The sequence below is a fragment of the Giraffa tippelskirchi genome, chromosome 14 (assembly GCF_054371585.1).
Source record: "Giraffa tippelskirchi isolate mGirTip1 chromosome 14, T2T-mGirTip1v1.2.pri, whole genome shotgun sequence".
Classification (NCBI taxonomy): Eukaryota; Metazoa; Chordata; class Mammalia; order Artiodactyla; family Giraffidae; genus Giraffa; species Giraffa tippelskirchi.
The window spans coordinates 55,166,898-55,615,260 of NC_137288.1; the positions used below are offsets into that span (position 1 = coordinate 55,166,898).

Genomic DNA, 448,363 nt, shown 5'->3' on the forward strand with positions numbered 1-448,363 from the left:
CCCACTCCAGTCCTGAACTGGAGAATTCCATGGACTGTATAGTCCATGGGGTCGAAAGGAGTCGGACACAACTGAGCAACTTTCACTATAACAGTGGTTGCCAGAGGCTGAGGGGAGAGGAGATGGAGAATTAATGTTTAATAGATATAGAGTTTCAGATTTATAAGGCAAAAGTCTTATGGGACTGGGTGGCACTGATAGCTGCACAGCCTGTGAATATCACTGAACTGCGTGCTTAAACATGGTTAAGATGGTAAACTTTGTTGTGTGTATTTTAACACAGTACAAAAATTAGAATTAAATTTTTTAAAAAAGAATTAGAGTCTACCAGTCATGTAAGTTATTTGACTTTATACAGACACACAGGAAAGGTTGATCTTACTGAGTTCAGGCAGGTTGTTCTGTGTGGATAGAAAGCCTGAGTGTAGAGACTTTCCTTGAGACTCAGTAGTAAAGAATCTGCCTGCCAGTGCAGGGGACAGGGGTTCGATCCCTGATCCAGGAAGATCCCACATGCCGAGGAGCAACTAAACCTGTGTGCCACAAACTACTGAGCCTGTGCCCTAGAATCCAGGAACCACAACTGCTGAAGCCTGAGCAACCTAGAACCTGCGCTCTGCAACAAGAGAAGCCACTGTAATGAGAAGCCTGAGCACCCCAACTAGAGAGTAGTCCCTGCTATCCACAACTAGAGAAAAGCCCATACAGCAACAAAAACACAGCATATTCATAAATAAATAAGTAAAATTATATATATAAGAAAGCCTGAGTGCAGCCAATGGTATTTCCAATCCACCTCTGTTGAGAATATCTTGGTAGCCTTCAGCTTAGTATATGCTGCTAAAGTTTGTAAATTTAGATAAAGCAATTTAACTCTTTGGGTTAGGAAATTCACACCACACACACCACTACTGTAGAGAAAGGGGCAGTGATCTATGATAATATAAAATGTTACAGTAAAGAATCATTATTTTATAAATTTAATGGGTTTTAGTAAAAGCGTCTGAAATCACTTAGACTCCTCCATAATGAAAGAGGTGATGTGTCCCTTGGGCCCGTTTGTGATCTTTGTGCCAAACTAAATGTTAACAAGAATCATAAAGAAAAGTTCTGCTGCCAAATCACCAGCTGTGCTCTGAAAACATAAAACAGCAAAGAAGTGAAAAAGTTAAACAGAAACAAACAAGCTTAGGACTTTGTGAAGCCAGAATAAACAAGGGAAGTGTGTTTACTAATATCCAGAAACATTTCAAAATATAACAATCTGTATCTACATACATTAAACCAAAGTGGAGCTTTCCAACTCCACTTGGTCGCCATGAAAATTATCTTAGTCCTCCCCATTTTCTTATCTATGACCTCTAACTTCAACATTGAGAACCCTGGTTCCCACCAAATATCTTCCATTTACTAAACTGTTCAATTACATGGTAGTAGTTTCACAACTGTTGACCCACATCCCTTAAGACCAGCTTTGAGGTGGGGTAGAACAACTAGACAACAAAGAGAAGGTTGGGGAGGAGCCAGAGGGGCCGACATCCCAATGGGACTGGGGCATAAGGGGCCCAGGGGAAGGGTTCTGGTGACAGAGTTCCAGCCTTACAAGAACAAAGAGTCTCCAGCACCTGTGGACAGATGCATGTCTTCACTTGTTAAGAGAGAAATGCAGAGTCAAACAGTAAGGCCACTGTTTCTACTACATGCGAAAAATGGAAACACTCGACGATCCCCCAGTACTTCCGCAGGGTATAGTAATGCTACTGGTGAGACTGACTCAAGCACGTTACAAAAGGTCCCCAGATTCCACCAGAGCTCACGGTGCACTGCTCTGACACAGCACATCTGCTGCTTCACAAGGATGTTCATTAGTGCACTGTGTTCAAAGCAGCACAATGGACCAAACTGCCCATCAGTAGGAGACTGGTCCCAATGCCTGGCATGTACAAATGCTCACTAATGCCTATTGAATGAATGAATGTGTATGCACTTGTATAAAATGAAGCATCTATAGCAGTTTACCTAAACATACATATGCACATACATATACACATACCTATAGAGAGGGTCAATATATAATGTAGAGTGAAAAAAACAAATTACAGAATTATTTTAATTATAATAGAATCTGATTTTTGAAAAAATGTATATGTGCAATAAATTTCTGGAAGAGTACATTTTTTAAAAAAACCCATAATTCTGGCTATTTCTGGGGAGCAGAAATGGATGACAGAGGAGAAAGTGCTAAAGCAATATTTAGCTTTTCATTTGCTTTTTGAATTTTAAAATCATAAGTGTTTATTACTTTTGTATAATAAAAAGAGTAAACAATCTCATTTTCACATCACTTCTTTTGTGTTCATATAGTTTTTTGTCTGTGGTGTTATTTAGAGTTAACTGTTTATATAAAGGTTAAACAAAACCAAAGGACAAACATGTCTGGTATTCAATTTTAAGCAGTATTTGTGTGATACAAATGTCCTCAGGAACCCCAACCCTTCACTGAACTCTGCCCCTCACTTAAATGCTTTGCATGCATGTATTTTAGGGAACTTGATCGACACACCAAATGAAGCTAGATGAGAGGGAGGCTGAGGATTCATGGTAGCTAAGCTTGGAAGCCAAGTGACTGGGAGGGATGTCAGGCCCCAATGAACACGGAGACTTTGGGGGGGTCCCCCAGGGTAGCCTTGTCAGCAGCCCTAGAGGGATCTTGGTTTGAGCCTTACTTTATCTACGTTTTTTTTTTTTAAGGTTGTTAATTCATTTATTTTCCCACCCCACACAGCATGTGGGATCTTAGTTCACTAACCAGGGATCGAACCCATACCCCCTGCATTGCAAGAGCAGAGTCCCAATCACTGGACCCCAGGGAAGTTCCTATTTTATTTACCTTTGAAAGAAAAGGTGACCCAGTGAGACTTAGGTTGCAAATTAAAGACCACAGGCTGTGAACCAGGTTTCTGGGAACATGGAGAAGTGAGTGGCCTTCATTCTGTCCTTGTAGCTGGGAGCTTCACAAAGGACAGGATGCTCAGGCTGGACAGTGAAGTGAGCAGGAAAGTTTTCTGGGAGGAGGAAGGGTGGCAGAGGAGCACCTTGGGAACAGGACAAACAGCGTGGGGGGACACTGACAGCGCTCACTGACTTCCACTGACTGTCCTCCTGGCAGCCTTGCAGTTAGCCGGTGACCGGTTCTGCCTGTTGATGAAACATTCATCAGTAAGCAACCTAAGAAAGAAATGGAAATTTTTATGCTTCTTGCTGTGTAACACGACAGGGGTGCCTTGTGTGCACCAAAGCGTTCCTATGGCCTCAGCTTTGCTTCAGTTTCTGTTGCCCCCGGGGCTCCACTTGTCCATCCTCTTCTCCAGATCGGATCCTCTAGATCCTGTAGGTTCCATGGGCACCACTATCTCTCCAGTAAGTGTTGCCTGTGTTTGAGATGGCACCCAAGAAACCTGATGGATAGACACTAAATTTTGTAAAAAAAAAAAAAAAAAAAAAAAAAATTTTTTTTCCTTATATAAGCAAACAGTACGGTATTTCAATTCCAGTACAACTATGAAAGGTAGAACTTTTGAATTAGTTTGGTTGTTTGCTGATATACCAAATCCCACTTCAATCCATAAGTGCTTTGGAAATACAATGAGATCCTGTCACTTGACGTCGATGTCACACTCAGCACGGGAATTTGGAACAAAGCCTTCTGGGAGATCATGAGTTTCCCATGTGAACAAAGGTGCATGGTGGTAACAGGTGAGGTGTGCAAGGCTGGGTACAGCGCGCGGGTGAGCTGAGTTGGACCACAGAGAAACTGCACAAACACAGGGGTGGAGGCAAGCAGCTGGAGGTCTTTACTTTGGGGCTCAGGGTGTCTCAGGGAGGAGGGAGACCCCAAAATGTTCTTAGTGGAGAACAGGTATAGCAGGAACACAACTTGCTACAAAACGCTGTCATCTAAGTAATCCCATATCGAATCTTTGAAGAACCCGCTGAGGGGGGAATATTACCCCATTTTCAAGATGGGGAAACCAAGCCTCAATCAAAGAAATGTATCCGTTTTTACCTGGAAGACTCAGAAGGCAAAGCCTGGGACAAGGTCAAGGGCTCTGTCTTTCAGAAGTGCAGCTGCAGAGAGCAGGGGTCAAGGCCAGGAACCAAACTGGAAGGAAGTAGAGTACAATGTAAAATTTTAGCATGAAAGAATACAGGAAGATGAATTTCATTCACTTTATGATTTAAACAAATACATTGCATCTGCCAATGTATTGTTATAGCCACGCGTTCCGGGAAACAAGCTCACTCAGAAGGATGATGCAGATAGTGAAGTGCAGTTTATTACACCAGCGGGCCCAAGTCAGAGTCTCCTCTTAGCCAAGGACCCCGACCAGCATTTGTGAAAATCTTTTATACCCCATGTGTATGTGTCTGAACCCACCACCCAATTTCCTTGTGACTTACATAAACAAAGGAAAAAATACAATCACAATAACCCTATCATTCATGTGTTATGTGTTCAAGCAATCAATAATCAATAAGCCCGAGGTTACATTCCAAACAGTCAATAATCAATAAGCCCGAGGTTACAGAAAAAAATTTATGACCTGTCCGGAGGTAGGGGGATCAGTGTATGTTTTCTCTTAGGTGATGAGTAACCTGGATACAATCTTCAAGATTCCCCTGTCCAGAGGGGGTCTTATCCTTCTATTGTCGTTTCCACAGGCACTAAGCACAGAGTTCAGAGTCCATTAGAGAGGTGGCCGAACATGATCAGCACGAACAGGCTCAAGATGGAGTCCAGGCCCTATGAATTCCTTCTTCCTTCTTCAGTATTAATCATTCCTTCCAAGTGGACAAAGCTATGATCTAGCTACAGGGAGGAATGGAATACCCTGGCAGTCAGTGCTCTGTGTCTCCCAGAGGCAGAAACATTGTTTCTAGGTGAGAGTTCCTGATTTCACATCTCACCTAGAAGTAAACTTCAGTGGGTGTAAAATCTCCCTTCTCACTGCTGTCTGCCACCCGCAGTATAAATAGGGCTCCCACAATAAAAAACACTGTGGCTGTAATAGAAGAAACAGAATCAATATGGTGATGGATCAATCGCAAACATTTATATAGAGTGAGGTTTGTTTTTGAATTGAATTTTATTGCCATTGCAGATTATTCAATTTTTACTGAGTTATTATTAGTAAGTTTCATCAGCTATTACCAGGCAGTGCAGCCACTGACCAGCGGGAATAGATGCAGAAGAACCAGGACGCCATCCTCAGCGTCTCCAGAGAAAAATGACCATCTGCTAATGCACGGCAAAGGCCTGTGCTATACAAGGACTTTATAAATAACAATGTCAGCATATCCATTCATCATATATAGTGTCTAATACGCATTTTTCATGTTACTTTCTAAGAATCAAAATTTACTCAGATAGAAAGCTGTCGTTTATCCTTGTTGAAGTTCTCATTTAATATCATAAAAATCAATAACTGAATTTGAATTTACTTGCTCTTCTTACCATCATCTAAATAATTATTAAATGAAACCAAATGATAAGCTTTTTCTCTGTAAGTGGAAGTTCACATCCAATTTAAGACATTTTGCAAAGCAGCATCACTTTCTGAAAACAATAATTGCCTGGCAAATTATTCTCTGATGGCCCAGTGCTATTCTTGTCACATCAGGAGTGTTTGACGCATGAGAGCCTCAGGGGATGGAAGAAACAATGTCCTTATTGCTCTAAGTTTGGGCGGAGGGGAAAGAGCCCCAAACACCTTACTCTCTCCCAAGCTGAGAGGTTCAGTGAGCTCGGTTCCTGGCACTCTGTCTGCCCCTCTGCTCTGAACACACCTGTGGCACAGACACGACACAAGAGGCAGGTAGCAGCAGGAGGGCCCAGGTACAGGTGAAAGAGGAAACAGAACAGGCTCTATCTTGAAAGCAGGACTCCATTTTGGGCCAGACTGTGGACTTTGAGCTTTATGCCCAGTATCTATGGAAACGACATAGCAAGTGGAAAACCAGGCCCCTGGAAGGAAGAGCCCCAGCCCAGTAGCCTAAAAGAATACCCTAATTATCTGTGTAACCGAACAGATTCATACATTCTATTATGCTTATTGGGGTATGACCACAGGCCTATTGATAATTGTCCACTGTTAACTACCTAGGCATATGAATCACAGGTTAACTTTGACTGTATCTTTCTTTCTCCTTTGTTCAGACTAGTTTCAGGAAACCTTATACACTTAGGGTATATAAGGTTTTCACAAAAACTGGTCGGGGTCCTTGGCTAGGAGGGGACTCTGCCTTGGGCCTGCCGGTGTAATAAACTGCAGTCCACTATCTGCATTGTTCTTCTGAGTGAGTTTGTTTCCTGGAATGTGTGGCTACAACACAGGTACAGCTCTCTCCGCAAAGCCTGTGCTCAGCTTCACCCTCCCTGGTCCCTCTTGGGAGCTGCTCATGCTTTGGCATCGCCAGGCCCAGAGGAGGAGGCATCAGAAATGTGGAAGGGCCTGGAGAGACACCCATCAGCCAGCGGAATGGTGGTGGGGGTGGGGGAGGAGGGGGAGCTTGTCAGCTAAGGTCTGCCCTGCTTGAGCCCCGCCCTCCTCTCAGCTGTCCAGCCACCTGGCCCCAGGATGTCTCCAGGGAGGAGTAGCCAGGACACTGGAGATCTCAGGAAAGAGATGTGGGGCTGTGTTCTGCTCTGAACCAAACCAGGGCAGGAGAGTGGTCGAGCCCAAGTCTGAGCTCCTGACCCACAGTGAGGCCTAATGAACCCAACGTCGGGGTTTGGAGCAGAAAAGGTTCATTACAGGGCCAACAGGAAGAATGGGCAGCTCATGCCCAACAGGCCTGAACTCCCTGATACTTTTCATGGAAGATTTTTTGTTTTTTAATTATTTATCTATTTTCAGTTGTGCTGGGTTTTCATTGCCACACGCAGGCTTCTCATTTGGTGGCTTCCCTTGTTGGGGAGCACATTGTTTTCAAGGATCTTCTTCTGTATCTAAAGTGTTACAACGATCTGCTCCCCTCACACCAGGCTTTCCTGCAGGGCAAACATCGGTGACCTGGAAATTTTGCCTAAGACAGAAGATTCTGTGTAAATATGAGAAAACCTGATTTGAAGTCCTGACACTATCCGGAGAGATCATAATCCATGCATAGAGTGCCAGTCAGCGCCGAGGGCTCTGCATTTGGTTCCTTTAATTATTGCACATTCTTACTAGTACTATTACTAACTCCATCAGAGGGGTGAGAAGAGGAGGCACAGAGCTATCAATTGACTACTAAAGTGATTATTAATCAATGAGGAGGCCAGCAGACCTGGTGACTGTAATGCCCAGGCAGCCTGCAAGAGCAAACCCACACCAAAGCCAGAGCCAGGGCACCTACATGCCAGAGAAAGGAGTGACAGGACAACCACAGCTCAACCCCAAATGGAGCCCCTGTGAAGCTGCAGCCAAGCAAATACTGCCCTCGGGTTGCTTCTGCGTCTTCTCTACAAGAACCTCCCCTTGTCCCGCTGTGGCACACTTCTAACCACGTTCCAAGTGACATGCACTCAGGTCAGCTCCTGAGATGTGTACTGTGCCTCATTGTATCATTTAACAGGATTTGCTGAAGTTCACGAGGCAGGGCAGGGTCGGGTCGAAGCTACATCAGCATCAAGCTGTCTGACTACAAACTTGCCTGGTAGACCCAGATCTCATCTTCGAGGAAATGAAGGGAACAAGCATCAGGTGAGTGGTCTCAACCTTGGCACTACCAGGCCACCGCCTAGGGAGCTTGGAGAGAAAGAATGTCTCATATCACTGGGAAAAAATATCCACAGTTCATTTATCTGACAAAACCCTTGCATCCGGAATATTTAAGGGTGTCTCACAAATGAACAACAAAATGACACGGACACTTTGTTGTCATGTGGACTATTTCTCTATTTACAAAAAAAAAGAGCCGTTGCCACAGCCTGTGTGCTGATACTGCCAGAAAGTGTGGCTCAGTTAACCTGGGGTGTGATCTGGGCAAGAGGAGCTTCAAAAGTTCCCCATGTGATTCCAGTGTAAAAGTGAAGGTGGGGGTGTCTGTGCCAGGCCAGGGCCAGTCCTAGGAGGGGCAGGGAGGGCTGTATAATTTCCTTTGTAGAACCCAGTGCTCGCTGTGTGTGTTTCCGACAGCTGCTGAGCAAATGACCACCAATGTCGTAACTTAAAACAACCCATACTTACTCCTTTACAGCTCTGGAGGCCCGTAGTTCAAAACAAGTCTTAAGGGGCTAAAATCAAGGTGTCGAGATGTCTTGTTCATTCTGGAGGGTCCAGAAGAGCCTCTGCTCCTCACCTTCTCCGGCTTCTGGAGGTGCCCATGTTCCTGGGCTCACGGCCACTTTGTGGCAACTTCTGCCTCTCATCAGGTCAACTTTGCCCTTGATGCTGACCCTCCTGCATCCCCCATAGGACTGTCTGACCTCCTGAATAGTCCAGGGTGCTCGCCCATCCCAGGACTCTTAACTTAATCACACCTGAGCAGTTTCTTCACCGTGGAAGATAGCCTCTTCACAGGTCCTGGGGATTAGGACGTGAACAGACCTGAGGGGCCTTGAATCCACTGCTCAAGTGCAGTTTTTCAGATGACAGAGGGAGAACTGACTCCTCTTCTGGAACCTTGGAACACAAAGGGCTCGGGAAATTTCCAAGGCTGTCTCCAGCTACTCGGCAATGTGACCTGCAAAAGATTCCCCTCTCCCTAGACGCCACAGCATCGCACGTCAGCGCCCCAGATAACTGCTCCGGGCAGTGATCACAGTAACAGAAAACTCCAATTTTTCCCTCAGATCCCAGGACACAAGCCCCATGACAACATGAGACCTAGAGGACAGTCAGGCCCCTCCTTTCCCTCAGCCCCAGAACTGAGTGGAGATCCCCGCCACCCCACCACTCTCTCCCTCCCTCTCTGTCTAGTTGCCTGAATTCCTGACAAGGAGCATCAGGAATGTCCTGCCCTCATGTTCCTGTTGAGGACTCCAAAGCCACTGGGTTCCAACCATACCGACTCCATCCTCTGGCTCCACGCCTCAACCTCCTGCCCCGCCAGGCCTCACCAACCTCCTCCCACCCAGACCTCCAGACCCAGGTGTTCGGTTTGATCCTCAACAAATGACAAACATGCTGAGGGTCAAGTGGGTCTGCTGGGAGGGAGCTGAGCTTCTGGAGCCCAGCTAAGCACACCGGTTAGGAAATTCCCAGACTGGGCCTCTCTGCAGTCCTTAATACCAGTAAAAGTCCGTTATCTTGTAATTTTACTCCTACCATGTGCTTTTTTTTAGAAAAAAAAATTATTTATTGATGACTGCGCTGGGTCTTCATTGCTATACAGGGTTTACTCTAGTTGCAGCAAGCAAGGGCTACTCTCTAGTTGCAGTGTGCAGGCTTCTCTCTTTACAGAGCACGGGCTCTGGGGCATGTGGGCTTCAGTAGTTGTGGCACGTGGGCTCTAGAATACAGACTCAATAGTTGTGACGTACAGGCATTTGAGATCTTCCTGGATCAGGGATCGAACCTCTGTCTCCTGCATCGGCAGGCAGAGTCTTTATCACTGAGCCACCAGGGAAGCCTTACCATGTGCTTTTAACATGTAATTCAAGTGAGGGTGGGAAGAACAGATCTGAGGCTGTGCTTTCCTTAGGCCTGGTAGCCACAGCCACCCTAGTCCTGAAACAGAGCCTTCCTGGCAGTTCAGTTCACAGCTGTCCTCTGAACCTGTGCAGGAGAGAAGCCAAGTCCTTCATCCTAGTGCCAGCTGTTGCTTCTACACCAGGAGGGAGGCTCGAATTGGCAAGGTGAGTCCTGGCTGGTGTTCCAGAAGCAGCCTCCCCTCTCACCAGACCTCAGCTGGGCCCATGTGGATGGTGCTCTCTTTGCCAGCTTTCTCTGCCCTTCCCAGCATGGCTTCTTCTTCTGCCCAAACCCAAAGGAAGACTTGCCCTGGGCTCTCTGCACCTGGATTAGCTGGGAAGTGGAGTAGAGGGCACCTGTCTGCAGGACTGCTTTCTTCCTAAGGTGCTGTGGGGAGAGGGAGGGAGAAGGCTGCCTCTCGGATGCCCAGGAAGGGGTCACAGACACCTTGCCCAGCCAGCCCCTCTCTTCCCAGAGGGTCACCTGTCAGTCTGGAGGTACCCCTCTTTCTCCCTCGGGAGGGGCCCTCTCTTGCCACCACATTCTTCCTCTTGGAGTGGATCTTCCATGAATCTCACTCTTCTGTGTGTCTTGCACACAAGGCACTGGCTTTCCTTTATTCTGCTTAATCGTTTCAAGAACATCTGTCCAACTAGCAGCCTTTCTTCAGAAAAGAAGCGTGCCCACACCTTTAGAAGGTAGAGAAAAAGTGAACTCCTGCTCGTCATCAGATATTTGGGGTCCCCCAACTCAGAGATCCTTCTGAACTAGGACTCTCTGTGCATTATTGTCCCCAGCTGTGTCTGGGCTCTGGGAGTGATGCAGGAAGTTGCAGGTGCTCTGACTGCTGCGATTGTTGTGGCTAATAACAGGTTCCTGCCAGCCCAAGCCCTGCTGAACCCAAGAGCCTGCATGACCCTTCCCAGTCGGGTCCCCTCCCAGGGTCTGGACTCAGGGCAGCTGCAGGCTCAGTCTTGGAGTTCTGAGCTCAAGTGTACTGAGCCAACAAGCACTGAATTTATTTATTTTTTTTCTTTTTTTTTCTTTTTGGTCTTTAGCACTGAATTTAGAAACTTGAAGATTTCATTTCCAATTTGATGATATATTGTCTGCTCTGTTATAAACCATGGTAATTTTCAGACGTTGCCTTGCCCACAGCTAGGAATCTTCACAGTTGCTGTGCGTTTCGAAGTTCTACATGAGATGTTTTAGTGCCACCTACAGGTTGCTGTCTCTGGAGGCGCTGTGGACAGGTGGTGTACCCCACAGCCCACCCAGTGGGGTGGGGGACCATGCACAGGTGAAGCTCAGCAAATGGAATGCAGAGCTAAACAAGCTAAAAGGAAAAAGAACATATTGTACAATTTACGAAAGTACAAAAGCAGGTGAAACTAATTGTATCAGGGTGTTGCAGAGAAACAAACCCGTAGTGTATTCTTTAAATCTCTTAAAATAAATCCCTTCCATATAAAATAATAATATAGAATAATTTATATAGAATAAGTCCCTATGTAAATGCAAAGAGAATGCCAACATATATTTATATATAGTTTATATTTAAAGAGATTTATTTTGAGGAATCAGCTCATGTGACTGTGGGTGCTGGCAAGCTGAGGTCTGTAGGACCAGCTGTCTGGCTGAAGCCTTGGGCAGGATTTCTGTGCTACAGTCTTGAGGCAGACTTCCTTCTTCTGTGGGAAACCTCCGTCTTTGCTCTTGAGGCTTTAAATGGAATGGATGAGACCAATCCAATGCTCTGCATCTGCCTAGCATGATACAACTGTCTTGTGCACAGTTCTCCCTTAGATCCAATCAGTACAGTGTCAAGAACGGGTGAGTGTGGTAGCTCATAGAAGAGAACAGCAATTGAGACCCCTGTGGACTAAATTATGGCACAGGACTGAAGAGTGACACACTCCTGAGATAGGTCAGTGACGGTGTGGTGCTGGCCTTGCCAGATGAAAGCCAACTGCTACTGGGGGTCTTCACTGACAGGGGAGGGAGGGAATGGCATCTATCAGATCAACATCTGCAAACCAGGTGCCAGGGGATGTGTAAGTTCTCCAGCATTGAAGTCACATGAGACATCAGTGAAACATCGAAAGTTCTCCCTGCACACAGAGAAAGGCCATGTGAGGACACAGCAAGAAGGTGGATGTCTGTCAGTTAGGAAGAGCACTCTCACCTTGGAATGAAGTCTGCTGGCACCATGATCCGGGACTTCCAGACTCCAGGCCTGTGAGAGAACACATTTCTGTTGTTTAAGCCACCCAGTCTGCGGTATCTTACTGTAGTACCCAAGCAGACCAGGACAACTGTGAAAGTGCATTGGTGGCCAAGCCTGCTAAAACTAAACTGTTTCTGGTGGAAATCTTAATTAGCAAGTATTGAGGGAAATGCATCTGTCAGACCCAATAGCTGTGAACCAGCTCCCATGGCATGAGTTAATCAGCTTGAACAATGAAACGACATCTGTAATAGCAAGGGCAGTTGCAGTGAATGCCTGCATAAGTATACAATAACCCACCATTATTCTCCAAGACCCACCTGCCTTCTGCACAGGCCATAGGTAAGCAGCACTGGGATATGGTGGGTGCCACCAGCCCTGCATCCTTCAAGCACTAAGCTTGGTGGCACTAAGCTCTGCAGTATTGTTTCTGGCTCCCTACTCTCCTCAGCAGGGGCAGCTCTAATGGCGTCCACTTGACCTTTCCCAGCATATAGCCCTCCTTCCACAGGTCAGGTAACCAACTCAAGGATTCTACCTGTTGCCGAGTATGCCTACCTCAACCACATTCCAGAGCCAGGGAAATAACCACAGGATGGCTTTGAGGACCCACTGTGAGACTCACCTGAGCCAGAAATCCTCTGATCAGCTGACCACCTCAGAGCCTGCTCTGACTGGTGGATCACAGTGATGTTTCGGGTCTCCTGAAATCAGGGTCAGTTTGGAGCTAGTGTTCAGAATTCTTGAAAAGTCTAATTATTTCCTTTTCCCCAAAGCATAATCACTGTGGTAGAAGTCCCCAGGTCCCCCGAGGGAAGGCTGGAAGATTCAGTGTGTATTTTTGGCAGCACAGTAGGGTCTTTCCTCAAGGTGATCTCGCCTCTTTATTCAAGGGTTTTTGGGTCTGTAAACTGGGTCAAGTGTGACGTTGATTGTAAGGCTGTCACTCTGCTTTAATGACTTTTGTGGGTACTTTCTCTGGCAATGAGTGTCTTTGACCTTAGAGCAGTTACAGTAGTTCTTGGTTATCATACCGGCAACTCACGGATTTGGGGGTTTGCCCAAGAAATTTAACCTTTTCTTTTTCTGTGTAAGAATTGTAAGGCAAAGTGAAATAACATAACATAAAGCAAAATATATCAAAGCAACAATTAAACACCCTATGATAAAGAAAGGATAGCTACATTATATTTATATCAGTTAATAAGCTTCCAGGTTTATCAAGTTTCATTTTGTATTAATTTTACAATAACATAAGAATGACATAAATTAAAGTTAATATTACTCCTGAAAAGGTATATTTAAAAAAGGAATCAAGGTGTATATAAAGTGTTAAAATTGTCTTGTCAGTCTTCTGACTTCTAAAGCTACTTGTATCCAACAACTGATTATTATCAATCATTTAGATGTCCAACAATCTGGGTTGTTAATGACATCATTGATTCAATAGGATTATTATTTTTTTTAACTATGAGACATGAGAGGCACACATTAGGCCAGAATGGAGTAACATGTGTTGTGTTTGAAGGTAAGATGCTATAAAAAGCCACAAAGATAAGTATACAAGCAGGCAGTAGGTGAATGTCAAGAAACCCTAAATAAGAGAAAAGAAAATACGGACAGGAGGAGAGGGAGTAGTGTTGAATTCAATTATGAATTCAACATTCATAATTGTTGAATGCCAGCTCGTAAGCTAAGCATTTTAACTTTTTCTTTTCCCCTCTCAGTGAATCACCTCAGTAACACCATGAAACAGTCAATGCTGAATTGGTTCAAAGATAAGAAACTAAGCCTCAGATTACCAACAAGATCCCGAAAGCATTTATGCATTTGAACTCAATTTCTTCATGAATTCAAAAAATTGTGCTTTATCTCCTCTACCACAGAGCCTCATGGGAATATCATTTTGAAGTTCAATCTCCAAGAAAGACAGACTGTACCGGGCTACAGTCCACACTGTCACGTGTGTGTCCTCTTAAAGTACCAATAAAATCTTACCATTTTTAGTGGGAGGGGAAAGGCAAGTGAAGGCGTTTCCAGTAAGACCAAGCCATTTCTGCATCTTCTGCGGGGACCGGGACTGCCGGGGCCACGCCCCCGCCACACCGCACAGCCCTGGACACATGCTCCGTACGCACCCCCACTCTCTGCGTCCACTCCCGGGGCCCGCCCCGTCTCCCGGGGACACGCGCCCCAACGCGATGAGACTGACTCAGGGCCGAGGCTGGCAGACGATAGTCTTAACCTTCACATTCCCCTTATCTCCACACTTCGACAGAGAGCTCTTTAACTCCCCTTAGGGCACAGACGGGCTTCCCATGTGGCTTAGCTGGTAAAGAATCCGCCCGCAACGTGGAGACACCTGGGTTCGATCCCTGGATTGGGAAGATCCCCTGAAAAAGAGAAAGGCTACCGACTCCAGTATTCTGGCCTGGAGAATTCCATGGACTGTATAGTGCATGGGGTCGCAAAGAGTCAGACACGACTGAGCGACTTTGACTTCACTTCACGGCACAGAGTGCGCCGCAGCCAAACCAGTAGCCGGCCACCGAGGAACTACTGCGGCCCCTGCCGCACGGTGTTCGACCGGCGGCAGGGCCTTTCGGGGTATGACGGGCAAGGGGCGGGGCCTCGTGGGGTATGACGGGCCGGGGGCGGGGTCCCGCGGGGTATGACGGGCCGGGGGAGGGGCCCTGCGGGGTATGACGGGCCAGGGGGCGGGGCGGGCGCAGCCTGGGGCGCGCGAGCAGCACGCGGGAAGCACCGCCGTGCGCGCCCCGGCGCCGGGTCCGGGTGGGCTGCGGTCCGCGCGCCGCCGCGCCGCAGTGTCAGAGGCGGGAGAGGCCCGGCGCAGCCATGTTCGTGGCGCGCAGTATCGCGGCGGACCACAAGGATCTCATCCATGATGTGTCTTTCGACTTCCACGGGCGGCGAATGGCCACCTGCTCCAGCGACCAGAGCGTCAAGGTGCGGGCCCAGCCCGGAAGCGGGCGGGAGCTTGTGCGAGCCGCTGTCCGAGCGAGGGGCGCGTGGAGAGGGGACTGCTCCCGACTTGAGGCGCCTTGCCGGGCACGGCGCCCGGGGGCCTGGCAAGCGGGCGCCCTCCTCCCGGGTATTGTGGGGTCACTGCCGCCCGGGCCGCCTCTCCGCGGCCGCGGGTTGTCTGCGTGCGTGCGTCACGGCGGCGGGCGCGCTCCCGCTGCGGAGGAAGCAGGGCGCGCCGGTCGGACCGGCTTGCCCTAGGCTCCGGGCTGGGTCCGGAGCGCCTGGGGGGCTCCCGCTCGGCGGTGGTCGGCGGGACCCAGGGCCGGGGGTGCCGGCCCCCCCGCGCTCCGCGGCCGCCCGTCGGATTGGGCTCCCTCCCTGCATGTTCTCACAGCCGGGCCGCGGCGGCGCGGCCCTCGCTGATGGGTCTGTGGCGAGGCCCGGGTTTTCTCCCCGCCCCTCCGTCCTCCGCAACCGCGTGACCGTCGCGATAATTGGCGTCGGTTAACAGAGTAGGTTTCCTTATCCGCTTAGAGTTGTGTTCTAGAGGGTCGTCCCGTGTGCGGAGTTTTTGTCTGTCGGTGTGTTGCAGTGAAAAATCTTCGTTAATCCCGCTTATGTTTTTTGGAAATTTTCCTTAGGTTCATTCCAGTAGAGAAATTAATGAGTATTGTAAAAACTCTTGAGAATACTTGGTAGATTGTCTTTTTGAAGGTTGTACTGTTTTACAGCTGCCGGTGAAGAGTATCGGTGTGATAGTTGTCTGTTTCGGGCATTATCATTGCAGTTTTTTCCTTAGTGTTTTCATTATTGCAGTGAACTACAGTTAACAAAATTTACCACCTTAATCGTTTTTATTAAGTATGTTTGTATCTTTGCATCGGTCACCGCCATCCTCACTTTGCATTGTCCGCGTTAAGCATGACTCACTGATCCCTGAAGCGTCCTTCCCTGGTCCCCGCCCTTGTACTTTCTTGTCTCTGAATTTGGCTACTCCAGCGGCCTCATACAAGTGGGATCATACAGGATTTGTCTTTTTTTGTGACTGGCTGATTTCACTTAGCATAATGTTTTGAAGTTCATACGTGTTGTAGCATTTGTCATAATTTCCTTCCTGAGAAAGGAAGCGTTTAAATAATCTAAAAACTTTTAAAGAGGCTAAGTATATGTATCTGTATATACTACATTTTACATATCACTCATCTGTTGGTGTAGTTTGGTTCCTTCTACATTTTAGTTGTGAACAATGCTGCTGTGAATGTGAGTGAACAAGTATAGTTTTGAGACCCTGCTTTCAACTCTTTTGGGTGCAGACCCAGAAGTGGAATTGCTGAATCACATGGCAATTCTATTTTTATTTGAAAAAACTTTAATAATTTATATATATGTGTTGCTGTTCTTGGGCTTTCTCTAGTTGAGGAGAGCGGGGGCTACTCTTCGTTGCGGTGCTCGAGGCTTCTCATTAGCGGCGCTTCTCCTTGAGGAGGATGGGCTCTAGGTCATGCAGGCTTCAGTAGTTGCGCGTCATCAGCTCTAGAAAGTAGGCTTGGTGTTGGCAGGCAAATTCTGTCCTATTTGAAGTTTTTTGAGGAGCCACGATACTGTTTTATCATTACATAAAAAATTGATTTATTTGGGGGACATATCATTTTTAAAAAACAGATTAAAATGTCATGTTATTGTAATGTCTATTTTTTTGTTGGTATGAAGGTTCAGTGTTTTGTCTTTGATTGTTATATGTACAGTTGAGTCTTGTTATTTGCAAGTTTTGTATTTGTGAATTTGCTTGTTCTATAAAGTTTATTTGTAACCCCCAAAGCAACACTCATGGTTATTTGTTGACATGACCAGTTGGCAGAAAAATTGGAGTTGTCCAGGTTGTGTTCCCAGCTGAAACTGGACAGGTGACACTCTGCCTTTCATTCAGGCTTTCATAGTGTAAACAAGCGTCCTTCTGAGTGTGTGTTTGGTGCCACGTTTTTCACACTTTCATTCTTTTTGTTGGTGAATTTCACTGGCTGAGGTGATCCTCAAGTGTAGTGCTGCATAATGTCCCACAGCAAGAAGGCTGTGAGTGCCTTCCCGAGAAAGTGTGTGTTAGGGGAGCTTCATTCAGATGTGAGTTACAGTGTTGGTGTGATTTCAGTTCAGTCGCTCAGTTGCATCCGACTCTTTGTGACCCCATGGATTGCAGCCCATCATGCTTCCCTGTCCTTCACCAACTCCTGGGGCTTACTCAAACTCATGTCCATTGAGTCGGTGATGCTCTCCAACTACCTTGCTGCCTGTCGTCCCCTTGTGCTGCCTTCAGTCTTTTCCCAGCATTAGGGTCTTTTCCAGTGTTCAGTGTTAGTGCGTCAATAATGTATACAAAATAAGGTGTTTGCAAACATACACAGGTAAACAAGGTTATTTATAGGTTGGTTGATAAATACATTGTGACCAGAGGCTCCTGTGAATTGCATCTGTTTCCTCTGGTGGGTGGGTGGTCAGTATTGGCCCAGTGACTTTCTAGGGCAGCAGCACTGTCAGTGTCCGACTTGAGTGGCACTGTTATCATCTCCATTAACTATTGGAGCGAAGGTTCCTTCACTGACAAGTCCTCAGTCCTCAGTAAATATTTGGTTGAATGAGTGAATATTTACTTACTGATTTTATCTTTTGTGAATTTATGTTTCCCTCCTTTGTCTTCACTGACTCAATTAATTTGTAGGAATTCTTAGTATAAAATATCTTTTTTCTTACAGGTCTGGGATAAAAGTGAAAGTGGGGAATGGCATTGCACTGCTAGCTGGAAGGTTAGTATTTATTTTTACGGTGATTTTAAAAAATTGAAACATTTACTATTGGGTAGCATTAGTGACTTTCTGTTCAGTTTTGAGAATTATAAAATTTATACCTTTTACTGTTTTTCACTATTAAAGTAGCAAATGCACTTCAGAAAATTTGAAAGTAAGAGTTTGAAATTCTGTAGCATTTTAACCTAATTGTTTTTAGCATCTCAGTATGTCTTTCTTACCTTTTTCCTTTACATATTTTTTAATAGTTGTGATGTTTTGTACATAGCTTTATTTTTTGCTTTAAAAAAATAGCTTTACTCAGGTAGAGTTTTACGTGTCTTGAGAATCATCAATTTTAAATGTACAGTTCAGTGAGTGTTAGTAAGTTTACACAGTTGTGCAGCTCTGCCACAATCTAGTTTTAGAACACTTACCCTCAACCCTGAAATTTCCCTTGTGCCAGCTTGGAAGTTAATCATCTTTCCCTTCTTATGGCCCAGGTAACCACTGAACTGTTTTCTGTTTATAAAGTTTTACTTTCTCTAGACATGTCACATAAATGGAATTCTACAATATGTAGTTATTTGTTTCTACTTGCTTTCCTTAGCGTGTTTTTGAGGTTCATCCATGTTGTGGTATGGATCAGTGGTTTGATCCTTTGTAAAGCTGAGTAGTAGTCCATTGTGTAGATAAAGCCATATTTTACTTACTCATTCACTATTTGATGGAGATTTGTTTGTTTTTAGTTTTTGACGATTATGATTGCTGTTATGAACATGCCATACAAGTCTTTGTGTGGACATTTTTGATTCTTTTAGATATCTAGGAGTAGAATTGTTGGACTGTGTATAGTTTTAACTTTTGAAAACTGCCAGACCATTTTCCAAAGTGCCTAAACCATTGTATGTTCCCACCAGCAATGTATGAGGGTTCCAGTCTGTTTGATTATATCAGTAGCCATCTTAGTGGGTGTAAAGTGTGTCTCATTGGATCTCGGTTTGTATGCCTTTAATAACGAATGGCGGAGAAGGCAATGGCACCCCACTCCAGTACTCTTGCCTGGAAAATCCCATAGACTGAGGAGCCTGGTAGGCTACAGTCCAGGGGGTTGCTGAGAGTCGGACACGACTGAGCGACTTCACTTTCACTTTTCCCTTTCATGCACTGGAGAAGGAAATGGCAACCCACTCCAGTATTCTTGCCTGGAGAATCCCAGGGATGGCGGAGCCTGGTGGGCTGCCGTCTATGGGGTCGCACAGAGTCGGACACGACTGAAGCGACTTAGCAGCAGCAGCAGCAGCAATAACGAATGGTGTTGATAGCATTTTCATGTGCATGTTTGTCATTTATTTACCTTCTATGGTGAAGTGTCTATTGAAATCTTTTGTCCTCCCCTCCCATTTTTTAAATTGTGGTGAGAGTCAACATAAAGTTAACCATTTCAAGTAAACAAATAAATGTAAATGCATTTATTGCATTTACAATATTGTACAATTGCTACCTCTGTCTAGTTCTAAAACTTATTTTTATCACTTCAAAAGGAGGCTTGTATTTTTGCTTTATTATTAACAGATTTCATTAGTACTTTGGTTTGTTTTTAAACATAAATGCAGCAACAAAACAAATATGACAGCAGATATACCCTGTTTTGCTTACTAATTGATATTTGTTTGCTTTTTATTGTGATGAATCCTTTGTGCAGTCCTTATTCCTTAGTTAGATCATGCTTTACCAGGAAGCTAACCAGGACTCACTGCGCTAGTGCATCTTTGACTTAATAGCCTATATAAGTAAGAAAAGTGAAATAAAAAGATTGGACAGAACAGAGGATAAAAATAAGGGTGCAGGGACTTCCCTGGCGGTCCAGTGGTTAAGACTCTGGTTCCACTGCAGGGGGCACAGTTTCAATCTCTGGTCAGGGAATGAAAATCTCACATGCCAGCAGTCAAAAAAAAAAAGATGCAGAGTTTACCATTGGATGATGACATTGTTACCATGTAGAAATTATTGAATTATGAAAGTGTTCTGAGATTGAGTGTACAAAAAGTGTTAGATACACGAAAGCCTGAAACAGAATTTGGGAGCATCATGGGTGGACTGGTGCTTGTGGTCATACAGTATTTTTATTGGAAAGCACAGACAGTTCTATTGATGTGAAATGCTTTAAGACTTTTCTGCCTTTTTTTCCTTGGTCAACATAAAGAATTAAATAATAGTAATTTGATGTTTCTCATATATAAAGATAGTGCTATTGAGCTTTAAATTATTCCCTCAAAATATGGAGATTTGGGCTTCTCTGTATTTGTCCTCTCATTGCCTCTTTTCCTAGCCAGACATCAGAATCATTTTAAGCATTTTGTTGCTACTGTTTCTTATACTATCAGGCTTTTGAAGCATATAATTTTGATTAATCTTACTTATTTTATTAGGTGGATGTTCCCTATAGAAGCAATTTGCAAGTGAAAAAAAATAATGGACTGATAGAATCTCTGTTTAAAAGCTTTGTTATTAAACTCTGAACCAGGTCTCTGTTAGTAGCACTGGAAAAGGTCAACTTATCCAACAGGGTATTTTTTTTATTCGAAAAATGTTAGAAGTTGACTCCAGAAGAGCTGCAATCCTAAATATGATCTAAAAGTTAAAAGTTCTAGAATTTAGCTTGTTTTATTTTGGCCATGCTGCATGGCCAAAGATTGAATCTCTGGCCCAACCAGAGATTGAACCCGTGCCGTCTGTGGTGGAAGTATGGTGTTCTAACCACTGGACCACCAGGAAATTCCCTAGAAGTTAAATTTTTAAATGTTAAATTGAGTAGCTTTTTCCACTTGTTGAGGCAAAAATATCTGTATTTCTTCAAGTGACACCTTATATGTGTGAAAAATGAGTAAACTCCTCTTTTTCCTTTTCTTTTTTTGATTCTTCAGACACATAGTGGATCTGTGTGGCGTGTGACATGGGCCCATCCTGAGTTTGGACAGGTTTTGGCTTCCTGTTCTTTTGACCGAACAGCTGCTGTCTGGGAGGAAATAGTAGGAGAATCAAATGATAAACTGCGCGGACAGAGCCACTGGGTGAGACGTTTGTTAGCGGTGGGTGGATGGGTGGGTGGAGGCAGGAGCACCTGAAGAGTAGTGATCTTTCTAAGGACCCTTTGGGGAGGGGAGACTTTCGGTCCCACCCCTCTGACCTATAGGGAGGGGAGAGGGCTGTGGATTGACTGATCACCAGTAGCCAGCGAGTTAGTCATTCATGCCTATATAATGAGGCCTCCATAAAAACCCTAAAGGATGGGGTTTGGAGGTTCCTGGGCTGGTGGAGATATGGGGACTTGGTGCTGGCAGGAGCATGGGGGCTCTGCACCTGTCCCTGACTGTACCCCGTGGGTCTCTTCCATGTGACTGTTTCTGAGTTACAGCAGGCAGTGAGAAGCACAGTTAACACCCAGGTTTTGGACTGGCACCTGAAGAACGACAGTCCTGTGGGGCTGAGCTCTGAACTCCAGAATCTGATGCTGTCTCCAGGTAGTTAGTGTCAAAACTGAGTTGAATTCTCCTTGGACACCCTTCTGGTGTCAGAATTGTCTGTGGGTGTGAGGATTAGCCCCCAACCCCACTCTCCAGAATTGAAATTGTTAACCAGAACCTTTTTACTTCTTTAGGGAAATGTCTAATTAAGTCCTTTGCGCACTTTTTGTTGTTGCTGAGTTGTAGGTAGGAATTCTTTATGTACTTTATTTCCTTAACAGATATGTGATTTCCAAATCTTCTTTCTCATTCTGTTAAGTTGCCTCTCCAGTCTCTTGATAGAGTGTGCAAGAATTGTGTGCAAAGATGTCATGAAGTATAGTTTATTTTTTCTTCTGTTTCCTTGTGTTTCTGGTATCATAAGTCATTGCCAAATCCATTGTCATGGAGACTCTGGCCAGAATTTTCTTTTAAGAGTTTTGTAGTTCAGTGCTTATGGTTAGGCCTTTGACTCATAGAGTTATTGTTTGTATGTGACATAAGGCAAGTATCTATCATCATTCTTTTGCACTTCAGTGTCCAGTTCTCTGAGCACCTTTCATTGAGAAGATTGTCTTTTCCCTGTAGAATGGTCTTTGGCATCCTTGTTGAAAATCAAGTGACCGTATTTGGAGAGTGGTGGCAGTATAAAGGATTTTTTCTTCAAACAATGATTTGTATTTAGTGTTTCAGCATTTGTGTTATATTAATTATTTATATTATAATCCTGTAATTGCTACCACTTCTAAACCCAACTTATAGTAGGCTGAAAACTACAGACAGTAAGCTGTTGATTTCTAAATTTTGTTGACAGTTTCAGTCAAAAGTCAGCTCATGTAGGAGTCAGGCAGTAGCTGGTATCTGCCATGCTGGGGTTCCCTAATTTCCAGAACACCAGCTTCTTACCATTCTCTTGGTCTCTGCTGCATGCCTTCTTTTAAAAGTGGATACTAGAGGTCCGAGCAGGGTTAACCAGCATTTACACTTGACAGGAGAAGTTGTACTCCCTCCCTTTTGCTGTTAAAGGATCTTAAGGCTGTTTGCAGCCTGCTTTGCATGACAGAACTTCCTGTATGAAAATTCTAACATTTTCTGCTTTTCTCCTATCTGTCTAAGGGCTTCCCAGGTGTTGCTAGTAGTAAAGAACCCACCTGCCAATGCAGGAGACATAAGAGACTTATGTTCAATCCAGAGTTGGGAAGATCCCTTGGAAGAGGACATGGCAAACCCATTCCAGTATTCTTGCCTAGAGAATCCCATGGACAGAGGAGCCTGGCAGGCTACAATTACAGGATCGCAAAGAGTCAGACACAACTGATTTAGCATGCACACGCTGCTTAAGAAGAAAGAATTTATCTAATTTAGTAAAGTTAGGCTTCACAAGATCTTCTTTCGTCTACATTAAAGGAGCAGCTGATTATAGGTCACTGTGAGCTTGTGTACATGGTGTTTTGCCAAGTTCTTTGGAGGAAATTGAGGCCTCCCTAGTTTTTGAGTGTCTTTTCAAGGTTGTGCAGTTTTCTGAGGAAGTGGCAGCAGATCGCTGTGATTCAAAACCTGTGCTCTTTCACCCTGACATCCTTTCTTTTTGTGTGTAATTTACATTGGTTTTTTTTTTCAGGTCAAGAGGACAACGCTGGTGGACAGCAGAACGTCCGTTACCGATGTGAAATTTGCTCCTAAGCATATGGGTCTCATGTTAGCAACATGTTCAGCAGATGGCATAGTTAGAATCTACGAGGCTCCAGACGTCATGAATCTCAGCCAGTGGTCTCTGCAGCATGAGATCTCCTGTAAGCTCAGCTGTAGTTGTATTTCTTGGAACCCTTCAAGGTAGGTGATATAAGCCTAGTAATCATTGCACTTAGCATCAGATGCTTTATTTTTTTGAAAATGCTTTTCTTAAGTGGTCTTGTTTATCTATTTTTAAAAATGTATATTATGTAGAATAATAATTCTCTTTTCTCCACCCTGTCATGTCTCTCTTATCCCTCTGTTTCTACTCCACAGAAGCTAACCACTGTAAACATTCTGGTGCACTTTCTGAATTTTTCCCATGCATATACAAGTAAATATTTACTGCCTTAATAAACACACACACATATATATATACAAACACACCTAGGTATATGCTGTCATGTACAAATGGACCCAAAACACAGACATGTATAGACCTAACATTTTCCTTTTTTGCAGTTTGCTTCTGACACTTACAAATACATTGTGGCCTTTTTTGTTTTTAATTTCTAGTTTAAAATTTTTTTGATTGTGTCAGATCTTAGTTGGAGCACGAGAGATCTTTCGTTGCAGTGAGGAGGCTTCTCTCTAGTTGTGATGTGTGGGCTCCAGAGAAAAGGGGCTGTCTGTAGTTGAGGTACTTGTAGTTGAGGTACAAGGGCTCAATACTTGTGGTGCCCAGGCTTAGTTGCCACATGGGATGTGAGATCTTAGTTTCCCGACTGGGGATCAAACCCACGTCACCTGCTTTTGACGGTAGATTCTTAACCACTTGACCAGCAGGGAGATCCCCCCATCATGGGTGTTTTCCTGTGTCTTAGTGCATCTAGTCCTATCTTACTCCTTTCCTTGCTGCGCAGAATGTGATTCTTAGACTGTCACTATTTTATTTTAAGTGGTTTCCTTATGCCTCTGCTTCTTGCCATGTTATCTTTAAACAGAATTTATACTCACTCTGTGAAAGATGACTTTAGCACATTAAGAAAGCTTTCTACTTGTGAAGGTGTGACAAGATATTTTATTTGTGGAAATGTTGATAGTTCTTCAGTTATATATAATTTTCATAATTCAAATACTTCTCCACTTAGTGATTTATTAATTTTCAGACTATATGTGGACTCACCTCTCTTTTAAAAAAAGAGGAAATTAGCTCTTTTTTGCTTCTGTCACACATTCACCCTCTCATTTCCTAATGTTTTGCTACATTGCTTGTATAGTGATGAGATTTATAGTATTTGTCTTTATGTTTTGTAAACATTTAATACACATAAAAGTACTTTATATTTTGATTGTAAGTTGATTCAAAATACTAAGTAGCAACCGAATTTGTAAGACTAGGTAGTATTCATTATTAATCTATTTTCATAGCTGTAGTTCACAGAATAATGGGGCATTGACTTTGACAGGTGCTCTTTTCTCATTATTGATTCCTTTACTTCAGATTATATTTAGGTATCACAGTTTTCATATTATGAGTTGTCTTTGGATTTTTTGTTTTCCTTTGGTCATGCAACTTTTAAAGTAACTTTTTTTATTTCCTCCATAGGGGGTTGATGGCAAACTATAAATTCTAGAACACCTGAACATGTCTTAGTTTTACTCCATGCTTAATTGTAGTTTGGCTAGCTCTAGAACTTTGGCTAAGTTCAAAATGTAAGAATTTCAGAGATTTTAAAAGATTCTTAAATCTTTTAAATTTTAGTTGGTGAGAAGTGTGCAGTCAGTCTGATACTGGATCTTTTGTAGGGAGCCTATTCTTTCTGGAAAGTTTTAGGATTTTATCTTACTACTACTTTGAGATGCAAGTATATTCTGTGAGTTTGTGTTTTGTCCATTTTGACAGTATGATGACTTTTGATTGCAGAAAGTTCTGAACTTTAATATGGCCACATTTAAGTCTTTCTTTTATGTTGTTGTGCTTTTTTTTTTATTTGAGAAATTTTTCCTCACCTTGATGTTATCAAATGTATTCTGAAAGGTTTTTGGTTTTGCCTTCCCTTCTGGCTCAGCTGGTAAAGAATCCGCCTGCAATGCAGGAGACCTGGGTTCAAGCCCTGGATTGGGAAGATCCCCTGGAGAAGGGAAAGGCTACCCACTCCAGTATTCTGGCCTGGAGAATTCCATGAACTGTATAGTCCATGGGGGTCGTAAAGAGTTGGACGCAACTGAAACTTTCACTTTCACTCTTAGGTCATTAAACCTCCTGGAATTGCTTTGTATGGTTTAAGATAGTGGAATTCTAAAATTTAACCAGGATGTTTCCAGGTATTTTTTTCCTCTAAGACATTTTTTTTATTAGGAAAGATTTCAAATATAGTAATAATACAATAGACCCTCATATATCCATCACCCTGCTACAATAATACAAAGCCACTCTTGTTTTTGTTCATGAGTGCCCCATGACTCATTACAATTGGTTGGTTGATTGATTTGCTATTTATTTGTTTATATAGAATTTCCTCGTTAGTGGTAGTGGTTGAGCTCCTTTTCCCTTAGCTTTTTTGCTGTCTTATGTCCTTCTGCTTCCTGGAATTCCTCCAGATTTCTTGATTTCTGATGGCATATTCTGATTTCTGCACTCTTACAGTGTATTCTTTCATCATTTCATGGAGGTATAGAAAGGAGTTGCAGGTGATCAATCTCCCGTATTCAGAGAGTTGGATGGTTTTGCTCACTGTTTAGTTATGAGCCATATTTGGAGGTGGTTTAAGTGTGATCTTTTTTTTTTCTGAATGTACAAATGAGGTAATCCTCAATTCAGGTTGTTATCTGGATGTTTTATAATTTATTTTTTAGAATATTTAACAAATGATTTGTATTTTCAGTGATTTTAGAATATATTATCATAAATGTACTTGTCCTTGTTCAGATATTTAACATTGTGAAAGAATAATCTGTGGAACACTGAAAGAAGAAATCTTGTGAGATATAGAAACTACTGTAATTTACATCCCTTCGAATAGCCAAGAATTATAGTATATAACTTGTAACTTTATCACTATAGCACTTTTCGGTTTACTTGGTGTTTTTCTTATATTAGGTGATTTGATCTTGTTATCAGAAGCTTTAGTGATAAAGACCTAAATGTTTTTTTTTTAATTACATTTTGTTTTCAACTTTATGAGATTGGCAGATCACACCAAAGGTTAAACAGTACCTCTGTGTCACTTTCATAGAGGTATTACTTAATCTGAATTTGGGAGGCAAGGGAAATCAATATCTAGGTAATTAGACATAGAAATGGGAAAAAAAAAATTAACCTAGAGTTCACCTCAGTAGAGTTCATTCTCTTATTGCTTATCTTTTGCCTTTCTAAAAATGTAGTTGGCTATGAATGAATGTGGAGACTTAAAGAATGACAAGCATGCCTTCTGAAGGATGATCTTTTCTACTTTCCTCCTCCATTGGGATGGGATTCTTTTTGTGCAAAGCATGTAAAATTTTTTTTGCCATGGATTTGGTCACCATAAAGTTCATGCAATAGTTAATGACCAGATTTTTTTAGGAAGAAAAATTCTAAGATCGCTTAGTGGGGTGTGTGTGTGTGTGTGTGTGTATTTAAATCAATTGAATGCTTGAAGCCTTTTCTTTTGGAAAAGTACTGCTTTCTATCTCAGCCATAAGAAAATGTGGTAGAAATACGGTGAAAGGCTGGTGTCCTTGGTCCCCAGGTGAGACCTCCAGGGTACCCTTCCTGGGCATGCGGCACTGGGCGTGGTGGAGGTCTAGTCCACAGCTGACTGGTGGGTTGCACAGCTGCTGGTTGAGTTTTTAATTCTCTGAACTAAATGTCTGTTGATGTTATAATTGGGAAAATATATTTTTCTCTTCCTTTCCAGCTCTCGTGCTCATGCTCCCATGATTGCTGTAGGAAGTGATGATAGTAGTCCAAATGCAATGGCCAAGGTTCAGATTTTTGAATATAATGAAAACACCAGGTCAGTACTGCTTTGGTTTAGTTACTGTTCTGAATTGCATTTAATTTTTTAAAATGTTATTTCTTTATTCGTTAATTCAATTATGCATTATTTGTCATATTTACTGATTTCCTGTTATATGCTAAGTTCTCTGTTCTGGTAATAACAAAATTGAGTGATGTAGAGGAAAAGGTAATTGGTCTCCCAGTATGTACCATCATGCAGGGAAAACAAAAAAATTCAAAATGGTGATGAATTTTATAAACTGGAAGATTCATTCAAGAGAAGACTGTAGAATGAGTAGAAGTTAGCCAGATAGAGTACAACTTTACAGGTGGAGAGAGTGAGCCACTGTAATCTCACTGTGGTTGGAACTTAACGGGTCAAAGGGAGACCATGTGGTGGGAACCCGCAGGGCTTATGTCTTCAAGACCTCCTGCTTAGTGTCCAGTCTTTATCTTAAGGGTATTCTGAAGCCGTTAAAAGACTTCTGAATTGGAGAGGAACAGGATCAGATGGTCGTTTAACTCTTCCCGAGATGTGGAAATAGACTTTGGTATAGCTTCCTTTTTTTAAGAGATTTTTTTTTCCCTTCATTTTATTTATTTATTATTGTTTTTGGTTGTGCTGGGTCTTTGTTGCTGCTCAAGCTTTTCTCTAGTTGCAACAAGTAGGGGCTACTGTCTAGTTGCAGTGCGTGGACTTCTCATTGCAGTGGCTTTTCTCTTTTTGTGGAGTCCCGAGCTGTAAGGTAAGCAGGCTTCAGTAGTTGTGGCTCTCAGGCTCTAGAGCACAGGCTCAGTAGTTGTGATGCATGGGCTCAGTTGCTCCGTGGCATGTGAGACTTTTCCTGGATCAGAGGTTGAACCCCTGTATACTGCATTGGCAGGTGGATTCTTTAAGACTTAGCCACCAGGGTAGCCCTGGTATAGCTTCCTTTATCATCACTTAAAAAAATTCAATTCTTGCTGTTATTAGCTCAACTTATTTGTTTACACTCAAATCTTAGGAATTTCAGGTACCCTTTTTCTTAAAAAAAGACATTAATAGCTAACAAAGCAAGATCTCATTCTAATTTTTCGTTAACTCTGTTTTGAGCTAAACTTAAGAAAATTGAAGGAAGAAACCTGGGAGGTTATACTACTTTCCTAGGGCTGCGGAAACAAATTACAAACTGGTGGCTTAAGTCAGAAGTTTATTCTCATACTTCTGGAGGCTGGAAATCTGAGATCAAGGTATTGTCAGGGCTTGCTGCCTTCATACTCTTTCCTTGTCTCTTCCAGCTTCTGGAAGCTCCAGGAGTTCCTTGGCTGAGCAGCATAACTCCAGTCTCTGCCTGGTCTTCACATGGCTTTTCCTCTGATGTCTGTTCTCTGCCACCCTGAGATCTTTAATTATATCTGCAAAAGCCCCTTTCCTTAGGTCAGTCTCAGTTCCTGGAGGTTGGTGCTGGGACGTACTGCACACAGCAGAAGTGAACACTACTGTATATGAGCAAGATGGAATAATGGAGATACCTAGACATGTGGCTTTTTAAAATTTTCATTTATGATAATTTTAAGGTAAATTGTTTTTTCATTAGGAAATATGTGAAAGCTGAAACTCTCCTGACCGTCACAGACCCTGTCCATGATATTGCCTTTGCTCCAAACTTGGGACGATCTTTCCACATTCTCGCCATAGCAACCAAAGACGTGAGAATTTTTACATTAAAGCCTGTGAGGTGAGTTTTTGAAACAACTAATTTGAAAATTCTCTTACCTTTTGCTTATTTTCATTTGTGGAGGAGAGTGTAGAGGTAAGAATGATCTGAAGAATAGATTCTTAATGAACATTTTATCTATAAATATATGACTTTAGGGAATAGGGAATTGAGTAAAGAGAGATATGTTTTCTTAGTTGTGTTTTATTTTAGACAGATACTAAAAATGAATTAGATCCTCTGAATATAATTGAACGTTATACATGTTTGAAGGAATGAAAGGTGATAGTGTACTTAGGGAAAATTAGTGCTGAGACATTCTTGTGAAGAATCTATTTAGCTTTAATTTTGGAATTCTGAACCTCAGTTCTTTTTCTTTTTTTCCCTTCTTCCTTCCCTTTTCTTATTCTTCCTACTGCTTTTCTTTTTAAAAAGTAATCATTTTCATTTCTCTTATTCTTCAGTGTTTTGTGGGGAATAAAATCCTCTTTAGTCGCTGAGTATCTTTTATGTGGTAGGATCATGCCAGGTACTGGGGAGTCAAATGAAGAGTGACTTGGCCCGACTCTCAGTAAGCTGAGAGGTCAGGGGTGGTTATGGATATGACCTTCTGGTGGCATGTATGTGAGACCATTGTTATTATTTAGAACAATGAGAGTGTATGAGTGTATGTGTGTGTCCATACTTAGAATTCCTTAGGAATTTTTTTTGTTGTTGTTATTAACAGGAAAGAACTTACTTCCTCTGGTGGGCCAACAAAATTTGAAATCCATATCGTGGCTCAGTTTGATAATCATAATTCTCAAGTCTGGCGAGTGAGTTGGAATATAACAGGAACAGTGCTGGCATCTTCAGGAGATGATGGCTGTGTAAGGTTGTGGAAAGGTAATATTTCAGTGGAAGAATTGTTGCTCTATGTTGCTACTTCAGAATTTTCCCTTAGAAATGTAAACTCGGAAAGATTTTGAAAAAATGTCTATAGTTACTTTTAAATTAATGTCTCATATTGTTTTGAATCTCTATTGTTTTACCTAGTTCATAGCAGTGATTGACTAATTGAATTACATTTCTGTGTGGAATAAAGTAGAACTAATTGTGACAGAATATACACTACCTCCAGAGATACCATTTACTATGGGTGTAACTTGTATAAGTTCTCTACTGACTCAGGATACAGTCACCTCTTGATTCAACAATTGCTTTAGCTAACTAGCCCTTAGAAGAAAATCTAGGATCTTACTCACTTCTCTACATCTTCCAAAAGTTAGAGAATCTTGAGGCCATTGATTCTAAAAGTTTTACAAATGCCAAGCAGAGAGAAGGTGGTGTGGACGTTTGACACTGACTGTGGGTGCTGTGGTCTGCTCTTTTCCATGGATGTTTATCCACTGGGCAGGGATGCCATGGTCTGTGCACCACTCTAGTTGGCAGCATCCCTTTCTGAGGATGTGATTACAGCTCAGTTCACTTCCTCTGAGAAGTGGCCTTTCACAAAATGCAGTTTGACTGAGTCTCCTGGGGTCAGCTTTCAGCTGTGGTAGAACCAGCCAGACCTCAGGGTCTCTGCTGCCCTGTCTACCTCTGGGCTTTAGTCAGGATAGCCCCACTCCACCCAGCAGGCTCCCTACTTGGATTTCCTGGGCTTGGTGTCTTTAGTGACCAGTTTTGCATCCAAACCATTAGGCCAAGCTGGATAAGCCACTCAGACCCCAGAGGTTCTGTTACGTACATCCACGGGGACATTAGATACCCACGTGACTTAACACCTGCTTAACTGAGAATGTGACTCTGTTACCCACACATCATTCCTGAAATTCATTGTAATGAAGACAATTTATTTTGATATTAATGTGATAATGTGGTAGCTTACATCTGTCGATTTGTATCTTGTAAGGAAAGGAGTGGTGAACGTTTTGTTTTTTAAATTAGTAATTCTTTAAAAAACTTCAAATCATTGTTAAAATTGAGATATATGTGTTTCATTTAAAAAATGTGTCTGCCGTTAATCCTAAGAGATGCATAGCCCGTAGGTCTCTTATTTAATTGTAGATTTGTGCATTGGAACACAGTTGCTAGTCATGTTGATGTGTTGACCACTTTCCTTCCAGCTAACTATATGGACAACTGGAAGTGTACTGGCATTCTGAAAGGAAATGGGAGCCCTGTCAATGGGAGTTCTCAGCAGGGAAACTCAAATCCGTCCGTAGGTTCAAATATCCCAAGTCTTCAGAATTCACTAAATGGATCTTCTGCTGGCAGGTAGGCTGTTTTGTGAGAAAACTAGCAATTATCTTCTTTTTAAATCATTCAGGTAGCCATACTGAAGGTGTGTTATTTTGTGGGTTTTTAGATTGAATCAAGAAATTTGCACATAATTGTGACACTAGAAGAGAAAGCACTTTAGTACCTCTGTATTTGGTTTATTACTTGGTCATAATATTTACAGGTAGGTTACGATATTGTGACACTTAGTGGTCTACCAGAGACGTGTGTAACTGGGAAGTAGCGAGATGAAGAGGAAGTGTGAGACAGCACTGGGGCTTGTAATCCAGAGGAGTCAGTGTCACTAGTGCTAGGAGGGTAGCCTTTGAGTCAGGTTAAACTAAAATTGTAAATAAAACACATGAACTAAGGCTTTGTAGAAGAGAGTGAGTTAAGTGTTTTTTTGTGTGTGTGTGTTTAAAACTTTCCTGGAGATTATAAGAGGAAATGGTAGATTGAATTGATTTTTAGAATTTTTAGTATATTTTAGATTCTCAAAGCATGTTTGATGTCATTAGAGTCATCCTTTGTTTTCATATTCAAATTTCAAATATGAATTGGTAAGGTAAAATTATTTTAATATGCCTTTGTGAATAATTTGAAATACTATTAAGGAAAATTTAAAGCACAGCCTTAAACTATCCTGTAATGGTTCTTTTGTTAACTTAAGAGAATTGTATTTCAAATTTCCTATTTTTATCGTGTTATATTTTTATAAAGAAGTCCTGCTTGTTGATTTTTTAAGTATGTGTGTAAAAACAACTTCAGGTACCATAGGAGATATAAGATTATAAAGATTATTTCATGAAGCAAAGGATACTAGTGTTAATTCTTTTTTTTAAAAAATCTAGTTTTTGGTTGCTGCCTGTACTGCATATTTTCTTTTGTAAAGAGCTTTGAAGTTTTGATCTGTGTTCTTATTGTGCCAATAACCATGTGTGTTAGATCTGTGATGCATTTTCCCTTCTCCATTTGTATTATGTCCTTTAACAGAAAGCACAGCTGAGTACCAGCTAACTGGAGTAACTTTGCTGTTTTGCTGCTTGTTGCATGCACACAGGAATGGAAAGCGAGCTCCTTTTCCCCTTCCCCAGCGCCGTTTGACCTCTCCCAAGATACACCAGCAGCCTGCTTACTACTAAACGCAATCCAAAAGGCCTTTAAAAATACAGTGTATATCATTTTTGTACTAGCCAGTTTATTGACACTTATTTAAAATTTTTGAAATATAAGTGGAGAGGCTTTTTGTTGAGACACTGTCACCAAAACAATTTTTTGAAATGTTTCTGAAACTCACGAGTTTTAAAATTAAAAGATTGTTACCATCCTCAGTAGTTGGGAGGAGGGAAAATATCACTATTCCATCTGGAGAATGTATATAGACTTTTGTCTTTTATTTTCTAAAATAGTAGGCTAAAATGAATTTTTATAATTTCAATTTGAGGATTGAATAAGTATTTTTCATAAAGATTGTTTTGAGTGCTAATTTGTTTACTTTTTGTAGAATTGGTTTATACATGATACTACTCAGTATAACTCTTGTTATTTCTTTGAAATGTTTAAACTATTATTAGTGAAAGAGTGAGAGAAATAGTAGTGACAGTAACTTGACTGTACAGTTTGTAGCCAGACAACATTTGGTATTGCTTCATTTATTATTTGGTAGTAAAATGAAAACATCATTGTAAGTTTTCAGTTTATAGTCACTAAAGAGGTAAATATTTCTAATATGTGCTTGTATGTTTTTATGGTGTGATTTCATGGCTTAAGGTTTCCTTCAAGTTAAAATTTGGAAACATACTATAAGAAGCAGATAAAGCTTTGCTAAAATTGTGCATGCATGTTAAACCTCCAGGTTCCATGTCCCAGGATTTTCTTAATTTTGTTGGCTGCTTCATTTAGTTCATATCCTCTGATGACAGAACTATAAATCTTTTTTTGAGAAAATGCTAAAGTATTACGGGTAAGTTATATAATAGTAGGCTAACAGTAGGACATATTTTTGAGCCCTTTTATTTATCAACATTTTGTACTGATCTAAGGTTTTTGCAGAAAAACATCTAAGTGTATTCAAAGACTGTGTTTCTTGGAAAGTATGTTGCAGTAGCTGGCCATACTATGTGAACTCTCTGAATTGGTCCCGAGTGTCATGTGTGCACTAAAACTGCTGTTGCTACAGGGGAAGCGTTGCTTAAAGAAAAAGCTTACGTGATATGTAAATTTCAGGATAGCATCAGTATGTTTCTGAGAGATTAGAAAATGTTTTAAATTATAAAATTAACGTCTTCTTTTGTAAACATTCATACTGAAGATTTTTTTTTTTAACATTTTAAGTTAAAGAGATTCTATTTCTTTTTTCAAGTTTCTATACTTGCTTAAGCAAGCCTGATTTGAGTAAGGGTCTTGATTTTGCTGTTATGTTCTGTTAGTTTTGGCATGAATATACTAAAGCTTTTTTTTCTAGCATGTGTTTTCCCCCTCTTTGGTTCTCTTTGTATTTACTACTTTTCTCTTTTTCTTCTGTTTTTTTTTTCCTCTGTTGTTTTTGTTTTGTTTTGGTGTTTTGTTCCTGTCTTCATTGTTTCAGGTATTTCTTTCCCCCTCTGGATTCCCCACGGGCTGGATCGAGATGGTCCAGTTATGCCCAGCTCCTTCCTCCTCCTCCTCCTCTGGTAGAGCACTCTTGCGATGCTGACACTGCCAGTCTCCAGTATCCACACCCTCGCAGACGATCTCTCTCTCGGCCTCTTAATCCCTTACCTGAGAATGAAGGGGTTTAAAAAACACTGATTTAACACTTAAAGGCCTTACTCAAGTGCTTGTAAATGCTTTCATTCCTGGCTTTTTGCTTTTCTTTCAGAAGATTTTTCTAATTTAGGGTGTGTCTTGCATGTATTACAACCAGAACATGGTGTTTGGAACCTAAATGTGTTTGTGCTTTTGCATCAAAGGAATATTTGCTTCATTGGTTGATAACCTTTGATGAAATAATGAGACGTGTACACACAACATTAACTGTGAGTTACACACAAATGGTTGACTTCAAAGTGCCTGTTCTGTACATTTTATTTTGAACTGTTATGGTGTTAAGTTTCTTATGGTTTGTCATACTGGTTAATGTGAAAGCATATCATTATAAAGTTCACCTTGCCTTTGAGACATATTAAGAACTGTTTGTGATTTTTCAGGCTAATGTTGCAACTGACTAGTTTGTAAAATAAATCATTCCTGTGTATAAAGCAGCAAAACATAATAAAGACTGTTTGGTCTTTTTTTTCTTTTAAAGAAAACTGCCTTTCACTACTTGGAATGACTGTTTAAAGCTTTTGTAATTATTCTCCAGGTAGATTATTTAATAAAATATATTTTTAAAGATATGAATCTGTTGCCTTCTAAAAATAGAATGTATTCTATTTAATGGTTTCTAAAGCTTATATCTCCTAAAATATCACATTGCTAAAAAAATCCAAACAGAAACTTAGGGATGATCATGGCATTAATTTAGAAGGTAGAAAGTTAGTATGTAGACTAACATCTAGATCCAACAGGTGTCTACTTAAGACTATATGAACAGCATTTCATGTGCCTATCAGCTAATCACACATTGATGGTAGAGCTGTTATAAATGTATAACTTAAAATCTAATTTTCAAAGACACTTTCCTGTCAATAGACACTCTCCACTCAAACCCCTAGAGCTTTTTGACATGCAAGGATAAATAAGGTCCATTATGCTTTAATTTAAGGTGAGGTCTTCCTTCTGTTAAAGGACTTATTTTAGACTAATTGACTGAACTAGTTGCAAAGCAAGACGTCTCACTTTAAGTCTGGATCTAACTCAGAATTAAGAATTCAAGTTAGATTTCAATCATTATAGAGGTACCTGGGGTGAAAAGTTAAAGTGTTAGTCATTTAGTTGTGTCCAACTCTTTGCAACCCATGGACTGGGCCTCCCAGGCTCCTCTATCCAAGTGATTGTCCAGGCAAGAATACTGGAGTGGGTTGCCATTCCCTTCTCCAACGGAGCTTCCCGACCCTGGGATTGAACCCAGGTTTCCTGCATTGCAGGTGGATTCTTTACCATCTGAGCCACCAGGGAAGCAGTCTGGGGTAATTTAGTGAATACTGGGCATTGTCTGTGCAAGACACTGTGCTAACACTTTGGGATATGTGAAAAAAGAGGTAGTCTGTACACATTCATTTTAGTGGGAGAAGGCATTTACAGAATTTGCAAAGAGTAATAAAGATTTAGCTTCACAGTAAAGGTTGAATGGTACAGGAGGCATTAAAGAAAGGGATTTATGTGAGTCAGCAGGATTTGGAAGGGATGTGGAATTTCGACAGGTTGGAATACTTAAAGTGGAGGAGGGTGGAGTCCAGGGTGATGGCCCAAATAGAAGAGGCAAGAGGATTAAGTGTTAATCCACTGAAAGAATAAGGTTCGTTTGGGGAGTTAGTAGGAGATGAGTCTGCACACATACCTTGTGTTTACACTGTAGAAGGTGCTGGATCTTGGTGTTGAGGTGTTAGCACTCAGAGCAGTTGGTAAAGGGTGTGTGAGACATCCACCTTTCCTAACTGAATCCCTGCCATGGGGCCGCTTCAAACTCTACCTGGAGTTATAGCTTTGAAATTCACTGGAGGGTTTACTCTTCCTTTTCAGTTGGTCAGCTAAGAGCTAATGTTGCTTGAGTGCTTTCCATGTGCCAGTGCTCTTCTGGATGCAGGTTAAGTGACTTCATCCTCAGCATTCCTCTGAGGCAAGTGCTCTGATGATCCTCATCTTACAGATGAGGCCACCTGCAGGCTGCACAGCTAGGAAGTGAGAGCACTGAGATTTAGGCAGTTTGGCATCAGAGTCTAGGCTCTTTTCAGAGTCGAGGCTCTTTTCCTGTACATACTTTGAGTATAGCCCTTTGTTACGGTCAGGTTGCTCGGTGGCATGGGGGAGAGCTCTGGTCTCTTGATCTTTATGATGGAAGGACAGCGAGTTGGGTCTGAGGGCTTCAGGGTGGGTGACAGTCTGTCACATGGACACAGTTCAGCAGTTCACTGCTAGTGTGTGGCGTAGAAAAAGGGTTGCTTTTTACTCTCAGGTAGCATCCTTTCAGCTCTTAGAGCTAAGTCTTTGGTTTATTTTTCCAAGATTGAGAAACACTTGAGATTTTTCTCCATTTAAACTTTGTTCATTGAGTGTGGTCACAGGTAGAATTAGGGGTAGTTGAATGCCAAGGATAGAAGGTTTCAAGGAGAGATGGCAAGAGAACTGCGGAGACATCACTGAATTTGACAGGCCAGTCCTGATAAACAAATGTGCAAGTAGTGTTCAGGGCCAAGCCAGAAAACATGGAATGAGTGACAATAAGGTGTGCAAGGAGGTACTTAAGTGTAGGAGAGACAGTGGTCTTTGTGTGATAAACAGAATCAAGGAAGGGTGGGTGTTTTATTCTCTGCACAGAGAGATACAGCGTTTCCAAAGGTAGAGACAAAAAAGTGAAGAGGGCATCCATGGAGGATCACTGAGCAGTACTTCAGAGGAGGTAGAAGGTAAAGTTGTAAGATGTCTTTTTCCCACCAGGCTAAAATTAGGAGTAGAGGCTGTTAAAGTCCCAAGTGTGCCGTGCCTGTCACCATTCAACAATCGTTGAATCGATGAAGTTAAGGAGTAAAATTTGTTAGAGGAACCGTATGCAAGAAATTCTGGGATAAAGGAAAGTGAAAGGAGTGGTTTTTGTAAAATAGTAAGGCCTTATGCTGAGCAGGCTTTGGTGATGGGATTCGTGACCTAACGAGAACGGAGACGGAGGAAGGCAATTAGGGACCGACCGTCTCATCTCGCCCCTCTCCACCCGGGACCAACCTTAGTGCGCCACGCCGGCGACTCAGTGTAACGCGCGCCCATGGTAAGACTTCTAACAGGAGCGCTCTAGGTGTAAACGTGCGGCAGGTGACCACACATGTCAATGTCTGCTCCCGTAGGGACAATGCCAACACTTCCGACCCGAACTCGGGGTGTGTCAGTTGTTCTGTCCACCCGAAGTAGGTCTCTGCGCACAGTGCCGGTGCTCTGGCTACAGGTAAGGCAGGCGCCTCGCCTCTGGGTCGGGCGCGGCTTCCCGCTTCAAATCCGGACGCTCGCCCTCACCGAATGAGCGGGCTCGCCCCTTCGCGCTACCCAATCCAAAGCCGGCTCGGAGTCCCCGCCCCTCGGCCCGTGCCGCGAACCGACGTAAATTCGAGTGGCGCGCGGTACGGCCGGCAGCCGCGAGAGAACGCGCGCACGCGCGCTGTCGGAACCACTCCCCCACCTCACCACGCACGCCTGACCCCTTCCTCAGCGGACCTTCTGCCGCCTGGGCTGCAGCGGCTGGCGTCGCGCGCTCGGTGAGGGGTAGTTGGGTCGGGGAGGGCTATTCGGGCTGCCGTAAGAGCGGGGCCTCCGGAACGAGGTTATCTTGTTCGGGGCCTGGTCCCGCCCCCGTCTCCCCACACGACGGCCCCCGCTCACTGGCGGGGCCAGGCGCGGCTGACGGTCTGGGGTCCGGCCGGTGAGGCCGTGTCCCCGTGGCTCCTGGCTTGGTGCGAGTCGTTTCATGGAAAACGGAAAAGGAGACAGTGTTTGAGGTCGCTCTGCTTTTGTTTTCTCCCGACAGCAGACTTTGTTCCCCGAAGCATGAGATCCCTTTCGAGGCAGTCGCCTGGAGGACAGCTGTTTTCATGACTGTGTTTTCACTCGCTGTTACCATTTTGAAGTCACTCGACTGGAGCTTTTCCTGCTGCAAGATCAACTTTTTCTCCGGACTTCAGTTTTTAGGGCAAACTTTACGGTAAGCTTTGAAAATTGCTCTGCTAAAGTGCCTGCCTGATGATAAAGAGTACCTTAGAATTTTGGGGAAGTTTGACTTTGCTTTTTCCCCACAGCTGATACTTTTTTGCTCATAGATTTCTGGTCCACAGCTGCAGCCCATGACATTTTATGTTTCTAGGCCTGAAAGCAATTAAGTATTAGTAAACTCGAGCAAGAAGTTTTGAAGTTATTGCTTTAGGGAAATACCCAGAGAAATCTCAAAGGTGGCTGGTTAGTTCAAATGTAGTGAAAGAAAAGACAACATACTACTGTTTTGGTTTAAGGTGAGGTAGGGGGCTTGGTAATGCAGTACAGATGGAAACTAGGAGATCTTCTAGAAAAGCTTTAGGATGGCTTATAATAAGTGTAATCCCATTCTGGAAAAGAGAGACTGGGCATTAGATTATATCTGGAGGAATTTTTCCCCTGGATGGTGTTACTCTTGCACCCGCAGCAAAGCTCTTCTGCACTTAACACTGTATCATATTGGAGTGGATTGTCAGCTTCCTGAGGGCAACCGCCTTATTTACTGTTGCTTTGCTTCATGCAGCCAAACAGAGTTGTCTTTCACGGTTTCTGTTTGATAATGATTATTGCATGAATGACTTTTGCATGCGATCTCAATTTTCTTGGATTTGTTTCCTTCTAAGCTGAGATGACTGTTAAAGAGTTAATGTATATTTTGATGTGTTATATATGTTTGTAAATGCGTAACTTAGTAGCCCCAAGACTAGATGTGAGGAGCCTACCTGGATGACTTGGTCAGGATTTTAAAGTGTGATGGATGGATAGGCAAGGCTTCTGTTCTTAGGAGAAATCTTTTTAGTGGAAGAAGACAGACAAATACAAAAAGGCAGTCATCAGTCTAGCAGAAAGTAAAATGACTGTGATGGACCATGGGGCTAGGTTTCACTTAATGATAAGGGATCGTCTCTTTTAGAAAGTGACATTTGAATTGAGGTGAATGTTGGGAAGGAGCTAGCTGTGCAGACATCTTGAGGAATATTCTAGGCTCCAGGGCAGGGATGGGCTTGGGTGTTACGGGAACAGGTGCAGGAGGCTGGGACATGTGGAAGATGAGGTGGCTCACTGAAGTTTTCAGGAAGGGTATGGTACCTGGTTTATGTTTAATGGTCCCTTTGATTGCCGTACAGAGGATTAATTGTAGGGTGGTGAGAACTGGGAAATAGATGGGGAAACAGTGGAAACAGTGTCAGACTTTATTTTTTGGGGCTCCAGAATCACTGCTGATGGTGATTGCAGCCATGAAATTAAAAGACTCTTACTCCTTGGAAGGAAGGTTATGGCCAACCTAGATAGCATATTTAAAAGCAGAGACATTACTTTGCCAACAAAAGTCCGTCTAGTCAAGGCTATGGTTTTTCCAGTGGTCATGTATGGATGTGAGAGTTGGACGGTGAAGAAAGCTGAGTGCCGAAGAATTGATGCTTTTGAACTGTGGTGTTGGAGAAGACTCTTGAGAGTCCCTTGGACTGCAAGGAGATCTAATCAATCCATCCTAAAGGAGATCAATCCTGGGTGTTCATTGGAAGGACTGATGTTGAAGCTGAAACTCCAATACTTTGGGCACCTCATGCGAAGGGTTGACTCATTGGAAAAGACCCTAATGCTGGGTAGGATTGGGGGCGGGAGGAGAAGGGGACGACAGAGGATGAGATGGTTGGATGGCATCACCGACTCGATGGACATGGGTTTGGGTAAACTCCGGGAGTTGGTGATGGGCAGAGAGGCCTGGCGTGCTGCAATTCATGGGGTCGCAAAGAGTCGGACACGACTGAGCGACTGAACTGAACTGAGAACTGAAGCGTTGAGACTGGTCAGGAGGCCTTTCTGTTGGGTAGAGTGGTCGTGGCAGAGTCAGAAAGATGGAGAGTGATTCTGGGTTTGTTTTAGACAAACCCTGTTTTTCCCTCAGAAATGAGGTTCACTAGGTGTGTTTTGATTGGCTGTGGTGTTTTCACTGCATTTAAATTGGTTCAAGTGGAGTCTAGTTTCTAGTTGATCTCAGTTCTTGGAGGCCTCTTGTCTAACAGTGTGTGTTGTTGAAGGCATTTGAGTTTGAGATTCGTCTGTATAAGGTGTGCACTGCGCTGTGTAGCTGAGGTCAGGGTCCTGGGTGTCCCTGACACGGAAAGGGAGGCTGTTAGATGAGACGGTTGGCTGTGGGGGGGGAGTAGGGGTGGGTAAAGTGCAGAGGAAGGATGGGACAGGTTTTCCACCTTCTGCATCCTAATGTGGGAGAGTTTGAACATCTTTATAGGAACCAAGAAGAGGAATTAGACCTGTCAAAGAGAGGAAAACACTGGGGTGTGATCTGAGAGGTGGTGGGTGCTTACGAGATAGGTGGTGATGAATTTTCTTGTATTAACTCAGTTTGAAAACCTTCCTTTCTTCAGCAGATTTATTGAGGGTCTACTTTGTAGGGCACTGCTTTAGATAGGAGTTCACTGTGACACAGGCCCAGTCTCTGCCCTCATGGCGCTCACATTCTGTTGTGGGAGAGGGTAGTTAAGCAGGTGAACTGTAAAAAGAAAAGTAAGCAGTGCCAGGAAACAGGCATGCCATGCCTGACTGTACTGGCCGGTGGGGACATGGACCTTTACATAAAGACCTGAAAGAAGAGAAGGAGCAGGAGCCTTCGTGGCGGCAGTGAAATGAGGATGGCTGGGATGGAGGTCACAGATTACTTAGTCCCCTGTTGCCAGCACGACTGACTTTCTCAGATGGGAAGCTGAGGAGGGTCTGACTAAGCTGTGACAGCATGTGGCTTTTTTGGAAAAGTCCGTCTAGTCAAGGCTATGGTTTTTCCAGTGGTCATGTATGGATGTGAGAGTTGGATGGTGAAGAAAGCTGAGCGCCGCAGAATTGATGCTTTTGAACTGTGATGTTGGAGAAGACTCTTGAGAGTCCCTTGGACTGCAAGGAGATCCAATCAATCCATCCTAAAGGAGATCAATCCTGGGTGTTCATTGGAAGGACTGATGTTGAAGCTGAAACTCCAATACTTTGGGCACCTCATGCGAAGGGTTGACTCATTGGAAAAGACCCTAATGCTGGGTAGGGTTGGGGGCGGGAGGAGAAGGGGACGACAGAGGATGAGATGGTTGGATGGCGTCACAGACTCGATGGACATGGGTTTGGGTAGACTCCGGGAGTTGGTGATGGACAGAGAGGCCTGGCGTGCTGCAATTCACGGGGTTGCAAAGAGTCGGATACGACTAAGCGACTGAACTGAACTGAACTGAACTGTGTGTGCGGAGCGTTAGTCTGGAAAGGAAGATAGAGGCGTGGAGACAGAAGGCTCTTGCAGAAAGGATCTTGGAGAGTGTGTGAGTTGACCATGGCAGTGGCAGTGGGAGTCTTGGGCAGTGGCGGGTTCTGGTTAGCTACTGGGGTTTGCTGAGGGATTGCACGTAGGGTGTGTGTGTGGTAGTGGGAACCCTGAAGGTTTGGTCTGAGCAGTGGGAGAACAGAGTTGTCGTTTTCTCTGTGGGGAAGATTGAAGAGCAGTTTTTCTTGAGGGAGTTGCCATGAAGCGGAGTCAAGGTTGAGGTTTCAGGTGCCTGCTGGATATCCACGTGAAAGTGTCAGGTAGGTAGCTGAACATCTCAGGCTCAGGGGAGGGGCCCAGGCTGGGGTATAAAACTTCCAAAGTAAGGGCAGTCATCCAGTGAGGCTGGATAGATGGGGGAACCTGGAGCCAACCCTGGAGCCTTGCTGTGTGCAGGTCCAGGAGAGGAGGAGGGCCCAAGCAAGGAGGAAAAGCAGCCCCTGGTGAACCTGGGGGTCAGACAGAGGTGCTTTGGAAGCCAGGTGAAAAAAGTATTTCTGTGAAGAACGAGTGTGAATTTCATTCTGTCAGGTCCAAGATGAGGACTGAAACTTGACTGGGATTATGGGGTAGGCAACAGAGAGGTCAGTGGTGATGTTGACAAGTGTTTGGTGAGGCCCTGGGACGAAAGCCAACTGGGAGTGTGCTCCAGTGAGGACTGGAGCTGGGTGGACAGTAGTGACTCCCGCTGGAGGTCTGAGAGGCAGAGGGAGCATGGACAGAGGTGACGGTAGCTCCGAGGGATAGTTGGGCTGAAGTTGAGGAAGGCTTCTTTGGGTGGGGGCACTGCACCAAGAGATGGTACAGTGTTGGGGAGGAGGGAGTAGTGTTGGAGTGGGAGTGGTGGGCTTCTGCCAGGAGTGTGGATAACTTCATCTGTGCTCAGGTAAGTTTAGTAGGTTTCTACTGATCTTAAGACTTTTCCTACTTTGTTGTGTAATTGAATTAGTCTGTAATACCTAAACTCACACATCAGTGATTTGTCACTGAACCTAGCACAGACCTGCATTGTTATCCATCTTACCAGTAGTGGCAGTGCTTAGAATATCCTTCCAGGCTCTAAGCCTCTTTCTTCCTCTCCTTTCAGCTGATGGGATTAGGCCAGACTTCCTAATACACCATTTAAGGCTTGTGGGACCTGCTCCATGGTTTTGCTTACCTGTTGCCGGAATACAGTGGAGCACCTCCTATGGTCACCATACACTTAGTGTTTAGAACAGTTTGGAATTAGTCCTGGGCATGAATCTTACTAATTGTACAACCTTGGATAAATTTAGCTAGTTTAGTCTCTGAGTTTCTTTTTTTAGTAAATTGAGGATAAGTGAGTTAAGGTAGTGGGTATGCAATAAATCTTAGTTCTCTCCCACCACTGCTTCTGTCTGTCTTCTTTAAAAGCTCCCTTATTTCATACTTTGCCTATAAAAGTTGATGTCATTCCTCAAAGTATAAGGCCAGTATCCTCTCACTTCGTCTTTCCTGATTAAATTATTTTCTTCACTGAATTCCACACAACCCTTACATGAGAAGCACTCTGAAATATTTTTGAAATTAAGTGACATCTCCCGAGCACTGAGCTCGAGGTCCATGGAGCCCGTGGCCAGCGTGCAGTACAGAGTGTGCAGTACAGTACAGAGTGTGCCAGGGTTCCCCAGACCTAGCCTTTGTGTGCCGCTTTTACTATTTCTGTCTTGTCCACGTGCCAGATATACTTTATTTAATTTGAACATTTTTCTTTGAATAGACTCACTTTTTAAACCGTTTACTCATCCTTAATCTCTGAAATCACAGGCTAGATTTTGCTAGTTCTGTTTTTTCTATTCCGTGTTAGGATGTGTATTCAACTGGTATACTTTCAAGTAATGTCCTGAAATCATCTGTATGTGCCATTGATGTCATGTCTTCCTTGATTCTTTATTAGTAAATTCAAAATTCAAGAGTAATTAAGCTGTTGTATCTCATTGTTTTGTTAATTGTAAGAAGATAGTTTGAGGTTTATATTCTCAGCTATAGTATACCCTTAGTGCTGTTCCAAAAAAAAGAATTTTATCAGTTTTCTAAGATTTATGAGACTTCTATTCTTAATAATTTAAAAAATTTTATGGTAATATTTGATATATAAGAATACTTTTATTGTTGCAGTGAGATGGAAGATTTTCGAGGTATAGCCGAGGAGTCATTTCCAAGCTTTTTAACCAATTCATTACTTGGTAATAGTGGGATTTTGGAAAATGTCACTCTTTCTTCAAATCTTGGCCTGCCTGTTGCTGTTTCCACACTTGCTAGAAATAGATCCAGCTCTGAAAACAGGTACGAATTGTTTCAACAGATGATTTTTTTTTTTTACAGATCTGTAAAGCCTGTGATGTATTTATACTTCTGTGAAATATCTCAGCCAAGCTTGAGCTTTTGCTTTATCTGAGGGAGACGACCATTTATGTAAAGTCAACACAGAAGATAAAACTCTCTTTCCTATTCCATCACCTTATCAGTGGTGGGTGGGTAAGTTTGGGATTGAGCACCAGTGACCATTTGACCTACCAGTGGTTTTTCTGTTCATGGTGTTTTGGCTTTTTCTTAGTTCAGCCCCCTGGCAGCTGGTGATTTGAGCTGCATCCCCAAATGTGATGTGTATAGTTCACCCATTTTGTGTAATGTGTGAAGTATGCCTGTGCTTAAAAATCTTAACTTCTGGGTTTTCCTGGTGGCTCAGTGATAAAGAATCTGCCTGCCAATGCAGGAGACATAGGTTCAATCCCTGATCTAGGAAGATCTGACATGTCACGGAGCAGCTAAGCCTGTGTACCACAACTATTGAGCCTGTGTTCTAGAGCCTGAGAGCTGCAACTACTGAGCCCACATGCTGCAGTTGCTGAAGCCTGCAGCCCTAGAGCCTCTGCTCCACTACAAAAGAAGCCACCTCAGTGAGAAGCCAGTGCATCACAACTAGAGAGTGGTCCCTGCTTGCTGCAACTAGAGAAAAGCCCGTTTAGCAGCAAAGACCCAGTACAACTAAAATAAATAATTTTTTTTTTTTTTAAAAAGGGTTTGCATGCTACAGAGAAATCTTTAATTAAAAAAATAAAAACTCGAATCTCTTTCCCATCCTCTGCCCAACCTAAACATTCTGTATAGAGCACCATCTTTACCTTTGGAATGGAGGAGTTGGATTAACTGTGTAAAAACTTTTAGCTTTACGATTTCCATGACTTTCTTGTTGAAAATATACGTGCTGCTGCTGCTGCTACAGTTTTTCAGTGCTTTGCAGGTAGGGTGATGGTTTTCAACACTATGGGCCCTATCTGTTTTTACCCCTGGCGGTTGATTTTATAGTCATACAGTCCTATGTTATATGTGAATTTTAAATATGTATAATTATTAACAATTACAACAAAATTTTTGTGTGCAGGTATTCTGATGTCCAGACCTCTTACTTAGTGGAAGGGAAGTTTTCAGTTCCATCGGAGACGTCGCCTAGTAGCCAGAGTGAAGCTGAGCCAAGAGAGAGGTTAAGGCTTGTCTTCTCAGATGATGAGTGAGTTCTTACTTCATCTTGCTTTCACTGTGTTAAGAGCGAGTCTCATTCAGTCTTACGGAAGATGAACATTGATTGTGTCTCTAATCTATTCTAAGAATCTTTAGCTGTTTTCTTTATATGGTATTAATAACATTTTTAGTCTTTCAAAATGTTTTTCTAAGAGTAATACGTGCTCATTGGGAAAAAATCATAAAATACAGGCAGTTGTGAGGACAGTAAATACCTGTCAACCTAATTGGAAAATAGATGTTGGTTATCTTTTTATTTAATCTGGACGATTTTCTGTGCATATATACATGTACATGGGGCTTCCTCAGTGGCTCAGCGGCAAAGAATCCGCCTGCAGTGCAGGAGCCGAAGAAGACATGGGTTCGATACCTGGGTAGGGAAGATCCATTGGAGGAGGGCATGGCAACCCACTCCAGTATTCTTGCCTGGAGAATCCCCATGGACAGAGGAAGGAGCCTCGTGGGTTACAGTCCATAGTGTCACAGAGAGTTGGACATGACTGAAATGACTTAGCACGCATGCATAAATACTTTATAAAAATTGTTAACTCTGTATATTCATTCTAGATTTACTTTGAATCAAAAGATTTCATTTTTATGGCGGAGTACTATACACAACTACATTTTCTTTATCCATTTATCTGTTGATGGGCACTTAGGTGAATAAGAGACACAGATGCATAGAACAATTTTATGGACTCTGAGGGAGAAGGTGAGGGTGGGACGTTCTGGGAGAATAGCATTGAAACATGTATATTATCATATGTGAAACAGAACACCATTCCATGTTCGATGCACGAGACAAGGGCTCAGGGCCGGGGCAATGGGATGACCCAGAGGGATGGGATGGGGAGGGAGGTGGGTGGGGGGTCCAGGAAGGGGAACACATGTAAACCCATGGCTGATTCATGTCAATGTATGGCAAAAACTATTACAATATTGTAAAGTAATTAGCCCCCAACTAAAATAAATAAATTTATAAAAATAAAAAAAATAAAAATAAAAAATAATCATCATAAAAAAAATTGTTAACTCTGTATATTCATTCTAGATTTACTTTGAATCAAAAGATTTCATTTTTATGGCGGAGTACTATACACAACTACATTTTCTTTATCCATTTATCTGTTGATGGGCACTTAGGTGGCTTCCATATCTTGGCTATTGTAAATAATGCTGTAGTGAACATAGAAGTGCATGTATCTTTTCCAGTTAGTGTTTTTATTTTCTTTGCATAAATACCCAAGAGTAGAATTTCTGGATCATATAGTAATTCTATTTTCAATTTTTTAAATCGGTTAATTTAAATTGGAGGATAATTACTTTACAGTATCGTGATGGTTTTTACCGTATATCAACATGAATCGGCCACAGGTATACATGTGTTCCCCACCCATCCTAAACACCCTCCCACCTACCTCACTCCCTGGGTTGTTCAGGAGCACCGGCTTTGGGTGCCCGGCTTCATGCATCGAGCTTGGACTGGTCATCTATTTGAGGAACCTTCATGCTGTTGTCCACAGTGGCTGTACCAGTTTACAGTCCCACAGTAGTGTAGGAGGGTTCCCTTTTCTCCACATTCTGTTCACTTGCTGTTTGTTGTGTTTTTTAAGGCTAGCCATTCAGGTGTAAGGGCCATACCACTTTGTGGTTTTGAGTCGCATTTCCCTGGTGATGATCAGTGTTTGAGCATCTTTCATGTACCTGTTGGCCATCTGTATGTCTTTGGGAAAATGTCTATTCAGGTCTTCTAACCATTTTTTAATCAGGTTGTTTTTTGATTCAACTATCTACTGCAGCTGTAATAAAAAGGTAGAGAAACTAGGACAGAGGATTAGAACTTGGAATTGATGAAAAAACTATTTATCTTCATTCACTGTGGCCTGATATAAGCCTGGCCCTGGGTATCCATTTGTCACATGATGAATTTGTTACATTTAGCAGCTTTTTCCTGAAGTTCCATTCCTCCCCCTCCTTTTGCTGGTGAAATAGCTGTGGGGAGTGGTGAGAGAACCAGGAGCTTTTGTAGTAGGTTGGGTGGAGAATTGCCTTTAAGGAAGAACTTTTTCATCCGTATATGAAACAACAGAGGCAGAAGGAAGACAGGGATAACAACAGTGGCAGGGACTGGAGTGTGACTTGAAAGCATTTGTAATTCAGAGAAGTAGCTATTTGGCAAATATCCCAATATCCTTTAAGTCTGTCTTGTTTTTTTAAAAAGCTGAGCTTTCCTCTAGATGTGATAGATTCACAGATCTGGGAAAGAAGAAAAAGAAAACAAAACCTCACTTTATCACTTGAGAGGCAGAGTAACAATGTATTTGGTTTTGGTAGATGTTCATCGCTGGACCAAAATGATGGTGTAGTCCCCTGGAGATGGCTGGGCCCAGAAATGTTTCTTTTCACTGTGTCTACTTTTTCTTTTTGTGAAATAACTGATTAATGGGTATTTTATAGATATATGCAAGGTAACTAATATTTCATTATTATTCTGTTCCATAATTTGAAAGTTCTGTCGCTAAGAAAAAGAACCAGACAGAAAGTCAGTGTTTGTCGGATACTGTCCTCAGAGAGTCCACTTTTCCCAGCAATGGAGCAGGAGTAGAAGGGGAGCATGCCAGAGCTGCAGAGCCCTTCCAGAGCCAGGATCCTTCCGACAGAGTCTCACCCCTGGGGCAAGAGCAAGGTACGCCACTGGGAGAAGTTATTTCTTAATTGTGTGTATTTTAATTTCCTTTTTAAAAATATCTTTTTAAATTGAAATGTAGTTGATGTACAGTTACATAAGTTACAGGTGTACAATATAGTGATTCATGAATTTTAAAGCTTATACTTCATTTATAATTATTATAAAATGTTGGCTATATTCCCCATGTTGTACAGTATGTTTTTGTAGCTTATTTTAGACCTACTAATTTGTTCCGCTTAATCACTTGCTCCTATAATGCCCCTCCCCCTTCTCTCTCCCTACTGGTAACCACTAGTTTGTTCTCTATTTCTGTGAATCTGCTTCTTTTTTGTTATATTCACTGGTTTGTTGTATTTTTTTAGATTCCATATATAAGTGATATCACACAGTTTTAATTTCCTTTCTTGTTTCTCTGGCTTTGGACCAGTATTTATCTTAAACTATGATACTATAAAAATGCTTTGATTTGGCATTTACTTATTAATGTCATAATACTTCTGTAAGAGAAGATCTCTTAATCAGTCTCTTCATTGTCCTTTTTGATTAAGCTGAAATCTCCTTTCTTGTGGAAACCACATTGCTCGTTGGGAAGTAAAGTGGTGTGGCTGTGGAAGATAGTTTGATGTTTCCTCAAAACATGAAACGTAGCATCACCACACAACCCAGCAAGTCTAGTCCTAGACATACATCCAAGAGAAGTGACAGTGTGTATCCACACAAAAACTCATATACATGAGTGTCCATAACTTGACTAGTCACAGTAGCTAAAAAGTGGAGACAATGCAAATAACCATCAGCTAATGTATGGATAAATAAGATGTAGTGTGTCCATTCAGTAAAGTATTATTCAGCCTTAAAACTGAGTGAAGTACTGGTATGTGCTATAATAGGAAGACCCTTGAAAGCATCTGAGTGAAAGAGAACAGACTCAGAAGGCCACATGCTGCGAATCAATTTATCCGTTGGTACAGATAGGCAGATCCAATAGACGAAGATTAGTGGTTGCTAGAGCCTGGGGGGCAGGGAGAAGGAGGAGTGACTGTTAGTGGGCACAGCATTTCTTTCAGATGTGATGAAAACATTGTGGAGTTAGAGAGTGATAATGGTTGCACAACTTTGTAAATGTATTAAAAACCATTGAGTTGTATACTTTAAAAGGGTGATTTAAAGTTTTATATCAGTTAAAAAAAAAAACAAAACCTCCCCATATACCTCTCTCACAGTTTGATAGTATAAAGTTTTGTCATATTTGCTTCATCTTTTCTGTTTTTTATTACATTTTCCTCTGATACTTAAGAATTCCAGACATCATTTTATTCCTATGTATACTGGCTTGCATCTCTAAAAATACGAACATTTGCCTGTGTAACCACAGTGCTATTATTGATGCATATGGTGCCCTGTTCCATATTTGACTGATGATCTCGGTTGACTTGCTCGAACTGGGGTCTGAGGAAGGGTCCATTGTGTTTTGCTTCATCTGCTGTGGTGTCTTTAGGCTTGTCATCCTGGAGCTGTCCTACCGTTTGCTTACTCATGGTGTCATTCTCCTTGATTCTGTCTTTCCCACATCCTCTGTAAAGCAGAAGTTAGCTTTAAAGACTTGATCAGATTCCTATTCAGGTGTTTTTGGTATGTGTATAATTTTTTAAGCTCTTCCACCCTAACAGGTTTTTAATTTAACTGCCAGTGATGGGCTTCTATACTATCCTGTAAAAGTGCTCTATTCTATTTAAAGGGAAAAATTGTTTAGTTCGTTAATTTGCTACTAATATTTTTGAGAGTTGTTAGGTATTTAATTGATAAAATACCTTGGTCTGTCAGTTTTTGTTTTTGTTTTCTTAACAGACTCACCTGTTGATTTTTGTTCACAATCCTGGATGAATAAAGAGAACAAGGTAATCTTTTATATGTTACCAATTTCAATTGTTGTTAGAAGAGTGAAAGTTCCTGTTTCACAAGTATGAATGCTGAGCACCGTTAATATTGGTAGAAGTCTTCTGCTTGTGAACTGCTATAAGTAACCAGGAAGTGGGGAATAGGGCTGGCTTGGAACTCCGAGTCTCCAGGGCTGTCTGCACCGCTGCTCTGCCTAGCTCCACGGCGGATCCTCTGGAGTACTGGCTCTATGGGGTGAGGGTTACTCTTTGTTTGGTTTATTGCATTCTGAGTCCCCAGCACAGAGCTGGCACTCGATCATCTGTTGAATGGTAGGGAGGATGAATTTGTTTGTAGGCAACCTGAGTGTACACTTTTAACCTTCATGACCAAAAAGAAGCGTGTCATCTTTCTTTCAGTGTAAAGTTAAAAAACTAACAAAAAATCACAGTTTTAATGAGCTCACTTGGGTCTGTCCTCCCCTCTGTAAATCACTGTATCAAGTGGTGGGTTGGGGTAAAACTTCATTCTGTGAGCCTCTGGACCTTATGTCTACTTCTTTGTGTGCGTGCCTCTGGGCATCAGTGCAGGTATGTATACAGATATAGAGGTGTAACTGAACCATACTGCACGCCCCGCTGAACTGAAAAGAGACCGACTCCTTGGAGGACAGATGCTGAACAGATAAACAGTTTGTGTCCAGCAGTCTCATGTTTATAAATATAAACACAGTACTTTAAAATCTTACAAAAAGGAAATGCAATTTTTATTTTACTTTCATAAGAATTTTTTAAACATTATTTTTGTAAAATGATTGAATTTTATTTCTCACTTTGTTTTATTTCTTACAGATTGGTGTTCCTGATGCAGGAAAACATTTTGGAGAGAGGAATCCAAACAGTGACTTAAGCCTTACTAGTTTCCTAGAAAACGAGAAACTGATATCACTTGCCAGCTTGGAAGATTCTTCTGGTAGCGTCACGAAACTTGGCTCATCTTTTCCTCATCCTGAGCTTGTTGCTCCATGTGTTTCTGCTGCCTCGTTGCCGTAGTGATTGTGCAGCTTTCTGTTTCTCTGCCTTCTTTACCGCTTATCCACCAGCACTCAAATGGCCACTTCCGTTAAGCGATGGGAGTTTAAATTTTTTTTCTTTATAGCACTCCTGATAGGCTTAGTCTCATCTCTCTGTTAGTATCATTACCGTATAAATGGATAAAGCACCATGCTAAGACACTGGGGTTCAATGAAATACTTTGCCCCTGCGCTCTGAAAGTCCTGCCCCGTGGGCAAAGAGATGCATGGCTCCCCTTTGTGTGAAGTGGGTCTCAATGGTACAAATTGGGGGGGGGGGTCACAGGAGGGGACAAGTTCATTCTGACTGAGAAGTGTGTCTGTGAGGCTTCAGTGAAAGAAGAGGTCATTTTTCCTCTTTGAAAAAGGAGGCCTCTGATAGGCCTTAACATAGACACTGGAATAAATGTACATTTAAGAAGAAGGAACGGCTTTAGCAGAGACCCTAAGGTGGGGGCATAGAGACAACATTTGGAGAGTAGCCAGTGCTTTTGTGTGGCAGGTATATAGCACCTGTGGGAAGATGAATTTGGGAATAAACCCAGCAAGTAGGCAGAGACCAAATTATCCATGGCTTTGGAGGCCAGGCTGGTGAGCTAAGTGGGATAAATTGAAACTGTAAAATCAAAACAGGTTTTGCTGCTAAAATTTTAAAAATATTTTTAGATTATGAAATTGTAGATGAGGAATTGTTGACCTGAATTTATATAGGTTCTTATTTTAGTATGCTAGATTCTCAGAGGCAGTAGGAAAATTACCCTCCTGAAAAGGCTTACAATACTGTTACAGATGGTTGACAGTTCTAGTTTTATCCTGCCCTTGCCAGGCTGTGTGTAGAACATTGAGAAGCACTGCCACTGTTGTTTTATTTGTCTGTTGGTAACTTTCTGGGTTTAGTGGAAGTTGAATTTTTTTATCATATCTATCAGTATTCAACTTTGTTGCATCTTTTTTGTGTTTCTTCATTTGTAAGATCAGATACTGTTTGAGGTTTCCTATTAGCATTAACCATTAATTCACTGGAATTTAGTTCTGTTTCTCCTGTGGCAGGCTCATCTGTCCTTTGTTGATAGTTGCTCATTTGCCACACTGCTTTCTGAATAAACAGCACTTTTCCCATGGCCACATTTGCCCTATCCTAACTACCAGTGTTTGGTGGTGGCTGCTTCTGTGTTGTCTTCTCAGTGAAGGTTAAGTATTTAGTTTGGTTAAACATTAGAATGCTTTTAGTGATTTATAGATGAAAACTATGGGTTTTTTTCATGTCAAATGTTTAGACAGAATCACATGGACTGTTGATGCAGATGATTTATCAACCTTATTGATTACTTTTCCTCCATTTTGCTGATAGATGATGATATTGATGATGAAGAGTTTTATGATGATCATTTGGAGGCTTATTTTGAGCAACTGGCGATTCCAGGAATGATGTATGAGGATCTAGAAGGACAGGAACCTCCAGAAAATTATTTTAAGTTACCTACAAGTGATCCTAGTCAGGTATGTTCCAGTCTTTATGATTTTTCAGAATTTGACATTAGAAAATTATTACTGGACTCATTAGAAAATTATTAACATAAAACTTCTTTTGGTTTTCCTTGGGTTCTATTTTCCCAGATACAAACTGATGAGAAATACCCTTCCTGTTCTTTCCTGCTACTTCTTACCTTTCCCCCACCTGCAGAAAAATTTAGAGTGATGCACTGAACATCTGTATACTCCTGTCCAGGTCAACCAGTTGTGAACATTTTTGCCATCTTTGTGTTTTCTTTGTCCTTCCAAAAAGTAGTTTTTTTTACTGAGTTATTGCAAGTAAGTTGCAGATATTTTACCCTAACACTTCAGTGTTTACGTCCTGTGAATGAGGACATTTTCCTACATAATCACAATTTTTATTTGCTAATGTAACTTTGATATTGTGATTTAAATGAATATACAGTCCATGTTCACATTTATCCACTGTCTACAGATGTCTTTTATTTCTTTGGTTTTGGATCCAGACTTTGATGGGGATCACACTTGTATTTGGTTGCCGTGACATGGAGGTCTTTCATGTCATTAAACTTTTTGTAAAGTTTAAGCCTGTTTTGTAAAATGATCCATGTGCTAGATATATGTGACTGCTTTCCCCTCCTGATTAAACATTCCCCCTGTGTGAACAGTTGAAACATAGGGCAGTGCTGTGCACTCTGATTACATCCTCCAGGGAGGCCTGTCATTCCATTTGTCTCCTGTTGGTGGTGCTCTTTGACTATCTTGATGAATGTGGTGTTAAGATTCCTCCTCCTTCTCCTTTGTTATCAGGAGGTGGTCTTTGGGATTTCATGTGCCTTCTTTGCCTCCTCTTTAAACCCCACCTCCTGAGAGACTTTTGGATTGCTTTTATTTTTTCCCTTCTCACGTTTCCTTACTTTCAAGTTTTGCTGGGTTACAGTGTCCAAGTATAGACAGAGACCTCTGTTTTTGTGTTTAGGTGTACATGCTGTCAGAGCAGCTGTAATGACCCCCTGCCTTTGTTTTTTTTTTTAAAAAAACAAAGCCTTGTGACTTTCAGTTGCAACAGGCTGCTCTGCTCCGTTGGAAGCCCTAACCTGGAATGGGTTCCCAACCAGTGGCTTTGCTCCAGGTTTCCTCCCTGTGCCGTCCTGTCCTTCTCCTCCGCGTTCCACCGTCAGTCACAGTCCCACAGGTGGTAGCTTTGCCTTGTTAGCCTGAAGAGCATTCTTTCTTCAGCATTGTGTTCAGGTGCTTTGTGGAGGAGAGAGCTGGTTTCCTGTGTTCTGGGTCTTCTTCGTCTTTGCTAGTATCCTATATGAAAAATAGTTGTCTGGTTTTAAATGTCAGTTCTTGGTCTCCTTTGTCTTTTTTTTTTTTTTTCTTTCATTGGGATATTCATATTTTAACTTGTTTTTATAAACTTTCTATGTTGAGGAGATACTTTGATCATTGTGCACTCTCTTTTTTTGACTTTAACAACAGATACATATCTCCTCACAGTTCTGGAGGTGGGGAGTCTGGATCCAGGTATGAGCAGGGTGGGCTCCTGTGGCTTCTCTCCTTGGAGACGGCAACTTCTCCTGTGACCTCACTGGGTCTCCCTTTGCTGGTCCTCATGTATTTCAGGCTTTATGGTAGTTTTTCAGGTGTTTATGATAGTTTTCTAGGGCTGCCAGAACAGATTACCAAAGTTTTGTAGCTTAAAACAATAGAAATTTACTTTCTCACAGTTCTAAAATGTTGACAGGTCCAAGTGCCCCCCAGAGTCTCCTTCCTGCCTCTTGCAGCCTCTGGGGGCCTAGTGTCCTTAGTTCATGGCTGCATCGCTCCACTGTCTGCTCCATCTTCACATGGCCTGTCCCTGTCTTTCTGATCCCTCTGAGGTCTCCTCCTCCTTTCTCTTGTAAGGACACTGCTTGTGGGGTTTAAGGCCCACCCCAAATCCAGGATGTTCTTGTCTCAAGATCTTCAACTTAGTTGCATCTGCAAAAACCCTGTTTCTGAATAAGGCCACAGTTTGCAGGTACCACCTGGGAATAAGACTTGGATACATCTTTTCCAAGAGATAGTGTAACACTTTTGTGGGTTAAACTCTAAGAAGTTATTATTCACTGAAGTATATAAAACTGTCCATCTGTATTTTCTCCTAGTGCTTTTACATCTAAATCTTTAAGTCATTTGGAGTTTGAGATAAAGTAGAGACTGTTTATTTTTTGTATAAAAAATTGTTGGAAAATCACCAAGTTAATAAGTGATGTCACTAGAATTTAAATGTATGACTTTATTTCAAAGTCAGTATTTTGTCTTTTGTATAGAACTATCTCCGTGTAGTAGCCTGACTTTGAAAAGCCTTATCTGTGAAGCTGTTTTTATTGTTATACATCTCATAGCAGAGAAGCCTGTTAAAGATTTCGCTGGCACTTGATAGTTAACAGTGGCTGAATATCTGAGAAGAGTGTTGTGGGCACACAAGTCCCTTTCAGCAGTTGTTATTCTAGGAAAGAGTGAGGAGTGCCATTTGGGAAGGAATGTTGGAGAGTATGTTTTTGAGGCCATGGCTTAATCTGCCGTGTTTGATGAAGTTGTTCTTGGACTCCTGACGGTCATTTGTAGTATTTGCTGTTTTACTCCTATTAAATGTTATTTGTGTTTTCAAACTCTGTTAATCATATTAATTCTTTGAGTCTAGCCACACTAATGGGCTTCCTATCCTTGTAGATAGGGTAGGAAAGTAGTTACAAGAGTTACACTTCTAAAATCCTGAACTGTAGTGAGCACCTTGGCCATACTTTTGGTATCCAAGTCTGTTGGTGTATATTTGCCTTGGTTTTGGTAAATTCTTTATGATTGGGTCATGTACAGTCTAGAAGAATACTGTGTAGTCCATTCCTTTCTAGAATAAATATTTTGTCATCTGCGTAACTTTTTTTTTTGAAAGAAGTTATGAAAAACAAAACTTATTTCTGGTCTGTTATTTAATTTTTAAAGGAAAGCAGAAGAGCAGAAGTTCTGGTGAAGACTCTTAGGACTCCTAATGTGAGACTTAACCCTGTTAACTTTCATGACACAAATGCCGGTAAAGATGATTTTGATTTGATGGATTCTCTAAAGCTGGAGGAAGAGTCTCCTCATCAAAATAAGCATTTGGCATCAGACTCAGAAACTGTTTTGCCTGTGGATAGATTTTTAGACACTGAGATGCCTCAAGTGTCCATTCAAACAAATGTGGATGCAGCATCTTTGAAGCCTGTTAGTGACAATGCATTTAATTCCACTGATGCTCTGTGGTCACCCACCAGTGAAAGGCAAACCTGTGAAGGTTACGAGTCGGTTGGAAAGACCAAGGACCGTGAGTGGGCCTTTGTTTCTTTCTTTTTTCTTTTTAAATAAAAGTAAGAAATATATAAAATACTTATACACATTTTGAATATACTGTATTTCCAAGTGGAACTTGTGTAATCTTTGGTATTAAAATATATACATGTTCTGTGGATTTGAAAACGGTGTACTCATTCACAGATCTGGTGGAAAAGTGCCTTTGTTGGTGTTTGTCGTCTTCTCCTTCCTCCCTCATCCTCTGTGATGGACTTTATTGGGACTAAGGCTGGCTATTTCACCATCAGAGAGAGGCTTTTCTTTTGGGGAAATGGGTTTCCTAATTTTGGGCAGGTTTCAGTACCATTGATAACTAAGATAAGTCAGCTAAATGAAATCATTTAAGAATATCATATCATTTTGTTTGTTGTGTGTCATTGAATGTGCCTGAAATTCTCTTTTCTAGAAGCAGACCCACCACAGAGTGTGGTCTATCAGGATGAGGAGGGCAGATGGGTCACTGATCTCGCCTATTACACACCTTTTGATAAAGAACAAGATTTCAATGTTTCTCTCAGTAATGAACTGAGTGAAGACTTCCGATCTGGCTGTAAGTGTTCTGATAGCCTCTGCTTTTAACCATTTTCATTGTTTCTGATGGTCTTCTGAGGTTACTCTGTCATCCTGGTCAGCCACATCAAATCCCTTTTGGAGGATGTGCTTAGCTCCTCACTTGTTTCTCTAGGAACAGAGGCTCACGTCCATCATTGCTCATCACTGGGACTGAGCCGAGCCTTCCCTAATCTAGGACAGCGAGTCACTTTAGCACCTGTGCGTTGCAGCTAGTAGCACCTTAGGCTTTACTTTCTGTCTTTATAAATTGTCTTGAACAAAAGAACTACTCTAATAAATGAGAAGTTACAAAAGCAAATCCATTTTAGAATAAAAGCTCAATAACGTAGAAATGAGAGAAAAGTGACAAGAAAGATAAATGAGATCTCAGAGGATGAGAGCATTAGGAACCTCAGTCAGGTTTGTTAATTCTAATGCCTTAAGCAGGGTCATTTACTGTCCAGTCTGTGTCTGTCCCCTTCCCCATCGTGTTACACTTGGCCCTCTGCTCACTCACGTGGCCTTGTGGCCTTGGCCTAGAGATGGAGGGCCGTGTGCCCTTTGGTTTCCTAAGGTGAACTGGGTTGCTCAGTTGAAACGTTGAGGGACAGACACTGGGTGATCACTTGTCCCTGTTGGCCCAGGCTGTGGGGTTTGCTGGGATGTGGGATTTTTCCTTTCAAAAACGGGGGCAGTCCTGGGTGTTGGGACAAATAGGTAGTTTGCACCATGATGAATTTACAGAGGGGCTTGTCAGTCTGATGGTTCCAGATGAAATTCCATGCATACCATGAGCAGCTGCTGTAACTCTCATGTGCCAGATTTGCAAGGCTGAAATTAATGTGAATCTTATAAAAAGCTTACATTGTAAAGCCCTGTTAGTAAGTTAGGGCAAGTTAGTACCTGATGAAATCAGTTGCAGTAGGGGGTTCATTACAAAAAGTTCCAGAACCACATACTCTTACATGCTTAATGCAGATGTGTCATCAGTTCTGTGATGGAAGCTTTCACGTATTTCTTTCAGTTTTATTTCTTTACTATTTCATTTTCCTAATTAGCTAAGTTGTATTTATATGCTAGTATTTAATTGGGCATTAGTACAATATAATTATGTAAACTTCTTTTTTAAGCTGATGCATTGGATTTGATTGCACAAGATGAAGAAGAATTTAATAAAGAGCATCAGTTTATGCAGGTTTGTATTTTATTGACAACCACAGTTTAGAATTTTTCTTGTATTTAAATGTAGGTAAAATGTTCATTTCTTTCTGAGAATACATAGTGAGAATACATAGATACATAGTATGGAATTGCATCTTGATATTCCTTATGTTTAGATAGTTTCTGCCTTTTCCTTCATACACTTAATTATTAATTGAAAAATAAATGGCCTACTGAAATAATGGTTATTAATTCATTTAAAGCTGCCTTAATAGGCTTCAAAGATGTTTCCATAGTTTTTAACCATGTTTTAAACTGAGGTAGTGCTATTTGTTTTTATTTGAAGATACATTCCTTTCTAAAGATTTGTATCAATGACAATTAGTATTTGATTAAACAATGTGTATTATAACTCAGGTATTAAAAATTTCTTCTGGACTTCATTACATTTGTTAGCTGCTTAAGCTTGAATTTGTCCAAACCTTTTAAAAATTTAAGTACTTAACATTTCTTTCGTTATATTAGTATTTTATGTGTTAAAAAAACAGAAGGCTTACTGTAGAAATGAAATGATAACTTTCTTCCTAGGAAGAAAATATAGATGCCCAGAACATGTCAGTTGCCCTTGGAGATACATCATGGGGAACTTCGGTCAACTATGGTCTGCTGAGGAAGTCACTGAGTGCGTCAGATGTGGACAGAGATGACGCCAGTTACTTACGTCTGTCTTTAGGGGAGTTCTTTGCTCAAAGGTCTGAAGCTCTCGGTTGCCTTGGTGGTGGTTACAATGTGAAAAGAGTGAGTACCGTGTTTATTGGGAGTGGTTAAATGCACCAGCCCTATGTCCTGAATGCAGTGACAGTGCAGCCAGATCATAGTGTCTTTAAAGCAGAGACAGAATGGGGGTGTGGTGGGATGGTGGGAAAAGGTTTCGATTTTTAGTGGTCGTACCCTTCCTCCAGTCCTAGCTCTGTCTTTTAACTAATTCTGTGTCATGGAACAATGTATGTAACTCCTCTGTGCTTTAATTTTCCGATTTCTAGGATGGAACACTGTCTTAGAGGGTTTGTGGGTTACTGTGCTGGTGTACTACGGTGTTTAGCACAGCTTCACATGCATCAAGTACTTGAAGTTTGTTGCTGTTGTTATGTCCTTGGTTGTGGGAAGAATTCAGAGGTTCATTAATTTTTAAATCTCTGGTCTAAAAACATGTTTTGAAATATAATAGTGTCTTGGTTTAATAAGAGGTATGTGTAAAAAGTTTTAAATACCAGTGGTAGTTGTAAGTTGTATGAGGCAGGAGGGGAAGCTATGTCATCTCTAGGGTCAGGGCGGTGTCTGAGGAGGGGCACTGTGCTGGTGCCTGACAGGTGGGGAGGAGGCGGCGTGTTCGCAGCGAAGGCCTGGAGGTGCCAAGTGGAGCTTGAGTGGCACATTCGAGGAGCAGAGAGCAGGCAGACAGCTCCTATGACTGGGGCAGCAGGCGGATGGCTGGTGGAAGTAGACAAGGGCCAGGTCGCAAGGGGCCCTCGCAGGGCTTGGGGGCATCTCACGGGGACAGGGAGGCAGGGAGCAGTTTTCAGGCCCAGATGTGAGAGTAGCTAGAGGCAGGAGTCTCCTAAACCCCAGAGGAGGATCAGTGGGCAGAGACTGAGCCACATAGGAGGTGCCACGAAGGCCGGGGAATAAGATGGCGGTAGGAAACAGGAGTTTCGGGCTTGGGAGTGCCTCCGAAGAATTCCGTGTTGGGACTTGGTGCTGTCATAGTGAGTGTATGCTAAACCTGAACTTCACTGAGAGTGTAATTTGAAGCAGCTAGCGAGTTAGAACACTGCCGATTTACAGAATAATTTGAACTGTGGGTCCTATCTGTGTAGTGAATTAAAAAATGAGAGAAAATACTTAGGCAGGTATTTCTTCCTGGATCGATTGGTTTTGACATTATGAAAGAAGTTGAAGAGTAACTGAATTCCTTTCTGAACAGCTGGACAAAACACAGGTACTGGAAAGATGCATCTATCACTTTGTGTTAGTTGTGAAATGTTGCTTGGTTCGGGTTGCTGGGTCAAAGGAAGAAATCTCCAAGTGAAGATCAGTTGAAAATTGAGTGCCTTTAGTGAATTTGCATTTCGGGTCTGTTCTGTGAGAGCTCTGGAAAGAAGTTGGATGGGGAATTCCCTGCCCCTGAGCAAGGTCCTTGAACGCAGACCTTCTGAATGCTCATCCAAGGCAGTAGGAACATGCCTAATCTTAATACAGATTTTCAGGGACCTATTTATTGTGTAAAATAAAATACCCTTCTAAGTACTGTAAGTTCCAGGAAGGCAGAAAATTTTATCTTTTTTCTTACTGATATGTCACTGATGATTACTAACAGTGCCTAACAGATAGTAGGTGCTCAATAATAATTGCTGAAGGAACAAAGTGTCGTTTCTGGGTTGTTTTCATTTGGATTTCTTAGTAAGGGCAAATTATTTGACAGTATTCATTCTGATGATTAGAGATAGCTAGCAGTAAGGAAATAAAAGGTCCTGTCTGGACTTGTAATGTTCATTTCTAGCAACTTACATTTAAATGGAAAATCAGAATTACTTTGTTGAAATCCGTTTAACTAGGTTACCAGTATTAGGATAAAATAGTCTAGAATTTCTCAGAGCAGTTGAACATAAAGAAAATAATTCACATGTTTATTTTGTAGCCATCATTTGGTTATTTTATTAGATCACCAGAGAAAAGAGAACCTATTGCCCTAATAAGAAAATCAGACTTATCAAGAAGTAATTTGGAAAAAGAAGTGGCTGATCTTAACCATGGTGTTTTTTCAGGTAATGGATTAAATGAAATTTTTAGTAAACTTTTTATTTAACCTGTAAATTAGTGGTTGTGAGATCATGTTCTTATGAGGAAGAAAGTATTTGAATTTTTTGAGTATTAGTTACTGATTTGATTTTTATACAACTTCACATTGCCTTTTCAGTTTAAAGCTGAAACAAGTCAGCCAAAATTCACCTAAATCCTTCTGTTAAAACCCAAAGTGAATGGAATATAATTTGTTCAGGTGATCGATCGGCCTAACTTGAGCATGTTAAACGACTGAGTTAATGAATTATAACTTACTGTATGTATCATTTAGGCAGACTTTTATAGGAGGGTTTCCAGATTTGGGCCGTGGTAGTATAAATATGATAAATATCTCTGAATATTAAAAGCCAGACTTCCATGATTAATATATCGTTATCAAACAGCTGCTTTTTGCTAGTATAATGCCTAGTGTATTATATTATGAAATGGTATAAAATGTGCTTTAGTCCTTAAAGAGTTTATATTCCAGTGTCTGGAGAGTGGGTTGGGATGGTGGGATAAAGAGGCTGTACATAGTATTAATTGACTTTCTGTTATTATAAAGAGCTATTCATTTTTAAATTCACTTATGTATTCATGAAATGTTTCAAAGTGAAAAGTATTAAATGAATTTGTCAGTATTTTGCAAGGAAGAGATTAAAATCCACAATCTTCTTTAAAATTTAGACTTGGAAGAATCCAGCGAAATGAACAATGATATGGTTCTTTGTCCTAGTGAATGTACATTTAAACAGTTTTTATGAGGCTGACTGATATTTGGTATATAAAGATTTCTTCCTTGTAAATTATATTTAGTAGTCGTTATTGCATGGATTGGGCTTCCCTTGTGACTCAGCTGGTAAAGAATCCGCTTGCAATGTGGGAGACCTGGGTTCGATCTCTTGGTTGGGAAGATCCCCTGGAGAAGGGAAAGGCTGCCCACTCCAGTATTCTGGTCTGGAGAATTCCATGGACTGTATAGTCCACAAGGTCGCAGAGAGTTGGGCACGACTGAGCAACTTTCACCTCACACTTCATAGCATGGATTGTCTCTGTGACATAGTTTATGGATGTAAATTGAGTATTATATATTTTCTACAGGAGATTTAAAGGCACAGCTAAGTGAAGGATCAGTTACACTTCAGGCTGAAGAACTGGAGAGTATTTCACAAGTGGATGAAAATGACGTGACATTAACTGCCAGTAAAGGAAAAGCAGAGGTATTTTAAGCCTTTCATGAGGGAAAGCTAAAACCCATGTTGTCATAATTCTTTACAAGATCAAGATAAGGTCACATGTAAAAATGCATGACTTTTTTTTTTTACTCAATTTTATTACAGATATCATTTAAATATTATCAGTGTATAATAAATGTACAAAAAAGAGTTTATAAAACATAAACTTGGTGAGTTATCAAAACTTATGCACCCATGTACACCCAAGGTGAAGAAAGAGAGTGTTGTCAGCAGCCCAGGAGCCATGTTTTTGTCCCTCCTGAAGACTGCTTCCTCCTGTCTGACCTCTAACACTGTCATCTGTTCATCTCTTTTTGAACTTTATATGTAAGAAATCATACATATAGTAGCATATATTTTTTCTTTTTTTTTTTCACTTATGTTTGTAAGATTCAACTATGGTAAGTATAGTAGATAATTTTCATTGCTGTATAGTATTCTACAATGAATATTCTGCCATTGATAAATGCACTCTACTGTTGATGGATATTTGAAATCTTTCTTGTAACAGTATGACCCTGTTAAATAGTGTAGTTTTATAGTAAGTCATGATATTTAGTAGAATAAGCCTTCCCCTCTTAGTTTTATTTAAAAGTATGTTGGCTATTTTGTTGTTGTTTTGTTCAAGTCACTGAGTCTAATGTCCAGCTCTTTGTGACCCCATGGACTGCAGTACATGAGGCTTCCCTGTCCACTATCTCCCAGAGTTTGCTCAAATTCATGTCCATTGAGTTGGGGTTTTTTGGTTTTCTCTATCTCTTCCTTAACATTAAAAGCATCATAAAACATTCAGTTTACTTCATTCCAGTCTTATAAGTGCCTATTGTTTATATTTATTTCTCTTTGTAAATCCCATAAGACATTATGATGATGTTGATGGTGATTACTATTATTACATACAACAAATGTATACCTCTGACCTTCCATTTAAGATTAATTTTCTTTTGCCTGAAGAATGCCCTTATAATTTTGTTTTGTGAGGGACTACTGCTAATCAATCCTGTTTTTACCAGTCTGAAAATATCTTTATTTTACCTTTATTTTTGAAACATATTTTTGTTTGGTGTATGTTCGTTAACAAGTATGTTAGACTTTACAGTATCTTTTTCTTTTATATTGTTTCTGTTCTGTTGTGTTTTCTGTTACTTTCTCTTGCATTCTGTATTATTTTTTTCAGACTTCTCTTCCAAGTCTGATTCTTTTTTCAGTTGTGTCCAAGTTGTGAAAACTGTCCATTGGGTTCTTAATTTGTTATTGTGTTTTTTAATTATAGAATTTACATTTAGTTCTTTCTTGATAATTTCTCGTCTTCTGTTGAGTTCTCAGTGTCGTTGTTTTTCTTAAATATGTATATATGTATGTATATAATTGAGAAATATAAATATGTGTGTAAATATGTATATATTTTCTTAAATATGTATGTATTTAATTATGGCACATGGGATCTTTTTAGTTGCAGCACGCAGGATCTAGTTCCCCAACCAGGGATCAAGCATGGGCCCCCTGCACTGGGAGTGTAGCCACTGGACCACAGGGAAGTCCCTTAATGTTACTTTTTATTTCCTTAAGTATGTTTTAGGTTTTGTTAGATTTGATGTTTTAGATGTGTTTTAGACTCTGAGAGTCCATTGTCTGCATGCTCTGCAGTTCTCTCTTTCTGGAATGTGGGATGCATTATCTTGGAGCATTGTGAAGAGTACATTTTTACAGGGAAAGTGGCTGAAATATTTGAGTCCATGGGAGATACCTTTCAGACAGGATTTTTACTTGCTTCTGAGTAAGGAACCCCGGCAGTCTTAGGTTGCTTTAATTCAGTTCCTGGGATCGAGCTGTTTGGAGCTAAGCCACCTTTACTCCTTGGGCGTAGCCCTCTGTGGTCTTGTCCTAAAGTGTGGATGTTCACTGTGATCACCACCTCTCCCTTATCATTGGCAGACTCTCAACCTGATTTTTGTACTCTTACTCCCTTAATAGCAGCTTTTCTTAGCTTCTTTTTTAAAAATTATAATTTTCTTAGCTTCTTAAGCTTCCTGACATCTTAGCAGTAGCCCTGTCTTGAAGCAGCAGAGACCCTGAGGAATAGCATCCCCAGGACTGGGCTCACCTCTCTGGGATTCTCTCTTTTGGATTTTGGCCCCATAGTTTTTGATTCAGTTTTTTTAGCTGTCTAGTACCTTCTCAGAGTTGTTTTTGGACATGCTGTCTTGTTCTGATTGCTCTCAGCCAGAGTTGGTTTGCATTACTTAGTCCACTATTCCTGGAGGCTGAAGTCTTAATTTGTATTTAAAAAATATTAAATAGGTTTATGTTGCTTTGTTGTTGGTTCCATTTCATTGTTTTACCCTGGCTTCTGTTTCTGTCTTGCTTGTAAATAATTCTAACAGTTGACTGAAATTACCAAGAATATACTTGGAATCACTGTGACTCAATGGCTTCTCAGTTTCAGTAGTTTAATTTTTTGGTTTACAGTTACTCTCTGATTCAGTTTTAGCGTTTTAACTCCTGAAGATGTTTTTTGAACAGCTGATGATCGGACCTTGTAAGTGAACTAGTACTCTGCAGTTAAAGTTGATAGCAGCTGTTTTTTTCATTAGGAGATTCAACTGGTACACCATTAATTTCTTGCTGCGGTTAGATCTTATGTAGCACTTACAAATAAAGATTAAACTAATAGCTGCATGTGCATAGAAGTGATGTGAACTTTCTGATCTCTAGGACACTTTCCTTGTCAGCAGCAAACCTCAGAGACATACAGATGAGCTGCCCAGCGAGAGTGACTCTGTGTTGAGGATAAGCACCATTGCTTCTGCCATCGCGGAAGCGTCAGTGAGTGCTGACCCCCTCCAGCTTGCCACCATGATCAAGGCACTTTCAAATAAAACCCGGGAGAAGACTTGTCAGGAGGATGGTAAACAAAGGCACTATTCTGCTGTGTCTCATTTCTTACCTAATGATCTGGAAAAAAGTAATGGATCCAGCACATTTGATATGGAGAGATACCTTAAAAAAACAGAAATTAGTCAATATGAAGGTGGGCTGGAGAACTCTTCAAGAGCTGGTGTGTCTGGTATTTGGGATTTATCTTTGTCCAAAGAACGGACTACACATGACATCCATGTGGTGGACCTGGGTGCTACTAGCATAAGCATGAGGGAGCCAGAGGTAGACACTGCAGCCGGTTTTTATGGTGAAAGTGGAGACAGCGTGGATCAGGCATCTTTGAGAACAATTAGCTCTTCAAATTCAGTTCTTACAAATGTGGGCGAGAGAGAGGGTACAGCGATTGATGTGACGACACATTCCATTGAGCACAAATCCCCAGATTCCAGTGGTGGTGAAAAAGCTGCCTCTGTATCCATTCCAGCCTCTGATAGTTGCTCCGTCGTTGGGAACCCCAGAGTAGCATCTCTCTGGCGGTCAGAAGAGTGTAAAGGCCTACAGGAGAGTAGAGACTACCAGAGGCAAAATGAGTGCATTAGTGAGACAAGTAACAGTGAAAAGCACGTGGCTTTTGAAAACCATTCCATAATCTCACCTAAAAGTGTTGGTAAGTGTCAGAGTAATTGGTCACACTTAAGAAATTGCATGGAGTGTTTTGTTTTTTTCCTGTCCTCATTGGAAAATACATCTTTCTGATAGATTTGAAAAGTCCCTCTCCTGAGCGCAGTGGACACGTCTCGGAGGATGGCGAGGACAGCTTCCGACCTTCCACTTCTCCGCTGAGTCATTCTTCTCCTAGTGAAATTTCAGGAACTAGTTTATCAGGGTAGGTGCTTACTTTTTTTTTTTTAGTAATAAAAATACATGCTCAGTATAGGAAAATTGGAATAAAATGTAAAGAAAACTAGTCACTATAGGTTCATCTCTCAAAGCTAACAATTATATTTTGTGAGTTTCTTTCAAGCCATTTTTCTTTGCAAATTTTCATACTCTGTTTTCACTTACAATAATTCCCTGTATTTAAAAGAAAATTAATGTTATAAACTGCATAATGAATCTGTTATGGTTTATTTGGTGCTTTTGGTAGATATTGGGGATACTGGTTTTTTTTTTTTTTTTTTGCTGTTTTAATGATAGTGAGATGAACAACTTTGCTCATAAAATTTTTCTCTGTTGTAACTGATTTCCTCAGAAGTAGAATTACCAAGTCAGGAATAAGAGTATTTTCAGGCTTTCCAGATTGCCAACCTGTTTTCTAAAAGGGTCTTACTGACTTGCTGTTACATCTGTGTGTGATGAAGTTGTGCATTTCACTGTTTTCTTATCAGCATTTTAAATAACTTAATTTTAGATTTTTTTTTTATCTTAACAGTGTTAGTTTGTGCTCTTAATACTAATGAGATTGGTAGGTGCTTTTTCAAAGGTTTGGATAAGAATTCTAATATTTTACATGTTTGAACACAGTCTATAGATTAACTTAATCTTCAAGTTATAGCAACTTTTTAATTTTTCAAAAATGATGTAAGTCAACATTGCTCCAAAAGTTTACACATATATAGGTATGTGTGTGTGTCCATGGAACTTTGAACAGTCTAAATGTAGTGCTTTATTAGATGTGTCTGTGTGTTTATGTATAGATGTGTAGGTGGATGTGTTACAGGATAAATTCTTAAAAATGAGACTGTTGGGACAAAGAGTATATGTGTTCATGTTCCTATTTAAATTAGTGCAACCCCTCCCTAGAGGTTGTGTTGGTTTAGTTTTCCACCAGCAATTTAGGGAAGAGCCTGCTTTTCCACAACCTAACCAACAGAGTGCTTATTAAACTTTTTATTGTCAACAGTCTGATAGATGAAAACAATACTATTTCAGTGTAACTTTCAATCATGAGCGATGATGAGCATCTTTTGTGTTTTCTTTTATATCAAATACCTATTTGTGTTTGTTGCCCTCATGGACTATTAGTCTTTCTTGTCTCCATTTCTTGGATCCCTGGATGTATTAGAGTGAATGGCCCTTTGTGACATGAATTGTACAGTTTCTAGTCTTTAGAAAATTTTTCCTCTTATATTTTTTGCTCTTGTGAATTCTTAGCCTCAGCTTACCCACGCTGTTTCCCAAGATATGCAAAATACAGGAACATCTTGGGCAGCACTTAGTAGGTAACTTGGATATCAAATGTAATTTCAGTTTGTTTGAAAATATCAAATATTCATGATAATTTCACTGCTTAGGTAAAATTTCCAGCTTACTAAAATCTTTCCTTAAAGAAACATATAAAAGATCTTTTATAAAGCTATCAAAGAAAGAATCCGTACATTTAATAAAGTAAACTTTCTGTATGGCAGCAGTTTTTGCCTCACAATTGACGTGATTTTTTTGTAAGGTTTATGCTAAAGATGCTTTCGATTCTAATAAGATCTTTTGAGTCTAGTAACTTCGTTAGGCTGTGTCTCTGTTGACTTCACAGCCACCTTGCAGTGCCTTGTCATGCAGTTCCCTTTTAGTATTTGGAGTCAAGCTTCCTTTTATCAGGAAGTTTATTATTTTTTTTTAGTTACTTGTTAAAATATTGGTCCTGACCAAATTTTGCTTGACTTCTGCATTTATTTTCTCTTTACTCCTTTTTTTTCCCCCTCTTTCTTGAGGAACTTGTTAAAGCCACAGGAAGTTGCAAAGCTAGTATAGAGAGACCCTGTGTCCCTCCCCAGCTTCCCTAGTTCTTACACGGAATCACCACCAGGAACTTGTCCTGGGCATGGTGTGTGGCTAGAATTGTGCCATTATATCACAGGTGTGAATGTGTGTAACCACCTCCACAGTTTGAGACATAGAGCTTTTCCATCACAATAGTAATGCTTCTTTCTTAATTTCTTTTTCATTTTGTTTGCATTTCACATTTCTGCTTTCTAGATTCCTTTCAGTATTCTCTTTATTGTTTCTTAACTCATGTGTACCTTCCAATATTATCTTGTTTTCTACGGTTTTTATATTTTTAAATTGTACATGCAGGCATTTAATAAAAACTGCTGCTGCTGCTAAGTCGCTTCAGTCGTGTCCGACTCTGTGCGACCCCATAGATGGCAGCCCACCAGGCTCCGCCATCCCTGGGATTCTCCAGGCAAGAATACTGGAGTGGGTTGCCATTTCCTTCTCCAGTGCATGAAAGGGAAAAGTGAAAGTGAAGTCGCTCAGTCTTGTCCGACTCTCAGCGACCCCCTGGACTGTAGCCTACCAGGCTCCTCCGTCCATGGGATTTTCCAGGCAAGAGTACTGGAGTGGGGTGCCATTGCCTTCTCCTAATAAAAACTAAGTGCCATATAAAGACATATAATTATGATTTTTCCCCTTCACCCTGCCCTTTACTGCATGATCAGAGACAAAACGCCAGGCTGGCTGCTCTTAGACTTGGACCCACCTGTTTTTATCTTGTGTGCCTAAGAAAATACACTCATTCTTTAAGTGTAGGAAACATACCTTAGGGAGATGCTAAACTTTCTCATGAACTTGGCACATGGTCAGATACTTTGACAACAGCATTGTTGACCTTTCTAAAGTGACCGTGGGATTGGTGAGCTTCCTCCTCTCCAAGGGTCAGCCACTTGCATCCCCACTGCTCAGCCAGGGCAATGTGGCAGGCTTGGTGGGAAAGAAGGTGGTCACAGCAGGTTCTGAGGTTCATTCTGCTGTCACTTGTCCTCCTTGCTGCCGCCTCGTGCTCTGTGGGTGGGCATGCCACGTCCTCCTGTCCTTTCTGCTGCAGGACAGCCCTTCCTGCCAAGGCCGAACTTCTGGCTCCAGTTTATCTTCCTGCTGTTGCCCTGTGCTTTTTCTGTCATCAGTGTAAGTGTACATGTCTGTGTCTTGTAGTTGCTTTTCCTGGGTTGCGCTCTCTGTGCACGGTGGTCTCTCCCGTTGTTCAGTTCATTCGCTCAGTTGTGTGTGACTCTTTGCAGCTCCATGGACTGCCACATGCCAGGCTTCCCTGTCCATCACCAACTCGTGCAGCTTGCTCAAACTCATGTCCATTGAGTCGGTGATACCATCCAACCATCTCATCCTCTGTCGCCCCCTTCTCCTCCTGCGTTCAATGTTTCCCAGCATCAGGGTCTTTTCCAATGAGTCAGTTCTTCGCATCTGGTGGCCAAAGTATTTGGAGCTTCAGCTTCAGCATCAGTCCTTCCAAAGAATATTCAGGATTGATTTCCTTTAGGATGAATTGGTTTGATCTCCTTGCAGTCCAAGGGACTCTCAAGAGTCTTCTTCAACACCACAGTTCAAAAGCATCAATTCTTTGGCGCTCAACTTTCTTTATGGTCCAACTCGCACATCCATGCATGACTGTTGGAAAAACCATAGAGACTAGGCCGAACTTTGTTGGCAAAGTAATGTCTCTGCTTTTTAATATACTGTCTAGATTGGTCATAGCTTTTATTCCAAGGAGCAGATGTCTTTTAATTTCATGGCTGCATTTACTCTTCTCCCTTGAGGAGAGTTCATTTCCTGTTTCCTGGGACCTCTTCCTTCTGAGATGCCCAGAGCTGGGACTGCCTCTCGGGGCATCTGCGCCTGTGTCCTTCTCCTCATCTTCATATCTCTGCATTCTCCCTGTATCATGGAGTAGCCTAGCTGTTCAAGTGTTTACTCAGCATTACTGATTTTCTGCTGTACCAACTTATGCTTTTCATGGCTACCAGTATGAACATTCATTTTGTATTAATTTCTTTTTATTGAAATCCTACTTGTACTTTTTAATTGTAGAATGGCTTTCATGTTTTTAGTCTTTTTTTTTTCCTTGTTTCTCCAACTCATATTCATTAAATTTCTTAACATTCACGGTGAAATGTCAGTTAGAACATTGATCTGTTGAGTGGCCACATCTTTCTAGTAAGAGCGCATTGTCTGCTGACCGTGCTGCTTGCTGGCAGTCCTGCTGCTGGTCTTTAGTGTCCAGTCACCTTCTGGCAGGACCAGTGCTGCCTTGAGTCTCTGTGTGGCTGGCACCAGTCTGGCATCCTGAATTTCTCTCCTTTTGTTTATGTGTGTTCTTACGGTTCAGTTCTCATTGCTTGAGGTACTAACAGCCTCAGTGCTTCTGTTCCTTTTGACCAGAGGAACTAGACTCAGCATGCGCCACAGTACCCAGAACTCTTCTTCATGCCTCCCCATGTTGTCTGTGTGAGTATGAGTGTGTGCATGTGTGTGCGTGTGCATACAGAACCCACGCAGGTGCATGTCATTCAGGGCTAAAGTGGGCCTGAAGCAAGTTGGTTAGTATTTTGTTTCCATTGGTTAGAGATTCACTAGTGTTGGGTCCGGAGAATGCGATGGCACCCCACTCCATTACTCTTGCCTGGAAAATCCCATGGATGGAGGAGCCTGGTAGGCTGCAGTCCATGGGGTCGCTAAGAGTCGGACAGGACTGAGCGACTTCACTTTCACTTTTCACTTTCATGCATTGGAGAAGGAAATGGCAACCCACTCCAGTGTTCTTGCCTGGAGAATCCCAGGGACAGAGGAGCCTGGTGGGCTGCCGTCTATGTGGTCGCACAGAGTCGGACACGACTGAAGCGACTTAGCAGTAGCAGCAGCAGCATTGTTGGATCAGTGCTGTCTTGATTTGGTCCTTGTAAAAATCCAGAAGTCAAAATAGGATTTTCTCTCTGTATCCATTGCCCACCTGAGTATTCCAAACTTTGTGGGGGAAGAAAAAGAGGGGGGAAGTAAAATTCAGTCCAGTTAATTAAGGACCTGAAACCAAGTGGTGGAGTTTGCAGGGGCACAGCAGCTGTTCCAAAGGTGGCTGTGATGGTGTTTCCCACCCAGTGTGTCTCCTACCCCTCCTTGAGAGGAAGCCTGGTCCCTCCTCTGTCAGGCTGGACTAGCTGTGTGCTGGGGATTGATCGAATGTGGAACGTGTATGTGGGATCTTACTATTTATTGCTTACTAACTTTTTTAAACTTAATATATCCTGAACATCTTTCTGAGCCCGTTGGTAGTATTGAACTGCATGATTTAAAATAGTTGCCCAGTGTTTTATTGTATGTCTGTACCCTAATTGCCATAGCCTCCTTCTCCTATATGACATCTAAGATGCCCTGCTTTAGTACTAATAGTGATGTATGACATATCCTTTTAGTGAATCTCTATAGTTAGCCCTAATTTTTTCCTCAGGACTCATCTCCCGATGTATAGCCCCTGAGTACAGGGGTTTGGCTGTGCCTGCTTGATGATCAGCCAGGAGCTGAGCCCTTTATCTCCCCACCATGGTGCGGCTCTGCCCATTTCTGTGTACTCATCCACGAGTTTCTTGTTTTTGCTTTGCTCTTTGGGGCAGGAGTTGCCGAGTACTCTGTTTGTTGGTCTATATCAGGTCTTCATTAACTGTTGAATGAAAAGCTAACACTGTTAAGGGATTGTATATGGAATTTATTAATGAAACTGCCACGACATTTTTTTTTTCAGTAGCTTACCAGATACTTCATTCAATAGGACTATAATTCACAGATTTAGATAAGGGTAAGAAGGTGTAATCAAGGGTAAGAAGAATGAATACAGGGTTGAGTTGCATATGGTGACTGGGACAGACCGTAGTGAAGGTTGACGGGGTTGTAGACAAGCAGGAAGGGCTTTCTGCCATGTAGGTGATGTTAAGTGAAGGGATGGACAAGTCCAGACACAGGTGTTCTCTCTCCCAGGGGTGCCCTGGAGTCTTTTGGTTCAGCAGCTCATCCACAGAAGCGCCCCTGTGAGGGGGAGTCTTCCCAGCTGACATGTCCAGAGGCCAGTGTCAGCAGGCTGACGTATGTTTCTGAGCAGCAGAGCATCACTCCCTCCATGGGCTCATGTCGTGGCCTTGACGACCGTGAGGTAAGCACTTCCGTCACTTGTTTACTCACACTTACCTCTGAAGTCTTACTGATGTAGGACTCAGACTTGAATTCAGGCCTGACTAATTTTGGTTCCTCTTTTTCCTTTAAAGTAAGTGAGCGTGCGTGCACGCACACGTTTTGCTCTAACAGCTACTTGAGCTGGGTTGGCACTGCAGGTACACATATTTAATGTCTTCCCTCAAAAAGCTCTCAGTCTGGTGGAGCACATGAAGACACGCTGTGCAGTGAAGTGCACTGTGGGAGCTTCAGGAGGCAATGGACAGCCTCAGCTGATGGCGTGTCCAGCAGAGGTCGATGGGGCCTACTTGGAGTCAGGTGTGAGGGAAGAGGGAATCACAGAACACACCCTGCATTTGATTCATGGCCACACTGAATTGTGAATGTGGAGAGAGGAAGGGAGGCCAGACCACGACGTCGTAGATGTAAAATTCAGGAGTTTGAAGGCACTTAGTTACTAAACAAAACTACTTGTTTCTGGTTCTATAATTGGTAAAAACAGTGAATGGTGGTGGTGGTGGTTTAGTCACTAAGTCGTGTTTGACTCTTGTGACCCCATGGATTGTAGACTTGCCAGGCTCCTCTGTCCATGGGATTCTCCAGGCAAGAAAACTGGAGTGGGTTGCCAAAAAACAATGAATGCAGATTTTCTAACTCTTAATCCTGCTTTTCATGGCTACAGAAACTATTACTCTTATAGCCGTGTTTTTTTAGAGTTGTGATGTCATGTAGATCTCTGCTCTTTGAGAGTGTATCAGCATGGCTTGCATTTGAAATATTCATTTTATCTGTGGATAATTTCTGAACATTTTCTGTCACACAGAGTGATATCACCAGTGAGTTGAGCACCACAATTATCCAGGCCAGTCCAGTTCCAGCTCAGGAGCCAGCTGCAGATAAGTTGAGAGAAAAAAGTCCATTTCAAAGTAGAGGAAAAGGAGCATTATCGTATATTATCCAGAAGAACTTGGACACAGAAAAAGTGACTGAAACAACTTCTCTGAGCAGCAGACCTGAAAATGTAAAACTAGACTTTAGCTCCAGTAGACTGCCTTCCTCCAAGAGTGAAGATCGGTCACAGACCAGTGTGACGGGTTTGACCTCAGACCGTGGTGACCTGGAGCAGGTCAGCCTGGCTGTGCCGAGCGAATCCGGCCTCCGCCTGGCCACACTGGCCATACCGTGCCTCCCCATGTCCCGCCAGGCACCTGTGCTCGACGGTGGGCACGTGACCCCTGGAGACACATCAGCTACTGACAGCGAATTCGGTGGCCAGGGTCCTTACCAGACGTCTGTCCCCAGCACCGAGGGCTGCGGCCCTGCACCCATGAGGCAGCATATGCCCCCCACAGGCCCTGCAGTCTCAGTGCGCTATCCCCTCCCCGCGGCTCCGTGCGCCCAGCCGCACTCTGGGGCACTGCCTGCAGCCAGCAGTGCCACCCTGCCTCGCTGCCAGGCCTGTGGTGCCACCGCCTGTGGGCTATCCTGTGGGCTCCCAGGAAGCTGTCACCCTGCTGTTGTGGGAGAGCGTGTCCAGCGCTCGGTGACTGCAGGCCTCTGCCTGGGACAGGATATCGGCTCGGGGCTGATGGCCTCCTCTTCCCTTTGTAACCTGTACTCTGATGCCTTCAGTCAGACCCTTCTGAATGCGGCCAAAGTGCTTCCTGTGCAGTCTCTCCATCCAGACTGTGGAATTGAGTCATGGGATTCATCAGTGGTGTCAGGACTTGGTAAGACCCTTTTACTCTGATGCTGCTTGTTGTTGGTTGCTGTTATTTAAAGGTTGAATTATTTTCTCAGTTGGGACCTTAAAACTGGTTTGTTTCAAGGAAGTAATGATTAGAGTGAATTTCATGTGAGCTTTTTTCTTTATCCTGAATTTGGAACACAGACCATATTTCTGTGCAAGGGTCCCTGAGTGGCCTTAGAAAAATGTAAAAACGCAGGTAAAACTCCTGTCTGTCTCATGCTCTGAACTTGGAGTTCTTTTGTTATTTTAATTAGGTTGGATGTGGTTTTGACTCGGCTTCCTCTCTTTCCAGGGAGAGTAAGCGTGCCCGAGGAATTGAAGTTTCCTCATGCTTGCTGTGTTGGCATCGCTTCACAAACCTACCTCAGTGTCCTGAACCCCACTGACCGCTGGCTGCAGGTCAGCATCGGGGTTCTCAGTGTCAGTGTCGATGGTGAAAAGGTGAGCTCCCTGTGTCTGTCTCTTGATTGAGTGGTCACCTTATGGTTGATGCTGGACTTCTCCTTTCCCTACCTCTCCCTTGATGCAGGGAGCTTGTCCCTGCCCTGCACTTGACACAGAGGTGTTGGAAGTCAGTGTCGATGGTGAAAAGGTGAGCTCCCTGTGTCTGTCTCTTGATTGAGTGGTCACCTTATGGTTGATGCTGGACTTCTCCTTTCCCTACCTCTCCCTTGATGCAGGGAGCTTGTCCCTGCCCTGCACCTGACACAGAGGTGTTGGAAGGTGTCTTTATCTTGGTTCTTCTTTTGTTGTAGTACTTCTGGTGAAAGTGAAACCTGAGTTTGTTTCTGATATTACCGGGTGTTACTGTTCATTTATTAACCATGATACTTCATTGTCACTTGTTTATAAAATCATGCAAATATGCTTTTTGTGCTATCGTTTAAACCCCTGACTGGAGCTCTGAGTTTCTGGTCTCTGCTGGTTTTGTTCAATGTGATTGAATATAAATTGCTGCATTTATCCAAAAAACCAAAACAAAACCCCCAAAAGAAACAAGTTACTGTTGGGACCTATACCTGCTTTTGGTAAGTGAATTTATCTGATTGTGTTCTTACATGATCTTCTTCTTTTTTTAATATCTATCTATTTATTTACTTGGCTGTGTCAGGTCTCCTAACTTGGAATCTTCATTGCATCATGTGGACTCAGTTTCAACACATGGATTTAGTTACTTTGAGGCGTATGGGAGCCTAGTTCCCTGACCAGGGAATCAAACCCACATCCACCATATTGCAAGGCAGGCACTCAACCTGTGGACCACCAGGGAAGTCCTTTACATGACCGTTTGAAATACCTGGAAACACAGTTTCAACTTGAGAGTAGGAGTCTCTCACATGATCCCTCACAGCCACTGACTAGAAAGACTCAAGATCCTGTGGGCTTCAGCAAATGGGGAGGATGGGAAGCACTGTCAGCAGCTCCTCACAGACAGATGTTGGTGGGTGGGTTTACTCTTTCCTCTTAGCTCCTAGTGATGACCTTGATTTATCTAATTAATAAGACTGTACCCTCTCTCTCCTTTTTCCTGACTCTTCCCCTCTGATCCTGAGGGCAGAGGAAAACAAATGCCTGGAGAAAGGGTTGAGGGTGAGAGGTGGTGAGATTGGAGGGGCACGTAGGAGGTAATGTTATCTTTGGAAGTGGGAGTAAAGAAGAAGATTCTCATTTAGGGTGAGGAGGGAGGGATTTGAATGAGTCAGAATTGTAACCTCGGAGGCCTGACGAACCTTGGAGATGAGTCTGCACACAGCTGCCGAGACCAGGTCCCAGGTGACGTCCAGGGTGGGAGGCAGGTCCTATAGGGTGATGTCCAGGGCTGAAAGTGCTGCCATTTCCAGCACCCTTTCAAAGAAAGTGGAGGTAAAAATAACTTCTCTTCAGAAGTCCTTATGGGAGTTGCCTGGTGGTCCTTTCATTAGTATTTGGCATTTTCCTTGCCTCAGCCCAGGTTTAGTCCTTGGAAAAGGTCCCACAAGCCATGCGATGTGGCCAAAAAGAGAAAACAAAAGTCCTGATAAATTTGACTGATTTTATTTTTCCAGATATTGAATTATGAGACATGGGTGCTTTTGTTTTTTTTTGTTTGTTTGTTTTCCTCTTTTTTTTTTTTTTTATTAAATATCCTCATTTTCTAAAAATAAGCAACTGGAGCTTGTCAACATTTTAAGGTCCATTACTACAAAACCATAGCAAAGTTCAATGTACAAACCATAGTACATCAGAGACACAGTAACAAATGTATAATCAAATGTACTATTATTTGGTCACAATTTATTTTAAAGTCATGAAAAGCCAGCAACAGTCAGGCTGGACAAATACTTGATTGTACCCATGTTTCCATGGGGGTGGGGACGCAGCACTGAGTTACACAATGAGATCAAACTGAGTTCCTTTCCACCTTCCTGGCAACATTTGTGTTAGATAAGGCAAAGGATGGGCAGCTACTGAATCACTGGTGGTTTGAACCATGCAAGAACAACAAATAATAGAGTAATAGGTGTGCAATAAACATCTGATTGCTGAATCTTGGGCTGAAAAAGGGAGAACAATTATCACAGAAGGTAATAATGGTTGAAAGGCATTTCAACTCATAATTTTTAAAAATTAATCCAAGCAATAAGCTTTTTAAAAACTTCCTGCCACCTTTACACAGGGCAGCACAGTCCAAAGGCAATTTTCTCTTTTCTGTAATTTCTTAGGTCGATAACACAGAGTGGTCTGCTTCTGCCCTCTCTTGTTCCACATGAGGGGAAACACATATAACCACCTAAACATCTTCCTCCAAAGCTCTGGGTTATAGAAATGATCAACAAGTAACATTTATTTCACACCTAAGCATAAATAGCTAAAATGAAGATTACTGTTCACTTTCCTCTTCCATTATTTCCACTCTGCGAGGCCCGTAGAGTAGAACATAAGCTATGTGCCAGTCTCCACCACCAGAAAGTCGTAAGATATCCTCTGGTGTCACAATGCTGACCTTATCGTCATCAAACTTGATCCATTCATCTTGTTTCCTTTTCACCCATGATACATAATGGCCTGAAGAGCTAGACCTTCCCTGATGCGTTAGCACTGCTTGTAAATCATAGTATCCACAATTATTGGAGCCAATGTCATCAGCAAAAGAAAAGGGTTCATACTTAACTTCTTTTGGGGTACTACTGTTTTTATCACCTGCTTTGGGCTGCTGATTTACTTTTTTATCCTCTAGATCCTTGAATTTTGATCGAAAAGAAACCATTTTCTCTTGAAGTTCTGGTGTACATAGTTCATACACATCCAACATAAGAGGAAATTTCACATCCTTAAGAACTTTAGCATTCACAGATTCCTTCTCTTTGTAAAAAAAATCAAACCATCTGAATAGTTAAGTAAGCCGGTAACCGGCTAATCTTGGAAGATTTGATGTACAAAGCATTTCTTTGCAATGTTGGAGACTGCTTGGTGATTTCTTCCTGAAGTCGCAACTTAAGTCCTGTAAAAAGATACTTGACTTCTTGATTGATGAAACAGCTAAGCTGAAGCTGACTTTCCTTTCCTTTAGTGACTTCTTCTTCTTCAGATTCTGTACATTTCATGGTTGTCTCAAATTCAACTCCAAAGAACTGATCAATTAAACTTTTCTTTTTAGAAGGTGTCACTGCTGATGCAGATGAAGAATCTGTCTCTTTAACAGTATCATCCTCTATAGCTAACATGTCTAGGTTTGGTAGTTTGACTATGAAAACAGATCTTAAACTCATTGTTTTTTCCTCCTGATTTTCAGTGTGAAGTTATTTCTTAACAGACCACATGTCTCTTCTTTTTAAGGTGGATTTTTCAGCTTATCCTTGTTTAGTTTTCAAGAATAGAGTCATCATAAGACCTCATGCCACAGAAGAGATTAAAGTGCTCTTCATACCGTCTGATCCCGGGATCTTCCGATGTATATTCAGTGTTGCTTCCTGGCCATTCTCAGCCGACGCAGAGACTGTGGCACAGGCAGAAGCCCTGGCGAGCAGGGTCGTCCTCACTGCAATTGCTGAGACCCCCATGATTGAGGTGACTGTGAGTGGGTCTTTGTCACACCTGGTATTTTAATGAGGTTATGTAAACTTTAGAAGTGATATTTGGGTAAAATGAATTTGTGGATGACTATGCCAGAAAGTTATAATCAAGCTAAACATTGGCTCTTAATATCGTCTTATTCCAAAATTTAAAATTATTTCTGGGAATTCCCTGGTGGTCCAGTGGTTAGGACTCTGCACTACCACTGTCAAGGGGGTTCAGTCCCTGGTCAGGGAACTCAGGTCCCACAAAATGCAGAGCACTGCCAAAAACAAGACACAGTTATTTGTTTTACAGAAGCACAGGTATACTTGCCAAGAAGTGTGTAAACAAAGTATAACATTAAACCCAGTTTTCCAGCTGGTTTCCATTCTGTAGTTTGATGTGTGAGGGTAAAGCACCATGTTCAGATTCTCTCCTCCATTTTTTTCCATACCTAAAAACGTTCCTATTCTACAATCTCCCCTTTTCTGGAAGTGAAAGAAATTTAGGTCTAGCTCACTGGGGACAGTGAAGTGCCTTCTGGATAGGAGGCTCCTTAGGACAGTGGCTCTTTACCCTGGACACTGAAATAACTGGGGGTTTTAGGTGCACCCCAATGCCTGGTCCCACCCACACCAGCTAAATCAGAATCATGGGAGGGGGAGGATGTGGCCAAGTATCAGTGATTTCTAAACCTCACCAGATGATTACAGATTGTAGCATTAGCTAACAAGTGTGACTGCACATGTAGTGTCATCTTCTTGTTGGTTATGAGTAGACTCAGAACTAGCACACTGAACACAATTTGGGAACCAGCGAGGGGGTGGGCTGAGTGCAGAGCAGGATGAGCAGAACACTCTTCCCAGTGATTAGAGACTGAAGGGCCTGCGGTGGAACCTGACGTGAGTTTAGCCACCTTCTTTGGGGCTCTGAACTGCTCCTACTGCACCCATTTTGTTCTTTGCTTCAGAGGAGCTGTAACTGTGCTTCTGCTTCGAGGTGTGGTATGGGTGGGGTTCCCCAAGCAGGCTGATGAGGACCTTGCAGGCCTCCTTTGCTGCGTGCACGTGCTTTTCTTTGCCCTCCCTGGGGCTGTACTTACTGCCTGGGCTTAGCGGTTTACTTGTCATGGTGTGGAGGAGGAAGTAGAGTTTGTGGAAGTTCTGTTATTACAACTCTTAGTGATCTTTACATTGTGCTTAAGTGGCATTTTATGAATTTTTTAATCAGCTGTGCCATGCTTGTTCCAGGGCAGGGACTCGTAGCTTTGGCACCATTGCCATGTCTGACTGGGCGGTTATTATGTGGTGGAGGCTGTCATGTACAGTGTGGGGAGCTTAGCAGAGCCCTGGTCTCTGCTTACTGGGTGTCAGTAGCATCTGCTTTCCCCCAGTTGTGATGACTTTACCAAATTACCCCTATTTGAGACAGTGTCATTGACTTTCTGTGTTTCAATACATTCCACTGAACCAGGCTTTTGAACCTGTCCTTAAACCGACTACATTTTTAAAAATTAATTTATTTTTTATTGAAGGATACTTGCTTCACAGAATTTTGTTGTTTTCTGTCAAACCTCAACATGAATCAGCCATAGGTATACATATATTCCCTCCCTTTTGAACCTCCCTCCCATCTCCCTCCCCACTCCACCCGTCTAGGTTGATACAGAGCCCCTGTTTGAATTTCCTAAGCCATACAGCAAATTCCTGTTGGCTATCTATTTTACATATGGTAATGTAAGTTTCCATGTTACTCTTTCCATATATCTCACCCTCTTGTCACCCCTCCCCATGTCCATAAGTCGATTCTCTATTTCTGTTTCCCCATTACTGCCCTGTAAATAAATTCTTCAGTACCATTTTTCTAGATTCATATATATGCATTAGAATATGATATTTATCTTTCTCTTTCTGACTTACTTCACTCTGTATAATAGGTTCTAGTTTCATCCACCTCATCAGAACTAACTCACATGCGTTCCTTTTACAGCTGAGTAATATTCCATTGTGTATATGTACCACAACTTCTTTATCCATTCATCTGTCGATGGACATCTAGGTTGCTTCCATGTTCTAGCTATTATAAATAGTGCTGCAGTGAACCATGGGATACATGTGTCTTTTCAGTTTTGGTTTCCTCAGGGTGTATGCCTGGGAGTGGGATTGCTGAGTCATATGGTGGTTTTATTCCTAGTTTTTTAAGGAATCTTCATGCCGTCTTCCATTAGTGGCTGTATCAATTTACATTCCCACCAACAGTGCAAGAGCTTTTCTCCACACCCTCTCCAGCATTTATTGTTGGTAGACGTTTTGATGATGGCCATTCTGATCGGTGTGAGGTGATATCTCATTGTAGTTTTGATTTGCATTTCTCAATGAGCGATGTTGAGCATCTTTTCATGTGTTTGTTAGCCATCTGTATGTCTTCTTTGGAGAAATGCCTGTTTAGGTCTTTTTTCCACTTTTTGATTGGGTTATTTGTTTTTCTGGTATTGAGTTGCATGAGTTGCTTGTATATTTTGGAAGTTAATCCTTTGTCAGTTGTTTCATTTACTATTATTTTCTCCCATTCTGAGGGTTGGTTGTCTTTTCACCTTGCTTAAAGTTTCCTTTGCTGTGCAAAAGCTTTTAAGTTTCATTAGCTCCCACTTGTTTACTTTTGTTTTTATTTCCACTACTCTAGGATGTGGGTCATAGAGGATCTTGCTTTGATTTATGTCACTGAGTGTTCTGCCTATGTTTTTCTCTTAAGAGTTTTAAATTCTGTTTTTACATTCAGACTACATTTTTGTAGCAGAAACAAAAACTAAGTAGTATTTGAGGCTGTCGTGTTTTGACAGGTTCATGTAAGTTACGGTTAGTGGATTGGTCTGCTCCTTGGAGTCACGTAACTCACTTGAAGAAACAGTGATGGCTGTGTCTCAGCCCTAGAGACTGCGATTTCACTGGTCTGGGGTGTCATTTGAGCTCTGAGTCCAGCGCAGAGATGAGCCTCGGGACCTCAGTATAAGGGATGGTTCAGCCTTAGCCCAGTGGGGCAGAGCCTTCCAGGAGGAGTAGTTGGACCTGAAGGTGCAGCAGGATATGATGGGGGAGCAGTGTCCCCATGAGAGGTGGTTCAGAGACTTCATAGAGGCTGCATCTGTGAGACCGCTCAGTAACCTTCCTGACTTGTTAGAGGCTGTCCAGGCGGCTGAAGCGAGCATGGCATTTTATGTATGTGTGCTTTTTTCTGGCTCTCTGTGGCCACCTGCTGACGTGTGTTCCCTGAGGAAACAGATGTGAGTGCCTATTGTTGCTGACATGTTGTTAGATTGTGAACTGTTGGCTTCCTTCGTGGATGTGAAGTTCCAGTTGTGACTTTCATGTTTGTGTGACTGTGGCATTGAGCATCATTTCATGTGTCTGTTAGCTGTCCTGGCTTCCTCTTCTCTGAACTGCCTGTTCATATTTCTTGCCCATTTTTCTTTTGTTTTGAGCGTCTTTATAAATTTTTATAGATGTTCTTTGTATTCTGGAATATAAATCCCTGCCAGTAGTTACGCTTTGTGATTATTTTCTCCCATTTCTTGGTTCTTCAACACTATGGATTTTTTTTTCCCCTTTGGTTGTGCTGAAATTTTCAGTATAACCTAGTTAGCCAAGAACCTATCTCCACACATAAAACAAGGCTTGATTTTCCTCACCCCAGAAAAGTAACTCTTGGAAAATTGCTTCAGATTCACTTCTTGAGGGTCAGGGTTAGCTTTCCAGTGACCATGTGAATGGGTGTCCGTGGGGAATGCTCAATAAAGTCACTTGATAGAACTAGTTTTAAAAAAAAGTGAGGGAGACTGAGAAATTTAAGCAGATCCAGGGATTATTCCTGGTGCTTTGTAAATGTTGGATGTTATACATTCGCCTTTTAGATTCCACTCTAAGAAGCAGTGTGGTAAGTGGTTAGGTGAGAGGTCTGGAGTATCACATGCAGAATCAACCAGGGCAGCCTCCTGTGTTCTGTGAAGGAGGGCTTCTCTTGGAACCGTGTCCAGTGACAGCATCACTCGGAGATTTGAGGAGTGCTGTGGGTTCAGTGTGGATGCACATGGAGACTCGGCTTTGTGGGCATGTGAAGGCAGTACTACATCCATGGTAGTGAAGAGCCTGAGGGCTTGACTAGCAGTCTTCTCAAAGCAGCCGCAGCTCAGCTGTAACTTTGTTCTGTAGTATATTTGGGTACATGGACTACATTAAAAAAAAGAATTTTTTTGGTAGAAAGTAGCGATTGTAAAGTAGCTCTTGGAATTTCAGGTAAGCTTACCTTTAATACTGACTATTTGTGGTTAGAAGGGCAGTGATATAAACTGTCATGTTTAGTAATATATTGTTTCTATAAATCTCTTTTTCCCCCATAATTAGGTAGAAACAGAAAAGAAAGGTGTTCTTGATTTTGGCGACTTGACTTACGGAAGCTGGAAAGCTCTGCCTCTAAAACTGGTGAACAAGACACATGCCAACATACCCATCAGACTGATTATCAGTGCTGTAAGTACATTGCTCGTGAGGGACCTTTCACAGAGCTTCGTGGACAGGTGTAGGTACAGCTGGTAGCATCCTTGGCTGACTTCTGTCAAGAATGTCAGTGTTTTTGTTAAGGCTCTGTGAACAGATGTAGCCTCCCACCAGCATGACACCATTTCTGCTGAAGTAGCCCCTCCCGTTTCTGACAGAATGCTGTGGCCTGGCGCTGCTTCACCTTTTCCAAGGAGCCCATCCACGCAGCTTTGAGAGCATTGCCTTACGCCCACGCGATCGCACAGCTGGCCGCCCCGTCGGTGATCAACCACATGATGCCTGCCAGTGACGACGGACAGGTAACTGGGAGGTGGAGGGACTGGTTTAGAGTTAAGGAGGAAGTCAAGTTCCAAACTACTTTCCTTTTCACTGTATATGCAAACGTTTTTTTTATTTTACAGGATCCAGAATTTCTGGTAGTTTGGGTTCTTTTCCATAGTCCAAAGAAACAGATCACTTCTTCAGGTATCATGTTTACATTTTATGGTATTTGCTTTACTCTGTAGCTAAATAAACTAGCAAGTTGAGGCTTATTTCTTCCATCAATGAATGTGTCAGATGTTCCCTGTAATTTGTCAGGTATTTTATGATGTTTTAAAATTGGGCAGACAGTGTGCTATTTTGGGTCAAACCCATCCAAATGTGGGTAACCCAAGCAAGTACTACTGAAGACCTTTTGGGATCTTTTCTCTTAACTGATGTTATCTCATCTATCAGATATTTTCTTCCTTTTTCTCCTCCACTCATTTCTGTTTCTTTCTGAGTTCTTTAAAAAGTCATTTTGCTTAAGATTTTTTTGTACCCCCAAGGGCGTACTGTTGGACCACATGTGGCATTTAGGATTAAATAACTGTTGTCTGAACTAAAAGAATGACCTTTTATAGAGATTCTAGACTCAGCAGAAGAATTTTTGGCAAGAGTCGATATAGAAGTTGATAGTCCAAACCCCACACCAGTCATTAAAAGCATCAGTCTTCGAGCAAGAACAGGAATTGCCCGCATCCATGCCCCGAAAGACCTCCAGGTACCCTGGGCTCCTGCCTTTGCTTTTACCATATGTCCACGTTGATTCCAGGCTAAGTGTGATATTTAAAAAATGCCTGCTTTATTCCGTCCCCTAGACTCTGCACTTGTTTGCTAGTGTGGCTTCCTCGGCAAGGCAGTACTTACCTCTGAAAAATGCTGGGAATATTGATGTCCACCTGGATATCAAGGTAAGAATTTGCATCAGAGATGGTAGCTTATTCTCTTGGACTGAGATGGTCAGTGACCCCTCGGGTTCTGAAGGTTGCTGTCCGCCGACCTTGTCTGGGGCTGGGGAGGGTGGTGTGGGGGTCAGGAGGAAGAACCAGAGCTAGTGTTGCCTGAGCATAAGGCAGGTGACAAAGAACTTCAGCTGGGATGCCTCACATTGTACATATAAGAACTAAGCCCCAGATTAGTTCTTGAAGACGTGTTACCCTGTAGCTGGTGGGGTGGAGGACAGGATCCACTTGTGTAGATGTCACTTATGATATGTGTGGGTGTGTTAGGAGGTGTTTGCAGTCAGGAAGTAAGGATGGGCAGGGCTCTGGTGGACAAGGAGGAGGGAAGATGTATGGTCATCAGTGGGAGACAAGGGCATGGATGCGTGAAAGCTGTGACTTACTACGTCAACATTTAGATCCCAGATCAAGGAAGTCACTTTTCGGTGGATCCAGAGAAACTATTCCTTAAACCTGGAGAAGAGCATGAAGTTATAGTTTCATTTTCTCCAGAGGATCCCACGGGCTGTGAGGAAAGGTAATGTAAAGGTGTTCACCATGGCGAGTTTGTGCTCTAGTCTATGGGCAGGAGGACAGAGAACATGCTTCACTTCACGTGGCAGACAGCACAGCTCTTTCCTTTTGCCTCAGACCTTCTTTCTGTTCACTGAAAATGTCCTTGTAAACCAACTGACTAGAAAGTAAGAAATCGCTATTTTCAAATATATTTGAAAGTATTACTATGTTTCTCACTAACCTCTCCTCTCCAAGGACACCATCCGTTGACCTTGTCAGTTGTTAAAGATATTTCCCCACTCCTTCTCCAAATCCTGAGTGAATATCACCATACAGTGGTCAGAGCATCCTTGTCACCGGCTTGTGAACTTGCCTGGTACACGTAGCTTAGCCCAGCCGCCTCCCGCCGGGGTCGAGTCTCCACCCGGAGGCTTTCCTCAGTCCTATCCGGATTCCTCGCCTGTGAACTCCTCTCCCCTGCACTCAGGCACGTGCCTGGTTTCCTCCTCTGGGACATCAGCTCTGAGGAAGGGCGCGCGTTGTGTCCTCAGCACCCAGCTCAGGCTCTTGGATGAAGGAAGCGGGTAGGAGAGTAGCTGCTGAAAGAATTGAGTTCTGAACACTGAACTTAGATGGTTTTCTTTACTTAGGATCTTGAAAATATTTGTGCAGCCATTTGGCCCTCAGTATGAAGTGATGTTAAAAGGTGAAATAGTTTCTTCAGGAAATAGGCTTCTGGTGCCTGAATCTCTCAGCTCAGATATTCCTTCGATTTTATCCAACAAACAGTTTCTGGCCTGGGGAGGCGTCCCCCTCGGTAGAACACAGTGAGTATGCACAGCGGCTGTCATCACCGACTGCTATTCTTCCCTATCTCCATGACAACCATGTTCAGGTTCTTAGAACTGAAATAAAACTATCTTATATTCAATATTCGTCATACCATGAATTCATATCTTTCAGTTAAATTTTTCATGTTTTTAAAATACAAGCCAAAAAAATTAGGTTTCAGTTTTCTTAAGCTCTTTGGTGAATTCTCTGCTGATGACCAAACTTAGGCTACTACAAGTATCTTGGTTCCTTCTCTGGAAAGCTCTGGGGCTGGTGGAAAGAAGGAACACAGATGTTGCCTCTCAGAGGCCTTTATGGTCCAGCTGGTGAAGGGTGGTTTTCCATGGGCAGCTCTAGTGAGAGCACTCTCAGCTAGACTCCTGCGCTGTCCTGCATGGCCTTGGGTTTTAGGACCGCCCTCCACAGTGGCTCCTGTGCCCATGCAGCCAGTCCGTCTCTGAACACTGCCCTTGGTTTTAATTGGCTTTGTTTTTATGAAAAAAAATTTTTTCTGCAAGTCTTTCCCAGGCAGAGTACCTGTGGAAGGCTTTTCTTGGGTGTGGTAATAACCAAAGGTCTTTGATTTTACTCTGAGGTTAATTAAACTCAGCAGCATTTCCTTTTTAATACAAAGTACACAAGGCATAGACCACAGCTTAGATAATTTAACTGTTAACTTTCAAAATTTGTGTAAAATAGAGATGTATTTATGTATTTTCTGTTCTCCAGTGAAGAGAGAATGCATGTATTTGCAGAGGCTGGAGGATTTTCATATTGCCAGCCAGCTGCAGTGCTACTTGCATTCTGAGTTTTGTAAAAGTTAGGTTAATTGCAGTATGCTGTTTAAAAGACTACTTTGTACAGATGAGCCTCTTAAAGTAAAAAATCTGTACAACGTGTTTAGGACCCTTGTTTCCATGAAAGGTAGGTTTTGGAGCTAAGCATGATCTTGACTAAATGAAATAGTTCATCCATATTTTCTGATGACTATTTTGTAAAACAGATAATTCCTACACATAGAGTGTGGATAATAAGGGCAGCTAAGGAGCTGTAACAGGAGAGAGATTAAACTGAAAGTCCTCTCCAATGTGGTGAGTCTTGAGTGCACGTTCTCAGAAATTCGGAGTTCCAGGACTGGGGAGCGCCACCCACGTGGCTCAGGCAGTCCGTCTGCCTCAATGCATTGTAGTCGGTTTTAACTGGCTTTGTTTTTGTGATTATAGCAGCATCCGTGGAAGAAAACCACATTTTAAAACGTGCTATTGTTTCTAGGCTTCAGAAACTAGCTTTAAGAAACAATTCTGCATCTGCAGCCCAACATTTACGCCTGCTTGTCAGAGGACAAGACCAGGACTGCTTTCAGGTTTGTGGAGTACACAGCTCTGTTCTGTGTCATGTTCTTTTACGTTCAGGCCGTCTTGTGTTGTTTGTCCTTGAAGAGTGTGTTACTGGCGTGTTTTGTTTGTGCTGCTGCTCTGATGCTGCTGCTCTGTCTTACGCAGAGGTTGTTTTTGAATTGTAGCTGCAGCACACTTTTGGCTCAGAAGAGCGATTGACCAGTAACTGTGAGATCAGGATTCGTCCAAAAGAAGACATTTATATCTCCGTGTTATTTGCACCTACTCGACTGTCTTGTATGTTGGCCAAACTTGAAATTAAACAACTTGGAGTTCGATCACAACCAGGTGTTAAGTTCACGGTAAAATAATTCTAACTGCTTTTTTTTCCTCCTATGGAGTTTATGACGTATTGTAACTATTGGTTAAATATTGGTAAATAACATGTACTCTTTTTTAAGTCAAAATATGTGATTGGTTACCTAGACTTACAGACAGATTAGAGAGTAATTATATACCTTGTAGAATTTTCCATTTTAAAAGCAGCCACTGTAGTAATCCTGTAAAATAGGTCTCGTCTAATTCATTTCGATTTGAACTTCTCAGGAACCCATTGTTTGGTTAAGTCCAGATTGAACTGGTTAAGTTGTTGATTTTCCAAGTAAATTTTCTTCTTTCAGTTCGTCAGGGTGTCTCCTGACATTACTTGTTAGACTCTGTTCTGTACACCAGGGATACACAGACAGGACTTTTCTGTGTTGTTTCTTCCCAGAATAATTTCAGAAGATTTCAAGTCATTTCTTTAGCTAGATTCAGGGTGTTAAAAGAGAAAAGTGATAAACCCTGGAGGGGAGGAAGGAGGGACAAGGTAGTGGGATGAAACCCAAGCTCTGTGAAAGCAGCTCAGAACCGAGCAGCTACTTGGCAGTGGAGCTGGGACTGCAAAGCTGGTCTTTGCCCTGGTGTCACAGAGGAAATGTGGAAAAGTCACAAGATTAACACCACCTAAAGGTTTTTTAAAAAGAGTAGATACTTTTGGCAAATCTGATGCTGGAGGTGGACACGTGCTTTGTGGAGCTCTTCGCATGGCCCTACGAGCTGTGATGTGCAGAACAGCCTGCAGAGTGGTGGTTCTCAGCCACCAGGGCACACTTGGTTTCTGGAGATGTTTGTGGTTTTCACAGTTAGACTTTTGGAACCTGATGGGTAGAGTCCAGGGTGTGGCCAGACACCCCCCAGTGCACAGGGTGCCCACATCAGATGGCCCAGCCCAGGGTCCACTGTGCCAAGGCTGAGGAGCCTGCTCTAGTTGGGTTTTTATTTTATTTTAGTTTTGGCTGTGTAGGTTTGAGGGATCTTAGTTCCCCGACCAGTGGTCGAACCCGGTCCGCTAGCAGTGACAGCACAGAGTCCTAACTACGGGACCACCAGGGAAGTCCCTGAGAAGCCTGCTCTAGAGCAGCAGATTTTTGGTTAAATCTTTGGGTCTGTGAGCATTACTCAGGTTTTATTTTATTTAATCTTTCTTCATTTTAACCTTTTAGTCAGTAGTCATTTGTGACTTCTTAGACTTTGAAAATACAGAGAGAATACTGGTATTGAGTGTTTTCAAAAGCTGGTTCTCCTTGTTGTTTTCTAGCTTCTTATATAAGATTTACTGGCAAATTTCTGTGGGAAAATAAAAATTAGAAATATTTTTGGCTCTTGGAACCAACAGAGCTCACTGTGGATGAGGTGGACTTTGCAGGAGTTCAGATCTGAAGCCCTTTAAATGCTGTTAATTTTTACTACAAGGCAGGCAATACTGAGTTTTCATCAGCCTGAGTTTAATTTTTCAAAATATTATTGTATTTAATACATAACAACTTGAAATAAGCTACTGATGTTTTCATGTTTGCAAAGGATTCTTTGAAATTTATTTTAATAATTAGGAATGAAAGAGCATATTTAAAGGAGTGCATTTAAAGAGTTTGAAAAGTTTGTATCCTTGCAGGGTACCTGTTTTCTGCACTCCTATTTATAGAGTCTGTTCTGTGACTCCTGTTTCTTGGTGGTGCTGCGTCCCTGGGGGCCCCATGGCTCAGGGTGCCTGGTCTACCCTGGAGCCTCCACTCTGCACCCCCATGGCCAGGCTGGCTGTCCCCTGAGGCCCATTTGAGTTCTGGCTTCTCTTTGGCACACTCCTGACTCTGCTGGACCAAAAGTTAGCAAGATTATATGCTCATAGATTTTTCTCCCCTCAAAACTTTTTATGCTGGAAATTTAAAATTACTGGAAATTTGAAAGAATTACATGGCAAACATTCACATACCATGCCACTTAGATTCTACACTTAACATTGTGCTGTATTTCTTCTATCACGTATTTAACCATCTATCAATTTATCTTTTTTATGCATTTCAAGATAAATTTAAATATCAGTATCTTTCATGCTGAACACTTCTGAAGCAAGCGTATCAATACTAATCTTCTTATTGTTCCTTTGTCATCTAAACTTGGTTTCTGTAACAGTGAAAAATAATTATTCTTGGCATATGGGAAGGTAAATAATTTTGCAGCTCTTTGGTTTGTTTTTCTCTTAAAGCAGAGTCTTTACTATAGATAGGGCTTGATTGGCAGTGGGGTAACGATTAGCCAAAGTACACAAAGATGAATAGTTTTAATTTCAGTAAATCTGTTTTTACTGTCTTCTCTGTAATTTGATCTTCTGTTTTTTGCTTACATAAAAATAATCCCAGATGTTTGTATTCTGTTTTTAGATACCTTTGTCTGGATATGGAGGCACAAGTAATCTCATTTTGGAAGATGTTAAAAAATTATCTGACAGTTACATGGTAACAGTGAATGACTTAGTGCCTGGCCAGGAAAGTAGAATTGTTATTTCTGTCCGTAACACTGGCTCTCGAGCAGCTTTTGTTAAAGCTGTAGGTTTTAAGGATTCTCAGAAAAAAGTTTTGCTGGATCCTAAAGTATTAAGGATTTTTCCAGACAAATTTGTGCTCAAGGAAAGAACACAGGAAGTAAGTATGAAAATATCTGCACTAAAAATACGAGCTCATTTTTAGGTTAAAGTAATAATTCTGTATTTTATGGCTAAAGCTAACATCTTATTTGAAAGGAGTGTAGGATCTTATCTGATCTTGGAGGTGCTGTTTATGTGCATCAGTGTCTGCAGCCACTGTGACATTTATTCAGAGTGAAATATTTAATATTCACTCCTGATTTTTTTCTTGGCATCAGGATGTTACTATAATATATAATCCATCAATCAGAGAAAGCAGTTGTAAAACCACCACAGAACTGTCAACTATATACTTTTTTGGTGGAGATGAAATTTCACGTCAGCAGTATCGAAGGTGGGTTACTTACCTTAGACTATGATGGGGAGCATTAGTAGAAGTAATGAAGGCTTAACACTGGTTGGGATTTGTAATTAATGGAAAATGTTTTACTACTTATTAGTCAACTGGCAGATGAACAGTTTTGGTAAAATTTGTGTGACCGATAAGCTACCTGTAGGAGAAATACAGGTAGAAATAGCTTGTCTCCAGGTTTCCTTGCAGTGTCCTTTTCTAGACATATATAGTGGCCTCTGCTCCATTGTTCAGATAGGACCTTGGACTTCGTCCTTGGACCATCTTGGTAATGATGGCAGATCAGTTTCAGAAAAGATTTAAAAACTACTGGAAAAAAGTATATTGTATAAACACATCTGACGTGGTGCATTTCTGGGAGTGTTGAGAATTATTTGAATGGATCAAGCTGTATTTTAGACATGTGTAGGGTGTTTAATTACTTAAAGCTTGTGCTTCTAAAAAAATTTAGTACACCAATTTAAATGTAGTTTTATATGCTGGCATGTTTTCAAATTTTTATTTAGGTCTAAGTATGATTTAGACTTACTTATGAGTTGAAATCAGAGTTCTTATGTCACAAAATCTTTTTCCTCGCCTAAAGCTGAGTACGAGGTGAGTGGAGGTCATGCCAATGCACGATTTATGGGAAGTCATTGCCCCTCAGGAGGGTGGTATGTGTGCAGTCCAGTCTTGCCTTCTTCCAGTGCTTCGTGCTGTGCTGTGTTTTCTTCTGATACACAGTTCTGGAAACTGTACTGTCAGTCTGTGGAGGACTGTTAGAATGTATAAAAAGAGTTTAGTGATGAGTTAGTACATAATAATAGCACAGATGTGAAGGGTTCAACTTGGAATGTGGTTTTGTCTCAGTTGAGGATTTTAGAAATAGAAACTGACATTTGGAGAAATTAGATCACAGTTTTTTGGTTTTTTCCCTTTCTCTCTATTGGAGTGTAGAAGTCAGTGTCAGTTCAGTAGCTCAGCTGTGTCCGACTCTTTGCGACCCCGTGAATTGCAGCACGCCAGGCCTCTCTGTCCATCACCAACTCCCGGAGTCTACCCAAACCCATGTCCATCGAGTCGGTGATGCCATCCAACCATCTCATCCTCTGTCGTCCCCTTCTCCCGCCCCCAATCCTACCCAGCATTAGGGTCTTTTCCAATGAGTCAACCCTTCGCATGAGGTGCCCAAAGTATTGGAGTTTCAGCTTCAACATCAGACCTTCCAATGAACACCCAGGATTGATCTCTTTTAGGATGGATTGATTGGATCTCCTTGCAGTCCAAGGGACTCTCAAGAGTCTTCTCCAACACCACAGTTCAAAAGCATCAATTCTTCGGCGCTCAGCTTTCTTCACCGTCCAACTCTCACATCCATACATGACCACTGGAAAAACCATAGCCTTGACTAGACGGACTTTTGTTGGCAAAGTAATGTCTCTGCTTTTAAATATGCTGTCTAGGTTGGCCATAACCTTCCTTCCAAGGAGTAAGCGTCTTTTAATTTCATGGCTGCGATCACCATCAGCAGTGATTTTGGAGCCCAAAAAAATAAAGTCTGACACTGTTTCCACATCTATTTCCCATGAAGTGATGGGACCAAATGCCATGATCTTAGTTTTCTGAACGTTGAGCTTTAAGCCAACTTTTTCACTCTCCTCTTTCACCTTTATCAAGAGTCTCTTTAGTTCTTCTTCACTTTCTGCCATAAGGGTGGTGTCATCCGCATATCTGAGGTTATTGATATTCCTGCCGGCAATCTTGATTCCAGCTTGTGCTTCTTCCAGCCCAGCGTTTCTCATGATGTACTCTGCATATAAGTTAAATAAGCAGGGTGACAATATACAGCCTTGACGTACTCCTTTTCCTATTTGGAACCGGTCTGTTGTTCCATGTCCAGTTCTAACTGTTGCTTCCTGACCTGCATACAGGTTTCTCAAGAGACAGGTCAGATGGTCTGGTATTCCCATCTCTTTCAGAATTTTCCACAGTTTATTGTGATCCACACAGTCAAAGGCTTTGGCATAGTCAATAAAGCAGAAATAGATGTTTTCCTGGAACTCTCTTGCTTTTTCGATGATCCAGCGGATATTGGCAATTTGATTTCTGGTTCCTCTGCCTTTTCTAAAACCAGCTTGAACATCTGGAAGTTCATGGTTCACGTATTGCTGAAGCCTGGCTTGGAGAATTTTGAGCATTACTTTACTAGCATGTGAGATGAGTTCAATTGTGTGGTCGTTTGAGCATTCTTTGGCATTGCCTTTCTTTGGGATTGGAACGAAGACTGACCTCTTCCAGTCCTGTGGCCACTGCTGAGTTTTCCAAATTTGCTGGCATATCGAGTGCAGCACTTGCACAGCATCACCTTTGAGGATTTGAAATAGCTCAACTGGAATCCCATCACCTCCACTAGCTTTGTTCGTAGTGATGCTTTCTAAGGCCCACTTGACTTCACATTCCAGGATGTCTGGCTCCAGGTGAGTGATCACTCCATCGTGATTATCTGGGTCGTGAAGATCTTTTTTGTACAGTTCTTCTGTGTATTCTTGCCACCTCTTAATATCTTCTGCTTCTGTTAGGTCCATACCATTTCTGTCCTTTATCGAGCCCATCTTTGCATGAAATGTTCCTTTGGTATCTCTAATTTTCTTGAAGAGATCTCTAGTCTTTCCCAATCTGTTGTTTTCCTCTATTTCTTTGCACTGATCGCTGAGGAAGGCTTTCTTATCTCTCCTTGCTAGTCTTTGGAACTCTGCATTCAGATGGGAATATCTTTCCTTTTCTCCTTTGCTTTTCACTTCTCTTCTCTTCTGAGCTATCTGTAAGGCCTCCTCAGACAGCCATTTTGCTTTTTTGCATTTCTTTTCCATGGGGATTTTCTTGATCCCTGTCTCCTGTACAATGTCATGAACCTCTGTCCATAGTTCATCAGGCACTCTGTCTATCAGGTCTAGACCCTTAAATCTATTTGTCACTTCCACGGTATAATCATAAGGGATTTGATCTAGGTCATACCTGAATGGTCTAGTGGTTTTCCCTACTTTCTTCAATGTAAGTCTGAATTTGGCAATAAGCAGTTCATGATCCGAGCCACAGTCTGCTCCCGGTCTTGTTTTTGCTGACTGTATAGAGCTTCTCCATCTTTGGCTGCAAAGAATATAATCAATCTGATTTCGGTGTTGACCATCTGGCGATGTCCACGTGTAGAGTCTTCTCTTGTGTTGTCGGAATAGGGTGTTTGCTATTACCAGTGTGTTCTCGTGGCAAAGCTCTATTAGCCTTTGCCCTGCTTCATTCTGTACTCCAAGGCCAAACTTGCCTGTTACGCCAGGTGCTTCTTGACTTCCTACTTTTGCATTCCAGTCCCCTATAATGAAAAGGACATCTTTTTTGGGTGTTAGTCCTAAAAAGTCTTGTAGGTCCTCATAGAATCGTTCAACTTCAGCTTCTTTGGCATTACTGGTTGGGGCATAGACTTGGATTACCATGATATTGAATGGTTTGCCTTGGAAACGAACAGAGATTATTCTATCGTTTTTGAAATTGCATCCAAGTACTGCATTTCGGACTCTTTTGTTGACCATGATGGCTACTCCATTTCTTCTAAGGGATTCTTGCCCACAGTAGTAGATATAATGGTCATCTGAGTTAAATTCACCCATTCCAGTCCATCTTAGTTCGCTGATTCCTAGAATGTCGACGTTCACTCTTGCAATCTCCTGTTTGACCACTTCCAATTTGCCTTGATTCATGGACCTAACATTCCAGGTTCCTATGCAATATTGCTCTTTACAGCATCGGACTTTGCGTCTATCACCAGTCACATCCACAGTTGGGTATCATTTTTGCTTTGGCTCCATCCCATCATTCTTTCTGGAGTTATTTCTCCACTGATCTCCATTAGTATATTGGGCACCAACTGACCTGGGGAATTCATCTTTCATTGTCCTATCTTTTTGCCTTTTCATACTGTTCATGGGGTTCTCAAGGCAAGAATACTGAAGTGGTTTGCCATGCCCTTCTCCAGTGGACCACGATCTGTCAGACCTCTCCACCATGACCCATCCGTCTTGGGTGGCCCCACATGGCATGGCTGAGTTTCATTGAGATAGACAAGGCTGTGGTCCGTGTGATCAGATTAGCTAGTTTTCCCTGTCGGCCGCCGCCCCCGGCCCCCGGCCCGCCCTGGCCCCTCTCGGCCGCCGCCCCCGGCCCCCGGCCCGGCCTGGCCCCTCTCGTCCGCTGCCCCCGGCCCCCGGCCCGGTCTAGCCCCTCTCGTCCGCCGCCCCCGGCTCCCGGCTTCCTACTGAAATCAGTGTACTGCTCTCTAAATTCTTTTTGCCATTAATTTATAGGAATGAGAGTTCTTTTGTTTGTGAACAAACAAAAGTTTTGTAGAGAAATTCACTTTTCAGTTCTGTCACCTCAGAAGTCTGTAGAACAGATCAGACAGACTGACAGAATTGCATGGCAATTTAAATGTTTTCTTTTGATGCATTATTTGTATCATATTCTTGGCGTGTTTTTTCCTGAGACAAATTTCTAACTGACCAAATTATCACAAATATTGTAAATGCATGACTTGAATCTTAATTTCATCTTCTTTCTGCTCTTCTGTTAGAGAGTTGTTGTATTAATGTGTGTAACTGAAAATGATGATGGATATATACCACCATGTATAGCTTTTAAGGGAATTTGCAAAACAAGTTTTCTTGCTAAAATTCCGTATATTGGGAATTAAAGCATAATATCTATGTACTAATGCACCATGATGTCAGTGGGATTTGCCAGTCATTGCCAGATGCGTGAATAAAATCTAATGAAGGATTTTTGTCTGTAAAACGCCTTTGAATAAAATCTCTACTGACAGAGCCGTACTGCACATGCCGGAGGTGAGAGAGCGAGTCCTTCCCAGTCAGAGCGTGCTGCACAGCATCGACTTCGCAGAAGCATTTCAGGACGAGCTGCTTGTAACTGAAGGTGGGAATTTCAGTGTATTTTATTTTATTTTAAATTTATTTTGTTATTTGGCTATGTTGGGTTTTAGTTGTAGTGTGTAGGATCTTTTGTTGCAGCGTATGGGTTCTCTAATTATGGCTCCAGATCATGCAGGCTTAGTTGCTCTACAGCACGTGAAATCTTCGTTCCCTAACCAGGGATCGAACCTGCATCCCCTGTGTTGCAAGGTGGATTCTTAACCATCAGGGGAGTCCCTCAATATATTTTAGATTTTCTGGGTCCAGTGATGTGCTATAAGGAAGAAGAATGTTGGTTTAGATGTGGTGTCAGGCTGAATTAGTCACAGCTCTGGTGTATGACTTTGGACATATTACATCACTGAAATTCAGTTTCCTTAGCTGTAAAATGAGAGGAATAATATTTGTATTGTCTGCACAGAGTTCTTGTGAACTCTTGTGAGTTCAGATGAGAGAGCTTTGCCTTGTAAATGTTAGATGTTAATATGTTATTGCACTTAGTGTTTGGGTGGACTTGTGGGCAGAGAATGGTCATGATTAAACTCAAGTTATTACTGCTTAAGGTTTCATGATCTCACACTTATGCTCATTTTGAGATTTCTCTGCTCTTGTGCTGGGTGTGCAGTTTTTGGAGGATATGATTGTGGCTGAGTGACTCTAATCTAGATATTTAGACCTGTTTGAGCTGAACAGTTCAAGTGTTTAGTGGTATTTATTACTCATACAAAACATAAGAATGGAGACATGCAAATTGTGTAAAAATACATGTACAGATTTTTGTCACAGTGTTCATTATAGGAAGAAGTTAGAACTAACCTAAATGTCCAAGAATAGAGGATTAATTTTGCAAAAGAAACTTTGAAGTCATTTAGACCGTATAATTCTGTATTAAATGACATGAAAAGCTCCTCATTCATTAAAAAAAAAGTTATTTTTAAATTTCGCATGTAAGATCTCCATATGGTAAAAATAATATCTTATTTATAGTTAAGTGGGTAAAATTACAGGAGTATACACACCAAAATACTGAGAATGGTTATATTCTGGTGGTAGAATTTCAGGCAGTATTGTCTTTCCCCCTAACTTTTATTTTCTAGTTTTTTAATGATGAAGTGCATACTCCTTCTGAAGTGGGAAATGATAAAGGAAAGGGTATTTATTTCTGTTTAGAGGTGACAGAGAGTAGTTTATGACCTTTTGGGCAGATTGAGAGTCTAGATCATCTGCTTCAAGGGTGGGTTAGTTACAAAGAGTGGAAAGATTGGAAATGGCTGAAAAGCATCTTGGATTTAGAGCTGAACCTCACTTCATAGCCCACCTCTGCCAACTCGGCTCCTCCAAGCTTCACCTTGCGTGTTCCTCCTCCGAGGAAGGAAGAAGCCATGTGGCAGGGTTAACCTGACTGCCCTGGACGACATGGTGCAGCAGCAGTGGGACCCGATAAAAACGGGGCCACGTGTGTTTGCAGCTCTCGGCTCAGACAGGACTGATTGGATGGACTTGGTGGGTGGGGAGTACAGGGCACGGTCACAGGGTTGGAACTTGCAGCTTGGCCTCTGGGGGCCAACAGACCAAGGAGGACAGGTGGGGAAGTGCGGCAGGAAAATTCTGACAGACCCTTCATAGGGCTCAGGGGCCTCAAGAAGGGTGCCCTGTTGAGAGAGCGGGGAGGGGTTGTGAGGAAGAGAAGATGTACACCACGGTGCCTGGGGAGGTGTGCTTTGGCAGAGGGAGCTAGTGTACAAGCATTTGGAAGGGGATGTGTTAAGAGTCATGCTGACAAACCCAGCCAAGCACTCAGGTAACTTGCTGAGCCCCCCTGCAGTGGGGCTGAGTGGGGGCTTCAGGTGGGTCCTTGGGCACCAGGCTGCACCCCAGGGTGTACTGGCCTCCTGGAGGTGCTGTGCGCGCTGCCCAGGTGGAGGGGGGATGCAGCCCATTTGGTTTTGTGTTAATTGGTATAGTGGATCCCCATGAGAATGTTGCAGTTGAACTTTTTACATGATTATTTTAAAAAACATTTGTTTGAGCATATTACTGTGACAAGCATTCATAGTGATCTTTTGCAAAATGTGTAATGATTGTGGCAAATAATTTCACAATTAAGCTTTTATAGTCAAGATATCTTCATACAAATTTCAGTTTCTACTTCCTGTGTTGTTTCTTTTTAAAAATATATAATTCTTAATATTTAATTTATATGTAGAATACAGGCATGTTCTCTGAAATTTCTTGTATGTATGCATTCAGGTGGGTTTATCTCTAGATAAACTGTCTGATCAGTCTAAATACATGCAGTTATGCTGACACTGCCTGGTTTCTGGATTTGCTGAGGTTAGGTGTCTGTGAGACAGTCTCTCAGATCCATGCTCCAAATGCTGCATTCTGGAGTGAGATGATGCTGCCTCTAAGCACTGCAGAAATCGAGCAGGGTAATTTATGTCAGGGGTTGGGATACTTGTTCATGTTACAGGAGGGGAAGACTGCAGTTCAGGGCAGGGAAGGAAGTGGCCACAGTTCACCGCTGAGCACTGGTGCTGCTGTCACCCAAGTCCAGGGCAGAACCTGGGCTGCAAGTCATTGATGCTGATCTGTAGGGTCAAAATCTGAATGTCACCTGACCCCAACTGAGAAAGTACAAGAATATATGTAAATGGTGTGATTGTGTGAAGATTCATGTGTTTCACACGTTATTTTCTCTTTCAGTGTATGACCTTCCCCAGCGGCCCAGTGACGTCCTGCTCTTTTATGGAAACATGCGTAAAATCATACTTTCAGTAATTGGAGAATTTAGAGATTCCATTTCCAGCAGAGAATTTCTTCCACCTTCTGCCAAACCTAGCTTGGAATTCAAAAGGTAAAACTGACAAAACATCTTTCACCAGATTTCAAGATTATTTAATTCATAGTAGAGCTGATCCTTTCCCTTGTACTTTGTGGTTTTTGTCTCAATGTTTATTTCAGCTTTATTTTTAAATTGAAATAATTCCAAACTTACAGAAAAGTTTAAAAATAGTATAGAGAACTTCCATACACTGTGCAGAAAATCCCCAGTTGATGACATGTTATTATTTTTCTTTATGTATATGTGGCTTTCTCTGAACAATGTATTTAGGAGTGAGTCTCAGGCATGATGACCAGTCAGCCCTGAATTTGCTGCAAATTAACCCCCTCAAAGCCATGGCAGACCCGTCAAGGTTAGGACACTGACATGATCCAGGACCACTGTCTGGTCCTTGGATTCCCCATGTACCTGTCAGTTCCCCAGTGGTGCCCTGTGTAGCTAAGACAAACAACAGAAAAGACACTGCCTCTTTCCACTTCCTCTTTGGTCCGGAATCTGAGATTACATGTGTGTTTGGTTATCTTGTCCCTTTACTCCCTTTCAATAAAGGGAGTTCCTTGGTCTTCTTTTCACGACTGAGAAAACACAAGGTTGTTTAGCAAGTAAGATCTACAGAGTCAAAGGCGTTAGAGTGAAGCTTTGGTGCTGACTTGCGGTAAAACAAGGAGAACCTGGGACTGCCCGTGGTCCCCTTTGCAGCATCAGCTCTCCCCTCTAGTTCAGGTTTAACACCACATCCATAAGTTCTGGATTGATACGTGACACAAGAGGGAACTATTTTGATCATGAAAAGTATCTCATACTTTGATAATTATGTAACCTGTGTGAAGCTTTTCAAACAACTGTGCCACATAAATTAGTAAGTTTCAGATTTCTTACCCACGGACGATGGGTGACAGACCAGGTGCTGCCTGTGTCAGGCCTTTTGTAGGTAAGAACCTGAGTGCATTTGCTGTGGGATCTGGCATTCGCAAGATGACAGGTGATTTGACCAAGCCATCTTTCTTTATTTCTCCTGAGCTTTCCTGGTAAAAGGGGAAAAGTAGGCTATAGGCCAGGAGCCCTGCTGTTCTTACAGAGTGCAGGCCAATTACTTAATGAAATAGTCTTAATTTCGGTGTCAACTTGAGGACATGCAGAGTGATGCTATTTGTTTCTCAGCACAGCGTCTCTGGTGCTGAGCAGTGCTGGTTGTTCCATTATTGGGAAGATTCTTATCACTTTGTTGAAATGGTGTTTGCCAAGTTTCTCTACTGTAAGGTTAGTTAATAAATATCTTGAAGTAGTGTTAAAGTAAGTGACTTAGAGATGGTAGATGATCTTGTACCTTGCCAGATTTCGTGTGCCCAGTGAGGATGGATGGCTTCCTGACCCATGTTATTCCTGTTTTGGCTGCTGACTGGTGATTTTCTGATCTCACCTTTCTTTCTCCGTTCTGTAGTTATCTTTCCACTCTGAGGAAGGAGTGTCCTTTTCCCTCTTACTCACGTGTTTCAGGGTGGGCTCGGATTCAGGACCAGTCCCCTTGTCACTATTTGGTTCCCTGAGTTGCTCCCCGGTCCTATGCCTGTGCCCATAGCACCTGTGGGCACCTCCTTATCCACAGACTCATCGTTCACTTCCTCTACAACCTGGAAACCCGGACGCGGGCAGCAATGTGCTCATAGTCGTTAGTATTATTAGCGTTGTGAAGCCGGTTATCATTATTCACTTAAAGATACATGAAGAGTTTTGTTGTTTTTCTTAAATTCTTAATATTGGGCATTTTTGTAGTAAATCTTTTAAGATACTTCAGATTGCATGCAGAAGTTAAAGCAGGGAAAAAATTGTGTATTCTGATTAAAGATTAGTAATATTTAACCTGGCTTCCCTGGTGACTCAGTGGTAAAGAATCTGCCTGCCAGTTCAGGAGACACCCGAGATGGGGGTTTGATCCCTAGGTTTGGAAGATTCTCTGGAGAAGGAAAGAGCAGCCCACTCCAGTATTCTTGCCTGGGAAGTCCAATTGACAGAGGAGCCTGGTAGGCTACAGTTACAATCCATGGGGTTGCAAAAAGTTGGACATGACTAAGTGACTAAGCACTTAAACACACACACACACACACACACACACAATATTTAACCTATACTGTACTTTATTTTTTATACATTACTTTAAGAGTACCCAATGTTAAGGATTTTTATTTGCTGAAAAATATACAGTATATAATGCACTTGTGTTTTATCTGTTTTCATATTTATGGGTAATCAGTACAAAAATGTGACACAATCTGCTTTTTATCATTTTTAATCTCTTCTCTCTCTCTCTAGTGAATCTGGCAGTTGTGGGACACATGGTGGTAACATTTCTTTGGATGTTTTGCCAGTGAAGGGTCCTCAGGGTTCTCCCCTTATTTCACAAGCTGTTCACCCACCTCAGGATAACTCGACCTCGGAGGAAGTGTGGGCTGTCCACCCTGAGCACCTGGTCTTGGTTGCCCCTTCATGTGAGTGTGTCCCTAATGCCAGGACGAAAATCTGTCTGGGGCCCTGGCTGTCCCTGCTCTGTGCACACAGCTCTTGGAGGGAAGACCAGAGTGTTGTCCTGACATGAGGCCATGGACCCCAAGCCAAGCTCCCATGAACAGACCCTTCCTCCTGCCACCCTCTCCCCTACCCTGAGAACTCAGTTGACACTTGGCCTCTTACCCTTAGCATTGGTACCGTTGGTCCAGAGTAGGAACATGTCCTAGTACTTATGTCTGTGCCCAAGATAACACAAGGGTAACAATTTCCAGGTTTCCTTTTTCGTCTTTGCTCAGTATTGAACTTATTCAGTATCTTTGTAGTTCCCAAGATTGAATGAAGATCTTGCTTTACCAGGAATTTGAAATTTCTGTCCGGGGCAGTTGAGAAAGCAAAATAAGTTGGTATTATAGTATATTTATGTAGGATTTGTTTTTGCTATTTATTAATCTTGGTCTTTATTATTAATGCTAAATGTGAGTAACGTTTTATCTGCTATCATAGGTGATACAGCAAAAACTGGACGTTTCCAGATTTTAAATAATTCTATTAGGTTGCTGAAATTTGAGCTGTACTGGCCAGCACACTGCCTTACAGTGACTCCACAACATGGGTTTATCGCACCAGAGTGAGTATGACCTCCCTGTCCACTGGGTGTTACTCACATGCTTCATAGGCCATTTAAACTTTCTCAGTAGGATTTTGCAGTGTGCTGACTCTGCAGAGCACCGTGCGTGGTTCTCTGGGAACACACTGAGTTCCAGACTCATATTGCTTAGCAGTGGGGCCCGTCCACAGCCAGTTACAGTATCAGCCTAAGAGGATCAAGAGCTGAGTGAGGTGGGAAAGAGTTCCTCAGGTGGAATCTCCTGACACAGCTATGCCTACAGAGTTACAGCGTGGGATACATCTGTGCACGGGGTGAGGGTGGTGGTCCCCGAAGCTCAGTGGTGCTGGCTTGTCACCTTGGGCCTGGCAGCTTACTCTGCTGGTTTTGTCTAAGGACATTTTACAGACATGGCTTCCTGACTTCTGCTGTGTCTGAGCTATAGTCTAGCTTACCGTTTTCCACAAAGGATTACAAAGAAGTTTTTGGGGGCCGAGTGGTGATGAGCAGCTGCCCTTTCTGTGCAGCATGGTTATTGGTGGGGTAAGCCTCAGCTCTCCACTTCCTGGGAACAGTCCCGGCTGGCACAGAACACACACACCTGAAAGTTGCTTCACATTCGGCAATAGCAGCTTTGCATGAGAGCAACTTGGAATCTATTTTCTTTGCTTTTGCAAAATGATGGCGTATGCGCTTCAAGAGAGTTTATTTGACCAAGACTGGGTTGAGATAAGGTTAGGGACACTCCAGAGAAGGGCTCCTGGGACCAAAGCAGTCAGTTAAGTATTTGCTTGTTAATAGGTGAAAAACTGGAGGTGACAGGGCAGGTTGTCCACAGCAACTTGTGCATGGCCCTTCATGTCGAGCTATTAGCTCCACTATATTGGATGTGGGTATAGATCTCTCTTGTAACTGGTAGTGTCTCTTAAGTGACAGATCTGGTCACACTCCACATTTCAGTCTTTGTCATCCCATAGCTCTTGAGCACAGCGAGCACAGAAACGTGACCCACTGCGGGAGCAAAGAAGCACTCTTCCCCCCACCCCCATTCCAGTTACTCTCTGTGACAGTGACAGCTCAGAGTATTCATGGTAGTGGTCTTTCTCCAGAAATGTTTAGTTCGAATTACTGTATAGATGCATTTCTGTGGTGTGGTCCGTTTTCACATGAGCTTTGCCCTCAGGTTCTTGGCTTTACACCACTCAGCTTTTTGTCAATCACCAAGTTGGGATTGAGGTAAAATCAGGTGCACATGGGAGCTCACCTCTGTTCTCTGCTCTTTCTGAACAGTGGGGAAACTCTTGGTGGTCATTGATGGTGCAGTGTTTCAACTCTTGTGGTTACTGCTGTTACGGTCTACACTATTCTTAGTTCTCAGTATTCAATTCTTCTTTTAAGGAGTAAGATGCAAATTCTTGTGAGTCCCAACTCCTCCTTATCCACAAAACATTCAATGTTCCCATGGAGCGGCTTGATCTATATACACTGTGACAATGGACAGAAGGTACTTAAAAAGAAAATTTTTTTTTTATCAAATATGTTTTTTTGCAGTTAAAGTGTTGTAATCCTTATTGATGGCACTTACATTTCAGAAATCAAATTGAGGTCCTTTCAGCCCAAACAGCTTATGTAACTAGAGCACTTAGTACAGATTTTTCCACCAGTGAGCTGAGTAAGTTTCCTGGTGCAGCAGTGGGGAGTAGGGCCTGGAAGCCACCATTAACTTGAAAATTCTGCTTTGAAAAAGAGGGGAGTTGGGAAAAAAAATCAAGTCAAATAGCTACTTTGGGATCTGAATAGACTTTACTTTCTAAATTCGTCAGTGTTTCAGTTGTTTGGCACTGCTTTTGTCTACCATGATTAAAAAATAGGAATTTAAAAAAAACAACAATAACTTCACTTTGTCTCATTTCAGAAAATTGTGAAGGTTCAAATTCGAGAAGACTTGACCCAAGAAGAACTTTTCACTCATTTGACCTCCAGCCCACTTGGAATCCTTTCCCAAGAAACCGAGCCTGCAGTTAATCATATGGTAAAACCAGCAACAAAACCACCTTCCACAAAAGTTGAGCTAAGAAACAAGACAGTTACTTTTCCTCCAACAGAACCTGGTGAGACCTCAGGTATTGTATCACAGGGTTACGTCTTCAAATGTTGATAGGTGGGATCTAATGGCTCCTAGTTAACCGTAGTTCGAGACAGTGTTAACTTCAGGAGAAAATCAGCAGTTCTCGGAAATTGTTTCAGTGATCAGCTCGATTCAGGGAAGCTAAAACTAGGCCTTTAGTAACTCTCTCTATTCCAGGAGGCTTAGACTGTCTGTCAGAGCCATCCCTTCCCAACTCTCACTAGATCTTTGATCAGAGCTGCTGCTAAGTTAGTGGCCAGAGAGGAGAGGAAGGTGGTGGAGCCAGGCCTCGTCCCTTAGGCTGTGACTGCAGGTTCTGGGCCTGCCCTGCCCGCTCCGCCTCCCCCCGAACACACCCCCCACCCCCAGCTCTCTATCCAGGGCCTGAGAATGGTGAAGTGCTGTGTGAAGCTCCTCTGAGCTTTCTCAGGGGCCTGGAGTGGTGCTCTGTGTTTCCTCAGTACGTGATGAAGAACATGCTTTAGTCCCTCAGTAACTTTTCCCTTTGGTTAAATACAAGATAGGGCATCTGTCAGACAGGACTTAAAAAATAATGTCAAAATACAAGACAGAGCATCTGTCAAACAGAACCTTAGAAAATAGTGTCCTTCTTGTTGGACTCAAAGGGATCTGATTGTATTTCTTCTCTATGGTAAGGTAGTCACAGTATTTATCACATATTATCATAGGGATCTGCTTGTTTACTTAACGCCTCAAAGTGTTTGAGTTGTGAAATGTGTTCCTTATAGGAAATTACCTGGAACTTGAGAATCATGGTGACACGGAAGTGAGGTGGCACCTGTCATCTTTAGCCCCACCTTACGTCAAGGTCAGTGATAATTGCCTCGAATATACTCATTTTAATGTTTATGCAGGATGTTTAAAAATCTGGATTAGGACCATAGGTTGAGATTACTGGGTTTTTGTTAATCTGCTTCATTTACTTGATTGTTTCTGTGGGTGGAACTAACCTGCCCAGTCTTGTTCACACGGTGGTTTTAAGAGTCAGGCTAGAGAATGTATGTGAAAATATGTGCTTGCTCTGTTTACTGCTGTCTCCTGCAGCCCAGTTTTTTATCTGAAATAATTTTATTCTGAAAAATATATACAGATTTTATCCCAGACGTGTGTGCGCGTTTCCTTCTCCTGCTTCAGAGTGCTGCTGTGTGCTTTCAGCCTGTGCGGGAGGCAGGGCTGAACTTTACTTGCCAGGGAGCCTTGGCCTGTGTGCCCACGTGTAGTGTCTGCCAGTGGGCACTGCACAAGCTGCGTGCATGGTCACATGTCGTCACATGTCATCACATGTCGTCACATGTGGTATGGCCTCTCTGCTCTCTTCTTGGTGTGACCATCATGGTTCTGAGCCGTAATGTTAACAAGATGTGTGCAAAAGATAGTGCTGGGCCCTCTGACAGGAAATGAAGTGCTGATATCGCATGGGGGTGTTGGAACACATACTCAGCAGGGTTCTTGAGGAAGCAGCAGTCCTCCGGCGAGGGACCAGCCTCCTATAGAGCACTGCGGCTGGGGATGGGAGGAGGGTCGGTGTCCAGTGAAGCCTGGTGTGAGTGGAGCCTGGGTGCTCCTGGCCCCCAGGAAACGGGTTTGTCCTCAGTGACCATGAAGGCAGTGGTGTTACTGTGGAACTGATCTGTTGACTTTTTGTTTTTTTAAGTTTGATTGTTTAAATGGTGTCTTTGTAGGGAGTTGATGAAAGTGGAGATGTTTTTAGAGCTACCTATGCAGCATTCAGATGTTCTCCTATTTCTGGTGTACTGGAAGGCCATGGTGTCCAAAAGGTGAGTTCTGACATCTTTTCACACCCGTCTGGTGGGAACACAGTGTCAGCTGGCCAGGAGTCCCTCATTTCCACCCAGAAGAGTTCACTCCACCTGGATGGTGCTGCTCTTAGCCAGGCTCCTGCGAGAGTGGCGGCAGCACAAATCTGCACTGTGCTCCTGCGGCAGGACATCTTGCTAGTAACAACACCATGCTTGGTGTATAATTGGTGCTCACTCATTCTGGCGCGAGCTTGTCACCTGGCTACCAGTTGCCTGTGCTGGGAACATGCTTCCAGGGCACTGATCCAGATAGTGGTTTTGTCAACCAGCCAGTCAAAAAGCTCTACCAGTTCTGATCTTGCACTCTAAAATAACTTTTTTAAAGGATTTGCACTATTTTAACATTGTATTTCTATTTCTTTTATTTGGTGTATGATACAATATTATGTCAGTTATAGTTGTGTAATATAATGATTCACAATTTTTAAAGGTAATAATCCATTTGTAGTTTTTATACGATATTGGCTATGTTCCTCATGTTGTATAATACATCCTTCTATCAATACCTTATTTTATGCCTAAATAGTACTTTTTAATCCTCTACTCCTATATTGCCCCTCCCCACTCCCCACCAATGACTACTAGTTTGTTCCATACATCTGTGAGTCTGCTTAATTTTTACTTGTATTTCTTAAGAGTCCATATATAAGTGATATCATACAATATTTGTCTTTCACTCTGACTTTTTTCACTTAGCACAATGCCCCCCAAATCCACCCATGCTGCTGCAAATGGCATGATTTTATTCTTTTTCCTGACTAATATTGCATCGTGTGTGTATGTGTGTGTACACACACACCATACCTTCTTTATCCATTCATCTGTTGACAGACACTTAGGTTGCTTCCGTATCTAGGCAATTGTAAATAGTGCTTCTGTGAACATTGGGGTGCATCTGTCTTTTCAAAGTAGTGTTTTATTTATTTATTTATTTTTGAATAAATACTCAGGACTGGAATTGCTGGGTTATTGTTGTTTAGTCACTAAGTTGTCTGACTCTTTTGCAACTCCATGGACTGTAGCCTTCCAGACTCCTCTGTCCATGGGATTTCCCAGACAAGAAGACTAGAGTGAGTTGCCATTTCCTTCTCCAGGGGATCTTCCCAGCCCAGACATTGAACCCATGTCTCTTGCATTGGTAGGCAGATTCTTTGCCACTGAACCACCTGGGAAGCCCTGCTGGGTCATCTGGTAGTTCTGTTTTGTTTTTTGAGAAACTTCTGTACTGTTTTCCACAGTGGCTGCCCCAACTTACATTCCCACCAACAGTGTACAAGGGTTCCCTTTTCTCCACATTCTCACCAACCTTTGTTATTTGTTTTCTTCTTGGTGATGGCCATCCTGACAGTTGTGAGGTGATAGCTCTTTGTGGTTTTGATTTTCATTTCCCTGGTGGTTTGCAATGTTGTGCATGTTTTCACATACCTGTTGGCCATCTGCATTTCCTCTTTGGACAAATGCGTATTTAGTTCTTCTCCTCATTTTTTAATTGGCCTGATTTTTTGAGTTGTGTGAGCTATTTATATGTGTTGGATATTAACCCCTTACTGGTCATATCATTTGCAAATATTTTCTTCCATTCAGTAGGTTGTCTTTTCATTTTGTTGATTGTTTCCCTTGCTGTGCAAAAGCTTATGAGTTTAGTTAGGTCCCATTTGTTTATTTTTGCTTTTATTTCCTTTAGGAGACAGATTTAAAAAAAAATACTGCTGTAATCAATGTCAAAGAGTCTTCTGCCTGTGTCTAGGAGTTTTATGGTTTCTGGTCTTTAATCCATTTTGAGTTTATTTTTTATATGGTGTTAGAGAATGTTCCAATTTTATTCTTTTGTATGTATTAATAGCTGTCCAGTTTTCCCAGAACCACTTATTGAAGAGACTTTTTTCCTCCATTTTATATTCTCATCTCTCTTGTTGCAGATTAATTGGCCATAAATGGGGGTTTATTTCTGGTCTCTTTGTCCTGTTCCATTGATCTATGTGTCTGTTTTGGAACCAGTACCATGCTGTTTTGACTATTGTAGCTTTGTAGTATAGTGAATTCTACCAAACATTTAGAGAAGAGTTAGCACCTATCCTTATAAAACTGTTCCAAAATGAAAGAAACACTTCTAACTCATGCTGTGAGGCCACCATCACTCTGTTGCCAAAACCAGGCAAAGATAATCACACACAAAAAGCGAAAATTACAGACCAGCATCTCTGAATGTAGGTGTAAAAAATGTCAAAAAAAACACTAGCAAACTGAATCCAACAGTACATTGGAGGCATCAAACACCATCATCAAGTAGGATTTATCCCAGGGATGCAAGGATTTTTCAATGACTGCAAATCATAATTTGTTGATGTGATATACCACATCAACAAATTGAAGAATAAAAACCATATGATTATCTCAATAGATGCAGAAAAAACTTTTAACAAAATTCAACATCCATTTATAATTAAAAATTCTTCAGAATGTGGGCATAGAGGGAACATACTTCAACATAATAAAGGTCACATATGACAGACTCACAAGTAACATCACACTCAACACTGAAAATCTGAAAGCATTCCTTCTTAGGTCGGGAACAAGACAAGGATGACTACCCTCTACTTTTATTCAGCATAGTTTTGGAAGTCCTAGTGATGGGAATCAGAGAAGAAAAAGAAATAAAAGAGTTCCAAATTGGAAAAGAAGTAAAACTCACTGTTTCTGTTTGACAGAATATTGGGTTGGCCAAAAAGTTCGTTTGGGTTTTACTGGAACATCTTGCTATACATAAGAAATTCTAAAGACTCCACCAGAAAACCAGAGCTTATTAATGAATTTGGTAAAGTTGTAGGATACCAAATTAACATACAAAAATCTGTTGCATTTCTATACACTGAGAACAAGCTATCAGAAAGGAAAACTGAGGAAATAATCCCATTCACCAATGAATCAAAAACAATAAAATACTTAGGAATAAACCTACTTAAGAGGCAAAAGACCTGTCCTCTGAAAAGAATGAGATGCTGATGAAAGAAATTGAAGCTGATGCAAACAGAAAGATATACTGTGTTTTTAGATGGAAAGAACCAGTATTGTTAAAATGACTGTACTACCCGAGGCAATCTATAGGTGCAATCCCTATCAAAATCTCAACGGCATTTTTCACAAAACTAGAAAAAAAATTTTTAAATTGGTATGGAGACACTAAAGGCTCCCAATAGCCAAAGCAGTCTTGAGAAAGATAGACAGAGCTGGTGGAATCGGGCTCCCTGACTTGAAAAATATACTTGGATCTGATACAGTAACAAGCCCACTAAAAATGTTCAAATTCTTCTTCCATTAGTGCGAAATTAATCAATACAAAGACAGTTTTTCCTTTAAATTTTTTCATACCACACTTTGAATTGGTAACCTCAGTGCATGTGTGTAAGGTTCAGAGTCTAAATCTCTCTCCTGAATGTGTTGTTTGTAGGTCTCCGTAATGTTTTTGCCCAGAGATAGAGGGGACTATGCCCAGTTTTGGGATGTTGAGTGTCACCCTCTTAAAGAGCCTCACCGGAAGCACACCTTAAGATTCCAGCTCTCTGGACACGTGAGTGTTACACTGAATTTAAGTAAATTACTGGGTGTGTTTTGAAGACGCCAGGTGAAACTGGCCTGAAAAACTGGCCTGAGAAAGCTAAGTATGTTCCTGGTTTTATTATAATCCCATTAATTCTACTGTAGCTGCTTATCTTAGTTTTATTATGTGTCTTTATTTATTGGCTCTGTGAAATCTATGTTTGCCTTAATTAGGTAAGGTTTTGTGTGTGTGTGTGTGTGTGTGTGTGTGAGAAACACACAGAGAGAGAAACAGTACAAGATAAAGCATTTGTAATTAAAGGTTAAAAATCTGAAGTGTCCTTTTTAAGAATTAGGAAGTAGTAAAATTCAGTTGGGTAAATGTCCATGTATTTATTTCTCCTCCTCCACCCTGTGATTTTTTTATAGAGTATCAGAGCAGAAAGTGAGCCTGGAATTTCACGCATTTCCACAAATAGCCTCATTAAAATAGATAATTTACTTAAGCTCCGAAGACAGGCTGTATCCGAGGCTTCTGGCCTCATACCTGGGTATGTTATTTCTCTCATTCTTATGAGTTTTTCCCAGTACTTTATTGAGGTATAATCACATTCGACAAAATGCCCAGTGGCTTACCTGTGATTGACATGCGTCACTCCACTGCAGTCAAGGTAGAGACTTGACTCCCAGTTCCTCTCATCTGGGAGTTCTCATGTGGCTTCTACAGCCACCCCCACCCTCACGTTGGGTTTGTTCTGTTCCTGTGGATTTCATGCACACCTGCACTCAAGTTTTGCCTGGCTTCTTTCACTTAGGTGGTGATGTCGGGATCACTGGTGTTGGTGAGTCCACCTGTGGTGGGTACCATTGTGTGTGGAGTTCACACGCCCCATCACAGGGGCACGTCACCATTGTTTCTTTATCCTTTGGCATTTGGTGTCTTCCAACTTGGAGCTCTTGTGAATGAAGATGCAATGAACGAAGATGCAGTGAACATTGTTATATGTGTGTTTTTGTGGACATATTCTTTCATTTCTTTGGGTAAAAATGTCTTAGAGTAGAATTACTGAGTCATGTGGTAGGAATTTTTTTAACCTTAATCTTAAATCGAAGAATGTTCCCAAAGAAACCTTTCCATTTTACATTCCCAAAAAGAGTGTATGAAAGTAGATTCTTAAAAACTTTATAAAATGTATGGTACATCAGCAGCTTGCAGAGCTTTAATGATAATATGTAAATGTTTTACCTAATGAAAATATTTTTTTTTCAGGGATGTGTTTTTTTAATAACTTTTTATTGAAGTATAGTTGATGTATAGTGTTGTGTTTATTTCTGCTGTACAGCAAAGCAATGTTATATACATTCTTTTCCATATGGTTTACTCAGGATATTGAAAATAATTCTCTGTGCTATACAGTTGGACCTTATTGTCTATCCATTCTATATATAAAAGCTTACATGTGCTAATCCTAACCTCGCAGTCCGTCCCTCCCCCAAACCCCTCCCCCTTGACAACCACAAGTCTGTTCTCTATGTCTGTGAGTCTGTTTCTGTTTCCGTAGGGATGTTCATTTGTGTCATATTTTAGATTTCACATATAAGTGATAGCGTATGGTATTCATCTTTCTCTTTCTAACTTAGATGAAAACATTTCTTATAATCCTTAGTTAACTCATACTTAGGTTTGACTTAGTTCTGGAGGAAGATGCTTTTAAGAAAAGCATGTTAAGTACCTCTCCGAGAGAGGAGGTTCTGCTGTCCGTATCAGCTGCTGCCAGGCACGCCTGGATGCTTCCTGGCACCAGCAGTGTTAATACTGGTCAGCCAGTCACCTTCACAAAACTACTTTAACTGAAATGGGGGAGAAAACACAAGTTAAAGCCACATTTTGTATAATTTATTATATACAAATAGTTTAAGTTTCTGTAGATTGTAAATAGTTAACTTTCAAACCTGTCTCCATAGCAGGCAGCTTGACCTGACCCACCGTGGAGTTTATGCCCCAGAAGATGTGTATCGATTCCTGCCAACAAGAGTTGGGGAGTCAAGGACGTTGAAAGTCAATTTGAGAAATAATTCTTTTATTACACACTCGGTAAGTTGGAAATACTGCTGTAGGTTGTGGAAAAATAAATGTATTATACTATTGGATAAACATTTTCCTAAGAATTAGAAGATTGTTTTATAGATGATATTTAAGGTATAATAGTTAATTTTTAAAACACTTTAATACTGTGTTTGAAGAGAAACTCATGGGAAGTTTATGATCCTTTGTCTGAAAATTATCTAGTATTTGTTTTCATATTTTCATTTTTTAGTTTCTGCTCTTGTTTTCTTCTGTATGATCCTATGAGCATATTTCTGGATAACATTTACTCCAGTCAGAACTATAGTAAACTCATTAAAATTCCCTTAAGTGTTTTCATGAGCATTTATTGTCTTAACTTCATCTTGTGGTGGGTATACATAAGCAAATGCATAGTGTGTTGATTTAAATATGCACAGATAGCTAACTTGTGTAACTTCATAAAGTGTTTCATATTAAATTCCAGCTCAAGTTTTTAAGTCCCAGAGAGCCTTTCTACGTCAAACATTCAAAATATTCTTTGAGGTGAGTTTATCATAAATCAAAGTGTTCTCTTCCCAGTACAGGTCTTTGTGTTCAGGAACCTGAGATTTCTCTTGGGGGCTAGGACTGTGAGGTCTCCCTCAGTTACAGCCCCTCATCTTCACCACCAATGCCCAGAGCACTAAGCACATGGTGAAGGGGATGAGGAGCCTGCAAGGGAAACAGCCTGACTGTGGGTGTACATGGCGAGCAACAACTCAGACTTGCGCAGTGTTTGGACTTACAGTGTGACTCCTGTTACCCAGTATTTTGACAGACGTATGCTTAAATAGAACCTTCGTTGTCTTATGATTAACTTTAGAGTAATTTCTGCGTCAGGTGTTACTTTCATCACACTGAGAATCAAGGATTTAAATTTTTACTAATTTGGACAAAAATCTTCCCAGATTAATTGGAAAAACTTTTATTATCCTGTTTTCCAGTGTAATTCTTGAAATAATCCTATATTGTTCTTAAATCAGGGCCTCATTTTCTTGCCATCCTTGCTTATTTTATTTTTTTAGTGTTTGTTTTTATTCATTTTTAAGGTATTTATATATATTCTTCCAGTTTTATTGATGTAATTGACAGACAGCACTGTGTAAATTTGAGGTGTGTAGCATAATGATTTGACTTACATACATCATGAAATGATTATCACAGTAAGTTTTGTGAACACTCTCATCTCATATAGATACAAAATTAAACAGAAGAAAATGCTTTTTTTCCTGCATCATGAACTATTAGGATTTATTCTGGTAACAACTTTCATATATAACACAACATGTTCAGTATATTTTTCATGTTGTATATCACATCCCTGGTGCATATTTATGCTACAAGTGGAAGTTTGTACTTTCTGACTTTTGATGTACTTTTTATTAGTCCCACCCACCACCTCCCCCAACCACAAATCTGATTTTTTCTATGCATTTGTTTTTTTTTCTAATGTCTGAAAATATTTTTATTTTACCATCATTTTTTAAAAATAATTTGTTACAATATTGCTTCTGTTTTATGTTTTGGCTGTTCTGGCTTTTTGGCCACAAGGCATGTGGGATCTTAACTTCCCAACCAGGGATCTAACCTGCACCCTGTGTGTTCAAAGGCAAAGTCTTAATCACTGGGCCGCCGGTGAAGTCCCTTGCCTTCATTTTTGAGAGGCGGTCTTGCTTAGTACATAATTCTGACAGTATTATCCCCCACTCCCATCTGATAAACCTGTTGCACTACTGTCTGGCTTACATTGTTTCTAACAAGAAGTCTACTGCCATCCTTGTGTTCATTCCTCTGCCTGATGTGTCTTTTTCTCTGGCTGCTTTTGATATTTTTTTTTACCATTGGTTTGTTTTTTTTTTTTGAGGGGGAAGTATAATTGACTTACAACACTCTTAGTTACTATGTTTCTGTACATTTCAAACTGATTTCACCACACTAAGTCTAGGATGGTACATTACCACACAAAGACATTACATAGTTACTGACTGTGTTCCCTAACTGTACATCTCATACCTGCGGTTCATTTACTTTGGCACTGGATGTTTGTGCCTTGTCATCTCTTCTTCCTGTACCCCCATCCCCTCTGGCAGCCACCTGTTTGTTCTTTATTTCTGTTTTGTTCTGTTTATTCATTTGTTTTGTTTTCTAGATTCCACATGTAAGTGAGGTTGTTCAGTGTTTTGTCTCTGACTTATTTCAGTTTAGCATAATAGTACTCTCTCAGTCCGTTCATGTTGTTGCAGATGGTAAGATTTCATTCTCTTATAAGGTTGGGTGTATCCCACTGTGTCTGCACCTTATCTTCATCTGTTCACCTGTTAATGCACTTGGGTTACTTCCCCGTGTAACATTGTTTGCAGTCCGTTCACTTTCAGTCTGTGTATGTCTTTAGATCTGAAGTGAGTCTCCTGTAGCCAGCATGTGTGCTGGTCTTGTGTTTCTATCCATTCAGGCACTCTTTTGATTGGAGCATTTAATCCATTTACATGTAAAGTAATTATTGATAGGTATGTACTAACAATTTTGCTAACTGTTTTGGGGTCTTGCTAATTTTATTTTTCCATATGATGCCTGTAAAGGCTGAAATTTCAAACTGGGTTGTCACTGAGATTTACAATTTTAACATTAGGGTTGCATTGCACTTAATACTAAAAAATAATTTTATCTTCATGTTTGAATCTTTAATTAAACTTTATTTATTATAAGCTCTTTCACTTTAGCATCAGGAAGTGGTCCTAGAAGCATGTTCTATTCTGTGAAAACTAGGCCCCTTGCAGGCAATCGAGGGCTGACTGAGTTACTAGCCCAGCAGCGCTGACTCAGAAGCTTAAGCTTCCTCTTGTTGTTGGAAGATGAATCATTCCCTCTACCCCTCATCCTTTCTTCCCCTTCTTGACCCCATTCCCCCATCCTCTGTGCTAGGAAACCTGCCTCTTAGGAGCCCAGCCCAAAGGCACAAGTTGTGCGGAGTCAGCAGTGAATACACCTAGACCTCTGTCAGCTTCAGTGTCCTAATTTGTAAAGGTACCGACAGCCTGGACTTGTTACAGGATACATGAGAGGCAGTCCTGGGGGTCCCCAGAAGCCCCAGCAGGACTCACAGGTGTTGACAGAGCATCGCAATTCTGTCAGCACTTTCCCAGCCAGTCTCTTCAACGAGAACGTGGACGAGGGTGGCCTTAAACACTCCCAGTCCAAACTTTCCCGCTTCTCTGCCCTGAGCTCTCCTCTGCCAATGGTGTGTGGATCCCTCCCCTGGGGCCTGAGACTGGTGATGTTCCAGGGTGCTTAGAGCAGGTTGGCTCTGCCGAGCTGAGGCTGAGCTGCAGGAGCAGTTCGCTGTTCACAGATAGTCATTTGAATTCCCAGTTGGGGCCCTTTTTAGTAACTGAGGACAAATTGATCCTGAGTGAGTGATTAGTCCTGAACACTGCTGTTATCTGAGTTTGAACCTGATCATAATGGCCTTAGTGAATAACTCTGCTTCCTGTTTGCTGTCTGCCTGGTTCACGTCCCTGAGCTTGATCAGTGTTTTGCAGGCATTGTGTCTTTAAATGTGAAGCATAGGGGTCGTGGAACACTTTTGTATAAACCAGCATACACCTGTCACAGCTTAGTGGAGGGGCTTCAGATCTTTGTTTCAAGGAGCACTTATCTTTAAAAAAATACTTGTTTTTTAAAAAGTTAAGACACCTTCAGGTTTTTAAAAAATTTGTTTGAAGAGCTAACAGCTTTTTAAGAAACAATATTTGCATTCACTTCATCTACAGTTTTGATAAAGACTCATGACTTACAGTAACTTGTTAAATTGTTTGGCCTTATGTCAGTGTATTAGTTGCTCAGTCGTGTCTGACTCTTTGAGATCTTGTGAACTGTAGCTTACCAGGCTCCTCTGTCCATGGGATTCTCCAGGCAAGAATACTGCCATTTCCTTCTCCAGGGGATCTTCCCGACCCAGGGATTGAACCTGGGTCTCCTGCATTGGAGGCAGATTCTTTACCAGCTGAGCTACCAGGGAAAGGCCTTATGTCACTGTTGCCCGTTTTATGACTTAAGGATGGTTCAGTCAGCTTACCTGGAGATGAACATTCCTTTTCCAACTTGCATTCCTGAATACACTGTAGTTTCACATTCTTCACTTAATTTGCTTTCACAGACTTTTTAAAAATTTAAACTATTTTAGCTGAAATTTGTAAATCAGCTCCTTTTTGATCCTTTGCAGAGAAAAGACCTGTTTCTGTTCGATACTAGTAGCATCACACGCAGCAGTCTCTGTTCCCAGCCAGGCTATGAGAAGGCTAGCCGAGGGAGGTCCGAGGGCAGTTTGTGGTTGCCTGGGAGCTGGGAGACCTTACAGGAGGCCCTGTGGCCCAAATGCAGATGTAGTTTTGGCAGTGAACAGGTCAAAAGTGTTTTCACATTGCCACTGTCAGCTTCCTCATGTGACCCTGTGGCCAGCTGGTAGCATCCTTCTTCCTGGTTGCCTGGCTGCCGAGCTCTTCCTCCTCCTCACGCACAGCTGCCTGCAGTGCTGTAGATGTGACGGGGGTGATGCTTAAAGCCTTCTTAACACGGAACTTTTTATCAGTGAGATGGCGTTTTGCTTAGTTTCAGTTTGTCCAAAAAACAGTTTTAAAATCTAAGATGTGTTCATTCTTGCCATCTCAAAGTAGACATTTTTATATAGTTGAACATAATGACTTGCCATTACAGTGCTAGAACATTTTTAGCTGTCCTAAATTAAATACTCACTGCTTTTCTGTGCAGCCTAGGTCATGTCACAGCATCTAAGAGAACTTAGAAACATGAGAAAATATTTTTTAATGAAGCAAAATTTGGACAGTGTACAGGTAGCATTTGGAATTGCCTCTTAAGATACGTTATGTTTGCTTTATACTCTTAAACATGTTATTACTTTAAAATGTCTTTAACTTTTTATACTTTGAAAAGAGATTTAAATAAGGTAATTTTATACTTTATTGGTGGCAGGTACTGAAGTTATTCTTATACATTTCATTATGGAACTTAGGATAAATATATAATGTTACAGATTCCAGCATCAACTTTAATAATTAGCAACTCAGTATAAACTTGGTGAAATATGAATAAGAAAACCATGCGTGCAAAGCAGTAACTCTGATCTGTTCAACCAGGTGAAGTAAACTCTACGTCGTAGAAAACTCTTCCCTCGTGACACGTGCATAGGCTTAGATCTTACATAGAGGAAGGCGGGAAGCTGGCCTCTTCATACGTAAGAATGGCTTCTTTCCACTTTGGAGAAGTAGAGTCTTGCTCCCGTAGCTCCCTGAGATTCCTCTCACACACACGGGTGGGGCTACTCCCTGTGTAAGCTTGGGGGCTTGTACTCCTCCCAGGGTTGAGGCCACTGGACGGGCTCGTGAGCTGTAGGGGCTGGTGCAGTGACAGTGCTGGACTCGGCAGGTGGACAGTCTGTGCAAGGCTCCAGGGGAGCCCCTCCCAGTCCCTGGTGGTCACCTTGTTTTTGCCAGGTGGCTGCCTGCCCTGGGGCTAGGAAGCCCCACTCCTCGAGTGGGAGCTCTGCTCCCTACCAGGAGGTCCCCTGTCCTGGCTGTCCTGCAGCCGGGCTGTTAGCTGACAGTAGGTTCTGGGGCTTTGCCTGAGGCAGAGGCATGGGGCCAGGGCGTGTACTGGGCAACATCCTGTTGCCCACAGAAGGTGGGTGATGGTGGAGGTGATGGAAGAGGGGCACTGACGGGTGGGGTTTTGGTCAGTGTTCTTCAGTGGGCTTTAGGTGGTCCCCTCTTTCTCATGACTTTTTAAGAAGAATCTGTTCTGTTCCCACTTAGCCCTTAGAGCGTCCTCTGCTGACTGTTTATTCAAGTCTAGTCTGCTGAGACTTTGCAGCTAATGCCCCGTCTGCCGGTCTCACACCCACACGCATTCTGCGAGCTGGACTTGTGGCTGAGCAGCCAGAGGGACGCTCCTAAGTTACAGAGAAAGAAGGATTCGGGTTGCTGAAGTTTATAGGTTCATGGTTGTGAGGGGCTGAGGTGTTTCCGGCACCTTGCCAGCCCTGCTTCTGCACCATCGGGTACTGGCTCTCATGCCTCTGCTGCAAAAGTTGTCCTCAGCTGAGGATCCCACGTTCTGTTCAGCATGCTTTTCTGTTACATGTTCTCGTGTATGTTTGTGTGTATGTATGTATGGGTGTAAAGCCCTCTTGGTCACCACGCTGCTGGGAGCTGGGTGGACCCTGGTTCTTCCTAGGTTGCGTCCCAGTTTATTCAGTGTCTGTGAATCTAAACCAGGTGATACATATTTGTCATAATATGTTTTTCAAAATTCTTTCTCAGTTAAATATAGAGTTATGCATTCCATGTTGAACTTTGTTAATAATGGAATCATCTAAAGATTTATTTTTGGATATTTTAATGCTTTTTAGTAATTCATAAGTTACAAAGCCTCTTAGGCTGGCAGATTGTACTACATTATTCTGAGGATTAATTAAGATGCTAACATGAAAGAGAATGTTGTCATTTGTCAGTGCCATCAGTAGGTACCAGTTTTTTTTAAAGCAGCTTTGTTTGATGTGGAAAAAGGTAAATGCATTGGTGAGAAATGACCTAGACTTTCAATATGTATATTTTGTTACATCCAGGAAAAGGGCTTTGAAATACTTGGCCTATTTGCTGAATTTCTAGCCCACTCTGCTGGGTCAGGAAACATGCTGGAAAGAGAAGCGCAGTCAGGTCCCTCTACTGAGCCCGCACATGCATGGCTGAGATCAGAGGGACCTGCCCTCCGAGGAGTCTGAAAGCTGTGAGGTTTCACTTAAAAACCATTAAGATGGAAGGTCGGTGGCATCAAACGGGCTGTGGGAAGGGCCTGCATCTCGTTCCCCTCAGGAATAAAGATGTATTTTTGAATTTTTTGGAACCTCGTTTTGTGAGCAGAAACAAACCTGCCAACATACTACTAGTACGTGCCTCAAGTAGAATCCGAACGTAAATTTTCAAGGAAACTCTTAGTAGGTTTCCTAAGGATTTTGGAGCAAATCTGCCAGCCCCAGTAAACGTTGGTTGCAGCCATGGGGCGGCCGCTGACATGTGCACCCTGAGCCTTCCTGGGCTTGGCTGCCTCCTGCTCCTGCAGACGTGGCACCAGACTCCAAGCCTTGCAGCTCCCATTTCTTTGACCAGGCTCGCTCTCCACCAGGCATCGTGTGACTGGGGGCTCTGTGTGCCCTGATGCCCTGTTGACACCCCTTTTTCTCTGCAGAGCCCAGCACTACATCAACATGCCCGTGCAGTTCAAGCCCAAGTCCGTGGGCAAGTTTGAAGCTTTGCTTGTTGTTCAAACAGACGAAGGCAAGAGTGTCGCCGTCCGACTCATTGGGGAAGCTCTTGAAAACATCAGCTAGAATCCAGTGTGTGTAAAGTAAATGACCTAAGTTACATTTTGGTAATTTCATTATTTCTACACTACAGTTACGCATTTGTATATATTTTGTATGATAAGTTGGATGTCTATAACTGTAGATTTGTTGCTTTGAGAAGCTAATACTGAAGACCTGACTAAAATAATCATGTATCTAGCCTACAGTCTTGTATTTAACTTTTACAGAGGAGAAGAGAGTTCTATTTTTGCATTGATGATGATATTCTGAATAAATTTGGCATATGTTTTAGTTGGTATATCCAGAAATAAACTTAATTTCCACTGAACTTGTCTTTTTTATATGATGTCATATGGAAATTAGAATGTCACTTTATTCTGCTAATTATTTCCAAGCCTCCTGGGTTTCTGTTCTGTGAATTTTCTCCTCCATCACAAAGTTTTGCTTGCCTTAAGCAATTCCTTCTTGGTTCCTTTGTCTTTTAGCTAATTGCCCAGAATAGAAAGGAAAGCTTCCTTCCAAAGAAACTCTTTCTCCAAAGTGGGGCAGTGTCCTTATTTGTACAGACACATGGGAGAGGTTGATGGTGTATTTTAGGAGAGCATTTATTGAAGTTAAAGGTGAACAGGATGACTTCAGAACCTGGTGTAGAAGGGCACAGCCATCAGGTACCATTGGGACCCAGGGGAAGGGACAGAGCCCCTGTGCTGTGACTTCCCTGGTTCCACTAGTTGTGGCCATTGCTGGTAGGCGTTTTGCAGCAGCGTGGGGGTTGTGGCTGATGTTGCTGACAGAGCAGGAGGACCATGGAGCATGTGCAGAGCTGCCACCAGGAGGGCTCTGACCCCAGCGTTTACACCTGAGACAAGGAAGTGCACTCCTTCCTGTGTGCAAGCTCAGGACATCTTACCTGCCAGCCACATGGGTTGTTGTCCACAGGTGAGAGCAGAGGCGGTCCAGCAACTGGCCATCCTCTTGGTTAAACCTCCCCTTCAGTCTTAGCACAGATACTAACTGGTTTTGTTTCTTCTTTAGGCTTTTAATTTCATCCCCAGGAAGCGGTCTGGGACGAAGGGAGCCTGTGAGTTTTCACCTGCACTCTGAGCCCTGAGAGCAGTGGTGGACTCAGAGCAGCAGGTGGAGGAGGAGCCAGTCATGTCTTATAGACGTCCTGTCTTGTGTGTCCGGTGCTGCCCCCAGAAGATGTCCATGGGCACATGGAGGCGCTCGTGTGCCCACTCTGAGCAGGGCTGGCCCAGGCCTCCCTCCGGGTCTCCCCACACGTCAGCAGGCAGCCCCACGCCCCTCACTCAGGAAGTTCTCCCTGCACTTGGGTTGACCAACGAAGTCACTTTGAGGAGTTGACCTGGGGACGTGCCATGTTGTGGACTCAGCCGCATGTGAGACTTGCTCCCTGAGGCCTTGAATCCAGGCAGGGACTCCCCTCATCTGAACTGACTCACAGCGAGCACCACAGACCCGCCATGCCAGACCCTGGGGCTTCCACTGCTATCAGCATCACCCTGGTCCTTTGGGTCCTGAAGGCTGATTCTGCAGCTACTTCCTAAACTCTCAGAGGCCTGCATGCATTGGGGCCAGGCCTGATCCCCTCACTTGTTCTTCCATAGGCCTGTCCTTGGGGGTCAGGGGCGGCGCTCCCAGCCCCTCCCCTCCCACAGGGAACCTTCTCTTCCTGCCTTCCAGGTGCTCAGGTGAGGTGGCCCATCTGACTGACAGGTACCTGTACTGAAGGCTGGTTCTTTGAAGCCTCGGTGTGTGAAGTGTAGGCGGGGAGAGGGGGAGAGGAGGGTTCATGGTCTGAACAAATGGATGAGTGTCTATATCTTATCTTTCCATAGAAATATCAAGAGTCTATGGTAAATGTATACAATAATTACTTGCATCTCAAGTCAGAAGCAGGTCGTGCAAATGGAGAAGTGTTGGAAGGGCTGAGACAGGAGCAGGCAGGGACCCTCAGCTTCCGACTGTGCAAGGCACAACCTTGGCAGGTGGAGGGGGAGGAGGTGAGACAGGACAGTGATGTAGTTGTCCAACTGGGGTTCCAAGAGAATTTCCTTTAAAAATCATAAAGTGAATTTGGTAATGTAACTGGATACACAACTGATACACAAAATCAGTAGTCTTTTCTATATAAGAAAATAGTAATGGAAGAAAAGATGCATGAGGAATCCCCCAGGAATAAATGTATGAAGAAATGTGTGTAATATTTACATGTAGCCTGCTAGGCTCCTCTGTCCATGGGATTTCCCAGGCAAGAATACTGGAGTGGGTTGCCATTCCAGGGGATCTTCCTGACCTAGGGATCAAACCTACATCTCCCACATTGGAGAAAGCATAACCAAAGTCAAAACACAAAGGACAAACTGGAAGTTTCTTGTTGACAGACACATTGGCCATTGCAGTCTTTCCTACTACAGACAGTGACCCTAAGACTCCCCTGTGTAGCTGTTACGTTGGGTGGAGCATGGCAGCACGTTCAGTGGGGGGACGGCAGGGCAGTCAGTGTGACCCGGTGGACGTTCCCACTGCTGTCCTGCCAGACTTCTGTGAACAGCACCTGTTTCTTTACATTTTTGTCAAAACAATATCTGTGCACACACTTTTCCCACTCGACTAGGTGGATCTGACAGGTACCCTGGTTCTGACTCGGAGCAGAGCACACCCAGGCAGGCACCTCCTGGAGGCACTCCTTCCCCTCCCCTCTTCCTCCAGGTGCCTCCAGCGAGGAGGATGGACCTGCCTCAGGCACTTCCCACAGGGCTGGCAGGGGAGGGGGGTAGGGGGTGGGGATGCCTGGGCCACCTGGGCACTACTGTTGGGCAGTGGCACCTGTGAGGCCCCTCCTCTCTTTACAACCCTGTCCTGAGGTAGGGAGGGGGAGCTGCCTTTCATGGGATTGTCTGAACTTTCTACCATGTTCAACTATTAACTATTTTTGTAATTAAAATGTTTTAAAGAGGTTAACGTAACTTTCCTGGTGGTCCGGGGGTTGAGAATCTGCCTGCTAATTCAGGTGACATGGGTTCGATCACTGGTCAGGGAGGATCCCACGTACTGTGGGAGCAATTAAGCCCATGTGCCACATCCACTGAGCCCCCACGTCTAGAGCCCATGCTCTGCAACAGAAGTCACCACAATGAGAAGCCCATGCTTACTGCAACTGGAGAAAGCCCACTCAAGTGCAGCAACAAAGACTGAGCACAGCCAAAAATAAGTAAATAAAAATTTTTTAAAAAGAAATTGTTTTAATAAGATACTTAGAAATCTAAACATCACTTTTTCTGCCAGCGTCAGTTAACTTAAGGGAATGTATCACTTATTAATGTAGGTATTGGGTAGCCAAATGCTGTCTGTCGACTCATTCTCAGAAGATTCTGAAATGATATCTCTCAGTCAAGTTCTAGATGGACTTCCCTTCTGGAGAAGCTCGTGGGTGGGAACGCTTGAAGTCCTCCCAGCAGACGCTCCTCCTTGACTTTGCTGTGAGATGTGTTACAGTCTAGTGTCCAGGAGGAGAAAGCAGGGCAGCCCCTGGAGAGTCTTTTTGGGGAGGATCCCTTGTGGGTGGGATCCCAGCAGGGCTGAGGTTAGAAGGTTTCCCATCAGCCTTGCCTGTAGGACCGTGTCGCACCTGCCTGCCTTGGAGGAGAAGGGTCATTGAGCCCGCCGCCTTCTGGGCAGTCGGTCACTTGTTTCCACTATGAGTTTGCTTTTCCCTTTGTTATTTAATGTTGATGTTAAAGCCACTAAGAAGGTTGCCTGTTTCTACACTGAAGTCTCTGGACATGAAGACAACCTATTTTTATATTTTACACAAAATATAGAACGTAAATGTATGTTTCTGTATTGCATAGGTTTATTAAATATAATTTTAAAATTTTATATATACACATACGTATCAGGATAAAGCAAATAGATTGAGGCTGTTATCAACCAAGGGTTTTAGTAGAAGACAAAAGTGATGGTATCATTCAAAGATAAGATATTAAGTCTATAACACTTGATGTTTCTAGCACCCAAAATGCTGGAAATCCTATAAATGGGAAGGGGAAGATAATCCAGTAGGAATGTGGATAAGAAAACATAAACTTCGACATTTCACAGAATGATAATTTTAGATGGCTAGTAGACAGACAAAACAGCTGTCTGAGGAGGCCTTAAAATAGCTGAGAAAAGAAGTGATGCAAAAGGCAAAGGAGGAAAAGAAAGATACCTGTCGAATGCAGAGTTCCAAAGAATAGCAAGGAGAAATAAGAAACCTTAAGTGAACAATGCAAAGAAATAGAGGAAAACAATAGAAATGGGCAAGACTAGAGATCTCTTTAAGAAAATTAGAGATACCAAGGGAACATTGCATGCCAAGATGGGCACAATAAAGGACAGAAACAGTATGGACTTAACAGAAACAGAAGATATTAAGAAAAGGTGGCAAGAATACAAAGAACTATACAAAAAAGATCTTCATGACCCAGATAACCACGATGATGTGACCACTCACCTAGAGCCAGACATCCTGGAGTCCAAAGTCAAGTGGGCCTTAGGAAGCATCACTACGAATAAAGCTAGTGGAGGTGATGGAATTCCAGCTGAGCTATTTCAAATCCTAAAAGATGCTGTGAAAGTGTTGAATTCAATATGCCAGCAAATATGGGAAACTCAGCAGTGGCAGGACTGGAAAAGGTCCGTTTTCATTCCAATCCCAAGATTGGGCAATGCCAAAGAATGTACAAACTACCACACAATTGCATTCATTTCACACGCTAGCAAAGTAATGCTCAAAATTCTCCAAGCTAGGCCTCAACAGTACAGGAACTAAGAACTTCCAGATGTTCAAACTGGATTTAGAAAAGGCAGAGGAACCAGAGATCAAATTGCTAACATCCGTTGGATCATAGAAAAGGAAAGAGAATTCTAGAAAACCATCTACTTCTTCACTGACTATGCTAAAGCCTTTGACTGTGTGGATCACAACAAGCTGTGGAAAATTCTTAAAGAGACGGAAATACCCTACCACCTTACCTGTCTCCTCAGAAACCCGTATGCAGGTCAAGAAGCAACAATTAGAACTGGACATGGAACAATGGACTGGTTCCAAATTGGGAAAGGAGTACATTGTCATTCTGCTTATTTAACTTATATGCAGAGTACATCATGCAAAATACTGGGCTGGATGACTCACAAACTGGAATCAAGGTTGCCAGGAGAAATATCAATAACCTCAGATACACAGATGATACCACCCTTATGGCAGAAAACAAAAAGGAACTAAAGAGCCTCTGATGAAGGTGAAAGAAGAGAGTGAAAAAGCTGGCTTAAAACTCAACATTCAAAAAACAAAGATCATGGCATCTGGCCCCATCACTTCATGGTAAATAAAATGAGGAAACAATGGAAACAGTGACAGACTTTATTTTCTTAGGCTCCAAAATCACTGCAGATGGTGACTGCAGCCATGAAATTAAAAGACGCTTGCACCTTGGAAGAAAAACTATGACAAACTTAGCATACGAAAAAGCAGAGACATTACTTTGCTGACAAAGGTCCATCTAGTCAAAGCTATGGTTTTTCCAGTAGTCATGTACAGATGTGAGAGTTGGACCACAAAGATGGCTGAATGCTGAAGAATTGATGCTTTGAACTGTGGTGTTGGAGAAGACTTTTGAGAGTCCCTGGGACTGCAAGGAGATCAAACCAGTCAATCCTAAATGAAATCAATCCTGAATATTCATTGGAAGGACTGATGCTGAAGCTGAAGCTCCAATACTATGGCCATCTGATGGGAAGGAAGAGCCGACTCATTGGAAAAGACCCTGATGCTGGGAAAGATTGAAGGCAGGAAGAGAAGGCGATGACAGAGAACTAGATAGTTGGATGTCATCACCGACTCAGTGGACATGAGTTTGAGAAAGCTCCTGGAGATGGTGAAGGAAAGGGAAGCTTGATGTGCTGTAGTCCATGGGGTTTCAAAGAGCTGGACACAAGTGAGTGACTGAACAACAACAAAGTAGACATCTGAAAATTGGTTGAGAAAATTCAAATGAAAGCAAGAATGAAATACTTTTTTTTAACCCATGAGATTGAAAATTAAAATGCAAACCTACATCACTGATGGGTGTGAATTGCTGGAAATTGGTGTGAGAAATGCAAATTGTAGCAATAGAAAGATACCTTTTTTTAAAATTAAAACTCATCAAATTGACAAAAAGGAAATGAGAAACATCCTTACTTTGCTTGTAGGAGTGCAATTGCTTAAACGTTGTGGGGATGTAAAATAATGGCTAAAAATTAAAGTCTTCTGACCCATAAATCAACCTTTGTGAGTCTATTTTTAGTCTTATTTGGGAGTCTAAAAAAGAAAACGCCATTTTGTATAGCTATACGTATGTACACATATACATGTATGTTAATACCATGTAAGAGATGCAAATACAGTATCCTGAAAACATCATACTGTGAGATGCTCTGGAGGTTAAGAGCCGTGTTGGGAGAGGCTGCAGAGCGTGTGGGCAGGAAACCTCCGTACACCTGGGTCATCCAGGCTGAGCACTCCCCAGAGTCCTGGCCCATGCTAATGTGCACAAAACAGTGTTTTAGGTCCTTTGTTATACAGTAATGTAGGTTTCTATAGGGAAAAAAGCCTCATTCCACTATTCCTTCACATCATTGAGTTCCTTTTTATAGAACACATTAAGGTACTTTACTTTTAGGGTGTTTTTTAACCAAAAATCTATCTACTAATGGAGTCAAAGAAGCAATTTATATTAGGATACAAAGGAAAAAGTTACGTTTTATGTAAAAAGTTTTATAGTATTGATATTTGTTTGGGGAAAAAACTCATAACCAGAAGCAACAATCTTCTTTTTGCAAAATAAGCTACATTGTGTAGAATTTGATAGGCAGCACATTGTAATTGCTTGGTTTTTATTATCCTTTTACATGTTTTAAAACTTTGACAGCAAAGCTTTACTAATAGTGCTGAAGAGATGTTTTTCCTGCTTGGCGACGTTTGTCTCTGAATAAAAAAAAAAATGGCAAAAGTTGCAGTTGCATTTGTTCTCCTCTCTCCTCTGATCCTTACCCTGTTTCCTTTTTCCTCCTTTCCTCTCTTTATGCCCAAGAACGAGGATGTCTTGGGCACCTTTGTCACCCTGCAGGTGTTCAGGTATCGCGCATCTTCAAGTTCTCCAGGCACTCACAGGGCTTACAGATTCTGGACTACACACTCAAGAACTGTGCCTCTGAGTTGGGCTTTCTCTTCTTTTCCCTTACTATGGCCACCATCATCTTTGCCACTGTTATATTTTATGCCAAGAAGGGCACAAACAAGACCAACTTTGCTAGCATCCCTGCAGCCTGCTGGTATACCATCGTCACCATGATCACACTTGAGTGCAGACCCTGTGTGGGGAGATGCCCAGTCAGTCAATTACCCTCATCTTTTCTGTAAAATTAAAAAAGGTTAGATCAATGATCTTTCTCTATTTGAGCTCCAGTCTGTCATCTGTGGGTTTCCCTGGTGGCTCAGATGGTAAAGAATTTGCCTGCAATGCAGCAGACCTGGGTTCAACTCCTGGGTCAGGAAGATTCCCTGGAGAAGGGAATGGCAACCTATTCCAGTATTCTTGCCTAGAGAATCCCATGGACAGAGGAGCCTGGTGGACTACAGTCCATGGGGTCACAAAGAGTCGGACATGACTGAGTGATTAACACTTTCACACTTTCTCTGTCATCTGTAAAAAGTGAGGGAGGTGGATTAATCTTCAAATCCCTTCCACCTCTGACAGTGCCTTGATTTTCGCTGTCAGGACACTTGGGTTCCAAGATGGTCTTAGCTGTATTGTTTCTGTTGACATTTTTCCCCTCTGGGCCAGTTTTCCCCTCTGTAAAATGAGAAATGATGACCCTTTCAGCATCCAGATGGCTTCCCTGGTGGCTCAGTTGGTAAAGCATCTGCCTGCAACATGGGAGACCTGGGTTCGATCCATGGGTCAGGAAGATCCCCTGGAGAAGGAAATGGAAACCCACTCCAGTATTCTTGCCTGGAAAATCCCATTGTCAGAGGAGCCTAGTGGGCTACAGTCCATGGGGTCGCAAAGAGTCAGACATGACTGAGCAACTTCACTTTCTTTTCTCTACTTCCCTATAATCCATCAACCAGCATTCTCATCTGCCAGTAGCAGGACTTGAAGCCCCACTCTCAGCGTGAGGGGATTTTGCTGCATGTTCTCAGTGGCAGAGAAAGAAATAGGCTTGGACACAGATGGGGAGCCTGGGCACAGGAACATAGCTAGGGCCCAGCAGATGTGCCCCTTCTGTGGACTGGATGTCCAGTTGTGTCCACATCCTTCAACTCACACGTAAGCCCTGTGGGAGTGTCACCCCTGTGGTGAGTGGGGTGGGAGGGGAAGGTCTCCAGCAAGCAGGTGTGATGAAAGATTGTCTAAAGAGCAGGTGAGGTTGCCAGTCATACAGGGCACACAGCCAGCCACTAAAAAGCCAATTCCATCAAGTTTCTGCTTAGAAAAGAAGCAACCAAAAATTGAAGATGAACAAACCCTAAGACCCAGCAGTCTCATTCTAAGTGTGTGTACTGAGCATCTAAACACTGAGAAAAAGTCTTACACCTCTGTACAGAGACATAAGCAAGGATGGTCATGTCGCAGTGGAGTAAGAGTGGGGAAGATGGGAACTCTAAATGTCCTCAAGAAGAGAAGGAGATCTAGTCACATAGTGCAACAATATTACCAATTAAATGAACTAAAACTACATGTCCACTTGAATAAATTTTGACTGTGTAATGACTGAAAAGGTCAAATGTACCATATAATAGCATTTACATAAAGTTTAGAAACACACAAAGCGATATAAGTATGTATATTGTCTCAGAATATGTTCATATGCAGCATAGATATAAAAACCTGGGTGGAGAGGAACGTTCTTGTGTTCGGAGACAATTCTCTGTTTACGCATCGGTCGTCTTGCAGGAGAGCCCTGCCTGCCTTATGTTCTGCTCTGTCTTTAGAAGAATGTTCCTGTGGGCCAGGCTTGGGAGATGACCAAGACTAAAGCGTACATAGGTGGTTTCAGCAGCAATTCAGTTATTTTATTGGTTTTAACTGCTTTGTCATCTAGTAACATGATGCTACATGTGTGTGTGAAGAGAAAGTGATGCCCCCACGTTTGAGAAGCCAGCATGGGCGGCCACTGTGAGCAGCTGACTTTTAGCCATGGCATGGCAGGAGGACCTGGTTCGGATCCCCGAACACGGTGGTTGTGTGGTTTGACACACTACATATATGTGAGACCGAGGTTTGCTTTTAAGGATGAAATTAGTATTAATATGTAACTTCTGGTAGGGGTGTCTCTGTGCTCAGTAGCTGGCAGCCCACACAGAATTATTTTAACATAATTGACCTATTTCTTCCTCTTGTACATCAGAGACTTTCACCAGAATTCCCAACTTCTAATTTGGTTTCCCACTGATACTTTGATATCCTATAAATAACATGCCATCAGCCACTGAAATGTCAGCCTCAGCCTACCAGTCACTCTGTCCTGGGTGCTCACAGGACTGAGGCCTCACAAGGGCAGCTGCTCACACCCAGTGATGACTGAAACATGGGGAAGTTAGCTCAAGAATCTTTCCAAGCAGTTTACTGATGCCTGAGAGGTCAGAAGGAGGGCTTAACTTAGTTAACCTTGTTTCTCATTAATTTCTCTCCTTGGGTTAAACTTTGCAATCATTTAAAACCTTTCATTATGGCTTTAATATACATTTCCCTAAGGATCAGAGACATCACTTTGCCACCAAAGGTCTGTATGGTCAAAGCTATGTTTTTTCCAATAGTCACATACAGATGTGAGAGATAAAAAAGGCTGAGCACCAAAGAATTGATGCTTTTGAATTGTGGTGCTGGAGAAGATGCTTGAGAGTCCCTTGGACAGCAAGGAGATCAAACCAGTTGAACCTAAAGGAAATCAATCGTGAATATTCGTTGGAAGGACTGATGCTAAAGCTGAAGCTCCAGTACTCTGGCCACCTGATGGGAAGAACTGACTCACTGGAAAAGACCCTGATGGAAAGATTGAAGGCAGGAGAATGTGGTGACAGAGGATGAGATGGTTGGATGGCATCACTGACTCAATGGACATGAATCTGAGCAAACTCCGGAAGATAGTGAAGAACAGGGAATCCTGGTGTGCTACAGTCCATGGGGTCGCAGAGAGTCAGACACTACTGAGCAACTGAACAACAATAATGAGCGAGTACCTTTTCATGTGTTTGCTGGCTATTTCGTATCTTTTTTTTTTTTTTTTTTTTTTACATAGTGAAAACTTTTATATTTGGAATTAGCCAGCTGGACTCAGTTTAGATGATCCCAATTTTGTTGGCAACATCCAAAGCGTCATAGTCAGGAGCCAGTCGAACATATGCCTTCTTCTCTCCATCAGGCCTGATCAGAGTATTGACCTTAGCCATGTCAATGTCATAGAGCTTCTTCACAGCCTGTTTAATTTGGTGCCTGTTAGCCTTGACATCCACAATGAATACCAGTGTGTTGTTGTCTTCTATTTTCTTCATGGCTGACTCGGTGGTGAGGGGGAATTTGATGATGGCATAGTGGTCAAGTTTGTTTCTCCTAGGGGCGCTCTTCCGAGGATATTTGGGCTGCCTCCTGAGCCGCAGTGTTTTGGGCCACCTGAAGGTGGGTGATGTCTGGATCTTCTTTTTCTTGTGGCTGTGGACACCTTTCAACACTGCTTTCTTGGCCTTCAAAGCCTTTGCTTTGGCTTCAGCTTTAGGAGGGGCAGGGGCTTCCTTCTTCGCCTTCGGCGCCATCTTCATGAAAAGGGTTTTCCGTATCTTCTTTTGTAAAGGACCTTTTCAAACAGTTTGATTGTTTTGGGGGAACACCTTTCCTAAAGCAGCTAGATTAGGAGGGTATTGTTCTCCACAAACAGTTGATCTCTGGCTGGGGGGCAGAGATACCCCGGCCCATGGCTCTGTATCATCAGGGTTGGATCACAAAAGCAGAATCTTAGAAAGGGATATGGAGTCGAGATTTACTACAGGCAGTAGTGAACAGCGTACTGAATGGCACTGATTTGGGTCTGGGCAGTATGACTGGATGTGAAGTGGTAGGTGGGGGACAGACTGGTACTCACAGGCCCCCTAGGCCCACGGAGCAAACAAACCCCGTCTATCTTTTGTCCCTTCAGCATAAATGACTCAGGTGACCAGCAGAAGATGCTGGCATCCTTCTCCACGGGGCTGTGCATGCACCCCCGACCCAAGACAAGGGGACAGGATGAGGGGAGAGCAGGTCAGGGGTATGAAGCTGCTCTGTACCTGAACCCCACATCCTCGGGAGGTCCCGCCACTGCTTAACTCCTCCTTCCATGTCACCCACAACTATCTAGCATTTCTAACATTCATCTGAGAAAGACTAAAGAAAACAATTCAGGTGATAAGCATGTTAACGTTTCATGAAGCGGACCTTTCAAACTGCAAAGTGGGGCAGAAGGCAAGAAGCTTTCTCAGGATAAAGAGTAGAGAACCAAGATGAGACAGAGAGGAAGCATGCGAGGGCCTGGGCCCATGTAGCCTGCTTGTAGGGTGAGGAGGCCCAGAGCTGGCTGTGGTCTGAGGACTGCTGGCTGGATGCCCTGCGTTTCTGGTCAAATGAGTGCTGACAGGACATGAAAGTCATCTGCGTTTCAGTGTGCTGATGGGAACCCCATAAGCAGCTCCATCTTGGGGCCAGAAAGTTATTTCAACACCTGGAATCTGAGGAAGGGAATTCCAGGGAGCACAGACCCCACCCCCTGTGGCTAAGCTGACCCAGTACAAAGTCACCAGAGAGCCTGTCCCTGCTGGCAAGGATGAAAAAGGGTGAAGGAAGCTGATATTTACTGAGGATATTTTGGCCCAGGTTCTGTGTTGAAGGCAACTCACTAACCGTTTGTACACAGCTGACTGACCATGTGTTGGAAAGCAGTGGGCAAGGGTGGGGCTGCAGTGGCCACTTTTCACCCAGCTGCTGGTCACTGCAGCAGAGAGCAGGCCCCAAACCGAGGGGAGTCAGCCCACCCTGAGGGGCTCTGCTGGGTGTGGGGAAGTGGGTGGGGGCCACTTGGGCACCAAAGGAGGCAGAGATGTGAAGAGCTGTGGTCTCAATAGACAGAGGAGACTGAACTTTACCATTGGCAGGAGTTGCATCCTTTTGATAACTGATGTACAGAAACCATACACCTAAGTGTGTCTGGATAGAAAGTCTTTGAGGTGACCATTTACATCTTTTTCTTGCCATATTTTTCCTTTTCTTCTCCCTGCTTCCCTTCAAGGAGAGAGAGCAGATGTTTTTCATTTGGCTCAAGGAAAGTATTGCACAAGGCTAGAAGCAGAGGTTGCCTGCAGAATATTTTACTTCCTGTCTTTGGTGATTTTGAATCGGTACCCCTAGAGCAAGGAGTAAAGTTTGCAGGTCCCGGAACAGTAGGGGCAGCCAGATCCCAGAGGATGGTTAGCATGGAGGTGGTGTTGTGTGGCCAACCCCCCACAGATCACATGAGGTGGGAATTGTCTCTGTTTTACAGACCAGACACTGAGACGGTTTGATGGTGCGGATGGCACAATGAAGCGTGCCTATGACACCGCCAAGACACACAGGGCAGAGGCCTCCCTCCTGGCACTGAGTTCATCCTTGTTCTGTCCCTGTATACCTGTCCGAATGGGGGTGCTTACTTCCCAGCAGAGTTGCCCTCCATCAAGCTTCTCTTGCTCCTTTTCCATTTGGGGTGGATCTTTTTGGATGGCTTAAGTTTCATTCAAATGTTATACATGACAGCTAAATAACTGAATTGTTTCATATTCATCTTGTGGTTCATTCGGGCCCTCAGAATCTTTTTTTTTTTGTTTAATCATTTGTTCATGTTTACGCTTCTTTGTCTCCTCAGCTGACTGACCTTCTTCTGTGGACTAAGTATGGTTGAGATTTAACGGACACCAGGTAAACTTAGTGGATTTATACTGAGAAAGATTGTTTCCTACATCCCATTCCTCGAAATCATTTTCAGTTGATTTCCACCCAGTTTAGTGACGTTTTACCTCTGTATTATTTACTCATCCATCACAATACGAGACTCTATTCATTCCTTCGATCTCTCCGGAGCCCTTTGTGAGTGTCAGGTAGACTCACATGCTCTGCTGTTTGGAACAGAATGAAGTCCTGCTCTCTTGGTCTCTGCCTGGGCCTTCAAAATGAAGGTGAGAGGTCACTGACCGCCAGGTGAGCTGACGGATGGTCCGGTCACGCTAGATTTACGGAGAACAAACATATATCTGATACCCCTGGTTCTGCCCTTGCTGTGACGAGAGTGTGTGTGTGTGCCGGGCTGTGGGAGGAAGCAGCTAAAATGCAGAATAAGTACAAGGACAGAGTTCCTCCCCTAGCTATTCTTTAGAAATAGAAATAGAGATCTGCAGTTTCTAGTGATAACTGAGGGAAGATAGCAAGAAAAGGAAAGCAAGATGAACTAAGATTCTCATAAAAGGTAAAGCTTAGGGTGAGATTTAAAATTCAGGTCTCAAGAGGGTGAAATCATATACATGGAAATGATCCACAAGTGAAATATTGCACAATAGGAGAACAAACTGTTTCCTGTTCTTGGAAAAAACATTTTCCTCACTGCCCATGGGCAGTGTCAGGTTTAGAAGGAAAACGCCATTCCTCTGTTGACCTCAGAAGGGCAAGACCAGGTTCTCCAAACTCACAGCTGTTGTTAACATGGAACATTAAATAACAAGCTAGCAAGTAGATGCTTGTCAGATTCAGATTACCTCTATTAAGCACTTCTCAGCTCAATGGCATTTAAAGAGGTTTCCCTGGGCAACCTGAGTCTAAACTGTCCCACAGGTGTAGACCGAGGTCCTCCATCAGGACTTGCTGGGAGCTGGGCTGAGCTGAGCCAAGGGATGTCAGCCCACCAGTAGGTGGCAGTGTGGTTCAGCTCCTGAACTGTGCCTACCAGTTCAGGATTTTCACTCAACTCTTTGCGGTCTCATCCTCTGCATGGTTGGATGGCATCACTGATTCAATGGACATGAACTTGGGTGAACTCCAGGGGATGGTGAGGGACAGGGAGGCTGGTATGCTGCAGTCCACGGGGTCGCAAAGTGTTGGACACGACTCAGCAACTGAACAACTTTGTGGTCTGGAGACAAGTTAATCTTTCATAGCCTCAACTTTCTTATCTGTAAAATGAGGATGTTCTAGCTGCCACAGTTACCCTGAAGATTAAATTAGATAATCTATGTGAATTTCCTGTACAGGGCTTGGCACATGGCTTCCACTAACTGGCAGTTAATATTAAACGGTATCATCTATGAGCACTGATCAGCTTCTACCTGGAAGTTACCATCTTGGTTGAGGACTGCTGAGGACTTTTTAAAGGAAGTTGAATTAAGCTAACATTTCATTAACTATAAAGTTACTGGTCAATTATTGTAGATTTCAAAAGATTCTTTTCTCTGATATTATGGAAGCATGAGCTGGTCAACTTTTGGCAAGGGGTGGAGACACTGAAAATGAGCTGTTCTAATTAGCTACCCCTCTGAATTAGACCCTGCCTGAAATCCCAGGTTGGTATATTTTGATATGTCCACAGGGGGTTAACTTTGGCAGTTGTTGTTCAGTCACTAAGTCATGTCTAACTCTTTGTGACACCATGGACTACAGCATGCCAGGATTCCTTATCCTTCACTGTCTTCACTTCACGGAGTTTGCTCAAACTCATGTCCCTTGAGTCGGCGATGCCATCCAACCATCTCATTCTCTGTCATAGACTTCTCCTTCTGCCCTCAGTCTTTCTGAGCATCAGATCTTTTCCAGTGAGTCAGTTCTCTGCATCAGGTGGCCAAAGTACTGGAGCTTCAGCTTCAGCATCAGTCCTTCCAGTGAATATTCAGGGTTGATTTCTTTAAGGATCGACTAGTTTGATCTCCTTGCTGTCCAAGGGATTCTCAAGAGTTTTCTGAACACTACAGTTCAAAAGCCTCAATTCTTCAGGGCTCATCCCTGAAGCCCTTTATGGTCCAACTCTCACATCTGTACATGACTACTGGAAAAACCATAGCTTTGACTAGATGGACCTTTGTTGGTAAAGTGATGTCTCTGCTTTTTAATATGCTGTCTAGGTTTGTCATAGCTTTTCTTCCAAGGAGCAAGCATCTTTTAATTTTATGGCTGCAGTCACCATCCACAGTGATTTTGGAACCTAAGAAAATAAATTCTGCCACAGTTTCCATTGTTTCCCCATCTATTTGCCATAAAGTGATGGAACTGGATGCCATGATCTTAGTTTTCTGAATGTTGAGTTTTAAGCCAGCTTTTTTACTCTGCTCTTTCACCTTCATCAAGAGGCTCTTTAGTTCCTCTTTGCTTTCTGCCATAAGGGTGGTATCATCTGCATATCTGAGGTTATTGATAATTCTCCTGGCAATCTTGATTCCAGCTTGTGCTTCATCCAGCCCCGCATTTCGCATGATGTATTCTGCATAGAAGTTAAATAAGCAGAGTGACAATATACAGCCTTGACGTACTCCTTTCCCAATTTGGAACCAGTCTGTTGTTCCATGTCCAGTTCTAACTGTTGCTTCTTGACCTACACACAGGTTTCTGAGGAGGCAGCTAAGGTGGTCTGGTATTCCCATCTGTTTAAGAACTCTCCACAGTTTGTTGTGATCCACACAGTCAAAGGCTTTCATGTAGGTCAATGAAGAAGATGTTTTTCTGGAATTCCCTTGCTTTTTCTATGATCCAGCAGATGTTGGCAATTTGATCTCTGGTTCCTCTGCCTTTTCTAAATCCAGCTTGAACATCTGGAAGTTCTCAGTTCATGTACTGTTGAAGCTTAGCTTGGAGAATTTTGAGCATTACTTTACTTGCATGTGAAATGAATGCAATTGTGCGGTAGTTTGTACATTCTTTGGCATTGCCCATCTTTGGGATTGGAATGAAAACTGACCTTTTCCAGTCCTGTGGCCACTGCTGAGTTTTCTAAATTTGCCAGTGTATTGATCGCAGCTCTTTCACAGCATCATCTTTTAGGATTCGAAACAGCTCAGCTGGAATTCCATCAACTCCACTAGCTTAGTTCCTAATAATGTTTCCTAAGGCCCACTTGACTTCACAGTCCAGGATGTCTGACTCGAGGTAAGTGGCTAATTTTCGTGGCTGTAATAAAGCTGGGTTAAAATGCCCGGGTAGTGTGGCAATAACCAAATCTCGGTCAAACACGGGTCAGGTTAGTGGGTGTGAAAGCTGGTACACCTATGCTGTCCGCACTCAGGTGGAATTCAAGTCCCAAAGGCCTTCAGAGGAGGAGAAATGCAGGCCCTCCAAGGAGAAAGGGTTGCAGTGGGAAGAATCCATCTGACCTTCCTGTCTGCGAAGGTGTTGACCGGGGGAACAGGAGGATTTATCAGCTCTACTAAGGGTCGTGCAGCCCTACTGTGCGTCTGGGCCTGTGCGGGAAGACAGGTTACCAGGGGCGTGCGCAGCCCCCACCGCCATCTCCGGCTCCGGGATGGAGTTCCCCATCCGGCCGGCGGTGGGCGCGCGCCCCGTCAGGCCGAGCCGAGCCTCGTGCGCAGCCGGGGGTCCCGCGGCCTGGCCGCTCGCTCGCCCTGCTCTGTGGCCGCGGTCCGCGGAGGTCGGCGCTGCCCGCTCGGGGTCCGGACGGCCCACCCCGCCCCCGCCCCGCCCCGCCCGGCCGCCGACGGTCCCGCTCGGAGGGGGATGGGGAGGGTGGAGAGGCCGGCGGACCGCGAGGCAGACGCGGCTGCGGCGAGCGGGCCGGCGGGAGACAGACGGCGTGGAGGCGGAGACGGCACTGTCTCCCGCTTCCCCGCCTGGCGCTGCGGGCCGGCCAGCGAGGCCGGGGATCCCCTGCGGGCCGGGGAGGAGCCGCAGCCGCCAGGCCGACTGCTCGTCCCTGGAGCGTGGAAGGGGGCGGGGAGCGCGGGGAGCGCGTGGATCCCGGGCCGATCCGGGCCCTTAAAGCATCCCGCCCTCCCCCGCCGACCGCCGCCTCGCTCCAGAGCCGCGGCCGCAGGTAAAGGCTGACCCGGTGCTGCGGCGTCCGGTGAAGTTCGGGGCGGGGGCGCGGGCGGGAGGACGAGACGCTGGAACGGGACGTCCTCGATCCCCGCCGTCGGCGCCCTCTCCAGGGTCGCGCTGGGCACGGCGGCACTCGGCGCTCCCGGGGGCGGGCGCGGGACGGCGGCCCCCACCGCGCCGTCGGCTTCCCGGTGCCCAGCGAGGTTGTGCGCCGCCGCGGCGGGGTGGGGGAGGCGGGGTCCGCGGGCAGCTTGTGCGGGACCTGCCCGAGTTTGCGGGGCGGGAGGACCCTGAACCCCGCGCTTCCGGGTGTTGTGCGCGCTGCGCCGGGCGAGGGCTGCAGGGGTTCCCGCTGGTCTGGGCGCCGCTGGCCCTTAGGCTGCGCCCCGAGCCCGCAGGAAGCGGGCGTGGGCAGGATTTCTGTGACCCTCGCGGCGGAATAAACAGGAAGCGACGAGTACCCAGCCCGGCCGCCCCGCTTTGTCGTGCGGTCTACGGGGCGCCGCGCGCGGGACGCCTCCCGGGACCTCGCCGGCTGCCCGGGGGCTGGGCGCACCGGGTAAGCTGGGTACTGGGCCGCTCGCCGTGCTGGCCCCCAGGGCATCAGCTTGGTTTTAAACTTTTTTCCTAATTGGAAAAGGAGGAGGCTTCCGATGAGGCGGGGGGCTAGGGGGTTTAGGAAGACAACGAGGACCGCGACTGGTCGGGGGCACCTGGAGAAGGTAGGGGTTCGGGGCCGCTTGCCGAGTGAACCCGGGCGGGTTGGCACAGCCGGAAACTCACCAGGCGCAGGAGTGTCCCTGAGTGCGGTGGACTCAATAGCTTAAGTTTTGTCTTCCCCGTAGACTCTTTTAATTAGCTGAAATTGGATATTCTTGATTTGCTTAATTCTCTTCCTCTGTGTCCCATCTATTTTCTTCTTTTTCTCTCTTATTATTTTGGCAGCTTCACATCTCTGGACCCCTGGCTTGTAGTTCGGTGCTGCGTTCTAAATGTGGCTTATGACTGTCATGAGTATTTTTGGATGCCCTACTGTGTGTGGGCATTGTGGGATGAGGGAAGTGAGCTGCACAGAGTTGGGTCTGGAGCTGCTGTTAGTAGGCTTCTTGCAGTGGAGGTGGCTGGCCTGGAGATTGGTGCATCTCTTCCTTGAAAAGGAAGATTCCTTTGAAAATGGCCCTTCTGCCTGTTGGGCTGACCCTAAGGGTGATCGCCAGTCCGTGTCCCCTGGAGTGGCACAATGGTCCTGGTAACCCTGCACGGAGAAACTGCCCGGGCGTCCAGTCAGGTCTGCGTTTTCATAGGAGGGTTTAGTCTTTCCAGGGCTTGTACTGTGTGTGCTGTCTCCTCTGCACATCTGCCCTTGGACTCTGCATAGTAATCTTGGAACATGTTCTTTATGTTCAGTGAAGGGTTGTAATGTCAAATTTGAGTCATTCCATGGAGAAGGAGTGGATCTTATCCATGTACATGTATTGAATTATAATATTTGGTTTCCTGTCAACTCTTGGATGGGTGCCCTTTAATGGCCCTTGCAAAGAAGTGCTTTTTGAAACATGGGGTATATTCCTCATGATCTTTTAGAGCTTAATTCTTTTAAGAGCTTCCCTTTGCTATTGATATTGAACACACTGTTAGGAAATAGGGGACTGTAAATGCCAGTGAGGGATTTGCTGCTGCAGACTTGGAGCTACCTTCCTCCCTTGTTTTAAAAGCCGCCCTCCTGCCCCCAATTTCTTCATATTTTGCTGTTACCCTGGAACAGTCTTGGCTGTTGGTGGAGTCTTCTAGTTGGTGGAGGCTTGTATTTACGATGGAGAAAACTGTCCCCAGCAGGCTTTTAGGGCTGTCTCTCGAATCCTCTCTGGGGCTGTTTTCATGACCACAGTCTTGAAGAGGAACCCAGCCTGTGGCACCTGCTTACTAAAGGATTTCTTGCCAATTTGGTGGCCTATCCTTTGAGAGTCAGAGTCTCCCACCCCCACTTGCCAGAGTATATACATACACAGACAAATTTCATTACCCGTCCCCCACTCCCCCCGGGACTGCTGACAGTGCTCTAAGAATAGTTTTCTTGCCTGGCACTGAGAGCAGTATCCACCTGCCTGCAGAGGTGTTTATAGTCCTGGGCTGCAGTCATGGTTGACTTAGTGGCTTGTAGAGCGGCCAGTGGCTGGTGGGATGCGATCGGTTGTTCCTTGGGGCTGCTGGAGGGGCACCTCCCAGCCAGACAGGGGAGCCTAGGGAAGTGACAGAGACTTAGCATCCTGGGTGCTGTGGTTCCTGGCCTGTGGGCCAGCAGAGACCCCTGAGCTTGTCTGGATCCCTGTGCAGTCACCCCCATGGTCTGAGCAGGAGGTACTCAGGGCGTGGGGCATAATCAGTGGCACCCATGACTGGTTGGGTCTTCCTGGTGGCCCTTGCAAGTTTCTTTTCATCTTTCTTCTGCATCTGGGCTTATGACGTTTCTGTGAGGTGTCTGTTCTTTGAGGTGAGAGTTAATACAGAAGAAAGAAATGAAATGATTTTAACTTGGAAAATTTTTAGAAACATTTGATGTACTTCATATGGATTATGGCTGTTAAATGTGAGCAGTGCAGAATGGTGTGGAGTGCCCCCCAGTGGCCCTCTGACCCTGCTTCTATCCCCTACTTTTAGGGGGTCTCAGGATACTCTCCAGAAAGCCAGTCTTCTGATGTCAGAGTGACTTTTGCCTTCATGGTATGTGTTAGTCTGGAGTTATACCGTGACCTTGTACCCTGGGTGTGAAGGAAGGTGAAACTTCAGTTTTTAATAGCAATGTTATAGCTTCTGCCTCCATCTGAAACTTTAGGCCACGAGACTTGCCACATCTTAGGGAAATTTTGGTGACATTATTAGTTTCATTTTTAGGCAAGTAGGGGACACAAGTGAGCACCTGTATTAATTGCTGTAGAAATAATTGGGTTTGTAATTCAAAGTAATACTGTTTTTCTCGCTACCAGAGGAGGAAGTGAAAATAATGCTTGTGTTGTGTCCTATCCATGTGATTTGAGTATGGATTGCTTTTCTTTGAATTTCCACTAAAAATGGTACTTTGGCCTTTTAAGCTGTTTTTGTAAGGACTTTTCTTTCCCCCAAGCTTGTTTTCCAGATAAGTCTTGGAAATTACGAAGAACATAGCTATAATTTCTCCCTTGATTGGCAGCGGAGAGCTTTCCCGGACAAAAATGAGGTTGCTCTGTGCCAAATGGTTGACTTTTCTAGAATAAAAACTCTAAAGGGTTTGCAAAGAGTCCTCTGGTTAATATATTGGCATTCCCAGAACCCACTAAAACCCGGCAGCCTGCCAGACACCACTTAATGAGGACACGGAGTGTCTGGCTCAAATCCCCAAGAGCAGAAGGGGGTGGGGGCTGCTGTCCACACCCTTTATTCATTTTTAATGACCGTACTTTTGTTTTGCAGATTTTGTTCTGCACCCCTCAAGACCCACAGCCGTGGTGCCGCCCCTCCCCCATTCATTTATCTGCTCGTTCACTTGGCATTGGAAAAGTGTGGAGACTTTCAAGGTTAAGGATCCTGGTGAGGGATCCTTTCTGTTTGCGGGAGTTCTTTTGTGGTTGGCTTTCTGTTTTCTCATTCTTCTCCCCACCCCTAAAACCCGGCCTTTATTTTGGAAGAGGAAGAGAGAAAAGGAACAGAAAAGGAGATGACAACTTTTTTTTTTTAATGATGCTTTATTGTCTCCTGGAAAAGCGAAGCATTTATGAAACTTTAAGTTTGTCAGACAGTTTATATGACAGTGCAAGTTGGTGCTTGCCAAGCTCCAGACAGATTGCTAATGTTACATGACAGGGGGAAAGAAATTACCGCTGTCTGCGAGCGGTGGGCGGGGCCGGGCACCCGGGAGCCTGCCGGCTGTGCGGTGCGTGGGGTGCGTGGGGGTGCGTGAACAGCCTCCGCCGGCTGCCTGGAATTCTTCGACTCGCTTTGGAAGCAAGAAGGGTGTGTCTCTTGCTTTTATTTTCGGCAGGGCGGCAGGATCCAGGGAGCAGCTCCGTATTTTTTCTGGCCCGGTGACGCTTTGCCTCGCGGGCGCCTCCGGCCCTCACGACTCTCCTTCTTCGCATCAGGGGACATGGTTCCTCGTCTTCCTCCCGGGGTCCAGCTTCTGATGACACTGAACTGCGTTCTTAGCCGCTCAGGTCCTCAGGTGTCTCGAAGCCAAGTTTACGGCTGCCTTGTTTCTGCAGCTGCAGACGTTGAGAATCAGTTGCCCAAGATAAGGGTGCGAGCTGCCCAGGGGAGGGGGCTGGTGGCACTCCTTGGGCACGGTGTACTTTCATCCCTGGCATGTGGAGAGTCAGCTGGCAGCGTGACAGGTGTAATGAACTTAATGGACTTGCTCTAGTTGTTGGTGGGGACACTGCTCGTATTACAAAGCCAGCTCCTAAGTCGGGGCTCTGCCAAAGGACTTGCAGGACCTTCTCTGTGCAGACAGGATCCAAGGCCTGGCCTGGCTGAGAACTGGGTGCGTGTGAGCCACACGGTCCCTAAATGGACCCAGACTTTCTCTTCAAAGGAAGGCTGCTCTGTCTAATCTCCCCACCCCCTATCCTTCCATCCATATGGTGGGGTGCGGCCCTGCCCCTGGGATTGCAGAGTGCAGGCTCCCAGTGCTCCCTCCTTGGTTCCCCAGGAGTGGCTGGACCCCTGGTGGCCGGACAGTGACTCTGGGGCCAGCAGCCTCCACACAGAGTTGAGAGGGAATTTCCAGAGTGAAATCCCCTGTTCTGAAGGCGGGAGGCCAGACTGTGCTTGGAAGGGCTCCCATGGCCAGGGGTCAAAGTGGTGGGAGAGGCAGCAGCGCCTCGGTGCCAGGCCATCCTTAGTGTCCTGAGAGCTCCTGTTAGCTGATTTCATCCCCTAGCAGCCCTAGGATGTGGGCACTGCCACCCCTCAACCCCCTACAGGCACACAGGCAGTAAGAAGCCTGAGATGCTGGCATGAAGAAATGCTGTGTTTTCTTTGGGGACCACTCGGCAGTCGGAGTGGGGCAGGACCAAGTCTCTCCGTGACCTGAGCAGGGCCCCGCTCCTCCTGCCTGCCTGCCTTCCTCCATGGATCCAACTCACGCCTCTCCTCCCGGCCTCACTCTTCTTTTTTAAAAAAATATTTCTTATTTATTTATTTGGCTGCACCAGGTCTTAGTTGCAGCAGGTGGGATCTGGTTCCCTGATCGATTGCATTGGAGCATGGAGTCCTAGCCACTTGACCAACGGGGAACTCCCTCTCCACCCCTCATTTGTAACCCCAGCTCCTGTGCCTGTCCTGCTTGTGGTCACAGCCTCAGCTTTGAGAGTTGGGGTTGGGCGGGGTTCCATGGGACTGCCTTGCCGATGTTCTCTGGCTGGATTTGCTGGCTGGGTTTGTTGGGGGCCGGTCCTATTTTCCTGGCCCCCAAAGCCTTCTGGCTGGGCTGAGGAGGCCCAGGCCCTCCCTGTGCAGCAGAACTCAGCTAGTCCCCAGACATGGGGTGAAGTAAAAAGATAATTACAGCTCTCAGATTCTCTGTCGTGCCTTGTGGGGGGTTGGGTTAATCAACCACACGTGTCTGCGTGCGGTTCTTGTGTGCATCCTGGATAGACCCAAGTGTCTGAGCTTATGGGGCCTGAAGTGAGGCCCCAGGAGGTGCGGGTGTCCGGAGCCTGCAGGATGACCTCCAGCCCTTGGTAGACTTTTCCGAGGCCGCAGGCGGGACTAGACCTTTCATACCCTTGAGTGGTTGGGTGGTGCTGTTCCCCATGAAGGTGCCGTGGTGCCCACAGGCTGTGAGCACTGTCGGGGCTCAGTCTGGTGAGGTCCCTGGAATGGGGGTGGTCGGGCATCCATTTGTGGTAGAGGCCACGCCTGTCTGGAGGAGTTCCTGTCTGTTCCTCTTGTCAGGTGGTGGGAGGCCTGAGGGCCCTAGACCAGACTCCACGCTCTGTTTGAACCTGACTTTTTATTCCAGAGATTCTTTCAGGCCCGACTGAAATCAGCGTCACAGACCTGGTCTTTGAAATCCTTTTTTTTTTCCTGATTGAAAAAAAAAGAAAAATGACTAAAATTACCTATAATTCCACTACCTTTAGAGATGACCTCTATTAACAGTTTTGTAGATTCTTTCCAGGCTTATTTATTGATTATAAAATCATGCTTCGAACTTACATACTTTTTATAAACTTTAACATTCCATCCTGAACATATTTTCATGTAATTTAAATATTCTCCAAAAATACCACTGCTGATGAGTATTAAATTCCACTCTGTGGTTATATTGTTATTTTCTTAAGCCTGTTTTGGGACACTGAGTCTGCTGGCAGTTTTCCCTATTATAAATAATTCTGTACCAGACATTCCGGTTACATCCTCTGGACAGATTCCTCAAGGAGGAGCCGGTGGGTGTGAGAACTTTCAGAGGGCCCCCCAGAAAGGATGGGGCACTGCACATGGACATGGGGGTGACTGCAGCCTTGCCAGTGCTGAATATTGTTATTAAAAAAAAATCTTTGCAAGTTTGGCAATGAAATGGTATGTTTAAATTTTCCATCCCATCCTTCTGTTGTGAAAATCAGTGTAGCATCCGGTGACCCACAGGTGAAGAGAGTTTGCTGTCAGCAGGGCTTTGCTGTGGGCAGATGCAGTGATGTTAGTGGGTGCTCCTTGCAGGGGGATAAGACCTTTGTACTATTTTAAATTCAAATTAAACTTAGGCAGACAGGTTAAGGGCAGTAAACAGTCTAATAATTCATTTTAAAGAGAAAATTAGGGATTTTTATGGCCAAAGACTGTGTCTGATCTTTCCCTGCTCCCCTCACCCTAACCGGGGTGGGGGGCAGTGTGGACTTGGGGGTGGAGGGAGGAGGCCAGGGACAGGGTGGCTCTGTTAGCAGGTGCCTGAGGACCTGGGTGACATCCCCCTCAGTCATCCTATTTGCTCTCAGCCCTTGCTTTCTGAGATTAGACTCTTCCTTGGCCTTTCCCCCAAGGATGCCAACATGAAACTCATCCTCTTACTGTTTCACTTGATGGCTGATGCTAGACCTCTGGGCTGGGTGTCCTCTGTGGGGTTGGGGGCCTTGCCGTAGCCCCTCTCGCTACACTTCTGCAGATTTCTGCTCCCAGCCAAGGCCGGAGCCCGTCCTGAGTGTAGACTCCAGAGGATGTCGGTGCCAGCTGCTCTGGAAGCCCCAGACAAGGGAAACCATCTCAGTACGTTGCAGTTAACTGAAGTCTGTTTTGTTTTCCTCAAAAGGCAGCCTGTTTGGTTGAAAGGTTGGGACCAGCTGGAGGGAGCAAGACATGACACCTGTGTCTTGGGGTAATTGGGCCCCAACGAGCTTGTTCTGGTCACAGGCACCTTTGTGCAGTGGTGTGGGGCAGGTGTGGGTGCTTGGGAGCGCTAGCAGGTGAGCCCAGTGAGCAGAGAGCGAAGGCCACGGGCCCGCTGGGCGCTGATGCTTGAGTGGGTGATTGCGGCCCTCTGGGCGCAGCCTTGGGAGCCCCCTTGGCTGTTGTCTTGCCTGCTTGGCAACCCCCCACCCCGCTGGCCACGCGGGCAGCCACACCCCACTTTCCAGGTACAAATGCACCCTGGACAAGGCCTGGGGAGGGAGGCAGACAAGGCCTTGGAGATGTAGCGAGCCAGAGGACCCCAGGAAGTGAGAGGGCTAGCTGGTGGCCGCCCAGTTCTCTGACCGTGGGGGCCGGGGGTGGCTGGGGGAGCAGCCGTGTGGGGTCTTGAGGAGTTAGTACCACCGGTCTGTGGACCAGGCTGCTGGTCCCTGTGTGCGGGGCTGGCCGCTCCTCAGTTGGAAAGGAGGGCCTTCTGGACAGAATTCAGCATGATTTCAAGAGTGGCTAAGGTTACAGTTGGGTGGCTTGGCTGGACGATTGTATTTCTGTGCTTGGGCTCTTAAGATAAACACTGAAGACTTCAGAGCTTAGCTTCCATCCTACTGGCATTTAAATATGAGTGCCAGTCTTTTACTTCCAAACCAGAGGTCCTGGGATTTATTTATTTTCATCTGAAGAGTAATGTAAAAATAGTAAGTATATACACACAGTCTTCACTGTGTAAGTTAGGTAGTAAATTTAGGCCAGAGAAATGATAGCCTTTGTTTCTGATAAGTGAAGCTGGCCCCTCTGTGGCTTGGAGCATTTGTTATTTGATGGACTCCCTTGTGCTGAGTGCGGAGCGTGAATGTTCACCCTTTTCCTGTTCTGACATGGCTCACTTTCTGGAGTTTAGGAATGGAGATTCACTTATGTGCCTGAGGGAGTGGCTTGCGCAGAGGCCCCAGGGCTCCAGTGCGGGCCAGAGCTGTTTGGGGGGTCAACACATCACCACATAGTATGGAGGGAAGTTTTGCGATGATGAGGTTGCTTTTCTCTGCTGCCGGCCGCGCCCTTCCCTAAAACAGCCATCTGCCTGCTTCTTAGGTTCGAAGGGGATCAAACGAGGTATAAAGCTCACACAGACCAGCTGGGAGAGTCCAGCCTCGGTGAGCCTTAATGAAGCACGGCTGCTTCCAGTGGACTGAGCATCTGGGGCGCGCGCGCAGCCTGTGCAGTGGGGACCCCACTCCTGCTCCGGGACAGGAGACCCAGGAGCCCCAATTTGGGCACTGGAAGCGGCCGCTGTGACCACGCTCAGGGTCTGAGCGGTTAGTCTGGGAGGAGCGTGTACCGGGGGCGGCGGCAAGGCTGCTGGCTTGCAGCTCTGACCGCTGGCCGCTGCTCGCGCCCTCCTTCTCCTCCTCTGCTTCATGGGGCCCCGCGATGTCTGAGCTCTTGGTCTGCTTCGGACAACCAGGGGAGACCTCAGGGACAGGCTGGCTTTGGGCTGAGAGGTGGCCAGACAGTGGTTTGCTGGGCAGATGGCAGGGAGAGGGTTCTCTGTCCGGGGCCCCTGGAACCCTGTGAGCTGAGTCCGGATGGCGCAGACCTGAGTGTGACCTCCGTTCGCTGTGAGCATGGGCTCCACTTTCACGGTCACGTGTGTGGGTTGTAGGTCAGTGCAGTGTGTGCTGCCCACTCTTTCTCACAGAGAGATGTGTGTGAACAGTCGGGGCCACTGTTGGCCATGGGACCGCGTGTCCAGGCAGCTGTGGCAGGCGGGTGACTGCATGGCTCCTGCGTTTCCAGCTCTACCGTGCCTGGGGGAGGGGACAGGGAAACCCTAGCGGAGCAAGCCTGGGTCGGGTCCTGCTAGCGCAGATCGTGCGTGGTGGTCGAACTTCAAGGGTCAGATCCCGTCAGTGTGCGTGGCTGGTGGTGGACAGCATTGCTGAGGAGGGGACACAGGTGCTGGGAGAAAGTGGCGGTTGATCCGTGACCGTGACCTGCATGGTAGAGGGCGGAGAGGGAGGAAGGGGTCTCAGTGGATGAGTGTGAATGGAGGTGGGACTCGGAGGCAGGAGGCACGGTCCTTGTTGGAGGTGGAGAGTTTGGTGGTTCTAACTTCGTGGCGCTGGGTGGAGGTCTGCAGACTGAGTCTCTTGCAGAGCTTCTGCCCACCTTTGCTGAAAACCGAATCAACCAGCAGTGATGGTAAAATGGGGCTGTAGAGACACCTGCCTTCCACCTGTTTTCACACCTGGTTGTTTGCCCTGGAGGCTCTGTCCCCAACTCAGGGCTGCAAGACTTGGAACTTGTTTACATTTCACAAAATGCTTAAATGTTCGTACTCCAAACAGCTTATAGCAGGGAGTTAGGCTTGTCACTTTCACATGGTGACAGTAGTGGGTTCTGTTTGCAAAACACTTGAACTTTTTCAAGCTCTTCAAAGACAGTGTTTAATCTCATAATCCTTGGCTTTAAGGAGCAAATAATGAGATGTATGTGGAAATGTAATTAATTTCTAATGCGGCTGTTAGCTGAATATGGGATTCAGATCACAGTTTATTTTAATGTACAAAACCTGATGGGAAGAGGTGCCCTGCAGTCATCCAGGCCTCACGGTGGGTGGTTTTCTGAAGGAACCCAGGCTTTGCAGCTTGCTGGCTGGACAGGTATAATTTTGGGAGGTTAGGGCAAATGCTAGTCAAATTCAGAAGTACAAGGCAACTTGAGGGCTGATCTCAACAGTCATTTCCCCGTGGTTATGCAGAAAGAGACGTGGGTTGCGGCAGGGTACGTGGGACAGTGCTCTCACCTCCCTTATTAGAGGACGCTGTGCTGGCAGCCCTTAATGGCACTTAAAATCACAGCAGGTCCTGGCACACCTGTAGTGTCACCTGGTGGTCACGATGGAGTTGACGTCTCCCTGTTTGTCCTGTGTCCTTCAGACTGGCTGGTTTTCCCCTTGTGGCTTGGATGCTGTCTTGGTGTCTGTCTGTTCAGCTGTGGGTGCGGGTTACTGCCTGTCTGCCTCTCCTTTTAACAGAGGAGTGTTTGAGCCGTGTGGGGCCCCTGTCTGGTGACATCAGGCTGCCCCAGCCCTCGTGATGCCTGGCCATCCCTGCGCCTCGACCTCGGCAGCTCCTCCTCCTTGAGTTCTCCTCTTCTGTGGCCACCATGTGTCCCTTCGCCTTCTTGGACCTCAAGCAGAGTCAGGCTTGTTCTGCGGCTTTCTGCTCTCTCCTTTGCAGGCCCCAGAGGTGCTGTTTCTCCCCAAGTCCAGGTGCGTCCTGAGCTGGTGATGGAGGCAGAGGCCAAAGGGTCCCTTGCATCCCCTGCTTGGACATCCACTAAACCACCAGTGTGGGCCAGGTGTCCCTTGGAGGTTTTGGTGCAAAGGAAGTGCTTTCTGCCCTTTTGGGCTGTGGATCAGTACCTATCTTGGAGGCTCAGCGGCATTTGGGGGTGCCCCCACCCTGAAGGACGGTGTGGGGAAATGGCCCCTCCTTGCTGAGCAGAGTGCTTGTCTTCTATGTTGCTGGAATGTTCTCTGCTGTTGGTGGAGTGGGGACTGTGGGGAGGAGGGGCAGGTGGTCAGTGAGCAGAGCCCGGCGAGCTGGTGGGGGAACCGAGCACCCCTTATCTGAGCTTCCTTCCTGTGGTTCTTTGTCACTGATTCTGGTGAGGTTTTATTGACAACCTCCTCATGATGAGATGTGGTTGGGTGCTCGGTGACATGGCCTGGGCGTCTGGCCATGTCTGAGGGGTCTGGTCCTCAGTTAGTGGGGAAGGTTTCTGACTACTGAGCCTCCCACCCATGCCTGGAAAGCATAGAATTCCATCGCGTGGATTGAAATGGGCTCTGTATTTACGTGGAGGCCTTTGCCTCTGACTCCACACTCAGGCCAGACTTGGTCCTCCCCAAGCTTGTGACTAGAGCTGTGTCCTGATTCCCTCTCTCCACCCAGTGATTCAGACACACAACCAGGAGCCCTCTTGGACTCCCCCTCCTCCCCTCAGGGGCTTGTTCTGCTTTCAGAATCTGCCCTAAATCTGGTTACTTGTCTCCGTCACCAGTAGCTCAGTGTGTGTCCCTCCCCTGGGCTCATGCAGGGGTCTCTGACAGCTACTCACCTCCCTTCCCCATAGTCTGGTTCCAGCCCAGTGGCTGAGTGAACCGGGCCTGGTGTGCCGGCTGCTGTGCCGGGCCTGGAGGAATGACTGCTGTCCCCTGGGGCTCCCCACTGTCCAGCTCCACCCACAGGGCTTTGTGGTTGCTACCGAGACCTCTCCCCAGGGCTGTGCGTCCATCAGTCACTTCACTCAGGCCTCGGATGGGTGTCCTGCCCACACCCTGCCCTGGTTTCGTCCGCTGCCCAGGACAGCAAGCATAAGACTTGGGGAGCATAGGACCTGGGGAGCATAGGACTCGGGGAGCACAGGCCAGAGCCAGGATGCAGCAGGACAGCCACTCCTGGGGCGGGGGAGGGGTGGGGCACTGGGGGTCCCACCACAGTCACCAGGGGTCAGGCCAGGCCTCTGCATGAACAGATGGTACTACCTGTCAGAAAGGCTGAAGCACAGCCCAGGCTGGGGGCCGGGGGGCCAAGGGGGGCTGGCACAACTCAACTCCACACCACCCCCCTTGCTCCCAGGTGTTTCCTCATCTACATTAACTTTCATTTGACAGTTTTCCCCAAAATGACCTGCTCTTGCCCTCCCTCCCCCTCTCCCAGTTTAACCCACTTGCCAAATAAACTGCTGGTGAATGAAAAATTATCTGTTTCAAGCAAATTAGTCCAACTGTGGAAGATCATCAGACTTGTTAATGTTCTTGAAATCATCATTGGTAGAGATTTTTCCCTTTAGACCAAGTGCCTTTTATAACGTTGGTTCTCCTCAGCTGTTTTCTTCTGTCCTTGGGATCAGGAAAAGTTCAAAGTAGAGAAAGTTATGATCTGTGAGTCATTTTCCCATCTTGTCAAAGAAGACTAAGCCCTGAACAGGACCCTGAGAGGTTGACTCATTCTCTAGACACCTGACTGTGCTCTTACTTTGGTGTTAGATTCATCTTCTTGAGTTGTGTGGCCTCCAAGGTAGCACTAGTGGTAAAGAACCCAGCTGTCAATGCAGGAGACACAAGAGACCCTGGTTTGATCCCTGAGTTGGGAAGATCCCCTGGAGGAGGGCATGGCAACCCACTCCAGTATACTTGCCTGGAGAATCCCATGGACAGAGGCGTGTGGTGGGCTATAGTCCATGGGGACACAAAGAGTCAGACACAACTGAAGTGAGTTAGCACACACAGCACACCTTAGATTTCAGATTCACAAGGATATGAAAATTATTTAGTAGAACAAGGGAAAAACCTGAACAAGACAAATTCCAGTGGCAAGTAACACAGCGATTCATTTCCAGTGATGGATTTCAGCCCGCGTGATGTGTCACAGACACTAGGGGTGCTTGCGGGTGAGGTGGGAGTCTCCCCACGTCCGGGGGACACATCTGTGGTCCTGCCCCCTCCAGCAGTGGCAGGCTGTCTCAGGGTCTAGTTCCACTTTGCCTCCGTCAGGAGTCTGTCGGAACGAGGCAGGCACTACGCTTCCCTGGAGAACACCTGCAGGGGATGGGCCAGGACCTTAAGAATGGACGTCTCCAGCATCGCCCGAGGATGATTTTGAAATCCTGTTTTTTTACCCTTTCCTTGTTTGCTACAGTGATCACTTTTATAACAAGAAAATCACCAGTGAACTTGATTTCTTCAGGCCATGGAACAAAAAGTCAGTTTCTGCAAAACTGTGGAAAACAACGTGATATGTGTCTTTTTTAAGCATCATGAAAGCAGGAAGGAGTTGCTATGGTGAGGTTCACTCTGCACGGAGAGCGGTGCCCCAAGCATCCCATGTACACAGACTTTCTCCTCAGATGTGGAAACAGTCACACGCAGGATCACGATTCCGCCTTTTCCCCTCAAATTGCCATTTGGCTTTGATCTAAAAGCATGAACAATCCTGCATGCTCTCTGCAGCCTCTGCCTCTCAGCCTGAGGTCACCTGGGGTTACCTGTGAGCCCACCTTGCATGTCGTCTAAGGCTCCATCCTTGCCCACTGAGAGGAGACTGTTCAGAAAGCTGGCCCAGGGACCTTCAATTTCCACATCCATGTGTTTCTGCAGCCTTGTGTTGGAACACGTGCGGGTTCTCTGATGCCCTCGTCTGAACCACTTGCAGAAATCCATGGTCACGTGTCCGTAAGGTGTTCCTTTCAGTCTGTCTATGGTGCAGAACACAGATGCTGCAGCCCCTCTGTGTGACTGGCCGCTGCTGACCCGGTGGCATAGGTACAGGAGTGGGCGCGGTTTTGTGAAGAAACGTGGCCCATGGATATGGAACCCCGTTTATGTTGGTGTCTCTGGAGCTAGGCTGGAGGGCCGCCGTGCTGGGGGCCGTCCTCTCCCTGCGTGGCATTAGGCCAGCTTGTTTGGGGGCCCTGATACTCTGCACCTCTGACATCCTGTTAGTCACACTTGGAAATGAGAACATTTGCACTTAACCTTGGGGCTTCCCAGGTGGCACTAGTGGTAAAGAACCTGCCTGCCAATGCAGGAGATATAAGAGATCTGGGTTCAATCTCTGGGTTGGGAAGATCCCTTGGAGGAGAAAGTGGCAACCCACTCCCATATTCTTGCCTGGAGAATCGTATGGACAGAGGAACCTGGCGGGCTACAGTCCATGGGGTCTAAAAGAGTCTGACATTACCGAAGTGACTTAGCACACGTGCACTTAGCCTTGGGGTTGAACATTCTTGCAGGTAGGTCACAAATGATGTCAAGATTTTAAATGTTAGGTTACCTTTGTTCCTGAAAGTCTATAATGTCTTTTTATCTACAGGCTGTTAATGATTTTTCCTAACAGCAACTGCTTATTCACTGATGGTAAACCAAGGAGGAAGACCCAGACAAACCCAGGTCTCCAAACATCATAACTGGAAACACATCCATTCTCACCACACAGACTTTCAGGTTCCAACCTGGGCAGCTTTTTAGTTGCCAGGAGGTAGTGAGAATTATGGATTGTGTTTTCAGGGTGGCTGCAGGGTTTTAAAATCTACATCCCTGCTCCTTTCTACCATTACGCCTTGGCCTTTTTAAACAAACTTTCTATTAGTGACATTGCAGTGACTGTGTTTACAGAGTCCTCCTGCCCTTCACCCAGCTTCCCTGACTTTGGTGCCTGATGCCGCATCAGCTCACGGTGACTGCATCACAGGTGCAATGCACACAGACTTACTGGGTCTCACCACTGCTCCTACTAAACCCTCTCTGTTCCCAGTGCTTAGTCATTCAGTTGTGTCCCACTCTTTGTGACGCCATGGACAGTAGCCTGTCAGGGTCCTCTGTCCATGGGATTTCTCCAGGCAAGAATACTAGAGTGGGTTGCCATTTCCTCTTCCAGAGGATCTTCCCAACCTAGGGGTCTAACCAGGGTCTCCTGCATTGCAGGCGGATTCTTTACCGTCCGAGTCACCAGGGAAGCCTAGACCGAATCCCATATTTGTGTTGCGTTCAGCCACTGCTATGTTTATTCCTCCAGCTTACCTTCATCCTCTTATTACAGTAAAATTTCAAACGATGAATGTAGAGAAGAGCAGAGCATCTGAGCTGGTTCCCTCTTTCGACTGTGACCAGCCTGTGGCCCGTTCACTTCTGTCCCCACCGGAACTCACGTCCTGCTCGATGAGCTGACCTTGAGCAGTGCCTGCGGCCTCAGCGGTGCCCTTCCCACGTGTGCCTGGGGGCCCTGTGAGGTCGCTAAGGACCTGATGCTCTGCAGTCACTCCTGTATCACCCTTAAGGGAGAACCGGGTTGGGTCCTTTCCTGCCGCCTTCCACAGTTTCCAGGAAAAGTGCCCAGAGTGGGAAGTCCAGCAGAAGGGTTTACAGGCAGGTGCCCTCACTCCAGAACCCTCACCACACTCAGTTCACGTTTCTTATTCAGCCTGAGCCCCTCCAGCTCCGCCTGACCTGTGCACAGAGCCTGACTTCTGTGCCCACCTTCTCCAGGTGCTCAGATGCCCCTGATCTGACATGCTCCTCTCCCCCCAAGAGCTGTCTGTGGGTGCTTTTCCCCAGTCGTGGCTGGTACCTAACACAGAACATCCCCCCAGGGCGTTATCTGGTACTTGTTAGTTGAGTGAATGAATGAACCACCAGTCTATGCTAGTAAGCTGCTTCGCCCCAAGGTGGGGATAGCTAGAGAGTTCTCAGTGTTGGTCCCTTGGGGTTATTACATTTTAAGATGTTACAATTGCTTCACCCAGTTGTGGAGTTTCAGGCTGTGGAGGAGGTGGGGTGCTTTTCTTAACTGGTCTTCAAGTTAAGTTAGTGTTTGTATGAAAACTTAACCCTGGTGACCAAAGAAGGGAAATCGAAAAGAATGCTTCCTTTGGGCTTTCCTGGAAATGGGACCGTCTGAGGGAACATGGGTCTTCATCCACACACCGTGTGTGTGGATGGAGTAAGTCTGCTCCCCGAATGAAGCTTGATGAAACCTGATGTGATTACTGAAGCTCAGCTGCAGATGTGCGTTTGTCCCCCTGTGGCTGTTTACTGTGCTGGGGACCCCGGCAGCACCCCAGCCCTGTGCCGGCTGGAGGACTGGCCTCAGGAGGGCTTTGACGCCCACCTTGCACTTCTGCAGACCCTGCCGGTGTTGCAGCCGTGGGTGGAAACCCAGCCTGGTGGGTCCCGGCGACGAGGCCCGGCCTCTTCCCTCCGTCATCTGAAGCATCAGGAGTTCCTGACGGGTGGATACTGACGCGTGTGTGCGCTCCTGTCACACTGTCCTCAGGGGACTCAGTCCACACCCCACAGGGCAGAGCCTGGGGTGATGGTGAGGCGTGTGGCAACCACTGAGTCATGTGGGGACAGAAACTGAGATGTGGGGGCTGGTGTGTGAGTCAGCCTGGGGGTGCTCTGGAGGGAAGGGTCTGCGGGGGGCTGTCCTTGCTCCTGGCACCCTCTCCGTGCAGTCGCATCAGGCTCTTCTGTTGATTTTGTGTCTTGGCATTTTGCTCACTTTCTAAACTGCTGCCTGGGCTGTCAGAACTTGCCTCTTAATGGGGTCCTGGGGATGGAGGGACCAGCTGGCATCCCCCCGGGGCCCTGGGCTTGAACCCTTGGACAGCAGCAAGTCTGTGGGGCTGCTGTGAGCAGGGTCCCACCCGCCTCAAGCATCTCTGGTGGCCGGGCACCTGCAGATACTTCTCTAGGGAGCTGGGTGAGCTGGGGTGTGCCCTGGCATACAGCAGGGAGCCTCTCTTCTCTATGGAAAGGGTCAAGAGAGGGGCTGCCTGGGTGGGGAGCCTGGGTGTCACACCTGTGCTGCAGTGCACCTGCCGGGGTGAGGAAGTCGCTGAGACACACAGCTGTTTGCCATGTGTACTTACTTGGAAACATCACCCATAGATCTCAGAGCTGTTTGTTGTGTTTTCCTTAAACATTTCTCTTGTCAGAATGATGAGAAAATTGCCCGTGTGGGAACTCAGAAGTGCAAATTTGTTAATACCTCCTTTGACAATGGTTTGTGTTCAGAGCAGTTTATGAGCTGTCACAAGTCACTTCCCGTTAAAAGTGCTGCCGCCAGTTGGAGGGGGTGGGGGTGGGGGTGGGACCTGCTGAACAGGCCTGGAGGCCCAGCGGGCACACGCTGCTAAGGGTCTTCAGCCGGTGAATTAAATGGTAAAGGGTGAGGTGGCTGGGTTCCTGTGGAAAAGCTGTTTTGAAAGTCTTCTCCCTTTTAGCAATCCCCAGAAGCCTGGTGTGAAGGTGCTAGTTGACGTAGCCCTTCTTTTGATGGCCAGAGAGGGTCCCTCAGCGGCCTTAGCTCCTTTATGGCCCGCTTCGTCAGTCTGGCTTCCTGGTGGTGGACTGCCCTGACCCACCCACCCATCTGTTCATGGCAGGCAACTGCAGGATGGTGTTCTGGGGTCCAGAGTGCAGCCCGGGCCCTCGATTTGTGAGAAACCAGCCACTGCGTGGGGTGTTTTGTAGCACAGGTTCTTCCTGGAGGCGCTGTTCCCTGCAGGGCACACCTGACAGTGTGGGGAAGACATCCTTGGTTGTCATAACTGGGAGGCAGGGGTGGGGCTGGTGTTGGGTGGGTAGAGACCAGGAAGCCTGCAGCTGTCCTCTAGGGCAGGGATGGTCACCCAGCCCCAGGTGTCAGCACTGCTGAGGCCGGGACCCCTGCCGCAGATGACAGGTGACAACAGTGGGTCACGGTTAGCGCACACATGCCGGCCGGGCAGCAGCTGGCAAGACGCGAGAGCTCCAGTGTCTGCTGCTACTCCTTGTTGTTCACTTAATATCCAGAAAAGAAACTCCATTGTCTCCAACCATCTTTTGTTTTTATTTTAAAATTTCTTATGTAATTTTTAAAGGGTACACTCTTTATAGTTATTATAAAATATGGCTATGTTCCTTGTGCTATAAATACATCATTGTAGCCAGTAGTTTTCACCTCCCACCCCCACCCCTATGTTGCCCCTGATAACAGACCACTAGTTTGTTTTCTGTATCGGTGATCCTGCTTCTTTTTTTTGTTGTTATATTCACTCGTTTGTTGTATTTTTTAGATTTCACATGTAAGTGAGGTCATACAGTGTTTGTCTTCCTCTGTCTGACTTCAAACGGATGTTTAAACATGAAGAAGGATGTTCAGGATATGGACTGTCCGTTGTGCCCTGAAGGTTAAATTCTTTCTCACAGTTGCCTTTCCTTTCTTTTACTAGGTCTCTAAAAAGCCTTTGTGATCTAATTACACCTTGTAGAAGTCTGCAGTTGATACATTTGTTGTTCATTAATTCAGTGTTTAGGCCAATCATTTTTCCTTTTGGCCTTTTTCTGAGGCTGAGGTTTGGTCTCTCGAGAGAAGTATTGCTCTTTCCTTAGCTGGCTGGGCACAATGGTATTCCAAGGCGGGCAGAGAAAGGATTGGGCCAGAACAGTGGCCTTTTCACCTCTGTAACACAAGGTCCCAGAAAATGCCCTCTGAAGGAGACTCATAGTTTGTGCAGAAAGGGCAGGTCTGTGGTGTTCACCCCCAGACAGACCCACAACCCTGGAGGAGCAGCAGTTCCTCATTTTATCCTCAGATCAGGATGACCGCGTGTTCCTGAAACTCACTGTTGCTTTCCTGGAGCGCTTGTGTTACACAATCCCATAACATCTCCTTCAACGAAAGAGTTTGCATAGTCTATGGCAACTTCCTAATTTCTGACTATTGGGTAAAATGAAGTTTAGTTGTAGCTCTGAGTAAGGGCCTTGGTAAAAGGAGCTGCAAGCCTTAGTATGTTCTGTGTGTCCTACGTTGTTACATGCTTTTCATTCATTTTTTTTCCAGTGTTTCTTTATTGTTTTCTGACTTTATATCTACATCATCTTTATTATCTATTTATATCAACCTTCTGTCTATCTATCAATCATCTCTGTCATCTTTATCTGTCATTTATTTCTGTCCACATATCCTGTTTGTGTGCCACTCACACAACTCAAGGGGTATTCATTCTGTCTTCCCCTCTAAGAGAAAAGGCTATACTTTATTTTCAGATACCTCCTAAGAGCACACGCTGATTTTGATCAAAGGTCACTGGTTGGCTGTTGAGTGGCCCCTGCACCACAGCTAGTAAACGTGCCCTCTGCTGCCTCAGCTTCTTTCAAGCCCAACAGCAGACAGTCCTCCTAGCTGGCAGCCCTTGATACCTGTGGATGAGCATGTCCTCAGCTCTTCTTTGCCCAGGACCCTGGCTGGGTCATAAAGTTTTACATCAACTTGACCACATTTGTTCACAGCTGGGGTGTAGGGGTGCATGACAGTAGCGGCAGATGCGAGGTTCTCCATGTAGCATCTTGGACTCAGCTGAGTGTTTGCTGCTGCTGTTCTTTCTCCCACGATTTCCTTCCTTCTGCAAAGATGCCTTTCTCTCCAGGACTTGCTCTGTTTTTTTTTGACCTTCTTTCTCAGTGGACAGGAGTTGTCACCTGCCCATTGGCATGAAGTCCCTCTGTCTTGTCACTTGACTGAGGAGAACCCTTCATCCGTGGATGGAATCTTCCTGGGGACCAGGAGCTCATCACCTTGAACGCAGCCCCTTCGAGGCCCATGCAGACGGGGTGAAATGTGCCTGTGATTCCGAGCAGTCTGGCCTTCCTTCCACGTGGGCTGTTTGCAGGCACCACTGAGGCCACAGTGGGTCTCCTCTTCCAGGCCAGACAGCTGGTCCTCCCCTGAGCTGTGAGGGAAGGTCCCAGGCTGAAGACTGGACAGCTTCCCCGCTCCCTGGAGCCACATCCTCAGAGTGGGCCTTGTTGCTCTTTAAAGAGAGAATATTCAGAACATGAGACACACCTGAATTTAATGATGAGTATAAAAAAAACATGAGACACACCTGAATTTAATGATGAGTATAAAAACATTCTGTAAAGACAGAAATGAATATGTATTTGTCATTGTTCAATTACACAGTGTCCTTCATGAGCGTAGCTAATTAAGAATGGGCCTTTCCATACATATCCTGAGTCCAATAACTTGGGTAAATGACATTCTTAGGCAGAGAAGCCTTTAACACATGTCTTGTATTAGACCTTCTGCTGTTTCCTTTCTATTCAAAATTGGGGTAAACATTAAGCATTGTTTCATACTTTTCTCTGCAGATGGCTACATTTGGATTGTGTCAAGTAATTTCTCTCTAGCCTTTCTCTTCTTCCAAGACTGAATCTGGATTGATTCCTGTTTCTAAAGCTTCCTGAGATCCTTGCTGGAGACTGTAGCTGGAGAAGGCACCAGAGTGCCTTTCACACCTGTGCTGTTGTAGAAAAGCATTTAAAGTAAAATCTTCCTGAATCGGGAGCATCCCAAGGTAGCTTGTAACAGAATTTGAGGCAGACATTGGCAGAGTTGTCTTTACAGTGGTGTAGAAGCTGTCTTTTCTTGACCTAAAGCTGGGTCCCGAACCCAGAAGCCCAGACTTCTCCTGGTTCTGCCTCCTCCTCCCTGCTCATCTGATCCATCTCAGAGCCATCAAGTCCTGTGGTCATAGCTCAGAGTATTCTCCCACTGGACATATCCACTCTTACTCGTAGTTACTGCGTTTGATTCCCGGTGTCTCTTGCTTGGATTCTGCAGCAGCATGGGGACAGACTGCTGTGCCTTTGACCTTTGGTTTTTCCTCCCTTCCCCTTGTGTCTTTTATATGCTTTAGAGAGAGGATCTCAGACTTCAGTGTGTGTGAGTCACTGGGAGGGTTCCTTAAAATGCAGTTTATGACCATTCAGGTGTTCTCATATGTTCCCTGGTCTGGGACCCCAGAATGACTCACTCGCAGCTGGCCACGCAGCCCCAGTGACCTGGCCTGAGACTCTGTCTCCTGGCCCCCTCCCACTGCTTCCCATGGTACCCTGTTTCTCTGGCACCACCCAACAGGCCTTGCCCTTCCTGGCCCCTCTGCCTGGAGGCTGCCCTCATCGTCTGCTACACGGCTGGGTATCTCCCAGAGAGAAGAGTGCTCCTGGGCACATCTTCAGCTGCTGGAAGGTGTCGTAGGAATGAGCTTCTTGGGGAATGACACACTTGGGGCAGGGCAGGCCTCTGCTCTGCTTCTCCAGAGCAGTTGCATCATCGGGAAAAGTAAGAGCGCCTCCATCAGTCATTTCGGGGATGGCATGTGTACCTGCTCAGTCATGGGTCCTGTGGTAGCCCCCCGGGCAGGGTGGTCTGGTGTCAGCCTTGCTCATCTGCCCCAGGGCCCCCATCTCCTCCAGCTTCTGACTGCCAAGCTGCCTGCCTCCGTCCCTCCCTCACATAGGTCTGTTTCATTTGGGTTTCAATCTTGGTTTCCAAATGTCAGTAATGTTCAAGAATTACTTAGGGGGCTTGTTCAAATGCAGATTCCTAGATCCCACCGCCAGATAGTCTGACCTGGGGAGCTGAGACCTGCCTGGTGCCCAGAAGGCCTGATCTAGGCCCCAGCGAGTGGCCCTTGCACAGACCCGCCCCTTTCTCTCTTAGGACCCAGAAGCACAAAAGGCTGCTTTGCTACAAAGAGACTGGAGAGGCTCTCTGAAGGCAGGACGTTTGCTCTATTCTTTTGCTCAGGTAGTCTTGGGGACGAGTGCCTGCTGCAAACTGAGAAGAGACTCTGGATTCTGCCTTTGTTGTGTCCAGAGGCTGAGAGAGGTGAGGTGGAGTCATCTCATCTTCCATGTCCCCGCCAAGGTCTTGGTGAGAATCTGCAGGGTGTCCATGGCAAGGGGGAGGCACATAGCAGCTCCTCAGGTTGCGGTTCCCAATCATGGAAGTGGCTTCTGGAGTGGCAGTCTTCAGTTATATCTGTACTTGGAAAAAGCCCCAACAATTAAATGTATTCAAAACATTTTCTGCATGTGATTATGTAGAGTCCTGCACTTTCATTTATTTGAATTTTTTTTTTTGCTGCGGTGTGTCTTTGTTGCTGCTCATTGGCTTTTTCTAGTTGGCGAGTGGGGGCTACTCTCTAGTTGCTGCGGGTGGGCTTCTCATCGCAGTGGCTTCTCGTTGCAGAGCATGAGCTCTAGGTGTATGAGCTTCAATAGTTGTAGTACGTGGGCTTAGTTGTCCCACAGCATGTGGGATCTTCCCAAACCAGGGATCAAACCCGTGTCCCCTGTATTGGCAGGTGGATTCTTATACAGTGAACCACCAGGGAAGTCCATGCACTTTTAAATTATCAAGGAATGCTTGTTACTTTTGAAAACTGTACTTGCAGCCCCTGGAAGCATGTGTGTGTGTGCGCGCGCACATGGCCTTGCCACATGGCTGTCACCAGAAGGTGCTCTGTCTCTCTTGTTTGGAGGCAGCAGCACTAGGTCTCCCCCATCACACAGGATTGGATTTGAGAGGAACAAGGACAGTTTTCTCAGGATCCTAAGAGTTTCCAAGGGCGGCCTACGCATGATAATTCACTTTCTAAAAACAACCTGTGCAGCTCGAGTGCCTCTGACGCTGCCTCTGTGCTCAGACCTGGCTCCTGCTGTCTGCAGCTCGAGACGAGCACCTTCCCTTCACACTCAGTGTCCCTCAGCCTTGGCCCCTTCTTCCTTGGGGTCGGCTCTGGTGAGGTTGGGGTCAGGTCCCCCCCACCCCTTGCGAGTGGCAGTGTCCTGCGGCTGTGCTGGGGCCCCGGGTAGGCTTGCCTTGGACTGTGAGTCACTCTCCCTTTTTAAGTGTTAAAGTATAGTCGATTTACAATATTGTGTTAGTTTCAGATGCACAGCATAGTCTTTTGGTTTTTTGTTTATTTGTTTGTTTTTGCAGATTATATTCCATTATAGGTTCTTACAAGACTGTGGCTTTAATTCCCCTTGCTATACAGTAAATCCTTGTTGCCTACCTATTTTTTGTATAGTATGTAACAAATTTACTGTTATCAAAGGGAAAGGGGAAGTGTGAAAGGGACAGATTAGGAGTGTGGGATACAAACTAGCTGTCCTTTCTGAGCTTGGGTTTAGGTCACTTGCAGATCAGGGCATTCTTTCCTCAGACTTTGTATCCTTGTACTTTTCAAGCTGAGCCCACTGCCACAGTGATTTCTGTCATTTTCTTTGTCAGTGGCAGGGTGTTCTGTGGCTCTGTGAACGGACTACAGACCGGGATGACTCCCCACCCTTCCACTCAGTCTGTTCTTCTCTCTGTGCCCCAGTCTCCTCCAGGTGGGGGCATCTGGTCCCTTCCTCTGGCTTTCAGCTCTTGGCTCGACTCTTCTCCCTTCCTCTCCCCTCTCCCTCCTGGTCCTGGCAGCCACTGTTAACCGGGAAGGTGGCTGATTGTTTTTTGTATTAAGTCTTTCAGTTGTAATAATTTCCCTTCTCACAATTCCAGTTATTTGAATTTCCCAACTGTTCGGGCGCTGGCTAAGTGGGGCTTAATTTCACTTGAGGATCTGAAAACTTGGTGCTTATCGACTATACTGTTGAAGATGCTGAGGAAGGGAGATATGTTGGTAAGTCAGTGGATGCAAAATGTTATGCTTTCAAAACGACTCTTCCTTCTGGTCCTTCGAGGCTGAAGCATCCCGCCCACATAGCATTTTGCCCTGGGCTTCATTCTCTGTGACTAGCCTTGTGGGCTGAAGTCACTTCCTGATCTGTCTCCCCTCTCCTTATCTGTATCATTCATCTTAGCTTTTAATGCTTTGTTAAAGGCAAAAGTAATGCACAGAATGTAACTCTAAAATGTTTAGAAGCTATGCAGTATTATATTGTAAACCTATATAAATTCTTAACAAAGTTAGTGGTTTGGAAGGATTTTCAGGAGAATTCCATCTAAAAGGTAGTAAATTCCTTAAAAGAACTGAACTTTGGCTTATAACAAGGTCATTGTTTGGCAGCATTCATGTTTTTTAAGCTTTCCAGAACTCTGAGGAGGAAACGATTCTGAGACAATGTAGTGATTAAAAAATAAAACTAATAAATTAACATTCTCATTGTATGCCAATGATCGATTTCCTTTCTTCCAATGTTTTACCCCTCATTCTGAATAAATTAAACCTTGTGAAGGACTAGAAGATTAGCTTTACTTTTTTTTCTGGTTGAAATTGGTTTTGCAGAAGTGGAAATTTGGCAGCAAGTATGGAAACTAGCAAATCAGTTTACAGTGTTCTCTGTTTTCTTTAATGAAACCTGAAAAGAATGAGCAAAGACTCCATGGCGTCAAACAAGAGAAGACTAAATTGTGTATGTTTTCTGAAATTTTATTTTTACTCTTAATTATTCAGTAGCATGTAGAACAATATGTCCAGACTAGTTGGCTAGTAGTTGCCTCCAAGTGGGTAGAATTTCAACTTCAATAGTTATTTTTTGCTGATTTCATGGAGATGTTGGGAAATATTTTCTAAGAATAGTCTAAAATGAAGAGGAATGTGGTAATTTAAGAAAAAACTGACCTAATGGAATGTAAGCAGTTGGCTGATGACCAACTAGACATTGACCTCTAATGAACTTGACCTCTAATGAGGTGGTGGAACCATGGATGTATTTTCAGTTAAAATGATTAATTAACATGGGATTGTTGAGAGCATCTGTATTTCTTTCAAATGAAGTGGGGTAGATGGATGTTTCTTTGAACAGTGGTTTCCTCATCAATATACGTTTTCCAGCCTGCTGCAGCTCTCGTGAGTACATCTGATGGAACATGGCTTGCGTATAGTGTATCTGACTTGCAGTATCAGATAAACAACATGTTTTATTGACTTCTAAATAACGTGTCTCTCTTCATCCTTGGGCAGTTTATACGTTTCTGCACTGGGCCTGGCCCTGCCTTCAAGTTGATCTCCTCCCTGTGTTCTTTCACTCCCTCACTTTAGTGCTGACCTTCACTTTGCCCAGGTGGCCCTTCCATCACCCCAATGGTGGCTTCTGTCACCTGAAGTCAATGTGAACATGCTGCAGTGTCAGCTGAATACCTGCTGTCAAGCAGGTGCTCTCTGCTGAGGGGTCTGCTGATAGACTTAAATGTTGAGAACTCCATGAGGCATAGTCAAGACTAAAATGATCTTGAATTTAGTTTGCTTCTTCATGCTGGTTTGGAGACCTTTAGGACTTCCTGTATCTCTGGTTGCTATGGCAGAGGCTCAGCATCTGTGTGAATAAAGGTGGAGCGAAGCCCATGGGACGATGGCTCCTAGGCCCCCACTACTTAGTCTACTGATGGAGACTGTGGCCACCACTGAGGGTGGAAGAGTCTGGTTTTGCCTCTTCCCATGGCTTCAGCATCTGGCACAGGGCCCGGGTGTTGGAGTCTGGAAGCCCATGTGGAATGAAGGCTCCTCCTTCTGCCTGAGTCAAAGCCAGTCGCTACCAATGTGCAGGAGCCCCGGGCCCACAGCCTCTCTGACCTTGTCTCTGGGACCCTTGTCCATGTTCACTGTGTCCAGCACCTGTCCTTGCTCTGGCACCTACCCCCAAGAAACTCCTGTCAAATCCTGCCCTCCTTCCAGCCTCAGGGGGATGTGCCGACTCACCCTGTCTGCTGGCATAGGTGCCTCCATGGCACCTGCGGGCTGGATGCTGGTCCAGGGGTCGGGTTCAGGTGGGCTTGGATGCTCTTGGGTTGCTGCCTCCTGCCTCTTCCCAGTGGTGAGTGTTCACTTCCTCCCAGAACCAGGCACTTGGCTAGTAGGAACAGCTCTCTACCAAGAACTGGGTCTCTATTGGATGTTAACTATTAATATAGGTTGGTAAAAAACTGAGGACAATTTTCATCTTTGGCTTCTGAAAACCAGTCTTGACATTGACGGGCTTGCTCGTGTCTGTCCTGTTTTCCCTGTTACATTTTGGGTTTTCAGGGAACTAACCTAGGTCCTCATTTTCTGAGAGTACATGGCAGGAAGTTTGGGATGTTATAACGGGTCTTCAAAATGCCACTGCTCCAGCCTGCGTTGAACCTGCTGTACGCTTGCCCGCCCTCCCCCAGCCTTTGAGGGTCAGGACTTTGGCACCTGCATGGCCCATAGTATCTGCATTTGGATGTGAGTGAGGCTGCTGCACGGAAGACACTGGATGAGAGGCCCTTCCAGGAGGCCCCGCACGCTGACAGGTAAGCTCTGAGGCAGAGAAGGGCCTTAATGTCCTGTAGTCCTCATCACACTTGGTGATCTGTTCTGGAGGCATTGGGTGTTCCCTTTTTTTCTTCCCTTGAGTTTGGAAATCAAACTGCTGGAGCTGGGGTGCCAACCCATGAACTGCCCCCAGAACAAGGGGACTGATGGGTGAAGGGCCAAAGGCAGGAAGATGAATGGTTTGGGTGGAAACAGGACTCAGACCCTTCTCCTTTCAGTTTCTTATGCTGTGACCTCTATCTACTCCAGCACACTTTGTGACCTTAAAGATCTGTAAAGTGAAAGTTGGAACAAGTCTGCATTTGAGGGGGTCTACTGCTCAAAGTCATTGTTCAAGGCTCAGGTCAGTTGTAGCAGTAAACTCCCCACCTTGGACCAGAACATCACTTAAAGGAAGCCGGTGTCTTTTTTGACGTTTCCTTAAGGTGCTTTTACTAGTTTTGCCGAAAACTCCTGTTCTCCTCAGTTCAGTCGCTAAGTTGTGTCTGACTCTTTGTGACCCAACGGACTGTAGTATGCCAGGCTTCCCTGTCCATCACCAATTCCTGGACCTTGCTCAAACTCAAGTCCATCGAGTCAGTGATGCCATCCAACCATCTCATCCTCTGTCCCCTTCTCCTCCTGCCTTCAATTTTTCCCAGCATCAGGGTCTTTTCTAATGAGTCGGCTCTTTGCATCAGGAGGCCAAAGTATTGGAGTTTCAGCTTCAGCATCAGTACTTCCAATGAATATTCAGGACTGATTTCCCTTAGAATTGACTGGTTTGATCTTGCAATCCAAGGGACTCTCAGAGTCTTCTCCAGCACCACAGTTCAAAAGCATCCATTCTTCTGCACTTAGCTTTCTTTATAGTCCAACTCTCACATTCATACATGACTACTTTCACTATACGGACCTTTGTCGGTAATGTCTCTGCTTTTTAATAGACTGTCTAGGTTTGTGTTCTCCTACTGGCTTTGAAACATTACATCTCTGTCTAGGCCCCGCAAGCTTCCATCTTAATGGCCTTTGAGCCTTGGCTGCACGTAAGCAAATACATGCGCACCTACGTGTGCGTCATATGCGTGCGCGCGCTCATGTGTGCGTGCGTGCGCCCTTGTGTGCGTGCGTGCTTCCCTGAGTGCCTGCGTACTGTGTGCGTGCCTGTGTGCATGTCTCAGAAGCTCAGCCCGGCCGCCACGTTGGCTGTTGCGCGACTTCGCAGTACTGCGTTGCCTCGGCAGCTCTTTCGCCTGGTTCCCTCACAGGTGGTTCTGGCCTGTGTAAAGTTGAGTGATGGAGCTTATGAATGTTGCGGCCCGAGGCATTCGGGCCAAAGCGGAGGGGAAAACCGTCCGGTTTCCTGTCAGGCCACAGGCCGTTCACTCGGAGAGGCCCGACGTTCCTCAGGAGTTGGCGTTGGCTGTGGGCCTGGCCTGTGTAGGGGCCACCTGGGCTGGACTTGTAGTTGGTGGCGGTCGGCGGTGAGCGGCACCACGGTGGGCTGTTTGCGCTGGAACAGCTCAGCCCCGGGGAGAAGGCGGTCGACCAGCACCGGGTCCGGGGACCGGAAACCTGGTCCTGCGTCTGTTCGTCCAGCTGCCCATGGGCTTCTCCGGGGCCCGAGGAGTTGGGAATGGAGTAGTCTTCTGCTTCCCTAGTCCCTCAGTAACTGGAGCCCGCAGCTACTGCTGATGGCCGAGACCCAGCCCATGCACAGGGGTCGTCCTGTTCTCAGGGGCCCCTCTTCCGGAGGACATGTTGCTGCTGCTGCTGCTAGGTTGCTTCAGTCGTGTCCGACTCTGTGCGACCCCATAGACGGCAGCCCACCAGGCTCCCCCGTCCCTGGGATTTTCCAGGCAAGAACACTGGAGTGGGTTGCCATTCTATGCATGAAAGGAAAAGTGAAAGCGAAGTCGCTCAGTCGTTTCCGACTCTTCCCGACCCCATGGGCTGCAGCCTACCAGGCTCCTCCGTCTATGGGATTTTCCAGGCGAGAGTACTGGAGTGGGTTGCCATTGCCTTCTCCAGAGGACCCGCTGCCAGGCCTCAGACGAAACTCAGCCTTCCATTACGTTAAAGAGAATTCACCGAAGTTGTGCAAGTTAAGAATGGCTGTGGCTCTGCGTTCACCGGTGGCCCAGTGGTTAAGAATCCACCTTCCAATGCAGAAGATGTCTGTTCAATCCCTGGGGAGGCGGTACGAAGATCCCATATGCGGGAGGGCAACTAAACCCGTGTGCCCCAATGAATGGTAGCCGCACACAGCAGTGAAGATCCCACGTGCCGCAACTAACACCTGATCCAGCCAAACAGATGTTAAAAAGGACATGGTCTGTTCCTCGGTTTCTCCCATGACTTGAACCTTGTGCCCTTCTGTGCCCTCTTCATGTACGAGGGGTCCCAGCGGCCTGCTTCTCTGCAGGGGTGCCTAAGCCCTACTTTGCACCGGCTCCCCCTCCCCCCATGCAGCTTCTGATTGCTAGAAACAGGTCAGGAGGTGGACCCATCCTCAGGTGCTCAGCATCTGGGGTGGTTCAGGAGGACCGCCGCCAGACCTTGTGTGAGCACCTGTGCTTATTAATTCTCTTAAGTGAACCGCCCCTCCCGAGGCTTAGTTTCCTGGGTTGGGGCATGTTCACGCTCAGCCTTCTTTCTCCAAAGCGTTGAGCTTTGTGTGGAGCTGTGCTTTGTGGGAAGAAGCAAAAGACCTGCACTTACTAGAGCTCAGGGAGGAGGGAGCTGGGTGTGTTCTGTCCTCTGGGCCTGGTACTTCCTCTGCCTGAGGGGGGAGGATGGCTCCTAACCCCAGGAGTTAGGAGTTCCTAACTGAGTTCCCTGCTGTGGGTCACTGGCTATTTTCGCATGTCGAGATAGGCCCAAGAGAGTTAGTTATGCTGAGAAGTGATGAGTTTATTGAAATTCTCTGCCTTGTTTGTCATGGAACTGGTGTTTTGAGTTTTTCTTGGCTTTAGTGTGCGCATTCTGCTGCCTAAGAGGTTGAGCACCAGGGATAAATCTTGGAAATAATGTTCAGATTTATTGAGTGGTTTATGAAGGAGCAAGAATATATAATACGATCCTGAATATAGACTTCGGAAGAGTATGGTGTGTTTCTGTGATGAAAGAAGTTTTAATTTTGTACTTTCTTTAGTAATTTAACTGACTTGAATGTTTTAAAATCTCCCGTTTTTATACTAGTCCTTTCAAAATTTAAAATAGACACAACTTGAGTAACAATATTCTTTGTAATAAAAAAACTAATTTTAATCTCAAGGATAGCAGAAACTGGATGATTTACGCATTCAACTTTTAAACAGCTTAATGTCTTAAAAAAATTACAGATCATCAGTTAAAACGATTATCTTAAAATCAGTTAAAAAATGATCTTAAAGAACCTTTGAAATAGGTTGTCGTGAAGTTGGCAGTAACGTTTTGTTTCAGATTTAGAGTAAGGGCATTTGAGCTACACAGGTTTTTCCATTTTGGTTGAGAATGAATACATATACAAATGGAAAATTAAGAATGATTCTGACTTTGGAAATTTTCTTAGGGATTTTTTGTTGTTGTTGTTTAACATTCAGCTAATAGCTAAATACCCAAGAATTGGCAAGGGTGTTTGGCAAAAGTGGTAACTATGGAGCAGAACTGCCAAGCAGTGACTCAGGTTCACAGGTAAAATGATATAACCAGTCCCAAAGAAATTGTCCATTTATTGTTTGGAGATAAGACATGATGCTCAGTGTCTTCCACCTATTTTGAAATTAATTTTGTGGCTCTGAGTTCTGCTTTGAAGGATTGCACAAATTCTATTGCTTTGGCCTTATTGTAGTAACCAGAGATTGACAAATCATAACGCTTTTAATTTGGCTTACAGTTAATCCCGTATATAAAAATGAGTTTCATTCTGAGAGCATACTTGTAAGTCCCATTTGTTTGTAAGTCCAACAAAATTAGCCTAGGTACCCACCAATTAGCTATATAGAACTGTACTGTAATAGGTTTACATTACTTTTCACACAAGTAATATACAAAAAACAAGCACAAAAATAAAACATTTTTAATCTTACAGTACAGTACCTTAAAGAGTACAGTAGTACAATACAACTGCTAGCATACAGAGGCTGGCATCGAGTGAAAGGGCAACAAGAATTACTGACTGGAGGAGGGGTAGGGAGTGGGAGATGGTAGAGCTGAAGGATCATTGGCAATGGGAGATGGAGGGCAAGCTGCAGTTTCACACCTGACGTTGCTGAAATGCATGTTTGCGTCTTTGAAAGTTCACAACTTGAAGGTTTTTATGTAGGGGACTTAACTGTATTTAAAGAAAATGTTAAGGGCCTCCCATGTGCCACATATTCTTCATAAGCATGATGATACCAGGGTGATGGTGATTTGCGTTCTTGCCACAAAAAGCTCATACTCAAATAGGAGAAATGAGTTTTTGCTTATGGACGGATGAGGCAGGTATAGAGGGCTGTTTTGATGTGGTAGTTGTGTGTGCATTTAACATATGCATATATTATAGACTCCTATGTTTAATTAGCAAATTAAATATATTTACTATTGCTGCAAAACAAATGACTGTAAACTTAATAGCTTAAACTGACACCCGCATGTTATTTCATGATTTCCATGGGTTGGGAGTCTGGGAATGGCTTAGCTGATTTTCTGCTCAGGATCTCAGAGGTTGCAGACAAGCTTCAGGCCAGCTGTGTTCTCTTCTGGAGGCATGAGTGGCAAGAACCCACTTCTAAGCTCATTTAAGTGAACAGGATTCGGTTCCTTGTAGCTGTAGATCTGATGTTCCTGTTTCTTTACTGGTTGTCAGCTGGCGACTGTTCTCAGTACCTAGAGGCCCCTGTGGTTCCTTGCTGTGTGGCCCCCTCCCAGGCCCTTCAGAGATGGTTGCTCACTTCTTGAGAGCTGCAAAGGGAGTCCCTCACTTTCTGTTAATAGTAGGCTGACATGGAGTCTTAAATAGTGAAACCAGATCAAGGGAATGACATCTCATTGCTTTTGTCATGTTCTGTTGGTTAGAAGCAAGTCACAGATTCTGCCAACACTGATGAGGGAATTATGTAAAGGTGTGACCCCACTGGCAGTCACCTTAGAATTATATCCACCACATACATTTCTGATTATTCCACTGACTTGTGTTCCCAGGAAGACTGACAGGAGCAGTCTCAGTTGAGGAATAAAACCATCATCAGAAAAGTCAGAAGTGGGTTGTTTTCTTCTCTAGAAGGCAGGATAGAGTGTCTGTAGTTTCACAGTATTGGTAGGAAGGACTTACATAAAAATAGAGGGCTGTTTGGCTTGTGTGTGCAGAGTGAATGTCCACAGGAATCTCAGAGGGTCCTTTGGCTGGATACAGTCATTTTTTATTTGAATGTCTTAGTCTTGACTGATCATTCAGGAGTGACATATGGCAGGAACATGCTTCAGGGGGCAGGTCTCCTGCTGCGGCACACAAGTTAGACAGATGGTGGCTTATTCACCCTTGGACGGGAATGTAATCCCACACGTTGGCAGGCTGGGTGCTAAGAGGTGCCTGTGCCATTTGAGACAGAGCTGACTGAATTGACCTGGAACTGCTTTGTCAGGCGTTAGGTGGTCACCTGATGTGACCTGGAGTGGTGCAAAGGACAGTGTGCTCATCAAACTGGGAGGAGGATGCTGGTGACAGATCGTGTGAAGTGGAACTAGACAGTCGGGAGTCGTTCCTACCAGCAGGGTGGAGGGTAGAGGTGAAGACAGCCTTGCAGACACAAATCTTGGAAGTTAGCACTTTAGCTAGGTCTAAGCATGGGTTATTGTTGCTTCCACAAAATTAGACGTGTTTCAGGGGAGGAAAAAGGTGCAGTCTGTTTCCTTTACAATTGAAGATCAGTGATTTGTGTTGTTGACAGATACATTGGGTTCATAAGCTACAGCCATATTTAGGATCTCTGTAGTTAAAACCTAATCCAATAAAGGACTAGGTTGTCCATTATATGTTTGTGACCCTCATTGAAGAAAAGGCCTGTGACTTTGAAGAGACAAGTGTGTGTCCTTTGATTGGAGACTTGAGAACCTGGTGGCCCTGGGGCTGCTGAAGAGCTGTTTGGGGGAGTTTATCCCCAGTTCATGCTGTGTACCCCAGATTGTGTGCTGGGGGCTTCTCTCTTCCTTCTCTCTATTATTTGATCGTTGTTTTATTCATTTTGGTGTTTGTGACTTTTATTGTGACAGTCCTCTAGTATTTTTTTAAATGTTTTTTTTTTTTAATGTTATTTTATTTACTTCTGGCTGTGCTGGGTTTTTGCTGCTGCGCAGGCTTTTCTCTAGTTTCAGCGAGCAGGGGCTGTTCTCTAGTTGCATTGCGCAGGCTTCTTACTGAGGAGTGTTTCTCTTGTTGTGGAGCACAGGCTCTAGGGCACACGGGCTTCAGTAGTTGTGGCATGTGGGCCAGTAATTGTGGCTCCTGGGCTTTAGAGCATGGGCTCAATAGTTGTGGCGGGTGCATGGGCTTAGTTGCCTCATGGCGTGTAGGATCTTCCTGGGTCAGGGATTGAACCCATGTTTCCTGCACTGGCAGGTGGATTCTTTACCAGTTAGTCACCAGGGAAGCCCCTAAATGGGCATCTTTTAAAAAAAGTTTATTTGACTGCCTTGAGTCTCAGTTGAAGCACATGGGATCTTGGTTGAAGTGCATAGACTCTCTAGTTGTGGCAGGCAGGCTCCAGAGTATGGGAGCTCAGTAGTTGCATTGTGCAGGCTTAGTTGCTCTGCAGCATGTGGGATCTTAGTTCCCCGACCAGAGATTGAGCCCGTGTTCCCTGCATTGAACGATGACTTCTTAACCACTGGACCACCAGGAAGTCCTCTCTAGTATTTTTTGGAATTTGGGGAAGGGAAGGGTGCACTAAGGGAAGCCAAGAAATGGTTCACTGGAATTCTTTATTTTTCCTTTCAGCAGTTCAAGCTCCACGTCGGTAACATCAAAGTGCTCTCTCCTCATTGAACCGTTTTCAGGAACTGACATCAGTTTTCATATAGCTTAAGCTTAAAAAGGTGAGTACAGCTTGAGACTCTTCTCTCTGATAATGTTTGTGAAGCAGAGCTTGTCACACCACTGACTGTTATGAGATGATGTCCCTCTCAAGAATGTGGTCCCAACTCCGAGGAGCAAAAACTATTAATATCTTCTCAGTGTAACTGGGATTGAAGGAAAGTGGCATGGTATCAGATTAAATGGGACTTTTTCTTTTTTAATACCCAAGTATTACCAAATATTATTCACAATGGGCTGTGAATGTATATAAAATATTTCTAGATTTACTAGAATATCTGAAGAAAAATAATAATCTTGCTATTCAATTTGTCTTTATTGTTCTGCCTGAGCATTTAATACCCAGATGTTTAAAAACATTTAAGATTGGTGAGAAGTGGGATTCTTTCTTTCTCATTCTAAATTCTTTGTTTTGCTTGGTTTCCAACTTCGTAAAATGGAAGTAATACTGGGATTGCCGAGGGACGTGAGGAGCCACCGTGCTTCCTATGGCACCTGGCGTGTAGTGCACTCAAAACGGCTACTGTAGCAGCCAGTGGGCAGGTTTTCCTTTCTCTGTGTTGGCATGATCTGTACTGTAAGGGGATGTTGACCTCCTAATCTGCTGCGTTTGTTCCTGTGTTACTTCTTAAGGGCAAGGTATGAGTGGTCTGACCTTGGTGTATCTGGAAGTAGGAGCTTAGATGGCACACGTGTTTTGATCACCTCTGGACCTCTTCAGACCCAAAGCCCAATTCAGAGCCAACCCCCGTGGGGGACAGTCAGTGAAGGTGCCCAGGAGAGGAGACTGTGATGCCAGTAGCAGCCTACCTCCCTCAGTCTGCCTCTTCACCTTTGTGTGCCTCTGTTTCATCAACTCTTAAGTATTTTAATGATTCTTCTCCTTCCTATTTCCCAAGCTGTGGAGAACTTCAAATGAAGAAATATGAGACTCTTTAGGAAATTAAAAAATTATATAAAACATAAGATTCTTTTCCCCCTAAATTTTTATGTACCAGACATGACTCATTGTTTATGCCGTATTCCTTACTAGAATGTAAGCTTTATAAGGGCAAGAATCTCCCTCCCTCCCACTTGTTTTTTTCTCCAGGACTGGAATTGGTGCCTGCTAGCTTGGAGTAGTTCAGTGAGCCTTTTGTCAGATGGAATGATTGATGGAGAGGCTCTCAGAGCTTACGCAAGCCTTCTTATTCATGGTGGTTGTTGGAAATAGATGAGGCAGTTGGAGAATCAGGAAGGATTTAATGTGCTTCCTTACTGAGGCACACAGACCCTTGATTTACATGGACTTTTCTTAAGTTGGAAGCTTCCTGAAATCGAAGGTGCTCAGAAGCATGCTGTACTTAACAGACACTCTGAGTTAGTGTGGCTTGCAGTTCCTACATAGTTCTTTCCTGAGTGGATTTCACCATCAGGGATCTGCAAACATGGAGCCCATTTGGTAGTCTTTCCCGGGGCGGGGTACGCTTCCATAGGGGCACTCAGGCCTAGGGTCTCGTGGGTGGTCAGTTACCGATGGAGCACTTCTTGTTCCCAAAGTTCTCATTACCTGCTAGGGCAGTGTGATGTTGGCAAATCCCTTACCTTCCCTGACATGGGGAGCGTTGCTGAGGTACACTGTTTTTCTTCTACAATTTGGCACACTGACCACCAGCTTGAGGTGGAACATTGTAGCTCGTTTCCACCAGAGCCGTACAGAGTGTGGGCACAGTGTGGTTTCTCATTGTCATCTCAGATGTAGACCTCTTTGACTTCACCCACCAAAACCTGGAACTGTTTTTAGTAGAATTTTGCTGGGGAACCGAACACACCACTGGACTGATTCCCTAAGGAGTGTGATTCTATGATTGATTTACAGAATTTTGACAGAAGTAGAAATAATTCTTGCAAACTACATAAGTACCCAGTTCTCTCCCATATATGGAGTTACCTCATTCTGTCAGCTATTTTAAGCAACTTTCAGAATTGGTAATGGAAAACTTTTTCTTGACTACATTACTGTATATGGATTTTAATTAAAAGTAAAGCTGTATTGCTCCTTCTGACTACAACAGCAGTTAAGAGCAAATTCCCATCTGCAGAACTGCATGTCGCCTGGTGCAGTGTGGCAGCAGGTTGGTGCAGTGCAGGTCATTTCTAGTCACATACTTGGATTCTGAGGTGTTGTAAGAGCTTTTATCCCTAAGATAGGTTCTCACAACTGACTGTCCTAGAGTTTATTCTTGCTCGGTCACTTGTAAAATTCTGTCCCTTGAAGCTCACAGCTGGACTGGGAGACATTCCTGCATGCTAATGGAATGGACTGGTAGCATTACCACAGTGCTCTATCTGCTGGGCTGGGAAGACCCAGGGAGGTCTGGGATTTTTATTAACTACAAAATGTGACTGTTTTACTGTACAGTGCAATTTTTTGGACTTGGTGTTAAAATCAGGTCGAGTCCCCATGTCTGGGTTGTTATTAAACGTGTTTTGAAATTTAGACCTCCTTGATAAATCTGAACACAGGTGCCTCTTTGCCATATCACGTCTATAAGGTATAGTTGGAAACATGACCTTTGGCCCAAATTCTGTGCTTGCTGCTTTCACTCACTTTGTTACTCTGGGAAACCCTAACCTCCTCTAGGTCTAAGGTCTTCTCATCTTTATGTAGGATAATAATTGTTTTGCGGAATTACTGTGAAGATGCTTAATTCAGCATTCAGTGCATAGTCAGAGCTTGATGAAATGTCAGCTATTGTTTTTCATCCAAATGCTAACTCTTATCCAAGGACCGTGGCTGTCTCAGTCAGACGAGGAGAGTGGAGGTGGATCTTCCCATCCAATTTCAGGAGTAAGAGGTGTGCTGAAGAGTTCCATGAGGTGTCTTGCTGGAGCCAGGAGGGTGAAGTGATGGCGCCCTGGCTGAGGACAGAGCTGCTGGGATGGGGATGAACAGGTCATGAATTGCAGCTTCTTGTACCTTCTCCTATCCTCTTCATGAGACGTAGACATGGTCAGCTTTCAGCACTGAGGAGAAAGATTCAGACTGGGCCATCCCACTTCTTTTTTGGATTCCTTCAAGGTCCCTGAGGAATGTAAAGTGGACGATGAGGACCAGGGAGCCAAGTGGAAGTTCCAGTATGAGACGTGTGGTCCCAGTGGGGAGGTGCTCCAGCAGTCAGATCATGACTGTAGATACAGGTGATGCAGCCTGACCTGAGCTTCTGTCTTTGTGTTACATTTAAACTTTCAGGCTACATCAGAGAAGATCAGTAGTGTTGGGAGAAGCATCACCTCTGAGTACAGGTCTCTGCTGTTCACACTGTCTGAAGGAATGCTTACTTTCTCCAGATGTGTTTTTGCCAGTGTCCAGTAAAATAGATTAAACTGTGGAAGGTTTATGCTGGGGGTTCCCTAACTTGAAGGAAGATTTAAACTCCACCTCACGGTTAGGTTGGGGTCATTCAGAAGCTGCACCAAGACGTCCTGGCTCTGTGAGAAGCCATGCAGTGTTGGCCGTTAGGTTGGGGTCATTTGGTGCCTCTCTGGCCTTCGAGGTTGTCATCAGAGGAGATGACACCAAGATACCCAGTTGAGGGCGGGTGTCCTGGGACAGATCCTAGGTGGACTAGGTCCAGGGTCCCTCTTGGCTTGTGAGAGTTTCTGGGTTCTCCAGGTCTCATTCAGGCTCTCTCACCTTCTGCGTTCTTCCTTCCTCCCTACCCCCCACCCCCGCTGAGCCATGTGTGCAGCATCAGGGGACTCAAATTTGAGTCCCATCTCACTGGTTTCCCCTCATTCTTCCACTTTAAGGTGAAGAGTGGCATGGAGAAAAACTACTAGAGTTCAGCAAGGGCATCAGGGATGCTTTATGGTAAGGAGGAAGACCCAGCAAGGCAAAGGGGAAGGCCAGCAGGCAGACACTACTTCTATAAACTGGGAGGAGAGTCCTGTTGCCTTGGCTATCTCAGACTGTGGCCTGGGAAATTGAGCATTTGCTCTGCCTGGGCATTGGGTGCTGTCCTTGTGTTGTTAGACTAGACTATTTTCTCATCAAGTAGACATTCAGAGACACTCAGAAAAACACCTTTATGCTTCGTGTTAAACCAAAACACACAACAACTTCGTCAGTTGATGCCTAGCACAGTGTCAAACTGCTAAAAAGCTAGCAAATGTTACACCTAAAAATTTTGTGGGGGAGGTAAAGGTGGGGGGTGTGGAGGAGAGTATAAAAATAAATCTTTTAGAGAATCTGGGTTGCTTGGTGGCGTGTATATTTTTCCATGGTGGAGGAGGTTAGAAATAGCATTACTTTTTATGGGTTTCTCAGCAGCAGCTCAAAAATTTGGCTTTGTGGGCTTGGTCTGTGTGTGTGGGTGAGGTGGCTCCGGCAGCCTGCGGGGTAGAGGCAGTGCCTGTCTGTCTGCGCCCCCCCTCCCCCGCAGCTATCACCCGGATAACCGTGCTCATGTGCGAATGTGATCTCCAAGGTTAGGCTATTGTGGGGACCTGCCTGTGGCAGCAGATGCCGCTGGAGCGGATGGAGCCTCAGCGGTCCCACAGAGTCACACGGGTATGTGTGCGAGGGCAGGTGCCAGGCGTGGGCACTGTGATCTGGGAGACATCCTCTGGGGGTGCTGTGTGTCTGCTGGCTGGACCTCCTAGTCTCTGTGAGCTGGCCTCTCCTTTGAGCCTTAATCTCAGCAGGATGGGCAGGCCACTTTTTCAGAAGGGGCCCTCAGGGATTCTTGAAACTTGTTAGAGTTATGTAATTCTTACAGATGGAGGTGGGTCTTCCAGTGTTTCTCAGATGCAGTGCAGGAAGGACATGGAAGGAGGTAGCCACTGGGACAGAGATTTTTAACCCCCAGGGGACCCAGGAATAAGTGAATTCTTTGAAATTGTGCCTGTTACTGTAGAGAAGGCCAGGGCTTTGATGGGATTCTCAGTAAGATTTTGATCTCCATAAAGGTGAGGTAAAGTTCACTTAACTTGGAAAAGTCATTTTGGAAACCTAGTGAGTGTGGGGAGAGGAGTGTTGGCAGGATGTCCGCTTATAAGTTGTGTGGCAACACAAGAGGGGACCCCCATCTGCTGGGGTTTTTCTTTGTGGGCTTTTTGCTTGAATTTCCCATAACATTGTATTGGGAGTGGTTCCTGTCAAAGGCCAGTTGCCAGTGCTTGGTTACCTTTGCAAGCTTGGCGCTTGGGAGGGGTCCTGGCTGCTTGCACATTGTTTGGGGTCTCTGTGGCTTCATCCTGACATTAAAAAAAACAAAAACCTTTTACTGATCTTTTTGTTTGTTTTTTTCTTTCTTGGCTGTACTAGGTCTTTGTTGCTGCATGTGGGCTTCCTCTAGTTGCAGTGAGCAGGGACTACTCTCTAGTTGCAGTGAGCAGGGACTACTCTCTAGTTGCAGTGAGCAGGGACTACTCTCTAGTTGCAGTGAGCAGGGACTACTCTCTAGTTGCAGTGAGCAGGGACTACTCTCTAGTTGCAGAGTGTGGGCTCTTCATTGTGGTGGCTTCTCTTGTGGAGCACATGCAGGCTTCATTGGTGTGCCTCCCCGGCTCTGGAGCATGGGCTCAGTAGTTGTGGCACACAGGCTTAGTTGCCCCTTGGCATCTGGGATCTTCCTGGACCAGGGATCGAACCTGTGTTCCCTTAACCACTGGACTACCAGGGAAGCCCCTCAGTCCGACATTTAATCAGCTGTTTTCCCCTTTTTTGCTGGGTCTGTTGTGCCATGTTCTCTACCATTTTTCTGGAGACTCTCGGGGGTGATTACGATAGGCCAGCAGCTGTCAGAGGACATGGAGGAAACCTGAGATGACAAGTACTTCACCTGCACTTCACAGCTCGCTGTAACTTTGGCAATGCTCAGTGGTGCCGCTTCTGCACGTCCTGTCTGAGTGGCCAGTCGCCTTTAGGGGACAGGATCACTGTCCCCTAAACACAAAGTGTTACAGCCACCCCAGGACTATGTGGGGAAGAGTGCCTCAGCCAGGATGGAAGTGGTACCCACGCTGCCTGGGCTGCACGGTCCACTGGGAGCAGAAGTGTTTGTGTGGAGTCTGTAAGTGGAGCTGCAGGAGCCAGGAACGTTACTCGGGCACCTCACTTCCAGAGCAGAATGTCAGGATGCCGTGGAGCCAGGGCAAATTAGAGCAGGCAGGACTTGTCCCAAACGTGACCTGCGTCTGTGCTTGCTTTTTAAAAAAGTTCCACAGCTGCTACCTGAGATGGAAGTTCTGTTCTGTTGTAATATTTTACCTGAGTGGTTACATTCTGAGAATAATAATACTGTAGGCTCTCTTGAGTTCTCTGCTTAAGTCGATTCCTGATTGCCCAGGGCAGTGACTGGGTGGGCAGTTCTGCTTCCCGGGTGCCAGTTGGGCAGCTGCCATGTCCTGTCACCTCACTCCTCATTCTGTGTACCCCTGTGGACTTTGTAAAGATAAGAGAATCTGCTCAGGTTCTTAAGTCATTTGAGAAAAGTTGTTTTATGGGTCCAGGTGGGTCTGGGAAGTATTTTTTAGTGCTTTGCAAGGTATGAGAGTGCTTTCCAGTTGTCATTAAGAACTTGTTACCACTTAGTATTGTGGTATTTAAGTTAGTTACCTAATTTTTGATCTTTAACTGGTTCTCAAACATTCTGCTGCTCCCTTTTTTCAAAAAATGTGGTAGAAAATGTGTAACAATTTGAAACACTGTGCACTGCTAGTGGTAATGAAAAATGGTCCTGCTGCTGGGGAAAACAGTATGTTTTAACCCTTTTAAAGTGTACAGTTGAGTGGGGTTAACACATTCACTTTGTTGTGCAGTTCTATCCCCAGAATTGTCTTCATCTTGAAAACCTCAAGCTCTGTTTCCATCAATCACTGACTGCTGTCCCCAACCCCAGCCCCTAGCATCCAGTGTTCTGCTCTTTGACTCTAGGAACTTGACTGCTGTAGACCTGGTACCGGTGGAATCATGGAGTATTTGTCATTTTGTGACTGGCTCACTTCACTTACGGAGAAGGCAATGGCACCCCACTCCAGTACTCTTGCCTGGAAAATCCCATGGACGGAGGAGCGTGGTAGGCTGCAGTCCATGGGGTCGCTAGGAGTTGGACATGACTGAGTGACTTCCCTTTCACTTTTCACTTTCATGCATTGGAGAAGGAAATGGCAACCCACTGAAGTGTTCTTGCCTGGAGAATCTCAGGGATGGGAAAGCCTGGTGGGCTATCGTCTATGGGGTCTCACAGAGTCAGACACAACTGAAGCGACTTAGCAGCAGCAGCACTTCACTTAGCATAGTGTTCTCAAGGCTCATGTTATTTGCAAGTGTCAGGATTTCATTCCTTTTTAAGACTGAATAATATTCCATGGTCTGTATAGAGCACATTTTGTTCATCCATTTGTTTGTCGATGGACACTTGGGTAGCTTCGATCTTTTGGCTGTGGGAAATAGTGCTTCTGTGACCATAAACACCTCTTCAAGTCCTTGCTTTCAGTTCTTTGGGTATCCTCATTTAAAAATAAAGTCCCCAAATTTATTTATTTATTTTTTTCCAAAATTTATTTTTAAAAGCACACTCTCAATTAGACACTATTGTTATGCAGTTGCTAAGTTGTGTCCGACTTTGCGATCCCATGGACTGCCGTACTTCAGGCTTCCCTGTCCTTCACTATCTCCTGGAGTTTGCGCAAACTCATGTCCTTTGAGTCGGTGAATCCATCCAACCATCTCATCCTCTGTCACCTCCTTCTCTTCCTGCCCTGAATCTTTCCCAGCATCAGGGTCTTTTCCAAAGAATTGGCTCTTTGCATCATGTGGCCAAAGTATTAGAGCTTTGCCTTCAGCATCAGTCCTTCCATTGAATATTCGGGGTTGATTTCCTTTAGGATTGACTGGTTTGATCTTGCTGTCCAAGGGAATCTCAAGTGTCTTCTCCAGCACATAGTTTGAAGGGAATGGTAAACCACTCCAGTATTCTCAAGAACCCCATGAACAGTATGAAAAGGCAAAAAAGATACCATTAGGAATCCAAAAGAAAGATATACTTAAGTATGGAAGTGATCTGTTTAAAATTAGCTTCTCAGGTGGCACTAGTGGTAAAGAACTCGTCTGTCAGTTCAGGAGACATAAACTCAGGTTTGACCCCTGGGTTGGAAAGATCCCTTGGAGGGAGGGTGCAGCAACCCACTCCAGTATTCTTGCCTGGGGAATCCCGTGGCTAGAGAAGCCTGGCGGGCTGCAGTCCATGGGGTTGCACAGAGTCGGACATGACTAAAGTGACTTAACACCCACAAACAGAGTTGGGAGCTATCCTTTATTATCCTATAATATTTTAGAGGTAATATTTAATAATGATAATAATACCAGTAGGCCTCTTGTACATATTCTGAGTGAAGCATTATTCTTTAGACAAGACTCCAGGTAGGGCCAACTTCCAGGAAAAACCCACCTGACCTACAAGTTGCTCTTGTGTTGTCAGGGCTGCTGCTAAGGGAGCCTGACAAAAAATGTGAAAAAAATGGAAAAATTGCAGAATTTCTGGAAAGACTTTTTGTTTTTCCTGAAGATTGGAAACATGTAAAATTGTGGCCTTTTATGGATAATAGTGCATTAAGAATTCCATGACCTTTTTACCGTAATGATTTACAGCGATCTTGTGCAGTAGGAAGGCTTCCGTGTGGCAGTAGCAGTGCCCGCCCTCAGGAGCCTGTCTTCAGAGCAGGGGACACCTGGGCAGATCAAGGGTGATGCTCATGGTGAAGTGCAGGGAGCTGTCTCAGTCTCAGCAGACCTGAGCTTCACAAGGGTGCGAAGATGCTCTGTCACCAAGACAGAAAGCTGCTGTTGGAAGAGGAGCAGGGGGACGTGAGCAGGGTCACGACCAGCTGTTGGTGATAAAGTTCATCTTGAGCCCACCTCAGCTCCAGCTGTATGTTGGGCCCTCTGGGGGGCTTGGGCTCAGAGATGGCTGGGAATCAGGCCCTGCAGCACAGGGGGTCTGATGGAAGAGACCTGCAGTCACGTCCCTGGTTGCAGTCCACGTTGCTGTGTGCTCAGTTTGTGCTGCTGAGGGGGCCCAGGCACAGAAGCCTGTGCACACCCCTCACGGAGATGGTGACACGTGAAGTGGGGCCTACAGCACACTGTGTGTCTGCAGGTGGACATGTGCAAGGAGAGCGTTCTGGGCACAGGCGGAGGCTCAGTGAGAGGCACAGCCGTGAGAAGGTGAATATGGCTGGGGCTGAGGCGGCTTGGGAAGGAAGGTGAGAAACAGAAGGCTGGACAAGAAAGTGGGGGCCAGACCCCAAGTATCTAAATGTTGTGTGTAGGTTGTTATGTGGTAGGGGAAACCTTTTGGGGAAGAAGGTGTCATTAGTTGAGGAAGTTGGGTCTGGGAGCCATGGGAGGGGTGAGTGGAGGGAGAGGCAGAGGCTGAGAAGAGAAGCCCGGAGAAGAGCGAGGAGGCTTCTCAAGGCAGAGCTGAGACAGCCTGAGCAGGCTGTGGTGACAGGAGAGGGCCTTGTGGCAAGAGGCCGTGAGTGTCCAGTGAGAGACACAGAATGACTTTGAGGCTTGGGTAAGTGGGAGACAAGTGAGCAGAGATAGGTAGGCTAGAAGGTGGGGATCGCTCAGCATGAGACTCCTTGCTGACAGGCCTGGAGGACCTGGTGCGAGAGGCTGGAAGTCAGTGAGACCACAGGCTGAGGCTGGGTTGGAAGAGGGATCTGGAGTTGTCAGCATGAGGCACAGTCACCCCAGAGACACCGGACATATCCAAGGGTAGGCCTCCTGGAACAGGTGTAAAGACAACAGATACATAACTTGCTTTGTATTGTTACAGTGATGAAGGTTGATTCTGTTGTCAGGTTTTTGTCTGTTTCTCATGAGCTGTCAGAAAACAGACATTGAGCTTTAACATTTAGTGCTGTGTATCATTTTAACTAGTCATAGTCAGCATAGCCTTAGAGACTGTCCTCTTGGCATGACCATTATCCCTAGTATTTCCTGTCTACACCTGGACACCTTAGGCCTGTTGCAGCTCACAATCAGTCTTGTATAGATCATCTCAGAAATCACCCGAGACAGTGCACAGTATCATCAGCCTTCAATTTGGATGATTTTGGCCAGTGAACTCCTAGTTTCAAAATCCCCTTAGTATCTTGCTTTCTCTAAAACTACTCAGAAGAACTTTTAAGAATTTCACCCCATTTGTCAATGAGAGCTCAATAAAGCTGGACGAAAAAGAAACTCACCTCATCTCTAAATGTACTGTTGATGTTCTAACATTAGAAATTGAGAATACTCAGAAACTTTGCAGTAACTCTTCTTTCACAAATGCGTTTTAATGAACATACTTTATTAACGCGCTACCAAAGGTAAGGATAAGATGGAGCTTGTGTTCTATATCTCCTGGATTGGGTCTGATAAACAAAGATGTGAGAAAGGAGCCCTTGCTTATCTTTGGAAGGTGGGTGAGGGAGTGGAGACATCTTTTGGATAAAGAAGCATGTTTGTTACTTGCTTGTCTCATGTCCCGGCTGTGAAGACTTGACTTTATTGAGTGAACTCTTACATTTTCTGCACCATCTGCCCTCACATTGTGGAAGGGCCCCCCAAATTCTTATTATTGTTTCTCTTTTGATCGCATGTGAAACTGAGGAATGTGTATTATGAGGAGTGAACTTAACTCCAAGTTAAAATCAGATGATTGAATATTTCAGAGAAAATGCTAGTGATTAATATAAACCTCTTGCAATTAAGAAAAATTCAAAGAAGATCAATTAAGTAATACTGATGTCATTGGTTCAATGCAGAGAAAATGGTAAAAACCTGTATCAAAGGAGGCAGAGAGATTAAGAAAAAATGTACCTGTATAGCTAATATCAGTTTAATCGGTTGAGTTTTTAGAAAATCTAATATAGACCAAGAAACCATCAGATAAATGACTAGTTACTATCACTGTGATCTCCAAAATGTTTACTCTGTTCCGTGAAGGGGATGGAAAGGGAATCATGATCAGTTTATATTTCTCTCACGTTTTGAAGTGAAGATTTACTTCTGTAGCAATTCGAATTTTTATAGATGAAACGTATTGAGTTTTACAGTTCCTCAACTGTATGTAAGTAGAATATAGCCCAGAATAAAATGGGCAAGTGCTCTGACCTCAATTTCCGATGATGAAAACGATTTTTTTTAAACCATTTTCTGTCATTAGCCGATATCACATCAATAAAGGTCTACTCCATATATGTTTAAAGGACAAGAGTTTGTTGAAGTGAAAAGATTTATGTGGCCATCCATATTAGTGTTGTTTACACTAAAACTGTCTTGAGTTTATAGCAGAGGAAAGTTTAATTGATGCTAGTAGGATCAGTTATACAACTTTGTCTGTTTCACACTAAAATATTGCAGAAATAGTAACAGTTTTAATCATCTAAAAAAAGGATCCATAAAGGAATCAGTCAGTACTGTGACTGCACATGAAAAATGCTTTAGAAACCATTGCTACAAGGTGAATTGAAGGTCATAATAACACTTCTGGCAACCATGGTGACAGTAACAAAGCACTAAGACTCACTGACATAACTGTCCTGCTTAGAAGCATTTAAGACACCAGCTAGGAAAAAGTGAACAAGTGTGGAGCTTTGGCAGAAGAACTGAAACGCTGGAAACAGCAGCCACCACTTTGGCATTTTGGCAGGTGGGGGCTGCTAGAAACACAATCAGACCTCATGAGGAACTTGGGCTCTGTTCTGCTTTGCGACAACTCAGGATGCTGTGCTGCCTGGTGTTTTCCACGTTGTGGTGAAGGTCCCAACATCTGAACTGTTTAGTAGTTTTTAAATACACTCTGAGCTTGCACTATATTATATATTGTATATATAAAGGAACTCCATTCCAGAGTGCATATTGATAACTTCTCATAGGGACTTAAATTATATCCTGTTGGGACTTCCCTGGTGGTCCAGTGGTTGAGAATCCACCTTCCAAAGCAGGGGACACAGTTGGATCCCTGGTTGGGGAACTAAGATCCCCATACTGAAGGGCAATTGGAGAGCCCACTCACCATAACGAAGACTTAACACAGCCACAAAAAATCACATTCTGTTCATTTTCTCCTTTGTCCATGTCCTATGGATGGGTAAACTGAGAGGACGGGAGAGGACATGAGGCGTGTCCTGCTGTCTGTGATGACTCTTACAGTGTTAAAGGGATCATAGGTTGCAGCACATTGAACTGTTCAAGGATTCATAAATGGGTAAATATATGTAAGACTTAGTACTGTTATTTATCTAGTTCTCTAATCACTTAACTTCAAACTCTCTTCAGGAATGTTATCTTTGATTTACAGTTGAATGAAAAACATTGACTCCATCTTTTGGGAACGTGAATTGTCAGTGGAAAAAGCATAAATAAGATCAGGATTGAGAGTTGTTAGTCGTCCACTGTAACAGTTAGCAAAGGGAAAGACAGATAAGGTGAAACCATCTGGGGTCCATCTGTCTCTGTCCTGGAGAGTGCTGCTCACCTGCAGACCTACCCAGTCCTGGGCCACAGGAATGGTTGCAGAGATAAGAGTTATGGAAAGAACGGATGGCTTTCAACTACAAGACGAAAACTCTTCCTTATGAAGTTTGGTGCTTGAGCTTCTCAGGGTGAAGAATCATGCTCAAGAACAGGCTTCTTGTCACCTCAGGAAGAAACACATTCTGTCTAGCCTTTTATGAGAGTGTTGGGGGTCATGGTGGAGGTGCAGCCTCCTCTGGGGGAACCACTGTGACATTCTGTGTGTTCAGTTTAGGACCACAAGATTGGCTTTTGGCCTTGTGTGTCCAGTCGTGTGGTTCTTATGCACTGGTGGATGTGATGGGCTCGTGAACTGGGTTGGAACTGTGCCCCAGGGGAGTCCGCGTCACTGTGTGTAGCTGTAGGAGTGAGTGAGGTCCTGACAGTTATGATGGAGGCGTCCATTTCTTCCACCGCTCGTCAGACCACATGAATTTGTTTCCTCATGATTCTCAGCAGCCTTAGTGCCATGATCCTCACAGAGTTAGAGGAGCTGGGGTTCCTTCCTGTCCATGGTTCTCCATAGAAAAGTGTTAATACTTGGAGTGCTTAACGTGTTTAGCTCGTAGTCAGTGTGACTGGGCCAAGGGGTGCCCACATTAAATATTGCTGGATGTGTCTGTGAGAGTGTTTCCAGATGAGTCAGACTCAGTAGATGGCCTCCCTGCTGTGGGTGGACGTCGTCCAGTCCATTGAAGGCCTGCAGAGAGCAGAAGGCAGAGGAAGGGGGAATTTCGCCCCTCTGCTTCCTGCCTGCCTGCTTCAGGTGTGATATCCTGGGCTGGCGTTGACATTAATGGCTCTCAAGTCTTCGACTCTGCCTCTTCTCAAGCCTTTGACAATCCTAGCTTCCCTGGGTCTGCAGCTTGCAGACAGCAGATTGAGGAACTTCTTCATAATTGTGGAACCAGTTCCTCATAATAAATCTTTCTCCTCTGTGTGTGTGTGTCCTATTGGTCCCATTTCCCTGGAGAATTTGTAGCAGCAAGCTCTTCATTAACCTGGTTGTGTTTATAGTCTGTGTTCTCCTATCTCAGCATCTACTTGTTCGTGGGCAGCAGCAAAACACTTACTGAGATATAAAACTAAGTTGAAGTCAAATGCTGTATATATTTTAAGAAGTTATGGTAGACCTCAAAAATGAAACTGTTTGCATAAGGACTGTCACTGCCAACACCAGTGGGCACATCTGAGGCCTTGCTCTGCATCTCGGCCCCTGAGAGTCCACCCACACAGGGATTTTAATTTCCTGAGGCTAACTAAACTCTGAGGTATTTTCTCAGTTTCTAGGCAGTGGACTGTGTATCAAGCCTGGATGGAGTTTGGATCCCTCCGGAGAGTTTGTGTGAGCAGTGGGGTGAACACTTGTGCTCCTCCTCCTCCCCCAGCCAGTTTGTGTTCACAGGTGTCCTCACAGCTCTTGACTCAGGCTCCAGTCTCATGTGCTCCAGGAAACAGAATGATGAACAGTACTGTCAGCAGCAAAGCACCTCTGCCACCAGGAGGGGCATTCACAGGCAAAATCAGTTGTTGATTTTTTCTTTTTTTTTCATTCATTCACTCGTTCATTCACTCAACAAATATTACTGAGAACTTGATTAGTCATGACAAAGGCCTTTACAGATGGAGCGAAGTGGTTGGATAGGCCGTGACTCGGGCAGGTGCAGGCTTGCTTGGGCGTGCGAGTGGAGGGAGCTGTAGGGACCCGGCTCATATCTGTGGGGCCTTGGCACCTGTTGCCTCACCTTAGGTCCAGCCCTTCTTTCTCCCAGGGCGGACCCGGCAGACTGGCCTAGTCTCAGTCACAGTTGCTCTGTTCCAGACCTCAGCAGCTCATATCTTAGGATTCCTGGGAGCAGTGAGCATCATGTTCAGTGTAAATGTGGTTTAAGAATCCTGAATTTTAAGAAAGCAGTGTTTCTGAGGAATAAAAATGTGTCATCTCATGACCAATGTAATTTTCTCTTCCATTCTTTTTAAAAAAATGTTTATTTTGATTATTTATTTGTCCATGCCAGGTCTTAATGGTGGCATGTGGAATTTTTGATCTTTTTTTTTTTTTTTTTTTTAGTTCTACCAGTTTATTGCTACCAACCCATTTCCCTCCACCCTCATGCACGCGTGCTCAGTCATGTAACCCCATGGACTGCAGCCCACCAGGCTCCTCTGTCCATGGACTTTTCCAGGCAAGAATACTGGAGTGGGTTGCCATTTCCTTCTCCAGGAATTTTTGATCTTCATTGCAGTGCACAGAATCTTCAGTTGCGGCGTGTGGGATCTAGTTCCCTGACCAGGGATGGAACCTGGCCCAGTGCATTGGGAGGACAGACTCTTAGCCTTTGTACCACCAGGGAAGTCCCTCTCTTGCATCCTTAAGCTTACAGTTTTATTTTTGAACACTGTGTTACACTTGAGGTAACAAAGGATGCGGTGTACCAAGGAGAGGCTACATCGTAGAGTGTTTCCTATTTACCAGGGAGATATTGCCCCAAAGTCTGTTGGCCTAATCAGGGTACTTTTTAGCCAGTGAGATAAAATTTTGGAAAATGTTTAGTAAAACAAAATTTTTCCTTCTAGGCTACCAAAAAAGAAGTACTCGACATTGGGTGTTTTAGTTCAGACAGTCCTCATATGTTTGTTGTATGCCATTAAGGGCTCAACTAGAGACAAGTAAGTGCGGTGGGGTTCAGAAGTTTCCTGGCCTCAGGGCGCTGGATGGTGGAGTGGATGGAGAGAATAATAAGGCGTTTCTGAAGCCTGATGTTTTGCTTGGCTCACAAGATATGCAAACGGTAACAGCAGTGTTGGGTGTGAACGAAGTGACCTGGGGGTTGACTGCTGACATTATCCCTGGATGTGTTCTGTGTGTGTTTGAGATTCTGTGAGCCATACTCTCTTCCTGTTGCTTTTGCCAACCCCCTCGGGAGATCATATGGCTTGAGATGAGTATAGTTGATGGAAACTTGAGTTATAGAACATTTTCAGCATCTAGAAATGTCCTAGACATTCTCCAGTCTTTATACTTTGAGGTACCCTTCACAGTATTGAATGAGATGGAACATCTCTAGTGATTGTTGAGAAAGGCAGGAGGGTACTCTTGGGGTTAGTTTTCTCACACCCAGTTCTGCTCCAGAATTTATAATGGGACTATGAAAAATTTTTCACCGGGTGGAGAAAAATTCTCCGCTTCTCATGCTTCTCTCTGAAGCATGAGAGAGCCACATGATTGACTGAGTATCGTGAAGCCTGGAAGATGGCAATTCCTTGGTTTCTGCTTTCTCCATCTGACTCAGCAAGCAGCACGTTGTTTTCTGGCCATTACATGGAAAATTTATTTTGTATTAATCATAAATGATGCAGTAAGAATTTACTGTCTATTTTGTGAGAGATCAAAAGGCTTCACCTAAGATTTTTTTCCTTTGCTACCCCTTGACTTGTCCCCTGGCAATTCTGGGGTACAAAGGCCCCTGGAGAGAGATGTGAGATCTTTCCAGTAGTGGGGCCACTTGGAAATAGGATGGCAGTGGAGGCAGTGTGGGCTCCCAGAGGTCAGTTCTGGGCATTGGTGAGGTGGCCCCTGAGGCAGACGTGCTTTGGTTCTGGGGCACCACATCAAAGGAATACTGTGAACCTTCGTTGTTGACTTCTTAACTTAAAAAAATATATATATTTGGCTTCCCCAGGTCTTAGCTGCGGCACATGGGATCTCGTTCCCTGACCAGGGATCGAACCTGGCCCCCCTACATTGGGAGCACGAAGTCTTAACCACTGGGCCACCAGGGAAGTCCAAACTTCGTAACTTTTAAGATGGACACGTAATGAAAACGTGAACCTTAAATCACTGGTTTGGATCTTGGCAAAGGTACATATTTTTTGACAATCTTTTACACATGGGCATGTGTTGGCATTTCATGTAATTCAGTTTTATGTTCTTTCTGTGGTCTCTTTAGAAGTAGTCAGTTCCCAGTTCTGGAAACCTGGTCTTTTGCAGACACAGTGGTTTGGTGGAGAGAAGACATAGCTTCTAGGTTGCTGCTGGGAGGCTCTTGCCATGTGGACAAACTGTAGCTGATCCTGTGTGTTGGTGCATGTGCATATTGTGTCTCAGTCAGAAGTAGTTTGAGTGTGGTGTTCTATGACTTGTGTTTCCTCTCCTCTATCTCTGAAGAGATGTAGAAATTAAATACATTTAGATGTGTGAAGAGAACTACTCATGCAGAAGTTGTGCAAATGCTCAGCACGACTGGAATACTGTTTCACACCAGTCCTTTGTTGTGTCACAGAAGAAGAATTGGGAGTCAGTTATCTTACGGTTCACTTTTGCATTAAATCATAACTTTAGGATATTTTTTCTTTTAAAAAGTGACTGCTTCACTAAGAAGTTTTAGATGAATGTCACCTTCCTTCTTCATTTTTTCACATTGCAAGTGAATTTTCAAGTGTCAGTATTACTTCATTCATTTCAGTTCAGTTCAGTCGCTCAGTTGTGTCCGACTCTTTGTGACCCCATGGACTGCCACATGCCAGACCTCCCTGTCCATCACCTACTCCTGGAGCTTACTCAAACTCATGTCTATAGAGTCGGTAATGCCATCCAACCATCTCACCCTTTGTCGTCCCCTTCTCCTCCCGCCTTCAATCTTGCCCAGCATCAGGGTCTTTTCAAATGAGTCAGTTAGTTCTTCGCATCAGGTGGCCAAAGTATTGGAGTTTCAGCTTAGCATCAGTCCTTCCAATGAATGTTCAGGATTGATTTCCTTTAGGATGGACTGGTTGGATCTCCTTGCAGGCCAAGGGACTCAGAAGAGTCTTCTCCAACACTACAGTTCAAAAGCATCAGTTCTTTGGTGCTCAGCTTTCTTTGTAGTCCAACTCTCACATCCATACATGGCTACTGGAAAAACCATAGCTTTGCCTAGAAGACTGACCTTTGTTGGCAAAGTAATGTCTCTGCTTTTCAATATGCTGTCTAGGTTGGTCATAACTTTTCTTCCAAGGAGTAAGCGTCTTTTAATTTCATGGCTGCAGTCACCATCTGCAATGATTTTAGAGCCCAAAAAAATAAAGTCGGGCACTGTTTCCACTGTTTCCCCATCTATTTGTCATGAAATGATGAGACCAGATGCCATCATCTTATTTTTCTGAATGTTGAGTTTTAAGTCAGCTTTTTCACTCTCCTCTTTCACTTTCATCAGAGGCTTTTTAGTTCTTCTTCACTTTCTGCCATAAGGGTGGTGTCATCAGCATATCTGAGGTTATTGATATTTCTCCTGGCAATTTTGATTCCAGCTTGTGCTTCCTCCAGCCCAGCATTTCTCATGATGTACTCTGCATATAAGTTAAATAAGCAGGGTGACAATATATAGCCTTGATGTACTCCTTTTCCTTTTTGGAGCCAGTCTGTTGTTCCATGTCCAGTTCTAACTGTTGCTTCCTGACCTGCATACAGATTTCTCAAGAGGCAGATCAGGTGGTCTGGTATTCCCATCTCTTTAAGAATTTTCCAGAGTTTGTTGTGGTCCACACAGTCAAAGGCTTTGGCATAGTCAGTAAAGCAGAAGTAGATATTTTATTAGTCATTGTCATTTCTCCTGATCACCCTTTGAAGCCATTTTTAAAATTTACTCTTAAACTTTTAAAAAATATTACATTTTACCTTGCTTTCAGTCCCAGAAAATCGTATGTAAATGGCACTGTTTGAAGCTTGTCCCATCCTCCTTAGGGATCTTGGAGGAGTCAGGCCCACAGGATGGGGGCTGGCAGAGTCCTTTAGTACAAGTTCAGTGCTAGCTCTTTCTCAGTTCATGCTGAATTATTTCTGAGGTTGTAATGACAGATTTGTCCTAGTGGCTCTCCTTTTAACCTCTGGCTATTTCATTCTATATAGTAAGCTGAGGAATATACATGTTAAACGCTAGTTTCTGCCCATCCCGAAAGGGCTGATGTTGGTCAAGGTGACTGTCAATTTGAGGCTGTCAGCTGGGAGCACATCAGGACTGGACCAGAAATGGCTTAAATAGGAAATGATTATGACAAATGGTCTCCTCTTAAAAAGCTAATCACTCAATCTGAATACTTAGCAAGAGATTTTTGTCATCAGAAGGATGTCTGTGGTAGTGTTATTAACTCAAGAGGAAGTTATGTCTTTTTCTTTAGAACTGAGAGACCACAGCTATTGCATATATTCAGAAACTTCCATTTCAAGTAAGGAAATGGAAGTCAGAGACCTTAGTGACTTGCCTAAGGTCAGAACCTTATTAAGTGGTGGCGTGAACCTGAAAGCAAGAGCCTTCACTGCAGCCTGTGCCCTTTCAGACCTTGTCCAACACTGGAAGATGTGGATGAAGGATGTTACTGGGCCAGGTGAAAATGATATTTTTAATGATTCCTAGGAAAATTCTGGTTGCACACTTTTTACACCATAATTGATGTAAGAACAGCCTGCCTACTTATTTGCCTGCCAGCCCTTTGTTTAGTGAAAAAATGTGTATCTTTTTAGTTTGGTCTTATGGAATAGCCGTGAGATTGTCAGTACTCTCAACAGGGTATAGAGGTGAATTCTGGGGCTTTCCTGGCGGCTCAGTGGTAAAGAATCTGCCTTCCAATGCAGGAGACATGGGTTTGATCTCTGATTTGGGAAGATCCCACATGCCTGGGAGCAGCTAAGCTTGTGTGCTGCAACTGTTGAGCCTGCTTTCTAGAGCCTGGGAGCTGCAGCTACTGTAGCCCGTGCACCCTAGAGCCCATTCTCAGAAACAAGAGAAGCCACCACGGTGAGAAGTCCCCACTCACCACAACTGAAGAAAACCTATGGAGCAATGATGACCCAGCACAGCCAAATAAATTAATTAAAAAAAAAAAGAATTCTGTCAGATTTGTTGATTCTTTAGTAGAAAATGCTTAAGAACAAACAGCATTTTGGTAACTGGAGGGTCAGATCTTAGGGACATGCATAAAAGCACTATATATTGTAGTAATCAAGCACAGTGAAAATCAAGCATTTGACTTGTAGGTGAACCCTTATTCCCTTAAAGAAATGAGCTGTGCCATCTTGGTCTGCAGCTGAGGAATCCAACGCTTTCCAAGGGAAGTGGCTCCAGCAGACACATCAGGAGTAGTGAAGCCCCCTGGCATTTGGACTCTGTAGAAGCTCAACAAGTTTACTTTCCTGCCCTCAGCACCCATGACCTTGCGTGGTATGCCCAACATCCTGGGAAGCTGTGGTGGACCTGGTGGCTGGGGAGACCTGGAGTTTGACCTTTCTGTAGACTCATCCCCACCAAGGTGCCCGAGCCCAACCCAGGAAAAACCAGCCCCTCCTGTGAATCCCGGGTGTGGGTATAGGGCCGCCTGTAACTGGGTTTTACTTAACCTGAAACACAGCTTCCTCTGTCCAGATGGCCTGTGTGTGAGCTTATACCTGTAGACGTAGAATGAATTTAAGGATCAGCTGGCACCTGGAAGGGGTTGGCCCTGTCTACATAGTGCATTGGGAGCGGGGTGCACTGACTTCCAGGTGTGTTAAGAATCTTTGTATTATGTTTCAGGTAATACCTGTTCTTGAATATCTGAAACAAAGGGCATAGCCACTGTTGTTTTTTTGTTTTTGTTTTCTAATATGTGAATTTCTATGAGGCTTCACTTCCCCAGTAGGAGTGAACTCTATACTTTGGTATGTGTGCTTCTCATGATTGTACAGAAAGAGTTTAATTTATGTTTGTGTGAAAGATTGAGCACTACACACACTGACAAAGGCAGAAATAATAAAGCCAGTCTTAGAACTCCAAGTAACTGTGAAGGCCACTGATTTCACTTTTTGCATTGTATAAAGAAGAAAACATGAACCCTAGAGAGGCTGAGTGACTGCAGGGTCTTGTAGCCACCAGTCTTGAGGGAGGAGCAGACACAGCTCTCCCCTTCCAGTCCAGGGCTCCTGGTGTCCCTGAGGGGTTGTTCCCCTACACCGCACCTTGCCATCCCTGTGATTCAGCTCACAGTGGGGGGAGCGGGAGGAGGGGCATTGTGCTGAGGTGAAGGTGGCCTGCCCCAGTGCATTATGGCAGGAATAGGATGCAGTCAGTTACTTTGACTTAGCAGGGTGGTCTCAAAAGGAAACTTTGGAATTCTTAAAGATCAGCTTGCATGAAACAGGGAGAGGGAGCTCTGGAAAGTCTTGTCCCAGCAAGTCCAGGCTCTGGCCCGGAAGTGACCTGTAAGCATAGAGGCTGGAGTCTTTGCCTCCATGTGCCTGTCCAGGAGTGGCGCTGACTAGTGACAGGTCCTGCTTTGTTTTCTTAAGAAATCATAATATAACTAATGGAAACTACCCTTTCACTCATAAACACATAGTTTTTATTTGTAAACAGCATTTTATCTTTTTAACATTTAAAATAATAAAAGCAAGAAAATTAAGATGAAAGGGCATTTTTGTGCATTTCAGCTTTTTAATATTTTAGAGTCTATACTACATGCTTTCTACAAGGTCATAATCATGGCCTTGAGAAGAGTTCATGGTCTTTGGAGGCAGAAATACCTGGGTTGGATTATGCGGCCTGTCAGTTCCTAGTTCCACGACCTTGAGCAGGTCCCTTCACTCGGCATTTCAGTTTCTCCATCTGTAGAATGAGGCAAACCTTGAACTCACAGAGGATTCTTGTGAAGTGGAGAGGGGTTGTACAGGAAGTGCCTGGCCTTTGTGGCCTGTCAGGGTGAGCCTTTCATTGCTTTATGTCTTCCCTTTGCATGTGTTTTTTGCTGCCTGGTCTGAAAGGAAATAACCACCTTCTTTATAAGAAGAGCCCCTACTTCCTGTGGCTGGCCATAGAGAATGTTCACAGAGAGGGTTGGGACTGGGTGACTTGGGGCCCTGAGAGTCTCTGCATTTTGGGGGGGCCTTTGCTTTGCTGACCTGTGTAGGGGAGCAGGGGGTGCTATGTCCTTTGGTGTTTTCTAGCCCGTGGAAGTCATCCAGCGTTTCTCTAGCATCCTGTGGAGGACTGAGATGAGTCAGCCCCGGTAAACACGGGCCAGATTGAAAGGAAGTACGTGTTCTAGTTACCGACACATAGTTTCCTGAGCTCCCGAACCACGTGCTGGTGCCTGAACTTCAAGTCTGGTGTCAGGTCTTTACCAGGCCTGTCTGCTGTGTCCAAGGTGATGGACAAGCCTTTCCTTGATTGCTCAGACAAGAAGATGTATGGTGTGGGATCAGGATTTGGAACCTGGAAGTAGAATGGGACCTGTCCTATTTATAGGTGCTGACCAGGAGGGCTCCCTGGAGCAGGCATACAATGGGCCGCACAGGGCACTGTGGTGCCAGAGGCCTGGCATAGCCATGGGGGAGCCCAGGTGCTGTGAAGGAGCACCTCCTGCTCCTGTTCGGGAGGGAGGGCCTCTGGTCCCGGGTGAGGTAGTGCAGGAGTGGCTTAGCTTTTACAGACAAGACTTGCAGCATTTGTTAACAGGAAGCTGGCATCATGTAAACTCTGGGAGAAGTTCTGGGGAGCTTAGACAAAACCGTGCTGTGTTCAGAGCAGTGCCAGTCCCCTCCCGGGACTCGCTGCTAAGCTGCGGGTCCCTCTTGCTGCTGCCAAACACTGTGTTGAGGCCTGGCTGGGCACAGCTGGAGCACACACTGGCAAGTCACATGTGATGTGAACATGTGTTGTCCCAAGTTACGCTGTTCTTGAAATTCTGGGGGGAATTTCCTTCTCAAATTTTAGGATGGAATGCTTAGAGTGATGATTTTATATAGCATGTTGGCATTTTAAGTGGTTTGTAGTTTAAAAAAAGGTGGAGCTTGATTTCCTTAGAAAAGTGAAGATCAGTTTTCCAAACCCACTCCAGTGAGTGTGAGAACATCCGAGTCGCCCTCATCACCCGCTATACTCCTGCTGTGGTGTGTGGGTGCCGTGGGTGTGGAGGGGTGTGTGTGTGTGGCTATGGGAGAGGAATGTTGGGCCAGATGCTCTTGCTGGAAGTTAAAACACATTTCAGTAGAAGTTGTGGAGCTTTCTTGTTTAGGGTGTGCCTGTTTGATATCTTAAAGCAAAAACATTAAAATTTTTTTCTTCAGAATTTTGGTTTTAGAACACCTGTTTCTTCCTTTCATCATCAAATTAAATGGCAGCTGCCCCTCAAAACCTCCATGCTTCAGAGGAAGAGAAAGGCCCCATAACTGATTTCATGGGCCGAGGTGTGTAGGACAGGGTCTGGAACACTCTTGTATCAGACCTGGATTTGAGACTAAAGCCCTCTGTGATACCACTTTCAGTTTTTACTGGGGAGGCCAGGCTGACGTGATAATTACAAGTGAATTCCAAAGAGACATTACGACTTAGGGACTCCAGTGGATGCTGTCGGCGATCTTTGTATGTTTTAGGGTCCCAATGAAAGGTATAGAAACAAAGGAAAGTGCAGTGCCTCTGGGTCCTGGGGGGTGGTGTTCCCCTGGGAGGGGTGGGTTGAAAGACTGCCTGTCTGTGTTCACCTGGTGCCTCCATGCTCAAGTAGCTGGCTGTGTCTGGAGAGAGGCGCCCGCCTTGCCGGAGTGCATGGAAACAGGAACAGCTGGTGGCAGCCTGTCTGGCTGCTCCAGAGGAATTCTGCCCTCCCAAGGCCTGGCTTCAGGCCCTGGCTTGTCTCAGGAGAGCCAGCAGGTGCCTTCTTCCGGGTGGGGCTTGTTGGGGTGTAGAAGGCAGACTGGTGCTTCTTTTGCCATGCTGGCACCCTTCCTTGCCTGCCCAGCTTCTCGAGGTGAGGCTTATGATTTTGGTGGGGACCTGGGAGCCAGAGGGGTAGCTCTGCTCTGATGGCTTTTTGTTCTGAGGATGTGTCTCTGGAGTCAGCCACTAGCCCCATCTAGGGACAGGGCCGTGATGCAGGGGCCGGACCCTGTCCTGGGCAGCTGCTGCCTGCCGTGGTCAGCTCCTTCCAGGCCTGTCCCAGTGAAGGTGCCTAGGACCATCTCTGCTTATTTTTGGTGCGCATATTTGAGAACTGGCCGTGAGGTGAAAACTCAGGTGATAGCAGGTGTGAATTTGGTATCATGATTTAATCTTTATATTATTGACCACTGCACCCTAAGGATTCCCTTGTTGTAGTAACGCTAAGTAGGGTTGTTCAAATAAGTGAAGCAGATGCGGTGTGTCTTGTTTTAACGGGGGATCTTGGCTGCTGCTGAGTCTCTCTGGAGAACTCCATCTGATCACACCACAGCTAAACACCTCTTCCAGTCAGAGCTGGGTGTGCACGGGTGTGGTGAACTGGGAGCTGGCCGCTAGTTGGAGCTCGGAGACCATCCAGTAATTAGCCTCATGGCTTTAAGCAGCTCACTCCCCAGAGTCTCACAGCGAGCACCTGGAGGCCTCTGTATCTTCTCCATTTTTGCGTCCTCAGAAGCCAGTGTGTGCCTGACTGGAGTGGGTACTCAGCCAGATGTTTGCCAGGCAGTAGAGAAGGTGGCCAGAGCCCAGAGTGTGGCGCTCAGAGGAGTCTGGTCTCAGGAGGGGGCAGGAGAAAATATTTCTAGTCCATCAGATTTGTTAAGTGTTGCCTGTCAGACCCCCTTCTTGGAGATTCTTAATGTACCTTTAGCATACTAGAGGCTTTAAGAAGTTTGGCAGCAGAGAAAACTGTAGTGTTGTTTAACCCAGAATCTCCTTAAACGTGTTGGACCCAAGAACCGTCTCCATTCAACTCTGCTAAGCATGGGGGAGCTTTTGCTAGACCAGGTGACCTTGAGGGAGACTTCCTTCGGGAACATTCTGGAATTTGAGAGCAGGGGTGGGAGAATGGGATGTATTTAGAGGGGTAATGAGGTGGCAGAAGGTTTGGGGCATGTGTGCTGGGGGGGGGTGGGTTAGTCTCTACACAGGGCTCAGACCTCAAATTCTGCAGTTAAACCTGGTAGGCTCTGCATCCACAGCACAAACGGGGATATGGGGTGAAATGTGTATCCCTGGAGCTGAACTCGTGTTGGGGAGGTGTGTATCTTGTCCTTAGTGAACCAAAGGGCGGTGGACGGAATGACCACGTTTCTCTTGTAATTCTCTTGTGCCCTTTCTCCTGTCTTCAACAGATTGTGAGTTTCTTGAAGGGAGGATTCTAAACTCTAAAACTTGCCAGGCACAGTTGCTGCTTATCCACCTGCCGTGGAGTAAATGATGAGGGTGCTGAGATGCTGTGTGGAGACTTGGTCTCCCAGGCCCCTCCTTTCTCCACTAGAGGGCAAGTGGGAGGGTCCCCCTCCGTCAGCCACACTGGCAGTGGGCTTGGTGATCCCCCACCGCTGTCTCTGGGGATCCATGCTCCCAGATCCCAAGGTTTGTCTCCACCTACTATCCCTTCCAGATAAGAACATATAAATGTGATTATGTTGAGAAGCTGAAGCATTTGAATAAATCAGATGCTTTTGCCCAGCCCTAGAATAAAGGCTGTAGTTATTTTAACAACAACAGCAAAAATCCTTCAGTCTTCAGCTATTTCTGGAAGTAACTGGTAATTAGCATGCCATTTGTAATTCATTGCCGTCTCCGGCTGTTTGTTTCCTTGTTCCAAAGCAGCCCAGTTTGGGAGACTGGGTTTATTTCGTTTGGAAATATGATTTTGTGGCGATCTCCAGAATGGCATCACAAGATTAATGGTTTTCTGGAGCTGTAGTTTGCCAAACCTGGGGACTCATTTCCAGCAGCCCTGTGGAAGGGAGTGACGGCTTGCTTGGGTGGTGTTGACTTTCCAAGAAAAGCGCTAGAAGCAACTGCTTCAGGATGGTTTGATGCTACCTGATTTTCCAGGAGGAGAACAGGTAATTGGGGGCAGGTTTAAGAAGCTTCGTCACTGAACTTGTTGCAGATTATTCTCTTGTGAAAGGAATGCACATGTATTGTTCTGTGCATCTCTTGATAAAAGGGTTTAGTTATATGGGCGCTAGACTCGAATAAAAGAATTGAAATGGTCCTGGTTGTTCTGTAAGATATGGTGATAAGAAGAACTAACTTAGCTTGTACAGAGGCCAAGTAGTTGTGCAAAAACTACGGCCTGAACGTGTTGTCAGTAGTGAGAGTTGTTTCTGGGTTTTTAGGTGAAGGTAAACAGTTGAAAGGGTTTGGGTGCAGTTCTATACTATGGGAGTGGAAATGTAGGCACCTGTATCCAGGTGGTCATTGTGGACCCCAGTGCAGAGGTTCTCCCACCAGGGCTGTGGGTGGCTTCCAGGTTTCCATGCTCAGCCCCAGTCTTAGTTATCGAAGGCAACTGGTCTGAGGTGTCCCAGAGGTCTGGCACAGTGCAGGCTGTGGGCTGGAGTACTGGGGAGAGTGATGGGGAGGGGTTGGGAAGTGGGTGTCTCTCAGAGTCACTTAGTGTAAGGAGGTCAGCCAGCTTCTCTGATTAACCCAAGAGAGTTCAGCCCTTTCAGGTTTCCCTGGTGCACACTTAGGAAGAAGTATTCCTTCTTAGTTTCAAAGTATGATATTCAAGAATAATTTATGTTTTCTGAAACTTCTTGTCATGGAAACAGACTTGAGGATAGAGGCCTGGCAAACCAAGTACTGGGAGGGGATATTAAGGGTGCCCTGAAGATGAGGGGTGTAAATGATGTGGGAGACAGGGTCGTCTAAGCTGCAGCTGATAACGGAGTTTAAAAACTATTATTATTGTTGTTTTGGTTAGACAGTATCATCACATGGTTCAAAAATAAAATGAGTTGTCAAAAAGTATTGACTCAAAAGCCTACTCTGTCCACTCTGTGCCTGTCCCATCTTAAAATCACGGTCATTAGTTTCTTGTGTGTCTTTCTAGAATCATTGCATTCATTCATGACGGACTTGAAAATGTGTTAACCACCACCACCTCTGTGTTTCTAGAAGGTGTCACCCCCGTTTTCCTGAACCACTTTTTATATTTGACGTGGTTCGGAGATCCTTCACATGAGCACACAGAAAGCTTCCTTCTCTCCCCTCAGCTCCTGTCTCATGTCCCATGTAATAGATGCTCTGTCATGTATTGAACCATTTCTCTACTGATGAACATGTGGCTTAATTTCATTGTATTGAATTGATTGCAAAATGTGTCTTCAGGATAAGTTCTCAGAACTGGAGTTATCAAGTCAAAGAGCACGTGCATTTGTGGTTTTGGCTGACACTGCCTGTCACCCTCTGTGTGGCACCAGCCATGGGTGAGGGCGCCTGTTTGCCACATCCTCAGGAGTAGACCGTGTCACCCCGCGGTTTTGGAGCTTACCAACCTGGTAGGTGGAAAGTGGTATCTAAATGTAGTTTTAATTTATATTTCTATTGTTATGAGTGAGATTGTGTATCTTTCATATGAGTTTTAGTGCCTTCTGTATATGTAGGCTGTTGCACTTTTTTTTTCTCTCTTGAATTTCTTGGAGCATTTTATATGTTTGAGAAGTAGATTTTGTGATAAAACTTGCACTTACTGTTTTCAAATTTTTGTCATTTGTCTTTAAACTTTGATTTTTACCAGGCTGAAGTTTTTGATGTTTATGTGGTTATATTATCCATCTTTTCTTTTGTGGCTTCTGGATTTTGTGTTCTCGTTTGGAAGGAATTGACACCACGGCTGTAGAACCACTCTATTGTTTAGGATTAACTGGTTTTAGAGATTCTGTTGGTTTCCCCCAAGTAACACAGGTTATTCGAGTTGTATTTGCCTTTTGTTTCCTGTATACTTGGCTTTTGTCCTCTCTGCTTCACTTTATTTAATATAATAAGAGATCCTTACTGCATTTTTCCAGCTCCCATAATTGGAAAGATACTGTAGTTGCCACCTGGAGCAGATATACTCTCAGTCTGGTGGGTTAAGCTTGTTGGTGTACTGACCTGGGGGTCTCTGAGTGACTGGCCTTGCCCTGCCATGCGCCCTGGTGTGCACGAGCCGTGTCAATGGGTAGACACCGAGCTCTGCTGGGAAGCGGGCTCTGAATGTGGCTCCAGGGCCTCAGAATGCTGGGAGAGGCTGCCTTGTCCATGAAAATCCAGTTCCTAGTAGGTTATTCTCTGTGCATTCTGGTTTCAATTTTCTTGCCCTTAATTTTTAGATGTGCCAAGTCTTTTATGTTTATAACTTATAATTTTATCTTTCTCTGTATGAGTTTACTTAGGACTTGGAAGCTGGTTTGTGGGGATGAGGCCCATAGGACATAGCACCCCGTCTCCAGCAGGCTCTCAGCACTCTTACTTTGATGATGTTGTTGTTATTGTTCAGTTGCTAAGTTGTGTCTGACTCTTTGTGACCCCATGGACTGTAGCATGCCGGGCTCCTATGTCCTCCACTATCTCCCGGAGTTTGCTCAAACTCATGTCCATTGAATGGGTGATGCTATCTAACCATCTCATCCTCTGTCATCCCCTTCTCCTATTGCCCTCAATCTTTCCTAGCCCTCAGTCTTTCCGTGATGGGTCTTTTCCAGTGAGTTGGCTCTTCTCATCAGGTGGCCAAAGTATTGCAGCTTCAGCAACAGTCCTTCCAATGAATATTCAGGACTGATTTCCTTTGGGATTGACTGGCTGGATCTCTTTGCAATCCAAGGGACTCTCAAGAGTCCTCTCCAACAGCACAATTCAAAAGCATCAGTTCTTTGGCACTCAGACTTATTTATGGTCCAACTCTCACATCCATACATGAGTGCTGAAAAAACTATGGCTTTGACTATATGGACCTTTGTTGGCAAAGTGATGTCTCTGCTTTTTAATACATTGTCTAGGTTTGTCACACTTTTCTTCAGAGGAGCAAGATAGGATTTAATTTCCTGGCTGCCGTCACCGTTCTCAGTGATTTTGGAGCCCAAGGAATAAAGTCTGTCTCTGTTTCCATTTTCCCCCATCTGTTTGCTCTGAAGTGATGAGACTGGATGCTTAGTTTTTGAACGTTGATCTTAGTTTTTGAATGTTGAGTTTTAAGTGAGCTTTTTCACTCTCCTGTTTCACCTTTATTAAGAGGCTCTTTAGTTCCTTTTCACTTTCTGTCATTAGTGGTCTCATCTACATATTTGAGGTAGTTGGTGTTTCTCCTTGCACTCTTGATTCCAGCTTGTGAGTGATTCAGCCTGGCATTTCACATGATGTACTCTGCATAGAATTTAAAGAAGCAGGGTGAGAGATACAGCCTTGACGTACCCCTTTCCTCATTTGGAACCGGTCCGTGGTTCCATGTCCAGTTCTAACTGTTGCTTCCTGACCCACGTGCAGGTTTCTCAGGAGACAGGTAAGGTGGTCTGGTACTCCCATCTCTTTGAGAATTTTCCACAATTTGTTGTGATCCAAGGGCTTCCTTGGTGGCTCAGATGGTAAAGAATCTGCCTGCAGTGCAGGATACCCGGGTTTGATCCCTGGGTTGGGAAGATCACCTGGAGAAGGAAATGGCACCCCATTCCAGTATTCTTGCCTGAAGACTCCTTGGCGGGATACAGCCCATGGGATTGCAAAGAGTCAGACATGACTGAGCGACCAACACACAGTCAAAAGCTTTAGCTTAGGCAATGAATCAGAAGTAGATATTTCTCTGGAATTCCCTTGCTTTCTCTATGATCCAACAAATATTGACAGTTTTGATCTCTGGTTCCTCTGCCTTTTCTAAACCCAACTTGTACATCTAGAATTTCTCAGTTCACATACTGCTGAAGCCTAGCTTGAAGGATTTTGAGCATAACCTTGCAAGCATGTGAAATGAGGGCAATTGTACTGTAGTTTGAACATTTTTTGACACTGCTCTTCTTGGGGATTGAAATGAAAACTGACCTTTTTCAGTCCTGTGGCCATTGCTGAGTTTTCCAAATTTGCTGGCATATTGAGTGCAGCACTTCAACCGGCATCATCTTTTAGGATTTGAAATAGCTCAGCTGGAATTCTGTCACCTCTGCTAGCTTTGTAGTAATGCTTCCCAAGGCCCACTTGACTTCATACTCTGGGATGTCTGGCTCTTGGTCAGTGACTACGCTATGGTGGTTATCCGGGTCATTAAGACCTTTTTTTAATCTAGTTCTGTGTATTCTGCTTCTGTTAGGTCCTTACTACTTCTGTCCTTTATTGTGTCCATCCTTGCATGAAATGTTCCCTTGATATCTTCAATTTTCTTGAAGAGATCTCTAGTCTTTCCCACTCTATTGTTTTCCTCTGTTTCTTTGCACTGTTCTTTTGGGAAGGCCTTCTTATCTCTCCTTGGGATTCTCTGGAACCCTGTGTTCAGTTGGGTATATCTTTTCCTATCTTCCTTGTCTTTCGCTTCTCTTCTTTCCTCAGCTATAGGGTCAGTCAGAAAACTGTTTAGACTTTGACCAGTTAAACGGTCTTATGTGGGATCTGTCTTTGTGGAGTAAGCATTTTCTGGGACTTGGAAGATGGGATGAGAATGGGTCTGAGGGACTCAGGGAGTGATGTGGGAGAGGTGGATTTTGAGATGGTTATATTTTAAGACTGATAAACACCGGTTGGTCTGGTGCCTGCCTTTCTGAAGAATGATCTATTGAGGACTCAGCCCGTTCTCCTGGCCTCTTGCCAGCCTGTCCTGGGCGCTGTCGTGTCAGTCATAGTGAGGCTATTGTTGTAGTTGTCTGTTAGCCTGCAGCCGCTTTAACTGTGTATCATTTAAGCAGATAACAGCGATAAAGCAACTGAATGTTGTTTCTCAGTGTTGGGCCCTGAATTCTACCATAGGACAGTCAAAAGGAAATCTGTACATGGTTGAATGTGTTGGCAGTTATCAGGGTGTAGCAAGAGAACCCATGATCCATCTTCTCCTGCTTTCTCCTCCTCGCACTCCCTTCTTCCCTCTGTCCAGGTAGCATTTCTCCAGTGGAGGAAGAGGTGCTGGTGAGGATGTCAGAGCCGTGGATGGTCAGAGGGAGATGGGACATGGAGGGCTGAGCAGTGGTGTTAGTACATGACATACTTTCTGAGAGGGCCCATGGTGGGGACCTGATGAGACTTGTCAGGATTGGAACTTAGGAGGGTGCTGAGAGCTTTGCCTTAGCACTTCCAGAAGCCTGGCTGTGGGGTGCAGACAGAGTTCCTGCCTCACAGACACTGTTGGAAGGAAAGACTGACCTGTGAAGGCTGTTCTTGGACGAGTGCCCGTGCTTTGAACTACTCTATAAATGCTCACAGAGCTGTCCTTGGACCTCCTGGTGAGATGTACAATTCCCATGTGACCCACCTCCAACCGACTGCCAAACATCAAGTTTAAAAAAAATAGTTTCTACTTGAGATTTATGAGGACACCCAGGAGTGAATTTGAGGGGATCACTGCCCTTTGTTGTGTCCTTCACTCCAGGGGTACACCTACTTCAAAGCATCCCATCACCAAACTTCAGACAGTCATTGGAGGGACGACAGGATCACCAAATGATGTGTCAGCACTTGTCACTGGATGAATGGCCAAGATTCCTGGCCTCGTGGTTTGCATTGCTGGCCTTACCTATTTCTTGCCTGTCAGAACTGAGAGGAGTTGCTGGCATGTCTGCTCGGGCTTGCAGGCAGGGGAGAGGGAGGCACAGGACTATGTTTGCTCCCAGTAACCCCAGAGAAGCATAACCCTTTCTGTTACCAGGGAGCACCTCAGTTCTTTCTTGCTTTTACTTTATTCAGTTTGCTTACAGAGTTCACTATTTGTTTATTCACTTGCTAATTCTAATCCAGCTGTTTTTGAACCTTTATGGTATGTACAGTGTGGTGATAGATCTGGTCAGAAAAAATATATAAGTAGAAGACACAGTGCCTTCAGAGAGGCCCTGGCATGTCATGGAACAGGGTAAACCCTTCCTTGGGGAGGGCTGTGTGTGTTTCCTTCTCACCCCCTGGACGCCTCCTCTTCATTCACCTGGACCTGAGCTCTTCCTCATGGGGCCAGAGGTTTCGGGGCTTCAGTCGCTGTTTGCATCCATTTAGTTTTGTGTGTTGACGTTTTTTGGTTTGTATTATTTATAGTGGACAGTATGAGAAATATTTTTTAATTCTGAAATTAGCATATTTTGCTTATTCTTTTGATTTACTTGGGAAGCTTTAGAGAGGCAAACTTTTATTAAGAAGATGATTTGGTATGTTGGAAAGGTTTTGGAACTAGAGATGCATAAATTCACATTTGTGGTCTACCCGTAGCATTACTGAGGCCTTAGATAATTTATTTAACTCACTAAACCTGGGTCCCTGCTCTACAAAATGTGGAGAGCAGTGCCTACTGGAGGGCTGTTGTAAAGATGAGAACAGATGAAAAGCTAGGACTGTATTATTAGGGTAGGCCGGGGGTCCACATGACCTTTTCTATTTACATTTCAGAACCTTTCATTCATCTGTTCAGTTTACTGTTGAGTCAGTTTATGAGGTGCCTCCTCTATGCCAGGACCTGTGACAGGTGGCATTCAGACACAGATAAGATTCTGTCCCCCCGACAAGGGGCTGCCCAGGGGCTCACTCCAGTCTTGTCAGTGTGGGGCAGTGGGTGATAACTCGGCCTGCAGAGCCATCCTTCATGGGAGAGGTGCCTTTGTGTCCTGGTGGCAGTGCTGGGCAGAGTGGTGGTGGTGGCAGGACCCTGTGATGTCCATCAGGTCTTGTTGCTCTTCCTGGTCATAGGGGCACCCCTTGCTTTGGCCAGCAGAGGCGACTTTGACTCCAGTGTCATCCTCAAAAAGGCAAACCATACTGAATGGAATGCTGTTTTCAGTTGGTAATTACAGTTTCTCAGGGAGGATTTCAAAAGCACCTTTCTGGAGGTCTTCAAAAGCTGACTGTGTTGGCACAGTGACAACTTGGCGGTGCCTCTGGTTTCCTTGTCACCCTCTTAGGGAGGGTGGTGGGTTAACCTGGTGGTGAAAGAAGTACTCCAGGCCTGCCCAGAAAGAGTCATTCAGGCTGCCCTGGCTGACCTGAAGATAAAAGTCCATAGGAATAGCTGTGTACCTAGAGGAACTATAGGACAGCATCATTAAGAAAGTGATTTCAAGGTTAAAATAACACTGGATAATTTTCCTTTTATATTTATACGAATGAGAAATCTCAAATAATCGTAAAACCACCGGCGAAACTCTTAAGCCTCCTTTGCATTGTGTGTGTCTTAAAAGACATGTTTTGGACTATTTAAGCCTGGAGCTTGAAAAACATGGTAATAATATAACGCAAAGTTCTGTTTGTGTGTTTTTAGTGCTTTGTGATCTTTTTACTAACTTGGTTAAGAATAGGAGAGAGGTGGTCTGCTTTGCATTCAGCTATGGGGCTTGATCTACATATGGAAGGAGTTTTGAGGACCAAAGGCTAAAGAAGGCCATGTGCTTCATAGAATTTTGGTGCTACTGGAAGAGATCTGTTATTTGGTTCATTTCACACTACCTCTGGTCTTTGGAAGGACAAGCTTGCAAAACTTTTTGTGTCCTTATTTGCACAGAGACCCGTGTGAGTCAGCGAGTGAGGTCTGGCCAGCCTGTTGGGGTTAGGATGCTCTGCTAACCTGGCAACAGACGTTGGAGTCAGTTATTCCTGATTCTGACTGTGCCACAAAGAGCCAGCTAGCAGACAGCATGCTGATTTCCCCAGGCCTCAGCTGAGCAGTGAAAAGGGGATGGATGTGGGCTGCCAGGACCACTCAGACTTGACCTTGAGCTGTTTTTTTCCTGTGTCAAGAGTGCAAGTTTGGGGTGTTTGCATAGCTGAGTGACACTGATTTCCCTGAGGTAAATAGCTGTTTAAAGGACTGCCTTCCTCCCCGTTGGGAAGTATGAAGTTAGTCTCCTTGGCACTCCTGTGTGCATTTCATTTGAACAGGAACATTTTGCACCTGTTGATGTGCTGCTTTTTAATTGTTCACAGTTGTTTTCTATGAAATGTTTCCTCTTGTAAACCACAAGGATGTTGAGGACAATGACAGTTTGTGACGGTTTCATGCCAGTCTGCACGGCCGTGTTCTCAACCCAGCTGCATGCTGGGGTGGCCTGCTCCTCTCCTTCCTCCGTATTTCAGTGCTTTGGTTCAGGAGAGTTCCCCGCACCCCCAGCTTTTATGTCCTAGAAGTCAGAAAGCAGGAGAAATCATTATTTTATTATGAACTAAATGCAACAAAAAATGTCTTTCCATTGATCTCTCCACTATGCCTTAGTAATGTGGCCACAAGAGATTCAGCCCAAAGTCAGTGTTTAGACGTCTGTTTTCAGGTGAAGAAGCAATACCTTCTCATCTTCTTGGTAATGAGTTTGAGAGGTGGGGCTGGAGGGAAAAAGTCTTGTTATGATTTATGGTGGTTTTGTTGCATTTTCCAATGGTTTGGGATTTCTCCATTGCCAAGTGATTTGTCTAAAGGAACACTTTAAAGGAGACTGTTTTGACCCGAGTCAATGAACTGTTCTCTGTATTAGAGGTAGCAGGGGGCTGTGAGTTGTGTTTTTGCAAGAGTTTTAAGTAGTTGTTTTTATAGTTATACCATGCCAAATAATTTAGTTTAAAAGTGCTCTCTTAATTTTAACAGTTTTGTGATATGGCTGTTAACCTTAGAATAATATGCATGGTGTATGAGAAATAAAAATGACTTAAAAGTACATCATGAGAAATGCTGGGCTGGATGAAGCACAAGCTGGAATCAAGATTGCCGGGAGAAATACCAGTAACCTCAGATATGCAGATGACGCCACCCTTATGGCAGAAAGTGAAGAAGAACTAAAGAGCCTCTTGATGAAAGTGAGAGAGGAGAGTGAAAAAGTTGGCTTAAAGCTCAACATTCAGAAAACTAAGATCATGGCATCCAGTCCCATCACTTCATGACAAATAGATGGGAAAACAGTGGAAACAGTGACAGACTTTATTTTTTTGGGCTCCAAAGTCACTGCAGATGGTGATTGCAGCCATGAAATTAAAAGATGCTTACTCCTTGGAAGGAAAGTTATGACCAACCTAGACAGCATATTAAAAGCTGAGACATTACTCTGTCAACAAAGGTCCATCTAGTCAAGGCTATGGTTTTTACAGTAGTCATGTATGGATGTGAGAGTTGGACTGTAAAGAAAGCTGAGTGGTGAAGAACTGATGCTTTTGAACTGTGGTGTTGGAGAGGACTCTTGAGAGTCCCTTGGACTTCAAGGAGATCCAACCAGTCCATCCTAAAGGAGATCAGTCCTGAGTGTTCATTGGAAGGACGGATGTTGAAGCTGAAACTCCAATACTTGGGCCATCTGATGAGAAGAGCTGAATCATTGGAAAAGACCCTGATGCTGGGAAAGATTGAGGGCAGGAGGAGAAGGGGACAACAGAGGATGAGATGATTGGATGACATCACCGACTCAATGGACATGAGTTTGGGTAGACTCCGGCAGTTAGTGATGGGTAGGGAGGCCTGGCGTGCTGTGGTTCATGAGGTCGCAAAGAGTTGGACACGACTGAGCGACTGAACTGAACTGTTTTTTAAAAATTGACATGAAAACTCACACATTTGTTGGGAAGGTGTCATCAGCTAGAGTTCTCCAGTAGTCCTGTGGGCTCAGCGCACCTCAGAACTGCTTGGGCCGTAGCTCAGCATGTTGGCTGCATGTTACGGGGATGACCGTGAAACCAGCTGTTTGACTTCCCGTCAGAAGCCTGTGACTGTGAATCCAGTCAGCAGACCTCTGCCAGATGGGGCACAGATTGGCCCTGTGTGACCCGCAGAGCTGATCCCTTTCCTAGGTGTGCTTCATGGCGTCTTGGGTCACTGGCTTGAGAAAGCATGCTCCACTGACTTTTCCTTGTGTATTTCCATCAGGCCATAAGAGATAGTAATGAGTCAATAAGCATTCAGAACACCAGATTGCTGACTTCCCAGGTCCCTTGGAACTCCCTTTTTTGTTGATGTGTAAGGCAGGCTTTGCAGCCAGGGGTGTATGCTAGTGTATGTAGTACAGTGGGTTCACTAGCAGAAGACATGGTGATTGGAGCAGTGAACCATGGGCATGTGTGCCTTGGAGTCTGTGGGGAAGAGAGCTGCTTAAGGGATGTAAGTAGGTAGCTGCCCCCCCCCCAGTAATAAATTCACTGAACCCATTCCTGAGGCTTCAAAGGTGGGTAGCCAGAGTCTGGAGTGGCGAGGAGGCCCTTGGGGTGGCTGTGGACCCTGGAGCCCCCAAGCTCTGAGATATTTCTCTTGCTGGAAGCTTTCTTACCTAGACAGAATGGACTTGGATTCGTATTCAGTTTTCGTTTGTCCCCATCTTGTTCCACATGTGAATGTGGACCAGGAAATGCATTAAATAATTCTCACCATTGTCTTGTGTCTCACCACTCCCCCACATCTTTTCTTGGAATTCTGTCTCTTTTGCTTTTTGAGCAACTTCAGAACTAGACATATCTGGAGTTGGTGGTTAAACTTTGATTTGGGATTGATGTAGCTTTAATGGTATGGCTGTCAAGAAGTTCTAAATGACATTCAGATGGTGTTTTGCTGTTTGTCCAGCCAGCTTGGCCTTCAGCCATCTGTGCCTTCAAATAATCCAGTGGCTTTCATCTTCCAGATCCCCTGCATTTTGACCCTCTAAATGGGTAATGTTCGTTTTCCTTTGGAATCATCTTGGTACATACATCTTTTAGGTGGAGGGTATTGATTCACCTCCCACATAAATGGTGACTTGGGTACTGTAGGTGTCAGGGCAGCAGTTGTGTGTACTGATTTATAAAAAGTAAACACTGTCAAAGACTTAAGGAGAGTGTCCTCAGGAACATTTCATAGATGAATAGACAGCAATGTGCTCAAAGTGATAAGAACAGTGATGACTGCTGAGCACACCTTGGTGATCAGAAAGACCTCTACTGGAGTCAAATTCAGAGGAGGTTCTTACCTCTGACTAAATCTTTTCAGCCTGTAGCTGACCAGCCAGTGCTGTTGTGTTGGGAGGTAAAGTAGGATATGTTTTAGTGCATTGTCTGTCACGAGCCTTTCTTGTTAAATTTGAATTGTGGTCTTCGGAGAAACAGGAAAGTGTTTTATTTTACCCAAACCTCAATCCACAGGACCTGGTAAAATAATGATATACTGTGATTCCATTTTTAAATATGTCTACACTGATTGCAGAGCTAAGTCAACCACAAACAAATCTCTCATCTTGTGATAGGGTCGCCTTGTTCATGTTATACAATGAGTATCTTTGAATGTATGCACCTTACTGCAAGGGATTTCTGTGCACACAGAGGGAACCTTCGTGTGTCAGTCTAAGATGCAGATTGTGAATGAGGGTACACTCTCTTCTGCCTGTGGCCATCTGCATTTTCAGGCATGGAACTTTGATTCATGGTGGATCTTAAGTGTGTCCTCAAAAATTAGAATAAGTGTCCATCAATAAGACTAAAAGTTCTTGTTTTTTCTTCATCTGTCTGTTAAATGGGCCTGGATGACAATGGGAAGCTTCATGCAACTTTTAATATGATATTAGGTGTTGCAGCAGTTACAAGCCAGTGTGTTGGTGTGGTGCTACAGAGGCCACAGACCCAAGGAGGATGCTGGAGCTGTTGACGGAGTTGTGTCCCTTGGGCTTGTGGGTGAATGTGTGCAGTGCAAATGCACCAGGTTAGAAAAGCCCTCTTGCTTTAGACTAAATCACCTTTTCCTTCCCATCAAGGATAGCAGTGCCCTCTTTTCTCTTGACTCAGTGTCCCCTGTTTTTTCTGAGGGGCCTCAGCATCTTGTTTTTCCTGGTTCTGATTACTGGCTGGGGGCACAGCTGTCAGGCAGTTCCTACTGTCTTCTGTGAAGCTCACTTTGCATGCAGATAGGATAGCTGCAGGCACATCACTTCATTTGCAAATTGATGGCTTCATTGATTCCCTAGCCTGGCCCTGGCTCTTGGCTTGGAAGTGGAGGAGGACTTGACTGTTGCAGAAACGACTCAGGGTTTAAATGAGGAAAGCCCAGAGCTAAAAGGGAGAAATCAGTGCTAGCAGGAATTGTTGGTGAACTCAGGTCCCACTGCATCTGTAACGCATCAAGTTGGTTAGTATGTGAGGTCGTTCACTGAATTTTTAGAAATGCTCTTATTCTTCATAAAGTCCTTTGTATTGGTGTAATACTTTACATGTATCGATTAATTTACTGCTGTTCCTCTCGGGCTTCTGTGGTGGCTCAGCTAGTAAAGAATCTGCCTGCAATGCGGGACACCAGGGTTTGATCCCTGGGTTGGGAAGGTCACCTGGAGAAAGAAACGGCTACCCACTCCAGTATTCTGACCTGGAGAATTCCATGAACTGTATAGTCCATGGGGTCGCAAAGAGTTGGACATGACTGAGTGACTTTCACTTTACTTCCTCTCTGTAGTACCACTTTTTTTGGTGTGGGCTTAACAATTTATAAAAGCATGAATTGATCCTCATAGTGAACAACAGTCCTGTAAAGTAGCCTCAGGAGGTGGTGTTAGTCCCAATTCACTGGCAAGAATCAGGTGTGTGGAGGTAGAGTGGCCTGCCCAGGGCCCTGCAGCTTCTGAGCAGGAGTGGGGGGAGTGCTGAGTTTTCTTGCTTTGGTCCAGTGGTACTTTGTGGCTACGCCTCTGGACCTCTGGTGGATTGAGGGAGCTGGAGTTTTAGAGGCTGATGGCAGCAAGAATCCGAATGCTCTCCCTGCAGAGAAGCCAAGTGCATTATTCATTTGAGACACTTGTTAATAGTCAGTTTAAATGTTTCTTCTAAAAGTTATTACTGGATTATTTTTTTTCATTGTTATCTCTTTTTAGGTTTGCTTTTAATTTGATTGGTATACTAGAATTCTATTTATGTACAGATAAACATCTCCTTTTTTTTTTTTTTTTTGGTAGTGCAGTCAAGATCTTTAACAGAAACGAAATGAGGGAAATGTCTCCCCGTTTGTACCCTGCCCTCCCTGGGTTTAGTGGTTGGTGAGGCTTGTTCTGAGCAATCATCACATCACGCGCAAACCCAGAGGTCACTGCTCCTCTGCTTCTGGCATGGGAAGCTCTTGGGGTTTGGCTGGAAGAGCTTTCCTTCCTGTGTGGGCTCAAAGCTGTACTTCTTCAGGAGCTCAGCAGCTTGATGTCCTTCTCAGAGCAGATGCAGCTGCTTTTGAAAGAGGTTCAGCCTTCATGGTTGCATCTGTGCTTACTGGGGCAGTAATTCACACAGGGCTTGATCCTGAAACCAAACAGTTAGGGCACCTCTAGCTCTGAGACCAAGAACTCTCCTTTTACATAATCTTATTTTCAGCCCCAAAGCAATCAGATTGATAGTAACTAGTACAGTTGGTCTGTAACTATTGTTAGAAACAGAAAAAAGGGCACCCAAGTGACTGAAATATTGGGAACTCTGAATGAAATGATCTCTAAGCATGTGTATTTCAAGACATGGTTGGCTTCTGGCTCTAAAACTGATTTGGTTTAATGCTCAGATAAGGAGACATTAGGATCACTATGTTGAATTGTTGAATTGTTTTTAATGATGCTTTTACAAATAAAAGAATTCTTGACTTATATTCCCAAATGAAAGAAGGGATGAAGAAGAAAATAAGACCAAAACAACCTGTTTATGGCTAGTTCACAGGCCATAATTAGGCTGTGCTGTGTTGTTTGCAGGATCTTAGTTCCCTGACCAAGGATTGAACTCACGCCCTCAGCAGTGAAAGTGCAGAGTCCTAACCACTGGACCACTAGCTAAGTCTGGAAATATTTTTGGTTTGACTCAGAACAGTGTTGTCCACGTTGTTCATAATCAGAGTTACTTCTTATGCTGTTCTGGGATTTCTTATCAGTGACCCGTAATTCTTAACTAAAGTCCTTAGATTACATTGTGGTCCACTCTTGGTTTCTTTGCATTCTATGGGTTTTGATAAATATATCCACCATTATAGTACCTCACAGAATAGTTTGACTTCCCTAAAAATGCTCTGTGCTCTGCCTGTTCATTCCTCCCCTAACCCTTGGTAACCACTCTTTCTTTCATTGTTGCCCTAGTTTTGTCTTTTCCAGAAAGTCATAAAATTAGAATCATACAGTATTGATGATTAGTTGTTTCAGCACCATTTGTTGAAAAGAGTATTTTTTTCCCCTTTATTGTATTGCATTTGCTCCTTGGTCAAAGATCAGCTAACTGTATTTATGTGGGTCTGTCTGGGCTCTTTATTCTGTCCTGTTTATCTGTCTGTTCTTCCATCAGTATCATACTGTCTTGAATACTGTAGCTTTATAGTAAATCTTGAAGTCAGATAGTGTCTAATTCTCTTTGTTTTTCTCCTTTAGTATTGTGTCGGTTAGGAACTTTTATTTCTGTACTTTGGATTTTTTTTTAATTTATTTATGTTTAATTGAAGGATAATTGCTTTGTAGAATTTTGTTGTTTTCTGTCAAACATCAACATGAATCAGCCATAGGTGTCCATATGTCCTCTCCCTCTTGAACCTCCCATCCGTCTCCTTCCCCATCCCACCCCTCTAGGTTTGATACAGAGCCCTGATTGAGTTCCCTGAGACAGTAAGATTTAATTGAATCCATAGATTGAGTTGGCAAGAACTGACATCTTGACAATATTGAGTCTTTCTTTCCAGGAATATGGACCTCTCTCCTGTCTTCAATCTTTCCCAGCATCAGGGTCTTTTCCAAAGAGTCAGTTCTTCGCATCAGGTAGCCAAAGTGTTGAAACTTCAGCTTCAGCATTAGCCCTTACAATGAATATTCAGAGTTGATTTCCCTTAGGATGGACTGGTTGGATCTGCTTGCAGTCCAAGGAACTCTCAAGAGTCTTCTCCAACACCACAGTTCAAAAACATCAATTCTTCGGTGCTCAGCTTTCTTTATGGTCCAACTCTCACATCCATACATGACTACTGAAAAAAACCGTAGCTTTGACTAGATGGACCATTACTTTGTCAGCAAAGTAATGTCTCTGCTTTTTAATATGCTGTCTAGGTTGGTCATAGCTTTTCTTCTAAGGAGCAATCGTCTTTTAATTTCATGGCTGCAGTCACCATCTGCAGTGATTTTGGAGCCCAAGAAAATGAAGTTTGTCACTGTTTCATTGTTTCCCCATCTGTTTGACACGAAGTGATGGGATTGAATGCCATGATCTCAGTTTTTTGAATGTTGAGTTTTAAGCCAGCTTTTTCACTCTCCTCTGTTACCTTCATCAAGAGGCTCTTTGGTTCCTCTTCGGTTTCTGCCATAAGGGTGGTGTCATCTGCTTATCTGAGGTTATTGATATTTCTCTCAGCAATCTTGACTCCAGCTTGTGCTTCCTCCAGCCCAGTGTTTCTCATTATGTACCCTGCATATAAGTTAAATAAGCAAGGTGACAATATATAGCCTTGATGTACTCTAAAGATATTGATAATGATATTGCTAATCTAAATGATATTGTTTTTAATTTCAAATTCTACTTGCTTATTGCTGGTACTGGGAAAGTGACTGACTTTTTTATATTAACCTTATGTGTTGCCACCTTGCTATAATCGCTTATTTGTTTCAAGAGTGTTTCACCTTTCTTAAAATTTTCTACATAGACAATGTCCTCTGCAAAGATAGTTTTATTTCTTCTGCCCCAATCTGTTTACCTTCCCCAGCCCCTTTTTTTTGGGTCTTGCTAAATTAGCTAGAACTTCAGTACAGTTTTGGAAGGGAGTGTTGAGAGAAGATACCCTTGCCTTGTTCCTGATGTTAGCAGGAAGGGCAGTTTATCACTATTAAGTATGATGTTAGCTGTAGATTTCCTGTATTAAATTGAGAAAGTTCCCCTCTATTCCTAGTGTGGTGAGAATGAGTTGAATTTTGCTTCATGGCCTCATCTGAAAATATTTTAAATTGGTGAATTAAGTTTACTTTGTATTTAAGTTCATTATTGACTTGATAGATATATTTTGTCTAAATCTGTTCCATTATATGTTTTTATGTTTTTTTTAAGTCTTTTTCATTATGTGACATGTTTATTTATGCTCATATGTTTGGCTTAAGTTCTGTCATGCTGTTTTATGTTTTCTGTTAAAAAATTTTAAGTCTCTTATTATGGGGTCTTTTTAAAAATTTGATTTTTTTTTTGATACTTCAAATTGTACCTTTTTTGGTACAATTGATATCTTTTGATTCTTAGCCACTAGGCAGTGGCAATACCCTGTCCCCTGGCATCTTTTTCCGCTCTCCTACATAGTCGTCATTTTTGTCAGTTGTATCATTTTTACATTATCACACTATAAAATTTACATTTGGCTTATCACTTTCATCTTTATATTTGTTGTAATCTTAGTTCTACAGTGAAATAAATTCAGTTGCTAGTTTTTTGGGTTTGCTTCCCCAGTTGTCTTTTGGATTCAAGGGGACCATAGTTTCTGAGTTCCAGTGTGTTCAGAACTATTAGTCTGTGGTCATTATACTTGAAGGAATGCCAGGCTGGATAATAAATCCTTTACTCACACTTTGCTTAAATATTGTAAGAATTTCGAAGTTTTATTCCACTGATATATGGCATTGCACATTACTGTGAAGAAATATGAGGCCAGATTAATGCTTTTACCTCTGATATGTAACTTGATTTCTTTCTTTTTGCCCAGCTGAAGGAGTTGTTTATTATTTTGAAAGTCCAAACTTGGTAAGTCCAATTTTACTAGATTTTACTGCATGCTGACCATTCTGGATCAGTTTCCTTATCACATGGGGTGCCCTGTGTGGCCTTTCATTACATAGATTTAAGTCTCCTAGTTCCATTGAAAATGGAGGTTGAAATTCCATACAACTTGTTTTCATTGTCTTTTTGATATCCAGATGAGATAGGAAGTCATTCTGTTGTTTATTTGATTCTGGGTAAGGAAAGTAGTTTCCCGAAGGTTAAGTAACTTGATCCTTGTCAACCAGTAAAATGCAGAGTGAGGATTCAAAACTGAATTTAAAAGCTTATGTTCTGTTACTATACATACCATGGTGTTTCTACAGGTCTGGGAATACAGTCACAGGAGAGCGTAGTTGTATGATCAAAGGAACCTTGGTCTCACTGGATATTTGTCATAGAGGTGGGTACATCTTAAGCAGCAAGTGATGTCCTGAAACATTTTTCACATTTCACTTGACAGACCACTGGGAACTTCATGATCTTCTACAGCTTCCAAGTTTCCTCGCTTCTTACTGCCCCCGCCCCTCGCCACCCTCTTTCATTTTTTTCCTTTCTTCTGTGTGACCCAAAAAGGAGACTATAGGAGGATAAAGTTTCTATTCTCTTTTTTTATTTTCTTTTGATTTTTCCTTTTTAGAACTGGACTCATTAATGTGATATGTGTTTTCCCTTCGTTTTGTTAAAAGGGACCTCTAGTCAGATTTTCTGTGAAGCTGAGGGATAAGTGGGTAAAATCAAATTTCTTTTCTTATCTCTTTTCACAAGTTTAGAGTGGTTGAGTTTCCTGAAACAGAGAGATCTAAAGCCAGTAACTGCTGCTGTTGACTCTGACAGCCTCCTCAGCCCTGAACATTGCCGTGCCCTTCTTGAATACAGTGTTGGTGGATTTGTTTGTGAATGTTTCTGAGAGTGTAAAGGTTACTCTCACACATATGTTTACTCTGTGAAGATAAGGTTCTGGTGAAAATAGAATTGAACTGTGCCACGTTCTCCATCTTAGTATTTCTGTGAAGAACAGTCTAGTTTTCAGAGATTATTGGTAGTTGTTACTCTATTAAAAAAACAAAGGAAGGCTTGATTGCTAACAGTTAAGGTCATTGTGGGTCAGATTTAGTTGCTTATACATACAGGTCTTATATATAAATTCTGACTTGTGTGTTTTTCTGGTTTTACCTGGGAAGATCTGTGAGAGAGTCAGGGTGGAGAGTAGACAGGGAAAATGATGGTGCTTCAAAATGATGTATCCCATTGACTGTTTCCTCTGAAGAGGACAACGGTGAGTCTAAGGGATTATTATTAATATTATTTTTGTAAATATGTGTTTGGGATTGGACGAGGGAGGAGACACATTTTTTAAAGAATTCATAAGATAATTTAAAATTTTGTTTATGCATAATTTATAATACCTGTGGCATAGCTGTGACATAGCTCCGTATATCCATAGGCAAGAGGGAGGCATTTGAAATTTTATTTCCCATATTTCAGGGAATATTTTCTATTGCAGCTGAGAATAACATTCACTGATTAAAATGATGACTTTTAAAAAATTAATGGCATTATATAGTGAACATTCCATCTCTTTAAATCTGTTTTCCTTTTATATATCTATTTCTTAAGTTCTGTGTCCTTTTCCTATGTAAAGGTAAAAAGTTAGCATAAAAACACAAGTAGAACTGTATATGGCTAGAATAGAGTGCCAAAGTGTAATGCTGACATTCTTTTTTGAAAAGTAATGAAACAAGAAGGTTTTTTCTTTATTACTAAGGTGATAATAAAAGTTTATGAAAACACTTTGAAAATAAAGTTTTAAAAAGGAAATAAAGATCATTCAATCTTAATGTGTTTTAAATTGTTAATTTTTAACATTGTGATTACATATGCATAACAGTTTACCATTTTAACTAATTTTGATTGTATAACTTAACGATATTAAGTACATTCACAGAGTTGTGCAACTGTCCCTCTTCAGAACTTTTCTTCTTCCCATGAGACAGTTTCCATTCATCATTAAGTCCGCCTTCCCTTCTCCACTAACCTCTTGGCAACCACCATTCAGTTTTTGTTTTTTTAATTTGACTACTCATCTGAGTGGAATCATAGTATTTATCGTGTGTTTGGTTTGTTTTATTTAGTATAATGTCTTCAAGGTTTATCCATGTTGTACCAAATGTTAGAATTTCCTTCTGTTGTGTATATATCCTATTTTGTTTATCCATTCATCCTTTGAGGGACACTTGAGGTGTTTCTACCTTTTGGTTATTGTGAATAATGCTACTGTGAACATTGCTGTAAATATATTTGTTCAAGTTACTGCTTATACCCAGAAGTCAAATTGCTGGAGGATATGATAATTCTGTTTAATTTTTTGAAGAAAAAAAATCTGTTTTCCAAAGCAGCTATACCATTATTTATTCCTACCAGCCTATTTCTACATGTCCTTGCTAACACTTGTTACTTTGTATTTCATTGTTTTCTTTTTGATAATAACCAGTCCATGGATGGTGCATTAGTATCTCATCGTGGTTCTGATTTGCATTTTCTGAATGATTTGTGACGTTGAACATCTTTTTATGTGCTTATTGGCTCTCTTCTTTGAAGAAATGTCTCTTCAAGTGCTTTGTTCATATTTTAATCAGGTTGTTTGCTTTTTAAATTTTTGAGTTGTAGGTGTTCTTTTTAAATATGTATTTTGAATAGTTAAAAAAGAAACAACAGGGCTAAAATGGAGTCACTTGTGCTAAGTTCACATCACCAAACCAAGACCTAATACCTAACTTTATTACAGTTTCAGCCTCTCCCACCTGTGGAATCTAGTCAATTGGGAATTACTTGGGGTAATCTGACCAATAGACCTCTACACTCCTAAAGGAAGATGACCTGTCACAGACAGTCCACTCTGCTGTATCTTCCTTGCTCCATCCTATTCTGCATGTAAACATCTTTCATGCTGTGTAGCTTGTCTGAGCTCCTTTCTGTCTGTTAGATGGGGTGCTTCCCAATTCATGAGTTCTTGAATAGAGCCCATAAGACATTTTAAAATTTACTCTGTTGAATTTTGTTCTTACTATAAATCTCTTATCAGATACGTTATTTGCAGTGTTTTTGCCAGTTCTGTGGGTTGCCTTTTCATTTGTTTGATAGTGTATTTTGATGCACTTTCGTTATTGAATGTGATATTATCTGTGAGTTTTTCATAAATGGCCTTTATAATGTTGTGATATTTTCCTTCTATTCCTAAGTTTGTTGATTGTTATTTTTTAATCATGGATGAGTAGTGTGTGTTTTTTTAAATCATGGATGAGTATTGAATTTTGTTAAATTCTTTTTCCTGTATTTAGTTGAAATGATCATGTGTTTTTCTTTCCCTTCATTTCATTAATCTGTTGTATCACATTGATTTTTTAAATCAATTATGTGAATAATTGTTACATTCAGGGAATAATCCTACTTTGTCATGTTGTACAGTTTTTTTAATATGCAGTTGAATTTGTGTTTTCTGGTATTTTGTTGAGGATTTTTGCATCAGTGTTCATAATGGGTATTAGTCTGTAGTTTCCTTTCCCTCCCCCTTTTATAGTGTCTTTGTCTGGCTTTGGTATTAGTAATTCTGGTCTCGCAGAATGAGTTAAGACAGTATTCCCTCATCTTCAATATTTTAGAAGGATTTGGGAGAGACTGGTATTAATTCTTTAAGTGTTTGGTAGAACTCATCACTGTAGACATCTGGTTTGGGGCTTTTATTAATGGAAGTTTATTTGGATTGCTGATTCAGTTGCTTTACTGGTTAAATGTCTATTTAGATTGTTCATTTCTTTCATGATTCAGTCTTGGTAGGTTATGTGTTTCTAGGAGTTTGTGCATTTCTTCTTTGTATCCAGTATGTGGCATTTAATTGTTCGTAGGTGGTGCTAGTGGTAAAGAACCTGCCTGCCAATGCAGGAGACATAGGAGACACTGGTTCAATCCTGGGTTGGGAAGATCCCCAGGAGGAGGGCATGACAACCCATTCCAGTATTCTAGCCTGAAGAATCTCACAGACAGAGGAGCCTGGAGGGCTATTAGTCATAGGGTTGCAAAGAGTTGAACATGACTGAAGGGACTTAGCATGCACACACGCACTCTCTTATGATCCTTATTTTTCTAAAATTGATAGTAATGTCTCCACTTTCATTTTTTAGTTTATTATTTTGAATCTTTTTTTTCTTGGGTAGTCTAGCTGAAGGTTCAACAATTTTCTTGATCTTTTTAAAGAACCCAGTTTCATGGACTTTTTTTTTTTTTTCCTGATTTTCTATTCTCTATTTCATTTATCTCTACTTTAATCTTTGTTTCTATCATTATAACTTTTGGTTTATTTTGTCCTTTATTTCTAGTTCTTAAGGTGTAAAGCCAGGTTGTTGACTTGAGATCTTTAAAATATATATAGCTGTAGATTTCTCTTTTAGCATTGCTTTGCTGCATTTCACAAGTTTTGATATGTTGCTTTTTTATTGTCATTTGTCTCAAGTTATTTTCTAATTCCCTTATGATTTCTTCTTTGACCCATTGGTTGTCTAGTAGCATGCTATTTAGATTCCTTAGGTTTGTGAATTTTACACTTCTGCTATTGATTTCTAGTGTTTTCCCATTGTGATCAGAAAAATACCTTGCGTGATTTCAATCTTTTAAAATTCATTACCTTTTTTTGTGGCCCAACAAATATTCTGTCCTGAAGAATATTCCATGTGCATTTGGAAAGATGTGTATTTTGCTGTTGTTGGGTGGAGTGTTTGTTGTGTATGTGTTTGCTAGGGTACAGTTGGTGTGTGGGGTTGTTTAAATCCTGTATTTTCTTATTGACTTCCTTGTATCCATTATTGAAAGTGGGATATTGAAGTCTTCCATTATTGATAGAGCTAATTCTTTAATTCTGTCAATATAGATACGTATTTTTAACCTTTGACTGGTCCATATATGTTTATAATTGTTACATCTTCTTAGCTTATCAACCCTTTTATCATATGTAATGTTCTTTGTCTCTTGTAATTGTTTTTGACTTAACGTCTGTTTTGTCTGATATAGCCACTTCTGTTCTCTTTTCATTTGTATTTGCATGGAATATCTTTTTCTATTGTTTCATTTTCAACCTGTGTGTGTCCTTATATTTGAAGTAAGTCTCCTATAGAAAGAATATAGTTGCATTTTATTTATTTATTTTTTACATTCCAAACTCTGCCAATCTATGTTGTTTTACTGGGGACTTTAATCCATTTGCAGTAAGGAGGGACTATTCTTGTTTTTTAAATTTGTTTCCTGTATGTCTTATAGCATTTTTGTCCATTATTTCCCTTTGTATAAATATTCTATGAATTTTTTTGTCAGTATGGAGATATATAAGATATCCTGCAGTTACAGTGATTCATTTTAAATTGATACTAATTTAACATCAATTTCATATAAATACTACTGTTCCCCACTTAGTTGTGTTTATTTTTTTACATTTGTTTATTTATTTAGCTGGCTGCACTGGGTCTTAGTTGTGGCATGTGGAATCTAGTTCCCCTACCAGGGATTGAACCTGGGTCCCCTGCATTGAGAGCATGGAGTCTTAGCTACTGGACCACTCCTTTGTATGTTGTATCCATTCACATAGAATTAGAAGTATCTTTTATGCATTTATTTTTTAAGAACCTGGGTCTCCTGTGTTGCAGACAGATTCTTTACTGTCTGAGCCACCAGGGGCCCTTTTAAATCCTATAGAAATATTAAAAGTGGAAAACCAAAATTAGGGTGTTACTGATTTTTATATTTGTTCATGTATTTGCCTTTCCTGGAAGACTTCCTGTTTTTCAGCTGCTTTGTGTTGTCTAGTGTCCTTTCTTTCATTTCTACTTTAAGTACTCCCTTTAGCATTTCTTGTATGGTGGGTCTAGTGATAATAAACTCCCTTAGCTCTGTTTATCAAAGAATGTCTTAATTTTCCCTCCTTAAAAACAAGGCTATTTTGCCTGATACAGTTTCTTAGTTCACACGTTTTCTCCCCTTTCAGCATTTTCAATTTATCTTTGTACTGTCTTCTGGTCTTCTAGGTTTCTGTTGACAAATTCACTGACACGGTGATTGAGAATCTGTTGAATGTGATAGGATGCTTTTCCCTTGCTACTTTCACAGTTCTCTTTGTCTTTCAGCAGTTTGAGTATAATGTGTTTTGGTGTGGGTCTCTGTGTTTATCCTGCTTGTAGTTTGTTGAACTACTTAGAGTTGTCTTTCCTCAGATTTGGGGATTTTTTGGCTTTTATTTCTTCAAGTAGTATCTGTCCTTTCTCTCTTCATCTTCTGGGACTCCTATGTGTATACATTGGTCCATTTGATGGTACACCATAAGTTCTTCTCAGATTCCATAATTTCAGATAACCTATCTTCAGGTTCTCTGATTCATTTTTCTACCTGTTGGAGTCTACTGTTAAGCCACTCTAGTGAGCTTTTCATTTCAGTTAATGTGTTTTTCTGCTCTAGAATTGATTTTTAAAATGCCGTTTTATAGTTGCCATTTTACAATGTCTATCTCTCTGTTTGATATTCTCATTTTGTTGCTGTATAATTTTTCTGATTCCCTTTGTGAGTGAAAGTGGCTCAGTCCTGTCTGACTCTTGCAACCCCAAGGACTGTATAGTACCTGGAATTCTCCAGGCTAGAATACTGGAGTGGGTAGCCTTTCCCTTCTCCAGGGGATCTTCCCAACCCAGGGATCAAACCCAGGTCTCCCACTTTGCAGGCAATTCTTTACCAGCTGAGCCACAAGGGAAGCCCAAGAATATTGGAGTGGGTAGCCTGTCCCTTCTCCAGCGGATCTTCCCAACCCAGGAATTGAACCTGGGTCTCCTGCATCGCAGGCGGATTCTTTACAAACTGAGCTATGAGGATTACCTTTAGGTCTTTTTTAGTGTTTTTCTTTAGCTGTTTGGGAGTATTTAAAACAATTTATGTTAAATTCTTTGTCTAGTATGTCTTATACCTTTGTTTCTTTGGAAAGTCTGCCATTTTTTTTCTTTCCTTGAATCATCTGTGTTTTCCTGGGGTTTTTTGTTGTTTGCTTGTAGTTTTATTGTGTTATTATTGATATACCTGACTGTAGGCCCTGTTTTTCTGTATGCCTTATTTTTTTTTGCTGAAAACGATGCATTTGGAAAAAACATAGTCACTCTCTCTTTTCAGAGTTGCTTCTTCCTAGGGAAGACCCTCATGTGTTGCGTGATCAACCATTTGTGAGGGCTTAAGGTCTTCTTAGGCCTTTTCTGGATGTGTGTCTTGCTGGCCATGTGTATGTGCTCTTTTGATGTCCCCTTATACATGGCTGCTTATAGATGTCTTAATTCCCTAAGAGTTTCACCTTGATTTTTTTCTCTGGGTCTTACATGTTCTGTCATATTCCTCTGTTTTGTAATCTCTTGCCACAGGCATCTGTGGGTCTTATAGTTTCCCTGCAGCTTTTACTGTTCTTCCTGTTTCCTTGGGCTTATCCTCACGTTAGCTTTGAGGTGTGTTGCTCTTTTGCTGTGTGAACTCTCAGTTAGGTGACACCAAGACCAGTCCCTCATTTGCTTGGTTTTTGTAGACTCTTGTTGCCATAGTGCCTGTGAAGTTCGTGTAGCCAGTGTGAACTTGCTTTTTAAATGTTTCTGTGGCCAAACCAGGGCCTGGAGCCTCGCGGTCTGCTGTACTGGTGATATCTCGTCTCCAGATAATATTCATTTTTGCTCAATTAATATATCAGTGATTTAACTCAAAGGACTGAAAGCATTTAAAGTTAGATTTATTCAACTATCAATACTTTGGGAAATGCGGTATGAAGTTGTCAGTTTTTTACACTAAAATTTCTCATACTGAAACCTTAATTCTGCTGATATAGCTGCAACATTTCTTTTTATTCAAGAAAAGGTCATTGTTCTTAGAAGTGGTATGAATTTCTGTCTGATTTGGGGGACAAACAGCATGGAATGGACATAAGTCAGGACTCTTCTTTCACTGCTGTTGGATACTGTGATTTAGGAATTACATTTATTTGTGTGATGGAAGTTGAAGGGAACTTAGGGCAGTCCAAATTAATTTGTGGCTCCAGTAAATCAAGGTGCAGCCAAAACTGGGTGCTGACTTTGTACTGTCTTGGAGGAAGGGGAATGTGGAAATAACCATTGAAGCCTCTGGTTGTGTGATTCACAGATTATTCATTTGGTGTTCTGAACCCAGAATCTGTTAATGGATCTAAAGCAGACTTTCTTGTAAAATAGATTCCATAGTCATTTTGTGGAGGGATTGCTAAAGTCTTCCTCAGTGTGCATCTGGTCAGCGTTGAGAGATAGAGAATCATCATGTGGTTAGAGAATGATCGTTTAAAAATAAGTTCTCTTCTAATGAAAAAAATTGCCTTTTTATTGTAAAATAAACAAGTAAACATGTAAAACAAGCAAATAGTTAGGTAAAATGTTCTCTGGTGAAAATGCCTGAGACCACCTCTGAAGTCAGTGGTAGAGCTTTGCCCTTTCCCCAAGAGGTCCCATCACATCCCATTCCTCCCTTTTTCCTTTCAAAAGCAGCTGCTAGTGACTTTAATAAGTTTAATCTTTCCCAATTAAAAAAACCCTCCTATGTCTTTTAAGTTTCTTTTAGTATACAGGTCCTCTATCCTTTTGTTTTCCTTGAAGATTATTTGTTAAAAATCTGGGGCCTGTTCACCCATAGTTTCCTTCACTCAGAGTTGTGCCCCTGCACATGTGTGTCCTTCCTGTAATTCCTCTAAGTTGTAGCTGTGTCCAGAAGCTTGATCAGAATTTGCTCTCTTTGGCAAGATTAGAAACCATGCTGTGATAGTATCTCATTGCAGCCATGTTTAATGAAGCGTATATTTTTTATTTATGAGGGAAGATTTGTTATAGGATTCCTTAAGACAGCAGGAATTTCTATACAGGCATACCTTGGAGATATTGCAAGTTTGGTTCTAGGCCACCACAATAAAGCGAATGTCATAATAAAGCAAGTTGCATGAATATTTTGATTTCATATATAAAAGTTATGTTTATACTAGACTGTAGTCTATTAAGTATGCAGTAGCATTATGTCTAAAGAAAAAAGTTATATAACTTAATTTAAAAATACTTTATTCCTAAAAAATGCTAAACATTATCTGAGCCTTCAGCGAGTCCCAATTTTTTTGCTGGTGGAGGGTCTTATCTCAGTGTTGTTGGCTGCCGACTGATCAGGGCAGTGGTTGTTGGAGAGTTGAGTGACTCTGGCAGATTCTTAAAACAAAACAATGAAGTTTATTGCGTTGATTGACTCTTCCTTTCAGGAATTACTTTTCTGTAGCATGCAATGGTGTTTGACAGTGTTTTACCCACAGTCAAATTTCTTTCAAAGTTGGAGGCGGTTCTCTCAAACTCTGCTGCTCCTGTATCAGCTGAGCTTATGGAATATTCTAAATGCTTTGTTGTCATGTCAACAGTCTTCACAGCATCTTCACCAGGAGTAGAGTCTATTTTAAGAAACCACTTTCTTTGCTTATCCATAAGAAGGAACTCCTCATCTATTCACGTTTTATCATGAGATTGAAACAATTCAGTCACATTTGTCAGGCTACCCTTCTACTTACTATTTTGCTCTTTCTACCACATCTGTAGTTACTTCTTCTACCAAAGTTTTGACCCCTCAGAGTAGTCTACGAGGGCTGGAATCCACTTCTTCCAAACTTCTGTTACTGTTGGTATTTGGACCTCTTCCCGTGAGTCAGTCGTGTGTGTTCTTAGTGGCTTCTAGAAGGATGGATCCTTTCTAGAAGGATGGATCCTTTCCAGAAGACTTTCAGTTGACTTTGATCAGATCCATCAGAGGAGTTACTGTCAGTGGCAGTGTTGGCTTATGAAATGTATTTCTTAAATAATAAGACTTGAAAGTGGAAATGATTGCTTGACCCATGGGCTGCAGAGTACATGTTGTGTCAGCAGGCTTGGAGACATGAATCCCATTGTCCATCTCCCCCAGAGCTTTCAGGTGACCGGGTTCATTGTCTCTTAGCAGTCATATTTTGAAAGGAACCTTTTTTTCAACAGTGGGCTTAAAACATTAGGTAAATCATGTTGTAAACAGATTGGCTGTCATCCTGGCTGGCAGACTTAGCATCCTTCTTAGGGGCCTAGGATTTTCACATGGCGAATAATCACTAGCTTCACCTTAGTCACCAGCTGCATTACCTGCTAATGAGAGAGTCAGCCTGCCCTTTGAAGCCAGTGACTTTTCCTCTCTAGCTGTGAAAGACCTATCTTCTTCCAACAGAGGCCTGTTTCATCTACACAGAAAATCTATTGTTTAGTGTAGCATTTTCATTAATGATCTAAGCTAGATCTTCTGAATAGCTTGTGATGGCTTCTCCATCAGCACTTGCTGCTTCTCCTTGCACTTGTATGTCATGGAGACAGCTTCTTTTCTTCCACCTCATGGACCAGCCTCCGCTAACTTCACATTTATCTTCTGCAGCATGCTCACCTGTCAGCCTTCACAGAATTGAAGAGAGTTAGGATCTTACTCTGGATTATGTTTGGCTGAAGGGAATAATGTGGCTGGTTTGGTCTTTTATCCAGACCTCTAACATTTTCTCTGTATCAGCAGTAAGGCTGTTTTGCTTTCTTATCATTCCTGTGTTCTCTGGAGCAGCACTTTCAATTTCCTTCAAGAGCTTTACTTTCACATTCACAACGTGGCTCGCTGTTTGGTGCAGGAGGCCTAGCTTTTGGGCTGTCTTGGCTTTCTTACTGAGCTTAATCATGTCGAGCTTTTGATTTAAAGTGAGAGATGTGTGACTCTTCCTTTTACTTGAATGCTTCATGGCCATTGCAGGGTTTCTCATCAACCTAATTCTAATCCTGTTGTGGCTCAGGAATTAGACCCGACTGAGGAGGGGGATGGAGGAGCAGTCAGAACACATACAGCATTTACCAGTTAAGCTCGGCATCTTACATGGCTATGGTTCATGGCACCCCAAAATAATTGTAATAATAATGTCAAAGGTCACAGAAACAAACATAATAGTAAAGAGAAGATTGAAATGTTTCAAGAATTATCAAAGTGTAATGCAGAGACACGAAGTGAGCAGATGCTGTTGGAAAAATGGTGCTTACAGACTTACTTGAAGCAGAATTGCCACAAACCTTCGATTTGTTTAAAAAAAAAAAATACAGTATCTGCAAAAGCTCAGTACAGCAGCATACCATAAAACGAGATATGCCTGTGTTATGTTTAAAAGGGCATTGGATTTAGCCCATTTTATACTCCGTTCTCGGCCCAGCTCTGTATGACTTGTGATAACTGAGCCGTAATTTCTACTTACTGGGGAGGATGAGTTGAAATGGATGCTAGCTTGGAGCATTTCCTGTTCCCAAAGCCCAGGTTAGTTCACCAGGCAGTTCTTCATTCGTGGGCGTGTTGTCGAGCTCAAGGTGTTTCCATGAAGAGAAGCCTTGCCATCGTCTTCTCTGTTGCAGTTGTGTGGGGTCACTGTCAAAGGCGGTGGTTTTTCTGTTTAGCCACATTTTTACCTGCCTTTTGACAAGGAGGGAGAATTTTGCTTTTGCTGTATCTTTTGCTGAACACTATGTTAAATTCAGAGGGAAAAGGCAAATAAAATGGTCTTGTTCTTGGGACCATTAGAATCTGTGAAGGAGACGTGATGAATGAAGGAGCACAGGACACAGCAGACCGTTGAAAGTTTGTCAGTAATGGCCACTCAGGGCTGGGTTCCAGGTGCTGGGAAGCACTGGGTCACTGGGTTCCTGAGAGCCCAGGGCTCCTGGGGCTATGGAACCAGATCTGGGAGAGATCCAGCGGCCTGCCCACCCTCCCCATCCCTGAAGCTGTGGGGAGAGGCTGAGTGAGACACTATTATTCTAGGCCTGTGGTGGTAAGTTAGGGCTCAGAGGCCACTGTCGTCTGTGTGAAGTGAAGTCCTTGTGACATGTCACGCTTGGCCATGTGGTCTGTGCTGTGAGGACAGTGTTGGGCGTGGGGACAGAACTTCAGGCCCTGCGGAGCCACCTGCCATCCAGCCTTTCACAGGAAGAATTGCTTCTTCATGTCAGCCTGGAGTGGACTCACGGACACAGTGGACACCCTCCCTGCAGACCCTCCAGCCAGGACTGCAGACTCTGGGCTCTCACTGCTGCTTGTGTGCCGACTAATCACAGAGCGGGTTTCTTTCCCTTTTATGTGTTTAGAATTAGAAGATTATCTTTCAAATAAGCTACAGCATAATTCAGTGATTTATAGTTGGATTCTTTGTTCATATTTTAATTTTCAAAGATTGATATATGTTAGACTTTTTGAAGAGAAATGTAAAGTATATGTAATGAAAGACTGAAATAGCTCCCTTTTTATACATAAGCAAAATGGAGGTTTCTTAAAATAGAAAATCAGTAACTTGCTGTTGAGTAACACACTGGCATTTTACATGTTTTAAACTATTTTGCGGGTTCAGTATTGAAATAAATGTTACTTTTAGCTGAAATGTGAAGGCTTTCTTACACACTCTGTGAGGTTTTTTTTTTTTTTAAGGCTAGCTGAGCTACTTCCTCACAATAATTGTAGAGTTTTTCAAAATTTTTATATCTTTTACAATGATACATGAACAGTTCCATTCTTCTTTGATAATACATCTATATTAATAAATATTCTAACTATCTAAACATTTTCTACCACTAGTTTAATGGTCAACTATGCAGAATTTACTTTTAGTTTTCTTAGAGCAATCAGAATTGGAAGAGGCAGTCATGTTTTCGCTGATGATTATATGTAGAATCCGACTATCCATTAACCTTATCCAGACAGGATTGTCTCCAGAGGCTGAGAAAAGAGAAAACAGGCAGAGGGAGGGTAATGTGAACCATGACTTGACTCCTCTGCAGGCGCTGACCCCAGAGCCTTTGTGACCCAACCTGGAGTGGACTGCTGGCTGAAGATGGAGTAGGCTGCCCCTTGGGAATGGTTAGAGTCTCTGCCTGGGTCTCTGAGAAGGTTCTAGGGCCAAACTCATTAGAGTTTAGATCTTACTACTCACATGTGGTCCAGGGACCAGCAGCAACAGCATGGTCTGGGAGCTGGTTAGAAATGCAGGGTCTCAGGCCCTCCAGACCTGCTGGTCTAAAACCTGTGTCCCACCAGGCTCCTCAGGGTTCACAAGCACCTTCAACTTCAGGGAGCTCAGGTCCAGTTCATTGGTTTCCCAGATGGCTGAGCATCACAGTCATCTGTGGAGCTGGTTAAAACCATAGGCTCCTGACCCAGTTTCCTGACAGACTGATGACTAGATCTGGGGTTACCTGGCCAGATGTGTAACTGCTGGTCTGAAGTGGGTCACCCCTGGCTTGTGGGGGCCTTTTAGAGAGAGGGGATATCACCTGCCAAATATGCTGAGAGTGCCTGCTGTATCTTTGTCTCTGGGCCTCTATCCCTGAGTGGACATGGCACTCCTGAAGAGGCCTGCAGACCACTGGCCCAGGGTGCCAGCCTGTCTGCGGTTCCAGCTGACAGAGATGCACGTCTCAGGCAGTCCTGCTGCCCAGCCTCCATCCCTTCTCTTCCAGTTCCCATGGAAACAGATTGCAGGGAAACTGGGCACAGTGCTGTCTTTACTCTGTTCTGGGGATATGTGGTCTCTGTGTTACCATGGGAGCCGGGAGGGAAACGGATGGTAGTGGAGCAGCTAGACTGCTTTCCAGTCTCAGTGGCACCCCCATCCTCACACACAACCCTCTTCTGCCCAATGTACCTCTGAGCTCAGTATGCAAGCAGCTGAGTGTGGCTGGGACTCACCCTGGAGACAGTGTGTGTGGGAGGGGAAAGGCGGGGCTCCTAGAGCACCCTTGAAGGTGCCAGTCACTGCCTTTTCCCCCAGGCTGCCATTTCTGGGTGTTGGTTTAAGTTATTGAGATGTCACCCTTCATTATTATTTCTTTTATGATTTTGTTGAATGTAATAACATGTTTTTATTCAAAGGAGGTGAAGATACGAATCATTTTAATAGGAGTGATTTCTCTGATGTAGGGATTACCTACGGCTGGTGTGTGAGCGGTGAGCCTGGCTCATGGACAAGGGCCTTGTGGGGTGAACAGCAGGGCTGGGAGGGGTGCCAAGTCAGATGGACATTTGGCCTGTGGTAAGGAAAAGGAAGTGTACCTGATGGTGACCCATTTAAGTAATTGTTTGAAGATGAGAACGTTAAATTCCAGTCTAGGAGGCCCTGGATTGGAACTGAGTGTTTGTTCATCCACAGAGTGATGTTCAGTGGACCCCACCCACTCACAGCCCAGTCGACTTACCACACCTTCCTCATTGCACCCAAGGATCTGACAACCAGGCAGTGTTGTCTCTGCCCTTCTTCCCTACTCCCCATTCCTGCCTTGGCTGTGTTTTGAGGGCCTCTTGGGTGTTCTGAGGCTACATGCATGCCATCATATATTTTCTCAGCATTGCTGCCTTACGGATACATTAATGCCGCCCTTAATAGATGAGGAAACTGAGGCTCAGAGAGGCTGTGTGGCCTGTCCAGGTGGAGTGGTGGATGTTCAGCAGAATGGTTATTCTGAGCCCTGTCTGTTTGACCTCAGAGCCATGCTTGCTCCTCTGAGCACAGTACCTCCATGCTTGAGCGGCTGTGTCAAAGCCAAAGTAGGGTTTGTCAGCCCCAGCCTCATCCTCTGTCGTGGCCTCTGACCCTGACCCAAATGAACAGGCAGCTCCTTGCTCTTTGACATTAGTCTTGCATATTTACATACAGTTATTTTTGTGTTTCCAATGTAATTATCAGTATATTCAATTTTTCAGTCAAAACAGACAAAATTTAGTTTTAATGATTTCATGCTTCCTCTTGGGACATTTGGGGGAACACCAGCCTAGAGGCTGTTTGGGTAAAAAGCAGTAGAGCTTGCCCTCCTATGAGGAATACGATCAAGCCGCCTCCTTCTCGCTGTCAGAGCACGTGGAGTAGGTGGGGGGATGACGATGCTGTTGTGACCTTACTGTCCCCTTAGGAGGGCTCCCATCTGGAGGGAGAGGCTCTGGAGAAGAAGGGAATAGAAAAGGGCTGGTTTTAGAGGGAAAGAAGACATCTTTTTCAGTATGGAGAAGGTCGCCCGTCAGGCTGTCAGTGCAGTGGAGGGGCCCTCAGTCCTGGGGCCGCCAGACCCTGGCCCACTATGGCGGGTGGTGGGAGCAGGGCCAGTGATGTCAGGCTCCAGACTCGGTGCTTGCAGTTTCCTTCTGCTGCCAGAGCCCTGTGATTTTCTTGGTTGGATTCCTAGAATTCCCTTGTCCAGATCTGACGATGTGGCCACGTAAGACAGGCAGCTTCACTCAGTGCTGTGAGCACCGAAGCAGTCTGAGTGCACTGTTGAAGACGCAATGGTTTCTATAGTGTGGTGCGTGCTCTGAAGCCATGGAAACTCAGCAACGGTAGACACCCCGGCTCAGCTGCTGCAGGACAGCACCGCCCACCCCTGGGTGGTGGGAAGGCCGGTCCTGTGTTACAGGAGGTCTGTCTCCCCTGCTGGGGACGCTTGATGGGTCTCACGGTACCCACAGTGCTGCTTCCCTCATGGATAACACTTGTTTGCTTCTGGTGTGATGAGCACACATGCTGGCCTTTGTTACCAAGGCAGGGGAAACTGGGTCTGATGAGCCCCGTTTGCTTGGCCAGAGGCCTCTAGGCGCACGGCAATGGGTTGTGTAGTCCCATTAGTCAGGTACCACGCAGCCTTTCCCCTGAATTCTCTGGCCCTTCAGCAGCTGCTCTTCAGGACAGGTGCACTGTCCCATCCAGCCTTCCAGGGAGCCAGAAAACTCTCTCAGTGTTTCTGTAATGGCTGACTCTGCCTTTTAAAGGCAAGTTTCCTTTTTGTCATTAAAAAAAAATATTTCTTTGGCTGTCCGAATCTGAGTTGTGTCACGTGGGATCTTCGTTCTTTGTTGTGGCACGCGAGATCTTTTAGTTGCAGCCTGTGGGATCTGGTTCCCTGACCAGGGATCGAACCTGGGCCCCCTGCATTGGGAGCATGGAGTCTAAGGCACTGGGCCACCAGGGAAGTCCTGTACTGTTTCTTTAGCAACTGGTGATGCTTTAGCAACTGGTGACTGGTGATGTGTTTTATACTTGGCTTCTTATTAAATGAGCAGCAGTTCTCTGAGGGTGGTGCCATCTACTTGACAGATGAGGAAGCTGAGGCTCAGGGTTAAGTAACAGCAGAGCTGCAGGAGGCCTAGACCGGGGTAAATCCCCGGCCGTCTGCCTCAGAGCCTGGCCTTTTGCCCTCTGGCCTGTCTGTATGGACAGCTCTCCTTCCAGTGTGTTTTGAGTGGAGGAGGGTTGGCCCTGCCGGTGCTCCAGATGCCTGGACTGACCCTCCACGAGGAGCACCCTCTTGGTGTGTGTACCTCGTGGCCAGAGCCTCCTTGGGTCCTAGGCCCTTGGCGCTTTGTGCAGCTGAGGGAGGGCAGAGGGAGTAGAGTGACAAGTGGGTGACTGACAGAAGCCCCAGTGCGATCAGTGCAGTAGAACCAGCATTTATTGGGTACCTGCTGTATGCTAGTCCACATAGTCAGTGCTGTGACTGCAAAGATTAGCAAGAAAAAGTTTCCATTAGAAACACCTCCACAGAGATAGGTGCAGGTGCCATGGGGACAGGAACTGGGTTTCTTTTGCTCACTGCTCTCTCCCCTGCACCTAAAACAGTGCCGTGCAAGAGTCAGGACCCTGCAAGTTACTAAACGAGAAAATGCAGCCTGTGAGGTGTTCTGTAGGCCAGAGTGTGAGGAGGTCATGGGGGAGGCACAGGGGTGCAGGCGTTGGCCAAGTGGCCGTGACAGGTGACAGGGGTGTGGGAGTGCATGTGGGGGTGGGCTCCGTGGCCCATGTTCTCTTCTGGTCCCAGCCACCTTCCCTTGCTTCTCACACTTGTTACTCCTGCAGGGCCCCCTTTTCTTGGCCTACCATGCCCATTGTAGGCTGATTTTATCTGTGGAAAAGTGGGGTGAGGGAGAGTGCTAGGTGAGGAGCTGGCCTGCCCCCTCACTCCAGGCTGGGAGAGGTGACCTTGGTTGGCGTCTACCCTTGAGGTGACCTGACATGCTCAGCCTAGATCAGGGGCCTTTCGGTCAGAGTATGTGCGCCCAAGGACTCTGGCTCTGCACCAAGGCCCTGGCCCTTCTGCACCTTCCCCTTTGGGCGTGTTGGTGTCGTGGGCATGGTCTGAGCTGGGCCTGGGACAGTGGGGATTGTCTCAGGATCCCTTGAGCCCCACAGACAGACGGTCCATGTGTGTACTGTCCCTGTGCCCCCTCCTCAGCCTCTTCCTTTGGCTGGTTTGTGTCTATGGGAGAACCTGGAGCTCAAGTCCAGACTGACACCCAGTTCTGATCCAGCTTTGTCCTCGTCCCGCATCCCCTGAGTGTGTGCTCTCCTCCTGGGCCTCCTTGTGAGCCTCCTCCCTGGAATGAAGGGAAGATGGTGACACCATGGGCACCCCCCCATCCCACCCCGCTCTTAGATGGTGTGAGCAGGTGGTGGTATCTATGCTGACTTATTAGGGACAGTTTTCCTGCTTAAGTATCTGGGAAGTGTTCTCCAGCTTGGTTTGGGTAGAGCTCAGACTGTAGGTGCTTTAGCTTTTATCAAGTGTTTGGATTTGCTGAGGTGACATTTTTAAAGGATGGTCTAATGGAATTGCCACCATCCCTGTTTGCTTCTTGTGTGCATATTTGAAGAGTGTTTTACCTTTGAGTACCTGGAGCCCATCGAGCTGCCCAGAGCTCAATGGCTTTGAGGTTGTATTATAACAGCTCTAGATATTTGTACACTCAAATCCCAGAGATGAAGAACAATGAGAAAGACCTATACTGTCACGTGGACAGCCTTTGTCTCAGACTTGGTTCCTGTGCAGATTTTCTGGGCCCGTTTGCTGTGTCCTTTTTTGTGCGCATCTGTCCTGTCTCCCTTGACCAGAGACATGGCCGCTGGGGCCTGCTTGGATCAGAATGAACCTTTAGCTCTGCCACTTCACAGTGTGCAAGGATGCTGTAGCCTGGCTGAGCCTGACCCAGCGCAGGATGGTGGCTCCTGTGAGCAAGTCCTAGATGGATCGGCACTGCCCAGGTCTGCGTGTCTGTCCATGGGGTGGAGGGCTTCAGGCTTGGGCCAGAAGTAGACCCTCAGGTTTATTGTACCTCTTTTTTTCACCTCTGTCTCGCTCAGTGTCTGTTGCCACTTTGACCTTCAATGAACCAGCGAGTGAAATGAAAGTTGCGTCTGACTTTTTGCAACCCCATGGACTGTACAGTTCATGGAATTCTCCAGGCCAGAATACTGGAGTTGGGTAGCCTTTCCCTTCTCCAGGGGATCTTCCTAACCCAGGGATCGAACCCAGGTCTCCCGCATTGCAGGCGGATTTTTTATCAGCTGAGCCAAAGGGAAGCCCAACCAGTCAGTAGTTGAGTTTTTTTTCCCTCTGGTAAGCAGTGTGGCACACTACGGTGCTTTGATTTGTCGAGGGTGGGACCATCCCTTCACCCCTCGGTGCTCCTTACTCTGAGGGTCAAGCAGTGTGGGGTCTCAGGCAGGGCCTCTTTGACCCAGAGCCTGGGGCTGCTCTGTCTGGCTGTCACCCAGGTAACCGGCACGCCAAAGAGGCCAGCAGTCCATGGTGTGCGGAAATCAGAAACGAAACTGAGGTGCTGATCCTTGATGCACTGCACTTGAACTCGTGTTGCTAGGTTTTTAGAAAAGGAGGTTTGACTTCTCTGTTGACTTTGGTCTCTGTGTCCAGTGTGTGACCTTGTGTTGCCTGAACCTTGTGTCTCTGCAGTTGAGCTTTCATGATAGGGTTCGTCTGTGGAATGCAGTTCTTTTCTCTCCCCAGTGATTCTAGGGACACTGCATTTCATATGAGTTTTTGTGAACAAGTGGTAAATGTATTCTGCAGCTTATTTAGTTAGGTTTTGTGGGTGTTCACATTTTAAAAAATGTCTCTTCCTGTGGGAGTGTTTTTCCATCTTGTGTGCTCTATTTCCTTAGTAACTGTTGCTCTGTTATGGGAGGGACTTAACCATATATTTCAAGTGCAGTGTTGAATTGACTTATTTCCTGGTTAGTCCTGCCTATCTTCTTGGTGTAAACAGCACATGTGTGTGTGTGAGTGTGTCCACGACAGGGCGGTGGTAGTGTGCTTGTGTAGAGGGGGCTCTTGAATGAGTCCAGGTTACTCTGTGACCTTGCATCCTGGGTAAGTTGCCTCTTTCTCTCTTTATTCTTCCTCTTGCCTCCAGGTTTTCCTGATTTGAATGTTACCAGGATGTTGGATATGACCTGAGACTCAGAAGTAGTGTGGGAAGAACAGTGGTTGGAAGGGTCAGAGACCAGGCACTGATCCCGACTCCTGAGCACTCATTTCAGGGTAGAATCTGTGACCTCTGTGGGGTTAGAGTCGCCCTGGTGGTTTGAGAAGGTTCAGCAGTGAGCTCCATGGGCCTGTGTGGGCGGTATGCTGTGTGGTGACCGTGGGGGTGGTCACAGAGGCCCTGCCCCTTCAGAGATCAGAGCCAGAGGTGAACAGCGTCTCAGCCCGGATGCCGTCTGTCAGCTCCGCTCGGGGCGGCAGGCTGGTTCTTAGGGTCAGCCGAGCCTCTGTACTCCTCCTCCCAGCACCAGCAGCCTTGGTCCACTCACCTGTCATTCAGTAGACCCCTCAGCACCAGCAGCCTTGGTCCACTCACCTGTCATTCAGTAGACCCCCCAGCACCAGCAGCCTTGGTCCACTTACTTGTCGTTCAGTAGACCAGTGGCCTTGGTCCACTCCTCTGTCATTCAATAGGCTCATCCTACTGATGCCCGCTCATCCTACTGATGCCCACCAGGCAGCGCCTTAGGTGCTCAAGAAAAACATCCCTCTGGGGCTTGCTGCCCCACAGAGAGATGGCTGAGCCATCAGCACCTTGCAGGCAGCCACAGCTCTTCTAGGGCCTGGAGCCAGATCACCCGGCTCTGTCTGCATTTAGCCCCAGGGATGGGCAAGGGGCCACCTCTGATACCAGAAGGTAAGCAGGGCCTGTAATGGTGGGAGGCAGGCAGGACTGAGACGTGTTCGGCTTCTGCACCCTTTTCCTGATTTTTGACTGGTTGCTGAGTTGTGAAAATGGACATGTGCCTCTGCTGACTCCGGGTCCCAGTCACCCTTGCCTTGTTTCCCAGCCCAGTGGAGACCCACCCCTCTTTCTGTGTGTTTTTAGAAAGCGCATCTTATCTGTGTTGGTAGTGGTTAGGAAGAAAACGTTTTATGGCACTTACAGTTTCATTTTCACTTGAAAATGCTTATAAGGAGACTTCAAATGTATGTAGGAATATTCCCGTCATCAGTCAAGATAATCGAAATAAATGCTGTCCCTTCAGCCTGTGTTGGGAATCACACATGTCATTCCCTAAACATCCAGGCCAAGACCATCTATGCCCAAGACCTCAGGTAGCTGTTACACACCTGTCTCCATCTCTCTTTTTTGAAGAAGCAAAGTTAAGCATTAGTGACTGTGACAGACAGGAAGAGAAAAGAAGGGAAGAGTGTGTTGTTTTTCTGTTTCAGTCCACATCAGCCTCAGTCTTTCCCATAGCCAAAAAAAAAAAACCTTGTGTTTTTTTTTTTAATTGAGGTAGCATGCCTTTTGCAACAAAACAATATAATTAAACAAAACTCCTCAATAAAACAGCAAAAGCCTCACCACACTTGTGTTTCTCTCTGAGATCAGAGAAAGAGAACAAATACAGTCTGGTATTCCTGTGCATTGAAAACATCCTAGACTAGAGTAAAGGTTATCGGGGTTGTAGGGCAGGTGGACTTTTCTGTTTATCTGGCAGTTCTGTTCCCCGAGGTGGACGGCTCCAGAGCACATGGCACTTCAGATTCTGGTGTCAGCTTGTGGGATGCTGATAACTGTGGATATTGGTCATTCGGTATGGAATGTTTAAATTCAGAGAAAGAACATTTTCTCACATTTTTCAAACACTTCAGACCCACCAATTACATAAATGATTTTGAATTAAACTTTTTACCTCTTCATTAAATTTGAGGACTCCTACTGGGCTGTACTTCATTATCTGAGATTATTACTGCAAGTACATGAGGGCAATGCAGTTGAATTTCTTTTGTAATATAATTAAGGTGCTTCATTAATACATAAGGCCTTCCTGCTGGTTCATCTGTATGAGTGATATTTTACTTTATTACCTTATATTTACAGCAGGAGGGTTTTAACAGAGGGCTTCTTTCTGTTATGTGCTGTTTTCTTAAATTTTTTTTCTTTTCTCTAGTTTGAAAAAGAGGAATAAAGTTATATTTTCTAAAAATTGACTATAAATTGATTAGCATGAAGTGATAATAATGGAAAAAAGGTTTCTTTTCTCCAATACCAGAGATTCATATTTGGGATTCTGTTTTAAAAGTCTGGTCCTTTGGGCTTCTAACATTCTTGTTGTTGTTGTTGCTTCTTATATAGTTTAACAGCATTAAACTAGCTGATAAGTACTTATAAAGTACTTTTATTATCACGTTCTATATAATATATATGAAACAGTGTATAGGTTAAATGTGCTTTTCCTTCATATTCTTTTAATAAATTTATCACTGGCCTTTGTTTTCCCCCCGAGGGTCACTTTTTGAAGCAGCTCAAGCCCCGTCCCTTCTGGTGTGCCGGCAGCAGTGGGTGTGGACCTCAGATCCACTTCCAAGACCTCGGGAACCTGCTGAGGAAATGGGTTTCTCCTCCAGGTGTCTGTGTTGGATGCATATGACCTTTGTCACTGTTCTTGGAGCTGCTCGGAGCCTCCGGCGGCGTCTTGTTCTGGGCACAGGACACCCTCACCCGGCCCCTCACAGCAGCAGGAGAGGTTGCCCCTCCGTCCCCACAGTGTGGTTTCAGGCATGGCTCTGGGGATGTCTTCATTTTCTTTCTTGGCCTCTGTGGTCTACTGAATTCAGGCTTTACAGATGATCAGGAAAGTGATCTCTTTCTTTTTAATTTCAGCAAGAGGAGAGGCAAAGCACAGAGAGCTGCAGATCAGACTTTCTTGAGCCCCCCTGCCTGGAGCAGCTGAGACCTCTGGAGAATGCTGGCTGCCAGGCCCTCCCTCTGAGGTGGGAAGGCTGGTCTCCATGGGACAGCTTCCTTGCTCCTGGGTCCACCATGGCCTCCACTCTTTGACTGGACAGCTGACGTGACCAGTGCCCCCAGCGTGCGTGCTGCTGGACTGGGTGCCGTGTCAGGTACCACCTGCTCTCGGGCTGGGAGCCAGGCTGGTCAGCGTCAGATGCTCCCAGAAGCCAGACAGCAGCAGATGGCCTCAAGCAAGCTGAGATGGAGGTGACCTGAGGCCTCCTGGACATTCCTGGGGACAGGACAGCTGAGGAGCTGGAGCCAGGCCTGCTGGGGAGCAGTATGCAGGAAGCTGGCTTTCAGGCCACGAATGCTTTCACAGGTGAGAATCCTCCATGCTGAACTGAGCATGTTATTTCACTCTTAGTAGGTAATGAGACGCTGAGCAGCTGTAGGAGTTGAATGTGTGTCTGCATTTAGGAGCTGAAGCCCCACAGTGTCCGGGGGCTCAGGCTGCTGCGGGGAATGATTTTGGCAAAACTGTGGTGTTTTCTCCTTTTCTGTAGCGAGGAATTTGAAACAGCATAAGACATTTTATGATTCTGCTTTGTTGAGTCGTAGGGCACACAGTGTCCCACGAGCCACCGCCCCTGAAAAAAATCCATCCCTTGCAGTGCATATGTCAGGGGGTCTGTCTGCCCAGAGCTGGGGTACTCGGAGGAAACAGTCATGGCTGATGAGTACGTTTTCCCTCTGAGCCTCATCTGCATGCAGGTGGTAATGGGTGGCAACTCTGAGCGCTGACCCGCTCCCGTAAGGACTTGTGGATGTGCCCCTCTCCGCCCCGTCTGGTCTGCACCCCTCGAAGGGAACTGCTCTGTCTGGATGGTGCACAGAGCCAGGGCATGATCAGAGGCTTTTGAGTTGGGTCTTGGTTCTTTGTCTGAATCACTTAACATCTCAGGAAGCCACTAATTCTTATGGGCCTTTGACTCCTCGTTTATAAAATGGCGACCTTGAAGCTGAAGAACATCATGGAATCCAGGGAAAACAGTTTTACATAAAAGAGTTTTTTTCCTATTAAGGGAGGGATGGTAGGAAAATTACAAGAAGTGACTCTTCCTCACTCTGAGAGCCCCACGAGTTCGCAGGTTTCCTGGTTGTGTATAGCAGGCAGGTTGGGGTGTCAGGTGCCCGGAAAGGGCTTGAGGTTTGGCCCCCGCTGCCCGCCCTGCTCGTGGACACTCACCAGGGCCAGTCCTGCTCCCTTTGCTGGTTTGACAGCAAACAAGGCCACGTGCAGCTCTCACAGGAGAACCACGACTGGAGCAGCTGAGCATGTGAAACATGGGAGCCCCCTCCTGGGGGCCTGGCTGGGGAAGGGCCCCTGAGTGGTCAGGGTCCAGGAAGATGAGTGTGGTGGCTGCTTCAGAGGAGCGTGTGGAGCTCAGCTGTCCAGAACCCTCCTCAGCCACCCAGCCTGACCCAGAAACCTGTCCTCCAATTGATCGCTGGGTAGTCAGAAGCACAGGTGACCACCTGGACTTGGGACTCATGTCTGAAGAGGCAGTGCCGCAGGTCCAGGCCACTCCAGGCAGACAAGTTCAGAACCGACAAGCCACTGCTCTGGTTCCAGGATTTGTTGCTGTGGCCTGAATTCATGCTTTCATATGAACATCTGTTTCCAGAAGCTCATGGCTTGGCAGTGGAAGTTGCCCAGTAGCTAAATCTTGAATTAAAAGATTTTTATCTCTAGTAACTTAAATAATTTTAACCATCTCGATGTGTTTCCCAGACAGTTTCTGGCATTGCAGGGATTTTTTTTCTAATTAAAAAGAAGTTTATGAAATATTTTAAAGTCTTTTTTATTCTTAAGTGAAAAATACAATTTTTGGAATGCCAAATCTAGGTACTTTTTTTGTGAACAGGAGTCATAAAAGTTCTCATTTATGTAAGTATTCCTAACTGTTTGCAGACATTTTTATAGCTCCTATGTCAGTGCTGCTTACAGTACATTTAATACATATAGTGAATGAAGGAAACACTGAATATTTGTCATGACTGGGAGACTCCTGAATATGTTGAGTTTCTATTTGGTGATCCCAAAGCATGTCAATGAATAAATAGCATCAGCCAGGTAGGGACTCTAATGGCTGTGTCTCCAGGCTTTCTTGTCAAGCACTTGGGTGAAGGTGATTTTAAAAACATGCTTATCAAATTTGCAGATGACAGGAGACTAAAGGGAATTGCTGACCCTGGTGGCAGAATTGAAATTTAGTAACATAGCGATATTAAAATATGATGGGGAAGTCTCTGATAGTTCCAGTGGTTAGGACTCCACGCTGTCACTGCCAAGGGCCTGGGTTCAATTGCTGGTTGGGGAACTAATATCTCACAAGCCTTGCAGCATGGCAAAAAAAAAAAGATAAATAGAGTGAACCAGCCCCAGAATAACATATGGTTAAGTAACAATGGTATATCATTGTGATGAAATTCCCTGCAGCTATTACAAAGGATGTTTTAGTGTTTCAAGTTCTGGCGAAGTGCTTGTATTTTTAAGTGAAAAAAAGTAGGTCATAAAGCAATAGGAAGAAGACGCTCCTTTTATTCTTATACTCAAAGAACAAAGAAAGTATAGGTGGATGTGCACCAAAATGCTACTAGTGGCTACCTCAGAGTGATAGCAATACATAATGGGGTTTCCTTTCTTAGATTTACTTATCCATATCGTACAATTTTTCTTTTTTTAAGTAAAAATGAAAATATAAAGATAACCCAAAATAACTGTTCCTTTGTGATAAAAAGGGATGATTATTTGTTCCAGTATAGTTTAATATTACTGCTTTATAATATTAAAAGAGTTCATCTGAGAACAGATACTAAACCCCTGGCCATTTGCTTTGATACCAGAGGTCGGTGAGGGGTATGTTACTATTTCTTTCCTTACTTAGCTGTGTGACCTTGGGTGAGTTACCTAACTTCTCTGGGCCTCAGTTTCTCTGTGAAGTCAGGAATGAATATGATGGCCACCTGTGGGATTTGATGACTCTGTACCACTGGGTCCCGACCTTCTATAGTTGTCTTTGGTTGGAGGGTATCTTTGTAGAAACCTCACAGTTGTGTCTTTGTAGGACCTGGAGTGTAAACAACAGACTTCAGACTGGTCCTCATAAGTTTCATCTCTACAAGAAAGGCATGGGAAGTCTGTGGCCTTAAGGCAGGTTTTTCCTGTTGTGTGTAGGTCCCAGGATGAAGGGAGAGTGGCGGGGCCTGGGAGGAGGACAGGGACCATCTTGGTGAAAGAGACTGGCCAGCTTTGGAGCCACGTGCAGACTATGGGTCAGGGTTTTTGTTGGTAAAGGAAAAAACTCTTCTGTTTCTGTGTCTACACACACAGCACTCACAGTGCTGGCCACCAGACGTGTGGGTGTTTCCCACATCAGGCAACTGCAACATAGCTTGATGTCCTGCAGCTTTGTCAGTTTTGACCCTTTCTGCCTGGAGTGGCCCAGACACCGAGGCAGTGGCCTCTTCAGACACGAGTACCAAGTCCAGGTGGTCACCTGTGGTTCTGACCAACCGGCTGATCAATTGGAGGTTCTTGTGGACCCTCCTGAGATTTGGTAGACTTGCTGGCGTGGCTCACAGAACTCAGGGAAGCATTTGAGTAATAATGTTACTGGTCAAGAAAGGCCAGGGCACAGTGGTATAAGGAAAAGGTGTGGGACCTGACATCCTCTCAGACACCACCTTCCCCAGACCTCCCATGGTCACCAGCCGGAAAGCCCTCTGACCCTGTCCTCTGGGTTGTTGTGGAGGTCTCATCATCCTGGCAGAAGTGGTGAGCTCATTGGCCATTGGGACAGGCTCAGTCTCCAGCCCTTTTCCCCCTGCAGAGGCCTGAGGGTGGGGCTGAAAGTGCCAGCCTTATGATCCCGTGGGTGGTTCCCCTGGCAACCAGTCCCATCCTTAGGGGCTTCCCAAAATCACCTCATTAACCATGGCCTTGGCATGAATAACAAAAGACACCTTCATGGCTCTTACCATTTAGAAAATTCCAAGGATTTTAGGAGCCCTGAGCCAGAAACTGTGACTGAGACCAAATATGTATTTCTTATGATAAATCTCAATGTCGTGGGCCCAGCCCCCACCCCCATGGTTAGTGTGGCCTGGGAAATGACTTTTACTTCCTCTTTTAAGTATATTTTACTAAAAAGCCAGAGATTTCAAATTCTGTTATTTCTTGATCTGTATGCTGTAGGGCCAAGGCACGCTTTGGAGACTGAAATCCTTTCTTGAACATTTCAGATGTGTGATTTTGCACTGTGAACTTGACCCTTATTGTCAGAGGTGCATGCTGTGTCTCAAGCAGTTTTGCTGTCACTTTGCCTCTGGCATTTGCTGTGCTCCTAATGCTGTGTCCAGAAGTCTGAGGGCATGGGGTGCAGTGACCTGTCAGATCTGGGCTCAACCTTGGAACCCTCTCTGGCCTGGACTGCTCACCTCGAGCATCCACTGTGCCAGGTGTAGAGCTGTTCACAGTGTGAGTCAGCTGTCAGAGCATAGTCCACAGGAACTATTGCTCATAAAACTTTCTTCCCTCAAACTATGTTTAGTTGTTATTTTAAATTTGCATTTAGATTTTTAAAAAGTAATTATACAAATTTAGACCTGGAAAAGGCCTAAAAACCCACTCCAGTATTCTTGCCTGGGAAACCCATGGATAGAGGAGCCTGGCAGGCTACAGTCCATTGGATTGCAAAGAGTCGGACTTGACTGTAGCAACTGAGCCTGCGTGCGTACAAATTTAGGAACTATTTTAATGTTCATTTCAATTGTAACATTTTAGAAATGCATGCAGAGAATGTAAATCATTAATATGTGGGTTATAAAAGTAATGAAAGAAAAATATAGTTTTGAGAGAAACCTGGTGAAGACATACTTTGTTTGATATAAAAGTAGCTGTGACATGGCAGCCTCATTCATGAGGGACAGATGTGCCAACCCTGATGCAGAGGGGCCCCTGTGGAGATCACGTGGATGTCATAACTGTGGCTCCCAGTCTGTTTGTTTTTTTATGATTGTTACCTGTTACCTATTTAGCTTTGGAAAAGTTTTAAAGTTCACATATGCACTGGTCAGATCCAGAAGTACTTCCATGATCCCCAGTCTGTTTTTTGAGGTGCTGATAATGATTATAATATCTGATATGTTGTTAGCTTCCATTTGGTTGTATATGTGCCACGAGTCAGACACTATATTGAGCACTGCATTTATGGCATCTGTTCAGTCTTCACAGCAGGTATTTTATATGTGAAAAAACTGAGGCTGAAGGAGACGGTGCAGTGCAGCTGGTTGATGGCAGAGCTGGAGTTTGTGACCAGACCGGTAGCCTTGATGAGAATGTGCAATCTGAGAATGGAGGCCGTGAGCTCACAAGAGGGTATCACTACCTCTCTGAAGACAGCCCTGGCATGATAACTCAATCTCAGCCACAAGTCTTGTTCTACATCTCATACGTCAGTACCACAGGCATGGAGGTTATGTCGAGTGAGAGGGTGTCGGTATGCAGGTGTGTGGGTGTCTCACTGGGGACTTGTTGGCAGGATGGGTGTGAGGACCCTGTGCTCCTGGACTCTGTCCCGCTGACACCTCTGTCCTCTGCAGTGGACGGTTCGCTTAGTGTGAGAGATGGCTCCTCCCTTATATTAATAAGGGTTAATTTACTCTGTCCCCTGGACAGAGTAAAGTTTTGTGATGATCCTTATATAGCTTTTAGAACACCAATTTCCTATTTCTTTATGGCAGCTGATAAAGTTGTGTCTGGTTGTGCAGCACGTTTCATGCTGTGGTATGATTGGGACTCAGACTGCCCACCTGGCTGCTGACACCTGTTGAGTCCCCAGCCCTCAAGTGACCTCGAGCCCCAGCTGGTGAGGATCAGGTGTCTCGACTGGGAAGTGGTGCTGAGGTCTTGTGGCTTTCTGAGATGACGGTGGCCTGTAAACCCATCTTGATTAAGTGGTGACATGAGTGAGGTGACCAATGCCAGCGAGGCATTTTCTTTGTCTCGGAGACGATGGAGGGTCTGGCATCTGCAGGACCCAGACAGGACAGGATGTTGAGGGAATAGTCTGTTGTCTGTCCCAGCCATGCCAGGGAGCCTGCTCTCTGTAGTGCTGGACCCGCCCACTCTGGAGTCCCAGCGTATTCAGCCGTCCTGCCTGCCCTTGACTGGGAGCCTGGTGTGGGCCGGGGCAGAGCGTAACCCTAACTCTCCCCAGAACTCAGACCCGCCCTTGCTCACTTTGGGACCTTGATGTGTGGCCCCCTGGTGCACTGGTAGGGGACATGCAGGGTGGCTCACAGGGTAAAGTGTGTGTACTCCAGGCGGACGGCCCATGAGGTGAGTTATGATCATGATAGTGCTCAGATCAGTGTGTGATGATTGAAGGTGGGTTTGAATCCTTGACCTTTGGAGCCCAGACACTGATTCAGCAATAAAAGAAAATGACTGTTAATGACAGTTTTAGGCCAGGACTGTTGGCCTCTTCTCTTTGATGTGGCCCATAAATTTAATGTGGTCTGATGCACTATGGAGGATAATAAAGCACATGGTGCTGCGGATTTTAACACTTTTCTCTGGGAGTTTTTCCTCTGAAGTTTTCCTTCAGTTTTTCCTCTGAAGAGTGTTTGGGAGAGAGCTCTGTGGACGGCACCCAGACTTGTTTCAGATGCATGTGCTACTGTGCATCACTGCTGGACAGCACCTGCTGACCATGTAGGCAACCTGAGTGTGCTTCTATGGCTGCTCCACTTCCACGTTTATCAGAAACATACATGTAGTCTTGTTCAGTTACTGTGTTGCATCTGACTCTGTGACTCTGTGGATGAGACATGGCCTAGGTGCTGCACTGGAGTTGATGTGGAGGGCGTCCATGGCCTGGAGTGCAGTGACGGGGCCAAAGCCTGACCAGATTTGCTGGGGAGAAGCAGAGGCCTGAGCCCTGGGAGTGGAAACATGAGAGTGCAGCCCAGAGCATTGTATTTTAAAGACGGGGAGGTTACAGCGTGTTTGTGATGCTGCTGCGAAGGATCCCATGGAGGTGGTATTGATGATCAGTGTGTCCAGAGTGATCACTGTGTCCAGTTCTGATCAATGTGTCCAGTCAGTGTATTGATCACTGTGTCCACTGGTGATCAGTGTGATCCCTGTCCAGAGTTCAGCACTTGTCATTAGGATAATCATTAGAATAATGAAGAGTGAGCAACGGAAGTACCAAAGGGCTCAAGCAGAGGGTCATTCTTTAACATTTCTTTCTTAAAACTCTGTTGAATTGTGGTTTCTAAGAACTGGAAGGACTTTTTAGAATGTAAGGCAGTAGGTAGCTTTCAGATATTTCAGCTGGGGGATGCCATCTTGCAGAGGAATCTCGAGGGAATCTACCTGCACACAGACTTAGCAATCCTCTGGGGACACTCACTGACCCCAAACCCCATATCCTCCGGGCCCTGGGCTATCAGAGGAGGATGCAGAGTCACTGCTTTAATCCCAGCACCACGTTGACCAGGAAGCAGTTGAGAGGCTAAGAGTCTTGTTCTTGCCTGAGGAAAACACAGTGTTTAGTTTAAGAGCTGAAGGAGAAGCTCTTAGATGGAACTGTCTGTTCCGTCCTTGGCACCTGTGGCCACGCTCCTTGCCAGAGTAGTGAGGACTCTTGAGTGAATGAATGAAAGAGTGGCTTGAGGGAAAGAGTCCTGAGGCTCAGTGGTCACAATACCTAAGGGTCACTGCTGCACTTTCACCCCTTTTCCCCTTTTGGGGCTCAGGCTTGTGCCATGAATGCCTGTGCAGCCATCTAGTGGGTCCTGCAGGTTGGGTGTGGTCCTCGGACGTGCGCACATGTCAGCGGGCAGTTCAGAACTCCTGTTGCTCCTCCATGGAGCTGTCGTGAGTGGGGTGTGCAGGGTTAGTCTTGACTGATGTGCGTGCGGTTAGATCCTTTTTAGAGGCCCTTATTAAAGCGTGTAGTTACAGTACCAGCCTGGTCGTCAGCACACCGTCTGGTCCTCAACATTACTCCCGCACTGTGGGCTGTGGCTCTGCGGGATTTGCACCCCCCCGCCCACGCCAGTGCTCTGCAGCGGGTCCTCAGGCAGGAACTGCCAGCCGGTGTCTGTGCTTTTACTGCTGCTCTCCCTGGGGGTGCCTCCGTGAGCTTTGTGCCTCACAGTGTGACTGGGATGGTGGGGCTGGAACTGTGTGTCTGGACTTCTGTTTGTATGATGTTATAAGTACTTCATTATGGTGGGTTTAGAATTCTATGAACATTTGGTTTGAGAGATCTTTCTCACTTTAAAATAGGCTTTATATTTTCCTGATTATAAAATGGTACATAAAAGTCACAAGGAAGTACAGATTACCAATGATCCCAGCACCCAGAAGTGTCACTGTTTGTGTTTTGGCGAGCAGCCTTTCAGACTGTTTCCCATGTATTTGATATCGTGCATGTACTGATGCGCCTTTTGTTTGTAGAGAATGTTAAGGCATTCTTACCTGTTTCCATGGGTGCTTCTATTACTGTTCTAAGAAGCTAATGAGAACACCTCTGCACATTCTGTACACAGGAAAACAGAGAAAAGCATTCATTCATTGTTTCCTTCAGTGCTTTTGAACATAGAAGAGAAGTAGTGCTATTTGCCAGTTCCAGTTCTGAAGGACTTTTAAAGTACCTGATGGTGTTCTAATGACAGTTGGGTAATTTTTGGGGGCTGCTCTGAGGGGTACTTGTAGGGCTGGATGTCTGAGGCAGAGTACCTTGGACTGTTCAGAGCACATTTTTCACTGCTGCTGCACTGGCTTCTTCTTCCTTGGTGGTGGTGAAGACTGACAAGGATTTTTTTCAAGCAAAGAGCTCTATAACTATGAACTCTTGCTGGGCATGTTGTGTGAAGAAAGCACCTGTGCTATTATTTTGTGCGTCAGAGGTAGGGGTGAGTGAGGTCTGGCAGGCCTGAGTGCTCCTGGGCCCTGTCTGACCTCGGTCCCCTGGGTTCTCTAGGTAGATGGGTTCCCAGACCATCACAGCATACAGACGGGGAAGGAGAAGTGGCAGCTGAGGAGCCTCAGGCTGGCATTGACAACTACATGCTTTGTGTTGTGCTTTTTCAGAGTGCAAATTCACCTGCACCAGCGGGCAGTGCTTGTATCTGGGTTCCCTGGTCTGTAACCAGCAGAACGACTGTGGGGACAACAGTGACGAAGAAAACTGTCTCCTGGTAACAGAGCACCCACCTCCAGGCATCTTCAGCTGTAAGTCCTTCCGGCCCACCTCGCGTCATTCAGCCGTGGTGTGTTTGCAAATGGTAGGCGGCCCTGACCCTGGGATGTGGGAAAGATGTTGTTTTTGGTTAAGAGGTTTGTGTTGTCACAAAGGCAATGTTTTCTTTTAGGATAGAAAGAGGGTGTGTCTGAGTCAGAAGTTCTTTCCCCTTTGAGCGGCCTCTGTTTTGGGAGAGGCTTTCTGCTGTGTATCTGAGAAGCACAGACTGATCCCAAGAAATAATTATTGACTTAGTATTCTTCATACTGGTTTTAGAGAATTTTTTGAAGTAATTTTAAGCCATTATTTTATTTTTTTTTTTTAAATAAATTTATTTATTTTAGTTGGGGGCTAATTACTTTACAATATTGTAGTGGTTTTTGCCATACATTGACATGAATCAGCCATGGGTTTACATGTGTTCCCCATCCTGAACCCCCCTTCCACCTCCCTCCCCATCCCATCCCTCTGGATCATCCCGTTGCCCCAGCCCTGAGCATTTGTCTCATGCATCAAACCTGGAATGGTGTTCTGTTTCACATGTGATAATATACATGTTTCAATGCTATTCTCTCAGAACCTCCCACCCTCACCTTCTCCCTCAGAGTCCATAAGACTGTTCTATGCATCTGTGTCTCTTATTCTGTCTCGCATATAGGGTTATCATTACCATCTTTCACATTTCATATATATGCATTAGTATACTGTATGGGTGTTTTTCTTTCTGGCTTACTTCACTCTGTATAATGGGCTCCAGTTTCATCCATCTCAGTAGAACTGATTCAAATGTATTCTTTTTAATAAGCCATTATTTTAAATTAATTTTAAATAAAGACGGATATATAGAGTCTGTATTCAAGCATGTAATTAAAACAAGAAAATAGGAAAAAAAAGTTTGTTGGGGCTTTAAAAAGGTTGTAACTGTGTGTTTTTCTATTTGGTACTGGAGTGGGTTGTTTCCCGGGTAAAGCCCTAGGTTGAGGCTGTGAGCATTTCTTGAGCTGGAAGAAGGTGAAGTCCAAGTTCGAAGTTCATTGACTGATCTCATGGCTTTTGTGAAGAGGAAGGAGAGAGAAGGCACCTGGAAGCATGGCTGGGCGACTCTGAGAGTGGCTTGTTGCGTCTTGTGTTTCGTTGTGTCTTGTTTCTTGGGCCTTGGGGAAGTGTGTTGAGGTCAAGGATGCTTCACAGCACTGACTCTCGCCAGGGGTCTTTCCCCTTGCCTCAGGTCCCTTCCTCCTTGCCTCTCTCCCTTTCTCATCAGTATTTCCTGGTGTTTAAAGCCAATTGCCAAATATCTTTTCATTTTAAAAATGTGAACTCTTTAGTTTCGTTTAGAAGCCAAGTGAAGCTTCTCCATCTGTAAATGGCTCAGCATTGCCCAAAGACCTCCGAGAGTCTGTCCTAAGAGAAGAATCTCTTTTTTAAATTGAAGTATAGTTGAGTTACAATGTTGTCTTAATTTCTGCTGTACAATAGTGATTCAGTTATATATATATTTTCTTTTTCCTCCTCTTCTCCATGTTGGTTTATCACAGAGTATTGAATACAGGTCTCTGTGCTCTACAGGAGGACCTTGTCGTCTGTCTTACGTATGCTATAGTAGTTTGTATCCTAACAGGAATCTTGAGATCCTGTTGGCAAACTGTTGGTCCCTACTGTTCAGGTGTAACTAGGCTTGTTCCCCTGTAGCCAAAATGGGAGGTTGTTGACAACATGCTGTCTTTTAAGAAGATGGGACAGTCGGGAGACAGAACGACAAAGGGCAGGATGAGGGCTCCGGCTTCATGTGAACCTGCGTTCAAGCTCTTGCTTAAGTAAGGCAGCTGAACCCCCTAAGGCTTAGTGTCTCTGTCCATGAAATGGGAATGATTCCTGCCGTGTACAGCTGCTCTGGGGGTTCACGTGAAGAGTGCGGTCTGTATCATCATCTTGCTGCTCGCTGTGTGCTGCTGCCATCTGTCTGCACGGCTGGGCCTCCTTCACATGAAGCATGGGCTCAGGTGTCCAAAGGTGAGTTCGTCCTCAGAGGTGCTGGGTGTTTCCCGCCTCCTCTGTCCCCTAGGGAAGGCCTGCTGGGAGCTGCCTGATGAAGGGGGCTCACTGGGCCTGGCCTCTCTGCCAGCTCACAGGCAGCTGGGCTGCTTGTCACATTTGGGTTTGCCATGGCTGGTCTGTTTTTTGTGGTACAGAGGGTGATCGGTACCACAAAAAGACATTCTGATCCATAACCATAGTATAGTTACCAGTTACCTGTATCAGATCAGTGCACTTTCCTCCGCTTGGTCTGTAGCCAAGAGCACAGAGTGTCTGCTTCCGCCCTCAGCTGCACAGTGAGGCTTGGGGGAGGGAGTCTGCAGGACCCACCAGCCTGCGTGTGCAGCAGGTGGGCAGCGTCCCTAGGGGCATTGCTTGGGGGGGTGTGTGTGCCACTTCCTCTCCACCTTTAGAACTTGGAATATCACAGGACTTCTAGTCCGGGAGAACAAAGCGTGCTTTCTCCTTACTCCTGCGTAAGAGTCAACTTACTCAATCTGATTTGTGTCCGCATAGAGGAAACTCCCTGTGTTCTACTTTTTGATTGCACTTAGGGTCAAGCACAGTGGAATTGGTTTTCTGCCTGTGTTGTTGGCTGTGGGCATGCGCCCTGACTCAGGTGTCTTGATTATCTCGCTCATTTTGTATTTGCTAAAATTTAGCGTGAATTAAGGTTAGAAAGAAAATGTCACTGTCATTTGTGAGGCAACAGTGCTAATGATAGTAGAAGCCCTTAAAATAACAGCTCTAAGAAACTTTTCCTTCTGAAAACGATTTTGGAACCTAGACTGTGTGTCTCACCTGCACCTCTGCCTCATTGACCAGTGGACTGAGGCACGTCCCTGGGTCTGAACCCCACGCTCTGCACATGTGGGTGTGGGGCTGTTTTGAGTATCTTGCAGGGAGAGTGATTGGTATATCTTTTCAAGGAAGAGGGCTATACTGTCAGCCTCAGTGTTGGCTTTTCCGTGTCTTCCTCTATCAAAACATTGTATTCCTGAGCACTGAAAATACAAATCAAACAAATAAAATTATTACTTATAAAAATAAAATTTTACAATACAAATTATTATATTTACAGGTATATGTATTAAGTGCCTTCTTTGGTCATTGTACCCAGCGTTCTAGGGAGTGAAGGACAACAGATTTCATTATTAAGGTGCCAACAGGCAGATTGGGGAACTGAAACACACTCGTGCAAAGATGACTTAGCATGGACACAGGGTACTGGGCCGAGCGGTCCCAGTGACTGTGGTCCAGGAGTCCACAGAGAACCATTTTGCCAGGACATGGTCATGGTGGCTTTACGGAGGAGGCGAGTGGGGTGTCAGGGTCAAGGATGGCAGGGTGACTGGAGGGGGAGGGCAAGCTGGACACGCCACCCCTTCTGCCCTTGTTGCTGAAGAGACAGCCTGCGTGTCCCCAGATGCACGGCCTGCCTGTTGCCCTTGATGCTGGCCCTGTGCACTGGACTCTGGCTTCGTGAACCTACCCTTTGAAGCCCCTCTGCTCCACAGCTTGTAGAGCTTGGCATGCTCCACAGCTCTGGCTTCTGAGAAACAGGATTTGAGGAGCATGTAAAGAGCTGTGTGCTTTGATGGCGTTGGCGAGGGCAAGCCTTCCTCAGTCCCCCACAGACCCCAGAGTGGGGGACTGAGGGTCCCTGTGACAGCTTTGCCTCCAGTGAGTGACGGGATCCCGATCAAGGACAGTGGCACTTCTGCCCATACTGGGGTCTTGATTGATGGCCTCGGAAATCTCAAAGTGAAATGAGCAGAAGTTGATCAGGTTCCTGGATTTAGCCAGGATGTTAATTTCAGGACTCTTCAGAAGGAAATATTTTTTTTTTTTGCCCAGGGTCATTCAGGGTAATAACAAACAAATAAGATAAATTCAGCACATTAAATTCTGAGCTAGATGTCTTTTTTCCACCTTTCTCAGTTTTTTCCAAAGGGACCAGCTCCCTCCCCGTCACCAGGCTGTGCCTCGCTTTGCCCCAGTCTGGGAGACAAGTCCTGTGGGGCTCAGGAAGGGCTGACTCCTGCAGGCCCCAGAGGAAACATAACTAAATGAGGCAGACGCGCTGCCTGTTACATCAGTGACCTGGTCAGTCTCCCAGCACAGGTTCCACCTCCTACCAGAGTGTCCCTGGCACCGCCTTCATACTGTTGCTGGCTTCTAGGGACAACCCCGCAGTTTGTTCCAACTATAGAGTCCAGGGTGAGGCCCTGAGTTGGCAGTCTTCAGTCTCCCCTCGCTGGTTGTGGCTTTTGGCAAGTTGCCCACCCTCCTCATGCCTTGATTTTCTCCTCTGTGAAATGAAGACAGTGCTAGTGTTGGCATCTCCCTCAGAGGATTGCTCTGAGGATTTACTAAAATAGTTCAGGTAAAGCAGGTAGAATAATGCTTGGCACATAGGAAGTTGCACCCACCACATCTCTTTACCTGACAGTACTTCAATGTGTATTTCGTAAGAAAAAGACATTCTGATCCATAACCATAGTATAGTTACCAGGGACCAGAAAACATAATGTGGACACAGTCCTACTGTCTGACAGGCGGCCTCCTTAAACTCTTGCTGGTGGCCCCAGTCTTGTCTTTCCAAGTAGTTTGTGTTTTCAGCAGAGGGCCTAGGATGAGTAGCAGAACAGGGCTGTGGAGGGCATGGTGCTGGGAGAGGCCTCCTTCCACTCTCCTTGTCTTAAATATTGATGGCCAGGGGCGGGGCCTTCCCTCACTGCTGCTTCCCCTGAGTCTCATCCTCACTCACCAGAGGGGACAGCCCCGTTTCTCTGGTGATTAGTTTTGCGAGTTTATCTGAAGGCCTGTATCCAGGATTCTTAGGCTGGGGATGAGGTAGGCAGAGAACTGCCATTTCCTGAGTGCTGGCTGTTTACATGCATCTTGTCGTTTATCTCAAAACCTGCAAGTCCAGAAAGGTTGCCTAGGAAACATTGCTCAGATAGGTTAAGTAATTTTTTCAGGGTCACATAGCTCTGGTGTATTGGAGCAAGGAACTGAACTCAGGCTGTGGGTTTTTTGGTTTTAGCTTCTAGGTATTTGTTTGTTTTTTTCATGATTTTTTTTAATAAGATAAGAATTTACACTTCAGTTTTTAAAGGTTTGTAGGGTGAAGATCAAACAATGTATTATTCTGAAAGACCATATAAGTGAGTGCCCCATGATCAATTGTTAGTGTGTGTGTGTATGTGTGTGTGTTAGTTGCTCAGTTGTGTCTGACTCTTTGCAAACCGATGGACTGTAGCCCTCCAGGCGCCTCTGTCTATGGGATTCTTTAGGCAAGAATACTGGAGTGGATTGCCATTCCCTTCTCCAGGGAATCTTCTCCACCCAGGGAATAAACCCTGTCTCCCACATTGCAGGTGGATTCTTAACCATCTGAGCCACCAGAGAAGACAGTTCTTTATATGGCAGTTTTTGATTGATACATAGACAATGGTATTTTTGGATTCATCCTGGATTTTCAAATAGATTCTGAAACATGAACCCAGGAGCCCTCAGATATCAAGGGTCATTGGTTTTGTTGAGATGGAGTGCTGAATCCATCCTTCAGTTCTGCCTGGCTGTGTCCTGTTTACGTGTCCTACAGGAAGTCCATTCTCCTTTCCGCTCTCCTTTCCTGTCAGGAGGTGAGAATGTGAACACCGATCTGGTGGGATCCAGTGAGCAGAGCGTGTGCCTTTCTGCCACTGTTCACCCCTCTTGGCTGTGTGCACAGGGCCCCTTAGCTGGATGTGGGCTGTTAGCTCGGGTCCCCTGATGCCCCTCCAGACACCCTGTGGTCAGACTGATGCGGCCTTCACAGGGAGGGTGGGAGGTCTCCCAGAGTGCTGTGTTGCCCCAGGCAGGGAGGCTGGGGGTGGTCCTGCCTCAGTCAAGGCCAGTAGGAGAAGCCGCTGGCCTTGAGCCATGCTGTTCTCGCAGCACTGTGTGTTCTTGTCACAGGGCTGCCCCCCCCAGTGTCAAGTTAAAAAAAGGAAAAAGAATCCATGGCAAAACCCGTACCTGGATTGTGTAAGCGACCCAAGATGGCATTTAAAGAAGATTGGGTCGGGAAGGGCAGGCTCACCCCCCTCCCAGCCAAGAGGGCCCCTTTGGTTTGTGCCTCTGTTTCTCCAGATGGATTTCTGATCAATTAAAATTTTGTAAGGTCTTGAAAGGCAACTCTGCATTTGCAAGTAAACAAAGGCAGAGAGCAAAGGAAGGGGTTTCAGTAAACCTAGGCACCCTTTCTTCCTGCTGTGACACTAAATTTACTGGATGAAAACAACCTCTTAAGATTCACGTTTTGATTCTGTTGCTGCTTTCCTGTGTGCGGGCTGTCCCACTTCAGATGAGATTTATCCACTTCTTTAAATATTTAGTAGTCTAGCGTGGATGTTAATGACAGTCTGGCAGTGCTATTTTGAGAACTGCAACAATGATAGTAATTTTCAGTGTCAGATTCCTGCTTTGCAAGGGGAGAGCGGGCGGGGGAGGGGCGGAGGCGGAGACGCGGCTGCAGTCCTAATGGAGTTGCCGGCCGTCCGCGGGCCTGCCAGACAGATGGGTCATGAATACTGTCTAGACGCCCTGCCTGCGGAGCCCGGTCTCTGAGGACATGCACCGAGACGCCGGCTCGAGTAACGAGAAAGTCAGGGCAGGCTCTGTGTAATCAGACAGAAATCAGTGCGCGCCGGTTTCCTGGGGGAGGGGGATGCGGGCGTGCGGTGGGGGAGAGAAGATGCGCTGTTTTTCGGGTCAGTTTTGTGCAGCCTTGGCTGGTATGGGCGTTAGGGGTGCGAGCTGAGAGAGATGCAGAGGATGGCGCTGTGGACTTGGGCTGGCCTCCGCCGCCGGCTGCGGGGTGACCTCCCCGAGACAGACCCGGCCCTGGACAGCAGGCCACAGGTGCGGGACCGGTGGGTCATGTGTGTTGCTGAGCCCCATGCGGCTCCGGTTGACACTGTCTGCCCTGGCTGTTGGTTTCTCGAGTTTAGCCTCTTAATTATAGAAGGTTTTAGAGACTCACCTGGCTGGCTTTCTTTTCTGCTGAATCTCTGAGCACTTTGCAGAGCTAGATCTTGTCATGGCAGCTCTGCTAGTGGTGCTAGAGGCAGGGAGGTTGAGCCCTCAGGAAGGCCTACTTGGCCTCACAGGGACACGGGCACCTTCCAAGGGTCACTTCACTCAGGACCATGTGTAAAGCTTACAGGATAGAAGTAGTGAGTTTCTACCCAGAAAACACTGGTCTGAATGTGGTTGAGTGGGGCGGGGCACCCACAGCAGGAGCCCACTCTGTTCCACTGGGAGAGAGAGGCCCAGGTGCTGGACTTTAAGTCTGTAGCCATGCATCAATATTTGCCTCAAAAAAATTACCCCAAAGGGTCTGCCGTAAACCTTGGAAGGGGCCCTCTTTGAGGAATTGCAGAAATAGAGCTGAAATTCAGTTGTCATAACATGTGTCCTGTCTTGCAGAGGTGCAGTGACCCTGTGGGCCTGACCCCAGAGTCACCTGGGCTCTTTCATTAATAGTTACATCTCAGTGCAGACACCCGGGAAGGCTTTTAATTTGGAAAAAATCTTCCAGCAACCTAAATTTAGCAATAATTGTTTTTTCACTCCTTCATCCATTCTTCTTGTGTCCTGAGAGTGAACAACAGAGGGGAAACTAGATGGTATTTGCCTCTTCCTGCCTGGAAAGGAAAAGATCAGAGATGAAAACATCTTGTAGCACAGGATCGCTGGAGAAGGAGGAATCCGAGCTCCAGGCAGTGAGTGGGCCAGCCTCTCAGAGCTGCTCTCAGAAGATCTTCCCAGGCATCCCCAAGGCACACCTGTCTCTCAGAAAGTCTTGTCTTTCCCTGAACCTCTTGCCTGCGTCCTGTCAGCTCCATGGAGAGTGTGAATCTCCCCACTTTGGGCAAGCTGAAGAAAGCGATGCCAGCTGACCACAGCCTGGTTGTCTGGAGGGTGAACCCCAACACACTGGTTCTGTCCTATCAGCAGATGTGGTGTACCTGAGTCAGCCCCCCTGGGCTTTCCTGGGGGGATGAGCTGGGATGAGGGTGTGGCCCCCTCCCTGGGGAGAGGCCCTGCCTCAGGTAGGCAGCACCTGTTCTGAAGGGGTGCCAGGGCATGTTGCTTCCTTTCTTCATCTCTCCATCTTCACTGTCATTTCTGTGCTTCCTTTACTCACTTATTCTAAAAAATGGGAGAAAAAGGAACTTTAACTAAACCTCTGACCCTTTTCTCCTTAGATCCCGAAGAGCGAGGGGTAGACACAGGTACTGTTCCTGGGAAGACACTCAGACTGGCAGGCTCTCCCACCTTCTGGGCTGGAAGCAAGTGGCTCTCCGTGTGGCTGGAGGCAGGTGTGACTTAGTGAGGCAGAGACAGTGATGTCCCTTCTTGAATTTGACATAGTTTTCACAGAACAACCAAGAAAATGCAACCCCTTCCTGTTATATGTGCTTGGGAGATAGAAATGCTAAGTCTGCTCCTTGGGGAGGGGACTGGCCTGAATCTAAGTTAAAGCCTGGTCTGACTTTAGAAGACATCCTGGGGCACCTTCAACCCCATGAGCCTGCAGAAGCCATGGTGGCTGCCTCCTTAGGCCCTTGTGGTTTGGTGTTTGCTCTCATGTCAGGACCTTTAAGCTGGAGTGACAGGGACAGTGGACAGTGCAGGTAGCATCTCCCAGAAAAATTAGGTGCCAGAAATGATTCATGTTCAGATTGTTGAAAAGAACAGGACAGGGAGCTGGAGAGTGCTCTAGAGAAAATATGTTTGGGTGGTTACCTATAGAAAATGGTGTCCTGAGTAATAGCAGCACATCCTTTAGGGCTGTCTTGTTGAGAGTATTTCTGTGAGTGTTGGGTTTGTGAGGAGTATAGGGTGCAGCATGTGCAGGCAAGGTGGTGTGGGTACGGGGGTGCAGTATGGTCTCCATCTAATGCTAACCCACTGGCCTTGAAAAGATCCTCGAGGTTTTGGCAGTTTCTCCAGTGCTGGGTGTGGGACAGCACTGGTGGGTGGTGCCCAGGGCAGACCCTGTTGTTGGGGTAGGGGTGTCTTGGAGAACTGTCTTTCCCAAGCAGCCTGACGGGGGTGGGGGGGTGGAATTGGGAATTGGTCACGAAAAGCCAGCTTACTTGGAGATAAAGGCTGATTTTAAGGAGCATTACTGGAGAGGTAAATTGGGGTCAGATTCTAGAAAATCAGGGTGTAAGGCCAAACAGTTTTTATTCTCTTTTCTAAAGGAACTCATTGAAGATTTTTAAAAAAGATTTATTTATTAATTTGATTTTTGGCTGCATTAGGTCTTCTTTGCGGCAAGGTCTTTCTCTAGTTGTGGTGCATGGGCTTCTCATTGCAGTGGCTTCTCTTGTTATAGAGCACAGGCTCAGTAGCTGTGGCTCCCAGGCTCTCGAGTGCAGGTTCAGTAATTGAGGCACATGGTCTTAATTGCCCAAAGACGTGTGGAATCAGCTTGAAGTGGGCTTCACGGCCCCTTCTGGTTCTTGCTGAGAGGATGGTATGGAGGAAACCCCAGCAGTTTACAGATTTACAGCCACCAGGACAGGCTGATGGCAGGGGGAGGTCTGTGTGTGACCCGGGGTGTGTGAAGGGATGCAGGAGGCCAGTGCTGCCGCCCTCATGGTTCAGGGAGACTGAGGGGTGGGGAGCAGGGCGAGAGGTGGACTTTTTCTCCCAAACCTGGTAACATGGTTTCAGCGAAACCCCGACTTTCCCATCTTCAGCCTTAACCAGGTACGATGGGCTAAGTGTAAATATTAATGAGCATAACAACAATAAAACTGGCAGCAGCGCGAATGAATGTGGTCTCCTGCAGTAGAAATATTTACCCGATATGTCCTGCCAGTGAGAGAGATTTTGGCATTAAACCTAGACATTACCTCACTCTCCTGGGCAGACAGCCGACTTCAGTGCTAAGCAAGTCTGCAGAGTGAAGAGCTGCGTGTACCTGCCTGATTGGCTGCATAGCCCAGACCCTGGTGGGAAGTGATTTCTTTGAGTGTATCTGTCTGTCTGTCCGTCTGGGTCTTGCCCTTAGTTCCCTTCTTTGTTTCTCTAGCCCTCCATAGGGTTGTCATTGTCTATTTTCAAATTGCTGGGTTTTTGTTTTTGTTTTTTTTAATCTTGAAGGGCACATTGTGAAAAGGTCTGCCAGCCAGGTGGGCAGGTATTAATACACATGGAAACCTGAAAGGTCAGAATTATCAGGAGGAAAAGTGAGGTACCTGTGTGTGTGCGTGTGTGTGTGTGCGTGTGTGTGTGCAAATGTCCCCACACACAGGCACACATGCCCCTCTTACTTATTAAGAGTCAGGAACTGGTGAATGAAAAGGTTTCTTGTTTTGTTGTGGTTTGTCTTAATTCATGATAAGTACAAGGGGGTGTTCCACAGTAAAGGATGTTTTAGTTCAAGATTAATAGCAACTAAAATAATATTTTGAAATATTTGAAATTATACTAAAAATGTGGTTTTTGACGCTTCTAACCTAAGAAAACATACTTGAAACCATCTATTCCACTGGCCCCAGACCTCTTTGAAATTAGTGCTACATATAGCATAGAAGTTCTGGGTCAGCACAGGAGATAGATCTGGGCTGGAAAGTAAAGTCTTTGAGTTGAAAGTACTGGGAAGGCTTTGAGTTGTCACTAAAGTACCAAATATTCTTCCATAACTTTGCATACAGGTTGTGGAGACCCATGCTGTCCGTCTACAGCTCAGACCAAGTCACCCTTTGTTTTCCTTAGATCTTGCCTCTCAGTTTCGTGTCGTTTAGGTTTTGTGCTGTTACTACTGAGTGACTTAGTTTTATCAGTTGGTTTAAAGTAAGAAGTGCTTCCGTTTTCCTGTCTAATCTGTTCTTGAGCACTGGCTGTACCAGGCTAGTCCTTGTTCCCAGGATCAGCTTATTTGGTAGCCTTACTGTGATGCAGAACAAATGGGCCTCTGGTGCCACCACCAGGCAGCCCCTTGAGATGGAACATTATCCACAAAAGGTAGAAAGTCTCAACACCAGACCAGTTTGATACTTTGTAGATGACACTGTGTGTAACAGCGTGTCTGCACTTGATGGCCCTGAGGACTGAATTCCACCTAAGAAATCACTGTGTGTGTGTCCTGTGGTGCTGGGGGCTGGGCACCGGCTGGAAGTCCTTGCCGGTCCTTGTCTGCATCATTCAGGGGAGGCTTGCCCACAGTGTAAAGGGGTGGTGATGTGACGTTAGCCCAAAGCCATAGCCAACTTCTTTATCGGGGCCAAAGATAGCTTTACTTCTTTGAATGAGCCCAAGTTCATAAAAACCCAGTGTTGAATCCTAGGGTGCTTTTGGTTTTAGTTTTGGAGTTTCAGTAATTTCAGGGTCCCCAGGAAAACATATTCCCATAAACTTCACTGGTCATAGAGAAATGTTACCAACACCACTGAATTCATTCAGGGCTGAAGAAGTGTGAAGGAGGCAGGTGGATGGGAGTGGAATAAGGACATTTATCCAAGGAGTGCAGTGGTCAAGCAGCCAGATGACCTTGGTAAGCTGGGCTGCTCTCACCCCAGATTTTGATGCTTATCACTTGGAGAGTGGTTTTATGTTCATGGAGAAGACTTGGCTGCCGGCAGGCTTGGCAGAAGCAGAGCAGAGGCGTGTTCATCGGTGTAACAACTTTAATAGCAAGAGTGCTTGTGAACATCCTGGCTTCCTAGCCACTCAGCAAAGCCCTCTTTGCTCCTGGGTTCTTACCAAGCAGGGCACGGTTCGCCCCAGGCCAGGGCCAGTGGATCCCATCCAGTGTGGGGACAGCAGAAGGAGCCCTTGATCAGGAGCTCTGAGATCCCCTGTCAAGTCTGTTGGCCGGAAAGCAAAACAAAACAGTGAAATAGAAGCGAGCTTCACTTAGCCAAATTAGTGTGTGTCATGTTTTTCTTGGTTTTGGTTAATGACAGCTGTTAATTCATCCATCATATTTTCTGAGCACCTGCTATGTGTTGGGGGTTCAGGGATAAGCTGGTGAACAGGTCCTCTCTGAAACTCTGTTTTAGTTATGGGCTCAAGTTTAGTGTCAGCCTGAAGAGCCTCTGACTAAATTGTGTACATTAATCTGCAGAGAGGGATATTTTTCTTAGCAAAGTTGATATTTCAAACCGATAATCCATCAGTCCACTGGGATATATTTTTGGTCTCCAACTATTGTCAAACATTTGATTGCTTAACTTTCCATGATTTCTTTGAAAGAATAAAAAGGGAGGATAAAACAACATTGAAACTAGTAGATTTGGGGATTGTAGAACATCTCAAGGAGAAAGGGTTAATGGGAAAGAAAGTAGAAAGAATTAAGGATTTACATTTAGCTTATGATCTTAATTTTTCACGTTTTTTTGGGGGGGGAGGGGCGCGCACACTGACTGAAACCGCCCACCCTGGCCAGGCACCATAGTAACCATTTGCATGAGTTACTTTCTGACAGGAGGTCCTGGTAAGGAACTTGGAACTAATAAGCCACCACCAACCAGAAGAGTTCGGGAAATGTCAAAAGGAGACACCACATGTCCGACCACCTCTCAGAATCCTTCTCACTGGCATCTATCTTGGCTGAGCGGTGCGTGCGCCACCAGGAAGGACCCTGAGTCAGAATGATTGGCCAAAGACAACCTGGAAACTAATCCCATCACCACAAAATCTGAGAGTGCAAGCCGTGTGGCAGAGCAGTCCTCCTGGATTCCCTTACCCTACTGCTCTCCACCCAGGTGCCCCTTCCCAATAAAACCTCTTGCTTTGTCAGCACGTATCTCCTTGGACAGTTCATTTCCAATGTTAGACAAGAGCCCACTTTCAGGCCCTGAAAGGGGTTCCCCTTCCTGCAGCAAAACCAGAGCATTTCCCCTCTATGCCGAGCAAGATTTTATGAATCTGGGTTTAGTTGGAATATTGATTTTATTTTTGAGTGGTACCCCAGTTGCTCGGGACTGTTGATGATTTGTTATTGTGCTATAATCCTTACCATGGAGTAGCATTCAATATGTCTGAATTTATGTGATAAAGGCTTTAAAGTGTCTGTGTCTATAGCTGGAAGAAAGGAGAAAGAAGTGGGCATTTTTTTGAATTGAGTTTAATGACTCACCTTGGTAGGTGAGTGACATTCCACTTTGGGAATTAAAGGGACGTCTCTGTTTTTCTCTTGAACATCTTGTGTCTTTCCCTGAACTGAAGAAGGCCTGAGGAAGTGTGCTCATCTCTCTTAACTTGACTCTTTAGAGGCAAAATACAATGATGCTGTGAAAATTATGAAACAATTACTTAAAATGCAAGAATGTTTAAAATTCATTTAATTTGAATGGTGCGTGGGGTTGCCTCATTCCTGTTTGTGTTTAGTTCCTTGGAAGAGCTTCAGGTGCACCTCCTGACTCGCCTGTGGCCGGCCTTCCTCGCTTCCTGTGGGTTGTCGGAACCAGTCATTTCCTTCTGGTTTCTGCCGCTGAAATGCCTCGTGGTTTTACACTTTGCTGCCTTCTTCACATTTTACGGATGATTATTTCAAGGCAATTCTTACCTGAGCTTTCCTATAACTCTTTTTCTTCCTAATGTACTGTCCGCATGAATGTATCAGTGCTTTTTAAAATCAAAGGGTGATCGCCTCACTGCAGGTCTGGGGATGTTTGGTAATTGGGCTTCCTGATGATGCTCCACATGTGTCAAAGTTATTTTCAGAAAGCTGGTTAAATTTTTAATGCAGCCCCTAGTTAAATCATACTGTAAACAGAAATTTTATCTTTTTTTTAATAAAGAAGAATGTTATTCACTTTTTTAATCTAAATAAATGAGAAGGTTTGCTTATTTTCCCTTGTAGTTTGGAGGCAAATACCTTGAAATAGGGAAGACTTGAAGAAAGAGGCCTAGAAGTTTTATAATCTTTCTCAAAGAAGAGCAGAAATGCTCTAGCAGCACCTCCAGTGGTGGAGGCTGGAGTCAGATCCCTCCCCACGGGTCTGTTGAGCCACTGCTCACACTCTCCATGAAGGGGTTGGGCGTCTGGGTCTTCATCCATTTTAGTTACATGTCAATTAGCTCCTTTAAAGGGAGGAAAGGTAGGCAGAGAGACAAACACAGAAGTCTCTCTGATGAGGGTTGAGAAGCCACCCTGTCCAGTGAACACTCTGGAGACTTCCCCAGAAGATTAGTGCCTTTGACCACAGAGACTGTCACTGAGCAGATGAGTTTTAACCCTAACCCTGGCCTAGGAACAAGGAAATAAAATGACATGACCAGCTGCCAGTGGAGGTTGTGTAAAACAAGGTTGGTTTTTGGTTTGGTTTGATTTTTTTAGTTGTTGCACCAGATCTTTTTGATTTATCTGTATTTGTTTTTGGTTGTTTTTTTTTTTTTTTTTTTTGGCAAAAGATGTAAGTTCAAGAAAAACTGGTAAGAGACCTGGGCCAAGAAGCTGAGGATTCTGTAATTCTTTGTTTAGTTTGTGACCCTATGGACTGCCAGGCTTCTCTGTCCATGGGATTTTCCAGGCAAGAAATACTGGAGTGGGTTGCCATTTCCTTCTCCAGGGGTTTGTCCCAATCTAGGGACCAAACCCTTGTCTCGTGTGTCTCCTGCTTTGGCAGGTGGATTCTTTGCCACTTGCAGCACCTGGGAAGCAAAGTGAATCTATATATAAAATTGAGTTGATGTTAAGTAAACTCAGGCTTCCCTGGTAGCTCAGCTGGTAAACAATCTGCCTGCTAATGCAGGAGACGTAGGTTCAACCTTTGGGTTGGGAAAATCCCCTGGAGAATGAAATGGCAGTCCATTCCACATGGACAGAGGAGCCTGGCATGCTACAGTCTAAGGAATTCTCCAGGCCAGAATACTGGAGTGGGTAGCCTTTCCCTTCTCAAGGGGATCTTCCCAACCCAGGGATTGAACCCAGGTCTCCCACATTGCAGGCGGATTCCTTACCAGCTAATCTACAAGGGAAGCCTGAAGCAACTAGACAACAACAAATTGGCATCTGAAGCAAAAATGCTAATCCTCCATGCCACCTGTAGGGGGTGTGTATGCGCTGTGGGTACAGGACTGGCCTGATCTGGTGCTGTTGAGGGCCGGCCCACCCCACTGCTCACCTGACCTGCAGAGGTGCAGAGGAGGGGATACAGGGCTGCGTGCTGGTGGGTCCCAGGATTAGAAACCCCAGGAAAGGAGCATTGAAGGAGCTGAGACTCCATTTCTCTTGATGCGAGCATCCCCTTCTCTTGAATTTATGCCACTTCAAATGGTTACATTTGAAATTCTGGTTGGTGAGTATAGCTGTGCACTCTTGTGACTTTTTTTGTCATCTTGAAATGTGCTGGTGCTGGTAAGGTTGCAAGATGATAACAGAGCACATAGACGTCTTCCAGCTACTGTGTCTCCCTTGATTAATCTCCTTTCTGTACTGACTTAGCTTCAGTCAAATCGTCCTCTGAGGTAAAAAGGAAGGAAGTGTGTAGGATTTTGTTATTTACTTGGCTGCATCCACTTAAAACACAGTGTGCTTTACACTTTAAAGTTGGAATTGCAGATTCTGGTCTTCTTTGAAAACTAGAACTATTTGAAAATTAACTTCCTGCACAAGCTGCTTGAGTGCAAGAGCAGGGTCTTAGGCTTGTTGGAAAATCCATCACTGTCCAGCATTGGGTCCATGCCAAGTCCTGGGTGGCATCCTGGACAGAGTACTGAGCACCACCTCTGCCGTAACACCCCCCCCCCCACGCCGGGCTTTAGAGCGACTTCCTGCATTTCCCCAGAGCAAGCAGCCACCTAGTCGAATTTGACTGTCATTGTAATGGGCTCCTGAGGCCGTCACCTTTGGGAGATGCCTGGATGGGACAGCACAGTGGTACCTCAGAAAAGCTGAGTTGAGAGGGGAAACATTTGCTTTGAGGTGTAGAGGGAGGCACCATGCAAGCATTTAAAGACTAAGTTCCCTACTGGCAGTTTTTGATGACCTGATGATTTTATTAAACATTCATAGTAAGAAGTTGGAGTTTTGGGCACTGAAGGGCAGGAGGTTTTGTGAGTAAGATTCAGAAAGACCAATATTTCTGTTAGATTTATTTTACTCACAGAGGCATTTGCGTTGAATAGCAAATATTGATACCTAATTGTGTTTTTATGTGTCTGAGCAAAGGAAACTGAATCGTTGATGGGTCCATGGCGTGTGGCATCTCAGTTCCCCATTCAGGCATCGAACTCATGTCCCCTGCATTGCAAGGCAGATTCTTAACCACTGGACCATCGTGAGTCTCTTTTTTATTTACTTTATCATGTGGACCAGTTAGGACTTCACTCATTTTTAAAATATTCTTAGGAAAGGATTGAAGAATGATAAAAGGTTAGTATTTTGTTATTGCGTATTTTTAGTAAATGTGCTGTTCTAGTTGAGTCTAAATATTTGTACACCTGGAACAGTGTTAATATTGTTTATGAGTGGGAAATAGATGGAAGGAAAGATTCATAGTTGGTGATTTGTTCAGTATCACTTAGCAGCATCAATATTTTTGTCCACAAATTAAGGTTTCCTGTTTTGTGCACATTGAAAAATATTTGTCCACTGAAGTGTTTATGACCTTGTGTACACACAAAGGCACTAGGACATTTTGGTCGTTGCTGGGTTTATAGTATTTAATTTGGGTGTCTAGTGACAGAAAAGTGTCTGAAGATGTGAGAAAAAGTGAAAGTCGCCCAGTTGTGTCCAACTCTGCGACCCCATGGACTATACAGTCCATGGAATTCTCCAGGCCAGAATACTGGAGAGGGTAGCCTTTCTCTTCTCTAGTGGATCTTCCCAACCCAGGAATCAAACTGGGGTCTCCTGCATTGCAGGTGATTTCTTTACCAACTGAGCTATCAGGGAAGCCCTGAAGATGTGAGACAAGAATTTCAAGTTCAAATCATGCAAATAATTGCTTTCCAAGAAAGAACTCCTTTTAAGATCTAAATCAGTAGTTTATTTCTGTGTTAAGAGGCAGTTTGCAGACATAGTTGAAGAGTATCATTCTTTAAAGTCTTTGAAGATGTGAGACAAGACATGCTCCTCCGGCAGCAGGGAGCCCTGCTGAGAGCACTCCTGCTACGCGACAGACATGATGCTGAGCCTTTGTGGTCTTCCTCCCCTAGACCCAGACCTGCAGTCTCATCACATGGGGAAAAATCAGACAAATCCCAGTCAAGGGGAATTCAACAAAATGCCTGACCATCCCTCCTCAAGACCTCCAAGGTCATGAAAAACAAGGAAGTCTTAGAAACTCTCACAGCAGGGAACCTAAGGAGATGCGTGACTGCATTTAATATGGTGTCCTGGGTGGGGTACTAGAACAGAAAGAGGACAGTATGTAAGAAAGCAAATACAAATACACTGTGGACTGCAGGGGATTTTTCTTTAAATTATAATCCATAAGAGGAAGGTTGACATCAGTCAAGTCTTGCTGCCTTTCTGAGCTCAGCATAGCCACTATGACCCGCCACAGCCGCCTCATTTCCTCCTCCTCCTCTTCCTCATCTCCTCTTCTCCTCCATATCATCTTCATCTCCTCCTCTTCATCTCCTCCTCCTCATCTCCTCTACTCCTCTTCTGTGTTTTTAAATTGTTCTGCTAGATCACTTGTGTTGAAATGTCTTGGTGTTTTCTTACCTGTGAGGTGAAATATTAGATAAATAGCTGATTTTTGGGTTGCTATTTTCATTTGAAGTGGGCTGGAAGATAGCAGTCTTTAAGTATCTAAATTTTGTTGTATGTCTCAGTAAGGTGAATAGCAGTTGTTACCTTAGGACACAAAGAAATGTAAATAAGTCATATTTGAGTTGAAAAATTACTTGGTCTGTCCTAATAAGCAAGCTAGTCATGCCTCAGAGAAACTAACTGTATTCCTACAAAGACACAGAATTACAAGTTGACAGAGAAACTTATAGGGTATATATATATATAGTTGAATTATCTTACTTTATAGATGGAGTGAATCAAGACTTAGATGATAACTCAGAGCTTGTTTGACAGTTGTATTGTTTACTAAGGTGGGTAAGTGTTTTTTGTGTATGGATTAGTCTCTTCCGTTTAGTAGCTTCATCAGTGTCTTCCTTGTGACTTCGTAGTTTTAGAGAGAACGTGAGTCTGTGTTGAGCATTAGATTTATTACTCATCTGGCCTGAGGCTGATGGTCATTTTGGAAAGCATTCCTGCCCTACCTGGCCAGTCGCTGAGAGTGGCAATTTGCATAAATTACCACAAATTGTATAAAAATACCTGTTTTCTTTAGCATTAATGGATGTTTTTTTATCATTCATCATGTCCAGAAGCTTAATTTAAGTATGAGTTTTTTATTGTCATTTTGAATTTCTGAGACTGCTGCTGCTGCTGCTGCTAAGTCGCTTCAGTCGTGTCCGACTCTGTGTGACCCCATAGACGGTAGCCCATCAGGCTCCCCCATCCCTGGGATTCTCCAGGCAAGAATACTGGAGTGGCTTGCCATTTCCTTCTACAATGCATGAAAGTGAAAAGTGAAAGTGAAGTCGCTCAGTCATGTCCGACTCTTCCTGACCCCATGGACTGCAGCCTACCAGGCTCCACTGTCCATGGGATTTTCCAGGCAAGAGTACTGGAGTCGGGTGTCATTGCCTTCTCCGATGTCTGAGACTACTGGCTATCATTTCTGGGCAGTCGGGGAACATTTTTAGTGAGCAACATTTTCCTTCTTATGGTGGGTCCTCATTCTTTTCACATGTTGCAAGAGGCCACAGGGCCTCGCTGCAGTGAGTGTGTCTGAACTGGCAGAAATGAGATAGGTATAAACCCTGCTCTCAAGAACTTTGCTGCCCAGATAAGCATGTGGTTACTTGTACTGTATATCTCTTGAATCGTGTGAAATACAGAGGACAGGGGTAACGAGGATGCTCTGGGAGAGGTGGGCATGGTGCTTGGCTTTGCCTGAACAGATGAGCTTTTCATAAGAGGAGTTACAGGCCCAGATCAGATGGCCACGTAGGGACTTGTAGCTGAGAGCAAGGATGGCTCCATGGAGCCAGTGGCCTGGAGCCTGGGTCTTCAGTGTCAGGAGGTTTCCAGAGGTGTGAGATGCCTTTGGAGAGAAAGGAATTTCAGCTGTTGAAGAAAGACATGCCAGTGGGAAAAGTTGAAATATATTTGGAAAATTCCATGATGGGGGATTGACTGTTGCTGAATCCTAGACTTTGTACTAGATGAAGGGTGACAGTGTTGATGTGATTTATGACTGTTTATGGGGCCCTCACCCTGGCTGAGGTCCTGTGTGTCAGTCAGCTCTTTTCACTGTAAAGTTACTCTCTTCTCGTTATTCAAAAAGAGCCACCCTTTAAGGGGTGACTGATGCTGTATAAAATATAGGTATTATCAACATATTGTGATGAAAACCAATCCATGAAAATCATGGATATTCCAGACCAGTTATCAGGCCTAAGAAAATGGGAAACAAATGCTAGACTTTACCTGTGTTTTGAAAAAGATCCTCATCTAAAGTTGATCTTCTCCAAAACTGGTACCTAAAGGTGGTTTCCTTTAGATAAGGTTTTAATTGGGAGACAAGAAGTAGTTAAGAAGTGAGTTAGAGGTAACACTTGTCTTAGTGTCTGGTGTGACGTCCTCACTCTGTAAATGTCAGGTAACACTTCCATCATCATCATCTTCCTTGTCCTTGAATCACTGAAGATCCCGTACACCTGACATCAGTGCATCCAGATTCTTAACAACCAGTCTCATTATTTCCACATTGAATTTGAATTTCTAAAAAAATTTTAAGACAAAAAATTTAATCATTTTTCAAGGTATAACAAATTTCATTATTGAAATGTAATGAATGGTTTTTGCGAACTTCGATTATCTCTTTAAGAGGTGTTGGCGTGGGCTGCTCTGGGAGATCGCCTCTTGACTGCACTGTTGTCAGTTCCTAAGCAACCACTGCCAAATTTGTCTGCATGTCACACAACTTGTTTGTTATCCAAGCTGTTTGGAATTCTTCCCCTTGTACCAAAATAGACCAGGGAGGATGGAGCAGAACTACCGTGGCAGTGGGCTGTACTCAAGCATCCCTTCCGGAGGCATCTCTCTGGCAGGAGAAAACAAGAGGCAGTAAGTCCTCACGAGGAGGAAAACTCCTGGAAGACCAACCCCGGATGGGGCCTATCTGTGTTCCTGCTTCTCCATCCTCCCTGGCTGCTCTGGCCAGCAGGGCAGGCTGTTGAAGCTGGTCAGAGGTGCTGCTGCTGGAGAATGTGATCGCCTCTATGGTTGCCAAGGCCACTGAGGGTTATTACTGTGGATGAAAGGAACCCTTGAGTCTTGACGGTGATCCCCAGTCATTAGTGACTCTGAAGGTCTCTTGAAAGAAAGAGAGAATCCCTACTTTGATTTTTCCTCAATAAATAATTGTTGATTGCTGCTGCTGCTGCTGCTAAGGCGCTTCAGTCGTGTCCGACTCTGTGCGACCCCATAGACAGCAGCCCACCAGGCTCCCCCATCCCTGGGATTCTCCAGGTAAGAGTACTGGAGTGGGTTGCCATTTCCTTCTCTAGTGCATGAAAGTGAAAGTGAAGTCGCTCAGTCATGTCCGACTCTTTGCGACCCCATGGACCGCAGCCTACCAGGCTCCTCCGTCCTTGGGATTTTCCAGGCAAGAGTACTGGAGTGGGTTGCCATTGCCTTCTCCAATTGTTGACTAATTAATAACAAACTGTTTCTCCAGCCCAATTAGAACAACATCTGCTTCGTAACAGGACTCTGAAGCATTGCCGCTTGCTTCTGGGACTCACCCCCTGACCTGTGAAGGAATGAAGGAACAGCAGGGACCTGGGAACGGCACCTGCCTTGAAACAGCATTCATGGAGAATGTGTGGATGCTCCAGCTGAGTTATTTTTATGAACTGTTAATTACATGTGTGGCCCAGTCCACTAAAAACTGCAATGAGCGTGTTAGCCTCTTTAGAATTTCTAAATATATGTGTGTGTGCATATCATGTTTGTGTGTAAATATACACATATGTATAAACACATCTATGTATATATGCACATATATGTATATATGTACAAAGTCTGGATTTCTTCAGAGTCTGGATTATTTCTTCAAAGTCTGGATACCAAAGTCATACTACTTGAGAGTGGGGAAACTGAGTTCTCGTAGAAGCTACACAAATTACTTCTTCAGTGACCTTGGCCAAATCATGCCTTTTCCTGGCTTCAAATTCCTTGTCTCAGGAGCTGGTCAAATAGGCCTCTTCGAGCTCCAAGATCACGTGGTTTTTGAGATTACTACTGCATCTGGACAGAGCCCTAGCGCCCTCTACCCAGGGCAGGGCATCTGCTTCTGCCTGTGAAATGCCCAGTCTGCCATTCAGAATAGACTGGGTTGGGTGTTAGAACCAAAGATCCCCTTGATTGGTCTCTCCATCTACTTGGCACTTTCTAGATTTTAGGTTAAGTGTTAGCAGAAAGAGTGCAAGTGTTGTGTTAGTTGCTCAATCGTGTCTGACTCTTTGTCCATGGGCTGTAGCCCACCAGGCTCCTTCGTCCATGGAATTCTCCAGACAAGAATACTAGAGTGGGTTGCCATTTTCCTTTTCCAGGTGATCTTCCCGACCCAGGGATCGAACCCCGGTCTCCCACATTGCAGGCAGACTCTTTACCATCTGAGCTACCAGGGAAGCAGAAAGAGTAGGACTCCTCAGTTCCTGGTTTGCTTTTATTTTTTCTTTCCAAAATTATGTTGTTCAAATAGAGGAGTCAGGGAATGATTTTCAAGGATTTGAAGCCCTGAGTGGGTGAGGTGATGGCAAGAGTGCCCCTTTGCTTCATAGGCAAGGCAACTGCAGGAAGAATTCAGATCACTGGCTTTCCCTCTGTGGCTTCTGAGCAGGTGTTTGGAGTGATAGGTAACTCGGCACCATCTCAGAACCCAAAGGAGTTGGGCTTTTGCTTCCTAGGCCAGGACTCTGCTTTGCTAGCCCCAAAATAGCTGGCATCTTCTAGTGTCTCCAGGCTGGCAGGAAGAAGTTGGACTCACTCCTCTTCCAGGGACCCCTGAGAAGGCACATTTCACATGACCCAGCAGTCTGAGTAGGTCACTGAAGTGACAAGATCTTGAAAACAGAAAAATTTGCTCCTCGTCCATGAGTTTTGAATTTGATCTTTTTTCCACAAGACAAGAAATCAGACAGTTTATCTTAGCTTGTCTGTGAAAGGGTCTTCATGCGATCAAGCCTCCTTTTTCATTCTTGACTTTTATCTTGAGAATAATTTTTAAAGACTCCAATCTCAGCATCAGTGTTCAGGATGCAGCAGCTCCTGTTGATGTGGTTGATGAGACGTAGGAAGGACCTGGAATGCAGAGCTGGAGTCAAAATTACCACCAAGAGTGCGGAGGTGAGCTGTGAGCTGTTTGGTGCTGTAACTGGCTCTTTTGACATATCCTTCAAGTATGTGTGGAATAAAGGAAAACCATGCTTCAAGTCCTGTGTTTCCACATGACCACTATGACCTTAGGAGAGTGTCTGTGATTCTGTTTTTGCACTTGTAAACTGGCCTTGATTGTGTCCTGTGTCAGGGGTGTGCAAAACCTCCCAGTTTGTAGATCTTACATCTCAGGGGACAATCCAAATTGGTATTAGAGGCCGTATCTTGTAGCTGTTCTTCAGGTTCTGTGTTTGAAAAGCTGAAAGATTTGGGGCTTTTAATTGGACATGAACTGGTACAGTTATTTGGGTGACAGCATGCAGATAATGAGTCTTGTTGGTCCTTTTGAAATGGGCCTCAGTCAGGGTAGCTGTTGTAGTTTATCCTTTCCTTAGGGCACCACCCACTTACGTTTCCTCAGGTCATAGAATTTGGAATTTTGAAAATTTCTCAGTGAGAAATAGATGCACACTTTACAGCTCCTTAAGATCTTGTGCTTGTAGTTAAATTGTTGAGCACTGTTTCTGAGTAAATGAGATAATTATGTATTTCTTGAAAAATCTTGAGAGGATAAACCATTTCTGCCAGTGATTAAACACCACAGCTGAGGAACCTGATGAGTGAAGGAGGTGTTTGTGGGAGTGCTCTTCATCATTCCGAGGACTGTCCTGACTGCAGTGCAGGAAAGCTGTCCAGAGGCACATAGTGTGGTGACACTCACTCAGAGCTCATGCACTGACCCTTACCTGTTGCTGTTTCTACCACATCTGCAGTTAATGTCCTCCTTTGAAATCTTGAACCTGTCAAAGTCATCCATGAAGGTTGGAATCAACTTCTTTCAAACTATTAATGTTGATCTTTTGAGCTCTTTTCATGATTCATGACTATTTTTAATGGCATCTGGAGTGTGAATCTCTTCAAGAAGGCTTTCGGTTTGCTGTGCCCAGATCCATCAGAGGAATCACCATGATAGCTATCATCTTATGAAATGTATTTCTTAAATGTTGAGACTTGAAATCAAAACTTATTCCTTGACCCATGGGCTGCAGAATGTATGTTGTGTTAGCAGGCATGAAAACAACACTGCAGAGCTCAGCGGTCACCTGTGGGTGAGGCCAGTGAGACTCAACAGCACTCTGTATTGTCTGCCACTTACTATGCATGCGTGACTTTGTTGGACCTTTGACACTCTTAGGGCATCAAGGGGTGATGAGGAAGAAGGTGGTGTGACTGATGCAGGTCAGGCCTTCATCAGTGTGTTTCTAGTATGTTCTCATGACGATGGAGCTTTGGGGAAGAAAAGGACTTACCTTGTTTAATTGGGAGAAATGAAATACTGGAGTAGTCAGTTACTTTTTCAGTGGGTGTCTTTCTGACTTTTTAAACCCTGACCTAGAGTGAGAAATACATCTCTCATCCCAACCCAGTACAAACACAGACCCATATGCACAGAGCCCAAGCACACCTTCACTATTGCACTGACTGCTTTCTGGATTGTGAGTCTGGGCTTAAAATCACTGTTTAGTTTCCTTTCTCTCTGAAAGCCAGAAGGGTAACCTGACGGTTAGGGAAAGGAATGAGCTGTCTTCCACAGCCATGTGGAGATGTGCTGTGGGCTGAAGCATGAGTAGTGTTTGGTAGAGTGTATGAGACATATTGTCACTTGTATGCTTGATGGGCTTGGCGCTGGGTAGTCAGCCTGGCTTTTAACCCTTTTAAGGAAAATTCTTGCACAGTAAAGAGTGTAGGTATGATTTTTCCATGGTAGGGTGATTAGTGGTATGATCCCTTCAGTTTTTAATGTTGTATTTCACTCTTGGAATTCCAAGATGAGAAACAAGGCCATGAAAAAGAAAATTTATCATCTGCAAATAGTTTAACAGGAAGTCATGGTTCCCAGTTGGCGTATAGAAGGAAACCAGAACTTGGTGAAGTGACCCAAGTTTGAGGTGTTTCTTAGGAGTTTGTTGTCTGGGTTGCACAGGTAGAACTGGTTTTATGAATCACCATTTACATGTAGAGCTGTTTTTAAACTTTTGAAGTGCTATTTGCAGAATACTTTCATTTCATAGTTCTTTTTATTATATCAACATTATTGAGATATTTCACATATGCAGTACAATTCCCCTATTTAAAGTATACAATTCCGTTCCGTTCAGTTCAGTTCAGTCGCTCAGTCGTGTCCGACTGTTTGTGACCCCATGAACTGCAGCACACCAGGCCTCCCTGTCCATCACCAACTGCTGGAGTCCACCCAAACCCATGTCCATTAAGTCGGTGATACCATCCAACCATCTCATCCTCTGTCGTCCCCTTCTCCTCCTGCTCTCAATCTTTCCCAGCATCAGGGTCTTTTCAAATGAGTCAGCTCTTTGCATCAGGTGGCCAAAGTATAGGAGTTTCAGCTTCAACATCAGACCTTCCAATGAACACCCAGGACTGATCTCCTTTAGGATGGACTGGTTGGATCTCCTTGCAGTCCAAGGGACTCTCAAGAGTCTTCTCCAACACCACAGTTCAAAAGCATCAATTCTTTGGCGCTCAGCTTTCTTTATAGTCCAACTCTCACATCCATACATGACTACTGGAAAAACCATAGCCTTGACTAGACGGACCTTTGTTAGCAAAGTAATGTCTCTGCTTTTTAATATGCTGTCTAGGTTGGTCATAACTTTCCTTCCAAGGAGTAAGCGTCTTTTAATTTCATGGCTGCAGTCACCATCTGCAGTGATTTTGGAGTCCCAAAAAATAAAGTCAGCTACTGTTTCCACTGTTTCTCCATCTATTTGCCATGAAGTGATGGGACCAGATGCCATGATCTTAGTTTTCTGAATGTTGAGTTTTAAGCCAACTTTTTCACTCTGTTCTTTCACGTTCATCAAGATGCTCTTTAGTTCTTCTCACTTTCTGCCATAAGGGTGGTGTCATCTGCATAATCTTAGGTTATTGATATTTCTCCCAGCAATCTTGATTCCAGCTTGTGCTTCCTCCAGCCCAGCATTTCTCATGATGTACTCTGCATATAAGTTAAATAAGCAGGGTAACAATATACAGCCTTGTCGTACTCCTTTTCCTTTTCCTATTTTGTTTTTAGTATATTCACAGAATTGCAAAACCATCACCATGACCTAAATTTAGAACATTTCTGTCAGTCTAAACAGAAACTTAACAGCCCATTACTAGCCATCGACCTTTTCTCCCAAGCTCCCAGCTCTAGCCCACCACTCGTCTACTAGTCTCTGAATCTGCCTGCTTGGGATATTTCACATAAATGTCTTTTGTGGCTGCCTTCTTTCACATAGCATGATATCTTCAAGGTTTTCTCATGTGGTAGGATGTATTAGTGCTTCATTTTGGTCTAGTTTGAAAGCCAGCTTTTCACCACAAGTATGATATTAGCTGTGAGCTTTGGTAGATGCCTTTCTGTTCCCGGTTTGTTGAGTGTTTTTATGATAAAAAGGTGTCGGGTTTTTGCCAAATATTTTCTCGGTTTTTTTTTCCCAAGTTTTAAGCCAGCTTTTTTTCATTTGTTTACTGATAATAGTATATCACTTTAAATGATTTTTGGATGTTAAGCCAACCTTGCAGTCCTGGAATAAATCCCAATTGGTCATGATACATTATTGTTGTTCAGTTGCTAAGTGATGTCTGACTCTTTGCGACCCCATGGACTGCAGCTCTCCAGGCTTCCCTGTCCTTCATTATCTCCTGGAGTTTGCTCAGACTCATGTCTACTGAGATATCAATAGCCTCAGATATGCAGATGACACCACCCATCTGGCAGAAAGCTAAGAGAAACTAAAGAGCCTTTTAATGAAGGTAAAAGAGGAGAGTGAAAAAGCTGGCTTAAAACTCAACATTCAAAAAACTGAGATCATGGCATCCAGTCCCATCACTTCATGGCAAATAGATGGGGAAACAATGGAAACAGTGACAGACGATATTTTCTTGGGCTCCAAAATCATTGCAGATGGTGACTGCAGCCATGAAATTAAAAGACGCTTGCTCCTTGAAAGAAAAGCTCTGACAAACCTAGACAGAATATTAAAAATTAGAGACATTACCAACAAAGGTCTGTATAGTCAAAGCTATGGTTTTTCCAGTAGTCATGTATGGATGTGAGAGTTGGACTGTAAAGAAGGCTGAGTGCCGAAGAATTGATGCTTTTGAACTGTGGTGTTGGAGAAGACTCTTGAGAGTCCCTGGGACAGCAAGGAGATCAAAGCAGTCAATCCTAAGGGAAATCAACTCTGAATATTCAGTGGAAGGACTGACGCTGAAACGGAAGCTTCAGTACTTTGGCCACCTAATACGAAGAGCCAGCTCATTAGAAAAGACCCTGATGCTGGGAAAGATTGAAGTCAGGAGGGTAAGAGGATGACGGAGGATAAGATGGTTGGATGGCATCACCGACTCAATGGACATGAGTTTGAGCAAGCTCTGGGAGATGGTGAAGGACAGGGAAGCCTGGTGTGTTGCAGTCCATGGGTTCACAGAGTCAGACATGACTGAATGACTGAAAAACATGTCCATTGAGTTAGTGATGCCATCTAGCCATCTCATTCTCTGCCTCCCCCTTCTCCTCCTGCCCCCGATCTTTGCCAGCCTCAGAGTCTTTTATGATGAGTCAGCTCTTCACATCAGTTGGCCAAAGTTATAGGAGCTTCAGCAACAGTCCTCCCAGTGAATATTTAGGGCAGATTTCCTTACGATTGACTGGTTTGATTACTGTGCTTTCCATGGGATTCTCAAGAGTCTTTTCCAGCACCACAATTTGACAGCATCAGTTCTTCGGTGCTCAGCCTTCTTTATGGTCCAACTCTTAGTTCATACACGAGTACTGGAAAAACCGTAGCTTTGACTATATGGGCCTTTGTCGGCAAAGTCATGTTTCTCCTTTTTAATATGCTGTCTAGGTTTGTCATACCTTTCCTTCCAAGGAGTAAGTATATTTTAATTTCATGGCTGCAGTCACCATCCACAGTGATTTTGGAGCCCAAGAAAATAAAATCTGTCACTGCTTCCACTTCTCCCCTTCTATTTGCCATGGAGTGATGGGACCAGCTACCATGATCTTAGTTTTTTGAATGCTGGGTTTTAGCCAGCTTTTTCATTCTCTTTCACCCTAATCAAGAGACTCTTTAGTTCCTCTTCAGTTTCTGCCATTAGAATGGTGTCATCTGCACATCTGAGGTTGTTGATTTTTCTCCTGGCAATCTTGATTCCAGCTTATGATTGATCTAGCTTGGCATTTCGCATGATGTACTCTGCATATAAGTTAAATAAGCAGGGTGACAATATACAGCTTTGATGTACTCCTTTCCCAATTTCGGGGCTTCCCTCATAGCTCAGTTGGTAAAGAATCTGCCTGCGATGCAGGAGATCCTGGTTCAATTCCTGGGTCGGGAAGATGCTGGAGAAGGGATAGGCTACCCACTCCAGTATTCTTGGGCTTCCGTTGTGGCTCAGCTGATAACGAATCCGCCTGCAATGTGGGAGACCTGGGTTCAATCCCTGGGTTGGGAAGATCCCCTGGAGAAGGGAAAGTCTACCCACTCCCAATATTCTGGCCTGGAGAATTCCAGGGACGATGAAAGTGAGAGAAGAGAGTGAAAAAGTTGGCTTAAAGCTCAACATTCAGAAAACTAAGATCATGGCATCCAATCCCATCACTTCATGGGAAATAGATGGGGAAACAGTGGAACAGTGTCAGACTTTATTTTTTTGGGCTCCAAAATCACTGCAGATGGTAACTGCAGCCATGAAATTAAAGACTCTTACTCCTTGGAAGGAAAGTTATGACCAACCTAGATAGCATATTAAAAAGCAGAGACATTGCTTTGCCAACAAAGGTCCGTCTAGTCAAGGCTACGGTTTTTCTAGTAGTCATGTATGGATGTGAGAGTTGGACGGTGAAGAAAGCTGAGCGCCGAAGAATTGATGCTTTTGAACTGTGGTGTTGGAGAAGACTCTTGAGAGTCCTTTGGACTGCAAGGAGATCCAACCAGTCCATCCTAAAGGAGATCAATCCTGGGTGTTCATTGGAAGGACTGATGTTGAAGCTGAAACTCCAATACTTTGGCCACCTGATGCAAAGAGTTGACTCATTTGAAAAGACCCTGATGCTGGGAAAGATTGAGGGCAGGTGGAGAAGGGGACGACAGAGGATGAAATGGTTGGATGGCATCACCGACTCAATGGACATGAGTTTGGGTAGACTCCAGCAGTTGGTGATGGACAGGGAGGCCTGGCGTGCTGAGATTCATGGGGTCGCAGAGTCAGACACAGCTGAGCGACTGAACTGAACTGAACTGATAAATTCCATGGGGTCGCAAAGAGTCGGACACGACTGAGCAACTTTCACTTTCCCAATTTCGAACCAGTCAGTGGTTCCATGTCCAATTCTAACTGTTGCTTCTTGACCCACATGCAGGTTTCTTAGGAGAAGTTAAGGTAGTCTGGTACTCCCATCTCTTTAAGAATTTTCCACGGTGTGTTGTGATCCACACAGTCAAAAGCTTTAGTGTAGTTAATGAAGCCGAAGTAGATATTTTTCTGGAATTCTCTTGCTTTATCTATGATCCAGTGGATGCTGACAATTTGATCTCTGGTTCCTCTGCTTTTTCTAAATGCAGCTTGTACATTTGGAAATTCTCGGTTCACATACTGCTGAAGCCTAGCTTGAAGGATTTTGATCATAACTTGCTAGCATGTGAAATGAGCACAATTTTACGAAAGTTTGAACATTCTTTGGCATTGCTCGTCTTTGGGATTGGAATGAAAACTGACCTTTTCCAGTCCTGTGGCCACTGCTGAGTTTTCCAAATTTGTTGACATATTGAGTGCAGCAGCATCTTTTAGGATTTGAAATAGCTCAGCTGGAATTCCATCACCTCTGCTAGCTTTGTTCATAGTAATGCTTCTTAAGGCCCACTTGATGTCATACTCCAGTATATCAAGCTCTAGGTACGTGATCACACCATCAAGGTTATCCAAGTCATTAAGACCTTTTTTTGGTATGGTTCTCCTGTGTATTCTTGCCACCTCTTTTTAATCTCTTCTGCTTCTGTTAGGTCCTTATCATTTCCGTCCTTTGTTGTGCCCGTTCTTTCATGAAATGTTCCCTTTATACCTCCAATTTTCTTTAAGAGAGCTCCACTCTTGAAAGTTGTGTTGAGTAGCAATTGTGAGCCCTGGTTCCACCTTGTTTATTCTGTGTGGCTCACAGGTTTTCTGAACTCCAGTTTGCTTGTTTAACCCAGATGAGGACTCTGCATTAGTCCAAAGTTTCAGAAGCCACCTAGGGGTTTTGTTAAAATGCAGGCTCTGGTTGAGCCAATGTGGGGTGGCACCCAATTTCCTGTGTTTCTAACCATCTCGCTGGACCACACTTTGCATACACAGTTTTGAGGGGTTATTTTATTTCATGTTCCCACCGGCCATTCAGTGGAGGACTCGGCTTTGTTTTATACATGAGGAAACAGCTTTTGCAGCTGATGGAGTCAGATGGCAGAACTGGAACCAGACTGGGGTCTAACTGGCCCTGAATTTATCCACGTGAAGTATAAACTTCATCCTGCTTTCCATTTTCTCTTGGGTTTGCAAGAGCAACTGTGGTTCTCAAAGCTGTAAAAGCCACTTAGTAGGGAGAAGCTTAGCTGTTGTGAAAATAAATATTGAGACAAACACAGAATAATAATTCTTTTTTTCAATAGAGGAAAAAAGTACTGTCGTAGTATCAATATTGTGCAGGTAAACTCCATAGTGCATTAACACAGGGACTTCATTGCTGTTAAGAAGCTGTTTTAGGGCTGTTTAACTTAGATTGATTTAAGAAATGTTTAATCTGCTGTCAGCTTGGTAGCTGAGTCAAACCATGTAACGTTTTTACAAAATGGTGGGGCGTGAGGCACTGTGGTTGGAACACATGTAGGACATTGAACATTTCTAGATAAATAGCTCTCTGTGTTGCAGTTTTTTAAACACTAAGAATACATTAGTGAATTATTCCTTGCTATAGGCCGATATCCACAAATATCAAATAAACTACTACTATGTTTTGAGTCTGTAGGAATGTAAAGTTCGTGTTCTTTTAAAATCCTTGTTCATGACTTTAAGTGTAGCAAACTTACTAAAATGTACTATTTTGTTTTTTAAAGGCCAAATTCCAGGGCATAAGTTTTATGTGGAAAATTTCATCTCAGGGCACAATTTTATAGCATAGTCATAAACCTTAAAGAATGGGAATCTGTAATGGACAGAGCCATCACCTCTGACCAGAGTCACCGTAACAGGCACACAAGACACATAAATGTCTTCAAGGGCCTCTGGCTCATGTAGAGACACAGAGTCTTTACAGATTTTGAGAGTTAGTGCCTCAGTGGAATGCACATAAGTCCCCCGGGACCCACTGACCTGCTTTGGTTAGTTTCAGGAGCCTTTGTCTGCAGACAGAACCCAGGACAAGTCCCACATAACTGCGAATGCTTGTAGGTCAGTCATGCTCAAGGTCTGTGCATTTTCTCCAGGACTGTGTGTGTCACACAGGTCAGTGAAGGGAGGGCCTTCACAGAGGGGACCTTGGGGCCGGAGGTGGGGGCTCAGCCCTGGTGGCCTCCACAGCCCCCTTGAAAGGAAGAGCAGACAAGAATCACTCATCTGTCATGGTTAGCCACACGTCGTGTGGGTGCAGGTGAAGCCGTTGGGTGGCGTGTAGGGGGTGGGCACAGGGAGTAGAGATGCGCATGGTGTTAAGTGAGATGGCACCGGGAAGTTAATTTGTTACTTGGGTTAACATGTGGTGAGTTTATTTTTAATGAATAAATATTTAACATCTTCAGTTTTAGTTTCAAATTTGGTAAATGCTGGTAGATGTCATCCACATAGAGCTCTTTGGGGTAATGAGTCATGTTTAATGGTACAGCGGCACCACAGCCCTGGAGGGCCGCCGGCCTCAGCAGCGCAGGAGGGAGGGCCCAGGAGGGGCTGGGCCCCAGGCACGGAGCACACTGACCAGAGAGCTGCTCAGCACAGCCTGAGAGCAGGTGTTGTTTAACAATGGTTCTTTCCCTCTGAAAGAAAGGCGAGGGCTTCTGTGCTGTCCCCAGAGCTGAAGACTATCGCCCCTTGCTTGTACTGAACTTTTTAGTGTGATATTAGGTCAGAAGAGTCATGTTTGTCAGATAATACATAAGGTTCTAGGTGCTGTTGTCCTGTTCAGACCAAAAGAAATAAAGATCTAGAGCAAATAAAAAAACAAGCTATAAAAATCTTAGAAGAAAAATATTTTTAGAGTATTGGAGAGAAGACTTTCCTAATCAGTGAGAACCTTTGAAGCCATAAAGGAAAAAGATTGTAACAATATTTGATGGTGTAAAAATTTATATTATCTATAAACCCATGGAAAAGTTTCAAGAAGTGACAGACCAGGAGAAAATATTTGCAACACGTGTAGCAGATAAGATGTATAGCCATAATATGTAAAGACTGCTTACAAATGAGAAAGCTACAAATAAAGTGATATGAACTAATATGAAGAAAAATACAAATTACCACTAATCATAGTGAAAGATCACAATCACTAGTAACCAGGGACAACAAGATACATGTTTTTGCCCCCCCAAATTAGTACAAATGGAAAGGGCCCAGCATCCGGGGCCGCGAGGCAGGAGATGCCCTTCCCTCTCCCTGACAAGAGCATCGTGTCAGTGTGTGGAATCTAGGGGTGCTCACAAGTGTGGGTCACACACAGTCTTTTTGATCATGGTAGAAAAATGAAATCCAACCACGTAAAGAGCAGTCGCTTAGAGAATGCAAGGCCCAGTGTTTCGTGTTTAGGAACTGGGGAATGAGGTCTTGTTTAAAGATGTTTATGATGTATTGAGAGGAAAAAAAGAACAATATATTTGTACAGCGATTCCATTCATTGGAAAGAAGAAAGCCCTTATTCAAGAGGTGAAAGACAGATACACACAATGGCTGAATTGTGCCCTGGATGATGTGGGCATCGCAGTGAGAGCTGCTGGCTTACGCAGGGGAACTCGTATATTATACACTATTTCCATATATGTTCTTTAAATTTTAAAGAAGTCTTCATTATTTTTTTTATAATAAAAATACTTTTCAAATGAAACACATATATATCCCCAAATGTCCACAGAAGTATGACAATGTAATTTGATTGATTTGCTGCAAATGGTCATCTGCATAGCCTTCCATATTCAGAACGAGATGACCTGGGCTGACAGCTTCCAAGTGAAGCCTTAATGCGTGTAGAGGCATGTGGGGCCCCTCACTGAAGTCATCATCCAAAAAGCAGTTCAGTTTTCTTGAGAAGAGAAAGCATTTGTCAATCCCAGGGCACAAGGCAACCTGAAAGGCAAGTTTTGAATACTCTGCTGTTCATTCACAAAATAAAAATAAAAATCGGTAAAACAAGGCATTTTCTTAGGTTCAGTCTCGGTGCCGCATTGGCTGCCCTTGATTCCGTGCTTCCTGTCTGCTTGTCCCTGGAACTGTAGTCCCCTCCTAAGATGCCCACCTTGTGCTTGGCAGCCAGGGTAGGCCTCACCTCTGCCTGCAGGAGCGATCCTCCAGGTGGGCACCTGTGCAGTGGGCGCCCCAGAACCCAGCTTGGGCTCCAGAATCTGTCCTCAGGCCACCACTTTGCCTGCGATCAGGAACACAAGATGATGGAGGTGGGCTCCTCATTGCTCATGCAGCCTCATCTGAGTCCTCGGGGATGGAGTTTGGGGTCCAGTCACACGGGCACCACTGTGTCCTAGACACAGACAGTTGTATGCAGGCAGAGAGCATTGTGAAGAAGTGTTTCTGCCTCACAAGTGTGTCATGCCCATAGCGTGTGAGGATAGATGAGGTCACGCTGGTGTCTGCAGCCTAGCTGCAGAGTCCTAGCCCTGGCCCTTGGACAGGCAGTGATTTCAGTTTCCCGGAGGTGCCGCCATGACGATTCTGATAGTGCTTTGTAGCTTCTAGGGGCTTCCTCCCCGAGGACATACAAGTGCAGACAAGCCCCTGCCCACCAGCCACAAGGCCTTGGGTGTCCAGAGCACAGCAGAGCAGAATGGACACCTACCGTAGGGAGCCCAGTCATGGACCAGGGGTGCATCCAGCCTACCCGCCTGGGCCCTACCGCCGCCCCATCCCCCGCCTGGCCTGGCAGGCCCATTCGTCAGTCTTTGTCCCTCAGGTGTGAGGGTGGGGCCAAGGGTGGGGTGGAGGACAGCACCACAGGATGGGACTCGTGGGTTCAGGAAGACCCTCCTCCTAACCCCTCAGGAGGACGCAGGGGCAGGCCAGCTCCTGTGTGCTTTGTGTATGCCATGTGTCATGTATGTCATGTGTTTTTGTGTGGGTCGTGTACATGAGTGCGCACGTGAGAGGCCTGTCCCCAGATGCCAGAGCCCTGCAGGGGAAGAGTGTGTGCCACACATGCACGTGTGTGTGCCCACGCATGTGTGTGTTCGTGTGCACATGCCCCCACATGTGCACGTCTCAGGAGCACTAGGCGAACAGTGCTGTCCCCCTTTGGCCTTCCTGCCACTTGAACAGCCAGCTCCGCTCCAAATGTGGGGAGAACGAGCCCAGGACTGACCTCAGCCCTGGGCTCCGCTTCCCACAGAAGCACTGGCACCCCCCCTCCCCACACTGCTGGTGAATGCACGGCAGTCGTGGTTTAGACAGGCTTCTGTAACAGCGCAGTGGGAAGCCGGTGGAGACGTGTCCCGTCCTTTCTCTGGGTGGTGCCTCTTCCCTCCAGGGTGCTGCGCGGCCATGGGGGGTGCTTTGGGAATCATAGTTTCAACCTCTAGGAGCAGGGGGTCTGGCAGGGACTGCGCCCTGAGCCTCTTGTGTCCCAGGAGACGGAACCAAGGAGCTGCCTGCCCTGGGGCAGTTCCCTGAGTGGTGGCTGCCTGTCCCGTGTGACATGGGTCTGCCTCAGGACAGAACCTGTCTAAGCAGCTGGGGCCTTCCTCCCTCACCTGTTAGCCACACGGCGATACCCTCAGGCAGCAGGCCTGGGAAAGTTTCTGTCCCTGGAGGGTCTGGGAGAGGGTGGCCCCACGCCCGGCTGACGGCTCTCCTCTTCGTCACAGCGGAGCTGGAGTTCGCCCAGGTGGTTGTGGTGGTGGTGGTGGTCACAGTGATGGTCGTGGTCGTCTTCTGCCTGCTGAACCACTACAGAGTGTCAACCCGGTCCTTCATCCACCGCCCAGGGCAGGGCCAGAGGCAGGAGGACAGGCCACAGCTGGTAAGTATGGGCTTGGTCTGGGTCTCCCCGGGGGCGAGGCTGGGGCTGGGAGCACGGGCACAGGACGGCACTGGGCTCAGCTCATAAATCCACCGCACGGAATGCCCAGTTCAGGGTGCGATGGTCAGCGATGCATCCTGCGTCCCCGCCTGTACTGTGAGACGGTGGCTCAGCAGGGCAGGGCTGTGAGGGTGCCAGCCGCCGGGGCATGAGGGCCGGCGGGTTGTGTGGGCTTCAGGTCTGTTGTCCCCATGAGTGGAACTGAGGTTTCTCCAGTGTCCTGTGTCCCTTGCAGCCAGAGCCTGGGAAAGAGTGGGACTGCTGGGTGCTGCCCCCAGACCCACAGGGACAGGGACCTGCAGGTCACCCCTGAGGGAGGCCTCTCCCCCGCTTTCCCTCGTCCTCCACATCCCCTTCCTGCCGCGTTTCCTCCCTGAGTCCCCGTGCCGGGCAGGTGTGTCCCAGGGCTTGGGTTTTTCTTCTGATCAAACCAGGGAGGTGTGAATACCACTCCCAGAGGTTTCACAAACTCATAATGCACGTTTACGCAGTGACCAGAAACCGTTCAGGCCCAGGCCAGAGCTCCGTTTCATGTCTAGCCGGGACACGGACACAGATGGGATCCCGGAGTGCTGGGGGTCGCTGCCCAGGAACGTGTCCCCCACCTGGCGGCACTTCTTCCCTCTGATTACCACCTCTTCCCTTAGGGCTCCTGAGAGGTGCCACCTCCCTTCACGTGGCTCTGGGAGAACAGTGTGATCTGCTCACACTCAGGGTCCCACCGGGGACCATCTGTGGCTGTCACGGTGTGGGAATGGTGCTGTAGTGATGCTCTGGGCCTGAGCGCACCCCCTCCACCCTGCCCCATCCTCCCTAGGGCCCCTTCGGTAAGCGCACTGATGCTGCTAATACACGTAGGTCTCCTGGCTGCAATGACGAGAGCCTTTGCCTGCCATTCCCCAAGCTAGGAGTGTCCACAGGGAACCTGCCTCATCAGAGGGTCTTGGTGTGGGCTCTGCCTGCCTTCGTTCCCTGGGTCATTGAGTGGACGTGGGCCTGGTACCCACCAGTCAAAGAAACGTCACAGCAAACCCCAGCCTCCCCCCATCAGCAGTGCTATGGCTATTCTTGGTGGTATTTTCTGTCTTTGGGGAGGCCATGGGTCTCCAGAGGCCATTTGTATGTGGGGAGGGGTGCACAGCAGGAGGCTGTAAACTGTAGGAGTGTGTGGGGTGAGGCAGCTTCAAGGTGCCCTTCTGGGTGCCCCAGCATCCAGCCAGCCTCCCCACAAGGGGCCTAGAGGGGCCGGGCTCCCCATGGCGTCGTGTGGTTTGTGCTTCTTTGGAGGTGGCCAGGGTTTGAAGGTGCGGTGCCTGCTGTCTGCATCCCAGAAGCCCCTGTGCCTGCTTTTGGCAGCTGGTGGGTGTGGTGCGCCCCCTGCCGGCCTTCCCGTGCATGAGCATCCAGGGCTTTGAGCCAGTGCGTTGATGGGACTCCCGCACTTCTGTGGGCCTTTTGGCCCATTTGTTTTGGAACCGTGTGAGGTCTCCACAACCATGTTAGTAAAGAGTGTGTTTATTTTAAAGTGGTGTGAGAAGGGCTGGGCATCTAATTTATCACCTTCTAGAAGGTTTGGTTTAACACTATTGGTTAATGTTATTTTTATATATTCCTTGGGGGAAGAGTTGATAGTCAACGTGGAACAGTGAAGCCCAGTAGTCGGGTTTTGTTTTTGAGGAGAGGCTGAACGTGTAGATGTTCTGATGTGGTTGAGGAAACTTGACTCCCTTTCTGCCCTAATGTGCTTTCCCTTTATCCAGAAGGGAAAGGCAAGCTGGGACCTCAGTAGCTTTGACAGCCCGGGTTCTCACAGAGAGCCGTCTGGGAAAAGGTGGGTTGGATCAGTGGCCCCTTTGGGCCTAGCTTGCTCAGTTTTGGAGGGTTTGCTTTGTGCAGTCATAGCCCTTTCCTCATGTGGCCTCTTGCTGCCCCCAAGGCCTGTGGGAGGACACACTTCTTTGCCAAGGGAGGGACAGATGGAGGCTGTTTTGGCAAGACTAGTGAGCCTGCATCACCACAGTGTCCCTGAAACGCCGTTCCAGGGGGCCAGGGCAGTAGGAGGGACCAGCGCTAAATTTGGTGGAAGCAGCCATTTCTGGATGAAAATGAAAAAGAGCTATCCATCAATTGGCTGCAGTTAAGAGAAAAGGAAATGCTTCAGTAGTGGTAGCAGCAGTAAGTGGGTTCGTGATAAAAAGCCATGTCTTCTTTCTGAGGGTATCTGCCCTTAGTACTTAGAAGCATTTTTTTTTTAATTTAGTTATTTTTGGCTGCAACACTGGATCTTCATTGCTGTGCAGTGGGCTTTCTCTAGTTGTGGCGCGTGGGTTTCTCATTGCAGTGGCTTCTCCTGTTGTGAAGCACTGGCTTTAGTTGCTCCAGCTTCAGTAGTTGTAGCTTGTGGGCTCTATAGGGGCTGAGTAGTTGTGGCACATGGGCTTAGTTGCTTCATGGCATGTAGAATCTTCTGGACCAGGGATCAAATCCATGTCCCCTGCTTTGGCAGGCAGATTATTATCCACTGCTCCATCAGGGAATCCCTATAGAGCCTGGTTTATGTGAGTTTGGAACTTTCTTATTTGTTCTCTGAGGATGGATTTGATTTTTGGTACCAGCCAAAATCCATTTAGAGTTAAATCTCAAGATGCAGTTTATCTAGTTACTGATACGATTTTGGTGCAAAGTCAAGTGTGACCATTAGTAAGCCTGATGTTGTTCAGGCTACAAGCTGATGCTGCAGAGAAAGGCCAGGAAGGTCCCAGGAGGGGGTGGTGGACAGAAGCCTGGTCCCTGTTGTTAAGGCTCTTGTGATAAGGCTATGCTCCTGTGTTACTTTTGCTCATCTGTTGGTAAAGTTTGCTTTTACTTAGTCCTTAAAAATTGATGTGGTTTGTTCTGGGGAAGAAAAGTGTTCTCTGAATTATATTGATTCTGAGTGGCCCCTGTTGGGGAGGCTGACCTGGGGATCTAAGGGAGGTGGCTAGGGGGTCTCTGCTCCTCCCCCACCAGCTCCACTGTGGGAAGACAGGTGCCCTGAAAGGAGGCTCACAGTGTTTGGCCCTGAGCATTCTAGTTCCCAGGCTGCTTCCTCTGGAAGCCTGACTGCTCACTGGCTCTGCCCCCAGCCCAGGAGGCGTCACAGTCCTCCTCTTGGGTTTGATTCTGGGCCTATAGGCTTCCTCTAGCTGTTGATTGTTCTGGACAATAAAGGAGTCCCTTTGTTTTCCTCCCAGGAGAACTTCCTTCATGGTTTTGTCTTTCCCTTAGGGGATGTGCTCTACATTGAATCAAGTTGGGAGAGAAGTAGTCTTGAGAAGTCGGATGATGGATGCCCAAGGTGGATAAGGGAAAGTGCTGGAGAGGACAGTCACCAGCACCTAAGCTGTTAGTGTGGCCTGGGTGGAAAAGTCAGTCAATCTGTCTGGGAAAAGAGAAGAAACAAGAGAAAATGGACTTTTGTTGTTGTTCGGTTGCTAAGTTGTGTCTGACTCTTTGCAACCCCATGAATGCCATGCCATGCTTCTCTGTCCATCAGTATCTCCCTGAGTTTGCTCAAACTCACGTCCATTGAGTTGGTGATGCCATCCAACCATCTCATCCTCTGTCATCCTTCTCCTGTCCTCAGTCTTTCTCAGCATCAGAGTCTTTTTCAGTGAGTCATCTCTTTGCATCAGGTGGTCAAAGTATTGGAGCTTCAGCTTCAGCATCAGTCCTTCCAGTGAATATTCAGGGTTGATTTGCTTTAGGTTTGACTGGTTTGATCTCCTTATAGTCCAAGGGACTCTCAAGAGTCTTCTGCAGCACCACAGCTCAAAAGCATCAATTCTTCGGCACTCAGCCTTCTTTATCAGATGGCAAAGTTGTTGCTAAATACCCAAACATCAGTTTTAGCTGTGTTTTTCATCCTGGAATAGGGAGTAAAATAAAATTTCAAATATTTGAGGCCATATGATAATGTTCATTTGCTGTGGGAAACCCTTGGGTAGAAACTGAAATATCCAGCAGTGATCTTACTTTATACAAACTGGCTATGTCACCTCTAGCTAGCCATGTACCTTCCTTGGGCCTCAGTTTCCTCCCATCCAAAATGAGTGAGAATTGGCTCAGATCAGAGACCTTCAGATTGTCTGACCACTTTAACCAAATGTGTAGGAAAGACATACCACTTAAATTGATACCGCTTAGACATACCACTTAGCTCTTCAAGAGGCTGCAACTCACAGTATGGAAAACAGTGTACTGGGTGTTTCCAGTGCCCAAATCTGATGATCCCTGTGGTCCTCTGTGTATTGAAAGGAGAGTTTAGCTGAGAGCTACACCAAGAACATTTGGGGCATGGGGTGGTCTCATGTGGTCACAGTGCCCATGGCCCCAAGGCAGCAAGTGGGCTTCAGCCACAGCTCACAGCACCAGCCAGTGAGTCGTGGTCACAGATGACTCTCTTTCAGTGCTATAAGGATAGTACCCTTTGGGTGGAAAAAAAACTAAGAGATACAGACAAAAAAAGAGTATTAGTACTTTGACCACTTGTATATCAACATATTGAAAAACCATATAACCCAGATGAAATGGACAGATTCTTAGAAACTCCCTCCTAAGACTGAGTCCTGAAGAAAGAGAAAATATGAATTGATCTTTAACTAGTAAGGAGATTGAATCAATAATCAAAGACCTCCCAACAAAGAAATTTCCTAGACTAAATGGCTTAACTGGTGAATTCTATAAAACATTCAAAGAATTGACACCAGTCCTCAGACTCCTCCCCCAAAATTGAAAAGGATGAAACACTTTTCGAACTCTTTTCATAGGCCAGCATTGCCCCAGTACCAAAACCAGACAAAGACACAACAGGAAAAGAAACCAATGGCCAACATCCCAAATAAACATTGATGCAGAAATCCTCAACAGCACTAACAAATGAGAATTCAGCAGCATAATAAAAGGATTATATCACCATGACCAAGTGGGGTTTATTTCTGGAATGCATGGAGGGTTCCACATTATGAAATCTATCTAATTCACCTCATTAACAGAGTGAAAGGAAAAAAACTACATGATTGTTTCATTGATACAAGAAAAGTATCTAACATAATTCAACACCCTTTCATAATAAAAACATTCAGCAAACTAAGATACAAGGAAACTACCTCAGCATAATAAAGTCATCTATGAAAAGCCCACCGTGAACACAGTATACAACAGTGAATGACTGATAGCTTCCCTGTCAGATCTGGAACAAGGAAGGGATGCATGTGTGCTTTCACCACTTCTATCCAACATAGTATTTAAATTTTAGCTGGAGCAACAAGGCAAGAAAAGAAATAAAAGGCATCTCAGTAAGAAAGGAAAAAGTAAACTTACCTCTCTTTGTAGATGACATGATATGTAAGAAAACCCTAAGCATTCCAATTAACTAATAAACAAAAACTCTACTAGAACTAATAAGTTCAGCAAAGTTGCAGGACACAATATCAGCCTCCTAAAATTAGTTGTGTTTGTTTACACTAACAACGAACAGTCCAAAAAGAAATTAAGAAAACAGTTCAGTTTACAATAGCATCAAACAGAATAAAATACTTAGGAGTAAACTTAACCAAGAATATGAAAGGTTTGTACTGAGAACTATATAGTGCTGCTGAAAGAAAATTATTCTCAAGTAAATGGAAAGGTATCTTGGGTTCATGGACCAAAAGACTTGATACTGTTAAGATGTCAGTACTACCGAGAGCAATCCACAGAGTCAGTATGATCCCTCTCAAAATCACAGCAATGTTTTTCTGCAGAAATAGAAAAGCCCATCCTGAAATTCATGTGCTGTCACAAGGTACTCCCACCCCCACCCATAGCCAAAATAATATTGAAAAAGAATAACGAAGCTGCAAATTGCATACTTCTTGATTTCAAAAATTACCAGAAAGCAGTAAAGACAAACATTTAGACCAACAGGATAGAAGACAGAGCCTGGAAATAAACTCCCCATATATGGTCAGAGGGGCTTCCCTTGTAGCTTAGTTGGTAACAGACTCCGCCTGCAATACAGGAGACCCGGGTTCAATTCCTGGGTCCAGAAGATCCCCTGGAGAAGAAAATTGCAACCCACTCCAGTATTCTTGCCTGGAAAATTCCATGGACAGAGGAGTCTGGTTGGCTACAGTCCATGGGGTCGCAGATTTGTTGGACATGACTTAGCGTCTCAACTACCATGAATGGTCAGATGATTTCCAACAAGGGTTCCAAAGACCATTCAAGCAGAAAGGACACTCTTAAAAAATGATGTTGGGAAAACTGGGTGTTCATTGCAAAATAATGACATTGAGCCCTTATCTGCTACCATATACAAAAAGTTAATTCAAAATGTATCAAAACCTAAATGTACGAGTTAAAACTATTAAACTCTTAATAGGGAAAAAGCTTCATGACATTGGATTTGGCAGTGGTATCTTGGATCTGTCACCAAAAGCACAGGCAACCAAAGAAAAAAAATTGGTAAATTGGACTTCAAAAATTAAAATCTTAAACTTATCACAGGACACTATCAAGACATTGAAAGGCAACTCACAGAATGGGAGAAAATATTTGCAAATCACATATCAATATTCAAAAAGTATAAAAAACTTTTATAACAAACAACAAAGTAAGTCAACGTAATTTAATTTAGGCAGATTTAAAATAGGCAAAGAACCTGAATAGATACTTCTCCAAGGAAGATAATACAGATAGCCAACAAGCACATGAGAAGAGCTCAGGATCATTAATTGTGATGGTTAATTTTATGTGTCAACTTGACTGAGCTAAGCAATGCCTGGATAAAACATTACTTTTGGGTGTGTCTGTCAGAGTCATTCCAGAAGAGAGAACCATTCGACTCAGTGGACGGAGTGAAGAAAATCTGCCCTCACCAGTGTGGGTGAGCATCATCCAATCCCTGAGGGCCTGGGTAAAAGAAGAAGGTGGAGGACGGGCAAGCTCTTTTTTCCTCTTTTTTTTTGAGCTGAGATGTTGATTTTCTCCTGCCCTTGGACATCAGAGCGCCTGGTTTTGGGGCCTTGGAAATCCAAGACATATACCAGTGGCCCCCCACCGGGTTCTCAGTCCTTCATTATTTGGACTGAATTATACCACTGGCTTTCCTGGTTTTCCATCTTACACATTGCAAATGTGGGACCTCTCTGTCTCCATGAACATGTGGCCGATGCCTATAATCAGTCTGTCTCTTGTTTCTCTGGAGAACCCTGACTTCACATACTAACCATACACAGGCCAAAACCAGAGTGAGATGCCACATCACACCCACTTGGACTGGTTATCAAGAAACTAGAAGATCAGGATTGGCAAGAAGTTAGAACCCTGTGCTCGTTGGTGAGAATGAAATGGTACCACCACTATGGGAAACAGTAGTAGTTCCCCCCGCCCCTCCACATTAAACATGGAGTTACCACATGACCCAAAAGTTCTCCTCCATGAAAAGCAGAGATTCAGAGAGAGATTTGTACACCCCCATTTACAGTAGCATTGTTCATGATGGCCAAAAGGTGGACACAACCAAGATACCTATGAGTAACAAAATACAATATGTCCCTGCAATGGATTATTACTCATCCTTAAAAAGGAAGGAAATGCTGACACTGGCTGCACCATGGTTAAGCCATAAAGTCATTATGCTCAGTGAAATAAGGACAGTATTTTATGATTCCACTTGGATGAGGTCCTTAGAACAGTCAGATTCATAGAGACAGAGGGTAGAGTGCTGGTCACCAGGGCCTCGGGTAGAAGGAATACAGAGTTGGTGTTTAGTGAGTGTGGTGTCTCAGTTGGGAAGAAGACAAATTCTGGAGATGGATGGGGCAATCAGTGCATGGAAAGTGGATGGACTTAATGCCACAGAACTATATGCTTTCAAATGATTAAAATAGTAAATGTTACATATAACTTACCACAACTTTAAAAAAGACAATTTTGATTTTCCACTCACCATCCAGCCCGAACAAAGTGCCAGATTTAAAAGGAAAAAATGCAGTCATTGTGTTTCCAGGTCTGCAGCCGGCATATCTGGATCATTGGGATGGTAAAGACAATCACTTGGAAGAGCACGTGACTTTTAATCTTTAATGTTTTAGTGTCAGGTTCAACTTGTGGGAAAGTTCCTGCCAATGTGGCTGGAGGAGTAAAATACAAAGCAGATTCCTCGAGGGTAAAGGAATCTGAAAACACACATCTTCAGCCTGTGAGATCCAGAGCTGTCCTGTCCTTTCTCCACAACATGCAGATTCCCTGGTGCCCTTTGTGGTAGCCCAAGGCCATCGTGGGCCTGGTTCCTGGTGGCCCTGCTCCCCACGGCACCCACGGGGGCATCTTTAGGTCACCAAGAGGTGCTCTGTGGACACAGACTGAGTGAACAGTTCTCACAAGCACGCAGCTAGGAGAGACGCAGTGCATATGAGCCTGGGTAGTGGTGCTGGCTTGATTTTGTTCCTGTTGCTGTAAATTCTGTAAACTGCTAACGTATTTATCAGCTTACTCTGCCGTGGTCAGAGGACCTGGCTCCCCGGGGCGTTTGCTGTGGTCGCTGTGGCGGTGGTGATGCAGACGCGTCCCTGGGGGAGCAGGCTGAGTGGCCAGAGAAGCAGGGGGAGGGGAGGTCTGGAGGGGTGGGGTTGACAGGAGGGACTGTGAGAAGCAGGGCTGGGAAGCACGTGGATTTATAAACAGAGAGGTTGATGTGAATTTGGTGGAATACAGGAATGAGTGTGTACAGGGCTTGGTGTGGATCTTTTTCAGGCATTTTTCCAGTTTTGCTAATTTCTAGGGAAATAAAACCATTGAGAATTGTTACTGCCATTTTCAGAAAATGCACCACCCTTCTCCTGGGTCCTTCCTCACCTGCTTCATTTGGTGCTGTGAGTTCTGGCCATCAGGCTGTTCCCTGTGCTTTAATCTACTGCTGTTGTCACCAAGAGTAGAATTCTGAGTCCTGAAAACTGTGGAGGGTGTTCTCTGCTGTTCTCAACGCCTGGGACTTGGACACCTGGTTAGTCACTCTGTGGCCTGTTGCCATTACATGGTTGTATAGTCAGACCTAAGGATGCCACCTGCTTGCAGTGAGGGGGGCTGTGCTGGACGCTGACCTGCAGGGAGCAGGGAAGGTCACCTTTGCCTCTGAAGGTCACCTTTGCCTCTGAAGGTCACCTTCGCCTCCTGGGTCTGCCTGTGGTCACTTTCAGGTCACAGGAGGCTATGATGGCAGATCATGTGTGCATATTCTTTTGGAATCCAAAAATGTAGGCACTACCCTCGCTCTGATGTAGTTCTTATCAGTTACAACAGCCCAGCAGACCCTGCTTAGCCAACAATGAGTTCAGAAGGGATACCACATGGAAATACTCTGTTGACAAGTTCATGGTCTTGGAAGTGATCCTTAGTCATGCCTATTGTTTGCTTGAAACCTTGTCAGTCTGGCCAAACATTTGTGAAAAAAGATACTACAACTCAATCTCAGGTTCCACGTACCTTGTGAATGTTTGTACTGAAGAATCAGTTCATTGGAAGACGCCCAGAGGGCTCTTAGGTTTGGGAAACTCAGTTTTCAGTTTGAAAGCCCACTGGTGTGGACGGGCAGTGCTTTCCTTCTGCCAGTTAACGCAGGGCAGCCCCAGCTCAGAAGGTTTGATAGCAGAGTTGCACACACACGCGGGAAGATTGAGAGACTCCAGACCTGTCTCAAGGCTACTGTGGGGAGATCTGTTGTACTTGTGGCCACAGCTTTCCTCGAGGTGTAGATTAAGGGCTGAGGCTTTGTGGTCCTGGGTGTTAAACAGCCTGTGTTCAGCGGAGTGTGTGGGATCCCTTAGCTTTGGGTGCTGCTGCATGAAACTAATTATCTTCCTATGATGTCCACTCCCTGCTCCCCACCCAGGAAGGGCGCCTGTGGCCTTCAGATGGCTCTGAACCTCGGCCCACCTCAGAGGTAAGGGATTGGACATTGGCGATGTGTGGGTGGCAGGAGATGAACAAGATTGGTGGAAGGGTTGAATGTGTCAGCACAAAGACTAAGATGTGTGCCAATAACATGGTTTAAGAGGTGGGGGAGGGACTTCCCCGATGGTCTAGTGGTATTAAGACTTCACCTTCCAATGCAAGGGGTTTGATCCCTGGCCGGGGAGCTAGGATCCCACATGCCTGGAGGCCAATATAACCAAAACATGGAAGTGTTGTAACAAATTCAGTAAAGACTTAGTATGATCGGGAAGGGGCTTTCTAGGTGGTGCAGTGGTAAAGAATCTGCCTGCCAATGCAGGTTCGATCCCTGGGTGGGGAAGATCCCCTCAAGTAGGAAATGACAACCCACTCCAGTATTCCTCCCTGAAAAATTCCATGGACAGAGGAGCCTGGTGGACCACAGTCCATGGGGCTGCAAAGAGTTGGACATGACTGAGCATGCACACACATACAATTGGGAAAATAAGTTTTTTGCCTTTAAGTTAAAAATATGGTATGAGAGAAGTTGATGGATGAATATGTATCTTTATATACGTATGTCTTTCCTCTAGAAGAAAATCGAATGGTGAATAAGTTATGTTAAGAAATAAAATATCTGGATTCTTTTGAGGAAAAAAAATCTATAATCATATTTACTTTGGAATATAAAACATTTTTCATGTTGGTTGCTAAAAATTACAGGAAATTTTATCCAAAAAGAAGTAACTCGAAAAGTCTAAAGCCAGAAAGAAAAAGTCACTTGTTTCATATTTTAAAGTAACTGATAGGGCAACAGGTTCCTATAAATATGTCCTAAGTTGTCCCAGCCTTGTATCTGCTCCAAGTACAGGCCTGTGAAGTTGCAACTTTCAATTACAAAGGAAATTCTGTCCCCTTCCCCACTCCTCTGAATCACAGGACTAGGAGCTGGAAGGGGCTTGAGAAAGCAGGGGGACTGTTCTTACTTTCTATAAAAAAGACTGGGACCTGGAGCAGGTCATGTGGGGGGCAGGCCTGGGGGTGGGGGCTCCTGTATTCTTCTTAACCCAGTGGGAAATGTACACATAGCACATACAATAACTCCATTAAACCTACATTTTCAGGTAACTGCAATTATCCGTTGCTGAACCATCCTGGGTTTGGCAAGGTGAGTGATGTAAGTCATTAGGAATGAGAAAACTTTTTTTTCTGGAATAGTCTTGTTTTTTTGGCGGGGGAAGTTTTCAGACGGGTGAGAACAGACCAGGCGTGAATTTCCCTGCGGCCGTCATGTCTGTGGTCATCACTGTGCTGAGAACATCTCGCAGCCGTTCCTCTCTTCCCTGCAGACCATGTATGCCCCGCGGTCCAGGGATGGGGTGACTGCCCCGCCTTTTCTCCAGAGGGATCGGTTCAGCCGCTTCCAGCCCACCTACCCCTATGTGCAGCACGAGATTGACCTTCCCCCCACCATCTCCCTGTCGGACGGGGAGGAGCCGCCTCCTTACCAGGGGCCCTGCACCCTGCAGCTCCGGGACCCTGAACAGCAGATGGAACTCAACCGAGAGTCGGTGCGGGCACCGCCCAACAGAACTGTATTTGACAGCGACTTGATAGGCGTGTCCGTGTACAATGGGGGCCCCTGCCCACCCAGCAGCAATTCAGGCGTCAGTGCCAGCACCTGCAGTAGTACTGGGAGGATGGCGGGGCCGCCCCCAGCCTACAGCGAGGCGATGGGCCACTACCCGGGCACCACTCCCTCCCACCCCCAGCACAGCGGCGCACACAGGGGGAGCAGACTGCTGCTCCAGCGGGAAGGCCCCGGAGCACGGAGCTGCCCATCCAGGGCACGGACAGGAAGCCCAGGGAGTGCGTCTGACCTGTGAGCACACCTGATGTGAGAAAAGAAATGGGAGAGTCGCAGCACAGCAGAATTCAGTAAAACAGAACAATTCTTTTCAGGGGAGCCACACGCAGAAGGGAATAGTGCAAACCTCCAGTCTGGCCACAACAGTATTCATCTGCAGCAGAGATGGGACAGGGCTGGTTTTGGTGAAGTGTGGGCATGAGAACACACAAGGTGCTTTGAAGACACCATGAAATAAAACCCACGAGGCGTTTGACTTAACTGTGAAAGCAGAGGCCAGAATGCCTGTTTTACAATTAACTGAATACAGAGGAAAATGTTATACATTATGGGGAAGGCTTGCTAGTTTGCTTTCCCCCCGAACTGTGGAACTTTTGTTTTAAAAATATGATTCCAAATTCCTGCTTTGTGTGCCAAGGTATAAAGTGAAGTCAGATGAATGCAAGGAGTTAAATCTGTGTTGTGATGCTGTGTTTTTCAAAATTGCACTATCTTCATTGTTTAACATGAGGAAGCTTTATGTGAAGTCCTGTATGTTGTTTTCTCACCTGTGCATCATTAGGCCCCACAATAATGTTCCCCCCATAACTGTGCAGGAAAGGATGTTTGGGAGGTAGCCTAACATACTGCTAACTTTCACTTGTGAAGGGAGTTATCACAGGGCATGCATCACCAAGGCACCTGCAGACTGGATGGAGCAGAGGAAACTCCCGCATCCCTGGTGGGTCGAATCCCTCCAGCCTCAGGCTGTGTGTTTTACGCCTGCATTCACACATCATACAGTGCTGCCTTAGTCCTCCAGCAGTGCAGTTTCTGCAGTAATTGATTTTTTTTTTCACTGTAGCATGAAATATACTCAGATAATACACTATTTTATGCAATAAATTGTTCAAAATGAAAGGTGGTTATTTTTATACTGTTGAAACATGTGATTTCAGTGTTTCCTGTGGTCTCTCTTTCCCTGGATAGTTGAGTTCAGGCCTGGATGGCTGATCAGTGACTCGGCAGTGACTCCCATGTGCCCGCTTGCCCCGGTGTTGCCCAACGCTGGCTGCGGGTTCTCTGTGTGTAGAAACTCTTGGGTTGAGGAAGGGACTCACATGGCCCCATATGGGAACCAGCGCCTGGGAGAGACACAGGGCTCAGAACCAGCCATGCTCCTGGGTCACTCAGCCTCTCCTGGAGACCAGAACTGGGCAGGGAGTGACTCAGAGCCTTGGGTGAAAATGAAAAGCACAACCTGCAGCTAAACTCAACTAGAAGACTAACCTTAGATCTTGTACCGTTCGTTCTCACCTGACACAGTTAACTTCCTTCTGCAGAGCATCTGCCTTTCCTGCACCCAGGTGGGGGCTTCTGTGCAGCCCCCACCTGGACTCGCAGGGTCTCTGACCTGCAGGTCCGAGTGTCCACTCAGTTTCGAGTGTTGTCATCTTGGGTGTGGTTGGCGAGGTGCCCTTGTGCCGCTGGCCCCTCTTGGCTGGTAAGTCCTGAGTTTTGTCTGGAGGATTGGAATTCTCATCCATTTCACAGTGACATCCACACAAGTAGTTGGTCTCTCTTAGAAGGAGAAAATGGTCAGCAGTTGTCACTCATGCTTCAGATCCTGTTGGGCAGTGTGCCTGCTGAGGGCCACAGTGGGAGCTCTAGGACAGAGCTCTGGGGGCCCTGACCAGAGGACCCCTCCATCCCCCTACGAGGTCAGACGGCCTTGACCACGAGCTTATGCTTGTTTGACGGAGGCTTCACCTCGAGTTGGCGGTAAATATGGGGAAGTGCCTGTCCTCCTCGTCTGCGGCAGATTGTCAGTCAGGCATCCTCCCAGGTGCAGAACGAGGAGGTTGGCTGAAAGTGTCGTCATTCCAAACTTCACCAGCACTTTTGGGAGTGGGTGAGCCCAGTCTATGGTTCTAGCTCAAAATGGTGAGTTATGCTCAGAAATTGGTAAATTTCTGCAAGTACCTGAACATCTGGCATCTGTCCACGGTACTGGCAAAACAATTATTTAATTCAAATAACTTTAATTGTCCTTTAAAACAGAGGTTGCTCTCTTTCAGCCACCCTATTAGATAACTGCCTCTAATGTAAATAGTTAAAGATGTCCGCACCTTTTAACTATTCAAAGCATGACTTGAATGGTCTCTGAGGCTCGGCCTCTGTAATGAATTAGTTTAAAAGCTGAGGTCCTAAATTGAATTAGGTCAGTCTCCCTTCCATACAAGGAGAAGGTGATTTAGGTCTCTACTCTCTCGAAGGTTGTGTGGCCTAGCATGGAAAGGAGACATGGCTCTGAAGCTGCAGCCTAGTCAGTGGGGCCTGAGGGTCCTTGTTAGACGCCAGAGACTCAGGTGACCAGGGAGCAGTGAGTGGAAGCTGGGCTCCACCGTCTTCAGCAACACCCTGGGTGTGAGCCTCGAGCAGGCCCACCTACAGGAAGATTCACGCATCTGTTGACTTTTTCAGGAAGCCTGGTGTTCCTCAGACACTGAGGTTGTCCTTTCCTACAAGAGATTTTGCTAAACAAGCCACGCATTTACAAAGTTCTTCTGTGACCAAATTTCAGTGTTTAAAAAGCTTGACAGGCCTACTCTGTCCTCCACACCACAAATACACTTGGATACATGGCCCAAACATCAGAGGAAAACATGCAAAACACAGGCAGGTTTGTCCTGAAGACACTTAAATCCACTAACTGCAGCTGGGAGAGGAGGACAGGGGCTAGTAGGAAGGGGGCAGCAGGAAACTGCGGGCCTTTCACCCTAGCACAGGGATTTGTGCTTAGATAAGCACGTCTCCAATTTCGAGTTACTGCTCTTTACCTGTATTTTATCATCTTAAGAAGAAGGGCTCCAAGGCCAACACTTTTCAGAAGCGCTCGGACCTGGCAGAATCCATTCCAGTCTCTGCCTTCCTCAGAGCCAGAGGCTGCATCCTGTCAGGCAGGCCCGGGCCTCACCTCCACCTGCTCTCTGGCGAGGGTGTCCCTGCAGACACTGGCTGGGGCTGTATGCCCCTCCAAAGCAGCTTCCGTCCGCTGCTGGCCACAAGGCTTATGTGTGTGTCAGCCTGGCTGAGACGTGGCAGCTGGGGGCTGCTCACCAAGCCTTGTGTCTGTGGTGCTGAGGCTGCTACTTGAGGTCTGCTGCTTAGAATGACAACACGTTGGTGTACCCTGCTACCCTGCATTTTTCTTAAAATTTCCAAAGCTCAGCAGTGTCGATGAAGGAAATACTGGGAAGGATACTGTTGCTGGGTGTGTGGTCTTGCAGTGACAGACCCCTGCTCCCCACTTCTTGGTGGGAGAGCAGGGACCAGGCTCCCCTTCTGCATGGTTGCCTTGGTTAGCATGGCTTTGGTGAAGTGGAGATGCATTGGCAAGTCCCCCCCAGTGTGAGGACACTGTGTCTAAAGGGGCCCAACAAAGGCAGATGAAACACCTGCTCTCACCCCAACCATGAAAGCGTCCCAGCGGCTCACCTACCTTGCGCAGATTCCTTAGAAACCAGGATCTCAGCTTAGGATATTTTATTCCCCAAGTGCTGCATCTTGGGTCTGTATTCACAGCCAGGGTTAGACGGTCATTTGCTGCTACTGCCTTTGGGTTGGCTCAGGGAGGCCTTGTGAGCAGTGCTGTCCTCAGTGTACGCGGTGCTGGGTGAGAGCTGTCCAGAGATGCAGGTGATGAAGATCCATATCCTTCCACAGAGCTCAGAGTGCAGCAATTTTTGAGTGACTGAAGTGCCACATGTTCTAACTTCAGCCGATGCGTCGTCATGCCTCACTCATAATGGTGCTTTCAGTGTCTGCCATGTATTCATTTTGTAAGGTGCTGTATATATAACTTTATATTATTCACATATCCTACCCAATGGGTGGAACAAAAACGTTGGTACTGCAATATAATGTACAGGTACCAGATTTAACAGAAATGGGATAGAACTTATGAATGCCTATGTGCTTTGTCCTCTTTTGTAAGGAAATCTGCAAGTGGATGCATACAGATTAAAGTCTATGTCATTTATTTTCTTATTAAGTATCGATATTATAACACAAGGGAAATAAGTGTGAACAAGCAAGTGCAGCCTATGTACAGCAATCAGAGTTGCATCTTTGTTGTGAAAACACTTTTTAAGAAATAAGTTTTTAAAATTCTATAGCCTTCTGTGGCCACCAGATGCTTATTTTTAACCCCTTCGAGTTCAGTTGGACCAGTATTATAGTCAGCAAAAAATGCTGATTTTTCAACTTGCTTTATGAAAACATATTCTATCTTACATTGTAGAATGAAGAGGGAGACCCAGTGAGGAATGCACTTTTCATTAAAATTGCAAAACTTTGCAAAACTTAGGTCAGAGTGAGCACAGTGGCCTGCAGCAAGGATTGTGCAATCTAGATGCATTTGTGACCATTTGTCTCTCTGTGCCTTTTTGACAAATGGAAGCTGTGAACCGTTGAATGAGCAGTGTTTGCAGAAAAATAACTCTGGACAAACCAGTCCACTTGAGAAGACCCCATTCTCAGAAAAATGTCTGTTACGGGTTATAATGAGCAGACTGGCAGTCAGCCAGCTGAGTAGTCTTATATCCCTTCCCTTTGATGTCTCCTGGTGATAACTACCCCAGAACCAAACTAGGCTTTGCCAATGACCAGGGACCACGTCATTCCCCCTGAGAAAGCATCTACTTCCAGCTCTGGCGATTCTGACAGTGACCTTTGTGTTTATCTTCTAATAGTCAAAAAAGAAAGAAATGACAACATTCACTAAAACCACTGATGAAACTGTGGCTGTGGGCCTCCTTCCGAGTTCTGTCTGTGGAGGTCATTGGTGAAATTCTGCCCCTCTGATCCATACTTCCAGTTTATTCTGTCATCAGAGGATGTTAACTCTAGTTTTTTATTTGTTCTGCAGTGTGTGTTCTGATTTGAAAAGCACGACGGAATCATACTCTTGTCCACAAAATAAGTACTGACTCTCCTTAAACTGAAAGTGCCTCTGTAGCTCTTGATGCTAACAGACCAGAGGTCAGTCCTTCAGCTATGCTTTTCAGGGGCCACAAGATGATGAGGGTCTGTGTTTTCTGCAGCCACAGACCCTACTGTCTACTCACTGCTAGCAGCAGGGTCCTGGTGGTTCAAGCCAAGGGTGGAGGCTCCTCCCTGTCAGAACCACCCTGCCACCCCAAGGCTCCACCTTTGGGAGGACGCTGAGCAGGATGTCCAAAGCACTAAACCTGGTACACAGCATGGCTTCCTTTCTACAGGACTAATCGAGGCTTAAACTTTACTGTTAATGATGTTGGTTCATTTTAATGTGCTTGCTGCTGTATTACTATTCTTCATTTCATGGCTTTCAAAAATCACATTTTCTGATACAAAAGCTATTTTTAAATATGTGTAATACTATTAATAGCATTTAGTTCACTTTCACTAGGCTGCTTTATAATGACAAGTACAGCTGTATCTGAACTTTTCAATAGTCATAGGTTCAATATCATAGGTTCACATGACCTATGATAATCCCAAGTTATGAAGTCTTTTTTAAACAGCCATTTGTGCTTACTGTTCAACATAATTCCCAGTCATACACAGAGAAAGATTTCCAGCTGTTTTGTGCCTGCCTCTCTAACTGAGCGATGATACAGTTCCTAGACCCAAGGTCTGTAACCGCAATCCTTAAAGGACGATGATGCTCTAGTGCTGTGTTATGAAATCAGCCCTTTCTTTTTTTAATGCTGTGGTTGAACTGCAGCTTAAAATCATTAAAAATAATCAGTGATACACGTGTCTCCTGTTTTGTTTTGTTTTTTACAGAAAATCTTTCACAATATATGTTGGCCAGGGGTGGTGGGGACCATAAGTACTTAAAAAATTGTCTCAGAAATGTTTCTTATGCTTCCCACATAACCATCCCGTTTGGTTCTTATTCTTACTTTTCAGAAATCATTATATTCTGCTATAAACAACACTGGCAGATCACATCATACAGTTCTGGTTTTGGCAGATCACATCATACAGTTCTGGTTTCTACACAGAACATTCAGGGACTGTCACCTGACAGGTGTCACTTCAGGCTTCTGGACACTGTCACAAACTGGAATCAACTCAGCAGAAAACATGAATGAAACAGGAACTGTTCAGCAGATGCCCTCAGAGGCTGAGGTCGTTTGTATCAGAAGTTTTCAGTTCGTGATGATGGAGCAAAAGGAATTCAAGATTCCTTCACTGAGAGATGAGAATGATACCTCTAAGCTCCAAGTAAGGACATAGATTCACAGATCACATGATTGAGAATGTAAAAAACCTCATACAATCCACCAAAAGTGAAGTGTAAATGTTAGTCGTTCAGTCGTGTCCAACTTTTTGCAACCCATGGACTGTGGCCCACCAGACTCCTCTGTCCATAGACTTCTCCAAGCAAGAATACTGAAGTGTGTATAACTGAGTTTAGCTTGATTGCAGGGGAAAAAATTAATATAAAAAATTAATATATTTTTGCATTTCTATACATTAGTACATGAACTCTGGAAAATGAAATCTTTAAATACCATTTAAATAACTGCCTGGGCCCAAAACTCTAGTTATAAACTCATTTTTGTTTTGGTCACACCATGTGGCTTGCGGGATCTTCGTTCCCTGACCAGGGGTTAAACCTGGGCCATGGCAGTGAAAGCACAGAGTCTTAATCACTAGACTGCCAAGGAGCTTCTATAACACTCATTTCAGATTCTGAAATAGTTTTTTAGATTATTTTGGAAAGGGGATTAGAAAACTATGAGGAGGAAATTAGCTGTAAGGAAAGGATTTCTTTCTCTTAAAATAGCAAATAGTCACTGACAAACCACTTTATGCTATTGAATACATTTTATAATCTCTTACTGAGCAGTTATTTAAGAAAATTTAAAGACTATTCCCCAAACTTATAACCCTCAGTGAAGTAAGACCAATATATAAACTTTGCTCACAGTTGGGCTTGATTCCTACTGGACTGGGTTCAGTAAATCCATTTCTATGTGAGGTTGCCTGGTTGGCTGGGTCTAAGGTGTGGGTGCAGATTACCTCGAGCTGCTCCAGAGGTGGCAGGAGATGGTCAGAGTGGGCCCACTGGTGTCCATCGAGGCAGCAGGGCTCTGCATAGCCCTGAGGAACGAGAGCCTGTGCTGGAGGACAGCAGGCAGGATGCTGATCTCCATCATCGGGGGCCTGTGGGACCCCTTCCTGCAGCCCTGCTGGCTATGCTTTGGAAGACTCTGAAGATTACAAAAGTCCCAGGCCGAAAGCAGACAAGAGGCTGGGAAGCTGCTGGGGGCCCAGGAGCTGTCCGTCGGGCTGGAGCTGAAGCACTGGAGGCCAAGGAACCCCACATGGGTTCTCCAAAGCCCAGGTACTGCTTGCTGCCCGGCCAGGGAAGGAAATGCCAAGGTTTGGACCTGCCATTTTCCGCTCAGGTTACACTCAGCACAAGATGTGACAGAGCCCAACACCTCCCTCCTTGGCGGGCAATGCGCTCCGTCCCCCACTCCTCCCCATACGTGGGGAGATCCCACTCCACTTTGGGGGCTGCACTGGACCCCAGACCCACCCCCACCCCCCAGTCTCTGGCTCTCTTGGACTGACTTCTGTTCATTGCATCATTTGTGAAACAGCAGAGCTGCCAACTGCTAAGGACTAGCAACTCAGGCAGCCCTCTCACTGCACCTTCAGGAGACATCTTTTAAAAGAAAAAAAAAAATGGTGTGCTCGAGAGAAACCTCCAGAACCTTCAGCGATCCACTCACAGTGGCCTTGGAACAGACACTTTGACTCTCTATGACACTTGCACAACAAACTGTTACTTAAGACATCACAGTTAAAGATCTTTCATTATAGTGTTTTGACATTTTGCTTTGAAAGAGCTGCTGCTGCTAAGTCGCTTCAGTCGTGTCCGACTCTGTGCGACCCCATAGGCGGCAGCCCACCAGGCTCCCCCATCCCTAGATGTATCTAATATACGACTTGTCTCTTTTCTTTAAATACCTCTTCTACCCAAATTGTTAAGATCTTTGTAAAATTCCTGGAATTACCTCCTAATACCACTGAAATAAGACAGCCAATAGCTCTATATCTTACTGGAGCATAAAGGACTACAGTAACATCTTCTGTCCATAAATAAACAGAAGGTAGATTCTAAAACTAAAGACTATATTTGAAGGCATAGTCTTATTATTTTCACTAGTGGCAGGAAGGTGACCTTAATACATGTACTTTTTTTTCCCTTTGTTGGAAGCTGCAAACAGCACCCTGCTATATGCAAAATGTTGATTCAGTAAAAAAAAAAATTTGATACTTTAAAAGGTTGGTTTTGCTATTTTTCTTGAATGGTCTCTCTCTTTTTTAACCTAATCTATTTTTCGTTTCAACTGTTAATTTGAGCTTTTTTCCATTTTGTAGACATTAAGTTTCAGCCATGACTCCCTCTTTACCTTGTCAGCAATCCTACTTAAAAACTGATGCACACAGCAGACACAGCAAGTTTAAGGCTTATTGTAAATGAAATGGGTCATGATACTTACCACACATACACTGGATAATTTAACTCACTGCCCACTATGTGCTACTGGCCTGCTATAAACACTCCACATAGACACTCCAGGGGTCCCCCTTTCGGCTCTGTAGCTTCCCTTAAGGACTAGGTTGGCAAGATGAGAGCAGCAGTGTTTGACAAGATCAAGTATTCCTGATACCAAATATGACAGAAGAACTTCTTACACCATCAGAGAACACTTTACTAGAGAATTTCAAAGCACTCCCCAGCTTCTCACTTTCTGTAATTGAACAAACAACAAGAGTTAAGAAACTGGATGGCAGCAGATCTCAAATGGACTGAACCAAAGGTGGGAACGCAGAATTACTAGTGCTTCTTAGACCCAGGGTTTATCCTCATTGGAAAACATGCCCTACACAATGTGAAAAGTAAAAAGAAAGTTTCATTTAACCCATGATTTTAAACCAGGCAGTCTCAGTGACTAAAAATAAACAAATTTGTTAATATGTATCTCAGTATTTAACATTCACAAGATGTGAATTATTTAATAAGTTAAAACAGATTCACTGTTTCTGGATTTGAAAAAGGGCTGTCAATTTGGAATTACACATCTGATCTGCATTAGCAGATAAACCATCCTGCCTGATGAACCCTGTGTGTGGCAGAGTGAGTTCTGCCCCTTCATACTCTGCCCTCCCCCACCAAGAAAAGAGTCACCACAGCATATCCAACACGAGACATATCAAATGTGAGACATATTAAATGTAAACATTTTTTCCCTTAAAAATATTTTCTAAATTTGGCTACTTTGGCACACAAAGTGACGGTGATGCCTGTGGGACTATTTCTGGCAATCCCTCTGGCATCCTCTTACAGAATCAGATCACTCACAACAGACAAGTTAGAAAGAGGCCATTCCCACTTTCAATTCTAAGGTTAGAACTGGCGTAAAGGCAGGCAGAGCAAAAGCAATCACCCTCTCTCAGATGTGACAACTGTCACATCTGACCATGACTGAATTTCATTTCAAGCTGGTCTTAATGATAGCTTTGCTATTTTAAAAAAATTAAGTAAAATGTTCAAGTAAGAATGTTTCAGTGCAAGGAGCAAACAGCATTTACAATCTTAAATGATACTCCATCATGGAATCAAGCCCGACTCTGGCAGGTGGAGACCAGACGGCAGGGACAGGAAGGTCCCACCCTCCCAAAACTGCACTCCTGAGAACACAAGCTCCAGGCACTGCTGTGGGCATTTGATCCCCACTATAAACTTCAGGTATAATGATTTCTCTTTTCCTCTGAGAGATCAGCTGGAGAGGACATGATGTAGGAATAACAAGAGTTTTATGTGCTGGGTGACAAAGTGCTATGGCCACACAGATTTGCTTAAAAATTTGATTATGACAAGCTTCAGGTAAAAGCCATTTTTAAAGGGTCAATTTTTCATTTACATGTAACCATATATCTTATTTACATATATATGACTCAACTTTCATTCAGCTTTCTTCATTTGAAGTCTACATTTTAACTGGTATGTAACCATTATATAGTCTTCACAGCAGGACTACATATCCTCTTATTCACAGGCAGTTCTGATGATAATCCTTTGTCTCCACATTGAGCATTGAACACAGTTAAAGCCTCAGTGAATAATAAAGATGAAAATCCAGTGTTAAATCTGCTTACAGCCAGACCAGCTATTCAAGGAGTCAGCAGCTGCAACTAAATCCAAAGCAAGGATGACTGAAGACACAGACCATTGCTTAATGCTGCTACTGCCATGAAATTCTTATACTGGGTTCATTTTTTCTTTTAAAAAAACTAATTTTTCTAGTAATGTCTAAAGTTATCTCAGTTCTTTAACTCAAGAGAACTGCCATATTTAGGCTGCTAACAACAACAAAATCTACAGCATGTACCTCTGTCCATAGTCTCCAAAGGTTCAAGTGCAAGAACTGTCTAAAACCTGGTATATAAGGCACCCTATTCCACTTTTTTCTTAAGAGAAACCTTTCCTTTGGTTTCTTGCAGTTTTTCAGTGAGTCTGTCCTTTGTCTCCTCCATCTTCTCTGTGAGGAGCTCCTTTGTTTCCTCCATCTTGTCTTGCAGGTACTCCTTCATGGGGGGTGGTGTCGACATGTAGCCCCGGCTACGCAGATACTTCACAGTGAAGGAGGTCCCCCCCAGGGTTACAGTGTACCGCGCAGGCGTTGCAATCTGCAGGAAAATGAGACAGTTTAGTACTGATTATAACTACCATCTTACGCAAAAATTGGCCGGCTTAGTGGTAAAGACTCCGCCTGCAATGCAGGTGACGCATGTTCCACATCTCTGTATCAGGAAGATCTCCTGGAGGAGGAAATGGCAACCCACTCCAGTATTCTTGCTGAGACAACCCCATGGACAGAGGTGCCTGGCAGGCCACACAGTCCATGGGGTCGCAAAGAGTCAGACACTATTGAGCACACATAAGCAAAAACAGTGTGAAATTAAAACTCTTGGTAATAACTACCAATTACTTTATTGCTTCACAAGGCTAACATAGTTACATGCTATATGGTTTTCCCTCCTAACATTCCATAAGTATTTGTCACCTAGACACTGACCTAGGATCAGAGAACATACACAGTAGCAGCACCAAAGTTTGTACCCACATGCTAATGAACCTGGGGGATAGGAGCCCTGGAAATCAGTGAGGGCTCAGGACCCTCCGACAACAAAGGCATATGCATTTCCATTCTCAGAAACCCTGTCAATCTGCACACACCAAACTGAGGGGCAAACACGAGCCAAATGTTTGTTCTTCATGGAGTTTAGTTTCACTTGTAAATCTCTTTTCTTTAACTTTTCCAGGCTTTATGATACTTTATCATTACAGTCCACACTGAGTCTGGAATCCCAACCAGGAACTTCGTGAGGCGAACAAATGGTAAAATGGCATACATGTAGGAGACAAGTACAGGTCAACCGACCAGAGGTTAGTCAGTCCCGAACTAACTAGTAGGCTAATTAGTTCAAAGGGAGAACTGTAACAGCAGAAGCTGTATCACATTCTGAGGCAACCTCCCTATCTGCTGTTCTACCTGAGAAGTCAGGTTACAGGAAACATCCAAGTGGACAATTTACACCTCCCTCCTCCCAGAGGAACGTGAGTAGAGCCATTGCTGACATCAGCCCACCTGCGTGCCAGCCTCGTGTCTCAATTCTAATCAGACCAACAGGCACTGAGCACTGATGTTCCTTCAGAGCACAGCACTAGCACAGTGGAAACGCAGAGGAAGAAGACAGAACTCTGAATTCCTAGGCACTCATGAGCCAAGACAACAGACGTTCAGAAAAGAAGAAACACATAGACTGATATGAGAGCATGGGATAAGAAACAGCTATAATTAGGGAAATGGTCTAAAACCATCAGGATCAGGACAGCTGGATTTATTAAGGTTAAACTACACAAACTGAAAATTCATAAATTGATAATTTATGAATTTAATAAGTTTTAATGTTGAAAAACTCAGCAATTAAGCTTTAGGCCTCTAGTCAAAATTATCATACAAGAAGAAATCTAGTATTTCAGAGGACTTTAATGAGGATTAAAGTACTACTATAAACCCATAATTCTAAGTATTTTTATAACAAAGATAAATTAACATCTAGTTTCCCAATGTTTTCTACCTGGTTTCCTAGAATAAAGCTATGAAGAACCTCATAATTTTTTGTCAATTTAGAAAAATTCATTAATATAGCTAAACTCCACAATTTACAATGAGTCTTCCAAAATAACCACAAGTATAAAAACTATTTACAAAGATGTCATTGTCTGAATCTAGACAACAGTTGTAAAGACAATGAACAAATGAAACATATGTAACGTCAACAACTAAGTCTAAGGTTTATCACATAAATCAATTTGATTTAAACTTTACTATTTTACTTTTTAGGAAGATGAACTATTATAAACAGTAAAATAAATGCTAAATTTCACTAATATGTCAGGTGGCATATGGATCACTGAATAAGGAAAATTAATGTACTGTCAATAGGAGAAATGTCAGAGATGACCTGCTTGCTAGAAACTCGGAAGTCTCATATGTGTCTCAGTACAGCAGGCTGTGAACAACCTACCTATTCTTAGGGCACTTCTTCCTAAGCCATCATTTTCTTTACCCTTAAAAAATTTATACTTTACTTTTAGTCATTAGACATGTAAGAGATGAAATACACTAAGTTATAAAGGTAAGCCTGGGAACAGGCAGGGAGTGTTATGGAGGTTCAGTGTGAGGAGCCATCCACCCACAGCAGTACCTACCTTAAACAGGGCATATGCTGTTAGTGCATTTCCAGTCTGGGAATTTTTCAGAATGTTCACTATACTGTCAGGTAACCCAATAAGTTCTAGAAAAGGAACGACATTCACTCCTCTAAGAAAGAAACAGAAAGTAATTTATATGTATATAAACTTTTGGGGGTAATTATTTTCAAAAGATTACCTGAAAACATCAAAACCAAATTTTGTTTAAAAGTCAATTCTGCATCACAAAGCACACTCTAACTTCACTCTAAAGGAACAACGTGCATGAATACCAGCATCACACTGTTCACAGCTTCTGCTCATGGACACCCCTCATTAGCACACTGAGAAAAACAATCATTTATCAGAGCAAAATTAACAACACTAGGTAACCTGAGAAAAAAGGATCAGAATCATTCACCTGATCTTGGAATCTGTAGTTCCTTAGAATGATCCAACTCAAACTTTTAAGACCTAATATTTTTACCTCTGAAATTACATGTCAAACTATACTATTACCATAAAAGCAAGGGATATTATAACATCACTTACTGTGTTATTATGCAAATAAATAAGTCTATGGGTTTGATGAAAACTTCAATGATTCCAAAAAGATGCTTCTACTATAAGGCTCAAAAGGCACCTGAAGAAGCAATTATCATAAACTGCAAGAAATTTTTGGAGGGAGGGAGAAAAGGCAGATATAGTCTCTAATCTAGCTGGTAAACCCTAATTGCTTTTTAGTTTCCCTGAGTGTCGAGTTTGCCACGCTGACATATTTGTGCTCTCCTGCTCTCTCCCTCACTATCCATACTGGGTTGGCCAAATGTTTCCAAAACATTGCAGAAAAACCCAAACAAACTTTCTGGCCAACCCAATAGTTTTGCAGACATTCAGCTTTGAGCCCTAAATCACTGCTTCTCCTTCTCCTTCATAAGCACAGTCATCACAGGAAACTTAACATATAGAATAGTATATAGGTAAATACAACAGTACATTATTTAATGTTAAAATTCCCTGTATTGTCCCGTGTCCCTTGTCACTATCTTCTCCATGTTTTCCAGTTTTTCTCCAGAAGTGCTACCCAGCATATTCTGTTGAGGAGGAAAGCAGGATGTCTTTTTTTGACACTAAGACTTTTGAAGCTCCTGGGCTAATCATGTGGTAGAACAGCCCCCCCACCCTACCCCTGCAAACTTGGATTCGTCTGTTTCCTCATGATTAGATTTGGGGTAAATGTTTTCTGACAAGAAAGCTGCAGAGCTGATTCTGTGCCATCAGAGCATCATAGCAGGAGCCCCAGGATCCGTCAGTCCTATCACTGATATGAGTCTGACTTGTGGTTAAGGTCTGGTCCACAGGTTACTCCTCTGTACAAGTACTCTTGCTCTTTATAATAAAGAAAGGGAGCAGCCTGGATTCATTATTATTATAGTGGTTGTAATCTCCTACTTTATTTTTAACATTAAAAATTAATTTGGTTAACTGGGAAAAGTTGTCCCTCTCTGATCTCACTATATAATACTAGGAGATCAGAGAACTTTTCCCAGCTAAAATCAAATCAGATAAACCCAGCATCTAGTTGGTTGAATAGAAAACCTGTATGTAACACAACTCCAACATTACAATAAAATCATCTCACAGTCAAAGATAAGATTTACTGCCATTCAAACATACATTAATATTCTAAGTATGACTTCCCTTAGAACAAACTGACTTTTAATTTCTCCAAGTGTTAAGGATCTAACAAAAACATTAGGGATTGTTCTGGAAAGCAACACATCCTACCTAATATAACTGAGCTATGTGATGCTGTAACAGAACTGGACCAGCAGTCATGGCTGGGCAATAGAGCTGGGTCTGGCAACCAAATTTCCATGCTGACAGAAAGCCAAAGGTAAGTGGTGGTGGATAAGGGATAGGACTTTGAAGCCCAATTAATTAACATCACTAGATTATTTGAGGTTCTAATTTTTTGGTTATAGAACTCCTTTACTGAAGGCAAGGAAAAATAAACAGAAAAAAAGTACTCTTAATAGTCCAAATAAGAATCTCATATTCAACTAATTAAAAACTTAGCTTTCTCCCCCTCAGGTCAGGAGGCTGAATGCTTATTAAAAGCAACCTAGGGAAGGCCTGGAAAATCCCAGGGACAGGGGAGCCTGGTGGGCTGTGTCTATGGGGTCGCACAGAGTCGGACACAACTGAAGCGACTTAGCAGCAGCAGCAGGGAAGGCAAAAGAAACAAGGAAGAAACTCATCAGTCACAAAACCAAATCAGAAAAATCCTCAATGGCTCCAAAAAGAAAATTTGGTATGTAGAAAGCCATCTATTTAAATAGAAGAAATGAATGTCTATGAAATCTTTATGCAAAATGGTACACAATTTTAGGCTCCATTAAAAAACTAAGGGCAGTTCTACTGCCATATGACCCAGCAATCCCACTGCTGGGCGTATACACTGAGGAAACCAGAATTGAAAGAGACACGTGTACCCCAGTGTTCATCACAACACTGTTTATAATAGCCAGGACATGGAAGCAGCCTAGATGCCCATCAGCAGATGAATGGATAAGGAAGCTGTGGTATATACACACAATGGAATATTACTCAGCCATTAAAAAGAATACATTTGAATCAGTTCTAATGAGGTGGATGAAACTGGAGCCTATTATACAGAGTGAAGTAAGCCAGAAAGAAAAACACCAATACAGTATACTAACACATATATATGGTATTTAGTCAATTGGTAAAGATAACCCTGTATGTGAGACATCAAAAGAGACACAGATAAATAGAACAGTATTATGGACTCTATGGGAGAGGGCGAGGGTGGGATGATATGGGAAAAGGGCACTGAAGCATGTAAATTATCATATGTGAAACGAATCGCCAGTCCGGGTTCAACGCATGATACAGGGTGCTCGGGGCTGGTGCACTGAGATGACCCGGAGGGATGGGATGGGGAAGGAGGTGGAAGGGGCGTTCTGGAAGGGGAAAACATGTACACCCATGGTGGATTCATGTCAATGTATGGCAAAACAAATACAATATTGTAAAGTTAAAAAATAGAAAATAAACTAATAAAAAAAAAAAAAAACTAAGGGCAGTTCTAAAGATTTCTATATTACACATGTCCAGAAAATGTCATTAATAAACAAAAAGATAACTCCATAAAATGCAGATACAAAATCTCTGCAAAGAAAGGAACAATTCTTAAAGAAAATGATACATAATGAAGAAGGAAGTAACTGAGTAACAAGAACAATGCAGAAAAAGATACAAAAAGAAACAAAATAGCATCAATCACAGGTTAAAAACCATCCTTTTTAGAACATTGGCAAAAAAACATTTCTAGACTTGTGTTTCCTAAGAATAGTTTCCATTCCATCATCTTTCAATTTAGTAAACCATAAGCTCTTTCCAACAAGTGAGCGTTATAATACTTAATATCTATCAAACATTAAATGTAACCGAAAACTGAAAATCAGCAGTCTTTTCATCGCCTGCAGGATGATGAGCATGCTGCCCACTTGGTCACAGCCAGGCCACAGCAAGAAAAGCCACACAGCACTCAGGGAACAGGCACACACTGGCACACCCAGTTCTGCTGGTGGCAGAAACAAACTGGAAATCATAGGGAAGCTGGTTGTATGTGAAACTCCTGCTCCTAAAACAGTGTGAATAACACAACTCACTTTAAAAGAAAGGAACAGTATTTATTGAGAAATTCTAATTTTTACGTGCACAACAAATCAACTTCTGATTAGAACAAAAGACCTTACCTTGACATTCATCAGATGTAACATTAAGGTATAAGTCTATAACTTGTTCATTTTTGTGTCTACGACAGATACAAGTCAAGCTTTCTAAAAATCTTACTAATTTCCAACCAAAATCATACCCAACCAAAATCATACAGGTGGCAAAATAAGTTCTTTTCACAGTGATTAGCACTTTTAGCAATATCTTATTTAAGTACAAAGCTAACTTATGGTGCTGTCAAATTTCTGGAATCGGTTATTTTATTTCTGTGCTATCCTAGATGCTGATGGGACATGAGCACAGTGATTAAGATTTGAAATCAGACTGAGTTATTTTGGGGAAAAACTAAGTTATTTTGACTTATTCTTGTTTAATCTGCTCTCTCCTTAACAAGATGGGAATAATTACATTACCTACTCCATATGGTTGCTATGAGAATTAAATAAGATGATACAGTTATAAAAATTTTAGTATAATATCTGCTGTACATAGTAAGTAAACGTTAGCTATTGTTATTAAAATGTGGAAAACAGCTATGAAAAACAGTCATCCTCTATCAGTTGAAGACATTAAAGCATTTAAAAAACTACTTAAAGGCTTTCATTAGTATAATTAACATTCTCATAAAACATGCTCAATCAAGCAAAAACTTACTTTATGGCTGCATAGTAAAATGTTCCAAACCAAACAGCAGAAGTTACTAGATGCACTGGAATCAAAACTTTTCCATATTGTCTAAATGTTTTCTTAAATCGTTGATAAAGACTAATAGATCTGTCTTGTAACGGATCAGGTTCTTCCTTTTTTTCGGAGGGAGGTCCTGAGGATGTGGCACTGGATGACAGAACTCTCTTGGATAAGATATCCTGCTCCCACTGTTTATGGTGAAAGACCCCTGGTTGGGATGGAACAGCAGTGAATGGCTTCCTTTCCTTTGCAACACACTGGGCAGTGGGTAAGTGGAGCCACCGTTTCTGAGGGCCCTGTACCACAACCACCCTGGATTCCGAGGTGTACAAAAGTAATGGTCCCTTTATGTTTTGACAGTGTCCCAAAAGACCGGCTTTAGGTGGTTCCATGCACGTCCTATGTGCCAGTTGCAATACAGTCTTTGGTACATTCCATTGCATTTTGAAGAATGGAGATTGATGGACCTCAGCTTCTACAGACACTAGATTAAAAAAAAATTAGATTATACATAGATTTCCATTGTAAACCAATCCACTTAAACATAAATTGTTAACTATTAGGAAGTTAAAAGACAGACGCTGTTACCAAATCCACAGAAATTAATGTTAAGGTGTATAGTTCTAATATACCACAATTTTTAAATTTCATTAAAACACATCATTTAAATATGACACAGTAAACCACTGCAGCAGATATCATGAAGGGTAAGGCTTCGGGGCTGTTTTATTGCTACAAAAGTGGTATCTGTAGGGCTTCTCTCATTCTACAAAGAAGTGTAATATAACAGGAAAATCAGATCTGGAAGTAAAAGAGCTGGGCTGTAATGTTTTGGGATCATAATTCTGTACAATTATCTCTTAGACTGGACTTGAGGGAATTTCAAGACCTGAATTCATCACTCTCCATATCCCCCTTCTCTGAAAACAGACCAACCAATCTGTCTCATTATACTTATTTGGCAAAAATGCTTTAAATCTTCAAATACACGGTCATCTAGAACCTGGTCTTTTGTTAAGTATCCAAGTAGTGGTATCCAGTGGTAATATCTTGCATATCTCTATTGTCACATCACATCATGGGCTACAGTGCCCTCTTTACCACTGAAAATAGTCAAGAGTGCTTTTAAATCTAATCAGATTAGAGCACCAATTCCAGGAACACCATAACCAATTCAGAAAATTCATCCTCACAATTCTGTTCCTTTAGAACCACTCTTAGTACCAAAATATGAATCAGAAGGGTTCTCCAGAGATACTGAAGCAACAGGAAAAAACACAGATGTTTATCTATATCTACCCATCTCTATAGGGCTTCCCAGGTGGTGCTAGTGGTAAAGAACCTGCCTGCCAATGCAGGAGACATAGACATGCAGGTTCAATCCCTGGGCTGGGAAGGTCCCCTGAAGGAGGAAACAGCAACCCACTCCAGTATTCTTGCCTGGAGAATCCCATGGACAGAGAAACCTGGTAGGCTACAGTCCATAGGGTCACACAGAGTCGGACATGACTGAAGCGACTTAACACCTATCTTTTGGCTTATCTCTATCTAGATAAATATTTCTATCTATTGGGTATCTATTATAAGGTTGTTTAAATAGATATATGTTTATGTTAAGGAACTGGCTCACACAATTGTGGAGGCTACACATTTGATATGTGTACGGTAGATTTGCAGGCTGGAAACTCAGACAAGAACTGATGCCACAGTCTTGAGATTTTTTTCTTCTTCTTGAGATGCCTCAGTTTGCAATTTAGACTGAATGAGGTCCACCCACATTATGGAGGGTAATCTCCTTTACTTAAAGACAGTTGATTACAGATGTTAACAGATTTTCAAATACCATCGAAATAACACCTAGATTAGTGTTTGGTTAAATAACTATGCTTTTGAACTGTGGTCTTGGAGAAGACTCTTAAGAGTCCCTTGGACTGCAAGGAGATCCAACCAGTCAATCCTAAAGGAAATCAGTCCTGAATATTCATTGGAAGGACTGATGCTGAAGCTGAAACTCCAATACTGTGGCCACCTAGTGGGAAGAACTCACTCATTGGAAAAGACCCTGATGCTGGGCAAGATCAAAGGCAGGAGGAGAAGGGGATGACAGAGGATGAGATGGTTGGATGGCATTACCGACTCAATGGACATGGGTTTAGGTAAACTCTGGGAGTTGGTGATGGACAGGGAGGCCTGGTGTGCTGCAGTCCATGGGGTCACAGAGTCGGAAATGACTGAGAGACTGAACTGAACTGATAGCCAGATCTGTTGTTGTTACAGTTGCTCAGTCCTGTCCAACTCTCTGTGACCCCATGGACTACAGACCACTAGGCTTCTCTGTTCATGGGATTTTTCCAGGCAAGAATACTGGCTTGCCATTTCCTTCTCCAGGGGATCTTCCTGACCCACAGATCAAAGCCACATCTACCTGCCTTAGCAGGCAGGTTCTTTACTAATGAGCCACCAGGGAAGCCATCCATAGCCAGGTCTAGCTGACAAAGCTACTCATCACATATACAAGCTTATAGATTTCTCAATCAAATCTTTACTTTCTACTATAGTAAAAACCTTTTAAACAATGATATCTTATGTGCTCAAAAAAAGGCAGTAAAATTTCAGTAGGGACACTTTGGTTGAGTCAACTGGAGGAATGAACAGTTCTTCCAAAACTGTTCAGAGAAACACACCTTCCACAACCACCTCTTTTTCCTACCTCCAAGAATAGTATCATTCCTGGGAAACTATAACATTGTATCTACATTTTAAAAACAATTTTTATGTTTCAAAAAATGTGATCCTCAACCCTCCAATAGAAATGACACCTTAAAATTACACATCTCTGAGTGCCTCACTTTAAGGGATGGTATCTATGGAGTTTGTTGCTTGCCTTTGACCAGAAAACTTACAAATTACCACTTCATTTTTCTCTCAAGGGGCAAAAGTCTAATACTTTTTAATACAAAACAGGAGAATTCCAAACCAGTCTGGGTGTATGGACCAAATAATCAAAACAGCACATAAAGAAATCTTATAAATGGGTTGAAATAAATCATGTATGTCCTTTCAAAAAAATTGAGATTTTGAAAAATCTTTCTAGGTGATTCATTCATCCATAACCATCCCACTATGTGCCAGGCACTGTTCAAGGCACCTGGGTTAAATCACTGAACAAAATGATGATCCCTGTCTTGCTAGAGTTCACATGCTAGCAAGACAACATCTATCCAGCTATTTTCTCTCTGAATATAATAACCCAAGCAGTAAGAAGTATCAAAACATTTTCCGAAAATCTACTATGTGCAAGTTAACTTCCAGTTCTGAGTCTGGCCTTAAACAGGCACTGTTTCATTATTAGCACAGTACAGTCTCTGGGCTTTCCACGTGGCTCAGTGATAAAAGAATCTGCCTGCCAAGGCAGGAGTTGCAAGAGACCCTGGTTCCATCCCTGGGTCTGGAAGATCCCCTGGAGAAGGAAATGGCAATCCACTCCAGTATTCTTGCCTGGAGAATCCCATGAACAGAGGAGCCTGGTGGGTTTCAGTCCATAGGGTTGCAAAGAGTGGAACACGACTGAGCATGCACAGACCATGGTCTCTGGAGTCAGGCTGCCTGGATTCAAAACCTAGCCCACTAATACTTCTCAGCTGCATGACCTTGGGCAAGTTACTTACCACTCATCTATAAAACAAAATAATCGTAACAACTATCCCACTGGATCATGTAAGAGTTAAAAATGAATTCAAATATATAAAGGTACTAAAAGGTACTACTAGACTATCAGCTATTACTATTTTAATTCAAGTTCCAGAAAACCAGTTATTACTCAGGCAATAGTGGGGAAAAATAACATCAATGGTAACTTAATTTTTATCTAGCTCATTTACTCCCTCCCTGGAGTAGGAAATGGCAGCCCATTCCAGTATTCTTGCCTGGGAAATCCCATGGATAGAGAAGCCTGGTGGGCTGCAATCCATGGGGTCACAAAGGAGTCAGACATGACTTAGTGACTAAACAATAATTTACTCCCTCCATCTCTACTATCCTCAAGAGTTCTTCCTGTTCTTGAAACCAACGGGTAATCATTAAATTCATTTCACCTATAACCTGCCTTACATCACTTTCCAGTCACCTTTCTCTACACTGCCCCCCCAACCCCTGCCCCATCTCAGAGTGCCCTACTTCTTTATTCTTTATCCCATAAATACAGAGCCCTTCACCTTAGGGTAAAAAGTGAAAGTCGCTCAGTTGTGTCCGACTCTTTGAGACCCCATGAACTGTAGCCTGCCAGGCTCCTCTGTCCATGGAATTCTCCAGGCAGGAATACTGGAGTGGGTAGCCATTGCCTTCTCCAGGGGGATCTTCCCAACCCAGGAATTGAACTCAAGTCTCCTGCATTGCAGGCAGATTCTTTATCATCTGAGCCACCAGGTAGGCCCCTATATATCTTACGCACAACAATTCATAGTGGAGTCTGGGTAATATAGTTAGGAGGCTTTTAATCTAATGAGAAAATTTCTTAAGTCAAAATTAGACTCATTTTCTGTAAAATTACAGTAGCAACTCTTAAGAAACTTTAGCATCAGAACCAGCAAATATGGATATGTAATTCAGTTCAGTTCAGTAGCTCAGTCGTGTCCAACTCTTTGTGACCCCATGAATCACAGCACGTCAGGCCTCCCTGTCCATCACCAACTCCCGGAGTTTACCCAAACCCATGTACATCAAGTCGGTGATGCCATCCAACCATCTCATCCTCTGTCATCCCCTTCTCCTCCTGCCCCCAATCCTTCCCAGCATTAGGGTCTTTTCAAACGAGTCAACTCTTCGCATGAGGTGGCCAAAGTATTGGAGTTTCAGCTTCAACATCAGTCCTTCCAATGAACACCCAGGACTGATCTCCTTTAGGATGGACTGGTTGGATCTCCTTGCAGTCCAAGGGACTCTCAAGAGTCTTCTCCAATACCACAACTCAAAAGCATCAATTCTTCGGCACTCAGCTTTCTTCACCGTCCAACTCTCATATCCATACATGACCACTGGAAAAACCATAGCCTTGACTAGACGGACCTTTGTTGGCAAAGTAATGTCTCTGCTTTTAAATATGCTATTAGCCAGTTCTAAATGCATGGATATGTAGATAGCACAATCTGCAGCACTATACCTTTGCTTTAGGTGGAGAGCAAAAAATCTACTATAAAAATAAGGATCAAAATAAGAATATGCCATGTGGAAAAACCTATTTCCCCAATGTGTTGTGAAAAGTAACAAGTACTTCTAAATCACAGTGTAAGTGAAAAAGTGAAAGTGTTAGTTGCTCAGTCGTGTCCGATTCTTTGTGACTCCTTTGAGTGTAGGCCAGGTTCCTCCATCCACGGAGTTCTCCAGGCAAGAAAAGACACATTTTGTTTGTCATAGTGATTTTTTACAGATGTCAGCGGTGGCAGGCCACTAACTGATGTTTAGAAAAATAAACAAGATGTTTAGTTGAAGTTTTAGGTTTGATGCTTAAACTTTCCTGGAAGGATCACTGTTTATTTTTTATGCATGGAGTATTTACAAACATGCTCAAAGTAATCTTGTGATATGAGGACAGTAATGATCTAAAAGTTGCATGCATCACTACAGTAATAAAAACAATCAACTTAAAAAAAATGAGCTGAAGTTAATTCTCAACTTAGCTCACTGCATATAATAAAAAAACCACAAGTACAGTCATCTCAAATTGATGCCGCTGCTGCTGCTGCTAAGTCGCTTCAATCGTGTCCGACTCGGTGCGACCCCATAGACGGCAGCCCACCAGGCTCCGCCGTCCCTGGGATTCTCCAGGCAAGAATACTGGAATGGGTTGCTATTTCCTTCTCCAGTGCATGAAAGGGAAGAGTGAAAGTGAAGTCGCCCAGTCGTGTCCGACTCTTAGTGACCCCATGGACTGAAGCCTACCAGGCTCCTCCGTCCATGGGATTTTCCAGGGAAAAGAGTACTGGAGTGGGGTGCCATTGCCTTCTCCGCTCAAATTGATGGCTCATCCTTATTTGTTAAAAACAGGCTTCGTTCTTGGGCCAAAGTTTATAAAGAGTCAACAACCTCAGAAAGGTTAAAGCCCACAATTTAGAAGTGACTGGATTCTAAAGTACATGCTGCAGACACTGCTTGCTTTCCCCTAAGCGAAGTCTACTGGCTGCTGTAACTGCGCCTACTGACAGGTATGCAGGCCAGCACACCTATTTCCACAGCTGCTTTTAAAGGGTTCAAGTTTGGTAACGAAGAATAGAAGACATATTTCTGATCACGTCTTTACACCATCTCAGTGGGAGAGGTTGAGGTGCAACGCGTCAACCATCTTAGTCCACAGGCACAGTTTTGACCCTAGCGTAGAGGGTGGAAAGCAGGAACATGCAACACTCCGGTGGAAATTTGGGAGGGAAGGATGAACCAAATGAGTTGACTCCCCAACCATCCCATACTAAAGTCCAGCCAACAGGTACTATCACTGAGGCGTTTCTCAAAAACATGTATGGGCTGTCCCGCTCCTCCAGAGGCTGACCGAGCACGGCCCTCTCGAGGGAGGTCTGGCTGGAACTTCCAAGTACTGCGGCAAGGAGCGACCCGCGAGGGAGCGAGAAGCAGGACGCCGCGTGCTTCCGAGGCAAGTCCGAGCTCGGGGGCTCCCGGCCCCTTCCGGCCGGCGTCCGAAGAAGGGCAGACCAAAGGCTGGAAAACCGCCCCATGGACAGGGTTAGCAGGACACCGGGCCACTGAGAAGGGCGGGGTGACCTCTGTCCGCCCAGGGGCGCTCGCGCCGCGCACCACGCTGAGGAGGCCCCGCCGACCGCCCCGCCCCCAGAGGCCTCGACCCCCGTTACCTCAAGACCTCAGGCCGCCGCGCAGCCCGGAGGAGCCGCTCGGAGACCCCTCCGCGTCACTCCTCAGAGCGAACAGCAGAACATGGGTCTGGCCGCCGGAAGCCGCGGGCTCAGGCGACCAGCCTCCCACCCGCCCGCCACGCCGTCCCTCCAACCAGGTCCTTGCGTCCCTTCGAGCCGTCACCCTCCGCACGCCGCGCGCGGCACGCCGGGATTCGGGATTCGGGATTCCGGGCCAAGCGACCCGCGCTCTCCGGAAGTGGCGTCATAGCGCGCGCGTGGCGTGTTGCCGCTTCCGCAAACAGAGTCGCGGATGGCTGAAAGGTAAGTGTGGGGTCGCACCGCTGGGCTCCGTCTTCTTTGTGTGTAGCCGTGGCCGCCGGGGTGGAAGGGGCATTCCGACCACTGGCTGTGCCACTTCGGCAGGTGCTGACGCCCCTCTGCTTGGAGCCAGTCCGGGTTCGAGAGGCTCTAGAGCCGCTTCACGCCCGGCCGTCTGCCGGAGCGGCCGGCCGCCTGCCCAGCGTGGTGGGCCGGAACCTGAGCCGTGCCGCGCCGGGGCGGCTCAGTGAGTCCTCGGGCTCGAGGACACCCCCGGCCCACCGGTGGGTCCGGCGTGGAGCTCACCTGCTTGAGCTCCAGCCTTCGGCCCGGTGATTCCTGAGAAACCCCGGGTGTGACTGCTGCGCAGATCATCGAGAAACAGGTTTGGTCGTTTATGCGCCTTCTTGTACCTGTCGACTCAGTCCTTCCCTGAGGGTTCCGAGAGGCAACCCTCTTGGGTCGGGACCTAACTCATTACTCAGCTTGGACTCCCAGTCTCACAGTCTTATCCATCTGTGGGGTCGTTTGGAAATCTATGTCGTTTATTCTGACCGAATTGTCTGTGGGACGTTTCATTGATGGAAATGTCACAGATAAATATAAATTAACTTTTATTCTCAATAGTGAATTTAGATATTACATTTCCAGACAGAATTAATTATAGCTAGGGAGAAGTTACATCGTTTTATTTGAAATTAAAGCCAGTTTAATTCCTTATTAGGAAAATGATTAATCATTTTTAACAGTTATTTAGAAAATTACATTTCTGGGTAATTTTTTTTCCTCTTTGATTCAATTCTTATTTTGGCACTTATTGATATTTTGTTACCTCAAACCTTGGATAGTGAAAGTTAATAGCCCTTGAAACCCTTACTGACTTAGAGTGTCTTGTTTTCATCCATTCCATTAAACGAATTTATTTCTTATTCTCTTTCTTTATATGGAACACTTCATAACTTTCAGGCTCTGAATTTGCTGAATCTCACTGATTTTCCGACTTTTGCTTTTTTTTCTCTGGTTTGAATAATACAGCCTAACATTTTAAGTGGTGTATCAGTTGTAAACTTCTTGAAGACTGGCCTTCCCTGGTGGCTCAGTGGTAAAGAATTCGCTTTCCAATGCAGGAGACATGAGTTCCATCCCTGATCTGGGAATATCCATCATGCCATGAAGTGGCTAAGCCCCTGCGCCCCAACTATTGAGCCTGTACTCTGGAGCCAGGGAACCACAACTACTGAGCCCATGTGCCTCAACTACTGAAGCCTGGGCACCCTGAAGCCCATGCTCCACAACAAGAGAAGCCACTGCAATGAGAAGCCGGTACACCACAACTAGAGAGTAACCTCCACTCCCTGCAAAAAAAAAAAAAAAGCCGGTTGTGGGGGGGAAGCAACTTCTTGAGGACTAATTCACACAGTGCCTTATTGAGCTTCTCTGTAGTACTTAACTGAACTTATTCAGTGGCTTAATAAATTCTTGTCCAGTAAATAGCTCACTTATTTTTTCCCCTCCCATTTCATACATAAGCCTGAGAACATTTGAAAGAGACTAAAGAGAGGCCTTACAAATAGCTGAAAAAAGAAGAGAAGCGAAAAGCAAAGGAGAAAGGGAAAGATGTACCTAACTGAATGCAGTGTTCCAAACAACAGTAAGGAGAGATAAGAAAACCTTAAGTGAACAAAGAAATAGAGGAAGAAAATAGAATGGGAAAGACTAGAAATCTCTTCGAGAAAATTAGAGATTCCAAGGGAACACTTCATGGAAAGATGGGCGCAATAAAGGACAGAAATGGTAAGGACCTACCAGAGGCACCGAATTAAAAAGAAGTGGCAAGAATACACATAACTGTACAGAAAAGTGTTAATGACTGAGATAACTACAATGATGTGGTTACTAACCTAGAGCCAGACATCCTGGAGCGTGAAGTCAAGTGGGCCTTAGGGAAGCATTACTAGGGACAAAGCTGGTGGAGGTGATGGAATTCCAGCTGAGCACTTGAAAATCCTAAAAGATGATGCTGTGAAAGTGCAATATGCCAGCAAATTTGGAACACTCAGCAGTGGCCACAGGACTGAAAAAGGTCAGTTTTTTCATTCCAGTCCCAAAGAATGGCAATGCCAAAGAATGCTCAGACTACTGCTCAGTTGCTACTCACATGTTAGCAAAGTAATGCTCAAGATCCTTCAAGCTAGGCTTCAACAGTATGTGAACCGAGAACTTCTAGATGCACAAGCTAAATTGAAAAGGCAAAGGAGCCAGAGATCAAATTGCCAGTTTTCTATGATCCATTGGATCATAGAAAAAAGCAATTCCAGAAAAATATCTACTTCTGCTTTATTGACTAGGCTAAAGCCTTTGACTGTGTGGATCAAAACAAACTGTAGAAAATTCTTAAAGAGATGGGAATACCAGGCCATCTTACCTGCCTTCCAAGAAACCTGTATGCAGGTCAAGAAGCAACAGTTAGAACCAGACACGAACAATGGACTGGTTCAGAATTGGAAAATGAGTACGTCAAGGCTGTATATTGTCACCCTGCTAATTTAACTTCTATCTAGTGTACATCAAGCAAAATGCCAGACTAGATGACTCACAAGCTGGAGTCAAGGTTGCCAGGAGAAATATCAACTTCAGATATGCAGATGATACCCTGCTAATGGCAAAAAACAAAGAGGAGCTAAAGAGTCTCTTGATGAAGGTGAAAGAGGAGAGTGAAAAAGCTGGCTTAAAACTCAACATTAAAAAAACCAAGATCATGGCATCTGGTCCCATCAGTTCAGTTCAGTTCAGTTCAGTTCAGTCGCTCAGTCGTGTCCGACTCTTTGCAACCCCATGAATTGCAGCACGCCAGGCCTCTCTGTCCATCACCAACTCCTGGAGTCTACCCAAACCCATGTTCATCGAGTCGGTGATGCCATCCAACCATCTCATCCTCTGTCGTCCCCTTCTCCGCCCGCCCCCAATCCTACCCAGCATTAGGGTCTTTTCCAATGAGTCAACCCTTCGCATGAGGTGGCCAAAGTATTGGAGTTTCAGCTTCAACATCAGACCTTCCAATGAACACCCAGGATTGATCTCTTTTAGGATGGATTGATTGGATCTCCTTGCAGTCTAAGGTACTCTCAAGAGTCTTCTCCAACACCACAGTTCAAAAACATCAACTCTGCGGCGCTCAGCTTTCTTCACCGTCCAACTCTCACATCCATACATGACCACTGGAAAAACCATAGCCTTGACTAGACGGACTTTTGTTGGCAAAGTAATGTTTCTGCTTTTAAATATGCTATCTAGGTTGGCCATAACCTTCCTTCCAAGGAGTAAGCGTCTTTTAATTTCAAATCCCAAAGAAAGGCAATGCCAAAGAATGCTCAAACTATTGCTCAATTGCACTCATCTCACATGCTGGTAAAGTAATGCTCAAAATTCTCCAAGCCAGGCTTCAGCAATACGTGAACCGTGAACTTCCAGATGTTCAAGCTGGTCCCATCACTTCATGGCAAATGGGGAAAAAAATGGAAACAGTGGCAGAGTTTAGTTTCTTGGACTCCAAAATCATAGCAGATGGTGACTGCAGCCATGAAATTAAAAGACACTTTCTCCTTGGAAGAAAAGCTATAACAAACCTAGATAGCATATTAAAAAGCAGAGACATCACTCTGCTGACAAAGGTCCATCTAATCAAAGCTATGGTTTTTCCAGTAGTCATGTATGGATGTGAGAGTTGGACCATAAAGAAAGCTGAGTGGCAAAGAATTGATGCTTTCGAACTGTGGTGCTGCAGAAGACTCTGGAGAGTTCCTTGGACAGCAAGGAGATCAAACCAGTCAATCCTAAAGGAAATCAACCCTGAATATTCATTGAAAGGACCGATGCTGAAGCTCCAATACTTTGACCACCTAATGTGAAGAGCCCACTCATTGGAAAAGACCGTGATGCTGGGAAAGATGCAGGAGGAGAAGGGGATGACAGAGAATGAGATGGTTGGATGGCATCATCTACTCAATGAACATGAGTTTGAACTCTGGAAGATGGTGAAGGACAGGGAAACCTGTCCATGGGATCGCAGAGTTGGACACGACTTAGTGACTGAACAACAACAATGGTCATTAAGTAGCAGGCTGGGTCTTGAAACTTCTTTCTACTCTCTTCACTTTCTGCCTGATTCTGACATCCATTGTAAACTAAGGATTTTACTAGTCCCAGACTTTTCCTGCTCTTGGTTTTCAGTGTCCCTAGGCCAAAAGAAATACCTAACAGTTTCCTTAAGTGGTTTAGTCCAAACAATTTAAGTGTGTCCTAACAACTTTATTTTAAAAAATAATACACAGATTGAAAGAAATAATGTTTAGTTCTTAGTTACCACAAATGCATAGTAATAGAATGTGTACCTCTTTTGAGTACTCAACTTCTTCTCAAGCTTTGAAGTTAGATTTGACACCAACTGCGTTCTTGTTTTATATTGATTTTCTGTGGTACTACCAAAGTCTTAGCTTCATTTAAAGAAAAACATAGTGCAAGCTACTCAGTTAAAACTGTGCTCTACTTAATGGTGTATCTGTGATATCTTCCAGGTGTCAGATATCATTAGATTTTCATTAAACTTGAAAATATCCTGCTGTGCCCATGTGAATTTGCTATAGTGTCCAGCACACATTTTGGGAGCCAAGGCTGTAGAGTAAGGGTCAGGATAGAAATGGAACTGACTTCATTTACTATGACGACTTTTGTCAGTTTTAATGTCAGTGGTGACTTTTATGGATTAGATTGTGGAAGTATTTGGGGATTATAATTAGTACTTCATTAAAATTTTTAGAAATTCATGTGCAATATGTATCAGTATTGTTTTCAGTATTATCTAATGAGTTTTTAAAAATGCTTAGTTGATCACTGAAATTAAATGGCCAACTTCTGATTTAAATTGCTTTTAAAGTCTCAGCATTATGTTTACAAGTAATATCAAATTTTTACCATTCCAGTGTTAGTTCATGAAGTTGGACCATCATTTAAGTAATCAAAAATGGAAAATTCTGCAAAAGCAGAAGAACATGAAAAAATCTTTCATAAAGAAGCAAAAACATCATTAGATTCAGAAACAGAATCATCATTCATTATTAATGAAAATACAACCTCTCCTGGGACTGGTCTTTCTGCAAAGGCTCCTACTTGTGGGCAAGTAAACACACCAAAAAAGAGAAAAATGGAGTTTGAGGATGATCTTGTAAAGGAAAGTTCTAGTTGTGGGGAAGACACTCCACCCAAGAAAAGAAAACTTGATGCTGAAATTGCCCCAGAGGAAAAAGGTTCTGGTGATGATGAAGGCATTTCAAGGAGAAGAAGAATAGAAACTGATGGTTTTCCAAAAGATGAACCTACTGGAGATGGCACTCAGAAAAGGAGAAAAATAGAACTTGAAGATGTTCCTGAAAAGCAAAAGGTATTTTGAATGCAATTTTTAAAATTCATAATGGAGTATGTCAGATTGAAATGTGGAGCAGTTATGAAATACCTTTTTTTAAAAGCATAATTTTAATAAAGGTTCTGTTTTTTTAACTTAATTTTTATTTTATATTGGAGTATTGTTGATTTGCAATATTGTGTTAGTTTCAGGTGTACAGCAGTGTGGTTCAGTTATATCCATTCTTTTTCAGATTCTTTTCCCATATAGGTTATTGCAGAATATTGAGTAGAGTTCCCTGTGTAGCGGGGAACTTGCAAGGTCCTTGTTGATTGAGTATTTTGTATATAGTAATGTATATATGTTAATCCCAAAGTCCTAATTTACCACTTTCCCCCACCTTTCCCCTTTGGTAACCAGAAGTTTGTTTTCAAAGTCTATGAGTTTGTGTCTTGTGTTGTAAATGAGTTCAGTTGTATCATTTTTTTAGATTCCACCTTTAAGTGATGTCATGTTTGTCTTTCTCTGACTGATTTCTCTTAGTATAATAATCTCTAGCTCCATCCACATTACTGCAGATGGCATTATTTCAGTCTTTTTTGTGGCTGCATAATATTTTATTATATATATATACACACACACACACATACACATATATATATACATCACATCTTCTTTATCCATTCTTTTGTCAGTAGACATTTAGATTGCTTCCCCATCTTTACTATTGTAAAGAGTGCTGCAGTGAACATCGGGGATCATGTATATTTTTGAATTCTGGTTTTCTTCTGATACGTGCCCAGGAGTGGGATTGCTGGATCGTATAGGAGCTCTATTTTTAGTTTTTTAAGGAACCTGCATACTGTTCTCCATAGTGGTTGTACCAGTTTACATTCCAACGGTGTACAGGGTTCCCTTTTCTCCATACCCCCTCCAGCATTTATATTTGTAGACTTTTTGATAATGGCCATTTTGACCTGTGTGAGGTGATACCTCATTGTAGTTTTGATTTTCATTTCTCTTTTATTTAGATAAAACTTCTGCTAATGAGATAATTTTAATCTTATTTTGGAAATCTTGACCGAACACTTGAAAGGGAGTTTTTATAGCTTGGTTTTTTCTTAGTGTTTTCAAAAAGACACCAGTGTAAGTTTCAAATGATTTACCTTTTTTCCTTTTTAATTAGGTGTTTATCTCTTTTTTGTGTCCGAAGTATTTGCGATTATCACTTAAAATGATAAATTTCTAGATGATACCCAGTTTTACATTTCTTTCTTAATGTAATTCCTTAAACTATGTTATTTCCGCTTCTTACTAGGGTAGTTACTTAAAGCCTGGTATTTAACAAGAGTATTGTAAAGCAAGGGATAGCAAATAATTTTCATCTGGGAATACTATTATGTGATGAGACCTGAGATGGAGTCTGCACTATGCAATGAATGAGTAAAATTCTGTCATCACTCCTCAGGAAGAAAGTGGCAGATAAGCCAGGTGTTTGTCATTGGTGGATTGCAGACCTTTGTAATAGAGAGAAGCTTGGATTGTAAACATAGTTTTCAAACTTTTACTAGCAGTGGAACCCTTTTATCAAGTGAAAATCTTCAACCTTTTACCTATTTTACATACCAGATCAAACACTTTGGTTGACCAGAAAGTAGGGGGATCTGAGGCCCTTTACTTATCTGGCATTTTTGCAGAATGCTTAAGGTCTTAGAGAGTACAAATTGAAATTTGAATTAGGTTAATAGCAAATAATAGAAATCACTGACTGAACATGGACTATTGCATTCCCATCTCTTTGTGAATATTAGCTCATGTAATGCCCACAATGATTTTATAATAATACAGTAAGTATATTATTTCCATTTTACTTTCTTGTAGGAACTTCATTCACTACTGACATTTACTGAACTGAATAAATCAGAAATCTGGAAATATATTGGTTTTATTAACACATAACACCAAAATTCTATAGATGAAAATTTCTTAAGAGATTTTTTAAAAATAGGGACGGGGGAAATCTTTCATGTGATTATAATTAGTGGGATTTCTGTGATTCTGCTACAGCTTAATGAAGTATACCAATCTCAGTAGTATTTTATCCATGTATAAGTCAGATGCTCTTTTAGATTTATTTGTTTCATAATTTTGTGTTCTTAATGTTTCTTAATTTTGTGCCATTCTTCTATTTTCAGAACTTGGAAGAAGGACACAGCTCAGCAGTGGCTGCTCACTACAATGAACTCCAGGAAGTTGGCTTGGAGAAGCGTAGCCAAAGTAGAATTTTTTACCTAAGAAATTTTAATAATTGGATGAAAAGTGTCCTCATTGGTATGTTTGTTTTTTGATTTACGGTTTTGAATTTTTAACTTCAGCTTATGTTTCATTTTTTTCTCCCTAAGTGGTTAATCATACACAAAGTGACTAGGTCTTTAGTTACTGTTCATTTAATCATCAAACCTTGGCTTTATAAAACTGGAGCCAAAACTGAAATTAGGCCTTTGAGATAAATTCTTTTCATATTTACTAATAGTTGACTACATAAGATATTAATATTGAGTTATTTAGGATTTCAGAAGGCAATGTGCTTTTATATTTAGAATTAAGGTTACCTAGTGCTATTAAGTTGGAGAAGGCAATGGCACCCCACTCCAGTACTCTTGCCTGGAAAATCCCATGGACGGAGGAGCCTGGTAGGCTACAGTCCATGGGGTCGCTAAGAGTCGGACACGACTGAGCAACTTTACTTTCACTTTTCCCTTTCATGCACTGGAGAAGGAAACGGCAACCCACTCCAGTATTCTTGCCTGGAGAATCCCAGGGATGGCAGAGCCTGGTGGGCTGCTGTCTATGGGGTCGCACAGAGTCGGACACGACTGAAGCGACTTAGCAGCAGCAGCAGTGCTATTAAGTAATCTGTTTTACTCTAGTAGTTTTGGAGCAATCCTATATCATTGAATGAAACATTTGGGTTCCATTAAGTTAAGAAGATGGGCAGTGGCATGATTTTTTATCTCTGGGCCTTTAATGAGTTGGTAAAGGTCATCATTTGTATTGATTGTCCATTGAACTTGTTCTTTTCTTCTGGAGAGAAATAAAGTTTACTTTGAGAATTGATGAAGACATTCAGCTTTTTGGACAGCATTTTTGTCTATGAAAACTCATTTTTGAATTTAAAATGGAAGTCAGTGGAGGAAATTTAATTCTGAAACTATTTATTGCTTTCTGTATCAAATATATTAGTCAGCCACTTACCTGAGATTAGAGAATTTATAAAAGCCAATAAATGGTAAAGTTTTTCACAAAAAGGTTTTTTAGTTTTGGTTTCTGTTTTGTTTTTTTAAAAGCCAGCCCCAGAAAAAGTTAGAATGCTTTCATAGTTAAACTAAAAAGAGTAAAGTGCCATTTATGACTACTTTCTACTCGTTTTGACAATATTTTAGTAATTTTAAAAGATAAATTGTCCATCCTGAAAAGTGTTAGGAATGGGAACTAGACTCATTTCAGATACATTTTAATATTTTTCTTTCTTACTTTTGTTTTTAATATTCATGTTTTATTACAAAAATAAGGCTTATTTGACTCTGCTACTTGTCAGCCAGGGTAAATGAATAAACTCTTTTAAAAAAGTGTTTTTTTAGGGTTACTATTATGGCGTTTTTAAATCTATACTGATAAAGTAATCTTTGGACCCTATTCCTAATTTCTCAATTTTTTTCTTTCTTTCTTCATCATCCTTAGTAATGTACATGAGTTATCATTGAATATTTTTCCTTAGGTGTCACTTATTCATGTATTTATTCATTGAATAAATATCTTTAAGTTCAGTCGTATTTTTCACGTTGTTAGTTGTATTATTTTTATAAACAGGGAAATAGGTAGTTTTTATTAGAAAAACACTATGTCAGGCAAAAATGTATCTCAGCATATTCCTGGTGGTGGTTTCTTCTTCAGCTGTTCCAGCAACTCTCTCAACAGCCACTTTGCTGTCTGCACCTGTCTTTCTGGTCCTGCTATAATCAGTGTGCTCTGTGCCAAATTCCTTTGCTGTCTTTTTTTTTTGTCTTCTCAACACCCATTCTTTGCCATTCATTTTCTCTTCCTTGCTGTTTATAGCTAGTGATAGTTGAGTGTGATGTTTGAATATGATAAAGGTAACTTGAATAACATTTCATGAAGATTTCCCCTCTCATTAATCTTATCTTGTGGAAATAAAGAGATTTTATCATTCTTGCTGTTTTTTACTCATTGCATATTACATATTATGCTGTTTTTTTAAGATTAATAGCAGAAAGTTAAATATTAAACACTTGTACATCTGTTGAAATCACTTAAAAATCCTATGGACAGTGAAAGCAGAAGTATATATACAGAATATTCTAGCAGTCAAAATATTACATAGGAAATAAAAAGCATTAAGCTCAGAATGATAAAGATAGAGTCTATCTAGGATTCAGTATTTTATCCAGTGTTAGAATTGCTGACTATTTCATTGTCTAAGAATATCAATATGCCTTTAACTGATATTTGAACCATTTGGCTATTGATGGTAGGGGACCTACTAATATCATTCGTTTATTATTAATGTGATTTGGTAGATTGAGGTAAGAGATTCCATTTTTACTTCAGAGTTTTAAAAATTCTGATGACAGTAAAGAGGTTTATATAGTTTTTTGACTAGTTCTTGTGTTTCTTTTGGAGGTAAGCTTGGCATCTTTTATCAAAATCAAGCTCTCATGATCTCATAATTATTTTCATCTTATCAAGTGTATAAAAAGCCAAACACTTAGCTTTGGAAAGAGAACTACAACAAATTATGAATAATTAATTTTTCTCTTATCAGGAACAACTGTTGGGTATTCTTGTATTAGAATTTAAAATGTTTGCTATTGACCTGCCAAGATCATGCAGCTTTTCTGTACTGTTAAACTTCTGTCTAATCAAATGAGAGAGACAGAATGTTTGCTATTTAATGTTGAAACAAGTTCTGAAAATAACCTTCAAAAACCTGTCTTAGTTTCTAAAATACCAGAGACAGAGAGTGCCATCGAAGGTAATTACAGGGACAGTAAAGTTCTTTTATGCCAGCAAAAACACTGGGTGTTTCAGGGAATTTCAGAACCTGATTTCAAAAGGAGCATACAGGGAGGAAATAAAATTTAGCATGGTGGACTCCTCTACAGCATATATTTGTCAATGGAATTTTTCCACATATCTTACCACCAACATGAGAAAAAAATGATTATTGTTGATGTGAAGCTTGAAAAGTGAGCAGGCGGAATTGTTGGATTTGTAAAATGTGCAGAGATGAATCTAAGAGATCCCCTTCAAACGTTACTCTGGAAGAGGTATTACAGTGGGCCCAGTCTTTTGAAACATTGATGGCTACAAAATATGGTCCAGTGGTCTATGCAGCATACTTAAAAACAGAGCACAGTGATGAGAATATTAAATTCTGGATGGCATGTGAAACCTGTAAGAAAACTGCCTCATAGTAGAGCAGAACTTCCAGAGCAAAGAAGCTTTATAAGATTTACATCCATCCTCAGTCCCCTAGAGACATTAACATTGACAGTTCAACAAGAGAAGCTATCATCAAAAATATTCAAGAACCCACTAAAACATGTTTTGAAGAGGCTCAAAAAATAGTGTACATGCACATGGAAAGGGATTCCTATCCCAGGTTTCTGAAGTCAGAAATGTACCAGAAACTTCTGAAGAATTCAAGCCAACAACAATTCTTGACCACACTCAAAAGTTTAAATTGAAGATGGTATACTGAAAGTGTTGGTTTTGTTCTTCTCATATAAAACTAAATAAATAAAATCAGAAATAGAGTAGAAAAGAAATAGAAGAAATCAAGCCATAAATTGATTTCTAGTTCTCAAATAGAAACAGATCCTGAAATGGATGGACTATGGAACTCTTTCAACATGAATAACACAATTTATGGTCTCCCTATATAGCTCACTTAATATATATGGAGAAGGAAGGTCGTTCTTCATAAATAACATATGTAACATAAATAAATATGAAAAAGGGATTTTACTGTACAAATAAACTAAATGATAAAGTTTTTACTGTACAAATCAACTAAGTGGATTTTTTATTAATGAAATTTTGCTGTCATAATGCACAGATAGTTCAGTTCTTTAAAAATTGTAGCTATATGAGTTGTGTCTCTAGCATGAATGTATTCTCTAAACAAAGTACTTGTAGTAACTTTATTAATAACTAGTAGACAAACCTGGTGCTCAGAGTATAATCAATAGTATTATATCATGAGCAATATAAAAAGATGTGTTCTTGAAAGATACTTTAAAATTTTCCTGCTATTATGTCATAACTCTACTTCTATATCATATAGATCTTCTACATGTGAAAAATTCCAAATGAGTCTAAGCTATTTAAATGTATGACTTTCCTCATTTATTTCTGTACTTATATTGCTATAGGATAGGAAATTTTGTTCCTGTATTTTGAGGTTTTTTTTTCTCACAGTGTGAATTCATCACAATCCTGATAATAAATACAAATATAAACTAAAAAAAAGATAAATAAAATACCAGAGACATACTCTTTCTTCTTTAATGCTGAAGAAGAGTCAAGTTAATTAACTCTTAGTCAAATTTGAAATATTTCTCAAAAGTTATGAATTAATTACATAAATGACTATGTTTATATTACTTGTCAGGCAGAAGTTAGTAGATTATTAAGGGTAACAGTTTATGCTTTAGTAAAAATGGAGAAAAGCATTTATTATAACTTATTTCTCTCTTTTAGGGGAATTTTTAGAAAAGGTGAGACAGAAAAAGAAACGTGATATCACTGTTTTGGACCTAGGATGTGGTAAAGGTGGAGATTTGCTCAAGTGGAAAAAAGGAAGAATTGACAAGCTAGTTTGTACTGGTAAGAGAGATAATGACATGGTAAGGAATGCTTTGTGGTCAGCCAGGTAAATGGAAATGAGAAACATCTATTATGGGCATAACACTGAAATACCGTACCACAAGATGTCTGGGGGCTGCACATGAGACAGGTATTTTTTAAATGAGGAATGAGAATTCAATGATGGTGTTAAGACCATGGTTGATTGAAGCCATGTCGGACTCCCATGTTTGAAGCACAAACTTGGAAAGGCTTTCACTGGTCACAGATAGGTCAGTTTCTTAAGTAAAAGAAAAAACAGTAATTATAGTTTATTAAAACACATGAAATAAAGGGAAAAAATCTCATTGTTCAGACTTGGAGGGAGCAAGGAAACTTATTATTCTGGAATGTATAAACAAAGGCAGAGGGTATTTATCTTTTCTAACCCTATATGAACCATATTTCAGTGTAACCAAATGGTTGAAAAGACAAATTCCTGTTTAGTGAAAAATCATGATGAATAAATTTTTCCACCCTTGATGAAATAATGGCACTAAGCTGCAGTCTTATTAAAAGATGCTGAAGCTATTGGGAGAAAAGTTGAAAGGAACTTAACTGGATTAATCAAGCATCTGAACCTCCCAGTCAGTCTTAACCCTGAAGTGGGGCAGACAGACGACATGTTCCTTCCCGCCTGAGGAGTCATGGGAGTGCACGGCACTGCCTGTGGAGTCATGTTGCCCAAGTCGGCACTTCTCACAGTTTCTGGTTTATGACCTCAGTACACTCTTAAAAATGATTAAGGACCCCAGAAAGCTTTTGTGTATGTAATTATATCTATTGATTATGGAAATTAAAACTGACAATTTTAAAAATAGCTTTAATTTATTACAAATAAAATTTAAGTGAGAAGACTAGCATTTTAAAGATATTTTTGCAAATTCTTTTTTTTTTGCAAATTCTTTTAAAGTCTGTAATAATAAAAGACAGCTGAATTTGCACCCTTGTTTCTGCATCAGTATGTTATGATGTGTTATTTGATGAGCAGTTGTGAAATGGCAGAAAGTGAAGAAGAACTAAAGAGCCTCTTGATGAAGGTGAAAGAGGAGAGTGAAAAAGTTGGCTTAAAGCTCAACGTTCAGAAAACTAAGATCATGGCATCTGGTCCCATCACTTCATGGGAAATAGATGCGGAAACAGTGGAAACAGTGGCTAACTTTATTTTTTTGGGCTCCAAAATCATTGCTGATGGTGATTGCAGCCATGAAATTAAAAGACGCTTACTCCTTGGAAGGAAGGTTATGGCCAACCTAGATAGCATATTTAAAAGCAGAGACATTACTTTGCCAACAAAAGTACGTCTAGTCAAGGCTATGGTTTTTCCAGTGGTCATGTATGGATGTGAGAGTTGGACAGTGAAGAAAGCTGAGCGCCGAAGAATTGATGCTTTTGAACTGTGGTGTTGGAGAAGACTCTTGAGAGTCCCTTGGACTGCAAGGAGATCCAATCAATCCATCCTAAAGGAGATCAATCCTGGGTGTTCATTGGAAGGATTGATGTTGAAGCTGAAACTCCAATACTTTGGGCACCTCATGCGAAGGGTTGACTCATTGGAAAAGACCCTAATGCTGAGTAGGATTGGGGGTGGGAGAAGGGGACGACAGAGGATGAGATGGTTGGATGGCATCACCGACTGGATGGACATGGGTTTGGGTAGACTCCGGGAGTTGGTGATGGACAGAGAGGCCTGGCATGCTGCAATTCATGGGGTCGCAAAGAGTCGGACACGACTGAGCGACTGAACTGAACTGAACTGTGAAATGGAATATTTTAATAGCCTTTTCAAATAATTAAGGCTATTCATCTTTGATACTGCATCAAAATTTGGCAAGCGTTAGTTCCTTAAAGCTTAGTTACAGCATGGAATCTGAAACATATCAACAAATTTCTGTGTTCTGTTATGTTTAACTCCATTAAATCTGTCTTGCACTTTGCCCTGCAAGATTGTGTTCACTAAAATTATGCAAATCTTCTAAACGTTGGCATCAGGAAATCACGTTGGTTTAATATCACCATCAATCAGAAAAGTCTTTAGTATTGGGACAATGCCCAGCCCATCGTGATAGAAACAGTTTTTTCAGAGTTGTAGTTTTCACTTGAAAGCTCAGGTTTATCATTGGTAACAGATACGATCTGAGGTTTTCACTTGATTCGTTTTGAAGAAAAGGTCTGCCAAATTACCAGGTCTGAATAACCAGTTTATCTGTCTGTGGTTCTTCAAGTGAAAACAATTTTTGTATGAAAAAATTGGCCAGTACAGCTCACAAACAATCACACTAGTCCTGTTCAGATAGACTTCGTTATGTAGCAGAAATGTTTTGAAGATTTTATAAAATTAGTTTTTACTGCTTTATGAAGGACATTCCTAAATGAAATTGGCTTCCCCCTTCCCTTTTTTTCTTTCTGAGCTGGTTTATAGCAGTGAAAAATATATCAAGAATTACCATTATCATTGGTGCTCCTACCTTATATTCATGACACGGTATCAACTGTTATTTCTGTGTGTTAGTTACTCAGTCATGTCCGACTCTGCAACTCCATGGACTGTAGCCCACCAGGCCCCTCTGTCCATGGAATTCTCCAGACAAGAATACGGGAGTGGGTAGCTATTCTCTTCTCCAGGGGATCTTCCTGACCCAGGGATTGAATCTGGGTCTCCTGCATTGCAGCTGGATTCTTTACCACTGAGCCACCAGGCAAGTCCTTAGACTGCAAGGAGATCAAACCAGTGAATCCTAAAGGAAATCAACCCCGAATATTCATTGGAAGGACTGATGCTGAAGCTGAAGCTCCAACACTTTGACCACCTGATGCAAAGAGCTGACTCATTGGAAAAGTCCCTGATGCTGGGAAAGATTGAGGGCAAGAGGAGAAGGGGGCAACAGAGGATGAGATGGTTGGATAGCATTGCCGACTCAATGGACATGAATATGAGCAAACTCCAGGAGATGGTGAAGGACAGGGAAGCCTGGTGTGCTGCAGCCCATGGAGTCAGACACAACTGAGCAACTGAACAACAACATTCACTGGTGCTTCCACCTGCAGTGCAAGTCTCAACACTGGGAAAAAACAAATAACATTTTATTAAGAAAATATAAAGAGCTGAGTGTACAGAGTTAGGTTTTAGAATTCAGATTGGAATCTAAACTTTCTGCTTTAAAGTTTGAATAAGCATTTAAAAATCATGATAGAACTTCTCTGTTGTCAGTACTTATTGAGAAAATGTTTAATTCATTCTGAAAAATATCAGTCATTTGCATTGGTACAGAAGACTTTCTTCTCTCTTGTTTTGAAGGAAATAGAAACTTTTTGCTTTTCTAAGGCTAGATTCCCTGCCAGAGTGTAACAGTTGAGATGAAATCTAGATTGTGCCATTTTTGTGTTTCTGATATAACTCTGTGGGCCTCTGCTGACATCATTGACGCCCCTTCCCCTTCCAGATATCGCTGATGTTTCTGTCAGACAGTGTCAGCAGCGGTATGAAGACATGAAAAATCGTTGTCGTGATAATGAGTATATTTTCAGTGCAGAATTTATAACTGCTGATTGTTCAAAGGTATGTGTTTTTTTAGAAGTATGTCTTTTTATATTTGTTTTAAAAATCAGCTCATTTTTTTAAAATGTGCTTTGAAACATTAAAAATCTTAGGACATGCATTTTTAATTTCAGCTAGAAATTCCATTAATGATACATTTCCTTAAATGACCCACCAAATACTTCTGGTAATTTTTAGCTTTTAATACTTTTACTTTGGAAATTGTTGCTTTTCCGTTCAGACACTATTTTCTAGTATTTTGAAATAGATCTGCACTTAGGTTTTGTTTACCTTGTAATTTGTTTGGCCGGCTTCCCAACATGTCACAGTCTGGTGACACCTGTTTCCGAATCTCTTTGACAGCTGAAATTCAAGACTACAGAAGCACTTGAAATGCTGAAAATCTCCCCCTTGAACTTTATCTCTTCTGAATTGTTAGCTCGTTAAATTATTATAGATACCTTTAATTACACATTTTGTTTGCAGTTGTGAAGGGTGGAAAGAAGTGATAGTATACTGCTAGAAAGTTAGAAACCTTTAAAAAACATTTTGTATTTTTCAAAATTTCCCAGGGAGTTCTCTGGCAGTCCAGTGATTAGGATTTGGCACTTTCACTGCTGCCTGTTACCTGCATGGCACAGCCTAAAAAAAAAAAATGTCTCAAAGGCCGTCTTTGTGTTTTTCATAAACCCAAGTTATAGGTCAACATCATTTTACTTTAGTTTTCCAGTAAAGCTAATTAAAGAATCAATTGCTTTAAATGTCATGTTTGTTTGATGTATTTTTAGTATGATTCCAGAATCTCTAGTTTTTAAAATTACTATGAAAGTGGGAATCAAATTCTATTGAACCAGAAAGAGAGAACATTTTTATTATGATCCTTAAGATACATGATGATAGAGGATAGGTTTGTTGGAGGGCATGTCAACTTTTATTTTAAGGATCCTAATATTAGAAATTCACTAATTATATTGCAGCCAACTTCAAAATCTTGACCCATTATAATTTGTTTCAGGAGCTCCTGACTGATAAGTTTCGTGACCGAGAAATGTGCTTTGACATCTGCAGTTGTCAGTTTGTCTGCCATTACTCGTTTGAGTCCTATGAGCAGGCTGACGTCATGCTCAGAAATGCGTGTGAGAGACTGAGCCCTGGAGGCTATTTTATTGGTACCACTCCCAATAGCTTTGAATTGATGTAAGTACTTTCATAAATTGTGGTTTATAAAATACTCAAAATTAAGCTTATTTTAGAGCAGCAGATATTTATCAGAAATAGAGTTTATAGAAGGGCTGAGCACTTTGATAATGTATTTGTGTAGATACTCTGGTTTTAAGTTAAAAAGTCAGACTTACAGATGAACCTTTAAAACATCTTTGTGTGTTAGTTGGGGACTGATTTGGATTGAGCCAAAAAGGCAGAGGTGGTATTGCTAGATAAACTCCAGATCAGATGAGACTTAACTAGCTGTCATGATAGTGAAGCCTACTTCTAGCATAATTTTGTTAGTGAGGTTGTTAATGATATTTTAGCATGTTGCTTCTTAAAAGTAGCTCAGACCCAGTTCACAGCTGTAAATTGCATCATGTGTGTTCCCCCACATATTTAATCTGATCAAAATAAATTTGACCTAATAATAGATTTGTTTTTGTTTTTGTTTTTGGTTTGGGAATAACTTATAGAAGACGTCTTGAAGCTTCAGAAACAGAATCATTTGGAAATGAAATATATACTGTGAAATTTCAGAAGAAAGGAGATTATCCTTTATTTGGCTGCAAATATGACTTCAACTTGGAAGGTGTTGTGGATGTCCCTGAATTCTTGGTCTATTTTCCATTGCTAAATGAGTAAGAATGTCATTAATCTGTTACTATTCTCTTTTGGGGGCTTCCCAGGTAGGTCTAGTGGTAAAGAACTCACCTGCCAATGCAGGAAACGTTAAAGATGAGGGTTTGATCGCTGGGTCAGGAAGATCCTCTGGAAGAGGGCATGGCAACCACTCCAGTGTTCTTGCCTGGAGGATCCCATGGACAGAGGAGCCTGGCAGACTACAGTCCATAGGGTCACAAAGAGTAAGACACAACTGAAGTGACTTAGCACATAGCACATTCTCTTTTTGCATAAGAATGAAGGTAAAGGGGGAAAAATCAGTATTTCTATTTGTCTCTCATTTTAGGTGGAATCTTAAGAAGTATAGCCTGAATAATACAAAACCAAGACTCACAGTTGGTGCCATAGGTCACTTACAGCCTTATTCATTTAGTTTCTTTTATTCCTGAAACTATTTTATCCTGTAGGTAAGAAAAGGGAGCCTGTTGCCTACAACTTGTGGCATGAAATAACTGACAACTAGAAATAGCAAAAGATTTGTTTTTAAGTAACTACTGGTATTTGGGTAACTAAAATTAGTCCTCCCAAAGTAGGGATCCTCCTTTTGACAGGAATAGGTATTAAAAGTTGTCTTATATTTCACTATAGCTTATGAAATTGTCTGTGACTCATGGCAGTGGTGATAGTAAAATCCTGATTCAGGAATGTATTCATGAACCTGAATTCCTAGGAGTCCTGGCAAACCATAGGCCCAGGGAAAGCTGAAGTTTCAGGCTTTATCAGGTGGGCTCCAAGGCCTAATGAGACACCTTGGTCTTGGGGGTTTCCCTGAAAGGAAGTGTGGAAGAGTCAAGTTAAATGTGGGCCATGTCACAGCTGACCAAAGTGTATTTCCTTCTTTTTATTTTTTTATTTTTTCTACTTTTTAAAACAAAGCCTTCATTAACTGAGGAAAAGGACGAGCTTTATTTTTTTGCTTATTTTTAGATGGTGATTATTTATTTGAATTGTGTCTCAGCTTGTAAAATTATAGGTGTAGGATTTTCAGGAGTTCTACAGTGTATAAAACTTTTATAGAAAATGAAAGAAAATAAGAAAATGAAGTAGCATGTGATTAAACATGGAAAATACTGTGCACAATTTATAATATGAAAGTTAAACAATTTATATCACATTTTCCTTATAATTAGCAAACTTTGGGGAAATGTTATGCTTGAAGAAATTAAAATGTTTTTAGTATGTTATTTTATATGTTTGATATGTTAGCTTGGTGCTTTTGGTTGACAGTTGGTGATTTGAGTATACCCCAAAAGATAAAGAATGAAACGAGTTTTTTTTTTTAATATGGCTAAGCAAACATTAGCAATCTTTTCTGCTTGTATTGCTAATGATGATAAACATATCAAGTAGTAAATTGTCACTTTAATTTTCAAATTTTTATAAATTTACTGAGATAGGTATTCGTTCAGAGAGACAATCTGAAAATGCGTAGGGATCCAGGCTTCCTTTTCTGTCTTGTTAATCAGCTTTCATATGCATACCTATTCAAATCAGTCAGATTGAGTCTCTGTTCTTTGTAATTATGATATTTGTAGGTGTAAAGCTTGGTTTCCCTTGTAAAGGCTTATTTTGGATATTTTTTGATAGAAAATGAACTGCCTGGACTAGAAGAAGCTTTATATTGACTTGTGTTGTCTTCCCAAGGGGCCTGATGCAAGTGTCAGGGGCTACTGCCATCCATGCCACTCTTACCTGCAAAGCTGAGGGGCCCTCCGATGTTCCTTTCACTCTGTCCCCTCATCTGTCACCTCAAGGGTCCCCTTTCAGGGTTTTGCCTGTTCCTCCTCTCATCTTTTATCTGCTGCCTGAAATCATCCTCAGGTTCCCTTTTGTTGTCTACAGATGGGCAGTAATCTGCTTCGGCAATTGCAGTGGGAAAGGTATACATACACAGAGCAAAGGGAGACCTAATGTAATTAGGATTTGAGGAAGCCACCTGGGAGAAAGTGACGTCTGAGTCAACATCTAAAGGGTGTCTAGTTGGCCAGTTTTGCCCTAAGTGTGCTGGAGAGCCAACAAGGGTTTTAAAAGGACATGACCTGTGCACTTCTGAAGCACCATCTGACTGCAGTTGGAAAATTGGTTGAGGGAGGGTAAGAATAAAAGCAGGGAAATGAGCAAACGAAGTGGTACCACATTGAATGGTGATGGTGATAGAGCAGGCTGGCGGCCGATGTCGGGATTGGAAGTGGGCTGTTCCAAGTACGTTTTGCAGGTTAATGGAAAGGATGCAGTGGCATGCTGAATGCTGGGCACAGGGTGGGTTGGCAAGGGGCATTAGATGGTTTACTGAAATAGCAAAGACTGGCAGGAGAACAGGCTGGTGGGATTCAGCCCTGCACGCCTGGGATCGTCCTGGTGGAGACTTCTAGGGAACATGGAGTGAATGTGACAAAAGCCAGGACTGAGCTGCCACCGCTGCTGGCAAGCTGTGTACATCAGGGAGTGACATTGAGCAAGGATCTGGGCCACTTTCTTCAGAACCGTGACATCTGGAAGTTGGGAAAACAGACCTGTAAAAACATACTGTGAAGACGCAGTTCAAGATGTAGGATAAAAATTAATAGTTTGTCTTGCCAGGGAATCCAATAGATGAAAGGGAATATTTTTGTTTCACTTCCTGGCCTGTTTGTTAGGTTACTGGAGTTCCTGTGACACAGGGAGATCTAACTGCATGTTTCCTTCAGGTCACTAGGATGTTGCCCTTCACTTATTTTGCATGGTCCTCTTGTGAATTTGTAAGGTTTTTAGTTAAGCCCAGAAGATGTTACTGTTGTGTAAAGAATTACAAATATTTTGGAAGCCTTTTCATTAAAGAATCTTTTTTGGACAGAATGGCGAAGAAGTACAATATGAAATTAGTCTACAAAAAAACATTTCTGGAATTCTATGAGGAAAAGATTAAGAACAATGAAAATAAAATGCTGTTAAAACGAATGCAGGCCCTGGAGGTGAGTATTTAGAAACTGTGTAAAAATCCCAGGTTATCTCAGACTTGTTTGGTTGTTTCTGAGATTCCTTTCAAGGCCATTGACACACTGAGTATTAATATAAATTGCACAGATAACTTGTGCCAACGCTAGACTGTTCAGCACCTAGGACAGAGCTTTAACATGGGCTGTCAGGACTGTTGGCATTTGGGGCTCCTCTGTATCTGAAGCATGAATTTTTACACTACAGGAATAAGCAAATTTATTTCCCATTGGCAAAAATGTGTTGATTGTAATGGTTCCAACATGGTTTTTTGATTAATAAAGATGTGTTTGAGCCTAGTTATAATGATTTAAAATTCACGATCTGAAACTGCAGTTATGTTTGCACCAACCTAATACTTAAAATGGATTAAAAATAATGCTTGAAGTAATTTGAATATCAGACATTTGGCCACCATATCTTTAAAAACACAGCATTCTTTTGAGGCCCTTCTTCATATTCTGTTTAATTGTGGAGACGATCTGTATTGGAGGCTGGATGTTTTCCTTCTCTTCCGAAACTCCCAAGGTTCTGTTGACTGAACATTTTATTTGTATTATTTCCAGTTGCTGTTCATACTTCCATGGCGGTTAAATCACCGTAACATTCACATGAATGTTTAACTCTTCTGTTGATAACTTCCTTCAGGTTTGAGTTGTGGCAGAAAAAACATTTGCCCGGGAGGCACAGAGATACAGGTGTTTGCTGCCAAGTGGTCTTGGCGGCAATTCAGGACACTGTTCAGTCCCTTTGTGACACTCTGTAATTGCAGATACTCCAGCCATGCTCATTGTTGACCACAGCAGCTTCTTTGTTCTGAGAGGATTCCCTTCACTCCTTTTTTTTTTATATCTCAAAAGTATGTATAGTTTTTATTTCTGAAGTAATACTTACCGATTATTGTCTCATTTCAGTGATTTAGGGTGTTTCATTCTGAATTGTAAATTTCAATGTAACGACTCAGCTAGGAATTTCCCTTGATTCCTTAGCCATATCCTGCCAACGAGAATTCCAGACTTGCCTCTGAGAAGGTGGGTGACTATGAACATGCAGCGAAGTACATGAAGAACAGTCAAGTGAAGTTACCTTTGGTAAGGTTTCATTCTTTAACAAGTCTTATAGAAAAATGGAAACTTAAATTATTTCACTGCTTTACAATACTTGGATTCACTGACTTATAAATCAGATACACTACTATTTCTCCTAAGTTACGACTTTTTATAATTGTAGAATACTGAGAAATGTGGTGCTGTATTTGAAAAAGTAAGGATGGGAGGAATGTTCTTGGCTTGAGAGTTTTCTTGCTGTATCGTTGTATCTTAGCCTGGACACTACTGACTGGCAGTGTTCCATAGATAAAATTCAGGGGCTTGTGAACTTAGATGGGGAAAAATTACATCTTCACAGACTTATATGTGGAAGTTCACATTTTCCTTAATTATGAATGCTCCACAACCATAGTGGTATTACTAGTTGTAGCTGTGACTTTGTAATCAATAGAAATTATAGATATTTGTGTAACACATTTTTGTTGACATCTTATAGTATTGATGTTTATCACTTCTTCAACATTTATCACTTATTTCCTTAGTTATTAGACTTGCCACTGTATCTTGTTACTCAGTGTCTTTGCAAAATAGCAAGTATGTTACTAAATGCAGTTTACTTCCTTGTATGATAGATATTTTGTGATTTCCTTTGTAAAAACACAAAAATCTTATCCCCTCCTGCAGTATTATTTGATGTTTCAATATAGGCCTTTTTTCTCCCAAGTTAAAACTATAAGCTCAGTACTTTTTCCAGTTACAAATGAATACTCTGTTTATGCAGATTCACCCTTTGATTGAGAATCAGTGGTTTAGAAAATTGGCAGGAGCACAAAAGTGATGAGAAGATGGCATTAAAAGTTAATCTCATTAATTTATTCTATATTCAGATCACAGTAATATTAACAGTAAATTGTATGTATATTTATCATGAAGTTAGGGTTTTGGAGCACCTCTGACCATTATTGAAAAATAAGTATACATGTAGTTCTATATTCAATCTGAAATTTTCTTCCTTATTTTTTTAAATTTTAGGGGACCTTAAGTAAATCAGAATGGGAAGCTACAAGTGAGTATATCGTCCGTGTAGATTTACTGACATTTGCAAAGATTGCTTCAAAGTGATTGTTAAAATTGGAAGACTTTAGAAATTTTTCTGACACAGATTGTGAGGGGATGACTGTGTTCACACAAAATTCCTATAAATGTCTAGTTCCCCTTGTCTTACAAGGCTGTTCAGTGCCAAAAGAAAGCATATGCAGGGTGTTCCTTAACGTAAACTTTGAGCGTTCTTAAATATTTCCATTGTATGCTTGTTACTGCAAAGCCATCTGTATTTTACATCTTTACCTCACATTTCTGTTGGGAATTTTGGCTTATGGACCACTTCCTTGTGTTTCACTTGGTTGTGGCCTCTCTGATGTTGACAGTGAAGGCTTAGTAAATGCTCAAACGTTCAGTTAAGCAGCACCGAGCAGGATGTCTTGGAGGATGTGTGGTTGGGAACAGCCATGATGTGGAGGCATTCTAAAGTGAGGCGTTCGTCTCTGGCTGAGCAGTCAGAGGCCTGGCCAGCTCTCAGTGCCCCAGAGGCTCCCTGCCGGGGTGATGGTGGTGCCCCATATGGTCACCCTGAGGACTTACAAGGTAGTTCCCATTCTTTGCTTAACTATTTGTTGATTATATTGAAGAGAAAATCAGAGGTAATCAGAGATGAACACTTTGAATATTGAGTTACATAAAGATCTATGAAAGGGCTTTGAGGGATACAAAAATTAAATACTACCTCTCTGCCTCTCAGTGGAAGAAACATAAATAAGTGACTTCTAGGCAAATTGTTCTACACGCTGAAGTTCCTGTAATGGGGAAAACAGATGAAGGAGCGCTCAGTGAAAACTAGAGAAATTGGAAAATAATAACAGATGGTGTTATGGAACGTTTAGCCTGGGCCTGGTCACTGTTGGAAGCTTTCCTGTGTTATGCTTCATTCCGTCCTCACAGCTTCATGAGTAGACTACTGTTAATCATGTCTCCTTTTCACAGATAAGAAATCGGGCAGATAGCTTGGCTAAGGTCAGAGAGCTAACCCAGGTGCTCCACACTCGCAGCCTTCGCCTCACAGAAGCCCACATGAAAGGAAGAGTCTTAGGACTTGCTGAATGGAAAGAGAGGAAAAGGGAAGACACGGGCTAACACTTTGAGCTTGTTTGTCTCAGAATATTGTTTCCTTTAGTAGAAATGGGATTGGAAGACATTAGAGACATCATCTCTGATGAATGTGGGAATGTGTGCAGAAACCAACACATTTCTTTGGCTTCCCTGGAGTGCAGATACTCAGCTGCCTTAGCTGTCCTATCAGTGCCAAAGGGCAATACAGCAGGATAACTTTGGGCAAAGGTTGTGGTGGTGGTGCTGGCTGCAGATCAAGACTGTTTTTTAATACTAAATGTGGACTTTAGTGTTACTATGCAAGTGAATTAGATGCTTCCAGACAGTTGAAGAAGAGGGGGGTTAGAGATGAGAAGAGCAATAGGAAAGGAGCAGTGGCCACAGGGCAGCCAGGATCAGCGTATCAGGGCCATCTGCTCTGTGACGAGTTACACTCTTACAACCTAGAGGGCTTTGTGGGTTGTGCCACAGTCTGAGAAGCTGTATTTTAAACTCCTACTGGTTAATCATTGAGCTCGTATTTCCAGAGCTTGCTGCTCCTCTAGAAGATGCTTTAAATGTATTGCTGACAAATCAGAAGTGGTTCAAAGATCAGGACTGGTTGTGGCCTCTCTGATGTTGACAGTGAAGGCTGTTTGTTTAAATCCCAATTGAAATGCTGGCACAGAAGGCATTTTATATGTAATTAGTGAGACTTCGAGAATTTTTGAGTTAGAAAAGAGAGAAAGTTACTCATTGCTGATCTGAAATCGGGCATTAGTTTTCAGTGACCCTAGGTCAGAGCAGCTCAGGACTGCCAGGTGACCTGCAGTAGGTGCAGAAGTGTTTGGGGTGGACTTGGTAGGGTTGGTTATAGAGAGAGCACTTGGAATGCAGGGCAAGCTCTGATGCTGGACTGTCCTGAGCCTCAGGACTTGCTCATGAGAGCTTTAGGTTGCTCCATTGTCTGACCCTCAAGAGGAATTTACAGTATTGATGATCACTCTGCCTGTTTTCTGCCCGTCTGTCTGCTCTGCTGCCAGCCATCTTTCATTTCTCCTAAAAGACTCGGGAGGTAGTAGATGAGTAAAGAATAGCCTGTTTTCTGCCTGTCTGTCTGCTCTGCTGCCAGCCATCTTTCATTTCTCCTAAAAGACTCGGGAGGTAGTAGATGAGGAGTAAAGAATAGCATGATCAGAGAGGTGTTAGGGGAGACTGCCTTGGTGCTTCTGTGCAGGCTGGGTTGGGGGGCAGTGAGCTCGAGGATTGGGAGGCCCTTACGTGGTCTACCATCCTTCATCCGTCCCCTGTTCTACAGTTGACCCAAGAGGCAAGGCTTCCATGTCACATGGCTTCTTATCTTGACTTGTTGGTTGAATGTCCTAGTGAACATCCTGAACATTCTTGTGATATCGAGACTTTGTCATTTCTGTCGTTTTCATAACTATAACGTCTGTCAGTATCTTAGAAGAAGATACGTTTGAACCTCAGTGATTCAGGATGAGGAGCCGCAGGTGCATTTGGATGTCTGAGTGAACATACGTGGAGCAGGAGGCCTGGTTTCAGGGAGCGTGCTCTTGAGGCTGGGTGTGTCTCTGCTGGGGTCGTGAGTCATCAGGTGGCCTTGGCCCACTTTTCTTATCATGCCCTTAGCACTACAGCTGGGTAATTGGATGAACTTCAACATGCACGTTATATTCCTTTACAGTATTTTTTAGGGTTCACCCACCCCCAAGTAGCAAACCTAAGAGTACCCCTGCACTCACAGTAGTGTAGTTATTCCAGGTAAAATAATTAAATCATAAAGTTTCCAGTTTTCATTTTCTTTGCTTTTATACTTTTTTTTCCTCAATCTGTCAGTAGAGATTTTAGAGCTGTTGAGTAGGATTGCTCCATGGCTGTGATGTCAGAGTATTACAGTAGGTGGGTATTTGTTTTCAAGTAAACAGATACGATCCCATATCTACTTAAGTATGACTCACAATTATTGAAGAACTCTTAGAAATAAATGATGGAACTTTTCTTTTAAAAGCTGCTTGAGAGTTTTCACCAAATTATGAATAGGACGAAGACTGTTGTCCTGAGGATATGAGAAACCAACCTCTAATTTTATTTATTTTCTTTTTAGGTATTTACTTGGTTTTTGCATTTGAGAAGCAGCAGTGAGCACGTCACACGTGCAGTGGCACCAGAACAACTGTGTTCTGTCTTACACAGATTTGAACGGTCCACCTTCCATAGATCTGACACCCTTGTTAAATGTAACTATTCTCAGTGGGCAGGATGCTGCTGGAAACGTCAGTGTATAAATGGAACTTTTGCTGTCTGTGACAGATGAACTTTGTGTGTATATATAAGAATGAGATGGGACCTTTGTCTTTAAAAATCTATTTTTAAGTAATGTTCTAAGAATTCCATTTGCCTCCACTCTGGTAGCTCATAAAAATTATAAAATGACGTGTTAAAGCCTGAGTTCTTTCACCAGTGCTCTGCCTCGTCCAGTGTTTATTTACAGTATTAAACTTACTGCAGTTGTAGAATTGGTGGGAGTGTACTAATTCACAGGGATGTGTGCTCGTTTCCGAAGTTTTGTTAGTGTTTTTCAGGGTTAAAATAATTGCTCTCTGTACAATTGAATAGCAGTGTTCAATATAAGTTTAAAACTAAAATTTACATGGTGATAAAAGTTAATTAACTTTTAACTTAGGATTATAGCCAGTTATTAAATTTCATTTTAAATAGCAACTAGTTCATTTGCTAACATGATTGAGTTCTAGAACTGGACAGAACATTTCAGATTCCAGCATAAAACTGTTTTGCATTTGGGGGGCTTTCTCATAGGAGTTCCTGATGATAGCAGTTAATGTTTCTAGTTATCAAGGATGTAATTCATTTCTTTACTGAACCAAAATGCCATGGGTATTTTTCTCAAGATTTAGTGGACGTCTCCCATGTGAACCTGTTTGCACATTTTCTTCAGATTTATATAAGGAACCGGGGGGTAAGGAATGGGGGGGCAGGGGCGAGGATCCACAGGGATGGAGGCGTGGGGTGGGCCAGTGGGCAGTGTGTGGCTGTGAAGGGAGCTGACAGAGAGGCCTGAGGGATTCTCCTGATGGAGGTCTGGGCTACGGTGCTGCCTGCTGTCAGTCTGTTCCCCTCTTTGGCCCAGAAAGAACCAGTATGTGTTCCTCCATCACAGCATTGTGCTTGGTGCAGTAGGATCTGGTGTCTCATCCCCACTTGGAGTTTGCATTTGCCATTTCAGAACCCTTAAGAGTTGTCAGCCCTGGCTTCTTGCGTGACTGTTCCAAAACTGACACCAAAGTGAACTGTTGTCCTTGATTTATCACCATTTAGAAAACTTACCAGTTTTAATATATAGCAAAAAATTTAAAGAGCAAAGCAGAGAATTTATACATACTCCTTTAAAAATCATTTCTTTCATGCATGGTTTTAAAAGACATTTCTTTCTGTAATTATCCAGAGTACTTGTTAAAAAACTGTCGTCTCAGTTTGTTTACGTGTGTTGATTGTTCATTGTGTTAGAATAGCAGACCTTTCAGCTATTAGGTAACACAGGTTACCTAATTTCTGTTCCTTCCACAATCTGTCCATCTCCAACTGTTACCAGTTTACCACAATGTGATGGTACACCATAAGTTGTTGGAGGAAATAAATAGTAGTACTTCTCACTAGTGGCTGCCATCCGCCAGCTGAGGTTTGGTGACGGTGCTGGGAGGTGGGCTTGTGAGCTCTTAGTATTACATCAGTTCTGAGGGAAAGTGCCAGAAAGTACTGTGATAGTTTGGTATAGAATGAAAATCTTCTCTGCTATCATTGTCCTCATGTAGCGATCTTAGTGTTTTCCAAGCAAGTAATAAGACATATTTTTAGCCTCCTCCTGCTCTCTCCACTCCATGGAAAATTTGGGTGGAATAATTTGTGGTGGTAAAGCCAAGTGGAAAAGAAGGATGAAAAGGAGCAGAGAGAGCTGGGTGGGCTCTGGGGTCTGAGCGAGCTGGCGTGTGTTCGGAGGTGCTCGAGCCTCCCCGGAAGGTGTGGTGTCCTGCCATTGCACTTGCACATTTATGACGTTGTTTTCCCTGCTCTTCCTCCCTGATTTCTCCTGCTGCAGCTAGCGGTGGGCAGTGACTCAAGAAGAACTCCCATCACCAGGGTAAAAGCTGGTAGGACTTCCCACACACATCTGCAGTCTAAATATTTGGTGATTTTCCATCAAAGACCTGGGGAAACTGTTAGGAGAGGGGGCTTTTCATTATCAGGCCAGTGATGTCAGGCACTCATGGGAGTGACTGAAGGGCACTTTCAGACCTGCCGTTCAGTTTGTTCTCTTAGAATGAAAGTAGAAATGAGGGTCAGATACAGCCTCTGTGGAAAGAAGTTAGGAGGAATGGGCTGGGAACCTGGCTGGTTATGTGTGACTAAGAGCACTCAAATGGAATTCTTTGGGCCTGGAATCTAGTAAAGCAAGGGCACCGCATGGCTGGTGTTCAGGGGGAGAAACTGGCCATTTCCCACTGCACCAAAAGGAGAGTGTCCTGACCTGCCAGCCGCAGCAGCCTACAGGTGGCAACTGTGCCTTGAGTCCACCAGGCCTCTACTCCAGTGTGACTCCCCAGAGAAATCTGCGTCCAGGGAGAGAAGAATTGATTAGAGGCTGTGATGACTCTCGAGAGGTAGATTATCAGTGCAGGGTTTCCTACTCACCCCTCCCCAAACTTGGAATTCTGGGAAGTACAGTTGCCATCTACATTCATGTTAATGGTGTTTCTAGGGCATCAGAGCAAAGAGGTACAAGTGAGACAGGCTTGGAGGCAGGGGTGTGATACGGGTCAGCACAGGAGAGACCACAGGAGCATTGTTGGCTGTCCAGCTCTGCAGTCAGTCCCTTTAGCTCTTCTGGGAACTGATTCAGCCTGTCGTAGCTCATTGTCATTGTGTTGTTTGGTAAGTCTTCAAGTATCCTTCTATTGAGAATTTGGCTTCCTGTGCAAATCTTTGTACAGGGAAGAACTGCTGGTGTAAATATTCAAGCTACTGAGCATGACTTTTATGAACTGACTTTTTGTTGTCTACCTCTGCCTGAGGCCAGACCCAGGGACCATGGCCCCGTAATCACAGTTATACCATAATGCCCATGACACCTACTGGCCCTTTGGTCAAACATTCCTGTTTGGAATGTATAATATCACTACCTCCCTGGTCGACATCAAATGCTGCACATCTGGTAGGAAGCTTCTTTGTTTCCCACCCTCTGACAACATTATTCCTGATTCTTGAAGGTAGTTGATGCAGTGGCTGCTGCACTCATTTATTTAGTGATAGACTTACTTCAGCAGATACACACGGGACTGGAGTTGGGTAACAGCCAGCTCTTCACCTCACATCCATCTCTGTTCCCGTTTAGCCTGGGACATGTGTGCCTGCTTCTCACTGCACTACTGAACAGGTACGGGGCACCCAGCAGTACTCTCCCAGGCTGGCCTGGCAAGCCACAAATGGAAACATGCATACAGTCAGCACCCATATCAAACAATGTTCCCAGCACCTCAGAAGTCCCTCTTTCTCCCTTTTAGTTGCCTCCCATGGGTAACCACTGTCTGGACTTCCAAGAGCATGGGGTAGTTTTATCTGTTTTGGGCCATTTTATGAATAGACTCAAAGAATATATTTTCCTTTGTATTGGCTTATTTGCTCAACAATATGTGAGATTTCTGTTGCATGTATTTGTACATGGTTTTCATGACTGCATAATATTCCATCACGTGAATAAACCACATGTTATTTATCTAATGGATGTTTGGTTCATTCCCAGTTTGGAAATACTATTAACTCATTATTAACTGGGGGATTTTTGCAGAAACTAATGCCTATGGCTGACCAAAAATTAATTCTGTTATTTGACTAACACTTAATGGGTTATTACCTTCAGTAGTTAAGCCTGACATACCTGTAAAGCCTTCTCCAGTATGGTGAGGTGTCTTTTTTTTCCCCACTTTCCTTATCAGAGTCAATCACTAAGGTTTTTTTTGTCTTTTTGTTGGTATAATAATCACATCATGTAAGTCAGAACTATATTCTGAAGAACTGTCATCTTCTGAGACACCAGTATATATGTCTCTTGAATAATCAAGTAGCGTATCTGCATAAAATTCACCAAAAAATTCTTCACTCAAAATTTAGCCACATGTCATTTTTGAAAATTTTATGGTAATAAACTTGCATTTATAGTACAAGGTTGAAACAAAAACCTGATGGAGAAAAATGTGAATGATAATGACAATCATAAGTTGTATGATGAACCCTTGATCAGTTTTGAGCTCTGAAACTTTGCATGGTGATGTTAATTGTATCACGGTCTTAAAAATTTACTGATACATCCTAGGTTAATAACGTTTGGGTAACAAAAGATGTATTAATAAGTCTCGGGTCATTAATGTGTTAATAGTACTGCTTCAGGTATTCTAGTCTGTGAACTTTGGGGCATGGGTACTCTTCTTTGCCTCGGAGTGGAATTACAGAATCACTGTACAGACATTGTGCTCAGCTTTATTGGACTTGCCCCAGCAGGTTTTCTAAGTTCCAGTTGTTCCACTTTTTCACCAACACTCAGTAGTGTCAGTCTTTTTCATTTTATTCTGGCAGGCACATAATGGTATGTCACAGGCTTTAGGTTTCATTTTAATGCTTCTTAATGAGATCGTGTATGGATTCATTACATATTCTAATGTATTGTCTATAGATCATAAGATAAAGTCAAGCATGTATCTGCTGATACTCTTAAGTTGACCTGTCTTTATACTTAGAAATGTCTGTTTTAATAAGCTTCCCTGGTGGCTCAGATGGTAAAGAATCTGCCTGCAATACAGAGGACCCATGTTTGATACCTGAGTCGGGAAGATCCTCTGGTGAAGGAAATGGCAACCCACTCCAATATTCTTGGCTGGAAAATTTCATGGACAGAGGAGCCTGGCAGGCTACAGTCCATGGAGTCACAAAGAGTCCGACACAACTGAGCGACTGTTACTCAACACCACACACTCAATGAGACTGAGCACTTTTCATATGCTTATTGGCCTTTGTCCTCTTGTGAAATGTCTGTTCAAGTTTTGCCCATTTTTCTCTTGGGTGGACTGTCTTTTTTGTATATTCTGGATACAAGTCATTTGTTGAATGTATTGTGAGAATATATTTGGCGAAAAGCTCTTCTTTTTTTTTTTTGAATTGTGATGGTTGCCTTTATATTGAACACCACTTTCAGAGCTCATGTAGTATTTCATTTTATTCATTCATTTCATAATTGTTCATTTGTCTGTTTTATGTATATTCTTTCACTATCCAGGTTACAGGCAAGGGGCTGGAGATGCAGCACAGATTAAGATAGACCCTCACTGCTTGCATGGAGTGGACACTCAGACCAGCTTCATGCTCCCCGTGACATTCCTTAATCTCACTTGTGGATGCTGCTTCCACTTCTGGTGCCTCCCACTGACCAAACTAACCAGCAGTCCAAGTGCAGGAGAGCCCATCAATGTGATTCACACCTGTCCACCTCCTGATAGAGAAGCTGGGCTGAGTGGATCTGCTGGTGTTTGAGGGTCTCATGTGGGGGTGTAGGTCGGCAGTGGCTCAACATGCAGAAGCAGTCCTGGGAGACACCCCTTGGCAAGTGAGCCCTGGGGGTCGCCATTAACCCCACCACAGAGCCTGTATATTCCAAGTGAAAAGCTCTTAGTTTTAATATACAATTTACTGATGTTCTTCTTTATAGTTGGCATTTTTTGTTTAAGAAATCTTTGTCTGCTCCAAGATCGTGAAGATGTTCTGTGTTTTCATCTAGTCTTTTTTGTTTTACCTTTCACTTTTAAATCAGAAATCTTACTGAGTTGATTTTTGCTAATAGTGTGAATTAGGATTTAGGGTATAAGTTTTCTCTCAGATTTCTGGCTGACCCAGCATCATTGATTGAGAAAAACCATCCTTATGATACCAGTTTTCCACCTTTGTTATGTAACAGGTGATCATACATGTATGAGTTTGTTTTTGGACTCTGTTCTGTTTCACAGATGAGTTTATAACTTTATAATGGTCTTAATAACAAGATAGGAGTTTCCTGATGGCACAGTGGATAAGAATCTGCCTGCCGATGCAGGGGATATGGGCCAGGAAAATTCCACATGCCATGGAGCAACTTAGCCCATGAGCCGCAGGTCCTGAGCTCATGGACTGCAACTAAGCATGGGCGCCACATTTCCAGGAGGCCAACCCTGGTGCTCAGAGGAAGTGGCTAGCCCCTGAGTTGCCTCAAGGGCACCTCGCCTAGCATGCTTGTACTAAGTCGCTTCAGTTGTAAACAACTCTTTGTGACCCCATGAACTGTACCCCAACCCGCTCCTCTGTCCATGGGATTCTCCAGGCATGAATACTGGAGTGGGTTGCCATTTTCTTTAGGGGATCTTCCTCACCCAGGTACCAAACCCAGATCTGCATTGTAAGCAGATTCTTTACCATCTGAGCTACCAGGAAAGCCCTAACCCTAACCCCTAGTCTCCTCAGCCTGCAGCCTAGACTCCTGCAGCCTCCACTCTGCAATGATGCCTCCTGTGGGGCCTGGTGTTTGCAGTGTGCAACATGGAAGAATCCCACTGGGCCTGACTCTCACTCCCTGGGGACATGGTGGGGCTTCCTCGTCCCTGTGCCCCTCCTACAACGCAGCACCAGGCTGTGGGCAGGGCCTCCCATTTGCCGAGAAAGGGCAGATAAGGGCAGATCTGGAAATAGAGGATAAGATATAGATGTCTGTACTTTTATAGATTGCCCATGAGACAGATACTCTGCTCTGGGGATGCAGAGGTTTTAACATGAGGGAACGTTTTCTAAATTTTACGCTTTTCTTTCCTCCACTTCATCTCTATTTTCTGAAAATAGAAATTCATGTCAAGATACTTCCTTGTTTAATTGTTTATCTCAAGGTCATTTTACTCCACTAAAGGCTCAGTCACTTCATTTCAGTGGAGAAGGGCTGTCATTTTAAATCCCATTCACATGAATTAGAAGCTATTTATACACAGAGGTCGCTGCTGCTGCTTCTTAGAAACATAGAATTCCATTGAAACAGATTGTTCAGAATAGCATAAACAAAACATTTGAAGGAGAAAAGGAAGATCTCAATTTATCCCATTTACCTTTTCTTTATTAGAACCGAGTTTCTTCCATAAACAACTTTGTAGTTAGACTTCGAGAATTCTAGTGCCACCACTTTCTAGTTGTGTGACCTTGGCCTGTGAGTGGATCGTACTGAACCTCAGCTTCTACACCTGTAAAACGGGGTAACACCTGTCTTACAGATATTACACGTAAGGACACACACGTTGTGTGCCTGGCAAATAACATGCGTTCAATGCACAGTTATTCCCAAATTTGACTGAGCCTAAGGCTAGAGTCGGACACGACTGAAGAGACTTAGCAAGGCTAGAAGCTAATTAAAACCACAAAATCCTTCTCCCAGAAGTTCCGATTGAAGTGCCTGCAACCTGTCCATAAGAAGCTCCACGGTATATCTGATACCGATGGTTCGTAGACTGTTCTTTAGAAATGCTGTCGTAGATCCTAAGTTCCTTGAATGATAAGTCTTCATCTCCTTTTCTCCCTACCCTGTGCCCTCATCATATCCTATTTCTAAGGACTGTTTCTTTATATATAAAAAATTTTCATTTCCCTCCCTACATCCTAAACTAAATTTCTTCAGGTTTAGAAAGGGGATAAGGAAGAAATATCAGCATGGTGTCTTCAGCATCCAGATTATAAACAGGAGGATTTTACTACTTTTATTTGGCAGCTGATGTCAGACCTCATTTTCTGAAAATGGACTTTTCTGATAAGGAGCTTACACATGGCAGAAATTACTATGAAACACTTAAAGAATTCATTTCTTATTAGTGATTGAACAGAATTCTGAAGTACTCACGGTCCAGAGGGGAGACCTGCGCCAGGCAGTTCACAGTCAACCAGGAAGGTGTCAGACGTCAACACAGGTTGGAGGGCACAGCACCCAGTCCCAAATGTTCCCAGCAAGAGGTGCTGGCCTGGATCTAAAAGGATGGATAGGAGTTCAGTGACCACAGGAGGAGATAAGGGAGGAATTTGGGGTAGCTGCTGCTTAGTCACTTCAGTCGTGTCCGACTGTGACCCTATGGACTAGCCTGGCAGGCTCCTCTGTCAATGGAATTCTCCAGGCAACAGTGCTGGAGTGGGTTGAGGGAATGCCAAATTTCATGTTACGAAACAGCAATCCTATTGTGAAGCCTGAAGTAGCAGGCAATGAAGATCTTCCTGAGCAAAGCTGGTGAGGCACTCACATGAACAGGAAGGCAAGATTTAAAACCTGCAGAGACCCCCTCCTAGAGCTTGTGGCTAATGTCCCAACAATCATCCAAGTGCCAGGCCGAGAATCTTAGATGTAACTAACACCCTCTGACAGGAACACAGTGAGTTCAACCTGCTTATTAGGCTTTATACACTTCTAGAAGGAAAGGGCTGTCTCAATTCAGATTTCTGCTAAGATTCTTAGCTTTATACTGAATCAAAGGATAATTGAGTCCTTTTCAAAGAGGAAAAGTGCACAGGATTTGAAAAATAAGCTTCCCAAGAACTAACAGAACCTTGACTCATGCACTGAGTGTGAGAACCCACAGACCCTGTCCTGGCAGCCCAAACAAACCTAAGACATGGCAAATAAAATTATCCTCCCCCCCCCAGCCCCACGTTGAATCCCTGAACCCCAAGCTGTCCCTTTCTTGCCTGTGGACACACTGGAGTGGGTGTGGCATTTTGTGTCTGGGCTCTGTAAGCTGTTGGCTCAGGGCTGCCTTGATTTTCAGGCTTGATATTCAGGGGAGCATGGTCTGAGCATGAATCAACCAGATCGCAGGATCCTGGGTGATAAACAAATTCCACCTAGGGATCTAAACGTCTCACCATGAGGCACTGTTATCAGCTCACAGCTCTCTCCCCTCCTGACTCCTATTTCTGTCCTCACTGCGGCTTCCGTCTTCTGCTTGAAACCCTGCAGGCCTTCCCACTGCTCTTAGAACGAGGCCCAAACCTTCCAGCCAATCACAGGGCATGTCATGACTGGCCCTCCCTCCCCCATGCTGGCCCTGGGGCTGGGGATCACCCCTCAAGTAAGAGCCTCAGACCTTAGCACCCAGCCAAGGGCTCCCCTGTGGCCCCATGGCTGGGCCCTGCCCCCGCCCTCAGTACCCTCCTCTCCCCTTGGCTTCACGTTCTCCCTGCTCCTCTCCCATGGCCTCTGCAGTTGTGTCACACCCGAGTTTCTGCCTATGGCATGTGACTGAGTCACAAGAAGACACCAGATTCTGTATGAAGCATAGATGTGGCAAAAAGCCTGGATTCAGGTCTTGCTTTCATCAATAGCTATGTCACAGTCTCCTTTGAGCCTCAGTTTTCTTGTATGGAAGGCGGTGCTAAAGATTTTGACTTCATATGTTGCTGGAGGATTTGCTGAGATTCTAGACCTGTGGACTAGTCACAGGCATTGTAGGTTCTTAGGAAATGTTCATAGGAGATTTGATGCTTGCTTAGGACTCCACTGTCTAGTGCTCATACCTAGTGTACAGGGCTTGTGTGTATTTATAAACCTGGACTTTGGAGCAAGAAGATCTGGGCTCAACAGCTGGTGGCATCACTTCTGAGCCCAGCAGTGCCAGAAAATCCACTCAGCTTCTTGGAGCCTCCGAGTCCGCATCTGCAGAGAGGGTGACACAGAAACTGTTTCCCAGGGCTGCTGGGAGGATCAAGTGAGTTGATATATGAAAATAGTTTACATACCTTGGAGTTAAAAAAAAAATCTGTAGCCCAACTTCTGTGAATACATGCTGCTCTCTCTTGTGTCTCACCCGGTAAGCTTTGCCTCTGGCTGGACCCACAGTGGCATCTAGGGAGCCTCAGCACAGAGATGGCATAAAGAAGAGTTTGCTGAAAATCAAACCCATAATGAGCTATCCCTTCACACCTGTTAGGATGACTGTCATCAAAAAGACAGGAGATAAATGCTGGCAAGAGTGTGGAGAAAAGGAACCCTTTGCTCACGCTTGGTGGGAATATAAATTGATGTAGCCACTGGGGGAAAACAATGGAGATTCCTCAAAATATTAAAAAATAAAACTACCATATGATCTACTCAGAGAAGGCAATGGCAACCCACTCCAGTACTCTTGCTTGGAAAATCCCATGGATGGAGGAGCCCGGTAGGCTGCAGTCCATGGGGTCGCACAGAGTCGGACATGACTGAGCGACTTCACTTTCACTTTTCACTTTCATGCATTGGAGAAGGAAATGGCAACCCACTCCAGTGTTCTTGCCTGGAGAATCCCAGGGACGGCAGAGCCTGGCGGGCTGCCATCTATGGGGTCGCACAGAGTCGGACACGACTGAAGTGACTTAGCGGCAGCATATGAATGATCCAGCTTTCGAACTGTGGTGCTGGAGAAGCCTCCTGAGAGTCCCTTGGACTGCAAGTATATCAAATCAGTCAATCCTAAAGGAAATCAATCCTGAATATTCACTGGAAGGACTGTTGCTGAAGCTGAAGCTCCAGTACCTTGGCCACCTGATGCCGAGAGCCAACTCAGCAAGACTCTCATGTTGGGAAAGATTGACGGCATGAGGAGAAGGGGGCAACAGAGGATGAGATGGTTGGATGGCATCATTGACTGGATGGACAGGAATCTGAGCAAACTCTGGGAGACAGTGAAGAACAGGAAGCCTGACATGCTGCAGTTCATGCAATCAAAAAGAATCAAACACAATCTAGCAATTGAACAACAGCTCCTGGATATTTATCCAAAAGAGATGAAATCAGTGTCATGTAGAGACATCTGCACCCCCATGTTCAGTGCAGCATCACCCACAATAGCAAAGACAAGGAAACAACCTGTGTTCATTGACAGATAAATGGAGAAAGAAAAATATTCCTCACACAGTGGAATAATATTCAGCCGTAAAAATATAATGCAATTTTGCCTTTTGTGACAACATGGATGGACTTGGAGGGTATTATACTAAGTAAAATAAGTCAGAGAAAGAAAAACGCTATATGATCTCACTGATATGGGAAGCTAACAAAGCCAAAGTCATAGAAGTAGCATCAGTTGGTGATTTCCAGGAGCAGGGGGTGGGGGAATCAGGGATGCTGGTCAGAGTACAATCCTCTAGATGTAAGAAGAATAAGTTCTGGTGACTGTCGTTAACAACACTATACTGTATACTTGAAAGTTGTTAAGAGAGTAAATCTTCAGTGTTATCAAAAGGTAATTAAATGACTTGATGGATGTGTTAATACTTGACTATGGTCATCATTTTGCAATATCTACATGTATCAAATCATCACCTTGTATGCTTTAAGTTTACGTAAGTCATGTGACAATAATATTTCAGTAAAGCTGGGGAAGCAAAGACTGATGCTGTGAGCCATGAACATGGACATGTGCTGCCCAGACCCCTTCAAGGGAGGCCGTGCTGCCCAGCTGCAGGGGTGAGCAACAGTCTGTGCCGTGTCGTTCCCTCCGTTGGGCCTGCCAGACCTCACACCTCCCTGGGGTGGCGAGGGGAGGCTTCTGGTGACCCCTGCAGGCAGAGCAGAGAGGCCGTCTCACTCACCTCTCAGAGCTCTGAGTAGGGTTGACTGAGCTGTGGGCCCTCTCTGTTGCCCAGCTGCCCCACTGCTCCCCTCCCATTCCCCCAGGTTCTGAGCCCAGGTGCTTCCTGATGGACCCTGTGGAGTAAACCCCCCAAGTCGGCATCTGGGAACCAGCTATGCTGCAGGGCGTCCAGCAGGTCCCACCCTTGGGCCTCACGGACCGCCCAAGCGTCTCCCCTGTGCCTTTGAATCGACGGTTGTCGCGTTGTCCCTGCTTGAACAACGAAACAGAAGGACACAGGATCCTTCACAGAGGAGGGCCCCCCCAGGTGGAGTTGGTGCTCTTGGGGTGCCCTGTGTGTGGTGTGTATGCTGTTATGAGGGAGGAGCCAGGAGGCAAGAGCTTAGTCTACATTCTCTCAGCCCTGTTGGCATTGATGGGATCTCCCTCCTGCAAGAAAATGATAAATCCCACCTCATTCAAACTGGCTCAGAATCAGAAATAATTGAAATCTGTCCCCAGTTTACTTAACCAAGCCAGGGTAACCTGAATACCGAAACCTAATAAAGCAGAAAAAAACAAGAATGCCACACATCAAATTTAGCAGCACTAAAACAGTAGGAAACCAGTGACCACTGGGGCCGGTGCAGAATGAACCCCATGACTACAAGGGCCCCTCTGGTGGCATTTTCATGCCCAGTCAATTTGAGCCCCAACTGTGCTCCTTTCCAGTGCTGGGATCTTGGGTTTGCTGCTTTGTGAAATGGGGTGATGGGAGGACCCACTTCCTAAGGCTCCTGTTACGATGAAGGTAATTCATGTATGTGTGTTATTTGCTCAGTCGTGTCTGACCCATTGTAACCCATGGACTGTAGCCTGCCAGGCTCCTCTGTCCATGGGATTTTCCAGGCAAGAATACTGGAGTGGGTTGCCATTTCCTTCTCCAGGGGATCTTCCCAACCCCGGGATCAAACCCACATCTCCTGTGTCTCCTGCATTGCAGGCAGATTCTTTAGCCCCTGAGACATCGGGGAAGCCAATTCATGTACAGCACACACAAAGTCACCAGCATGCAAGCTGGGAGGGCTGCACCCATGGCAGCTGTGCTGTGTCATCTGGATGGTTAATGATCTTTAACAGAAGTCTCCACTTTTACCACTTTACTGGGAAGCCAGAATCTTCTGCAGAGCCCAAGCTGATGGAGCATGAGAAACAAGGGAGGCTTGAATCATCCGTTTTCTGTCAACCATCCCTTTGTGTGTATGCAGCACCATTCTTACCATTCCATCCTACAACCCTTGGCACAGCCCTAGGACACCAGTGTGTTGGTTCCAACAATTTGGTTGGAAAGGCCGTCTGGTCACATTTCTGACAGCAAAGCAGCCCTGGGCATTTCTATCAGGCCTGGTCCAGCAGGGCTGCAGGTCAGTGTTCTCCCAGAAAAATGGGAGATCCAGAAGTTCTTGCCCAAGGCCAGGATGTTCGGCCGAAGGAAAGTCTCTTTTCCCTTTTTGCTTGAGTAACAAAGAGGATGAGATGGTTGGATGGCATCACCAATGCAACGGACATGAACTTGGGCAAACTTCAGGATATGATGAGGAACAGGGATGCCTGGTGTGCTGCAGTCCATGGGGTCGTGAAAAGTTAGACATGACTTGGTGACTGAACAACAAAATTACATTTGTTGTCTTGGACCTGACCTGGCAGAGTCCTTGCAGAAGGGCTAATCTTGGTCCCACAAGGGGTGGATCAGGCTCACAGCTGAGGGTCGCCACGGTCAATTCCAGAGAACAGTCATCAGGGGACCAGTGACTGGTGTCCTGGGCTATAACAGGATCCTATAGTATTTCCATAGTTCAAAGAGGAAGAGACAAGAAGAGTCAGAAAGAACAACTTGCTGGAGAACACATTTGAACACACTTTGGGGGAAGGATTTTCCACAAACAGAAGGTGCAGGTGTTGGCCAGGAGAGGAAGGGCCCTGCTCTGACCACTAGGTGGTACCTCAGGCTGTGACTGGAGAGTAGGGACAGAAGGGGCGGCGGCGGGCAGGAGGCAGTCCTGCGAAGCTGCATAAAGGACAAGCTGCAGGGAGGCTGCAGTGCCTCTGCCACCCAGTACTCATCCTGCGGGGATGGCACTTCCCCCTGGTGCCCAGGCTGAGCCCCGGTCCGAGTGCAGCCTGACAGCTGCTGTGCAAGAGGAGCCGCGCCAGGGAGACAAGGGAGACAGGTAAATAGCCACGCTTTCTATTTGCTTCAAGTTGTCTTGAATGGATGCAAACTGTGCCTGACCTGCATGTGGAAAAGAGCTGGCCGGGGACTCAAATGTCAGTGTGGTGGCTGTTATCCCTGAGACTGAACTAGACAAATAACACACAGTGACTCTTGACGATGGAGGTGATGACAGAAATTGTGACTCTCTCCCTAGATATGCTCTGAGTTTGAGGGCAAAGAGAGTTTTGAATATAAATAGCGGGAGAGGATTTGGGCAACAGAGGAGGAAAGTATCTTGCTCTAGTTGCTGGTAAATCTAAATGCCTCATTTCTTTGTACTTCGTTTCTGTGGAACTCATACAACTGTCTGTTAATCTGATCAAACACAGAATTTAGGGAAATTTTAATTGAGGGCTTCAATTTTAGTGTGTATGTGAAACCTAAACTTATGAATTGAAGGTGGTAGGTTTCATTTGTGATTATGCTCAAGTTAGTCAATTACCTTGGTTACAATCTTAGTGACAACTGTAGGGATGAATCCTCGGGGCTTCAGGATGAACAGGAGGTACCTGTCTGCCTCTGTTGAGACCTGCAGGTCCTTCGGGACTCAGAGTCCACTCAGGAAACGTGGCAGTCACCGTGTGTGTGGAACCAGGAGACTGGAGAGGTTCTGCAGGTTGTGAGTTGGGGCACTTTTGAGAGTCAGCATAGGCACCAAGATGACAAGAATAAGACTGAAAGTGTCTTGTGCATGCTGAGGTGTCTGATGACTCTGCTAGGAGGTCTGTGGAAGGAGAGGAGAAGGGCAGAGGGGGCTTCACATCAGAGGGACTCTATTCCGGGATCCAGGACCCAGGCACACAGGGCACGTTGCTCACGGTGTGGTTGCTCTCCACATGCATGTACTTCTATAGACTGTTAAGCCCTCCAGATCACGAATTAAAACCTGTTTTACAGTGATCTGCTGCTAAGAAGAGGAGCGATGAACTCCTCACTCCACCTGCACTTCTTGGATCTTGGGCTGAACGCCACAGAAGGCAACCTCTCGGGACTGAGTGTCCGGAACGTGTCCTCGCTGTGTGAGGACATGGGCATCGCAGTGGAGGTGTTCCTGGCCCTGGGCCTCATCAGCCTACTGGAGAACATCCTGGTCATCGGGGCCATCGTGAGGAACCAGAACCTGCACACCCCCATGTACTTCTTTGTGGGCAGTTTGGCAGTGGCTGACATGTTGGTGAGCTTGTCCAACTCCTGGGAGACCATCACCATCTACCTGCTCACCAGCAAGCACCTGGTGATGGCCGATGCCTCCGTGCGGCACCTGGACAATGTGTTCGACTCCGTGATTTGCATTTCCGTGGTGGCCTCCATGTGCAGCCTGCTGGCCATTGCCGTGGACCGCTATGTCACCATCTTCTATGCCCTGCGCTACCAGCACATCATGACGGGGCGGCGCTCAGGGGCCATCATCGCTGGCATCTGGGCCTTCTGCACCAGCTGTGGCACGGTCTTCATCATGTACTACGAGTCCACATACGTGGTCGTCTGCCTCATCGCCATGTTCCTCACCATGCTGCTCCTCATGGCGTCTCTGTACACGCACATGTTCCTTCTGGCTCGAACCCACGTCCGGCGCATCGCCGCCCTGCGTGGGCACAGCTCCATGCGGCAGAAGACTGGTGTGAAGGGCGCCGTCACCCTGGCCATGCTGCTGGGTGTCTTCATCGTGTGCTGGGCCCCCTTCTTCCTCCACCTCATCCTGATGATTTCGTGTCCTCAGAACCTCTACTGCTCTTGCTTCATGTCTCACTTCAACATGTACCTCGTCCTCATCATGTGTAACTCTGTGATTGACCCTCTGATATACGCCTTCCGCAGCCAAGAGATGCGGAAGACCTTTAAGGAGATTATGTGTTTTCAGGGTTTCAGAACACCCTGTAGGTTCCCGAGCAGGTACTAAACTAAAAGTCCTCCTCTCTGCAGCTCTTCTCTCCTTCATCGCCCTTATGACAAGGTGAGTTAGGAAGAGTCAGAACTGAAAATTACGCCATGCATTCCCTTCATCTTTTCTCCACCTCGAATCTGTGTCTGAGAGGCAGCTTTTCTCCAATCGCCAGTCGTTGGGTCAAAGGTGCACATGCCCCTTCTCCACCCTGAGAATGCCCGTGACAGTTTCTTATACTGCCTGCTTTCCTCCTGCACTTTCTTCCGCTCCCACCCACTTCTGGGGTCCCCGGCACCCTCCATCTTCTGAGTGTGTGCTCAGGGGAGGTGACATTCCGTGAGCAAGTCAGCATGATGAGTGTGGCTGGACCTGGGAGAAAAGCTGTGAACACACTACGGTGCGTGATCACTTTCTGTCCCAGAAGCAGTTCCCTAACTTTCTGCGATGCCCCTGGGAGTTCGGCATGCTTTTCAGGGCAGAGTAGAGCGATTAGATTCTTTCCATTTGAAATTTCCTGTCTATTTGCTGTGGGAATTTTCCACAGCTCTCCCTTCCTGAACTCCTGGCTTCATGGCTTGTGTCCATGATTCTACAGGGATGACATTTCTTTAATTATATTTCTGTCAGTCATGTTTTTGCACTAATCCAGACAGAAAACCTCTTGCCACAAACTTTCCCTTACATGGCATGAACATCTTTGTGACTCTTTCTTACTGTCTTGTTCTGACTCATTCCAAAGTTTCCAAGTGACTGTTTTGGGGGCATGGGGGCCCCAAGGTACCTGCCATGAACACACCCCACAGGCAAGCTATCTTTGACTTTCTCTGACGGGGTCTGTCTTGGAGTCTGAAGCCCCGTCACTGTACACTCTGCAGTTTGCAGTCTGACTCCAGAAGTCCAGGTGCCTAGCTCTAGCCCCCTAAGTCAAATCTTTTCCAGTGCAGAATGGACTGGGAAAGTGGAGTTCAGTCCCAACTCTGCCCCTAATGGGCAGTGTCACCTTAATCATCTCATTTCAGGTTGCATCTGTGCTGACCCCACAGGGCAGGCATGAGAAAGCGTGAGAACACTTGAAACTTGGAAAGCACCCTAGAGAGTGTCTATTTATTTTAAAGGAAGGTTGCAGATGGGTGGTGCTAGGAGAGGATGCAGAGGGTTGTCAAAGCAGTGGCCTGGCAGCTAGGAGGCCTGCCTGGCCATGGAGCAGGTGTGTCCCAGGGCTCTCATCTGAAGAGCTTGGTTCTTATGGCTCTGAATTCCATTCTCTTGTCTTTGATGTTAATAGCTTCTCTTTTGTTGTGGATATTCATGTCTAGACTGCCCCCACTGAAGGAATATATGTAAACAAGCAGTGGCCCACTAGGGTCACAAAGTGGTGAGTGTGAGGGTCTTTTGACCAGAAGATCTCCCTGGGCACCCTGCACAAGCACAACCTATAGACACGACCCCTACTCAGCAGCTCAGAGTCCAGAGAAAAATGGTACCGGCTTAAGTAGGAAAGTGCATAAAACATATGAATCTTCTGGAAAGGGCAAATTAGCAGGTTGTTGACAGTTGAGGTTTGAGGAGGCTATTAACCCTTTAAATTCGTTCTGTCCTTTTAGCTGACATTCCTATGTGTACCCATGGGCATGAGTGAGCTCCACATGACTGCTGGGAACCACCAGTCTGAGTTAGGTGGGTCATGTCAGGATCCCCGGCTCCAGGAACACAGGCTTCTAGCAGCCCAACTTGCCTCGGGGGCCCTGTTGCCACAGCGGTTTCTGGTGCTCAGCTGTTCTTTGTCATTGTTGCTAACCAAATGTGTATTTAGCCTGCTGCCCGCCAGCACTCTCGGAGTGCTAACTGAGGTCACCAGGGCCTTGATCCCATAGGCAGATCACACTTCAGCACTCATGGTTTGCCCTGTGGCTCTGCTGGGGACTCACTCTCATCAGGCTGACTTGCTGCTCTGGGTGGATACTGGCTGCAGACAAGGTCTGACCTTCTCTACAAAGGTCCTTGAGGAAGTGCTCAAAGGTCTTGTAATCTATGTATAAGTAGTGCAGAGATAGCCGAGTGTTCTGATGAGTCTTCACTTGGAAGAAGTAACCAGAATGCAGAGACTCAGTAAATATCTGTAAATGAGCCTGGAATCCTAGCCCACAGCCCCCAGACCAAAAAAATCCACAGAACTGTTGTACACTATTGTATATTAACTATTTCTGCTTTTGTAGCAACTTTATTTGATGTAAAAACATGTGTTCAAAGAAAGGTTAATAAAATGGAAGGACCAGACCACCCGTTTTAACTGGCCATTCTGATCTCTGATAATCAGAGGGTCTTGGGTCATCTATTTGTCAGCAGCTGCTGCAAAATGAGGAGGGACGTTCACTGGTGAGGTGTGATGGTGTTTTCTTGACGGTAGTTATTGCCTATAGGATGGTCATTTATCAGTCCAAAACGATTTAACTCCTGGTAATAAAATAAAATTGTACATGTGACATTATATCCCGTCCAGAATTCTGTCTTTCAGGAAGTATTTTGGTGTTATTATCTGTTCTCAGTAAGGGGGTAGAGAAAGTGCCATTCAGGGATCTCTGCCATTACAGTTTGGGGGCATGGATTATTTCAAGACGTGTGGAAGCAGTGTCCAAAGCCCAAGGTGCTACCTACAACTAAATGTGAATTCAGGAGGCACGGATTGTGTGTGCTGTGGAACGAGGGCTGTGGCTGTGTTCTCACAGGTGGGTGGCAGGTGTGTGTTGAGATTTCCAGGGAGGGAATAACTCTAAAACGGTAGGTAGTCTCTACATCGGAGAAGGCAATGGCAACCCACTCCAGTACTCTTGCCTGGAAAATCCTATGGATGGAGGAGCCTGGTAGGCTGCAGTCCATGGGGTCTCTAAGAGTCGGACATGACTGAGCGACTTCACTTTCACTTTTCACTTTCATGCATTGGAGAAGGAAATGGCAATCCATTCCAGTGTTCTTGCCTAGAGAATCCCAAGGACGGCGGAGCCTGCTGGGCTGTCCTCTATGGGGTCGCACAGAGTTGGACACGACTGAAGCAACTTAGCAGCAGCAGCAATGGTGGTGGAAGAGGGACCACACAGACATGAACCCCTCCCAGGAGCAGTGAGTAGGAGACTCAGCCTCACTGCCCAGGGCTCAGCGGCAGCCTGTGGCCAGTGCAACCCTGTTCTTCAGGACCCACCTTGGCCTGTTTATTTCCCAGGCTTGCTGTACATCTCTCCTTTTTGCCCCAAGACTTGTTCTTACTCTCATCTTAAATATGTATGCTTGAGTCTATCTATCTCAGAGGGAGTCATGCTTTTAGTTTCTTTTTCCTGAGCCATTTTGCCGAGCTGAAAGACTTACTGGATCTTTCTGACAAACCCTGAGGACTTTACATGGACAGCTTCCTTGGAACCACTCAGAGGATTTGTGATGATGCTGAAAGCCACCCACTTGATTTAATCCTGTGCCACATCTGAGATTTAATTGATCTACTTATTCAACTTGCTTACTTTTACTTATTGAGTCCAAAGAGCTGTATCTCCCCACTCTCAAGCCCCTGACTCCGGATTCTCCTGAAAAAAATTTTTTTAAAGATGGGTTTAGATGCATCATTGATGAATCATATTTCTTTATTTATACACTTGTGGTAAAATACACATGACATAAAACCTATCATCTTAACTATTTTCAGGCTGGCAGTTACAGGGTGTTAGGTGCATTCACATTGTTGTGCTCCCATCCTGAGTCCCTTTCACTCCTACTGGTATTCAGGTCACTGTCTCCGTAGCTCATCTCCTTGGAGGATCTCATCAAATGCAGCCAACTATAGTCAGTGCACACAACCCCTATTCCCACCTGTCCTTGTATGACTGTGTAGATTATCCACCAGCCAAGTTCTCTTCCCCCACATAACAGGCACTGTCCTCCATGCTCTCTGAGCACCCATTTTTGGTTTTGATTCAGCCACTTTGAAGTAATAATTTCCATACTTATCTGGTGGGCCTGGAGCAGGAACTGAGATTTCACCTTTTGAATAACCTCTTAGATGCTGTTGGTCAAAGACTCCCACTTAGAGAACCAAGGTTATTCTGTAGAAGAAACAACTCCCAAGTCTCAATATCTTAACAAAGGTTTAGTTTTCATAATGTTATGTATTGAGCATAAATTAGCAAGGAGTCTCCTAGTTACTTGGGACACAGGATGATAGAAGCCCCATCTTGACACACACATGTGAGTTCCTATTTCTGCTCACATGTTCACCATCTGCGACCCAACATCAAAATGAGCTGGAGAAATCAACCCTACTATGGCCCGGGAAGGGGTGAGCTGAACGGGGGTAAGCAGTACCTCTCATGAGGCCAGGAGTGTGGCTGGTCAGTGCCTTGTCCTCTAGAAGCTGACAGGCCAAGAACCACTCTAACAGGCCCTTGTGAGGCCAAGTGCACTCCATGTAACTACAAATGAACTTGTGTAGCACAAAGTTATACTGTGATGTATAACAGGAAATATGTATCTGGTTTTCTGTCACCATTCCTGGCACAGGACTCCTGGAACTCTCGGAATTTACTAAGCCTTGAGATCAATTAAGATCTTTTGTTATGTTGATGAGGGGACCTTTGAAATGCCCCTAAAGGAGCTGGAATCACCTAAGAGGAATCAGTCACAGGTTAGAGGTTAGGACTTTCAGTCCCACCCCTACCCCTTCTCCCACCGTCAGGGAGGGGAAAGCAGCTGGAGATGGAGTTCAGCTGCCGAGGGCCAAGGTTTAAATTAATCACTCGTGTGTCGGGAAGCCTCCATAAACCCCTAATGGACACGGTTCTGAGAGCTTCTGGGATGGAGAACACCTGGAGACCTGGCAGCACCTGGAGGGCGTGGGAGCGCCGTCCCCCTCCCACACACCCTGCCCTCCTCGTCTCTTCCAGCTGCTGCTCCTGAGTCATAAGCGCACACTCTAGTAAGTAAAATGTGTCTGAGTTCTGTGTGACTTTCTTGAAAGGAAATGGCAACCCACTCCAGTATTCTTGCCTGGAGAATCCCAGGGACGGGGGAGCCTGGTGGGCTGCCGTCTATGGGGTCGCACAGAGTCGGACACAACTGAAGCGACTTAGCAGTTCTTGAAAGGACAGCTGGACTTCCGGTTGGTGTGTGATATGGGAGGGGCGCCATCTTGGCTCAGAGGCCGCCCCCAGGCCCGTTGTGTCAGAAGTGGGCTGGCGGCCGGGACCCGCAGGGTGCTGTGTGGAAACATATCTGTCTGTGGGGCCCGGCTGTGCTCTCCCCTCGGCAGGACTGACTCCCACAGGTGGGTGTGGGCCCTCAGGCACGCGAGGGCCGTGGCTGGAAGGGCCCCTGAGGGTTAGCGTCCTTCCTCCTTCTTTTGTATAACAAGTGAGGGAGGGAACACGAGAGCTAGTAAAGTCAGGGGAGGTGATCTGTGCGCAGACGTGTTCTGTAAGGCCTTGCAGGATGGGGCGGGTGTGCACCGCTGTGGAGGAGAGGGTCCAGGGATGGGGAGCTACTTGGGTTTGTGGTGAAACAGCCTGACTAGAGCCAAGGGGCTTCCCTGGTGGCTCAGGTGGTAAAGAGTCTGCCTACAACGTGGGAGACCCGGGTTCGATCCCTGGGTCAGGAAGATCCCATGGAGAAGGAAATGGCAACCCACTCCAGTATTCTTACCTGGGAAATCCCATGGACAGAGGAGCCTGGTGGCTTACAATCCATGGGGTCGAAAAGAGTTGGACATGACTGAGTGACCAAGAAGAAGAAAAAAGAGCCAAGGGAATAAGTTGGGGTAGAAGTGGAAAGCCACTCAACTGTGCTGGAAATTATAGAGGGGGGATTATGTGGGCCTTGAGAGCCAAGAAGAATCTATTTTACACTGTTTTACACTTGTCTCCCTAGGGAGACACTGAAAGTTTTTCTTTCTCTTCTCTTTTTAAAAACACACGGCTTGTCAATGAGTTTGATGGCAAATTCAAGTGATTGCCAGGGGCAGTGGGGCAGAGGGGAGGAGGTTGTCACAGTTGGGTGGGTGCGGCCCGAGGGCCTGGACTAGGTGTGAGCAGGAAGTCAGGCTGAAGGAGGGGGCTCTCAGTCTGATATCCAACTAACTACCAAGATTTACATAGAGGGACTCGAATTCCAGTTTGCCATTATTGCTCCTATTGCCTACCATAGGTTCCTTGAGATTTTGGCAAGGTTTATGGCCTCTGGGCTTCCCTGGTGGCTCAGACAATAAAGAATCCACCTGCAGTGCAGGAGACCTGGCTTTGATCCCTAGGTTGGGAAGATCCCCTGGAGAAGGGAACGGCTACCCACTCCAGTATTCTGCCCTGGAGAATTCCATGGACTGTATAGCCCAATGGGGTTGCAAAGAGTCGGACATGATTGAGCGACTTTCACTTTCTGGCCCCTGATTGGGAGTCACTCTTAACTGTCCTTTTCCGGAGACCTTTCAGATCCCAGTGTCCTGCATCTGTCCCTTCCCTTCTTATTCACCCTCCCTTCCTTTTTTCCTTGCATCACTGGGCTCACTTGGAGAACAAATGAATTTTCTAGTTCTAAGGAAAAGACAACTGTGTTTCCTATGTGTAGGCTTTGTCCTTGGTAGTCATGTGTGCGTTGGAGTGGAGGGTGTGATTCACGGAGGGAGCCTCGTCCACAAGGGGCTTCTTTGCTTCACTCTACAGCAGCCCTGACCACGTGGGCAGAGCTGGACACAATCACTGGGAATGACAGGGCAGAAAGCAGACCTTACAGAAACATCCTCTCCCAACGTGTTCTCAGTGCTTTTGTGAATTCCTTCCTCTTTATACTTTTTGGCGGTCATTTCCATGGATTTTCAGGAAGAAATGGAGATAGATACTTAAATGAGAAATCGATTTGAGCTGCATTTGGGGCTAGCAGGACTAGCTTCCTGTGCAAAGCAGAAAGGCAGGACACTGCCTAACCGTGGTTCTAGCATAAGTGCATGGCCATTCCCTGGATAAGAGTTTTGCCACCATGAAGGGGGGCAGGAACCTTGCCTCACCCTGGCACCTTGATCATGGTTCTGTTGGCCTTTTTCTTGTCTTGACTCCTGACTAGAGTTAGCAAAGCCATGGTCAGTTCAAAGACCATAACCCAGGGCAGAGGAGAGAGCAGGGTCCCTGAGGTGTCCCCTCCCGCATCGGTTCAGGGGTAGTGGCCCTTCTAAAGTCAGACTTTTCTTTCTGCCAGCAGGTGGCAGTGAACATGTCTCAGAATTACAGTTCCACTTTCCATCCCACCCTCTGACCAGCTGGTCAAGGAGCTAAAGCAAACCCCAGGGGAGTTCTTTGGAAGCCTCAGTGCTCCAAAGTTGCTCAAAAATACTTTGAGTGCAAATGGCAGTGCTCTTTGTCTTTTAAAGGATTGTCTCTTTTTTTATCCCCAATCACCTTAAATAAGAGTTAAACATTACCATTCTTACCCAAGAGGAGGCAGAAGCCCAGAGAGAGATATAAAAGCTGACGCAGGAGTGGGATGGGTGGCGGCCAAGGGCAGAGCCAGGTGGCAGGTATGCTGGGAAGGGGGAGGGCTGCCCTGGGACCCTGGGTTTGAAGCTGATGAAGGAACTCCTGGTCTCCTCTAACAAACGTTTGTCCTGTTCTCTTGCACTTCTGTTTCTCCTCTTCCTTAGAGCTTGAGGCTGAGTGTGGGAGACGGAGTCAATGATGCAGGTGTGGGTGGCCCCCTTGGGGATACGTGGGGTGGGAGGCGCTTCGGAAAATTCACAGCCACCCAACAACTGGGCCCGGGGGACCAGCTGGCTGCAGCAGGGAGTCAGGCTGCAGCCTCGTGTCTGCAGAGATGGTGGTCCAGGATATGCTTCCACTCCTTGTTCACATCCACTGGTAACAAACTGGCTCTGGCATTTCTCACTTTCCCACCTCCAAACGGCTCACCCCACAGCAGCACAACAGCAGGTCCCAGAAACCTCTCCACGAATCTCAGAAATCCTCACCCGGATTCCGTGACAGCTCATGGTGCAGCCTCTCCACCCTCGGTCGTGTCCCTCTGTCCCTGAGCTTTGGGCTCTTGCTCCTGGGCTAGAATTGCTTTTCTGTCCCTGGCCTCCAGGCTTTTGCTTCCTTGGGACATCCACGTTCCACCCTCCCCGCCTGGTGAAGACCTGTACATCCTCAGTGTGTTTCATAGGACTATTTTCTGTTAAACTAATCTTCTTGTGCTTGAATGCTCAGTCGTGTCTGACTCTTTGTGACCCCATGGGCTGTAGCCCGTGAGATTTTCCAGGCAAAAATCCTGGAGTGGGTTGCCGTTTCCTTCTCCAGGGGATTTTCCAGACCCAGGGATCGAACCCACCTCTCCTGCGTCTTCTGCATTGGCAGCCAGGTTCTTTACCACTGAAGACTGGGAAGCCCAATCTTCTTGCTGACCTCATAAATTCTGAGTCAGGTCGATTAAGTCCGTGGCCCAGGAGGACCTCACCAACATTAGTGCCACTATCATGATACCTGGGTTGGGCAGGCCAAGTAGGAGCAACCTTAGGCCTTGAACAAGTAAGGTCTTCTGTTTCTTGGTGGCTCAGGCGGTAAAGAATCTGCCTGCAATGCTGGAGACCCAGGTTGGATCCTTGGGTTGAGAAGATCCCCTGAAGAAGGGAACAGTTACCCATTCCACTTGTCTGGAGAATCCCATGGACAGAGGAGCCTGGTGGGCTACAGTCCATGGGGTCGCAAAGAGCCGGAGGGGACTAAGAGACTAACACTTCCACCTTCCTATTTAAGAGAGAGACTCTGTACATGTTTTCACTACATGTTATTATAGTATTGCTTTCTGAAGCATTTAATGACTTAGAAAAACACTCAGTATATTTTATATAAAAAGGAATGAAGGCTATGAATCATTTTTTATGGAAAGATTCTACCTTACACACCCCCCATAAGCATATTCATGCCTGCACCTACATTGTTCCCACACTACACATGCATATCCCAGCCATCTGGCCTGTACCACACCGACATTCACATCCCTTCCTGCGCCCCCATCTACACTCATATCCGCACCCATACTGATGTCCACATCTCTTTGTAGAGCTAGTAGATGCTGCCCAAGCTGCCCCCATTCCCTGCTGGACACTTTTCTAGCTTCCTCTGCAGGTGGAAGCAGCCATGTATCCTGTATAGCCAGTGACATGTGGGCAGGTTACCTACAAGCTTACTTCTCATAACCTCTTTCTTCCCTTCTCAGATGCCAAACGCTGAGGAACCAGATAAGGACTCCCAAGTCCCAGGATGTGATGGAGCCACTGGATAGGAAGGCTGGGTTCTAGAATGATCTTCCCAGGTGCGGCAGGTGAGTTGAGGGGTGTGTGCATGTGTCTGCTCCCCACGTGGCTCTGACATGAAGTTCTGAGGCTCCTCTGTGCAGAAAACTGACCCCAGTTGCTCCACAGACGTGAAGGATGGTGGAGGCGTCGAGGGCCAGAGATGCTGCTAACGCGGCTGGTGTCGGTGCCGGTGCCACAGGGAAAGGAGGCAGCAGAGCAGCCCACCAAAGCCATGCACCCTGTTCTTGGGGCCTGGGCCCAGCTCAGACACCCTGGTTGGGAGGGCGGACCGGCGTGCCTGGACCGCGCGTAGCGCGAAGGTGAGCGGGCACCAGCGCCTGGCCCGGCCCCTCCAGTCGCCTCCCACTCGCGGGACGAGTAGCCGGTTGTTCCCGGCAGAGCCCAGAGATACTCAGAGAACTACTATTTTCTGTTTTTTTATGTTGACTTGAAGACTTTTGGATTGGTTTCATCTGGAAACATGCTTGATATGTTTGGACACCTGAAGGTAAGATGAGGCGGTTGGGAACTTTCTACCAGTGCGGATGAACTAAGTTGTTTTCACCGCTGTGACTCACGAGCTGTGTACTGAGCATTTGCTTCTCTGCTCCCCTTGTTTCTTGCTTTCTGTGTTCTCTGCTAGAGCTGAAAATGGAGAACGAGAGAGGGGTGCCAAAGCACTGATTTTTAGGCAACTCTTTGTTATTATTTTTGGTTCACTCTCAGACTTTTAGCTTATAGTGGGTAAAGAATCTGCCTGCAGTGCAGGATAACCCGGTTCGATTCTGGGGTCAGGAAGATGCCCTGGAGGAGGAAATGACAAGCTGCTCCAGGATTCTTGCCTGGAGAATCCCATGGACAGAGGCGCCTGGCGGGCCACAGTCTGTGGGGTCGCAAGAGTGGGAAATGACTTAGACTAAACTACTCCTCCTCCTCAGACTTTGAAGTTAGACATGTAGAAAACATTGATTAAGAAGATCCTGAATCACCTGTTTTCTTTCACGCCTACTATCCCTGCCTTTTTTTCCCCCCATAAAGTGGTAGAAACCTTTCTTTCACAGGAAATAACGTGAGAAGTCAGTACACCAGACAGGAGAGTAGTATTTCTGCCTGTCCCCCTCCCCCATGCCAAGTTCCTGGGTGATGAGAACACAGTTTTTTAAAATGTGACAAAGAAGGTCAAAGAAGGTCAAAGATTGAATATACTCCCTTGAATTTGTAGGGAAAAAAAGAAAACAATAGCAAAAAAGCAATCCAGAGAAAGCTGGTCTCCCTGGGGTCCAAATACTGCTGAGAGGAGACCTGGGCTGGATGGCTGGACTCCACACCTGTTGCCCACCAACCCTAAGCCCTGTGAAGGGCCGCCTTCCCTGCAGAGAGCAGAGCAAGCAGGCTGGGGAGGGACGAGCGTCTGCAGTGGGCCTCACACAGGGGCCAGGGATAAGGGATAATTGCAGCTGGTGTTTAGGTGAGTCATCCAAGGGGCAAAGCCGAGGAGACGAGGTACAGAAGACAGCCTGCTCACTGGATGACCTTTGCTGTAAATGTTAGCCAGAAAATTCTGTCAGATCAATAGTGGTGGTAATAATGGCTTTTGAAAGGAATGTGAAGGGATTTCATTGCCAGAAGTGGCTTGCCTGTCTTGTCTGAATGGGAGGCCTTGAGACCCAGAGGCTGACGAAGAGGTGTTGTGGCTTTGATGTGGGCCTGGGGGGCCTGAACTCTGGCCTCACAGGTGGCGAGGGAAGGGGGGCACCATCACAGCTTCCCCGTGGAAGTGGGATCCTGAGCCCCTTTGGGTCACTCTGTGGGGGCTTCTGGGAAATGACGGCTGATTCTCAGCGAGAGTGAAGTGGGCTGCTAGGGGCCGAGCAGGGAACAGAATCAGATGCAAGTGTCCTGCAGGGACTGACAACTGAAGATGCGGGCGAGCCACAGGGACACAGACCAGAGGTCCTAGGATGTCAGTCAGCTCCAGCTAAGCACAGTGGGCAGATGCCCTTCTCCATGATTCCCTGAAACCTACTGGGAGGAGGCAGGGCCCAGCCATGAACCCAGAGAGTCTGATGGTGCAATGATGGATAAAGCAGTGAATTGAAACAAATCTGTCTGCAAAGAACCAGATTAAATGTTCACACTGGGTATATTAGAGAGTAAGCATGAAAAGCATGCAATTAAAAATTAAATTTAGTTGAAAAGAAATAAAATTATAATTTCAGCATCTGAGTATTGTGAAATATAACTGTGAAATACTGGATCCATGAGGCAGAAAACTCTAAAGGAGAAGGAAAATCTATTGTATATATCCCAATTTTTACTCCTTCCATTTTTCTTCCTTTTAGATGTTCCAGCGTTCCCTATTTTATCATTTCCTTCTGTTTAGAGAACTTCAGCCATTATTCCAGATTTACTGGTGACAGATTGTCTTAGTTTTCCTTAAATGGAGACTGTGTTGATTTTGCCGTCATTCCTAAAGGGTATTTTTGCTGGATGTAGGGTTCTGGGCTGAGAGTCCCCCCCCCCCCACCTCACCAGGAGTTAAAAAATATTGTGCTGCTCCTTTTGACCTCTAACTTTTTCTGATTAGTAATTCTTCTCACTCAAATTGGTTGTTTTCCTAATAGGTGAAATATTTCTCCCTTGCTGCTTTCAAGACCTTCTTCCTTTTCTTTTCTCCTTCCTTCCTTCCCTCCTCCCTCCCTCCCTTCCTTTTGCCTTTAGTTTTATAGAAGATTGACTATGATTTGTCTTGGTGTGGGTTTCTTTAGGTTTATCTTGTTTGGGATTTGCTCTGCTTCTTGAATCTGTTGTCTTATGTGTTTTGGTACATGGGGAGTTTTCATACATTATTTTTCAAGCACTTCTCAGCCCCCTTTTCTTTCTCCTTTTTCAGCACTTTGACATGAATTTTAGATCTTCAACTATGGCCCCACAAGTCTCTGAGGCTCTGTTCACTCATTTTCAGTCTGTTTTTCCTTTCTTGTTCAGATTGGGTAATTTCTGTTTTTCTATATTAGCCAAGTTATCAAGTTGTTTCTTCTATCTCTTACTGTTGGGTTCATCATGTTGAGCTTTTAAAAAATTTGGTTATTTTACTTTTCAGTTCTAAAAATTTCATATGTTTTTTTACATCTTTTTTTGTGGATGTTTTTTTCATTCATTTCAAATGTATTTGCAATTCATTATTGAAGTATTTTTATAATGATTGCTTTAATGTATTTTAAAAATAATTCTAACATCTTAACATCTGTTGATTATCTTTTTTACACTCAAATTGAGGTTTCATGGTTCTTGGGATGATGAGTGATTTGAATTGAAACATGGATATTTTGGGTATTATTTTATGTGATTTTAAAAATTTTATGTAAACCTTCTGGTGTAAGTAAGTATTGAGCTTGAATATATGGTTTTCTCTAACACTGCCAGCAAGGAAAGAGGGAAGGCCCTGCCTCCAGGTGATGGTAGAATTCCAGGTTCTTCACTTAGCTTCCCCTGACCTAGGGAGACCCTTCTATTTATTCTGGGTGTGGGTAAGAGTTTTGATTCCGATGATGCCACCCTGGCATGTATGTGTAGAGTGTCTCATCAGTGCCCTTTACATGGTATCTGAGAATACCAGGGTATGGGGGACATTGCTTCATTACTGCTGGGCAGTGGTGGATGCCTACAGTAGGCCTACTCTGACGCCACTCTCTTGATGCTTGGTGAGGAGTAGTCCAGGTTGCCTGTGTGGTCTCCAAAGGGGAAAAGACGGATGCTGTTTATTGCCTGGTAGGGATAAAATCTCTGGCTCATAAGTTTTTTTCTGTTGTATTTTGCTTGAGTAGACCAGATATTACCTAAACTTTTCCTTCTTGCTAGCCTGTCCTCTTCCTTGTCCTTTGACTAGAGGGATCAGGCCTTTGTGGATATGTATGTGTGTGTTGGTCCTATGACCACTGGAACTTTCAAGTTGCTAGCTTCAGCTCACATCTGGGAATTTCAGGGCAGAGAGAACAACCTGGGAGCCCATCATTGTGCTGTTCACTGGGTCCCAACAGTATCTAGTTGATTTGGTTTTTCACCATCTTTCAGAATTGTATGTTTGTATTATACCTCACTTCTAGTGGTTTTAGTTGTAGTTAGCAGAAGGAACGAGGAAAAGTACATCTACTCTATCTTCCCAGAATGAGAACTCTACAGCATGCTCATTTCTATGGCATCTAACTTTTTTCTTGTAATATTTTTTCTTATGGTTTGTTTTTCTAGTTTGATTGCTCCTTTCTATGTTTATTCTTTACATGGTATGTTTCTATCCACCTTCTTTTAACATACATGTATTTGTAAATTAAAGAGGTTCTCTTCTTATTAGAATATAATTGTGTTTTACTTTTTATCTGTTTTGATCACCTCTGCCTTTTAATTTGTATGGCTAGTTCATCGATATTTAATATAATTACTGATATGTTTTTAATCAGTATTACCATTTAAAGATTTTATGTTCATTCTTTTTGTTTTCTTCCACTGCTCTTCCTTTTGCATCTTCTTTTGGATTATTGAGTATTTTTAAATGAATTTAATTTTAATTTCTTTATTCACTTTTTAGCTCTCTTTGCATTATTTTTTCAGTAGTTGACTTAGGGATTAAATACACATCTTTAGCTTCTAACAATATATTTAGAGCTAATGTAGTATCATTTTAGAGAAATGTAGCAGCTTTGCAACTGTAGAAGTCCATCTACCACCCCAATCCTTTGTGTCATAGCTATCCTATGTATTCTATTCATATATAAGTCTGGCAAGAAAATGTTATATAAGTTTTCCTCTAAACAGTCATGTATATATTAAGTAAACTAAGAGAAAGTTGTTATTTATATTTACTCATACATTTACAATTGCAAATGTTCTTCATTCCTTCTTGAAGCAATGCACTCCCTCTGATATAATTTCCCTGTACTCTGAAGAATTTCTTTTGGCAATTCTTATAGTGCATTTCTATTGTTGAAAAATTCTCTGAAGTTTGTTTTACTTGAAAATGTCTGTGTTTTTCCTTCATTTTTAAAAGAAATTATTTATTTTTATTTTATTTTTGGCTGTGCTGGATCTTTGGTGCTGTGTGCAGGATTTCTCTGGTTGCGGTGAGGGGGAGCTACTCTTGGAGGCAGTGCACAGGCTTCTCATTGCGGTGGCTTCTCTTGTTGTGAAGCACGGGTTTAGTTGTTCCTTGGCATCTGGAATCTTCCCGGACCAATCCCGGGACCCATGTTCCCTGCATTGACAGATAGATTCTTTTTTTTAATTTTTGAACTTCGATTGGAGGATAATTGCTTCATAATCTTGTGTTGGTTTCTGCCATTCATCAACACGAATCAGCCATAGGTATATATATGTTCCCTTCCTCTTGAACCTCCCTCCCATCTCCCATCCCATCTCTAAGTTGTCACAGAGCACTGGGTTGAGCTCCCCACATCACACAGTAAATTTCCGCTGGCTGTCTATCTTTACATATGGTAATGTATATGTCTCTATGCTACTCCCTCAATTTGTCCCACCCTTTCCTTCCCCCACTGTGTGCACAAGTCTGGCAGGCCAATTCTTATCCACTGTACCACCAGGGAGGTTCCTTTCATTCTTAAAGAATATTTTTACTGGATATGCACTTCTCCATTGGCAGGTTTTTCTTTTGGCACTTATAGGATGTTGTACAACTGTCTTCCTGCTTTCATTGTTTCTGATGGTGAGTGTATTATTATTTTACTCATTGTTCTTCTCTGTGTAACATGTTCTTTTACTCTCTCTCCTTTGAAGAGTTGTATCTTCATCTTTACTTTTCAACAGTGTGACTAGGATGCAGCTAGGTATGGTTTTCTTAATATTTCTTGTTTGGGTGTGCTGAGCCTCTTAGACATTTAAATTGATGCCTTTCTCCAACTTTGAAAAGTTTTTGGCTATTATTCAGTATTATTATTATTTTTTTTTTGTCTACCCAGTTCTCTTTCCTCTTCTTGTGGTATTTGAATTACCTATTCTAGACCTTTGGATGTTGTATAACAGGTTCCTAAAGCTCTGTTCATGGTTTTACAAGCATATTTTTTTCCTTTCTCTTTCTAAATTGGATGATTTCTACTGACACAGTTGTTTTTTCCTGAATTAATTAATTAATTTATGACTGTGCTGGGTGTTTGTTGCTGTGAATGTGCTTTCACTGTTTGCTGTACGAGTTGGGGCTACTCTATCAAACTTGTGGTGCGTGGGCTTCTTACTGTGGTGGCTTCTCTTGTTTCGGAGCAAGGCTGTAGAGTGAGCATGCAGGCTTCAGTAGTTGCAGCATGTAGACTCAGTAATTGTGACTCATGGACTCTAGAATGTAGGATCAGTAGTTGCGGCAAGTTTAGTTGCCACAAGGCAATGGGTTTAGTTGCCCCAAGGCATGTGGAATCTTCCTGGACCAGGGATCAAACCCATGTCACCTGCATTGGCAAGTGGATTCTTAACTGCTGGACCACCAGGGAAGTCCTGACATAGTTTCAAGTTTATAAACTCTTCTGCTGTCATCTCCACTCTACTACTGAGCCCATCCAGTGAATGTTTCATTTTAGATTTTGTATGTTTCATTTCTGAAACTTCATTTTTATTTTTAAAATTGCTATTTCTCTAATGATATTTTCTATCTTCATTCATTGTGCACATATTTTCCCTTACCCCATTGAACATTGTTTCAGTAGCAGTTATAATGTTTTTGTTGATATTGACAACATCTGAGTCATCAGGGTTTGCTTCTGTTGGTTGAAATTTTCCTTGAGTGAGGATAAACTTCCCTAGTTTATATATTGATCTATTTTGAATTCGATTCTAGAAATTGTAAGTATTATGTTGTAGAAACTGATTTTTTTATATGCCTCTAAGAATTTTGATGGTTTTCTGTAGTATGCAGTTGACTTTAAAAACTTGCAAACCCTTTATCTCCTATAATGCTGAGAGTTCAAATGCCACTTTAGTTCTTTAAACCTTAATGCAAGCTGTGTTGAGTCTGCTGTCTACATGCTTGGTTCGGGAGTCAGCCAGAAACTTGGGCAATGTTTGTCCACGAGCTTATGGCCTCCTTTTTTCTGGCTTATCCTCTCCAAGACACTTCCCTTCATTTTCTGGCAGCTTTGGTGGCCTTGTACCTCAGGCAAGAAAGATGATGGACTTTATAAGAGAATTTTAATCACCTTGCACTGCACTGAGGCTCTCACCTTTCAGCTCAAAACTAAACAAATAGAGACTCACCTATGTCTGTCCCTTCCTTCAAGATGTAACTCTTCTCTAAAACTTCCCTGCTTTTGTTCACTTTTTAGAGCCTTGAGTATATAAAATTGTGTCCAGAATTTACACTGCTAAAGGGTTGGTTTCTAGGAGCCTGCTCCAGCATACCTGAAGTGGAAGTCAGGGCTTTGTTTTAAATGTCTTAGGATGTTTGAAATATTTTTTACTTTTATAAATAAATAAAATAAATAAAAATAAATATTTTAAATTTATTTATTGCAGAGGTAGAAATATTTATCTCTGCAATAAATTTGGTCACAACCTAAGATTAAGAACTGGTAGCTTAAACTCTCAGATCCCTGTTTAACTATCTGAATGTTAGAAGTAATAACAAAAAATAACATGCTGTCATTTAACTATCTACTCATCAACAAATGTGTTATCATGTATGGTAAGTGCTTTAAATGCATTATCTCATCAAGTCCTCACTAGATCACTCAATAGGCTTGGTGTACCCTTACAGACAGAAGTGGAGTCGTAGCCCAGTTTATAGATGAGAAAAAGGGCTTTGAAGAGCTTCAGTATTTTCCCCAGGCATGAATCCAGCTCTTTCCGACTCCAGAAACTGAACTTTAAGCACTAATCAATGTGCCTGCTAGGACAATTTTTAGAAGTAGAAACTAGTGAAAGCCATACCAAATAATCTGTAAATATAGAGCTGTAGTGACAATGTGTCATGGAAATACTTAGAAGGATGCAAATAGTTATCAGGAAAGCACTCAGGGTTCCTAGAACTAGACATTTTCCTTTGCCATGGTTATGTGGACGCTGAAACCATGATTTTTAGACCTAAATTCTTGCTAATTGTTATGGTGAGTTTAGAGATGGCCTTTTTGATTATGAGTATATTTAAATATTTGGAATTAGAGATTAAGAGAACAGGGGATGTGGGCAGGCCTTCTATAGTGAGAGAATCAGAAGAGGAAGCATTAAGTTGTGCTGTGCTTACTCACTCAGTTGTGTCCATCTCTTTGCGACCCCATGGACGGTAACCCACCAGGCTCCTCTGTCCATGGGGATTCTCCAGGAAAGAATACTGGAATGGGTTGCCATGCCCTCCTCCAGGGGATCTTCCCAACCTAGGGATTGAACCCAGGTCTCTACATTGTGGGTGGATGCTTTACTGTCTGAGCCACCAGGGAAACCCAAGAATACTGGAGTGGGTAGCCTATCCCTTTGCCAGGGGAACTTCCCAACCCAGGAATCAAACCAGGGTCTTCTGTATCGCAGGTGGATTCTTTACCAACAGAGCAACCTGGGAAACCCAAGCACTAAGTTAAGCAGCAGCATTTCTACACTGTGGTCAGAAGGCTCTGCCCACTTGTCTGACACTGGAGTAATAACAACAATGTGTGTATGTTCAATCACTTAGTCATGTCTGACTCTTTGCGACCCCATGGACTGTAGCCCTTCAGGTTCCTCTGTCCATGGGGTTTTCCATGGCAAGAATACTGAAGTGGATTGCCATTTCCTCCTCCAGGGGATCTTCCCGACACAGGGATCGAATTTGTGTCTCCTGCATTTCAGGCAGATTCTTTACCAAGGCCCATGATAATAATAATAGCAATGACAATGACAGTAGACACTAACTTTTATCAAGCATTTAGCATGCTCCAAGCATAGTACTAAACTTGTATTTTTTAATTTATTTCTCACAAAATTCTCTGAGATAGGTAGTACTGTGGTCCCTAAATAACTGGTGGAATGATTAAATCTTACTGAAGTTAAATATCTTGTTCAAGGTTATATAAATAGTACACATGGAGCTGGGATTAGGACTCAGTGATGTGGATTTTGAATCACTCTCACCTCTTGTAATGGTGCTTTTCTATCTGTAAAAGGAAGTTCTTGCCACTTCTAGACATATTCTATGAATTTATTTGATCAGCGTTTTAGCTTTGTTAGCATTGGGACAATTTTCAGTACTCAACCCAGCACTCCTGGGTTGGGTGTCATCAAAAAGGCAGGAGGAAGGGAGCCCAAGAGGAGTTTTAGCACTCTTCAGCAAGTGCTGCAAGACATCCTGCTTAAAGTCTATATGACATCATAGTCTTATCCAACAAACTCCAGACTGCTAAAACCTGCAGAAAACAGTAAAGGATTAAATAGGGACAGATAAAATGAAGACTTTTAACAGATTTAAAGCTCATGGAGTTTGTTACCTCAGATATCATATAGCTTCTACTAACATAAAACTTTCTTAAGGAATTAAATTAGGTACATTTATTAATATCCCAGGGACAGGGGAGCCTGGTGGGCTGCCGTCTATGGGGTCGCACAGAGTTGGACACTACTGAAGCGACTTAGCAGCAGCATTAATATCCCAGTGGAAGCAAGAGACACTGTTCTGGAGTCTACTTAATCTTTGTAGGTCCTCCTGCCCTCTCCCCTCCTTATTTTCAGAGTTCTGGGGAACTTGGTCAAAGTCTGACCTGAGACATTAGGGGATGTGAAGAAAGATGTACTTTTACTGCATGAGAAGAAAGATGTACTTTAACTGAATGAGAATATATATGTATTTAGAGGCTCTTATCATACTATCAGAACTTTTAACTATAGTACAAACTGTACTTATATGCATAAAGAAACATACATGTAGATTTGCAAAGAGGAATAACTGGATTAGTTTCTCAGCAATACTTTGCAAATAATATATCTTAAATATATATGTCAGTAAAATAAATAACAGTTGTTTGCTGTTTCTTTAACAATCATGTTGTAATGTCAGTGGGATATTGTCACCCTGATTGTGAGAATTGATAGCTACAAACTGTTGCATGTGTAGCAATATGGATCTTCACAAAATAGGTTTTAAAAATCACTGAATATACATAGAGGAGTAGCCAACTAAATAGTCCATGTAAAATTTCTTTTCCTTTATTTTAAAAAGAATATTTATGGAATGCACATATCTTTTGTTGTTGTTGCACCATGCAGCTTGCATGATTTTAATTCCCAGACCAGGGGTTGAACCTGGGCCTCAGCAGTAAAAGTACCTAGTCCTAACCCCTGGACTGACAGAGAATTCCCTGGAAGCATGTGCCTTGAATTTTTATTTTTTGGTACTGTTCTCATTTCTCATAAAATTCAATAAAGGTCATTCATGAAATATAAATTAAATTATACCTTTACACGTAATTTCAAGTATGCAAAAATATAAATCAAAATAAATCTTTTCTAAAACAACATATTTTAGTTTTGTAAATATGTCCATGGTTGCTATAATATATATTGATCTTCATTTGAAGTTTGCAAAGATAGCCCAATTATTAAAAATTTATTAATCTGATGCACTACATTAATAAATTAAAGGAGGAAAAAATGATCATCTGAAAAAGCATTAAATAAAATTCAACATTGATCAACGATAAAAATACTGTTAGGAAGGTAGGCAGGAAAAGAACATTTTTAATTTGATGAAAGTTAATTTTCAAAAAGTAAGCGTATTGGTGAAATTTTTAGAGCTTATCTGTTAAAGTGAAGAAAAGTATAAGGAATTCCTCAGTCTTTGCTTCTTTTCACCTTTGTCCTGGATGTTCTCTCAAGAGAAATAAGAGGAGAAAGGGGTATTGTCATTTATTTGGTGAGGGAGAAGGACCAAAGGATTTCTGGAGGATGGAGGTGCAGAAGACACTGGGTTTCGCCTTCGAATGAATTCTTGGCCTTTTGGATTCCTACCCCAGCAGCCTCCCCTTTAACTCTGTGTTTCCCTTGTGCTTCTTAAGCTCCTGCCCTCCCCACCCCGAATACCCTACCCATCACCCGACCAGCAGTCCTGTTTGTGGCTGGCTTCTCCTCTCAGCAGCTCAGGGAAACTCTGGGGGCCAAGAAGTGCCTCTTCCCAAGACACCGTCCCTCTTGCTGGCTCCTGAGCCGCTCAGCTCTATGTACCTGCAGATCTGGCCTCTTTGTCTCTTCCATCACTCATCTCTGTAAGTTAATCTGTGACTCAGCAAAGACTTAGGATCAGAATTTGCTTCTTTAAGCTTTGTCTTTAAAAACAGACGAACCTACAATTTGTGTTTCTTTTACCCTGCTGGGGATGCCACTTGTCAGTATCTGGCATCTTTCCTGTGGCTCTACTAGGAGGAAGTTCTTCAGTGATGCTGTCTGCCTCAGACTCATCTGTGGAATGAGGTTAAATGTTTTTCAGCAGTCTCTGGCTTGGGTCTCAGTAACAGCTCTGTCTTGAAATGTTGTTTTGGTCTTAGTTTCCCTCACAGTCCAAAAACCTGGTGAATACACACATTCTCTACGTAGTCCACAAAATGCATTTTGGGACATGCTGACGTTTTTCATTTACTTCTACGTTTGGACAGGTATGGGCTTCCTATGTGGTGCAATGGTAAAGAATCTGCCTGCCAATGCAGGAGACACAAGAGATGCAGGTTCTATCCCTGGGTTGGGAAGATCCCCTGGAGGAGGAAATGGCAACCCCCTCCAGTAGTCTGGCCTGGGAAATCCCACAGACAGAGGAGCCTGGCGGTCTGCAGTCCCTGGGGTCTCAAAGAGTTGGAAAAGACTGAGTGACTGAGAACATACACACTGGACAGATTCACAAGGGCTGGTTATACCTTCTTCATTTTGCCAGTTTTCCTCTGGCCTTTATTTATTCCTACATAGAAACCAAATGGATTAAATATTTATTTCCTCCTTTGAAATTTATGCTTCTAAAGCATAAGGAGTTTTAACCAGGAAAATACTTTAAGGCCAGTGGGATGCTGAGTTAGCCAAAAAGACTAACGGAGAAGCTTCCTTCATTATTGGAAACTCAAAGCTGGTTATTTGACTATAATATGCATCCTGCCTGCTTGTAGAAAGACTGGAGATGGTGCACAGCAAAGCAGGCGGGCAGAAAGGAGAGTGGGTGGCAGGCAGGGGCTCTGTGTGGCAGTGCAGGCGCAGCAACTTATTGGCACCTTTGGCTTACAAAGACCCTGTAGTTCATACCCTGAGTGCTTGTCCTAGCACTTAGGAGAGGCCACTCTGTGATAGGCTAGCTAGATATCTACAGAAGAACAAACTTTTCCTTAGCCCAGAGTTCTCACATGTGTATTGCTGTATGTGCTTTGTATTCTGGCCTTTTTGGTAATTATTTTGCCTCTCTAAGTTATAGAAGTTGTACCTATAGCAAGACTGTTCACATGGAATTGAGCTATTACAACAAGAGTTAGTGGAATTATCCTCATGTGCTCTAGGGAAGGGAAGGACAGTTGGAGTCCTAGCGTTGTTGGTCTGTCATGTTGCTCTGTTCCTGACAGTATATCCCTGTGGCTCCTAAAATCAGGGACCAATCATTCTACTGGTACCAGTTGCAGATAACCATCTTTTTGAATGCGACCCTGAGCTCTGGGCTCCGAAAGGCATATATGAAGGGGTCGATGACTGCGTTACACATGATCAACACACCATTCACCTGGAAGAGGGACATGTAGCAGGCACAGTAGGGGTCAGCCGGGCAGAATGTCATCAAGAGGACATGAAGGACAAAGGGTGCCCAACAGAAAATGAAGACCCCGAGCAGGACAGTCAGCGTGACGGCCCCTCTCATGTTGGCTCTGGGAAGGGAGGAGGTCCTCCTGGTGTGGGAGCGGGCCAGCAGGAACATGTGCACGTAGAGGCACAGGATGAAGGCCAGCATCAGCGGGAACAGTGCTGTGAAGGCGATCACCGTGGGGATGTGATGGGAGAAGGTCACAATGGTGATGCCGCTGCCCGTGCAGCCTGCCCAGAGGACCGTCAGGACGACAAGGGCGCGGTGCGGGGTCATGATGCGATGGTACTGCAGAGCATGGAAGATTGTGATGTAGCGGTCAGCAGCGATCACAGACAGGCTGCAGATGGAGCCAAGGAGGGAGAGGATGAACAGGGAGTCCACCACGTCATCTGCTGTGCTTTCAAAACTGCCTCGAGGCTCGAGGTAACCCATGTTTCTGAACATGATCAGAATGTTTTCCAAAATCTTGTACAGGCTGCCCAGCATATCAGAAATAGCCAAGCTGCAGATGAAAAAGTACATGGGCGACTGAAGACTCTTATTCTTGGCCACAGCCAGAAGGACCATCAGATTCTCCAAAACTCCGACGATGGATACTGTGAAAAATATCTCTTCTGGCAAAATCACAGCAGGACAGTCTGAATTATTTCTTGCTGTACTGTTGATGTTTTCATAGAGATTGTGAATGTGTTTCATCTTTCTTTCCTGTGTGCAGTTAAGACAGGAACTTGACAGGAAACTTGACTGATTCTCCAGAATCTTTTCTTCTTTGTAGTTCTTGCTGAAGATCTGAGGTAAAAAAGTGTATGTAGGAATATCAGTTGCAAAATAGATCACAAAATAAAAACAAGCCATGATACCTTTGAGGAAACTCTGTTGCCTCTGCAAAATACAATGGTGGAATATTTAAATAAAATAATTTACTGGACCCTCATCTTTTTAAAAATCTTTCCTAAATATATATATTTTTTAATTGAAGTATAGTTGATTTAAAATGTTATGTCAGTTTCAGGTGTACAGCAAAATGATTCAGTTATACATATGTGTGTATACATATGTTTTTTTCAGATTCTTTTCCATTATAGGTTATTATAAGATATTGAATATAGTTCCCTATGCTATACAGTAGATCTTTATTGTTTGTTTTATACATAGTAACATATAGCTGTTAATCCCAAACTCCTTTTATCCTCCCTTCCTTTCCTCTTTGGTCACCATAAGTTTGTTTTCTATGTCTATGAGCCTGTTTCTGTTTTGTAAATAAGTTCACTTGTTTCTTTCTTTTTGGGATTCCAAATATAAGTGATATATTTCTTTCTCTTTATAACTTAGTTCACTTAGTATGACAGTCTCTAGGTCCATCCATGTTGCTTCAAATGACATTATTTCATTCTTTTTTTATGGCTGCATAATATTCTCTCTCTCTCTCTGTATATAACACATCTTTTGTATCCATTCATCTGTCGATGGACACTTAGGTTGCTTTCATGTCTTAGCTATTGTAAATAGTCCTGCTATGAGGATTGGGGATGCATATCTCTTTTTAAATGAGAGTTTTCATCTTTTCCAGATATATGCTCAGGAGTGAGGCTGCTGGATCATATGGCAACTCTATTTTTAGTTTTTTAAGGAACCTCCCAATTCCCACCAACAGTGTAGCAAATGATTGTGGCTGTAACAGCTGTTACATGGCATAACTGGCAGATGCTCTTTGCAAAAGAAAAGGGAACATGGGCAACTGTAAAATGAGGTTTTTTTATACTGACTATTGTCTTCGACCAGGAAATGTAAAGATCTAATTTTCATATTTTTGCAGGGCTCTGAGAGAAAGGAAAAGGTTTTATTATTTGTGAAATTCCTGTTATGTGCCAACCAGTACTATGCCATGTGCTATGCATGGCATCTCATTTTAATATCTTGTCAACAATACAAGGTAGTCCTATTGCCGCTAATTTACATCTAAGGAATTAGGGTAGAAAGGCCAAGATACTGGGAGTTAGGATTTAAATCAAGGTCTCTTTGGCTCCAAAGATGAATATCTGCTAAAATAAATCACTTATCTTAGTGCTTCTGTGAGTATTCATCTGATAAGGAAATTTTATTGGCTTTAGTAGAAATGAAAATAAAATACATTAAAAATCTTTAACCTGTATATCTGACCAAGTTGTTTTCCCAACTCTCTCTAGAAGATTATATTAAAGAAATTCAGAGAAGAGTGTGGCCCCACAAATCCTCCTTTAGTTGAGGAGGGAGACAGATGGAATGAGGCCTTGAGTAAAAGGACTGCAGGCATCTTGGAGACCAGTCAGCAGCCCACACCATACGCTGTGCTTTGGGGTTTTTGTATGGCTGCTGGGGAGAACGGCTGGGGAGGAGGGTAACAAGGCTTATTTTTCTGTTGAGTGAATGAGTGATTTGTACCATAGGGCTTTTCCAGTTGATGGAGCTTTAGAATCCAGGCTTCAGAAAGAGCCAGTGAGAAACTGAGGTCTGGGTTCCCAAATGGGCCCCCTCCTCTTGAGATTTTAGTGGTGGCTTTCCAAAAGTCACCTCATTAACATAACAAGAGACAACTTGGTTGTTCTCCCCACTTAGAGAATTCCAGCAATCTTGTGAACTCTGTGCCAGACAAGAGGAGGTAGACCACATATGCGTCTTCTTATAAATCACAATGCCACAATGCCACAGGGCTCCTGCCTGCATCCCAGCTCAGTGAAGCCCTCTCTCCCTGTTTTCACTAGATGCATGTAACATTTTGATTTCATTTTTAAATAGGTATTACTGTTGTATATATTTATATATGTGTATTTGTGTGTATGTGTAGATCCACGGAAATAGTAAAGAGTCTCCCTCCCATCCCGTCATCTCGTGTGCCCCATTACTACTCCTCAAAGAAGTGGCCAGTCTTCTGGAGTTTCTTTATGCCCATAAAACAATAGGAGTGTGTACGTCTTCTCCCAGTTGTTAGTTAGGGTGAAAGGAAGAGGCAGCAAGAGCAGCAAGGGAGTCTTCAGGCTGTGAGGCAGGTCCGACTCCTGGGGGCAAGGAATAGGAAGAAAGTGGGGCTGAGTAGGCAAAGTCTCTGACCACAGCACAGCTCTGGGAAGTTCTGAGCTGGTCAGTGGAGAGTCCTTGAGTCAGCTGCCAATTAGAGGAGTCCTAGCTCCTGCAGAAGTAGACTGTGCCCAGTCATGGACTGGGGGCAGCCAGGAGGAAACATGCTGAGGACCCAGACACGGAGCACTGTGTTGCAGGGAGAAAGCCAATTCTGGCTCCATGTTGGAAACTGTTTCTTTGACTTGCTTTTCGTTGCTTTTATTATAATCACACTCAATGGCTTGCCTGGAGGACCCTGCCCCTCTGCTGGACTGTAAACTAAAGTGCCTTTGTTCAGTTTGTGGAGAGAGAGTTTGTCCCTGCCCACCTGTGAATAGAAGATATTAACACCTCCCTTCCAAAGACTGGCCATTCCCTTGGAGATGTTTTGCCAGACTGAAGACCCTTTCACTTTACTTCCCCATTGCATCTCCTTCTCTATTCCGCCTTTTGACTTTAGTTCCTCATTGCTTCTGATCTATAAAAGAACCTGACATCCAGACCCCAGTAAGATGCTTATTTTGAGGCACTAGCCTGCCACCTTCTTGGTCTGCTGGCTCCCTGATTAAATCTCTCCCTTGCCTCAACCCCTCTTCTCTCAGATTCATTGGTCTATGGTGTGGCGAGCAGAGTGAGCTTGGTCTCAGTAACACTGGGCACCATTCAGCCCATTTCTGTGGCCAGCCCGATACCCCCTGCCCTATGTGTTCAGTGGTCGGTGTATTATACCTAGTGTTTTGTACCTTGTTTCATCTTGGACACTTTCCACAAAGTAGATGGATCACTTTCTCACTCTTTCTGCTTCTCCTCATTTTTCCATTTTTTTAAAAGCTACTACAAGGTATTCCATTGGGTGGATATGTCCTGAGTTATTTAATCTGTGTATTGATAGTCACCTGGTTTGTTTCAAACATTTTGCTGCATAAAGAATGCTGTAACGAATAATCATATAAGATTTCACGTGCCTAGTGAGTTGGATAAGTTCACAGAAAAGGAATTGTTGAGTGAAAGTGTACATGCATGTGAAAGTGTATATGCATCAGTATATGCAAAGATAAAGTCAAACTGCCTTCCTGGAGGGTTGTACCAGTTTACATCCTCACCAGCTGTGCACTGCCCCACGTAGCCTCCTTAATGAAGGAGGATTATTGCCGATGGAACAGCTGGTAGGTTTTGGCCTACATACTTGCACGTGTGCTGTTGCCTCCCTCTGTGTTACTCTGACATCCCAGTTTGGGCAGGCTCCCTACCGTTCCTGTGCTCTCAGGACGCTTGGGCCGTCTGGTCTTAGTTTCCTACTTCTGTCCCGGTGCCCACAAACACACCAGACCTACCTTCCCCTGGCTGAGAGAGACACTCACCATTTCCTCCTTGGGTACAGTTCAGTTCAGTCACTCAGTCCTGTCTGACTCTTTGCGACCCTATGGACTGTAGCACGCTAGGCCTCCCTGTCGATCACCAACTCCCAGAGCTTGCTCAAATTCATGTCCATTGAGTCGGTGTTGCCACCCAACCATCTCATCCTCTGTTGCCCCCTTCTCCTCCTGCCTTCAATCTTTCCCAGCCTCAGGGTCTTTTCCAATGAGTCAGTTCTTTCCATCAGGTGGCCAAACTATTGGAGCTTCAGCTTCAGCATCGGTCCTTCCAATGAATATTCAGGACTGATTTCCTTTAGGATGGACTGCTTGGATCTCCTTGCAGTCCAAGGGACTCTCAAGAGTCTTCTCCAACACCACAATTCAAAATAGTCAATTCTTCTTGGGCACAAACTGTCCGTATTTGTATTTCTATTTCTTGGTCTTGAATTCAATAAGAAGAAAAAGAGTAGAAAAACTGAGTAGTAAGACAAGCCAAAGATGACCCAGTAAAAAAAGAAGAGATGAAAAATTGGAAACAACAGTAAAATCTTAAAAACCAACATGTAGGCTAGGTTTTACATAAATTAAAAGTAGCCAAAATGAGGGTGTGGTGTGGGAATGGGGCAGGTCGGAAGATGTGGGTTGGTCTGGGAGCTTCCATCTCCCCAGGGGAAAGCTCAACAACCTTCCCTTCTGCCTGCACCCAACTCCACTGAGCACTGGCAGCTCCTGGCAGAAGTCCATGTGGCAGTCAGTTGGAGTATGTGTAACCACTCAGCTATCTTGCCATGGCAGTTCCCCAGTCAACTTGAGGAGCTGAGTGCCTGCCAGTTCATACCTTCAGTCCCAGAAGTTTGACTTGAATAGGGCAGAGCACTTTGAAGGACTTCTTATACAATTGAACAAGTGAACAAACTGAAAAGATCCGCTTGTTGTGAGGGACTTTGTAAGTGATGGAACTCTGTAGTCTGTGTGGCTGGGATCCCTCTTCCTGGTGTCTCCCACTGTATACCCACATCCACCATGGGCCCTGAGCTGGTGCTTTTAAGACACAAGGACTGTTAATTGCTGTGGACTGGTTTCTGAAGGCTTTACCTGCTTTCTTATTTGCAACCTTCTGGAATTAATGTATTTGTATGATTGACAGATGGCCTGAAGGATGCATGTTGGGCTATGGTGTGTAGGGTGGTGAGGATTCTGAAGAGTGCCGAGACTGATACTAAAATCAGAGAAGTTTTCTCTCCCACTGTGCCATTGCTTCTTGTAGAATCACCTGAAGCACAGAGAACTTTCAATTTGAAATTGCTAGCTCTAGAGCAACAGACTGGTTCCACATTGGGAAAGGAGTACATCAAGACTGTATATTGTCACCTTGCTTATTTAACTTATATGCAGAGTACATCATGCAAAATGCTGGGCTGGATGAAGCACGAGCTGGAATCAAGATTGCAGGGAGATATATCAATAACCTCAGATATGCAGATGACACCACTCTTACGGCAGAAAGCGAAGATTAACCAAAGAGCCTATTGATGAAAGTGAAAGAGGAGAGGGAAAAAGCTGGCTTAAAACTCAACATTCAAAAAATGAAGATCATGGCATCTGGTCCCATCAGTTCATGGCAAATAGATGAGGAAACAATGGAAACAGTGAGACTTTATTTTCTTGGGCTCCAAAATCACTGCAGATGGTGACTACAACTATGAAATTAAAAGACAAGCGGCTTGCTCCTTGGAAGAAAAGCTATGACCAACCTAGACAGTATATTAAAAAGCAGAGACATTATTTTGCCAACAAAGGTCCATTTAGTCAAAGCCATGGTTTTTCCAGTAGTCATATATGAATATGAGAGTTGGACCATAAAGAAAGCTGAGTGCCAAAGAATTGATGCTTTTGAACTGTGGTGTTGGAGAAGACTCTTGAGAGTCCCTTGGACTGTACAGAGATCCAAGCAGTCCATCCTAAAAGGAGATCAGTCCTGAATAATCATTGGAACGACTGATGCTGAAGCTGAAGCTCTAATACTTTGGTCACCTGATGGAAAGAACTGACTCATTAGAAAAGACCCTGATGCTGGGAAAGATTGAGGGCAGGAGGAGAAGGGGACGACAGAGGATGAGATGGTTGGATGGCATCACCGACTCAATGGACATGAATTTGAGCAAGCTCTGGGAGTTGGTGATGGACAGGGAAGCCTGGTGTGCTGCAGTCCATGGGATTATAAAGAGTCGGACATGAACTGAACTTAACTGAACTCTGGAGCCTAACCAGTATTTACAGGGAGCCGCAGAACTGAGTTGCTGAGGCAGAAGGGCCTTAGAGACACCTAAGCTTGTTAGGTGTGCTGCTGAGGAAGTTTTCACTGAGGTTTTTTTTTTTTTGGTTGTTTTCCCCATCAATTGGGAAAAAAAGGTCTTTATATTAATTATCATAGCTTTTGCTACTCCTTCCCCCTTTGAGGTAGCAATAATCTCACCTAGTCTCAACTTGGTTGTCACTTGGCTGTCCTTACCATTTTTATTTACTTTGGAGTTTGATATAAACATGCTGTCTCACTGGCCAAGGAAAACTCAACTAAATTACTAACAAAGTAGGAGGTTTTGAGTTTTATATACACAACTAAATGAGTATTGATTTTTTTTCCGCAAATTATATAATACAATGCAAATAAAGATTAAAAGACACAGTCACTGAAGTGGAAAGGCTGAGCCTGTAGGATATTTAAGTCTGCTGCCTTGTTTATCTATATTCCACAGAAGTGGTACACTTTTCTGGTGAGAGAGCTGGATATGTTCATGAGAGTACAGCTGAGGATGCTCACTAGAAGGATTGCCTGGAAAGTGTTAAATCTGATTGTGATCGGGTGCTTGACCTCTGGAGGAGTTCAGGGTTTCAGTCATGATATATATTTGTGTTTTTGCTCAATTATCTTTCTCTTTAAAACAATTTCTAATGTTCTTTGAAAATTTCTTATATTCTTGGAAGGGAAATCTGAGAAATAGTGGGGGGGGGGTGTGCGTGTGTGTGGCAGGGGGAAGAAATGATATATTAAGATCAAACTAAGGTTTGATTTTAATTAGAGACAAGTGACCTCCTTGTTCTACTGTAGAGTCCTATATCTGGTTTATCCTAAAAATATAAACATTTTGTGAAAGTTAATTTTGTTTTAGTCTCAGAGAAATAATCATCAAAGTCAAGAAAAAGCATCAAAGATATAGATGTCCTTAAACCTTATCCTGTTCAGTTCCTACACATGCACGTGGGAACAAGACTACTTAGTTCAGAGTTCTTGCATTAGGTTTGGGTCATACATGACATTATGTGCAAATAACCCAACCCTGAGCCATCATGCAGTGTAGGCTCCATCAAGGAGTTCTCATTGTTTACAGGATAAAATCCCATTGTTAAGGCACTTGGCATTTCAGGCTGTCTACACTCTGTTCCAAGCTAATGTTTTCTTGCCATATTCCCCGGTATTCTGGTATTCTATGTAGAATCCACATTCCAGCCAGCCCAGGTTTCTTATTGTCTCCAGGAAGTTAGCACATTTTTGCCTTCTACAATTTTACTACCATTTTCCTGCTAGAATTTCCCAATCTCTCCTCTGTCTAAATCCTGCTTTTGTTTTAGCCCCAAGTCAAGACCAAACATCTTGAGTGTCTCCACGCCCTCGACCCATGTGACTGCCCTGCTCTTATGTCCTGAAGCGTGTTTTGTTCTTGCGTTTGGCATTGTGGTGCCCTCTGCCCGTGTGAAAGGTCAGCTTCTGGTGTTCGTGTTGTCTCCTGAGCAGCAGGTAACTCCTTGGGGAACTGGCAGATTCTCCCACCTCCTCTCCATCCACTCTAGTGACTCACTGAGATGTCCAGGAAATATTTTTGATGTGTTAGAATGTGAATGTCATCAATCAAAAAATCAACAGTTTTTAATTCTAGAAAGATATGTTTGGGAGAGATATATAAAATGTGCAAGGAACAAGAGTTAGTGGTTTTATTTTTTCATTGGCAGATTAAATTTCAGTTAGAATTTGTGGGAAAATAAGCACTTCTGCTAAAGATTAATTTCTTGGTGTCTTTTTATTTGAAGTCGTGCCTGTAAAATGAGCAGCCTCGCTCTCCCCTTAGGAAGGGCAAGGGACCTGCTTCCCTCGAGTCCAGGAACACGGCTTTATCTGCAGGAACACGTGAAGAGCCAGAGTTCTCCTGGGCAGTAAAAGCAGGAAATAATGAGATCTTTGGTGCAGGACAGAAAGGAAGAGGCTTTTTCTTAGAAGAGGAAAGTGAGTAGCCTTTGTCAGTAGAAAGGAGTTGAAATCAGAACTCTTATCTGAATGTTGGGAAGGAAGAATTGCCCAACCTCTGAGAATGTCTGCTCTCAGTAAGGGAAAGAGACAGTGGACAGTCCTTCTCTTGGAAAAGAGAAGTGAACATTAAACCCAGTTTTGTCCTAGAACTCCAAGGTGGCTAGTACCCTGGGGTGGCTGTGATGGGGTTAAAAGTGCTGAGGACCGCAGGTCATGGCCTGGCAGTCTCTTGAGGCAGGCTCTGCCCTGGTTGTGCCAGGAGCTCTGCCCATCTGGGCCAGCTCCCCTGTGAACAGCGGAGCAGTTCCCAATATCGGCACCGGATGGCAGTGAGGAGTCCAGACAACACTAGATGGACCCGTGCCAGACTCCTGGCTCAGTTCTGGAGTCCATGAACCCTGGGATTACAGAACATCCAGAGTAGGAGACAGCCCAGAGGAAGACACTGGCCTTTTTTCCCTACATAGCAGGTTGATGCTTGAACATATATTCCGAATATTAAGACATGTGACTGTTTCTACCATTACTTTGTGGCGCAAACCATACTGGTTATATGAGGTTCATATTAAGACATGACTTCTGTGAGATATTCAGGATAAAAAGCACTGATCATTCTAATGAGTAAAACTTAGGAAATATATCCTGATCAAAAAGTATAAGCCCCCCCCAAACAAACAAACAAAACAAAAATAGAAAGAAAAAAAACAGTGTAAGCCCATTGTTATCATTGTAATTTCAGATCCCCCGGTTTCCATTTGGTGCAAATCAAAAGGTGGTCTGGTGAGTTGAGAAAGGCTTCTCCTGGAAGCAGGTCAGTCTGTGTTCACTTGAGTACTTGGTACTCCTTGTCATACAGGAGAATATACTGATATTGGGTTGGGGTGAAAGTTGGAGGGAGAAAAGAGAAATACGTGGTTAAAGAAAACAGTTTTCTGGTAACATTGGAGCCTAACTGACTAATGGCACTTGAGACAAGTGAAAAGATGAAAAAAATAGTTAGAAATGAAGGTGTTTTGGGAGGGAAGTGGGAGGGGTGTTCAGGGGGGTTCACATGTAAACCCATGGCTGATTCATGTCAATGTATGGCAAAAACCACTGCAATATTATAAAGTAATTAGCCTCCAATTAAAATAGATAAATTAATAAAAAAGAAGAAATGAAGGTGTTGTGAAAGATCATAATCACAGCTGATTTATTTGTTTCAATAAATATAAATTGTTCAAAATCTAGGTACTGACCCTTAATTAGAAAGTGTGTTATCACTAAAAATCTAAGGATCCTAGTCATACACCCTAACCCAATAGAAGGTGATTGATCGAGTTCCACTGTGACACTGCCTTTAGGATCTGCCAACCTGACCAATCTGACTCAGTGGCTCTGAACATATTGTCAGTGATAGGAACAAAGATGTATATACAATGATGCTCACAGTATATACATATTTTTCAGTGGAAAACTGAAAACCATGAAAATAACTGGTGACCTTATAAATAATTATAAACCAATTATAACCATATAAATAATGGGTTAAATAAATTCTGGCAGGCCCATAAGGTAGACCCCTCTTCTATGGTTAAAATCATGGTTCAGTGGTGCAGAGTATATATATATATACACACTGATGCAAAAGCATCGAAAAACGTTCAGATTTTTTTGGGTGGTGGAGCTTGGACATTCTTAAAAAAATAAACCTTTTATTTTAGAATAATTTTATATTCATGGAAAAGTTACAGAGATAGTATAGAGAGTTCCCATACACAGCACACCCAGTTTCCCATATGAGGCCCCACATCAGACTTCCCAACCTGGGAATCCGGCAAAGGGACCGGGAATCCCCAGGGAATCTGACTCTGAAGGACAGTTGGCTTTGATTACGGAACCTCCACAGGACTGGGGGAAACAGAGACTCCTGGAGGACACACACAAAAGTTTGTGTGCACCACAACCCAGGGGAGAGGGGCTCTGACCTCAGAGGACACTGAGCCAGACCTGCCTGTGGGTGTCTGAGGGTCTTCTGTGGAAATGTATGCCAGTAGTGGCCTGCTGTGAGGACAGGGGCACTGGCAACAGCAGTCCTGGGAGCCATGTGTTGGCATAAGTCCTCCTGGAGGTCACCAGTAGCCCTACCATAGAGCCCTGAGATTCCAGGACTGGGTTGCCACAGGCCAAACAACTAACAAGGAAGGAGCACAGCCCCACCCATCAGCAGACAATTGGATTAAAAGTTTACCCACCAGAGCAAGACCCAGTTTTCTCCACAGCCAATCCCTCCCATCAGGGAGCTTGCACAAGCCTCTTATCCTCATCCTTCAGAGGGCAGACAGAAGAAGCAAGAACTGCCATCCCACAGCCTCCAGAGCAAAAATCACAATCATAGAAAAACTAACCAAAATGATCACGTGGATCACAGCCTTGTATAACTCAGTGAAGCTATGAGCCATGCCACGCAGGGCCACCCAAGATGGGCTGGTCATCCATGGATACATGGATATTTATTTTATATTTTAGGTTATAATCTAGTATTATTTTACTTATTTTGTTGCTTATATTGTTCCAACTTCTTGCAGTTGGCACAATGTCCTTTGAATATAACCCTCACCACTGTGATTTTTTGGAACAATTATTTATCTTTTGCACTGCACAGTGTTCCCAGCTCACTTTTGTTATTTTGTGCCATCATCATGAAATCAGCCATTGTTCTGAGAGGATCATTGACTCCTTTTATTGGAAAATGGTGTTAAAAACCAAGATCTGAGGGGTAACATATGTGTTGTTTCTTGTATGCTGCTGCTCCTAAGCCCTTTTCGCTAACAGAGCACGGAAACATATGTGTGTACACTACCCATGTGTGCACACACCTCTACAAATACTTCTCTCTCTGTCCATATCAATATGAAGATGAGCATGAGATCACCCTGAAGTTTCCAGCTCCAGTCTTTTGCCATGTGGCTCCTTCTGGCCTCCTGTCCTTACTTACGTGTAACCTCCTGTCCCAACAGGGAAGAGCCAGCTCCTGCCATGTGCAGGGTATGTTAATTGTTGGGTCCAGGTGCACACTTGCAGGTGCACCACAGAAACACTTTGCAGTGGTTTCAGAATCAATACCCCACATCCCTGTGGTGAACTGTGTCACCTAGAGAGCAGGTTGGCTGTGTCTTACTGTTTTTGCTCATTTTCAAGGTCACTTACATCAGAACCTTCCCCACCACCCCATGCATTGTGATTCTTTCATGTATTTATGATAGTACAATCAGATTCTTTGCTTACATTGCATCCTGAGACACAGTCTAACCTCCAAAATGATTTTTTAAAAAAATTTTGAAAACATAAGATTCACACTTTATGCCATAAATTTCTATAGGTTTTGACAAATGCGTGGTGTCTTATAGTCACTATCATAGTATCTTATGGAATAGTTTCACTATTCTGTGATACAAAAATCCTCTTGTACTACATCTATTCACAGCCTTCAGCCCTTCTGCAAACCACTGGTAACATCTTATCTATTTACTGTCTTGTTGTTTTCCTTTTCCTAGAACATCATATAATCAGAATCATACAGCAGCTGGCCTTTTCAGACTGGCTATGTCACTTAGTAACATGCATTTAAGTTTCACCCCTGTTTTTTTTAGGCTTGATAGCTAAAAGATAGTTTAAGGACTTGCCTGTTTCCAGATTTTGGCAATTATGAATGAAGCTGCTATAAATATCCATGTGCAGGTATTTGGGATGAACATGAGTTTTCAACTCATTTGGGTAAATACCAAGGAGCCCAATTGTTGGATCATATGGAAAGAGTCTTTTTAGTTTTGTATCAAACCACCACAGTGTCTTCCAAATTGATTGTACCATTTTGCATTCCCACCAGCGAGGAATGACATGCTCCACAGCTTCACCACCTTTGATGATGTCAGCATTTTGGATTTCAGCCATTCTAATAAGTGCATAATCTCATTGTCATTTTAATTTTCATTTCTCTAATGATAAATGATGATGAGTATTATTTTCTATGTTTATTTACCATCTGTAGATCTCCTTTGGTGAGACATCTGTTCTTATCTTTTGTTCATTTTAAAATTCTTTGTTTTCTTATTGCTGAGTTTACTATTTCTTTGAAGATTTTGGGAAAAATAGTCATTTCCGATATGTATTTTGGAAGTATTTCTCCCAACACCACCTGTTGTAAGATCTATCTTTTTCCCTTGGATTTCCCCCACACTTTTGTTGGAATCGGTTACATTTGTGTGAGTCTGTTTATGGGCTCTCTATTTGCTTCAACTGATCTTTGTCTGTTCTTTAGTCTTGATTTCTGTCGCCTTACAGCTTTACCTAAAGCTGTAAGGGATTTGTTGTCTACCGTGTGGAGCTCAAAACATGTGATTAGCATTTTGAATTAATATTCTAACATATAAAAGAGCAAACTCCCCAGTATATTAGCACATCCTTAAAATTTATACTTTAAAAGCAGTTTGATTTCGCCCGGCTTCTCTAACAATTGTCTCTGTGTTAATGGTCAGGGAGAATGCGGGGTGAGAGATGTTCTCCTTCAGTGCTTCAGTTAAGTATGAGGGCAGGTTCTACTCCTGTTCCCTGCTCCAGGACCCATTTCATAGATAAGAAAACTGAGGCCTCAGACACCACCCCTAGCACAGACCTGCCCATGTTTGTATAATGTGGCCTTTAAGTGTTTAGGTGGGAAACATGCCTGGAAAACGAGCGAGATGAAGGTATGTTGGCCTTTTTCTTTACACTCAGCTGTCTGGGGTTGCCCCAAGGGGTGAGAGGGCGATGGTGCTGGAAGGGGACACCCTTACCCTCACCCGAATCCCCAAAACCCAGGACACTGAAAAGTCAGGGTGCTCCAAGGTATCCCCTCCACTTGCGCCCTCTGCTGGGGGCCCCCTTCTCTGTGTTCCCACAAAGGGGGCTCTTCTTGAGGACTGAGTGTGACCTGCTGTCCCAGCCACAGTGTACTAGTGGTCGCAGGCTGGTGCCTCAGTGTGCGCGGCCGTTTCTGGTCAGTGCATGAACTGGTGAGGCTCATGATCAGCCCTCTGCCTGTCCCGATTCCGGTCAAGGCTCTGCTCTCAGCGTCACCTCACATCACTCTTGGTTTTCTCCCCCTTGGCTTTGCATGTGTGCATATGTGTGTACAGGAATATGCATGTGTATACTTGTGTGTGTGTGCATGTACATGTATGCATAAGTGTGTGTGTTTGGGAAGAGGATGAATAGTAGGATTATCTCAAGGCAGTTTACAGAAATAAAAATAGGACGACTCAGTGTTTTTGTAAAAAGGCTGGGCCATCCTTTCTGGAGAATGCTTTTCCCCTGTGACAGAGCCGACTGAGCAAAAGAGTCTCAAGTCTGTAGTGGGTGCACAGCTCTCCAAGTGATTAGGGCTTTGGAGGAGTATTGCATCAGGAATGTGCTTTTAATTCTCATTTATCCTACATGCTATATTTTTGCCAAGGAAGGCAGAGGACTATTGAACTAACCAACGAGAAAGGCAGAGTGTTAATTGCCTCAGATCACAAAAAGTCCACGTGTATGTCAATGGCAGAGATGCTTAGGCACTAGTGCCAGAGTGAAAACAAAAGGTTAATCAGGTCAAAGGGTGACTCTCTGGGGGTAAAAGAAGCATGACTTTTCCCACAAGAAGCATGACTTTTCCCACTCCTAATCTCATTAGGAAAACCTGCCTATTGTCCTTGACTAGAGCTAGATGATGATTTAAAACTAAGACTTTAGAATAAATTCATCAGGAGGAAAGCTGGATTTAGTTAGATACACACATAAAAGACTTTGTTGTTACAGTTTAACTAGAAAATAATGTACTCCACATGAGGATGAAAGACCATAATTTGAAAGATGAGCTACTAGGAATTCTGAATATAATCTTTTCTCAAGATTTTTCCCTAACTGCTCTATTTATGAGCCCAAAGCACTCAAGATCCTGAGAAATTAGTAAAAAATGTACTTACCTTCTGCTCTGAAGCAGGAACTTTCTGGCCGAGATGACTGAGACTAAATGAGATTTGAAAGAAAAGCAAGAGCAGGGCCTTGGGCTGGGAGGTGCGGAACAAATGCATCACTGGAGGGACAGTTGTTTGTTATCATAACCTTGGATAAATGTCATTCGAAAGGCACTGCATACTTCTGGTAATGTGAAGTTGGGAGAAATGGAAAGAAACGGTTAGATTAAGACACAATTTCCATGGGCTCAGCTGGATAAGGGTGCTTCCAATGTTCACGACAAGGTTTATGGCAGATGGCAAAACTGTGACCTTGCTCATTTTTAACATCATTTCGGGTTAGTTTTCAACCAAGGAATTCAGTAAAGTTGGATTTTGAGGAAATGGTTTTGGAAGAATTTGTTTTAAAATTTTCAGCAAACTACTCGAAACGTCTTGCAAACACTTACCTTATTAATCTCATTAAGAAGAGGGGAAGTAACCCATCATCTGAGTTTCACAAGATTGAACAGTGAGCCCGGCTGTGTGCCCAAGGCCCGCAGAGCATGGGCCGCCACAAGAAGAAAACCTCCTGTGCTGCCAATTCTGTCATTAAGCTTCACAGAAGCCACAGTCCAGAGCCCCATTATTCTCGGCAAAACTGTTTAGTTTTAGATGCAATGTTGTTGGCTTTCTGTTTGCCAGTGCCTGCAGGGGAGGACTACTGTTGCTCCCAGGCACATTGACCTGAGTGTTTAAATACAGTGTGGGGCCACGTCGGGGTGGACCTGGGGCTTTGGGGCTGAGTCCAAATTAGTGGCCATTTCTGAAAATATCAGCTCTAGCTTCAAGCGGAACAGTGTCTCCACGTGGGTGGGATGGGGAAGACTGAGGACAGAGGACCAAGTTTGATTTCCCAACTGGGGAAACATTTTTAGAAACTGCCTTTCCTCTTCTGTCCCTGAGGCAAAGCATGTTCTCCTGAGTGCTGCCAGCCCCAGGGTTACTCCAGGCCAGTCTAGGCGTGTTTGTGGGTAGTTGTGGGCCCCACGATAGACCCTGGGGCCCACAAGAGGCTGTTTCGAGGGCCTCTTTCCCACCCGAGCCACACAGTTGAACAGGATGTAAAAGCAAGGCAGCGCATCCAAAACCACCTAGGAAAGAAGAGACACCTGTCCTCAACCCTCAGACCTGCAGTTTCACAGAACCTTTGCCTAAGATCTGATGAGCTAGTTGGGAAAGCTGGGGGCCTGCCGGCTGTCTCCCCACCTTCTCTTCTGCAAGGAGCCCTCCATTCTCCCGCCCCTCACGCTCCTCTCCTGAACTCTTCCGGCATTCCCACATCCCTCTCAGATTCCGGAGCTTCCCTTAGACAGGCAGACAGCCAGAATCTTGGTATGGAGTCTCTGTCAAACGGGCTGAGTAAGAAGAGCTGAGTGAAAGGACTGTTTACAGCGTGTGTAGGAAACCATGAGGAAGAACAGGACCTGGTGACAGGCACGCCTGCTGCAGCCCCAGGTCTGAGGGCTGAGCAGAGGGCATGGTGACCCCACCCCAGAGGGTGACCCCACGGGAGGAGCTGGGAGAGTACCCGTCCTCCACCTTTCTCCCCGATCTGCTCCGTGGGGACCTGGCAGGGGAGTTTGCAGAGGGGTCAGATGTGTGCCCTTGGCCAGAAGGGCTGGCCTCCCAGCACTGCCCCTGCATCTCAGCCCCGTCCGGGAGCTCACTTGTCTTTTTTCGGTGCCACTTTCAACTCAATGTGTCTGCCTCTCTCGCTTTCATCACGCAGCAGGAGGCGGTTCTGTAGCAAGAATGCACTGCAGTCCTGTAGCTTAACATCACGGAGGTCGCCTGAGAGGTCTGCAGCTGGGGCCAGGCGCTTTCGGCTCCTGAAGGACATTTGGGGAGTGTTAGTGCTTGAGTCACACAGCCTCCCAGGATGCTTCCTTTGCACGTGTCTGAAATGCTTCTCTTAGCGCTACCTGTATTTGCCTGGGAGAAATCATTCCTACCAGAAAGCACAGCCTTTCTGTACTATTCTTTATACTGAAGAATAATATGGTTCCCCAAACTTAGGGACACAGAGAACTGTTGGGGAAAGCCTGGCTCTGGTATGGGCATCTGTCAGTTGCTTTCAGTTTTGGCTTTTACCCCGAAAAGGAAAATGTAGGTATTTGGCTTTGCTTAGAGCAAGTCCATGTGCCCAGGGCCAGTCACTATGGCTTTTAATAAACAACCTCTTGCAGATCCCAGACCTCACAGTTGGAAGGGGACCCAGAGGCCCTTTAGTTTAGAGATGTTGATTTGCAGATAAGGAAACCGAGGCCCGGGGAGGTGAAATGCTCTTCCAGAGTCTTTCTGTTAGGCCGGCTGTCTTTCATACCTAATATGTGTTTGATCAGAGGCCCAAATGTAAAATATTAAATAATATCAACTACTAAAAGTAAACTATACAGCTACCATGGTGTAATACTGTTTGGAGGTCTGGCTCCTTCCAGACCCAGTTCCCGCTGGGGTTTCGTAACCTGTGTTCCCAGGGCTACTGCCAGCCTCCACGGGCTCTGACCTGCTGCCCCCCGGCGTCTCACCTCTGCCTCGGCCTGTCTGTCAGGCCTGAGCCAAACTCTCCCGCTCCGCCAGGAGCAGAGCACACACAGAGAGGCCTCACCCCACCAGAGCAAGTTTCCTGTGGCAGGAAACAAAGTTTGCGAAGAGCAGAATGGAAGCAGGAAAGCTCAATTCATCAGCCAAGCTGCACTGTTCACTCACTCGTTTGTTGAGAGCCTCCTATGTGCCTGGCAATGTTGCCGGTGCCGGCAGTTTGCGATGAACACACACAGTAGCCCCCTTCGTGGAGTTTCTGCTCCAGGGCTGGTCATCTTTACCTGGAAGACTCTCCTGTCTCTCCCTCCTGCCTGACACCACTTGGGGTGGGAGTGGCCCTCAGGGTATACTCCTTTATGTTACACTCTCTGCAGCTGGACACTTGGTCTCCTGCTGCTGCTGCTGCTGCTAAGTCGCTTCAGTTGTGTCCGACTCTGTGTGACCCCATAGACAGTAGCCCACCAGGCTCCACCGTCCCTGGGATTCTCCAGGCAAGAACACTGGAGTGGGTTGCCATTTCCTTCTCCAATGCATGAAAGTGAAAAGTGAAAGTGAAGTCACTCAGTCATGTCCGACTCTTAGTGACCCCATGGACTGCAGCCTACCAGGCTCCTCCATCCATGGGATTTTCCAGGCAAGAATACTGGAGTGGGGTGCCATTGCCTTCTCCAACTTGGTCTCCTACATCTCTTTTATTCTTGGTGAGTCACTTGGTCTCCTACATTTCTTTTATTCTCGGTGGGTCAGAGAAAAATAGACAATCTCCTTGAACAACTAATAAAAATCTGCCTAAGAAAACCCCTCTTTGCTTGGTTTTGTCAAGCATGACCTGGAAATGTGTCCAGGATGTGAGAATCTGGCCACCTGAGTCTCCCAATCCCTCTAGCTGGTCCTGAAGCTTCAAAAACCTCAGCTGCAGAGTTGTTTAACCCCACCGGTCTCCTCCGTGTGCCCCTCCCAGGCCTGGGCTTCTCATTAAGTAACCAAGGGAACCATTCAAGTGCTTCCCAGAGAAGAAAAATTACTCTCAGTAAGTGGAAGAGAGAAAAAAAGAAAGAAATCGTAAAATTTCTTACTTTTAGGAACATGCTGTTCGTGTATTTTTGAAAATGGCTATTAAGGTAGATATCAAATTTCATAGTATTTAGACATTCCTGAATATAAGTGACGGGGCTTCCCAGGTGGCACTAGTGGTAAAGAACCCACCTGCTGATGCAGGATATGCAAGAGACATGGGTTCAGTCCCTGGGTTGGGAAGATCCGGTGGCGGAGGGCATGGCAACCCACTCTAGTATTCTTGCATAGAGAATCCCATAAGTAATATAATCATTTTTAAATGACAAAGGAGCCTGGTGGGTTATAGTCCATAGGATTACGAAGAATCAGACACGACCGAAGTGACTTAGCATGCACACATACATGTTCCTTACATATGTGTGCAGTTATTGGACAACCTAGGATCTCTGAGGTAATGAGATGATGTCTTAGATCAGTGTCATATTTCTTCCGAGGCGTGATGAGTGTGGTGGCACACCCCATGGGAGTGTTTGCAGTTTGCTGTCATTATTTGTGTCCTGAGAGAAGTGAACATCAGGGGACACAGTACAGTTTTCACAGGAGGTGACTGGGAAGGAGGCTAAACGGGTGCGGAGAGAAGGATCTGAAAGAAGGGCCACCAGCAAGGAGCAGCCGGTAGCATTACATACGGTTTGCTTATGTTTGCAGTCAAGACACACATCTGAGTGTGCATAGTACACACGGGGGGGGGTTTTTAAAAATACCGCAGGCAGAAAGAGGGGTGCACTGAATAAATGGGGGATGTTGCAGAGAATGGAAAGGGCCAGCAGGGAGAGGAAGGAGCAGGGACAGAACACAGGCCTGGATCACACAGAAAGCCCAGTGTCTCTGAGCTGCACACCTGGGGCCAAGGGTTGAGGCTCGACAGAGCTTGGATAGCGAAAGTAGTCACTGAAAGACTTGGTGAGAGAGTGTTGTGATTCTACTTGCATTTTAAAACAAAAACGTAACTAGCACCATTTCTGTCTTGTCACCCTACTTCACTGTAGTTTTCTTTGGTAACAGTGCAATACAAAAACTGGACCACAGAAACAAAAGTTGGCCTAACAAATCATCATATGAAAATGTTAAGTCTTCCTTAGTTTATGGCAGTGACAAAATTTCAAGAAGTGCAGCTTTCGACACACATCTCAGCACATCTGACATTTTGTGTTTCTCATCTGCTGGTCAAGATGGCTTTTTTCTCAAGGGTCACCACACTTTGAAAGTGAAAAACAGAAACAAACTGGTTACTACTGTGAACAATTTTGATATGCAATAGCTCAGAAAACATTTTAAAACCTTGACGTAGACCCAGACCTTCTTGGTTTTAAAAGTGAGGTGTGGTGCTTTTGTACTACAGCCGCTGGCTGAGTTGGAACTGTGTTCTGCTTTACTGTTTGTTTCCAGGTCAGAGTTTTTTCTAACAGACAAAGCTGCATGGAACTGAGTGGGCAGAAGCAGGCAGGGCTGTAATGTTCTGAAGGTCATCTTGGCTTGTCTCTTCCACGTGGGGTCAGGTCCTCTTCCTGGTTGCTGGTCTGGCTCTCCTCCAGTGACCCAGGCACACTGTCAGGCTAGCAGTAGAAGCCAAGCTTGCCATCAGCTAGACTCCCTGCCTGCTCCCTTTGGTGACCCGCCCTGGCAGCCTTCAGGAGGGCTGCTTGTGACTTCACTCCAATCTTTCACTCCCCTTCAGATGCCTACTTCTGCAGTGTTTTCTGCAATTATATAGTCTCTTTTTACAATGCATCTCTTATTTCATAATACTCCATAATACTCATAATGGCTTTCCTTCTCTGATTGAAGAATTTGGTAGCTGAATATGAGTGCTCACGTAACAGAAGCCTAAAAAAGGTAGCTTTGGATCTGAGTGGTGGACAGAGAAAGTTTTCAAAGAGACTATTAAGGACGGGGAGGAAATTTTTATAAGAAAAATGAGAAAAGAAGACCCATGCTGTATGATGGTGGATCACTGGCTGAAACTGCACGTGTGCTAAGTTACTTCAGTCGTGCCCAATTCTTTGTGACCCTATGGACTGTAGCCCTCCAGGCTCCTCTCTCCATGGGATTCTCCAGGCAAGAATACTGCAGTGGGTTGCCATTTGCTTCTCCAGAGGATCTTCTCGACCCAGGAATCCAGCCCGGGTCTCCTGCCAGCGGATTTTTTTTACCACTAGCACCACCTGAAACTGTGGGCCTCAGCAACAAAGAAGTTAGAGTAGATAGTGAATGAACTCATGGATGTGACTAAGGAGGAGTTTGAAAATGCTGATGGCTCCTTTCAGGTGTTTGTAATAAAGTACGGGGACAGCTGGATATGCAGAGGCAACTATTTAATTTTCAAGCAGAATTTAGAGGAGCCAGGGTTTACTATATTGGAAATAAAACAGTTTCTCGTGCTCAGCCTCTCTGGAGAGTAAGATATTCTGAAAGTAATAAATTTCTAAAGGAAGAGATAAAATCCAGAGCACCTCCAGCATAACGTATCTTTAGGGTAAGGTAGCCTTAGATCAGACTCAAAAGACTGAATGAAGGTGATGCCTTTAAGCTACACAGAAGTTCTAAGAATATTGAGAATATGGCTTGTACAGCTAGACAATTGGTCTTCTAAGAATCTCAAGGTCACTCTCCTATATTGGTCTTACATGGAGCTCAAGGTAGAAAAACAGCTTTCTCAGAAAAAAATGTGGCATGGCCTCTGTCTAATGGAGTGTTTTTGTGATTTTTGTCTAATTTTATACATAAGAAATGTGCAAATGTTTTGAAGAAATTCTATCATCTTCGACTGAAAGGGAAAAGACAGGTTATAATAAAAAGGGGACTCTGGGCCCTCAAGCCCCTATTAGCAGGAGACAGACTGAGAAATTTCTCAGCTACAAGCATGGGCCATTTCTCATGGGAAAAGAAGGATCAGAATTGATTCTTTTGAACTGTGGTGTTGGAGAAGATTCTTGAGAGTCCCTTGGACAGCAAGGAGATCAAACCAGTCAATCCTAAAGGAAATCAGTCCTGAATATTCATTGGAAGGACTGATGCTGAAACTCCAATACTTTGGCCACCTGATGTGAAGAACTGACACATATGAAAAGACCCTGTTGCTGGGAAAGATTGAAGGTGGGAGGAGAGAGGGACGACAGAGGATGAGATGGTTGGATGGCATCACTGACTCTATGGACATGAGTTTGAGCAAGCTCCAGGAGTTGGTGATGGACAGGAAAGCCTAGTATGCTGCAGTCCATGGGGGTCACAAAGAGGTGGACACAACTGAGCAACTAAACTGAACTGAGCTGAATCAGAGGAGGAGCCAGGAATGACCGAGGTCCAGGGCTGCTTTGGACCATGTGCTTCCTTCCTCCCCTTGAGGTAGGAGATAGACCAGCTCCAGGTTGGACATTTACAGTCAGCCAGCCTCCTCTTTTCTTCCTCCTTGGAAGAAAAGCTATGACCAACCTAGACAGCAGGTTGGACAGGTTGGACATTTACAATCCGCTCCAGGCTCCAAGTTGGGCATTTACAATCAGCCTCCTCCTCTTTTCTTCCTCCTTGGAAGAGGACCTTTGTTGGCAAAGGTCCTCTAGTCTAGTCAAAGCTATGGTTTTTCCAGTAGTCATGTATGGATGTGAGAGTTGGACTATAAAGAAAACGGAGTGCCAATGAATTGATGTTTTTGAACTGTGGTGTTGGAGAAGACTCTTGAGAGGAGATCTGCAAGGAGATCCAAGCAGTCAGTCCTAAAGGAAATCAGTCCTGAATACTCATTGGAAAGACTAATGCTGAAGCTGAAACTTCAATACTTTGGACACCTGATGTGAAGAACTGACACATTTGAAAAGACTCTGATGCTGGGGAAGATTGAAGGAGGGAGGAGAAAGGGACGACAGAGGATGAAATGGTTGGATGGCATCACCGACTCGATGGACATGAGTTTGAGCAAGCTCTGGGAGTTGGTGATGGACAGGGAAGCCTGGTGTGCTGCAGTCCATGGAGTCAAGAAAGAGTAGGACATGACTGAGTGACTGAACTGAACCGAGACTCCTCTTTGTATTTCCTGAGATAAGAGATAGGTGGGCTCCAGTTGAGGAATTTACCACCAGCCCCTATTTGCATTTACATTTAGAAGTAACAGCAGAAACAGGATAAATAGCCAGTCTTTGTCTGTTGTTAACATCTCAAGGGAATAATCAAGGCAAGGACAAAGAGAAGAAAAAAACCCTGTCAAAGTAAAAGAAAGGGAGACACTACAGATGCACAGAAATGCTCCTTGGAGTCAAAGGTCAGAGGATAGTTCCAGGCCATAATGGGTCTCACTCCTCCAGAAGCCTTCACTTTGAGATCAATCTTGGCCAAGGTGTGCATAGGCACCCCAGGGGAAGGTCCTGAGACAAATTAACCAGTGGGGAACAAAGCAAAGTGGTTGGCCTGAGGGAAGACAAAGACCAGGAGAACTGCCCCTTTCAGCCCCTTTCATTTCAGTTCAGTTCCATCAAGTTGGTGATGCCATCCAACCATCTCATCCTCTGTCATCCCCTTCTCCTCCCTCCTTCAATCTTTCCCAGCATCTGGGTCTTTTCCAATGAGTCAATTCTTCGCATCAAATGTCCAAAGTATTGGAGTTTCAGCTTCAGCATCAGTCTTTCCAATGAATATTCAGGACTCATTTCCTTTAGGATGGACAGGTTGGATCTCCTTGCAGTCCAAGGGACTCTCAAGAGTCTTCTCCAATACAATTCAAAAGCATTAATTTTTCAGCACTCAGGTTTCTTTATAGTCCAACTCTCACAATCATACATGACTACTTGAAAAACCATAGCTTTGACTAGACGGACCTTTGTTGTCAAAGTAAATGTCTCTGCTTTTTAATATGCTGTCTAGATTGGTCATAGTATTTCTTCCAAGGAGCAAGAGTCTTTTAATTTCATGGCTGCAGTCACCATCTGCATGATTTTGAAGCCCCCCAAAATAAAGTTGCTCACTGTTTCCATTGTTTTCCCATCTATTTGCCATGAAGTGATGGGAAATCCTTCATGAAGCCCCTTTATAAAGGATTTAAACTTCCCAAAGGCATGACTCTCTCTGAGCTCACCCTTGTGCCTTTCTGCTTGTACTTTTCTTTTCAATGAGGCTTCCCAGGTGGCGCTAGTGGTAAAGAACCTGTCTGCCAATGCAGAAGACATAAGAGACCCAGGTTCGATCCCTGGGTTGGGAAGATCCTCTGGAGAAGGGCATGGCAACCCACTCCAGTATTCTTGCCTAGAGAATCCCATGGACAGAGGAGCCTGGCGGGCTGCAGTCCATGGAGTTGCAAAGAGTCAAACAGGACTGAGTGACTTATCTATTGCTTCCTTGCCTGAATTCGTACTTGACTGGTCAGGCAGTACTAGGGACCTTAGCCCTAATTGCTGGCTCCTGTGATCCAGTGGTTAGGACTCACAGTCTGGGAAACTAAGACCCTGCTTCCATCTACCACTCCCTGCTGCTACCTACTGCTATGCACATCTGAAATCACCCTGCCCCCTCCTGAATGGGACACTCTCTGCCTTTCCCATGACAGAAAGTTGACAGTTTGTCTCCTTAGTTCGAAGGTCTTCAAATTGAGACAAACTATTGAAGAAATTGCATCCAAAGAACCACAATGATGGCGACTTACCTCTTGGTTTGGATCACAAGACCCTGGAGTTGGAATGCATGCTTCATGAGAGCAAGACTCCTGGAGTCTTGGGAGGGGTTTGTCAACTATAAATTGGCACTTGCCAAGAGCATTGCTAATGACTGAACGACAAGGGCATTTGCTGTCTGCCTCTGTGGAGATTGAACCCTGTGTTACTGCAGCTGTTGACCTTCAACACCCTCTGAGGGAATTCAGGGTGCAGTGAGGCACTCTGTGCTCTGTGAGACAGGTCTTAAGACAGGCGAATATTTTCTGGAACAGATTCTATGATCCCAATCCTTGTATCTCCTCATATCTAGAAAAGCGCTAATTCCCTTCATGATGATAGCAGAGCCTTGTGACTAGCAGAAAACCTCTTGTAAAGAGGTTTTGATTGATTGCATCGAACTCCCCCTTTACGGAAACATTATTTATTGACCTTCCTCCACTGCCTCTGTGGAACAGTCTCTCAGAGCGATCTGAGGTGCTGTCTCCCAGCTGCTGTCCTCATGTTGCCCCAAGTAAAACCTAACTCGCAGCTCTCACGTTGTGCGTCTTTTTCTAGTCAACAGGTTATTGTGTTTTTTGTATGGAAAGGACTTGGATTGTTGTGGGTAGAGGGAGCTAGTGTACAAAAATAACCCTAAAAAGTCCTTTCTAACCTGTGAGTACACAGTGCTTCTCTCATGAGGAACTTACGTCTCTGTCCTGCAATCTGATGTGGATCTGTGACTGCTTTGACCAATAAAATTATGGAAGAAGGGAGTTTTGGAATGTTGGAGTTAATATTTAAAGAGTATGAGCAAGGCTAAAAGGGCAACATGAAGGAAAAGTGAGGCTGCTTGCTGGGCCTCGCTGACTCCTCCACGACCAGCCCTGACCCTCCAGCTGCGGGAGTGCGCCAAGTCTGAAGTCACTATAGCCCCTGTTTAGTGACTGTGATGCCAGAAGAGCAAATAGCTAGGGTGAGTCCCCACTATACCTGCTTGTGTTGCAAAACTATGAGCAAATAAAGGGCTCCTTTTGTTTCCTCTGAATTTTGGCAATGGTTTGTGACATAGCAATAGATAACTTACTGCTACTGCTACTGCTGCTAAGTCGCTTCAGTCGTGTCCGACTCTGTGCGACCCCATAGATGGCAGCCCACCAGGCTCCACCGTCCCTGGGACTCTCCAGGCAAGAATACTGGAGTGGGTTGCCATTTCCTTCTCCAGTGCACGAAAGGGAAAAGTGAAAGTGAAGTCACTCAGTCGTGTCCGACTCTTAGCAACCCCATGGACTGTAGCCTACCAGGCTCCTCCATCCGTGGGATTTTCCAGGCAAGAGTACTGGAGTGGGGTGCCATTGCCTTCTCCGAGATAACTTACACCAGAGGTAATTTTCTTCTCTGAGAATTTCACTCACTACTAGAAATTCTCAACAGTGATTTAAAAACGGAAAGTATTGATGACTAAGAGGGAAATGCAAACAGAACTAGATTTTAAAACAACTAGAGAATGGAGGCTGGTAGAGACATATTTGAGTATGTTACTAGAACAGAATAATTTTATGTTTTGGAGCTCTTAAATGTTAAATATGTGTTGTGTACTTAGTCACTCATTTGGGTCCGACTCTTTGTGACCCTGTGGATTGTAGCCTGCCAGGCTCCTCTGTCCATGGGATTCTCCAAGCAAGAATACTCGAGTGGGTTGCCATTCCCTTCTCCAGGAGGTCTTCCCAACCCAGAGATTGAACTTCAGTCTCCAGCATTGCAGATGGATTCTTTTTACCATCTGGGCCACCAAGGAAGCCCTAGTATTGAATAGAAAAAATAATAAAATATAAATTTGATAAATTTGAGATGTGATTGATTTTAAAAGAAAAATCTTTGAAAAGTATAGAAAATGTTATCATTTGAAAGAAAACACATTGAAAATATAATGTCCTGATTGAGTATGAAACAAACCCAGAGGATGGAAGAGACTTGGATCCAGAACCGAGAGAATTTATTTTATTTTAGTGCATGTGGTTCTGAGCTAGTTCAAACTGGAATCTTATCAAAGCAAAATCTGTTTATTTTGGTTATGCTTGTAGTTGATTCTGAAATGGTGCTGAATCAACCAAGTGTTGAACTATGGCTACAGGGATCTCTTAATTTTATACATTTGGATTAAGTGGAAAGTGAATGTAGCATCCCCACTGCATAGAAACTAAGATATGTGGGGATTCATCTCACACTTCTGCACCCACGCCAGGCCCAGAAGAGTGTGAACATTTTGGCAGGAAACTGACACACACTTATCATTGGGGTGAGGAGGTGCTGCCTTTCACGACTTTATTGTGAGACATTTATTCTGGTTTTGTATGAGTGACATTCTCCAGATGAAACTCTAGGAATTTTTTTTAATAAAGTCGCTCAGTCATGTTTGACTCTTTGTGACCCCATGGACTCTACAGTCTATGGAATTCTCCTGGTCAGCATCCTGGAGTGGGTAGCCTTTTCCTTCTCCAGGGGATCTTTCCAACCAAGGGATCAAACCCAGATCTCCCGCATTGCAGGAGGATTCTTTACCAGCCGAGCCTCCAGGGAAGCCCAAGAATACTGAAGTGGGTAGCCTATCTCTTCTCCAGCAGATCCTCCTGACTCAGGAATCAAAGCGGGGGTCTCCTGCATTGCAGGCGGATTCTTTACCAGCTGAAATACCAGGGCAGCAAAGTAACTCTTGGAATGACCAATTTCCTTCTTGTCTTATTCTCCCCTTCTAACTTCTTCAGACAATGCAGAATAATTCAGCTTCATAATTACCCTAATTTGCTGTAATTAAGAATTGCTGAGAACCATTGTCTTATGTAGACATGATCTTTGTCCCTGATTTCACAAGCAGGCATCCTGCCAATTTGAGAGTTGAGAGGGGAGTGTCTGTGGGGGCAGCCAATGTGTGGGAGGCCTTGCATTTTCACACTTTTACTCACCTGGGCACTTGCCTTGAACGTTTCTGATTAAAGCTTGCCTTCCCTCCTGGACTCAGTAGTGAGGATTTAGAATATTGATTTTGGCAGGAACTATGCCTATTTATTTTAGTTCGCTTATTCCTAGAATGTCGGCGTTCACTCTTGCCATCTCCTGTTTGACCACTTCCAATTGCCTTGATTCATGGACCTAACATTCCAGGTTCCTATGCAATATTGCTCTTTATAGCATCAGACCTGGCTTCTATCACTAGTCACATCTACAACTGGGTATTGTTTTTGCTTTGGCTCCATCCCTTCTTTCTTTCTGGAGTTATTTCTCCACTGATCTTCAGTAGCATATTGGACACCTACCGACCTGGGGAGTTCCTCTTTCAGTATCCTATCATTTTTCCCTTGCGTCATGTTGGTGGGGTTCTCAAGGCAAGAATACTGAAGTGGTTTGCCATTCCCTTTTCCAGTGGACCACATTCTGTCAGACCTCTCCACCATGACCCATCTGTCTTGGGTGGCCCCACATGGCATGGCTTAGTTTCATTGATGCCGGAGTCCTGCTCCAGCTGGTCCAGGTTCCCTCAGGATGGACGGCGTCGGCGATACGAATGAAAAGACACAGCGAGTCTTGGTGTTTCCAAGTGTCTTCTGACTTTATTGTTTTCAAGACAGCGTTTATATCCTTAGTTGTTCAGTTCAATTCAGTCGCTCAGTCGTGTCCGACTCTCTGCGACCCCATGAATTGCAGCACGCCAGGCCTCTCTGTCCATCACCAACTCCCGGAGTCTACCCAAACTCATGTTCATCGAGTCGGTGATGCCATCCAACCATCTCATCCTCTGTCGTCCCCTTCTCCTCCCGCCCCCAATCCTACCCAGCATTAGGGTCTTTTCCAATGAGTCAACCCTTCACATGAGGTGGCCAACGTATTGGAGCTTCAGCTTCAACATCAGACCTTCCAATGAACACCCAGGATTGATCTCTTTTAGGATGGATTGATTGGATCTCCTTGTAGTCCAAGGGACTCTCAAGAGTCTTCTCCAACACCACAGTTCAAAAGCATCAATTCTGCGGCGCTCAGCTTTCTTCACCGCCCAACTCTCAATATCCATACATGACCACTGGAAAAACCATAGCCTTGACTAGACGGAATTTTGTTGGCAAAGTAATGTCTCTGCTTTTAAACATGCTATCTAGGTTGGCCATAACCTTCCTTCCAAGGAGTAAGCGTCTTTTAATTTCATGGCTGCAGTCACCATCAGCAGTGAATCTGGAGCCCAAAAAAGTAAAGTCTGACACTGTTTCCACTGTTTCCCCATGTATTTCCCATGGAGTGATGGGACCAGATGCCATGATCTTAGTTTTCTGAACGTTGAGCTTTAAGCCAACTTTTTCACTCTCCTCCTTCACCTTCATCAAGAGGCTCTTTAGTTCTTCTTCACTTTCTGCCATAAGGGTGGTGTCATCTGCATATCTGAGGTTATTGATATTTCTCCTGGCAATCTTGATTCCAGCTTGTGTTTCTTCCAGCCCAGCGTTTCTCATGATGTACTCTGCATATAAGTTAAATAAGAAGGACCAATAACTAAGCTTAAAGTTTGTGGAAATTTAAATCCTGCCACTTTCCTTCCTGAGAAGGAAAATGAAACACCTGATCATGGTTGTTCCCAATTTCTAACTTCAAACTATGTAGCTCCAGAAGATCTGATGGATATTCCAGGAGGTGACTCTTGACCCAGCCTCTGAGTCAAGCAAGCCTCTATTTGAGCCAGGAACCAAGGTCCTGATAAAAACACTAGGATCTGGGGGTCAATCCCTTGAGCCCCTCTGGGAAGGCCCTTACCAGTTTATTCTTTCTTCTCCCACTGCTGTCAAGGTGCCAGGAATTGATTCGTGGCTGCACCACAGTCGAGTTAAGAGGTGGCACCCTGACTAGAACTAAGTGATGTCATTTTATATCTTTACTTTCTACGCTCTGACTTATACTTTTGAGATCGGCCTGATAATCTATGTGAGCCTGCTTCTGCTGACTCTAAAAATCCTGAGTCTCCAAAAATCCTGAGTCTGCTGTTTGATCCTCAAGACAGTGCCTTCCTGTCCTGGGCTCACTCTTATGCTGCATTCCACAATTGGTCTAACTGCTCGGTCTGCAGAGCGCTCCCTTCTTCATCAGTGGAAGACTTACCGTGGTGCGTATCTCCACTTCAGGGAAAGGACTTTCTTCAAGTCTGTGGCTACCTTCGATAACAACAATCATATGTAATGCCTCTTATTAATCTGATGACATCTAAAAATCCTAAAATGGACTGGTGCAACAATTTGTACTTAAACTATGGACATAATGTGAATTTTAACTTTCCTTATTGTTTTGTTTTTGCTGTTTGTTTCCTGCATCTGTAACTGTGTAGCTGGATTTGTTTCTAGTCGCAGGAAGGCTTTTAAGTAACAAATGGTTGCTCAAACCATTTCCTGATTCCAAATAGGGAAAGGCATACTCAAGGTTGTATAATGTCACCCTGCTTATTTAACTTATATGCAGAGTACATCATGAGAAATGCTGGGCTAGATGAAGCACAAGCTGGAATCAAGATTGCAGGGAGAAATATCAATAACCTCAGATACGCAAATGACACCACCCTTATGGCAGAAAGCAAAGAACTAAAGTACCTCTTGATGAAAGTGAAAGAGGAGAGTGAAAAAGTTGGCTTAAAACTTAACATTACATTCAGAAAACGAAGATCATGGCATCTGGCCCCATCACTTCATGGCAAATAGATGGGGAAACAGTGGGAACAGTGACGGACTTTATTTTTGGGGGACTCCAAAATCACTGCAGATGGTAACTGCAGCCATGAAATTAAAAGACACTTGTTTCTTGGAAGAAAAGCTATGACTGACCTAGACAGCATATTAAAAGGCAGAGACATTACTTTGCCAACAAAGGTCCATCTAGTCAAAGCTATGGTTTTTCCAGTAGTCATGTATGGATGTGAGAGTTGGAGTATAAAGAAAGCTGAGTACTGAAGAATTGATGCTTTTGAACTGTGATGCTGGAGAAGACTCTTGAGAGTCCCTTGGACTGCAAAGAGATCCAACCAGTCCATCCTAAAGGACATCAGTCCTGACTATTCCTTGGAAAGACTGATGCTGAAGCTGAAACTCCAATACTTTGGCCACCTGATGAGAAGAGCTGACTCATTTGAAAAGACCCTGATGCTGGGAAAGGTTGAAGGCAAGAGGAGAAGGGGACGAGAGAGGATGAGATGGTTGGGTGGCATCACTGACTCTATGGACATGAGTTTGAGCAAGCTCCAAAAGTTGGTGATACACAGGGAAGCCTGGTGTGCTGCAGTCCATGGGGTCGCAAAGAGTCGGACTCGACTGTGCAACTGAACTGATATAAATTTAAAAAGAGGTTTCCTTTAAAATTCTGTGTTGCCATGGTGACCCCTGGTTCCAGCTGAAGTTAACTTTTCTCAAACCTTGAGCTAACCAATGCATTTTTCTTATAGAAATGTTTGTCTTAAGCTACATTAATGAACTATGTATTTACCCTAGACTCTGTCTTCAAGTAGGTTCTGCCTAAGACTCAAAACCAACTCGACAAATCAGTATGTTTTACTCATGCAAATGTTCTCTTAAGCTATGTTAATGAGACTGTATTTGCTTGGAAACCTGCCTTTCTTTCTTTTTTTTTTTTGCTTTAAAAAAAAATTTTTTTTCTACTTTACAATATTGTAGTAGTTTTTGCCATACATTGACATGAATCAGCCATGGGTTTACATGTGTTCCCCATCCTGGACCCCCCTCCCACCTCCCTCCCCATCCCATCCCTCTGGGTCATCCCATTGCCCCAGCCCTGAGCATTTGTCTCATGCATCGAACATGGAATGGTGTTCTGTTTCACATATGATAATATACATGTTTCATTGCTATTTTCCCAGAACGTTCTACCCTCACCTTCTCCCTCAGAGTCCATAAGACTGTTCTATGCATCTATGTCTCTTATTCTGTCTCGCATATAGGGTTATCATTACCATTTTTCAAATTCCATATATATGCATTAGTATACTGTATTGGCGGAGAAGGCAATGGCACCCCACTCCAGTACTCTTGCCTGGAAAATCCCATGAATGGAGAAGCCTGGTAGGCTACAGTCCATGGGGTCGCTAAGAGTTGGACACGACTGAGCGATTTCACTTTCACTTTTCCCTTTCATGCACTGGAGAAGGAAATGGCAACCCACTCCAGTATTCTTGCCTGGAGAATCCCGGGGACAGCGCAGCCTTGTGGGCTGCCGTCTATGGGGTCGCGCAGAGTCGGACTCGACTGAAGCGACTTAGCAGCAGCAGCATACTGTATTGGTGTTTTTCTTTCTGGCTTACTTCACTCTGTATAATGGGCTCCAGTTTCATCCATCTCAATAGAACCGATTCAAATGTATTTTTTTTTAATGGCTGAGTAATATTCCATTGTGTATATGTACCACAGCTTCCTTATCCATTCATCTGCTGATGGACATCTAGGTTGCTTCCATGTCCTGGCTATTGTAAACAGTGCTGCGAAGAACATTGGGGTACATGTGAAATAAACAAATGGGACCTAATTAAAATTAAAAGCTTTTGCACAACAAAGGAAACTATAAGCAAGGTGAAAAGACAGCCTTCAGAATGGGAGAAAATAATAGCAAACGAAGCAACAGACAAACAATCTCAAAAATATACAAGCAACTCCTACAGCTGAATTCCAGAAAAATAAATGACCCAATCAAAAAATGGGCTAAAGAACTAAACAGACATTTCTCCAAAGAAGACATACAGATGGCTAACAAACACATGAAAAGATGCTCAACATCACTCATTATTAGAGAAATGCAAATCAAAACCACAATGAGGTACCATTTCACACCAGTCAGAATGGCTGCTATCCAAAAGTCTACAAGCAATAAATGCTGGAGAGGGTGTGGAGAAAAGGGAACCCTCTTACACTGTTGGTTCAAAGAACTTATAGTGAGAAGCCCTCAGTCTCAGAGCTGGTGAGGGCAGAGCTAGAACTTAAGTGCTGCCCAGGTTCTAGATGACTGTCATGAATTCCACCTGGTTTGTACTGTCCGAAGTGGACATCCTAAAGGACATCCCTAAAGGGATGCAATACAGGACCATGAGATGAGAGGTTCCACTGCTGTATATGGGCCTCCATTGTCCAGCAATGGGTGCTCTGGCTTGTTAGTCTCTGCTTTACCATGGTTAGTTTCGATGGTTGGCCTGGAGAAGGAGAAAGCTCTGGAATGCGAGCTCTAGAACTGTAACATGTTACTTAGAAGGCAACTAAAATGTTGACAGATTTTCAGGAAGCATGGTCAGAGTAAGTTGTATCCAAAGGTGATTATGTTTTCTGGAGACCCTCCATTCTAGTAATAGATAAATACTGTGCTAATGTGAGCAGCTCTAAAAATCATGTCTCAGAGGCCTAGAGGTTTAGGGGAATGCGATATATTAAGATTATAATTATGTAGATACAATGAGTAACAGAAAGGTACCATATACTATAATCCTGTGGCAATTTTAGGGAATTAGAATTCAACAAAAATTAGGTTTCCCTGGTAGCTCAACTGGTAAAGAATCCACCTTCAATGCAGGAGACCTGGGTTCGATCCTTGGGTTGGGAAGATGCCCTGGAGGAGGGTATGGCAACCCACTCCAGAATTCTTGCCTGGAGAATCCCCACGGACAGAGAAGCTTGGTGGGCTACAGTCCATGGGGGCACAAAGAGTACGACGTGACTGAGCGACTTAGCACAGGCTGTGTATCAATTATACTGATGCATAACAAACCACCCCCAAACTCAGTGTCTTAAAGCAGTAAGTATGTGTTGTGGAGGGGGCTTCCCAGGTGACACTAGTGATAAAGAACCCGCCTGCCAATGCAGAAGACATAAGAGATGTGGGTTCGATCCCTGGGTCGGGAAGATTCCCTGGAGGAGGGCTTGGCAACCCACTCCAGTGTTCTTGCCTGGAGAATCCCTTGGAGAGAGGAGCCTGGCTGGCTACAGTTCATAGGGTCGCAAAGAGTTGGACACGACTGAAGCGACTTAGCATGCATGCATATGTATATTCATTATCACATGTAATACACATTTATTTAATAATAAACTCTGTAATGCACACAGAAGCTACTTAAAACACTTGTTGATTGAAAAATGAGTAATTCTTGTATCCTGAGATGGAGGGGGAAGGTAGTTTTCCCATTTTTAGGACTGTCTAGGTTGTACCTCCTAGAGGGGTAGCCCTGAGGCCACTGTCCATGTCTAAGAGCCTCCAGGACTGCTCTGTGGGGCTGTTCTGCTGCTGCGGTCTCCATGGTTTCTCTCCTGTAATGCTTCCTCTGCTTTCTCAGGGACACTTTGGATGGCTTAGCTGGAACACCTTACCTGTCTCCCAGCCTGACCTAAGTTTTTCCCTCTTCATTGTGTTTCCTTTGGAGGAGCCACGTGAAATCTGGGACTCGAACTTGCAGCTGCTCTCCATCTGAGGAGGATGGGGTGGCCCTCTCAGTGGGCAGTCACACCCCAGGACAGCTCCAGCCTCACCAGGCTTCTCAGGACTGTGTCCTGGGGTTCAAGGCCTCCTGTGATAAGCTCTATTGACAGCAGTCACCTTTAAAACCAACCGCAGCGTGTGGTAGCAGGCTTCACCCTTCCTGGAAATGTAATTGGTTTGGGTTTCAGTGTATCATGCCTGAGCCTTGGAGGCAGTGCAGATGAGCCAGTGTGAACAGGGGCAGAGGACGTGGCCTGAGGTGCCGAGCTGGGGGTGGGGATTCCCTCTCCCTCACCCCCACATCGGCAGGGCTCATGTGTGTCCTGACTGGAAGGGGTTGCTGATAAGGGCAGGTTTGGGGCTGGTTCTGAGGCCGCTGGTGAGCAGGACTGCTTGCCATAGCCACCTGCAGGGCTGCGGGCAGGGTGGACTGAGTCTGGGTTGATGAACAAAAGTCAGGGTCTGCAGAGGGCCTAGCAGGGTCTGAGACCTGCTGGGGTTTGAGACCAGCCTGCAATGTGCCTCCCTGCTCAATAGAATCTTGCGGTGAACTGTGTTTTTTCATTTGCTGTGTCTAAGCGCCTTCCTGCGGGAGAGTCCTTGGCCTCACAGGGCAGGCCTCCAGGGAGGTTTCGGCAGCTCACACACCAGGCCAGCTTCTACGTGTCAGGCGGGTTCCTGGTGCTGATGGCTCTGACTGGCCTGCCCTGTGGGACGGTGGAAACCCAGCACCCTGGTCACAGGCATTGCCATCTTCTGCCTGTCCCACCCCTTATCCGGGGCTGCAGGCATCACAGCTCTGGGCTGTGGGAGGGCATGTTCTAGACCACATAGCTGCAAGGACAGGCCATGGTTGGCAGCTTAGTCTTGAGGAGAAGAAGGAACTTGGTGACGGAGAGCTGGTTGTTTTGGAGGCAAATGTGCTGGGGGGCGTCCTCAGTGTCTCCTCCCCTCTTCCCACGTCACACCCCGACGACTGTCTGCGCCACGAGTGGGAGACCTGGGCGGTGGGCTCAGCTGAGTTTGCTGTTCTGCAGAAGCCTGCCTTTTCTACATTTTCCCTCTGATTTACCAGCAGACCAGGCAAGACTCACTTTCCACCTCTGGTTAATTAGTACAATTGGATGACATGCTGGAAGTTCTGGCTAAAACTCAGCACTTCAAAATTCTCACCCCTCAATATTGTAAAGTAATTAGCCCCCAACTAAAATAAATAAATTTATTAAAAAAATACATAAATAAAACTATGATGTACTTTCATAAGAAAAAAAAAATTCTCACCCCTTTATTCTCTAATCCCTTCCATCTAAAAACTAGAATTCTAATTAGCTACTCTGTTCCTCAGAAGCTGACCAAGGTCAGCCTGGAGGCTGTCTTTGGGCTGTCTGTCCCCAAACACCTGGTTGCATCAGGAGCCTCATCTCTCACACCCCCAGTTCAGGGCCGAGCTGAGGTTTACAGGGTTGGACTCCTTCCCCGGTGGCCCTGCCCTCTTTGACCTTCATATCCATTGTTTGCACCATTCTGTGATGTGTGTCCTTTCCTCCGGGGTTTGAAGCTCCTGTTTAGCTGTCTGCACTGTCTGCTTGTCTGAGACCATTCCTGGACCCACCAGTTCTTCATTATACCTCCCTGAACTCTGAGCAGTGGGTGAGGTGTCGTCCCTGTGCCAGCGTCCAGCCCCCTATACCACTGCCTGGGACTGTTATGAGAGAAGGTGGCCTACGCACAGGAAGGCCTTGCTGCATTCTCGGGATGGAGCTTAGTGCTTTGCCTTATTTGATGTGATGCTCCTCACAAACCTGTGAGGTGGTTATTGTTCAGATCTTTATTTATAGGTAAGGAAACGGTGGCTTTAGCAAGTCAAGGAACGATGCCAAAATCACCCACGGTCAAGTCATAGAAAAATGAGACTTAAATCCAGACCTTCCTCATCCTGGAAGTCCTAATCTCAATCTGTGTTTTCATGGGACCCCTGGCAGAGAGGTCAGCATTGTGCTAAAGCTTGGTCAGCTTCCTGGAGGTGGCAGCTCTTACTTTCACCTTGAGCTTACCTCCAGCCTTGGGCACCTAGACTGGGGCTCTTGTCCCCAAACAGAATGAAGCAGAGTGATCTCACTCTTCTCCAAAGTTCTTTCCTTGTTGCCAGGGAAACCTTCCTGCCTGCTCCTTGCTTGCTTCCCAGCAATAGTAAAGCTTCCTTCCTGCTTGTTCCAGGTGTCCTAGGTAAGCACTTTCTCTCTGTCAGGTGCATAGATCTTAGGACCCTCTCGGCCTTTATTCTGTTTACACATCAAGGAAGGGTTTCCCTAGATGCTGCTATGTGCTTCTTGGCATTCAGCATTTTGTACTGCTTTTACTTAGTAGCATTTTAGAATCCAGAAACTGAAAGGGTCACTCATGGCTGCCCACTTTCAATTCAGTTTGGGCTTTAGAGCTATGTTAGGGGACTAGGAGCACATATCTGTGTGCCTGTTTGTATGCTGGTGTGAAGAAAAGAAAAATATAAGAAAAAAAATAGCTGAGAGCAGAAGATGGCGGAGGAATAGGACGAGGAGACCACTCTCTCCTCCACAAATTTATCGAAAGAACATCTGAACGCTGACCAAACTTCACAAAACTACTTCTGAAGGCTGGCTGAGGACGTCAGGCTTTCACAAAAACTGCGCATTATCTTCAAAAGAGGTAGGAGAAATTATAAAAGATAAAAAGAGAGACAAAAGAGTTAGGGACGGAGACCCGTCCCGGGGAGGGAGTCGTAAAAGAGGAGGAATTTCCAAGCACCAGGAAACCCTCTCACCGGCGGGTGTGGGGGAGGATTTTTTATCTCGGAGGGCAACGTAACTGGGAGGAAAAAATAAATAAAATCGACAGATTACGTGCCTAAAGCAACTCCCAGCAAAGAACCCCAGACGCTCGCATCATCCGCCACCAGCAAGTGGGGGCTGAACGGAGAGGAGCGGGCGGCATTGCCTAGGGTAAGGACCGGGCCCGAGTGCCCCGAGGGCAATCTGAGGGAGCTAACGTGAGATAGTAACCTAAACTGTGGGACAGCGAGAGAGAGAGAGAGAGAACTATCCCGCGAAAAGCCCAACTCTAAGGCACTGCCGGCCCGCTCACAGAACAAAGGACTGAGCGATACCAGAGGAGAGCTAGCCGGCTGCGGACTGCGCCATCCCCCGCCGGACACAGCGGGCAGGCGGGGCCCGCCAGAGCCGGAAAGGGGCAAACTCGGCTCCAGAGAGGGCACCCCCTACCAAACTGCAAACAGGCTCCCAGTTTTTAAGCAAAGACTGCCTGAGATCCCGGAGGGTCGACAGCAGCCGGGAGGGTCGCAGCCAGAGACCAGCTCCCCAGAACCGACACAAAGCACACCGGAGCCGGGCGCGCCCGTAAACCGAGGCGGGGACCAGGGAGGTGATAAGCCGCACCGCCCCAACAGGGGACAGCGCCCTCGCCAAACTCCTGGCCGCCTGGGCAGCTCCGACCGGGAACGGCACAAGCCGCGGGCAAAATCGAGTCTGCGCCTTTGTGGAGTAACCGGGAGCCTGAACCTGAGCGGCTTAGTCCTGGGAAGTGCACGCAGCTCAGGGCCCGCTCCCCGGCCGAGTAACCTGAAGCCTGAGCAGGGTAGACGGGGAAAGCACACACGCCGTGAGCGGGGGCGAACCCAGTGCGGCCGAGACACTGCGAGCTTACCACACACACGCCAGAATTGCAGTGTTCCTTCCTCCCCACAGCACGATTGAACAAGCGAACCTAAAGAGATCACCTCCACCGCTTTGTTGCAGGGCGGAAATTAGATACTGAAGAGATCTCCAAACAGAAGCCAAATAAACAGAGGGAAGTGCTTTGGAAGGGACAGGCCAACAGATTAAGATCCCTGTAGCTAATACCGACTGCATTAAAAAGGACCTACAGATCTTGAAAAGTATAAGCAGGAATAAGGATCTATCTAAAACTGAGCAGATCCCACACTGCTCACAACAGCTCCAGAGAAAGTCCGGGATATATATATTTTTTACTATTATTATTTTTTTTAATTTTTTTTTAATTTTTTTTTTTAATTAAAAAAATTTTTTTTTCTCTTCTTTCCTTTTTCTTCAAGTCCTCTATTGCACCTTTAACTTTCATTTTCATAACCCACTATTAACTTGCAAAAAAAAAAAAAAAAACCCCTATTTTTGAAGCAAACTACATACATATATCTTATACCTTTTGTGTTTTTTTTTTTAATGTTTTTTTCCTGTTCTACATTTTTTTACTGTTTCTTTTTTTACTGTTTTACTGTTTTTTTTTCTTTTTACACTGTTCCCTTTTTTCTTCTTTTTTTTTTTTTTAGATTGTAAGTTTTATAAGAGTCTAACCTCTACTCTAGATTTTTAATCTGTGTTTTACATATTTGATATCAACTTTGTACATTTAAGAACCCAATCTTTAGGACCCATTTTTACTCAGGAGTGTGATCACTGGCCTGATCACTCTCTCCCCCTATTGATGCTCTTTCTTCTCCCCCAGGGAACCTCTATCTCCCACCCTCCTCCTTCTCTTCTCAACCCAATTCTGTGAATCTCTGAGGGTGTTCTGGGTACCGGAGAACACTTCAGGAACAGGATACTGCCCAGATCTCTCTCTCCCCTCTTAATTCCTCCCTTTCTACTCATGCTCACCTCTGTTACCTTCCTCCCCCCTCTCTATGTATCTCTGTGAATCACTCTGAGGGTTCCAAACTGTGGAAAGCACAGAGGGAAGTGCTTACTGGCTAGATTGCTCTCTCCACATTTGAATTCCCCTCTTCCCCTCCTGGTCACTTCAACCCACCCCCCCCACCTCATCTCTCCATGTAACTCAGTGAACCTTTCTGGGTATCCCTCACTGTGGAGAATCTTTTCACCATTAACCTAAAAGTTTTATTATTGAGGCTGTATGGAAGGAGAAGTCTTGAGGCTACTGCAAGAATAAGACTGAAAGCCAGGGGAAACATTAATTAATAAGAGACCATCCAATAGCCTCCATAAATTCACTGAAACCAAGCTCCACCCAAGAGATAATAAGTTCCAGAGCAAGACATACCACGCAAATTCTCCAGCAACGCGGGAACATAGACCTGAGCATCAATATACAGGCTGCCCAGAGGCACACCAAATCCATAGACATCTCAAAAATTAATACTGGTCACTCCATTACACTCAAGAGAGCAGAAATCCAGCTCCACCCACCAGAACACCGACACAAGCTCCCCCAACCAGGAAACCTTGACAAGCCACCTGTCCAACCCCAACCGCAGTGAGGAACCTCCACAACAAAGAGGAACTTCATACTACCAGAATACAGAAGGGCCACGCCTAACACAGCAATCTAAACAAGATGAAAAGGCAGAGAAATACTCAGCAAGTAAAGGAAAATGAGAAATGCCCACAAAGCCAAACAAAAGAGGAGGAGATAGGGAATCTATCCGAAAAAGAATTTAGAATAAGGATAATAAAAATGATCCAAAATCTTGAAAGCAAAATGGAGTTACAGATAAATAGCCTGGAGACAAAGATTGAGAAGATGCAAGAAATGTTTATCAAGGACTTAGAAGAAATAAAAAGGAATCAATATAGAATGAATAATGAAATAAAGGAGATAAAAGACACTCTGGAGGGAACCAACAGTAGAATAACGGAGGCAGAAGATAGGATAAGTGAGGTAGAAGATAGAATGATGGAAATAAACGAAGCAGAGAGGAAAAAAGAAAAAAGAATCAAAAGAAATGAGGAAAACCTCCGGGACCTCTGGGACAATATGAAACGCCCCAACATTCGAATCATAGGAGTCCCAGAAGAAGAAGATAAAAGGAAAGGCCATGAAAAAATACTCGAGGAGATAATAGTTGAGAATTTCCCTAAATTGAGGAAAGAAATAGTCACAGAAGTCCAAGAAACCCAGAGAGTTCCAAACAGGATAAACCCAAGGCGAAACACCCCAAGACACATATTAATCAAATTAACAAAGATCAAACACAAAGAACAAATATTAAAAGCAGCAAGGGAAAAACAACAAATAACACACAAGGGGATCCCCATAAGGATAACAGCTGATCTTTCAATAGAAACCCTTCAGGCTAGAAGGGAATGGCAGGACATACTTAAAGTAATGAAAGAGAATAATCTACAACCCAGATTACTGTACCCAGCAAGGATCTCATTCAGATATGAAGGAGAATTCAAAAGCTTTACAGGCAAGCAAGAGCTGAGGGAATTCAGCACCACCAAACCAGCTCTCCAGCAAATGCTAAAGGATCTTCTCTAAACAGGAAACACAGAAAGGATATTTCAACACGAACTCAAAACAACAAAGTAAATGGCAACGGGATCATACTTATCAATAATTACCTTAAATGTAAATGGGTTGAATGCCCCAACCAAAAGGCAAAGGGTTGCTGAATGGATACAAAAACAAGACCCCTATATATGCTGTCTACAAGAGACCCACCTCAAAACTAGGGACACACACAGGCTGAAAGTGAAAGGATGGAAAAACATATTCCATGCAAACGGAGACCAAAAGAAAGCAGGAGTCGCAATACTCATTTCAGATAAAATAGACTTTAAAATAAAGGATGTGAAAAGGGACAAAGAAGGACACTACATAAAGATCAAAGGATCAATTCAAGAAGAAGACGTAACAATCATAAATATATATGCACCCAACATAGGAGCACCACAATATATAAGGCAAATACTAACAAGTATGAAAGGGGAAATTAACAATAACACAATAATAGTGGGAGACTTTAATACTCCACTCACGCATATGGATAGATCAACTAAACAGAAAATTAACAAGGAAACACAAACTTTAAATGATACAATAGACAAATTAGATTTAATTGATATTTACAGGAGTTTCCACCCCAAAACAATCAATTTTACCTTTTTCTCAAGTGCACATGGAACTTTCTCCAGGATAGATCACATCCTGGGCCATAAATCTAGCCTTGGTAAATTCAAAAAAATTGAAATCATCCCAGCCATCTTCTCTGACCACAATGCAGTAAGATTAGACCTCAATTACAGGAAAAAAACTATTAAAAGTTCCAACATATGGAGGCTAAACAACACGCTTCTGAATAACCAACAAATCACAGAAGAAATCAAAAAAGAAATAAAATTATGCATAGAAACGAATGAAAATGAAAACACAACAACCCAAAACCTATGGGACACTGTAAAAGCAATACTAAGGGGAAGGTTCATAGCAATACAGGCGTACCTCAAGAAACAAGAAAAAAATCAAATAAATCAACTAACTCTACACCTAAAGCAACTAGAGAAGGAAGAAATGAAAAACCCCAGGGTCAGTAGAAGGAAAGAAATCTTAAAAATTAGGGCAGAAATAAATGCAAAAGAAACAAAAGAGACCATAGCAAAAATCAACAAAACTAAAAGCTGGTTTTTCGAGAAGATAAACAAAATTGATAAGCCATTAGCCAGACTCATCAAGAAACAAAGGGAGAAGAATCAGATCAACAAAATTAGAAATGAAAATGGAGAGATCACAACAGATTCCACAGAAATACAAAGGATCATAAGAGACTACTACCAACAGCTATATGCCAATAAAATGGACAACTTGGAAGAAATGGACAAATTCTTAGAAAAGTATAACTTTCCAAAACTGAACCAGGAAGAAATAGAAGATCTTAACAGACCCATCACAAGCACGGAAATCGAAAGTGTAATCAGAAATCTTCCAGCAAACAAAAGCCCAGGACCAGACGGCTTCACAGCGGAATTCTACCAAAAATTTAGAGAAGAGCTAACACCTATCCTGCTCAAACTCTTCCAGAAAATTGCAGAAGATGGTAAACTTCCAAACTCATTCTATGAGGCCACCATCACCCTAATTCCAAAACTAGACAAAGATGTCACAAAAAAGGAAAACTACAGGCCAATATCACTGATGAACATAGATGCAAAAATCCTTAATAAAATTCTAGCAAACAGAATCCAACATCATATTAAAAAGATCATACATCATGACCAAGTGGGCTTTATCCCAGGAATGCAAGGTTTTTTTAACATCCGCAAATCAATCAATGTAATACACCACATTAACAAATTGAAAGAAAAAAACCATATGGTTATCTCAATAGATGCAGAAAAAGCCTTTGACAAAATTCAGCATCCATTTATGATTAAAACCCTCCAGAAAGCAGGAATAGAAGGAACATATCTCAACATAATAAAAGCTATATATGACAAACCCACAGCAAACATTATCCTCAATGGTGAAAAATTGAAAGCATTTCCCCTAAAGTCAGGAACAAGGCAAGGATGCCCACTTTCACCACTACTATTCAACATAGTTTTGGAAGTTTTGGCCACAGCAATCAGAGCTGAAAAAGAAAGAAAAGGAATACAGATAGGAAAAGAAGAAGTAAAACTCTCACTGTTTGCAGATGACATGATCCTCTACATAGAAAACCCTAAAGACTCTACTAGAAAATTACTAGAGTTGATCAATGAATATAGTAAAGTTGCAGGATATAAAATTAACACACAGAAATCCCTTGCATTCCTATACTCCAATAATGAGAAAACAGAAAGAGAAATTAAGGAAACAATACCATTCACCATTGCATCAAAAAGAATAAAATACTTAGGAATATATCTACCTAAAGAAACAAAAGACTTATATATAGAAAACTATAAAACACTGATGAAAGAAATCAAAGAGGACACAAACAGATGGAGAAATATACCGTGTTCATGGATTGGAAGAATTAATATAGTGAAAATGAGTATTCTACCCAAAGCAATCTACAGATTCAATGCAATCCCTATCAAGCTACCAATGGTATTTTTCACAGAACTAGAACAAATCATCTCACAATTTGTATGGAAATATAAGAAACCTCGAATAGCCAAAGCAATCTTGAGGAAGAAGAATGGAACTGGAGGAATCAACCTGCCTGACTTCAGACTCTACTACAAAGCCACAGTCATCAAGACAGTATGGTACTGGCACAAAGATAGAAATATAGATCAATGGAACAAAATAGAAAGCCCAGAGATAAACCCACGCACATATGGACACCTTATCTTCGACAAAGGAGGCAAGAATATACAATGGAGAAAAGACAACCTCTTTAACAAGTGGTGCTGGGAAAACTGGTCAACCACTTGTAAAAGAATGAAACTAGAACACTTCCTAACACCGTACACAAAAATAAACTCAAAATGGATTAAAGATCTAAACGTAAGACCAGAAACAATAAAACTCCTAGAGGAAAACATAGGCAAAACACTCTCCGACATAAATCACAGCAGGATCCTCCATGACCCACCTCCCAGAATATTGGAAATAAAAGCAAAAATAAACAAATGGGACCTAATTAAAATTAAAAGCTTTTGCACAACAAAGGAAACTATAAACAAGGTGAAAAGACAGCCTTCAGAATGGGAGAAAATAATAGCAAATGAAGCAACAGACAAACAATTAATCTCAAAAATATACAAGCAACTTCTGCAGCTGAATTCCCGAAAAATAAATGACCCAATCAAAAAATGGGCCAAAGAACTAAACAGACATTTCTCCAAAGAAGACATACAGATGGCTAACAAACACATGAAAAGATGCTCAACATCACTCATTATTAGAGAAATGCAAATCAAAACCACAATGAGGTATCATTTCACACCAGTCAGAATGGCTGCTATCCAAAAGTCTACAAGCAATAAATGCTGGAGAGGGTGTGGAGAAAAGGGAACCCTCTTACACTGTTGGTGGGAATGCAAACTAGTACAGCCACTATGGAGAACAGTGTGGAGATTCCTTAAAAAACTGGGAATAGAACTGCCATATGACCCAGCAATCCCACTGCTAGGCATATACACCGAGGAAACCAGAATTGAAAGAGACGCGTGTACCCCAATGTTCATCGCAGCACTGTTTACAATAGCCAGGACATGGAAGCAACCTAGATGTCCATCAGCAGATGAATGGATAAGGAAGCTGTGGTACATATACACAATGGAATATTACTCAGCCATTAAAAAAAATACATTTGAACCGGTTCTACTGAGATGGATGAAACTGGAGCCCATTATACAGAGTGAAGTAAGCCAGAAAGAAAAACAACAATACAGTATACTAATGCATATATATGGAATCTGAAAGATGGTAACGATAACCCTATATGCGGGACAGAATGAGAGACACAGATGCATGGAACAATTTTATGGACTCTGAGGGAGAAGGTGAGGGTGGGACGTTCTGGGAGAATGGCATTGAGACATGTGTATTGTCATATGTGAAACAGAGCACCATTCCATGTTCGATGCATGTGACAAGGGCTCGGGGCCGGGGCAGTGGGATGATCCAGAGGGATGGGAGGGGGAGGGAGGTGGGTGGGGGGTTCGGGAAGGGGAACACATGTAAACCCATGGCTGATTCTTGTCAATGTATGGCAAAAACTATTACAATATTGTAAAGTAATTAGCCCCCAAGTAAAATAAATAAATTTATAAAAAAAAAAAAAAGAAAAATAAGCTGTGTTTTGGGTAAAGGCAATGCTTGCCTCTAATATGTTAAAGGAGATGTGATTTCTTACCCAGCTGTCTTAGTTTTCCTTCCAAAGGCTTTTTTGTGTGTGTGTGTGCCAAGTCCTAAAAGCATTTCCCAGAGTAATCAAAGCTAAGGACCACGTTGTATGGAGCATGTGAAATGTCATTTAAAAGAAGGTGACCTTGGAGTAGCAAAGCTAGTTAAGAGAGTTTAACTGCATGGAAATGTATATTGAAAGACAAATTGCCAACATCCATTGGATCATTGAAAAAGAAAGAGAGTTCCAGAAAAACATCTACTTCTGCTTTATTGACTATGCCAAAGCCTTTGACTGTGTGGATCACAATAAACTGGAAAATTATTCAAGAGATGGGAATACCAGACTACCTTACCTGTCTCCTGAGAAATCTGTATGCAGGTCAAGAAGCAACAGTTAGAACTGGACATGGAACAACAGACTGGTTCCAAATTGGCAAAGGAGTATGTCAAGGCTGTATATTGTCATCTTGCTTATTTAACTTATATGCAGAGTACATCATGTAAAATGCCAGGCTGGATGAAACATAAGCTGGAATCAAGATTTCCAGGAGACATATCAATTACCCCAGATATGCAGATGACACCACCCTTATGGCAGAAAGTGAAGAACTAAAGACTCTCTTGATGAAAGTGAAAGAGGAGAATGAAAAAGTTGGCTTAAAACTCAACATTCAGAAAACTAAGATCATTGCATCCAGTCCCATCACTTCATGGCAAATAGATGGAGTAACAGTGGAAACAGTGGCTGACTTTATTTTTGCGGGCTCCAAAATCACTGCAGATGGTGACTGCAGCCATGAAATTAAAAGACACTTGCTCCTTGGAAGAAAAACTATGACCAACCTAGATAGCATATTAAAAAGCAGAGATGTTACTTTGCCAAGAAAAGTGCATCTAGTCAAAGCTATGATTTTCCCAGTAATCATGTATGGATGTGAGAGTTTGGACTATAAAGAAAGCTGAGTGCCAAAGAATTGATGCTTTTGAACTGTGGTGCTGGAGAAGACTCTTGAGAGTCCCTCGGACTGCAAGGAGATCCAACCAGTCCATCCTAAAGGAGATCAGTCCTGAGTGTTCATTGGAAGGACTGATGGTGAAGCTGAAACTCCAATACTTTGGCTACCTGATGCGAAGAAGTGACTCATTTGAAAGGACCCTGATGCTGGGAAAGATTGAAGGCAGGAGGAGAAGGGGATGACAGAGGATGAGATGGTTGAATGGCATCACTGACTCAATGGACATGAGTTTGAGCAAGCTCCAGGAGTTGGTGATGGACAGGGAAGCCTGGTGTGCTGCAGTGCATGGGGTTGCAAAGAGTTGGACATGACTGAGCAACTGAACACCTCTATGAAGTGTAACTGAGGGATTAAGCCAAACAATATTGACAGATGACAAAACAGAACCTATTGTGTGCAAAGTTTGTGGGCTGGGGACAACATTAAGTCCTGGTCAAGAAAAGCAAGGGTCTTACAATCATCTTATACCCACTGGCTTGTGCAGATAAAGGATTCTGGAGGGGGCGCAGATCAGCTTAGGGTGGGGTTGTTAGAAAGGTTTCAGGAAGGCAGGAGCAGGCATGGGCTTTGAAGGGTGGAAAGGAGGCCAGAGAGCCTTATGGTTATGCCGGAAGCAGGGGCAGTGGGAGGAGGGGAGGAGGCTGAGAGGGCTTCATGCTGGGGGATGGGCTGCAAGGGCTTCATCACCCCAGAGATGTTTTGTGAAGTGCCGCACATATGTGTGTGTGTGTTCTCTTGAGAGCCGCCCAGAGCTTTCATCAGATTATCTGGGGATCAATCTGTGGCTCAGAAACATTAAGAAACATGAGTTATCTAGGATCTGGTTCAGGATGTCAGCGTAGGAAATTCTAAACCCACTTTTTCCCACAGACTCATCGACTCTACAGCTGTACATGGAAAACTTTCCTCTGAAAAAAACCCCCAAACAAAAACAGACTGACACTTCCACACCGGGCAAATGAGGCAGAAAGCACATGAAAGTGGGCAGGAGGGGCAGACACCACCTCCCCACCGGCCCCACCCGTGGCCCAGCGACTCACAACCAGGAGGGAACTCAAAACCCAGAGTTTCTCCCTGGGCAGCCAGCTGTTAAGACCTGTTCCTGAGAGACGAGCCCCCAGTGTCCGAGTCTGAGGACCGACCGGAGGGGCCAGGTGATCAGAGGAATGGCTTTCACAGGCTGTGTGCTAATACTTCCCCAGGGCCCAGTACAGAGGCAGCCCCCTGAACAGGGCCCAGACGTGTTGTTCACAGCATAGGTCTGAGGCGCAGGGGCCTGGTGGGATTCTCTCCCGGAAGGGGAACTGGCAAGCGCCATGTTTTGGGTTTTGTCTTTATTTTCCTTTCTTATTTTCCTCGCCTACGATACCATCCCTTTTATTCCTACTTTGCCTGGGAATGGATGTTAAATTTTGTCACAGGCTTTTTCTGTGTCAATTGAGTTGATCATATAGTTTTTCTTTTTTAAGTTTATTAATATGGTGAATTATATAGATTGATTTTCAAACGTAGGAGCAGCCTTGCCTTCCTGGGATAAACCTGAGTTGGTTATCTATCAAACCTGAATTGGGTAACTTGTGTTATCCTTTATGTACATTGTTGAACTCAATTTTCTAATACTTTGATGAGGACTTTTGTTTCTGTGTTTATTTTGTTTTGCTTTTCCTTACAATATTGCTCCCTGGTTTTGGTGTTAAAGTCATGTGAAAGTCGCTCAGTCGTATCCCACTCTTTGTGACCCCATGGACTATACACTCCATGAAATTCTCCAGGCCAGAATACTGGAGTGGGTAACCTTTCCCTTCTCCAGGGATCTTCCCAACCCAGGAATCAAATCAAGGTCTCCCACATTGCAGACAGATTTTTTACCAACTGGGCCACAAGGGAAGCCCAAGAATACTGGAGTGGGTAGCTATATCATAAAATGAGGTAGGAAGTATTTCTTCCTCTTTTATGCTCTGGAAAAGATTTGTAGAATTAATACTATTTCTACTTTCAATGCTTTGCAGAATTCACAAATGGCATTTCTTTTGTTGGAAGATTCTCAACTATGAATTTAATTCTTTAATAGACATAGGACTATTCAGCTTACTCTTTCCTTGATTTTTTATTTATGTCTTTCAAAGAATTGATCCACATCATGCAAGTTTTTCAGTATATAGTCACTTGTAGATTCCTTTATAACCCTTTTAATATCTGAGAGGATTGTAGTAATGACCCTCTACCTTCTTGATATTGGTGATTTGAGTTTTGTATTTTTTCAGTCTAGCTAGAAGTTTATCAACTTTATTTATTGTTTTCTTTAAAAGAAACTGTTGTACTTTTTAGTGAAATTCTCTATTATTATTCTGTTTTCAATTTCACTGGTTTCTAATTTCATCTTTATTGTATTCTTCCTTATTTTGTATCCAGTCTTTCTTCTCTGGTTTCCTAAGGTGAAAGCTTAGATTTCTGACTTTGAGAACTTTAATATTTTAAAATAAACATTTAAAGTAATAGATTTTGCTTTAGGTACTGCTTTAACTGCATCCCATTCTTCACTTCAAGATATTTTCTATTTCCTGTTGAAATTTCCACCTAGGCTCTAAATGTATTTAGTAAATACATGTATTTAATACATTTACTACAATATATTATTGCTACATAATTATATAATACAATGTATGCATTATTTACAAGTGTGTTATAAATAATTTCCAAGTATTTGGGGGGAATATGTCAGCTTTCTGTTACTGATTTCTAGTTTAATTTCATTATGCTAAGAAAACTTACTTTATATGAATTCTAGTTTTTAAAATTTCTTAAGATGTTTATTTTAGCCTCAAATATGGTCTACTTTGATAAATGTTCCTTGTCCTTACTTGCTTCTAATTGTTATTTCCATTGTGGAGAAAGGAGTGTTAGAATCTAAAATCATCATTTTGTTTATTTCTCCTTTCTATTTCTTCAGATTGTTTCATGCACTTTGAGTTGTTGTTAGGGGTGTGTGTATGTGTATATATATATGGGTCTTGGTTGCTGCGCGGTTTTTCTCCAGTTGCGGCGAGCAGGGGCTACGCTCTAGCTGCAGTGTGCAGGCTGCTCACTGTGGGGGGCTCTCTTGTTGCGGAGTGTAGGCTCTAGGGCACACAGGCTTCAGTAGCTGTGGTACGTGTGCCCAGCTGTGACTCCCGGGCTGTAGAGCATAGGCCCAATAGTCGTGGCACATGGGCTTAGTTGTTCCTTGGGAGGTGTGATCTTCCCGAATCAGGGATTGAACTGGTGTCTCTTGCACTGGCAGGTGGATTCTTTACCACTGAAACACCAGGGAAGCCCAACTGTGTTTATATATTTAGGATTGTTATATCTTCCTGAAGAAGTAATCTGTTTATGTAATATCCCTCTATATCCCTCATAATAATCCTTTTTCTGTACTTACTTTGACATTAATATAACTACTTGAACTGACTTTTGGTTAATGTTTGCATAGTATACCTTTTACATCTTTTACTTTTAACTTATCAATGTTCTTATTTTAAAGGTAGATTTCTTGTAGAAAGTAAATAGTTTTTGTTGTTGTTGTTCAGTCAAATTGTCTTTTAATGTGTGTGTTTAGATCATTCAATTTTAAGGTGATTATTGATATGGTTGTTTTAATATCTACTGTATGTAATCTATGCTACATATCAAATTACCACAAATTTAGCAGCTTAAAATAATACCCATTTATAAGCCACAGTTATGTAAGTCAGAAGTCTTGGCCAAAATCAAGGGATTGACTGGGCTACATTCTTGCCCAGATTCTTTAGTAAAGAACCTCTTTCCAAGATCATTCGGGTTGTTGGCAGAATTTCATTCCTTGCAACTGTGGGACTAAAGTCACTGTTTCCTTACTGGCTCTTGGCTGAGGGCTGCTCTCTGCATTGAGAAGGTGCCTCAGTCCCTTCTGACAAAGTTCCTTTCATCATTAGAGTCGCCAGTGGCGACTCCCTCATGTAAATATCTTTAACTAGGAAGAGCCCCATCCCTTTAAAGAGTTCATCACATTAGGTCTGGCTCATGGATGATAGGCTCCCTAACTTAGACATAACTGATTAAAGATACTGAAACATCAACAAAATCCCTTCAAGTAGCACCTAGATTACTGTTTGAGTGAATAACTGGGAATAGGTGTATGTACTACAGGAAATAGCAATCTTGAAGGGGGTTATCAGAATCCCATCTGCCACACTTACCATCTTATAGCTCTTTTCTCTTTGTTACATATGTCCTTCTCTTTCTGATCTTTTTCTAGCTTCTCTTGGGTTGTTTTTTAAATTCCACTTTATTTTCATTATTGGATTATTGTTTGTATCTCTTTAAACATTTTTAGTGCTAAACCCTGGAGTTTACAAGATACATATTTTATTCGGTAAACCTACCTTCCAATAATATTATACCATTTTTGATATACTATAAGGTTTTTGGGCTCCAAAATCACTGCAGATGGTGATTGCAGCCATGAAATTAAAAGATGCTTACTCCTTGGAAGGAAAGTTGTGACCAATATAGACAGCATATTAAGAAGCAGAGACATTACTTTGCCAACAAAGTCAAGGCTATGGTTTTTCCAGTAGTCATGTATGGATGTGAGAGTTGGACTGTGAAGAAAGCTGAGCACCGAAGAATTGATGCTTTTGAACTGTGGTGTTGGAGAAGACTCTTGAGAGTCCCTTGGATTGCAAGGAGATCCAACCAATCCATCCTAAAGGAGATCAGCCCTGGGTGTTCATTGGAAGGACTGATGTTGAAGCTGAAACTCCAATACTTTGACCACCTCATGCGAAGAGTTGACTCATTGGAAAAGACCCTGATGCTGGGAAGGATTGGGGGCAGGAGGAGAAGGGGACGACAGAGGATGAGATGGCTGGATGGCATCACCAACTCGATGGACATGAGTTTGGGTAAACTCCAGGAGTTGGTGGAGGACAGGGAGGCCTGGCGTGCTGCGATTCTTGGGGTTGAAAAGAGTCAGACACAACTGAGCAACTGAACTGAACTTAAGAATCTTACAGTGGTATTTTTCTGTTTTCTGTCTCTCAAGCTTTGTTATTATTGTCACAACTTTTACTTCTGTGCATCACATAAACACACAATGCATTACTACTATTCTTTGTTTTAGACAATTGTCTTTTAAAACAAAAATAAGATAAAAATAATTTTATTTTACCTCTATTTATCTCATTTCTAGTGCACTTCATCCTTTTGTAGAGATCTAAATTTTCCTCTGACATAATTTGTCTTCGACCTGAAGAACTTTTAACATTTCTTGTAATGTAGAACAACTGGCAATAAATTCCCACAATTATTGTTTGTTTGAGGAGATGGTCCCTATTTCTCTTTCATTTTTGAAAGTTTTTTTTTTTTGTGGGGGGAGGATATAGAAATCTGGGTTAACAGCTTTTTTCTTTTCAGTACTTAAAAGATGTAATTCCATTGTCTTTAAAGTTGCATGGTTTCTAAAAAGAAGCCTTAAATTCTTATCTTTGTTCCTCTCTGTTTAATGTGTCATTTTCTTTGCTTATTTCCAAAGTGTTCTGTCTTTTAATTTTTAGAAATCTGAATAAAATATCCTGCTATTTATCTCTGGGATTTATTATTCTATTTATGCCACTAGCTATTTTCTGAGATTCTTGTGTCTTTGGTTTGACACCTATTATTAACTTTGAAAAATTTGTAGCCAGTATTTGTTCTAGTATTTTTCCTGATCTATTTTGTCTTTCTCTTCTTCAGGATTCCAAACTTGTATGTTTTAGTGTGTTGTAGCTGAGGAACCCTGAGCCTAGGGAATTAATCACTTTGTGCTAAGAAGTAAGCAAGGTTGTTCTTTGTCTTAAAGGGAGACATTACCTTATCTCTTAAGGTTTTTTGGCTATAGTCCCAGGCCTTTGGAGAAGGAAATGGTAACCCCCTCTAGTGTTCTTGCCTGGAGAATCCCATGGACAGAGGAACCTGTCAGGCTACAATCCTTGGGGTTGCAAGAGTTGGATATGACTTAGCAACTAAACCACCACCTGCCCCAGCAAATGGCCTGGGTAAAGAGTGAGCAAGACCTTGCATTCTTGGCACTGTAAAACAGGTAAAAGCACAAGAGACCAATGGAAGACTGGGGCTGTCTGTCATCCTCCCTTTGATCTTACAGCATCTTGGCTTCTGTCCCTCAGAATTGATTGTTAAATTTGATTTGGATAATCATGACACTGATTTGGTTACATCACATGGGCAGTGCAGCTTTGACCATTGCACCTGGCACAACTCTAAGGCCACTTGAGAATTAGGATAAACATATGAACTTGTATCAGTCATGTTGAAACAAGGTTGTGCTGTTCCATATATTTGTACACATATGAGAGGGATCTTCATTTGGAAGCTGCCACTGATAGCAGATGCAATACTGCCTTCTCCTTGCCTCTTAGGGGCTTCTGAAGCAACATTCTGTAGGAAAATAAAAAAATTCTCCGTGAAGTCCTAGAGCTCCCAGTTTAGTGTGCTGGTAAGCATGCTGCAGACTTTAGGTTGAAGTCTGTAGGTGCCTGTGTGCTCAGTATTGTCTGACTCTTTGCGACCCCATAGACTGTAGCCCGCCAGGCTCCCCTGTCCATGGAATTTTCCAGGCAGGAATATTGGAGTTCATTGCCATTTCCTTCTCTAGAGGATCTTACTGACCCAAGAATCAAAACTGCATCTCTTGCATCTCACTGGCAGGCAGATTCTTTACTACTGTGCCACCTGGGAAGCCCAGGTTGAAGTCTAGAGTTGACATTTTTAGAAAAATGTAAGGGCATTAAAACTACAGTGTGTTTTTCTTTTTCTTTCTTTCTTTTTTTTTTTTTTTTACACTTCTTTGGCACTAATTGAATACAAGTTATATTCTCTCATACCTATTGGATTAAATATGTGCTGGTTATTCAGAATTAATATTCTCTCCAGGGAGCTGTAAAAAAATTACTGGCACTGAGGCAATTGTGGTGGGGTCTGCTGGCAAATTTATCTCTGTACTCCATTTATTATCAGTGAATATCTCTATCTCTGCCTATCATCTGTTAAGTTTGTCTATCAATCATCTGTCTATCTATAATACTATCTCTTGGCCTTTCAATGACTCGATTTCTTAGTGTTCTTTCTTTTCTGGCAAGAAAAGCTAAAGTGTACAAAATTTTTTCCTTGGGCGACTTGGAACAGAAAACTTACTCAATGATTGGTTTTCTGTGCTTGACCAATCCTGAGGGGGAGGGTGAGCAGAGTGGGGGAGGGTTTGTGTGCTTAACTCCTGGTCCTGGAGACCTTGCCTCTGAGCCTTAGAGCCCTCATCCAGAGAATGTGGAGAATCCATATACTCAACCTTTAACCTTGTGATGTGGATTGAATATAATCCATGTAAGTATAATTTTTTGGAAGATAGTTAATACTTAGTAAATATAAGCTTTTATAATTATTATTTTACCTTCATTATATTTAAGTCATGGATAAAAAAACAGTGAACAACTATTTGTTGTAGGATGAGAGAAAAATGATATGACCACTGGTCAAATGGACTATCAGTTCAGCTCAGACGCTCAGTCGTGTCCAACTCTTTGTAACCCCATAGCCTGCAGCACACCAGGCTTCCTTGTCCATTACCAACTCCTGGAGCTTACTCAAATTCATGTCCATCAAGTCGGTGATGCCATCCAACCATCTCATCCTCTGCCATCGCCTTCTCCTCCTGCCTTCAATCTTTCCCAGCATCAGGGTCTTTTCAAATGAGTCAGTTCTTCACATCCGGTGTCCAAAGTATTGGAGTTTCAGCTTCAGCATCAGTCCTTCCAATGAATATTCAGGACTGATTTTCTTTAGGATGGTCTGGTTGGATCTCCTTGCAGTCCAAGGGACTCTCAAGAGTCTTCTCCAACACCAGTTCAAAAGCATCAATTCTTCGGTGCTCAGCTTTCCTTATAGTCCAACTCTCACATCCATACATGACTACTGGAAAAACCATAGTTTTGACTAGATGGACTTTCCTTGGCAAAGTAATGTCTCTGCTTTTTAATATGTTGTCTAGGTCGGTCATAGGTTTTCTTCCAAGGAGGAAGTGTCTTTTAATTTCATGGCTGCCATCACCATTTGCAGTGATTTTGGAGCCCAAGAAAATAAAGTCTCTCAATGTTTCCATTATTTCCCCATCTATTTACCATGAAGTGGTGGAACTGGATGCCATGATCTTAGTTTTCTGAATGTTGAGTTTTAAGCCAACTTTTTCATTCTCCTCTTTCACTTTCAAGAGACTCTTTAGTTCTTCTTTACTTTCTGCCATAAGGCTGGTGTCATCTGCATATCTGAGGTTATTGATATTTCTCCTGGAAATCTTGATTCCAGCTTGTGCTTCATCCAGCCTTGCATTTCACATGATGTACTCTGCATATAAGTTAAATAAGCAGGATGACAATATACAGCCTTGATGTACTCCTTTCCCAGTTTGAAACCAGTCTATTGTTCCATGTCCAGTTCTAACTGTTGCTTCTTGACCTGCATACAGATTTCTCAGGATGTAGGTTAGGTGGTCTGGTATACTCATTTCTTTAAGAATTTTCCAGTTTGTTGTGATCCACAGAGTCAAAGACTTTGGCGTAGTCAATAAAGCAGAAATAGATGTTTTTCTGGAACTCTGGTGCTTTTCTGATGATCCAGCGGATGTTGGCAATTTGATTTCTGGTTTCTCTGCCTTTTCTAAATCCAGCTTGAACATCTGGAAGTTCATGGTTCATGTACTGTTGAAGCCTGGCTTGGAGAATTTTGAGCATTACTTTGCTAGCGTGTGAGATGAGTGCAATTGTGCAGTAGTTTGAACATTGTTCGGCATTGCCTTTCTTTGGGATTGGAATGAAAACTGACCTTTTCCAGTCCTGTGGTCACTGCTGAGTTTTCCAAATTTGCTGGAATATTGAGTGCAGCACTTTCACAGCATCATCTTTTAGGATTTGAAATAGTTCAACTGGAATTCCATCACCTCCACTTGCTTTGTTTGGAGTGATGCTTCCTAAGGCCAACTTGACTTTGCATTCCAGGATGCCTGGCTCTATGTGAGTGATCACACCATCTTGGTTATCTTGGTCTTGAAGACCTTTTTTGTATAATTCTTCCACGTATTCTTGCCACCTCTTCTTAATATCTTCTGCTTCTGTTATGTCCATTCCATTTCTGTCCTTAATTGTGCCCACCTTTGCATGAAATGTTCCCTTGGTATCTCTAGTTTTCTTGAAGAGATCTCTAGTCTTTTCCTTTCTATTGTTTTCCTCTATTTCTTTGCACTGATCACTAAGGAAGGCTTTCTTATTGCTCCTTGCTATTCTTTGGAACTCTGATTTCAAATGGGTATATATTTCCTTTTCTCCTTTGCCTTTCACTTCAGTTCAGTTGCTCAGTCATGTCTGACTCTTTGAGACCCCATGGACCACAGCACACCAGGCTTCCCTGACCATCACCAACTCCTGGAGTTTACTCAAACTCATCTCCATTAAGTCAGTGATGCCATCCAACCATCTCATCCTCTGTCGTCCCCTTCTCCTGCCTTCAATATTTCCCAGCATCAGGGTCTTTTCCAACGAGTCAGCTCTTCACCTCAGGTGGCCAAAGTATTGGAGTTTCAGCTTCAACATCAGTCCTTCCAATGAATACTCAGGATTGATCTCCTTTAAGATGGACTGGTTGGATCTCCTTGCAGTCCAAGGGACTCTCAAGAGTCTTCTCCAGCACCACAGTTCAAAACCATCAACTCTATGACGCTCAGCTTTCTTTATAGTCCAACTCTGACATCCATACATGACTACTAGAAAAAACATAGCCTTGATGAGACAGACCTTTGTTGACAAAGTAATGTCTCTGCCTTTTAATATGCTGTCCAGGTTAGCTTCTCGTCTTTTCTCAGCTATCTGTAAGGCCTCCTCAGGCAACCGGTTTGCCTTTTTGCATTTCTTTTTGTTGGCGATGGTCTTGATCACTGCCTCCTGTACAATGTCATGAACCTCCATCCATAGTTCATCAGGCACTCTGTCTATCAGATCTAATCCCTTGAATCTATTTGTCACTTCCACTGTATAATGTAAGGGATTTGATTTAGGTCATACCTGAATGGTCTAGTGGTTTTCCCTACTTTCTTCAATTTCAATCTGAATTTGGCAATAAGGAGTTCATGATCTGAGCCACAGTCAGCTCCCTGTCTTGTTTTTGCTGACTGTATAGAGCTTCTCCATCTCTGGCTGCAAAGAATATAATCAGTCTGATTTTGGTATTGACCATCTGGTGATGTCCATGTATAGAGTATTCTCTTGTGTGTTGGAAGAGGGTGTTTGCTATGACCAGTATGTTCTCTTGGCAAAGCTCTGTTAGCCTTTGACCTACTTCGTTTTTCACTCCAAGGCCAAATTTGCACGTTACTCCAGGTATCGCTTGACTTCTTACTTTTGCATTCCAGTCCCCTATAATGAAAAGGATATCTTTTTTGGGTGTTAGTTCTAGAAGGTCTTGTAGGTCCTTATAGAACTGTTCAAATTCAGATTCTTCAGCATTACTGGTCAGGGCATAGACTTGGATTACTGTCATATTGAATGGTTTGCCTTGGAAACGAACAGAGATTATTCTGTCATTTTGACGTTGCATTCCAGTATTGCATTTGGACTCTTTTGTGGACTCTGATGGCTACTCCATTTCTTCGAAGGGATTTTTGCCCACAGTAGTAGATATAATGGTCATCTGAGTTAAATTCATCCATTCCAGTCCATTTTAGTTCACTGATTCCTAAAATATTGATGTTCACTCTTTCCATTGCCTATTTGACTACTTCCAATTTGCCTTGATTCATGGACCTAACATTCCAGGTTCCTATGCAGTATTGTTCTTTACAGCATTGGACTTTACTTCCATCACTAGTCACATCCACAACTGGGTGTTTTTTGTTGTTGTTGTTTTTTGCTGTTGCTCTGTTTCTTCATTCTCTCTGGAGTTGTTTCTCCACTGATCTCCAGTAGCATATTGAGCTGGGGAGTTCATACTGACCTGGGGAATTCATCATTCATTGTTCTTTCTTTTTGGCTTTTCATACTGTTCATGGGGTTCTCAAGGCAAGAATACTGAAGTGGTTTGCCATTCCCTTCTCCAGTGGACCACATTTTGTCAGAACTCTCTACCATGACCCATCTGTCTTGGGTGGCCCTACATGGCATGGCTCATAGTTTCATTGAGTTAGACAAGGCAGGGGTTCTTGTGATCAGTTTGATTAGTTTTCTGTGATTCTGTTGGCCCTCTGATGGATAAGGATAAGAAGCTTATTGAATCTTCCTGATGGGAGAGACTGACTGAGGGGAAAACTGGGTCTTGTTCTGATGGGCTGGGGCCATGCTCAGTAAATCTTTAATCCAATTTTCTGTTGATGGGTGGGGCTGTGTTCCCTCCCTGTTGTTTGACCTGAGGCCAAACTATGGTGGAGGTAATGAAGATAATGAAGATAATGGTGACCTCCTTCAAAAGGACCCATGCATACACTGCTGCACTGAGTGCCCCGGACCCTGCAGCAGGCCTCTGCATGCCTGCTGCTGACCCACGCCTCTGCTGGAGACTCCCGGACACTTACTGACAAGTCTGGGTCAGTCTGGGTCAGTCTGTTTTGGGGTCACTGGGTCCTGGTGCGCATAAGGTTTGTTTGAGCCCTCCAAGTGTCTCTGGCGGGTATGGGGCTTGATTTTAAACACAATTTTGCCCCTCCTACCATCTTGCTGGGGTGTTTCCTTTGCCCTTGGACGTGGGGTATCTTTTTTTGGTGGGATCCAACATTCTCCTGTTGATGGTTGTTTAGCAGCGAGTTGTAATTTTGGAGTTCTCACAGGAGTAGATGAACGCACGTCCTTCTACTCCACCATCTTCCTCCGCCACTCTATGGACTATAAGAAGTTTTATAAATTGGAACATGCAAGGTGGATGGGCAAGCTGGTGCTGACAGAGTTGCAAGGAGCTTGTACCTCCAGAAATAGTCCTTGGCCGCTAATAGTAATACCAAAGGGTATGGCTCCTCCTGGTGGTTATTGCAAGGATGACACTCGTCGCTAAGTCATGTCCGACTGCGACCCCGTGGACTGCAGTACTCCAGGCTTCCCTGTCCTTCACTATCTCCCGGAGTTTGCTCAAACTCATGTCCTTTTTAGGATGACTCCCCCGATTATTAATTTATTAAATAACTTATGTAATTATTTACTCAGTGAAAAATATTTTCAAGAGAAAAGAGAGAAGTATAATATTTATATATAAAATATTATGAGACTTCCCTGGTGGTTCAGTGGTTAAGAATCTACCTGCCAATTCAGGGGATCCAGGTTTGATCCCTGGTCGGGTGGGGAAGATTCCACATGCTGAGGGGCAACTAAGCCCTTGTAACACAACTACTGAGCCTGCGCTCTCGAGCCCATGTGCTGCAACTACTGAATCCACATGCCACAACTATTGAAGCCCACATACCCTAGAGTCTGCCCTACAGCTATAGAGTTGCCCCTGCTTGCTGCAACTAGAGAAAGCCCTAGTGCAGCAATAAAGACCCAGTACAGCCATAAATAAGTAAATAATAATTTTTGGAGTGATTTTTTAATTGGAAAAGTTGAAATGATTATTACTAAAACTTTAAAGAAATAATTTCTCATTAACTTCCATGAAGCATTTGGACAATTCCTTATTTATATTTTAAAGGGAAATTTCAAGTATTGTGGAATTTTCTGTGACTCAGTTTACTGATCCAGTGTTCCACAACAGAATCATCAGTGAGGCAATCAGTGAAGATTCCCTAAGAGCAGATTTTCCTGCTGTCTTTGGAATCCAGCACTGCATGTATAATGGAACCAGTGGAATTCCCAGTCCTGTACAACAAGGCAATTTCCTCATAGAATGTCACATGGCTGTCAAGACAGATTGGCAAAATCTTCTAGGGAGGGTCAATGGTTTTCTGAATTTTTTTGTGTGTCTGTTGGTATACACGATCAGGAGCCAGGGAGGAACTTTGCCTCTTTTCTTTGTAGCAAAAAACAGCTTAGATTGGTTATTAAGCTGGAATGACCAACCAAGAGTTGCCATTAGAGAAAAATCCCCCTGCATTATAACCTGGCATGAAAAGCAATGTATTGTTTTCTTGGGGACAGAAGTGTTTCAAATGCTGATTTTCTTTTGAAAAGAAGAGTAAAGTTCAGCTGAAAAAGCTGACAGCCATATTTCTTACAAGAAACCCTAAGGGTGTTCAAGGAAAAATATTACAGTGATGCAATCCCTCTCTAGGTGCAATCTAGAAGACAGACTGGCCTGACATAGGAAAGGAAGTCTCTAGAAAAGAACAACATGCATTGATGACATTAACTACAGGATGGATCCACATTTTTAGACCCCAAATATTTCAACAACCTCAGATATGCAGATGATAACCACTCTAATGGTAGAAAGTGAAGAGGAACTAAAAGAGCCTCTTGATGAAGGTGAAACAAGAGAGTGAAAAAACTGGCTTGAAACTCAACATTCAGAAAACTAAGATCATGGCATCTGGTCCCATCATTTCATGGCAAATAGATGGGGAAAAGTGGAAGCAGTGACAGATTTTATTTTCTTGGGCTCCCAAATCACTGCAGATGGTGACTGCAGTCATGAAATTAGAAGACACTCGCTCCTTGGAAAGAAAGCTATGACAAACCTGGACAGCATATTAAAAAGCGGAGACATCACTTTGCTGACAAAAGACCACATAGTCAAAGTTATGGTTTTTCCAGTAGTTATGTACTATGAATGTAAGTGTTGAACCATAAAAAGGCTGAGTGTAGAAGAATTGATGCTTTTGAATTGTGGTGCTGGAAAAGACTCTTGAGATTCCCTTGGACTGCAAGGAGACCCAACCAGTCAATCCTAAAGGAAAAAAACCCTGAATATTCATTGGAAGGACTGAGGCTGAAGCTGAAGCTCCAATATTTTGGCCACCCAATGCAAAGAACCGACTCATTGGAAAAGACCCTGATGCTGGGAAAGATTGAGGGCAGGAGGAGAAGGGGACAAAAGAGGATGAGATGGTTAGATAGCATCACTAATTCAATGGACATGAATTTGAGCAAGCTCTGGGAGATAATGGAGGAAGAGTCCATGGGGTCGCAAAGACTTAGACAGAACTTAGTGACTGAACGATAACGACTTTGCATGTGTGTGTTAGTCGCTCAGTCGTGTCCAACTTTTTGGGACCCCATGGACTGTAGCCTGCAGGCTCCTCTGTCCATGGAATTCTCCAGGCAAGAATACTGGAGTGGGTTGCCATTCCCTTCTCCAGGAGGTCTTCCCAACCCAGGGATTGAATTCGGATCTCTTGCATTGCAGCAGATTCTTTACTGTCTGAGCTACCAGGAAGCCCATAACAACTTTAAACATACCCAAATCTACCCAATTGAATATTAAGGGTTATTGGAGTTGTTTCCAGCTTTGCTGTTATAAAAATGGATGGAAGGCAAATTGTTTAAAAAATAACCCTTTTTTCAAAAATCAGCCCCCTCCCAGGGGATCTCTCCTGAGACATGGCATGTTTGTTGTGAAGTGGGTCTGTCCTGGCCTCTTTGTTCTGCCCCATGGTCTCTACTTCTTGTTCCCTGTACAATCCCACATCACCCTTAACATTATAGCTTGGGAATAAACTTTCTTTATCTTTTTTTCTTCTTTTTTAATCATTGAAAGAAAGTCCCTAATTTGCTATTTTTTTTGTGGTAAGGGCCTCGTGTAAGTTAGGGAGTCTCTGCTGGAATTTACCCCTAAAGCAGCATGTAAAGTTTTAGATTTCCATATCCTCACATGTAAGACAGCATATGAAGGGGTGGACAGAAGTCTCAGGGGGGCAGTATTTTTAAATGTCTGCTTGCAGTTGCATTTTCTAATCCCTTGGAAGTAGGAATATGTCAGAGATAAGTTGCAGAGACAAGGGGCAGGATGGGTGCTGTCTCTCTTGCTGAGATAATCCCTGTGTTCTATAAGCTTTGGGCAGGCTCTCCATCTCTGTGACTGAGTTGTTTCACCCTGATCCTCAGCATGCACACTTGGCCCCGATCAGTGTGGACCTGTCCAGGGCTGTTCTAGGTGCTCCTCTAGGGGGCGAGGCTGTGACCTGGGCCCTCCAGATGATGTGCACAAGCTGTGTGTATTAGGCTTCACAAAAAATGTGGGAAACCTTTCATGTTTTTCTCCCATTGCTGAGTTTCATGGGTTATCATCAGACTTTCCAGAAAGGGAGCCTATGTAATGATGTTTAATCTCAGATATTTTGCACTTGGAAAATAAAATTTTCCAGATGTTTGTCATTAAATCTGAAGCTACTGCCAATTACTATGTTTAAAAAAAGATAAATATCCTTTGTTCTTGTTTTAATTAATTGATTGTGAAACATTGTATTACAAAATCACCTTTGCATTTGATTTAAAAAAATAAAGCACACACACAAAATAAAGCACAAGGAGAAAATTAGGAAATAAAGGTGGTTAGAAAAGCTCTTGAGCTTTCCAAGTGATATTTCTCAGTATGTTTATAACCTGATGAGGGAGAGAAAAAAACATCCACAGAGATGTGTAGCAAAGGTGCTTAGTTACAAGAGGAGGCTAGGTCATGTGACATGATAAGGGCGGGAGCCTAGGATGAATGGAATCCAAGTTGGGAAGGAAAGTGTCCATATAAACCCCACAGAGACCTGGACTGTGCTGCAGGCAAGAATACAGCACACCCACCATTTCCCCTGGTTCACTTCCCAGGCAAAGAAAGCAACCAGTTTTCTCACAAAAATGACTAGATGTTTTCCCTATTTGACAACAACATTGCCACAAAGAACCTCTTCACAAGGTTTAAAAGAACAAATAATAGATATGTACTAAAGCGGAAAAGGTTTAAATGAGACAGCAGCAGGAAATGCCACACTGACCCTGCTTCCAGCTGCAGCAGGTCTGGCTGTTCCGGTAAAACAGTTACAGCCCAACTGCAGAGTTTGGCAGATCTTAAGAAGATACCACTCATCCCAAGGTAGGATGAATAGCTTTGCAAAACCCAGTGAGCCAGTACTTGAATCAGATGGTATTCTCTGTTTCATTTTCGAGCAGGTATTGAGAAGAAGTGTCCCGCCAGGGAGGGTGTCCCTCCTCCTCGCTGCTTGTGGAACACTGAAGGGCAGGTGCTGTTCCTTTCCAGCACTAGGTTGTCGGCATGGTTTCTAATTTCATTCTTGGTCTCCAGCAAGTTTATCTTCTACTTTTTACTAGGCCTCATTAGTAGTATGGAGAAGGCGATGGCACCCCACTCCAGTACTCTTGCATGGAAAATCCCATGGACGGAGGAGCCTGGTAGGCTACAGTCCATGGGGTCGCTAAGAGTCGGACATGACTGAGCGACTTCACTTTCACTTTTCCCTTTCATGCACTGGAGAAGGAAATGGCAACCCACTCCAGTGTTCTTGCCTGGAGAATCCCAGGGAAGGCAGAGCTGACTGCAGCGATTTAGCAGCAGCAGCAGCAGCTGAAGCTGGTGTATTATTCCTGGAATTGAAATGCAGATAAAGATAAGTATACTCGTAATGGAAGAAGTCACAGTTGAGCTAAAAGTTCACATTTTAATATTCTTGTCACAGAAACAAAGCTTGGTCACAGTTAGAGAAAATAGTTTCATATTATTTATGGTAAAGCTGCAGGAATTTGGGCATCAGTGAGATTTGCTATCAGAAATCACCTCTTTCCTCTCTCATCACCCCTCGTTTTCATCTTCCTCTCTTGGTTCCTTCTTTCTTTCCTTCTTTCAATAGAGTGGGATGTGGTTTGATTGCTAGATTTCCACTTTGGTCTTGTCATAATGATCAAGTTATGAGAAGATTGAACAAATCTGCCCAGTTTAATTAAAGATTAATTCTGTTGAAGATTTGTCACAAAATTAAAGCCATATAACCAATCAAACAAAATGCAAAATAAAACCATAGCTCTGGCATCACTGCTCTGTTTATATCTATACTTAAAAAAAAAAATCTTGTGACTAGAGCTCCTTTTGCAGCACACACCATCATCTATCTGTATATGTGTTGCCATGGTATTGGGCTGTTGTGACGTTTATACAATAAGGGGCACAATTGGTGGATGGTTTTCTTAAACACAGGAAGAAATCTCCTACAAGTATTTTCCATTTGTTCCTGGAAATGTCTAATCTCCCTTGGTGACTGCTTGTATGTATGAGTTGTATGGATTTAGATTCATGTCAGCCTTCTACCAATAAAAGATCATTTTTCATTTGTGTGCTGTCAAAGTAGGTTGTTTTAAGTGTGTAGGACCAGTCAACCCCATGACCAATTCCCAAAGGAAATGGATGCCATACTATAAGTTACAGCCTCCTACACCTGACACCTTGTTGGTTGAGAGTATTCTTCTGTAACATGGAAAATAACATACAATTGGAATGGTGGTCTTTAGAAAGCAACACTGTAATTGGAGAAAATTTCAGAACACCCTCAGACATTGTGATAATTGGAAGGTTGATTGTGGTTAGCTCCATAACACTTAGAGCATAGAAACTGGGTCAAGCATCATGTGAGCCAAAAAGTGCTCCTAGCTGACGGAAGTGAGCAAGCTTTATTCATTGCTCATTCCTGAATTACTCTCAACATAGTTCAAAAGCACTAATAGTTCAAAAGCATTAATTCTTTGGTGCTCAACCTTCTTTATGGTCCAACTTTCACATCTGTACATGACTACTAGAAAAATAAGCTTTGACTATATGGACCTTTGTCGGCAAAGTGATGTCTCTACTTTTTAATACACTGTCTATGTTTGTCATAGCTTTTCTTCCAAGGAGCAAGTGTCTTTTAATTTCATGGCTGCAGTCCCCATCTGCAGTGATTTTGGAGCCCAGAAAAATGAAGTCTGTCATTGTTTCCATCGTTTCCCCATCTTTTTGCCATGAAGTGATGGGACTGGATGCCATGATCTTAGTTTTTTGAATGCTGAGTTTTAAGTCAGCTTTTTCACTCTCCTGTTTCACCTTCATCAAGAGGCTCTTTAGTTCCTCTTCACTTTCTGCTGTTACAGTGGTGTCATCTGCATATCTGAGGTTATTGATACTTCTCCCAGAAATCTTGATTCCAGCTTATGATTCATCCAGCCTGACATTTTGCATGATGTACTCTGCATAGAAGTTAAATAAGCAGGATGACAATATACAGCCTTGATGTACTCTTTTCCCAATTTTGAACCAGTCTGATGTTCCGTGTCTGGTTCTAACTGATGCTTCTTGACCTGCGTACAGGTGTCTCAGGAGACATGTAAGGTGGTCTGGTATCCCCATCTCTGTAAGAATTTTCCACAGTTTGTTGTGATCCACACAGTCAAAGGCTTTAGCATAGTCAATGAAGCAGAAGTAGATGTTTTTCTGAAACCTTGCTTTTCTGTGATCCAAGAGATACTGACAATTTGATCTCTGGTCCCTCTGCCTTTTCGAAATCCAGCTTGTATATCTGGAAGTTCTCAGTTCATGTACTGTCGAAGCCTAGCTTGAAGGATTTTGAGATATTTAAAATCCTAAAAGATGGTGCTGTTAAAGTGCTATACTCAATATGCCAGCAAATTTCGAAAACTCAGCAGTGGCCACAGGACTGGAAAAGGTCAGTTTTCATTCCAGTCCCAAAGAATGGCAATGCCAAAGAATGCTCAAACTACAGCACAATTGCACTTATTTCACATGCTAGCAAGATAATGCTCAAAATTCAAGGCTAGTCTTTTAAAAATGATACAACCTAATAAAAAGGTGAATCATTTCTTTGTGGGTTTATTTTGCTTTCTTACTGATTCATCTCATGTTGGAGATGTTTTTCCATTTATTTCGCTGTTATAAAGGACCTAACACAAACACCAAGCCTTTATTCCCTGTTACCATGGACCCAGCTATCTAGCTCCTCCTATAAATTGTCTAAGTAACCTTATAGTGGATTTGGGGGGTGGTATGAACCCCTGTCTCCTGCGTAGTCCAGATTTCCTAAACTTGTAAGAGCTATCTTTCCCCCTTCTGCTTTCCTCAAACACGAATTTTTTCTAGGTGCCCAGAACCTGCTGCCTTCCTCAAATACGGATTCTTGCTAGGTGCCCGGAACCTGCTCATTGCTGGGGATAAAGTGGCCCGTGGACACACATGTTCATAAGTAACTGCAGGATTGTGATATTGTGATTTTATAGTAATAAATTTATATTGGTCTTTCTCCACCTCCTGACACAGGGCTCCTGAAATCCTTTTAATTTCCTGAGAGGAGCTTTATTTGTTCTAATGAGATGACTCTGGATAGACTCCTGGATAACTCCTGGGTGAGGGCTGGTCACCAGAAAGACTGACCTGGAATTAGAAGCTTGGGGTTTTCAGCCCCACCTCCACCCTCCAGGAAGGGGGAGGGGCTGGAGACGGAGTGAAAGTCTGTCATGCCCACGTGAGGAAGCCTCTCCAACAGTCCCAACAGCAGAGGGCCGGGAGAGCTTCCTTGCTGGCAACCCACTCCAGTATTGTTGCCTGGAGAATCCCAGGGACGGCAGAGCCTGGTGGGCTGCCGTCTATGGGGTTGCACAGAGTCAGACACGACTGAAGTGACTTAGCAGCAGCAGCAGCAAAACAGAAAGGAGAATTTTTTTGCAGTAACATCCCTGTTGCATTTTGCAGAGAAACACTGGTGTGAATGTGCCTAAAGCCCAGTGAATCCGAGATGGGAATGGCCCGCCCGGGTCCTCGTCCCACTCGTCCCTTCAGCCCCATGCAGGGACCAGTCATCTCACCACCCAAGGGCTGACTCAATGTCACTGAAAAGGAAGTTTTGTGAGTATTCAGAATAGCAACAGAAAACCCATCTCCTCAGCCCGTGTGTTTTTTATTAACATGTCCTATAACAAACCACATTTTCAATGTTTTCTGCCTAAATCGTATATCATGACACGATTTTGATAATATTTTGCACTTTTCAAGAAGTGATAAAAGTTCACAATAATAAAAATAGTAGAGATACATCAAATATGTTTTTTACATGTCATACAAATTTAGAAAAGTGAAAGAAACAAAAACAAGAAAACCCACGCGTTTATCACTCGCAGATAAACCCAAGGCTATCTTTCCGTTTATCCTGTGTATGTAAGACTGTATCTACATTTTGGTTAAAATAAAAATGGACAACATGTACTGTCTTAAAATACATGTTTAATATTTAGGATACTGGGACCATCTTTCCATACCATCACCAGTCCTTCTGTAGAACCATTCGAGGCTGCCTCCCATGCCCTTTGTCACCGTTTATTAACTGATCCTCTTACTGTTAACATGCATTGTTTCTCATTACTCATTATTAGAAGCAGTGATTCAATTGCAAAAGAAACTTTTGTACTCTTGTGGCTTTTGAATTTGTAAGAGAAAATTAAGAACTGACTAAAAAACAGTTTCATAGCATCAAAGTAGTAGACTCATTTTTAATTGGATTGAATAAAACAAAAATTTCAGCAGTTTGTCAGAGCTCTGGTGAGAGTAAATAACATGAGGTATTAATTTTGTTCCAAAAGCCTGGAATATTATTACAATTTATTTGTAGTTAAGAAAAATAATTTAGAATAATAGTAGCATTATGTCACAATAGCACATATAGTGCCAATCACATGTCTAATGTACATAATACTAGCGTAACTGGTATTTATGAATATCCTGGAAATTTGCTATAATGCCTTTTTGTATTGTCATTCTTTAGGTTCAACAGCATCTAAATTCTCTCAGATTCAGTCTTGAAAAGAGACACACAAAAATGAGCAGTATGGAGCCTCTTTTCATGTGCCTGTTGTCTTTCTGTATATCTTCTTTGGAGAAACATGGGGTTGCTGTCTTTTGTTGTGGTGGTTATGGAGTTGTAGGAGCCATTTGTATATTTTGGAAGTTAAACCCTTGTTGGTCACATCATTTGCAAGTATCTTCTCTCAAACAGAAGATATTTTTGTACTGGGATCACTGAATACCAACATGCAAAAGAATGAAGTTGGACTCTTACCTCACCCCATATTCAAAGTTAACTCAAAATGGACCCAGGCCTATATATAAAAATCAACATTATAAATCTCAAGAAGAAAACATGAGAGTAAATCTTCTTAACCTTGGATTTGGCCATGATTTCTTAGACCTGATACCAAAAGCACCAGCAACAAAAGACAAAATAGGTAAATTGGACTTCTTCAAGACAAAAAATTGATGCTTTTGAACTGTGGTGTTGGAGAAGACTCTTGAGAGTCCCTTGGACTGCAAGGAGATCCAACCAGTCAATCCTGAAGGAAATCTGTCCTGAATATTCATTGGAAGGACTGATGCTGAAGCTGAAACTCCAATACTTTGACCACCTGATGTGAAGAACTGACTTATTGGAAAAGACCCTGATGCTGGGAAAGATTGAAGGCAGGAGGAGAAGGGGACGATAGAGGATGAGATGGTTGTATGGTATCACCGACTCGATGGACGTGAGTTTGAGCAGGCTCTGGCAGTTGGTGATGGACAGAGAAGCCTGGCATGCTGCAGTCCATGGGGTCGTAAAGGGTTGGACATGACTGAGCAACTGAATTGAACTGAACTGATAAAAGGAGAAAGGAAAAAGATAATCCACCATCCAAACTCATATTTCTGACACAGGTCTATAGGCTGTTGCAACTCATATCTCTGACACAGGTCTATAGCCACCCAGCCCATGCCCCTGCTGGTGCAGCGGGGTGCCTGTGTGGCCCCTCCTGTCCCAGGTGATGAAGGGACTGCAGGTCCCACAGCACCTGAGGGATGGTTGTCCTCCTCTGCACCCTTAAGGAGTGAGTGCTAGATTGCTTTGAGCCCAGATTCCTTCTCATCACTGCCCTCAAAGGCTGAGCACTTCAGCATACCTCCAGAAGAACACAGAGTATTTACAGGTCTTTGAAAATAGTCTTCACTTTTCTTCATGACCTTACCATATGATCCAGTCCTTGAATTCCTTGGTATCAGTGGACCCAAATGAGTCAAATGCTTATATCTGCACATAAAGCTGCTCCTGGACATGTAGGGCAGCTTTGTCTGTCACTGGCAGAACTTGGAAGCAACCAAGATGTTTTTCAGAAGGTGAATGGGCATAGATATTGGGCTCCATCCATTCAACAGAATGTTCTTTGGTGCTGAAAGGCATGGAGTCTTGGCAAGACAAGTGGGGCACCTTAAGTACATATTACTCATTGAAAGAAGCCAATCTGGGAAAGGGGCAAAGCTTGGGGTACCAATTACATATGACATTTGGGAAAAGGCAAACAAACCATGGAAAGGGTGAAAAATCAGTGCATAGCCAGGAGTTTGTGGCAGGGTTGAGGGGTGGGGGTGGGGGTAATAAATGGATCAAGCACAGAGGAATTTTATGGCAGGAAACTGTCGGGTGTGATACATTTATGGTGAGATACATTTGTCAAAACCTATAGAATGTATGACACTATGAGTGATGCCTAATGTAAATGCTGGACTCTGGTGATCATGCTGTATCCATGTAGATTCATCCATAGTAACTGACACCAGAATGTTGTAGGACAGTTGGGATAGTTGAGCACCTGTGTGGGGGGTGAGGGTAGCAGGGTGGGAGAAGCAACAGCAGAGCTGGGGGCACATGGCCCCTCTCTGTTCTCTGTCCAACTTCGCTGTGAACTCAAAACTTCTTTAAAAAGAAAAAAAAGCCTATTTAAACAAAAAAAATTCCAGTAGTATTCCATGGCTACTCCTCTTCAAGTCCTCAGTTTGGCTGGGCCACTTGAGAGTTAAACTTCAGCAGATATTGTCATTTCAACCTGCACCCTTTCCAAGTTTCATCTGACATCTACTTTTTAATCTCACTGCACAATTTTCTGTTTTTTAAGATAGTACTTTTTCTTCTTTTTAAAATTTATTTTAAAAATTAATTATTTTTTGGCTATACCACACATCTTGCAGGATCTTAATTCCTCAACCAAGGATTGAACTTGAGCCCTCACAGTGAAAGCACCAAGTCCTAACCACTGAATCGCCAGGAGATTCCCTTTCTCTCCCCCCACCATTTTTAAAAAATTGCTTTATGATTGACAGGCAATATTATATTAATTTTCTGGTACACACATAGTGCTTCTATATTTTTATGCATTATAAAATGATCATCAAGATAAGTCTAGTTACCATTTGTCACCAAACAATGTTATTACAGGGTCATGGACTCTACTCCCTAGTCTGTACATTACATCCCTGTGACATTTGTTTTATAACTGGAATTCGGTACCCCTCAATCTTTTTCTCTCCCTTTGCACTCATGCCCCTATCCTTCTCCCTTCTGTCAACCACCAGCATGTTCTTGGGACGAGTCCAATTCTGTTGTGTTTGTTCACTTGTTATATTTTGTAGTTTCTATGTACAAGTGACATCATAAGGTTTCTCTTCCTCTGTCTGCTGTATCTCACTTAGCACGATAACCCTCTAGATCCATTCATGTTGTTGTGGTATCATTATTTTTTGTGTGATGGAGTCATAAACTGTTGTGTATGTATATATATATACGAAAACTTCTTGGTCCATTTTTCAGTCGATGGACATTTTGGTGGCTTCCTTTCCTTGGCTATTGTCAGTAAAGCTGCCATGAACTTAGTGGTGTGTATATCTTTTTGAATTTGTGTTTTTGTTTCCCTCAGAAAGATACCCCAAGTGTAATTCCTGCATCATATGGTAGTTTTAGTCTTAATTTCTTGAGGAACCTCTGTACTGTTTTCCATAGTGGCTGTACCAGTGAACATTCCTAACAAAATGCATGAGGGTCCTCCGAATCCTTGCTACTACTTGTTATTTGTTGTCTTTTGGATGGTAGCCATTTTTTAAGGTGTGAGGTGATAATCTCATTGTTCTTTGGCTATGCATTTCCCTAATGATAAGTTTTATTGATGTCTCTTGGCCAGCTGTACATACTCTGGAAAAATGTTCAGTTCCAACTTTTAATTGGATTTTTGGTTTTTGGAGGCTCAGTTGCATGAGTTCTTCATCTGTTTTGGATAGGAACCGCTTTTCAGATATATTGTTTGCAAATATCTTGTTATGTTCAGTATGCTGCCTTTTCATTTTGTGGGTGCATTCCTTTGCCATTGAAAAACTTTTCAGTTGAATGGAGTCCCATTGGTTTATTCTTTTTTTGTTCCCCTTGCTTTGGGGGACAGAGCCAGAAAATATTGCCATGACTGATGTCAAAGAGTGTACTGCTTATGTTTTCTTCTAGGAGTTTCATGGCTTCAGGCCTTACATTGAAGCATTTGATTCATTTTGAGGTTGCTTTTGTAGATGGTGCAACAAAGGATTCCAGTTTGATTCTTGTGCATGCAGCTGTTGGTTTTCCCAATACTGTTCATTGAAGAGGTTATCTTTCCCCCCATTGTATAGTCTCACCTCCTTTGTCATAGATGAATATATGCATGTGTTTATTTATGGGCTTTCAATTATGTTCCATGAATCTACACAATACTTTTGTTCCAATACCATACTGTCATTATTATTCTAGATTTGTAGTACAGTTTGAAATCAGGGAGCATGATATCTCCAAGTTTGTGCTTCTTTTTGTATTGACGTTCAGGTTCTTTTGTGTTTTCTGTCATGGTTTAGAATTCTTTGTTCTAGTTCTCCATAAAATTCCATTGATAGTTTGACAGGAATGGCATCAAATCTCTAGATTGCTATGGGGTGTGGAATCATTTTAACAATATGAATTTTTTCTAATCCAGGAACACCTTATATCTGTCCATTTGTTTCTGTTATTTCCAATTTCTTTCTTCAATGTCTTCCAGTTTTCCAAGTATAGGTCTTTTACCTACTGGTTTAGATGTGTTCCTAGGTATTTAATTTTGTTAATGTCATTGTCAATAGGGTTGTTTGTCTTAATTTCTCATTCTGATTGTTTGTTGCCTATGTATAGCCACGTAATCGATAAAAGCAGAGACATCACTTTGCCAACAAAGGTCCGTATAGTAAAAGCTATGGTTTTTTCAGTAGTCATGTATGGATGTGAGAGCTGGACCATAAAGAAGGCTGAGTGCCAAAAAACTGGTACTTTCAAATTGTGGTGCTGGAGAAGACTCTTGAGAGTCCCTTGGACAGCAAGGAGATCCAACCCAGTCAATCCTAAAGGAAATCAGTCCTGAATATTCATTGGAAGGACTAATGTTGAAGCTGAAACTCCAATACTTTAGCCACCTGATGTGAAGAGCCAACTCACTGAAAAAGACCCTGATGCTGGGAAAGATTGAAGCAGGAGAAGGGGGCAACAGAGGATGAGATGATTGGATAGCATTATTTCAATGGACATGAATTTGAGCAAACTCCAGGAGATAGTGAAGGACAGGAAATCCTAACGTGGTACAGTCCATGGGGTTGCAAAGAGTCAGATATGACTTAGTGACTGAACAATAACAACTTTGTATCTTGCAACTTAACTGAATTTTCCAATGAGTTGTATTTGCTTTGGGGAGTCTTCCTAAGGATTTTCTATATAAAACATTATGTCATCTACAAACAGTGACAGTTTTACTTTTTCCTCTGCCATTGGACTCCTTTTATTTCTTTTTCTTATCTAGTTACTATGTCTAGGACTTCCTAGATCATGTTGAATGAAAGTGGTGAGAATGGTTGGTCAGTGTTAGAGCTGGGTTTAAGCATAACTGGCCCTCTTTTTCTTCCTCCCTCTCCATCTCTCTGAGGCTTCCAGGAAGGACAGGACTAGTCCAGGGTCACACATGACTCAGCAAGGTGAACTGTACCATTATTTCTCTGCCCACCCCCCCCCGGCTTGGGCATAGTTTTGTGTATCATGTATCTTCTTTGACCAGGTATCCACTTAGAGCTTTCCTATTTTTTCTCTTTTTTATTTTTAAAATTTTGAAAGTGTGATAATACATTTACAGGAGACTTGGAAAATACAAAACAAAGTTACATATACTTCAACTATATATTACAATTATTTTTTAAGTAGATAAATTCAGATTTTTAGTTGGAGTTTCAATATCAAACTCTCAAAAATTAATAGCATAAATATACAGAAAAGTAGAAGGATATAGTAGACCTGAAAAGCACTATGAACCAATTCAACATAATTAAGATTTATAAAATTTTCACACAACAGCAGGGTACAAATTCTATTCAAGTTCCCCTAGACTATAAGTCAGGAGACACTGGAACATATCCAGGGCCACAAAACAAGGTGCAAAAATTTCATGACTTTGTATTGAAATCATACAGAGTCTATCTCTTATCATTGTGGAATTATGTTAAAATCAGTATCAAAAGATATTTGAAAATAACCCACATATTTTCAAGTACGATGTGACAGTTACCAAGAGAGATCTTTGACTTAGCCATTGAATGCTGCTGCTAAGTTGCTTCGGTCGTGTCTGACTCTGTGTGACCCCATAGACAGCAGCCCGCCAGGCTCCTCTGTCCCTGGGATTCTCCAGGCAAGAATACTGGAGTGGGTTGCCATTGCCTTCTCCAATGCATGCATGCATGCACGCTAAGTCGCTTTAGTCATGTCCGACTCTGTGAGACCCCATGGACAGCAGCCCACCAGGCTCCTCTGTCTGCGGGATTCCCTAGGCAAGAATACTGGAGTAGCCATTGAATAGAGCTTTCCTGTTTTTAATGGGGTTGCTTGTGTTAGAGTTCTTTGTATATTTTGAGGTATTTGTTTGCAAATATTATTTGATATTTTGTTTGCAAATATTTTTTCCCAGTTATATTGTGCTTTTGATTTTCTGAGCAAGTCTTTCACACAGTAGAAATCTTTAATTTTAGTAAGTCCACAGAATCCCTTGTTTTACTTTCTGATTGCTTTTTTTGTGTTGTGTTTTAAAACTACAAAGCTTGTGATCTGCATGACCAAACCCAAGCTCATGTCAATTTTCTTTTCTATTTTCTTCTATAATTATGAATAGTTTTGCATTTAAGATTTGTCTATGGATAATTTGGAGCTTCCCTGGTGGCTTGGTGGTAGAGAACCTGCCTGTCAGTGCAGGAGATGTGAGTTTGATTCCTGGGTTGGGAACATCCCCTGGAGGAGGAAATGGCACTCACTCCAGAATTCTTGCCTGGAGAATCCCATGGACAGAGGGGCCTGGGGGCTATAGTCTATGGGGTCACAAAAGAGTCAGCCATGAGTTAGTGACTAAACAACAACATGAATAATTTTGAGTGCATTTGGTGTAAGTTGTAAAGTTTGCATATACATTTATTTCATCCCATATGGTTTCCAGTTCATTGCTTTTAAGTTTTAGAAAATTTATGGGTTATTGTCTCCATTTCAGTTCAAATTTCCCCATTTTAAGGGATTAGCAGTTCTGCCTGCAGGAGCGCTGTCGCCCATGAAGTGGGAGGGAGGCATGACCTGCACCTCCCACACTGACCACAGGGTGGCGCTGAACTCACCTCTCCGACTCACAGCGCTTCTGCTTTCGGGTGGATTTGGCTCCCAGCGCCGCTGAGAGGAGCTGTGTCTTCTGAGGCACCGCAGGGCTTCCATCTGGAACTCCCGGGTCAGCGTCTCCGCCGACAGGAGCTCAGTTCCCTTACGACTTCCTGGGGTTTTGGCCTCAGGACAACACGGGGCTGCGTCAATGCTGGGTTGTTTGTTGACGACCCAGGCGACCCGGGGAGGAAAAGGTGAGGAAAATTGATAAGTTTGGAGTCTTTACGTGAATGACTGCTATTCTCAGATGATCCAGAGATCCAGAGGGACTTGGTGTGGAAAGCTGGGTTTTTAGTCAGTTTTGTGTGCAGTGTTGATGATGTCTAAGTTCATTCTTGGGTATGTGGTGTCCAGTTTTCCCAGCACTGTTTATTGTGGGGACTGTCCTTCCCCTTGGTGAGTCATTGGCCCCGTTGTCATAAATGAACAGACCCATCCGTGTGGGCTGAATTCTGGGCTGTCTGTCCTGTTCCTCTGGGCGATGTGCCTCTTTTTGTGCCAGTTCCTCACAGTTTTGGTGACTGTAGCTCCACCAAATGCAGTATGAAGTCTGGGAGGGAGATACCTTCTGCCTATTCTTTCTCACGGTCGCCTTAGCTTTTTGGGGTCTTTTGTCCACACAGACCTATTTGTGTGGTCTTTTGATCCACACAAATTTTAGGAGGATTTGCTCTTTTTCTGTGAAAAATTCCATTGGAATTTTAGGAGGGCTTGCCTTCACTGTGTACTTGTGGTAGAATGGACATTTTAACAATAATAATTCTTGCATTG

At 43.9% G+C, this 448,363-nt stretch overlaps 7 protein-coding genes, 3 long non-coding RNA genes and 3 pseudogenes across 64 annotated transcripts; 7 read left to right on the forward strand and 6 right to left on the reverse strand.

Moving 5' to 3' along the window:
* Nucleotides 1–11,224: 11,224 nt before the first annotated feature.
* On the reverse strand, nt 11,225–14,975 carry LOC145534389 (uncharacterized). 2 transcript variants are annotated; one of them, XR_014074555.1, is made up of 4 exons: nt 13,903–14,975; nt 12,530–12,990; nt 11,863–11,913; nt 11,225–11,788 (listed from the first exon to the last, which is right to left on the reverse strand). It is a non-coding gene; the product is annotated as an uncharacterized LOC145534389 (long non-coding RNA). The 2 variants fall into 2 exon arrangements; XR_014074556.1 differs by lacking the exon at nt 12,530–12,990.
* On the forward strand, nt 14,624–116,533 carry LOC145534388 (nucleoporin SEH1). Of its 50 annotated transcripts, XR_014074531.1 has the most exons (53): nt 14,624–14,871; nt 17,637–17,687; nt 20,594–20,740; nt 22,794–23,005; nt 26,749–26,847; nt 28,409–28,549; nt 29,256–29,413; nt 30,637–30,787; nt 37,443–37,616; nt 43,128–43,295; nt 44,395–44,520; nt 47,042–47,217; nt 49,069–49,118; nt 49,950–50,070; nt 51,522–51,670; nt 54,656–55,016; nt 55,449–55,592; nt 56,725–56,789; nt 57,344–57,553; nt 59,454–59,580; nt 60,698–60,816; nt 63,547–63,739; nt 64,196–64,378; nt 64,471–64,597; nt 70,471–70,642; nt 71,486–72,392; nt 72,705–72,853; nt 76,229–76,459; nt 80,845–80,970; nt 81,156–81,299; nt 81,402–81,465; nt 81,885–82,024; nt 82,122–82,214; nt 82,664–82,782; nt 83,411–83,587; nt 84,864–84,954; nt 85,114–85,290; nt 87,688–87,948; nt 88,169–88,284; nt 93,152–93,261; nt 95,964–96,114; nt 98,413–98,588; nt 99,112–99,235; nt 100,613–100,718; nt 101,130–101,337; nt 102,092–102,171; nt 103,046–103,141; nt 106,632–106,751; nt 107,150–107,271; nt 108,686–108,815; nt 109,273–109,331; nt 113,981–114,078; nt 116,088–116,533. XR_014074531.1 is itself a non-coding variant. In XM_081561767.1 (52 exons), the coding sequence occupies exons 1-52, from the start codon at nt 14,761–14,763 to the stop codon at nt 116,227–116,229; spliced, it is 8,154 nt and encodes a 2,717-aa protein (XP_081417893.1). In that variant the 5' UTR covers nt 14,624–14,760; the 3' UTR covers nt 116,230–116,533. The 50 variants fall into 50 exon arrangements, 17 of the variants coding, with proteins under 17 accessions (XP_081417893.1, XP_081417887.1, XP_081417896.1 ...); XR_014074526.1 differs by having other exon boundaries at nt 17,637–17,691; nt 37,446–37,616; nt 63,547–64,378; XR_014074522.1 differs by having other exon boundaries at nt 63,547–64,378; nt 76,229–76,465.
* LOC145534824 (ubiquitin carboxyl-terminal hydrolase 14 pseudogene) lies at nt 75,210–76,116 on the reverse strand (annotated as a pseudogene).
* A 10,000-nt stretch (nt 116,534–126,533) lies between the features above and the next one.
* On the reverse strand, nt 126,534–129,233 carry LOC145534390 (large ribosomal subunit protein uL23 pseudogene; annotated as a pseudogene). Its single transcript, XR_014074557.1, has one exon. The product of XR_014074557.1 is annotated as a large ribosomal subunit protein uL23 pseudogene (transcript).
* Nucleotides 129,234–132,426: 3,193 nt separating this feature from the next.
* Nucleotides 132,427–139,428, forward strand: LOC145534256 (uncharacterized). Its single transcript, XM_081561580.1, has 5 exons — nt 132,427–132,440; nt 132,764–133,341; nt 133,457–133,905; nt 136,794–136,910; nt 137,362–139,428. The coding sequence occupies exons 1-5, from the start codon at nt 132,427–132,429 to the stop codon at nt 137,737–137,739; spliced, it is 1,536 nt and encodes a 511-aa protein (XP_081417706.1). The 3' UTR covers nt 137,740–139,428.
* LDLRAD4 (low density lipoprotein receptor class A domain containing 4) lies at nt 133,061–286,745 on the forward strand. Its single transcript, XM_081561781.1, is given in 8 exon segments — nt 133,061–133,341; nt 166,300–166,397; nt 230,587–231,037; nt 239,828–239,968; nt 274,602–274,756; nt 284,730–284,780; nt 286,120–286,588; nt 286,591–286,745. Coding segments are annotated over 6 exon segments (915 nt in total). The 5' UTR covers nt 133,061–133,341; nt 166,300–166,397; nt 230,587–230,997; the 3' UTR covers nt 286,650–286,745.
* LOC145534394 (uncharacterized) lies at nt 235,584–240,044 on the reverse strand. The gene is made up of 2 exons (XR_014074558.1): nt 239,951–240,044; nt 235,584–239,273 (listed from the first exon to the last, which is right to left on the reverse strand). It is a non-coding gene; the product is annotated as an uncharacterized LOC145534394 (long non-coding RNA).
* Nucleotides 286,746–295,378: 8,633 nt separating the features above from the next.
* On the reverse strand, nt 295,379–310,958 carry MIMS1 (mitochondrial inner membrane scaffold 1). The gene is made up of 4 exons (XM_081561782.1): nt 310,761–310,958; nt 303,868–304,384; nt 299,467–299,578; nt 295,379–297,377 (listed from the first exon to the last, which is right to left on the reverse strand). Exons 2-4 carry the CDS (start codon nt 304,341–304,343, stop codon nt 297,144–297,146), a joined length of 822 nt encoding a protein of 273 aa, XP_081417908.1. The 5' UTR covers nt 304,344–304,384; nt 310,761–310,958; the 3' UTR covers nt 295,379–297,143.
* An 87-nt stretch (nt 310,959–311,045) lies between these two features.
* Nucleotides 311,046–337,458, forward strand: RNMT (RNA guanine-7 methyltransferase). Of its 3 annotated transcripts, none has more exons than XM_081561778.1 (11): nt 311,046–311,084; nt 316,061–316,518; nt 318,675–318,810; nt 323,263–323,388; nt 326,850–326,965; nt 327,960–328,141; nt 328,627–328,791; nt 331,668–331,785; nt 332,797–332,898; nt 333,889–333,922; nt 337,130–337,458. In XM_081561778.1, exons 2-11 carry the CDS (start codon nt 316,102–316,104, stop codon nt 337,165–337,167), a joined length of 1,434 nt encoding a protein of 477 aa, XP_081417904.1. In that variant the 5' UTR covers nt 311,046–311,084; nt 316,061–316,101; the 3' UTR covers nt 337,168–337,458. The 3 variants fall into 3 exon arrangements, with proteins under 3 accessions (XP_081417904.1, XP_081417906.1, XP_081417905.1); XM_081561779.1 differs by having other exon boundaries at nt 311,064–311,466; XM_081561780.1 differs by lacking the exon at nt 316,061–316,518.
* Nucleotides 320,615–322,305, forward strand: LOC145534825 (regulator of G-protein signaling 13 pseudogene; annotated as a pseudogene). The gene is made up of 2 exons (XR_014075007.1): nt 320,615–320,633; nt 321,748–322,305. The product of XR_014075007.1 is annotated as a regulator of G-protein signaling 13 pseudogene (transcript).
* A 13,998-nt stretch (nt 337,459–351,456) lies between the features above and the next one.
* MC5R (melanocortin 5 receptor) lies at nt 351,457–353,055 on the forward strand. Its single transcript, XM_081561969.1, has one exon. It carries the CDS (start codon nt 351,884–351,886, stop codon nt 352,859–352,861), a length of 978 nt encoding a protein of 325 aa, XP_081418095.1. The 5' UTR covers nt 351,457–351,883; the 3' UTR covers nt 352,862–353,055.
* A 4,923-nt stretch (nt 353,056–357,978) lies between these two features.
* Nucleotides 357,979–384,409, forward strand: LOC145534397 (uncharacterized). The gene is made up of 3 exons (XR_014074559.1): nt 357,979–358,151; nt 362,081–362,185; nt 383,028–384,409. It is a non-coding gene; the product is annotated as an uncharacterized LOC145534397 (long non-coding RNA).
* On the reverse strand, nt 374,746–375,639 carry MC2R (melanocortin 2 receptor). Its single transcript, XM_081561783.1, has one exon. The coding sequence runs from the start codon at nt 375,637–375,639 to the stop codon at nt 374,746–374,748; it is 894 nt and encodes a 297-aa protein (XP_081417909.1).
* Nucleotides 384,410–448,363: the final 63,954 nt, after the last annotated feature.

Excerpts from the sequence above, each read along its gene's own strand:
- LOC145534388 (XM_081561756.1), top strand. The coding sequence starts at position 14,761 with ATGTTCGTGGCGCGCAGTATCGCGGCGGACCACAAGGATCTCATCCAT. Across the intron at positions 30,788-37,442 it reads AATGGATCTTCTGCTGGCAG|CAGACTTTGTTCCCCGAAGC; the intron begins GTAGGCTGTTTT and ends TTCTCCCGACAG. Across the intron at positions 70,643-71,485 it reads GTGGCCTTGACGACCGTGAG|AGTGATATCACCAGTGAGTT; the intron begins GTAAGCACTTCC and ends TCTGTCACACAG.
- LOC145534256 (XM_081561580.1), top strand. Across the intron at positions 133,906-136,793 it reads CCGGGGGCTGGGCGCACCGG|ATTTTGTTCTGCACCCCTCA; the intron begins GTAAGCTGGGTA and ends TTTGTTTTGCAG. Across the intron at positions 136,911-137,361 it reads TTTCAAGGTTAAGGATCCTG|GGCGGCAGGATCCAGGGAGC; the intron begins GTGAGGGATCCT and ends TATTTTCGGCAG.
- MIMS1 (XM_081561782.1), bottom strand. The coding sequence starts at position 304,343 with ATGCAATGGAATGTACCAAAGACTGTATTGCAACTGGCACATAGGACG. Across the intron at positions 299,579-303,867 it reads TTTTACTATGCAGCCATAAA|AGGAGTGAATGTCGTTCCTT; the intron begins GTAAGTTTTTGC and ends TTTCTTTCTTAG. Across the intron at positions 297,378-299,466 it reads CAGCATATGCCCTGTTTAAG|ATTGCAACGCCTGCGCGGTA; the intron begins GTAGGTACTGCT and ends ATTTTCCTGCAG.
- RNMT (XM_081561778.1), top strand. The coding sequence starts at position 316,102 with ATGGAAAATTCTGCAAAAGCAGAAGAACATGAAAAAATCTTTCATAAA. Across the intron at positions 318,811-323,262 it reads GATGAAAAGTGTCCTCATTG|GGGAATTTTTAGAAAAGGTG; the intron begins GTATGTTTGTTT and ends TCTCTCTTTTAG. Across the intron at positions 331,786-332,796 it reads AACGAATGCAGGCCCTGGAG|CCATATCCTGCCAACGAGAA; the intron begins GTGAGTATTTAG and ends TTGATTCCTTAG.
- MC5R (XM_081561969.1), top strand. The coding sequence starts at position 351,884 with ATGAACTCCTCACTCCACCTGCACTTCTTGGATCTTGGGCTGAACGCC.
- MC2R (XM_081561783.1), bottom strand. The coding sequence starts at position 375,639 with ATGAAACACATTCACAATCTCTATGAAAACATCAACAGTACAGCAAGA.